The following is a 412,742-nucleotide window of genomic DNA, read 5'->3' as shown; positions in this document are numbered from 1 at the left end:
AACAAACTATACATTTAACTGACTGTGCCCGACATGGAGCTACAGGTATAATGGAGTACATGTACATGTATGCAATTTACAAGCACGCATGCACCGAGTGCATGTAATAAAAGCGTGAAGTGCATCAATTGATACTGTTTTCATATGGTTTTTTAAACTAAACTTGTTACAAAATTATAAAATTGTAACTGTCTTAACGAAGCAGAATTTACAATGCGTGCTTATTTAGTTTCACACTCATTTCAAAATGTAAAAAATCCAGAAAAATAATAAAACAATTATAGCATTTTGATTTCTGTCAATACATGGTTATATCGACCACAGAAAAAATATCGACCTCGGACTACGTCCTCGGTCAATATTTTTTCTTTGGTCAATATAACCATGTATCGACCTCATCAAAATGCTATATTTGTATAATATAAAAAAAAAATCTTGTGAAGAATAGACGAAGGTATGTGAATTTTACATTTGGTGAAATCTTCGGTATGATCTTAAATTGCGTTCTTTTTCCTCCGTCAATAAATCTTATATGTATTCCATAATGATTATAATATATTCAACATGTAAAATGTAGTGCAGGACGTTATTGCGTATTTTACTACAATTTGAAGATGTGGAAAAATAAAATCGAAGAAAAATATGTTTTATGACGATATGCAATTATTATTAAAACATGAACCTTCAATTACTGAGTCTTTTAAAGTTATAAATATGTATATTAAAGGGACAATTCACTCAGGCTAATTCTTTTACATAACCAAGAAGCAAAATATGGCATAAATATATTGATCTACATTTCTTATGAAACATTTAACACAATATATTGACAAATTCCATGTTATTGTTAAGTATTTCAGATGATACCGTTGTAATTACAAATCGTTGGGTAGGGCGTTAGAATTATACCTGCTGCCCCTATTGCATGATCGTAAAAGGCGACTAAATTTAGGATCTTATCTTTTTTCTTCTTCCTAACTGACTTTATCTTTCCTAATGCCTCCCTTGGCACCGCCTCACTTTTGGCCTTGAGTTGAGCGTTCACCCCTGTGAGGAAGGCTCTGGGTTCTGTCCCCTGGCCGAGACACACCAAAGTCTATAAAAGTGGTAGTTTCTGCTCCTGCTTATCGCTCGGCATACAGGGAGTGGGACGACTGGTTCGCCCGTTGTCAGTATAATGTGACCGGGTGGGGTGTGTTGCTTGGTGTCTTCGGCGGCATGCTTCAGTGACATAGCACTATAAAAAGGGCAACAGTTCCACTATACAAGAAGACACAACATGAATATACCGCAGTCTCCCAAAACTCTCACCTCGCACAACATACACGCAACACACAGCATACATGGGAGGCCGTCCTTACATGACCCTGGCTGTTAATGGGACGTTAATTAATCAAACAAAACAAAAAATCAATACGATTAAGCAGGTACAATATGTACTCTGTACCCATACCCGAGCCAAAGTCACGTACGTTTTAAACATAATGACTGCTTAACCCAGCTGAGGTGTCGCCCCCCCTAAAACCGAGTTTATAGCAGGCAATTTACCTTATAAGGTTAAACCTTTACTGTCAGAGCGATTTGAGTGGTTCTAGACAAATGTTGCATTACTCTACGAGCAAGGGACATGGTTCGGCATTCAAGATGTTCGACCACAATGTGTAATGGCGGACAGCGAGCGAGTTTGAAAGTTTCAAACGCATTTCACCACCATGGGCTTTTCTAGCATATCACAGAAAAACCGACTGATCTAATTTCCATTAGAGCTGGGTTTTTTCCGATATATGTACAAATTTTAATGTTCTCTTAGATTGAATTGTCCCTTTAAAATATCTGGATCTAAAGTCAACTTCGAAAAAAAACCCGTCATCTATGCACCTTGGTAGATGGAAATACACGCCCCCGTCATCTATGTACCTTGGTAGATGGAAATACACGCCCCCGTCATCTATGTACCTTGGTAGATGGAAATACACGCCAGATCTATAAACTGGCCAAAGACAAAAGTAAACACTCTAGGGCTCTTCCATAGAAATATTGTAGATGGTTATGCACTATGGAAGGAAACATTAAATAAGATTCACAGCTGTTTAAAAACCTTGAAAACAAGAAATCTCTTTTCTGTTTAGGTGATTTGATATTGGGTATTAAAGACCTCAACATAACAAGTAAAATTCATTTATAATATTAAAAAGCTGAAACCACTTCATGGAACACATAGGCAATCACTGGCTGAGATAAATTTTTATGCAAAAAACTACGAAAAACTTCGAGAAACAGTACTTCTAAATTGTCAAGTATTAAATACGCCTTAACAGAAAAATATATATATAAAAGATTTAAGATTGACCTTTCAGTGACCTGGTCACCCTATTGTTGACTGATTTTTTTAAAATAGCAGATAGGAATAATACTGTAGTCGAATGTAAAAAAAAAACCCACTAAAACCGAGCATAATTATGGTGAGGTTAACAAAGAATACAAACAAAATAGGAAAAATTATACCAAAAACCGTTCCCATGGATTGCATGTGGCAGAATCGGTGAACATATTGTCTTGTCTTAATGGAATTGCTTACATCTGATTCCCTATATAGTAATACGGAATTTTTGTATGAGGAATGACAGTTTTGTAAACGAGTAAATGAAAATAGCTCCTAACTGTTTTTAAAATGTGAATACATATGTAAACAAAACTTATTCTAAACTACAATGTATGTAGAAGGATTAATGAAATATATAAAAGCTGAGTAATCTACAGAAATACTAAATATTAAAAACAAACCTCCTGACATGGATGGATGCATGGAAGGAAAACAAAAATCAGCACATCTTACCTATCACGTGTCTTAATACCCCGCTCTAATCATACCCACCGACCACTGATGAGGAATATTGTCTGAACAGCCGGCTTCAATACCGAGTTGGTTACCTTCTGACTCTGATCAACAGTGCTATATATATATATATAGTACTGTATTAACGTCTCAAACTTTAATAGTCATATATCATAAACCATGCATACATATCCTATTATTTCAATTACCAGAGCCATTCAATTAATGAATTATTTAGAGATGATATATACAGACTATCAATAAGCTACTCAAAATACATTTGTAAAGGAAATTAATATCATAACAAATATATACGATTTGTATAACTTTTAGTGAAAAGCCGTAATTGCTTTATTGGAAAATGCATTATTGATTGCAATAAACAAACATTAAAACAATTTCTAGGTAAGCCACAATACGACAACGTCGCTGAATGTAAACACGGATGAAATATTGTGGTTGTATATATAACACTTTTTATTTAAACAATCAATGATAAATGTGACACCGTATAGCGGTATTCGGTGTATGAGGTGGTTTCGGTAAATGAAAGATGTCCAGAACGAACTTGAATATGATAAATTATTGTATGTCTACAGGACTTGAAAGTCAATAAATATTTAAGGAGCCTCCCTGAAATCTTAATTAATTTATTAAATTTAGAGTATCGTTTCCCTTTTTAAGGAATGTTCGTGAAACTGGGCCCAGGAAAACAAACGGACCAATCACATGTCCAATAGAAGCTTCCTTTGAAGATTTACAAACGCCGCCCAACTTCAAATCAAAGCCATACCGTTTACAGTTATTTTACATTTTGATATGCACCAAACTACCTGTCTCATTTGTTGCCGCACACAGATCCTTCAGTATTGCTATGACATGATCCAGGAGTGGATCAAGGATGAATATATATATATATATCAATGGTGTGACAATTTACCGGGGTCTACAGACAGTGCTGGCGGCATTCTGTTTATGTTAACCTTTTTTGTTCTATATGACATAAAATAATTGAATAGTTTCTTTTAAGCATGCGTCAATAGCCCACAACCCTAGTATTTAGTGTTCTATGATAGAGAATATTTGATGAACATAATAAAGTATATTGTTTGGTTGTTTTCGGATCGTTGTTATAGTTAACTTTGCAGGACACAAAAAAAGGATTCCAAATGGCTTTTTGCTTTTTTTAATTGTATCGCATTTGGTTCTACATAAGAAATTGTGGTCATGACATAACAATAAAATCAAAGTTCATTTGTATTGGTGATTCAATATAGACACTGAATTCATTGTCTGTAGATGTTCACACTCACAGTTCCCTATTTGGTAACCAATATAGACCTTGGCTGCTATCCAAGTAATAATCAAAGTACTGAAAGTACTGAAACACAAAGGCTCCTGATCAAGTTGGTACTAATAGCAATACCATTACCGTTGTAATGAAAGGAGTAAATTGGCCGATTACAATTTTTTTCATAAATGTATGTACTTTTCCGTGACTGGCAAGAAATTATTAGATTCTAGAAAGAGACAAATTTTATACATATGCCAATAGTTATTGAGAAAGAGAGAAAAATAATTTAAGTAGGTATAACAAATAAAAAATAAGAAATAAATGGATAGATTCCATTAAAAAACAAAGTCCAATAACAATAATTATGATTGCAAAGGGCAATAACTCCGTCAGTTACAGTCGAATCAAGCTGATTTTCGAACTCGTCCGAGATCTTTCTAATGTTAGTCTACATTTAAAGTTTCATTAAGATCTGTGCATATTTATTGTGGTCGAACTTGTCGAAGATCTCTCCGAAGTTGGTCATTACGCAAGTTATCATGTTAACAAGATCCAGTAATAATTGTTAGTGCAAAGGGCGATAACTCCGTAACTAACAGTCGAATCAAGCTGATTTTCACACTCCTATGAGATCTTTCTAATGTTAGTCTACACATAACGTTTCATTACACTTTGTGCATATATATTCAAGTTATAGTGTTCACAATGTTCATTAATTGTTATTGCAAAGGGCAATAACTCTGTAAATAACGATCGATATCTATCCAATGTTAGCTACACACAAAGTTTCATTAAGCTCAGTGCATACTTCCTCAAGTTATGGTATAAACAAAGTCCAGTTATAATTATTAGTGCAAAGGGCAATAACTCCGTAAATTACAGTCAAATCAAACTGATTTTCAAACTCATTTACTCATTAAGTTGGTACATATTTACTCAAGTTATCGTGTTCACAAAAAAAACGGACAAAAGACTATCACAATAGGTCATTATGACCTATGGTCAAGGTACCTAAGAATGTAAAATGTATGCTGCAAGCGTAATAACAGTAGTTTAAGTGGATTTGAAGTGGGTCACTTAAGGGGATTTTAAGTGTTTAAAATATTTAAATGAGGTTACCAGTGGATTTGAAGTGGTTCTGCTAAGGAGATTTGAAGTGGGTCACTTAAGGGGATTTGCAGTGGTCCAGCTTCGGGGTTTTCCAGTGATTTCGATAAGGGGATTTGAAGTAGCCCAACTAATATAAGGGGGTTTGCAGTGGTCCAGCTAAGAGGTATTAAAGTGGTCGCGCAAAGGGGATCTTAAACGTCTAAAATATGTAAATGAGGACACCAGTGGATTTGAAGTGGTATCCTTAGGGGGATTTGAAGGGGTCTCACTTAAGGGATTTGAAGCATCTAAAAATCAAGTGGTGCTTAACAAGAGCTATTTTATTAAAATCATCTTTGGTAACTTCTGGCTTAAAAGGAATAAAAAAAAAACTGCTTTAACAATTGTTGTTTTAATCTCTAAGCAAACCTGGCGTCCAGGGGTTTGTGAAAGATGTTTTACTGGAATAGCTCTTATTTCTGAAAAATAACAGAAGTGACAACTAAATAATAGTGTATTTTATTTCAGATAAATTATTATTATTGAATTTTTTTTAAAATACATTCATAGATAAAACATATAATAATACCATAATAACAGGAAAACATGCATGTCAATCTACATATAATCCTCTAAATGCTCATTAACTAAAATATATTTTTGTAATATAACAGCACAGTCATTACTTTATAGTACAGATATTGACTAATGATCCCGTATTTGCAAATTACAGAGTTATCTGCCCTAGCAGGTAGGTATTGGTTGTGATATCGTTTGTTTGCAGGCATAACATCATACTTTTAAGAGAAAATCTCGCACACAAAATAATGACATCACAATGGATACCTACCCGCAAGGGAGACAACTCTTTTTTATAGTTATATATGAGGAGACACAATAATATTTTATAACTGATGAATTTTAATTTTCCTCATTTGACTCATTTGATTTCATTCTTCTTTGTTAAAATTAACTTTGAAATAATTCACATTTTGGTTTTTTTGTGTCTGTTTGTGAACAGCATATGTCTTTCTGTAATCACGGTCTACTTCAGTGTCTGAAATACATGTAATATAACAGAAAACATTAATAGTTTTTGCATGTGTGAAGAATGATATATTTTTATATATCGGTACAAGATATATTCATCACTATTTGTTTTTATCAATTGATATTTCTTATTAACAATCCTAATAATATTTTCATATTCAAAGGACTGTAAATTCATACAACTTTGATCTTAAAATGAATATCCCAAATATGGTCCTTGCCTTTCCTCTGACAAAATAGGTGTAGGAAGGCAGTATAGGAAAGGTATTCATTTTTATTCATTTACGGACCTTCCAGGTTAAGGGGGTGAAAGAGAGGCGAAGGAAAGTCGAGAGTATCAGAAAAAACATCGACCTACTATTAGTACATGCAGGCAACTTCCCAATGCAGGTTTTGAACTTGTAACACAGGTGGTGGTAATTTGACACCTCATTTTATATAGCCATAAGGCCACTGCTTCCTAAGGAGGGGTTTTAATCAATTACAAAATGAAAGGCCTTAGCTATAATATACTGACCATTTTTTATTGATTAAAAACATGTCCATAACAGCTAAGTATATACGCAGTGTAAATTAAGGATTTGGATCAGATTACACATTTGTACCTGCAGTGAGGTTTGCATTGATGACAGTCTCCATTCTAGGCCAGCGACACAGATTTCATTTCTTGTGCATTTCTTCAAAAACAATAAAACATTTAGGAAGCTCTTCATTTCTTCGAGAATAAAACCTTTAAGAATACTATGATCAATGACTAGTAGATTGTAAAAAAAAATTGAATTCTAAATGCAAGACAAATTAAATTTTAAAATGCATATCTCTGAACTTAAAACGGCTCAGAAAAATTTCCAGATAAAAAATATCAAATGTCACTTGATGACTTAATAATAAAGGACATGTGTGATATTCATGATCAGCCAAATCTGTATTCTGCATGATGACATATGTACATGTAGTTTGATAATTAGGATATATACTACATAATATATCTCACTCAGATTGCATGGTAAATTAATCTTATTGATAAACAAATATTTCAAAGGCCTAATTGTTTTTATCTCTTCATTTTCCGAGTATTAATTTAAAAAAAAATGCTATAATGTCTTTTAAATACGTGTATTAAATACCAGCCATTAAACAAATAAATCGATAATCAGCTATACAACAAATCAGTTGATAATGTCTTACACAGTCATACAACAAATCAGTCGATAGTGTCTTACACTGTTATACAACAAATCAGTCGATAATGTCTTACACAGTCATACAACAAATCAGTCGATTATGTCTTACACAGTCATACAACAAATCAGTCGATAGTGTCTTACACTGTTATACAACAAATGAGTCGATAATGTCTTACAAAGTCATACAATAAATCAGTCGATAGTGTCTTACACAGTCATACAACAAATCAGTCGATAGTGTCTTACACTGTCATACAACAAATTAGTCGACTATGTCTTACACAGTCATACAAAAAATCAGTCGATAATGTCTTACACAGTCATACAACAAATCAGTCGATAATGTCTTAAAAAGTCATACAACAAATCAGTCGATATTGTCTTACACTGTCATACAACAAATCAGTCGATAATGTCTTACAAAGTCATACAACAAATCAGTCGATAATGTCTTACACTGTCATACAACAAATCTTACAAAGTCATACAACAAATCAGTCGATAATGTCTTACAAAGTCATACAACAAATCAGTCGATAATGTCTTACACAGTCATACAACAAATCAGTCGATAATGTCTTACACAGTAATACAACAAATCAGTCGATAATGTCTTACACTGTCATACAACAAATCAGTCGATAATGTCTTACAAAGTCATACAACAAATTAGTCGATAATGTCTTACACTGTCATACAACAAATCAGTCGATAATGTCTTACACAGTAATACCAACAAATCAGTCGATAATGTCTTACACAGTCATACAACAAATCAGTCGATAATGTCTTACACAGTCATACAACAAATCATAGTCGATAATGTCTTACACAGTCATACAACAAATCAGTCGATAATGTCTTACACAGTAATACAACAAATCAGTCGATAATGTCTTACAAAGTCATACAACAAATCAGTCGATAATGTCTTACAAAGTCATACAACAAATCAGTCGATAATGTCTTACAAAGTCATACAACAAATCAGTCGATAATGTCTTACACAGTCATACAACAAATCAGTCGATAATGTCTTACAAAGTCATACAACAAATCAGTCGATAATGTCTTACAAAGTCATACAACAAATCAGTCGATTATGTCTTACAAAGTCATACAACAAATCAGTCGATAATGTCTTACAGGGTCATCAGGTTTGGTGTTAAAATGCTAAAATCTAATCACATTTTATGATAAGAAGCTAACAAAATAAGTTCTTTTACTCTATTACTTTCATTTAATAGCCCGCATTAGATTTGTATCAATTATTGGTTCGGTTTCCTCACTCTTATTGTCTTCAGTTACACAACAGAATCTCTTTTTAACTGATCTTTTGAAATGTTTCCAAACACTGTCATCCAAAAAACAAAACATGACGAAGTTAATTGTTCCTTGCAGCGAGTCACCGACAGACTGCGCGTGTATGAAGAAGTGTTCATCCAGTGGTGTAAACCCGGGAACTCTCGACCCAACAACCAGACCGATGATGGTAACAAAGTTGCGTGTAGTACCCCAGATCCTTGTTAGGTAGAAATAGAACAGCATCCAAATCATCACATTGAACTTCGGCTTTTTTCGTTTATTATCGGCATTGTTAGTTGTAAGTTGGCTGCTCTCACTATAGGATAGGTTGTTTGTACTATACTGTAATGGAATAACATTGATTATGAAATATGACATTACAATTGTTTACTTGAAGTGATAACAGAAACAATCATGATTTGGAATCGCAGATTAGTGTCAACAGACTAACGAATCCGTGGTCTAAGCTTAAAATTATATTAAAACTAATACCGAAAGAGATATATATATATATATAAAAACGAGATTTGACGTATCAGTGTATGTTAATGAGGGTATGTAGCAAAATTTTCATTATAAAAAAAGATAGCATTATAACATTATAACATTATAAATATGTTTGATAAGATATATCTATGATGAGGCCTAGCATATTTAATCTTGTCAAAAATGACCCATTTCAAGTTTTTACCCACTCTAATTATAAATATTTTACCGAATGACGGAATTTTCTTTGGATTCTTTTCTTTCGTTCCTTCCTTTTCTTTAACCAAAAGGAGATGACAATGAGAGTGCCAGAGAGAATGTAGATAAGAATTTCCCAGATCTGTTTGGTAAACAACATCCATAGAAGGCGCTGTTTATCGGTCAGTGTATCTTCATCGATCCAACACCAGGACCCAAATCGTGACAAGGCATCGCCAAGGGCCCCAGTAGCTACTGCAGATACTGTAATAACCCCTGCAATGTGAATCACTTACTAAACAATACCCGAAACTGAATTTATTCAAATATGCAAGAAGCCAAAACCTCGTCAAATTTGATATAGAATAAATATTCAATAACATTCGTTTCACGATTCTGACTACCGCTTGTAGATTATCATAATATTATTTCAAACTAATTTATTACAGTACTCTGAACATCAGTAACACCACCCAACTGCACCATCCAAAACTATCAAGTATATTTTCATTGTCTCATGACTGCAATTACTACTTTGAAACACAATGACAAACACTATTCAAACCATCATTTACAGATTTCGGTACTATCATCAAATATCACCATCCACCATTATCAACAACCACTATCAACCATATTTAACAATCCGAACCATCACAAAAACCATTCATCAATTGTCATCATCCGCCACCATGACCAAACCACCATCCACCAAATGTCATCATCCGGCATTATACCATACCACATCCACAATTGTCATCATTCATCAAAATTACTCAACCACCATTCACAAAATGTCATTATCCACCACCCTTACCAAACAACCATTAACCAAATATCATTATTCACCACACTTACCAAACTACAATCCACCAATTGTCATCATCCGCAACCCTTACTAAACCGCCATCCACAAAATGTCATCATTCGCCACCGTAACTAAACCACCATCCAACAATAGTCATCATCCCCAACCCTTACCAAACCACTATCCAACAATTATCATCATCCGCCACCCTTACCAAACCACCATCCAACAATAGTCATCATCCGCCACCCTTACCAAACCACCATCCAACAATAGTCATCATCTGCCACCCTTACCAAACCACTATCCAACAATTGTCACCATTCCCCACCCTTACCAAACCACTATCCAACAATTGTCATCATCCCCCACCCTTACCAAACCACCATCCAACAATAGTCATCATCTGCCACCCTTACCAAACCACCATCCAACAATAGTCATCATCTCCCACCCTTACCAAACCACATCCAACAATTGTCATCATCCGCCACCCTTACCAAACCACCATCCAACAATGTCATCATCCCACCCTTACCAAACCACCATCCAAAATAGTCAATCTGCACCCTTACAACACATCACAATGTCATCATCTGCCACCCTTACCAAACACATCCAACAATATCATCGCACCCTTACCAACCACCATCCAACAATAGTCATCATCTGCCACCCTTACCAAACCACCATCCAACAATAGTCATCATCTGCCACCCTTACCAAACCACCATCCAACAATTGTCATCATCCGCCACCCTTACCAAACCACCATCCAACAATTGTCATCATCCGCCACCCTTACCAAACCACCATCCAATAATTGTAATCATCCGCCACCCTTACCAAACCACCATCCACTTATTGTAATCATCCGCCACCCTTACCAAACCACCATCCACTTATTGTAATCATCCGCCACCCTTACCAAACCACCATCCACTTATTGTCATCATCCGCCATCCTTAAAATACACTTTTTAGTAACTTAAGTTATGTTCAACTGCAAGTGATATACATGTATAGGCATATAAAAATCACTATTTTAAACGAGGTCTTAAATCGTAACTACATAAAAAAGGTGCAGATACTTTTTAGTACAGTCAATACAACAAAAGTCAATAAAACAGACAAATTCGCTTACCTGGTAAAAGCCAAGCTATTATATGATATATCCATTTTGTTTTTACCCATCATCCACTGTGAGTTCAACGTTTCTTCACTGAAACCATGTATGATGATATATAAAACGTAGCAAAATGACACTAGATCCGCGAAGGTAGTAAAGAAACTCTGGGTAACGCACAACGCGTCAACAGTAAGGTATTTTGAGTAATATAACATTCCCATATCCTCTCCGATACAAAACAACACGTCCGCCACCGCAAGACATTGAACTAAAGTGATAACTAAATCTCCAGGTCTTCGTACTATGTATCTGAAAATAACCACCAATAATATTGAAAACAGTATGGACAAATTTGTAAAGAATAGTGTCAGCGCTTCAACCCAGTTAGAGAGGTCTAAAGGGGTATGTCGTGACGGTGTCATGGTGATGTTACCGATTATGGTCGTGCTCTCGACAGACTCCTCCATCCTTCTCCGTGAAATGCTCAGCGTTACGAGTAGGGATATGACCGATCGTTAAGTCCTTAATCACACTTATTTAGACACTGACACTTCTAGAAGGCCATTTCAATATAAATTATATCATGCGTTCCCAGCGACAATAGAAATACTTAGACTTTGTCTGATTTGTATGTAAATATACCACTGTCAGAAATACTTAGTCTTTGTCTGATTTGTATGTAAATATACCACTGTTTTATCACATCCTGCAATCGTTAGTATCTGACCTGAAAATATATCGGTGGTCCTATCTCTCCTATTGTAAAGCTGCACCCTGCCTATTTAATCTGATATCATCAACTACATGATAAAGAGTAATCTCTCATATACTCTTTATCGCGAGTTAATATCGTAGGTCCGCTGAGTTTCATTATCACCGTGTTTTACTGTGTGTGACATGATGGCGTCGTCATGAGAAGAGCAGTAGTTACAAAGCAGCCAGACATATGGAAACAACAAAATGGTTTGACGTTTTGTTTAAAGTGAACAGTCGGGCAAGGATGGCTTAAGTCGGTAAAAATGGTGTGAATGTATCCAGTATAATTTATTATGAAATGGAAAAATAAAATCTCTCCTCAAAATCTGTCTGCGTACGAAGAAATTAATTTAAAGTATGGAAATTCTAAAACGTCCTCCCGGCTCACTATGTCCGTGGTTACATTTCCACGCAGCCTCGCTTTCAATGCTTTCATTTTCTTTACTTTAATGGTCAGAACTGGGAAACTAAGCAGAACCTGACCGTCGTATTAATATGTGAGAACTTTTGGAAGGCCAATGAACGCATTTATACTGGTTTTCTTTGCCCGACTATTCACTTTAACTTTAGGTTCAGACTTAGACAGCATATCGGATGTCTTTTCACAGACAAAATCAAATGCAGATAGTTTAGTTGGACTCCATGACTATATACGACCTATCCAGTTTGTCACCTGATCAACAACCTACCATTGTCATGTTTACGTAGACTAATAGGGCAGACATAAACAAGCTAATAGTAAGTGTTGCAAGCAACACAGGTCCCCTGCCGTCAATTACATTTTCTAAATATATGGCAAATTATTATCATTTACTTATGTTACCGTTGTATGAAGTTTGAGCAAGTTCTGTTCATGTTCAAATATCGTCCGGAAACTAAAATTAGTGAAACAATCTGATTTAAGTAACAGTGACCTTTAGACTCCAAATTCAGTCCCATCGTGTGTAGTTTAATTATAATTCATCAATTTTTCTCAAGTTATCACATGAAAACATAATCCGGACAGACAGACAGACAGACAGACGGGTACAAAGACCACGCAGGGAACAGATAATGAAATATCAGAACAACGTTTTTGTTAACAGAAATATCGTAAGACAAACAAATACCAGAGTTCAGGTAAATATTCCAGTATGCTCTATAGAAACCTTCAGGCACAAAATAATTCTTATCTGCAATTCTTACATTTAGGATATTGATGACTTAAATTTCAGGTAGAAAAAACGTACCTCTTTTTTTGAACTCATGACTCCTTATCATACAACAATTACATACATAGTCTTATTTCCTCAAAATACCGATATTTTTTCCGATATAAACATATGTCGTTGGCAATGTCCATGCATAGTGCCTAATAAACACTAGCTTTAAATGTATCATTCAGTTCCGAAAACGTCAAATAGTTCGTTGTTACATCATGATTATGACATTGTCAGACAGATGTTCCTTTTTTCAAATAACGTTTTGCATTGGATAAGAAAGTGCACGATAATATTACTTCCTTCTTGCCACAAAATACAAATCCTTATCCACATACTTGTCCTCAGTCTGGAAAACGTATTGTTTCGAACCATGGCTTGTTACATGTGCACAAAATAACCGTTGTACCTCTTAAAACTGGGAAAGTTTGTACTAAGTTTGAATATTTGTTGGGATATGATATTTCAAATTTTCTGCAGATATCGTAAAAAAATGTGCAGACGTCCACTGGCTATGCACATCATCACCATCACGGCTCATTCAATTCACTGTTTGAAACCCCAGAACACTTAACACCAACCGAGAATGAATTATCATCTTCAAGATTTGTGGTAAACACAAGGTCGTCATGAAACCAGACATAAAGCCGAAACATCAACGACATCATCCGCCTCTGAACAAACGTAATGTAGTTAATCAACTTGGCGATTTATTGGGTCAAGTTATCATAGTACCTTTGGGACCGCGATGGCCGAATGGTTAACATGACTATTCGAAGAAATTGAACAAAGCCTATGGGTATCCTGGACCAAATGAGACAGAATGCATACATTGTTGGAGAAAGCCAACTCCAAAATTAATCACCTGAGCGTTGGACCAGATGCTTATGTGGACAGGGCCAGAAAAAACAATACTCTGGTCCATTTCTCGTAGAAAACAACACTACATTAAACACAGTATTCCTACGCAACAAATATTCAGGGACATATTACGTCGTCCAGTTCACTTGACTTAAGATGCATACATTCGTATGTCACAGCCTTCACATTATTTCATACCAGCTGTCATAACTAATGCTTCATTTTCCACACTTATTAATGATGTTTAATCGTTATGGCACAAAAATCTTGAATGATTGAATATAAAACTCTAAGTTTGACCTTATTACTCAAAAATTGTCAATATGCTATATGTATGGCCATGCTAAGCAGTTATATGGATAATATAGAATAAAAAGCTGTTTCCTACTTTGATGAACGTGCCATTTAACCTTAGTAAATGTGTATGGAAAAACAGAAGTGTGATACAAGTCATTGTTGATATATCCTTATGACATTTAACAGAGGCACATGTCAAAACATGTAGTAAAGCATATATACGTTAAGTCATGCATTCGATTCCATTTGAGTGGAGTTGATGTCTATGCATTGTAAAACTCTATCCATACAGAACATACTTGTTAACTATGTTTGATGATAATTCTGGAGAATATTGCAATAGTCATTTTGATTCATTTTTCACGTGTCGTTGATTTTCTTGTCACTTTTATATAATACTTATGTCTGATTATATCATAATTGTGCAATGACATTGGTTGATGTAAATGTTTCACGACCAGTTTTGAAATATCACTGCGTTCATTTCTTTTCCAGGAAGCATGTTATGTAGATGGTATACTAATCGTGAGATATCTACTTATCACAAGTACGGTCTAGGGGAAGTAACTAATGTTTGATATTGCTACTTTGTATTCAATACTTACATCGCTTCTGCGGAAGTTGCGACCAAGCAAGGGACGTAACTACTTTGCAAGCCATGGCGCGCGAACTCGAAGATTGTCCTTTAATTTACTGGGTGAAAGGTTGTAAATACATATTTTGAATCCTGCCAAGTTTTGTCATGTTCATTTTCAAATAAATAAAACAATTATTCAAATGAAAAACGAAGTATTTTATTTACATAAAGGTAGCAAATCTGTTGGAAATGCTTGCTAATACACAAGTATGGGGGCGAACTCCCGAGAAAAGACATTGATTATTTGTAAATTTTAGATAGTTTCCTGACAAGCGTAATACAACTGATTTTGACAATCGTTATCAAAGAGTCCGATCAGGTATAGATAAAGATTGACACACCTTTCTCTCTGAGTGTCCGGCTGATTAGGAAACCACAGATCATTGGGCGGTGCAGGGATACCGTTTCCATTACTCCATTTGTAGTCGTCGCTGGGCCCACTATCATAGTCATAACCACCAACCCACCAGCCATTGGACACTGCAACATCAATCTGTCCCATTATTTTTAGACTACACACTCTAACGACACATTGAAGCAAAAGTATGTTTTATAAGCGTGATCCCTGCATCATTCAAATTGCAGTGGAGTCCTTCAAGTTCCATGTCAATATCCTAAGCATGCGTGCGTGTTTTGATATAATTGTATTCTGATAAAAGACTTCCAAAATATCCATGGTATCAATTATGAGAAAAATTCTTATCTCACTTTTGCGTCCTTATTCATTCATTTTACTAAGCGTGTTTTTAGATAGAGTTTGACATGCAATTATTCTATCTTGAATGTACTTTGATTTTGAAGCTGTGTGCTTAAACATCAATAAGATCTGGGAGGAAGATATAACGGAAGCGAACCTTATCTATACGAATGGTGTTGTCTTTATTAAACAACTACCAAATGCTATTAAATGTGCACGAGCCTGCCAAAGACATTATGTGCCGTGTTTAGACTATTCCTACACGACAACGACAGAAGAGTGCCGAGGGTACGATGGACTGTCACATGACTTTATCAGCCAATCAGACACTCAGATGTGGAAAAGTAAGTATTTACAAAACATCGCAAACAATATTAGGGGAAAATCTAGCTATTAAAAACAAACAAATCTCATAAACTATTGGACTAGCTACATATTATTTGCTTACTGCTGCTTTAATGGGGCTTATTCATCTTTATTTTCACTTTGCGTTTTTTCGTTGTTACAGAGACTTGTCGTTTGTCTGGGTATACGTACGACCCCGCTTTCCGTGTGTGTATCCGTCTGTACCCCATTGCTCAGACCTGGTTCCAGGCTTTAGAAGCGTGTTATGCAGACGCGGCTCATCTCCTCATAGTGGACACGGTTGATAAAGTTCGGGCAACGGTCACAGGGCTTCACAAGAATATATTCGCCGGTTAGTAACAGAGACATGTCTCATTGCCCGTGCAACCGGAGAGAAACAAAAAAACAATATGTCAGAACATAAACCCCGTGTAACAGCTTTTGCTTTATTTTACGGTGAATATACTGCGGAAACAATGCTTTATCACCTATCATTAACTCCCAACTTTTCAATGGCACAAAAGTTAAAGTGACCAGTCGGGCAAGGATGGCTAAAGTCGGTAAAAATGGTGTGAATGTATCCAGTATAATTTCTTATGAAATAGAAAAATAAAATCTCTCGTCAAAATCTGTCTGCGTACAAAGAAATTTATTTAAACTATAGCAATCCTAAAACGTCCTCCCGGCTTTCATGTCCGTGGTTACATTTCCATGCAGCCTCGCTTTCAATGCTTTCAACTTTCTTTACTTTAATGGTCAGAACTGAGAAACGTAAGCAGAACTTGACCGTCGTATTAGTATGTGAGAACTTTTGGAAGGCCAATGAACGCATTGAGACTGATTTTCTTTGCCCGACTCTTCACTTTAAGATGTTTGGTCCTGCGAAAGTTTTTCGACCATATTGGATTGATTTTTTTATCATTTATTTTTTCTTAGATCTAGTAGGATAATTACCTATGACAAAAACATTTTGGGCTAACTGAATTCAAAATGGCTGCTTAGCTTTCATCTTAGATTTTAGACAAAATAGTTTATACAATACAGATTGCGGAAGTGTCCGACAGTACCCTGAGCTTAACTCGATTTGCCCTCTTCTACTTCCAGAATATAACTTCCGTTCACTCGGTTGTAGCTCTTCTAATTCTGGAAGCTCTTCCGTCTAAAGGCGGGAAGATCTTCCGAGAAGACTTCTCTTCTTAAGAAGAGCGTAAATCGATGAAATGAGTTCAGGTTGGTCCTTCAGGGAGTCATTTAGCGTTGCCAATCCTGACTCGTTCGTTTTATTTGTAGAAATACTCGTTACAAACATGCACCTACCGTAATCGAGTCTGCTTACTATTACAATGTGAAGGTCTAATATATTATGGCGTTATTTGTTTTTGATCCAGAAACTCATAAATGGTGGTTAGGAGGCTATGACAATGAAAACGGAACCAAATGGCTCAACAATGAGAACATTGACATACCTAGTGCTATCTGGTACCATCCTGCACAGCCGGACTGCGACTCAGAACAATGTATAAACTTGTACCTCCATCCTCTTGGGATAAATGACCAACAATGCTTAGATCTCATGTTCTACGCATGTCAGGAACGGAAATAAAATGTCATGTTTGCCATCCAGAATCACAGGGACTTGTAACGTAGGTTGTGAGAAAGTCTGCTGTGTATACATGTGTACTATATACTATATAAAAGGACATAGTATATAGTACACATGTATACACAGCAGACTTTCTCACAACCTACGTTACAAGTCCCTGTGTCCAGAATGGGACAGGGTCTGTCAACAATACGTAGACATACGCTGATATTTGTATTCAATAACCTTATTTATGCCAGGAGGTGAATAAAAACTCGTTGAATCATCTGCCATTATAGGACATATCAGCATTTTACTTTTTGTCCTCAAATCCATTTTTTCAAACCTGTTATTAAGTGATTAAACTGATGGGCATAATATACCAAGTACATCTGTGATATATCATTGGAGCTGTAGTTGCTATGGGAACCATCCTTAATATGTAAAAACTAGGAAATTGTAAAAAAGTCTATTTTGGCCCCTTTTCCTAAGCTTTTCATCTAGAAACCAGAACGCATTCTTGAACATTTTTTTTTATTTACACATTCTGAAATAATGTTAATTTTGTTCACGATTGCACTCTATTGTTTCTTAGACAAAAATCATCAAAAAATATGCAAAAAATGACACAATTTGAATTGCTTTTTTCATTTAAGCATTGAACGTCTTTCAGACCGCATTCATAGCCAATATGAATGCCAACTGGGCTGAGGCAAATTCCATGAAGCGCGTAGTGCGTTAGCTCTTCATCTTGAACATTCGTTGCTTATATTTACAATTTTATGATGAAATCCCAAGATATTATAATAAGTAAATAATTCATTATCGTCCAAGACAAAACAGCTATTTGAACAGCCACCTTCCGTGATCGCTGGCACAAGTATAACGTCACAATGATAATGACGTCATAATAAGCTGATACGGCAATTGTGACATCACAATTATAATGACGCCATAATTTATATTAAGTGGTTGGAAGTTTATAATCTTGTGAATGCCAACTGCCTTTTGTAAGGTTATGTATCTAGATGGGCCGCAGTGAAAATGTAAATATAAATCGATGAAATTCAAAAATAGTGACATCGATACTTGTAATTTTTTTTTCAAACTAATAAGTAAAATCAAAAATGTGTTAGTATTTGATTCCGCTGACTAATCAAGGTATTATTTTTCCAATGGGCCTTAACGATCAAACTTTATTGATGTGCTTATGACTACTAGTTTTTTTCAAAACAAATTCCTCAGCTTCTCCTATTGAGGCCCTGCCCCTCCTGCCTAGAGGGGGGGGGGGGTCAAAGCTATCATTTATACAAAATTTCTTCACATTCCCCTATTGGGCCCCGCCAATCCTCCTCTCCGAGTCAGAAAATCTGTTCCCTTCCCCTAAGAATGTTTCTGGTCAAAATCCTTAAAAAAAAGAATGACTAGTAGCGTTTTGAAGGAATTTTCCTCTATTTCCCCTATTGGGCCCCGCCCCTCAGGCCCCAGTTGGGCTAGAGTCACCAATTTTACAAAATCTGTTCCCCTTCACCCAAAGTGGTTTCTGGTCACATTTGATTTAAATCCAATAAGACCTTTATGACAAGTAGCGTTTTGAAAGAATTTAAGCTTCTTAGCAATTTCAAATGTCGGAAATGAAACCACGATCCGCGGGGGACCATAATGGTACAAAACACGCGTTTTTTTAGTAAAACGTAGTAACAAGTCACGTGCTTATACCTCATTCATGCCATTGGCCGAGAGTATGGGTAACTACATGTAGTAATCACAAGATTGTGTGTTTACTTTGACTTTGATTTCTCTGACATTGTATTATAGTATATATAATTTGGCCTTTTGACCAAGATTTTATTTTACTTGTGTTATATTTATCTGTTCTGAAACCTAAAGCAGGTAAATATGAATTTAGAATTTTATGAATTAAACCGAGAGTAGCCGATCTTCGCTGATCCTAGATTAGACGGTTAGACCGATTGAATTTGTCAATCCGCATTATATCATTTATAAATAGAACGTGGCAATGGTTATCTATGACAAAATAGTACATATGTGCAAGTTAAAATGATATGCATACAATATTAATAACATTTTGGGGTCTAAATATTTTTCAATAAATCAATTTCTCCGAAAAATGGCAAGCAAACTATCACTATATTTGGAAGTAAACACACAATCACGTCAGTGGCGTAGGAAGATGAAACGTCATGGGGGGGGCAAAGGTCCTCAATATTTTGTAACACCCCCCCCCCCCCCACCACACCTACAGGAGGAGATTAATTCAACTCCCAAACCATATAATATATGCTTTATGTACATTTTTCATATATCACTAAATTTAATCCTTGTACACATTTATAGACAGTGGGGTCGATAAAAGGAAATTAACGAATACGCAAATTGGCCAAATTAGCGTGTGAGCGTCGAAGGCGCAAGATTTTGGTGTTTTATTAGGGGTCTGAGGGTGACCCCCGGGATGAGTTTTATGTATTTTGATGATTTTGCGATCGCCCGAAAGCACGAGAAATTTGGTGTTTGGGGGGTCCGGGGGTCTCCCCCGGGAAAAAATTACAATTTAGAATGGCTTAGATGAGTTTTACGATGCATTTTGATGATTATAAAGCGTTCTTAACATGGTAATTTTTCGATTTAAAGCTACCTGCATTTAGAAATGATAATTGTGTCGTCATAACATTATGGAACCCTACTCGATCTGAATATACCGGCTTCACACCATCGGTACATTGTTGTGTAACAGAAAAAAATGAATTAATTGTCTCGCTAAGACATATAAACAAATTGATCTTTTAAGAGACATTTTTTAAATAGTACATAGAATCCCTTGATGGACATTTTTAGTCTAGTTTGTGTGTATTGAATTTTTACAATTTAAGGTTTGACATTATGTGCTTGAACCTTTTAGGAAATGCGCCGCGCAGCGGAAAATTTTCTAGAATGAAGTACGAAAAATGTGCAGGAGGACCCTTTTTTCTTTCAAATAAGCTTTTTTAGAAAATTTCAGTCGGCGAAAATGGGGGGGGGGCCAAAAAGACATGTTTGCCCCCCCGTCCTGGGGAACGCCCCCCCCCCCCCCCCCCCCCCCGCTTCCTACGCCCCTGCACGTGGTCACTAGTTACCCATAAAACAATTCGGCTGTATCTCCATTTGCCCACTTTTTATAATCTGATAATTAGCAGAATGTTATGACAAGGATTATAGTCTATTTCAGAGAAGTGAACCTGGATTTACCTGTGTTTTACCTGTGAATTTCACCTGTGCTACTGTACTTATTTCATAAGGGTATCATTTATGCATAACATGTACATGCATGGAAATCTTATTACATGGAAACATCTATTAAAAACATAAAATTAATATTTGGTACTAACTTCAAAAGTTCTTTCTATCTTTTTGACAAACATATTATACATACATACATACATACAGCTACATTAAACTTCATCTACATATATACATGAATGCTAACTAGAAAAATAGTTTATGGTTATATGTATCATACATTTTATAATATATATATAGGCTCTTTTCATTAGAAATAACCTTTTTGACAATTTTCTGTAATAAAATGCAATTTATCGTCATTTTTAGGGCCCCATTCTGCCGATTTGATGACAAAAGTCTCACTTTTACTTTCATATTTGGACAGGTGCAAACTATCCGAAGTAGTATATATTATAAAAAGTCATCACTAGCTACAAAATTACCGTTTTTCTCGGAAAATTGCGTGTTCGGACTCGGAGGTTTACTGCTTATAAGTTAACGAAATTTCAAAATCAGAAAAACTTTGAACAATTTCTCTCTGTTCTTCAGTTAAAGTATGACATTCTCATTCTCTCAAACAATTTGCAGTTTGCAGAAGTCTATCTTCTGTATAAATGCTTAGATTTTTATAGTGTGATAAAAGTGATGTGCATATATATATATATATATATATATGATAAAAGTCAACGACTTTCCTCTTGTACATTCACCATTTCATGATGGCTCTTCAGGAGTAGAAATGTATATAAATAATAAATGTATTATCAAATTATGCAAATTTACAAAGTTTTGCAGGTTACTGTAAACAAAAGATATCTTAATTAATCCAAATATTGCATTCTGACTAAAAAGTATATTTAATTTATTGATATCTCATACTTAGTAATTATTTCATGGAGCATATTTTATCGACCATTGAATGTTTCCAAAAAATTGCGAAAATATCATCCTGATGACAAATAGCTGGATTTTCTCAATGTCTAACATACAAATATATACAACATAAACATATTGGTGTGTATTTCTCTGGCGATGGTCACTGGTTGGATCATGTATGGCCTACAACTTATGAAACGGCACCTTATCTAAAAAAGATGTTGTCCTTATCTTTAACGATTTAAAGTCTTGTTTATTGTATTATACTTTATATATCTAATGAAATACACGTACCTATGATGGCGTACAGGGGACACTATACATGTCTATAATTGTATCTATCTTGTACGTACAGCATATATATATATATATTATCTTGTACATATGAACAACTTAGTATATAAACTTGTACGTACAAGATACTGTAATAATTTGTAAGATATGAAGTTGTACGTACAAGATAATAATTTGTAGGTACAAGATACTAGGTTGTACGTACATGATACAACGATGTACGTACAGACGTACAAGATAAGTGTTTGTGCATACGTACGTACAAATGTACACGATACTGTAACAATAGATACTAAAAAGATACTAAGTTAAACGTACAAGATAATAATCTGTATGGACATGATAAATAAAACTATATATTGGTCCTAACAAGCTGCCGTATATAAAAGCATTATATGTGCTTGTATATCACTGTGTATATGACTTTAATACATTATGCTTCAATATTTCCATTTGAATGTGTGCAATTGTGTTACAACGAAAGTTGTTTTGTATCAATACTTAGTCAACTATTTTAAAAAGTAAAACAATGAATTTACATGACTTTCTCTACAATTTTAATGCAAATCATTGAAGGCAAATACTGAAATAGAATACAAATCCAAATAATACATGCAATAAACTTTAAATTAATGGTTTCGAAGCAAAATATACTTTATATAAAATATACCTTATTAAGAAGGTTTACAAAAAAACACTTTAAATGACCAATTACAAAGAATATTGATATGAAATTGCAGACTGCCACATTTGAAATAGCCAAAGGTAAACCGTTGATATTTCGTTCCCACGCAATAATTATTTCGTTCCCACGAAATAATTATTTCGTTCGAACGCAATAATATTTCGTTCGAACGCAATAATATTTCGTTCGCACGCAATAATATTTCGTTCGAACGCAATAATATTTCGTTCGAACGCAATAATATTTCGTTCGAACGCAATAGTATTTCGTTCCCACGCAATAATATTTCGTTCCCACGCAATAATATTTCGTTCCCACGCAATAATTTTATTTATTTCATGTCCGCTCACAGCCACCGTACATGAATGAGGTTTAAGCACTTGACTTGATTTTACTACGTTTTTACTACAAAAAATAGATGCAATACATGTTAAACTGGTGTCCCCAATGTGTAGTGTGTACCTATAGTGTGGCCTTTGTATATTGTATTTGTAATAAATAGTTAATTGTTAAAAGGTCTTTTTTGTTTTTCCTCTCAGCAGACAGACAAGCGAAATCTACACCTATATATGTATATGTGTGTAATATGTACTGTGTCGATATACGGACACCTATGTATATGTGTGTACTATGTACTGTGTCGATATACGGACACCTATGTATATGTGTGTATTATGTACTGTGTCGATATACGGACACCTATGTATATGTGTGTAATATGTACTGTGTCGATATACGGACACCTATGTATATGTGTGTATATGTACTGTGTCGATATACGGACACCTATGTATATGTGTGTAATATGTACTGTGTCGATATACGGACACCTATGTATATGTGTGTAATATGTACTGTGTCGATATACGGACACCTATGTATATGTGTGTAATATGTACTGTGTCGATATACGGACACCTATGTATATGTGTAGATAAACGGACACCTATGTATATAATAATGTGTGTAATGAACATTTTTTTTATTTTAATCAAATTATTCAAAAGGTGATGATACGTATAGTAATAACGGTAAGTTAATACTTTTGCAACTCTACAAAATTATGGATCACGTTTTACATTCCCATTTTAAAAATTGAAAGACGTTTCAGAAAGGTCATGTCCCGTTCATTCTCCACTAATTTGCATGTTTTCAGAAATGAAAACATAAAATATGAAAATTGAAAACAAAGTTCTTATTTATTGTCATTTGTTTGGCAAATATCTCTACTTTTTAAATTCAAAAGGGCTGGCTCCTATCTTTACTCAAAGAAAAGTTATTATTTTTACAGTCAACCATCATAATTTGGTAAAGAACAGATACGTGACTTTGTTAAAATGAACTAAATTGAGGTTTGTCATTAGAAATGCCACAAAATATACATTTTAACTGAATTTTTGCTTTGGTTTTGGACTTTTCTTTCCATTCAAAGCCATTTGTCCGTCTCAAAAGCAACTTGTCTTTTTCAATTGCAGTTATGAAAAGTTCATTTGTGAATATTGTTTTGAATGATTCATAAGTGTGTTCGAGTAGTTTCATATAAAAATAGTACCAAAGTATTTTGTTTTTATATTTTTCCTTATTATCAAACTGTAACTTTATCTGCATCAGTACATGTCAGTAATTTTGTATTTGTATAAATCACAAAATACTCTATAGGACATTAAAATCCTACTTTAAAAAGTAACGTATATGTTACAACATACTTATTCTCGCACCTCGGACAGGGAAATCTCACATGATACCCAGTGCTAGATTTTTCTATCTCGTCCGATCTGTCTGGTACCTTTACGCGATTTTTGACGGAATTTTACACTATTCATGTAACAGTCCGCGCATGTGACGTCATACTCTCGAATCGATGACGTCACACGCTTCAGACAATCAATATTACTAGAAATATGTACATTCAGCATTTGCCATGCATTGTTTGGTTGTTGTTTTTAATGATTAAAATAGTATGTACCGATTGATCAGCTTTTTTCTTTGATATAACCGAACTATAGTTTTACGCGGAATGACTAAATTCGAAGCGCAGATGAAATGGTCAATCGGCTTTGGACCAGGAGGCCCAAGACGGGATAATTTTACTCTGAATGCGTTTATAGATGGTTTTATTATATCTTAGAGGCACGAGAAAAAAAAATCTATTACCTTTAAGTGATAAAGATCGGGTTATCTCAGTCTCGGGCTAAGATTTTGTAACATCCCAACCTCGGCTAACGCCTCGGTTGGGATTATGTTACAAAATCTTAGCCCTCGACTGAGATTACCCGATCTCGATCACTTACAGGTAACAGATTTTATTAATATATGACTGTAGAAAACTGACAGGATTATTATGTTTTTCTATTTCATAAATTCGTCAAAATGCATCAAAGAAAACGTACTTATCAGCAGTTTCACTTCTCTGCAATACTTTAGATGATTTTTGCCTAAATTAGCAGCGATAACGTATCTGTTCTCTTGGTATAGGTCTTTATGAAGTATTAGAAAATAAACGAATTCAATAACACGAATCTGCTTCAAAACTTGTAGTCAAAACTACAACATCGAAATTATCAAACGATAGATCAAAACTATTGAAAGTGGCGTCGATGAAGGGATGATTATGTTTGTACCATATTGGTAACGTATCTGTCTACACCGATTCCCATTGACTGCGAATGGTTTCGGCGTTCTTGTCATTTTATTGGGAAAAAAAACGACCCGCACGGCTGACAGGTAGATGTGATAACTCAGGATAAACAGTTCGTCTAATATCATTGGCCAACGAAACCTCACTTGTCCTTTGTTGATGTTTTGTGACATGAGGAAAAAGAATAATTCATTGTCATTGTCCTCGCCTTCCTTCACCTGAGAAACGTATCAGTCTCCGTCATACTTGATTGCCACAAACAACCTTAAACTTACATTTTCTGACCATATCTAGTCTGAAACAAAAAGCTACAAATGAAACCAAGTTCACTCAAATTAAGGTATACGTACAAAAGTACAGATCCGTTACCAAATATGACAGGTACGTTACCAAATAAACAGATACGTTATCTCATGTTTATATATATCACATTACCGTATCATTAGTATAACAAACATTCTAACAATATCTGGCTATAAATGTATTTGAATTAGTCGATGTAACAGTATTTTTATTGGTTTTACACTAAATATTAGAGTTAACGGTACATCTTTCATCAAACAGATACGTGATCTTTTATACCAGATACGTTACTATTTTGATATGTGATTTATACATTTAACAATTAATTATATACCTAATAGCTTAATCAATACAGCTAACTAGTGTTAGGAATCACGTGATTATTATCAGAAATGTATATATGGTGTCGTTGCGTAACATGTATATTTTCAAGATTAGATCGCACCTGTCCATTTAATTGTTAATGGGTGTGTCCTTGTCATAAAGGTAAAAGTTAGTATACATATTAAAGTACATTATCACGAAAAAAACGTGGACATTTAATAATACATTAATTGTGTACATAATTTTATTTGTTTGTAACGTATCTGCCAGCATAGTTTGTGACAATGATAAAATGAGTTATATAAAAAATATCTAAGCATTTTGTGTGCCATTACTTGTCTGTTCTCATTGCGTATGATAATATCTATGATATGATAGAAAAAAATGTAACATTTACCCATTTCCTTAGTCACAGTTGATTTACGAAATACATTATAGCTGAAGAGGACAGTCGAAATTCGTCACGAGAGCCATATTTAATGTGATGATGAGAAAAATCTTAATTGGTCAGAGGAACAACACTTGATTATTTTCGAAGATCAATCAATATGTTTTACGTGTGAAACAAACATGATATACAAACATGATTTTTAAGTCCCGATATTGATAGAGGACACTTAATAATGCAATTTGTACATTTAGTGGAGAATGAACGCACAGGAGTTTGACGTTCTGTCAATAATATATAGTATACATATATAAAAAATACCCCTATATACTATACAAAAACACCAGTGTTTTTATATAGTATATAGCGGTATTTTTATATATCTGTATACTATATATTATTGACCATACATGTATGTATAAAATATATGGCCTTCCGTCTGCAGAATTCACTAAGGCCGTTTTCGTTTATTCGGAACAAACGGTTCGACCGTTTGTTAAAGTAATTATTTCAAGTATAAATCCTGACGGACCTGCAGTTTATGACAGGTGCCTGTGAGGGCTTTGTCAAAGATCGTCTGGAATCAATATAAAATCACCAGGTCCGTCTTTAATTCATAAACGAACAACTAGGTTGAAGTTGTGGGTTCAGGTAGAATCCGTCCCAGTAACTTATTCCTGACTTTAGTATATACGTTAAGCGTCCGTTAACCTCGATGAAAACAATACTCCGTCAGACCGGCTCTTTACTTCCGGCTGTAAACATTATGACACGTTGGGTTAAAAGCAGGATTAGTATTTAGTAGGTGAGTATATGTGACGACTTTTAAGACAAGTATAAATTCTTATAGTACATAGATATCCTGTAATTTTATAACGTTGTGAATACCTCAAATCCACTAACTTTGGCGGGTAACTTTCCTTTCTGAATCCCTGAATCCGGAGTCCATCTGGTTAATAAGGAGGCCGTACTATAGCTAACATCTGTTGATCTTGTGTTGTTTTTATAAAGCATAGATATATAGACTACACAATAAGGTTCCAGATAAGAAAATAAACTTTCACACAGGAATGCAGATCTAATTAAATAAAGTGGATTCAAGTAATCAAGTTTAGGTCCTTGTGGTCATTTCATTCTGTCTGTGAACATGAGTTTGACCTGTTGACGTTTTGTCAATAGGAATATACATGTCTACATCTACATCTACCAAATAATCGACCTACTTCATCATATTGAAGATCATGTAAGTTTAGTAACAATCTAGGTAGAGTGCCCCTATTTATAGACCTTTGCATTGTATGGCTATGCAGACCTTATACATAACAAAACCGTATAGAGTGGATACTTTATGTTTATGCTATAAAACGACACATGTAACATGTTTAAGTTGATTACTTGCAATTCCTTGTGTATATAAAATATATGTACATATGTGTCTAAAGTCAATAGGATTATAAATCTAACACAGAAGTGTGACTGTAATAAAAGTAAAGGCTTAAGGATCTAAAATGGGCCTGCCATATCGATAAGGAATTTTCTTATACATTTACCTGAGGATGGCCTATGTTACATTATGTATATCTGAAGGAAAGATTTTAAATCTAGTCAATGTGATATCATATTCTGCCAAGTGCAGACCAGCCAGAATCTTTCATGTTGTTTGAGAGTTATAATATGACGTTGGCAAACCCACCTTTGTTTATATTTTCTCCCTTATGGAAAAAAATGATTCAAATATTTTTTTTTTTATTTTTAGTTTTTTTAACACTAAAACGCCATCTATCTGTGCTTAGTCTGCATCAAAATTGAAAGTGCTATCAACAATTCATGTCTTGGTTGTGTAGAATGAATTAATGATGTCACATAAGGTGTTTAAAGAACATGTGAGCTTTCTTTTCCCTACTTATCTTGAGAAATTTTCACTGAAAGTAGTAAACTTACACTTATACATGTATTCAAGTATTTTTTTTTTTTATATTTGCACTTTCCTGTTTTTATTTTATTTTAGGAAACCAATTTCTAAATGATTAATGATGTCCGAAGTGTAGAGAACAGATTGATTTTCATAGAGGAATTAATCAGATTCCAGTATTAATTACATCAAATATTTCATCATCACAAATCTAGTCAAGTTAAGACAAATGGCTCCGAAAAACAAAGAAAGTGACGGAGGACGTAAGCGTCATGTTGGACAGCACCGATTGGTGGATGTGACGGACCCAGAGTCTGAACTCTCGACCCCTCACATACCTCTTCACACGACAATTAGACAACCAGACCTGGACGAGATGGAGGATGACAAAAATACAAACCACAGCCTAAAGGGAGACTACTCCAATATCGCTCTACTAATGCTGCTGTACATTCTTCAAGGTATCCCATTAGGCCTAGGTGGGAGTATACCCATGTTGCTTCAAAGTCAGAATGTCAGCTATAAAGAACAAGCCATTTTTAGTTTTGTATTTTGGCCGTTCAGTATAAAACTCCTGTGGGCACCTTTGGTGGACTCACTGTACTTTTCTTGGTTTGGACGTCGGAAGACTTGGCTGGTACCCATACAATACCTCATTGGACTATTTATGTTTGTACTGTCGATCCACATCGATGATTTGATGGGAAAGACAGGACATGTTGTTAATATTTATACTCTGACTGCCGTTTTCTTCATGCTGAATTTTCTTGCTGCTACACAAGATATTGCTGTAGATGGTTGGGCATTAACAATGTTATCAAGGTATGTATTTTTAGTTAAGGTAATAATGCATTCACCATACCAAAAATTAACACTGATATTTTGTAATAAGTCAAGTATCTAAAAGTTTTGCAAACGTTTGTCTCATCCCGAACAGATTAATTCTCATAAAAAATGAAATGGGGAAGAGTTTGCTGAAATGGGGAAGAGTTTGCATTGCCTGCGGCCGTCTTGTCCTGGCTCACAACACCTCATTACATCTTATTGTGTTCTACCCGTGTAGGGGAAGCCTAACCATTGTGTCGCACAGGCATTTCTTGTTTTAAATCATCATTATGTAATTATCATTTCAGACGTAACGTTGGATGGGCCAGCACCTGTAACACCGTAGGACAGACTGCTGGGTATTTCCTCGGGAATGTCTTGTTCATGGCTCTTGAATCATCTCACTTCTGTAATACCTACCTCCGGTCAGTCCCATCTGATCAAGGCATTGTTACTCTGTCATGTAAGTTATACATTATACAAATAATGACTCCAGATGAGGTTAACATTTAATAACTCTAATTTTGAAACTTGAGGTTATCAAGCCCAATCATCTCTGATTTCTGCTTTATCCCATACAGTTTTGACTTTAAAAGTATTTATTTTATTGTTAATTTGATGCCAAATAAAGTTCCGTCTCAATGCGTTACCCATGCAATAACAATTTTTTAGGAATGCTGTTTAATTAAACTAAACCATGGTTACAGATTTCCTTAGAATGTGGGGGGTTGTGTTCGTGGTCACGACTACGTTGGTCTGGGCCCTGAAGAGAGAAGCGGAGGATCCCGAGGCTGATTTAGACCAAGGTGTTGTAGGAACGTACAAACAATTGTTTAACGTCATCAGACTACCATCTGTCATCTCCTACGCCATCATCATACTCACAGCCAAGGTAACATGAGGGACAAATACCCATGATTACACTCAGGATAACATAAAGTACACTTACATCAATTCATACTCACAGCTGAGGTAACATTAATGACAAATACCAATGATTTCTCTCAGGATAACATTTTATAAGGGACATAAATTCATACTCACTGCTGAGGTAACATGAAGGACAAATACCCATAATCATACGCCGCATAAACAAACTTTTAAAAAAGGACTTGAAACATATTTTTCATAGATAAATATCTTCAAAATGCCAAACCAATGCTTACAATTTACAAGATACATATGATTAAATGTTAAAACAGGTGGGTTTTTCTGTTGCTGACTCTGCCACAAGTCTAAAACTGATAGAATCTGGTATGAAGAAGGAGACGTTGGCATTGTTTGCTGTTCCAATGATTCCAATACAGATCATGCTGCCACTGATCATAAGCAAGTTTACTGCTGGTCCAAGTCCGATGGCGGTGTTTCTCAAGGCTATGCCAGTTCGGTACGTAGATACTGTAAATGTTCCTATTTTAGTGGGAATAATATTTTAGCACATTTCACTACTGATCGAGTTTGTTCTTGACCTTCATACATGTAAGCCATAAGGCTACAAGTTTAATAAACAATCAACAAGGTCATAGGTAGTGTTAGAAATCGGTTGAAATTTCATGGTCGGTCATCAGTTTTGTTTAAAGAATCAATAATCAATTAAAATTGATTATTTTTTTCCTTGATGAATAAACAAGTCTCATATAAAATTTCCCTCTAAGACTTACGATTGCGGGGCTTCGTTATGCTGTCATGTTTTCATGTCGCTTATTTTCTTCACAAATCATGCTCATCTGAATGTTTACATTACTACTTATTGCTGATGCGCTCTTCAATTCGTCTAGGCGCTTGAAATTTGAAATTATATGAGTGACAACCACACACAAGGGAATGTTTTTAACAAGTTGGCTATGGGTTTTTTTGCATGTTTTACTGATCAGCTAATTTTATACTTTGGTTTATCATGGTGTCGGAAAATTCTGACGAAACTCGATAACAGATTTCTTACTCAATTAATTGATCAAACACCTCAAACCAATAATATTCAAAGAACTTGATTAATCGGAACACCACTAGTCATAGGTGTCATTGGGGTGTAGCATACTGGTATGAAGGATTACTAAGTTTATTCAAATGAATGACCTGGTCCTCCGTTGAAGGTCACAGGGGTAAAATAGACTGAAATATATTAACAACTTATCGTCAATAACTAAGAGACTTAGATACCTGACATTAGGCCTGCATCTTGCTTAGATGAAGGGCTACCAAATCTGTTCAAATTAGTTACCTTGACCTTAATTCAAGGTCACAGAGGTCAAATTGGCTTAAATCTGAAGACAACTACTTGTCAATAGCGTGCTGGGAGAAAGGGTTAGGCATTTATGAACTTAAATATTGTATCTAATGCTAGGTTTACACTATGTTCCCGGCGGCCACGGCAGCCCCGTTTCAGACCACCGTGGACAAAACGTGGTGACCGCGAGACAGCGCAGAAGGACGTGATAGACAAACGTAGGCGATCGTGAATACCGTGGATGCCGTGCCAGATTTTTAAACTGTCAAAAAATTTGCCACGGCAGTCACGGTACAGATGGTGAACGCAACAGGACGTAATAAAACGGGATTGATGTAACAAAACGTAACAGTGCGTACGAGGCCGTAACAAAACTTCCAGACGGTCCGTGGTGGAACGGGCAGCAAGCACGTTCCCCGGAATCTCACGGTGATTTCAAGTTTTGTGACGTTCTGTTGATTTTTTTCCACGTTTTCCCACGATTGATGCAGATTGGCTGCACGTTTTGTCCAGGTTTGTCAAGGTTTTGACGGCAAACCAAGGTGAATGATAGCCGTTTCGATGCGTACTGTCAAGGCACATCATGGCTAGTAGCGGTTGAAAGTCCGACGTGATACGGCGTGTTGCGTCTTATTACGGTCTTACGTTACAAGCAATATATGATGGAGTATTATTGCTTGGCCTGGTACATATTTGCTACTTCATGGAGTTATTTGTATTAATAAATAAAAAAAGTCATTATCAAACACATTTAAACCATCAAATTACACCAAAGATATTATTGCATAAGGCAGATTAAGTGAGAACCATTACAGAAAAAAAATATTTGCGAAGAAACACTTGGCTATAATAATTATAATTTTGTAATTAAAACGTGTTTGAAATGACATTTTCGGCAATAAATATTGTTTCATTTGCTCAAAAAAAGCCCGGCATCAGACTTTCATCCCTAGTAAGCCTTGGCGGACCGTGAAAAACGTATCGGAGCTTGATCAAAACGTGTAAAACGTAGCAGACCTCATCAGATCGTAACAGGCCTAGAGAGAACGTAGTGGTATCCTTGATAGACCGTGCTTAAGCCGTAGTGTACCTTTAACCTCCGGGAACAGCACTTTTCCCTATATCCACGGTCCACCACGTAATCCGTAAAAGACCGTGGCAAAACTTCACAAGACCTAGCTTAACTTGAATACAGAGACAAAAATAGCCAAAATTCCACGGCGCACCACGTTTCGGGCAAACGGGGCTACCGTGGTCGCCGGGAACATAGTGTAAACCTAGCATAAATCCAAATTATATTTTTCTTTTTCAAATCCAACGCATCAACTTGAAAACACACCATAAATTCCATTTTCCAAGATTAAATGTACAAATACAATGTATAACAATTGTACATTTCAGACTGTTGTTTGGCTTATGGTATGCCTTCATCGTGTGGTTGTCATATCGTGTCCAGGTTACCCCAGGGGAATTCCCAGTCTATTTTTATCTTTTATTATTAGGAAGTTATGCTCTGCATCAGGTAATTATCTAAATTAACATGATAGTTGAAGTTCAGTTCTTTAATTTTTACACCTTTTTTTCCTTAAGTTGAAAGTGGTTAATTAAGCATAATTTCATTCAGTTGCAGAATTGTAAAGAAATGAACATATTTACACATCATAAGATTGTAAATTAAATTATAAATAATATGCTCTTCTAAAGAAAGGTGGAAATAACCATGTAAACATCCTTTGTATGGGATAGACGGTTACCAGTACCATATGATTTTTTTTCTTTTCCAGGTTTCATTATACAGTATGTTTGTAGCACAAATGGCCTTCCATGCTAAAATTAGTGACCCTGCCATCGGGGGCACATATATGACTCTGCTCAACACCTTAGCTAATTTAGGTAAGTGTTAAATCTTATTGTAATTGGATTAATACCGTTATACTATAGAGATTGATGCTATATATCTGTATCTCATTCCCAATCTTTTAATGTAACATGTTTTCAAGAAAGCAAAACAAATTTTCCTGATGATCATCAATTACTAATTTTAGGAATTTGTCAGCACTTGAATTATCCTTGAAGTACATTGAAACAATAATATACCTATTGTTAACGGTATACATACATTGAATATATCTTTATTTAATGTTTGACAGGTGGGAACTGGCCCGGGACAGTGGCCCTATGGATGATTGACAGTCTGACCTGGAAGGAATGCCAGGGCGGTCCTGGCTACTGCGAGGACTCCACAGAATCAGAGGTAAATAACATGGGGAAGCTGTTTTGTAATTTTTCGGTTCATTTCATATTATAATTCTTCTCTTCAACTGTTTTCATCTAGGGCCTCACTTGTCTGAGCTCCAATTTGGGGTAGGGGTAGGGAGTAGGGGTTTTGAGATTGTCATCTTCATCAGATTTAATGAATTTATTGAAACTTAATTAATTTTTTGCAACGGTTGTTTTTTCAGGCATGCACTTCAGGAGGAGGGAAATGTGTTATTACTACGGACGGCTACTTTATAGAATCTATTGTCTGTGTTGTTATAGGCTTTTTATGGCTTTTATGGAGAAGGAGGAAATTACATCAATTGGACTCCCTCCCTCAGTCAGCATGGAAGTGTTCATGATCTATCTCATCAAATATTCTGTGTTCCACTTGCTGTCTTGTGATAATAAAACATCTGTTATGTCTCATACACAAATAACACAACAACAACAAAAAGAGAAAAAAATATCCTGTTTCAGCCTCACACGCTACACACATCAAAGAAGAAGTGTTAAAGCACAAACTGAATTATCTTATTTTTCACGTATTTATGGTAAAATTAGACTCTTTGAGAAATTGAATGTACTAAAAAAAAAATGATAAATATTCAGTCTTTCTGCCAGATAATAAACAGCAGTTGTTTGTTTTAGGTATGTAATTAATGGATTAGGGTAGCTAATAACAAGTCTCTAGGATAGAAATCTTCTACTAGTAATATATTTTCTGAAAATTCAAAGATGTCTATAAAACAATGGTAAAACCGCCACAAATCTTTCTACAAACTTAGGAAACACCAATCAGGTTAAAATACAAATCCTTATTCTCTCTCTATACATCATGTACTATAAGACTCTTTCATATGTGGATATGAAGGATAGGGATATTCTACCCGGGTGTATTCGGGACCAAAACAGTCGTGACCAAAACAAGTGGTTGTTGGTCATTTACCGTTATACATGTGGTCGCTATGGCAGGTTTAACTGTGTATGTTATCAAGGTCATATTGATGTCATTGGCAGCAATTCTCCAGGTCTTTGTTTTTTATATTCTTTGTATGCAAGGAGTTACTGAATGACAATTAGGATATGTAATTTCAACTAAACAATATCATTAGATGATCATTTTGAAAGCATGCAATTGAATTGCTCGATACAACAAAATTCAAAACAATTTATGTACATTATAAAGAAATATGACATATTCATGTGATGTAACGATATCAGATCGGTTATGTTAGTCTTTGAGATTTTAAGATGCATAAGCATGTTGTTAGATATGTGTTCATTATATATAAAGACAGTGGAGCCATGATAATGTGTACACCAATAATCCAGAAACTCCCAACATGGGAAGAAATATCCGGGAACAGATTTGATTATTGATCAAGTAAATGGAATCCTACAGTTCAGGAAATTCCCAGTCCGGGCGGTTTGGGCTGGGGAGGTAAATGTATGGAATACCGAGGGTCCACTATACATGATATTGGTGTTGCATTGCTATAAACTGGAAAAATTGCAGATTGTTTAAATATGATTTTATTATGTCTATTTTCATGTCTTGTTTTGTTGATTTATTTTTGTATCTAGTTATCATTCACTATATATTATAGAATATGTATTGTTCTAACTTCAATAGTTTTAAAGATATTTAAAAGACGCATTTATCATTAAATAACATCAATTTTCATCAAAAGAGTATTTTGAGTAATTTCTGATCAAGAGTTTATATGAAACATCATGTATTTATAGGGCTAAAATTATGTAAACAAAATTAATCTACCATTTTATTCCCCAATAAACTCCAAATATTGTAGTACTCATATGTTACTAGATATGATTCCATGTCAAACTAGCATTACATACTGCAGGCAAACTAATCACCTTTCCTATTTATTTCAAAATTTATCAATTTAGCAATAATAGCTATCAAGAAGTGAAGTATTGCCACAGTATTATTAGAAACAGGTATATGAGTCCTAGCCAGCTGTATGCATTCCCATTTTAACTTTTTTAACACTCCTGTCATTTATATAGTTACAGGAAATATGTGAATCTGAAACTTCCTACAGGGGAGATAACTTTCTACATGGGAGGTTACTCCCCACAGGGGAGAATACTCTCCTCAGCTTAAGCGACAATCCATCCAATTTCAGGCCTGGCAAATTAATCTAATATTTCATTATCTAGTAAGTGAACTTCTTCATATAATGTTTAAATTCTTTGCAATATGGACTAATAATGTATTTAGTTAAAATAATTATTTGAATTAAAAAATTAACTACTGTAGAATTGAACTGTTTTATGAAGGTTTTATAAGTTACCTAATTAAGGTTTTGATTATTGATTTTCTTTGTATCTGTGTTATTATTGTTTAGATTTGTATGCTATATTTAACTAGTTCTGTTTTTAAAAACCTTTCTAGGCGGTAAAGAAGTATAATTATCATTTTAGTCAATAATTTGTTATATTGATTAAGTTTGCTTTTACAAAGGAATGGTTGAGTTTCTGAGCAAAATGTCACAAAATATTGTGTATACATTAAAAACAAACCAGATAGCTCACTCTATCTGATTATTAGAAATTATTACATTGCATACCAAAAATATATTATCTTGCATTAAATGTTAAACACATTGTTATGAATTTTAATACTTTTGAATCACATTGTAAAGGCCCAGGAATACACAAGCTGTTTGGATGAGAATACTAGAAAGTATCTGTAATGCCATCATACATATAGATGTTGTTTAATGTTGTAAGATTATGGTCCAGATCAAAACTCATGAAATAAAATCCTATTAATGAATTTTTGATTTTTAAAAGTGTTTTTGCAGACAGTTGTGTTTGCTGTCTTATTCAGAATCCGTGAAGACATACTGTGTATTTTTCTTGTCAATCCAAAAAAAGTTTGTGCATAATATTATAAAATGAATAACCAAATAATTACAGAAAATGCGAGTAGAAATAAAATACAAATACATAACATAACGCACTGCTTTTTATGACCTCACTCATTTGATGTAAGGGAGGACAATAGCCGTAGAATTTACTATAATATGTAGTATGCAGAATAAAACACTGACAAAAATTATTTTACAATTGATTTGACATTGTGTTCATAAGGGTGGTGTCTTATTACCATTTGGCAATAAATTATTTTTTAACAATTTATTTCAGATTGTTTTTGGAGTTCATCAGGGTGATGGCCTATGACCATCCTTTTTCTTGTTTAACATGCACCTCATATAATCCTGTTGACATTTTTCAAAGACTTAATCTTATGTCTAATATAACAACTTTGATACTGTCAATATGGTGTTATAGTGCCCTGGTGGAGTCTTTAATAATGACTTTAGGTTATGTACAACATCTTCGGTCGTAACTTAATTTGATTTAACAACCATTTTTAAGTCTGTGATTATTTTCTCATTGTTACAAAAATGTGCCCTAATCACGTACATATACTGAAGTATATCCAGAGTGTCAGTTTCATTTACAAAGTAACATTGGCTTTTTCATTTGGAATAATAAAAATAAAGTATATTTTTAAAACAAATGTAAGTAATTTTTTATCTTAGCATACACGGCAATCTCCAGAGTGCAGAGAGAATTCATAATTTATTTTGAGAGGTGTGTTTGGTAATGGTGGGGTGCCTTTGAGAGAATAATGCCTGTATTAGACAGAGAATAACTCACAAAGTGAAACCCTGACTGCCACCTGTGAATATTACTAATATTACTGTAAAAGCTGAATTTCTTGGTTTGGTGATGTGCACTCAATTCGCTGCACTGTACAATTGTAGATGTAAATAATATCATGATTTTTTGTAGTACTGTCAAATTTCACTTCGAGCTCTTTTTAACGTAGTAGAATTTAAACCTATGCACTTTAAGAAATTGTAATTCTCAAAATATTGTTAACTTTTGGTGGTGAAAAACATTAAAATCTCTTCTTGATTTGTGAGTTTGAAAATTACGGCACATACATATGTACATGTATGGCACATACATATGTATATGTATGGCACATACAAATGTATATAGGTATGATTTTAAAAAGTTGACCTTTACATAGATAACCTGTTACAATAATAGCTACGTATATACGTATCGGTCTGCTTCATCTATGACACCATTTTACCATTACAACTGAAATATTTGTCAGTTTCTTTTAACACGTCATTTTGATTTTCCGAGTCAACAGTTACAAGAAATGACTCGATTCCCGGCTGCGGATCTAATTTTATGTCTCGCTTGATTTGGACAATTCTGTAAACGATCGTAAATCTAATTTTGGCAGCTGTCAAAAAGCGCTAGATTCTCTTACATAATAGTCTGTATACCAGACGTAATTTGTCCCGATTCTCTATATCTTTACCACCTGTGAGCCGACCGGATTTAACACCATCTCGGAATGATTTGGTCAGAGACAAAACCAATTCGAATGGCAGGGTTTAGACAGAGATCTGCCTGTATAGTTATTGCATGTTAAACGTTTTAGTACCAGCGTAAAATTCAGCAACTATGACACCATGTCGATTTTATTATAAGAACTTATTCATGCGTAATCAATTATCGATTCCTGGATCTACACAACAAGATATGCTCTCAAGAAAATCCTCATATAATGATACCTTGATTGTTTTGCGATGAGTTTCCTGTTTTTTTAGATAAAATACTTGTTTTAATATCGAGTTTCTTTGGGAAATGATAGCTACATGTATATGTAGACTTGTACGCGTACGTCTCTTCTTGCACATGAAAACCCAGTAGTAAGAGTTATTTCCCTTCAAACTGTCTCTCATTTGGCTCACTCCAGCTTTTCGTGTTGTGAACGCTTTATGAACTTTAATGGACAGCTAGCTAAAAAGGGCAAGAGTTCCACTATACTGTACAAGAAGACACAACACGTATTTGCCAAAAATTAATATGTCTGTTTAGGGTTACATCTGCAAAAAAAAAAAAAAAAAAAAAAATAGGGTCGGTAGGTCGGGAGGATTTTTTTAGTGTCTTTCACTCTAAAATAATGGCCGAAACCAGAATCTGAGATAGAAATCCCTACATTTATTTTTTGTTTTCGTAGAAAAATGGGGGAAAATTAGGGTCAGGGGTAAAAAATTAAGGTCGGTCGGGTAATCCTAAACAGACATATTATTTTTTTGGCCTAATGATGAAATTCCAAACACGTATTTGAAAATTAATGAGAAACGGATTGATTCAGTCCGAACTATGCTCTTAATTTTCCTATTTTCTTTCTACTTTAAATTTTACTAATAAGGTTTTGTGTTGGTTTTTTCACAGACCTTATTGAAACACGACATTGAACCCGTTAGCTATTGTATTTCTTGTCAAATTAGGAAATTGCGATTATCCAATCTACAGTGCTGTACGCCTGAATTCTGTTTGTGGCTCGACCTATCCGTCTTTCTTACTTCTTATAAACTCAGTCCTTACTGTCGTCAGCTATGTCGCGTTGTCAGCACCCCCTCCCGTCCCCAAATTCCCTGTGCGGTCAGGCGAAAGTACCGGAGGTCTATAACGAGAGTCTTACATGTCATGTGATCGTCAGTAACGACAATTATTGAAACCCATTGACAGGTGCGAAAGTGAACTTGGTTATGGAAGCCCGATTCGAACAATACTTTTTATTGCTTTATCAAATTTACATTTTAATCATTTGGCATATTTTCATGGATCTCAACGTCTGTAAAACGATTCTGATTTCATTTCGTTCAGTGGGGTTCTTTTTCCTAAAGAATAGCTTCCCGCATTGGAAGCTATGGGACTCGCAAATACTTTAGTACACGGTGACACATCTTATCCCGAAGTCCTAGCTATGGTCATTCTAGGGAGTTTTACCATAGATGGATTACGAGGGAAGGAAGCAAGGGACTTCTTCTAAATCTAAAAAGAAATGTGATGTATTCAACCCACCACCATTGTCTAGCTCCATTGGTGTCGTCAAAATTAAAGTTAAACATCAAGAAAACAAGTTGTTAATCTGCGAGGTACAAGACAGTATATTTTAAAAGGACAAGAGCAACGTTTTACGGATTTCAGTGGCGTGAATAGAATGCTTCTGGTGGCGTGATATTGGTCATTATGTGTGGCACCATTAGGGTTCCGTAGAAATAATAAAAAGGTCTATTGTCAGAGACCGTGCTAATTTGTAGGGACAAGGGTTAACGTAACAAGTATTTTATTATCCCCCTTAGAGAACAGTTTAGTTTTATCAGTGAAACGATCACCCAGTTTAACTGGCCAATTTCCTGCTGGCTGTCCACAAAGCATGTCGGACCAGCGACAATAGGAAGTAATAGAGTGTTAAATCGTAAATCTCTCCCCACCCGACCATACATCACAATTATATAAACATGTCAGTGAAAAATGTCTACATGTACATACTTCACATGTATATCCCATATGAGTTTAGTTTGGACCTTCGTGTCGTTTTAATCGATAGAATACAAGCTACATTTAAACGTGTACGTGGTCGGGTGGTGTATTCGCCTTCACCTTTAGCTGGCTGGGGTTCGATCCTCGGCATGGACGTCAAAAGGTCTGATCACTTGTCCCCATCACGTTAGTTTTCTCTGGGCACTCTGGTTTCCTTCCACTCCAACTGTCCTGCAGGCATGGCGTTAGCATTGTAAAATGACTGAAGGCAAGGCCTTAAAGGGCGCAGCCAGATGTTTCGGTAAACCATTAATTATACAATGTTAAAAAGTTCAATTTATGGAAATAACGGAGCCGACCGAATTTTCTGTTTATTTTTTATTCATATATTCACACTCTGTCCTTATCCCCAAACCCCCATTTGAGAAGGAAATCCACATTTTATTTCCGTAACAGATATTCCGTTTTTGGTTAGCTGATTATATTGAAAGTGGTCTATCACTTGAACGCTTGCAAATAAAGAGCAAATAGCACTGATCATAAACTTCTGCCGGATGAAGATTGGTATGTTCGTCGGATCATTAAAGCGTTTGAACCGCTTGATTATATAATGAGATGACTTCAAAGCATCGCATCACGCTGATATGATTTTTTACAGTGGGTAAAACAATGGCGGCCGCAAACTAACGCTGTCAGTGTGTTGGATTGAATTTGAAAAAATTGTTTTTTTATTGTTTTTTTGTGTGTACGTGTTACCTTAGAAGTGCTTCGCACTTCGTGCCCTTTGGGCACGAAGGGCTGCGCCCTTATTACATGATCAAAAAAAACTTAATTTAGGATATCAGCCGCCTTCCTAACGTCTCTCTTAACACCGCCTTACTTGTAGCATTCAGTGCAACGCTCATCCTCGTGAGAAAGGCTCTGTGTTCTGTCCCCAGGCCGAGACACACCATTGTCTATTAAGGTCTAGTTTCTTTTGTTCCTGCTTGTGTTCTAGATTGGTTATAACCGAGACTAGTGTCCTAGACTTGGTTATAACCGAGACGAGAACGTTAACCCCTATCACTGGTTTGCTCGTTGCTAGCACACACGCGGCTTGCTTTCAGCGGGAATCTTCAGAGAGATAGCACTATAAAACGGACAAAAGTTCAACTATCACAAGGAGACACAAGGAAACACACACACTCGCCTCATACACGCAACACATCGCATACATGGGAGGCTGTCCTTAAATGACGACATTAACCTGGAACCAAACCAAGTACACTTCAGACCCCCTCGTGTGCCTACATCCAGACCGTATGAGTCGACTACTCTATCGGAAGTCTATTGACACACCGGAAGTGTGTATATATATATGGATGAATGTCACGTTGTCCTTTTTGTCTTAATAGCTCTCCACTTAAGACAAGAGTGATACTTGTAAGACACAGACCGAGATGTAAAGCTGTTTGAGGTGTTCTAATAGTATGTTAGAATCAATAGATATCTTTGGAGTTGTGTTAGGTCTAATTGAAGAACAAAGCTGCATTATTGTAGCAAACTCGCATAGCAAGTAAAGAGAGGTTTAATAGAGACATTATTTCGATTGGACATCGGGAAAATATTGAAAATCTAAACACAAAATTAATACTATAAAATTACATGTGTTATTGTGACCATGAATTAAGGAAATAATTTTCATCTGTACGAGAAACAGTGTGACGTAATCTCGTATAGTCATTAGCGGAACTTTGTGTTGGCATAGCTACCAATTAAAACAAATAGATGTGGCGCAGTGGTAGAAGGCGCAGGTATGTTTGGCTAGGCGATTGGGTGCCGTAGATCGGAGTCAATAAATTGGCATGCTTTGTTAAATTGTGTTTCTTTGATATTATATATATATAAATATTCTACTATTTTAAAAGTGTTTGGAAAAATACATAAATGTCCATTTCGTGTTGTCTCCTTACCCTAAACCCGTTTCAAAACGCAACGCATGAACCAGGAAAGCCAATGTACATCTTTAGGCCCGTCAGTTCTCAGATACATGTATATATAAACTTCTGCATCAACTTTCCTCTGGTATAACTGACATTTCTTGAATGCTGACCTCTATCTACTAGGAGGTACTACATTGCACTGGTATGCTGGTCTTTAATTGGTCGACCGAATTAGTTGCGTCTTATAATTAGTCAGTTTTACTTTTAATTTATTGATATGCTTACTTAAACAGATACCGTATGACTACCAGAAGACGCTTCTAAAATGCTGGTCTTTAATTTGTATAACCGGTGCCGACTTTCTACCAGAAAACGCTACGGGTATTTGTTTGCTAACCGTTGATTGGTATAACCGGTGCCGACTTTCTACCAGAAGACGCTACGGGTATTTGTTTGCTAACCGTTGATTGGTATAACCGGTGCCGACTTTCTACCAGAAGACGCTACGGGTATTTGTTTGCTAACCGTTGATTGGTATAACCGGTGCCGACTTTCTACCAGAAGACGCTACGGGTATTGGTTTGCTAACCGGTTAGTTTGTATGACCGGTGCCGACTTTCTACCAGAAGACGCTACGGGTATTTGTTTGCTAACCGTTGATTGGTATGTCCGATGCCGTCTTTCTACCAGAAGGTTTACTTCCGAATCTCATTTCCTAATAACGTTTTCCTCACGTTATCCTAGAATGAACAGATTCGTTTTATTGAAATCCTTTAACTTGCCAAAAGAGCACGCAAAGGCTAAATACCGACAATTTGATAATTTTGGCGTCACAAACTCTAACATTATTCAATAAACACCTGTTTATGTACGCAATGTAACATGGTAATTGGGAAATAATATATGTCTATTTTCCCAGCAGGGATATATCTTCTTTAGAAATAGACATGCTATTCCCTCGTCAATACCATACAGCATACTCGAATATTACACAATATTCATCTGTCAGTGCATAACCACAAAATTTGTTATTTTTACCGGAACATAATACCTGCAATTCTACGTATTCACGTCCCTCGGCGTTACTTTGGCGAGATTTCAGGCAACCGGAACCACTCGATGTCTAATCGCCATGGCGACGTGACGTTGGAATTTGGGATTACCAACTTGTATCACTGATACCAGTTTTACGTCTTTCTTTTCTTTAAGAAGTTAGGTTTTTAACAGAATATTAATAATTTGATATCTTTTGCAGAAATCATTTTGATGTGCTGAACGCGAAACCAATCACGCGTCCATACGTTAAGATTACACAGACATTTTGAACAGGGAACTATTCTCGCATCCTTTGTAATGAATGACTATTTGTTAGCATCTAGAGCCAATATATATCAATTTTGGAAAATGTCTTTCCCATGTTCGAGGTTCTACGGTAGCCTTTTATAAAACCTGTTGTCTCCTGAAATATACTATTGTAGATAATTTTAACAGGTGAAAAAACAAATTGAGCAAGGCGGCAAGGAAAAGAAGGAACTCTAATGACTGAAACATGACAGTAACATAAAAAGGTACCATGAAGGCACATCCGTGACGACAATAACACGGAAACAACATCATGGATAAAGGCACCAATAACAACAAACCATAAAGCAAGGTATGATAATAACTTGACAACATCACCATGGTAACAATGGAAATGTACCAACGCCACCGGAACAGCATCATGGCAATAACGCAACGACGACATCACCATGGTAACAATTTCTTATTTTTAAGAAGTCGGTTTTTCACAGAATATTAATAATTTGATATCTTTGCCAGAAGTCATTTATGGTGTGTTGAACGCGAAGCCAATTGCGAGTCCACAGGTTAAGGTTATGCAAACATTTGCATATAATGTCTCCGTAGTAATAGCGCCAACGGAACAGAAAAATGGCAATAACGCCTCGGAAAAAACCACAATGTCAGTAACACCATCTTTGAAATTACGTCACGAAAAAAAGGGCATGGGAACAGCACCATGGTAATAGAACCATAACAAGAACGGCATGGGAACAGCACCATAGCAATAACACCATGACAACAACGGCATGGGAACAGCACCATAGCGATAACACCATGACAACAACTGCATGGGAACAGCACCATAGCAATAACGCCATGACAACAACGGCATGGAAACAGCACCATAGCAATAACACCATGACAACAACGGCATGGAAACAGCACCATAGCAATAACACCATGACAACAACGGCATGGAAACAGCACCATAGCAATAACACCATGACAACAACGGCATGGCAATAAATTAACACCATGACAACAACGGCATGGAAAGAGCACCATGGCTATAAAACCATCGCAATAACACCATAGGAACAGCACCATGGTAACAACGGCATGGGAACAACACCATGGCAATAACACCAGTCACGCTGTTAAACTGTTCACTCGAGTTATATACTGCTTTCACACCGTCCCCGGCTACCATCTGGTGAAATTCTTCTATCCGAAGTCGAGGTATGTATACAGGTGAAACATCATTTAGGTCTAAAACAGGTCTATCTCACGAATGTCTCAGATTCAATGCAGGTTCAGAGGAAAGTCGGATATGTCAATTAGAATAAACGTGGAACAGGAAAGCGATACAAGTTAAACAAACCATATGTTAATTATCTTTCCTGAATTCTTGCCATACCCAGGAAGTCGCCACGCTAAACTGAATCAAAAGGTGTCGCCATAACGAAGCCATTATCATAGATGGCATTGTTGTAATTACAGAGAGCCGAAATGTTCGGGAACGTCTGAGTCATCAAAGATGGCCGTCCGCCAGTCAGTGACGAAGGAAACGCTTCCTCGTGTTCCTATACTGTTACTTTTGGCACGTACTGTGAAATTCTTAGCCGATTTTAGCAAATGAGTAACTTTTTGCATTGCTTAGATGTATGACGGTTTTTCATAAAAAGTGTTCCTTTCTGGAGAAATATCGATAAAAAAGATATAAAAATACTGGCTAATCGAACGCTCATATCAAGTTTATTCTATACACAACGCTTCTGAAGGCTTGTGCGATAACCGTTTTTTATCAGACCAGGATAAAACGTGCGATCTCGATCTAAAACCAAACCAATTCCAAGTCATAACTTGGAATTTCCTGGTAAACTAATTCTAAAGCACCGTCTGCCTGATGAACTGAACGCTCGCGCCTACGTGGAAGGCTCGGGGTTTCGTTCCTGGTCGAGACACCATATAATAGTACAAAAAACCAGTAATGAGTGTGATGTGACGTCTGCTTAACCCTTTGTCAGTATACTGTGACCGGGTTTGTTGATCTGTGTTTTTGGCAGCAAGCTTCAGTGAGATAGCACTATACTATTACTAGGAGACACGCCGTGAATATCCCGCAGTCTCACAAAACATACAGACAGCATCTATAATACAGATATGCATGAGGCAAAGAATAATAAGGCTTAAATTTCCTTATCAGTTCATCATATTCTGTTCCGGTACGCCCATGATCACCAACATAATGTCACCGAATGTGGCATTACCTCGGCGGAATTGTATATTATAAGACTCTTTCATACGCGGATATGAAGATAAGGATATTCTAACCGAGGGTCACAAAAATGTAGTAAAACCCGAGACTTGCCGAGGGTTTTACGACACTTTGTGATTCCGAGGGTAGAATATCCCTATCATTCATACCCACGAATGAAAGAGTATTTTTCTCTCATACCTCGACGTTTTATTGCAATTTTAATACTGTGATTTCCCGCAATTTTGAATCAATTCGGAAGAAAACGGGACTGCAAGTCAATTCTCCATATATGGATTGAGTGATGTTTTCAACTCAATTCCCGTTGTTTGTATCTTTTCATATAAATACTGTATTAGCGAGGATTTGAATTAGCGCAATTCTGGGGATCAATACCGGAAATACTTTTTTTCAAAATTTAGCACTGTACACGAAAGAGACTTCAAAGTCAGCGCGAAAAGCGCCAAAATGAAACTACAGTTAAAATAAGTATGTGTGTAGTATGTCTCATGTTATGCCATGCACGTCTACTACCGACGAATGCCGACAATTACATCGCAGTACAAGTGTCTTGTACATATGTACTGCAGGAGTATCCAAGATTTCTTCCGATAGGAAAATTATTAGGCTACTATGATTGGCCGGATAACTGGACAGACTTCGCCATTAGGCGAGGCCATTCAGTACCAGTCAGAATAATGATGTCGATGTAGTGTAACCAGAATGTCTCATTCTTACTTGCTGTCGGTATCACTATGCACTAGTGTCAGACTCATTAACATTCCCGCCGCTAGAGGCGCTATTGTCGTGCACCAACATGGCCGCCTATCTAGTAGGTTGCTGCTGCTGACGACGATGATGGACAGTTAGAAATATTATGCCAAATATCAAATCAATCACGGCATGAAAATTGGTATGATTAATTACGAAGAGAGGTCATATTAATATTCAAATGACTGTTCACGACTGTACATTACATCACGTCACGTGATTGCACCAAGGCCATGCGCGTGTGACTGAGACTAAAAATATGTTCACAAGATCTGAGATCAGGGAATATTTCACGTAGTCATCAACTTCAACAACTTAAGACAACCATCATCTCGATATATTGGCTTCGGCTCCAAAGAATTCTCACGTTCGTGTGTGGGTCAATGGCAAAACTGTAAATAAAAAATTCATGATCCATTCGTCTCCGACCAAGTCACTTTGTAACAGCTAGGGCACTTTGACCCACAAAAGTTGATCTGGTTCCCCAATTTTTCTAATCTGATTTCCATATGTTGCAGATAGCTGCGTTACCAACAACTTGCCTACAAAGTCGGTACTGCTTTCGTGTTAGTACACTTCGGTGCTGGTAATGTAGGTGTAACTAATGGGTTAAAATAAGTATGTGTGTAGTATGTCTCATGTTATGCCATGCACGTCTACTAACCGACAAATGCCGACAATTACATCGCAGTACAAGTGTCTTGTACATATGTACTGCAGGAGTATCCAAGATTTCTTCCGATAGGAAAATTATTAGGCTACTATGATTGGCCGGATAACTGGACAGACTTCGCCATTAGGCGAGGCCATTCAGTACCAGTCAGAATAATGATGTCGATGTAGTGTAACCAGAATGTCTCATTCTTACTTGCTGTCGGTATCACTATGTATATACACTAGTGTCAGACTCATTAACATTCCCGCCGCTAGAGGCGCTATTGTCGTGCACCAACATGGCCGCCTATCTAGTAGGTTGCTGCTGCTGACGACGATGATGGGCAGTTCGAAATATTATGCCAAATATCAAATCAATCACGGCATGAAAATTGGTATGATTAATAAATCATACGAAGAGAGGTCATATTAATATTCAAATGACTGATCACGACTGTACATTACATCACGTCACGTGATTGCACCAAGGCCATGCGCGTGTGACTGAGACTAAAAATATGTTCACAAGATCTGAGATCAGGGAATATTTCACTAGTCATCAACATCAACAACTTGAAGACAACCATCATCTCGATATATTGGCTTCGGCTCCAAAGAATTCTCACGTTCGTGTGTGGTCAAATGGCAAAACTGTAAATAAAAAATTCATGATCCATTCGTCTCCGACCAAGTCACTTTGTAACAGCTAGGGCACTTTGACCCACAAAATGTTGATCTGGTTCCCCAATTTTTTCTAATCTGATTTCCATATGTTGCAGATAGCTGTAAAATGTTTCGTTACCAACAACTTGCCTACAAAGTCGGTACTGCTTTCGTGTTAGTACACTTCGGTGCTGGTAATGTAGGTGTAGAATTTAGTCACGCGACCACGTCATCACGCTCGTGTACTGACCTCACGCGCAGACGTTCCCTGTTGTCATCACGTCAATGATTGAGTACTCTAGAGTGTAATATATTTGTTTTCCACTCATGCACGAAATTCGAAATTTGAGCTACATCCTCGCCTTCAAACTAAGATATTTTGATGTGACTGTATTCACTAACGCATGAACTTCAAAAGGTGGATTAGATTTCAAGACGGCTTCGGATCCTGATTGACTTTGTTATCATTTGCACATCTATCATGCCCACCTCACACAATATGAGGACTTTGGAAGCTGTGGAGAAGATTGGGATTGGTCGTGATGTGTTATCATTTATCATTATTTACTGTGTATATCACATTTGACGCTACATAGACACTTTCACTTCCGTGTAGACGTGAACAGAACGGTATAGTCAACCAGAGCACAGATCGGTACTTCGTAAAGGGGATCGAAACTTGAACTATGCCTGTCCCTCAAGTGTTTTTTATTCGTTTATACAATTTCTACATATGATAATATGATATGTACATGACTAAGAAGAAATAGACATAATACAACGCGGAAAAATCCTAACATGGTGTTAGTTAACTGGACAAAACAAAGCCCGCAAGGAAATCGCTCAGTTCCTACAAGATGAGCGAATCAAAAGCGACCTTGCAACCATATAGACGTTCGAGATGAAAACACAAAATCAATGGTGATGCATGATGCAAGCATATATTACAATGGCATTGTTATAAGACTTTTACATCAATTATCGTTTGTTTAATACTTTTGTTCGACAATGACAATCTTTTTGGACAATATCAATGTTACAACCAGGTAGGGCAAAGATCCGAAACCCACCAAATATCAAAAGCTGTTTACAAAGCAATGGCGCTTTGACACACCTTTCACTATATATATTCAAAATATATACAAACGCGACAAAATCCATCGTTTTCATAATGATCTTACCATTGAAGTTAACTTTCATGTTCAATACAATAATGTCTATATCTTCGTTGTGCTAGTATGATCTGAAGACTGCTATATCAGGTCGCAGAACAACTAATTATAGTGTGGTTATACTGGAATGACATCCGGTTGACACGAATGCATGACAAGACCCAATCCCGTTGTGTCACAACATGTCAGGAATTTGTTCCTGAAACAGCTGCACCACGTATCTGTTGACGTTGACGGTTAATTTAAATACCATTGTTGCTTTAATTATCTCATCAGAAACAGCATATTAAAACACAAAAGACCTTAGATAATGTATTTCGCATTTCTTCATCAATGGCACAATTTTTACACCATAAGGTTTCAACTTTGCATACGCCCAACCTTAGATGATTTGCGTCTATAACCGGAATGTGTATACCCACTACCATCGGATTGCGAGGTGTGCATCTTTTAATGATGGGTACGATTTTCACAGCTGGACTCTGTCCTATAACTTTTTCTGACTACGCCGTGGATATAAGTCCGCTAAACCTGCCTATATTATTAGGCTTTTTTAATCCCCCCCCCCCTTAATATATAGTCTATATCTTAGGGGTGGGAAGCTTAATGATATAGGCAGGTTTAGCGGACTACGTGGATATATGCCTTTTAGTTCTAAAGTTAGGAGAGGTCATTTGAAATTTCAGAGGTAAATGATTTAAACATAAAAATTCTTCATAACTCGAGATTCAGGGGATCAAGCATTGACGTATTACAATTTTATAAACGCCATTCTTTGCTTATTTCTCTCTACCGACAGAAACCTGGCCTTTATCTGTACATCTGTGGTTTAACACCGAGTAGTCCGGCTAGTTTTTATTTAGTTTTAAACATATTTTATTAAGATCGGTGATAAGTTATTAAACTTATATGAAGTTTTCTCTTTGTATTTGCCTCTAGTACCTGATACTTGTTGATTGTCCATGGCTGCTGATAAGACATTAAATACAAGAATAACCTACACTTAAATGTGATAGACTATGGTTTTTGAATGGGAATATTTGTGTGACCTCTTTTTATTTTCTATGTGCCATGATTAACAGGATTAAATGGTAGTGAGTTCACATTTTAGCGTATTTAAAACATATCTCACCAAATCTAGAAATGTGCATCTGTGTGGGTAACTGTATAAGTATAATGAAGTTTGTGTGTAGGAATTCCATTTTAAGTGTTTCCCTCCTCCGCCATTCCATAAACATGTAAATAACAGAACGTTTTGTTGTACGTCCGGCAATAAGTAGCCTGTGAATCGGTCATTTCCCCACGCGTCTCTTTACTGGCAAATACATCCCATATGACGTCATACATACAACAATATATTCATATTTCGGATACGGAAGGACAGTTGTACGTTTTAATTGCTTAGTTTCCGACATCACCCCCTCCTACTTATGTCATTTCTTAATACATTTGTACTGATGCATTGGCCTTCGTCACTGCTCTTGAAATCGTATTACATGCATATTTCAACTATTATACGTGCAGTGACAAAATGTTGACGTCGCCAAATCTTACTTGTCGTGAAGTATACATTGTCGAAAGAACTCAAATTAATATAATACCCATGCATACAAAAGACACCATTCTGTAAATAATGTAAAAATTGTTATCTTGTATGGTGGCATATTTCTGCCATCGAGTTGCCGACTTACGACTAATGATGTCGACATAATTAAGGCATTAAGTCGACATCATATCGGAAGATGTCGACATAAACAGACGAATATGTCGATTTACCACATGTACATGCCCACATTCCAAGATAATTATGTAGAAAGTCGGTAAATCGGCGATTAATCGTGTTTATGCTCGGGTGTGACACCGAGTTGTCAGTTATTGATATGTCGACATCTAAACTAAAAGATGTCGACATCTGGTCTTGAAAATGGAAATCAAAGGTCACTCTTTCACGACGCACTGTGTATATGCAGCAAGGCACCATACAGCAGAGATCGATGTTGATTTTGTTAATTCAGGTTTTTATTTCTTTGATTTCAAAATTAAAAATGTGATCCTGCACATCCCAGCCATGCAGCTGTAGCTTGCGTGTACGTAGTTGTTAGTCCGAGCTGAGGAAGTCAGAGTGCATTTCAATCCTCTTGGCCATAATCATTTATTAATATATATAACCACGAGTTGAAAATTCGTTTAAAAGCTGTGTGTGTGTTTTGTGGATTGGCATTCGTATTAAGTCCATGTAGTACATACCGTACTATACTATATTGAAAGAATGAATGAAAAATGAAAAATGCAAAACAATTATTTTTTTCATGTTTTATTTTCTTGCGAATCACCAAAAATACCAGTTACGTAAGTTAAAAGCCATAAATTTCACTGTTCAGGTACACAACAATACACATTGGGAAACCAGCTTTACTTGTTAGCTTGCCCTGTCCACACATATACATGTACATATATATTTACATCCCTCGATACATTTATATAAAGGCACAACGAATTTTTGTTATAATCTTAATGGCCAAATTCAAAATTTGAACTAAAAATCCTCCCGGGACGCGGTTTTAAACTCCAAACTCGGTATACATCTGCATATATATATTTTTTGTAGTAAAAACACGCGTTCTTTGAAGTCAAACATAGTAAAATAAGTCACGTGTTTATACCTCATTCATGCCATTGGCCGGAATATACAATTGTATTATGGGTAACTAGTGATCACGTGATTGTGTGTTTACTTCCAAATATGGTGATAGTTTGCTTGCCATTTCTTCGGAAAAAATTATTTATTTGAAAATATTTAGACTCCAAAATGTTATTAACATTGCATGCATATCATTTTGACTTGCACATATGTACTGTTTTACTATAAATAATGAACTGAAATGAGTTATAAAACTGGCGTTTTCACGTTTTGTAAATAAATGATATAATGCGAATAGACCAATTCAATAGGTCTAACCGTCTAATCTAGGATTAGCGAAGATCGGCTACTCCCGGCTAAATTCGTAGAATTATAAATTTATATTTATATCTATTATTATACCATGTACCTGCGTTAGGTTTCATAACAGATAAGTATAACACAGAGAAAAAATAAGATCTTCGTCAAAAGGCCAAATTATATATGCTTAATACCAGGTCAGAGAAATCACTATATTTGGAAGTAAACACATACTCATGTGATCACTAGTTCCATATTCATTTCGGCCAATGACTTGAATGAGGTATAATCACGTGACTTGTTTTACTACGTTTGACTACAAAGAACGCGTGTTTTGTACCATTATGGGGAAAATCCCCCGCGGATCGTGGTTTCATTTTCACCATTTGAAATTGCTTTAGAGTAATGCTATCATATCATTGTTTAATTTCCAAATTCTTTCCAAACAAATGGTTATATAATTAGTTTTTCGGGAATCTAATACATGTACTTGTACACAAACTAAGGAAAACGATGTGCATGCACGGGCTTATGTGCTAAATTGGGACCTACATATATATATATGTGTAGGCCCTAACTCATTATACTTCGGTAGATTCCGTACAAAAATGCCTAGATACTACTGGTTATTAGTATATCATTTTGTTTGTCAGAAAGATCGAAAGGTCTCAAGGCCCTCTACCAATATTGTGAATTTAATGGACCTAGGGTCTCGGAATTTCCCCCAGGGGAGAGGGTCAAATTTACCATAGTTTATATAGGGAAACACATTTATGAACATTATTTGCTCAATCTTCATAGGAAATGTAACAGATGTGATAGAATCAAATACTCTTCATAGATTAAACTAGGTTAAATTGATACCTCATCACTGACTGATTTCATGGGCCTGACAGGCCAATATATGGTGCTTATACATACAGTGTATGTCTTTGTTTCATTCTGTATCAGAACTCAGGTGACAATCAGAGATAAAAACATGGCTGACAGGTGGCTATGTTTTTTTATTACTGCTATAGACTTCATTTTTAGTTGTCCCATGTTATAAAACATTTCCAAGAGGAAAGAAGAAGGTAAAGAATTATAGAAATAGGGAAAAGTTCCATCTTTTATTGGCATGTTTTTCATCAGTCAGTAGTGGGTACGAAGTTCATTAAACTTTAATGTGAGACTGCAGGGGTGTAGGAAGAAAAAGGGTCTCCTGCACTTTTTTCGTACAGTAATTCATTTAAGAAAATTTTGCCGCCTTGCGGCGCATTTCCTAAAACGTCCAATCACGTAATGTTCAAACATTTAATAAATTCAATACACATGAACTACACTAAAAATGTCCATCAAGGGATTCTACTATTTCAAAAAAGTTTTTTTTAATATTAATTTGTTTATATGTCTTAGCGAGTCATGTGATTTTTTTTTTAAAAAATACGAGATTTGAAAAATTATTAAAAAATCGGAATATTTACTATAGAACAGAAACCGATTTTTTAATAATTTTTCAAATCTCACGTTTTTTGAAAAAAAAATCACATGACTGTCATATTTACTCATCAGTCCATCTACCAAATACAAAAAAATGTATGACAACATCCATTATCATTGAGTTGGCCTGCTGTGGGCAAGCTAACAATTAATGCTGGTTTTCCAATGTGCATTTCGTACCTGAATTGTGACCTTTATGGCTTTGAAATTACGTAACTGGTATTTTTCGTGATTCGCAAGAAAATAAAACATGAAAAAATCATTGTTTTGCATTTTTCATTCATTCTTTTAATATACAATAATACGGTATATACCACATGGACTTGGTACGAATGCTAATCCACAAAACACACACAGAGTTTTTAAACAAATTTTCAACCCACTGTTATAAATATTAATAAATAATAATGGCCAAGAGGATGGAGATTCGTTGTACAAAACAGAGACCTTTTGCACTCTCAACTTCCTCATTCGGACTAACAGCTACGTACACGCAGGCTGCAGCTGTATGGCCGGGATGTGCAGGATCACAATTTTTAATTTTGAAATCAAATAAATAAGAACCTGAATTAACAAAATCAACATCGATCTCTACTGTATGGTCCCTTGCTGCATATACACAGTGCGTCATGAGAGTGTGGCCTTTGATTTCAACTTTCAAGACCAGATGTCGACATCTTTTAGTTTAGATGTCGACATCAATAACTGACAAGTCGGTGTCACACCCGAGCATAAACACGATTAATCGCCGAGTTACCGACTTTGTACATAATTATCTTGGAATCATTATATGGGCATGTACATGTGGTAAGTCGACATATTCTTCTGTTTATGTCGACATCTTCCTATACAATGTCGACATAATGCCTTAATTATGTCGACATCATTAAGTCGTAAGTCGGCAACTCGATTTAATTTCCCTACCTCCTCCCCCCCTCCCCTCTAATCTGTTAATTATGACAGTCATGTGATTTTTTTTTCAAAAAATACGAGATTTGAAAAATTATTTAAAAAATCGGGATATTTACTATAAAACAGACACCGATTTTTCAATAAGTTTTCAAATTTCGTATTTTTATTTAAATTTATCATAAGTACATGCATTGTGGATTCGTGCTGTGTCTCATTGTGATAGGATACTCCTTGCTTACTTTGTAGTACTATCATAATGCACCATACTGCAAAAGCTACAGAACAGCACACCGCACCCACTCACATTATAGTGCTACCACATCGAAGCATACTGTCAAAGACTCTGAGCAAGATATCTTCGAACGCGGTGAATGGTCGTACCAGGCGACTCAATCACTGATATATACAGAATGAAAGGTATCTAAGGGAGGACTGTTTAGAAGACTGGATAGAGGACTCATCGTTTCGATGTGAGGCAATGACAGAGTGCTATAACTAACCTCGAATAATGATAGAAAGGTAGACGCCCCGACCTTTCCCTTGGTCATAGGATCTCTCGCCATCTAATCCTGGCTGAGAACATAATTGACCGCCGACAGTGTTATCATCGCCTGTCCATCAGCAGCACTGACCACTGGTCATTAGGCTACTTCTCGTGTGTTTTGGCTGAACATGTGGCTGTCTTTGGACCTCTTTAACACATAAGTATTTACGATGTGCCAAAGTATTTTTGTCGAGTAGACAGCTCAACACAAAGTGTAACTGCTGGCTCTGGTTTCTCTCTGGACGATACAAGGATCACGTCTGAGAACGGGTTTATAAGTATCGGATTCAGTTCCATTTGATTTCATATATTCTAATGAAATAAAGTTTTAACGACCTTTCATATTTGGTTCATTGCAAGGCTAAATTGGCCAAAAGTAATACGCTGCACATTATCTTTGTATGATTCCGGTATACTGTAATTAAAGTTAAATTAGAATATCTTTATTAGCGAGAAAAGGTTAAACATCTAAAACTGTAAATTGTTTTTTATTTAAGATTAGATCTTGAGATCGGGTACCTTGGTCACAACACCTCCGCATACGAGTATATGACAATGGGTGACGTAAGTTTTCTACAAGTCTGATAATATAAATGTCTATAAGATATCGTCAATGGTTCGACAAATGAGCCAGGGTCAGAGTACACTCTACAATCTAAAAGTATTAAAAATATAAACTTTATTTATTTTACATCGATTGAGAAACAAGCTATACAACTAATGTAAATCACTTTCGATGGCCCGGATGTAAGCGGACGAGGGGTCTTAGTGTGGGAGGAAACCAGAGTGTCCGGGGAAAACCCAGGTGATCGGGCAGGTGACCCCTAACCTTTTGACGTCCGTGCCGGGGATCGAACCCCGGTCGGCTAGGTGAAAGGCGAGCGACTTTACCACTACACAAGAGAACACCACCCTATCACGACTAGTATTGGTCAGGGTCAGAGTAGACTCGACTAGTATTGGTCAGGGTCAGAGTAGACTCGACTAGTACTGGTCAGGGTCAGTGTAGACTCGACTAGTACTAGCCAGGGTCAGTGTGGACTCGGACTAGTACTGGCCAGGGTCAGTGTAGCCTCGGGCTAGTACTGGTCAGGGTCAGTGTAGACTCGGGCTAGTATTGGTCAGGGTCAGTGTAGACCCGACTAGTACTGGTCAGGGTCAGAGTAGACTCGGGCTAGTACTGGTCAGGGTCAGTGTAGACTCGACTAGTACTGGTCAGGGTCAGAGTAGACTCGACTAGTACTGGTCAGAGTCAGTGTAGACTCGACTAGTACTAGTCAGGGTCAGAGTAGACTCGACTAGTACTGGTCAGGGTCAGAGTAGACTCGGGCTAGTACTGGTCAGGGTCAGTGTAGACTCGACTAGTACTGGTCAGGGTCAGAGTAGACTCGACTAGTACTGGTCAGAGTCAGTGTAGACTCCACTAGTACTAGTCAGGGTCAGAGTAGACTCGACTAGTACTGGTCAGGGTAAGAGAAGACTCGACTAGTACTGGTCAGGGTAAGAGTAGACTCGACTAGTACTGGTCAGGGTAAGAGTAGACTCGACTAGTACTGGTCAGGGTAAGAGTAGACTCGACTAGTACTGGTCAGGGTAAGAGTAGACTCGACTAGTACTAGTCAGGGTAAGAGTAGACTCGACTAGTACTGGTCAGGATAAGAGTTGACTCGACTAGTACTGGTCAGGGTAAGGGTAGACTCGACTAGTACTGGTCAGGGTAAGAGTAGACTCGACTAGTACTGGTCAGGGTAAGAGTAGACCCGACTACCTGGTCAGGGTAAGAGTAGACTCGACCAGTACTGGTCAGGGTAAGAGTAGACTCGACTAGTACTGGTCAGGGTAAGAGTAGACTCGACTATAGCTAGTACTGGTCAGGGTAAGAGTAGACTCGACTAGTACTAGTCAGGGTCAGTGTAGACTCGACTAGTACTGGTCAGGGTCAGAGTAGACTATGGCTAGTACTGGTCAGGGTCAGAGTAGACTCGACTAGTACTGGTCAGGGTCAGAGTAGACTATGGCTAGTACTGGTCAGGGTCAGTGTAGACTCGGGCTTGTATTGGTCTGGGTCAGAGAAGACTCGACTAATACTGGTCAGGGTCAGAGTAGACTCGGGCTTGTATTGGTCAGGGTCATAGTAAACTCTGGCTAGTACTGGTCAGGGTCAGAGTAGACTCGGGTTAGTATCGGTCGGGGTCAATGTAGACTCGGGCTAGTATTGGCCAGGGTCAGAGTAGACTCGGGCTTGTATCGGTCGGGTCAGAGTAGGCTCGACAAGTGCTGGTCAGGGTCAGAGTAGACTCGGGCTAGTATTGGCCAGGGTCAATGTAGACTCGGGCTAGTATTGGCCAGGGTCATTTTAGACTCGGGCTAGTATTGGCCAGGGTCAGAGTAGACTCGATAATATTGGTCAGGGTCAGAGTAGACTACGGCTAGTACTGGTCAGGGTCAGAGTAGACTCGGGCTTGTATTGGTCAGGGTCATAGTAAACTCTGGCTAGTATTGGTCAGGGTCAGAGTAGACTCGGGCTAGTATTGGCCAGGGTCAATGTAGACTCGGGCTAGTATTGGCCAGGGTCATTTTAGACTCGGGCTAGTATTGGCCAGGGTCAGAGTAGACTCGATTAGTATTGGTCAGGGTCAGAGTAGACTCGGGTTTGTATTGGTCAGGGTCATAGTAAACTCTGGCTAGTACTGGTCAGGGTCAGAGTAGACTCGGGTTAGTATCGGTCGGGGTCAAAGTAGACTCGGGCTAGTATTGGCCAGGGTCAGAGTAGACTCGGGCTTGTATCGGTCGTGTCAGAGTAGGCTCGACAAGTGCTGGTCAGGGTCATACTACACTATGGCTAGTACTGGTCAGGGTCAATGTAGACTCGATTGATATTGGTCAGGGTCAGAGTAGACTCGACTAGTATTGGTCAGGCTCAGAGTAGACCATAGATACAGCTAGCCGTCGTGGGAATACTGTGATGTATGTGAAACTAGAGTTCACGAAATAAAACCGCTCAGAATATCGTGTTCCATAAGAGAATTTAAAGTGCCCTTACTATAATATGCACTTAAATGACCTCAATGGCTACGTAGAATCTATTGTACTTTCTACAATACCATTCACTTTTGCGTATGTACATGTGTATTTCAGATATTCTGATTTTTTTTAACCTTTTTAACCACTGTTGTTCCCGTTGTAATAACTGCTTGTTATTTCTGGTAGTTCCTGTGAACACCAGAGCACTGGCAGTTTATCGACTTTTGAGAACTGACAAAACTTTTGACGACTTTGTCTTTTCATATTCTGATTATCAGGTCAAAGCCCTGTATGTAAAACTGTAAGGTTATTCCCTTCTCTGATAATATCGACATTAATTTCATCAGTCATTGTAACGCTGACACGTACCATTCACTAATGTCGGATGGCCCTATATAAAAACTAGATAGATGTATAAATACATTATATGTGCTCCATTTTGTATGGACTATGGCCTATATATATGCATCTTCATACTTCTTTATGCACTGTCGTAAAAAAAACACCAGCAAGAATTGATATTACACAAATATTCACAATACAACTTTATACCAATACAGTAGAGAATCAATCTGTTGATGTACATTTTCTTATTGAGGATGTTCAAAAACAAAATAGAAAATGTATTAAAAAATGCAACTCTTCATTGGATCGCCTTTAAATTATCAACGTTCCTTTTAAGCGGATTGTTGGGTCCAGGAAAGTGTTGAATATTCTAAATATATGTACATAAAAATTAATAAAACGGCTCTTGTAAATGTTATCGTAAGGATTAATCATATAACCGTATTTTGTTAGATAAACAACAAAAGGTTGGTAGAAATTGGTGTCTTTTTGTTTTATAGTTTTTTGACAAATTATAACGTTCATGATCCGTCATCGGTTGCAAAACTGGTCATCTGATCTAACCTAGGCAAGGTAATAGCGATGATGTTGGTTGGTCAGTAAAGGTTGACCACGACTGTGATTATATACGCTGTATTAAAGCACATGGTTATAGCGGACAAAGCCCTTTAATAAAACCACAAAGATCAGCTGATCCGCCGAGGTACCTAATCCGTTTACCTGTAGTTTTTTTTACCTGAGCGGACAAAATACAAAGTGATTGACAGATAAAGAATAATAGCTTATATATTATTAAGATATGTGACATTGATAGTTTCCACAAAATATAATCTACATTTTCCAACACTTGTATTCGTCACCCCTCCGAAATGTGGGAAATTCCCTGGCTGTTTTAACAAATACACACACTCCCATTGTAAGTGTACTCACAACTATCAGTTATGTGAAAATATCGGTTTTTAAAAATACTTTCCGACTTAGAATATTTTATCATAGTAAGTAGCTAAGGTTTAGAGGTAAAACTATTAAACGACACAGTTATTTTTAGCAACACTGATTGACATAGAGCAGGCAAACAGGGGCGGGCTGTATGCAAACGAAACACCGTGTATATTACAGGGTATCGGAGTCACTCGCCTCGAACGAAAGTCACTTCGCTTGCAGACTACACAAGTTGGAGGGGAGAAACTCGCTGTAGTTCCCTGGGATAGACAGCAACTAGTTTCTCTCTGGAGGGGAAAATTGTTTATTGCTTTAGTTTAGTATAGTTTGGAGTTTATTTAAACAACAATCTCATGGTTGTGGAAAAAGTGTAATTTCAGAAGAAGCGCCTGTCTTCAAAAGGTACCGAAAGCGGTACCCCTGGATTTCTGTGTCAACTCGTCCCATCATCCAGAAATAATGCTACGATTACAGAACCCATCCCCTCAAAAGTGTATATGGACGATTTTAATTATTCTGATTCTCTGGAATGGGATAGTTTTAACAGAAGCGGTAAGTTTTATTTGTTTATCGACAATGATAATATTTCCAGCATGTTTATTTTATGTAAGTAAATAATAATATTTTGAGGAGCGGGTCTTCTGAAGTTGCTGCGTCCGCGGAAAAGTTGGCGTTTACTGACAACGGTGTTTTAGTTGGATCTCGTAACTGGCAGGATAAGAAGTAAATATATATCTACATATATATCTGTAAACTCCGGGACTGACTTCAGCTGTTAAGTGTGCTCGATTATTGTTGTCCTCTAGCACATACACATTTTTCGTCTGCTGAAACACGGCGATATATATTGCCTTTATAGTCCGTTTCAAATAAATAGAAATATCTTTTTTTTTCGACGAAAGTTATTTTATGAAATGAAATACTTTGTTTTAATTTTTAATATTTTGTTATTTATTTAATCAAAGTTTTTCTATTATGCATGTACCAGTTCAGGTTAACTACAAGCAAACAAAAGTTACTTTTTTTGACACAATGTTCAGAGATTGTTAATTAGAGTTAGTTTTAAGTAATTACATCATATAAGTAGTTTTGAAAGTTTTATAATGCCACAATGACTTTATTGTAGCGCCTGTAAAATTGACCTTAGGGCCTTAAAAATGACCATCCTTTGTGAGATTGACAGAGTTTTATATGACCCTGTCGTAAATCTTAGGTTTATTATATATACAGAGAAAGGCCTCTCACATTGGCCCACTCTGGTATACATTACAGTATTATCTTCTGTATATTAATAAGTTAATTTGATATTTATCCACCCAACAAGGGTCAGCTGAAACATTGACAGATGTTGCTAGAGGTTTTGTCTTAGATATTCCTAAACCATAATGTGATATGTTATTAAAGGTCAGTAAAGGTATGATTTTGGGAAGAAAAAAAAAAAAACTTATATAAGACTTCTTGTTTTGAAAGTGTGATTTTTAAAAAAGAATTATAAAACCCATGTAAAATTGCTCTATTGAAGCTTTCAAAAAACATCTTTTGGTATATTATTGGAAAAACTGGTCATATCAAAGACGATGATATATTGTTTAAACTGTATATGCATGTCATATTATGCACAGTTTAAGCCATGGGTAAATGCATAGACCTCTGCCTTTGCCCTCTGTATTCAGCAAAGACAATGAAGGAGTTTCCAATCTCTGTATATGTTTCTGATAATGGAGCTACTCCAGATAATATTCATGTCAGAATTTGTGGCATTTTCATATGATTACCCCTCAAGCTCCCGGCCCCAGATTGTCTGTTACAACCATTTGTTATTTTCTATTCCCCTAATTGTACACCATTTAAATTAAGTCTAAATTTCAAATACTTATAAAAGCATCATTTTGAAGATGTGGCTCTTAAGTTACCTGATTAAGTAAATAAGCGCCCCCTCCTTCTGTTTTAGATAATAATGATTACCTATAAATCAGTCTGTAGGTCGAAAACCTAATTACCCCCCACCTTTAGCACCCTTAAAAAAGACCTTTTTGACCAACGCGCTCTATAGCCATCACCTTCCCACTTCCCCACCTAGAGTGCATTTTATGTAACCATATAATTTGATGACCTTGACCCCCATTTTAACCACCTGAATTACCCCCCTGCAGTCCTATTTGATGACCACCCGAGTACCCCTATATACCTGTATCGGGCGACTGGAGACCCTAACCCCTAATCTGCTAATTGACCCACGGGATTAACATGTTATCTGTGTCAATAAGTTGATCACTAGGTAAACCTAATGATAGACCAGTCTTGATTCCTGTGACATAATACAGGTGTGGTCATTTTGGTCAGGCAATTGGCTCGAGGGCACTGACCATTGTTGTTCTGTACCAGTCCAGTATACACCTGTTTATAAACATCACCTGAGATTTCAAGGTGTGATACATGAATTGCTACATTGTACACAAGTTGTTAATTCATCACAGTTGTCTGTCACCTACAATACACCTATCAATTAATTACCTGGTCAAAAGATACTCCCGGCCCTCTTTTACCTGTGGATATAGGTATTGTTTTTTAGGTATAAATTGTCAAGGAATACAGGTAGATCTATATGGTAGACATATAAATGTACCATATAAGTTCTAAAACGGATCTGTGCTTACATGGGTGACATATTTACGATGTTACAGTGAAGTGTTTAACTTGTGTAAGCCATTTGCAGGAGTTTACAAATGATTTTGATTCTATAACATAAAGAAGGTTAATGTATTGTAAGGATGTAAAATTTTCACTTACAACCAAGGACATGTCCGTTAATACTTCTTTGGTATCCAATAGGACATTTATCAGGAAGATGGAAAACTTCTGGAGAAGTCTCCCCTGCCCCATCCATCCTGCTAAAAACATTCCCCCAAAAAAATTTAAGACAATTTCTCTTAAAATCCCCATTTCTTGCCTCAGACACTTTTATCTATATAGATACAACTGGCAATATAAGCTAATTTGCTATCTTTAGGTTTGTAATAACATGCAAAGAACTAATAAGTTGCAGGAAGAGAAGCTATATTCTATTGTATTGCCCCCTTCTCATGTATAAATATTTGTGTAGGCTGTGTAGGTAGACTTGTAAGTAGAGTTACTGTCTATATCTGTAAAAGTGGCTTGTAGATTGTGTATGTTTTGAATATAAACAGTCGGCTGGGGAACTAAGAAGGAGAGCAGTACAGAAATAACAATGTTAGAAAGTGTGTTTGGGGGGAGAGGGTGCAGAGAGAGGGTCAGTCAGGTAGGGGAACATAAGTTATAGCTACCTGTACAAATAGGTATAACAGAGGGACACCTAAATCTGTTGTGTGTGTATACATATATTGCTAAAAAAGGTATAATGTACTTGCATGCGTACAAATCCAAATCTCCTTATCTATATATGTATACCAGCATGTTTTCTCCTTAAAGATATGCACATGGTATTATCTGTTCTTACTTCTCCTCAATTAAGCATATGTACAATACAAAGTCTATGTATAGTTTGCATCCCTAGGCCTTCTTTCATCTTTTGAGGTGAATAAAAAATCATTTGGAAATTAAAGATGTCCCTTGGTAATAATGCTGGTAATGTCTGTAGTTTGTTGATATAGCTTTTTCCTGTTTTATGTGATATCTGTATAGTTACTTATATAATTATTATCTGATCATTCTTTAGGTTGTTTACTTATACTTTAGTATAAGGTGAGTCTATAATATCATGTTTTCTTTATAGATCTATTTAAATCAACAAAATATGATTGATATTCACATCACCAACAAAAACCTTTTATTAAAGATTTGAGTATAATCACGAACTTAATAAATATATATGTTACTTTTTGTATCATGTAACATCTTCAAAGACATGTTGAACTTTAATTTATCACATAATCCGCCTGATATCCAGTGATTTCCCCTGTGTAATTTTTTTGCATATGTCACTAGTGTAATATGACAAGAAGCAGGGCTGCAATGATACACCGATACTCCAATACGTACCACAATTTAATACATGCGGATGCCTCTTGATACAATATCATATTTTGCATAGGAGAAATATTTAAAGCATTCAACATATTTTTCTCTATCTCTCTGAGTTTTAAACTTTCAATATTGTTTTCAGACTTTTGTAAAGTTCGTATTTCGCAAAGATATCAAACAATGGAATTGAAATATTGATTTTTAAAGTGTAAACGTTTAAAATAGCTCGGAAATATCTGAACTGTTCTGATTTGTATTGGTATTGCCTATATTGACCATGTGATATGGCTCGGGAGGTTCCAATCTATACGGGTATCGCTGATGTCGGTCACATGATGCCACTCGGTTTTCCGATATTACCTGAAAGATTGAAACATGGTGTTGATTGACTGTGGCGGTTCTTTCAAAACGTGTGATATTTCATGCAACATTTACCGCTATGTCAATAGTATATTGGTGCTTTCATGGATCTGAACCATCATATATAAGCATCCTTCACACATTGTGTGAAATTACAAGAAATACAACTTAAAGGAACGAGTGTTGTCCATATATAACAATAATAATAATAGAAGAACCATAATTAAGAAAAAGGTAGGCTGCAAGGTGCTATTTTCTGTGCTTTTTGTTGCATGCATGATATGGCACAGATTTTTTTTCATGAAATAGTTTTAGTTTGTAGGTGACTGTGAGATTAATTAAAAAAAAAACAATTTAAAAAACTTTAAAAGTAGTAGCTTATCAGAAAGTTAAAAGAAACACATAAAAAAACTGGTAATATAAAAAAAATCCTTTTATTAAAGATTTGAGTATAATCACGAACTTAATAAATATATATGTTACTTATTGTATCACGTAACATCTTCAAAGACATGTTGAACTTAAATTTATCACATAATCTGCCTGATATCCAGTGATTTCCCCTGTGTAATTTTTTTGCATATGTCACTAGTATAATATGACAAGAAGCAGGGCTGCAATGATACACCGATACTCCGATACGTACCACAATTTAATACATGCGGATGCCTCTTGATACAATATCACATTTTGCATAGAAGAAGTATTTAAAGCATTCAACATATTTTTCTCTATCTCTCTGAGTTTTAAACTTTCATTATTGTTTTCAGACTTTTGTAAAGTTCGTATTTCGCAAAGATATCAAACAATGGAATTGAAATATTGATTTTTAAAGTGTAAACGTTTAAAATAGCTCGGAAATATCCGAACTGTTCTGATTTGTATTGGTATTGCCTATATTGACCATGTGATATGGCTCGGGAGGTCCCAATCTATACGAGTATCGCCGATGTCGGTCACATGATGCCACTCGGTTTTCCGATATTACCTGAAAGATTGAAACATGGTGTTGATTGACTGTGGCGGTTCTTTCAAAACGTGTGATATTTCATGCAACATTTACTGCAATGTCAATAGTATATTGGTGCTTTCATGGATCTGAACCATCATATATAAGCATCCTTCACACATTGTGTGAAATTACAAGAAATACAACTTAAAGGAACGAGTGTTGTCCATATATAACAATAATAATAATAGAAGAACCATAATTAAGAAAAAGGTAGGCTGCAAGGTGCTATTTTCTGTGCTTTTTGTTGCATGCATGATATGGCACAGATTTTTTTTCATGAAATAGTTTTAGTTTGTAGGTGACTGTGAGATTAATTAAAAAAAAAACAATTTAAAAAACTTTAAAAGTAGTAGCTTATCAGAAAGTTAAAAGAAACACATAAAAAAACTGGTAATATAACTTATTAATTTTGTAGAAAATTTTCTTAATATTCATACTGGCATACTATTGTTATATATTGTGAATTACAGATGTTAGTTAGCTAGGTTAAAAGTTTCGATTGCATGGTTTCATTTGGGATTGGCATTAGAAACCTTGCTGACATGTATGGATATATTTTTTTGTGGAAGACATGGGTCGTAGATGAAGTGTATACAATGCTATCTCTCAGTCTGGCCGTATTCTCATGTAAATGTAAAAATGATCAGCTAGCTGTTTTTTGGGTCAATGAACTTGTAACCATCAATAGTAAATCTGACCTGCTGTGTTTTCTGGTCAAACCAAGGATGAATAATCCTCACTACCTCTACTACACTAATTCAACTTTTCAACGAAATCGTTCCCAGCAGTAGCCCGACTTCTCATTCACTCCAACATATTTAAAGCTCCATGAACTCCAAAACAGGTTGTTCATTGTGTAAACCATACAAATAAGGAAAAAATGGAGATTTGATTTGATCATAAATAAAAGTTACAATTATGATTATATTAAAGTGAAATGCTTTTATCATTCAGCAGTGATTTTGTTGTATAAAGCAATATGAAATCCTTCAGAGATTGTTTTTTTATACTCTTACAGCAATGTAGATGATATTTGCTGAGACGTTCAGTATATCAATTCATAAATGTCATGTTTACTGGAAACAATTTAGGAGATCGAGGGATGAAATATTTAGTAGCTATAAAAGCCAATTGTTAACGTCTATAAATAAATTTCATCTACAGTTTTATGAACTGTAGTGTAGGCTAAAGTATATATATGTAATAATTGTCAGTAATTATTTTCATCATACCTAGTATTAGTGCCACACTAAAAGTTAATGATTTCACTCATTATATCTGGAGTAGAATTGAATTTTCAAAAAAAAAAAAAAAAACAAACAAAAAAACATTGCACATGATGCAGATAACTCAACAGGTTTTATTTAAATTAATAAGATATGACAACTAATGTGTTTTAACAACACCAAAAAACAAAACAAAAATATTACAATACATTTTTATGTCACCTGAGACGAAGTCTCATGGTTTTATATGTCTTTGTTTCATTCTGTATCCGAACTCAAGTGACTTTTAAGGCCCATGGGCCTCTTGTTAAAATGAAGAGTCGTCTAGACATGGTACATTTTAGTACTAAAGGATGTGTCGAGTTTTCTTTGTTATTTTATATGCCATATAAATGAATTGACAAACATAGAAGATTTTCAAAACCTTTCCATGTTTGTTTACTTAACACTGAGTTAGGGCAATGTGAAAAGGATCATTTTCATATATATATATTTATATGCAAGGTGATTGCACAAATTTTGGGATGAATTCATTTACATTTAATCTTACAAAGGTGAAAGAGCACTAGCTTTTACCTAAAGTGTCATAAAATCCAATTTAAGGAAGTCTTGTTCTTGAAAGTTTAAGGATGGGACAAATTTTAAAGTCGTTATTTGTTATTGCATGCCAGGAAGTCATACATCTATGGGAGGTCGTATCTATGAATGTAAGATTACGTTTCGTATATTTTTTTTTCTATTTGAACTTGGTCACCCCAATTACGAAGTACTGTAGGCAACTCACTCCAAACTACATATAAATTAGCCTACAGAGACGTATCGGTTCTCGTCACATTGTACTTGTATTTCAGCTCAAGTTGTGTGGTTCATTATGATATGAATGACGGTAGTAAGTGTGTATACGCCGTAATGATTGCAAAGCCTTTCTTGCACTTTTCTTTACGTCTCGTTTACTGTTCGTTCAACGGAAGAACATATTTTTTTATGAAAGTAAGTGTTGTGTTAACTATCAGCTTCCTTACTCTGGGTCTTTATGCGAGAGGAACTATAAAAACCGCTGCTTTTCAATAGCTTCTCCATATACTTCTGTTTGATGTATTCTGGAAACTTTCGGTAATTAGATGTGCAGGGTCAACTAATCCCCATTAATCAAATTTTTGTAAACTGAACAGGTTATTTTTTATTTCCTGGCTTAGTTTCAGTTCAGTGAATGAGTTTTATTGATCAGGGTTTGCAGGAGAGTTCTAGTTTTGTAGATTGTCTAGGTAATGTAGCTATAGATGCACCATGCAAGTGCAAAAGAAACATACCGGTATTGTGTTTTTAAAGTGTTGGTATTTATAATCTAGAGCAGTCGTAATTGTGGTGAATAAGGTCAAACAAGTACATTTCACTCTGTGTACTGTATAACATCAGGAAATAACATGTAATTAAAAATAATTATGCATCAAATAAAAAAAAAACTATAATCAGATTTAAAGGAAATTGAAAACAAGTACTCGCTTACTGATGAATATAAATTACATGTAATGGTAAAAGTTGCCTGCATGCACTATAGCTGGTACAATAACAAATTCTCAGTTTATAATATTCATAAAAAACATAAATGTTTTGTTTTAATGCATTATATTCTGTCATTATACTCCAACTTAGGAAAGTGACATTTATTTCTAATTACATCCTGCTTTTTTAAATCCAATTTCCAGGTAAGCTTGAAATTTCGTTATATTCTCCAATGCAAATAAATATATATATATAGTTAGGCTTTGGCAGCCCTTTTTCTTTTCACACAAAAACATCATATGACTACATGCAGTAAGCTGGTGCTTTTGTAGTGGTAATTTTTTTTGTCTTGTTCAGTTGCCAAATCTACAGGGATTGTTCTGTGTAGGTGTCAGTGCTTGTATTTTCATCATAATGATGTTAACATGGCCAGAATTTCTTGTTTGAGTTGTTTTTGGGATTTTTTTCTAAGAAAATGCTTCTTTTCACATAAAATCAATCTTATCAAAGTAAAGTTTAACAATTCTAAATAAAGCTAAGAGTGTATATATATACATCTAAGATTAGACCATGTAAACCTTAATTATGATATTATGGTTTTGATTTCCTTGTAGGAGATGATTACAGGATCTTGATAAATAATTGAGTTTGGACATTACAGTTCTTTAAAGTTTTGATTGTTTTTGACTTGTCACTAATAGTTATATTCAGTCTGTAACAGGAAAGAGAGGTAAAATAACACCTCTGATACATGAACTTGCATACATATTGAACACCATGCAATGATTGTCCCAGTCCAATCCTGCTGCACATATCTCTGTCTTTCCTTTTTGCTGACTAGAAGACACAAAACCCTATCATAACAGTGGATATTGAGGTTTTCAATTCAGCGCCATTTCAGTTATAGGAGAGAGAAAAAAATGGTTGCAAGCTAGCATCAGGTTCAAACCCAAACCTTTTAACAATAGCTGGATGCTCTTGCCATGTATATATATGAGCTGCACGATCACGATGATAGACAAAGTCAATTCTTACTACCATCCTGCAAAATTTTAATTTGTGGCAACAACAAAAAGAATAAGAATACAAATGGCATTTACAAGAGGAGATAACTGAAAATCTAATTCCCCGTGTATGCAATTTGAATCATGAATGTTTCAGTTGCAATAGTGCACAGTATGAGCTTGAGACGTGTTCAAACTGCCTATTGCATGTGGCGCTAGAATTCAGGAAGGTTCTAGCCTTCAGAGAATGAGATCTCCACTGATAATGCTATTACGTGTAGACATTCCACAGATGGAGTACGCTATGTACACTACATGTTGAGTAAGGCTTGTTATATGTTTTATGCAGGCTGTGATGTTTTTTGACGGTATAGATGTATGATGGAGATACAGCAGTCTTGCTCTAGTCTCGTACATGCTGAAATATACCACATTGAACACAAAAAATACTGTCTACGATGTGAAGCTCTACAAAACTGGAAAGTTAATTTCACCTGTATATGTTTGACAGTTTTGAGTAATTGCAACAAATAGTTTATTTTTTTTGGTGTTAATTATACCAAGACAAATTAAATACTTGAATGTTTATGACCCGGTAGTAATTCATGAAACTTAAGAATACTACGTTTATAAGGAAAAGAGTACATGCTGCAAGGTTGACCTTATAAAGATTAAGATGAGATTAAGTTACCAGATCAAAAATGTAATTTTTCCAATATTTCTTGTCTCCTTAAGTGATAATTCAGATTATAAACAGTAAAAGTAATGCTTGCATGAATCATGCATACTAGTAGATGTGTTGTGGATTCAAAGTTTATAATACTGTATTTGCCATAATCAGCGCCCCTCGATCTCCCTTCCAAGCACCCTTCCCCTTTTCTGTAGAAGAGTTTAAGTTTTATAAATGCCCTCATTTCATAGATTTAACAATGTTTTACTACAAGTGATGCTTCTAACATCAGCATTGTATCCCATATTTCATGAACTTGCAAGTCTTTTACATGTGAATTGATGAAAAGGCATACACATGTTTACTGTAAAAGATCTATGTACCATTGTACAGAAAGATTTAAAATATGGCTGACTGTTTTGGTCCACATCCCATGGCACTAGGTTCTATATGGAATGAAGTAGTGACTGCTCATGCACCAGAAGCAAAATGATTATTTTGTACTATTTTTGTGTTAATTAGACTTATATATATATATATATATATATATTACAATTAAACATTAATTATTGTTCAAATGACGAGTATCGTTTATGTTCTGTCGGCGGTTGAGCTTTAAATTAGATTTTTTTTCCCTCACAAGTTTGAATATAGTAATTAAATAGCTAACCATCGGTTGTCTTATCAAGATAATTCTTCAGTTTGTTAAAACAACTAATTACTGTATTATAAGGATTACTTCACATTTTCTGCATGGTTTCTCACTTTTCCTACGTTCATTATTCCATTGAACCCTCACCTTGGCAGCACACTTCAGATATATTCGTCTTTCTTCCGATTTGTCTGAATAAGTGACATAACACTAATTAACTTGTCTAGTGTAATTAAAATAAGATTTATGAGGCAGTCGGGTGGTATTAAGTTTGAAGGTAAACGACAGAACCTATATAGAATTTCTATGTCAATGATAAAAGAAATAGTTTTGAACATACAATGAAAGTGGAAATTGCATGGATGCTCTTGAAATGTTAGCTTGTAATTTTGTTCTTATTTTGTTGAAAGATTAATCTTTCTGTGTACCATTTCTTCTCAGTACTTTATGCTGCATTACACTCTTTAACTTAAATATTTAAATGACCTTTTAACTCACTGGGCAGAAGTTAATTTTTTTTTCAATTTACTTTCTAAAAGGAGTGTAAATTGATCTGTACTTAATTTGACAATTAAAACCTTTTACCCCCTAAAATGAGCAATATACCCTACCTTTAATGGGAATGGTTCAAACCATTAGGGTAGTTTAGGTAAGGTTAAGGTTAAATCTCAGAACACACAAGTGGACTTGCTCAGGTGTAAACAATTAGCTAGGAACCTGGCGAAATGAACGCAAATGTTGTTATTGAAATAGAACATTTTGAAACACCTGGCAAATCATATTTCAAGAATATATATCATACAATGGTACATTAGGTGCTTTTCCTTATATGCTTATATGACTTTAAAAAAGGGAAAAAGAGTTTAAAAAACTGTACTTCATTAATATGTGTTGTGTCTAACCTTTTTAATTTTTTTAGTTGGTGACAGAAAATTGATTGAGAAAATCAAATGTTCCTGCAGTCTTGTTATAGTTTAGTATTAGTAGTGAGAAACCTTGCCATGGGGTAAAAATTCTTGAGAAGTCAGAAAAAATCCAATATGAGGAAAAATACATCTTTAAGTAACAAAAGATAGACCTTTGCCTTGGTATCTGGTTGTTTGTAATAATTGATGGTATTTTATGTAAGGAAATGTGATAAGAAAATTTACTACAAAGGTTGTGGTGAGTCATGGAAGAATGTTTATAAAACTTTTCCTATACTAGAGAAAGTATGAATACCCTTTGATGCATCAGTGGGAGTCTTGTTATCATGGAATGTCATAGTAAGAATGAGCATTTGTTGTGTTTTTGAAATAGTTGGTGAAAACGAAATATATTTCCTATTACACATGAAAACATTAATGAAAGGTATTAATTTTCTTTTCATTCGGTCCTTTACATTAATACTATTTCATTACAACATTCTGTGCTTTCACTTAACGACAAAGAGAGAGACATAGTATACAACATGACACAAACAGGACAGGTACTTTACTGCACATGCCACTGAGGAGGAGGTTACGGTCGAGACATGCAGTCTTAATACCCCTTCCTAACCGTCCTCCTCAATTCCCACTAAAAAGAAATATCTTTATATATATTCAATAGTTCACTCTAGTAGGGTGAAAAATAAGGTCTGTTATGGCCTGACCAGCTGATCTTGGTTTTAAATTAAGCTTAAGGATGGACAAAAACAATTAAAAGTCTTAATGTGTAGATTCTCGTTTTCTGGTATCATATATAAGTATCAAATCTGTATGAACTTGGTGAGTATAAGCTGAAGTGTTCACTAGAAATAAAAGCTAACAATGCTTTATACATCATATGTTATCATTATATTTAGAAACCTATGTGGTCAGTTGGTGGCCAGATTCACTTGACCAGTGAAGAGTATCTTCCTCAACTCCTGGGCATCTAATCAAAAATGCTTTTGTACAGGTAAAATGGTCTCAACAGGTGGGAATTTCATCTGTGAACCCATGGGCAGTTATGTCCTAAAGTCAGCTAACTTATCTGATACAGACTATAGAAAGTCAGATCGGTACACCTGCTACGGCTCATGTACCTATAGGCCAAAATACAGGTGTCATTATAGAAAAAAATGCTATATTCCAGAGAAATTAGCATCATTTTTGATAAATTATATTCTTCATTACCCAGGTAGTATATATGCTTTGTTTACTTTTCAAAATTAAACCTCTCAGAAAGTTTACATTCTTTATATTTGTATCCTTCAAAACTAGATCTGATGTATTCTGAGCACGGACATCAGAATTTATGTACGGACATCAGTATTTATGTACAGCACAATATGTAATAGAAGCATTCAAAGTCTATCCTATATAGGCAGCAGGAGAGGAGACGTACATGCAGTGGCCAGACCCAATTTGAAATGCTCTACTGACTGAGCTACCTGCATGCATATGGTCACCGATGATCAAACCAGTCCTATCCTGCTACATATATTTGATTTGATGAATTAAACGCCATTAACTTTAATTTGTGTATAATTAACTGGACAGATGGATACCACATGTGGTTACTTCAGACATTGTAGGTACCACATGTGGTTACTGTAGACAATGTGAGTACCACATGTGGTTACTGTAGACATGGTGGTACCACATGTGGTTACTGTAGACATGATGGTACCACATATGGTTACTGTAGACATTGTGGTACCACATGTGGCAACTGTAGACTTTGTGGTACCACATGTGGTTACTGTATACATGATGGTACCACATATGGTTACTGTAGACATTGTGGTACCAAATGTGGCAACTGTAGACATTTTGGTACCACATATGGTTACTGTAGACATTGTGGTACCACATGTGGTAACTGTAGACATTGTGGTACCACATGTGGTTACTGTCGACATGGTAGTTCCACATGTGGTTACTGTAGACATGGTGGTACCGCATGTGGTCACAAAAGATATGGTGGTACCATATGTGGACACAGTAAACTTCATGGTTACCACCTTGTGGCACCACAGGAGGATACATTCGACAATGTGGGACCACATGTAGTTATGTGAGACATGTACCATTATGTACATGTGGATAGAATAGATATAGTGTTTCCAATAGAATGGTTAAGGAACCATGTGCACCTCAAGGTACAGCACCTGCCAAGCTATGGTTGGTACCACGTGAGGCTACAGTAGATATAGTGGTCTTATGAAGTGGTAACAAAATAAGTAAGTTTGGGTACATAGTTATATATATGTAAACATGGATAATATCACATGTGGCTGATGTTGAAGGTACATGGTGGACTAAACGGGTACCAGTCACTACCACATGTGGTACAGGGGCCATGGTACCACATGTAGTACAGGAGCCATGGTACCACATGTGGTACAGGAGCCATGGTACCACATGTGGTACAGGGGCCATGGTATCACATGTGGGACAGGAGCCATGGTACCACATGTGGTACAGGGACCATGGTACCACATGTGGTACAGGGACCATGGTACCACATGTGGTACAGGAGCCATGATACCACATGTGGTACAGGAGCCATGGTACCACATGTGGTACAGGGACCATGGTACCACATGTGGTACAGAGGTCATGATACCATATACATGGCTGTAGATATTGCTTATGTCATAATTATAACTGATGAACTTAAGATTTATGTGCACTGATCAATGTAGTTTAAGGAGAATTTGTATCATATAACATCAATTCCTTGGGTCCTGATTTCCATATGCTATATGTCAGTGGAACATTTTTAATTAAAGATAACATATGTATAATTAAAGCATATTACATGTGAAAACTGGAGAACATTTTAAAGGAAGAAGAATCCTGAAGTAGAGCTAGCAAGTTGCTACAGTCCTAAAGTATCACCTGTGTAACAGAGAGGGGGGAAGGAGCCTTGTTGGTTTAAGACCAGAGATAACTGGTGTTTGGTTTGACCTCCAGTCAGTGTTTCCGTAGATTATACACTATAGGTTGTAATATGTTTGTTCAAACCAAATATTAAACATTGGAGCGGAAGATAATGCCAGTATGATGTGTGTTGGGACGTCCTAGTTCTATATGTTAGGTGGTAATTCTGTGTATGGATGTCCCTGGCTGATTCTACCACACCCCCTTAGCATTCTCTCTCTGTCAATCTAATAATACTGTCCCAGAAATATTATTTTACCTGTATTATCCTATGTACACAAATACAAAAGTGTTACCTTTGGTAGAATTTACCTGTAATATGATTTTAAGCTGTGTCAGCATTTTTTTAGAGATACATTTATATAGCACGATTGGACTGGGTTGATCATCTATGACCAAGTAGCTGTAGGATAGAGCATTTGGCTAGTGTTTGGAGGTCCCAGGTTTGAATCCCTGTCTGGTTGCTACATTTTCTCTCCTCCTGTTGCACATAAATCATTTAAAATGGTTCCTGTGTATGGTTAATGTTGGCAGTGCCATACTGTTTCAATAATATCTATGATCAATAATGTAATAGTTGCAAAAATTGTATTATAAATAAGGTTTCAGTTCTATTCATTATAGTAAGAATGGGTCTAAATCAATATCATGTGTGAAATTATTGCATTTTATCTCTGTAGACAACTCATATCCAATCAAAATTTCGTCTGTCTTATTCTTTCACGAATTTTGTAATTTAGAGATATTTTACATGTAGATGCGGAATTGTGAGATATAGGTTACTGTCACAAGAAGAGAAGGTGACAATACAACTTTAAAACATTGACAGTAAATTGTGTTTGGTTGACTTAGCATTTTGTAATGACGGCTGACCCCCCGTGACCCCTGGACCTTATCACCATGCCCATCAGTTGGAAGGATTTCACCTGTATCCATTGGTTGTGTATACTGCACTATTGTGAAACACTGGCATGTAGGTCAGCTTTTAAAAAAGCATAAATCATGTCAGGTACCAGGTGACAAGTCGATTATTTCCCTGTCGTTTCTCCCTGTCTGCAGGGGTAGCTCAAGGTGTAGTAATCTTTATATTTCAATTCAGAACATGTGATTTGCTGTCTGATAAAAAGAGATTTAAACACTTGCTTTAAAAAATGTAGGTTACACATTTTTATCTTTTATTTTATATTGTGTAGTTACAGGTGTCTTTAAAGTTTTAAGTGTTGTTTTTTTTCCTTATTGTTTGTTTAAGGCATAGAAACATAGATTTTGTGTGCTGATTCAACAGAAAAGTGTGCCGATAGCAAACATCATACATTATTATACAGTTTTTTTCCCTTTCGAGCAGCAATAAAACAAGAAACAGAGAGTTTTTTTAACAGATGCCTTGAAACTTCAGTATCATATTTTTAAATGAAGGTTATAATTATAAAAAAAAAATCCACATTTTTTACATGAACAACGCTAGAAGTGAGTGTATTATAGCAGGTATAGGACAAAGCCAAGTATAAGGTTGCAGATTTGATTGTGTCTGCTTTCTTCCCGTATAGTGTATCATTGAAGGTGAGGGCATATCATACTTGTCAGGAAGAGACTATAGTGGCCAAGTAGTTAAGATGTCTGGCATACTTTAGGCCTCTACACCGCTTGCCTACGATGGCACATTGGTTAATGTGTCTGACATTTTCAAACTAGCCCTTTTTTACATCTAGACTGTGATGGCGCATTGGTTTAGGTGTCCGATATTCTGCAACTGCATGGCCCCAGTCCACATCTAGACTGGGATGGTAAAACTCTATATAGCTCTTTAAAGAAGATATCAAAAATGAATAATCTTCCCTTCAATTTTAATAATAATTGATATTAAATAAGTAGCTGGTAACTTAGAAAAGGGTGCTTTTATGTTTTAGGTCCTGAAGTTCTTAGTTGAATTCTGATCATAATTTACCTGCAACTTTATATATATATGGTAATAAGTTTGAAGAGTTATCTTTACTGTTTACATTTGTGTATACTATAAGGAACCATTCATAAGCTCACCAGGTCCAAAGGACTAAGGTGAAAAAAAACCTTATGCAATACCGCGGTGTCTGGCATCATTGACAGCTTCATAACTGCGTGTTGGAATTCAATAAAAGACTGTGGTGGTAGCATCCTTACAAGACAATACTCAAAATTGTACAAATGATCGGGCTGACCCTCTCCAGGGCGCCTGAAGGGTGGGGCCAAAAGAGATCAATTTGGCTATTTCCAATATTAAATTTTGTGATTATCACTAAATAAACAAGGTGAGCGAAACTGGCCCTTTGAGCTTCTTGCATTGTTGCATTTTACCTTTTGATGATCTACAAGATCAAATGCCTGCTGCTTTAATGCAAGGGAGAAAGGTTTTTATGTGGTAGAGCTATATCTGAACAGATTCAAGTATTTATCTTGAGGTAAAGTGACACTTGAATCTGACATGGAGATGGATAAGGGCTTGGTGTATTGGGTGTTCTAGCCTTGCCTTAACACTGGCTCGATTACAAATTAGAAAAAAGTGCTGAAAGTAATTTGGCAACATTTTTTGGATTTGTAACCTTTCTAGATAAAGAAAAGATTTACATTGCATTATGCTAAGTATAGGTAGTTGTCTGCAGGTTCTTCCATATCTAAAGTACAGGGTAGCGGTACCAAAAGTTTATACACTTAATCTTCAAGGTCAATGAGCATCATTCTTGATAACTCTTGATTGTGAAGCCATCAGGCTCTACCTCAGAGCTAACTTTACCAGTCAGGTGCTCTGTCCATCTGCTGTAAAATCACAATATTTACCCCATGTAAGAACAAGGCTGACTCCATACAAATATGGTACATATTTCTTATTTTGATCCCATATCCCACAAATATTGATATTCATGTTTCTATACCCCCTCCTTTGCAATGATTTTTTGTTCTTGGGTGCTGAGAAACCATGAATATAAAAATACTTCTAAACCTCTCTACCATGCTTTAGTAATTAGTTTGTGTTATATACATATATATGATATAGAACTAGGTGTGGCTATAGCAGTTTGAATTAAAACCTCACTAGAGTACAGTTTCATTGACCTACATTTTCCAGGCTATATATAGATTTGTTCTACATTTTATATAATGATATTGGTTGCTCCTCAAACAAACACTGTCCCCTTATCATGAGCCATCATTGCTCCTTGAGACCCCATGTAAACATTGGGTCCTTTCTCAGCCACTCAAACGGCTGTTAGCTGGCCAACTTAAAAAACCCAAGATTACCTGGATTTCACTTCTGATAGCTGTATGGTTTTAGGTATCTGTGTGTCATCACTTTAATTTATATTACGTATATCTACTTCAGCATAGCTTTAAAAGATAAAAAGTATATGTAAAGCTTTTAACAAAGTGTATAAATTGAAGTTTCAAATTTTTTGTTGTTCAACTTTATCTAACAAATGTTAGACTTTTCATTCTGACATATCTAGTTCTACTTGTAATATGATGTACGACTGTTGATAATGTAGGGTGTACATAAGTATAACTATGGTACAGTATACTGATGATGATGTAGGGTGTACATAAGTATAACTATGGTACAGTATACTGATGATGTAGGGTGTACATAAGTATAACTATGGTACATTATACTGATGATGATGTAGGGTGTACATTAGTATAACTATGGTACAGTATACTGATGATGATGTAGGGTGTACATTAGTATAACTATGGTACAGTATACTGATGATGATGTAGGGTGTACATTAGTATAACTATGGTACAGTATACTGATGATGATGTAGGGTGTACATTAGTATAACTATGGTACAGTATACTGATGATGATGTAGGGTGTACATTAGTATAACTATGGTACAGTATACTGATGATGATGTAGGGTGTACATTAGTATAACTATGGTACAGTATACTGATGATGTAGGGTGTACATAGTATAACTATGGTACAGTATACTGATGATGATGATGTAGGGTGTACATTAGTATAACTATGGTACAGTATACTGATGATGATGTAGGGTGTACATTAGTATAACTATGGTACAGTATACTGATGATGATGTAGGGTGTACATTAGTATAAACTATGGTACAGTATACTGATGATGATGTAGGGTGTACATTAGTATAACTATGGTACAGTATACTGATGATGATGTAGGGTGTACATTAGTATGGTAACTATGATGTAGGGTACAGTATACTGATGATGATGTAGGGTGTACATTAGTATAACTATGGTACAGTATACTGATGATGTAGGGTGTACAGTATACTATGGTACAGTATACTGATGATGATGTAGGGTGTACATTAGTATAACTATGGTACAGTATACTGATGATGATGTAGGGTGTACATTAGTATAACTATGGTACAGTATACTGATGATGTAGGGTGTACATTAGTATAACTATGGTACAGTATACTGATGATGATGTAGGGTGTACATTAGTATAACTATGGTACAGTATACTGATGATGATGTAGGGTGTACATTAGTATAACTATGGTACAGTATACTGATGATGATGTAGGGTGTACATTAGTATAACTATGGTACAGTATACTGATGATGATGTAGGGTGTACATTAGTATAACTATGGTACAGTATACTGATGATGTAGGTAGTGTGTTACATTAGTATAACTATGGTACAGTATACTGATGATGATGTAGGGTGTACATTAGTATAACTATGGTACAGTATACTGATGATGATGTAGGGTGTACATTAGTATAACTATGGTACAGTATACTGATGATGATGTAGGGTGTACATTAGTATAACTATGGTACAGTATACTGATGATGTAGGGTGTACATTAGTATAACTATGGTACAGTATACTGATGATGATGTAGGGTGTACATTAGTATAACTATGGTACAGTATACTGATGATGATGTAGGGTGTACATTAGTATAACTATGGTACAGTATACTGATGATGATGTAGGGTGTACATTAGTATAACTATGGTACAGTATACTGATGATGATGTAGGGTGTACATTAGTATAACTATGGTACAGTATACTGATGATGATGTAGGGTGTACATTAGTATAACTATGGTACAGTATACTGATGATGATGTAGGGTGTACATTAGTATAACTATGGTACAGTATACTGATGATGATGTAGGGTGTACATTAGTATAACTATGGTACAGTATACTGATGATGATGTAGGGTGTACATTAGTATAACTATGGGTACAGTATACTGATGATGATGTAGGGTGTACATTAGTATAACTATGGTACAGTATACTGATGATGATGTAGGGTGTACATTAGTATAACTATGGTACAGTATACTGATGATGATGTAGGGTGTACATTAGTATAACTATGGTACAGTATACTGATGATGATGTAGGGTGTACATTAGTTATAACTATGGTACAGTATACTGATGATGATGTAGGGTGTACATTAGTATAACTATGGTACAGTATACTGATGATGATGTAGGGTGTACATTAGTATAACTATGGTACAGTATACTGATGATGATGTAGGGTGTACATTAGTATAACTATGGTACAGTATACTGATGATGATGTAGGGTGTACATTAGTATAAAACTATGGGTACAGTATACTGATGATGATGTAGGGTGTACATTAGTATAACTATGGTACAGTATACTGATGATGATGTAGGGTGTACATTAGTATAACTATGGTACAGTATACTGATGATGATGTAGGGTGTACATTAGTATAACTATGGTACAGTATACTGATGATGATGTAGGGTGTACATTAGTATAACTATGGTACAGTATACTGATGATGATGTAGGGTGTACATTAGTATAACTATGGTACAGTATACTGATGATGATGTAGGGTGTACATTAGTATAACTATGGTACAGTATACTGATGATGATGTAGGGTGTACATTAGTATAACTATGGTACAGTATACTGATGATGATGTAGGGTGTACATTAGTATAACTATGGTACAGTATACTGATGATGATGTAGGGTGTACATTAGTATAACTATGGTACAGTATACTGATGATGATGTAGGGTGTACATTAGTATAACTATGGTACAGTATACTGATGATGATGTAGGGTGTACATTAGTATAACTATGGTACAGTATACTGATGATGATGTAGGGTGTACATTAGTATAACTATGGTACAGTATACTGATGATGATGTAGGGTGTACATTAGTATAACTATGGTACAGTATACTGATGATGATGTAGGGTGTACATTAGTATAACTATGGTACAGTATACTGATGATGTGGGTGTATTAGTATAACTATGACAGTATACTGATGATGAGGGTGTACATTAGTATAACTATGGTACAGTATACTGATGATGATGTAGGGTGTACATTATATAACTATGTACAGTATACTGATGATGTAGGGTGTACATTAGTATAACTATGGTACAGTATACTGATGATGTAGGGTGTACATTAGTATAACTATGGTACAGTATACTGATGATGATGTAGGGTGTACATTAGTATAACTATGGTACAGTATACTGATGATGATGTAGGGTGTACATTAGTATAATGGTACAGTATACTGATGATGTAGGGTGTACATTAGTATACTGATGGTACCAGTTTAAGATGATGTAGGGTGTACATTAGTATAACTATGGTACAGTATACTGATGATGATGTAGGGTGTACATTAGTATAACTATGGTACAGTATACTGATGATGATGTAGGGTGTACATTAGTATAACTATGGTACAGTATACTGATGATGTAGGGTGTACATTAGTATAACTATGGTACAGTATACTGATGATGATGTAGGGTGTACATTAGTATAACTATGGTACAGTATACTGATGATGCATGATGTAGGGTGTACATTAGTATAACTATGGTACAGTATACTGATGATGATGTAGGGTGTACATTAGTATAACTATGGTACAGTATACTGATGATGATGTAGGGTGTACATTAGTATAACTATGGTACAGTATACTGATGATGATGTAGGGTGTACATTAGTATAACTATGGTACAGTATACTGATGATGTATGTAGGGTGTACATTAGTATAACTATGGTACAGTATACTGATGATGATGTAGGGTGTACATTAGTATAACTATGGTACAGTATACTGATGATGATGTAGGGTGTACATTAGTATAACTATGGTACAGTATACTGATGATGATGTAGGGTGTACATTAGTATAACTATGGTACAGTATACTGATGAGATGTAGGGTGTACATTAGTATAACTATGGTACAGTATACTGATGATGATGTAGGGTGTACATTAGTATAACTATGGTACAGTATACTGATGATGTAGGGTGTACATTAGTAAACTATGTACAGTATACTGATGATGATGTAGGGTGTACATTAGTATAACTAATGGTACAGTATACTGATGATGATGTAGGGTGTACATTAGTATAACTATGGTACAGTATACTGATGATGATGTAGGGTGTACATTAGTATAACTATGGTACAGTATACTGATGATGATGTAGGGTGTACATTAGTATAACTATGGTACAGTATACTGATGATGTAGGGTGTACATTAGTATAACTATGGACAGTATACTGATGTATACTGGGTGTACATTAGTATAACTATGGTACAGTATACTGATGATGATGTAGGGTGTACATTAGTATAACTATGGTACAGTATACTGATGATGATGTAGGGTGTACATTAGTATAACTATGGTACAGTATACTGATGATGATGTAGGGTGTACATTAGTATAACTATGGTACAGTATACTGAACTGATGTAGGGTGTACATTAGTATAACTATGGTACAGTGATGATGATGTGAGGGTGTACATTAGTATAACTATGGTACAGTATACTGATGATGATGTAGGGTGTACATTAGTATAACTATGGTACAGTATACTGATGATGTAGGTGTACATTAGTATAACTATGGTACAGTATACTGATGATGTGTAGGGTGTACATTAGTATAACTATGGTACAGTATACTGATGATGTAGGGTGTACATTAGTATAACTATGGTACAGTATACTGATGATGTAGGGTGTACATTAGTATAACTATGGTACAGTATACTGATGATGATGTAGGGTGTACATTAGTATAACTATGGTACAGTATACTGATGATGATGTAGGGTGTACATAAGTATAACTATGGTACAGTATACTGATGATGATGTAGGGTGTACATTAGTATAACTATGGTACAGTATACTGATGATGATGTAGGGTGTACATTAGTATAACTATGGTACAGTATACTGATGATGATGTGTGGGTGTACATTAGTATAACTATATATGGTACAGTATACTGATGATGATGTAGGGTGTACATTAGTATAACTATGGTACAGTATACTGATGATGATGTAGGGTGTACATTAGTATAACTATGGTACAGTATACTGATGATGATGTAGGGTGTACATTAGTATAACTATGGTACAGTATACTGATGATGATGTAGGGTGTACATTAGTATAACTATGGTACAGTATACTGATGATGATGTAGGGTGTACATTAGTATAACTATGGTACAGTATACTGATGATGATGTAGGGTGTACATTAGTATAACTATGGTACAGTATACTGATGATGATGTAGGGTGTACATTAGTATAACTATGGTACAGTATACTGATGATGATGTAGGGTGTACATTAGTATAACTATGGTACAGTATACTGATGATGATGTAGGGTGTACATTAGTATAACTATGGTACAGTATACTGATGATGATGTAGGGTGTACATTAGTATAACTATGGTACAGTATACTGATGATGATGTAGGGTGTACATTAGTATAACTATGGTACAGTATACTGATGATGATGTAGGGTGTACATTAGTATAACTATGGTACAGTATACTGATGATGATGTAGGGTGTACATTAGTATAACTATGGTACAGTATATACTGATGATGATGTAGGGTGTACATTAGTATAACTATGGTACAGTATACTGATGATGTAGGTGTATTAGTATAACTATGGACAGTATACTGTACTGATGATGTGTAGGGTGTACATTAGTATAACTATGGTACAGTATACTGATGATGATGTAGGGTGTACATTAGTATAACTATGGTACAGTATACTGATGATGATGTAGGGTGTACATTAGTATAACTATGGTACAGTATACTGATGATGATGTAGGGTGTACATTAGTATAACTATGGTACAGTATACTGATGATGATGTAGGGTGTACATTAGTATAACTATGGTACAGTATACTGATGATGATGTAGGGTGTACATTAGTATAACTATGGTACAGTATACTGATGATGATGTAGGGTGTACATTAGTATAACTATGGTACAGTATACTGATGATGATGTAGGGTGTACATTAGTATAACTATGGTACAGTATACTGATGATGATGTAGGGTGTACATTAGTATAACTATGGTACAGTATACTGATGATGATGTAGGGTGTACATTAGTATAACTATGGTACAGTATACTGATGATGATGTAGGGTGTACATTAGTATAACTATGGTACAGTATACTGATGATGATGTAGGGTGTACATTAGTATAACTATGGTACAGTATACTGATGATGATGTAGGGTGTACATTAGTATAACTATGGTACAGTATACTGATGATGTAGGGTGTACATTAGTATAACTATGGTACAGTATACTGATGATGGTGTAGGGTGTACATTAGTATAACTATGGTACAGTATACTGATGATGTAGGGTGTACATTAGTATAACTATGGTACAGTATACTGATGATGATGTAGGGTGTACATTAGTATAACTATGGTACAGTATACTGATGATGTAGGGTGTACATTAGTATAACTATGGTACAGTATACTGATGATGATGTAGGGTGTACATAAGTATAACTATGGTACAGTATACTGATGATGATGTAGGGTGTACATTAGTATAACTATGGTACAGTATACTGATGATGATTGTAGGGTGTACATTAGTATAACTATGGTACAGTATACTGATGATGATGTAGGGTGTACATTAGTATAACTATGGTACAGTATACTGATGATGATGTAGGGTGTACATTAGTATAACTATGGTACAGTATACTGATGATGATGTAGGGTGTACATTAGTATAACTATGGTACAGTATACTGATGATGTAGGGTGTACATTAGTATAACTATGGTACAGTATACTGATGATGATGTAGGGTGTACATTAGTATAACTATGGTACAGTATACTGATGATGATGTAGGGTGTACATTAGTATAACTATGGTACAGTATACTGATGATGATGTAGGGTGTACATTAGTATAACTATGGTACAGTATACTGATGATGATGTAGGGTGTACATTAGTATAACTATGGTACAGTATACTGATGATGTAGGGTGTACATTAGTATAACTATGGTACAGTATACTGATGATGTAGGGTGTACATTAGTATAACTATGGTACAGTATACTGATGATGATGTAGGGTGTACATTAGTATAACTATGGTACAGTATACTGATGATGATGTAGGGTGTACATTAGTATAACTATGGTACAGTATACTGATGATGATGTAGGGTGTACATTAGTATAACTATGGTACAGTATACTGATGATGATGTAGGGTGTACATTAGTATAACTATGGTACAGTATACTGATGATGTAGGGTGTACATTAGTATAACTATGGTACAGTATACTGATGATGATGTAGGGTGTACATTAGTATAACTATGGTACAGTATACTGATGATGATGTAGGGTGTACATTAGTATAACTATGGTACAGTATACTGATGATGTAGGGTGTACATTAGTATAACTATGGTACAGTATACTGATGATGATGTAGGGTGTACATTAGTATAACTATGGTACAGTATACTGATGATGTAGGGTGTACATTAGTATAACTATGGTACAGTATACTGATGATGTGTAGGGTGTACATTAGTATAACTATGGTACAGTATACTGATGATGATGTAGGGTGTACATTAGTATAACTATGGTACAGTATACTGATGATGATGTAGGGTGTACATTAGTATAAACTATGGTACAGTATACTGATGATGATGTAGGGTGTACATAAGTATAACTATGGTACAGTATACTGATGATGTAGGGTGTACATTAGTATAACTATGGTACAGTATACTGATGATGATGTAGGGTGTACATAGTATAACTATGGTACAGTATACTGATGATGATGTAGGGTGTACATTAGTATAACTATGGTACAGTATACTGATGATGATGTAGGGTGTACATTAGTATAACTATGGTACAGTATACTGATGATGATGTAGGGTGTACATAAGTATAACTATGGTACAGTATACTGATGATGATGTAGGGTGTACATAAGTATAACTATGGTACAGTATACTGATGATGTGATGTAGGGTGTACATTAGTATAACTATGGTACAGTATACTGATGATGATGTAGGGTGTACATAAGTATAACTATGGTACAGTATACTGATGATGATGTAGGGTGTACATTAGTATAACTATGGTACAGTATACTGATGATGATGTAGGGTGTACATTAGTATAAACTATGGTACAGTATACTGATGATGTAGGGTGTACATTAGTATAACTATGGTACAGTATACTGATGATGATGTAGGGTGTACATTAGTATAACTATGGTACAGTATACTGGATGATGTAGGGTGTACATTAGTATAACTATGGTACAGTATACTGATGATGATGTAGGGTGTACATTAGTATAACTAAGGTACAGTATTACTATGGTACATAAGTATACTATGACAATATGTAGGGTGTATAAGTATAACTATGGTACAGTATACTGATGATGATGTAGGGTGTACATTAGTATAACTATGGTACAGTATACTGATGATGTAGGGTGTACATTAGTATAACTATGGTACAGATACTGTTGAAGTGATGTAGGGTGTACATTAGTATAAACTATGGTACAGTATACTGATGATGGTGTATATAGGGTATAACATATGGTACAGTATAATGATGATGATGAGGTTAGTACATAGTAGTATAACTATGGTACAGTTATACTGATGAGATGTAGGGTGTACATTAGTATATAAACTAATTGTCACACTTAGTATAAACTATGGTACTCTTGATGATGACAGGGTGTCATAGTATAACTACATACTGAAGAAAGATGTTGGGTGTACATTCTGTATAAACTATGTACAGTTGCATATCGTCTTTGCTGTAGCACATTGTCACACTGTTGCTTCTTTGCTTAGCACATTGTCACACTGTTGCTCTTTGCTTAGCGCATTGTCACACTGTTGCTCTTTGCTTAGCGCATTGTCACACTGTTGCTCTTTGCTTAGCACATTGTCACACTGTATGCAGCTTTGCTTAGCACATTGTCACAGCCACTGTTGCTCTTTGCTTAGCGCATTGTCACACTTGCATTGTCTTTGCTTAAGCGCATTGTCACACTGTAGCCACGGTTGCTCTTTGCTTGGTGCATTGTCACACACTGTTGCTCTTTGCTTGGTGCATTGTCACAATACGGTTGCTCTTTGCTTGGTGCATTGTCTTAAGGACTGTTGCCTCTTTGGCTTAAGGACATTGTCACACGGTTGCTCTTTGCTTGGTGCAATTGTCACACTGGTTGCTCTTTGCTTGGTGCATTGTCACACACGGTTGCTCACTTGGCTTGGTGCTTTGTCACACTGGTTGCTCTTTGCTTAGGACATTGTCACACTGTTGCCTCTTTGCTTAGCGCATTGTCACACGGTTGCTCTTTGCTTGGTGCATTGTCTAACTGTTTGCTCTTTGCCTTGGTGCATTGTCTAACTGTTGCCCTGGCAGGTTTGGCACATGGCGAACCTGGCCAAAATCAGCCATCATACCAACCACACTCTGGTACACTTAGATAGTCACACATTCACATGTGCTTGTAAATACTTCTGTACTGTACTGAAAAAGCTGCTAAGATCGGTACATTGCAACTACTGTTGAACATGCATTGAGATGAAGGTAATATATGTCACCTAAATGACTATGCCACTGTGACCATTTGCCCTCCTCAGAGACAGACAAGGTGCTTGGTTCTGTGATATTGGACTCCCAATTCTTTTTCATTTATTATCCTTGCATTTAGCATTTTGTGCTTTTGATTGAAATCAACGGTGACTTCACAATAGTTCCAATAATATACTGTACTAAATCTGGAGGTGCTGCAGGTACCTTTCAATTTCTGTATTGAAATATGGGACGTGTAGGACCTCTCAGAACTAAGTCAGACAGACTGTGTAAAGCCAAGATCTAATAACACAGAAAATATGCCCCATCAAAAGAGCAGTTTATGTAGAAGATATTTTACTGGTTCTTTTAATGCTATTTTGATATTAAATGATTAATGGGATGCATTCAAAGGTCAACTTATTTTACCAAGTGTTGACTGGTGGGGGAATTTGATTGGTACACTTAAATGCTCCACTATATAGTTATGATAACATATAATAAAGGGACATATTGTATAACATGTATTCACCAGGACAGTAAGATTAGGGGACAGATGTTTATACTAAAACAGAGAACATAAAATCACTCGGCTTCAGCTTACAATCTGGGGTGTCGTGCCCCGGACGTTTTGCATTAATACAGAATGCTCATGGAAGGAACTTCATGTACATCATTTGATTATTGATTTTCATTCTGTGATTGCATGTGTGATTGATCAGATTATATGATAATTTATTAAACCAGCACCATTTTATATACGCTCATCTTTGGTAGGGTTTATTTGTTACAACATTGTTTGATACTCACAAGGTTATAATGTAATTAGGAGGAGCAAATACCTGAGGACCACAGAGGATAAAACCAACCTTGGTTAATATCTTGCAACTATAATGTTCGATATACCCGCAATGTGGGTTCTCAAGTCCCATTTGCAATACAGAGGTGGATGGCAAGAGGCTAGAGTGTTTGGAACACCTTAACCACCTAGCCACTGTGGCCTCCTATGCCCTCATTCTTTATCACTGTATATATAAGTAGCACTGTTTTCACTGATTTAATATGTTTATGCCAAGCTGTCATTTTTAAACTTGGTCAGCAAACTAACTGTAAGATAAGGATAATTAAGAGCCTCGGTCTGTATACAGAAAATATGATTTTGTCCTTTTGGGTGTTTTGAGTTTTTTGGTTTATATTAGATTAGGTTAGGTTAGTGCATAGTGGCAGGTCTAGAGGTTAGAGTGTCCCCATGACCACTAGAGGTCCACCGCTCATGGACAACGAAATTATTGTGTGGCAGTCTAGAGGTTAGAGTGTCCCATGACCACTAGCCTTCCACTCTACGGCATCGTGTTTGGCAAACCCGATGTAGGGTACATAGCTGCCGATGTTAACTGACCATTAGGTCCATGGATTTTTCCTCCTCAAACTATAGTTTTTAAAATAAGCCTAAGATGTTAAACAATAGTAAACACAAGATAAGTTTTCCCCCAACATGCCATATGTGAGACTGTGTTTTTTTAAATATAATCAACTCTACCTTTCTGACCTATACACAAGCCTTGGTGTTTCATATATACAAGAAACATTCGATACACACCATTCCACACATCATTGGTAATCAAATAAGGAAATACAGCTAGCTGACAGAGTGAAAGTGTTCTTGTATGAAAATAAATTATTTGATAATTTCGAGGTGGAAATTAACAGCATTACATTTAGTTCATGAAACCTTTTGAAATGTGGTTACTGATAACGTTTTAATGTATAACCCTTACTCAAAATTAAGCTTAATGGAAATTTAAAATTATGTTGAAATTAACAATTACTGAGTATTTGCTGCGACATATTTCTTAAAGGTTTTAATGATCCTTTTGGAGATATCTCTGACCAGAGGCAAATATCTTAAACTACCAATATTGACTCCACTTTAATTTAACAAAGTGATGGGGAAGGATCTTGCTCTTTGATACCCCACACATAATCTTAAACCTTTGTGTACATAGTAATAAACTCATAGCTTCACAAATAGCTCATTTATAAGAAACTGCAAATTTATCCATTTCATTTCCCTATTATTACTCACTGTACGTTAACTAAAGGTTGTTTGTATTATTAGTAATAATTTGACGGCCTTTGAATACACACGTTATATAGCACTATATATATGAACTAAAATGAAGACTTTGTGTATTTTGATGTATATAAATTGTGACTGAATATCTGTACACAGAATCAAGAAATAGTTTTTATGTACTAATAGTTATTCATATACCATTGTTATTAATTTATTGCCATCCACACTTCAGTTTTGGAAGCTAGTGCTGTTTCAACTTTTGAAATAGTAAAACTTCAGAACTTATTTATATAAATTCTTTCGAAAAATAAATATTAAGTAGTGATCTGAGTTGTAAAATATTGAAGACCAAAGTTCTACTAAAGTACAGAAGATTGATAATATTTGTTTTAAAGTCTGTTAGAGTACAGTTTTATTTGGACTTGAATGGACACAATCTATAGAAACAATTATAAAAATATGATTAAAGATTATTTTTTTACTTGAGGTTAACACAAGTTGTTCTTTTAACCCAGATGCAATTATGCAATGACATATGGAATGTATGCTTAAGTATATGGAGGTATGTGAAGCAGAATACTCAAAAGGAAATATTCTCTTTCTCAAAAATGGGAGACAAGAACCTGTTTCTTAAAGGGAGATAATCCGTATCAAGTAAGGCAAAATAAACTGAAGGGAAGTATCAACTGATTTCTAGAGAATACACCTAATTACTATATGTGATATTTTAAACTTAGCGTCTCTTTCTTCCTCAGATCTTAGATAGATGATATATTATATACTGTAACTATATGAAGTGACAGGTAGTTTTCTTTAAGCCCTTAGATCAGGTTAATTATAATTAGTAACATGTTATCTTTTATGAAGTAATAGTCAGTAAACAAAAGGGCCATTATTGAAAAAAAAAAACTTTTGAAAATTTCAGATGTGAATATATATAATGCTGTTTGAGAAAAAACACCAATCACATAAATATATCAATCTCCTTTCTGATCTATACACAAGCTTGGTGTTTCATATATACAAGACACATTCATACACACCATTCCACACATCCATGTAATAAAATAAGGGAAATACAGATAGCTGACAGAGCTGAAAGAGTTCTTGTATGAAAAAAAATTATTTGATAATTTCGAGTGGAATTTAACAGCAATACATTAAGTTATGAAACCTTTTGAAATGTGGTTACTGATAACGTTTTACATGTATAACCCTTACTCAAATTAAGTTAATGGAAATTTAAAATTATGTTGAAATTAACATTGAGTATTTGCTGCGACATATCTTAAAGGTTTTAATGACCTTTTGAGATATCTCTGACAGAGCAAATATCTTAAACTACCAATATTGACTCCACTTAATTTAACAAAGTGATGGGGAAGGATCTTGCTCTTTGATAACCCACACATAATCTAAACCTTTGTGTACATAGTAAACTCATAGCTTCAAAATAGCTCATTTATAAGAAATGCAAATTTACCATATCATTTCCCTATTATTACTCACTGTACGTTAACTAAAGGTTGTTTGTATTATTAGTAATAATTTGACGGCCTTTGAATACACACGTTATATAGCACTATATATATGAATAAAATGAAGACTTTGTGTATTTTGATGAATATAAATTGTGACTGAATATCTGTACACAGAATCAAGAAATAGTTTTTATGTACTTTTAGTAATTCATATACCATTGTTATTAATTTATTGCCATCCACTTCAGTTTTGGAAGCTAGTGCTGTTAACTTTTGAAATAGTAAAACTTCAGACTTATTTATATAATCTTTCGAAATAAATATTAAGTAGTGATCTGAGTTGTAAATATTGAAGACCAAAGTTCTACTAAAGTACAGAAGATTGATAATATTTGTTTTAAGTCTGTTAGAGTACAGTTTTATTTGGATTGAATGGACACAATCTATAGAAATTATAAAAATATGATTAAAGATTATTTTTGAGGTTAACACAAGTTGTTCTTTAACCCAGATGCAATTATGCAGTGACATATGGAATGTATGCTTAAGTATATGTATGTGAAGCAGAATACTCAAAAGGAAATATTCTCTTTCTCAAAAGGGAGACAACCTGTTTCTTAAAGGGAGATAATCGTATCAGTAAGGGAAAATAATCTGAAAGGAAGTATCAACTGATTTCTAGAGAAAAATTACTATGTGATTGAAACTTAACGTTTCTTCCTCAGATCTTAGATAGATGATATTATATACTGTAACTATATGAAGTGACAGTGTAGTTTTCTTTAAGCCCTCAGATCAGGTTAATTATAATTAGTAACATGTTTCTTTTATGAAGTAATAGCAGGTAAACAAAAGGGTCATTATTGAAAAAAAAAAATTTGAAAATTTCAGATGTGAATATATATTAACGCTGTTTGAGAAAAACGCCAATCACATTATGTATATGTAAAAGTAAGTCCAGAACACAGTGTGTTGTTGTTACTGTGTAGAAACCTCTTTATTCTTGTTAATTCCTCTGATGCTTAGATAATTATGCCTTTGTGTTTATAAACACTCAAACTTTAGGTATATACAAAGAGGTCTTGTTTCATTAAGTCATCGTGTATAAATCAAGCATAGAATTTTCCCATAATTTATCTAAAAACATTCCGGAGCAAAGCTGGGTGAATCAATGATTTTTATGATGTGGTTTTCATACAAAATATATTTAGATTTAGGTGTATGACTCAATCACACGGCGTTAAGTGCTTAAAAGCAGAATATCCATTTCACAGTACCAATTTTAGTGAATTAACATTTATTTTATTCCATTTGAAATGTCATACTTCTTATTATCCGTCTTATCAGAAAACAGAATCAAGGCCATTAACAGTTTCTGAATCTGTGGTATGTTTATCCATGAATAATATGTGTTATGATTATTAAGCATTATTTGTCACTAGATCTACATAAGTTTACCTTTCTAATCAAGAAAAGATGGCACATGCTTGTTGTCTAAATCATCTGATGACCTCTGACTTTGTCCTTGGTTATTATTTTTCTTTAAAAGGTTAGTTTAACACCAAATTGACCTCAAACAAATGAATTAAATGAGGTTTTAATTTGGTGTTATATTAAACTGGGAATGTCTTCCCAATTTAGTCTTATTCCAGCACCTGAAAAAGAGGTTAACCAAGAGTCACTACTGTGTAAATTGTCCTGCATAAGGACCAGTGCATAAGGAAATATCTTATCAATTGTTAAGAAAAATAAATCTCCTTAAAATATGTCACTTAATCCTGTGTTCTAAAAGGTATTACAGTCATACCCTAGATAGCCCTAGAAATTATGTAAAATAAATTGCAACATTGCCTCTCTGGAAAAAATGAAAGAATGCCTTAAAATTGTAAAGCTATCTATAGGTTACAGTTACAAATGGTAGTGTAAGGATAGATCAGGCAGATGTGTAGGGTGGGTTTGTACCAGTATTCAATCTGTCCTTCTCTGCTGGACACATTGATAGAGAAGTCTGTTAGTTTGTAAAGATGGCTTTCTATCTCTATATGATGTCAGAGACCTGAACCTCAGAAAGGGCCTATGGTTAAGCTTGAATTTCAGGTTAGACTTTCTTTGTTGTAATTCAAGAAATTTTAGAATTCAAGTTTCTATGATTGCTTTATTTCGAAAATTTATTGGAATACCAATTTTGTTTTGAGTCAAGTAGGGAATATAGAAATTGGCTAACAAATCATGAAATTGTTGATTTTCATGTATGTAATTAATGGATTATTATGTATGTATTAAATGGTTTATCTTGATATTCAGAGCAGCTTAGCAAACAATTTGTTTATAAAAATATTAATGTGGGAACAAACTCAAAAGCTCCCCAAAGATAATAAATGTAAGTACATGTAATAATAATAATGAAATATTGATACAACCTCTCAAGTTTTTACGTCTCTCTTTGTGGAAAAAATAGGGGAAAAAGCTAGATGAAGTTAACCATGCTGAGATAATTTGATCCCTGAATTTTAAATTCTCCTCTATTGTTGTCTGTAGATGAGATAGCTCCGTATGTTTAGGAGGAAATATGATACTGAATCGATACAGAAATAAAAATGGAGGTACTTATATGATGAATGACGTTTTCACTAAAAGGTTATCAACCTTGGTTTGAAGATGAAAAAGTTAAAAAGAAATGGTATTAGATTTTATGTATGACCCATATATGGGAGATTGATGGGGGTTATACTGTATAGGGGTCTTTTTACTGCTCCTGGATAACTTCACCGGAGAAAAAGTAGCTTTTGATTACAATGTAGACAGAAAATGTAGCTATGTTCAGTCAGGTTTTAATTTACAAAATCTTCTTTATATTTCTATAGAAGGCTTGCAGTAGAATGTTGTATTAAAACTAGATTCTGTAGTTCACCTGACCTGCTGACACAGTTATATATATACATGGACATATGAATATCTTTTTAAAGTTTCTGTTAGGTTTGCAGATTTAGATTAAGAGACATAAAACTTCCATAAATCTATATAGTTATAACTCCCTATATAACTAGATAATTTATTATAATGAGAGACCTTCTATAGTAACCAAAAATGCATGGTAAAATCTTTTTTTTATTTGTTTTGATTTTGATACTAGTTCAGTCATCTATAATGAAAATGATTTATAATGGAAGAGAAATGATGGTTTGTTGCAATTGGATCTCATTATATGTTATTACATAATTACAGTAATTTGTAATTAGGCTGTAAATAAAGTCATAATTTGATTTTCTAACTGGCAGTGGTAGCTCCGCCATGTAGATTATTTCAAAATAAAATATTTTGTTATTATTAGAAAAATTGAAAAAGAAAGAAATGCTTTCACTGATAAAGGTATGACTGTTTTTCAAGGTCACTAAATAATAATACGTAGGTGGATTGTAATGTCTGGATTGAATTGTTGTTATGATGTGGTGTGTCGTAGAGTAGCCACTAGCTACTACTCTTGGCTATTTTTGTCGAGGTAAATCTAGAAATTCATGCAACAATTAATCACGATTTTTCCTCATCTGCAGCTTTCATACAATGAACTTTAACTGAGAACAGTAAATTTTGTTATTCAAAATGAAAAAAAAAAAGAGAAAAAAAATGCCCTGAGTTTCAGATCTTGTGTGGTCCCCTGATGTAGTACAGTTTACATATCAGTGACTGTGCCACCTACAACATCAAATACACACGTTAGGGTAATCCTACCCTGGTTTTCATGCCTTTCCGTGTGAGTTTTATGTGTCTGTTTCAACATTTGTCTAACTACCTCTGATTTTACGCTGGATGGCAGTGATTTTCTCCTTCACTGACTTCTTCCAAAGGCCAATCATGAATATCAAATCTTCATGCTTGCAGACAGATTCAGAAAACCCTGTCTGGTATGATGTTCATGGATTTATGATTTTAAATTGATGATTTATTTGCATACCTGTGTTTGCTTGGCTGTCTCTTTCATTTCCTACCTGGTGTTTGCTTTACATACCTGTCATTTTCTTGTGGAGATTTGTCCAATCAATACTTAGGTTGTGCCCAATTATGCTTTATCAAAAAGCATTTATTGGTTTGACGTATGAATGAGTTATCATTATTGTATTAAGTAAATAGGTAGCTGTTTTAGTCATGGAGTGAAAAAAATAGAAAATATACAGATGATTTTTTGAAGCATTATGACTTATTTTTTGATTGCTTCAGTTGGTAAAATTGAACCGGAAATGACTCTTTTGGACATTGATTTGTCAGTGCATGAATGTTTTTTTTGGATATTACTTTACTGCTCCAGCAATTTATCAGACATTAATGAAAACGTCAAATCTTAAAAAATATAATTATCAATTTTCAGTAATCTAGGAAATTGTCAAAGATTTAATTTTACTTTTTACACTAAGTATTCCAAACATTTTTGCCCGAGTCTAAGGTAAAAATTATATATCTTGGGAATATTTATTTCATAATTCTAGAAATATTTTATAGGTTAAAATAGGTTAAAATAGTGAGATCAATTGATGCTAATACTTTACTTCAACGTCATAAGGATCAAATAATGAATGTACAGAATACATGCAGTCTGTATATATACACATTAATTTCAGAGTTGAAGTTATTCAATTACAATGAATATATGTATAAGGCTATCAACCTTATTATGGTTTCTCTAAATATCTGTATCTTTAAGAGAATTAATTTGAAGAACCCCAATCTTATTTCACAAATTTTAAATCTGCTTGAAAAATGCTTGAAAATTCTGTATTTATTATGTTTGTTTAAAGATTTTTTTTTCTTCTTTTGTAGGAGAAAGACTTTGAGTTTGCAGATAGTGAAATTAGTGTAAAGAAAAGATCGACTGCATTAACGGATGATGAGGATTTATTAAACGATGAGGCGGGTTCCACACCTGAAGTAGAAGGAAGCACACCTGATGGAGGTGTTGATGTATCAGTAGATCTTCCAGGTCAGTTCAAAGGTCATCGGTTAGGTCACCTTTTATCGCTGCACCAGGTGCACATTCAAAGTGTTAATTTTAATCTTAAGGCAAAGGAAAATGATAATGTTACCCCTTTTTATATTTGTTGGTGAAGAATTCTGCCTGAAGGGTTATAAGGCTGACAAACTACCTTTCATTACGAGATATACACTGTGGCAACTGATTCCATTACATTTCTCCTTTCTACCTGCATATACATTTTAAACATTTTCATACATACATATACTCAATGGTTTAAAGACAAAATTTTATTTGAGTGAAATTATCACTAATATGTATCTTGTCAAGATATAGACTTCAGACTTGTAAGTCTGCTTCTTAAAAAAGGAAACCGTAATAGATTCATGTATGTCCAATATTGATTCATTAATGAATTAAGTGACAATGGATGTGTCTTAAAATGGAAAAAAGTAAAAAATTTAATTCATAAAGAAGTAAGAAAAAACAATGTTAAATGCTGTCCTTGACAAGAGAAGTGCAGTGTTTCAGAGATAAAAAGCCAATAGACATGGCCTTGACCGTATTCGTGCGACTGGTAGACACATTTGTTACTTGTTCTTTTTGTAGGTCTGACAGTAACAGGTAACTGGTGCTTAGTAGAAATAAATTACAGGTGTTGGAGTGACGTGGTTACCTCCCCTTTGGTTGTGGTGTTGCCATCATGTTACCTGGGAGATTTATATTATCCTTCCACCTAAATGGCTATTTTACAACTCCAACATTTCTCCCTTGTTGACCAATAAACCTATATCCACCCTTCCCCCAACATTTCGAATTTATTAATGCTCAATATTACAGTTTGGCCATAGGAAATTGTTTTTTGATGAGTATTTCCTACCAATTTCTGAACTTTTAAAAGTGAGATACATTCTTTGTATCTGCCGTTCTTGAATTTATAATAATCTACTGTTGTTGTAAAATTTATGACTTTTTTGATCTGTACATAGAATGAAAAATGCTTCCAACAGGTCTGCTTCAAAATGTTAATTTATGCTTGCAAGCATGGTCTTTTTAAGATGTCAGTAGATAACGCTCATTTTGACCTAATTACCATTATCTAAATCCTTTGGAGAACCTTTCGTCATGAAAATTGAACTGAGCAGGAGATCTAGCCTTGTGTTATATTAAAGGATTCAAACACTTTATAGACTAAGAGTCATAATAACCATTGCATAGATAGTACCAGGTAAGAGAGATTCCTGAAAAGTTACTCCCCGCATTAATTTTAGAAAGTTTATGGTGTTTTTTCATTCAATGTTATATCCAAATAAATTCTATATTCCTAGAAAAGGAGAGTGGATAATTCAATTACACTAATAATTTTGTATTTATCAAAGAATCTTGTTTATAATTTCCATGCCCTCTCCATGACAAGGGGAGGGGGAGGGTGTGGGGTCATGGCTGTCCTTTCACACTTTGATATATGGTGGCAGGGATGGGAGAGGACAATTCTGTGTAACTACAGACATTTAAAGACTGATAATTATGTATGCAGTGGAATTAGAATTAGATACTGTGCAGTGTGAGAGGGATAAAGGGAAAGCAAGGAGGAATCCAGAAGGTCAGAGACCCCCACACTGTCTACTGGAGGAGAGCGGGCTCAGATTTATGATAGCTATATTTTGTATAGTGTACTGAGAGGGATAATATACATAGATTTATAGTACCTTTGGTATAGGTACATGGTTGTAGATTGTGTTAGAGACTAGAAAGGTGGACCAGTCTTCTCTGGCAAAAGAACCCTCATAGATAGAAAACAAATCAAGTTTGTTGATATATGATTGTGGAGATGTTGTTAAACCTTTTTATGTGTTTGAGAGTTTGATTACAAGAACTGCAGTATAGATGTTGTTAAAATGATCAACATTAGAAGAGTTTGACTGAAACTTTAGGTTTGCCATTGTAACCTTGAACTTGTCAGCCTGAATCGAAGATCCTCTTCAGAGCTTGCTGGACCCCACAGTCTATGGTCAGAGAAGATTAATGACTAGAAAAATGTAACTTTTGACCTTGAACTTACTTTGTCTCATAAATTCAGGGTGGAACTTTAATAGAAATCACTTTAATTTAACTTTGACCTTGTTGGTGAAATATGACATTGAGCTAAACCCATATGTTAGGGTTCGACAAGAGTGACATGATGTCCAGTGCAGCCTTGACCTTTTTCATCTGATATGACCTTGACTTTGCTGCCACCTACTACATGATTGGAGTAGAAAAAAGTGATGTGTAATCATGACCTTGTTGATCTGAATGACCTATGTATGGTTAAAAACAAGTCATGGTATTAACTCTATATATAAACACTGGGTCTGTTGTTGATGACTCGATCCTGTCACATTACACTGAGTCTGATGTTGATGACTCGATCCTGTCACATTACACTGAGTCTGATGTTGATGACTCGATCCTGTCACATTACACTGAGTCTGATGTTGATGACTCGATCCTGTCACATTACACTGAGTCTGATGTTGATGACTCGATCCTGTCACATTACACTGAGTCTGATGTTGATGACTCGATCCTGTCACATTACACTGAGTCTGATGTTGATGACTCGATCCTGTCACATTACACTGAGTCTGATGTTGATGACTCGATCCTGTCACATTACACTGAGTCTGATGTTGATGACTCGATCCTGTCACATTACACTGAGTCTGATGTTGATGACTCGATCCTGTCACATTACACTGAGTCTGATGTTGATGACTCGATCCTGTCACATTACACTGAGTCTGATGTTGATGACTCGATCCTGTCACATTACACTGAGTCTGATGTTGATGACTTGATCCTGTCACATTACACTGAGTCTGATGTTGATGACTCGATCCTGTCACATTACACTGAGTCTGATGTTGATGACTCGATCCTGTCACATTACACTGAGTCTGATGTTGATGACTCGATCCTGTCACATTACACTGAGTCTGATGTTGATGATCGATCCTGTCACATTACACTGGGTCTGATGTTGATGACTCGATCCTGTCACATTACACTGGTCTGATGTTGATGACTCTGATCCTGTCACATTACACTGAGTCTGATGTTGATGACTCGATCCTGTCACATTACACTGAGTCTGATGTTGATGACTCGATCCTGTCACATTACACTGGTCTGATGTTGATGACTCGATCCTGTCCATACACTGAGTCTGATGTTGATGACTGATCCGTCACTTGATCCTGTCACATTACACTGAGTCTGATGTTGATGATTGATCCTGTCACTTGATCTGTCCACATTACACTGAGTCTGATGTTGATGACTTGATCCTGTCACATTACACTGATGACTTGATCCTGTCACATTACACTGGTCTGATGTTGATGACTTCGATCTGTCTGTCACATTACACTGAGTCTGATGTTGATGACTCGATCCTGTCACATTACACTGATCTGATGTTGATGACTCGATCCTGTCACATTACACTGGAGTCTGATGTTGATGACTTGATCCTGTCACATTACACTGAGTCTGATGTTGATGACTCGATCCTGTCACATTACACTGAGTCTGATGTTGATGACTTGATCCTGTCACATTACACTGAGTCTGATGTTGATGACTCGATCCTGTCACATTACACTGAGTCTGATGTTGATGACTCGATCCTGTCACATTACACTGAGTCTGATGTTGATGACTCGATCCTGTCACATTACACTGAGTCTGATGTTGATGACTCGATCCTGTCACATTACACTGAGTCTGATGTTGATGACTTGATCCTGTCACATTACACTGAGTCTGATGTTGATGACTTGATCCTGTCACATTACACTGAGTCTGATGTTGATGACTTGATCCTGTCACATTACACTGAGTCTGATGTTGATGACTTGATCCTGTCACATTACACTGAGTCTGATGTTGATGACTTGATCCTGTCACATTACACTGAGTCTGATGTTGATGACTCGATCCTGTCACATTACACTGAGTCTGATGTTGATGACTTGATCCTGTCACATTACACTGAGTCTGATGTTGATGACTTGATCCTGTCACATTACACTGAGTCTGATGTTGATGACTCGATCCTGTCACATTACACTGAGTCTGATGTTGATGACTTGATCCTGTCACATTACACTGGGTCTGATGTTGATGACTTGATCCTGTCACATTACACTGAGTCTGATGTTGATGACTCGATCCTGTCACATTACACTGAGTCTGATGTTGATGACTTGATCCTGTCACATTACACTGAGTCTGATGTTGATGACTTGATCCTGTCACATTACACTGAGTCTGATGTTGATGACTCGATCCTGTCACATTACACTGGGTCTGATGTTGATGACTCGATCCTGTCACATTACACTGAGTCTGATGTTGATGACTTGATCCTGTCACATTACACTGAGTCTGATGTTGATGACTTGATCCTGTCACATTACACTGAGTCTGATGTTGATGACTTGATCCTGTCACATTACACTGAGTCTGATGTTGATGACTTGATCCTGTCACATTACACCCCATGTGTTTTGTGATATTATATATGTTTATTAGTGTTGTTTTTACACTGTTAATTAGACAAATTACCAATTAATTAACCCACAGAGACCAAATTACCAGTCCATCGATCATAAGTTAATAAGTCACTGATTGTAAATATGATGAGTTTTTCAGCATTTTTTTGGTGTTTTTGTGCTAAAAAAACAGGATGATTAGATATTTTGTTAATGTAATTTTTAGCTCCATTTTATCGATTTAAGACTGAAAGGCAGTGGTCTTCAAGGTCAGCAAATCGCACATTTTGAAAAATTAGCATTCCCTTTCTGTTGCACAAACAATATGAGATGTTGCAATGCATTTGGTAGAGAATATGTGATGTAAAATAATGTGTTATATGAAATTCTGGCAGGACATGAAATGAGCACAACACAAAGGAGGGCTCGATAAAGGCTGTATCATGATCATGATAATGTTTGTATCTTGTGCAGACCCATTTTAGTATACGATATGATATACTGGTGAAGTACAGTTTACATTTTTGCTAGTATTTCTGGTAAATTGTAATTATGACAATGACTACAGTTAATGTGAATAACTTGTTACTGTAAGTATAGCTTCAGTTCTCGCACTCCAGTAAACCTCGCATTGCCTAACTGCAAATAAGCATTGATATGTGCACCATTGAAATGTATACAGTTGTTGTGGAACATATTTCACAGCTGCTGAAGCACAGAAAACAATGCCTTTGTGGTGTTTCATTTTTCTGCCGATTTCATATGTAGCTAATTACTTCAATCTACCTTATGATTTTGCTGGTGTTTGGATATTTTTGGAATGTACAAACAGAGATTGCGTAAAACGTTATTCTGTATCTATAACCATATGTTTAAGAGTGTGTATATGTACAGATGTTATATATGTCTGGTATTTAGGCCTATTTTCTGCTACAATATGGTTCCCTTTAAGACTGTACTGTATACTCTGTATTTTCATTGAGTCATTGAGATAAAGAAATTCTTAGCTCATGGTGCATTCAACACTATCTTAAGGTTTCTGGTATTCCTGGCATATGACACCCCAGAAAAAAGTTGACATCGAATATAGATATGATTTTGCAGCCCAGTATTTCTCTAAGAACACATTATTTTTCTTTTGAATTAAATTTATGATTATGATAGCCCTATAACAGCATTATTTTTCTCCCTATTTACCTCATTTAATGACAGACATTATATTATTTGGCATAAAATGTTTTTAAGTGACTTTATATGATGATATGATTAAAATTTGACTCATAGTCAATTATAAGAAGACAAATTCGCTGCAACATTTTGTGTTATTTTTACGTTTAAATGATTTGTCTATTAGTAGAGTCATTTGGGGATGAATTTGATTTTTTTTTACTTAATATCCAGTTGTAAAGTGGAAGTGTTTTTAAATTAAGGCTGTTAAAAGCATTTCTGCTCGACATGAGAAGTACTCTATTAGTGTATATAAAGTTAACTCAGGACAAAGTTAATTTCTGACAGATTGGCACTTAGTGCGATATATTATAACATGGGTTACTCCTAACGGAAACAAGTGCCATGTTTTTATTTGTCATTAAGTCTGTTTCAGCTATTACAGTCTGCAATTTATGATCACATAAATATATTGTTGTTATGTATTAGAAGTGCTGAGGACTGTGGGTTGAAGTTTCTGGTGTTAGTAATATCAATGTTGAGAAATTCAAATTTCAATGTATATTGTATTTTCTTGTTTTGTCTGATAGCCTTACCTAAAAGGACATCCTTATCAAAGCTGTTACCAAAACTTACGCTAAATAATAGTGGGGTATCTTCATTCAGACTGCTGATATGAGGGGGAAGGGAAGCTTATTGTAATCAAGTGAGGCATACTATGTTATCCACTGACTTTTCCGACACCAGAGACATATTGACATATTCATATTTCTTGGGGGGGGGGGGGGGGGGGAACCCAGCCAGCTGATTCAGCAGAGACATATCTCCTCTCTCGTTTTCATTTTTTTAGAATTTTGCATGCCAAATTAAGGTTAATGAAAAATGGAAATTTACATGACTCCTTTAAAGAAAACTTTATGAAAACACTCATATCAGGACCTATGTACAGCTACAACTTGTCTATAAAGACCATTCAAGGGACATAGGGAAAAAATGGTCTTTTGAATCAAGTGATCTGATGCATAGGTCAAATTATGTTGGAATTGGGACTCCCAAGAAAATGGGTCTTATTAGTTAGGTGGTCGTTATATAGAGGTGGTCACTAAGACAGGGTTCACTGTAGACAGGGGTAGTTATTAGTTACAAGGTGGTATATCTGTGTAGGAGGGTCTGTTTATCAGGATCAGGTTGTAATCAAACACACAGAGGTATCTGAATGTTCATTGCTCCTGCAGAGGCTTTGAAACCCAACAAAATTGAATGTTAGGGAAGAGGATTAAATCGCATGCTGTTTAATGTTCTAGGGAACCGTTCTGAACTGGTGTAGTCTGTGGACTGTCTACAGTATCCCACTAACCTTCTAATGAATCATAAACAAGTGGAGGAAAGTTTTTTTTTTATTTCGAGCATACTCTCGCAGTATTATTTGTCGTTGTCGATTTGGAGTCTGTGTGCTTCCACGATGTGCAAATTCCATTTGTGCACCGGAAGTCACTGTCTTATCATGTTGAATAGCTTTGCCATGATTTAGTGAGACCAACCTTTTAAAAACAAATAATAAGGATACCTGTGAGTGAAATTCTACTGTGAATTAACACCATTAACATTAGACAGTGCTAAACACACTTGCTTTATCTATAAACTTCAAGTGTCATATCATACAAATGCTTGTATCAGAGCATCTCATCAACTTTAGAAACTTTCGGAACATTACAATTTATGCAAATCAGGTTTATATAGTCAATAAAAGAAAGGGACGGAGCGGATTTCCTTAGCACCAACCAAGGACATTTGCAATGTTATTTAGCTGCTATCTGGATTATATATAAAGTCTTATCCACTGGGTATTATGTGCTGTTTATTGTACAAATAAAGCTGTCACAAAAGACTAACATATAATTCACTTGCACTGCATGCATCACAAATAGATGGCTAGAGAATTCTACTTTCTTTTTTAATTGATTTTCACCAGCAGTCAAAGTTCTTAGGTGTAACTTTCTAATTATTTGTTACGTGCAAAATCTCTCATAGCATGGGGCTTATAGATGTACATGTACAGGAAATTAGGAGTTTAGGAAGTAGTTCGCTAGACCTCAATGTATAATTGACAGATTTCTAATTTCTCCTTAAAGATTACAGAAAAAACAACCTAATTTACAGCAGGCTATCTCTATTAGAATATATTGTCTAATATCCAAGAAACAATTTGTTTTAATTTGTTTTAATTAAACACATTAAATGCTCGAAGACTTTTCTGAGACAGCAGACAGCTGATTGAACTAGGAAAGCAGTAGCTCAAGGTATATAATGAGAAAGTGGAGAATCCAGTAGGAAAAAGGAAGCGATATAATACTGTGAATGGTTCAGTAGAGTATCATATCCCACCTGTATGTGTGTATGGTATGTGGGGATTTATGGCTTTCAGGCATTTCTAGTTTTCAGAACAGATCTCTCTCTTGCCAAGAGAGAGAAAAGAGTTTTTGGACTGTTAGTAGCTTGCAATGCTACAATAATGGCTTCTTCAGTAATAGGCTGGGGATGGCTCTTGTTATTCTATTTATACTCTGACTTTGATTGTACAATCTATCAAACAACAGTACAAAACAGATCATTAACAACCATACTTTGAAACCCTTTCAATTTTCATCTATTAGTTATGTTGTTTTCTTGAACTGAAGGGTTCCCACATTCTGAAGGAACAAATCACCATATGATCACATGCTAACTAGTATTTTGGGCTGGATCAAAGTTTCCAAGATTACATACACCCCTAGAACTGTGTTGGGTAGTTGTCAGATGTGTGGTTTGTGGTTTGTGGTTTTTCTCCTGATACTCTGGACTTTCCTCCATCTCAGAAACCTTACAAAATAATAATACAGCTAATTCTGTCTGTTTATTTAGGACAGAAAACGAACATTGCAAATAAAAAGTGGATACCGGTATTTAAAGTACCGGGGTAGGGTTCTCCAGTTTTATGATTGTGTTTGATGCAGATAATTTGTTTTTTCCCTTTTTTGAAAATTAGGGATCCAAATTTGAAGGATAAATAAATTTAATTGATCAGAAGGAAATTTAGTCCATAGAACAAACCTGAAACATGTATGCACGAGTCTGTTTTTTGTCGTGGCCACTTACATGTGCATTTCACGTGCAAGGCGTGTCTGCGAGAACATTACGTCACCCTGCAGGCTACCAGACGGTGTGGTCGACATGTGTGACTTTCCTTGGTAATCAGCTGGTGTTGTTTATGTCTGGTAGGGAACACACCAGGCATCAATATTTACCCTTAAAATCTGGCCAATATCGTAAAAACGTCACATGGATACTCTGTAATAGTGGTGTCAGGTAGTGCTTGGAATAACCTCATTATTTAATATGGAAATTTATGATGCCTCACTGTATGTTGGAATAAAGCAAAGTTAACTTAGTTTTTATTTATGTTTAATATCTATACAGTACTGGAACTGTTTTTCCCTATCCTAATTACAATTTACTATAGTTTCTATTTTGTTTGTTTTAGTAGCGACAAAGCTTCTGATAATAATTTTTCGAAATGATGGTTTTCATATTTCTTATACAAATAATCATATGTTTATAGCTATCTGTTTTTCCATGTACATGAGAAGTATTAAAAAGTGAAACATTTTGTAAGATTGATAGTTTGGATTTTTTACTGTACCTAAATGAATATTATTGTAACTGTGCTATGTACTGTACATCATTTCTTCTATTGGTATGTAAATTGTTATGTTTTACTTCTGAACACATCTTTATCTCCCACAACACCTCTGACCTTTTCAGTTTGACATGATTTCTACCATATATTGCCTGTTTCTAAAAAGTGTGTCTTTTATCTTGCAGAATATTACCGGGTATCTATAAATTTTACTGATTTGGTCTATGACACTGCGCTGGAAGTTAGCGGCAGTGCAGCCTTCACCAAACTAGCCAATCCAATCTCACAGGCCATTGAGAACCTATTCAGGAATGTGGATGGGGACCAGTTTGCTGTGGTCATCAAATTCAGGTACAATTCACATCTCAAACCATTTTTTCTACCATCTACCTTACTGTGATTGGAACCTATAGGCTAAAAGTCCTAAACATTCTGCTGGCCTGTCTGCTTCCCCGACTTTTTGTTTGATTGCATTTTAACCATCTGTCTAATATCAAATGAAAAGGACATTTCGTCATAACATGTAGCTACATGTAGGGTATTTGACCCAATTAGTGCCAAGGGCATTTAAGAAATTAAGTAAATCAGGGGCACTTAACAGAAACAATTCATAAAATTTCATAAAATCAATCTACAAAATAAGCCATAAATCAATTTGCAAAAGAAATCAGTAAAAAACCCAACACAGTTTTCATATTTTCAGTCAGCATTTAATTCACAGTAAATAAAGTTGAAGCCTAAAAAAGGGGGAAGGGCCCTTATAGGGATGGGGGCGCTAATTGGGTCAAATACGATAGGTATTGTTTTGAATTAAGTACAAATGACTAGACACATGAAAATGATTCAGCTAGTCCCGATGGGATAGACTGGGAATCCCGCCCAATTATCCCAGTGGGATTCCCTGTAAAATTTTCCATGGGGGTTTTCTGTAAGCAGTTTTGACCATCTAGATTCTGGATTTTATAATCTCATAGGTTGGTTGATTTGGCTTATAATGTCCTATTAAAAGCTAAGGGTCATTGAAGCACGCCTTAATTCCCCTGTAGGCAATGTGTGAGTGTGTGAATATCTCTGTTTTGGAATTCTGCAGTATATTCCTGTTGTTTCTCCTTGATTCTCGGCCATTTTGAAGTGCGATGTCACTGAAGTATGTCACCAAAGACAGTGAACAGCACAGTCCTCGCCTGGTTACATTATACAGACAACGGGCGAACCAGGCGTCCCACTCCCAGTGTGTTGAGCACTAAGCAGGAGCAGAAATAGCCACTTTTATAGAATATATGGTGTACTTGTCAGGAATACTAAAACTGATATGGAAAATAAAATAAAATAGAAACAGACTATACATTTTTGAAAAGTGTAAAATCACAGAAGATTGACTCTGTAATGATAAGAAAGTTTAACACAGCAAGCATTTTGAAAGTTGAAATATTTGGTATAATGTAATCACACAATTGTAAACTTATATCGAATAAGGAGATGTGGAAAGGAGAACTGTGTGAACTTCAAACAGTTTTATAGGCAGTTAGACATACCACAGTGACATAGGATTCCAAAAACAGTAAGACAGGGCTAATGTTTTCCTAGCTTATCTTGGAAAAAAACCCCAAAAAACATATAATTTTCTTATAGAAATTTAAATTGAGATCAATATTATTACCCAATAAAAAGATTGAAATTCTGTCTTCATCATGGAAGTGTTCACAGGGGCTGCGGTGGCCAAGTGGTTAAGATATCCCAACAAAGTACCATAAACCCACCTTTTCTGGGTTATGAGTTTGAACCCCATGTTGGACAGTTGCATGCAGGTACTGATCGTTGGATGGTGTTTTTTCTTTTGAAATTCCGGTGTTTCTCCACCCCAGCAAACATGGCACGTCCGTAAATGATCCTGACTAGTACTGTTAATAGGAAGTTAAACTAACAAAGCCTAAATCAATCATTAACTACAAAAAAATCCCATTTATAAACTGATGGATATAACATACATTTCACACCCTGACAAACTTGTATGTACATGTTCCATATTAGACCCAGCAAGTGTGGTGAAAGAATTTTGGATTTTTAATTGTGTTTCCAAAAAACACATTAAGAAAGTAATTAAGCCATGCATTAATTTGAAGAAAAAGGAAAAAAAAGGGAAAAAAAAAAAAAAAAAAAAAAATAAAGAAAGTGTTAGGATGTTCATATTGTCTTATTCATACTTGTTTTGTTGTATCCAAAAAATAAAGGCAAAACATTGCTGGCAAAGAATACATTTACATCAATATGCGTTACTATAATCTTTAAGTAGGTATATCATAATCACCATAATTATCAATAACATTACCACTGCACCGTAGCATTAAATTTTCTTCATCAGAGCCTTAAAAACAACCTGTTTTCTGAAGTCTTCTTTCCCATAAATGAAGAAGTTTAACTAAAGTCAATGTAAGGTCATATCGTAGAATGTGACCATTGCCTCACTTTGACCTCTGTCAGACAGATTGGTGGTTTGTTTATGAGGTGGACAACAACAAAATGAATATCGGGCCACACATTTTAGTTACCTGAAAAGGGGATGAGTTACATGCAAACAATGATCAAACAAAGGTCTTTAAATACATTTGAAATGAGCGAGATTTAATTTCCTACTATCATCTTTGACTGTGGCATAAAACTGAACACCTAACCCTGTTGAGAAAAGATATAGGATTTTCCCATTTGTAAACAAAACCGAGCTTCACAATATAAACTTAAAGAGCTTTCGTAGGATCAAACGCTGTTTTTTACTCATTAAGGCTACATTCTTTGAAGAAAAAATGGTTTCACTTTGCGATAACGGTTTTCATTTCCATTCAGTATTGTTTAGGCTGGGATCAAATGATCTGTCTAACATCTCCAGTGAGATCTTCCTGATATTATACCAGGATAGTCGGAGGGACAAATGGCCAGCTTGCATGTTAGAAGTGTCCTTTGGCTAATTGACTGACATTTCAAACGCTCCGATTTAAGTGCTATCTGCCCATCAAATAAAATATAACTTGATGTAATTTAAATTCTAAAAAAACTAGCCAGGGTTTTAAAGGACAGATATGAACCATTATTAAGCTTTTGGAGATAAGTGACTGGTGTTTATAGTAATTTCTCAATGATGTTATATATGTTAGTGTTATGTGTGTCCTTCTAGAGGAGCAGACGGGCTTAGCACCTCAAGCAGGTTGGAGAAACGACGGACATTACTCATAATTCTTTCTATCCCTGAACAGTAGCTAAGGGGGATGAATTCGAGATCACACATTTAATACACGCTACATAAAAAACTTGTCGTATAGTCACTGCCTAGCACTGTTCAGCACTGGGATGCACACACAGTGACATTTTTGGGGACTCAACATGTGGGAAGAAATTCTCCGTCTAAGATTTTTTATTTTCGTACTTTTCAGTCCCGGATCTTTGGTTGTAACCTTTGACCTTGTTACGGAAGGGAATTATGACCGTATGCAGTTATATAACACGTTATTAAGTGCGGTAAACAGTGGAAGTATAGCTCCATATCGTGTTAGCCCCGTGGGATTCAACTTCAGACCCTTGCAAGGTAAGTCTCGTTTTCATACTTCATTTATATCTAAATTTTCAGGAACTTTACCACATCCAGTTTTGCTTAAAGAAATGCTGATTTTCTTTTACAGAATTTAAACCATATTTGTTGACAGTTGTTTCTGATGTCTGCTTCTGGTTGTAAATGTTCAGCTTTGATGATGTTTGATTTTTGAAAAAAAATTACTTTCAAGGAAAATCAATTTCTTTTATAAATAATGCTTTCTCATTTATTTTCATGCATCCGAGGGGCAAAAATTGATGTCCATACATATTATGTCTCAATATTATGTCCACTATATCAAAGATTACATAAACATCAAAATGCTTCTATTGCAAGGATGTGTCCTATAGTGATATGTCTGTCTATTAGTTTAGACATTCTTATATTGTCGGTCTAGCCAAAATGGTTTTTAGAGACAGATAGTTCGGACCAGGATTATAGTGCCAAACGTTTGATAGATAAGTACTGTCATGGTAGCACACTGAACTCGAAGGTATTTTCTTTCTAAACATCGTTATATTTACCTTTGTTTCTCAATTACACGTTGATACATTTGGAGTTATTTTGAAAGAAAATTGCTTCTGTGTAAAAGTAACAATAAAAAGGATGAAGTATATATTTTTGGAGATCCTTTAGCTATTTTCTTTACTTGATAGTGGATTTTTACTCTAGCCTACCAGAAAGACTTCAGGAAAAAACTGATACCCAAAGCCATGGAATGTTCAAGGAACATTTACTTGGTTTACCTAGATGCTTCAACAAATCCAGAAAATTAACTGTAATGCACAGTTTTATCTGTCAGTATTAGCTCGCAATAATTTTGCAGAATCAGCAGGTTTTTTCAAAGTTCATATTGCTGAAAGTGGTTAAATGTGAATCTTTGCGTCATGTATATTCATTTAAACATACACTGCATAACATTCTCTAAAGGAAAGGACTTGTGATAGGAAAACACTCAGTATTTGGTAGGGTCAACTATATACAGCTGCAATATAGAATAACTAAGCTATCAACCTTATTGAGTTTAATAAGAAGAACTAAAGGGAAATTGCACAATGAATAAAAGAGTAAAGTGTTTTAGATAATTGAGTCAGAGCTGTAGAAGTGGGCTGAAATAGCGTCACATGTTGATCATGTGGTGGTTTTAGGGATCTAGATTTGTGTATTTGATTAATGAAGACTTGGGTGTATTACTCTCATTAACGAGCTTTCAGGTGAGTCGACAGGTAACAAGATCAGAGATAGTCCAAACATTGACATGACTTTTGACCTTTACCTGCTGGCTACATGTTAGGTACAGCGACAGATGAATGTCTGAACAAACCTGTGAGGTTTCTACGGTGGCAGGAGATGAAGTGTTGCTTGAAATACCAGTGTGAGATCAAACATATGTCTTTGTGCTTTTGAATCATATCTGTGCTGTAGTATATTCCAGTGAATGCGCACTATAAACTTAAATCCCACCCACCCATTGCAAGTTAGATTAGTGAATACGTGTGTAAGGTTGTACTTTCTTTGCCTTCTGTACCCTCACCAATTTGCAGCATGTTCTGCAATGCAGCATAAGCTGAAAACATACTGCGGTCGATGCTGGCATCCTGCTAGAGGCTTTTAATTTAGGGAAGAGTGAAATTGTTTTATCTACGGTACCTTGAATCGTCACGAAAACAAAAAATAACGAAGCCAAATGGATAAAGCATCAACACCAAAGATTCTGTATATGTTGATATTTAATTGTTTAAATAATTCAAATCATGTGATGTGTATATATATACAACGTTGACACTGTAGCAAATGAAGTGGATTTCAAATACATAGAACAATTCTAAACATACAAGAGTAATTAAATACATATAAATAATGTCGGAAAAAGGTTTTTCTTCACTCAATTTTCTTTATTTCTGTGGAAAAAATAAACTTATAATGGGTACAGCTTCTGAAACTCATCATTTGTGCAATGACTCAAATGCACTGCCTACTTCAGGACGGCCTAATCAGCACAAATTGAATGTAAAAAAAAATTTCTTGTTCTTTATGAATCACTCAACATAATTTGATTTGTGAATGTTTTAAGCATCAATGGAAATAAAGTGTGTACAAACAAACATACCATATTTGATCTAATGAGTTCCATACCCATAAAAGCCATCAGTCAGACCGATTCGAAATATAATCTAAATAGGATATACCATGCCACATCCCCCTGAGTCACATACATAGACAATATTCCCTTTAAAGTAAATTATGTATGCAGTAAAGAAATTTATTAAATAATTTCAAAATGCCTGATAAAAATATTTATTGTAGTCAAACTTTATGTACATCATATCAAATAATTGAAAAAAAATCATCAAAGATTATTTATGTGTAAATTTAGAGGATGTATGCTGACATTCTGAGTAAAATACCCAGGGATGAACATTTCCCGCTAATTATTAAATAATAGCAGCTGTTCCAATGTATTGCTTTATTAAATCTTTAAATTGTAGTTATTTATGGCATGTGAATTAAGTGATAATTGAATTCTATTAGAATTTCCTCCTTGATAATTTGTTTGCACAGTGTACAGGGAATGTTCAATAACAGATACAGAGTTACCAAAGAGATTGGGGTTGGAGGGGAAAGGATGTATTTAGTCTTCTGTTGTCTGAGAGGTAGGGGAATATAGAATCTGTGGTGGGGAGGGGGGATATAGAATCTGTGGTGGGAAGGGGGGATAGAGGATCAGAGGCAAGGATCGGGGAACCGATGGTGGGGAGTGGGAGGGATGAGGAGAATAGTGAGAGAGATACCAGACAAGCAGGAAACGGAAGTAAAAATATAATTTGCTGTTATGCAATGTTTGATGATGTATAGGGATGATATTGTACTATATAGATAGGGTAAATGTATCCTGTTGTGATCCGACACCACACTAAAACTTGGGAAAACCGATTTTTTGGAAATATTCGTTGGTACAATAAAATCCGCGGTAACACAAGCATTAAGCAACAATAAAGAAAAAATAATAAAAAGATCTCATTGAGTGTATGATGAAAAATCATGATGTATAGGATCTTAAATGAATGTTCCTTTCACATGAGATTCAATGAAATGGGAGCCTTGCTTTGATGAGCTAAAATTAAAACTTTTGAGACAAGTTTCATAAAATCTCTTTTAAGAAATGAATAGAAATTAAGATAAAAATTTGTTCATTTAGCTACAACAATTTATAACTCTAAGAATTTCAAGCTGAGCCCGCCATTTTGTGACAATCTCCTTGAATGCTGAGGTCATATTATTGATTACTGACGTTACAATGAAATTCTAGCCAATAAAAAATGTTCTCTATGTTATATTACGTCGTTGGCAAAGTCACTGGATATTGGGCAGACTACGTGAAAAATGAAATTCAGTCTTCCAACAAAGTCAATAAGCTCTTTATACATAAGATGATATGGACAGGCCCACAGGACCTTTTACTACCATGCAAGGTATAGCTCTAAACATTGTTAATTAAGTTATACAGCATGCAGCCCAAGACTTGATGACCGATTTACACATTGTTATTTATACAGATTCTCCCAGACCTAACATTGCGCTGTTAAAACCTGTACTTAACATGCTCTTACTGTACATATTGTTTTATCTTGTATGGGGATCGGCAACAGTAGGCTCCCTGACAGGTGGAGATGTAATGTGTGGCGAGTAGACTAGGAATTGAGCAGGAAATACCCATATATATTTACATTACCGTCATTATCTACATGTATCAGGCTGGCATAATTGACCAACAACTGCTGAAAGAAAAATTCTGATTAGAGATTTTATGTAAGAGGTGTATGTAATGGTTAGTGTATGAGATACCGATCAGTCTGGTTATCTCACATCCTATCTATAAATAATCTTGGATATTTAAAACTCAAAACAATTCTATGTATAGATGTTAAAAAGGTTCTGGTCAGGGTCAACATGTGAAATTAGGCGGCTGATGATGCAACATGAATATTGGTCATCATCCTACCAAAAGTTCTTCTACATAAATCATAGCTCTTAGTAATTTTTTGAACTTGGTGTTTAACTTATCAACAAATTTGCTGGCAATCATGGAAGATGAATGTTGAAATAACACACATGGCGATGAGGATGTACTTATTGATGATCGAAGCATATTTACGCTTCATGCTAAATTTCCTTTTCTCAAGTGTTGATGTTGAGTAGCCCGTGACTACCTACTGGATGTCTAGCACTTGAACATTGAGTGATTAAGTAATTATTTTTGACATATTTGATAATGTTCTATTAATCCTCTAACAGTCCATTGGCTATGACACACCATATAGTCTGTACAAGTGGGAGTTTCTACTGCTGCTTAACACTCAACATAAAGGGAGCGGGACGATTGGTTGGCCTGTAGACATATAATGTGACCATGCAGGCGTGGTGTGCTGTTCAGTGTCTTTGTTGGCATGAGTCAGCTGTGATATAGGACACTAAAAATGGCAAAAAGAAGACAAAACACAAATATACTGCAGCCTCCCAAAACATACAGACAGACATTCACATGCAACACACACATGGGAGGTTGTTGTCCATTAAAGCTGTTGGTAGGATGTTAAGCCCAATCAAATTAATCAAACCTCTGGCATCATTCTTAGGGGTGGCATTATCCAGAATTATAACATGTCAGCATAGTCTCTTAAATTTCCATACTCAGATAAAGAGACTGTAAAAATCACCTTCGATTGTATATTTTGCAAATTTTCATTTAAGTCTACAAAGGTCAAGGTCACCGACATTACAGAAAATAATTACCATTCCTTTTGAAAAAATTGATTATTCTTGATTAGTAATTTTGACCAAATGATGGTTTCGTTTCATTACATGATTTATATTGTTTGGGCTGACTTTGAGTGAGGAGTTCTCGGAACACTAACTGGTACATTGCCAGATGCACTTAGCTAAGATAATCTAAATCATCATTTGGTGTCAAATTAAAAACCAAAGTCGGAGCAATTTGCGTTGTGAAAAAGACATGATAATTGATTTGAAAGGGCACCTGTTGTAATTTTACAGAAAAAGTCAGAGCACAATCATCAAACTATACTGACAGATATAATTTGGTGGTAGAAGGGAAATTTGGAATATAAATGTTTTGGCAGTGCTTAAAATGCACCCATATTGCTTTGTATTATTTAAGTCTTTTGTTGCATAACATTGAATTGCTATGAAATGAACGAATGATTCTAAGATCATGACAAAAAATGATTCGATATGAAGAAAAAGAAGTTAATTACTGTATTCGAAGGTTAGCTGTAGTTTTATTTTTCACTAACGATCTTGCACCAAGCTCTCACTGCTTATAGCTTTTTGTTCCCTTATATCAAGCAGGAAACCAGGGATTAAATTGTCATGAATATCCATCTTCAAAATCAATTAAAAAAAGTTGTTACAGTATCAACATGTCTTGAGTCATGAAATATTCTCCATGTTGACAAAAAATCCTATGATTACAGAAAGTGAAAGTAAACTTCTGGGCTAAAATGGAAAAAAATATAGAATCGTGCAGAAAAATGCTCCGATACAGACAAATTCTGCAAATATTTACACGTTTTGATGGATGTCAAGGTGATGATAGCTGCATTTATACTTTAATGCCATAAACAATTAAGATTTGGTAGTTGGTCTTGTGCGTCAGGAATGCTGGACCTCAGTCCCATCATCAACAAAACACGATTCTGTGTAATGTACATCCCAACTGCACCCCTTAAACGTTGGCTCCAATCTGTCAGACTCACTGCTTCTCAACAGTCTGGACTTCCCATCTGATACTATGAATCATTTGTCAGAGAGGCTATTGTTCCATGATTTACAAGATCTCTGCCTTCTTGATACCTAAGTGGGCGTTTGTGATGGCAAGGCTTCAGTTTCAAGGACTGTTTATAATGTTTCTCCGTCTTTGTTATGAAAATATAATGTTGAAGCTAAACGATTATCTGGAGGACATCTCATTATAGTGAAGAGGCTGGGTGATACTGCTAAAGATTTGGTTAAAAGATCAGAAGTAGCTTTAGTAAGGACTTGTTTTGTGTTTACTATAGACAAAAGCCATGTCACCAATTTGATATGGTTTTCTTCTCATTGTTGTTTCTTTTGTCAAGCAAACATTTGCAAATTAATGCTGTTTAAACATTTTTTGGTGCCATAATTGATCTTATCCAGAATTTGTGGCTAGTCAGTGATCAGTTTGTCTATTTTGCTGCAGTTGTTGGTTGGTACATATGATCTGTTGGTCTGTGGTTTGCGTCTGAGTAGTCAGGATTTTTTCAAACGTTAACATCTTGTCATTGATATAAAGTTATTATGGAGGCCTTTTCAATACCTGTATTAATTATTTAAATTGAAAATTATCCTGATGAATTTTGAACTAAGTTACGTTTATATGGAATGAGGAAGTTTTTTCAACCGAAAGAAAAAGCAATTGTTAATCACTACAATTAGCGCTTACTTTCATAAAATGTTATGTTTGACAGGCTGGTTAAATTGATTTAGACTCTTGTTTTGGTTTTATACATAATGTTTGTAACAGTAGTGAACATCAGTCATGGCAGTATACGTTTTAACACTATGATTCACTCGCATGTATTTAATATGGGTCGGATGTTGTCTGGGCTTACTCAAAAAACTGCAAAACAAGTTTCATTGGTTCAGACAACATGGGAGGTAGGCAAAATCATCAGGCGTAAAGTTACAATGAATAAATTGGAGGAAAGAAAAAGAAAAAAAAGAAAACGCTATGACTGGGTTACCGAATATTTCAGAAACATTTGATAGGTAACTGATCCCAGGTTATGGTGGTATGACGCTATAACAAAAGCGTTGATATGATTATGTCTGTATGTCAGACACCCAAGCTTAATCCCTCGATAAGGCCAAGATTTAGGGCCACCCTGCCCCGTGTCAAGACTGGCTGGGTCAAACATCGCCCACCTGGTAAGGCTAGCTCGTTACAGGTACATTACAGGTAGGCAGCACAAGAGACCTGGGTACGTGTCACACAACAAAACATTTCTGTAAACAATGGTAATAAAAACTACTGGAAAGGATAAAGATAGATTTTACAGATATCAAACACTGGAACAACATCAGAACTAGATGCTTAATCCATGACAATCTGTCGATATCGGCCATTTCAGAGGATCAAGATCTTAATAGATAAATTCAATATGAGTTTCATGATGGAAAGTATTTTATAATTGGTGCCCTCCAAACTCATTTGTCACTATCTCACTTCAGGCACATAAAACCGGTAGTGAGTGGCATTTAGAATGAAATCATGTCAGAAAGTGTGTAGTTTATTTAATAGAAAAAAGTTTAAAGGAAATAGTTCAGGGTAAAAAAAATCATGATAACTTGGTAATTATTGTGATTGCTGCTGGGAGCTATTATATGTTATCTGCGAAATATCCAACTTGAACACATTTACCTAAAGTAGTGGACAAATCAGAAATACGACACCAGTAATCACTGCAAGTCCTAGGTAGTTATTACATATATTGTACATGTATGAATGACATTCTGAAACATACTCAAATATTTATCAACGAGATGGGATTCCTGAAGATTAAACTGGCAAATCTTTTGAACATCTTATCTAATTTTTTGTGCTTTACCGCTATTTTGTATGTACACGTACAAGTGATATAGAATTTATGTTTTTATTACTGAGGAAATGAAAGGGAGCAGAGGGCTTAGTTTTATTGCTGTGTGAGCGTGGCTGCCAGACAGAGTTGGATTTAGCGACTAGGTGTAGAATTTGTACAGAAAACACTGAACTAAATGGCATGTCTGATCCTTACAAGAGGGACATTCCTGACATACATGGCAATGGTTTCCTGGATTCCACTTACAGTATCAACAAGAGTCGATATATACACTTGTCAGAAAAATGGTGCAGAGAAAAAACACAGAACAGGGCTGATTCAGGATGTTGAATTCTCTACCAAGCAGTCTAGATCTGCACTATTGAACTCTTACTGAATCATTCACTGAGAATTAGAATGGTCGAAATCAGTATGAGTAGCACTGGAAAGGGAGATCACTCTATATACTAGAAAGGTCGAAATCAGTATGAGTAGCACTGGGAAGGGAGATCACTCTGTATACTAGAATGGTCGAAATCAGTATGAGTAGCACTGGAAAGGGAGATCACTCTATATACTAGAAAGGTCGAAATCAGTATGAGTAGCACTGGGAAGGGAGATCACTCTGTATACTAGAATGGTCGAAATCAGTATGAGTAGCAGTCAGCATATGTTCTATTGAAATCTTAAATTACTGAAACATTTCTATTTCCAATTACATCTGAGTATTTTGTTTAATCTTTAATTGTTATCAAACCTTTCAAGTTTTATTCATTCGGCAGCTTTATATTATAGAATAGAAAACTGACTGATCCTTTAACTCTTCAGCCTTGAAATGTTTTCTGTGTCTGTCCCTTCACAGTTTACACTTATCTTTGATGGAATTTACAGTATCAGTATGTTCCATATGAAGAAAAAACGAAGCTCTGATTCATCAGAAGGATTATGTACTGTACATAAAGGAGTTGGAGAGGTTTTTGTGACCAGTGGCAGTTGACCTTACTTAATGTGTGTAAGGTCTGTTTAAATGAGCTGTTCTATGTATTTGTGATCCGCCCTTTTCTTACCACAGACACTAGTCAGCTTACCATAAAAAAGACACTTGTCCATATACACTAGCCGTGCACCTTCCTATCTTCAGTAAAATTTTCCTATTATTCATCCTTTTAATATAATATTTTACAAAAATAATCCAAAAAAGAACATTTGTAAATGTTGAATTAACAAAAACTGTTTTGTGATAGATAGATTGTTTAAAAATGTTTAGATTGATAACGGTTTCTCTTAGCAGTTTGTTTGTTGTTTGATAGATGAAGATGTACCTCCTCCTGGTTCTAGATTTAAAAGGTATCAGTGACCTACATTTTGACTTAGAAATGAGTTGTGTACTTAGATTTAAGGTCACAATGACCTACATTTTGACTTGCTGCCATATATTACCGGAAAAATCCTGCTCAGGTTTTATTTCACCATAATGGTACCTGAAATTTATATTGTTTTAAGATATTTGAGAAAATAAATTCTGTCACTTATCAATATGTTTTATATATAATATGATAGTAAAGTTACTTTTAGACCTTGTTTACTTATCATATGTCTAGCGTAAGTTGACAATACGTTACTTTACTAGTACCTGGGGAATAGCTTATTGGCACCATATTATTTCTGTACAAATTCCATCGTCATGACAACACTGGAAACTAAACTCGCTTTCTATCAAATAATACTTGTAAAAGAACTCTTTTATTGCTACTTGTGTGAATGTTCTCAGTTAATGCATTTTCCGATAATGAGATAAAGTTCTGGAATGTCATAATGGAAAAGTATGGCAATCTGTAGGAAAAATGAACAGAATGACGTCAGACCCTCCACTTTAACTGTGTTTATAATTACAACATAGGCATGTATTTGTTGCTAATTTAAAATTGATTATTTGGTGTCAAAATTACACCATATATACTAAGAGGTTTTAAATGCCAAATGAGGAATGACAAGAAAATAAGAAATAAATTCAAACAAGACTGTTCCAAAACCTGACTCAAGTGTTCCTTAAACAAACTTTTAAGTACAAAATTGACTAAAGTCAAAGCTTTTCCTCTTTGTTACATAAGGAGAGAAAAAGTTTTGACTTAAGTCTGCACTCTAGTTTGGAGAAATTGGAGCATGCATGGTCATAGAAACCTTCCTAGCATTTTAGAAGTGTTACAGAAGGCTGTTTTCAGCTGTTGTATCCAGCACTCTGAGGATATGTTGCTGTAATGGCTCTAGAGGTGATGAATTTCAGATCTTGGGGATTCCAGTTGTTTTTTCTCACATTTCCTACACAAACATCTGGCAGTGAGGTCATCAATTACAACCCTAATGGGTTTTAATGTTCGGGAGGTGTTGGGTTACATATATATATACATACGAAAGAGTTACATATTCTTCAACCCCTGAGGAGAGGGGGGGTATATATACTTTCAGGTATAAATATACATGTTCTGAAATTCTTCTCACTCTGGAGAGGACCTGGAGAGGGGGGTCATTATACTCTCAGGTGTAAATATACATGTTACTGAATCCTCACTCTCGGGCATTCTCAACTCACTCACCTGGGGAGGGGGTCATTATACTCTCAGGTGTAAATATACATGTTACTGAATCCTCACTCTCGGGTATTCTCAACTCACTCACCTGGGGAGGGGGTCATTATACTCTCAGGTGTAAATATACATGTTACTGAATCCTCACTCTCGGGTATACTCAACTCACTCACCTGGGGAGGGGGTCATTATACTCTCAGGTATAAATATACATGTTACTGAATCCTCACTCTCGGGTATACTCAACTCACTCACCTAGGGAGGGGTCATTATACTCTCAGGTATAAATATACATTTTACTGAATCCTCACTCTCGGGTATAATGTATACTCAACTCACTCACCTGGGGAGGGGGTCATTATACTCTCAGGTATAAATATACATTTTACTGAATCCTCACTCTCAGGTATACTCAACTCACTCACCTAGGGAGGGGGTCATTATACTCTCAGGTATAAATATACATGTTACTGAATCCTCACTCTCGGGTATACTCAACTCACTCACCTAGGGAGGGGTCATTATACTCTCAGGTATAAATATACATTTTACTGAATCCTCACTCTCGGGTATACTCAACTCACTCACCTAGGGAGGGGTCATTATACTCTCAGGTATAAATATACATGTTACTGAATCCTCACTCTCGGGTATACTCAACTCACTCACCTAGGGAGGGGGTCATTATACTCTCAGGTATAAATATACATGTTACTGAATCCTCACTCTCAGGTATACTCAACTCACTCACCTAGGGAGGGGTCATTATACTCTCAGGTATAAATATACATGTTACTGAATCCTCACTCTCGGGTATACTCAACTCACTCACCTAGGGAGGGGGTCATTATACTCTCAGGTATAAATATACATGTTACTGAATCCTCACTCTCGGGTATACTCAACTCACTCACCTAGGGAGGGGGTCATTATACTCTCAGGTATAAATATACATGTTACTGAATCCTCACTCTCGGGAATACTCAACTCACTCACCTAGGGAGGGGTCATTATACTCTCAGGTATAAATATACATGTTACTGAATCCTCACTCTCAGGTATACTCAACTCACTCACCTAGGGAGGGGTCATTATACTCTCAGGTATAAATATACATGTTACTGAATCCTCACTCTCAGGTATACTCAACTCACTCACCTGGGGAGGGGGTCATTATACTCTCAGGTATAAATATACATGTTACTGAATCCTCACTCTCAGGTATACTCAACTCACTCACCTAGGGAGGGGGTCATTATACTCTCAGGTATAAATATACATGTTACTCGAATCCTCACTCTCGGGTATACTCAACTCACTCACCTGGGGAGGGGGTCATTATACTCTCAGGTGTAAATATACATGTTACTGAATCCTCACTCTCACCTCAACTCACTGGGGGGGGTCATTATACTCTCAGGTATAATATAAATATATTATTACTCGATACAACTTATACTAATTATACTCTCAGGTATAAATATACATGTTACTGAATCCTCACTCTCAGGTATACTCAACTCACTCACCTAGGGAGGGGTCATTATACTCTCAGGTATAAATATACATGTTACTGAATCCTCACTCTCAGGTATATACTCAACTCACTCACCTAGGGAGGGGGTCATTATACTCTCAGGTATAAATATACATGTTACTGAATCCTCACTCTCGGGTATACTCAACTCACTCACCTAGGGAGGGGGTCATTATACTCTCAGGTATAAATATACATGTTACTGAATCCTCACTCTCAGGTATACTCAACTCACTCACCTAGGGAGGGGGTCATTATACTCTCAGGTATAAATATACATTTACTGAATCCTCACTCTCACATACTCAACTCACTCACCTAGGGAGGGGTCATTATACTCTCAGGTATAAATATACATTTACTGAATCCTCACTCTCGGGTATACTCAACTCACTCACCTAGGGAGGGGTCATTATACTCTCAGGTATAAATATACATTTTACCGAATCCTCACTCTCAGGTATACTCAACTCACTCATCTGGGGAGGGGGGTCATTATACTCTCAGGTATAAATATACATGTTGTTGAATCCTCACTCTCAGGCATACTCAACTCACTCACCTGGGGAGGGGGTCATTATACTCTCAGGTATAAATATACATTTTACTGAATCCTCACTCTCGGGTATACTCAACTCACTCACCTAGGGAGGGGTCATTATACTCTCAGGTATAAATATACATTTTACTGAATCCTCACTCTCAGGTATACTCAACTCACTCACCTAGGGAGGGGTCATTATACTCTCAGGTATAAATATACATGTTACTGAATCCTCACTCTCAGGTATACTCAACTCACTCACCTGGGGAGGGGGTCATTATACTCTCAGGTATAAATATACATGTTACTGAATCCTCACTCTCGGGTGTACTCAACTCACTCACCTAGGGAGGGGGTCATTATACTCTCAGGTATAAATATACATGTTACTGAATCCTCACTCTCGGGTATACTCAACTCACACTCACCTGGGGAGGGGTCATTATACTCTCAGGTATAAATATACATGTTACTGAATCCTCACTCTCGGGTATACTCAACTCACTCACCTGGGGAGGGGGTCATTATACTCTCAGGTATAAATATACATTTTACTGAATCCTCACTCTCGGGTATACTCAACTCACTCACCTGGGGAGGGGGTCATTATACTCTCAGGTATAAATATACATTTTACTGAATCCTCACTCTCGGGTGTACTCAACTCACTCACCTAGGGAGGGGTCATTATACTCTCAGGTATAAATATACATTTTACTGAATCCTCACTCTCGGGTATACTCAACTCACTCACCTGGGGAGGGGGTCATTATACTCTCAGGTGTAAATATTCATGTTATTGAATCCTCACTCTCAGGTATACTCAACTCACTCACCTGGGCAAGGGGTCATTATACTCTCAGGTATAAATATACATGTTACTTAATCCTCACTCTCAGGTATACTCAACTCACTTACCTGGGGAGGGGGTCATTATACTCTCATATTAAAGTGTTATTTCTAAACCCTTATAAAGGTTGACAGGTTCATTGAGAATTTGATATCTACAATTTATTGCTATTGTTTTTCCATCATACTTTATAAGTACATGTACCATTATTTTAAAAGTAAAGTGTAAAGCAAAAGTCTGAACTAGCTATAGACACTGGGAAAAATCTGGCCAATACATTAAACAGCCATGAGAAACAGACATTTACACAAGATAGTCTACACCAAGTCACATAGAGATATGTTTATAACATGTTGATTAGAAAAGAGTGTTCTATGCTGGTGGTATCATGCGATTAACTTGGTTAGAGAGTGGGTAGTCTCCCTTTGATTACTAGGGAATCTTTGCTTTGTCTGCCTTTATACATCACAGCATAACATCATTTATTTTGTCTGAAAACAATTCTCATAGATTTGATCACTTTACAAGATTTGTGTTCCTGGTTCTGATTTCCTTTGCCATCAGCTCTCAAAATAAAGGCTTTGATATAACAGATACATGTACAACAAGAAACAGTATAATTCTGAATATATTAGGATATTGTCTTAGTATGACTATCTTGTAGCTCAATGTTATAACATGGTGCATTTTGGTTTAGTGTCTATGTCATTTAAGCATTAATGTCACTTTTTTACTTCAGGACAATGGCAGGGGGTGGGTTGTTTGTAGTCTTGGATTGGAATTCAATCTGACTGATTTTGAACCGGTACTCTTGGAAACAATTTAGATTTGAAGTTCATCAATTCACAACGGAAAAAAGTCAAATGCAGTCCTGTAAATAATGCATCGTTAGAGTCTCATGCATTTAATTGCTCTATATTTATACAGTGCTAATATTAAAATGATTCATACAGGTAATTTTTCATAAGGTAGTGTGAAATTACTGTTGATATTAAAATCTCTTTTTTAGTAATTGTGTACAATGGTTCTCTGTATTTCACACAAGGAATCTTTAAAAAGTGTAAATGTGCATTTGTTCCTGTTCTGTGAATCATAAACCGATTTCTGAAAAGTCAGCAATATCCGTCCGACAGAATTTACCGAGTCGTGAAAATCACCAGTCTTGATCTTAACACTTTATGATGAAACCAATGAAGTGTAAATAAGGTTGGATTATTTTGTTTACAGATTTGATGATACCTTTAGCTGACCAGGTATATAATTATAGTCACACGATGTTAAAGGATTTAGCTGACCAGGTATATAATTGTAGTCACACGATGGTAAAGGATTTAATTTTGTGATTTATTTCTGTGATGAATGGCATGGCTATGAAAAAGTTGAGGCGGCAGTTCTAAAAAAATGTCCTCTTGAAAATGCTGGTTTATTTATGTAGTGTGTGCTATGGGTGCATTTCAAGAAAAGAGTTTTTGAATTAATATTTCTTTGTTTAATATATCAATCTATTATATGGTTGGAAATTAAAAAACAAAAATTTGATTTTATTACACTGGGGTGCATTATTAAGATTGTCTGCAAAAAAAGACAGTTTAATGCTAAGGATTCAGTCCTTTCATGTTGATGCATTTAAAAAAGAAAGAAAAGGGAAGGATGGTAAAATATATTTTCATCACATTAATATCCTACTTGGCAGATCATTATTGTACAGACAGAATCTGTGTTTTATTCCTATTTCTTGAATGCTTCTTTCTAATTTATTGGAAGTGTTTGGTTGACAGATTTGTGTACTGTGCGGCAAAGCAAGTTCTCTGGTATAGTATATGATGGTATATAAAATTCGGGTAGACAAGGATTGCATAAAGGACATGTGAAGATGCCAAGAAATAGAAGAGATGTTCTCATATGTTGATAACTCCTTTCTTGTTTTTCGTTTTTTCTCTGAGACAGGGGAGCTTTTGGAATGACACCCTGAGTTCAGTGTCACATGGGATAGGGGGGGTGGGGTAGCTTATGGAATAACACCCTGACGTCAGGTTCACATGATGGATATTGGAATGGGGGGGGGGGGGGGGGGGAGGGTTTGGAATGACACCCTGACGTCAGTGTCACATGAGGGGGGGGGGGGAGGGGCTTATGGAATGACACCCTGATGTCAGTGTCACATGGCCTGGTTAAGGTTATGGTGCAAGTGTTGGAATACTAAGTTACCTGTAACAACTGACATTGATTTCTACATTGATTTTGGATTATAATTGCTGTGATGGTAATGAACAATAATTTAAAGGAAGAAAACGAAAACAATGAGTTTGAGAATTCTAAGATGCTCAATGAGCTGAAATGATAACGTTTAGATGCAAGTCTAGAGGCTAACTTTATTGTTGTCAAACAAGCTTATGGAATCATGTGATGTCAGTGTCACATGAAGGGGGGGGGGTGTCTTATGGAATGACACCCTGACGTCAGTGTCACATCTTGTTGTCAAACAACTGTTGTTTCATGACCCGCTTTGTTTCTTAGGAACAGTACAAGTACTCTTTTGCAAATTTTCCCTTTCCTTTTTTTCTATATAAATCCAGCATGTCATTGATACAAATCAAGCGTTTTATTTGGCAAGAAACACTGATCTGTAAACAATTCTGCTTTCAGTGAAATGAGGTTTTAATTTGTGGCTATGAGACTTTATGTTCTGGAATTGCTTCTTCTCCTAAACTACCAAAATATTATTGCGAACTTTAGAATTTTAGATGTTCTTGGTATTTACCAAATGATCCTTTACTTATATCGACTGTTTCTGTAGACACCTGCAAGAACAGATATAGGTGATAAAAAGTGTTGGGTTTCTAATATAAAACAGCTTGGTAGGCTCAAGGAAGCTTATGTTAATTGCTTGGTGGAGAGCTGATGAATTTTAACATTAGAAAATATTACTTGAGGTAAAGAAGAAAAAGTTAAAAAAGAGAATGAACAAGATTTTTCTGGCAATGCCTCTGCCTGCATACAGACAACAAAAGAAAAGGACATATCTTTAGTACACAAGAAACATCATTTTATCAGAAATTTTTCGGTGTTTCATAATCTAACATAAATATATCTGTAAGATATTTGAGTTACATACTTTAAAAATTCTGAGACGCTGTCATACTGTCACCCAAGGTAAGGTAACTAATATTGTTTAAAAAAAACAAAAGCAACTAAATGGTATAGATACAATAATTTTCTGGGATTTAAATTGGAACAACTACCGTATTCAACCCAATAAGCGCCCAGGTCGTTAAAAAATGAAAACGTGCTAATAAGACGAGATTATTGCAAATATATATACAGTTTTGTGTCGTTTTGGTCTTTACTTATGCCTGGGCAATTGAAAATAAGGCCTCAAAAAGGGGAAGGGGCACTTATAGGGACATGAGTGCTAAATGGGTCGAATACGGTATAATTTATTTCTAACATGTTAGTTAATTGTCTGCCATTGTTTCTACAGATGGCCGTGCCTGTCCAGATTATACCGGCCGTGACGCCAATCCACTACCTCGTTCTGGTGACAATCGTGCCAACCTCCTCCTCAACAACGAGTTTTTCTGCCGTGGGTACGTAGTCGCATGGAACTACTACAGAATTGTGCCACGCTATGTCGGTTACGCTGCAGTATGGAGACAAATTTCCCCAGAGGAATTTATCCTGGTCGGTCAGACAGAACTTCCTGTAGCTGCCGTCGGCAACCACACAGTAGCTGCTAATCCACCAATTGCTGTAGAAAAGGGTGACTTCATTGGTATCTTTTACCCACGGGCTGCTGAGGAGGGCGTAGTGGCTAGTGCTAGGGCTGGTGATGTGACAGCAGAGGAACTCTATCAGAACTACTACGCTACATTTTATCAGGAAGATGTAGAAACTGGATCTATTTTTAGCTTGGAGAGGGTACCTTATGAAGACGTTGGAGCGACTTTTGCCATCAGAGCTCTCATGGACTACACTGGTGTTTCTCAGGGTAAAAGTCTTTCAATTTCTGTATGCTCTATCTAGAGAATCTGTATCTGACCATTTACAAAATTAAATGTCATGTTCAAAAATTTCTGATGTAGTTGTCTATTCAAGTTACAAGAGGTTTAAGAAACGTTTCTTCAAAATAGATTGCCACTATTAACATGTGTTTGGATTTATGCCGTTGTGTAATTCATGGTAGTAAATGTTACCTGCTGTCAATGATAACATCTTGTTACAGGTGTGGATTCAGTGGTCACCTGTAAGGCCGATCAGTTCACGTGTGAGGACGGAGAATGTGTGGATGGGCGTTATCGATGTGACGGCCAGTACGACTGCTATGACCAGTCCGATGAAAAGGAATGCGGTAGGTCAATCTACTCAATGTCCTTGTCAAAAATTCTTTTGTAATGGTAACATACATTGGAAGGAGATTGATTGTAACATAAATTTAAGTGGATATGGTACGACATGTTTTATTTTCCTGTCATAACATGAGTTGGTGCAGATAATGTTAAAGAAATAAAGAGGAGATCTAGTAATCCGCAGTGTAATCCATAGGCTTTCCTCTGTAGCAATTTATAAGTAACGATGAATCTGTTTTAGCTCCTGTGACATGTATTGAGGGCGAGGTAAAGTGCCGATCTACTCCACAGTGTATCCCTCAGGCTTTCCTCTGTAACAGTCAAGAAGACTGTTCTGATGGCAGCGATGAGGAGGATTGTCGTAAGGATATTTGTTATCATCTCTCAACTTCCAAACAACCATGGTTTCTTAGTGATATGTGGACAAAATCCAAATATACCAAATACATTATAAAAAATCATGATCATTTGTGAAAGAAAAGTTTACTTGTCAAAATTAGTTCCTGGTAATGATTTTCCAAGTTTTTAATAGACTGAATCTTGAATGAACTGTTTCACGAAAGAAGTTAATAATAATTTGATATGCAACTGCTGAAGTTGGAGTCGCCCTACTTTGAAGAAGTTCATAGCGATCTTGTTTGGGATAAAACCTTTATTCAAAAGTCTAATTGGTATATTTTTTGTCTCCATTGCATCTTTTTTTATATAAACAATAATAACATTGTTCAAGTTAATATTATTAGCTTGTGCTATTCGGCATGTTGCTTTTCCTTTTTCATTCTTCAATTTTTCTTTGATATCAAAATATTTCATTCCTTTTCCATGCTTTTAAAAGACTTCTGCGTAAGAACTTTTAATTCAGCATTAATTTCAGTATTACATGTAAGTATATTAAATGCAGTTTTAAAGTTTGAAGTATTTTCATGTTCCAGCATGCCGCTTTGATTTGAAACCTTTTGCATTTGATATTTTTCATAACATAATAAATTGCATCAAAATATATGTTAACAAAGCTAGAAAGGTTTGCAAATTCATGATAAAACCCACAAATTTTATAAAATGCTTGCTTCAAGATGTGCAGGATGTTTACATTTGTAGATTTTCAGTTTGCTGTTAAGGATTTAGTTCTATATATTATTGTTGGCTAGTTATAAGTTATGTTGTCACCCTTCCCACACAGCGGTAGTGCCCTGTACAGATCAACAATTCCAGTGTAGCAGCGGACAGTGTATCGATAAGAACTTAAGGTGCGACTCCGTGTCGGATTGTTCCGACGGAACAGACGAACTAGCCTGTCGTAAGTGTCCAATGATAAATTTTCATTTTAAGCCAGATTATGTAACTGAAATTCTGGTTCAGTATTTGACTGTTGTTTTGACATTGACAAAAACTTTGAAAATTTTAGTTTCCATGGGTAAGAAACAAAATATAATTTTAGTTTCCATAAGTAATAAGTAAAAAATATACACTCAATTATTGTTAAGCTGTAGAATTGGTCATCAGATCTGTAGTCAATGTTAATTGTCTCAGCCATTGTTTCTCATCTGGTATAAATTCACTCTTTTTTTCTACAGCAACCATTTCAGGTTTGTGACTTTTGGTGACCTTTTGTGACCTTGCCATGTTACTGTATCATAATGACCTTCCTATCGTTATAAAAGCTAGTGATTGTCATAGGTACTGTGTCATGTTTACAGCGTCATTATAGTGAATGTTATAGGTACTGTGTCGTGTGTACAATGTCAATATATTGAATGTTATAGGTACTGTGTCGTGTGTACAATGTCAATATATTGAATGTCATAGGTACTGTGTCGTGTGTACAATGTCAATATATTGAATGTCATAGGTACTGTGTCGTGTGTACAATGTCAATATATTGAATGTCATAGGTACTGTGTCGTGTGTACAATGTCAATATATTGAATGTCATAGGTACTGTGTCGTCGTGTGTACAATGTCATAATTGAATGTCACAAATGTCATATTGAATAGTCATAGGTACTGTGTCGTGTGTGTACAATGTCAATATATTGAATGAATGTCATAGGTACTGTGTCGTGTGTACAATGTCAATATATTGAATGTCATAGGTACTGTGTCGTGTGTACAATGTCAATATATTGAATGTCATAGGTACTGTGTCGTGTGTACAATGTCAATATATTGAATGTCATAGGTACTGTGTCGTGTGTACAATGTCAATATATTGAATGTCATAGGTACTGTGTCGTGTGTACAATGTCAATATATTGAATGTCATAGGTACTGTGTCGTGTGTACAATGTCAATATATTGAATGTCATAGGTACTGTGTCGTGTGTACAATGTCAATATATTTGAATGTCATAGGTACTGTGTCGTAGTGTACTGTGTCGTGTGTACATGTCATTATATTGAATGTCATAGGTACTGTGTCGTGTGTACAATGTCATTATATAGGCTATAATGAATGACAACCTGTGATAGACCTGGTATAAACAATACCATTGACACTGTGTCATTTATACAGTATTATCACTGTGTCTTAGAAGTCTTTCTCTGTATTGTAGATGTTCTTTCATGTTAGAATGTGTGCTTCTTGTAGAAATCCTCTTGAAATATTATGAATCTTGTAGAATTTGGCTTGACAAATCTTTTACATATGTATGTACATATAGAATATCATTATACTCTCATGATTATTCTGCATCCGAAATCTTAAGAATTATAACGAGGAAAAGAACCGTGCTATTACATATCTGCATTTCACTATTGACATTCCCGATCATTTCAATACGTAAACTACCCTCGTAATTATTTGTATTAAAACAAATGTGTGCATGCATTGCAATTCTTTTCCTGCATTATTCCGCTTACAATCTTATAAATTTACAATATTGCTATATTCCTGCATTTTCTTGACCACTGCTTTTACAGTTACACTTTTTACTATGTATACTTTAAGTTTTAATTTACCCATATTGGCCATTTAAAGTATGGTATGTGAATTCCATTGGACGGACAAATTTTTCTTAGGGTTTTCTTTGTTTTTCTTAATGGATTATCAATAACATTTATGTATATGTTGAAGTTTGTAATTTGATAATCATTATATATTAATTTCAGTTTTTTTTCAGCAAAAATGTTTACAGTACAGTCGAAAATCGTTATCTCGAAATTCAACGGACCAATGAAAATAATTTGACTTATCCGGAATTCGACTCAAATGTACCACAAGTGAATTTCAATCGTTTGTATACATGTTATATTTACGTAATTAATTATTTTTTTATTTGAAATTTTGACTGAAATTTAATTCGAGATAGCGACTATTATTTCGTTGAATATCCGCTCTAGGGACCAGGAATTGACTTTGACTCAACCTGAGTTTCGAGTCATTGAAATTCAAGTAATCCGATCTTAAAATACATATACAAAGAAGGAAAAAAAACCGGGACTTCAAAATTAATTTGAGTTAAACGGAATTTCGAGTCAAGCGATTTTGAGATAACAAGTTTCGAATGTATTTGATCAATGTTTTTGTTGATAGTGTTCTGATGGTAGCTGACTTGGCTGACTATAAATATGTACATATACACAATCATTGATGTTGATGGTCTAGTTATCAACATACCGTACACGACCCAATATGTGCCTAGGCACTCTAGAATTTGAAAAAAATAAGGGGGGCGGCTAATACAACCAAATGTTGACAAGCCTTTTATGGAAAAAAACCCCATAAATAAGTGTGCAAAGAGTATCAAATAAAGAAATCTACAGGGTTTCATTTTTTTCAGTTTCAAAATTAGGGCCTCAAAAGGGGGCGGGGGGTTGGGGTGTTAGCATAGAGTGACGGTTATTGGGTCGAATACGGCAATAAAAGGTTTGATTGGTAAATCATGAGATAAGCCCAAACACTTCAAACTTTTCTTTGAACGAAGGATTTATTTCTGTCCAATACATTATATCTGATAGTGTGTACTTAAATAAGTTTGGTATTGAAGTGATATAGCTTAGTCAGTCTTTAAATCTGAGCTTAAATTATGTCATTTAGAGGAATATTGATTTAGATCAATGTCATGCCTTTAAAGATAAACAAAATATTTCCTGTTCAATAAATGTTTTCAAAGATAAGTTAATACACTTGATCTTTCATCGTGTTGATGTGATTATTTTCACGGATAAATCAACAAAGCCAGTGAGTTTTTGTTGATTATCATTTAAGATATGACTATTCATTCATCAATAAAAAAAAATATGTTTGATTGTATCACGAATCACAATAAAGATATTGTTTGTGTGTGATGATGAAAATATTATAATTTGTTATCAAGTATTAATGGAAGCAAAATCTGTACATATACATGTACTAAATCTATCTTTGCTTTAAACTTGATCATTTTATTGAAAGTGGATATTCTATTCCTATTTAAAATTTACCAATTGACTATGAATTGACATTAAAGGACACTTGGTTGAAGTTGATCAGATAACTTATATTTCTATTCCATATTTACATATTACAGAGTTTTCTCCCTTGCTAGGTAGCATCAATTGTGACATCATTATTTTGCGAAAAATATTATTAACTGATATGATGTCACAATCAATACCTACTCACAAGAGCAGATTACTCTTTAATGTGCTAAGTGGGAATCATACAAGATGAAGAAATCAATCTGGACTGATAATACGTTTTAAAGTAATTTGTATGTTTAGCATGTGATACTGTGCATGACAAAGATCAAGAAGGTACAGGCATGATACCGATACAACTGACAGCTTTTGTGTTTGCTATTATTTTCATAAAAATGATGAAGCTAATTGACTTCATGAAAGCTTGTTTGAAAGGGAACAAGTCATTTGATTAAGAGTTATTTTGTTCATTCATAACACATTGATTGTACATAGAGTCTGTACCGTGCAAGCCGACGGAATTTCGATGTGAGATGGGTCAATGTATTGATAAGAGTCTACGATGCGATGGCGCCAATGATTGCCCTGATACTAGCGACGAACTGGACTGTCGTAAGTCACAAGAAAGTCACATGATACCACAGCTTGAAGACGGTTGCCTACACTTGCTGTCTAGAGATTGCTATGCTTTACTGGATTGATATATTTCAGTCACCCATGCGTCGGACACTATATATTCTGCTCATGACTTCACGGAAATATTCACATTTTTAATACTAGCTTATAATGAATGAATTACACAAGTTGTGATTGGACAATTTTCATCAATGCTTACACAAACTGTATTGCCATTTCTGATTGGATGATGTGAAATATGCTACATGTGTATTGCCTTGACTGATATGAACAAATTTCCGTGCTTGCTGAATAAGAAACATTGCTTATTCCAATCTGAACATTTCAGAGCTTGCTACCTACCATGAAATAGAAACTTGGTTTACCTCAGAAAAATAAGTTGCATTTTACTAACTGATCACTTTTACTTTCAGATTTCATATCAGAGAAAATCAGTTGTATTTCTAAAAACCAATTTTCATGTTTGCATGGAAATAACGCTGTGCTTGTCTGTCTAAGATTTCGGAACAATAGAGAATTAATTGTATATCATACTGTATGATGGCTGTGAGGTACTTTGTTATGATTATTAAGTGGTGTAACTTACAAAAAATATATAGACATTCCAGGAGATATTTTAAAGACTATGAAAGGTATGAATGACACATAGGAGAATGAAGATGAAGAGTAGGAACAGTTTCCTGCTAATCATCCTGAATCCTATCTGTTTTAGTATGCTAGTATGTAGGGATTAGGAATGCCACACCAACAAATAACTGTAGGCTAAATGATCATGACCTTCCAGTGATTGATTTTCTATCCAGCGTTCATCCATGTTAAAGCATCATGAAAGTAGTGATTGCTGATAGAAGACAAATAATGGAGATAGTAATCTTATCGTTTCACTTGTTAGCATGTTCTCTTGTTGAAAATCATTCTATCTCTTTTCTTAAATAAATGTTTAATGTTGATATTAAATACTAATGCATAGTATATCTTGCAATGCAGCTCAAACTTTAATGAGAGTTATTGCCCTTTTTTGCTATTTTTGGATATCTGATATAGATAGATATAGAATAAGGTATTTCAGAATCTAGTTCTGTTTTGTAATTATTTATTACATTGTCAGCATTTACCTATATTAATTTGCATCATTAGCTTCAACATTTTAATGATTTACATAACATTACAACTAAGACTAATATTTAATCTTTTTGTAAATTTGAATTATCTAATGGTATTTTGTATGCTATAAACTTTTTTCTACCACAATAGGCGCTGTTATTCAACTCTCAGGGTATCAAATAAACGATGCAGCTGTTGATTAACAATTTGTATATACCACACATGGTATAAACTGTGTACGCATTCTGATTGGCTGGCACGATGAACTATGACTGAACTATGTCTTTCTCAGTGTCGTATCATCTTTTGTCAATGTCATCAAAAATTGAGTGACGTCATGCTATGCTGTGATCGCTGCTTGACACCAAAACTGCTGTTGGATTGCGTACAATGTACTTATCCTCTTCGTATTTCTAACGGCTAAAATCAGATAAAATTATGGTAGAAACAGGTCACACGACTCATGGTTGTTGGATATGGAATTTATTCCACACTCGTAAGTTATTTTTTAAAAGTTACAAAAGACACTCGCTAAAGGTCGTGTCTTTTATAACTTAAAAAATAACTCACTTGTGTGGAATAAATTCCATATCCAACAACCACTCGTTATGTAACCTCTATTTATCCTACATACTTTTAAATGGAAAATATATGATCTATGTTTGTACTTCTCTTTTATTAATGTTATCTTATTAGAAAACAATTTTTTATACGACTCTATCTGTTTTATTTTCGCCTTTAATGCAAAAATGATGATATCGTCTTATATTTTTCCACTGTCAGTATATGCTTCATCAAAGATGACTGATTTTTACTATGTTATAATTTGTATTTGTGACTCCTTAGAGGATGCTTTTGTAGTTTTATTTTGTAATTAATTTTCAATTTTGAATAATGATAGATATTAGTAAACTTAATAATCAGCCAGTTATATCTTGTCATTAAGGAAAGGCTATTTACTTTTTGTGCATGGTTTGTAACTCGGGTAAAAAAACATACATGTGGCAGTATATTGTACTAAAGTTACATTTACTTGGATATGTACCTGTGATTATATAACTTATAACATTATTAACTTTTAATTTCATACCAAAATATTTTTTGTGTGATTAATAACTGTATTATGTGAATTCTCAAATATCTATCATTTTTAGTATTATTATTTGTCTGTTTCAGCAGTACCTAATATTTTTTAATCTTTCAACCTAATATTTCTGAATTTATTAACATTATATATCCCTGTTTTGGTTTACCTGTATGTTACCTATATGTTACCTGTATATTACCTTTGTTTTACCTGTCTTTTCAGCTTCCTGCCTGCCTAATCAGTTTCAGTGTAAAGACGGCATCCAATGTGTTGCCAAGGAATACAAGTGTGATGGTTACCAGGATTGTAACGATAACTCGGATGAGACAGATTGCGCTCGTAAGTTTTCTCTCCTGGCCTTCCACTCTCAGATATACTTATCTCCCCTTTATTCTTCTGGCCTTCAACTGTCAGATATATATATATCAATTATGGACCTTTGTAGAGGTCAATATGGTGTTATATTGCCCGAATATAATAAATAATGACCGAGGGCGTGGCCAGAGGTCATTATTTGAAATTCTACAAGGGTAATATAACACCATATGGACAGAAACAAAGGTCCTTAATTTTTAGATTTGATATGAGAATTATTTTATATTTTTGCTTCATGCTAAGTAATATATAAATTCATGGAGAATGGCTCAACTACATCTTCCCAAAGAACTAGACGTGGGGGGTATTGTGATGTCATAATCAAAATATCAACTTGAGGATGACATCACTATAGGAATATCGACTCGGATGTGATATTACAATAGGTAATATTGACCTGGAGTTTCTAAAAATGGAAACATGAGTCAAAATGCTTTTCTAAAAATGGAAACATTGAGTCGACTTTCATCTGAGACTGTAAAATTCAATATAGGCCCCGAGATATGAAACAATATGCCCCATTGTACATGAGCCATCAAGAGTGAGTAAATTTGACACAATTTGTTTGTAGGGCAATAAAACAGGGTTGGGCGGGTGGGCGGTCGGGGATGAGAATCAAGTAATTAATATATTGTAACCTTACTTCCCCTTTTATGTTGTTTTTTATTTTTCTCCTCTTCCATATTATCTTAGGGGTAAGTTTCACCTCTTTAAAATTAGTGTATGGAAAAGGGATCATTCTCTTTAAATATGATTGTACTGTAAAGGTAATTCCCCCTAGTTGAAATTCTATTTATATCTATCTTTTCTTGCACTGAACAGTTATCTCCCTTACATATTATTGTATTAATAGGTTATTAAAATTTTACGTACATTTGATTTATATGACCTTTAATGTGACTTGTATTTATTCCAGGCTGTCCGGAGGGTCAACATAAGTGTGACAATGATGAGTGTGTAAAACAAGATGCTTTGTGTGATGGTATCATCGACTGTGCTGATAGGTCGGATGAATCTCCCGACAATTGCGGAAGTTTGTATATTTTGATCAGCAACCTATATCCTCCCTAATGTCGCAAATTTTATCCATCAAATCAGATTTCCATATGTAACAGTATACGATAGTTGTATATGAAATACTGTCACTGCTTTGTCAAATGATTTGACCTTAATTTAAAAAAATCTTTTTTGAACCGGCCGACCATTTCTATATCAGGCTCTCCAAACTTTTTATTAATGGTTCATTCAAATTGTCTTGTTTAAAACAAATAACAGATCCAAGGTTGATGCTAAGTTTTCTGGTTAATGAACAATTTTGATATCATCCATTTGTGATGAAATTGGATTGGTAATTGACAGTTCTCTGGCTAGCTGTCGGTTATATCACTAATGTACAGCTTTTCTATTGTCTATAGACGGGTACACATGCCGGTCCGATCACATGGCATGGCAAAATACACGGTGATTGGACAATATAAAGGTGGTAGTTAAATCCTTAATTTGAAAAATCAAAACCACCCCAATATCATCACTTTTTGATTGATGGAGATTTCAGTTCATTACAAACATTAAATGCTAACCCCAATTTTGCCTAACAAGAAGCTATCATCAGTTTGCTACCATTGTGTTTCCAGCACCACGTTGTCCCAGTGCAGATGAATTTGAATGTTCGAGCGGTGAATGTGTGCCATCATCCTCGCTCTGTAACAGAGTTCGTGACTGTAGCGATGGCTCTGATGAGAGTGTCACCATCTGTGGTAAGTGCATGTTTAGTTTCTCTTGTGAAATGGTAAAAGTCACATGGAATCTAGAATTATGTCAAGTAGGTGTGTTGACTTTTAAACATTTATATTGGAAGGGGTTTAGTTTATCAAAAGCATATTGATTTCTCACGAGAACATATCCTTAACAGACCTCTTGCACCACAGGGCAATAACATGTTTTTCTTTCATACCTACGGGTGTAATACTGCCTGGTCTAGGGCAATACACTTATGTCGCCTGAGGCTGTATTACATGGCTACCCATGCAATAAAGCCTCGTGACATCACGGTGTCAATAAAATTTCTATTTGCTCGGTAATATTTAAACATTTTTTTCACAAATTTGACTGGTTTTACTAAAAAAGATGCAAACAACGGAAATTTGACTTTCAGTCGTGGCTTTCTTCAAATTTTTTTCAAAATGGTGGGATATTAGAGTTGTAAAATTGCAATAAAACGTCGAGGTATGAAAGAAAAATACTCTTTCATAAGTGGATATGAAGGATAGGGATATTCTACCCTCGGGATCACAAAATTTTGCAAAGCCTTCTGCAAGCCTTGGGTTTTACTACATTTTGTGACCCTCGGGTAGAATATCCCTATCCTTCATATCCACATATGAATAAGTGATATTAGTCTTTTGGAACACGCAGATTGGTCTTATTAAGGGAGTGGTTGTTATACAGTTTGTTTTACTGTAGGTACAATCATATTGTGAAACAATGGTTCCTTCAATCTACCAACATATGACCGTATATTCAGTGTGATATGAATTTGTTTCAGGGCCCCTGGTGACTATTACTGCCCTAACTCCCACCATCACTGTTGAGGAGGGCAGTTTGGTGGAACTGGAGTGTGTCGCCCAGGGTAACGTCGGTGTGGAACTTGTATGGTCAAGACCTTCAGGGGTAAGGCTTATATAGAATCTTTCACTCCTCACAGTGAGGGTGTGACAGGGAAATATCAGCCCAAAGGGTAAGACAATTATAGTACAAGTGTATTAGCTGGACTGGGTGGATTATTGCTGCAGACCAGGTATCTGTAGTGTTAATGCCGTATGGTTATCAGACAAGGGCTTGATGTGATGTGATAGGATAAACAGTGAGTTGGTCAGAGGTACTCGGTGACCAGCGGACAGGTGAGATAGAGCAGCACCTGGGAGAAGACACCAAGTAGAGTGAGGTCTGTCGGGTGGCGCTTAGTAGTTATATAGGCTGGCGTGCACAGGGTGTCGCCAGGATGGACGGAGGACCATTACAGTATTATGAATAATTTTAGTATAGCTAAAACTACTGTAAATCTCAAATGACAATTTTCTTTTTTCAAAAGAAAGAAAGCTTTATTATACTCTCACACAAATAAACTTTTCACTATTCCAGGAGATGTCGAGTCAAGCTCAGAACCAGAATGGCCGGTTAATTATCCCTTTTGTCTCTGTGTTAGACTCGGGAAGTTATCTTTGTAGTGCTAGCAATGCTACTGGAATTACCCCTGCGACCACTATACTGAACGTCAATCGTGACCAATTCCCCGACTTCACCGTCATCCTGACTGTTCGCCAGAGACAACTGGAACTTGATGAAGGAGAGACTGCTGTTTTTGACTGTACATCATCTGACACAAGTTTCCCCATTATATGGACTAAGGAAGGTCAGGTATGTTCCAATGTGAAGGAGAATAAGGGTAGTCAGGAATGTTCCAATGTGAAAGAGAGTAGGGGTAGTCAGGTATGTTCCAATGTGAAGGAGAATGGGGTAGTCAGGTATGTTCCAATGTGAAGGAGAATGGGGTAGTCAGGTATGTTTCAATGTGAAGGAGAATGAGATAGTCAGGTAATTGTTCCAATGTGAAGGAGAATGGGGTAGTCGCATATGTTCCAATGTGAAGAAGAATGGGGTAGTCAGGTATGTTCCAATGTGAAGGAGAATGGGGTAGTCAGGTATATTCCAATGTGAAGGAGAATAGGGTAGTTGCGTATATTCCAGCGTAAATGAGAATAGGGTCAGTCGGATAATGTTCCAATATGATGAAAAGGGAAGACTGCATTGACTGTCTGGTTTCATGTAAATATGAGATACTGAATCTAAAGTAGCCCTCCTTCCCACAGCTATTACATGTATTTCTTTTGTGTAGACCTTGTTAAAGCCAAAATTTTGACTGTTTTGGAATAAACATGACAAGTAGGCCTACACATCTTTAAATGAAAGCACAAAATGCATTTTTCGTCATATTTCAGGGCAGATAGGAAAACTACCAGAATTTTGACATTGAAAATTTATTTTCTTTATTCTGAAGAAAATCGTTTTTTTTTTTTTATAATTTCATATGTGTTTCCTTTAGTTCATAATGTGTATACTGTCCTGAGTATATCAGTATGTATTATTTATTGATTGATTTAACCATTAAGTAATATTCTTCTCTCGCTTAGACCCTGCCTATCAAGGCGATCGTCCAGGGAGGCAGACTGACCATCCCCTCACTTACACTAGAGGATGCTGGCACTTACACCTGTGGGATCGGAGAGGTCATGGATATTGGTATTAGAGAGGACTCGGCCGAGCTACGCGTTAACCGTGGTTTTCCGTTCCCTGATTTTGTTGTCACTCTGACCATCCGTCAAAGTCAGCTGATTCTAAATGAAGGAGAGACTGCAGTGTTTGAGTGTTCATCCTCCAGCCCAAGGTTCCCTATTATCTGGACGAGGGGTAGTCAGGTACTGTAGCTACTAAAGGCATGACATTTATTAAAATGCTAGTTTGTTGCATTAATTAAAATACTTTTATGGTCTAAGTATTGTCATTATGTTATTGTCATGGTATCATGTAATTTTGCTGTTCTTGTCATGGACAAAACAGAGGAATCCTTTCACCATTCTCTGGCTGTGAGAGATTTCCCTTGTCATCCTCTGTGACAGAATGTACATGCCATTTTATAAGGTGTTACATGATTTTAACATACTTTATTTAGGAGCTGCCAAGGAAGGCCGAAGTTCAAGGAGGTCGACTAACCATTCCGGCAGTTACTGTAGAAGACGCCGACTCGTACATTTGTGGGATCGGAGAAGTTACTGATATTGGTATCAACGAAGCAACTGCCGAACTACTGGTTACCCCAGGTAACTGTTTTATATCCACATCAAGATATTGAGGGTATTTACCCATATGTTTGTGCCATCCACATGCCAGCGCATGTCCTACCCTGTACTGCGGGGGCATTTATGATATTTTTAGGTATTTAACATGCTGTTAAATCAAAGACCTTCTAATATATATAGAAAGATAAGGCACTCCTCCATGATGCAAAATTGGGCAATTTATTTCAAAGTGCTGTACCAAGAATAAGCAGACAAAATATCTCAACAGTGCTGGTTTTGATAGAAAGTTAAGATCTTTAATATGATACCAAGAAGTCATACTGAACAAGTCTACTTTTTTCATGCACAGCCTTGTAAAAATGACAAATTTCCTTTAGTCAGACACGATAAAAAGAGACTCCACTACAAGAATCAGGTGAAAGCAAATGAATTAACATATTCGAGGCTTCACTTAGTATCCCTCTCATGTTCCTTATATTGTTATTTAGCTGTGATAGCTATTCGGGTCAAGTCCATGGTCTCTATTTCTAGAAATTAAGTAGTTCATTGTATTGAATGACAGACAAACGTTGTTATAGTATGAGTGCTGTGTTTGCCAAACTTTGCTGATGATATTATTGTGCTGTTCCAGCTTGTCCCCCAGACAACTTCCGCTGCAGTATAGGAACCTGTATCTCCAGTATCTACAGATGTGACGGCTTCAGTGACTGCACCGACGGCTCTGATGAAATCAACTGTGAGTGTTCAACCTCTGCCTGTCCATCATGTACATTTCCATTTTAGCAACATCTTTTTCATAATCAATTAAGGATAAAAGATATCAAATTATGATGTGATTTTTGTGTCCAAAAAAATATTTAAAAGAGTCCTAATAGTTTCAGAGTTATAATCAGACAGATTGGACTGGTCTGGTATCCTATATAAATTTTGTACTGTTCAGGTGGGGAGCCCGTGTGCCCAGCCGGACAATACCTTTGTGATGACAATAGCTGTGTGGAAGCTCGGGAGTGTGATGGTGTCCGAGAATGTCCAGACAGTTCCGACGAGTTCCCAATTAAATGTGGTGGTATGTTCCTCAGCAACATAGTGGATTTTCATTGAAATCACACAAATCTATGTTTTTATTATCAAATGATAACTCTCTCATTTTTGAGACCTGCTGTTATTTATAGGCTGTTGTAAATAAGGCCTCTTTTTATTTATAGACTGTGGCTAGCGAGACCTGTTATTATTTATAGGCTGTGGCTAGTGAGACCTGTTACTATCTATAGGATGTGGCTAGTGACACCTGTTACTATTTATAGGCTGTGGCTAGTGAGACCTGTAACTATTTATAGGCTGTGGTTAGTGAGACCTGTAACTATTTATAGGCTGTGGCTAGCGAGTGACCTGTTAATATTTATAGGCTGTGGCTAGTGAGACCTGTTACTATATAGCTGTGGTATAAACTCTATATAGGATGTGGCTAGCGACACCTGTTACTATTTAAAGGTGTGGTTAGTGAGACCTGTTACTATTTATAGGCTGTGGCTAGTGAGACCTGTAACTATTTATAGGCTGTGGTTAGTGAGACCTGTAACTATTTATAGGCTGTGGCTAGTGAGACCTGTTACTATTTATAGGCTGTGGCTAGTGAGACCTGTTACTATTTATAGGCTGTGGCTAGTGAGACCTGTAACTATTTATAGGCTGTGGTAGTGAGACCTGTTACTATTTATAGGCTGTGGTTAGTGAGACCTTTTACTATATAGGCTGTGGTTAGTGAGACCTGTTACTATGGCTAGGCTGTGGTTAGTGAGACTGCTACTATTTATAGGCTGTGGTAGTGAGACCTGTTACTATCTTAGGCTGTGGTTAGTGAGACTGTTATATTTATAGGCTGTGGCTATTGAAACCTGTTAATTATAGGAAATCTAATTAAAATTAGACATGCAATTCTGCTCCATTATGATGCTCTGTGATACCACTCCAGTATAAGATGTAACAACTCCTCATTCAGTGTCACCTCAGCATGACCCCTGGCTAGAATCAGAACATCTCATGATGTACAAGTAGCTGTTGATACTTCTAATAGAATCAACCACACCAAAGATGATATAAGTGATATGATTATTTTCTAACCATAGAGGTCATGCTGAGGTGACAATGAACATATTTTGGTAGAATTGAATAAAGACAAATATCAAAGAAATGCATACAGAACAGCTTCAGTACATTGTCACAATGTCAGACATGATTCACATAGGAATATTGACTCAGACATGATGTCACAATAGGAATATTGACTCAGACATGATGTCACAATAGGAATATTGACTCAGGCACATGATGTCACAATAGGAATATTGACTCGGACATGATGTCACAATAGGAATATTGACTCGGACATGATGTCACAATAGGAATATTGACTCGGACATGATGTCACAATAGGAATATTGACTCAGACATCATGATGTCACAATAGGAATATTGACTCGGACATGATGTCACAATAGGAATATTGACTCAGACATGATGTCACAATAGGAATATTGACTCAGACATGATGTCACAATAGGAATATTGACTCAGACATGATGTCACAATAGGAATATTGACTCAGACATGATGTCACAATAGGAATATTGACTCGGACATGATGTCACAATAGGAATATTGACTCAGACATGATGTCACAATAGGAATATTGACTCAGACATGATGTCACAATAGGAATATTGACTCAGACATGATGTCACAATAGGAATATAGACTCGCACATGATGTCACAATAGGAATATTGACTCAGACATGATGTCACAATAGGAATATTGACTCGGACATGATGTCACAATAGGAATATTGACTCGGACATGATGTCACAATAGGAATATTGACTCAGACATGATGTCACAATAGGAATATTGACTCAGACATGATGTCACAATAGGAATATTGACTCAGGCATCATGATGTCACAATAGGAATATAGACTCGCACATGATGTCACAATAGGAATATTGACTCGGACATGATGTCACAATAGGAATATTGACTCGGACATGATGTCACAATAGGAATATTGACTCGGACATGATGTCACAATAGGAATATTGACTCGGACATGATGTCACAATAGGAATATTGACTCGGACATGATGTCACAATAGGAATATTGACTCAGACATGATGTCACAATAGGAATATTGACTCAGACATGATGTCACAATAGGAATATTGACTCGGACATGATGTCACAATAGGAATATTGACTCGGACATGATGTCACAATAGGAATATTGACTCGGACATGATGTCACAATAGGAATATTGACTCGGACATGATGTCACAATAGGAATATTGACTCAGACATCATGATGTCACAATAGGAATATTGACTCGGACATGATGTCACAATAGGAATATTTGCTCTGCTTCTAAAAATGGAAACGAACTGAGTCGACAATCTGAATATCGTCCTCAATGCGACAGTTTACTAGCCCACGAGAATCGTGAAAAATCAGAGCATATCTAATATTACTATTTATAGACTGTAGTAATTGAGACCTGTTACTATTTATAGGTTGTGGTGCTAATGAGTTTATGTGCAAGGACGGACAAAGGTGTATCCAATCTGTACAAGTGTGTGACCGTCGGCCCGACTGTTATGACCAGTCTGATGAACATTCCAACTGCAGTAAGTAAAAGCTTTACCTCTGTATTCACAGTCAAAACAAACAAATAATATAATTTATTTCACAAAATATTGCATATTATCAGTTTAATGACAGCGTAATTAAAATGAACTAAGGTAACAATGAATCATGATGTGGTCTCCCTGGTAACATGATATGGCTTCCTTGGCAACAGGCTGTAAAGCAGGAGAGTTCCGTTGTGCTGATGGATCCTGTATCCCCGATGACCTGAAATGTGACAATGAACGTGACTGCCCTGACGGCTCTGATGAAATTAACTGTCGTAAGTACATACAGTGGAATTTGCCAAAACCTGACTTTCTCAAAACTTCTTATTTCCAAATTTGCATGAATTCTGATCATAGAGAAAATTATATGTCTTTAAACTCCAAAGGGGTAAGATAAACTACTTTTTAACACCAAACTACATCAAAGAGAACATTATATGGAGACTGACTTACTGATCATGAATCAACACCTCTGTCCATTGTTTGTCTACTTAGTCATGCGTGTGACTTTTGTTTGAATTGACCCTTCAACTATTGAATAAACATTAGATATTTTAATAAAGTATGCAAATTAAATAGTCTTAAAATTGTGTCAACCAGAAGAATTTACCTATGCTAATGAAATCACTTTTGTTTGTTAACAGCCCTGTGTCCACCAGAAGAATTTACCTATGCTAACGAGATCACTTTTGTTTGTTAACAGCCCTGTGTCCACCAGAAGAATTTACCTGTGCTAACGAGATCACTTTTGTTTGTTAACAGCCCTGTGTCCACCAGAAGAATTTACCTGTGCTAACGAGATCCAGTGTCTGGATAGAAGACTGGTCTGTGATGGCTATGCTGACTGTGATGACCGATCTGATGAGAAGAGTTGTCGTATGTTTTCTTTGTATATTTAAAATTTGTCATTAGTTTATATACTGTCTTTTTCCTATTAAGGGTGCCAGGTGCCGGGCGCAGGTAACGAGGGGGGACACCATTATTAGAGACCATTTTTAGATGTTTTCTTCTGAAACAGACTATAACCATCTTGCTTTTACTTTTGTATTTTTCTGAAACTTACTATAACCAACTTATGGAAATACTGACAAAAGCACACAATAAAATGCTAAGAAATTATAACATTACTGTTATTTAGAATCCTTTATCGTAGATACAGAGTAAGTATTTATAAAACCTGTAAAGACTAAAACCATACGTTTTTAGGACATGTGACACGTTTTATTTTGAACATGGCGATCTCACTGTTTCTATGCGTAAACACTTGGCAAAAATGTCCTAAGTTGTCCAATGCAATACATTAAGTTTTTGTACAAGATGATGTAGATATGTTAAGCATCAAACTGATGTGAAACAGTATTTTATTAGCACCTGCTAAGACAAATCGTAACAATCTGCCAGAAAAATTGTATGAGATTAGCTGATTTTTTTCCAGCAAAAAACGTGGGGCGCCCTCATTAGAGGAAGCACTCTCAATAGTGAAAATACGGTATCTAGAGAAAAAGGCAAAACAAACTCCATAATGCACAGCTCAGATTTCCCATGAAATGGCTTCCAAACAATATTAACTACATCTTTGTGTGTTAATGATGAGATAAAAAAATGAACTCAGGATTCAAGTTCACCATTGTTTAGTTTCCATGTCCTTGAACAATGCCTGTGACCTTGACGTTTGTGTTACAGCGTGTCGTCAGGACCAGTTCCAGTGTAATGATGGGTATTGTGTAGAGGGGTCGTTCCAATGTGATGGTGTCCCTCAGTGTGAAGACCAATCAGACGAGGCTGGCTGTGGTATGTACACAAGTATACTCATGTATAAAGGTATCGGAGGTTGAAGATCGTATCCAAGGTTATTGGGCGGGGGTCAGAGACTTTTTCAGAAACACATCTATCCAAGACATGAGTAGTCCAAAGAATGTTGTGCACTAGTTGTTCCTTTATCTTGTACAGACTATATGTTTCTTAAATAGGAAATTTTAATGTGAAGACTCCTTCAGTGATTCACTGACAATCTCTGTGCTTCATTGTGACATTTTGATCATTATTATTCAGTGATGTTTTCTTTGGTTTTAAACAGCTTGTAGAGCAGATGAATTTACCTGTACAAACGGTGACTGTATACCAAGTAGCCGTGAATGCGACGGCCGACCGGACTGTGAGGATGGTAGCGACGAGACAAATTGTCGTAAGTGTCACCATGGTAATGGTGGTGTAAGCGTCACCATAGTAACAATGTTTAAGTGTCAACATAGTAACAGTGATGTGTCACTAGTGATGATGTGTCACTATGGGAACAGTGTTATAAGTGTCACCATAGTAATGGTGATGTAAGTTTCACCATAGTAACAATGTTTAAGTGTCACCATAGTAACAGTGATGTGTCACTGTGGGAACAGTGTTATAAGTGTCACCATAGTAATGGTGATGTAAGCGTCACCATAGTAACAATGTTTAAGTGTTACCATAGTAACAATGTTTAAGTGTCACCATAGTAACAGTGATGTAAGGGTCATATGGTAACAGTGTTATAAGTGTCACCATAGTAACATTGATGTAAGTGTCACCATAGTAACAGTGATGTAAGTGTCACTATGGTAACAGTGATGTAAGTGTCACCATGGGAACAGTGTCTAAAGTGTAACCATGGCAACAGTATTGGTTTTAGGCCTGCCATGTAAGAAGGATATGTTCAGTGACATCTTTGCTCTTCACAATACTGGCTTGTTTTGATGCCTTGCATATTTCAGTTTTATGTCTTCAAAAGTTATTTCTAGTTTAAAGAATTTTGTTTTTCTTCCCTATACAGCATGCAGAGATGACCAGTTTACTTGTCTGAATGGCGACTGTATCCCTCTCAACAGGAAGTGTGACCGACGTCAAGATTGTGAAGATGGCAGCGACGAGTTGGATTGCAGTAAGTAATCTGTTGATTCAATTAGTGGTGTCATCTCTATATGTACAGACTGTGTATTGGGTATATACAGTTATCTCTATATGTAGACTGTATACAGTTCTCTCTATATGTACAGACTGTGTTATTGGGTGTATACAGTTATCTCTATATGTACAGACTGTGTATTGTGTATATAGGGTTATCTCTATATGTACAGACTGTGTATTGGGTGTATACAGTTATCTCTATATGTACAGACTGTGTATTGTGTATATACGGTTATCTCTATATGTACAGACTGTGTATTGGGTATATACAGTTATCTCTATATGTACAGACTGTGTATTGGGTATATACAGTTATCTCTATATGTACAGACTGTGTATTGGGTATATACAGTTATCTCTATATGTACAGACTGTGTATTGGGTATATACAGTTATCTCTATATGTACAGACTGTGTATTGGGTATATACAGTTATCTCTATATGTACAGACTGTGTATTGGGTATATACAGTTATCTCTATATGTACAGACTGTGTATTGGGTATATACAGTTATCTCTATATGTACAGACTGTGTATTGGGTATATACAGTTATCTCTATATGTACAGACTGTGTATTGTGTATATACAGTTATCTCTATATGTACAGGACTGTGTATTGGGTATATACAGTTATCTCTATATGTACAGTACTGTGTATTGTATGGTACAGACTGTGTATATGTGTATATACAGCTATCTCTATATGTACAGACTGTGTATTGGGTGTATACAGTTATCTCTATATGTACAGACTGTGTATTGTGTATATACAGTTATCTCTTTATGTACAGACTGTGTATTGGGTATATACAGTTATCTCTATATGTACAGACTGTGTATTGGGTATATACAGTTATCTCTATATGTACAGACTGTGTATTGGGTATATACAGTTATCTCTATATGTACAGACTGTGTATTGTGTATATACAGTTATCTCTATATGTACAGACTGTGTATTGGGTATATACAGTTATCTCTATATGTACAGACTGTGTATTGTGTATATACAGTTATCTCTATATGTACAGACTGTGTATTGGGTATATACAGTTATCTCTATATGTACAGACTGTGTATTGGGTATATACAGTTATCTCTATATGTACAGACTGTGTATTGGGTATATACAGTTATCTCTATATGTACAGACTGTGTATTGTGTATATACAGTTATCTCTATATGTACAGACTGTGTATTGGGTATATACAGTTATCTCTATATGTACAGACTGTGTATTGGGTATTATACAGTTATCTCTATATGTACAGACTGTGTATTGTGTATATACAGTTATCTCTATATGTACAGACTGTGTATTGGGTATATACAGTTATCTCTATATGTACAGACTGTGTATTGTGGTTTATACAGTTGTATCTCTATATGTACAGACTGTGTATTGGGTATATACAGTTATCTCTATATGTACAGACTGTGTATTGTGTATATACAGTTATCTCTCTATATGTACAGACTGTGTATTGGGTATATACAGTTATCTCTATATGTACAGACTGTGTATTGGGTATATACAGTTATCTCTATATGTACAGACTGTGTATTGTGTATATACAGTTATCTCTATATGTACAGACTGTGTATTGTGTATATACAGTTATCTCTATATGTACAGACTGTGTATTGGGTATATACAGTTATCTCTATATGTACAGACTGTGTATTGTGTATATACAGTTATCTCTATATGTACAGACTGTGTATTGGGTATATACAGTTATCTCTATATGTACAGACTGTGTATTGTGTTTATACAGTTATCTCTATATGTACAGACTGTGTATTGTGTATATACAGTTATCTCTTTATGAACAGACAGTGCATTGTGTATATATGGTTATCTCTATATGTACATACTGTATTTTGTGTTTATACGGTTATCTCTATATGTACATACTGTATTTTGTGTTTATACAGTTATCTCTATATGTAAGACTGTATATTGTGTTTATATACAGTTATCTCTATATGTAAAGACTGTGTATTGGGTATATACAGTTATCTCTATATGTACAGACTGTGTATTGTGTATATACAGTTATCTCTATATGTACAGACTGTGTATTGGGTATATACAGGTTATCTCTATATGTACAGACTGTGTATTGGGTATATACAGTTATCTCTATATGTAAACAGACTGTGTATTGTATGTATAGTATATACTGTAGGTTATCTCTATATGTACAGACTGTGTATTGTGTATATACAGTTATCTCTATATGTATAGACTGTGTTGGGTATATACGTTATCTCTATATGTACAGACTGTGTATTGTGTATATACAGTTATCTCTATATGTACAGACTGTGTATTGGGTATATACAGTTATCTCTATATGTACAGACTGTGTATTGGGTATATACAGTATCTTATTAAGACTTATCTCTATATGTACAGATTTTGATATACGTTATCTCTATATGTACAGACTGTGTATTGGGTATATACAGTTATCTCTATATGTACAGACTGTGTTTGTGTATATACAGTTATCTCTATATGTACAGACTGTGTATTGGGTAATCGTTATCTTATATGTGTGTATTGGTATATACAGTTATCTCTATATGTACAGACTGTGTATTGTGTATATACGTTATCTCTATATGTATCTGTATATGTAATACAGTTATCTCTATATGTAAGACTGTGTATTGGGTATATACAGTTATCTCTATATGTACAGACTGTGTATTGGGTATATACAGTTATCTCTATATGTACAGACTGTGTATTGTGTATATACAGTTATCTCTATATGTACAGACTGTGTATTGGGTATATACAGTTATCTCTATATGTACAGACTGTGTATTGGGTATATACAGTTATCTCTATATGTACAGACTGTGTATTGTGTATATACAGTTATCTCTATATGTACAGACTGTGTATTGGGTATATACAGTTATCTCTATATGTACAGACTGTGTATTGGGTATATACAGTTATCTCTATATGTACAGACTGTGTATTGGGTGTATACAGTTATCTCTATATGTACAGACTGTGTATTGTGTATATACAGTTATCTCTATATGTACAGACTGTGTATTGGGTATATACAGTTATCTCTATATGTACAGACTGTGTATGTGTGTTTATAACAGTTATCTCTATATGTACAGACTGTGTATTGTGTATATACAGTTATCTCTATATGTACAGACTGTGTATTGGGTATATACAGTTATCTCTATATATACAGACTGTGTTGTGTATATACAGGTATCTCTATATGTACAGACTGTGTGTTGTGTATATATACAGTTATCTCTATATGTACAGACTGTGTTGTGTATATATACAGGTATCTCTATATGTACAGACTGTGTTGTGTATATACAGGTATCTCTATATGTACAGACTGTGTTGTGTATATACAGGTATCTCTATATGTACAGACTTTGTATTGGGTGTATACAGTTATCTCTATATGTACAGACTTTGTATTGGGTGTATACAGTTATCTCTATATGTACAGAATGTGTATTGGTTGTATACAGGTATCTCTATATGTACAGACTGTGTATTGGGTATACACAGTAACCTCTTTAAGTTTGTGTGCTATGATTATCTCTTTCCCTAGGTAACTATTTTCAGCTCCAGTCCCGGGGGTGTAAGTACAGTGGTGTAGTTTAATTACAAAAGCTTTTTTTCTACCTAGCTCAAGTCTTTTAAAAACTAAATTATGCATTTTTTAGATTTCAAAATTTTTAATGCATGATGCGGTGGAAAGGGCAAAAGTTTTTTAAATGCTGCAAGTTGAAAGCAATTAATGGGTTGCAGAATTGTTGGCAATTGTTGATTAATTTTTTTGCATCCTCTTGCTAAAGTTTTCATCTTAAGATGTAAATTCATTTTAAGAGAAACTTACGCATGTGAAGAACTACAAAATCAGTTTCAGAAATTTGTCTGGGATAGGCATTAGTTCTGTGATTGAATTTGCACCGATATGTAATATTTCGACGGTTTGATTTTTAAATCTCGTTAAAGAAACACAAGCAAAAAGCAATTATGAAATTAAATTAAAGAAATAATATTTCCTCATTGCAACTTCCCTGAACATATAAAGAATATCATACTTTCAGTATGAGCAATATAATTCATAACAATATCAAAGATGTTTTCTGCAATAAAATAAAATATTGCCTTCTTTTTAGTAACTTCGGAAAAATTGCCTCAAAATGGTCATGTTTTTTTTCTTTTCGAAAAAATTGTTTGAAAGAAATTAGAATTTTTGAAATCGATATAAAAGTTGACATATATTTGCAATTAAGAAAACCACTGAAAAGATACCTCACCACATTATTTTTCAAAATATGACTAATATGCTTTTTGATATCCCTTCAATTTTGCTCTGAAAATACTTAAATTTAAAAAATCTGCAACACCCTTCAACTTTTTATGTTATTCATTTAACCTTTCTTAAGGTTTTTCGTTATTAAGTGCATAAAAAATAATCATGTTAATATGTTTCTGTTATTTGTGTTTATTTTCTTCTTATTATTTAATAAAAAATATTTGGATGGGATTTCAAATGCAATGGAAAATTCTGATCATAACAATATCAACTCATGCATTCTGCTATGAAGATAGCCATTATCTAAATAATTACTGATTTGTCAGCCAACAGTCTCGATGGCAAGTGGTGTGTAGCGTTGCCTTATAACCAGTTTTGACATATCAATCTTGAGACATAATTAATCGGGGGTGGTGACAAGTAATGTACGTTTAGAGGGTCTGAATAGCGACTTTTATAACTTTTGACATCTCAGAAGGGACAGTATATGTTAAAGTGAACAGTCGGGCAAGGATGGCTAAATTCGGTAAAAATGGTGTGAATGAATCCAGTATAATTTCTTATGAAATGGAAAAATAAAATCTCTCGTCAAAATCTGTCTGCGTACGCAGAAATTAATTTAAAGTATGGAAATTCTAAAACGTCCTCCCGGCTCACTATGTCCGTGGTTACATTTCCACGCAGCCTCGCTTTCAATGCTTTCAACTTTTCTTTACTTTAATGGTCAGAACTGGGAAACTAAGCAGAACTTGGCCGTCGTATTAATATGCGAGAACTTTTGGAAGGCCAATGAACGCATTTAGACTGGTTTTCTTTGCCCGACTATTCACTTTAAGCTGTGAATGTAAATCTATTAAAGAAATAATATATTGTTTGAAATTGTTACTGGTATTGACATTTCCATTTTTGTTGTATTTGCCTTTTTAAATAAAAAAAAAAAAAAAAAAAAAAAATCTGTATTTAAGTTTATATACGTTTGTTTTAACAGACTGCCAAGATGGAGAATTCCGGTGTCAGAATGGTGACTGCATCCCTGGTCGCTTCAGATGTGATAACACACCTCAATGTGAAGACAACAGCGATGAGTACAATTGTCGTATGTATTCATCACCGACATGTTGATATCATAATTCAATCACTGAATTTATTTATTTGCCAGAATGTATCAGGAAGTTTTTGGAAAATTCCTGAAATCTTATAAATCAAAGTATAAATACAAGAGTCCTGGACGTAATTTAGTGACTATACTACGTATTCCTGGAAATTTCTTGTAATTATATAATTTAAAGTATAAATGTCAGTCACCCCTTTGATTCAGTATGATTTTGGAGTTATTTTTGTCATTGATGTATCATTTGTATGATAATTCTAACAGCTTCTGAAGCACAGTCAAACCTTTCAAAGTATTCAAACAATTGTGTTACGAAAATATGTTAAATAGATGAAATTTATTATCATATCCAGAATTTTGTAAATAAAATAAATTGCCTTCATGAAGATATTTAGACTAATGGAATTAGGTGAAGTCATGAGTGTCTATAATGACAATCCAAGGGGGTAAGTAAAGATGGCGGTTAAAACCATGTGGTAATTATACACGTTTTCCAAGTTTACAATTTGGGGCCTAAATAATGTGATCTAATTAAGCAGGTGGTCACTACATATATATAGAGATGGACAATAAAGCAGGCCGGTGTTTTATTAAATCTCGGAAAACAATGTTGAATTTGATGTTTCCTACAGCCGTTGGATGTAGAGCTGATGAATTCACGTGTGGAGATGGCAGCTGTATCCCATTGGAGAGACAGTGTGACCGGAGACGCGATTGTCGGGACTCATCTGACGAAGCTAACTGTCGTAAGTACACACCATCATTGAAAAATTTCAAATTTGTTTCGGCAACAATATTAGAAGGTCAGTATTTTCATTCAAATGTACAGACTGCATATTGAAATTCTTTCTGAGTTATACAGCTATACTACAGAAAAAAGCAACTTCATGTGACATCTTTTGCTACTAACTCTATCTGTAAAAAAACTTCAAATGGGGAAAAAGAGTATTGATGTTAAAATAGTTGAAAATTGAGCTTTCAGATTGTAAATTAATTACAGTACCTTCATGTTCATTTAAGGCTGCTGAGGTCTGATATCTGTGAGTCTTCTAGCAATTTTCAAGAGTCCTAGAAACCATAAATGGACTGCTGGTATGCTTGGGAGTCTGATAAGATGAATCTGTATTCAATTAAGGTGGTTTTGAAGACCTTTGTGTTGATATTGTTGATATTTTAGGTATTGGCTGTACAGCAGACGAGCTTACCTGTGTTGATATTGCTGATGTTTTAGGTACTGGCTGTACAGCAGACGAGTTTACCTGTGTTGATATTGTTGATGTTTTAGGTACTGGCTGTACAGCGGACGAGTTTACCTGTGTTGATATTGTTGATGTTTTAGGTACTGGCTGTACAGCGGATGAGTTTACCTGTGTTGATATTGTTGATGTTTTAGGTATTGGCTGTACAGCGGACGAGTTTACCTGTGTTGATATTGTTGATGTTTTAGGTACTGGCTGTACAGCGGATGAGTTTACCTGTGTTGATATTGTTGATGATTTAGGTATTGGCTGTACGGACGAGGATTACTGTGTTGATATTGTTGATGTTGTTACGTTATGTGTTGATATTGTTGATGTTTTAGGTATTGGCTGTACAGCGAGGTTTACCTGTGTTGAATGTTGATGTTTAGGTATTTAGGTATTGGCTGTACAGCACGAGTTTACTGTGTTGATATTGTTGATGTTTTAGTATTGGCTGTACGCAGACAGTTTACCTGTGTTGATATTGTTGATGTTTTAGGTTGTGAGACTGGCTGTACAGAGGATGAGTTTACCTGTGTTGATATTGTTGATGTTTTAGGTATTGGCTGTACAGCGGACGAGTTTACCTGTGTTGATATTGTTGATGTTTTAGGTATTGCTTAGCGAGAGTTACTGTGTTGATATTGTTGATGTTTTAGTATGCTGTACAGCGACGAGTTTACTGTGTTGATATTGTTGATGTTTTAGGTATTGGCTGTACAGCAGACGAGTTTACCTGTGTTGATATTGTTGATGTTTTAGGTACTGGCTGTACAGCGGATGAGTTTACCTGTGTTGATATTGTTGATGTTTTAGGTACTGGCTGTACAGCGGATGAGTTTACCTGTGTTGATATTGTTGATGTTTTAGGTACTGGCTGTACAGCGGACGAGTTTACCTGTGTTGATATTGTTGATGTTTTAGGTACTGGCTGTACAGCGGATGAGTTTACCTGTGCTGATATTGTTGATGTTTTAGGTATTGGCTGTACAGCGGATGAGTTTACCTGTGCTGATGGTTCCTGTATCCCTGCCAACCGTTATTGTGATAGTCGTCAGGACTGTGAAGATGGCAGTGACGAAGTAAACTGTCGTAAGTGTACATGTACCAAGGTTTATAATCCCACCACTGACACCAAATATTGCCAAACCCATACTATACGCATGGTTACAGAAAAAAGTATAATCTAATTAATTAACAGTGTGAAAAGAAAAATAATTACTGTGCATTTGAAATATATACCTCAAAGTAGTGCAAATAGTAGAAAAATTCTCATTAGTATGAAGTAATTAAACTCTAATAACATTAAGCTCTAAGACTTTTGAAAAATTAAAAAAAAAATAACCCAAGAGCACAATATTGTCTGGAAAATAGTCTTGTTTGAAATCTCCTTATGCCGTTTTAGCATCTATAGTTCATTTCAGAGCTTTAACATCAGATACAAAAGATTTTAATATATCATTTTCTAAAACCTTTGTATGCTGGTTTAAGTGAAGCAGACATTAATGCATGGTTAAACCAGGAACCTCTGAACAGTACCAATTTAGCTACCACAGGCACTGTTCCTTGGTCATTAACCAGATCCAGAACTATTGCACTAATGAAATTGAGACAATAAGCACCCTGGCTGATAAAGATTTAAAATAAAATGTGACAAGAAGAGATCAAATGTAACTAATTTTGACTCATAAAATAAAGAAAATAAGAATTAAAGAATGGTGCTCATACAAACATGGGTGCTTGTTATGCTACATATGAAAACACAGGTGTTAATTACAGATAGAATTCTAGACATATAGTTTGTTTTGTGGTATATGATGCTGTTGATGAGTAGATATAGAACTTGTATGTTGTGTACAAATATCCTCTCAGAATGTCGGCCGGGAGAATTTCGGTGTCGAAATGGTCAGTGTATTGATCAGCGACGCCGATGTAACCGGCAGTACGACTGCCAGGACGGCTCTGACGAATTTGACTGTCGTAAGTTGCTGCTGTCTAGGCCTAGTTATCTCCCCTTATTTGCATGCTTTTGTGGCAGTTGAACCAGAGATTTACACAGCGTATTCATGGTTAATTAGGATTTTATCTCTGATCATTGCCTTTGAACAGAAAATAAATATAGAATTTTGCAAAATTTTATGCAAAATGTTGATAATATCATTATGTATATTATTTGTTTAAGCCATATTACTTGATGTTGTTAAAAGGAAAAAGGAAATTATGTTTAAATAAAAGAAATAACCTATTAGCTTGATATCAAGAAATTTGGCACAGATAAAGACAAAGACAGGAGTGATTAAAGATACAAAACCTAATTTTCTATTTATACATTATGTTGCCTTGCTTTATATGGAAAACAGTTGTCAGATTTCTTTATGTTCTTTTTTACTGCAATTTTCTTTACTCAAAGTTTTAGCCAGTTTATTCTGCATAGAATGCCTGCTAGATAATGGTGTGAAGGGTTTACAGCCATTTTCAGAAAGCCAAGCACATATCATACTCATTACTGACAGATAAGACATTTTGACAGCTGAAGAAATCAAATCATTCAATGTGAGGTTAGCCTTTTGAATAGGAAAAGTTGTGCATGTAATATTCAATATTTAATCCAAGGAACTGGAGTTACAGACCTGTTAAATTATATCTATTGACATACCAGAAAATGTATGACAGACCGACCTTGTAGTCACATGACAGACCAAATAAGTCACATGACAGCTCATGTTAGTCACATGGCATAATTCATCAGTGTACATGTATATATTTTTCTCTCATTTTCATATTCAGCCTGTTTTATACATTTAGGGATACAAAGCTTGTTAAATATATTTCCCATGTGGATGATATAGCTTGGTAATATCTTGGTACTTTTCTATTATATACATTGGTAAATTATACATATATTTTTGTATTTATTTGTAAATTATTTTGACAAAATATAATGTTTATCTGTAAGTAGATAAATAGAAGACTCTTTCTGTTTAGTATAGCTAGCCCTAAGTAGAAACAGTAGCCTTTATACTGCTTGCCCTCCAGACAAACTTTTCTCTATGCATTCCATTAAAACATTTGCAGAACTAAGCATTAATTGAGATATTATTTGTGTAAAACTTTCATCGCACATGCTTAAGGATCACAACTTTTTCTACCATGAACAATATTTGAAGTTGGTTGAAGAAAGTTGATCGATTAAAAAAAAGCAAAGTTATTGCGAAAAAAAACCCAACTTTACTTTAATTCATGTCAGATTCGATCCTAAGCCATCTTTTATTGCAGATTTATTGGTTGCTCACGGATAACCTACAGTCAGTGGCCATAATACAGTATGCAAACAATTTTTTTACTGTAAATATTCTTATTAATTTTACATTTGTAAAATGTCCTCTTCAGAAATCAATTTTAAACCTAAAAACTTCAATGTTGACAACATAAAAGCTAGTTACCTAGCGCTTATTTTGAAATAACGAAAATGTTCTTCTGGTGCAATATGTCGTAGTTGTGAACAATCATGTCTAAACAACATTTGATAGCGCCGCAATTTCCTTCTTTGTCTATAGTAAAATGGCATCTTAAAAATTACATGTCTATGATTAAGATCGATAAATGCAGCACGGAAAATATTTTAGATTATTTATAAAGGATGCAAAAATAGTCCTTAGTCAGTACATAGTCTTGTTACGATTGAAATCAAAATTACTTAAGGAATAACAATTAAAAATATATAAAATTACTAATAATATATAGCCAAATTCTCACTTGAGTACTGTAGTATCTGGCCACTGACTGTAATTATCCTCGTAATTGTTTGCTGTTATTAGCATTTGTCCTTGACTGACCCACAAATTAAACATTGACACCTGTTTCAAATTACATTTTCAATGACACAATGTTTATTTGTCATTTTTAACATTTTGAATGTTAGTTTCTGTTGAATACTGAACACTGATAAATTCATCCTAGATATATTTCATACATCTAACATTGACTGGGAGTCTGTCTACCAATAATGATTTATTGCCATACACATTGACTGATGATCTTGAGAAAATAACTTATAAAAAAATAAAGAATAAATAACCACGTCACAATTCGATTTTTCACCACATTTTCCAATTGTCCATAAACATCATACTCATTGAACTTTGACCTTTTTAACTTGAGCATCTTATATTGTGGATGTCATGTCGCAGCTGACCTTCATCTTGTTTTCCATAAATGTAATTGCCATGGCTGTGGATACAGCACTCTTACACTATGTATTGTTGCTAGTGTTGTGTTGGGAATGTACAAGAATCCAGTAAGACCCATTGAAGAAGTGCCTGCTATATAGATACAGATATAAAAATATAGTCATTGATTTTCTAGTGTTGGTAAATTGAAATAAAGTAAAAGGTGGTGGTATGATACCTTGAACAAGAAAATGCTCTACATTGTTTTAAGTATCTGGATCGATATAGATTTGTGAGAAGAAAACGTAGCATGTTTTAAACATAAGGTGAATGTGGTTACATCAGGCACTTTAGCATTATTTTAATGTTGGAAGTATATTTGAATTTTTATGTAATTAAAATCCTGTATTTGAAATAGTACAATTTTCTTCTATAGTGTAATTTTGAAAACACGAGTTTTAAAAACATATGTACTTAAGGAAACTTTACAAGAAAGAAAGTTCTCTTCAAGTATATATCGAAGGGAGGAAATCATAAAAAAGGAAATGCATTCCTTTTAATTTGCATCTACTGAAGGTATACATAAATAAGTATTTCCTTTTATGATATAATTATCAATTTTATTATTTCTTTTTGTTTTTATCTCAAAGAGGTACAATGCAGAAATAACAACTTGTTTCACCAGATACATATTTAAGGGAGGTAATCAAAAAGGAGAAATCCCATTTATGCGGTGTTGTCCTTTCCATATTATATCTGGACTATAAGTCAACAAAGTAACATTTTGTTTGTGTGTGTAATTTTCAGCTGTGCCAATAACGATAACTGTGACACCACCTGTTCTCATGGTGCGTGAAGGAGCACAGGCTGAATTCTTCTGTCAAGCCAACGGTCGACCACAACCAAGCGTTCGTTGGAGTCGTAGTGGAAATAGGGTATGCAGATGATGTTTTAATTAATGCAAATTGACTAAATCTATTGCAATTAAACTTTCCCAGCATTCTCTGACGAGTACTTTCCCTGACAGAATGTATACCTAACTTTGTAATTTGAATTTCCTCAGGCTCTGCCCCCGACGGCATCAGAAGAACAAGGCCGACTGATCATTCCTGAGCTCCAGCTGGATTATGCTGGTGACTATGTCTGTTCAGCTGTTGGTGTCCAGGGAGATTACGAAGCGACCGCCAGGCTGGATGTCAGACGAAGTATGATGTCATCAAATCTATCAATATCTATTATGTCTTTCCTTACTATATATATCATGTTTGATAGACTTCAATAAATTTTGTATGAGAATCAGGTGTTTGTACAGGAGGGAATGCTAACTACAGTTCTGATAGTTCATGGCACAAGTTCCACGATGTTCACTCATTCATCCCAGAAGACCCAGTTAAACTCTTCTAATTCAAATGTTTCATGAATTGATTATGAATTTCCAGGGGTCAATGAGTTCATTATGAATTTCCAGGTGTCAATGAGTTCATTATGAATTTCCAGGGGTCAATGAGTTCATTATGAATTTCCAGGGGTCAATGAGTTCATTATGAATTTCCAGGTGTCAATGCGTTCATTATGAATTTCCAGGGGTCAATGAGTTCATTATGAATTTCCAGGTGTCAATGAGTTCATTATGAATTTCCAGGGGTCAATGAGTTCATTATGAATTTCCAGGGGTCAATGAGTTCATTATGAATTTCCAGGGGTCAATGAGTTCATTATGAATTTCCAGGGGTCAATGAGTCTTTTTAGAACAGTTCTATAGTCCATGATCAAGGTGTATGGAATAATAAAAAGGTGGACTTTGCCATATCCCAAATGTAAACATTGCTACATCTTAGATATAAACATCGAGTTCACAATATCCATGAATCCCATTCCAGATGCCAGATTTGTTTGAGAGAAATCTCAAATCCCATATCTATGATGTCAATTACATGGCATCCGGTAAAGGATATATGGTCTACATATATTGACAACAATGGATGATGATTGTATATAACATGACGATCCATTTAACAATTTGTACATGTTTTTGATACACGTACTAATTACAGTTGGACCTGAACCAACCTCCCCACCAGTCGGCCCTTGTGGTGCTGGAGAATCTGTGTGTCAGAGTGGACAGTGTATCCCCTCAGATTACCGCTGTGATGGTGAAAAGGACTGTGAGGACGGCTCTGACGAGGCCTACTGTAGTAAGTTACACTTAAATGTCTGACGAGGCCTACTGTAGTAAGTTACACTTAAATGTCTGACGAGGCCTACTGTAGTAAGTTACACTTAAATGTCTGACGAGGCCTACTGTAGTAAGTTACACTTAAATGTCTGACGAGGCCTACTGTAGTAAGTTACACTTAAATGTCTGACGAGGCCTACTGTAGTAAGTTACACTTAAATGTCTGACGAGGCCTACTGTAGTAAGTTACACTTAAATGTCTGACGAGGCCTACTGTAGTAAGTTACACTTAAATGTCTGACGAGGCCTACTGTAGTAAGTTACACTTAAATGTCTGACGAGGCCTACTGTAGTAAGTTACACTTAAATGTCTGACGAGGCCTACTGTAGTAAGTTACACTTAAATGTCTGACGAGGCCTACTGTAGTAAGTTACACTTAAATGTCTGACGAGGCCTACTGTAGTAAGTTACACTTAAATGTCTGACGAGGCCTACTGTAGTAAGTTACACTTAAATGTCTGACGAGGCCTACTGTAGTAAGTTACACTTAAATGTCTGACAAGGCCTACTGTAGTAAGTTACACTTAAATGTCTGACAAGGCCTACTGTAGTAAGTTACACTTAAATGTCTGACAAGGCCTACTGTAGTAAGTTACACTTAAATGTCTGACAAGGCCTACTGTAGTAAGTTACACTTAAATGTCTGACAAGGCCTACTGTAGTAAGTTACACTTATATGTCTGACAAGGCCTACTGTAGTAAGTTACACTTAAATGTCTGACAAGGCCTACTGTAGTAAGTTACACTTAAATGTCTGACAAGGCCTACTGTAGTAAGTTACACTTAAATATCCGACAAAGCCTACTGTAGTAAGTTACACTTAAATGTCTGACAAGGCCTACTGTAGTAAGTTACACTTAAATATCTGACAAAGCCTACTGTAGTAAGTTACACTTAAATATCCGACAAAGCCTACTGTAGTAAGTTACACTTTAATGTCTGACAAGGCCTACTGTAGTAAGTTACACTTAAATATCCGATAAAGCCTACTGTAGTAAGTTACACTTAAATGTCTGACAAAGCCTACTGTAGTAAGTTACACTTTAATGTCTGACAAGGCCTACTGTAGTAAGTTACACTTAAATATCTGACAAAGCCTACTGTAGTAAGTTACACTTAAATATCCGACAAAGCCTACTGTAGTAAGTTACACTTAAATGTCTGACAAGGCCTACTGTAGTAAGTTACACTTAAATATCCGACAAAGCCTACTGTAGTAAGTTACACTTTAATGTCTGACAAAGCCTACTGTAGTAAGTTACATTTTAATGTCTGACAAAGCCTACTGTAGTAAGTTACACTTAAATATCCGTACAAAGCCTACTGTAGTAAGTTACACTTAAATATCCGACAAAGCCTACTGTAGTAAGTTACACTTAAATATCCGATAAAGCCTACTGTAGTAAGTTACACTTAAATATCCGATAAAGCCTACTGTAGTAAGTTACACTTAAATATCCGATAAAGCCTACTGTAGTAAGTTACACTTAAATATCCGATAAAGCCTACTGTAGTAAGTTACAAGTTACACTTAAATATCTGACAAAGCCTACTGTAGTAAGTTACACTTAAATGTCTGACAAGGCCTACTGTAGTAAGTTACACTTAAATATCCGATAAAGCCTACTGTAGTAAGTTACACTTAAATATCCGATAAAGCCTACTGTAGTAAGTTACACTATGCCTCTTCTTGTTCAGTCTTAAGTGTCTTCACAATTTTTCTTTGCAGGGGAGGTTGTCTTATCATATTGATTGATTATACATACATTTGTGTCATAATAAATTTCAAATATGATCTTCTCAGCTAGATGACAGGTTGATGTACATATCTTGCTAAAAGAGTTTTTCTCTTTACAGGTACTGATAATCCTTGTGAGCCAAACGAGTTCAGATGTTCCAGTGGAATCTGTGTGATGAAAATCTGGAGATGTGATGGTGACAATGATTGTGGCGATGGATTTGATGAACTGAATTGTCGTACGTATAGAAAAATAATTTAAAAACTATTACATGGCTTAACGTCATGTAACCCAGATTGGCACACGTTTTTCTTATTTTTAAGCATCTATTTGTCAGATTGCAATATAATTCCAATTTTTGTACTAATCTCATAAATAGAGCCTATCATCTGTCTGTTGGTCTATGTATGGAATTCTACCTGCACATGTTTCCATAAATAGCATCCTTGGATACAGGTCTGGAGCGCACCTGTTATCAACCAGGTGTGGGTACCCAGATTGGCACACCCAGGTAAAAACAGTGAGCATAGAAAAATATCGGGATATTTCAAATATAATTCGACTTTTATTGAAACTACAATACAAATATCAACAATTATTGCCATTGAACACTTTTCTCCATATGCATTTTTAGAATGATTTACGTCAAAATCAATGTTGTCAATAGGCAGGTAAAATTTCATCTTTATGGTTATCACTTGCCTTTCTTACATGATTTTCACGACAATATTCATGCATATTTTGCCTTTTGAAACTTTGTGTGTGTGGTACTGTTAAATAAACATATAAATGGTATAAGGGAGGTAACTCTTGGATTTATAAGTGCTATTCGAGCGCACCTTGGTTTCATTTCGCATGCGCACATTATCGCAGATGAAAATTTCCATACTAGAAAATCGACATCTATGGAGGATAAAACAGCTCTGAACTATAAAGCTACCAAATAACTGACAACTAAATTGATTAAATTTGTATTCTAGACATAGTTTATACCATTTCCCCACTTTTTAGAGCAGACTTTTGAGCGAAAAGATGAAAACTAGAGTCATCGCACGGGGCAATATTTACAGTAACACTTGATTTCAGGTATTTTCTCAAGTTTATCTCTGTACAAAATTCCTCCTAGCTAGATGACAGATTAATGTACAAATCTTGCTAAAAGAGTGTTTCTCTTTACAGGTACTGATAATCCTTGTGAGCCAAATGAGTTCAGATGTTCCAGTGGAATCTGTGTGATGAAAATCTGGAGATGTGATGGTGACAATGATTGTGGCGATGGATTTGATGAACTGAATTGTCGTACGTATAGAAAAATAATTTAAAAACTATAACATGGCTTACACATTAAGTTTACTTTCTATTTATTATCATTAGGGACCTCAGCAACATAGACAGTTAGAAAATAGATATTATTTACTTAAGAATTATCTAAGACATATTCCATTTTTCTCACTTAATCTTCTGTCATGAAAATCATCATATACACACAAGGAAAGCAAATTTAGTGTACCAAAATGTCTTATATAATTATGTGTTTAGGAGTTGGTTACTATCATCGGAATCTATTTTTGTTACAGCCACTGGACCCCCCGGCGCACAGTGTCGTATGGACGAATACAAATGTTCTACCGGTAACCAGTGTGTACCAGCCAGCTACCAGTGTGACGGAGAAATCGACTGTCAGGATCGATCCGACGAGATCGCTTGCTGTAAGTCCAGGAATTAACAAAATTCTCATAACAACAAAAGCTAGTTTATATCACAGCAGTAAAATGTCCCACGACACACCAGTCACATGATTGAAAAACAGAAGTCATATTTGTGTTACAAAAGTATGTTAAAGTCGCCTATTGTAAACTTGCAATCATACCTAGATGTTACATTTTGTCCAGATTCTGCCTTCTACAAGCAAATCATTTGATGCTACAGCGAGTGGTTATTTAATGTCCTCCTGTAGTGGTTTGTTATAACTGGAACAAGACTGATCAGTCCATCATTTAGTTTTATTTGTTATCAATCCCCCTGTCCTTTACCATCCCCTCCCATACTTCTATATAATATATTAAGGTGTGTATGTCTTATTTAGAACATTTCTAGTCTCTCTGTGAGTATATGTAGTAAAGAAATATATGTTTGTAAGATAGATACTGCTGTTCCTAAATTGTCGGGCTCACAGAGTGACTGTGTGATACAGCACAGATTATACAAGCTCGTAATCAAACCTAAGGTTGTGACAATATGTGTGATGCCCTGTGATTTCTAGATTCAGAGTTAAAGTCGGCCTTTCCTGTAAAGGAGAGGTGTAAATGTGAATCTGAGGAAGGTAAGGTGATCTGCAGTGACCCTCCTGTACAGAGACAATCAACAGTCTTATTTGTGCTATTGATGATAATTGTAGTTATAAAAACTCTACTTGTCATAGTGACTGTATAAATTATACATCAATTGTAGAAATTTGAAAATTTGCTGAATTATTGCATATTTTGTTTTTACAGTTTTTCTATAGTAAACAAAAGAGCTCTGTCAATTTGCTTGATTTATATTTATTTTAGTTACAATGACAAATAGAGTTGAATTTAGTAATTGATCATGCCATATGTATCAGAGGTGTAGTCAACTTTTGAAACACAACACAATGTATTACACCATTGAAAAAACTGGCACCAAAAAGAAAAAAAAAGAATATATATACCCCATTGGTGTTATTTTCAGTACAAAGTCATGACTTAATATTTCATACCAATTTGTATAAAATTGCCCCAAACCTGTCCTAAACCTGTTAGACATGAATTGCCTCAATAATACCACAAGGTTATCTCCCTTAGTTAAATAAGGGATAGATACGAAGTCGGGTCAGAAAGAGATCTGTGTCATTCCTATGTGTGTGTTGTCTGATGTTTGATGTGTGTTAAAATAAAAGAAACAAAGTGAACATAAGCAATGGCGTGGTGTCTGTTGTCTGAGATAAGAATCCTGCACTTCAGTGGGATGTGTCCCTTTGAATTAGAATTATATTCTCCAATGGGTTGTGTCCCTTTGATTGGAATTATACTCTTCAGTGGATTAGAATCATACTCTACAGTAGATTGAATTCCCTGCCTTAGTACCAATTCTCTTCGCTAGGCTGCACTCATAAATACAAATCATTGGGTTCATTTAGACCCAGGATTTCCTTCTATTTACCATGGCAATGAGGTGGAAATGAAATTTCAATATTGTTTAGGAAGCATTCAGCATTGAAAAGGTGTTTGAAATAGTTTAAGAATGTTACAATTTAAATTCAACAACTAGATATCTACTCACATATGAAATCTGAAGTTCCATACTATACACTGACATCTTGGTGAATGTACCAGAAAACCCCGAGTGTCTGTTTCAAAAGAATTTAGCATTTAAACATCCAATACACAAATAACTGTGTTGTTTCCCAACAATAAATAATCAATACTGTCTACAATTTACCAGTGTATAGAAGACTAGAGGTCAGCAATCCCAAAAAATAGTTGTTGATATTTTTTCCAAGGAAAATATGCAGACACCAGTTTGAAAGGAATATCCCCTGAACGTTATGAATATTAGCCAATCAAATTCCCAAGATCGATAGCCCAAACCTGTAATTGTATTTTCCAGAGCAAAGCCTAGTGGAGAGTAGAAAAACTACAGCAGGCAATTCAGTCTAACTCTACAGTGGGTTGGCTCCCCCTGATTAGAATCATTCTCTTCTGTGGGTTGCCTCCCCTAAATAGAATCATACTCTTCTGTGGTTTGCCTCCCCCTGATTAGAGTAGTACTTTTCAGTGGGTTTGCTCCCCTTAATTATAATCTTACTCTCCAGTGGTTTGCCTCCCCTTAATTATAATCATATTCTCCAGTGGGTTGTCTCGACCTAATAAGTATCATTCTTTTCATTGGGTTATCTCCCCCTATATATGTCATCACATATCTTCTTTTACTGTCATAGTCATGTGATAAGGCCTAGAGTCCAGGTGAGTGATACCGGCCCTTATGACCCATTGTCCTGTCTGTTATGTGTTTTTTGTGTGTATGGGAATCTCTCCTTTGTAGTGTTCTTCAATGCCATCTTGTTTTTGCCATTTTTTTACCAGTCTGAAAAAAGGTTCCTTTTATAAACAGAAGAAAATTTGATATTATTTGTCATATTATTTGTACTGAGTGATACTTAGTTTAAGTCTTTTTAACATATAATGAAAAAATAGTTCAGATTGCCATGTATATCTTAAACTGTGTAGGTTAAGTGTAAAAATTAATGGTCCAACAGCTCATCACTTGTCGTCTTAAACGCATACCACTCTTAAAGCAATTGCCTTATCTCAAAGTAATTTGATTGATATTGGTTACATTTTCAGCTTCTCCAATAATTATTCTACCTAAATTGGTGTTTTGTTTCAGTTTTTCAATTTGCAGCTTTTTCAACAATTAATGTTATTATTGTAATAACAGATATTTCTACAACTTTTGTTACCCCCTCTCTGAGATTTGTGAGTTTTATTTTTTACATTTACAGCTGTTCCATCTATCATCTTACCTCCAAAGCCTCGTTTTGATGTGTCCATTGGCGGTCAGTTTACCATCATTTGTGAAGCTATGGGTACCCCTACACCCCTTATTGTCTGGAGGCTCAACTGGGGAAACATTCCAGAAGGTGATCGTGTCTTTGTTCACAGCGCTGATGGTCGCGGAAATCTGACCATCACCGATGCTCGTATCACCGACTCAGGGGCTTATACATGCGAGGCCATAAATACCAAGGGCACTATATTTGCCATCCCTGATGCCATCATCATAGTTCGAAGTAAGTTTAACATCGTTTGTCATTCTGTAATACTACAATTTCATTTATTTAAAGATGCTCTACAGCTGACAAATGGTGTTTAGTATTTTACTTCAGTTACAAATATTACTTACTTTACACCATTTAACCACCATTGAAAAACTTGAGCTTCTGATTTTGCTTCAAGATAAAGATATTAAAAGTAATTAATTGCATCCAGAAAAAATTCCGTGGCACTATGTCCTATAAGGAATATATACTGATTGCACATGCACCAAAAGCAAAATAATTTAAACTGTATATTACTTTTCGTGTTAATTAGACATATTAATACACAATTAAACCTAAATTATTGTTCAAATAATGAACATCGTTTATGCTTTCTTTTAAAAAAAAAATATATCAGTATGTATTCTTGTGAAAGGATCTAATTTTATATCAGTGAAATGTCACAGCTTCCTGAACATTTCCAAGTTAACAAACACGATGCACTTTCAAAACAACCTACATGTTTGTTTCTACAGGGAGTCCACAGCCTGGTGTGTGTCGACCACCAGAGTTTAATGTTGAGGCCTCCAACAGTGGACAGTGCCTACGCTGTTTCTGCTTCGGTCAGACCACAGACTGTTACAGTAGTGACCTTCATGTGTCACAGGTAAGTAACATCAGTGACCTTCATGTGTCACAGGTAAGTACATCAGTAAGTAAGGTAAGACATAGTGACCTTCATGTGTCACAGGTAAGTAAACAGTGACCTTATGTGTCATAAGTACAGCAGTGACATGTGTCAACAGGTAAGTAATAGTACCTTATGTGTCAAGGTAAGTATCAGCAGTGACTTTTATGTGTCAAAGGTAAGTATCTGCAAGTTGACTTTTATGTGTCACAGGTAAGTAAACAGCTGACTTTTATGTGTCAAAGGTAAGTATCAGCAGTGACTTTTATGTGTCAAAGGTAAGTATCAGCAGTGACCTTTATGTGTCAAAGGTAAGTATCAGCAGTGACTTTTATGTGTCACCAGTAGGTAACAGCAGTGACCTTTATGTGTTACTGGTAAGTAACATCAGTGACCTTCATGCGCCCTAGATAACAACTGTTACAGTAACCTTCATGTGTCGCAGATGAGTTGCATGAATGGCCAAACAGTGGACAGTCATTGGTCAGGTCAAGGATTGACTGTCCAGTGTAAACTTATGGTTCCTTGTCTCGTTTGTTGAATCATTTATACAAAATTACTTTAACTGATGTTTTATCCTCTGAACCCACCTTACATTGGTTGTAATTACAGATTCAGTTGTATGGCACTATGTCCCTGGTAGACGAGACCAACAGAGGCGAGTCTATTCCTGCCAATGTCAACATCAACGAAGTGTCAAGAGGTACCTTCCTCATCAGAGATTTCATCGAAGTTCTCCCGGCTGGAAACTACTACTGGAGACTTCCTAACGAGTTCCTTGGTGACAGGGTAAGGTCAAGGTTGCGACACAGCCCTGTTTGACTGATGTAATCCTACAGGGGTATATTTTATGAACACTTTATGAAAGAATTTGGCTAGTAAACTGCATACTTGATTAGTACTGACGAACAAACATCTTGTAAGCAGTGGTATCGCATCATAAGTAACCTTTATGTTTTTCTCGTCTGCAATTCATAAAGTTTGCATGAACATTTAAACAGTATACCTGTCATGGTGAATTTGTTTTTGTTTGATAGCTAACGACCTATGGTGGTGACCTGAAGTATACAGTTAAATATGAGATCGTGGGCAATCCTGGCAGTACAAACCAGCCAGATGTGATTCTCAAGGGTAACAAGGTTACGCTGTACCACAAAACCTCCACCATTCTGTCACCAGGGGGAGAACTTGTCATCACGGTGCCATTGTTACCAGTAAGTGATGCAAATTTTGATATCCAGATTTAACGATTGATTGAATGATTGTCACATCAAGTGTAAGGCCACTGTAATAGGCTATGGGGATTTCCAGGAGACATATAACTGTGTAGCAGTTAAATTTCCCAGGGGTTTATTTTCACTATATTTAACGTTTTCACTGAAATCTCCGAATTCTAAACACCAGCGAAATGTTCTGAAATTTCTTGACATACCATATGGTACCTTATGATCGGTAGCTTAAACAAATTGAATTAGTAAACCACAAAACTTAACCTCCACAAACATATGCTCTGTACAGAAAACCGTGAAATTTTGACAAACCCCCACTTCCCCATTTTAAAGTGCTGTACAGTATATGATATTCAGCCAAAACATTTCTAAGTAATGAAGTTAGTGATAAATATTGAACAGTAGAAACATCTGTGGCTATCCTCAGAATTTTGTTAATTATTGAAAAGCACGTTATTAGTGTATGTGGTTGTAGGATGCTTGGTCCAAGAGTGATGGAGGAGCAGGTCGCAGGGGAGATATTCCCGCTGTCGAACCAGTGACCAGGGAAGATTTGATGATGGTTTTGGAGAATGTAGAGGCTATTCTGGTCCGTGCTAACTACGACATTCAGCAGACTTCGTCCAGGTAAGTATGACTGCCTGAACAGGAATGGTCATTAGTGGTTGATGACTTTGTGACTGTTGAGTGTACTCATTGACCTTTTATCTTAAACAAGATCGGGGTCATGACCTTGTGATTGTTAAGTCTACTCATTAACCTTTTATCTTATACAGGATTTGGGGCATGATCTTATGACTGTTGGATATACTCAATGGCCTTTTATCTTGTACAGGATTGGGGTTATGACCTTTGTAACTGTTGGATGTACTTATTGACCTTTTATCTTACACAGGATTGGGGTCATGACCTTGTAACTGCTGGATGTACTTATTGACCTTTTATCTTACACAGGATTGGGGTCATGACCTTGTAACTGTTGGATGTACTTATTGACCTTTTATCTTACACAGGATTGGGGTCATGACCTTGTAACTGTTGGATGTACTTATTGACCTTTTATCTTACACAGGATTGGGGTCATGACCTTGTAACTGCTGGATGTAATTATTGACCTTTTATCTTGTACAGGATTGGGGGCATCTCAATCAGCACTGGTGTTATTGAGGATACAGGACTAGGGAGAGCTGTGTATGTGGAGGAGTGTGAATGTCCGGCTGGCTACTCTGGTCTCTCCTGTCAGGTAACTAGGTGATCCCGTAGTTAAATGTCCGGCTGGCTACTCTGGCCTCTCCTGTCAGGTAACTAGGTGATCCTGTAGTTAAATGTCCGGCTGGCTACTCTGGTCTCTCCTGTCAGGTAACTAGATGATCCTGTAGTTAAATGTCCGGCGGGCTACTCTGGCCTCTCCTGTCAGGTAACTAGATGATCCTGTAGTTAAATGTCCGGCTGGCTACTCTGGCCTCTCCTGTCAGGTAACTAGATGATCCCGTAGTTAAATGTCCGGCTGGCTACTCTGGTCTCTCCGTCAGGTCTAGTCAGGTAACTAGGGATGATCCTGTAGTTAAATGTCCGGCGCTGGCTACTCTGGTCTCTCCTGTCAGGTAACTAGATGATCCTGTAGTTAAATGTCCGGCTGGCTACTCTGGCCTCTCCTGTCAGGTAACTAGATGATCCTGTAGTTAAATGTCCGGCTGGCTACTCTGGTCTCTCCTGTCAGGTAACTAGATGATCCTGTAGTTAAATGTCTGGCGGGCTACTCTGGCCTCTCCTGTCAGGTAACTAGATGATCCTGGAGTTAAATGGAAATTTCTAAATTCAATCTCAATATTGGAAGGTGATTTGACTGCAACAAATTCCCTTTTGTGTCTTAGGTACCTACTTCATCAAATACTGTCTTTGTTAACACAAGAATGAATTTAATATGAAATAGAAAAATAGTGACATTGATGTATAAATAAAATTTTGTTCTACAGGACTGTGCCGCAGGTTACCGAAGGGTGAGACAGGGTCCATACCTGGGAATCTGTCGTCGTTGTAACTGTAATGGTCACTCCAATGACTGTGATCCTGAAACTGGAGCCTGTAGGGTAAGTACCATTGTTAGGTTTTTTGTTCGATCACCAAGTACCACAATGAGTTTAAGCAATACTGTGGAGTTCAGCATCTGCTTTCCGTCGCCCATCAACGATCTTTATAATCGATTATCAGAATTTCATAAAATTTGACCAGAAGCATCCTTATGGGGTGGTTACACAAAATTGTACATGTGGTTTGGCTTGCTCCTTTGGGGCCTGAAGGGCAGCGCCAAAAGGGATCCAAGCATTTGAGAGCACTCATATTGCATCAATAACATCTTTATTGGACGAACATTCAAAATAGTTAAAATGGTGGGGCTAAGGGCTGAGGCCAAATGGGTCAGTTTAGCTAGTTCCATATATTAAAACATGTATATCTATGAATTAGATTAATTTGTTTTAAGGAATTGCAGAAGATTTGACATGTTTATATTCTTTGACAGGTGTGTTCACATTTCACGGAGGGACAACAATGTGAACGCTGTATCCAGGGATACTATGGTGATGCTACTCAGGGTCAAGAAGACTCTTGTAAACCTTGTCCATGTCCACTGACTCAAGTGTCCAATCAGTAAGTCTCTTACTTCATCCAATCAGCAAGTCTGTTACATCATCCAATTAGTAATTCTGTTACATCATCCAATCAGTAAGTCTGTTACATCATCCAATCAGTAAGTCAGCAAGTGTTACATCAACCAATCAGTAAGCCTGTTGTATATATCAGCCACCCAGTATTCTCCATGTGTCGGCCATGAAGCACTTTGTCCAAAAGATGCACAAGAAATTTGCATGTTTATCAATAAGTTTCTATTTGATCAGGTTCAGTCCAACATGTCGATTGGACACCGATGGTCTGCCTACCTGTACTGCATGCCCAGAGGGATACGAGGGCAGGAACTGTGAGAGGTGTGCACGTGGTTACATTGGAAACCCACGGCAACCAGGAGACCGCTGCCGCCGTGTGTCAAGTAAGTTTGGAAGAACCACTTAAATGTAATAGGTACTTTTGGAAATATTATTGTGCTGTGTGACTTACTGAATTCTTGAGTATTACAGATTAAATTGTAAATTACAAAGAGTATGACCGTGACTTTATAAAGTTTTAAGATTAAGGGTTTAACGTACCTTCATGAATGATATAACTTCATTTTCAGATACAAGTTAGAAAGGTTCTTTGATGATCAGATTTATAGCAAAGGTATGAACAAATATCAAAAGTGGAATGTCTTGCAAAGAAAATTAAAATAAAGTTTGTAATATTTTTATCATATGCTTCAAATTATGTCTATCTCAGAAAATTGTGATATTGAGGTTATGTTTTACAGTTGAAGAGAGATGTGACTCTCGTGGAAGTCTGCAGACACGACCAGACCCCAGGACAGGCAGATGCCAGTGTAAGGTAGGCAATCATTTAAGGTTTGGTTCTAAAAAAATTTGTATACCTAACTTGATTTGATGTCCTCAAGTATTTTGATCATTTTGACTTATTATGAGAGTAAGTTTGTCTGGATTAGATTTCTTGGCCCACAATCTTAATAATTGTACTTGTCTATTGTTCAGCAATATGTGGAGGGCCCTAACTGTGACCAGTGTAAATCCAACACCTTCCATCTTAGTCTGGACAACCCATACGGCTGTATCTCTTGTTTCTGTATGGGAGTGACAGAAACCTGTACTTCTACATCCTGGAACAGAGCTCAGGTAACCATCTGTGTGGCATAGCTACATGGAGCCGGTGGAGTGATATTAGAGGAAATATGATATGTAATGACGTGTGTAAATGATTTAAAATATTCCTTTTCAAGGGTTAGACATTTAAAAGTACCTGAAACTCTTATAAGTACTATTTATGAATAAATTCTTTTAAAATTTAAATTGGCTCATTAATTATGAAATAGTGTTTGTGCAAATTGTGAAAAAAAATGCTCCGTACTTGTTAAGTCAAATATACCTGAACATAAATGTATAGTGAAAGTTTTACAGTCAGGACTAACAAAGTCTTATAGTTATAGTATTTGAGTCATATGATTTTGGTTTGAATCTTCTATAGGTTGGAGCTTCCTTCACAAGAGACAGCCTTGGATTTACTCTGACCGACATCTCTCGTAAGCCAGACCTGACTGTGTCTAGTGGGTTCACAATCGATAGAAATGTGCGCGAGCTTACCTACCGCTCATTCAGCAGACTGCCAGAAACTGTGTACTACTGGTCACTCCCTCAGCGTTTCCTTGGTGATAAGGTAAGGTCAATACTCGGTACAAAACGTTACTGTGATTGTAAATAATCAAACAAATTCTTGTTTAAAAAAAAAAAAAACATTAGATAGTGCTGAAACATGATTATTACTAATAGAGCGTGGATTTTATTGCAATATAGTTAAGTGATGCTGTATATATTATTTCACAGACTTGAGCTCACCCTGGGGTAGTATTTATCATGCAACCCTGCTCTGTAGTATCAAAAATTTAAGATGAGCAAATGCCAGTTTCAGAGATTGTGTATTCACCATTGGTCCCTTTGACTACATGTTTACAGGGACAAAATATGTTAGTGTTTGCTAACACAAAAATACAAACACAAAATATTAATCTGTGTGTTTGTTTTGTTGTATAGCTGGTGTCGTACGGAGGCTCTCTGAGGTTTGTAGTGATGTACCGTCCTGGACAAGATTCTACAGCAACGGCAGGACCCCTGGTCGAAATCACCGTAATTATCATCATTATTTACCCTAACTCATTTACTTAATTATTAAGTTGTTGGATTTGCATCAAAGGTGTAATAACAGATTTGTACAACTTTGAAAGGCATGTTATATATACTAGTTTTATTTTGTTTCCAGGGAAACGACATTGTCCTTGTTCATAGACCTCAGCAGATGCCAGGTCCAAATAAACCAGAGTCCTACAGTATAAAGTTCTATGAGGTAAAATATTAGTAAAATGTTTCTGTATCTATAGATTACTTGCAGCATTATGATGTAGCATGTAAGTCATGATTTTATCCATAAAGAGTTTTTACAATTTTTCATTTAGAATAAGTTCAGTTATCTGACAGTGAATGAATTTTTTTTCCAAATTTGTTGTACATGCTAAAGTATCATTCACTTCATTATTTTCCAAACTTGAAGATTGTTATAGACGTAGTAAGCTTACCTTATAATTGAAATGATCTTCATTAACATTAAGTGACCTTGAACTTGCGTTTTGTCATACTTGCACGACCTACATAGAATCTATGATTACTTGTCTCCAGGGAAGTTGGACACGGTTGGATGGCCAGCCTGCCACTCGTGAATTCTTGATGATGGCTTTGGCTGACCTGGACTCAATCTTGATCCGAGCCACTTTCACCAGTACAACAGATCAGGCCAGTATCCGTGACATTGTCATGGACATTGCCGAGGACAGAAATACTGGACAGGACCGTGCCAACGCTGTGGAGCAATGTGTCTGTCCCCAGGGATATAGAGGACTCTCCTGTGAGGTAGGTTTGGCCCAGGGAGGTTAGATGGTTCAAAATGAGCAGTCATAAATAAGTGAATCAGAATTTGTTTTAAAGAAATCATTCTTAATCAAGCATAAAAAAGAATCAGTGGAAGAGAACAAAAATGATTGATGAAAATGGAGGGAAACTTCAGAACTGAAAAGTAGCAATATTTCATTCTTTGTTGAACTTTTTTCAGGATTGTGATGTTGGCTTTACACGAAGCCGTGATGGATTCTATCTTGGACGCTGTGTACCATGTGACTGTAATGGCCACTCCAGCGAGTGTAACCCGGAGACAGGCGTGTGCAGGGTATGTTATTGTAATTTACTCCAAGAAGACTTCTTAGGTCATATGACTAGCTGAAAACTAGCTCAAAGTGGAAACACCCTATAATCAAAAACTAGTCAAAGTTAGTTCAAGTGCCCCTTGATTGAAATCAAGGGTTGAATTCAAATGTAATTCAAAATTTTTACATGTTGAACATATAATGTCATTTGCATTTTGAAATCAATGACAAAATTGATATATTATATTCTATAAAGGATTTCTTACTTACAACGCTATTTGCGATATTTATTAATTATTTTTGGTTACTAATTCCAGAACTGCCAACATAGTACAGAGGGAGATAACTGTGAGCGTTGTGCGGTTGGTTTCTATGGTGACGCTACCCGAGGCAGCCCCACCGACTGTCAGCCTTGCTCTTGTCCTCTTACTAGGACCCCCAACCAGTACGTAGACAGTATGATACTGTAACTACTGTCTCAGCAAAAAAATCAAAAAGTTTCCAGATCGCTTTATCAACTGAATATTCAATCTTTCACCTTCAAATTGCAAGGAATGTTTTATATTTGAAAGAGAAGATTTGCAGATTTTTGAAATATTGTAGATATTGTCTTGAAAAATTGGAAGTTACAAAATGTATTATAGACATCCTACCTAACAGCCTGGCTTTCCAGACGGAGTAGATGTGTTCTTATATCTCTCTGTAAATGTTTTATAATATCTGACAAAATGTCCAGTTCTGTATCTTAGAAAGTCTGATGAGATCTTCACAACATTTCTGTACAATATTAATACATTTTCCTGGTATTTTACTTTTGGATAATTTTGTTACAGATTTAGTCCAACTTGTATTTTGGACACTGACGGTCAAGTCACCTGTACAGCCTGTCCAGCTGGTCACATCGGCCGCAGATGTGAGAGGTGAGAATCTGAGCTCATATGTAACAGGAGTACCAGGGTATATATATATATAGTGATAAGAGCAGATATAGTAAATGGAATCGGGGGCAATATTTTTGCGTCTTACAGATATTCAAGTTTTTACAAATACAATAAGAAATTTTAATGGATAAGCTAATATTTTCTTTTGTTTTAATATATGTGTGTTTTCTTTATTTCCCTCAGATGTAGCCAAGGCTATACTGGTAATCCATTGGTACCCGGGGACTATTGTAAGATTGGACCAGTTGGTGAGACTTCATTCTTAAATAGCAACAATTCATTGAATATTCATAAAGCTCTATAAATTGGTCATTATTAGTTCTCCACAACATGCCACATTCTTCCATAGTATACAAGCAATTCTAAGGGCCATGTTTAATCTATGTAGATGCATTATGAAAGGGTCTTCTGTTGTTGAATGAATATTCAGTTATCAAGAATGAACACTTTGAGGTCTTTCATCGAAAATGTAAAGAGGATATAGGGAAACAAAAGCATGACATAGTATGTAATGTGCTAAATAATGGTATGTTTAAAAGAATTTTGGTTATTTCATGAATACGGTGATATTTAAGGGATTGTGATAGATTACTATGATTATAAGTAAGGGAGATAACTTTACTATGATTATAAGTAAGGGAGATAGCTTTACTATGATTATAAGTAAGGGAGATAACTTTAATTTGACAGAGCCCCAATGTAACTGTGACAGTCGCGGGACTGTTCCCAACACCCAGTGTGATCTAAGTACAAGACAGTGTCAATGCAAGGTAAGTAGAAATAAAAAAATGGGAGTTTCTTTTGAGTTACCATGCTTGCAATCTTATTATAGAATAGCCTTTTGTAGCTAACTAATGTTTACTACGAAATGTCATTGTCAGTTGTCATACCTCCAACATTTGGTTATCCGACATGTGTAAGAATGATAATAAATCAATAATGTTTATCATTATTGATTTATCTCCTTTTTAGTCTTATATCTAGGAACTACTATGTAAATTGTGATTTTTGTGTTGTCTCCCCTTGTAGCTGTTCATCCAGATCTTGAGATATAAGTTCTGTACTGATTATTTAAACCTACATTTAATGTGAGTGGTCTCCCTTTGTAGTCCTACGTCCAGGGTCTGCGGTGTAACTCGTGTAAGGACAACTATTTCCACCTGTCAGATGATAACAGCCAGGGCTGTCTGTCTTGTTGGTGTAGTGGAATAACATCCCAGTGTTCCAGTTCCAACTATTACAGGAATGAGGTAAAGTACCTCTATTGTTTTAAATCCAAATAATCTTCTTTTATTGTTGTATTTGACACTAAAGAATTATAAAATACTTATGCAATTAAAAAAAAACCACCCTAGAAAGTAATTATTGTATTAAAACTACATGTAGTTTTACCCTGATCACATTAACATCAAATGTATATATAAAATATTGAATAAAATATATTTACATAAATGTTGTTTTGCCTTTGTAAGTGTTTGTTTTCTTGTAGATTCGACCACAACTTAGCTCTGACGGATCTCACAACTTTGTGCTGACTAATCGCCGACTGAACAACATCATTGATGACGGTTTCGATGTTGATGTTACAAGGAGGGAAATAGCCTTTGGTCAGTTCCAAGGAATCCAGCGAGAGCAAGAAAGTTTATTCTTCAGTCTGCCTCCCAAATATCGTGGAAATCAGGTGAGTTTAAAAAAAATCTCCATTTCTGTAGAAAGAGAAAAAATAACATAATGTAGGTATTTCCCAACCAGAGAGACAGGACTAACTCAATTAGAGGCTCACTAAGCTCAGTTGATAGTCTTTGATCATCATATCAGAGACATAGATTTAATTCCTGGTCATGGCACTTAAAGAGGAAGGTATGTTACCATTGTTTTTCTATATTTGTCTGTATTTTTCTCCATCGTTTGGAGCTGATGTACAAGAACGGCCAAGAGACGGGAGACTATTAAATACTAAGTATAAGTCTTAGTGTTCTGTTATTTTTGCAATCAGCTGCCAGGTAGCTCAATTGAACAGCATCAGACGAGAGTTTGAAGGTCATGGATTTGAATCTGGGGGATGGTGACACTTGTACCACACTAATGCCACTCACATCCAGGGATTGATTGTGTAAATTTGTGACTTCTTGCAGTTCCTTCCTGTAAGCTTACTATGAGTGAATTCTTTTGCAGAGGTTTTATTATCTTTCAGGAGAGGCGTTAAAATTACAATTTCAGGGGTACTTTTCTATACTATCTATATGCTATCTAATGTAATTTAGCCCAAATCAGGTGGTACCACAGCTAGGTTTAATCGACAAAAAATACCAGGAATCACCTGATAATGTAGTTGAATTCTTAATATTGATTTGCTAGTTGGTTTGTTGCGTACTTTAATTCACAGATGAAGTTGTTTGGTATGCTTTGGTTTGTAAGTTAGTTACCTGCTTTATACTTGATACAGATCAAATCATTCGGAGGCTTCCTGAAGTTCACACTCGACACTCAAGTTTCTCAAACCGACTCCGGCAGAATATTCCGTGATGTGGATGTAGAATTCATTGTAAGTACAAAATTGAATTGTTGTTGGTCATAATTACATAAATGTTGTCGATGTTCTTAATATTTATTTCAAGTATGATACATAGATATAGAGGTTAGTTACTACATGTTTGGAATTATTCTAGATATATTGTTGAATCATTTGTTTTATACAATAGAAGCAAAGATCCAGGAAAGATTTGCTTCATTCACTGCTTGCTGTAGGTATGATTTTCAATAAAAAATGAATATATTGAGTATTTTTGTGTAAATTGTTATATTCAGACATCGGGCCAAAGACAGAGAATGTATCATTTGTTTAACCCTCCAATTGAGCCCAACAAACCTCAGAGCATCAACATCTTACTGAGAGAGGTAAGTTATACAACACCAAACATATGGGGCTTCAATAGACTTAATGTCAACAAATTTTTATGTGCTGCAATAGGGCAAGACTATACAATTATCACATCCAGATTTCAAGTCAGATAATTCAGATATCAACTTAAATGTATTTCTCAACATCATATGTAGATGGCTATCATGGCATGAAAATGTCATCAAACAAATGACAACTCTAAATGTCTAGAATATCTCTCTGATATTTAAAAAAAATCTTTTAGGCTGTTAGATGAAGCAAGTTTTGTAAGTATTTCACAAGGAATCTCAACTGAATGAAAGGCATATTTCCATAATGATAAAAATGTGTCCCTCTATGTTACAGTCTTCCTTCCGTATGTTGGATGGATCAGAGCCAAGTCGGGCAGCTTTCATGTCTATGTTGGCTGATATTGAAGCCATCCTCATCCGTGCCACCTACCACACAAGGACCACTCGTACTGCCATCCGTGAGGTTTCTATGGACACAGCCTCGGCTACACCAACAGGTCTAGGCCCCGCCCCTATGGTAGAGAGCTGTCTCTGTCCCCAAGGATATACTGGACTCTCCTGTGAAGAATGTGCTCCTGGATATCTTGAGGTTCGGGAGGGAGGACAGTTCCGCTGTTCACAATGTAACTGTAATGGTCATGCTACATCATGTGACCCAACAACTGGCCAATGTCTGGTGAGTATATTATCAATTATAACAGTAACAGGATGGTATAGTGTTAACTATAGTGTATAATGATCTTTGTATAGTCCAATTTTAAAATGTCATGTTTGTACAATCATGTATTGTTCTGTCTGTGCAGGACTGCCAACACAATACTGAGGGAGACCGATGTGAGAGATGTGCTGTCGGTTACTATGGCGATGCTACTGTGGGAACCACCAGTGACTGTAGGCCATGTCCGTGTCCACTTACAATCCCATCCAATCAGTGAGTTACAAAACATAGAAAATTTGTATCAAAAGATCTGAATAAAATCCTTTAATTTTTGTTTGAAAGACTTGATAATGTAATGATAAGATATACGATGATGAAGCATTCAATGTTTGGAGAGAAGGTCTGTTACAGGTAGAAATGCTACAAAGGTCATTCAATAGTATTAAATAAAGTTATCATATTTTCAGTGATATTTTAATGTAGTACTGTATTATATGCAGATGTTACAGAGCATTTCTGTAAATGTTTGCAGGTTTTCAAGGTCTTGTTATCAGTCCCCTGGAGGTCAAGTTACCTGTGACCGCTGTCCGAATGGCTACATTGGCCGTGACTGTGGAGAGTAAGTGCAACAATTTAAATCTGATTTAGATAGCAGTGGCAATGTTACTCTGGTTTGACATCGTCAAACTTTGTTATACATAAAACCAGTTAAACAGTATCATGGAGTTAGTTTAAGTGATAAATTAGGATGTTCTTGCATTAAAAGTCAAATGAAATAGGATGGAGAGAAATTATACTATACATAATGCTTCTTGACGGAATATTTGTTTTGTCAAAGTGTGTTTTAAGTTGCACATTGTTAGGCCAACATGAACTTGACAAAATTAATTATCTCTTATTCAAATATAATGGATATTTAAACAACAACAAAAACAACAACATGAGATTAAAAGAAAAAAATTGGCTGTGGATATTTGAGTAATCGTCCAAAATTGTTGGTTTGTATAGATGCGACACAAGTCGTGGATATTCTGGAAACCCTCGTGAAGTTGGAGGATCATGTACTACAATTGACAGTAAGGATTGCATTGTTATTGTTTTATTTCTCATTATGTATTACTTATTGAATAATACAAAATATTGAAGAAATTACAAAATATTGAAGAAATTACCTATCTCTTTTGCAAATAGATATTCGGAAAATTGAACAGGCTTAAAAAAAAAAGAAGATTTGGAACCTTTCATGAGTGTTCTTTTTAATGCTGTATTAGAGAAATTTAATTTCTCACGGGAAAGGTTTAATATTTTCACTTCAGTAGTTATGACTTTCGTTTAAGAATATTCCTGTGACATTGATACATATGTGTAATATCAGGGGTTCTGGTAAGGGATATAATAAACTTCTAGTGTTACCAGTATCAGCACTGTCCTGTTACATCCTGTTTTCCTGTACAGCTATGAGACAAACATTTCTTGATTCATTTATATCCATGCTTTGTGTGTTTCAGCTGACAAACGTCCAGTAATCACTGTGAACCCTGTGACCTTGGAAGAGAACGTTGGAGCTACAGTTGTGTTCCAGTGTAATGTCCAGGGTGAAGGGCCATTTAACGTCATATGGAGCCGCTCCAATGGTCAGCTTCTGTCAACACGAACACAAATCGGACCACGATTTACCTTGACCATTCGAGATTTGATTGAGTCAGACAGTGGACGATATGTTTGTACTGCTACAAACATTCATGGAAGTCGACGTGGATATGTCAGCTTAACTGTCATTGGTCAGTATTTATTTCACCTTTCATTGGTCAGTATATATTTTACTTTTCATTGGTCAGTATTTATGTTATCTTTGTATAGTCAGTGTTTGTGGACCATTGGTCAATATCAAAATCCAATATCATTGGTAGGTATTGACTGGTAAGTTCAAACCTTACTAGTCAGTATATGTATATCAACTCTGATCGTACATGTTACTGATAGAGTTTCTGTTTTTTGGTCAGGATTTCAGTGTTTTTCACTTAGGATATTATAGCTATTTATGATAGATATCACTTGAATGCGAAAGTATAATCAAGAACGTTCGGCTTTTGTCAAAATTATTAATTTTTAAAAAAAAAACCAGGTCTCAAGCAGCCCATCCGAGTGAGAATTGAGACCCCACAGGTGACGGCTAACGAGGGAGAATCTGTCCGATTTGTATGTCTGCCCCTTGGAAACAGAGAAGTAAGTATTATAATACCTATTGTTATATTTTGTGTGTTTGCCATGCTATCCTAAATTGATGTTGATGGATTGTTAGACTAAATCTAACCTTTTCCAACATTATGATGTTGCTATTAGTAAGTTTGACAGATATAGCCTGTTGAAATTACATAATATAGATGTTAAAGTATGTTATCTGGAATGCAATCTTTATGAGGACATTATCCTTCAGTTTTTGTAGCGATATTCTTCCTGTTACCATTTTGCTTCAAGATCCTCACCTCTGCATGGGGACCTTGGACCTATATTGGGAAGTCGGTAGATGTCATATATAAATGGTTTAAAAATTTTTTTTAATTTTTTTTTACAGAACACATACATTCTATCCTGGTCCAGACAGGGAGGCAGTCTGCCCTCTCAGGCTATTGACCAGATGGGTGTACTGTTGATCCCCAACACAAGACGGGAGGATGCTGGCGACTACGTCTGTACGGGATCCGACATGACCAGTATGGACACTGCAGTGGCTACACTTATTGTCAGTGGTAAGTGGTGTGTGTAAAGGTTACAGCGCTAGCAAAACACTTCTAGATACAGCCATATCTGTATGGTTACAGTAAGGTTCTTATAGCTACAATAGGGTCAATTTATAGTAACAGCAAGTTCACAATTGTTACAAATGGTAGTGTCACTTAATTTAGTTACAGAGGTGTTACTTTATAGTTATGACAGTGTCAATTAAGTTACAGCAAGATCACTACAGCTACAGCAAGGTCTCTTTAGATTAGTTACAGCAAGGCTGTATGATTTTTGTTGCTATGACATTAAATGTGCATGATGACACTATGACCACACAAGTTTACATGACTTTTGTGGCTATGATAAATGTGCATGATGACACTATGACCACACAACTTTACATGACTTTTGTGGCTATGATAAATGTGCATGATGACACTATGACCACACAACTTTACATGACTTTTGTTGCTATGACATTAAATGTGCATGATGACACTATGACCACACAAGTTTACATGACTTTTGTGGCTATGATAAATGTGCATGATGACACTATGACCACACAAGTTTACATGACTTTTGTGGCTATGATAAATGTGCATGATGACACTATGACCACACAACTTTACATGACTTTTGTGGCTATGATAAATGTGCATGATGACACTATGACCACACAACTTTACATGACTTTTGTGGCTATGATAAATGTGCATGATGACACTATGACCACACAACTTTACATGACTTTTGTGGCTATGATAAATGTGCATGATGACACTATGACCACACAACTTAACATGACTTTTGTGGCTATGATAAATGTGCATGATGACCACACAACTTAACATGACTTTTGTGGCTATGATAAATGTACATGATGACCACACAACTTAACATGACTTTTGTGGCTATGATAAATGTGCATGATGACCACACAACTTTACATGACTTTTGCAGCATCCCAGATATCTCCACAAGTGTCAATAGAACCAAGGTACTTGAACTTGAACCAAGGAGATTTGGCGGAGTTCCGATGTGTTGCCACAGGAACACCCGTCCCAACTATAGAATGGAGAAGAGGAAATGGCCGCCTCAGTTCCTCAGCAACTATCAACAATGGCGTGCTGCGTATCCCTAATGTACAACCTTCAGACGAAGCTGAATATTTCTGTAAAGCGACTAACGTTGCTGGAACCAACGAGATCAAAACCATTCTCTATGTTACCAGAATACGTAAGTTTCATCTTGTAAGCTCTTGGTTAAGAAGTGTAAGGCTACATTTCAAGGTAATCTCATTAATACTTGAAACAATGTATATCTAATGAACTGACCATTAACCAAAGATATTGTCAAATATTTGATCAACAAATATTTGAGTTTTATTGATTAGGTTTAATAAGATTCTGTGACCAGAAATCTCTGCATCTGTTAAAACATGTGATTATGTACTGTACAGAGCGTCCAGAAATCACGGTGATCGTACGACAGACATCCGTAATTGCAGTAGTAGGAACAACTGCCCAGCTTTACTGTTCTGTTGAGGACAACACAGGAAGGACAACTCTGGTATGGTCTAGGAATGGTGGACTTCCACAAGGTGAGCACTTTATAACCAGCTTGTTATTGTGTTTGTAGCTTTCTTCAGTGGACTGCAATTTATGAAAAATATGTTGTTTTTGATATGTCCAAAGTTGTTTGTGGCCTCGCCATGACATTGGTTGGGTGTGGAGTGGGAGGCATTTAGTGTTGCCTACTCTCACATCTCTCCTGTCCAATTTAGGGCTTAATTTTCGTAAACATCCTTGTTGCTTTCTTGTTTTAGTACAAATTGTGAATTAAAATGTCAAAGCTACCCAAAACAAAAAGAAACTACAAAAATTTCAATTAATAGTAAATTTATTATGTATTCACTGAGTTTGATATCGTTTTACTGTTCAAGCTTTAATCAAGTATAAAATAACTTGTGTTCTCTACCATTAAAATTAATGCCTGTATTCATGTTTAATGATATAGAATTAAGATTGACTGATTTTACAGTGCATTGCTTTCAATACCTTATATACTGAAGTAATAGCTGTGTTTAAAATCATAGAAGGAATGTGATGTGATTTATTTGATGTTTCTAGGAAGTACACAGCAACGAGGTACTTTGACTCTGACAAATGTACAGCCATCGTACTCTGGTACATATGTGTGTACTGCGTCATCTCCGACTGGCTCTGGAACAGCAACTGCAGAGGTCACTGTTACAGAGGGAAGTAAGTAGAGTAGTCCCCCTTTATACTGACATCTTTTGTCCAGTACCGATTTTAGCAGTACAACGAGGATGGCGGTACAACAGGGTTTACAATATGTAGATCCCAATCACAATCGATCATGACTGCCATATAGGACATGCCACTTACGTTCATTTTGTAACTTTACAACCTAGATACAAAAAAACTGAAACATTAATTTTATTGTCTGTAACAAAAATATCAACAAATATTGTCTATAAAATAAGTATAGATAGAAGTTTTTCTTGTCGAGTATGACACATGATCAGGAAATTTCCAAGTGGAATAGCTTTAATGTCTTAAAACAGAACACAAGGGACATTTGTATAATGGGAAGTTCTCTGTACTGACTACTCACAATTCAATTTTAAGTAGTTTGACTTTATTATTAATGGATCAGAGACAGATTAATGACTCACATCAAACTCCTTTTTAATCTGTCTTTTATTACAACAGATGAATCTCCAACTGCAATAATGGAGCCTTCAAGGCTTACAGTTGCCATGGGAACAACTGGAACTCTTCGCTGTTCAGTAACTGGTAAACCACAGCCAACTATCACGTGGACCAAGAGTCGCGAAGAGCTGACCAGTCGCCATCAGGTAGGAACACACCAGAGTAAAGGATTGTACTGATAGTGATTATATAGGGTTCTTTCTGATCGTGTTAAGATACCAAAGGTTTAAATCTTTTGTTACATTGGGGCCATTTGTAGCAGTATATGTATATGAAATTATATGCTTGTATTATATAATTATAGTCCTGACTGACTTTAAGTGCCCGATGGGTGCAATGGACTAATATGTAATATTTCATGCTTTATCAGACCTCAGGTCACTGTTAAGGCTGATGGGGCTAAACCACAAACTCACTAGTTCTATTCTTCAAAGATTTTTTGTAATGTACTATTATTATGTAACTTAGTTAATCATCTGTATACTGATGAATTTGCATTAAAATAAATCATTCATCTCTTATTAATGTCATTTGTGTAGGTTAATGGTGGTGTGCTACGAATTGTGGATGCCAAGATGGAAGATCGTGGCATTTATGTGTGCCGGGCTGAGAACTCCGCTGGTGTTGACCAGGGTTGGGCAATTGTTGAAGTGGAACGTAAGTGCCTGAACTGCTCCATTATTTCATATGGTCATATTAAAAGGAAATAAGTAGTAATTAATTGACTTTGGTGCTCTCTTAATGATGGAATGCTGTAGATCAGTTTCATAAACAAAGTTGTCGTTAGCATAATTAACATAGGTGAACTTTTATTTTATTCCATAAATATTATTCTCTAGGGAACAAAACCTAGCGGATTTAGGGTCTGTGAACACATTGATCAAATACATATCCAAGAATAGATATTAACACTATCTTTGCAAAGTAAAAAACAGCAGATTACAAGCAGTGTACATTGCCTGTTTTTCATTGACTAACTTAAATAAGTGTGTTTTTTTTATTATAATTATAATTAATGATGACAAATTTTACCTGAAATTTAGGTCGTATGATGCCGAAGATTGACTTCTACCCAAGTGGAAGCCAGACCATATCCATTGGAGGTAGTGCCCTATTCCAGTGTCGAGTGATGGACGGAGACCCCCCACCAACCATTACCTGGTCCAGGTAAATTTCACCTGTATTCTCCTCGCCACCATTCATTGTCATTTCATTTTCTATTTGAAAGCAAGGCATTTTTTATGAATTGAAAGTGACAAAGTGGTTAAGATGTCCAGACATATTACCACAAGCTTTCCACCTCTGGGTTTCAGTAAGAATCCAATGTGGGACAGTTGCCAGATACTTACTGCTGGTCGGTGGTTTTTCTCCGTGTACTCTGGTTTTCATAAACTGTCAAACCTGGCAGTCCTTACATGACCCTGACTGTAAATAGGATGTAAGCCTAAACATTCCAAACCAAACCATTTGTAAGAATTACATGATAGAGTTTTGAATGTCGATGATGGTAGGACCAGTGAGTTTGATGTAGCTGCTACTCAGTTAATGAGAAATAATAACAATGATAGCAGAAGGTGAGACTTGTGATCGTAATAAAATTTTTACTTTTGTACAGGGCTGGAGGTGAAGCTCTCATCACAGAGACGACTGAACTGATGGAAAACGGAGTGATCATGTTTAAACAGGTGACAGGGTCTGAAGCTGGAGAGTATATCTGTACTGCTACCAATGATATGGGATCAGTGTCAGGGACAGCTGTACTTATCATTCAGGGTAGGTAACTCATGGGGTCAGAGTCAGGGACAGCTGTACTCATCATTCAGGGTAGGTAACTCATGGGGTCAGAGTCAGGGACAGCTGTACTCGTCATTCAGGGTAGGTAACTCATGTGGTCAGAGTCAGGGACAGCTGTACTCGTCATTCAGGGTAGGTAACTCATGGGGTCAGAGTCAGGGACAGCTGTACTCGTCATTCAGGGTAGGTAACTCATGGGATCAGTGTCAGGGACAGCTATACTCATCATTCAGGGTAGGTAACTTATGTGGTCAGGGACAGCTGTACTTGTCCTTATATATCGTATATTGTGCTGTAATATATTATTCAGACTTTAGATAAGTAATTTAAAGAAAAATATATTCAAAAACTGAAAATCTGAAGCTTAAAAAGTTTGTGTTTGACTGGTGTTCAGGACCTCCAAGGATTGTGATCCAGCCAGATCGTACCATTTACGCTGTGGTAGGCCAGAGAGTAACAGTAGAATGTATAGGACAGGGTGACCCATCTCCCTCTGTCTACTGGAGGTACAACACAGCACCACAACGTGGAGACATCCCTCAGGAACCAGACTATGAAGCCTTGGCTACCATTGGATCTGCAACCTTGACCTTGGAAAATGTGGCCACCACCAATACTGGAAACTACGTCTGTGTGGCAAGAAACTCAGCAGGAACCAGCCAGGAAACTGTACAGATTATTGGTAAGTCTTCATGACAAGAGAATGGAGGCCGTGTTAGAAAACAGGACAAAAAGTCTATAAAAGTGCTTTATAACCTTCAAGTATTTCAGACCAAAAGTCTGTAAAAGTGCTTTAGAACCGCCAAGTATTTCAGACACTTGGACTCTGTAAAAAAATATTGTAAATCGATTTACGTCCACATCGATGTTTCCTGAAATGTTTGGCCTGAAACAAATGACTTTCACATTCATGTGTAAGTGGTGTTCAGATCGACTAAGGTAGCAGATTACGGTACTGTAGTAAGCTGACCTTAACTAGCACTGAACCTTTACTAATGGGACATTGATTTGGTTTGTTTTAGTGAGAGAAGAGGAAAGGCCAACTGGCACAGATGTACTTGATATTGAAGGTCCAGATCGCCTGTCTGTGGAGGAAGGTCAGAGAGTTGAACTCAGGTGTAATACAAGAGGTAAGTTGATTGTACCCCTGTGTATATTTTGTACCGTCTGTTGAAATTGATCAACACTGCTATTTGATGTTTTATCCCCTAATCATAAATGAGGGAGGGTTGTGTCTGTTTTCTGATTGGTTGAAAACCTATCCTGTTATATTGGTGCTCTGTGATATTGTTGATGTTTTAAAGAGAGTATTTGTTTTAGGCTTAGTGAATCCAGTGGTGAGATGGAGAAGGCGAGAGGGACCACTTCCTCCAAACCACAGCCAGAGAGGTGGTACCCTAGTCATTCCCAGATTCTCCTCCCAGTATAGTGGCGAATACATCTGTACCGCCACTGCTCAGGAAAAGACCTACGAAACCTCTGTCTACATCATTGTAACGGGTAAGTGATATATACAAAGCAATTCTGTGAACAAATTATTCACGCTAACTAATTAAAGAGCACATCATCAAAGCCGTCTTGTTTTCTGTTGTAGTTCGTCCACGTTTGACAATATCTCCTGCTCGGGTAGAAGCAGTAGCAGGACAGAGGATTCAGTTGACTTGCATCCCACAGGGATCCGGACCCTTCCAGATCGAATGGTCTAAATTAAATGGCCTTCTGAACCCACGGGCTGTCCAGACCAGTGAAGGCACACTTGTTATCAATCAAGTGACCGCTGCTGATGCTGGTCGGTATCGATGTGTAGCTACCAGCTCCGCCGGATCCTCAGATGGTTACGCAGAAGTATCTATTCAAGGTAAATGTCATAAACAAACTCCGCTGAGTAGTTGAATAATCCACTTGATCTTGTTTCACAAGGCCAATAGATAAACTTGTATAAACAAAGTTTGAGGACTGAGATATCTGAAGCATTGACGTCCCACACACAGCACATGAAATATAGGGGATGCTGTCCTTCAAAATCGCACTCGCCGCACACAACACATAGTATACGGGGGATGCCAGTCTTCAAAAACTGACCATACCTGTTGATAGAATAATAAACTTAAAGCAACAGATCAACATACGAGACTTCCTCAGTTGGACAGGTTTCCTCTCAAAGTTCGACCATTTGTAGTTTATTTGACATGTACTTATTTAATCTTAATTTGAATTATTGGAATTAAGTTTTATCTAAAAGTTTATAAGCACTTACTAGTATAATACACTAATGTTCTGAGGGTTTTACAAGTCATGTGTGTAACTGTATGAATGCTGTTGTAGTGCCCCCAACGGTGATAGCAGAAGTCCGACAGACAACTCCTGTGATTGGTCAGTCCTTGTCGTTTGGTTGTGATGCCCAGGGTGTTCCTCGCCCCACAGTACGTTGGGAGAAGGAAGGAGGATCATTACCGCTCGCACATCAAATTGTCGATGGCGTTCTCACGTAAGTCTTCAGATATCACAGCACAGGACTACAGCAACTGCCTGTTATTTAGAATAAAACAAATTCTAGTTAAACTTTCTAAATCCAGAATTTATATTTCATGGATCCTGTTAAAATCAAAAAATGTTTTGTTTATCCTAAATTTTTTTTGATATACTTTAAATTATATTCAGAGACTCTTCACACAAAGTTAAATCTCATTTTGGGATAAAGAGGTTTGAAGATATATTTTCTAAAGCTACCAATAGTTCACTATTTGTGCTAAAGGGGATTTCAGTTCAATCACTAATTAAGAAATACCAGCATCTAACAAAAGTTGGCCACCTTTTTTAAATAAATATTTTCCATAAGCTCCACCTAATGTGGGTACAATTTACTATTTAATGATTTTGATGCAGATTTGCTAAGCTGTACTACATTGAATATTATTTTTCAGTAACAGGCTGCCTTAAATGACTAATTCAGATGTATGTTTTTACCCTGTCACCTCTTCATTTGTTTATTTAGATTTATCATATCTATTTTGTTCCATTTATAGAATTTATGACATCACAGCAGAGGACGAGGGAAGATACATTTGTACTGCAACAAATATTGCTGGAACCGCAAGAGATTATGTAGCAGTAAATGTTCAGGGTAGAAAGAGTAAGTAAGGGGAGATAACCCCGAGATATGTTAGCAAAAACTGAAGTGTATCGGTTACAATTTATTTATCATAACATTAAATGCAAAATTAATATCATTTAAATTACATATAGTAAGTTACTAAGTTTCAGTACAAGGATCAAAAGTACAAAGTCAGCAATGTTATTTAAAAAGGTCCTGTGTACAAAATAATCAGCTTTTGTCAAATGGTTATATTTCTTCTCATTCATTGATTTTCAAAATTTCATTATACAGCCGATCCTAATGTGACTGTTAAGATTGATACTCAAACTCTCAATATCGGGGAACGAGTGGAAATGGAGTGTGTCGTGACAGGTAAGTTGATTAAAAAGAGAAAATAATGATATAGTATGATTATAGATATAGCAGGAATGGTTACATTTATATCTCAGAAGCGAGTCTTTTAACAAAAGTTTTGAACTTAATGACAAAACGTATTGGTTATGCATTGCTTAGTAAACCATATAAAGATTTATTTGCAATTTCAAATTAATACCTTTTCAAGGAACACCTCGTGCTACGGTTCGCTGGACAAAAACTGACGGACCACTGTCTGCCTCGGCCTTCATCAATGACAACATCTTAGTTATTCCTGAGGTGTCTCTGTCTGACGCAGGAACGTATCTGTGTGAGGCACAGAACATATACGGCAAGGTGGAACAGAGAGTGACCCTCTACATTAGGGGTGAGTGAGTGACCGCCAGTGGTCACTTAACAACATCATATTCTTGTCTCATTGTTGTTTTTTAATGCTTTAATGATCGCTAAATGTGTTTTCAAGAAAAATCTAATGCCAGTTTTGACAATTATACAAAAGATAGAAAAAAGCTCAATGATATAACAGTATGAAAATTTAGACTTGGTTTTATGTATAACATGTCCTTTGTAGCATTTTCAGTAGATGTTGTCATTTTTCAGCCCGTCCATTGATATCTGGTCAGGGAGATAGTCTAACAGCAGCTTTAGGTACAAGTGCCACACTGGCCTGCGAGGCGACTGGCTACCCCGCACCTGAAATCCGCTGGTATAGGAAAAATGGGGAAATGCCCAGGTAACAACTAGTTAACTTCAAAACATGATGGTCTGTAAGGGGCCACATTTATTTTCTTTTTCTTTTTTTTTTTTTTCATTGAATTCATATATCCATCTGCTATTTATCTTCTATCATTGAATTTATAAATTCATCTACTGTATTTATCATTTTCATTTGAATCATGAAATCTTCTGTTCTATTTCTCTTGGATAGATCAGTTGGCCTAAATCGGTAATATTGACTTCTAATATCAGGGTAAAACAATAATTTTGAATGAGAAATGTTTAATTTTCTATTATAGAGAATATGATGTTGAGGACGGCTCTTTGAAAATTGACCAGGTCAAACCAGAGGATGCTGGAATGTACGTGTGTAATGCCCAAAACGAGCTGGGCTCAAATGAGCATTCCATGGAACTCCGTGTAGGAGGTAGGATAAAAGATTTAATTTAAATTTTACACCTAATGGTAACCTGACGGATACAAATAATAACTGTATCTGAAAGTTCCTGAAGATTATGAAATGAACCACGTGTGAATACATGAAGGTATAATATTATGGCACCTCGTCAAATACTGGTACATCTTTGATCAGGATTTATCGTGTCCCTCACAATAACACCTTCTGTATAATTCCATGCATGGTAACGACTTTTCTATTAATATTATCAAATGCAAATTAAGTATATTAGCCAAATTTTGAGAAATTATTGACCAATTCATATATTTAGCAAGCAGAAGTTTGAAACAAGAAGTTTAAATATGTTTATCAATAACAGATCTGGTGCCGAGATTTACCCAGGATCCTGTGTCCTACATCTCTTATGCTCCACTGAATGATGTGTACCTCGACTTTGACATCCTTTTGTCCCTCCGTCCTGAGACCACTGATGGACTGGTCATCTATAATGGTCAGTATGATACTGGAACCACCGGAGATTTCGTCTCCTTCGGACTGTCTGAAGGATATCCCGAGTTCCGATTTGACATGGGATCAGGACCAGCCATCATTAAGGGTAACCGCAAACTTGCTTTGGATGAGGCTCACACCATCAAACTGACCAGGAATAGAAGACAAGGTAAGTTTCATTGAAAGTCTACTATAGGTGTCACAGCCTTCAAACATCACTGTACTTAAAAGTCATGAAATTTGATAAATCATCCTTGTGGGCAAAGCTCATATGTATAATGAAAACATTAATATTCCCGAATATGAGAAGAACTTATACTACTATGTTTTACTGCTGTGTTTAATTCAGATGTCATAGCTCTTGTTGACACCTTAGGATATTTTTTATTACAGGTACGATGATAGTAGACACAGAGCCAGCCTATGTTGGAACATCTCAAGGGAACTTCCAGGGACTGGATCTCCGCGGAAATCTCTACTTAGGAGGTGTTCCCAACTTCAATGCTATTCCAAAGGGTGTTGGTTTCCGTGAAGGATTTGTTGGTAAGTATGATCTGGAGTTAAAAAGATTTTTGTTGTTTTACAGTGAAAGTTGGTTTTTAATAAAAATATGCTGTTAAAAGTGTGTTCTTTTAAAAAATGAAGACATATTGTACTGATACTGTTTATTCTAAAATATTCTTATTCAGACCGTAATGTTTGATTGAAAAAAAAGAAAATTGTATCTTGAACTTGCTATAAAGTTGTATCATCTGTAGCCAATCTACGGTATAAAGTTAATCTTATCACATGTATCAGGGAGTAGCTTTTGTTTTCTACAGGAAGTGTGAGCCAAGTTCAGCTGAAGGGTGTTGATCTGAACCTGGGTGCTGACTCCATTGAAATGGTAGGAGTTGAGGCGTATTCTATGTGTATGTCACAACCCTGCAGAAACGGTGGTCTCTGTCGCCCGGCCAATAACGATCAAGGCTTCCACTGTATATGTCCCGAAGGATTCACTGGCCGCACGTGTGAAGTCACTGGTGAAAAATGCTATCCAAGTATGTATGTTACAATCCTGCTGGCAGATTATAAATTTTCAATAAAGTAAAGGCCCTAATGAACAAAAGTGTAGACGTAAGTCAAAACTTCAGTAAAAAACTGACTTAAAAAAGACAGATATACGACATTCGCTCTGATTAGTTATTACAAGTGTAATTTAATTTCAGATGTGAAACAGTCTCTTTGATTGATTAGAAAAAGTCCTATCAATGTTACAATCAATCTGATTGGTTATGAATATTGTTATCCATACCAAGTAGATGTGATTGGTAATAAGAGTAATGCTGTCCATGTATATGTTATAGTTACGATGATTGGTAAATGTATTACAGATGCCTGTGGTCCCGAGGGCCAGTGTATGAACCTTGAGGATCGTCCTGGATTTAAATGTATTTGTCCATTTGGCAAGACAGGCCCAGGATGTCAGAGAGGTGAGTAAATTCCAATCAGTCTGAATTCCAAGATGGCCACCACAACTGCCATCATGAAATATACATTTTGAAGATCTTCAGCGCTTAAAATTATTTAAGGATTAACCTCTTACTTTGTTTTGGTTTTTGAGATAATAAACCCAATGTAGCACGAGGTAAATTGCATAAACGTGAATATTTTCTTTTAAACAATAAATCAACCAAAACATCAGATACAAACATTTACTGCGTAATATTGGGCGTAAAAATTATACTGTTGTTATGTTTATCTGTGCACAACAACCATTCAAAAAGCGCGCCGTTGACAGACAGTTTAATCCCGCCCTTTGCCCTTTTTTTTTATGACTTCATATTTCAGTTATTTTATTCATGTCAAATAGCAATAATATATTACAAAAATAAATATTTTATTGTATGTCTCTGATTGTCTCGTGCATATGTTATTTGTAAACATTGACACATGATTGTGTTGAATGTCCGCCAATGTTTACATTTATTCATACGCACCAAATTGGGTCACGTTCTGCACTCAAGTTATTGGGAAATAGACAGATCTGCCCTAACATAGTTTATCAATACAGAATCAGTAGCAATTGTAATATTTGATTGAATATAATAGAAGGGCTGCCTATTAAAAAACACATTACACGTCTTTCCAAAATCAAAAATGGATGTCAAAGTCATCATCTTGGAACATATTGTAATCTTTTCTTATTCAAATGGTGCCAAGTTTGCATTGTCAGATGACCATTAAGGCCATGGGCCTCTGTTTTTTTCCATTTTAGATGTGACAGTTGTGACACCGGAGTTCAATAAAACTTCTTTCATCACCTATGCACCCATCAAGGGAGCTCGGTACCAGATGAAAATTGATCTTGAATTCAAACCTGGAACTTTGAACGATGGAATTATTCTGTACAGCGGCCATGATGAGCAGGGTTCTGGAGACTACATCAGTGTGGCGCTACATAATGGATACCTGGAGTATAAATATAACACAGGATCTGGTAAATATATTATACAGGGAACTTACAATTTGAATTATTATCTATTACATTATAAAATGTTCTGATAGTGCGTTAAAACTGTAGGAAACAGTACATATATAATTCATCAAGCTGGAAAAGAGGAAATATCATGTAAAATATATTTTGAGGTAGACAAATAATTTCAAAGAAGCAGGTTGGAACAAATAGATTAATTGAATGCTTTTACATGTACATTTACATAAAAAAAACTGTGCTTGTTTGTTTATAGTTTTTACTGTAAAAGTTAAGATCACAATTAACATTCACTTTTACATAATCTATGTATTTCATTTGTAACTGTGAATTTAAGATGTTTATTTTAACATACTTATTAAATTGTGGAATTTTCGGTTGCTTAGGACCTGCTACTCTGAATAGCCGGAACCTTCTCACTGTCGGCCAATGGACCAGAGTCTCCTTATCCAAAAATAACCAGGAAGGAACTCTAGTTGTTAATGATGAAGAGCCAGTAAAAGGTATGCATTACCAGTTATCTCCCCTCAATTCTCTATTTTGTTTAGTATTGGGATATCTAGGAAATACTTTGAGCAAACCTGTATATGTCTGCTGTAGACAACACATAGGTGGTATATGATGTTCTACTGGGGGTACAGTCTGATCTAAGTATAAAATATCTGATGTACATACAATATGGAATTCATTTTAATTTTTTGTTTGTTTATGAAGAACTTTGCATTTATTTTACTTTAAAACACTCTGAGCTTTGTAAACTGGTACAAATCATGCCAATTTACATGTTTTCTCCACCTTCATTGCTTTGTTGTTGTATACCACCTAGTGTTCCAATACATAGTTCTACATGTATTGTATAGAAATTCACACGATACATGTGCAAGTGAACAAGTGAAGCAGTTATATAATTAGATGTGATTCACTTATCTCCCTCACTGGTTAATTACCTCCCCTTAGCATTCATATTTATTAGACTTTTAGGGCACACTTGATTCTTGGAATTTGTATTTTTCATGAATTTATGTCACCTTTTTGTATTAATCTTAATTGGGATATCCAATATAATTCGACTGTGATATCTACCATGTGAAGTATTATCTAATCTGACCCAGTGTTTCTTATCATGTGAAATATGAAAAAAACATTCAAAGATGTTATCTTTATTGAATATTTTTATCTAAAAAAATGTTTTTATTAGTGAAATATCATTATAATTTTATTATGTAAAGTTAGTTCAGCTGTAGAACATCCCCCATGCCTACATGTTAAGTGTTGATATGATTGTTGTATGTTGATTTTATTGATTTAAAAATAAATCTATAAACTGAAATATTAGCATTTATAAGTAAGATACAGTATGCTGCGTTCAGCCTTTGATATCTAAGCTTTAACGGCAAGTTTAAACACAAGAATTAATTGTGCCTTGTCTCATAATGAAAATGTATATAGATATGTACACAGCACTGAATATGATAAACCCATATTAATTTTACCCATTGCCAAATAATGGCTATTTTTATGTACTGATGAATGAATGAAATAAGTTTGAATAACCTATCCTGGAAAATGGAGTTATTGCCCTTATATTATGTATTACTGATATATAAATAGTTTTTGCATGGTTTGAATTTGCACTCTGATAGAAGATGTAGGTACACACATGTATATATCATACCCCAAAATGTTTAATGCACTGACAACAAAGTAGGAAAAAAACCCCAATAAACCTTCAAACCATGGAAATGAATTACATTTTCTGAAATAATATTTTTTGATATTGTAAGTTGAGTTACAGACAGACATTTTTTCTCAGAACATTACTAGCTGTAGTGGTCAAGTGGTCCAACATGTGACCTCTAGTCCTCCATCACTGGGTTGTAAATTTGAAACCCATGTAGGTTTCTCCAGATATTCCCGGCTTTCCTCCACCACCTAAAGCTAGCGAGTTCTTATACTAAGTTTTTAACTAAAATTTAAAGTTACATATTATGTAAAGAATTCTTAACATTTATTTTATGTGTCTTTTTTAGAGCTCTCACATTTTGTGTATATTGCAAGTTGTTACCGGCATTTGATATTTGCTTCGACTACACTTTCAGATTTTCTTACATACCTCATAAAGTGTTTGCTTTAAAGATTATGCCTTTTGAAAATATATGGGATTCTTTGAAAAAGCTTTAGCGATACTAACACCTGCTGTTTTTGAAGCTCAGAACGACCAGAGTTGTGCTGTAACTTGGTTGTCAGTGATCGACAGCTAAGATTAGTCACATCTTTAGGCACAGATTAGATACAAAATAGCGCTTTGAAATAAAATAATTTTCACAAAATGATCATGAATATAGGTATTGAGATAGATCATCAATATCTTGAATAATTTGTTTTTCAGATGACATTTCCATGTTACTGTTGATATTTTAACAATATATTTTGTTCCACATTTGTCATTAAATCGTGCCATTTTTACGTTACTTAGTCTGGCCATGGAGTTATTATAGAGATCAGTACCGCAACTACTACAACTACCATCTCCATAAGCAATATCGCTACCGAAGGGCAGGTAACTCCGCTGCTACCTACTGGTGTCCGTCATTTCAAACCATTTGTGTACTTGGTGTTCATTTTGCTTTCGGCGCTTCTGACTTTCTCTTTGCTGCAACTATTTTTTTTATCAGCTTGATTTTTTTTTTCCAACAAGAGTAGTCTTATATGGGTAGTATTCCTTGCCTGAATGGTGATTGTATTTTCATTGAATTTTATTTAGAATGCCATGGAATTCTTTATGCACAGTTTAATCTGCACAACCTGGTAAGCAAGGTGAATCTCAGTCATCTTTGATATGGAGATTTAAAGTGATTGCCAGGGAAGCTTATTAAACATTTCATGCTTTCTTCTATTTTCTTTTCTATGATTTATTTAGTCTGCAAGTGGTGGGAGTCATCAATATCAGAACAATTAGGCTTGTATTTTGAAAATGCCTGCACTTTGATAACTTTGACATGTTAAAAAAGCAAAAAATCACACCATAGGCTCACAATTTGGTTATGGGTTGAAATTGACTGCAAAGATAATGTTTTATGTTAGTTCAACATTGGCATGCTAAAAATCATCATTCACCTGAAATAAGTTACACCATCAAAATATTCATCAAAATGAAATATATCTTAATTAAGGCATAGACACCATTCTTTTATTTATTTAGAATCAATATTAATTCTTTTGAGTTGCTGTTTTTTTGTTTTTGTTTTTTTTTAACTTGATATTGAGAGTCAGAAGAGGCGGTTTCTGTTGCTTCAAAGTGTTTTACGTGTTCTCCCTTATTTTTGAGAAATTGTCTCAACAAATTTTATTTGTTTCTTGGTTAGTCCAGATTTGTCTCCCCTGTTTTTTTTGTTTCTTGGTTAGTCCAGATTTGTCTCCCCTGTTTTTTCAGTGGTTGTTGTTATGGATAGTTGTTTATGTTTTCATGTTACTATATGATGGTTATTGAGTGCTTACCTAAAACAATGTGATCCATTTCCTTTTTTGTTTTCATTTCTCTCCCCTGCTATTGTGTTCCTGTAACGACATGACAATCAGTTCTTAATTCCTCAATGATGTGTTATGTTACAAGTTATGTTTTAAGTGTATTCAGTTTGGTTTATTGTTGTGTTTTTACAGACTATTTTGTCCAATTTTGTTGTTGTTTATGTCATTTTTTTATTTGTTGATTTATATATATTGTGATCAGGACAACTGTCCTAGACTGAAAGCATGGCTGTTGTAACTTTAGGCCTATCATTTAATGTACATAATATATGTGAGACAATTTTAAGTTGCTTTGATCAAAATACAAGGATTCTTTGATTATTTATAAGAATGTTTTTGTGGATGTATTCTTGAAAAAACCATTTAACCTTTGATGGGTTTATGTCGCCTATAACTTCGTAAGTTGGAAGAAGTGATTTAATGGTACTTATATATTTCTATTAAAGATATTGTAAAATCTCTGTCTTTGTATAATTTGTTGAAGCATTAGATAAAAACCCTCAGCATTTAGATTATTTTGCAGTACTTCATCTCTTATATGATTTATGCATGTTGATCATCTTTTCATTGTTTCATCCATAGCCTTGCATTGATCTGAATTGAAAATTGCATGCTGTCACACCTGCATGAGAATTATCTCCCTTTATAGAATACTTCACTGCGAATCACTGGTCACTAGATTGAGGCTAGGTCAGAATGTGACAAGCTTGTAGTATATAGCTTCCTATTCACATACATGTTGATGTATGTATACAAAACATACCATGCTTAGATACTGGAGTAGAATTATGAAAATTTTATATTCCGTTAAAAAATCAATACGTTGTATCACCATAATTAGTTCTAAAATGATGTAAGTCGGTGATTAAAAAGGCATTCCAGGTTTGACTTCAAGTTAAGGCTTATAAGATTCAAATTAATCAAAGTTTGTTACAAGTTTGCTCTTAATTAATCTTTAGATTTAAAGTTCTCACAATTAATCACAAACATAAGAAAATATATTAAATGTACATTGGATGGCTTGTTAGAAGTTATATTATTCAGTATGGCCTAGCAAGCAGTGGTTTTGTTTACTTTCAGTATTTTACAATTGACACATATCTGATATAGTTATTACCTCAGTCTGAATGGGAAATATGATTTATCACCTACTCTCAGTAGTATACAATGTATATATGATTCAAAAGCATATAATTTGCGTTCATGTATAATGTATGTCACTATTGCTTTTTTGACAGGCAGTAAGTATGAAGATAAGTAAAAACATTGTAATAAGCCTTAAGCCATATATAGATATTAACTCAGAAAATGCTTATTAAGCTTATTGGCGCCTTACTCCATAAATAATGCTGTCTGGCCGTGTTTGTATCTGTGATTTGATGTTGAAATATTACACAAAATTTTCTGCATCGGATATCGATCATTTTAGAATTAAACAGGAAATCTTGATTTATTCTGACAAGAGTTGTGTGCCCTTTGTTATAGCCACATCGCCTGGCAACACTGTGGGCCTTGACCTTCGTACCAACCTTTACCTTGGAGGAGTTGAGCCTTCGGTGATCATCCCACGAGGAGTTGGAGTCACATCAGGTTTCCAGGGCTGTATAGCAGAGGTACGTACTCATACCTCAAGTTCATATAGAATGCTGTATACACATACTTAAGAAAAAATCTCATTCCATTGCTTTTTGTGGTTGTATAATTTCAGATTTGAGATAGATGGCTTAAAACGCTCCACACTATTGAGAAGATGAGGTATTCATTATAACCACTTTTGTTGTTGTGTGTTTTTTAGCTGACTGTGAACATGGTGCCGATTAATCTGATCCGCGACGCTGTCAACAGTATGGATATCCGTGACTGTACTGACCGTAATATCTGTAACCGACGCCCATGTCACAACGGAGGAGTGTGTGAAAGTCTTGCCATCAACGACTATCGTTGTATCTGCCCTGAAAGTTTCACAGGTGAGTGATTTAATGGTAGTTGGTGACAGTCCTGTATCTGTTTTACAGGTGAGTTAACTAAAACAACCATCAATTACATTATTGCTATTATTGTAGTTAATGACTGTCTCCATCAGCTATCTAAAATGGTGAAATAATTATTGTTATCACTTAATATCTAAAATGGTGTAAAAATGGCTGTCTTCATCAACTATCTAAAATGCTGTAAATAAGGTTACCTGGGCTTTGTTTTCAGGTACTCATTGTGAAATGAGGATCAACATCTGTAACACCAGAGCACCTTGTATGAACGGTGGAATCTGTAGCTTCACTAATGATGGTTACAGATGTGACTGCCCTCTAGGATACATGGGAGATAACTGTGAATCAGGTTAGTACAGTCCATATCAAAAATGTAAGACACTTTTCATGGCGTAATGCTGTAGTTTACTATTAATGGTTGTGTATGTTATCTTTCAGAAGTTGTTATAATGATTGATTACTTTTTCTTACAGAGGTAGTATATACTGGACCTATCCGAGTGGAAGGAGATGGATTTATTGAACTGAGCCGAAGCATGTTCCCCAGTCACAACCAGGTCGAGAAAGTGGTTGAGTTGACCATCCTTACCAACCAAAGCAATGGCTTGATATTCTGGCAAGGGGAGGCAACTCCTGGCCAGTCTGTCTCAACAGGAGACTTTTTGATGATCGGACTCCGTGATGGCTATGTTTACTATAGGCAAGTTGTGCGAGAGAATGAGAGAGATATTTAGTCCATTATCATCAGATGCTGGACTAATCAAATTACCTTTCATTCATAGACGTGATCGGTCTTTCCCTCCATCCTTTATCAATTATTGTTACTGCTATTTCTTAGAAACTACAAAAGGGATCTTTCTCAAATTTTATACTTTAAACTTATGATGCCAATTATGATATTGTCCCCATAACTTTGCATATACACTCAGCAAGATCATGCTTCAAGGTTACTGTCATTTCTATTGCTGTGAATGCAGTCGAGGGATTTCTTTTAAAGTTTATTAAATGGCGTTGGTAACATTATGAAACCAAAAAACTGATATCCTTAAATTCACAAATAAATGCAATTTATGGTGTTTTTTTTCGCAAACGTATGATGTTACGATTGTAAACACAAGACATCATAATATTTTTTTATAAATAAAAAAACAAACAAAAAACCAACATTCTTTATTCCTCAAACATGTTTATAAATGTTGAAGGTTGCCAAGTTTTTGTTGGGGCCATGGGTCAGCTTTCATATGTAAATAATGTCCCCTAACAGGGGAGCTCTCACACGTCACACATACGGGATCTTTCATCAAAATCTAAACATCTATGAACAAGGCTTTTTTACTCCATTATAACATCATAAGCAATACCTAATTTGTAAATACAGAATATGCATTCAATAATTGAAAGGAAGGGGGATCTTTACATCAATAGCAATATCATAAAACATGTTTCTTTTACAGAAATTAAAATTGACATTTTGTATTTTGTAGTTATGAATTAGGAAGTGGAGCAGCCAACATGAGGTCTGCTCTCCCAGTTAATGATGGACAAGTTCATAGGATCAAGGTTACTAGGTGAGTTGTCTCCCCTACCAAGTTCATAGGATCAAGGTTACTAGGTGAGTTGTCTCCCCTACCAAGTTCATAGGATCAAGGTTACTAGGTGAGTTGTCTCCCCCTACCAAGTTCATAGGATCAAGGTTACTAGGTGAGTTGTCTCCCCCTACCAAGTTCATAGGATCAAGGTTACTAGGTAAGTTTGTCTCCCCCTGTCTAGTTCATAGGATCAAGGTTACTAGGTGAGTTGTCTCCCCCTACCAAGTTCATAGGATCAAGGTTACTAGGTGAGTTGTCTCCCCTACCAAGTTCATAGGATCAAGGTTACTAGGTGAGTTGTCTCCCCCTACCAAGTTCATAGGATCAAGGTTACTAGGTGAGTTGTCTCCCCCTACCAAGTTCATAGGATCAAGGTTACTAGGTAAGTTGTCTCCCCCTACCAAGTTCATAGGATCAAGGTTACTAGGTAAGTTGTCTCCCCCTACCAAGTTCATAGTATCAAGGTTACTAGGTAAGTTGTCTCCCCCTACCAAGTTCATAGTATCAAGGATATTAGGTAAGTTGTCTCCCCCTACCAAGTTCATAGTATCAAGGTTACTAGTAAAGTTGTCTCCCCCTACCAAGTTCATAGGATCAAGTTTACTAGGTAAGTTGTCTCCCCCTACCAAGTTCATAGGATCAAGGTTACTAGGTAAGTTGTCTCTCCCTACCAAGTTCATAGGATCAAGGTTACTAGGTAAGTTGTCTCCCCCTACCAAGTTCATAGTATCAAGGTTACTAGTAAAGTTGTCTCCCCCTACCAAGTTCATAGTATCAAGGTTACTAGGTAAGTTGTCTCACCCTACCAAGTTCATAGGATCAAGTTTACTAGGTAAGTTGTCTCCCCCTACCAATTTCATAGGATTAAGGTTACTAGGTAAGTTATCTCCCCCTTTCAAGTATCTTTCTACACATGAGCTCTATTTTTAGGGCGAGCAGAGTACGCTCGCCCTATTGTTTTCCTTGTCGTGTGTAGAGTCTGTGTACATCCGTTATGCCTAGTGCGCATGAAATACCGGAAGTGAGATCTACGTATTGAATAACTATATTCTGTTGGTCTTTGGCTTATGGTTACATACACAGCTTATGATTTCATAAACATAAATTAAATATTAACTCTTTTGCAACGATTTACATATGCAATTGTCAGTAATCAAGAACGTACCTGGATTAAACACTTATCACAAAAATACGTTTGGAACTGGAAGCGTATAATCATAAAAACGCTTGCAACTCTCTATATATTCAAGCACCTCGCCGATTTTGTACACCAATGTGCATTAAGGTTTAAATAGTCGATAAAGGATTATGGAACTGGAAGCGTATAAACATACAAACGCTTGTATCGCTCAAGAAATCCAAGCACCTCACCGATGATGTATTAAAAAGGTTCAAATAGTCGATAAATATAGACGCATTGTGAAGCGCATTATCATACGAGTGAAACAAAAAAAGACAATATAAAATATCAGTCTGGGTGTCTGAGCTCTAGATCTAATGTACCCCAGAAAGGCGTTCAAGCTGGCTCCCTACCAAGTTCATAGTATCAAGGTTACTAGGTAGTTTCTCCCCCTACAAGTTCATAGATCAAGTTATAGGTAGTTGTCTCCCCTACCAAGTTCATAGTATCAAGGTTATAGTTAAGTTGTTCCCCTACCAAGTTCATAGTCAAGGTTACTAGGTAGTTGTCTCCCTACCAAGTTCATAGGATCAAGGTTACTAGGTAAGTTGTCTCCCCTACCAAGTTCATAGTATCAAGGTTACTAGTAAGTTGTCTCCCCTACCAAGTTCATAGTATCAAGGTTACTGGGTAAGTTGTCTCCCCCTACCAAGTTCATAGGATCAAGTTTACTAGGTAAGTTGTCTCCCCCTACCAATTTCATAGGATTAAGGTTACTAGGTAAGTTATCTCCCCCTTTCAAGTATCTTTCTACACATGAGCTCTATTTTTTAAACATTGGTCTTCACTATACTGAATGTTATACTTACCAGGTCATCTAGGTTAAATATAATCTGACCTTCATTTTAACTTCCGACATAAATAATGTACATGTAATATTTGTTTTGTTTTCAGACTTGGAAAGTCTGGTACCTTAGCAATTGATGGTGGACCAAAAGAAACTGGTACATCTTTGGGATATTTGCAAATGTTGAATACTAATGGAAATATTTATGTTGGTAAGTAACTTATTTATATCACATACTATGTAATGTAAATGATAGTTATAGGTCACTGACATCTTTTATTTTTCTTTCAATTTTGTATTTTAAAAAAATTGAAAAAAATGAAAGTGTGTTTTGATTTCCACGAGGACTTCAGTACAATATTAGTCAAACCTAATACAGGGCTAAGAGATCCCAAAAGGTAATGAGTAAAATACAATTTACCGTTGTAATAGTTCCACCTTCAAATGACGTCAAGAAACCAGATGGTGAGACTTATCGACGGTAAATTGTATTTTAAATATGTCGTTTTGGGGTCTCTAAGCCCTGTATCGGATTTGACTGTATATTATTTTAAGATAGAGAAGTATTTGTAGAATGTAAGGGAAATTAAATTTGAGCTTTATTGGTTTTTTTCACCACAGGTGGTGTTCCCGACCCGTCATCCATGACAGCCGGCCGATACACAGATAACTATACTGGATGTATATTAGAAATTAAATTACAAGAAGGGAGAGCACTCTCCGTACCGGAGGACACCGTAGGCGGACATAATGTTATGTCTTGTAATTGAAAAGTTCCTTATTAGAAGTAAACAAAAACTTTTGTTGAGACATAAATCGATCACATATGATTAAGCATTGGACTGCAATGAAGCAAGCTGTTTCATTGCCAAGGAAATCTTGACAAGCTGTTTCATTGCCAAGGAAATCTTGACAAGCTGTTTCATTGCCAAGGAAATCTTGACAAGCTGTTTCATTGCCAAGGAAATCTTGACAAGCTGTTTCATTGCCAAGGAAATCTTGACAAGCTGTTTCATTGCCAAGGAAATCTTGACAAGCTGTTTCATTGCCAAGGAAATCTTGACAAGCTGTTTCATTGCCAAGGAAATCTTGACAAGCTGTTTCATTGCCAAGGAAATCTTGACAAGCTGTTTCATTGCCAAGGAAATCTTGACAAGCTGTTTCATTGCCAAGGAAATCTTGACATGCTGTTTCATTGCCAAGGAAATCTTGACATGCTGTTTCCAAGAAAAGGCAATTTCTTACATATATGCCATGCTTGGTTGATTGAATTTTACTGGGTAGATATTTTTACATTATGTTTGACCGGTTACATAGATAAACATGATTTAGTTGATAGTATTTTATAAATGAAGCATGTATAATGTATATGTATGTATATACAGATTAGAGTGAACTTCCACCTCCTCTCCATGTACCCATCTGATCATGGGTCATCAAAGCAACCTAAATGATTATATACATTGTATATATAACGGTAACATCATGATGATGATCATGGAGACAAATGTTATGTATATCCACTCAACACTACATTAAAGTTTGGAGAGATCCATCGTTTACTTTTGTATGATTAAGTACCACTGTTATAGCTTTACACATAGATTAACTGTAAATCCATCAATTATACAATATATATGTCGGGCTTCATGCTGCTATGTTAGTTGTTATAAACCCCTAATGTACATTTTTTAAATTAAACTTCATTATTTTCCGTAAAATATTTTACATGTTTTAATAAACCGGTAGTTTGATTATCCACATACTGATGCTTTTTACATTCTTTTATATTAATCATGTATGTTTATATGTATATCAAACTTTTTTTATTATTATTTTGTACTATCCAGGCTGAAGTTTAAGAACACACTGTTTTGAGAAAAAGTAGACAATAAAAAAGTATGCTTAAAAAATCTAAATATATGAGAGAAAATCATGATGTATCTGATATAGTGTTGACCGCCGGTCAAAGTTCATGTCAGTAGCCTTGAATCTCCAGGTCAAAGGCCTTTGAGTCAAAGTTCATGTTTGTGTTTCTCAGTAGCATGGCTACTGGTCAAAAGTCATGTCAGTATATCTGCATAGAATGTCCTTTGGGTCAAAGTTCATGTTAGTCTCTCTGGGTCAAAGGTCATGTCAGAGTAACTTGTTGATATGAGTCTTAGGTCAAAGATGCAAGTGTTTCTCAACTGTGTGAATCCCTCTTGTAATGTGTGGGTGCTTGTATAGAACTATCAAATATGTGAGAGTTGAAGAAGACAAGTATTGAAGATATTCATCTTTAATCTAAGATATGAATTAAGACACAAAATACTTTTAGATGGATAAATTATTAAATTTAAAATGATTTGGCTTCATCTTCCTGTCCGAAATTGATATAGTGCAATGTACTATATTTTAATTTTGTTAGTGAATGCAGGTAAAGCAAGCCATATACCAAATAGTAGGTAAATCACTATTTGCTGATGCTGGAAATGTATTTTATAGCATCAGCTACCATTCCTAGTACTTATCAAAGAAATCTGTTTTGTTCTTTATTGCATTGTAAGCTTTTGTAGATCTTTTTTTTTTGTTTCCTATATTTTTATATACTTTAATATCTGCTGAGTATATCTCTTTATCAGCTAATCAGACATGCATAGACATCAAATCGTTGATTAAGCTTCTTTTTGTAGCCCAGAGATGTGATAGAAACTGATATTTTTAATACCATCATAGATTTATGTCCTTCTCAAGAAAGGTAAAAAAATGATTCTACAAAACCCTTTGTATGATAGCTTATAGACTTGTGTATATTATTGTTTTTGATAAAGTAGCCTTTGAAGTAATTGTGATATTTTTTATGAAAGGCCTTCACATTGTCTTCCAGCTGACAAAATATTTCAAAGATTATTTTTCTGACTGCCCATATATCTGTCACAAAAGTGCCATTATTTTGTCATATATATTTGACAAAAAAGCAAATATTGTTGAAGTTAATATTTTGGTTGTAATAGTCTAGTTCACTTTAATAGTTATAAGTGTTATTACTAATCTTTATCAAAGCGATGTTTTACCTTGATAATCTTGGTCTATCTAATGTTTGGCAATGTAGGAAGTTGTTCTATAATCCATATAAAATCAAAGTTTATGTAGACAAATTTCTCCATGTACTGAATTCTCCTAAACATACAAATTATTAGTGATGAAATGTTTATCAAACAAAAATATCCTCCTACAAACCACAATGCAATTCTGTTCCCGGTCCGTTAAATATGTTGAGTATAAGGCCAGTGTTTCAGTGCTATCTCAATACCTCAGCATTGCTCATGTTCTTAGTGACTACACCATCACCATGAAGTGGTACATTCAAGTTTAGCTGCGGAAATCAGTTTTGAAAGAAAGACATTTTTAATTTCATCAGCTGGATCTGACAGAAATCTGTAATTTGGGTTTGTTTATTTTAACCAAATTTTATTGTTTAAAGTCAAATAGATAAATCACTTAACAAAATTTTATGAAGTTTAAGCATCTGTACTGAACAACTGTTATTTTGCGATTTTTTTTTTTTTAAATCAATTTCATCATTACTGATTTCCCTATATGTAAGTACACCACAGGTGTATGTTGCTTCATGGGCCAAAAGGGAGTTATCTCCCATCTAGAATGGAGTTACTTACCTTCATTCTAGTGATGGTGACTGTCGTTGCCACCAGATGAGAGTTATCCCCCTTCCCCAAAAGCGACTAGATCCTTCATGTACGCACTCTAATACCCACCACCTATTGAGTCACTCAGACGATCAGCTACTCTGGTAATACTCATTTGTTTCTGTGTGGTGCTAGATAGACTATGCAAAATGTTTCTGTCATTGTCTGGCATTGTTGATAAATGGAGAACATGTAAATCCTAAGAATGTAAACAATAAAATTTGAGTTTTGTATACTTTTGTTTGTGTTTTTTTATCTTCATCATACGTGCGCTTATTGGTTCCAATATACACTGTCCTTCGAAAGTTCTGTTACATATGTTAAAATTTTCTGACAATTTAACGCTAAGAAAACTCTCAAAAAGCAATTAATGAGAAGATAAATAAGTTGATAAATAATATATACTGATGTCGGAATTAACAAGGTTTACATACTTCTGTACTTAATGTATATTTGTAATTAACTTTTGGAGGGCAGTGTATTTGTACTCCTCTTTTTCCCCTGGTTTCTAGAAGTTCTGAACTTTATGTAAGTAAATACAGTATTTTTTGAATGACTAGCCTCAATTCATATAAGTTTATCAATTTGTTTTACTTGATAAGTTACACAAAGCTCAAAACTTAACAATCTAGGAAATAACTTTACTTTAGTATTTATTGTCCAATTTCATCCAAATTTGGTATATTGCTTTATATTAATGAGATCTCCAAATGGTTTAATACTGGTCAAAATCCATCAATATTTGCAATAGTTGTGGGACTTGATAACTTCACCTAATTATTAACAATATTTTCAACTGTAAATAACATTTTTTTGTGATGCTATGCAGGCGACACATCCAATTCCGTGGAATTCTTGTTGAGTTATAGCCTGGAAAAGAATCTCGGATGGACGGAGCCCAATTTAATATTCCTCGCAAACGTGTTTATCGGTGGATGATAAATGGTGTCATCAAATGAAACACAAGAAAAATCAAAAGTTATTGCAAAGTTTTAATAATTCACATTAAAATGACAATAGCATATGGTAACGGAATGGAAGTTGTTTACAAAGGGATTTTTACTGCAGAAAGAATTGTATCTTTATTGAAATGGGACTTCTGTAATCCATGTACCACGTGATACCCGATAACGTTTGTGTAGGATTAGAATCTCTAGCTGTGATGAAATGTTACTCTGTAATTTTCCAGCTGAAATAATGCTATCGTGGAATATCATTTTTAAACATCAAATCGTCGCCAATAGAAACAATAGTCCAGCACGCACAAACACTATCAGGTATCACATGGTTCGTGAATTAGTCCAATTGGTAAAACAATGTTTACATAACATTAATACATCTCTTATAAATTCCATTTTAAGAAAATTGTTAGAGTCTTTAATATATAAAACAGGATCTGGGTAATGTTTAGAACCAAAGGCATGAGAGTATACAAATCTAAATCTCTGATAGACCCAATAAAAACACAAATATAACAGACTCCACAGCTAACTACTACCGATAAAATACAACATATCTGTCAACAAAAGAAAAATATATTTGAGGATTTAAAACTTCTATGAAATTATAGGAGAATGAGAATTGAAGGAAATCAGTCCTGGAGATTTTTTTTTATCTAAAGCTCGAGTTAAATGTGATCATTGTAACATTAAAACAACATACCGTAGGAGTCCAACCTTGTTATTAACTTAATCTGAGTATTTAAACTACTGTATTTCACCACAAATAAGACCGCCACCAAGAGAAGAAAAAAAGGTCAAAGGTCAAAAGTGTGTGGGAGGGAGGGTGTGTCTGTGTTATTTTCAGACATCCCCCTAATTCTGGAAAGGTGTCAAAATAGGTAGGAGTGTGTGCGTCTTATTTACGTCTTATTTACGGGAGATCTTATTTGTGGTGAACTACAGTAGGTGTATTGAGACAGTCAGAACTCTTTGAATTAAACAGGGCCTTCAGATTATTCTACACATTAGAGCTATCGGTACCACATAGTTTAGGGACTTTTGCTATGCCCCTGTATCATTTTCTCCTTCATAGAGGGAAAATGTATGTATTAAACATTGTAAAGACACAGCATTTTTTGTCAAACATGGTAGTTAAAATGTAAAACAAAACTAATAATATGGAATAACAGAGTATTTACTTACATTGATATCACCATGGTGACTATCAAAATGGTGGTGGTCATGTAGGAAAAAAGTAGGTATAAATTACAGCTATCACATCTCTCTTAAAATACACAATGATTGTGGGTATTTATCAGGTTTGTAGTATTACCTTCACAGTAGTTAAATATATATATGAATGATTTAATTATACTAATTCATCAAAATTGTGCAAGTTTTTGTGCAAAAGTATGATACCGTATTCGATCCAATTAGCGCCCATGTCCCTATAAACGCCCCTCCTGCTCTTTGAGGCCTCAATTTCAATTGCCCACGCATAAATAAAGACCAAAACTACACAAAACTGTCTAGATTTGCAATAATTATGTCTTATTAGCACCTTTTCAATTTTTTAAATGCCCTGGGCGCTTATTGGGTCGAATACGGTATTCCAATTAATAGATTAAGCTGTGAATGTGTTTACTAATTTAACTTTCACCCCTAATTAATCAAGCATATTGAAAAATAAATTCTAGAAGCAAAATGGCTAGCTAGGGAGAAACAGATATTTATCTGAAAGTCATGGAAACTGTCTTGGTCAGTTGACTTGGTGGGAATTTAAAAATAACACAGAAACAATATTATATTGAAGACAATATTTGTTTGTAAAGCTTGCTTGTGTCAATTCAATGCAATTATAGTGCAAATGATTTTCAAGCAAGAGATCCCAGAGGGATGTTGGCACCCAGCAGTGAATGTTTTTTTTTTCTTGAATGCACATTGTGAAACTTTACAAGTTAGTTCACAATAAAATCCTTAGCAGAAAAGGTCATTTTAGTTGTCAAATGGTCAATATCTGCCATGTTGTGTTTGTATTTGTTTCAAAATAGAAATGCAAAGCTCAGGACAAAGAAGACCCTACAAGTTTAATTTCAAGCAGCTAGACCTCTTCAGTACTATGAGAAAATGACAAAATCCGAGATGGCTGCTTGTTAGTTATGTTAACGTTGCTTCCTTTTCTTGCAATTGAAAATTTAAAGATACAAAGAAAATTACAATATGAAATATCAGATTGTTTCAAAATTGCAATCGATATGCACCATCACAGTCCAAGGGAAACAAATAAATCGGATTTAAGACAGATCCCTTGAGTACTTTCTGAGAAATAGTCTTGTTAATAAACTTTAACTCTCAAAATCCAAGATGGTGGCCAGTCAACCATCTTGTTAATTGATCTGTCCCTACGATGGACCATGGATGAAATGCAATTTGAATAGCCCATCATCTGATGTCACAGATGGTGGTGGGCTAAAAAAACATATTAACAATAGCAGACATGTAACATATAATATCATCAAATTGGAATGAATTGTTACCATGATTATTAGTTTTGTATTATTCATTATTCAACCATGCATTGTTTAGCGTAAAATGTATAAAACAAGTTATTCCATTATTCAGCTTTGTTTATACATAGAGTACAATGCCTTCTAAAGACAAAGCCAATAGAAGGGCAATTATCATTCTAAATATAGATGTGATGTCATTTATTGTTGTTTCTTTACTAACTCTCCGATTCTAAGATTAACCCTGTAGCAGTTCTGTATGTTACATTTTACGGTGTAATATGTGACTCATTAAATAAAAAAGACCTTAAATACATATATTATATCAATTACATGTACTGGTATATGGATCCAGGTCTTGGGTCATAATCATACAAGCAAATAAAAGTTATCTTCAAGTTGTGTTTTGAACACTACATATAGTTAATCATAAATAACAAATAAGGACAGCCATGTATAAAACTTAAACAGGAAAACAAAAAACAAGCCATTACAAGAGTTTAGGATAACATGTTCATCAATGAAGTTATTTTAGTCAAAATAATATACAATCTTAGATTTATTTTAGATGATAAGTAAAACTTGTCCATGAAGTGGACGTCCATGCTACATCATATAGGGATGGAATGGATATTCTGTCAAATTCATTGTGGCTATGATTACAGCAGTATCTAGCTGCTATCTACAGAACTGCTCATGTGTGGTAAGGTGCCTCAGAAGATACTTTATCTAGTAAGCAATAGGTCTCTTATCATTAGGATATTCTTAGCAGTTGAAAATGTTTACAAGTACAAGCCTATGTTTATAATTTTAATACTTATTATAATTGGACTCATGATCAGTAGATCTAGATCCAACTAGGCACAGCATTGCAGTAGAAATATCTATAAATGAAAAAAAATTGATAAAACTGTGATTGTTCATTCCTTGATGTCATGTTTACTGTTCATGAAAAAATCAACTTTTTATCTAAACACTACGGTCTAAGTAACAGATGTTTAAGTAAAATCATACAAGTATTCTCGAATTGGCATAAAAAAAATCAAGATTTCGTTTAATAGCAGATATTTTAAAATAATGTTTGGAACTTCTCCATGACCATATATAAACTAAATGTTTAAAACACATGATAATGTTATCATCAAATTACTAACCCATAACAACAAACTAATCACAATTATCATAAAATCACAGGAGGCTTTGGCACATAAAACAACAAATTAAACACACGACGTGGTTTTGTCAAAGAGGAAGCAGCTTACACCTGGTAATTAAAATGCAACTGTAAAAACAAGGTAAACATCACGCACTGTAAAAAAAAAATGAATGCTGTGAAATATAAATTCTCATTCTCATAAAATAATTTCACATCACACCATTAAATCTATAAGCATAACATTTTCTTTGTTCATGTACCTATATGTCAAAACTATTGTATTTAGTATTTTTTGGCCTTACCATATCTTTCCAGGGTGTTTGGGTGTCCAGAAGAAGTTCTCGGAACTTTGTTCTTCAAAGCTAATGTAAGGAAGGACAGCATGCAGACTTTGTTTAATTAATTCATTAATTAAAACCTATCAATTATATAATATGTCATTAACCTATGGTCAGCCATTCATGTCAATACATATATAACTCATATGTATCATATACAAACATTTTTAATAATAGAACAATGGTTTCAAAGATAATTTTATATCACTTAATATTGCACAAGTTAACTTGTTATTTAATCATGATCATTTTAAGTCAATCTCAGTCTTAGACAGGGCTGTTCTGTCCACCAACGTAAACCAAATCTCGAGTTTATTGACAGATGAACTGTTTATATCATTAGTTAAGCATACAATATCAACACATATCCAAAGTTACTTATTAGAGGACAATAAATGTTTGGAACATTTTCATAAACTTTGTTTAGAACACAACAAGTAGTACATTGTATAGGCAGACATCTTCAGAACCGGTATATCACTCTCAGATGATATTTCTAATCTCATTTTGAAATATTTCTAATGTTAAGTCATGGCTTGGCCTCCAGGTATGAATGTAATTCCAAAACTAGGTCAAGGTCTTTGCTGAACAACCAGAGATTACCATAATCTTGATTCCAGGTCAAGGTCATGTTTGACTTCCAGAGATGGCTGTAGCTCTGAACTAGGTCATCGGTCATTGTTTGACCTCCAGAGATGACCGTAAAACTGACACCATATCCCGACAACTTTTCTGAAGTGCTACATCAGAAATGGTCATATCAGGGACATCCACCTGTTCAAAGAAAGCAAAAACAGCATCAGATTGGAACAGGAAAAATTGTAAACAAAACAGTATCAGATTGGAACAGGAGAAAGTGTAAACAAAACAGTATCAGATTGGAACAGGAGAAAGTGTAAACAAAACAGCATCAGATTGGAACAGGAGAAAGTGTAAACAAAACAGTATCAGATTGGAACAGGAGAAAGTGTAAACAAAACAGTATCAGATTGGAACAGGAGAAAGTGTAAACAAAACAGTATCAGATTGGAACAGGAGAAAGTGTAAACAAAACAGCATCAGATTGGAACAGGAGAAAGTGTAAACAAAACAGTATCAGATTGGAACAGGAAAAAGTGTAAACAAAACAGTATCAGATTGGAACAGGAGAAAGTGTAAACAAAACAGTATCAGATTGGAACAGGAGAAAGTGTAAACAAAACAGTATCAGATTGGAACAGGAGAAAGTGTAAACAAAACAGCATCAGATTGGAAAGGAGAAAGTGTAAACAAAACAGTATCAGATTGGAACAGGAAAAGTGTAAACAAAACAGTATCAGTTTGGACAGGAGAAAGTGTAAACAAAACAGTATCAGATTGGAACAGGAGAAAGTGTAAACAAAACAGTATCAGATTGGAACAGGAGAAAGTGTAAACAAAACAGATCATTGGAACAGAAAATGTAACAAAACATATCAGTTTGGAACAGGAAAAATGTAAACAAAACAGTATCAGATTGGAACAGGGAGAAAGTGTAAACAAAACAGATCAGATTGGAACAGGAGAAAGTGTAAACAAAACAGTATCAGATTGGAACAGGAGAAATTGTAAACAAAACAGTATCAGTTTGGAAACAGGAGAAAGTGTAAACAAAACAGTATCAGTTTGGAACAGGAGAAAAGTGTAAACAAAACAGATCAGATTGGAACAGGAGAAAGTGTAAACAAAACAGTATCAGATTGGAACGGGAAAATTGTAAACAAAACAGCATCAGATTGGAACAGGAGAAAGTGTAAACAAAACAGTATCAGATTTGGAACAGGAGAAAATGTAAACAAAACAGATATCAGATTGGAACAGGAGAAAGTGTAAACAAAACAGTATCAGATTGGAACAGGGAGAAAGTGTAAACAAAACAGTATCAGATTGGAACGGAAAAGTGTAAACAAAACAGTATCAGATTGGAACAGGAGAAAGTGTAAACAAAACACATCAGATTGGAACAGGAGAAAGTGTAAACAAAAACAGTATCAGATTGGAACAGGAGAAAGTGTAAACAAAACAGTATCAGATTGGAACATGAGGAGAAAGTGTAAACAAAACAGTATCAGATTGGAATAGGAGAAATTGTAAACAAAACAGCATCAGATTGGAACAGGAGAAAGTGTAAACAAAACAGTATCAGTTTGGAACAGGACAAAGTGTAAACAAAACAATCAGTTGGAACAGGACAAAGTGTAAACAAAACAGTATCAGATTGGAACAGGAGAAAGTGTAAACAAAACAGTATCAGATTTGGAACAGGAGAAATTGTAAACAAAACAGCATCAGATTGATTGGAACAGGAAAAGTGTAAACAAAACAGTATCAGATTGGAACAGGAGAAAGTGTAAACAAAACAGTAAACAAAAAGTGTAGTATCAGATTGGAACAGGAGAAAGTGTAAACAAAACAGTAAAGATCATATTGGAACAGGAGAAAGTGTAAACAAAACAGTATCAGTTTGGAACAGGAGAAAGTGTAAACAAAACAGTATCAGATTGGAACAGGAGAAAGTGTAAACAAAACAGTATCAGATTGGAACAGGAGAAAGTGTAAACAAAACAGCATCAGATTGGAACAGGAAAAATGTAAACAAAACAGCATCAGATTGGAACAGGAGAAAGTGTAAACAAAACAGTATCAGATTGGAACAGAGAAAGTGTAACAAAACAGATCAGATTGGAACAGGAGAAAGTGTAAACAAAACAGTATCAGATTGGAACATGAGGAGAAAGTGAAACAAAACAGTATCAGATTGGAATGGGAGAAAGTGTAAACAAAACAGTATCAGATTGGAACAGGAAAAAGTGTAAACAAAACAGTATCAGTTTGGAACAGGACAAAGTGTAAACAAAACAGCATCAGATTGGAACAGGAGAAAGTGTAAACAAAACAGCATCAGATTGGAACAGGAAAAAGTGTAAACAAAACAGCATCAGATTGGAACGGGAGAAAGTGTAAACAAAACAGTATCAGATTGGAACAGGAGAAAGTGTAAACAAAACAGCATCAGATTGGAACAGGAGAAAGTGTAAACAAAACAGTATCAGATTGGAACATGAGGAGAAAGTGTAAACAAAACAGTATCAGATTGGAATAGGAGAAATTGTAAACAAAACAGCATCAGATTGGAACAGGAGAAAGTGTAAACAAAACAGTATCAGTTTGGAACAGGACAAAGTGTAAACAAAACAGTATCAGTTTGGAACAGGACAAAGTGTAAACAAAACAGCATCAGATTGGAACAGGACAAAGTGTAAACAAAACAGCATCAGATTGGAACGGGAAAAAGTGTAAACAAAACAGCATCAGATTGGAACGGGAAAAAGTGTAAACAAAGCATCAGATTGGAACAGGAGAAAGTGTAAACAAAACAGCATCAGATTGGAACAGGAGAAAGTGTAAACAAAACAGCATCAGATTGAAACAGGAGAAAGTGTAAACAAAAACAAAACAGTATCAGATTGGAACATGAGGAGAAATACATGTACCAGGCTATTTTATCACAAAATATCATATTCTTTTTACAGTAAGATAAATATAAAGCATGTCAAAGACGGAAATGTGGCATCGCAGACATGAACAACAAAGATAACCAAGAGACACCATGCTTAATATTTACCTGATAATGAGTTGACCATGCTGAAGAGAGAGCCTGCATGAATCGTTCAGTTTCTGGACCGTCATTAAAGTACAGTACCCATTGGTCAGCACTGACCCCTTGGTCATGTGACTCAAACTCCTACAAATGAAAATAGGTCAGATTGAGGAGATGGGCTAATTATTTACAGTCTCATAGGTATGAGGGAAAACACAGTCTATAAGCATACAGTAGGGCACAAAATTTTGGGATCAATTAAAAAAGAATTAAATATGCTGATAATCGTCAAGTTTTCTTTGATGAACATTTAAACATTGTATACCAGAAACACTTTTTAATTAATACCAAAATGTTTCTAGTATACAATGTTTTAATTGTAAACTTATTACAGGCCCAATATCAGGGTCTCTACGTTTCTTCATTATTGATAAATTGTTTAAAGATTGAAGCCTATTTGACCCTCGTGACCTTCAATGAAGGTCAAGGTCATTCATTTGAACAAATTTAGTAGCCCTTTATCCCAGCATGCTACAAGCACGAAAGATTGAAAGTACTTACAAGGATACAGTAGTTATTTACCGACGGGTCGGTCAGTACGTTGGTAATGTCCAGTAGGTTGGCACTGCCCAGAGTCCTAAGGAAACTTGTCTGGACATCCTCATGGCACATTAACAATTTCTGAGGGGTCAGTACAAGGCAGCAAGGGAGACAACTCACCATCTTTGATGTGTCCTGTAAGGGGTGTAGTGAAAGATATTAGATCTTGCAATATTAAACCAGGAAAGAAAAACAACAACTTTAATGTCAAACAACGACCAACAAATTCTTAAAGTCAGAACAAAACCCTTGTTATCCTAGACAGTTTTATTTTGATATGAAGAATGTAATGTTACCTCAAGCCCCTGTGCTACAGCCCTACACAGGCTCTGTAACCATTCGTTGGCCTCTACATCAGTAGCCAGGGCGATCTGCCAGGTGGTACCATTACCCATGATGATCTGGATACAGTGGTCGCGGTCCGTGTTGGAGGCACGGCGACAGCCAATACAATCATCACCTCCCAGCTGGACAAAGTGGAGTGGCTTCCCGCTGGTCTTATTGGCATACACACACAGCATACCATCTCTGAGGAAGTCAGAGAAATCAGCAAATCTTAGTCAATACTTTACAAAAGGCTATCTTAAACACGCTTACGTTTGAACGATCAATATTTGACCAAAATAGTAACCAGTTTGAAATTTGGGATTCTAATCAATACATATAACACAGCACTGTTGAAAAGTAATTTCAAATAGAACTCATTTAATTCACTGGCTTCCCAAGCATAAATACTGCTGAAATACTATCTGCTAAAATTTGTACATATACAGAACTTTCCCCATACAACCCCTGTAAACATACTTGAGGACAACGTAGGCTGGTTTCCACGACGTCCCATAAATCAAAGCTGTTGGATCTTGGACAGTGCTAAGAAGGGTGCTACCGAGCGATGCCCCGGCCTCATTAATCTTATACAGGAGGTGTCCTTCTCTGTACGTACTGTCAGAGTTATTCCCCTTAGTTGTAGGGTCGTCCCAATGGACGAGTGAGTAACAGCAGATTTCAACAGCTGATACCTGTAACAAATACCAAGGTAAAACTCCTAACATACATAAAAGGTCTGTAAACCAAGTTATTTACACATACATTCGTATACCTTATTTCGTGCCGTTAATTTCAACATACATTAAGTCATAAACAAGGGTTCATAAACATTTGATAATTAAGTTTAAACAATTACATGTATAGTCATGAAACATTTGATTTGTGTAAACCCATCACTACCTCAAATTAACATTCTTTGGTTGCATTAGCACTGTTAGCACTGTTATGAGAGATTTGCCTACCTCACATCGACATTCATTGGCCGCATTAGTACTATTCTGAGAGATTTGCCTACCTCACATCGACATTCATTGGCCGCATTATTACTCTTCTGAGAGATTTGCCTACCACACATCGACATTCATTGGCTTCATTAGTACTGTTCTGAGAGATTTGCCTACCTCACATCGACATTCATTGGCCGCATTAGTACTATTCTGAGAGATTTGCCTACCACACATCGACATTCATTGGCTGCATTAGTACTATTCTGAGAGATTTGCCTACCAAACATCGACATTCATTGGCTGCATTAGTACTATTCTGAAAGATTTGCCTACCTCACATCGACATTCATTGGCCGCATTATTACTATTCTGAGAGATTTGCCTACCACACATCGACATTCATTGGCCGCATTAGTACTATTCTGAGAGATTTGCCTACCTCACATCGACATTCATTGGCTGCATTAGTACTATTCTGAAGATTTGCTGAATCGACATTCATTGGCTGCATTTACTATTCTGAGAGATTTGCCTACCTCACATCGACATTTGGCGCATTAGTACTATTCTGAGAGATTTGCCTACCTCACATCGACATTCATTGGCGCATTTAGTACTATTCTGAAAGATTTGCCTACCTCACATCGACATTCATTGGCCGCATTAGTACTATTCTGAGAGATTTGCCTACCTCACATCGACATTCATTGGCCGCATTAGTACTATTCTGAAAGATTTGCCTACATCACATCGACATTCATTGGCTGCATTAGTACTATTCTGAAAGATTTGCCTACCTCACATCGATATTCTTTTGCTGCATTAGTACCATTCTGAAAGATTTGCCTAACTCACATCGATATTCTTTGACTGCATTAGTACTATTCTGAGAGATTTGCCTAACTCACATCGATATACTTTGTCTGAATAGGTACTATTCTCAGAGATTTGCCTACCTCACATTGACATTCTTTGGCTGCATTATTACTGTTCTGAGAGATTTGCCTACCTCACATTGACATTCTTTGGCTGCATACTTCTTCAGGGCGATCTTCTGTGTGGTTGCATCAGTTAAAACTGAAATCTTAGGAACATCAAAGTCACCCTTGTCTATAGCTTGACTCAGGCATCCAACAATCGACCTGTTATACAAATATATGTTATTATATTATATTATACATGTATATATGACAATTGATAGCCATCATTCCAAAAATACAATAGACTTGACAATAAATCATTCGTACAATTTATAGGCATCATTCCAAAAACAACCTGACTAAAATTCCTGATTAGCAAAGTTGAAACATCCCAGGAATAAAACAATAAAGCTTTTGTTTGTATTCTACTGTAAAGACAGTTAAATTGTGTTTGCAGGGAACCCAATATTGATATTAGTTTTTGTTATTAATATACTGGTAGATTAATGGGGATCTATAAATTTAGAAAACAAACACCTAAATTATACCTGATGGTTACGATTCTATCCCCTGTTAAATCTAGTGATACCTTACATGTCTATAAATCACTTCTTATGTGTGGTTGATCAAGATTTTGTATGCATCATGTCGACTAACCAAGTCTTATTGCTAACATGTTGAGTTGCTAATAAATTTTGACGAAATATGCGAAAAAATATAGATTTTAGGCAAAAAAACACCAGGAGATTTAGGTAGCAGAAAACAGTAGATTTGGACAATCTATGAAAATAAGACGCATGCCTTAGAAATATAGATATAGTCACAGGGGTTTCATTATCTTTTGGGAGAGGCGGTACAATGGCAATTTCAGGGGGTACTTTTCTATACTATCTATATGCTATCTACCTGGTAATGTTATTTAGCCTAAATCAGGCGTAGATAGCATACAGATGGTATAGAAAAGTACCCCCTGAAATTGCCATTGTACCGCCTCTCCCAAAAGATAATGAAACCCCTGATAAGTCATTTAACTGTTAAAAAATCTGTACAAAAGTATCTATATATAATTAATCAGCACAACTTTTGCAATTACAATTTGATATTTTGATACAGATTTGGCCATATTCTGTGCTTATTCATGCATGTGAATACCATGGTAACAACGACAAAATACCTGAAAAATTGCAAAATATCATGATTTTTAGCCCAAAATTGCAGAAAATTGTACACAATTTTTTTCTTAAGACCTGCCTTAAATTGAGCACTTCTATCACAATGGCAAAATAAGCTTATTCATTTCATAGGTCGATTTTGTGGATTTTTCAATATTTTTGCCTAAACCGCGCCATGGATTTCCCTTCAAGTAAAGCTAGCATTTCCGGTCAAGATGCACTTCAGGAGGAGCCCAGAATTGTAATCTCTAACCCATTTTTGTTATGTTTATTTTTGAAAAAATTGAAACTTCAAAAAAATTCAAACCCTCCATATTGGATGTACCAATATCAGAATATATTTGATTTTTAATTTTATATGCATGGCTCAAAACAGGGGCTCCCCACTTAATAAAAATATAGACCGGGGCCAGGCTGTTCTTCTCTGGTCTGCTACCTTAGATGATCTTTCAGCAAAAAGTCATGACATTAATTCACTAGCTAAAGAGTGTCTAGTAGCGTTTGTTAGACCTAATTTGACTTTACTGGAGCAAACAAATTGAGTCCTTTTTAACCCTGACATGGTAATGAGGCTGTAGTACAACTGTTTAATAGGGAATATCAGCTAAACAAGTCGATAAGAATCCAGTTGACGCTATAATGACATTTACCTTGTTACAAGCTGGCTTCCCGTTGTAATCCAATATTGTTTTCGTCGGTTCAGACAAACAATCTGAATCACTTGATCCGACAAGCTCAGCTGTAATACAAACAAACAAATTATACATTGTACATGTACATTTACTAGCCTTTACTAGAAATTTTCGTTAAAAATAATTACAGTCCTACACTTAAGCAAACTTGTGGCTCATTTGGATTGGGTCAGTTTTGTTTATCATTCTATTAAACAACAAGGGGATTTAAAGAACATGCTAGCTCAACATTGGAGGAGAAGGAAAGCTAAAGCACTGGGAAAAACCACAGGCCTACAGTCGGTACATGGTAACTGCCACACATGGGTTTTGAACTTGAAACCCACAGAGGGAGGGCCAGTGATAACATATAATGGGACCCTGAAGTACATGTTACAGTTGATATTTTGATACATTACTGAGATGTAGTCGAGTTGTTGGTATGGGATGGAGGAATCCTTGACAAAGTGGTGATCACTCTGAGTCTGAGACAGGAGGTGAAGAGCACGATTAGTGACCAACAAAAACACAGTGTTAGCCTCTCCTTCCGTGTGTCCAGTCCGCGTGGCAAAGGCCTGTAAAACATATATATATACACTCAAATTTTCTCCAAGACTGTGAGGTATTCCCCAAAGATCAAATTGCTCCCCCCCCCCCCAAATAAATGATACATTGATCAGAGTGTTTGATATGTTACCTCATCCTTATAAAAAACTGTCTGTATTGTTATTATCACGTTACAATTAGGAACCACCTTGGAAACATTCATTTTAACAGAGATCTGTTTTCCAAACAGATGAAGGCATTATTAATACCATTTAGTTTCTTTTTATGTTGATATTATTTAATCAAAGTACTGTAAGTACTGAAGGAGGCATACAAATTCATAAAATGGCCACAGTTTTAAAATTGTATGACTTAAATAGTTTCTTTACGTGACTAATACAGTCATTACCAAACTTTATCAAAATCTAGAAATAATCCTTACCTTGATGAACTCCTCGTCTGAATCATCAAATACATCTAACATCAGGTAGAGCTTTGTATTGTTGTTCAATCTGAAGAATAATAATATATACTGATTATTATCTAATGTAGATTTGAAATGGTGAATGAAACATCAAAACAGTTCTTCTTATGAGCCTGGACCCAGGTGGATTGTGTGAAAACAATACAGCACACAACATGGTTTATCTGAACTAGATATATACATGTATTATACCATGTTTTTTACCCCATGATACATGATTTTCTTTCCCGACCCATTTGTTGTACCGGTAATCACCAGTAGAACTAGTTTAATACATGTGTGAATCCGATTATGGTTCAAGACATTAAGATCCTTTCACACTAAAATTTAAGTTCCAGTTTATTGAGCAATGACAATGAATGAGAATAAACACTGTACAATAATTACTCGGACATATTTACCTGACTTCTCCAGCTATTGTTTCTTCCTCATCCTCCAAAACATTTCCATTCTCAATATCAATGTCCTCTGGCTCCTCTTCAAACATACGGGGGTGGAGGTCAGGATTTGACTGGCTCAGCATGTCATCCACACGATCTTGCATTTCAGATGTTGCCGATTTCTGAGTAGGTGATGATGAATATATTGCACTTTTCCCATCCACCTCGGATTGTATATGAGAAGATGAAGTTTCAGCACCAAAAGTTTGTATTTCTGAGTTTTTCTCATCACTGTCCTGTTGCAAATCAACAACAGTATCATCTGTTTTCCTTACACCCATGTCATTAATTAATTCCTTATCTTCATGAACAGGTGAAATTCTTTTCAGTTCTGTTGACAACTTTTCCATGTCTTTCTCTAATGTTTCTATACTCTCTGTTTTCTCCATAATCACATGAACTTTCGCTAGTGAATCATTTTCAGGGGACATAACTCCAGTTTTATTTTCACTAGATTTTGAACTTGCAGCAGCTAAATCTAAGGCTTGTTGTTCTATGGAACCCCCCTGTGCGGATACTATTTGAGAATTTTGAGAATCTTTATACACATTAAAATAGTCTGACTGTGAGTTCTGTATGGGTGTATGTTTGTATATATTATAGTCCGAGTCCTCCTTACTCATGTCTACAAATGCAATGTTATAATTCTCCATGACCTTTGTCCTGTCATTTCCATGCTGTACAAGGTTCACATCTAATGAATCCTGACTACTCTCCATCCCATCACCTGGTGAACGGTCAGGAAGTTTACTGTAATCTCTATCATCAAAATCTAATATCTCAGATAAACTTGGTTCGTGGGACAACCATGAATTCTGAGACTGGGAATGGTCTGGGGCTGTTTGTTTAGGCACATCTTCCTTAACTTCCTCTCTGTGCACTTTATGACTTTTCTTCCCTGACTTTTTCTTTTTCCTACCAGCAGACACACGGATAACTTTCAACTCCTCCTCGTGTTCTTCCAATGAGAGCTCACGATCGTGACCTCTATGGAAACTTGACCTTTTGCTGTCCATATGGCTGTCTCGATCATTCACCAGTATTCCTGAGTCGACTGATCCTGCTTTAGAATGACTAGCCTCCTCACCGTTCTGGCTGTGTGTGTCACTCTCGTTACGACCTTTACCTGTGTAATCTACAGCACTGGTGAACGACTAGAGAGAAACAGAATTTACATTTGTCAGAAAACATTAAATATGTGTTTAAATTAAATGTTAGGCATGTTACATATCACATTTATAATTGAGGTAAAGTTATTTCTTTGACTTGAATTAACGAAATAAAACCAAAGACCAGATTTTGTCTTATAATATGTAATAAATCTCAACTGACAGAGCTAAAAAGAAGATTTTTTCTGGGTGTTGAAGTCAGTGTTTTACACATATATCTAACATATCACCTTCGTTAATATAAAACCAGTTAAAACATTTTGTTATGATCAACAACATAACTTATAATTCATATATGCCATCATATTTTCATGTGACTGTATGCACAGTAAAAATGAAAGAATAAGAGGGATTTTACTCCTGTACATTTAATCCATGTTTAAAATTTCAGAATTAACAGACTTTCTGTATTCCCCATTGACACAAGCTTAAGCTGTTAGCTTGAGATGCGCCAATTAATAGCCATATATTACCAGCACCCTAACTTACTAAATTACGAGCCCTTGCAGCAGAGTAAATTACTGAATTACGTGCCCTTGGACCGGAATAACTTACTGAAATACTGCCATTGGAGAGCGGAGTAAATTACTGAATTGTGTGCCCTTGGAGCGGAGTAACTAACTGAATTATGTGCCCTTGGAGCGGAGTAAATTACTGAATTGTGTGCCCTTGGAGCGAAGTAACTAACTGAATTACATGCCCTTGGAACAGAGTAAATTACTGAATTGTGTGCCCTTTGAGCGGAGTAACTTACTGAATTACGTGCCCTTGGAGATGTGAAACTGTCCATACTACACAAAGACAGATGGTCATCCTCCTGTGTAGCCGAATTGGCTGAACTTGTCCTTGACCGACTGCCTGGTGGATATGTCCCAAGGTCAAGGTAGGGCACATCCTAAAACAGCAATAATTGACTTTTGTTAACTCACACTTGAAAATAAACAAGATTTAACAGCATAATTAACATGTAAACATGATCCTATACAATGTTGCACCAAATGTCAGGTACGATTAATCAATGTTAACTGTGAAATATCAGTGTAAAAATTCTGATCAATGTTAATAAGAATATTTTTCAAAAAGTCAATGATGAATAATACATACGAAGTCAAGCTGAAAGATGGCATACTCAAGACCTGAGGTCAAGGTCAGTAGAACATTCATCCTCTGTAATGAAATTGAGGTATAATTTGTTACCATATTAAGTAAAACCAACTTGTCAAATCCATACGTAGTAAGATATGACCCAACTGTACAGGGGAGATAATTCACTTAAAGGTCTTCTAATCAAAGGAGCAAAATAAATATTAAAATGAAAATTATTTTGTTCTTTTGTTTTTGTACTTGTGGTATGGAAGAATATAAAGTGTTCATTAAATGACTACAGTATTGATTTCAAGTTATGTCTTATTTTGTAAAATGGGTCTTCAAAATCAGGAAAGAGGAATGTCGATAACTGTAAAGGAAAACCAACATGAGGAATTTTGAAGTTCAGAGATAATCCCTTAAGACAAGTGTGATACATCTTTTGGAATTCCAAGTACATTTAATTGCATTATTGACTCGGATATAAGGACATGCCTAGTATTATGCCTGGTATACATCACTGTTAAATAACTAAGGGAGTATGCCATATTAGTGCCCCAATCTATTTCTGTACCTGCTCGTCAAGGACAAATGCTTCCCGTACATAATGTTTTTTGACTAGTTTTTTGTTGTCTAGATAACATCTGATGTAACTTTCAAGGACGCATTCATTTAAAGTCATCATCAGCCAGGCTCTCCCTATAAAAAAACAGAACACAGAATTCATATCAATTTTTGTTTTTATTTATGAAAGATTAGTATATTGCAAATACTCTTATCTGCTGTGTATAATGACAAAATCACATTTTCTCACTGGAAGGCATAATGTCCACATAGATTATATAATTACAACATCAAATTACAAACTGTATTGGGTGTTTTTTCCATATCTAAAAAATGAATTTTGTGCATTTTTATTTCTATTGCTTAAAATATGAATTTGTTGACATGAGACACAGTCTACCTTTTATAATTTCCAGATGGTAATTAAAACTTGACCAAGATATGTAGTGATATTACAGAAATGACTGATCTCCTTTATAAATAGTTACCTCGACCAAGATCTGTGGTAATATTGCGAAGTCGACTTATCTCCTTAACAGCATCCTTCCTGGTAAAGTCCTTCACCACTTTCCAGTAACCGTAATTAATGTGTCGTAGACTGTAATACAAATTAATTCTGTGAGTCCTCTAACCTCATTCTCATCTGTTTCGTCTACATATAAATGTAATCACAATTACCAACAATTTTTCTATCATTTGTTAGTCTTCATTTCAGCTATAACTAAATCTGTAAACTTCTTATTTAGGACAATATTGGCCTGACAAAGATTAGGAACAACAATTTGGAAAATATTTTCCTGCATGGTGCAGTTTGACATGACAATTATTGTAGTTTATGTAGTAATGTATTTAAATGTACTTTTTAGATTTTAATTTGAAGGAAAGTGTTGAAAAGCACGAATTCATTATGAAAAGTACTTAAAATTTTAAGTAGATAATCACATTGCAGTGATATTTTAGGTACATTTAGGGCTGAATAAAGGCCCCTTCCCCTTGAGAAATTTTGCTTTTTTCCCCCCATTTTTATGTAAATATTTTCTAAAATAAAAGGAAAATTCTCTAAAATATACATGTATCTCAAGAAAAATACATTGTAAATTTTTCCCAGTTTTAAAATGGTACATGTCCCTGACATTTATGATTAAGGAAATCACTTCACCATTTACTCTCAAGAATATATTATGTACTTTACTGTATCATGATCATATATAAGTATCTTACCCATGGAGAAAGACATGATCAAAGTTCTCAGTAAGTCGCTGACATGGCCGGTCATTATTTGTCAGATACACTGGATCCTCTCCACAACCACATGCTATTTGGTATTCTTGAATCTGATATCATCACAATAAAAAATAAAGACACATTCAATTTATAATGTAGGTCAATCTTCCATCCATCCTAGGCCTGGTAATCACTACCTTTTTAACACATAATTGAATGGGTTTTTTTTATACATGTTGCACTTTGAATTAATTTGACCGTATACATGTATATAATCACTGCATTTAATTACTAACTTATAGCCACTCAAAAATTGTCACTACCATCATAATCAAGCCTTTTTATACATCACTTTGAATAAATATTGTGTTCATTAGCAAATATTTTCAGTTTATATATACATATGTATTTGACACACCCATTGAACATTGGTGTTAATCATTTTTAAAACAGTGTTATTCTGAAGAACATTTTTTTAGCAATATAATATATATTAAGCTTTTTACAGAACAATTAATTATAAACTTGTATAAATCTTGGAGCCTGATAAAGATATATGATATCTATAGTGATGGAAATCAAATTGATATTGTTATATTATCTATTAAATAAACGGAATAATCAACTGAATGATTTTTGATAAAAATCGGATACCGATACAGAATGTATAAAAATTAAACTCTTATTTTACTTTCAACAGCATTTCCCTGAATCTCTGAATAAACTGAAAAGAGCTTTGGTCATGTCAAAATTTGCCTGTAAACCTCCTTCAAGGTTGAATTTATAAGTCTGAAGAAAGGCTTAACTATAAATTTCCATGCCCATGTCATTTTGGGATCTCAATAAAGCTCCTGTATTGATTAGTTTTGTTTCATTAATTTCTCTAATTCTCTTATTGGAACAGCATTGTTAATGTTTTTAGATTATATTAAAATGAATTATATATGAAATTGCAATTCGGTCAAATATTAAATTGGTTTTCACACTCTTTAACAATCGTTATTAAAATTATATTTAAAACTAGAGTTGGTAGCAGATCTAGACATATACACGGTAGGCATATCATTCAGTTAGATCATAAGATCACCCATACTAATTTGTCTGCCTTTTGATGTCCCTATGTAAATGAACTAGGGTGTACAGTAGCAACATTATATATACTCAGTTACGTACAATTTCTGGTTTTTCAAAAAAAAATTATTAACTAAATTAGCTAAGTTCTCAAAATTAAACAAGAGCTGTTGGAAAACAGCAAAGCTCGCCTATTCAAAAGAAGTTGATGTTCAAGTATTTACTATTTAAACATGGAAATATGACAAATTAACAGACTCAAAAAAATTACCTAAAGGGCCCCAAATTGGTTGTATTATCACGTTCAGCATCCATTCACATTAGGAAAATAAAATCATAAAACATTTATGATGACTTATGCTTAAACAATTGACAAAATAGAAACTTGCTCAAAAACTTTAACATGGAAATATGACAAATAAACACACTCAAAAAACCCCTAAAGGGCCCCAAATTGGTTGTATTATCACGTTCAGCATCCATACACATTAGGAAAATAAAATCATAAACATTTATGATGACTTAAGCTTAAACAATAGACAAAATAGAAACTTGCTCAAAATACTTTAACGTGGAAATATGACAAATTAACAGACTCAAAAAAAACCTAAAGGGGTCCCAAATTGGTTGTATTATCACGTTCAGCATCCATACACCTTAGGAAAATAAAATCATAAACATTTATGATGACTTAAGCTTAAACAATTGACGAAACAGAAACTTGCTCAAAAACTTTAACGTGAAATGGGACGCCAACGCTGACGCCGATGCCATTAGACGCCCATTACTCGGGGTGACAACATTAGCTCCCCTATTCTTCGAATAGGCGAGCTAATTACATTACTCATAATATGTTATTGTAATAATAAGAAAGGAAATGATAAATATATAATGTTATTGTTTTCTCATGAAACTAGATCTATGAAAAATATTTTGGTATGAAAAAAATGTATGTGTACCAATAAAAATATCAAAAATATAGTTTGGGTAGAGGCTGGAGTGAAAGGGTAGATAAACATGAAATTTCAAATCTAATATGGTTTACCAAAAGTATTCCTGTATTCTCCTAAAATGTTTCTAGATATTTTATCTAAGCTGCACAGTAGCTGCACAAAAATTAACAAAAAAATCCTTCACTTTCAGTCACTGTCCATAACTTTTCATATGCCATTATACTGTGCCAATCTCTATAGATATACAGACATAAATCGCCAAAATTGACGGTCCATAAGTACCTGGCTCATTTTATGAAACAAGCCAGGTACACCTATACATTGCAAAGAAGAAGAATATAGGGCGTTTGTGATTATACAGTTTGACTGGTTGGACCTAGTTTTTCGTTTATGAATTAAACAGGTTGAGCACAACCCTGCATATGGGTAAACAGCTACCCATTTGAGTAACAGTTACCTGTTTGAGTAATCAATAAGTTAACCAAATGAGGAATTTTGTGTAAGAAGAATGCATGAAGTTGTTTTAAACTTTTTTTATAAAAAAAGGGCGTAATAATTTTTGACATGGCACCATGCATTACAAACATAACTTAGTACATTATTAATCATAATTTAATCAAAATGGGATAAACTTCATTGTCTCAATTTTGATAAAACTCACAAACTAAACCAACTCCATTGCTTACTATGGTGCTATAATAGAACACAGGTAAAAAACTCATTCAACCATGACACTTGGACTGAATTTCCATAATGGCTATACACTGTAGTCAATGGATCTTAGATCTTTTTAATTAGATCAGTTTTAAAGATGCTCCACCGCCGACAGAGCATACATTATATTCATCATTTGAACAATAATTGGTTTTTAATTGTGTATATGTATGTCTAATTAACACATAAAATAATATATAATATGATTTATTTTGCCTTTGGTGTATGCGCAATCAGTATTTCATTCCATAAAGGATAGAGTGCCACAGAATTTTTTCGGGATGCAATTAATTATTAATCCTATTTTTAACTTGAAGTAAAATTAGAAGCTCAAACTTTTCAATGGTGGTAACGGTGTAAAGTAAGTAACTTTTGTAACTAAAGAAAAATACTAAATTGTCTGCTGCTGTATTTAATAGTGAAAAAATACCATTTGTCATCAGTGGAGCATCTTTAAGGCATATTCTAAAACATTATAATGGTGACCCTTTCTTAATAATAATTTTTAAAACAACATTATGCGTTTTATTTTTTACATAATTCCTTAATTAGGTAACTTATTGATTACTACTAACTGTTACTCAAATGGGTAACTGTTACCCATATGCAGGGTTGTGTCCAACCTGTTTAAGACAGACCTGGTGGTTTTATATTGTTTACAGATCTAGACGTACGTGCCTTGACAAAGCCCTCACAGGCATGTATAAAACAACTACAGGTCCGTCAGGATTTATACTTGAAATAATGACTTTAACAAACAGTCGAACCGGTTGTTCCGAATAAACGAAAACGGCGTCCACAGCACTTTAATTTGTAGATTTGTGATCATAATCATGTGATGCCGGTGACTGTCAAAATTTACTTAGGGGTCGTTTAGACATCTTTGGGGGAATCTTACCGACTTCACCGACTTGGCAACATTAGCTACAATTCTGTCCTTTAACCGGAGACGTTCCGGTGCTGAAGCCATCACGGTCAAAAGTATTTTTTCACATTTTAAAAACAAAACAAGACTTTCCTGTCAGGTGAGAGCAGACACTTCCGCCTACATATATTACTTAGCACAAGAAATCGAATTGGTCGTATTTTCGAATTTTATTTTCTGCTCTTATCAGACAAAACAAGTTTTAAATATATTAGCGTATAAATATCATCAAATTAACTGTCTTAATTATTCTTATTTAAGATGCTTTCATTCATCAGAAATATATATAAATGATATAAGTTCTCTACATATCCCTTATTGTTGTTTTGATATAGCTTGTGTAAAGTAACATATTTCTTCCAACATGGCAGGGTTGAACAAGGATTTGCAGAGCTACTTATCAAGAGGTTCTTCAAATGGGTCTACAGAAGCAGACGACAGGGAATCTTCTGGTGGATTTAGTTTAGGAAAGTTAAATGTATTTAGAAAATCGGAAGAAGTGCCGCTAAACAATGATGATGTTGCTAACAGCTGGTTTTCTCAGGCACAGAGGGATCCTCTCTTGCCCAGTCTGGTAACGTAAACACAAATAATACACATGCCTGTATGCATGTAAATCAGCTGTAGACCTACATATACAGTCATTTGACATGTAGAAGAACAGGGAGAAATTTTTTTCTTTGATTACCTATATCTCAACCCGAGTGTATCTAACCACCTTCCATGGGTTATTTAAAATGCATTAATATTTGACCACAGGGCCTCGTTAAATGTTCCTAATGATTGATGATACATGTATATGCATAAGATAGGTCACGTCTATAGTGTATGTAACATAACTACATATTTCATCATTAGGAACGGGCCCAGTTGTTAGGCGTCAATGTGTGTATGCGTAGAAGAACAGGAAAAAATACAGAAATGATTCTTCTCCATAGTACATGTCTTGACCAGGAATCGAACCCCGGTCTCTGTTGTGAAAAACTACGGCTCTACCAACTGATCAAAAGAAGCATGCTCTGTCAGCTCAGTGACAGAGACCGTATTAAACACTATATATGTACAAACCACACTGACCCGCTCCTTTCACAGATAGATGAATTAAAAGCCTTTATTCCACAGAAAAATATATTATTCAGTTTTAAGTATCTTGTCATTGATACCAAGACAGTATATTTTGATAATTTTCATATTATTAAAATATTGATTTAAATATGAAAATTATTCTTACTACTTGATAATTATATAACTGAAATATGTTTGAAAATGTTTGGTTCCATTAATATTCCAAATTGAAATACGCAACATTGATGTCTCTATTAATTGTGACTTCATCATCCAAAATTTTTAAATAGATTCATGTAACTTTAATTTTGGGAAATTAAAGCTAAAATTAAATTGGGAAAAAAATTAGAGGCTTTGCCAATGGGAAGGGAGCCAATTTCTTTCGAATTATAATTCATGCTGAAGAAAAGCCCTGTCCTTGGAATTCAATTGATAAAATAAAAATGTTTCTATCGGTATACTGTCACTGCTAGTGTTTACATGTACATATAATAATAATCTAATTATATCTTGAATTTATTGTTTATGGACCATGTGAAAAAAGGAATGCCAATATCTCAAATATTAACACTTCTAGTGAACATGCAACTTGTGGTTGTAGCACATGATCACATATATGATTTGTATAACTACATATATATAATTTATAAGCGGCCAAGATATAGTGTACATGTACATGTTTCATGTAAATTAGATAGCTATTTGCTGCAGTGAGTCAAACCTTGGACCACAGATTAAATTTGTTTTGAAATATTCAAATATTTTGCAAATTTATTATTTTTTTTCCAGACCAAGAAACAAAGGATACTCGGATTTGTGATCTGCTTACTGATGGGAACTTTTTGTTTTTCTTTGGTAACTATTCCTATTTGTAAATATCCCAAGTAGTTTAAATGAGTTCATTAATATAAGTTAGAGGCATTTATCAATATAACAATCCAATCTGTAATAAAAACTAGCACTTTTTCTTATGAAATTTGAGATTTTCAAAAAGCAATTGATATTATAATATTTTTAAAAATGTAATATTGGTATGTCCGCATATAAATGCTTCAAATGCAGAGTGTAATGTGTTACATGTGTAATTGATTGAAAAAGAGTTTTTTTATTGTATGTATACATTTCATTATTTTAATCATATCAATGTTATTCACTTTCAGGCAAGTCTATACATACCGTTACTGGTGCTTAAAGCGAGGAAGTTTGCCGTACTTTATACTCTTGGAAGTGTTTTTGTAATTGCAAGGTAAATTTTTTTTTAATCTTTTGAGACATCAAGCAACTCTTCCTTTACATTGTGCATATATAATGTTTTAATAATAGCTGCTGATTAGTGTTCTCAAGATAATTATTGGGAGTGAGGGAGAAGAAAAAGACAAGAAAGTATGTCGCCTGAAGAATGTGTGCAGTAACATGATATTGTTATTTCATTTTGCCAACTATCAGACTCCTTTAACATTTTAGATTCTTGCTTGCTTAAAACCAAAACTTCATTGCTAAAAAATTGGTTTAATGTACATCATTTGATCAATAATTGACGTTTAATCGTGTACATATAAATATGTCTATGTAACACAAAAAACAATATAAAATAATTAACTTTGTTTTTACTTCATTAGCAATCAGTACTTGATTGCATAATATATAGGATATACATGTAGTGCCATGAAATTTTTCCGGGATGCAATTAATTATTTTTAGTACTTTTATCTTGAAGTAAAATAGAAGCTTAAACTTTTCAATGGTGGTAATGGTGTAAAGTAAGAAACTTTTGTAACTGAAGAAAAATACTAAATCTTTTGCTGCTGTTTTTGATAGAGAAAAAATACCTTTTGTTAGCAGTGGAGCATCTTTGAATTTTGTTCAATTATGATAGGAAATGATAAATAATCAATTTTAGATAGGAAATATGATACGTATACATACAAACGTAGTTGGACAGATTGGTATGGTATATTAGACGTTAATTTATTGTTATATACCAGGTATTGTGAAAATTGTGTGCCTAAATGACTCATAATCTGCTACAAATAATTGATAACCCTATATGAATGTATTAGTGTCTTCAGATCTTGATTTTATCAAAATTGGGGTAATCCTAGTTTTATGGTGTTATACCTCTTTGGTAATATTCACACAAGGTTATGAATTAGGGTTTGTTAGTTGAGACCAGAAATGTGAAAATATATCTCAGAATCTAAGATGACTGTGTTAAAAGCCTTTTTAATCAGTATGTGTACAGGTGTCCTGAAAGTTTGGATGTTTTCTTTTAACTATATAGTTTATATATAAAGTTAGACAAAGATGAGATGTTACAAAAGCAAATGTTTTTATTTATGTTTATGAATTTTAGAAGGAAGAGATGTACCGGTATAGAGCCAACACCTTTAGTTTTCCTAGATTCGTACTCATGGGTGGGTTCCTCTACTGGATACCCTTATATATTTATGAATTTGAAGTACCAGTATCTCTCAATCCATTACAATGAATGTAACTGTTTTAATATGTTTACCTTTTATTTTCAGTTTTTCTCTGTTATGGGGCCCAATGAACCACATCAAACATCTGTTTTTCAGTAGAGCGTATGCCTTTTACAGTCGCCTATTTTGGAACAATGTTTGCCACTTTATATTTTTCTCTGTGGGTGAGTATTTTATTCTGTATTGCCAATTTACGGGTTTTCATTGTGATTGAGTTAGCTGATCGAGATGCAACTTTTAATATTGGTCTTTGTAGGAGCGACGTCACGATTTGTCCAAAATATGGCATATGTATAGTCCTTCTTGTAGTAAATTTGTAATGTAATCAATTTCAGAAATTTGCCTTAACTTTAGTTAATATAAACTTTAAAAAGTAAAAATGTCTCTTTCACAAATGTTTGGCCTCATGGCCATCTTCAGGTACATAGAAATACAAGAAAAGTTAGGTGAATTAATTCATCTTGAACCTTTTGATATGATTCAACCTAATTAATATAATTTGTTGGATATATTGTATATATTTATTAAATGTTGCAAATTATGCAAATCATTACTTAAGAAAATAAGGAAATTGTCCCGGATAATGAAAAATAATATTACAAGGTAATTCTATATTCTTTTCTATCAAACATAATTTTCAATTATGGTTTTGGTCTTTAATTATCAATGCATAATTGTTAGTTTCTAATATTTATCATTATTGCAAATTTCTCTATATCACTATAGCTCATTTAGTTATTTTATTCAAATTTGATGAATTGTCTTGATACGTACATTTACATCTTATAGACCACTAACTTCTCTGTGTGCACATGATTCTGTTATCTGATGCTTCATCTAATATTCTTCCTTTTCGTGTTAAAACAGGCAAGAAGTACAATATTTACAGTTATATGTGCAGTTGGACAAATCCTTGCTTTAGTATGGTATGTAGACTCATTTAAATCTGTAACTACATGCACATACTGTAAAATACATTCATTTTCCATAAAGTAAATCATACAGCATGAAACACAAGTTCATAATACTACATTTAAATGTGTGGAAAAAAATGTAGCAATGAGAACATTAAGGTCTAATTGAAGTTTAACATATAATCATATTCAAAACTGTCGACTTACATGTTCATGTAAGTCTTGACAATATTTAACATCTTAATTGTATATCTAGTCAGCATTTATTCCAGTAAGTTAAGCCGGTAATTGTTTTCCTTTAAAACTTGTTTCAGTTGTTATTATTTTTGCATTATAATTTTATTAATTTTTTTTTCAACAGGTACATTGTAAGTTATATTCCTGGAGGCCAGACTGGCATGAAGTTTTTTTCTAAAATATTTTATGCAGCTGCATCAAAAACAGTTCAAAAGACATTGCCTATATAAAATAGAGAATCTAATTGGTAAAAACTTACAATGGCTGTGATTGGTGATTGTGGGAATGTATATGATATTAAAGAGAACATTTCATTGGTTCAGTGGCTGGATTGGTAAAAAATGCATTAATGTGAGGACCTGCAATGGAAGTGATTTGAGATACATTGATTTGAAAGTAATTATATTGGTGCTTGTTTTGTCCGAGAGATATTTTACATAACAAAGGGAATTTACGGAGTATGTGTAATAGATGAGAGAAATATAGTAGGGAATACAAAATACATAAAGATGAAAGATATGACAAATCTTATTTTGTATACACAAAGTTGAATATTTTCGTTATTGATTTTGTTGTTGTAATAATTCAATTTACATTTCAACATGTGTTGTTTATATGTCCAAATTAAAAAAAAAAAAATACAACAGCAAGTTATACATACTGTATTTGATCCAATAAGCGCCCATGTCCCTATATGTGCCCCTTCCCAATTACATATACTGTATTCAACCCAATAATCGTCCATGTCCCTATAGCTATAAGCGCCCCTTCCCATTTTGAGGACTCAATTGCAATTTCCCGGGCATAAGGACAGACCAAAACCATATAAGCATATCCTTTTCATTTTTGGCGTTTATTGGGTCAAATATGGTATATGTAAAATATATTTATAATTTCCCAAAAATGTTGAATTTCAATGGTATTCTTTTTGATCTGTTGAATCATTTCTGCCATTTGACTATTTATTGTTACTGTATTCTTTTCAGTGAATTTTATGGAATGTATTTTGGTAAATTGTAGCATAGATATAATGCAACAATTTTGGATGGTTTTCATTAAAAGTTTATATGACACAGGTTTGTATTAGTATGTATGTATCTGGGCTTTATTATGCTTAATTAAAAAGTGTGTTTTATCATCTCATTTGGTGAAAGTATTTGTACTAAAATCAACTTTGCAAAAGAATCACAATAGATATGTTTTTGGTAAATGAAGGTATTGATGTGTACCAGAGTTATTTTATTTTTCTTCTAAGTTATATCCTTTGATGGGTGTGTTTCATTCATCTGAAATATATAGATAAATTGTTTTAAATGGCATGATAATGTGGATTGGTTTTCTTAAATAACTTCTTTGATTAATAGTTTTATTTCACAATTACATTCTTTGTTTCGCATGCCTTCTTTTCTTGACCTTTTTACAAATACATGCAAACCTGGTTTCCTGGAGGTTGATGCAAATGTGGATCTTTTCTGATAGTGTTTGATTGTCAGAGTACTGAATATGTTATCTTACATTTTATTGGGACCAACCTAACTCCTCTAAGTCCTGTGAACAAGGCTCAACTGTTTTTATTTTACAAATGCCTTTCAGGGTGTTAGAGTCTTTGTAGAAATGATAGGCAAGGATTTGTATTTCAATATTAACCCTTTTTGCCAATTAACTCAAAAAACAGATATCACATTTTATATGGTAACCAGATTACATTTATACACTTCATTAACTTGAAATTATATTAATTGATATGAAGATGAAAGGGAGAGAGCTTAAATAGGTAATACATGTATTGCGCCTCCCAATTTCTGTTAAATTTGATTTAATGAAATATTTTGAAATTGAATGAAATATATATTATGAAGATCAAATTATTGTTTGTTATGGTAATAAAGTTTTGTGAAACTTTTTATTTGTCCATTGTTTCTAAAATTAAACGTTCTTTTTAATTATTGTCTGTTGAACTGAATGTTACAGGCATAGGTTGTAATCCACATTAGTCCATTGTTTCTAAAATGTCCCGACATAAAACGTTCTTTTTTCCCATTATTGTCTGTTGAACTGAATCCGCTTACAACAAACCTGGCTAGTAATCCCTGGCTGTTAGGACATCCAAACCTTCTTTAAAATGTGCAACATGAAGGAAATATATACATATATAGATAATTACATAAATCTGTATGACTTATTGATGAGGGTATTAGAAGGTGCTGAAGTTTCTTTTACCAGTATGATGTTATCAAAATGAATAACTTTTGCCAATAGATTAAAACTGATATAACTTTGGTAATTTTTTTAATTAAGTACATTTTTTTATTCACATAGAACCATTATGCAAAAAGCTGGAGTCCTCTGTAAAATTAGATATATGAAAATCCAAGATGGCTGTCTAAATACCAATTGTACAATGTATAATTGATAAAAAAAAACATCAAGAAAAAATAGGTTGCTTCAAGAATTTCTGCAGGCGAATTATACCTCAAAATATTTCTCATTTGAATGAGGTATATAGTTAAAAAAAATCCTGCTTTTCTATACACTTCCATTCAGTCATTATGTCATCAAGAGGGTTGCCATATTGAATATTGAACAAAAACATAGAAAATATTACAACTTTTTCATTAGTTGATGATATATGACCAAATCAGTTCTAGAATGAAGGATAAGACTTCTGTTATGTGATAAAATAAAAAAAAAAAATATTAATAAAAGAAAATCCAAGATGGCCTCCAAAATAAATGTAGGTACATTATATAGTTATTATAGTTTCAATAACCAGAACGGACTATCATGCTTGCCACTTACAGCAATATAGGATCAAAGATGTTGGCCATATCAGAAACATATATAAATATAGAGATTGGAAACTCTTTCTTTATCTATGTGGACAGTCAGAAGGACCTCCAGTTTATAGGCATTTCCCCTTGGCTAACTACTTTTAAGTGTTTTCTTTTAAACATGACATTTTTGCATCAACACAAAGTTTAAACAATATATCATGGTTGATATGATCAGTTTTCCCAAATGATGTTATTTAATATGATTTTTGAGAGTATGAAAATAAGCAATTTTACCTGGTTTTTCGAAAATCAGTCATTCAAAACCGGAAGTGCATTTTGTTTTATTAATATATATATATATAGTCTTTCCCAAAATAGTACTCAAACCATCTGAAAATTACTTAACTTTTATAACATATGAAAGTTAAATATTCTGTTGTATTTGAGTATTTTAGAGTTTATCTAAAAGCCCCTAGGGACATACAGAGGTACCGCTGCCGATCGTAAAAAAGGCGAAGTTGCCAATCTCTATGTATATGTGTTTCTGGCCATATACAAAAAAAAAATGTTTTTAATAATAATAAATTATGGTGCACTTTGTGCATGTAATTGGTCTACTCTACAAATATTTATAACATTTTGGCATATACTTAATGTACATTCACTGAAGAAATATGGATTACTGTAAATGCACGCGTTTTGAAAGACATTTATGAAAGTTTGTTTTTTCTGTCATAGTACAAATATTTCTTAAAATATATTATTTTTTCTTGAAATATATTATTTTTTCTTGCTTCATTTAATGTTATGATATTTTAAAAATACAAGCGACGTTAAGTTATCTGTTTTGAACCCTTCAAAATGAAAATGTTGGCATTGAACAGTAAACCAGCGTGTTACGACTGGGTACGAACCGCTTATAGAGCGGATCAACAGGTAGTACCCCTTAGTGTATCAACCGGAAATGAGTGTTACGCAGAACCGGGGAAAACTTACACACGTGTGTTTGACATCAAGGTTGAAAGCCGAATTGGGTTGCAAACGAAATGTCGTGGTTGTTTGGAACAGGGAAACCAACAACACCGGGTGGTGTGCCACCAGGTAGCTTTGGTGGCATGCCTCCAGATAAACCAGGGGCTGATGGCGCAAACCAAATTGGACAGCCACCATCAGGAGGAAAGATGGAAAAATATTCATTCGATTCCACTGCCCTAGAACGAGCTGCAAAGGCTGCCAAAGAGCTGGAAAAATCGGGTAAGGGTTTATTTGAAAGATTAACTGTTTACCATGATTAAATCATAATTTTGACTCTAAAATGAAATAAAAACGTAAAGAAGTCTTCATTTAATCATGCAGATACTAAGATTCATACTTGGAAATAAACTTTCTGATGCAATATTTTCTCATTATTTATGTAATATTGCATGTTTTGAGCTAATTATCAGGTCGTGGATAACCACTTATTTGCGTATCATACGCCGATTAGGCTCTCCTTGAGTGCCCTAACTTGTGAACTGAAGTCGGTCATTTCGCAAGGAGTTACACCCCTGCAACTAAAAATCATGATCAGGGGCCTATTTAGATTTATAGGAGGCGAGCCCTTGGCCTTTAGTCTTGTATTAGTGTAGCAGTATTGGACTGGGTCGATCATCGGTGGTAGCTCATTGGTAGAGCATTTGCATTGGCTAGTGTTAGGAGGTCCCAGGTTCCAATCCCAAACTGGTCGCTACATTTTCTCCTGTTAAAAAAAAATGGTTCCCAATGCAACTAGGCCTAAAATACCCACATGATAAGAGTCTTGAATGTCTGTGAGGGCAAAGACTTTGAAAAAGGAGGGAAGAATGCGACCGGAAGAATGTAGCAGGATTGGACTGGGTGTCCAGAGGTAGCTTAGCGGTAGAGCATTTAGCTATTGTTCGGAGGTCCTAGGTTTGAATCCTGGACTGACCACTGCATTTCTCCTTTCCTGTTACATTAGAATCAGATGCTAAATAAATTGACATGAGGTTTCAGAGCAGTATCTGTCACATCAATAAATTAATGATTTTGGCTGTAAGTTTGTGTTTGAAATACACAGTGTATAACTGTCATGTTAAGTCGACATACACTACCTGTCATTTAAATATACATCTTTTTGAAATGTGTTTAGTTGAAAAATACATACTCACTTCTTCAGTCAACTGGAGCATGGGATAGCTTTCGTAAATGCATACCTATGAGGTGTATACGCAATACTCAAGTTAGTGATTTTCCTGATTATTGAACTAGGTACAACTCGCTAGGTTATAAGTGTGTGGAATTGTAAATGTGCGCCATACATTTGTATATTTAGATATAATAGGCTGGAGATCTGATGGGTAACTCTGTAAAGTGGGAATGCTTACCAACTCTACCAGGCACCATGCAAGTTAACACGTGAGGCATGTTAGAAATCTATAAATACCGAGTGTTACACCTAGGGAAGGCCATCTGCACTTGCATTGTGACGTTTGTCCATGATAAAAATACTGAAAAAACTTGATATGAATATGATATCAACATGGAAAGTTATTTCTTTGTAAATACTTTTGTGACACAATATTTGAATGAAAGTTAATGTAGAGCAAGAGTGTTTGATGTATGTATGGTAAAGTTGATACATATAGATATACTGCACATGGTCATGTATGTCCTAGTATGTTCCTAGAACAGTTCTTATCAATAATTCAAAAATTTCAGTCACATTTTTGCAAGATGCAATTGAGCAGTTGCAAATGTATTTCATTTCTCTGAATTTATGTTTTCTGTCAAAATATAAAATGTGTCAATGGAAGAATGTTGCTGATGATGATGTGGAAATGAAGCTTCTGTACACTTAACCATGTGGTGTTAGCTTGTGTATGTACCACCAGAGGTGCTCTGGTGTAACAACCTTAGGTTAGTTTGGTGTAGTTTTAAATTGTGGATAAGTACAATAAATATCAGGAGCATGTGTGTTCTCCATTCTAGTCAATAACTCGTACATTATTGGATCGGAGTATACCATCATGTTTATACTTATTCACGCGGTGCTAATTGCAATTTCAGGGGGTACTTTTCTATACCGTCTGTATGCTATCTAATGTAATTCAGTCCAAATCAGGCGGTACCCCAGCCAGGTTCAACCAGCATAAAGTACCGGGTACTGCCTGATATTGAAACCCCTGCTTAAATATTAACCCAGGTCATTTATCTGAAAGTTTCAATTATTGTTTTTATTTTACCAGCACATGCTAAAGATGCCTTGCAGTTATCCAAGATGCAAGAAGAGACCAAACAAATTGAACAACAGAGAAAAATGAAGGTAATCTTTATTGATATATAGTCATACTCATAATCATCTACAGATAATAGCAACTATACTATATCATTATAGATTTGTTTCAAATTAAAGAAGAAGTTTCATCAATTTATTCATTTATAAATGTAAAAAACCTAAAAAATTCTGCATCACATAATTGTTTATCAATCTGTACCCCTTACCCTATAAAAGACATTTATTTTCCAATTTTTCCATACCAGAAAGTTATTTTTTATACTTCTTCAAAAACAGAGATTTACTATGGGGGGATATTATCTGTCAAGTGGACACGGATATCTCAATCTGAATATCAGCTAAAAAGCTTGCCGAGTGTTGACTGACATTAAAGGATGAGATAGGCTTGTCCACCTGACAGACTTTTAGAAGATTCGATTATTTTCCTTTCTTATTTAATCTAACAAGAGACCAAAGGGCCTTAACAGTCATCTGTCAATCTCGACAAAAGTCAAATAGGAATTTGATTAGGTATGGTGTCTTGGTGGTCATCTTGGATTTGGAAACGACCTCAAAAATAAAAACTCTTGGTTGGGACCATGTTGGGGTCATTTCAGACAAGTTTCAACTAAATTGCACTGATAGAACTTTAGAAGTACTTGGAAGTTCAAAATGTGTTTTTAGTGCATGTGAGCTATTTAAAGCCAGTAATCTTTTCACCAACAGCCGTGTAAATAAACCTGTCAGGTATGAGAGAAAAATCAGTCTTGTGACATCTTTATCTGGTTTATATCTTTTTACAGGAATCAGAAGCCTACAAAGAACAGCTAAGGATTGAGTTTGCTCGCACATCAGAAGAGGAGAAAAGGAAGACGATGGCAGAACAAAGCAAATATCATAAATCTAAAGCAGAATATGAAGACAGATTGGCACGACAGCGCTACTCCGATCAACTGGCACAGCAGGTGTGATCAACTTTTCACTACAGATGTCACTATTAAAGCAAATAGTTAGCTACAAATTGTAAAGTTTGTATTGTATCCATCTCAATCTTTTTTAGCAGCAATAATGAGAAAGGTTGGGTCTTGCCATACATAATTGCTATATTTAGAATAAGATATTGAAATAGTATTTGCAATAATTTCACTGCTTGTCAAGTCTAATAATTAATAAGAATTCAGAAAAACAGCAGTTCATTGTTTCACATCTTAGTTTGAACCAATTATAAGATAGTACATTTTAACAAACATTAGTATGATTAAAAATGTTGGCTTAATTTCTTGGTTTAAGGCCTAAGGTAGGTGTTGCCCAATGACATATAATGACAACTGAATTAAAACTTAAAATTTTAAACCTGAAATTGACTTTGGTTAAAGAGTATTGCCAGCAGCCCCATATATGGTATTCATTATTTTAACACACGTTTTGTCAGTACTGTGGCTGCCTATGATAAATGGTTCTAAGTAAAAAATATATCTTCGTAAAATCATGTCTGGCCTACAAAGTTATTATTGTATGATTATAATATTGTAATCATCTTTATGTATTTTTGACAGGCACGACAAGAAGAAGAGATGCGTGCAAAGAATGAGGCATCGATAGCTAAACAAGAACAAATGAAAAAATGTAAGGAGAAATTGTCCCTCAACAAGCTGTATTGTATTTATATGTTAATATTAAATTACGTTATCTGGATAGAGTTAGAGATACCTACAAATTTGATCCATGAAATGTCTATTTGTACCTACATAAGCCCTTGTTACTACCCTTCTTTCAGGTGATTTTTGGGAGTTCATAACAAGACATGCTATACCACTTAAAAAAATGATATATTGTGGTCCATATATGTTATAAGAAGAAAATTCACAAATCCTGACTATGTTCCAATGAAGAATACCTACTTTCATAACATTAAGTTTTATCAGTTTGAATATTGGTTACGTATACACCCAAATGATTTCAATGAGAAGTCTTAAGTTCTGAAAATGCAACTAAATTATTTACCGGTATATGCTTTGCGCTGAACATTATTTATTATATAGATTATTTGTTGTTTTACAGCAACAATGGATTACGAATATGATTTACGACGTAAAAATGATATGGCACGTGTGGAAGCAGAAATAAAAGGAAAGGCAAAAGCCGATAGACAGAATCATGATCTCATCAAGGAGCAGTTACGAATCAAGGGCCAGGAGCATCGACAGACTGTACTAGAATCAATTAAGTAAGTACTCACAGCTCAGCTGTGGACGGTATATTTTTATAATATTGAATAGAATATTTGGTGTCAAATATCAATAGTACCAGATCCTGATTTCTAGAAACTTAACTTCAGACTTAAGTCAAAAATTAAGTTTTTCTCCTTATGTAACTTATATGAAAATTTTTGATTTAAGTCAGTTTTTGACTTAAGTTTGATAAGAGAAATCGGGGCCAGGTATGTAGCTTCAGCAAATACTGAGGTTTCATCATTACTTTACCCCATTTCAGTAATTTATTATATTGTACCAATACATTAGTATATGACTCGACTGAATCACAAGGTGAAACTGATCTGATTGGTATAATAAAAAGGACTATTACGGCAAAGTTGTATATCTTCTGTATTACCAACATATTTGTACATGTATAACAGGTATATATGAATCAGAGTGTTGTAACAGCAGAATTTGTAAACATGTGGAGTCCACTCAAAATGGCACCCCTGCATTCTGATTCAGAATATATTGGGTACCTGGTATTTGGTACGTGTACTGATCTTTTATCCTTGTGTTTTAGGACAGCTGGGTCAGTGTTGGGTGCTGGTTTCCAAGCATTCATTTCAGACTGGGATAAAGTCACAGCAATGGTAATTACGGAGCAATCTAATTATTTACATAGACATCTTCCTTCCTCCCAAGATATTTTTTTTTTCTAACTGATATGGAAATAAAAAAGTAATTTGTATTTTAAAACTTACTCTACACAAAATACATATAAAATCGAGCAAATGCTGTTTATGAAATGGAATGATTTTGACTCAGTTTCTTGTATCTATCATAAGACTCATAAAAATCAGAAAATTTGATTGGTAGTAAATATGCATTTTATCCCACTCTCATCAGATGTCACTCATTCTTTGGTGGGCGCCATTATCCATCTGGAACTTTTGTATTGGATGATGATTATTGAAAAAGTCATTCAATTGAACTATCTGGTTATCTGCATTAATAGTAGGAACACTTGTATATGTACTTTATGTAGCTTTACCAACTTGTTCTTACTTTCACTAAGGCTGCCGGTCTGACAATGGTAGCTGCTGGTGTCTACTCTGCTAAGTATGGTATTGGTGTGTCGGCTAGGTTTATTGAAGCCAGGCTTGGTAAACCATCCCTGGTCAGGGAAACTTCTCGATTAACAGTAACAGAAGCATTACGACACCCAATTAAGGTATTTATCCAATAGTTATCTCTCTTAGATCATGAAACCAGAAGTTAAGCCAAATATTGTCCTTCTCCATTCTGAAAATTCAAACAAATTAATAAATACCAATAATATTGTAATAGATAAGTGATCACTGTCGCTGATATCACAACAAATGTTACCAATGAAACTGACGGTACAACTGCGTCTATTGAAAAAAAGAATATCATAACAGTCATTGTATAAACAAACAAGAAAACATCCATTTTGATGACAGTTATATTCTAAATTTACTGAAATATTTCTCATAGATAGGTTTAGTTTTTGATAAGAATTTGAATTAAATGTATTTGTTTCATGTTCTTTTCTCAACATTACAGACAGCAAAGCGTGTGTATGCCAAACCAGATGATGCCCTTAAAGGAATTATATTAAAGGTATGATTTATAATTCATTTGACATAATAATGAATTTTCTTACTAACATTTTTGAAAAAAAATATATATACTATTCTGATGTACTGTAAAGTATAACCTGAGGGATTTATCTTGGAATTCAGCCAAAACATTAAACGATCTTCTGTGAAGCCCTTGTATTAAACTTTTGGTTATAGTGACTTTTCTGTCTGTCTCCATCTATCAACATTTGATAAAGTAAAAGTGACAATAAGTATCAAAAAATTTTGTTTTTAGCCAGAACTTGAGGAGAGACTTCGAGATATTGCCATAGCAACAAAGCACACAAAGCAAAACAAAGGATTTTATAGAAATCTTCTAATGCATGGGCCTCCTGGTACTGGGAAAACCATGTTCGCAAAGGTAGGTCTGTGGGTCACTGGTTAGTAGTCTCATTGTTTGTAGAGAGGTGCAATTGTTTATCTTTGTATGCTATATAGGCCTGGGGAAGAGGTATATATGTACTCAAATTCCTCAGACAAAGGTTCTTCATAATAAGGTTGTATGAAAATTATGAACATAATAAGGTTGTATGAAAATTATTTCATATATTAACCGATTCAAATTATCATCTAAACCAAATAGTAGGCGTATTGATGAATAGATGCTTTTGGATGAATATGCATGTACATGTATCATTAAACTTGGACTGTAATAGGTGAGAGCTTTAACTAACCTCCTCTGAGCACTCAGTGATGCAGATAAAAAAAAATATTCCCAAGCAAGATACTATATCGATAGTTTTTAACAGTAAATACCGGTACATACGATATCTGAAGTTTGTTTCTTGACTTAATATAAATGTTTAATGTTGTAGAGTCTTGCTAAACACTCGGGGATGGATTATGCCATTATGACAGGGGGTGATGTCGCGCCAATGGGGAAAGACGGAGTGACAGCCATGCACAAAACATTTGATTGGGCTAGCACCAGTAAAAGAGGGTAAGGACAAAATCAAGTACCTAGTGTATAATTAGATAATGTCTTTTAATACCAAATGATGAAAATGAATTGGGGTATTTACTTTAAAGATGCTCCACCGCCGACGAATGGTATTTTTTCTGTATCAGAAACATGGAGCAGACGAATTAGTATTTGTCTTCAGTTACAAAAGTTACTTACTTGACACCATTACCTCCATTGAAAAATGTTGAGCTTTAATTTTACTTCAAGATAAAAATATCAAAAATTAATTAATTGCATCCCGAAGAAATTCTATGGTACTATGTTCTATATGGAATGAAGTACTGACTTGCATCATGCACCAAAAGCAAAATGAATTATTTTATATTATTTTTTTGTGTTAATCAGACATATGTAACCATGATTAAACACCAATTATGTTCTGCCGGGGGTGGTGGAGCATCTTTAATACAAAAATTATCGTCCTTGTAAAATTATTAATTACCAATTGATTATTGATAAGGTCTTGTCTATTATGAACTAACAGCAAGACTTACTAACAGCAAGACTTTAAAAGAAGTAACTTTTGAAAAAATGTAAATTTTGATAATGGGGAAAAGGAATACAGCCATGTTACAAAAAACTTTTTTTTGCACCATATCTGAATAGGGTAAGGACAAAATTTGAACCTAGTGTAGTTTTACCACCATGTGATGAAAATGAATTGGGTATTTACTTTAAAGATGCTCCACCTCCGACAATGGTATTTTTTCTCTATCAATCAAACTTTGACATTTAATACATATTTGTATTTATTACAAAAAAATAGTTTTCAATCTCATTACCACCATTGAAATTGGTTGTTCATCATTTTACTTCAAGGTTACTAAATATTTGTAGATGAAGCAATGCATTTTTGCATCCCAAAAAAATTCTGTGGTATTTTTTCAAAGCCATAGTATCGAAAAGTTCTCTCAGATTGATCAGTTTTCCAAAAGCACATGGTGCAAAATGGTATTGCTTATATTCAAAGAATATTTATTAAGACACATAATTTGAAAATAACCTATGATTAAACACAATTTTCTCTTGAACAGTTTGATTAACAAAATCATTCATTCATGTGTTATATGTATATAATTTACATTTCACCTTGCCGGGGATGTTTCTTTAATACAAAAATTGCAATACTGTGTCTATATCTTATAAAATCCAATTGATTATGATGATAAGGTCTTTATTATGATTACTGGTAGCAAGACTTTTTAAAAGAAGTAACTTTTGTCATTTAGATATCATTCTGACGGGCCCATTCTACATACTGTGACATATCTTAAATATTATGGATGAGTGTTTATGTTCCTCCATCGTGATTTCTGATGAAAAATGTGAAAGTATATTCTCCTGTTATAAAAAATTTACTTTTGATCTGTAATAGACTGACATTTGAATGTAGTTTTACTAGTTTACAATGTTATGTTGCTGACTGGTAACCCAGTACACATATTCAAAACCAGATCAAACTTTGAAACTTTACTAAACCTTTTATATTTATTTATCAACAATAGTTATCAATCTCTGCATATATGTTTACATCATTTTACAGGTTACTACTGTTTGTAGATGAAGCAGATGCATTTTTAAGAAAGAGAAAGAAAGGTGGTGAAAATTTTTTCAAAGCCAACGACTTGAATATAAATGTTCTCTCAGAAAGTTTTCTTAAACACATGGTATTTTATGTAGTTTTTAAAAAGTTATTTTTACATTAGTCGACACATTTAATTTGATATTAAAGCGATTTCAATCTATTGAACACATATTGAATTTGATACTGCAAAACCAAATAGTTTTCCCTGCCGGGGGTGGTCGCATTTTATACAAAAATGATTAAGATGTCCTGACATGTTACAATTAATAAGCCCTTGATATCTGGGTAGTAAGTTATGATTCAACTCTAGCAATGGGACAATTGCCAGTACTGACTTTTGGTCATTGTGGTTTTTCTGCGGGTACTCTGGCTTATAAACCTGGCATGTACTTAAATTATTCTGGCTCATAATAGGACATTAAACTAATCGTACCAAACCAATGTAATTTGATGGACTTCACAAGTGGTATGAAAGAAGGTGAGAAAATTTATCACTGTGAATTAAATAGTTTCAATAATATGTAGTAGACTTTTTATGACAGTAAATGATGAAATTAAAAGACCATGTTTTACATGGTATTGATTGTGCTATGTATAAATGCAGCTACTCTTTACTGTTATTTTCTGTTGATTATCTCCAGGAACATATAAGTTCGAAGACTCCGGGCCAACTCAACTTTTCTATATAGGACAGGAGAACAGTCTACAATAAGCAGTTATGATCTCAATCATATGCTTCCTTTGTTCAATGAATTTGAATACTGCAAACCAAATAGTTTTCCCTAGGGATGGCCTATTTATGAGTGGATTAAGATGTCCTGCCATGTTACCACAAGCCCTCCACCTCTGGGTAGAGAGTTTCAACTCTCATGTGGGACAATTGCCAGATACTGCCTGCTGGTCAGTGGTTTTTCTGTGGGTACTCTGGCTTATAAACCTGGCATGTACTTAAATTATTCTGGCTCATAATAGGACATTAAACTAATCGTACCAAACCAATGTAATTTGATGGACTTCACAAGTGGTATGAAAGAAGGTGAGAAAATTTATCACTGTGAATTAAATAGTTTCAATAATATGTAGTAGACTTTTTATGACAGTAAATGATGAAATTAAAAGACCATGTTTTACATGGTATTGATTGTGCTATGTATAAATGCAGCTACTCTTTACTGTTATTTTCTGTTGATTATCTCCAGGAACATATAAGTGAAGATCTCCGGGCCACACTCAACGCTTTTCTATATAGGACAGGAGAACAGTCTACAAAGTAAGCATCCTTCTGTATGATCTCAATCTCATAATGCTCTCCTTTGTCAATTTATACACTTTATGGTTGTCATTTTAACCAAGAAGAGACAGGACAGGAGGTGGGTTCATCAATTACCTAATGAATACTAGATAAACACTGTCTTTTTTCAATCCCTGAAATTCTTCCAATCTGATCAAAAACTATCTGATCATGGCTTTATCATTATATTTAGAGCATCTAAACATTTGAAGTGACTCTATATTCTGTTGTTATAAAATAAAAAAAGTTATACAGCTAACTGGATTAAAGAAGAAAGAATCTTGCAGGTTTGCTTATTATCTAGGAATAAAAGTGTCTTACACGGGTCTGTCAAGTGGACAGGGACATGTGAACTTTAGTGAAAGATTTTGGCTGGTCAACTCAAACTTGCTGAGGGTTGGCCGGCCCAAAATCTTTCACGAGGGTTGAGATATCCCTGTCCACTTGACAGAACCATGTAAAATTATTTTTCTCCCATTATAAAAAAAATCAATTAGGAAGTATTTTTATAATGTTGACAATCAATGGCGTATTGGACAATAATCTCCACATGTTCAATGACATCATTGTCAACCTTGTATGAGCTGTCTTTTCCCTACTCCAGAAAAGACAGAGTTATCTTTTCCTTAGCAACACGAGGGATAACCCTGTCAGGTATGGGAGAATTTTCTATCCAAACATGTTACTTTATTATCATGTAAATTTTTTTTTATTTCAGGTTTATGTTAGTATTAGCCAGTAACCAGCCTGAGCAGTTTGATTGGGCTATAAATGATCGACTTGACGAGATGGTCGAGTTCATGTCGCCTACGCTAGACGAGAGAGAGCGACTTGTGCGACGTTATTTTGACCTGTACTGTTTGGTACCAGCGACAGAGAAAAGAGGGGTAGGTATAAAAAAAAGTTATAAAAATATATTTTTTTCACAGTTTTTTTACTTTTGCAAGGATAAGATAAAGTTGAACTTAGTTGATACAAACTTGTGTAACTTGACAACCTGACTTAAGACAAAGTACTTTGCCGGTCCCAGCTAAATTTTCTCTTATTCTTTGTTAAAATAAAAACTGAAAATTGTAATTTGGAAAACATAGAAAGTGATATCGCTATTTTAAATGCCTCTAAATTGATTTTGTTTGATTTTGTAGGAGGTTAAGACTAGATGAGTTTGACTATGGCAAGAAGTGTCTAGAAATAGCTAAAATGACTGAGGGATTATCAGGGAGAGAAATATCCAAACTAGCTGTAGCATGGCAGGTAAGTCAGCATGACTGAGGGATTATCAAGGAGAGAAATGTCCAAACTAGCTGTAGCATGGCAGGTAAGTCAGCATGACTGAGGGATTGTCAGGGAGGGAAATGTCCAAACTAGCTGTAGCATGGCAGGTAAGTCAGCATGACTGAGGGATTATCAGGGAGAGAAATACTAGCCAAACTAGCATGTATTCAGGATGGCCAAATAGGTAGTTGCAGGTAAGTCAGCATGACTGAGGGATTATCAGGGAGGAAATGTCCAAACTAGCTGTAGCATGGCAGGTAAGTCAGCATGACTGAGGGATTGTCAGGGATAGAAATGTCCAAACTAGCTGTAGCATGGCAGGTAAGTCAGCATGACTGAGGGATTATCAAGGAGAGAAATATCCAAACTAGCTGTAGCATGGCAGGTAAGTCAGCATGACCTGAGGGATTATCAAGGAGAGAAATATCCAAACTAGCTGTAGCATGGCAGGTAAGTCAGCATGACTGAGGGATTGTCAGGGATAGAAATGTCCAAACTAGCTGTAGCATGGCAGGTAAGTCAGCATGACTGAGGGATTATCAAGGAGAGAAATATCCAAACTAGCTGTAGCATGGCAGGTAAGTCAGCATGACTGAGGGATTATCAGGGAGGGAAATATCCAAACTAGCTGTAGCATGGCAGGTAAGTCAGCATGACTGAGGGATTGTCAGGGAGGGAAATGTCCAAACTAGCTGTAGCATGGCAGGTAAGTCAGCATGACTGAGGGATTATCAGGGAGGGAAATATCCAAACTAGCTGTAGCATGGCAGGTAAGTCAGCATGACTGAGGGATTATCAGGGAGAGAAATGTCCCAACTAGCTGTAGCATGGCAGTCAACATTAGAGTGTTCACTATAGAGTTTGGAAGTTTAGTGATTACCATGATTATTGAGGTTAAATAATCAACATTATACATCAGCTGGGGGATACTTGTGAAAAGATTTGTTATATTCATTTATTTTATTGTAGGCGTCTGCCTATGCGTCAGAAACTGGTGTACTGACAGAAGCCATGATGGAGGAATGTGTTATGAACAGTGTCAGACAGCATGCTAAAAAGGTAGTCTGGCACGAGGAAAGTGCCGCAACAGAAATGAGAGAGATTGGGGCAACATACTCATCAGAGAAAGATGCTTCTACTGGAGTCTCCAGTGTAAAGAAAGACCCACCTAGTTAACACTGTATGGCTTTAGGATGTTTTAATTAGCTGAACAAAACTGCCAGGGACTCAAGAGTTTGAGAGACTTTGACCAGAACATTTACGTGAGATGGAACACAAAGACGCATTTGTGTGGTGTTGTTGTGTGTAGTTATATATTAAAGTGATTCTAGGTACAATACACATTCATATTCAGAAATGGAGTTTTTCTGAAATCAAGTTCCAAATGACATTTTAGTTTATTGATTTTGTGAAATGACTAATATTGAATGGCCTGTAGTTGTGTAAATGTATAATGCAAGTATTGGAAATTTGATTAACAGTGAAGTATATTTATGTAAATGTATCTTAATTATTAAGTACATGGTTTAAATACATGCACATTGAAGTACAGAATAAATTATCGTAAATGCTTTCATGTAAGTTTTAGTCAGATGATTGTGAGAGTTTACATAACTCATTAAGAAAACGTGTATTGGTACAGTAATCAAATATTCACTGCCATAGTGATGAATTGTGAGTGTGTATCTGCCCTATATATATAATTATGATGCTGATTCCATGCTGTAAAATATTGGATAATGAAAATTTTTCTGAGAAAGAAAGAGGATCTTATGTTATAGTCTTACATTATAATTTGTGATATAGATTAAATCACAGGGACTTTGTAGACCTTTCCACAGTAAATCCACATATCTATAGATAATATTTATTTTATAGTGATTTGTATAGACTGTGGTTTGAATTTTGTCAATACCCTGTGGAGTGAATGAAATGTGGAGTGAATGAAATGAGTGTAAGATGTTGTTTTAGTTGTGAGAAATGTTTGATGTATGTTGGTGAATAGTGAGTGTTTTGAAGTCAAGATATAAATGAATAAAAAATAATTTGAATTGAAAAGAATTCTTGTTATTTTTCGTGATTCACAAGAAAATAAAACATGAAAAAATCATTGTTTTGCATTTTTCATTTTTCATTCATTCTTTTAATATAGTATAGCACGGTATGTACCACATGGACTTAATACGAATGCCAATCCACAAAACACACACACAGTTTTTAAACGAATTGTCAACCAACGGTTATATATTAATTAATGATTATGGCCAAGAGCATGTCAATTCGTTGTACAAAGCAGTGTCCTTCTGCACTGCTTACTTCCTCAGCTCGGACTAACAGCTACGTACACGCAGACTACAGCTACGTGGCCGGGATGTGTAGGATCACAATTTTTAATTTTGAAATCAAACAAATAAAAACCTGAATTAATGAAATCAACGTCGATCTCTGCTGTATGGTGCCTTGCTGCATATACACCGTGCTTTATGAAAGGATGGCCTTTGATTTCGACTTTCAAGACCAGATGTCGACATCTTTTAGTTTAGATATGACATCAATACCTGACAAGTCGGTGTCACAACCGAGCATAAACACGATTAATAGCCGAGTTACCGACTTTCTACATAATTATCTTGGAATCATTGTGTGGGCAGGTACATGTGGTAAGTCGATATATTCTTGCTGTTCGACAGAATGCCTTAATTATGTCGTCATCATTAAGTCGTAAGTCGGCAACTCGGTGGCAGAAATATGCCACCATATATATGTATGTGTTTGGTTTACTGAACAGATTATAAAGATTTTAAGTGATTATGTTCTTGTCAGTACAGTTGTTTACTTACTGTCATAGAGATCCTGGTAAATCTCCAATATAACAGGGGTAAAAAGCTCACATTATGTGTACTTATATGTATAGTATTTAATATCATAGGGACAAAAATATTTTCAATAGGGCCTCAGAATAAGCACAACGAACAATATAATGATTAACTGTATTATCAATAATTTGTTCAGAAAAGTGAATCTGAAGGAACAATCAGAGGACAAATGTAGTCTGTGAAATTGAAATTTTGTTAACAGGGCTCATTCAGATGCATATAAATTAAGATATGCACATTTTTTCATGTGTTCTTTGTTTAAACATTCTTTATGAAGTCGAATTTTCATTGAAGCAGCCATACAAGGGATACCCAACCATTTTGTTCTAGGCATTTAAACCTAAACTTGCGCTCAAGATTTTTTTTGATGAATTAATCATTTGTACAACAAATTGTATGAAAAAATCAATTATCTGATATGTTAATCTTGAAATTGAAAGCCGAAACATGAGATATAAAACGAAATAAAAACGACTCTTCAAGCCATAATCCAAACTTATATTATGCAAGCCATCTATGAATCAGGAGTAATGTATATCTTGTTAAAGAATCTGAGTAAATTCAGACATGTTAACATGTTATTTTCAAAAGAAGGGGAATTCATATTTCCAAACCGATCGGATGGTCACAATAAATTATTTGTATTTCTGTATTTTGGGCATGTATAGTACTCTCCAGTCTGTTTACGTTATTCTTTCCCGTTTGTTAGAGTTATGTCCCTTCAATTCATCGCACATGGAATGGAAGTTATCACATAAACCAGGCCAAAATATGGAATAATTTATTTTAACTCGAATAAAATAGACCAAGTGCTGAATTTGAAGTAAAAGAGAAACGTTTTGCACGCTTTGTGTTCTTTTCACTCTAGTTATATAATGAATGCCTGTCGGGTTTGATGGCAATAATTATATGTAGTATGATGGTGAAAAAAATCTTAGAAACAACTTTATCTCCAGTATTTTTAATTTCTGTATCAATAATATACACAAGTTTGTACATTAATATGTCCGTTTTGATTGTGTAAACAAGTGATGGCGTTTATGATCAACATCATTATATATTACATATGTATACATAAAACCATAAAAATATGATCTTTTAAAACAGGCACCTTGTAATATGAAATGTTTGTGCTATATTAACTTTTAAGATGATCCTCCCTGATGAATCTATCTAAAACAAGAACAGACAAATCAGTTTTATCTTTGATAAACAAACTATATAGACTTCACAATGCTACCACCAGTAAATTTCCAGCTTCTATCAATAATCTTTAAATAAAAAATTCAAAGTTCATAAAAGAATGCATGGATGCAAGATTTAAAGTGAACTGTATGTAGTATTTAATTAGACTTGATTTCTAAATTATTGTGATGTAAGTAATCTGATTTGTGAAAACATGTGGTTCATGCACACTTGAAAATGTAATAAATGTGAATAAAAATATCAGTATGTATTCTTTTTTGTTTACTTTTTTTTTCTGAGTACAAATCCAAGAGATATATTATATGTAACTAAGTACAGAAAAGTATTTTCTCAGCTCTCACATTCTTTTAACGCATTTTAACTGTAAAACAGAAAGAAAAAAACTTATTTGATAGTCATACAATGTAATTATGTAATGTATGTGCATTACATGGGCCTAGATACAATAGGTCAGCGACAACATAAATATTGAATAATTATTGATTTTTTTATACTATAAATCCTACTTATTGTACCATTGTGTTGTAATAGCAGTTTCTATGACATGAACACACAGTTACAGAATATAAATTGCACATCTTTGACTTACTTCCCCTTAGCTCTAATCTGATCATGAATGTCTATTCAATATTAGAATGCCGACCTTGTATTTCCCAAAGGGAAACACTCAAGATCCACGGAATTACACATAATTAAAACCAACCTGAATTTGAACTATTTACCACCATCTATACCTTTCCATTAGGGAAATAAATGACGTATACATTCGCTTAGCATACATAGAAGCCGTTAAATATCCAAAGGCCAGAAAAATTGGATTTTGAGTAGGCGGAACCTCCTCTAAATAAATCTATAACAATATCCATTCATGTTTCTTTCTGGCACAAATGAAATATTGCAATTGCCTCCAGTAGGCCTATATGAGAACAAAGTACATGTTTAAAAAATAAATTATTGCACAAAACCCGTGTCTTTCATATTTACACGCAAGCAATATCGATATTTTCACGCTTTTTAAAGCTATTACTTCAACATAACTGCACCGGTTTAACCTTCCTGGGTTGTACATACACTGTGATATATTTCTCATAAAGGGATAAATATATATTTATTATAAGACTATTTCATATGTGAATATGATTGGTAGGGATATTCTACCCGAGGGTCAGACTGTTGTAAAATCCAAGAGATGACGGTAAGAAATCCTTGTAAACCCGAGAATTGCCGAGGGTTTTACTTCGGTTCTGTGAATGAAGAATATCCCTATCCCTCATATCAAGACATGAAATAGTATTTTCTTTCATACCTCGACGTTTTATTGCAATTTTACAATTCTACTCACCCGCAATTTTGAGAAATAAGTTTAAGAAAACAGCAACTGCAAATCAATTATCCATACATATAAAATGCGTGATATTGTTAGCGCAAATTTCGTTCTACACATTCTTTATAGTAAAACCGCAAAAAAACAACAAAATTCGCCGAGAAAACAGTGTTTTCCCTGTAACGTCACACAGCAGTATGGATAGCCATGTATACAGCCTCAGGCGACATGTGTGTATTGTGGATATGAAGGATATTCTACCAGAGGGTCACAAAATGTAGTGAAACCCGAGGCTTGCCCAGGGTTTTGCAACATTTTGTGATCCCGAGGGTAGAATATCCCTATCCTTCATATCTACTTATGAAAGAGTATTTTTCTTTCATGCCTCGATGTTTTAAAGCCACACTATACGTAACTATCAACAAAAATTCAAGTTAAATTCGACTCCGATATTGTTAGTATTTGTAGATGTAGTTAAAATTAAGATATATTAAAGAATATTCATAATGTTTTTTTGATAACTTTGGTACAGCAGTTGTTGAAAGTCGATACATGTAAACATGCCTTCATTTTAAACTGGTCGCCATAGAAGTTACGAGTATTGCCGAACGGAAGTCGGAAAGTTCATGACCCGTTTTCGGAAGAGTTCGGACAGACCTTACGTAGTTACAGTAGTCACATGACGTTCTCGGCAAAGACGTTACATTGTCGGCTAACTTCGGCTTGTTTGACTAAGTGGGACCCACCTAGCTATAGTTAATATTTATTTGATTTTTAAAGAAATATTACGAATCATTATCGCTCATCTTGACTTCGATTTAGTCCTGTCTCTGCATGATTTACAACAGGATTTTTTTTCAACATTCTTCTAAATCAAGAAAAAAATAAGAAAGATACGGATATTGGGCCTTTAATTGCAATTTTACAACTATAATATCCCGCCATTTTGAAATAAATTCGAAGATATCCACGGCTAGAGGTCAATTTTCATACATGAAAAATAACGTGATATTTTCAACAAAAATTCCATTGTTGGCATCTTTTATAGAAAAACAAATGTTAAAATTTTACCAAGGAAATAGAAATTTTGTTGACGCTGTGACGTCACGAGGCTTTATTGCATGGGTACCCATGCAATGCAGCCTTAGGCGTTTATGAGTTTATTGCCATAGACCTGCCAGTATCACACCCGTAGTAGAAAGAATACAAAGTATTACATAGTCCGTTAAACATGCCTATATTATTAGACATTTTTGGAGAGGAAAAAAATGCCTAATATAGGCAAAAAAAAAAAAAAATCAAAAAAAATTAGAAAAGCCTAATAATATAGGCAGGTTTAACGGACAAAGTATTTATAAACAGGTACATTTGTATCTCTCATACCTACAGGCGTAATACTGACCGTGTCGCCCGAGGCTGTATCATACAGCCCACAGGGATCTGAGAAATTACAGTATATGTAATTATGGACCCACCAGAGTACCCTAAGACCGTTTTAAACGTTTAGATGTCTAGATCAAAAATCGGTAAAAATCATACTCTACATAGTACTACTAAGTGTATGATTTTTACCGATTTTTGAATCTGTAAACTGCAACTAGTTCTCAGTTACAGCCTGGTGACGTCACGGCGTCAACAAAATTACTATTTTCTCAGAGTTTTTTTTTTCTTCTCAGAAACTAGACTGTTTTTTTACTATTTGCGTTGAAAATATGACGAACTTTTGTTGATCCCGTTGATAATTGACTTGCAGTTACTTTTTTCGAACTACAATCATAGTAGTAAAATATCAATAAAACGTCGGTGTATTAGAGAAAATACTCTTTCATATGTGGATATAGGAATATTCTACACTCGGGATCACAAATGATGTAGAACCCTAATGTTGTGGCCCTCGTGAAGAATGTCCCTGTCCGTCATATCCGCGAAATAGTCTATGACTTGCTTTAGTTATTACACGACATGTACAGTACCGCTAAATATAATAACAGATATGCTTTTGGATGTTGCTGACGTCGACGATTTATATTAGTATCACTTATAAATCTTTGTTGCGATGTTTCCGGCTTTAGAAAGACCAAAATGATAATAATTATTCTAGGAAATATTTATGGCAAGCAAACATGACATTTTTCAAAGAGCATTGTCGATCCTTAATTTCAATACAAATATAAAAGATATATTGTTTGCGATATAAGATATGTTATGTGTCATATAAGATATCTTACATATTATATGATATATTTCAACTACTATATTAGATACATGTATCTTATATCGTAATTAAGACATCATTTATATTTGCATTGAAATTAAGGATCAACCAAATTCCATGTTTGCTTGTCATAAATCTCTCCTAGAATTAATGCGGTTCCTCGGGAGAGATTGCTTTATATGGTTTTACACCGCTGGAATAATAACCGAGGAAGTGACACGAGGTCATTAATGAAAATGCATTTGTATGTTTTACCGGGACTGTATAACACCATATATTAACCAACCAAAATGCCCTTATTTTTATATCAAATTTTAAAATATATGATTATCGTTTGAACAATTTTTTATATCATAATGTGATATGCAAGTAAATTTCAAGAAGATCCATGGCCTTATGACACCACCCTGAATAGCTCCACGTTTGGTTAATATGATATACGATTTCACTACCGCAATATCGACACGCTGGAGACGTTACATTATAGTAATATCGATTCGCCGCTTCAGAAAATAGAAAGATCGAGTTCACATGCTTTATATTGACCTCCACATGGCAATGTATTAGCCAATGAGAGACGTGGAAATTTAGAGAATATCTAATATTGTTAATTTTGTAACATGCTGCATACATAAATGTATACTCCGTTCATGTGGAGTTGATCAGGTGGATGTTTAAATGCCAAATGATCAAATTGGTAATTTTAGCACAAATCTTAGATAACAAAATAAGAACATGTACATGTACCTGTGATTCGGTTACTATGGTGCGATACCAACCTGTTAGAATCTAAAATAACGACTTACAACTATAAAGGGTTTTTTATTATTTGATTTTGTATGGTTAGAAAAATAAGTATTAAGTTCAACAAAGGTTATATATTTGATGTCATTATTTATGTTTTAGCTGCTCTGATTATATACCATTTACCTGTCAAAATAAACAAACGAAAAGGAACATTTTTCGTATATATATGTTCTTACTTTTTACACAAACATAATAATCTCCGGAAACCGTCCCCAAACTTTTTGTTCATGACGCCGTAAATCACGGGGTTACAGGCGCTGTTCAAATATCCAATGAGGAGCGTGGTCATGTGTAGACCCCTAGGTACTCCTGTAGGTACAAATATGGACATTATCATACTAATACAGTAGGGGAACCAACAACAGAAGAACGTCACCACAACAACGGCTAGAGCGGTCGCCAGTCGGATCTCCTCGGCACGGGCCTTACCTTGCTTGCTTTTTCTGTTTATTCGGAATATTTTATGCTTTTTCACCGATTTTCCACTTGATTTTGTTACACTTACATTGTACTTAGTTTTATTAGCAGACATGTTATCATACGTGAGTTTCGATTCATCGTCTGGCAGATAGACAGTGATCATTTCTGATGTAGATAGTTTGTCTTTTGAAATGCCCGTGCGTGAGATAGCAGATCTTCCCGTAATTGGCGTTTTACTCTTTGTTAAGACAGCCTTTTCATGGGACGCGGTGGACGTCGAAGCGTCTTCTTCTACTGGGGGCAACACTAGACTGTTTTGGACATTTGAAAATATTTCTTTAGACTGCTTGTCGGAGTCTGTATTATCCTCTGATGACCTTTCTGGAATGGTCTGGCAGTTAATGGGTTCGTTTGCCGGCTTTGGAGTCTGTGGTGCCAGTTTTCTCTTGCTTGCTCTGACGGTACGAAATATCAGGATGTTACAAACTGTCATAACACCAAATGGAACACCAAAACAACAACTTATCATGAAAAATGCATACGATGGCTCAACGGTCCAGTCACAGAAACAAAACGATTGAACTTTGATGAAGTCATACTTTGACCATCCAAACAGCGGAGGCAAGGATATCGTCACAGAAAGGGTCACACAAGCTGCAACATATCAAAATAGCAATTAGTTATTACATTTCGGAAACAGAGATGTAAAAAAATATAGATACTAAGTATAAGCCCTAGTAACAACAATAACGGTCCATCAAAGCCAGTAAAATGGCGGTTCTACTGGTTATTGTCTGATAATTGGTGACTTCCTAGATTAACACTGCTGCTTGACTCTAAGCAGTAGATTTTGAAGGATAAATATACAGTTGTATTGGTCAGGTACGATAAATCTAGCTTTCTAGTTACCCGGCGGGGGACCTTTCAGCAATACATATCCAGCGGTCTATCCGCTTAAATCGGGCTATGTCAAGGAAGAAACATGTTTTCTGCAATGACGTAGATGAGAAATCCTTGAATTTCTGTAATTAACATACAGTAAGGTAAAGAACCCTTGTTGTGATTCAAGCCTTATCTGAATCACTGACTAGATGAGAAGTTATTGTGTGCATCTGATCTCTATTATCCGTGAAAAATCAGTAGTATTAAGTTACAAATAAAACGGACAACACTGTCAGAAATCAAGGCATTGTACCATTACTTCGATAGGCGATCTAATGCCGTCATTGTAACGCATACTTTCAGGAAGGAAGCTTGTTAGCTGTTCGGGAGGCTGGGGAGATTAATATGTCGTGACTAGCTACTGTTTGTACTAAAAGGCCATTAACTCTGGCTGGCGTCACGAAAACCACGGATCTATTTGTTTGGTGGTACTTAAATAGGAACGGTTCGTAATTAATCCAATAATTATTAGGTTAAGTTGCTTAAATAATTTGATACATGTTCAAAAACAAATTTACAAACAAATTTATGATAAAAACAAGAGAACACAGTAATGCCAGTCATGACAGAGTCTGCAAAACAAACAAAATACTATCATTTCCATGTCGTTAATCAACATTACACATGAATTCATTGCAACATGACTGTTCCCTCACAATAGAGTGATTTATTGAAGCTACAGCATCAGAGATGAGTTTATTTTTATATTCGATACTTATAACACGTTTGATGTTATACCTTTTCTGCTGATTTACATTTGAAAATATTATATTTTATTTTACATAACGTACGAAGTTAGCTTAGTTTTCCTGCCATCACTGGCGAGACATTGGACAAAGCAGCTGTATGATGTTCATAACATTACTGACAAAACCGACTGTATGATGTTCCTAACATCATAGACAGTCGAGGAAAGAACAACTGTATGATGTTCCTAACATCATAGACAGTCGAGGAAAGAACAACTGTATGATGTTTGTAACATCACGAACAATCGAGAAGGAACAACTGTATGATGTTATTAACATCACGGACAATCGAGAAGGAACAAGTGTATGATGTTATTAACATCACGGACAATCGAGAAGGAACAAATGTGTGATGTTATTAACATCACGGACAATCGAGAAGGAACAACTGTATGATGTTCCTAACACCACAGACAATCGAGAAGGAACAACTGCATGATGTTCCTAACACCACAGACAATCGAGAAGGAACAACTGTATGATGTTCCTAACATCACGGACAATCGAGAAGGAACAACTGTATGATGTTCCTAACACCACAGACAATCGAGAAAGAACAACTGCATGATGTTCCTAACACCACCGACAATCGAGAAGGAACAACTGTATAATGTTCGTAACATCATAGACAGTCGAGGAAAGAACAACTGTATGATGTTCCTTACATCATGGACAATCGAGAAGGAACAACTGTATGATGTTTTTAACATCACGGACAATCGAGAAGGAACAAATGTATAATGTTTTTAACATCACGAACAATCGAGAAGGAACAACTGTATGATGTTCCTAACACCACAGACAATCGAGAAGGAACAACTGTATGATGTTCCTAACACCACAGACAATCGAGAAGGAACAACTGCATGATGTTCCTAACACCACAGACAATCGAGAAGGAACAACTGTATGATGTTCCTAACACCACAGACAATCGAGAAGGAACAACTGCATGATGTTCCTAACACCACAGACAATCGAGAAGGAACAACTGTATGATGTTCGTAACACCACAGACAATCGAGAAGGAACAACTGTATGATGTTCCTAACACCACAGACAATCGAGAAGGAACAACTGTATGATGTTCGTAACACCACAGTCAATCGAGAAGGAACAACTGTATGATGTTTCTAACATCACGGACAATCGAGAAGGAACAACTGTATGATGTTCGTAACACCACAGACAATCGAGAAGGAACAACTGTATGATGTTCGTAACACCACAGACAATCGAGAAGGAACAACTGTATGATGTTCGTAACACCACAGACAATCGAGAAGGAACAACTGTATGATGTTCGTAACACCACAGACAATCGAGAAGGAACAACTGTATGATGTTCGTAACACCACAGACAATCGAGAAGGAACAACTGTATGATGTTCGTAACACCACAGACAATCGAGAAGGAACAACTGTATGATGTTCGTAACACCACAGACAATCGAGAAGGAACAACTGTATGATGTTCGTAACATCACGGACAATCGAGAAGGAACAACTGTATGATGTTTCTAACATCACGGACAATCGAGAAGGAACAACTGTATGATGTTCGTAACACCACAGACAATCGAGAAGGAACAACTGTATGATGTTAACACCACAGACAATCGAGAAGGAACAACTGTATGATGTTCGTAACACCACAGACAATCGAGAAGGAACAACTGTATGATGTTCGTAACATCACGGACAATCGAGAAGGAACAACTGTATGATGTTCGTAACACCACAGACAATCGAGAAGGAACAACTGTATGATGTTCGTAACACCACAGACAATCGAGAAGGAACAACTGTATGATGTTCGTAACACCACAGACAATCGAGAAGGAACAACTGTATGATGTTCGTAACACCACAGACAATCGAGAAGGAACAACTGCATGATGTTCCTAACACCACAGACAATCGAGAAGGAACAACTGTATGATGTTCGTAACATCATGGACAATCGAGAAGGAACAACTGTATGATGTTCGTAACACCACAGACAATCGAGAAGGAACAACTGTATGATGTTCGTAACACCACAGTCAATCGAGAAGGAACAACTGTATGATGTTTCTAACATCACGGACAATCGAGAAGGAACAACTGCATGATGTTCCTAACACCACAGACAATCGAGAAGGAACAACTGTATGATGTTCGTAACACCACAGACAATCGAGAAGGAACAACTGTATGATGTTCGTAACACCACAGTCAATCGAGAAGGAACAACTGTATGATGTTTCTAACACCACAGACAATCGAGAAGGAACAAATGTATAATGTTCCTAACATCACGGACAATCGAGAAGGAACAACTGTATGATGTTCCTAACATCACGGACAATCGAGAAGGAACAACTGTATGATGTTCCTAACACCACAGACAATCGAGAAGGAACAACTGTATGATGTTCCTAACATCACGGACAATCGAGAAGGAACAACTGTATGATGTTCGTAACATCATAGACAGTCGAGGAAAGAACAACTGTATGATGTTCCTTACATCATGGACAATCGAGAAGGAACAACTGTATGATGTTTGTAACATCATGGACAATCGAAAAGGAACAACTGTATAATGTTCTTAACATCACAGAAAAACGAGAAGGAACAACTGTATGATGTTCCTAACATTACGGAAAAGTCCTGGAAAAACAACTTATGATGTTCCTAACATCACAGACAAGTCCTAGAATGTGTCTGTAACATCACTGACAAGAAAACCTGGCAATCGTTTGTGGGTTTTGAACTCCCTATCCAAAAAAATTTAGAGGCTGTAATAAGATGTATAATACCCCAGCCACGCGGCTACCGCAACCGATTATCTAATGTTCTTATCGTAGTAGCATTGTTTTCCATGGAACACATTGTAATAATTTTACGGCAAACATGCACTTCATTTTGTGGAGCCAGAGATCATATCGCTGAATAAATCTTTTCGTTTTTCCTTTAGGCATATATGCACTAGCATGTGCTAATTAGATAATGTGTGGTAGTCACGTGATCATTGCGAAAACGCAGTCTGCCATGAAAGGTGAAAAATCAAGGTTCCCATAACACGTATCAATTTATGGATTAACCTCAATCAATATAGCCCTATCGGAAGTATTAAACAGATACATTTCACGCTCAATGAAAACTCCAACGATAGATTGATTTAAACACTGGTCGATACGGTACAAGTACAAAGTAGTGCTTGATAAAAACACATTTAATGATTTATTGATTATGAATTAAGCGGTTGAAAATAATCAATTTGTCTATTGAAAGTTAGTAACCATTTTCTTCAGCAAAACAAGACTCGCGCTTTTTACATTCAAGTATCAAAGCAACCCACATCTCAATAAATAGCCTCTCCTTGGGTTGTATCGGTAGGCTATTTGTCTGAGATATGGATGGACTTCTGGAATTTTCCTTGTACATTTTTGTCAAAAGTAGTGTTCTTGTGCAAGAAGCGATTTATTGAATTCACAGTATGAAAAAAATATATTACATTTAAAAATTGACAAGACACGTAAATTGTTTTTTTTTCTTTTAACGTATTGATGAGCATGCGATTTCATTTTAACTAATCAATAGTAATGAATCCAAACGTTTTTAAAATATTTGGCTGAAAAAAAAGAGTTTTCTCATTTCATATTTTCGTACTCATCATTTTGAATCGAATTATACTGGTCGTCGTGATATCAATATATTTTATTGTAACTTACCACAGCTCATCGAATTTAAAACATTTGTACTCTCATGTTAACGGTTAATGTTTTTTATCAATAATTGGTCTCGGTCTCGCTTTGGAGCCCTAGTAGAAAACACACGTCAGGATTTGATTGACGAGGTAAGCAAAATAACTTAATCCGAAAAAAACACCAAACAAAATACCAAAAAAGTCAACCTGTGGCAACATTGGACAAGAACAACTGCTTCCCGGGAACCTCCGACTAGAACTAGAAGTGAAGTTGACTTGAAGTCTTTGATGTATTTTGAGGACCAGAGATGCTCCACCGCTGACAAATGCTAATTTTTCACTATCAAAAACAGGAGAAGACGAAGCTACTTACTTTACACCATTTCCACCATTGAAAAGTTTGAGCTTTTAATTTTACTACAAGTTAAACATATGAAAAATAATTATTTGCATCCCGAAAAATGTCCGTGGCACTGTATCTTATACGGAATGAAGTAATGATTGCGCATGCACCAAAAGGAAAATAAATCATTTTATGTTATTTTTTGTGTTACATAGGCATATATATACACGATTAAACACCAATTATTGTTCAAATGATGAATATCATTTATGCTCTGTCGGCGATGGAGCATCTTTAACATGCTAACAGGACTATTGTGATGATTCCTGTCCCACGAGTTCCCCCAGACATAGCTGTCATTTGTTACCTACTTTGAGCGTTACTAAGTAGGCGCGGGTGTTGTGCTGTAAATGCGCGTGTGTTGCTAGGGAAGCACGGCATGTGACATGGTGCCTATCCCGGTGAATTAGATTCGGTTTCAGGCTCTAAGACACCAATATTCAATTACATTTTATTCCAAAGGAATTAATTGTATATATTGATTAGAGTTTCTGGTTTTATTTTTTCATCTTCGTAGCTAGACTATACAGACACAATGAAGAGTAATGATTGTTTTGGGCTTTAGGAGTATTTCGACATGCATTATCAATAACAACCGTATTAATTGTTGGAGCCACTTTTGTTAATATGAACATTGATTAAATCTTGTCAGTGACAAAATTAACAAATAAGAATGATAGTTACTGTATTTGTGAAATGTCGTTTTGTTTAGAAAAACCAACAGGACGTTCCAGTACCGGCACTATATAATATTGATTATTTTCTTGTCAAAGTACTTGAAAAATAATGATCCAAAACTGTTAACTGCGATATTTAGGCATGAGTCAGCTATTTTCTAGATATTGATTAGAAAATGGAATTGAGCATGCTGTGGTTATGTCAGAATTGCCGCTTAGGGCTTTAGAAATGGTAATATCAAAAAAATAGGTAAACATTTCAAAATTGTACAAGGGACATATCAAATTGGCTGTTCATTTCAAAATTGTACAAAGGAAAAATATATCAATAAAAAATTTTAATTTAAAAGAATGGTGTTTGCCAGCTATTGGTTTTTAAAAAGCTATTATATAAAGCCCAGTCTCTCGCAACCTGTTCTGTAAATTTCGCGGGGGTGATCGTTTCGCGATTTCGCGGGGCATTGTTATGATCACGAAATATTGAGAAATTGTTTTAAAAAATGTACCATGAAATCCATATCGCGAAATTTAAAAAAAAACCGTGAAAATGTAATATTCTGGCTAGACGGTAGTCCTTGGTTTTGTTATGGATACACAGGATATGACAGGTGATCCTTAAAGTTGTATGGTCTATCACTTTCGCTCTTTTTGTCATAGTGAAAACTGTTTAAGTGTTATACATATTTTTCTCCGTCTGCCTGAGTTTTAAACTTTCTAATTTTACCACTTTTTATAAAATTGCAGCACTGGAAGTATCTTTAATTATAAAAGTAAAAAATCTTTTTAACGTGTACACGTGAAAAATAGGCTCGAAAAATGCTGAATCATTCCGAACTCTTCCGAACATCGTCTCGACAATCTCGAAGTAAAACGAGGGTTGTGAAACCAAGAGAAAACATTAACAATTTTTCATAAACAAAACATGTGGTCGACCTCATCAGACTCTATCTACAAAGAAAATAATGCTCGCACATTACTATATTTGATCCACACAATATTTTACGGTAATGTGTAAATTGGATGTTTCAAATACTCTATCTGTGGACATATACCAGCATGATTTGCTCATATAAGCCAGAAAGAAAACGTAAACAAACACATGTGCGCTTACGCTAGTTATCTGGCTCACCACGTGCAGGTCGTGTAGACGTCAGTCACGTGATACGATTCGGAATCCGAAGTCACTGAACATGGCGGTGATTGAAGGCGCTTTATTCAAAACCATGAATATATGATTCCTAGATTTCGGCTCTCTTATAGGCCGACATATGTTTTTGGGGAGCTAAATCATCAAATTACATTTCAATGTTTGAATATCAAATGTTTAAGTTACATATCGTTACAGTGAAATTAGCAGCAATACAACTTTAAAGATATTCCACCGCCGACAAATGTTTTTTTTTTCACTATACAAAACAGTAGCAGGCGATTTAGTAGTTTTCTTCAGTTACAAAAATTACTTACTTTACACCATTACCATCATTGAAAAGTTTGAGCTTCTAATTTTACTTCAAGTTAAAAATATGAAAAATAATTAATTGCATCCCGAAAAAATCCGTAGCACTATATCCTATATGGAATGAAGTAATGATTGCGCATGCACCAAAGGCGAAATACATTATTCTATTTTATTTTTTGTGTTAATTAGGCACATATATACACGTTTAAACACCAATTATTGTTCAAATAATGAATATCCTTCATGCTCTGTCGGCGGTGGCGCATCTTTAAGATTTGTGAATGTATGTTACCAAGGCCGTTTTCCATTATATGGTTTGCCTGGTTGGGCCTACTCAGTTGTTCACTAATAAATTAAAGGCGGACCTGGTGATTTATATTGTTTTCAGATGAACCTTAACAAAGCCCTCACAGACCTGTATCAAAAACTGCATATCCGTCTAGATTTATACTTGAAAAAATACATACGATAGAACCGGTTGTTCTGAAAAAAACGAAAAAGGCCCTATTTTGTAAAACATTTCTCTTTATCTTTCTACGAAAGTGTTAAGGAGAAAAAATGACACAGCATATTTTGGAAAGTGGGTGAAGAAGCGATAACTTTACGCACGTTGGAATGTATAAATAATATGGGGATGATATATGTGTGATTTTGATCTGTGAATTCATAATTTTTTTTATTAAAATGTATTTTCGCTATGGTAACAGAATGGCTACCTACCCAATGCGTTATGCATGAGTTAGTTGAGAACTGTGTGTTTTGTGCGACTTAAGATTGCCGTGAACTTTTCAGACATTTCTAAAACTGTTTCCAATATAAAGGAGCTATCTTTATGAAACTTAATACCCTTGAAAGTTTATGAGAAACCAGATTATAATAAAAAAATAGAAAACATGTAATTTTGATAGAAAAAAAATAATTGCATACAATAAGAATTTATTCATAAACCTTACTTTGAAAGACACTGGGAAATCGAAAGATCGAAATTCGACAATGAACATCACTCATAACAGCAAAACTCTGCGAGAAACGACAGTATTTGAATATGTTACGATTGTAATATCGGTAGACATTATTACCAGTAGTAGTATAACACATACAACTAACAACATATATAGTACATATGTATGGAAATGTGACACCATCTAGTGTCTTTACGAGTAATGAACGACATTCTCCAGCCACAGACAGAACGAGACTGAACTCGTCCGGTAGTATTTCCTGACCTCGTCCGGAAACGACGTCCATGGATTGACAATACAAAAGTATGCTTGTAACTAATTACATTGACATCCATGCTATTTCGTGTGTCATCAGTGTTAACAGACAATTAGCAGACGAACTTATAGTGACACGTACAAATGAAGGCAATTAAAGGATTGCTATTTCTCTTACATACGGTATTAATAAGAAATCAATTGTGTTATTCTCATTTGAAAGACCATAGTTCCGTCACAAACTGCATGTATGATGTGACAGTCAAAATGCTTGTTTAACGTAAGCTTTTGATTTGGTTTTATCAAGCTTGTTCAAAGTCAACAAAAGTTCTCGGATGTACTGCTATTCTGTTAATTTCACTGAAATTGACAAAATACTGGAATCAAAATGAAATAAATTAGTTCACAGTAATGAACATTTTATTGTAAGATGATGGCTGTCGGACCTAGGATCCTAATAAATTTTAGAAAAACTTTTGTTTTCCTGATAAGATGTAATCTTATTATCGAAATACCAGCTATATGGGTTGTTTTAACAGTTCACAGAAGACCTAAACTACAAAGAAGCTTTAATCCGTCATGTGGCACAGGTTTAGGACGCAAAATTGAAACCAGCCTAGCAATACATATTGTTGTCAATGAGAAATTTTTATTTTCCAGACAATGTTTTAACAAAGACTACATTTGCCACATATACAAGCACATTACTCCAATTTCCTTCCATTCTGGCGTTTTCCTCTCATACACTAGAAATTGCATTGTTTTTTTTATTTATGGAAAGGGGGCAGGGGGTCAGAAAAGAAAAAGAAAGACGGATGAGAAAGGGGGGAAGGAGGTAAAGGAGGATAAGGGTATGAAGAGGGATGGCAGTCAATGAGAAATATCATGTTAATATAAATCCGGTTCTACATAGAAATATTCAGCGTTGAAAAACCGAAAATTCATCAACCATTTCCCAGCATTCGCTACTCAAAACAAGGTGTTGCTTATTCCAGAAAAAAGCAAGAACCGATACGATTTGTTTACGCTTCATTAGTTCCCGGCACCATTTGTTAATGATCCGATTAATGACAGGCATAATAGCATGCGTAATAAACATTTTGTATGCAGAATTTCAACATTTTTCTCAGAAGCACACTTTTTGTGGAAAATAAATTCGAAACCAGTTGTTAACTACAATCATTCTTGATTTGTTTTTGTCATTTTGTACAGTATATTTACACTCATGGAACTTTATATACACTAGTCTCAAATTCTGCCAAAGGGATTCGTGCAGCTCGATCAGGCTCAAATATTCATGAAATGGTCCTGGTTAAGTATATTTATATTCTTATGATTTAATTGCTACCTTTAAAATACATCTAAGGTTTTGTTTAAATTCAAGTGGGGAGAGTGTTGCTACATATGTATTTTCTGTCCTAAAAATAAATTTTCTTAGACACACCTATTACAAAATTAATCTGAAACCCACGTGTATTATTCAGCTAACATTCATTAAAAAGATTTGTCAGTTATGGTTGCGCAGTTTTTACTGACCTAGGTCTAAAATTCATTAAACCGAAAATGACAAATAAGTAAGACGAAATAAGTGTTGTAAGCTGTAAATTCTTCAAGTGAAATTTCTAAAACGGATGAAATCACAGTTTGTTCGTTAAAAGTAACATATGTTAAGATCGTCCTAAGTTCTATCAATAAGATTCAATTTACTCTCCACTGTATCAATCCTGTGATAGTTCTGACAAAACGCTGTTATATATCAGAATCGTTCCAAAATTTAAAATTGTTGGTTTACTTAATATGTAAACAACCTTAATTAATAGTGCTAGAACGAGCTGATTAGATGAATTCTATTAATAATAAAGTTACGGATAAAATAGATAATGGAAAAAGAATATTAGATTCAGATAATTTATTGTATTCATTAATACCCGTAAACGTAATTCGCTTTTATACAAACTCAATTTATACAGTGTCCATTGGATGGAAATTGATTTGAACCCTCGTTTATTGAAAAACTATCTGTTGGTTCATTTTTAACACACAGTTTATGTGCAAACTAAATCGAGGTGATCAGGTAAGTGAACTCTTTTTAATTAACAATAAAATAATTTTGTGTTTGATTGATTGTGAACTCGACTTTGACATGACATTTGTAATAACAACCAAATGATACGGTTATATGATACCGAATCAATTGCAATCAATTTCGCGACCACGCATGTCTATTTCACGAAGAAAGTGATTACATTACGGAAGCTGACAGTTGTGATTGCCGATTAGCTGGCATGCCATCTATACGTTACAGCAGGAATTAATTGATTAAATTGGCAGTCTATCAGAGGAAGCTGTTATCTTTGTGTAGTTACAAACTATGCCGTTTATATATAGTACGCTCTGATTGACAAAATAACCACCAACACATCTATTTCATTATTTTCAACCTACATTGACAAAAGTTCAATTAATTAACGAGCATCTTTGTATCCACAATCGTTTTATTGCTAAACTTGAGAGGCAGTATAAATCGGTTTCTAACGTGACCCATATAGCTGGATAACGAGAGTAAGCAGTCAAACAAAAGTGCACGCAACTACCATTATATTCACAGAACACTGCATACGCACATTTATTTCAGTAACATAAGTATCATATTTTTGTGCGCGTTAATCTAATATGTTCAACATTTGTTTTGGTGACATGCCATCGAAATTATTTCTCCATTTAAATCGATAGTATTACGTTGTAGAATATATTTATACAAACATCTTTTGGATTTTACTTTATAATAAGTAACTAAAATCTAACCCAGTAATTAAATAAAGCGGAGTTCTTCAGCTCCAACATTTTCTAGTGCTGCAACAGAAATATGCAATACATTTCATAAGGTAACACATACTGACATTAGTACGCATAGACTAGAACGAAGGGTACCAGATGGATACATCATGTATAGATATACCACACAATGAGCGTGTATTAATTTATATCACGTATTATCTGAAAAAGGAGTGGCTGTTTTATTAAGGGAGGTTAAATAATGACGATGACATTTACTGGTCACCATCTACATAGTCTTATAACGCCCACTAGTTAATTGTTAGCTCTACGCCTTCAAAAATGGTACAAATCAGGATACACTGGCTGACCATAACGCCCGCTAGTTAATTGTTAGTTCTACGTCTTCGAAAGGGGTACAAATCAGGATCCTTTGTCATGCAAAAACAGCGGAACTCATATCTCCACTATTTGCATTTGTTATGTGATAAAAAAAAGTGCTGAACAGCGATTTTTGTTTGAGTTCTGATATGATTGGAGACGTTCGTCTCTTATAAGGAATGAGACGGTATTTAAAATAACAAAATAAAAGTGTGCTATCAGCGGTCTCGGTTTTTTTTTATTTTTTTTTTTTTTTTTTTTTTTCATCTTCTGATATTGATTATTGCTAACACACCACTGTTGCTTAGAATGATGCTTAGTTGTTTGTAACAGTAAATTTTCAATCATTTGATTTATTCTCTATCATAAATCATAGATATGATACAACAGACAGCTTTCAAGTGTTTAGACATCGGTTTAGAACCTTCCCTTCTAGGGATAAATGGATGGCTGCGTTGTATTCACAATATTACTATAGATAAAATGCCATCTTTTTAAACCTGAATCGAAATTACTCCAGTGAAGATAATTTGATTGTATAAACACCGTAATTATATATTTTGATCTGTCGCCCCTGTGGCAGGTATCTTCTGTGTTCTATTTAAATTTATCACGGAACATCACTTACATTCTCAACCAATATACCAACCGATATATCAACTAAATGATAACACAGTTTTATACGGAAATTATCGAGAAAAAACGACGCCACGAAACATTTTATTAGTGAAGTTTGGACAAATTGAAGTGATAAATATTTTCTATTGATTGATGAAATACTTATTATTGCCCTTTAATTTATACTTGAGGAGAAAAAAAGAGAATGTAACCGTCTTGATCAGTGTAACGGGTAATGGAATATACAACTTGCTGTTGGCGTTTATATTGTTCATGTTCGGATGTTTCTAAGATTTTGAATCGCAAAACATCCAGAGCAATGCATATGTATATTTTAAGATAGGTAGCATAACTCATTGACTCACGTGCATTGAAACAAATACGTATGTCTTATGTCCTTTTTCACTATTATCCAACCATATTTGGCTTTATAAAAGCACAAACGTTAATTTAGATATTTTCATATTTTTGAATTTTCTTATAAGACAACCTCAATTCTGCGTCAAATTAAAAACACACAAACAGATTATTTATTATATTACACATTGATATATTTAGCTAAGATAAATGCCATTATCTTGATAAAGTTGGGAATCCTGACCTATACAAGAGTAATCCTTTCTAAACATGATATCACTTTATTTTTGGCGATGACTATTTCTACAAAGCAATGTTCAACTAGCGCATATATATTGTCACATGGCTAATATTACGTCGATATCATCACTTTTGAATTATGCATTTGTATAATGAAACCTGATAATTCGAAAGGCATCAAAACAAGAAAATTGCCTATTTTGTTCCAAATGAAAATGATTATCGTCTCTTTGTCAAACTGTCCCGTCGTTATAATTAGAGGATAATCATTAAATTTCACCTTCACGTACTTAAATGCCCTGATGTTTGATAGAATACTTCAAAAACATGTACAGAGCAGTGAAAGAAACGGATGATAAAAACAAGTTAATTAGACATTAACACGACATGTTTAGTTAACTTGTGAGATGTCACTTGTAAAGGCTGTTGATCAGTGAAAACCAAACACAACCATCTGATTATTGACTGATGTATACAATAGAATTACCTGCCATTGATTTTTACGTCATTATTAAGAGGAGGATATTTGAGTTCAGCTTAAGGGTCCTCTTTGGTGAGCAGTCCAAATTTTCCTATGACTAACATTTTTTCTAACATAGATATTTCGAACGGAGAGTTTATCCCATAGATGAAAATGGACAAAAATAATTTAGATCGCTCGCAATTATAGGAGTATGAATGCCAATTGGACACCAGCAAATCACAAAAAAACTATCTTTGATTAAGGTTGAAAGATATTTCGATGAAGCTGAAACCTTATCAGAAAATATCATAACTGTATCATTGCGTTGTATTAGAATATCGTATACTCAATTCTCATTGTGCCTATTAGAAATGCAATTTTGTATCTGACAAATGGCGAAAATTGATCCCATCAAATACCGACAATTGACCATATTAGATGTCTTTGGATGCGAACGAATTTCATCAATTTTAACAGTTGCATAACATATTTTACAGAACACAGCAGCCATCATTGTACGGCTGTCACAAACATATGCCTGCCTGGGAGTAACACCTTCACCGCTTGCTGTTAGTTCACCTGACCTAACAGGACGACTACAAAACGACATAGTTTATCATTGACCGAAGATGACATTTAAAAAAATATATAATTTACATAATTGAATTTGCTGGGGATTTCTTATTCAAAATATTGTAGGACCACGTTTGTACCGATATGTAATTTTGTCTTTTAATCATCAGCATACAATTATTCTGTATCTACTTTGTGAAGGAAATTTCTCACTTTTATATTTGATATCAATTAACAGGATTAATCTTATTGTATTAGAAATTGTCTAGACGCGAATAAGTATTCTGTAATAGTTATCATTAGGTTTTAATTGTAAATTATGAAAAAAAAAATCGAAAGTTTATTTTTACAATACTGTACCATCAATGGGCTCTCAATGCGAACGTTTGCATAACTTTTTATTCATACATATAGCCAAATAACGTTTACCCAGATAAAAGTACACATTTCTAATTACTATTTTTTAATTAGGGACAAATTGGTATGGACCAAGGACGCACCAGCTAAAACTTGTAGCATAAAGTGTGAAATTCTGTATTTCATGACCATAATTCAAAGTCTTTTGTAAACCAATATCAAATTTACAAGGTCAATATTATATGAGCAATACTTATGGAGATTTCTCTTGTCGATGTCAATGGTTTTGGTAATTGCGAAATCTAATAATTCAAAATTGTATATATAAATCGTATGCAATATTGATGCATTGATTTGTACTTCATTATATTATGCGTATATATATATTTATAATGACAATCTCGTTGCTCAATAATAGCAATACAAATACCCCTAATAATTGAAAAAATCTTGTATTTCAAAATAATCCTGAAAAAAGTCAAATGCCAATACACTGTGAGACATTTGACTGACGATTTTTCTCTTCATAGCTCTCACGTGCAGATGTTGGATGCTATTTGGTCCATTCAACAGGTAATTATCGACGATACAAAGTGACCTTCAGGATTAGATTCCCCTTTACATTCAGTAGCCGGAAGTGACGCCCTAGACACCTAGCGACCCGTGGTAATTGATTTCTGTTGTAGTAAGAGTGCAACTAATTACTATAGGCCTTGATGGGTATCGACTAGTTAGGACAATTCATAGAGCGCTAATGTTAAATCTGATGTCATTGAGATACAAGAATCTTAAAAAGCAATAGATCGATATATCGAGCTTCGTAGTCATTGTTAATTGGCCTAGAGTGCTCTTTATCGCATTAGTAAATATCTATAATGAAATATAGATGATGCCGGTAATAATTAAATGAAGATAAAATATTATAGGAAATTAACAATATAGATTATAACTGTGGGTGAATAAAATGAGAATCATCAAGGTCTCCTTCCCTCTCATTCTCACTCAATCTACATATATAACTGATAAATGGATTCATCACAGGATTATGGTTGGTACCTCAAAATATACCGATTCCTATAATTCTGATAGTGCTTTAAGTACACTTATGTCTGTAATGCTGGTGCCGTTTAAAAGTACACTTGTTACTGTACTACTGGTACTGTTAAGTACACTTACTTCTGTACTACTGGTACTGTTGAGTACACTTATTTCTGTACTACTGGTACTGTTAAGTACACCTATTTCTGTACTACTGGTACTGTTAAGTACACCTATTTCTGTACTACTGGTACTGTTAAGTACACCTATTTCTGTACTACTGGTACTGTTAAGTACACCTATTTCTGTACTACTGGTACTGTTAAGTACACCTATTTCTGTACTACTGGTACTGTTAAGTACACCTATTTCTGTACTACTGGTACTGTTAAGTACACCTATTTCTGTACTACTGGTACTGTTAAGTACACTTATTTCTGTACTACTGGTACTGTTAAGTACACCTATTTCTGTACTACTGGTACTGTACGTAAGTACACCTATTTCTGTACTACTGGTACTGTTAAGTACACTTATTTCTGTACTACTGGTACTGTTAAGTATACTATTTCTGTACTACTGGTACTGTTAAGTACACCTATTTCTGTACTACTGGTACTGTTATGTACACTTATTTCTGTACTACTGGTACTGTTAAGTATACCTATTTCTGTACTACTGGTACTGTTAAGTACACTTATGTCTGTAATGCTGGTACGTTTAAAAGTACACTTATTTCTGTACGACTGGTACTGTTAAGTACACTTATTTCTGTACTACTGGTACTGTTGAGTACACCTATTTCTGTACTACTGGTACTGTTAAGTACACTTATTTCTGTACTACTGGTACTGTTAAGTACACTATTTCTGTACTACTGGTACTGTTAAGTACACCTATTTCTGTACTACTGGTACTGTTATGTACACTATTTCTGTACTACTGGTATGTTAAGTACACTATTTCTGTACTACTGGTACTGTTAAGTACACCTATTTCTGTACTACTGGTACTGTTAAGTACACTTATTTCTGTACACTGGTACTGTTAAGTACACTTATTTCTGTACTACTGGTACTGTTAAGTACACTTATTTCTGTACTACTGGTACTGTTAAGTACACTTATTTCTGTACTACTGGTACTGTTAAGTACACTTATTTCTGTACTACTGGTACTGTTAAGTACACTTATTTCTGTACTACTGGTACTGTTAAGTACACTTATTTCTGTACTACTGGTACTGTTAAGTACACTTATTTCTGTACTACTGGTACTGTTAAGTACACCTATTTCTGTACTACTGGTACTGTTAAGTACACTTATTTCTGTACTACTGGTACTGTTAAGTACACCTATTTCTGTACTACTGGTACTGTTAAGTACACCTATTTCTGTACTACTGGTACTGTTGAGTACACCTATTTCTGTACTACTGGTACTGTTAAGTACACCTATTTCTGTACTACTGGTACTGTTAAGTACACTGTACTACTGGTACTGTTAAGTACACCTATTTCTGTACTACTGGTACTGTTAAGTACACCTATTTCTGTACTACTGGTACTGTTAAGTACACCTATTTCTGTACTACTGGTACTGTTAAGTACACCTATTTCTGTACTACTGGTACTGTTAAGTACACTTATTTCTGTACTACTGGTACTGTTAAGTACACTTATTTCTGTACTACTGGTACTGTTAAGTACACTTATTTCTGTACTACTGGTACTGTTAAGTACACTTATTTCTGTACTACTGGTACTGTTAAGTACACTTATTTCTGTACTACTGGTACTGTTAAGTACACTTATTTCTGTACTACTGGTACTGTTAAGTACACTTATTTCTGTACTACTGGTTACTGTTAAGTACACTTATTTCTGTACTACTGGTACTGTTATGTACACTTATTTCTGTACTACTGGTACTGTTAAGTACACTTATTTCTGTACTACTGTACTTTATACATGTTACTGTTAAGTACACCTATTTCTGTACTACTGGTACTGTTAAGTACACTTATTTCTGTACTACTGGTACTGTTATGTACACTTATTTCTGTACTACTACTGTTAAGTACACTTATTTCTGTACTACTGTACTGTAAGTACACTTATTTCTGTACTACTGGTACTGTTAAGTACACTTATTTCTGTACTACTGGTACTGTTAAGTACACTTATTTCTGTACTACTGGTACTGTTATGTACACTTATTTCTGTACTACTGGTACTGTTATGTACACTTATTTCTGTACTACTGGTACTGTTAAGTACACTTATTTCTGTACTACTGGTACTGTTAAGTACACTTATTTCTGTACTACTGGTACTGTTAAGTACACTTATTTCTGTACTACTGGTACTGTTAAGTACACTTATTTCTGTACTACTGGTACTGTTAAGTACACTTATTTCTGTACTACTGGTACTGTTAAGTACACTTATTTCTGTAATACTGGTACTGTTAAGTACACTTATTTCTGTAATACTGGTACTGTTAAGTACACTTATTTCTGTAATACTGGTACTGTTAAGTACACTTATTTCTGTACTACTGGTACTGTTAAGTACACCTATTTCTGTACTACTGGTACTGTTAAGTACACTTATTTCTGTACTACTGGTACTGTTAAGTACACTTATTTCTGTACTACTGGTACTGTTAAGTACACTTATTTCTGTACTACTGGTACTGTTAAGTACACCTATTTCTGTACTACTGGTACTGTTAAGTACACTTATTTCTGTACTGTACTGTTACTGTTAAGTACACTTATTTCTGTACTACTGGTACTGTTAAGTACACTTATTTCTGTACTACTGGTACTGTTAAGTACACTTATTTCTGTACTACTGGTACTGTTAAGTACACTTATTTCTGTACTACTGGTACTGTTAAGTACACTTATTTCTGTACTACTGGTACTGTTAAGTACACCTATTTCTGTACTACTGGTACTGTTAAGTACACTTATTTCTGTACTACTTAGGTACTGTTAAGTACACTTATTTCTGTACTACTGGTACTGTTAAGTACACTTATTTCTGTACTACTGTACTGTTAAGTTTATTTCTGTACACTGTACTTTAGTACACTTATTTCTGTACTACTGGTACTGTTAAGTACACTTATTTCTGTACTGTTAAGTACTTATTTCTGTACTACTGGTACTGTTAAGTACACTTATTTCTGTACTACTGGTATTTACTGTTAAGTACACTTATTTCTTGTACTACTGGTACTGTTAAGTACACTTATTTCTGTACTACTGGTACTGTTAAGTACACTTATTTCTGTACTACTGGTACTGTTAAGTACACTTATTTCTGTACTACTGGTACTGTTAAGTACACTTATTTCTGTACTACTGGTACTGTTATGTACACTTATTTCTGTACTACTGGTACTGTTAAGTACACTTATTTCTGTACTACTGGTACTGTTAAGTACACTTATTTCTGTACTACTGGTACTGTTAAGTACACTTATTTCTGTACTACTGGACTGTTAAGTACACTTACTGTACTATGGTACTGTTACACTTATTTTTGTACTACTGGTACTGTTAAGTACACTTATTTCTGTACTACTGGTACTGTTTGTTATTTCTGTACTACTGGTACTGTTAAGTACACTTATTTCTGTACTACTGGTACTGTTAAGTACACTTATTTCTGTACTACTGGTACTGTTAAGTACACTTATTTCTGTACTACTGGTACTGTTAAGTACACTTATTTCTGTACTACTGGTACTGTTAAGTACACTTATTTCTGTACTACTGGTACTGTTAAGTACACTTATTTCTGTACTACTGGTACTGTTAAGTACACTTATTTCTGTACTACTGGTACTGTTAAGTACACTTATTTCTGTACTACTGGTACTGTTATGTACACCTATTTCTGTACTACTGGTACTGTTAAGTACACTTATTTCTGTACTACTGGTACTGTTAAGTACACTTATTTCTGTACTACTGGTACTGTTATGTACACCTATTTTCTGTACTATGGTACTGTTAGTACACCTTTTCTGTACTATGGTACTGTTAAGTACACCTTATTTCTGTACTAATGGTACTGTTAAGTACACCTATTTCTGTACTACTGGTACTGTTAAGTACACCTATTTCTGTACTACTGGTACTGTTAAGTACACTTATTTCTGTACTACTGGTACTGTTATGTACACTATTTCTGTACTACTGGTACTGTTAAGTACACCTATTTCTGTACTACTGGTACTGTTAGTACACCTATTTCTGTACTACTGGTACTGTTGAGTACACCTATTTCTGTACTACTGGTACTGTTATGTACACCTATTTCTGTACTACTGGTACTGTTAAGTACACTTATTTCTGTACTACTGGTACTGTTAAGTACACTTATTTCTGTACTACTGGTACTGTTAAGTACACTTATTTCTGTACTACTGGTACTGTTAAGTACACTTATTTCTGTACTACTGGTACTGTTATGTACACTTATTTCTGTACTACTGGTACTGTTATGTACACACTTATTTCTGTACTACTGGTACTGTTAAGTACACTTATTTCTGTACTACTGGTACTGTTAAGTACACTTATTTCTGTACTACTGGTACTGTTATGTACACCTTATTTCTGTACTACTGGTACTGTTAAGTACACTTATTTCTGTACTACTGGTACTGTTATGTACACCTATTTCTGTACTACTGGTACTGTTAAGTACACTTATTTCTGTACTACTGGTACTGTTAAGTACACCTATTTCTGTACTACTGGTACTGTTAAGTACACTTATTTCTGTACTACTGGTACTGTTAAGTACACCTATTTCTGTACTACTGGTACTGTTAAGTACACTATTTCTGTACTACTGTACTGTTAGTACACCTATTTCTGTACTACTGGTACTGTTATGTACACTTATTTCTGTACTACTGGTACTGTTAAGTACACTATTTCTGTACTACTGGTACTGTTAAGTACACCTATTTCTGTACTACTGGTACTGTTAAGTACACTTATTTCTGTACTACTGGTACTGTTAAGTACACTTATTTCTGTACTACTGGTACTGTTAAGTACACTTATTTCTGTACTACTGGTACTGTTAAGTACACCTATTTCTGTACTACTGGTACTGTTAGTACACCTATTTCTGTACTACTGGTACTGTTAAGTACACTTATTTCTGTACTACTGGTACTGTTTAAGTACACTTATTTCTGTACTTACTGGTACTGTTAAGTACACTTATTTCTGTACTACTGGTACTGTTAAGTACACTTATTTCTGTACTACTGGTACTGTTAAGTACACCTATTTCTGTACTACTGGTACTGTTAAGTACACTTATTTCTGTACTACTGGTACTGTTATGTACACTTATTTCTGTACTACTGGTACTGTTAAGTACACTTATTTCTGTACTACTGGTACTGTTATGTACACTTATTTCTGTACTACTGGTACTGTTAAGTACACTTATTTCTGTACTACTGGTACTGTTAAGTACACTTATTTCTGTACTACTGGTACTGTTATGTACACTTATTTCTGTACTACTGGTACTGTTAAGTACACTTATTTCTGTACTACTGGTACTGTTATGTACACTTATTTCTGTACTACTGGTACTGTTAAGTACACCTATTTCTGTACTACTGGTACTGTTATGTACACTTATTTCTGTACTACTGGTACTGTTAAGTACACCTATTTCTGTACTACTGGTACTGTTATGTACACCTATTTCTGTACTACTGGTACTGTTAAGTACACTTATTTCTGTACTACTGGTACTGTTAAGTACACTTATTTCTGTACTACTGGTACTGTTAAGTACACCTATTTCTGTACTACTGGTACTGTTAAGTACACCTATTTCTGTATACTGGTACTGTTATGTACACTTATTTCTGTACTACTGGTACTGTTATGTACACTTATTTCTGTACTACTGGTACTGTTAAGTACACTTATTTCTGTACTACTGGTACTGTTAAGTACACTTATTTCTGTACTACTGGTACTGTATACTGTTAATTAGTACACTTATTTCTGTACTACTGGTACTGTTAAGTACACTATTTCTGTACTACTGGTATGTTAGTACACTATTTCTGTACTACTGGTACTGTTAAGTACACCTTATTTCTGTACTACTGGTACTGTTATGTACACTTATTTCTGTACTACTGGTACTGTTAAGTACACTTATTTCTGTACTACTGGTACTGTTAAGTACACTTATTTCTTACTACTACTTTCTGTACTACTGGTACTGTTATGTACACTTATTTCTGTACTACTGGTACTGTTAAGTACACTTATTTCTGTACTGGTACTGTTAAGTACACTTATTTCTGTACTACTGGTACTGTTATGTACACTGTACTACTGGTACTGTTAAGTACACTTATTTCTGTACTACTGGTACTGTTAAGTACACTTATTTCTGTACTACTGGTACTGTTAAGTACACCTATTTCTGTACTACTGGTACTGTTAAGTACACTTATTTCTGTACTACTGGTACTGTTAAGTACACTTATTTCTGTACTACTGGTACTGTTAAGTACACCTATTTCTGTACTACTGGTACTGTTATGTACACTTATTTCTGTACTACTGGTACTGTTAAGTACACTTATTTCTGTACTACTGGTACTGTTAAGTACACTTATTTCTGTACTACTGGTACTGTTAAGTACACCTATTTCTGTACTACTGGTACTGTTAAGTACACTTATTTCTGTACTACTGGTACTGTTATGTACACTTATTTCTGTACTACTGGTACTGTTAAGTACACTTATTTCTGTACTACTGGTACTGTTATGTACACTTATTTCTGTACTACTGGTACTGTTAAGTACACTTATTTCTGTACACTACTGGTACTGTTAAGTACACCTATTTCTGTACTACTGGTACTGTTAAGTACACCTATTTCTGTAACTACTGGTACTGTTAAGTACACCTATTTCTGTACTACTGGTACTGTTAAGTACACCTATTTTCTGTACTACTGGTACTGTTAAGTACACCTATTTCTGTACTACTGGTACTGTTAAGTACACCTATTTCTGTACTACTGGTACTGTTATGTACACCTATTTCTGTACTACTGGTACTGTTATTTCTGTATAACGTACACCTATTTCTGTACTACTGGTACTGTTAAGTACACTTATTTCTGTACTACTGGTACTGTTGAGTACACTTATTTCTGTACTACTGGTACTGTTTAAGTACACCTATTTCTGTACTACTGGTACTGTTAAGTACACCTATTTCTGTACTACTGGTACTGTTAAGTACACTTATTTCTGTACTACTGGTACTGTTAAGTACACCTATTTCTGTACTACTGGTACTGTTATGTACACTTATTTCTGTACTACTGGTACTGTTAAGTACACCTATTTCTGTACTACTGGTACTGTTAAGTACACTTATTTCTGTACTACTGGTACTGTTAAGTACACTTATTTCTGTACTACTGGTACTGTTATGTACACCTTATTTCTGTACTACTGGTACTGTTAAGTACACCTATTTCTGTACTACTGGTACTGTTAAGTACACTTATTTCTGTACTACTGGTACTGTTAAGTAATACACTATTTCTGTACTACTGGTACTGTTAAGTACACTTATTTCTGTACTACTGGTACTGTTAAGTACACTTATTTCTGTACTACTGGTACTGTTATGTAATATTTCTGTACTGGTACTGTTAAGTTACACTTATTTCTGTACTACTGGTACTGTTAAGTTACACCTTATTTCTGTACTACTGGTACTGTTATGTACACTTATTTCTGTACTACTGGTACTGTTAAGTACACCTATTTCTGTACTACTGGTTACTGTTATGTACACCTATTTCTGTACTACTGGTACTGTTAAGTACACCTATTTCTGTACTACTGGTACTGTTAAAGTACACTTATTTCTGTACTACTGGTACTGTTAATGTACACCTATTTCTGTACTACTGGTACTGTTAAGTACACCTATTTCTGTACTATACTGGTACTGTTATGTACACCTATTTCTGTACTACTGGTACTGTTAAGTACACTATTTCTGTACTACTGGTACTGTTATGTACACCTATTTCTGTATACTGGTACTGTATAACGTACACCTATTTCTGTACTACTGGTACTGTTAAGTACACTATATTTCTGTACTACTGGTACTGTTATGTACACTTATTTTGGTACTGTATGTACTACTGTATACTGGTACTGTTAAGTACACTTATTTCTGTACTACTGGTACTGTTAGTACCACTTATTTCTGTACCCTACTGGTACTGTTATGTACACCTATTTCTGTACTACTGGTACTGTTAAGTACACTTTATTTCTGTACTACTGGTACTGTTAAGTACACCTATTTCTGTACTAACTGGTACTGTTAAGTACACTTATTTCTGTACTACTGGTACTGTTATGTACACACTATTTCTGTACTACTGGTACTGTTAAGTACACTTATTTCTGTACTACTGGTACTGTTAAGTACACCTATTTCTGTACTACTGGTACTGTTAAGTACACTTATTTCTGTACTACTGTTACTGTTAAGTACACTGTAAATACTGGAAGTACTGGTTAAGTACTGTATTTCATGTTACTCCCCGGATCATCGTTAACAGTACAACTTTAGTCTGCTCTACTCACTGGTACTGGTCATGCCTCCTTAATTTCTGAACAACGTTACTGTCAAGTACACCTTATTTCTGTACGTCTATTTCTGCTAGCTGCCGAGTTCATTACACCTAAATCGTTACTTGTAGCTACTGGTACTCGTTAAGTATACCTATCTGTACATACTGTCGACTGATTATTATAAAATCAACTATTTGCTGTACTACTAGATACTTTAAGTAGCACCTTATTTCTGTACTACTGCGGTACGGGTTACGGTACAACTATTTCTGTACTACTGTACTGTTTATTACACTTAGTGCAGGGTGTTGCATTGTATTTTAGGGCTACTGGTAGCAGTTAGTACACTTATTTCTGTACTACTGGTACTCGTTTAAAGTTAGAGACTATTCTGTGATCTAGCTGGTACTGTTATGTACACTTATTTCGGTACTAGTGCTGGATACTCCCAGGACTCCCCAAACTCGCACACTAATTTGCGTGTATTAATTTCAGTATGTATATTGGTGTACAAAGATGTAATGATAATCGGCACACAAAATATTGTTATTCTTCTTAGTGTCACTTAGTGCTTGGATTCTTGCAACGCTAGTACCGTGATGGGCACATTTGGCTTGACTTCCTTTAATTATCAACATGGACACTCCTATCGTCGAGGTAAAAGTAGTCGTCAACACAACACGAGACTTACTATTGATCTATACTGGTGTTTTGAATTCTCTACTACATTTTTTATTATCGCTTTTGTTTCAAACGACTAAAACTACATCATTTAAGTCATATCCCTTTAGTTTATTATAGTGTTTAAATACTTTACCGGTCATAACCAATTTTAACTTGAAGAATGATTTCATTACAAAAATACGTTTGATTTTCACTCAGTTGAAATGGTCAAAAAATAAAAATAAAAATAATAAAAAATAACTTATAGCGAGCAATGCTGTTGACATAAAAGGCTGCAGGAAGAACAATTTTAACGTTGAATTACAGCAATGTTCTTTAATCTAAAAGGCTTTTCAAAGGACTGACGAAGAAAAAAAGTTTTATTCAGTATCACAGATACTGCAAAGGATAAGCCGTATTCTAACAACATACAAGACTTGCAATGCGTGAAGGTATCATAGGTTATAATAACATTTGGTTAGAGAGTAAAAAAAACGTTTGTAACGAACACGCTTACAACTAATTCATGATTATAACATTTTATTTGTCTTTTCCGATCAAGTTTACTGTAATACGTATATAACGAAATATGTTTATGGCGAAGTGATTGTTGGTTCGATATAATCGTGTTTTACTGTGTTTGTTAAGCAGTAAACGTTATCGTAAAAATTGTCTGCTTACGTTAAAGTTTTAGTTTTTGTATTACCAGATATTTTATGTGGCTTTTGGGGTTAACATTCATCTATCTATATGTATTTAGTATTCAAGTCTATGTGTTACATTTGATGATAATCAAATTTGTAGTATACAGTAGTACAGAGTTGCATAAAAATATTATTGAAAAAAGTGTCGTCAACGTATCTTTACGGTTTATGGAGAGGTAAACATGACCTTTGTTCTAATTAATAGTTATGCCTTATGCTGAAATGCACATGCAAGGCTTAAACGATACTTAAAATTTTACAATAAAAACATAACATGCGTTCAACTTTCAAGATAAGGAACGAACAAAAATATCGTAATGTGCCAAGCATCAACAAATCCAGAAAGGGCAGTGGAGAGAAACAAGTAAATTTTTCTAATGAATAGGATAGATATGGCAGTCAATCTATTCGAATGTAAGATGTGTATGATTTAAAGTTTGTCATTTTAACACTTTAAAACTTTGTAAAAAGTTAAGATGATAAACGAACCGTACAAACTGATTTCCTTTCAAACAATTTATAAATTGAATTACAACGCAATATATTCAGGGTATGTTTTTAACTCTTTTTACTGCAAAATATTTTATGACAAGGGAAATGGACATTTTCATTTTATTTAACTTGTCATTTGTGAAACATATCCACTTACCCGTAATCATCAATGCTGTGTTACGTCGTGTGTAGATTTTCCTGAAGTAGATTGGCTTACACACCATGATATAGCGATTAATACTGATGTTACACAAGGACAAAACACTTGTTACTAAAGTCAACATGTTCAAAAAACCAAACATGACGCAAGCATCCATCGAAAGAGGCCAGTCTCCCCCAAGGTAGAGAGTAAAAACAGTCACAGGCATGTTGAATACGGAAACTAGCCAGTCCGCCGTGGTAAGTCCGAGGATAAAGAAATTGGTCATCGTATGTAGCTCTTTTGACCGACATATTATTATCCATATACAGGTGTTTCCTCCTATGGCGAAGAGACATATGATATTTAGTATTACCCCTTCGATGTACAACTCAACTAAAGAGAATGTATCTGTAGAATTGTCGGTTGTTGAAGCGTTGTTCGGGTCCATTGTATACATAAACTATCTAAAGGTAGCTGATATTGATGCTACCCGGATCTTTCCGATAAAATGACGTCGACGATTTAAACAACTATTAGAGTAGAAAATAGCTTAACTCCGTATAGCAGCCTTTTTAAGTCGGCATGCTTGATTTGAATGTCGCCTTTTCTGAAGAATAGTGTCCGGAAATTTAACACCACCTCTGGTATGCATACGGTTACAGTCACTGCGTTTGTGTCTATGTCATCTTTAATATTTTTGTTGTATCACTATCACTTGATTACAGAGTCTGTGGCCATAAAAGCAAGAGACTCGCACTATACACTGTAGACTTCTTGACCTATTATGTAAATATCCCCGTGGTATGGCGTACCAGTCATGACATAGTGAAATGTTTCACGGTTTACAGCCCATTGATGTATTTATATATATATATATGTACACGTTGTATCTGTAAAAGTGTACTTTAAGTTTCTATTCTAAGTTGTTTATGTAATCATCCTGGTCAATTAATTATCTGCTTTAAGTTTTCTTTTTACCCAATCAGCACAAATCCTTGTTGTCTTAAATCAACACGAAGAGTAATTATTTTCTTCCATCGGTCATAAAATTGACAAACGACCTTAAATTCACACAGAATATAGCGACCCCCTAAAGTGAAGGAAGCAAATGAGTTCTTTAAGTAAATAAAAGCCGTGTCGGAGATGTCGTTAAAACCGGTTTTTAGTGATAACCTGTCACTGCTTAGCCTATTTGCGTCGTCAACCGTCACAAAACTGTCCCAGTATCAAACTCCATCAATTCTCCGTCAGAAAATTTATCAATATAATAAGTGCGTGACGCGTAGTGAAGCAGGCGCTCACATTTCAGTTCCCAGCGTGGTCTGTATTGACCTTATATATAGCTGATTACGTACATCACTATATGGTATCGGTCAAGCCTGCAGGACTTACAGTTACGCATTTGCACAGTATGCATTGTAGGTATACGTAAATGGTCATCGACTTTCTCGTCATTCTACATAGTCAATAACCTTATAACCGATAATAATTGTCTCCCTCGGTCGGTATATTTTATGAAATATTTATGTTATAATCAAAACATGTAGAAAGCACTCTTTAACAGTGTTTATAAATATTTTGACTATTTTGCAATTATCTGAAAATGCCTACAATACACCCTTTTACAATATGTATGAATATCATTTGACTGCATACAGTGATCTTAATATGTCGAAAACACTGTTAACAATATGTACTACTAAAAACGATTTTCAGATTATTTCAATATTTGAACCTTTCGGAAAAAAACTCATTTTAAATCACTGTTGCAAATAATATCGTCCACTTAACCTGGCGATAACCCTCTTTTACAAGATAGCATTTGAAAATTACATCATGAACTTAATCTGTCAGTCACGCGATATTGATATGACATTTATAAGTTATGGACCTACATTAAGGTTAATATGGTTTTATACAGTCCTAGTAGAATAAAATAATGACCGAGGGCGGTTTTACGAAACACTAACCGAATCAAATATTTAGATTTAATATACATAGTAATGTATGTAATAGAACTATACAAATATTCATTCTCTTTCCATTTTCTGTTATTTTTTGTTACATGCTTATGATTTAACATCAGGTTATCATCAATACAGGCACGATCGACGTTGACATTTCAATTTCCTTTTATATAATTCATTTGTGTTGTACGTGTCGTTTATGTTACGGAAACTTGTGTTCAAATCATTTTTTATTTCACAGATACGCATATTGCCCTACATCAACGTAATCCGTTTGAGTCCGCACAAATGTGTAATTGTGCATAATACATTTTGTTGTCACAAACTATTGTCCATGAGTTTGCCATGCAATTTATCTTTTTATTTGACGTCTGTATGTCTTCACGCTTTAGTAGAAATTTGTAAATCATTGTATGTTAACAAATGTCTGTGGTAACAAAACAGCTTCAATTACTTAACAGAATGTTAGATATGACCTTACAGCGCGTTAAATAGTTCTTCTGAAAAAAACAGGAGATATTAATTACTTGTCGTCATTGTTGTGTATTACTGTTCAACTTGTTGATACTACCCAGAACTAAAACACAGAAATTATATATTTTACTGAGACGTTTGTGTGATATTGCCTGACATATATATGAGATATGATAATATAATTTTACAATGGATTAATCCTTTAGATAACTATAGATGTCATCATATGTATTATAATAACTTGTATGGAATACAACTAAAACAATACAAACAGGAAACTATATACTGATCGAGAAAATATTCTCACGGATATGCCTTCAGAGTCGAGGTATTATAGAACCTTAAATATTTCTCTTAAATAAATGGAGATAGGTGTACATGTACCCAGATGGAAGGTGATCATTTGTCAGTAAGAGCAATGTATCGTTCAAATTCCTTAACTAGCTATATAAGTTTGCCCCTAGCTAAACTGTTTCACTGACATGGAGATATCCCCGTGTAATTGGCAGGCCTATGTTTAACTATTTTGCTTTTCAAAAGCATTTTCTATTTGCTAATAATACATTGCCGTCATTTGCCTCCTCCAAAGCCATGAGTCTATCGACATTTTACGGCATATGATTACGCAGCATGTGTATACATATAGTGTATTATTCGGGTATCCTTCCACACTTGGTGTAAACTGCTTTGTTAAAAAGCAACCTTGGGATATCTATGAGAAAATACAACCTTATGGGTAGTATTGTTGGTGTATATCTGTAAATTGGAATTGAAGTTCTATCAACAACATACTACAGGTGTTTGATAAAAATAAATAAAGAGAAAATTATCTATTGGAAAATAAATCAATGTTAGAAAAAATGTAAATACTATCTTTGAAGAAAATTTTTCCTGAAAATCATATTGTACATACATGTATTTTTCTCATCTTGATTAACATGATAACACGGTAATTATTTTACTGGCAGAAATGATGCTATTATCTTATTGTGTTCCAATTATTAAATATGGTAGCATATTACATTTCAAAAGGTTGCATTACATTTACTTTAATTTCTAATTCGTGCTTTATTTAGTGTTGCTATGGCCGTAATGAGAGAAGTATACTGTTTTGTTGGATTTGTTTTAATGAATATTTAATATGACGACCCTGTTTGAAATCATTGCAAGGGCCGAGCATTAAAACAATAAAATAAAAGTGTTTTCTTTTTTCAGTAACATGTATCGAGCAGTAATTGTGAAGATTTCTTTTAAAATAAAAAAAAGAAGTTCGATTGCTAATTTTATGACTTGTCTGTAAGAATGGTTGAAAAAGAAAAATACACGAATATGTCCCTGGTATTAAATAATTCGTGCTACGACGAGGCCTAGTGTTGTAGGAGTAATACCCCTTGTCACGGAGTCTCGCTGTTCAAAAACCTGCTTTTAACGACATTGCTATTCCTAGTATACATAATTATTTTTACCATCGAGTTTAATATTGAATTAATGACATGAAATTAAATAAAAATAATATGATTTGATTACCTCAATATCTACCTTATTTCAATTCACCTTAATTGGGTTTTTTTTCAGGAGAGTAAAGTTTGATGATATTTCCAAAGAAGAAAACAAAATACGCCAACCTTTTTACAAAATGTGTAAATAACTTGCAATTGACGGCTGGAGGGTCAACATTTTGTTGTAAGATGACAGACTACGTCCTTGAAGAATGTGTATATCCCTCATCTCTATCATTTTGCGTATGGTTAGTGAAGTCTTTCCCTGTTAAACCGTATTGTTGAGGTTTATTGCAGTTTGTAAAATTAAATATAATTTGAACATTGAGAATAAAATATTTTGTTTTCATTTTTGTCTTTTAAATGCATCTGCCTGCTCTCGGGCAACAAATTAAGAGTGACGATAAGATTATCAGATATCAATGTTCAGTGATTCAAAGAAGACTATAAGGTAAGATAGTGAAGTTAAGTTTATTTAAACGCTATTATGATTATCAATCAAGGTATGTCAATAAACAGTTTTGTCAACAAACAAAGAAAGTGAAATATTTCAAAATAGCTTATATTTATGTTTTCTACGAAACAGAACCCTAAGTATGAATCCATTTCACATATAGTAATCTCACCATGTTTCCTTTTACCTGATCTATCTCGTATTTAGTATGTATGTTTGAATTGGTCCAACATATCTTTTTCTTGAATTACTGGATGTATAATCCTCGGATAAATTCTAAAGGTTAATCGAATGTCTTGTATGATATACACGTAATTCATTCATCCAGATTTATAAGCCTCAAATAATTATGTAACATGAATTATCACGACCCAAAAATCTCCAGAACCGACAATCGACGGTTCTGGTATCAGTATGGCGAGGTCATGTGATCAGATTGCCTACAATTTGACGTGCACGGTACCTTTTGATTACGTGTCTCTCCAGCAGGTTTTATCATTATCATAGTAAATCTTTAGAAAAATTGTAGCTCTCGTTACTGAATGAATCGCTATTACAGAATATGTCATACGCTGTCAAAACTACAAACATAAAAATGCAAGGCTGCAGAATATTTCGATTTAGAACATCATTTCCTTTTTTTAACCCACGCACATTTTTTTTCAAAGAAATGCAAACTCAATCACTACAGAATAGCAAAGTACAACTATCAAAATGGACTACAGTACATTTTTACTTTCAAAATGAACTACAGTACATTTTTACTTTAACCAATAACAATTCCTTTACTATCGGATGGTAAAAGATAGGCCTATTCAACCTTTTTATTGTAATTATGAACATATGTTTGTGTATAACCTGTAAATTTTAGGTGTGCCATTTCGATACTAATTAATGAAGGGCGTGTTCATAACCTTATCTGTTGACATAAGGTATGCTACTAACCATTATGTGTTTCATTTGAAAAGCTTTCTCATATGACACATTCACAGCCAAACAAAGTTTTGAATAAATCATAATTTATCGATATACTAAAGTAAATATTATATTGAATATCAGGCCAGTGAGTTTCCTTGCTAACCCATAGTTAATTCATACACTATGTATATAGTAAAACTGTGTCACATGAATTAGTCATGAAAGAAATCCATACTCCACAACAAAACGTGTTTGCGCTTTAAATAGCTATTGTGGATTTAGTACTTTCCATTGTGTAGTAACTAGTCTTATTAGGGTACTCAGAACATCGATCTATTGTAAATAGGTTATCATGATCTCCGCATTTCCTACTCAGAGAAATACTAGGCTCTTTGTGCAGGTGCCTGAATATGTTTGGATGAAGAGAAAGCAGACCAGGAAAGTTCTGTCACAGCTAATTAGAATTGAATGATGCCAAGGGAAGTCATGGGAATATATATCAATATACGGTATGTCTCAATGAACCGGGGCGGAAACATTAGTGCCATCTTGCTTCCCTGTGTGTCTATTTAGATTCCATACTCAGGGCTCGTAATATATTACTACATTAAGCTCTGTCAATGGATGGCAATTTTGTCGTTGTCACTTTTCCATTTCTGTCCCACTAAATACTGTATGTATTACACTGCCAAGGGGCTACCAGTTTCCGATTGGAGACCTCTAAATTTCTCAAAACAGACGGGAGCATCTTGATGTCGTTGGAAGCCTCTTCCGTAGGACTGGTTGAAATATTCACGGATGTTGACTTCTCGGATTTGTTTTTCCTAAGAACATTCCTTTACAACGGAATCAATTTTAGACGTTTTTTAATGGATTGCTAAAATGTAATTTGACGAACATGGCAAGAAACGGTTTCAACATAAACAGGAATTCATATTTTCGTGTGCCATCTACATCTACATACGGGTACCTGAAAACAGACCAAATATTTGGCGATTTCGACCTACCCTTGTAAGTATCACCTGGATAACTATATATAGATATAGCCTTTTTTGCTTTAGGAGACTATATATAGAGGTTTAAGCTGTGCTCATTAATTAATGGGCAAAACACACAAAGACTAACTAGTTCTTAGGTTCTGTTATCTGCAGGCAAAAGTCACGATGTATAATTTTGAATTTATAATTTACCTATAAAGACAGTAAATATCGATTGTAAATAAAGCTCCTGGATAACCTATATGGGAACCACACACCTGAATATGTTATAACCCAGCTTTTGTTTAGGCTACATTAACCAGACATCGTGAATAATGTAATACATGTTCAGAACTACTTATATATTTTACGTGTTAGGTGTTTGCAGATATTAACTTATGACAGTTTGCGTATAGAACACATGCTACAGGATAGGCACTTAACATAGGTAAGGCAGGTGTCACAATTTTAAATCAATATATGACATCAGTAAACATATTAGGAAGACATGGGCGGCTTTCCCTGTAAATCGATAGATGCAGAAGATATCTGTCAGCACTTGACACAAACAAGTAGTGGTAGTAGACCATGATCCTGTTTGAAGCACAAGACTTACACACGTGTATGCAAAGTAACATTAACAAACTTAAGGATGCTCCACCGCCGACAGAGCAAAAATAGTATTCATCATTTGAACAATAACTGATGTTTAATCGTATATATTTGCCTTATTATCACAAAAAAATAACAAACAAAAAAAAAAATAAAAAAAATTGCCTTTGGTGTATGCGGAATCATTACTTCATTCTATAAAAGATATAATGCAACGGAATTTTTTCGGGATGCAATTAATCATTTTTCATAATTTTAACTTGAAGTAAAATTAGAAGCTCAAACCTTTCAATGGTGGTAATGGTATTAAGTAAGTAACTTTTTTAACTGAAGAAAAATACAAAATCGTCTGCTCCTGTTTTTGATAGTGAAAAAATACCATTTGTCAGCGATGGAGCATCTTAAACGTTTTATGAAAATATAACAAAAAAATCACAATTTGAAAATATTTATCTACATGAAAACACGGAGTTTTTTTTCTAAATAAAAACAAATGTCGCTATGGTGGTGAATCGAACTCTGAACCTTCGGTTTACAGTGCGGAGACTACCATATTGGCTATACGTATACGGGACTAACTCATAGGGTTGTTCTGATTTCATAAGTTGTTCTAAATAAATCAAATATTTCATCAGCTACAGCTTTTCTACACTGCATAAGATAAGCCATAGTAGAAATTGGTCCTCTGATGCGATCTGTGTAAAAAAGTGAAATTTAGTTAGGGAAAATCCCTACTAAAATCGCACATTGCATGATGATGCAACTTTGCGGCTGTTTGATTAATTTTATACTTCAATTAACAGACTACGTTTTCGCAAATAAGATCATTTATGTTTTATACAAAGTATATGTATTCAGGAATATCATATTTTGATATTTATTTTTGTAAAATTTAGATCGAAAGTGGGCCGATATGCTTCATACATGTACCGCTTTAAAACAATCCATCACAGCAATGGAAAGTCCTAGGCTTATACAAATTTTCTAAAACGAAGAAATGTTGCATAAATATGCTGAAAATTTAAACCTTGAAAATTCATACAAAAAAAAGGGAAAAAAAATGGATGGATGATTTATAATTAGAAATAATTGATAAATTTTGTAAGTGCATGTATAGATATAGTCTGTCCCCTTGACAAGCAAGTTACACGAGACCAAACGGAATTTCTAAAACAAAATCGATTTCTACCGAAAAACAAACTATTATCTGTTGATATGATCGATATTTGAAAAATGAAATCCTAAAAATATATATCACTATCTGATATAATTGATAAAAGAATAATTAATCCACCCAACCGTAAACAACTAGTGTATACTTTCAAACTTGTTTGTCATATGCTGTAATTGCCCCACTATATTTAGGTATATCATTTCAGTCGTCATGAATAATTGGCATTCTTATAACACCGGGGACTACTTTTCATCTTTTTTTATAACCTTTACTGGGACATTTTGTAAGACGAAAATGCCGAGTTTTTTCTCTAAAGAAAAAGTATATGGATTGAAAACAGATAGAGGATAGCTGTCCTTTTCTGTATGCAGATAATGCAATGTTAAATTTCATGTGCTATACCGCAAGTTTGCGAAACCATTACCTAACTCATATTTTCAAATTACGATTAACATAATTTACTGTAAAACAATGATAAAACAAGTTTGTATTGCGAGTGTCATTGATTGATCGGTCGGATACTCTTCCGGGACGTCTGGTTCTCGAGAGCTTATAGTAGCCTGTTCAATGGATGTGCTGTCTTCAATCGATTATAATACGCGATTTGTGTTGTATCATATTGACGATGTACTTACGTTTTGTTAATTATTCGACTAACTTTCAGATTTAAATCTATAATTCCTAAAAATATGTTTTATTTGATTCGCAGGCACGACTTCGGACTCAACAGTAAGTAGCCATTACCTGACAGAGCCTATTTAGGAGTTCTATTAAATCATGGCAGCTTACGCTTCGAAAGGAAGAAATGCGAGTATGGTAGCCGCGATGGATAAATATGACATCAAACGTTTAACTAACAGTGGAATCACAGTCGCGGCGCCAAAGGAAGAGAAACATCTCCCTGTTGTTGCCATAGTAACGGTTACCTCCCTTGCCTTCATCATGATAATATTCTTGATCGTCTCATTTTTGTGTTATCATAGAAAACACAGGAAGAAGAATAAGTCTCAAAAACAGTATTCGAAAGCGTCACATGCTCTCGAACGAAGGCGGATAGGGGCACCTACAAGTTTATCACTGACGTTTACGTCACTACCCTATGAGGAGGAACACAATTCACATGACGTCATCAGTTATTGTGTTGTAGAGGAGCATGAAGAGAGCGTTAAATATATTGATGATGATAATTGCATACATTTTATTGACATGGATCCGGTAATATTTCATTACCACAAAGATTTGACGACCCCACTCATTCCAGAGGATAAACCAATGGTGCCCACCAACGATTAACAATTGATCAGATGATATAATGTTTTACCACCGCATACGTTTTATAGAAAACAAGCTTGGTCGTTACGAGGTCTACCTACATATCATAAAATACGTATAGTGTGCTTCTATGAAAGTGATTCTGCAGTTCTTGTATGCGTCGATGGAAACTAACTAGTTATACTGGGAAAATATAATGACCTTAAATGTTTACCTGAATAGGGAATTTTCTCCATTGCCTTTTATTCTTAATTACAAAGTAACTACGACAATAAGAGAAAGTTGTCACGCAAGAAGAAGATAAAACAGATGGGTTTATGATGTGCAGTTTTCTCATGGATATTCCTTATAAGGAAAACTATGAGGTTAGTACAACATTGCTTATAACAAGACTGAAGACCATTATTGTGACATAGACGAGATGTCACCCCTTTGTGTTAGAAGAATGAATTACGTCACCATCAAGTTTGACTCTTTATCAATCTACTTATTATTAATCATATAAATGTTGTTGACATCATCTTGGTTGAATGTTCAGACTACTGGATTAGTACTAGGGCTACTGACCACTTCGATATACCGACCTTTCAGTCATTACAACTACACGTATTTGATTTGATAGAGGTCAACGTTTCTTCCTTTAGGAGCTACATGACACTATTTCCCAAGTCACTACCCTAGGATCAGTGATGTTCAGCCACGTAGTCAATGTATAAGACTAACCAGTATGTGCCGACAAAGGAACGTCACTGTTTTGAGGAAAAGTTGCTGACCGGATGGGCAGAAGTCGGATATCCTTTGCCCTGTGGTTATATTTGAAGTGATATGAATTATCCGATGCAGATTTTATTACACACTGCGGTACTTAAGTGCTATGGTATTATAGAGATGTCGTTGTCATAGGTAGTTTATACTCATCATTCTCTTTTCACTGCATCCGGTCTCTAGTGTCATATAGGCCATATACTGGCCTGGGGAATGTTTTATTGTAGTACCAGAAACTGAGGATGAAAACGTGACGACAGTCTGTTTTATTTCGTTTTTAAAATATTATTAAAATATATTACATTGTAACAAAGATATAATAAGAGCAAAAGACACACGCAATCGTGAAAAAAATAAATGTAAAAAATGTGATATATAGGAGAGAGTGTTTTTTTTTTTTATCTTAATGTCTTTGATGCTCGTATAATCTATTCTATCTTTCTACTTCAAGGTGGCTTTCATAATGTCACATATGTGATAAAATATTTAAATATTTTGTTGTTAGTAATAAGTTTTGAAAACATATAGACCATTTTGGAAGATACAATGAAAGAACTTTGTTTTTACCATTAGGGTTAATGATCTCAAGTTGTGGTGTATTATGTAGCACTTTTCGCATTTGAATTCCACTTTGAAATGTAAACTAGAATGACGATATGGTGCTAGTTTATTTGATGATCTCTATCTTTGGAAAAATATTGATCATTTTATTTGTGAGCTTTAGAAACATATTATTTTACTTTTATAAACAAAAGAAGCAAGTATTGAAGTATATCATGATATTGCTTTGTTTGACTTTACGTGTTTGAGATAACATTCTGGTTTAACTATCATCGCACATAGCATTATCAGCGATGATCTCTAAATACTAATTTTCAGCTTGTTATATCGATGTTCCCTGTAGGGGGTAAGTGATGTGCTTTTCACCTGGACAGCGATTGACTGGATTGCTCTAGTAATTTCCAAGATATACTTTAATAGGTTTGATGCGTGACTCTCTTCCTTTCTACATTTTCTGATTTGTAAAGAACTTGGACAGCTGAAATACTTTATATTTGTAATGTTCACACATTTCATTCATGATAATACATTTTTTATTTGTCCTTGTTACATTGATTTTGCGAGTGTTTGAGGATTACATTCCATGTCCAAGATCTTATATTTCCAATCAAATCTGTATATACAATGATGTAAAATATCACGATCACACTCTTTTGAACTAATGTACATGTTGACACATGTTGGGTATGGTATTTATAGGTTTTGAAACGATGGCCTTGATAAACTAAGATTCCTTTTGTTATCGGGTAAGTACTCACATGGATGGGAACTGGTGGAAAATGGTTAATAAGCAATCATTTTAGAATGTATTTTATCCATGTTTTTAAAAAAATATACAATGACTTACATGTATATGTTTTCTCATGAATTTTAAATTCAACACTCTTATTAATTGACACGGTGGAACTGTAATTTGTTAGTTCGTAAATCGTTTATTAAAGGGCGGCTGTATCTGTGTAAGAAATGCACCAAAACGAGTTAGTTCTCTTGGTATACGTTATTTATCGAGCACCTGCTGCATTTTGTTTTGTTTATTATTATCAGTAATACTTAATAAATGTTGAGATGTATTATATACACACACATGTTCTAGATAAAAAGGGAGATAACACCAGATTTGTAATTAGCAAGGCAGCTTTATAGTATATCGTCTCTACAGAGATTTAACAGAACATCTTACCCCGAACCACCTTTGATGTTGGGACCAACGGAGATACGTATTTGTTATGTAATGAGGAAAACGAAATAAAATATGTATGTTGTTTTTGTGATGGCCTGGAGTTGTAACTGGTATCATTTTGTAGTCTCATAGCGTATGATAACGTCGGAAATCATATTTGCATTGATGGGAAGATGTGAAAGTAAATAATACAGGTTATTATTTTGAGAAAACAAATATCCTTTAAACAGGTATGTCTTGGCGCCCACCAAAGTAAGATCTTGTCCAACAATGGAAAGAGGGAACTTTTCTCTGCTTTTCACTCTCTTTTAAATATTCAATTTTAATGTGGCCACCATTATTTCATTTCTTTTCAGGAATAAAATTCTAGCTGCTCTACTTATGATCTATGGATGTAGATCATTTTCTGATAATTTCTGAAATAATATTTTAACAATACCTCTTGTATGAGCCAATGACCATTTACTAAAAGAGTCTCAATTCTTTGTTTTATAACAACTTATCCTGAATTTTATTTTCAAGAACAGAATATAATGAAAAAGACAAATGTTCTTTTTGGCTTTTACATCCAATCGTTCGGTAAAAATTTACCAAGCAAACAATTTCTTTTAGGATTGTGCAAGAATAACAAAAGAGTGATTCGGCCTTAAAAATCTCCATTTCTCAAAATTGACCGATCTGATAACGTTGTATACATTCCCAATTTTCGATTTTTAAGATTGGGAACGTGGATGATAAAACGTTCCCGATAAACCTATAGATACGTTGGAAAGGTTTTATATGTGTATTCAGAACTACTTTTCTACACGTGCTCCTGTACCAGTACCGAACATAATCGTTATGTTCTTCCATGTAGCAGCATGTTGGCATGTTACAATTCATATACATTCACGTGAGAGGGGTCCACGAAGGGGGATGAAGTATAACTGAAAATCTTAAATTTTAAAATGGCTTCATTTATTAAGCATTAGCTCAACTAGTATTTATGTTATGGAGATGTGACACCAATATCATTAAGTGTACACTTGGAAACTGCGAAGTGTACCTAAATTAGCTGACAGGGTGTCAATCTGGGCCCTCTGATGGTCATCATCGATAATTTTTATTTCTGTATAGAGACCTTGATGTTACTTGTTCATATTATAATATAAAATTAAGGTTAGGACGGAAACCATCTCGATCTCTGAGGGGGTAAATTTGATATTAAGTTCTGGTTGTCCTTGATAATATTTAGATCCCTTTCTTCATTATTTCGATACTATATACATATGGGAAAAACACTACAGATAAAATGAACTTACGGTGAAATGTAGATCACAGTGACCTAATTTCAAACTTCCCATTGCGTTCTTTTGTTATTTAAAATAGTTGTTTGAAGAACGCAATCATAACCCTGTATTTTAACACAACATTACAATATGCAATATCTTATTCATATTATGAAATAGATAGGTTATGTGATAGAATATGTGCAAACATATTTAATTGTTCGAATCGCCGCTCCCTGACGCCTACCGTCGATAATATGCATGTATGTGTAAATGTAGCAGAGACCATGTAATTTTTGGTATGCACCTGATGTTATCACAGAATTTATAATCTATTTTTATTAAGAAACGGCAGCTACATATTGGAATATAAATACATACACTTTTTTTTAAAAATGCATTTAAAACAGGTGGCTGTGACCTACCTAACTAAGTTGTTGATATCAATCTGTTTGAACATTTACAGATGTTATACTTAGATTACGACTCAGAGAAGTGGAGGTTTAAAAGGTCAAATAAATCATTGTGGTGCATAATAATGCATTTCTGATGTTAATAAATAGTTAGAAATCGAATAAGTAACAGGAAATCGAATAAATAATCAGGAAATCGAATAAGTAATAGAATAAGGAACTAGGAACTTGGAATCAACTTCACTAAAAATACCCCTATGGACTTTTCCGACATTCTATACAAATGTAGCTGGTCCAAGGTGATGTTGTTGCACATCGCTATTAATAAAATTTTTGATTATCTATAATGACATTTTCATTATCACTAATCTCTATTTCCTCCACAAGAAAATATTTAGTAATGTACAAAAAGGAAAACAAAAAAGCATATAACAGTGTACCTAGCCCGAGATACTCTGGCCCTGACTCCAGACTTAGACATTATGACAGAGTGAGATAGATGTTTAAACCAGACATCTAACTGTCATGATGTCTAAGTCTGGTGTCAGGGCCAGAGTCTCTCGGGCTACAATGTACGATTATACATTTGTATGTGTAGTTTCTCTTAAAATGCAAAAAATGAATAAAAAACAAGCAGCTCAACCCAACTTTCATATATATATATATATATATATATATAATAATCGGATTACCAAATATTAGACCGCTACAACCAAGTTTTAAGGCAGGAGTAACTATGGACGTTTGACGACCACTCCGCAGATAGTTTTATAAAACAAGAGGTCCATGGGCCTTAGCGGTCACCTGATTTCAGACACAGAATGAAAGAGACATGCATATAAACACTATATATTTGCCCATCAGGCCCTTACAGTCAGTCAATGATTTTATAAATTTGACTTTTTAATCTATGAAGATTATTTGGTTCCATGAAATCTGTGAATTCAGAAGAAAGATTTTTGAAATGTTATCCATTTTGACCCCTTTTGGCCCCACCCATTTGACCCCTGGGGGTCGGCCAGGACCAATATGGATATGGTGTTATATGCTATCTCAGGTTAATAATTCTAACCCAGATTGTTTTATTTCCTATGAAATCTAAGCAAATAATGGTCTTAAATGTGTTTTTCCTATATAAACTAAAGTAAACTTAACCCCCTCCCCAAAGGGAATCATGAGACCCCAGGGTCATATTATTCACAATTTTTGTAAAGGACTTTAAGACCTTTCCATCTATGCAGAGTATTTGATTCTACCAGTTCCAGAATTTCAGAAGAAGATTTTTGAAGTTTTAGCCTATTTGACCCGTTTTGGCCCCACCCCTAAGGCCTCTGGGGATCAGTCATAGAAAATTTGGTAATGAGATTCAATGGCCATCACATAGGGATAATTGTGACTACAATTGACTAATTTCCTATTATAATGACTAAATAATGCTCAAAAATGTGTTTTTCTATATAGACTATAGTAAACTTAACCCCCTCCCCAGGGGGAAACCTGAGACCCAAGGGTCTCAGGTGACCAAGGGTCTCAGGTGACCAAGGGTCTCAGGTGACATAAAAAAAACACCCGTTTTATGATTTTTTTAAAAACTAAGCGTTAAGTTGTGCTGTTTATTTTTCAAATTCAGTTTGCTGTTTACAAAATAATTTGAACTAGACCATTCTATTTTTTTTTAAACCAGATGAGAATATATAAGGTTATGAACGCCTTTTCACATGCTTGACCAGATTGGCGTTCATAGCCTAATAGACTCTCAACTGATTTATAAGAGGGAACACAAGTTTTAGGTGGAAGCCAGAGTTACCTTTCTTATGGTAACTGAAAAATAAAATAAGATTTTTTTTTTCAACGCAACATTAACGTTGAATGTTCAAAGCTTTCTCAAAAATTTCTTTGAAAATAGTTAGACAAAATACTGTTGTATGACTGTTAAAATATATGTACATCTTTTGTACAGCGGAGGCGTTTGTCATATTTTTTATAATATTTATTATTCAATTACGCGTGAATACATCAAACGCAGGAATGAAGTACACCGCGATTGGTATGCTCGTACGTTTACCCTATTTAATGCGCTCTAAACTTACACATCACTTACATCTATTTTTTTAGCTGTCTGGATACTTCTACAGTACCACCGGTGTCTGAGACTACTAAAGTAGATCACTTCTGTTCACCTCACGTACTGTCAAACAGCTGATTTCTTTGGATCGCACTATCTAAGAGTGATAGTGAGTGTGGGTTTTTGGCGAGTTAAGATGAAGAGTGAGTTAGTGTGTTGTTGAGTTTAAGATGAAGAGTGAGTGTGGGTGTTGGTGAGTTTAAGATGAAGAGTGAGTGTGGGTGTTGGTGAGTTTAAGATGAAGAGTGAGTGTGGTGTTGTTGAGTTTAAGATGAAGAGTGAGTGTGGTGTTGTTGAGTTTAAGATGAAGAGTGAGTGTGGTGTTGTTGAGTTTAAGAGAAGAGTGAGTGTGGGTGTTAGTGAGTTTAAGATGAAGAGTGAGTGTGGGTGTTAGAGTTTAAGATGAAGAGTGAGTGTGGGTTGTGAGTTTAAGATGAAGAGTGAGTGTGGTGTTGGTGAGTTTAAGATGAAGAGTGAGTGTGGTGTTGGTGAGTTTAAGATGAAGAGTGAGTGTGGTGTTGGTGAGTTTAAGATGAAGAGTGAGTGTGGGTGTTGTTGAGTTTAAGATGAAGAGTGAGTGTGGGTGTTAGTGAGTTTAAGATGAAGAGTGAGTGTGGTGTTGGTGAGTTTAAGATGAAGAGTGAGTGTGGGTGTGTTAGTGAGTTTAAGATGAAGAGTGAGTGTGGGTGTTGGTGAGTTTAAGATGAAGAGTGAGTGTGGGTGTTAGTGAGTTTAAGATGAAGAGTGAGTGTGGTGTTGGTGAGTTTAAGATGAAGAGTGAGTGTGGGTGTTGTTGAGTTTAAGATGAAGAGTGAGTGTGGGTGTTGTTGAGTTTAAGATGAAGAGTGAGTGTGGGTGTTGGTGAGTTTAAGATGAAGAGTGAGTGTGGGTGTTGTTGAGTTTAAGATGAAGAGTGAGTGTGGGTGTTAGTGAGTTTAAGATGAAGAGTGAGTGTGGGTGTTGTTGAGTTTAAGATGAAGAGTGAGTGAGTGTGAGTGTGGGTGTTGGTGAGTTTAAGATGAAGAGTGAGTGTGGGTGTTAGTGAGTTTAAGATGAAGAGTGAGTGTGGTGTTGGTGAGTTTAAGATGAAGAGTGAGTGTGGGTGTTGGTGAGTTTAAGATGAAGAGTGAGTGTGGGTGTTAGTGAGTTTAAGATGAAGAGTGAGTGTGGTGTTGTTGAGTTTAAGATGAAGAGTGAGTGTGGGTGTTAGTGAGTTTAAGATGAAGAGTGAGTGTGGTGTTGTTGAGTTTAAGATGAAGAGTGAGTGTGGTGTTGAGTTTAAGATGAAGAGTGAGTGTGGTGTTGGTGAGTTTAAGATGAAGAGTGAGTGTGGGTGTTAGTGAGTTTAAGATGAAGAGTGAGTGTGGTGTTGTTGAGTTTAAGATGAAGAGTGAGTGTGGGTGTTAGTGAGTTTAAGATGAAGAGTGAGTGTGGGTGTTAGTGAGTTTAAGATGAAGAGTGAGTGTGGTGTTAGTGAGTTTAAGATGAAGAGTGAGTGTGGTGTTGTGAGTTTAAGATGAAGAGTGAGTGGTGGGTGTTGTTGAGTTTAAGATGAAGAGTGAGTGTGGGTGTTAGTGAGTTTAAGATGAAGAGTGAGTGTGGGTGTTGTGAGTTTAAGATGAAGAGTGAGTGTGGGTGTTAGTGAGTTTAAGATGAAGAGTGAGTGTGGGTGTTAGTGAGTTTAAGATGAAGAGTGAGTGTGGTGTTGGTGAGTTTAAGATGAAGAGTGAGTGTGGGTGTTAGTGAGTTTAAGATGAAGAGTGAGTGTGGGTGTTGTTGAGTTTAAGATGAAGAGTGAGTGTGGTGTTGGTGAGTTTAAGATGAAGAGTGAGTGTGGGTGTTAGTGAGTTTAAGATGAAGAGTGAGTGTGGGTGTTAGTGAGTTTAAGATGAAGAGTGAGTGTGGGTGTTAGTGAGTTTAAGATGAAGAGTGAGTGTGGGTGTTGTGAGTTTAAGATGAAGAGTGAGTGTGGGTTGTGAGTTTAAGATGAAGAGTGAGTGTGGGTGTTGTGAGTTTAAGATGAAGAGTGAGTGTGGGTGTTGTGAGTTTAAGATGAGAGTGAGTGTGGGTGTTGTGAGTTTAAGATGAAGAGTGAGTGTGGGTGTTAGTGAGTTTAAGATGAAGAGTGAGTGTGGGTGTTGTGAGTTTAAGATGAAGAGTGAGTGTGGGTGTTGTGAGTTTAAGATGAAGAGTGAGTGGTGTGGGTGTTGTGAGTTTAAGATGAAGAGTGAGTGTGGGTGTTGAGTGAGTTTAAGATGAAGAGTGAGTGTGGGTGTTAGTGAGTTTAAGATGAAGAGTGAGTGTGGGTGTTAGTGAGTTTAAGATGAAGAGTGAGTGTGGGTGTTAGTGAGTTTAAGATGAAGAGTGAGTGTGGGTGTTAGTGAGTTTAAGATGAAGAGTGAGTGTGGGTGTTGGTGAGTTTAAGATGAAGAGTGAGTGTGGGTGTTAGTGAGTTTAAGATGAAGAGTGAGTGTGGGTGTTGTTGAGTTTAAGATGAAGAGTGAGTGTGGGTGTTGGTGAGTTTAAGATGAAGAGTGAGTGTGGGTGTTAGTGAGTTTAAGATGAAGAGTGAGTGTGGTGTTGTTGAGTTTAAGATGAAGAGTGAGTGTGGGTGTTAGTGAGTTTAAGATGAAGAGTGAGTGTGGGTGTTAGTGAGTTTAAGATGAAGAGTGAGTGTGGGTGTTAGTGAGTTTAAGATGAAGAGTGAGTGTGGTGTTGTTGGTGAGTTTAAGATGAAGAGTGAGTGTGGGTGTTAGTGAGTTTAAGATGAAGAGTGAGTGTGGTGTTGGTGAGTTTAAGATGAAGAGTGAGTGTGGGTGTTGTTGAGTTTAAGATGAAGAGTGAGTGTGGGTGTTAGTGAGTTTTAAGATGAAGAGTGAGTGTGGGTGTTGTTGAGTTTAAGATGAAGAGTGAGTGTGGGTGTTGGTGAGTTTAAGATGAAGAGTGAGTGTGGGTGTTAGTGAGTTTAAGATGAAGAGTGAGTGTGGTGTTGTAGAAGATTTGGGTGTTTAGTTTAGATGAAGAGTGAGTTGGGTGTTGTGATTTAAGATGAAGTAGTGGTGTGGGTGTTGGTGAGTTTAAGATGAAGAGTGAGTGTGTTGTTTAAGATGAAGAGTGAGTGTGGGTGTTGGTGAGTTTAAGATGAAGAGTGAGTGTGGGTGTTAGTGAGTTTAAGATGAAGAGTGAGTGTGGGTGTTGTGAGTTTAAGATGAAGAGTGAGTGTGGGTGTTGGTGAGTTTAAGATGAAGAGTGAGTGTGGGTGTTGTGAGTTTAAGATGAAGAGTGAGTGTGGGTGTTGGTGAGTTTAAGATGAAGAGTGAGTGTGGTGTTGTGTGTTTTAAGATGATAGTGAGTGTGGTGTTGTTGAGTTTAAGATGAAGAGTGAGTGTGGGTGTTGTGAGTTTAAGATGAAGAGTGAGTGTGGGTGTTGTTGAGTTTAAGATGAAGAGTGAGTGTGGGGTGTTGTGAGTTTAAGATGAAGAGTGAGTGTGGGTGTTGGTGAGTTTAAAGATGAAGAGTGAGTGTGGTGTTGTGATTTAAGATGAAGAGTGAGTGTGGGTGTTAGTGAGTTTAAGATGAAGATGAGTGAGTTTAAGATGGGTGAGTGTGGGTGTTGGTGAGTTTAAGATGAAGAGTGAGTGTGGGTGTTAGTGAGTTTAAGATGAAGAGTGAGTGTGGTGTTGGTGAGTTTAAGATGAAGAGTGAGTGTGGGTGTTGTGAGTTTAAGATGAAGAGTGAGTGTGGGTGTTAGTGAGTTTAAGATGAAGAGTGAGTGTGGGTGTTGTGAGTTTAAGATGAAGAGTGAGTGTGGTGTTGGTGAGTTTAAGATGAAGAGTGAGTGTGGGTGTTGTGAGTTTAAGATGAAGAGTGAGTGTGGGTGTTAGTGAGTTTAAGATGAAGAGTGAGTGTGGGTGTTAGTGAGTTTAAGATGAAGAGTGAGTGTGGGTGTTGGTGAGTTTAAGATGAAGAGTGAGTGTGGGTGTTGGTGAGTTTAAGATGAAGAGTGAGTGTGGGTGTTGTTGAGTTTAAGATGAAGAGTGAGTGTGGGTGTTGTTGAGTTTAAGATGAAGAGTGAGTGTGGGTGTTGGTGAGTTTAAGATGAAGATGTGAGTGTGGGTGTTGTGAGTTTAAGATGTGAGTGTGTGTGGGTGTTAGTGAGTTTAAGATGAAGAGTGAGTGTGGGTGTTGGTGAGTTTAAGATGAAGAGTGAGTGTGGGTGTTGGTGATTTTAAGATGATAAGTGAGTGTGGGTGTTGGAGTTTAAGATGAAGAGTGAGTGTGGGTGTTGGTGAGTTTAAGATGAAGAGTGAGTGTGGGTGTTGGTGATTTTAAGATGAAGAGTGAGTGTGGGTGTTGTGAGTTTAAGATGAAGAGTGAGTGTGGGTGTTGGTGAGTTTAAGATGAAGAGTGAGTGTGGGTGTTAGTGAGTTTAAGATGAAGAGTGAGTGTGGGTGTTGTTGAGTTTAAGATGAAGAGTGAGTGTGGGTGTTAGTGAGTTTAAGATGAAGAGTGAGTGTGGGTGTTGTTGAGTTTAAGATGAAGAGTGAGTGTGGGTGTTGGTGAGTTTAAGATGATAGTGAGTGTGGTGTTGTTGAGTTTAAGATGAAGAGTGAGTGTGGGTGTTGTGAGTTTAAGATGAAGAGTGAGTGTGGGTGTTAGTGAGTTTAAGATGAAGAGTGAGTGTGGTGTTGTTGAGTTTAAGATGAAGAGTGAGTGTGGGTGTTAGTGAGTTTAAGATGAAGAGTGAGTGTGGGTGTTAGTGAGTTTAAGATGAAGAGTGAGTGTGGGTGTTAGTGAGTTTAAGATGAAGAGTGAGTGTGGGTGTTAGTGAGTTTAAGATGAAGAGTGAGTGTGGGTGTTAGTGAGTTTAAGATGAAGAGTGAGTGTGGGTGTTAGTGAGTTTAAGATGAAGAGTGAGTGTGGGTGTTGTTGAGTTTAAGATGAAGAGTGAGTGTGGTGTTAGTGAGTTTAAGATGAAGAGTGAGTGTGGGTGTTGTGAGTTTAAGATGAAGAGTGTGAGTGTGGTGTTGTGAGTTTAAGATGAAGAGTGAGTGTGGGTGTTAGTGAGTTTAAGATGAAGAGTGAGTGTGGGTGTTAGTGAGTTTAATATGATGAGTGTGGTGTTGTTGAGTTTAAGATGAAGAGTGAGTGTGGGTGTTGGTGAGTTTAAGATGAAGAGTGAGTGTGGGTGTTGTTGAGTTTAAGATGAAGAGTGAGTGTGGGTGTTGTTGAGTTTAAGATGAAGAGTGAGTGTGGTGTTGGTGAGTTTAAGATGAAGAGTGAGTGTGGGTGTTAGTGAGTTTAAGATGAAGAGTGAGTGTGGGTGTTAGTGAGTTTAAGATGAAGAGTGAGTGTGGTGTTGGTGAGTTTAAGATGAAGAGTGAGTGTGGGTGTTAGTGAGTTTAAGATGAAGAGTGAGTGTGGGTGTTGTGAGTTTAAGATGAAGAGTGAATGTGGTGTTGGTGAGTTTAAGATGAAGAGTGATTGTGGGTGTTGTTGAGTTTAAGATGAAGAGTGATTGTGGGTGTTGTTGAGTTTAAGATGAAGAGTGAGTGTGGGTGTTGGTGAGTTTAAGATGAAGAGTGAATGTGGTGTTGGTGAACTTAAGATGAAGAGTGAGTATGGGTGTTGTTGAACTTAAGATGAAGAGTGAGTGTGGGTGTTGTTGAGTTTAAGATGAAGAGTGAGTGTGGGTGTTGTGAGTTTAAGATGAAGAGTGAGTGTGGGTGTTGTTGAGTTTAAGATGAAGAGTGAGTGTGGGTGTTTAGTGAGTTTAAGATGAAGAGTGAGTGTGGGTGTTGGTGAGTTTAAGATGAAGAGTGAGTGTGGGTGTTGGTGAGTTTAAGATGAGAGAGTGAGTGTGGGTGTTGTGAGTTTAAGATGAAGAGTGAGTGTGGTGTGTTGTTGAGTTTAAGATGAAGAGTGAGTGTGGGTGTTGTTGAGTTTAAGATGAAGAGTGAGTGTGGGTGTTGGTGATTTAAGATGAGAGTGAGTGTGGTGTTGTTGAGTTTAAGATGAAGAGTGAGTGTGGGTGTTAGTGAGTTTAAGATGAAGAGTGAGTTTGGGTGTTAGTGAGTTTAAGATGAAGAGTGAGTGTGGGTGTTGTTGAGTTTAAGATGAAGAGTGAGTTTGGGTGTTAGTGAGTTTAAGATGAAGAGTGAGTTTGGGTGTTAGTGAGTTTAAGATGAAGAGTGAGTTTGGGTGTTAGTGAGTTTAAGATGATGAGTGAGTGTAGATATTAATGAGTGTAAGAAGATTTTTTTAACCTTTTGTAAGGCATACTCTTTGTAAGATCGTCATCAACATCTGACCGTTTTGGAAGTGAAATTAAAATTTATCAATGATTGCATTCATAATCAATACTACATGCAAAAGTAAAAACATACAAGTAGTAAAATATTGAACAATACGAAACAGAAAATGATAATTGATGAAGAAATAAAACTGAATCATAAATTGAATGTCATACATTATCCTTGATTATACAATGATATGTTCACCGTCTCGCTCACTCACTCACTCCTGATTCATCAACTTTAGTCTAGCTAAATGTTTTCGGGTTTTTTCGCGGACCAAAGAAATACGATATGTAGTAAGGCGTAACACAATAAATTGTGGGGTAAAATTTGCAGCATAATACAATAAGAAAACAAACTATGCTGGGAACCATCGCCGAAAGCTATCTCAGTTATATCCCTCCTTGTACATTGAGTGCCCATACTGTGCCTCATTACACAGCTGATCCCCCGTCGTGAGCCCCGATACATGATCCCCCTCACATCCACATTGATGTAAACTACGAGCTGCCGGTTGTGTCGGTGGAGGCTCTGTTCCGGATTAAAACCTTTATCCCTTTCTACTTTTAGATTCTACTGACTTTCAGAGTGTATTCTTTACGATAAAACACGTGTTGTAATTACTAGAGAATGTCGGAATTGGATGTTTCCGAGTTCGCGGATGGGGAGAGAGGAGTCGAGGAGCCGACAAAAGAGGTTGACGGCGGGATGGCTCCTACCGTTTCAATTGAAGAAGTCGGTATCGTGAGACCAATTAAGGTAAGAAATAGTAACATAGAATACCTGTATTAAAAGTTTTATTAGAAACTTTATGTAAGTATATGACAGTTTTGTCATTTGAAAAAATACATACATCAATTAACCAAGGTATTAGGAGAGCAACATCGGAATGGTACATGTTTCTAGACAATACAAACGAAGTGTTAGTATAAATTCAAAGTTACACATTTATACTATCTAAAGTTTGATTGCATATTTATTATTGATTAATAAAATACTTAATACTAAACCATAGAATAGTCTTGGAATAAATAAACCAAACAGGGACATATGCTACATTTGATTCGATAGTCCGTAAATAGTATATACATATGTGTCTATATGAAGTATTCCCCCAGTCTACTCATTTATTACATTATCATAAATACTATCCATACAGTTATTTCTCGATTCTGCAACCATTCCTTTCTGTGGCAGTGCGGATATTCTCTGGCTTTGAAGTGAGACGTGTTACACTTAGACGTTCGAAGTTAATTAAACAGCCTGCCCTTTCAAGAATCTCCAGTCAGAACTCAGAACCAGATAAACCTCGGACTATTTCTGTGGTAGAAATGCGTTTAAATTTGGACATGACATCTAACGTTGTAGCGGACCTAAGTTGACATTGTTTGATGTACATCGCAATGAGTTACTGAAGGGACTAGCAATGCATAATCGGCCGGCACGTGTAATATAAAGCGCGTGTGTGAGAATCATCTTGACCTTGATACAAAACGTCTTGATGGCATAGATTAGATATTCCTTACGGCATACAGCCATCTCTGATTTCACTGCACATAATGTACTTGTTAACTACATCACGTTACAGCATAATATCAGTTCTGTACAGGTTTGTGACATATATATCAGACATGGTATGCAATGCTATATTACTGTCATATTCCGAGTATTTTTTAGTTTAATTTCTTGAAAAGTGAAAAGTTACATAAATTATCTCATAAATAAAATATGATAAAGAAACTTTATGAATTCACCCTCTACAACCTCGTAGAGTGAAGCACTTAAAAGAAAAACATACTGGTATATAGATATGATATCTCCGACATCAACCGGATTTAATCGTCTAAATAAAAATATGACTTAAATACGAAATTTTACTACCAAATTGATGCCATTGTATCTATGAAATACACGAGAAAGCCATGCAATGTCAATAGTTGAAATTAAAACATAAAAAACTTAAAAAAAATATTTGTCGAAATAAAAGTTAATGAAGGAAATGTGAAATATATATATGCATACATAATGAGAACATTTTTTAATTGATATATCGTCGGTAAAACGAGATCGGTAAAACGAGATGAGCAAAGTTATTTTTATAAAAAACATGGCTATTCCAAATTAATTACTAACTTTTTCTACAAAAAATGAATGTTTAAAACAGCATTAAGGACACGAAAACTTTCGTTTATGACCATCATGAATGACAATTTAAAAGATTACTTGTAGTCATAATATAATAAGATACTGTATTGTAATTTAGAACCGTACAGGTTGAAAAAGAAAACAATCTGAAGTTTTTAGTTCATGGCTAATCTCACAAACACGTGTTTTGCTGTTTGCCTTGCATCGACTTACACACATGTAGATATTTAGACACACGAGGAACATCTACATCTACCAACGAGGTGCACGCGCCGTAACGGTGTGTTCGGATGCACGTGAAGGTACAGACCGACATATGATATCTTCTGTCATCGTATGCCCTGTATCATCTAGTTAGCTTCACGAGCGCACGCGAGGCAATCTTGTCTAAGTGCGGGGGTGGGTAAGATTGAGTTTGTCAGCAGGTCAGCTGTTTTGTAAATAATAGGCCAATATAATTAGTGGATTGTTGATATCTGTTAGCGTATTTCCAAACATATCACTCAACAAGGGTAAGTCTAAACGTGTACTTCCACGTGATTCCAACCATTCGTTTAAATTACATGTGCTCAAGATGTAATACACAACATTTCGATTCTACAATTCTTAACAAAATACACATACATATGGAATGTGTGTCTTTTTTATGGTTCCTTGTGACCGCATATATTGTGTATTTAGTGATTTTAGCAGATTTCTACAGTAAATAGTATAAGAGTTTACCATCTGTACTGGATAATGTATGAAAGCATTTCAAACGAGTTCACTTGAATTTTTCTACGTCCGCCAACCGCCTGGTATAGAAATCGTGCAGATGTTTCAGTAAATTCATGGCACACTATACTTTCTGAATGGCTGTCTTGCTTTGACCTTCTTTTGGTAACCGTCATACCAACAGCTAAGAGTTTGATGTTGTGTATCATACTCTCATTGTGATAGCGGAAACTCTTTCCTGTTCGAAATTGCAATCTCACTCAATCATCTCTCGAACTCACAGAGTAGTAGAAAATAACTGCGGTATATTTATAATGAGTGATGAGGTTACATAATGTCCTACTAATAGTTAGGGTCAGTTAAGGACGACCCCCGTTAATGCAATATGTGGCATGTGTTAACGTGTCTGATTTGGATGTCTGCAGTGTATCTTTGTCAAAGTGGATTTGCCAAATTTATAGTGCTATCTCAATGGAGCACACTGACCAAGGCATCAAACAGCAAACCACACCCGGTCACAATATCCTGACAGCAGGAAAATCAGTCATCATACTCCCTTTTCTGCTAACCTAGCAGTAGATACTGCCACTTATATAGACTTTATATTAGCTCCTCCTGTGGACAGAACCCAGAGTTTTCCTTAACTCGAAGTCAAAATTGATATTATATCAAGGGAGGCGTCAGGGAGAAAAACGCCAGGTAGCAAAAATATTGTATCCCAAATTTAGACGCCTTTTAAGATTACTTTGCAATACAGACAGCAGGTACAATTCTTACGCCCAACACATGTGACACTTTTAGGTGCTATGCTGTTTGTCGGTCATGGACGATACCCCACATGGGTGAAACTCGAGGCCAAATGTGAGGCAGTGCCAAGAAAGACATTTTGGATTGGGCATACAGGAAGAGAAAATATTGGATCACAGATTTAGTCGCCTTTTACAACCCCTAACAGCAGGACTAGAAGTGTGTCTCAGCGAAGTGGATCCATACATTGCTTTCTCCACTGGGGCGCACACTTATCTCAAGGCCAAAAGTGATGCAGTATGGAGTGAACCATACATGTAATGAAAAGAAAATGTTATCATTAAATAACACAAGTGATTCTAGCATCTTGCAATAGGGTCAGCAGGTACAATTTTTATGTCATGGTTGGGTCCTAGACGTTTAACAAAAAGTATTTTTCAGTTCATTGTAAACATGGTATTTAAAAACTATTGGCAATGTAGAGAAGACGTTTGAATTGTATCTGCTGCCTCAATTACATTGGGATATCAAAAGGCGACTAAATTTGGGATATCCTCTTGTTCCTCATTGATTTTAATTCTCTTGATTTGACATCGCCTCACGTTTGGCCTTGAGCTGAGCATTCGGCCCGGTGAGGACGGGATCATATAAAAGTGGTAGTTCCTGTTCCTTCTTTCCAGTCAGCAAAAGGAGGGGTACTTGTTGTCTGTATAATGAGGATTTGTTGTTCAATGTCTCTAGCGGCATGCTTCAATGCAAGAATTTCACTTTTATTGGGATGTACAACATGGATAAACCGCAGCCTCCCAAAATATATATATTCACACATGCAAAGTATTTTATGCAGGGCAAGTCGTGCTTAAACGACCCTAACTGTAAATGGGACAGTAAGCCAAAACAACCAACCAATCAAAATAACGGCACAAGTTAAGGGTGTCATTTGCAAAGCGCAGTATGAAAAACTATACCGTTAACATTAAACGCAATAAAATGTAACAAATAATGATGATAACTCTGTTAAGTGATTCTCATGAAGCCATTATGATCAAACCTCCAGCATTATATACTTGGGTATTTTATCGGGTCGTTAGGTCGGTGGTGCCAATTTAAAACAGATGGCATTACTTTGTTGACATTTGGTGGTAATTGGTGCTACACTGTGTCAGAACTTAAAAAATACAATGTACTGGTGAACAGTGGTCCGATGTGATAAAACATGTTCTCCATGTTGGTAATTGGCATAGTTAGGTTTAGAAGACTGTTCCATCAATGTGTTATAATACTATGGCTATCCTTTTCCGATATCTAGCTTCCCTATCAAGTAATGGGTTAAAATAAATGTAATGGGTTAAAATAAATGTAAAATAGTACCGGCTGTAGCACTACGATGTATTACTTTCCACTGTGACCACGAGTTCGGTACACAACTTGCAGCCCATCTCCTCTCCTGGTGATAAATGTCCGCACCGGGGCAGTAAAAATACCCCGGAGAATTCATTGTTTATTTACATACGGTCTTAGCTTACCACCACACGCGCACGTGTACAAATATATAGAAAAGGGAAACCGATTTAATTGTCGTCATGCTGTGGTGAATGCAGCTAGATTACTAACAGATTCGGGGAAGTAAATATATGCTGTCGAGATTTCGGTAAATGTATGTGAGCTATATTAAACGGACATACACATACACTTTCGTTTGGACATCTAAAAATATCGCTAGAATATTGATAACATCATCGAATTCTTTTGGGAATAGTTCTAACAGATGTGCAAATGATCGATTCTTGAAGTTATGTTTTGCAATAATTAGTAAAACGTGTTGGGTTGAAATAATAAATTTCGAAGACTTAATGTTAATGTAAAGGTTTTTAATCTTCATTATTAGGAAAAATACATTTTCGTTTAGACGCTACAAAATCATTTCAAACGAATTAATGCCGCTTAAACGATAGACGTTTTAACTGTTATATCGCAATACAATTTGATTTACAAGTATCTGCGGAAAGTCAATACATGTATAATATTTAACCATCGAGCTTATCCTACTGGTTCACATTTTAATTTTTTCCCTATGATGTATGACTTGTTAACGACTTCAGCAACTACTGTTGGTGTAATCCAATTCTCATTTAGTTTTGTGAACTTACGATTGTGATAGATGAGACATGGATCGTTTACTCATTCGTTTTTTCATGCATCTCCGAACCCCATTACTAAAATGCAAAAAAAAAATGTTTTAGATGACAAAAATATGAAATACATAGGTATACGTTATCTTTCTACTCTTTTATTTTCATTAAAACAATCAAGTTGTACAAGGTCAGATCGTTGTTTAAGATGGAGGCCTCAAGCCCATTTGGAAACTGTTTTTAATAACTGAATATAAATGAGTATTATATATCATGATAAACTTCATATATAGCATTTGAAGAAAACTATATTTGAAGAAAATTAGGTCCGATGACATGTTAAGTTTGAGTAAACATATTGACTCGTTACATTCTTCACATGCTATTAACATTAAATGTTGTTTTTGTTTGATTTCTGTCCAAAGCATACAGGCATCTTGAAGAGAGAAAAAGCATAGTTTATCGGTGTACGCTTTAAATTGAGAATAACTTGTTGACCCTTTATACAACTGAGGAAATCTTGTAAACGTCGATATGTTTGCGTATAGGTTTTTTTCGCATAGCCGGCTGATGGTGCAACAATTTTTCTGTTCTTTATCTTTTGAAAATACTCATGTAACCAAATTTCCACTTTTTGTTTCAAATAATCGTCGGTGGATAAATTTGTGCAGGAATAATGACGGTTACCATATCAAGAAACAAGTCGTCTTTTGTAGTATACAAATTATACATTAAAGCACTACCACACTTTGAGGAGGTTCCGATGTTAGGAAACAGGGATATAAATTGTGAGATACTGGTTTACGTTCACTGTCGGTGTGTTGCACTAATTTCTACAATCGCACTACATAGCTGGTGGCAAATTGAAAGCAATCAGAACAATTATGTTCTCACATATGAATATAAATCCATCTTTACTAGTATTTTAGAAAGGATTAGCTGTTTTGTAATGCATATTTCACCAGGTGTATAAGAAAGGTTGAGACAAGCAACAGGCCAATAACATGTGCAAGTCACCTTTATAAAGTATCTATAACCATGTCCAAATCCGATGGTTGGCAAAAACGCAAGATGTTTATGATGTAGAGTGAGGAACATGGTAAAAGTGGCATACGTTTATAAAATAATGATGAAAGGTTTGTAAAATTGAAATTTGAAATATAAATGTTATTGGTAAGCAGATTAATTGCAGCATAAAAATTGTGAAACACTCAAAGATAAGATAATTTACAAACATTTATATTCCAATATCAAAATATCGTTTCCATGACAGAATTTGTTTTATGTAGCATATGATGATAGCGGTCAAAGTATTCATCTTCGAAATTTTTTACTGCCAAAAATCAATTGGATTAGACAGCAGACATTGTCTATATAGGTCTTCTCCCTAAACGTCAATGCAATATCTATATTGTCAGTCTGGCACCATTCTTTGATCTGCAGTTTAGGTTTTTTTGGGTGGTGATATTATGCATAATAAACATATCCTATATTGTCTTAAATTTTGAACTAAGTAACGTATTATTCATAAAATAATCAGATATATTTATAATATTATTAGACACAATATATATTAATAAGTGTCTTATTTTTTTGAAGACAAGATCAACCACCAATCTCACTTTTATGTTATAGAGTGACAATAGTGTACATGTATTTTGTCAAGCGCTTAATATATCTAGAATTTCTGGCCTATCGCCATATTTCATGCAGCGTCTTGCAGCGTCTATTCTCGTCAACAACACCAACGGGACATACAACGATGAAATAGGTTTTGAAATGACTATATCACCGCGACCGAATCAGTTTTGTGCATCAAAACGAAGACAGATGGGGGCAATCATGACAGTAGTGTTATAATATTGCAGCATATATTTCCGTTGCCAGGCGACGAGAATATTCTAGATGTCCGCTGCGGTGATGTTGAGGCCAGATTTGGGGAAAGTGTAACATTGTATTTGTATTTTGTACGTTTCTATTCAGAATATCATCCACTAGAATTCAAAGTATGAACCATCTTACCCCGTCCTCAAAGTTGATGATTTAAGAGAAGATTTTAGCGTATTTTTTCATTTACATGACCCTTGAATAAAAAAGTTGATTGAATTTCTTTGTAGTTTTGAATTACGATGAATTATCTATAAACTTCCTCTAATAATTCAATCCTGTTTGGATCGAGATTTTATCATCCTATGCATTAAAAGTACGTCGCGATATGTAACACCACAACAAAGGAGAAATTAATTCACCAAGAGATGTAGAAATATACGGCATCATAATGTAAGGATTATTTTGTTTTTTGATTTTGTATGTAACTATAACACACAAAAAAATCAAAGTTTAATCTTATTAACCATTTGACATCTATTTAAAGTAAACACAGCTTTATACTATATATTTCCATAACATATAAAGTCTATACAAAAGCCTTTCTAAAGCTCAGAAAATAATATGATTTATCTGTATCACAGGGATGCCCTAAAGTAATTGTAATGTTGCAGTGTAGCAGTTAACCATTCTAGAAGAACCAGAAAATCTTACCTTTTTGGACTTTTAAGAAAGGACAAACGTTGATATAACCAAATATGAAAGCATTTATTTAAATCCCTGAGGCAAAACATGGCATATATTGCTTTGAATTGTAAGAACTTTCGTTTTGATAATTACTGTTCCTAGATTTAGACGCCGATATGATTTGATTTTGAGAATACTGTGTTGAAAATGATTACTTCTATTTTACAACCATTTCACTAGGGGTAACAGAGAAAACTATTAAAAAGCAGAAAAAAAGTTTTTTATTAGGAATGCAGTTGTCAGTAGGGATTTTCTATCAGACACTTTTTGTCTTGATCCTTACCTACATATAAACACATTTCAGGGTTACTCCTCGTGCATCTGTCATATGCACGATGCGCCGCTAAGTTTTATCCAATTCTTTTGACGATGCGCAACCATTTTTTTTTTGTGTTAACGACTACAATAACAAACAGCTTACCACGCTGTCTAGACAAACATAATAAAGGAAAAGTCACTTTGTTGTTCTATTTATATAAAGGATAGGAAGAGGTAGAGTTATTTGGTGAATTTCCAAATATGATCGCAGCAAGGTCACTTGACGTTAGAAAGCGAATGACAATAATAGCACGATAAAAAGTGTCATCATTGAACGCAAGCACTCTATCGTCTATCTCGTAAATAACGCATTATCTCCGGAGAAGCCTCTTAGCTCAATAGATCTGTTTGTCAATGTCTGATTAGCTTGTAGGTGGCTGATAATGTATGTGAAATGGCACAATATGACTTAAAACAAATACTATGGAATAAATGCATTGTTAATTAATTAGATACAAAAGCAAAGTATTGAAAGAAATACACGCTAACAGGAACTCAAGACAGTTTTAATAAGGCAAGGAATTCCATCTCATGCGGATCTTTTGAAAGATCAAACAAAATACTGATTTTGGGAATCTGCTAAAACCAATATTTTACATTTTTGTCAATAATTTGATAGCAATTGCAAATTTTCTTATATACTTATATGGCGGACATGGATTGTGAACTCTGTCCATGTAATAGAAGACGGGGATTGGGCAGATGAACATTTGATAAAAGGATGCATAAGATCTAGACTTTACATCAATATACAGAAATATTTATAAAGGATTATATAAGTTAATTGCATGTAATTAATGTCAATGCATTTTATGTTCTAGGTAGTAGCTCTGTTAAGTATGATCATCGGAGTCATCCTGCTGTCCCTAGCGATAGCGGCCAGCGGCTGGATCAGGGGAGATAACAAGGCGGAAGGGCTGTGGGCTGTCTGTTACGATGATGTTAATGAGACCGGAGTCATTAATTGTATGGATAATGAATCCCGGATAGGGTCTCTAGGTAAGCAACTAAAATGTTGTACTTTTTTTACATATCAGTGACCTGATATACCCAGTGACTTCGCACATGTGCTAGTTTGACATAATCATTGCCACATTGGCTGTACCGGGCAAGACCATCATGACCCGAAGTCAGGATTTGAGGATGTCGTGACAAAATAGCTGTCTTGCTTTTTTGATGCTGAAATTCGGGGCTGAACAAATGTCACCTATGACAGGAGGTCTATTTAAACAGGTTTAATATACAGGGGCTGTTTCCATGGATACAGTTTTCATGGACAATGATTGCTGGTGTATGTTTAATATGAGTGGTTCTTTGAAGCTGACCATACAAGTTAAAAGTTTCACTTCTTGTTGAGATAAAAAAAATAATAACTTTCAAATAGTTTGCTGATGCCCCCAGTTATATCGTGCTTTGTATTTAAGGAAACTGCCTCAGAAACAAAGATCAATACACAGGAGGCATTTGAAAACAATTTAAAAAAAAAGACAATACAATGTATCTGATTTTTATCTCTATTCGAAAGATGTGACTTCGCCAAAATTTACATTGGAAAGCAAACCACATTGAAACAAATTTTTGATAGAGGGATTGGTTTAAAAAAAAAACAAATTTAATTCATTAAATGATATACGTAAACCGAATTATCTCTGTTTGTCCTTTTAACAGATTGGATGGATGCCTGCCGAGCGATGTCTATCGTTGCTCTGATGGGTGGATTCGCTGGGTTTATCGTGGGGACCATCGGAGTCACTTCATCTGAACTGAAAATGAAGCCCTGCTTTTACACAACCGCCATAGTGTTAATGTTTTTATCATGTAAGTACTTCAGTTTTTATGTTGTGTGTTGATACATGGAATTTTGACTAATCATTGTATTCGATTGTCTTCCAAATGTAAAAAAAAAAGAAAAATATGAACTTTTGAAAGAGAGATGAGGAAAATGTCTATGAAATTTACAAATAAAATTGAAATTTATTCAAATTATTCAGTAAAAAACTTACTACGCCCAATGGTCTAGTGAATCAAAACTATTATGAATTGCATTTCGTAATACACAATCGCCAGCAAACTGCAATCAGCTAAAACGTACCTTTCACTTAGTAAAATAGATAACCTGAAACATCAGTTGTGAAGGCAAAAGGCAATTATTCACCTAATATGTATTTTATTATTGATACCAGAGAAGACTCCAATGACGCATTTATGCTCTATATAACACTTCCCTGTAAGAAAACAAAAATGAAATATTACAGTTTATTTACACATTCATGTAGTATATATGCACATATGTGTGAAAATGTAAGATAGTTTTGTATTCGTATTAAATGAACCCGAATATTTTGAAATAATCGAAGAATCGGAACACACCTTATTATGCATTTGCATATAGGAGTTATCTGCCCTTGTGGGTTGGTATTGATTATGACGTCATGAGTTTGTTAGATTAACGTCATACTTTTCGGAGAAAACAACGATACCTACCTTCACGGCTAACTCTGTAATATGCAAAGACGGAATAATGATTTGGTGATATATTTTGCAATATGATAAGTTTTATACTTAGTTTGACATTTTGCGTAATTGAAATATTATGATTTCATGCACGTTTTTGTTTCACATAAAATGTGCATATGATTAAAAGAACCGTTATCCTAATTGGTTACTGATGAATTTATCCATGTTATGTAATAAAAATTCTCGTTTCAGCTTTGCCTATATTGATAACTTTGATCACATTCGCCAAGAGGTTCGTGGAAGAAAACCAGCCGGAGACCTGGTCAGTCGGATGGCCCTATGTCCTTTCTATTATCACCTTAACTCTCTACCTTGCAAGTGCTGTCATTTTCATCGTTGACAAAAATGCTGATGAGATCGTCTTGTGTGAGGTGTCTTCAGCTAATGAAGAGAACGGCATTGAAGAAGCCACCGATGTTTAAACAACTACCAAACGAAGTTCAAAACTTCATTATTTATGCAAAGGAAATACGATCAGAGCATGTTCGCGATCATGAAGAGAAACAATGAGTTCTTTACACAAAACGAACTGAAGAAATTACTAGAGCAGAAAGTGTTAGATGTTATTCAAAAGAAAGAATTTCAATCAAGAATGGAATTCCTTTTACTCGGAAGTAAGTGCAGCTGTTTAAACTTCCTGTAAAGTGTCAAGGTCATGTTTGAGTTTGAGTGTCGACAAATTATTCAACGGTACCTCAAAAGATACTTTGACAAGTGTGACGTCACGAGTGAACCCTGGAGTGAAGCGGGACTCAAAGCAATCGCAAAGCATCTTACAGGTGTGCAGTATCTAAGAGGGTGTTTGCACTGCAATCGACGTTAATCCGTTCTGAACCCCATACCAACCCATTGTGACGCCCAAATGTGACTTACGAAGTGTTGCTGTGATATTTTTTATTTCTGCTATTTTGATATATATTGATATGATATACGTTGTGTGAATGCTCCCTAAATATATCAGGTGTATCTTCATCATAACATCATGTCATTGGAATACGTGTCATAAACAAATGATACCCAGTGCGTGTACACATGAATTATTATTTATTTCAATGTGTGATCGACATCATCATGAACTTGCACGGACACAACAACCGTCACAATAAATGTCACATGTTCTGAGATGGCGGCAAAATATAAAATATGTAATGAAGAAGAAAAATAAACATATTATTAATGGTTTTAGAAATAGCACAGTCTATTGGATATCGCCTTTGTTGTTCATGGAACAAATGTGGCATGTTAAAACAGACATCTATGAACTGTTAACATTATAGATGTAGATGGTGTAAATACGAAAACTGTCGGGAACCAACCCTTATCCCACAATGCATTTCTCGCTTCGAATTTATGTGATTGGACGAGTTCAAATAATGCTCGTGCTTATCCAATCATATTTCTTGGATCTATGAATATAGTTTAAGAAAAATATATGAGAAATTCGTGGTTATGTGGTATCGGGGCCAGAAAGGACCAATCATAAATGTCCATTGTATCACATGACCGACCTATAGAAAGAGTACACATCTGGACATGTAAAATACGTCACATGTAACCTCAGGGAAAGCTGTTGCGTATTTTGAATATATTGCCGTCAAATTTTTATTTCACATCCCTTCGGTGACAAGAAAAAATATACAATTGATTTTTTTATTAATTATAGTTTTTGAATTTTCACAGTTTTACAGCACTAATCTTCGCCTCATTTCACAAATGTTTCAATCTGGCGAAATTTAATAGAAATTTTAGTGTTTAAAAAATAAAGATGGCTCTTATTTGAGTAGCCAAAGATTGTGACTCCTATCATGATTTGAAGGGTTAGTGACACAAGAAATTTGTCTTCATTTAAAACTGCACATTCTTAATCAATGCATTTACTTAGATGAGTTTAAGAAATCACTATCATTATCTATCGTACTGTATGGTGCAAAAGATATGCAGTGTATCGACATTGTATTATGTATAAAATACAGTTTATTTGTTACATTTTCCTGGAGCAAAACGATTTATTCAATTTTGACTGCATGAAACCTATTCCTTTATTGATAGCAGATGTGAATATACAATGAATGAGGTGTATAAGGTTGATCAAAAATGTTTATTTCACGAACCGTGTATGAATGTTGGCATGCATATCAACTGGCATGACAGAATGATTATATGTAACATTACACATAAACCGCTATTACAGCATTTTATAATCCCTCTATTTTACTCAATGTGGCATGGATGACAAAATGTGTCAGTACAACATTGGCATTGGCCTTGTATTGTGTCTTACGAACATTAAAGGGGCCCCAGACAGGGTGACTCTTGAAATCAAAGGAAAATGATAAAATAACGTAATGATGTGTTAATCATCAAGCTGTCTTAGAACGTTAGTCTAGTACACTTTGGAGCCCACTGTTGGTATTTCTGTGTTGCGTCGTGGTTTCTCCAATGGCAGATGTCGGAATGCGGTATGGTTATGCTAATGTTACCTCTTCCAACTCTAATCACGTATACTAGCGGCACGTTCGCGCGTGCGTTGTGTAAATGTTGTTACGGTTATGACAGAACAATCATGCATATGTGCATACCTGTTACGTCATCATAAATTGTTTACCGAGTGATGGGCGCCCGGTTCTAATTATAGGCCTACAATCGAAACATTGACGGGCCCTTTCTGCAGTCTGCATCATCCTGTGCCTGTATGTTAACGGACTTGTAGCATTCATATGTAGCTCAAGATTACACTAGCGATACGACCAATCTTAAAGTTTTATCATACTTGTGTCAACGAACCGATTTATTCTTAATTTATCTGCATGAAACTTTTCAATCGAAATGATGTTTAACAGTAGCTTACCATTTCATATGCTCGCAGCGATACACCGCCCATACAGGTATATATCCGAACCAGCATGCCATCCACACGGTGCATATTGTACAAATAAAAAACAAAGTTATTTATCATCATACCAGCCGAATATTATCCTTTCCATATCATTGAAGATACATTAGCATGGCACTTTTGCTATATGAATTTAGACTATCTAGCTAAAAATATAACGATTTGGCAATACATAAGGAAAGAGCATCGGCATGCCAAGTGGTCGTCGCCCCACGCTAAACACAATAATACTAACAGACAGGAACATCAACAAATGGCTCAGAGGAACATATAGGCTACATAGTCGCTGGCACAGAGGAATGTTAGTAACTGAGGTGTTTTATTATATAAACTACAACGCAAGTCTTTACCGAACATCGCATGTGCCATTATCATTGGCAATAGATATTCCCTGGTCGTTTACTCAACTTTCTGTGCATTTCAAATCAATGTGTCTGCGAAAGGTTGACGTGACGACGTCCTCACATGACCCCGACTCCTTTCGTCTTCTAGACACTCGTCACTGCGTGGGTTTCCTCGTGACAAATGTCCCCGAACGGCCATGTTTGCTGGTGTCTCCTTGACATCCTTTTTTGATGCGTGTCTTACTGACACATATTGTTGATAGATTTCATTTTTGTATACAATACAAGTGTCACCTTGGTAATGATTGGTATAAATTGTTCATCTGTGGAAGTGTTGGTTGAAAGTGAAATCAATTTAAGATGTACGTTGCTGGATTATTGAGGGAAATTATATAAATTACATGTTAAACCAATTTATTGTCGCTGTGATTAATTATGCTTTTCTAGGCCATACAGATTTTAAGGCGATTTGATTTCGTTAATTTAAAATACATTAAAAGATTCCATTATGCTTGTAACTTTTGGTGAAGATTTATTATCGTGAATTCTTATCACTTGTGAAATATGCTAAATCTAATCACATGTGAAAAGAATGAAATGACATCAGTAATCAAACTGCACTTTCAAACACCAGAGCATCATCATGTCATCAAGCATCCCAGATAAATTCTGTGCCAATTTGAAGCTGTCTTGTCAGATATGTCTGTTGCATGGATCATTTAACTCTGCCAGTGTCAGCAAGCTGACGTATGATTTTAAATGAAGTCTAGTATTCGCCATGATTATTTGTTTAAGAGTATACATGTTAATTCAAGAATTTGATAATGGCTTCCTACATACTCTTTCTCCAAAAAAGAAGAAAACATTATAATTAAAGCAAGCTTCATCGTTAATAGATTCAAGACTAATAGTGCAATACCAATGGCTTCCAGGGTAGTGTTATTGTAGTGTTAATCAATTAATGCTTTATTGAGATTTATCATGGAAATCAGATACGACGAAATCTAACATCGTTCATACTGGAAATAGCAAAAAGAATCACTGTTGATCAAACTATCATCTCCATTGATGGAAGTCATCAACACCAACCAGCTATCGTCATATTCACAAGCTTAACCCCCCACACACACACCATATTTGTTTTAGTAGGAATACAATTGTGATCATTAAATACCATACCGGGTATACAATTATAAGTAAGAGAGTGTGTGTGAAAACATTACTGTACGTACATAGTATATACGAAGTTTCTTTTTATAAGAATTACGTGTTTGGAAAAGCCATTTTACCCTTGATATTGATTTATGGTTTTTCCCATGGAGATTTCCATAATTTTGTTATGTTGATTTTTGAAACCCAGTGTCTTATTCTATTGTTTTTGGCCAATGTTGGTTAAATGTTTTCATTCAGTTTTAAATAAATTTTATCCCAATTTGTTCTCTGTGACTTTTTGTATTTCATATTCAATGTTTATCTTGAAGTGAATATAATGTTTTATCGGATAGAACTGTTTTATTTTTTAGTTATCTGCCATTTGCAATGGCTGCGTGATCCTAAATGATGGGAATTGGACAGAAAATATCGACAAAACATGTTTTAGTGCTGTGTCAATTGTTATCAAGGGATCACGTGACTAAGAAGTTAGGGTGTCCCGATAATCTACTAGTAGCATTATTTCATGTCTCAGTCGCGAGTTGAAATTCTGCCTGAGACAGTTGCTATGTATTGATAGTTGGTCGACGTTTTTTTCCGAATTCCATAAAAACCGAATGATCTTAAATGATCTTGGTTGTCAAAGGACATTGACCAGTGTTACTTAAGAGAATTATATTTGGTCTCGAAATTTGAACTACTGACGAAATATGAAATATGCAAGAAATTCATACACAAATGTATTAATCTACAAATATTATATAAGCAATTCATATACATGTACAAATCAAATTATAGATGAGCAAGGAATGAAACTGAAAATAGATAAATTGACATATTATGTTGTTTAACCCAAAAACACTTATGCGCGGCATCCAATTCGATTGCAATCTCGTACCGTGATATAAGACTAATAAGAACAAAATGATAAATAATTCAGAATACTACTTATGTATAATAAGTGTATTGTGCTATCTGGAAAGTGTTATTTATCTTAACGAAGCTGAAGGAGTATGCTAATGAATAACACCGTATATGTACTTCAGTGGAAATAGTGTGAATTACTAAAGCAATACAGGTCAATTATGGAAAAGAGAAAAGCTATAGACAATTCAACAATTAAAGTGATCAACATGGTTTGATATAACATCAGAAAGGGGACAATATTCAACTCGGCAATCGTGGAAATTTCCATCGGGTCAAAACTTGTTTATCCATCTAAAAAAACTTCAGTAATGAACATTGTTTTATTTCCTATCATTTAAGATTCCGTACACAGATATCACCCTATCGTCGATACCTCAGGGGCTACTATCACTGACGTTGATACTATGTCAGTGATAATAACCACTGAAGCATTGAGGATGATGCCACCCCAAAAAACACACTCACAATTTATGGCCTTATATTTAAATGGTGGGTACTTGTACATTAATAGACAAATGCACTGTGTCTATATAAATCTTTATCCAAAGTTTTCTTATGTTGAATCGGCCATTTGCAAAATCTGCAGATAAGCGAACCATTCGGCCCATACTTAGTTTTTTTTTAAAAGTCCGGTTTACATAAGAAATCTCTGGATATTTAGCATCGTGAAGCAATGACGAACGCGGGCTGGTCTTGGATGGTGACCACTCCGGCCTCGGCTCATAACATAACTCAGCCATTCAAAAAAACGATGAAAAAATAAAGTCGTTCAAAATATCAATGGTTTAGATTTTTTCTAAGTAAAACATGTAAAGAAAAATCTCTGAAATTTTCACTCTATCAGAATTCGAATAACGACATGTGAAACTTTGGTATCTCTTATTTTCGTTACGGATGTTAGGAAATATATTCACTAAGCATAAGAAAAATTCCTTTACGTAAAATAGCAACTGATAGCAACTGCCCTGGCATATTATTCTAGTTATAGAAAGATCGATGGGAACAATGAATTGTACGACTCGTGATCCTATTTACAAAGAACAGTAAGATTCTGTGATTAAAACGTTGGAAATGTGAAACCAATGGTCAATAGACGAACATATACACTCCAAACCCTTGCCAGAAAATGTTTATAGAAAGAATTTCTGATGAAAACTCATTCAAGCTATTTTTACCCCAATTTCAATGTTTCTAACATCCGTAACACTATTCATAAATAACCTACACTGTACATAATGACTAAAATAATCAAACTACGTTATATTGTATAGAGATTGATGGTGTAACTATAACATACTCGTGTTATTATTCAATAAAAATAAAATTTAGTGATCGCTAGTCTAAATTTTAATCGTTGTGAAGAATTATTTCAAAATATTTACACCAAATTCTTTCTCTCTAGCATCCGTAACGCAAGCTGATAGTAAGAGGTAACATAAATCACGGTAAAATTATTTTTTATTTTTGATGCTATCATTACAGTTACTTTTTTAATTTTGAAAAGACATTATGCGTACAAGAAGTGTTTGCAATTATTTTGGAGCAAAAATAAGTCTTTATAGAATACACTAACATCCGTAACATTTGGTCCGACTATTTTTAACATGTATCATTCCTCTGAGCTCTGTACTTTTGAAGTCAATGATGTTTCATTCGTTTTTATGGACTGTCTACGTATATTTGTTCACAACTATTGATATGCAGCAAAGCATTTGTGTAAATTCACATAGTCAAATCTAGAATTATATGTCAATACCTGAAACACCTAGTTTTCATTCCTATCCATCATATTTTATTAAATCGCTACTTCACTTCATTCTAACAAAAATCATCTACTAAATTTATTGGTGATGTTCAAAACCAATGATTGGACAGGAAAAACCATTCTTTAGGTTGTTCATCTTTGCCAATAATACTTCGTTACGGATGTAAGGCGTTATTGAGGTTAGCAAACACATGCTCATTTGAGAATCATTCGAGAAAATTCTGATCAAGAGTCATGTTTTTGTTATGATTTTGTTCCTTTACCATAACATGATTCGAAAATGTGAGGAACTGATACATACCCGTTTTAATTTTATCAAAAAACGTGTTACGGAGGTTAGCGTCTTAAATACGACACTCAACCTTGAAGACGATTTGTACAAATATTTTTTGAAATAGTCATTCTGACTCTAAACTTAGGATTTGGTTATATTATCTATCTACTAGTTAAAGAGAAAAGTACATATAACCATAATAATTTTGCGGTTATATTTTATATTTTGTTATCCTTAATTTTAATTACGGATGTTAGGTGGAGTTCGGCGACATTTTGAAATATGCAATACAAAAAAAAAAGTGTATCTAACGATCCTTTCTAAACAAAAAGTATCAAATTCTATACACTTGTCAAGTCTCGCCACCACCAAAACTCAACATTTTACAAAAGAGAATATTGAAATGTACTAGCTCTTAACTGCCCTATAAGCAAAGCGACACCGAAAAAGACGATTTCCATCATAATTGTGAAATCCGCAAGCGATAGCTGCTAAATTTTATGAAAAAAAGTGGGACCATTTTTCTGTAATGGCTGAACTAGATTTACCACATTTATTTATTGTATAGAAAACATGTTGACAAGCTTTGAACAGAAAGAAAACAGAACTTTGACAAAATATATCTTTAATCTGCTTATTTCAACGTAATTATATCTGTCCAAAATAACTTTTGATAACCTAAACGTGGAAATGATTTTTTTTTCAATTTCGACAAATTTTCTTAAAAAAATTAGAAAAATAATCGAACAATAGGTAGAGCCTATATCAGTTATCTCCCTAATGTAAACTCTATTACTCTGTACAATCACAATGTACGGTGTAAAAGTTGGTATGTAATCACTGTAAGAAGGGGAATAACTCTTCCGTCACTGACTATACAGACGAGGAACGTTATTATTCTACTTCTAAACTGAATCATCCAAATATGATTTAATTTCATATGTTACACTCATTGCTATTGGTAACAAGTTTGTGGTTATTTTCCATAGACCGAATGAATTGTATGTCAATTATTATGATGTCATATATACATAACGTTTTCGTGGGGAATTTAGTCATTAAACAAAATATAACCTTAAAAAACTATTCGTTATGACATTAATGCGCCAAAATTCAATATTTGGAAAAGTAAATAAAAGTAAAAAAAATAAATGTCTAATTAGTATCTCATTGAGATATAATTTACATTATATTTAAAACACTTATTCTCAATATCTTTTGGGTTTATGAAGTCATAGATAAAACAAAGGACGGATATAATTTACAGAATAGTGCTTAAATAATATAATTTCATTTGTTACACTCATTTCTATTTGTCAGAAGCTAGAGTTTATTTTTGCATAACCTCAAATATGCGAAGAACGTTTTACCACGAAATTCTAAATGCGGCACAGTCAATGGCCAAATGTAAACTATTGAATAAGGTATCATTGTGCCAGAACTACACTTATGTAAATTAATTTTGTTCTGTTTCTGTAAATAGTATAAGCACGATGATAAATGTGTGATTAGTTACCTTACTGAGTTATTACAACCGAATTATAAGCACTATTCAAATTTCCTTTTGATTTATGAAGTCATAGACAATATAGGCCTACGGAAGGACGTTTTTCATATAGACGCGAAATATGATTCATAAACCCAAAAGAAAATGAAAATAATTCATTTTTATATGATACACTCATTTCTATTGGTTCGAAGTTATGTTTGCACAACCCGAAAGAATTTTACGTCGGGATTATGACGTCATACACGAAGAACTTTTCGCGGGAAATTTTAAAAGCGGTTAAGTCATTGACCAAACTAATTTGTTAATAGACTCCCTAAACAAATTTAAATAAAGTAATTTCGACTGCTTTTTACATGAAATTCCTTAAAACCCGTTTCAACTATACAAATCATAAGAAACTATTGACCGGTTAATAGTCGGACCGTTATCCTGCGAGGAACTTTTACATACGTCATAATTAATTGATGGCGTCACTTCAATAATGTTCTTTCATCGATAGTCTTTATTACAAAAATCAGGTAACAAAAAAGTTTTTTCATATCAGTTAACAGCCAAAACCCTTTCTCTCTGGTGTTGGGACCAATCGGCTACAAACCGAGGCTAGAGGTCAGAAACAGTTGATTTCTACACCTCGAGAAAAGAGTTTTGATACTGAATTTGTTTTATTGTATAAAAAATAGCAAAAACCTGACAATTAAGGCATGATTAGTACTTCACTGAATTACTACAATTAAATTATAAGCGTTAATTTTAATATCTTTTGGTTTTATGAAGTCATAGAAATTTTAATCGGACGGACATTATTTTCCATACGCGGAAAAAAATACTAAAAATACTCAGTATTTTCCAAATACTCAGTATTTTTTTTTTTTTTTTTTTTTTGCGCGTCGTAAACCTGTGGTTTAATTCATCAAATCTTACTGTAGATTGGGTTTCTACCGAAGAAAAAATATCAAAAATTTCGTCAACAAATTATGGTACATATACTTATATCAATACAATTCCCATATCTTAGGTTATGTTCTTACTATTATTTGGATCTTAACTACGACCAGAATTAACATATTTCTTTGACAACATCGACAGCACCTGACAAGAACAGTGTCGATATTAGATCATACAAGGAATCGGATATGTTATATCAATGAATAGTAAAGGTTTTAAAGGGTTCACACCTCTGAAATGTCAAAATTTTCTTGTATTAAACTTTTTTTCTCATATAGATTTTCGGAAAGCTTTTGTCACTTAATTATAGATACCTTATTGACAAAATACTGGATTGTAGGGAATTTTGCCGTTTTGACCAAATACACAAGAGATTAAAGCCATAATTTCCTAATGAGGTGTTTGGTCTAAGTATGAATGTTTGTAGAATTTACTTCCCAGTGGTCTTCTTTACAAATATAGCTAGTAAAGAATCACAGCAAAAATAACTCGATACAGCTAACGTTACATATGTAAAAATTACTGGCGCAGTGATGATTTCAGAAAAATCAATTTAGGAAAAAAAAAAAAAAAAAAAAATGGCGCGCCGGATCGACCCAAATGCCGATATTCTTTCGGCGAAAGTCTTTCTCACCATGAAGCTCAGAGATAAGTTTAAGACTGCGGTTCAGGTAACAAAACAGTCGTTTCATGCCTTTTCAGTCAAAACTCCTTCCCTCGGTGTTGGGACCAACCACAGGGCCTCGTTACTAATAATGATATATATATAAGATAGGTCACTTCTATTTACATACATTGTTACTAATAATGATATATACCATCATTACTGGGCCCTACAGGTAGGGCGTTAGAATTGTACCTGCTGCCCCTATTGCATGATCGTAAAAGGCGACTAAATTTAGGATCTTATCTTTTCTCTCCTTCCTAACTGACTTTATCCTTCCTAATGCCTCCCTTGGCACCGCCTCACTTTTGGCCTTGAGTTGAGCGTTCGCCCCTGTGAGGAAGGCTCTGAGTTCTGTCCCCTGGCCGAGACACACCAAAGTCTATAAAAGTGGTAGTTTCTGCTCCTGTTTAACGCGCTCAGCATATAGGGAGTGGGACGACTGGTTCGCCCGTTGTCAGTATAATGTGACCGGGTGGGGTGTGTTGCTTGGTGTCTTCGGCGGCATGCTTCAGTGATATAGCACTTTAAAAAGGACAACAGTTCCACTATACAAAAAGACACAACATGAATATACCGCAGTCTCCCGAAACACGCATCTCGCACAACATACACGCAACGCACCTCATACATGGGAGGCCGTCCTTACATGACCATAGCTGTTAATAGGACGTTAATTAATAAAAAAAAAAAATCATTAGTAACGAGGCCCTGTGGACCAACCCTATATATTTCGACATTGTATACAAGTTGTTACACAATAGTACATAATTTTGTGTAATGGACCCATGTATATAAATCATCGATGCAACTGATCGCGATCTTAGTGTATTTTCGATTTGTCTTAAATGAGCTGAGCTTTTTACGTCTTAGCGGAATACCCTAGCGACTAACCAGACAACACACATTATCCATTCATTTAGACGCTTGTAAGGGACATATATTGTCAAGCTTTAGTATAACAATGACTAAATTCTCCGGTTGAGTGAGTACAGCTACACTCGACTTCAAGTCCTGCCGATCAGTTTCAGGTAAGTTTTGCTGTAGAATACAAAGTTTAAAGCTTATTTTATCAGACCTGTTTCTAAAATTTCATTTTGTAAGCCACATAGTTAATTTCATCTAGTTAATGCTTATTTAAAATAAGTGTTTTAGTTCACAGTTTTGTAAAGGGTGTTATCCGGTTGTCGTGTTTTGTTTATACTTGAACTGATCATGATCATGGGCCTATTTCGAAATAGGCCAAGGGTTTTTCATATATCACATCATTGCATGAGAAACTGTCATGTATTTTCAAGTTATACGTGTTGTTAGCTGATTTGTAAACATATTTTAGCTTTGATATTTTCTTTTCTTCAACTCCTCTGCTTATAAAAGTAAGTATTTGAAACAACTTCGTCATTTCCAGTTGTAAACAAGAGCCCGGAAGAGAAGAATCAAAATTGAAGTACATTGAGTACGGTTTAGGAAGTAATAGATTTAAATTAATATGTGATATATGTACAGATATGAACGTTAGATTTAGAGGTAAGGTGCAGATATCCATCATAATTACATGTTATGTGAATTTTTGTGATGTCATTTCAAGTGAGATTTACTGTACATGTGTACTTGTAAAAGTAAAAGTTTTGCAAGTTCACTCTGGCCAGTCTAGGGGAAGGGCATTTGAAATCTTTCTCAGTTATTCATTTACACATTTTACATGAATGACTGTAAATGTGACATGTTTTATCATTAAGATGCAACGGTTTCATTATCTTTCAGTGGAGGTGTTACAATTTGAATATGGCATCTATAATGTAATTTAGCCCAAATCGGGCGTTATCACAATCAGGTTTAACTGGCAAAAATTTCCTCAAGACTACTGCATGGTCTACTGCGTCTAGACATCCGAATGTTTGGAGCTGCTGATGGTGTGAAAATAATTTTTGTGCATAGAATGTGTTTCATGTGATGCAAAACAATGATTTTTTTCCAAATCACGAGTTCTATTCTGAGCTTTAGGAGAGTACTTGTATAGCTATATACATAGGATCCCCCACAGTATAGCTTTCAGGTTGATGAGGTTAGAATGTTCTTTTAAGAATTTCGAAATAACTTGTTAATCGAATATTTTTAATGTACATCTTATATTATATAATATGTAACATTTATAGTTATACTTCACTCATTCATGTACATGTAAGCCAAATGTTTGAATCATTTTTATTTTTTAATATTTATAAGAACTCTAAACCACCAAACAAAACAAAAAAAGCGGTTTGTTTTACTATCATCAACATGAAAACATTCTCTTTTTCCACATGTCTTGTCATTGTATCAACAAAAATAATTTTAAAAAGAATAATCATTTTCTCAATTTTGCAGCAACAAATAGAAATATGGCTGATCAAAAACCTATGGATCCAGTGACACAGCAGCCTGGTCAACAGCCACCACCTCCTCAGCCAGCCCAGCCTGGTCAGCCTCCGGCTGGACCTCCTGGCCAGCCTTATTACTATGGCCAAGCTCCCCCTGGAGCCCAGCCCCCACCTCCAGGTATTGTAGTTATCCTGCCTACAGCCCTCCACATATACCACAGGTCAATTTGTCCGAAAGCTTAAGAGACTAAATAGTGACAGCTGCATGATCTCACTGATTATAATACGATTATTATTTGAGGAATTTGATTTTGGTAAAATGGAAATAATTTATACTTCATAAATCATCTCTTCACAATATAACTATACAGATGATAGATCTGTATTGTTTATAATGGGAGATGAATATATATTTGATAGATGTGTTGATAAATTTATCAAACAAAAAGCATGCATAAACTAACAACACTAAAGTTTGCTTTAAATGACTGAATACTGCTTTTTGTACATTCATATTGAAATTTAAAATGCATGCTATATTTTTTTTCTTTATTGATCACACTTCATTAATAATTGAATTACACAACATTATATTTCACATAAGATATATATATATTTCAATATTATGAATATGTAGCATGGGATTTGTAAATTACAAAGTTTAGAATTACTAAAAGGCTTACAGATCACCTTTTTAATTGATGTATATATTCACAAAATCTTGAAAATATGCACAAGGTACTATATATAGATATAACAAATGGTATAATCATGAGGTGTAAAAGTAAATTACGTATAATGAAAATAATGAATTGTGGCATTTGAGTCCTAAAAAGGAAAAATTTTGTTATAAAAAAAGAATATGAGATTTTAGTGAACAGGATACATTAAACAAGCTTGTCTGAGAAAGACGAAATCCTTGATGTGGAGTTTGTGAAGGGTTCCTTGGGATAAGTACAGTGCCTGTCCAGCTAGACTAAACATCACCCTTTTTCCCGACTGTTACTGCACTATATTACTAGCTTTACAACTTTCTGCTGAATGGCATTGATTAACCTGCATTAATTACAGTAATTTTTGGATTGATATTAACACAACTTATAAATTAGCTTTAGTGAATTTCTTCTGCCAGGAGTTCTTGCACAACTGTAATCTTAATTCAATTTTATTTTAGGAGACTATCTGTAAGATTATAATATATACCAGACTGATGAATGTGCAGTGCTGTAATTTTGAGTGCAGATCATTGTATATATGCCGTAATAATATCAATTATTTCAATTCAAATGACTCAATTGTAAAAAAGTTTTAAGAAACATGTTGGAAAATCAAAGTTATTTGTAAATCTAAGGTCGATGGGTTTATGATCACATACATATTCCATGGGTTATCAAAGACAGATGGGCAGGGCATCCATTAACCCGAGACCTCGCGTCATTGACGCAGCAAAATTTATTTTGACGCACGATCTTTGCATGCCGTGCGTCAATCTGACGCTTCACATTTTTACTACCACTGCCCATCAGAGTTGTGTATGTGTGTATTATGTGATGCCCAGCCCCCAATAAAGTGTATATTAGCAAGGGTCAGTGACACTAATTGGTAGAATACCCCAAGCCAATTAAAAGATTCACTCAACTGTGACATAGGCCGATCTTAATTTGCTAATTGGAGCACAGGTAAAGAAGTCACACCTGTACTGAGTACCTACCCACCTCCAATCCGCTAAAACTGCACATTCTTATCAGCAATCACATTTTAATCATAGCTATATTAGATTCCAATTGCAATACATTAATGTTATATAACTTGTAAGCAGGTATACAACAGAGATGAGATCGTAGATATGACTAGTTTGATGCATGCTGCAGTAGCCATTTTGTTGTTAACCTGAATAACCCTACATGTACATTACCCACAAAGCATCAGTGTTGGGGTGTGAGAAGCGTAAATCGTTCCTGTTACAGTTTCTAATTTGTTTTTGGCGGCAAATATGAAAAGTGGTTTGACGTGGAAACGCAACACAAAATAAATAAAAACAATTTCTCTATTGTTAAAAGATCGTTTTAGAAATACAGTTGAATTAATAACATTTGATTTCAAACAAAAAATAGCAGTCGTAACTATGATTTATAAAACAGACTTTTTTTTTTTTTTGTAAAAAATCTCTTTTTTTTTTTAATAAAATGATGTTGTTGATTAAATAATATATTTATGATCAGAAGCTAAAAAATGTCCTTTAAATATTCCAGAATTTAGATAATCAAATATAATTAAAAAATTAAAATATTTACATGCAAACTGAAGTTAATCAATATTTTATATAATAATTGATATTATTATCATTTTTTTACTTATTCTATAGAAACATTATAAGTCATATTACCTTTTTAACCATTATCAATGTTATTGGTTATAAAATTTAATATTTAAATATAACTGAATTTTAACGCGATTAATAATTGACCCTTAAGTTTAATATTTTGACCCTCAGGAATTTGATTTGACCCTCAGGATTTTACAGCCAAGGGTCACTGACTCTTCAGATTTTGATCCTACTGGATGCCCTGGTCTGTTTATAACTTACATATTCCATGGGTTATCAAAGACTTGAGTTAATATAAGATGTCTTTTAAATCTGCTGTAAACCAGCTGTGATGCTACAAAAATAATACTTAATACTCCTGAACTTTCAAATTTGATCATTACATAAATGATAACCCAGCTGCTGTAAGCCTTTCATTGACTCTCATTTGAAACCACTACTGTGTTTAATCCTATAACTAGCCATCATAGATAAGTTGTATAGGGGTTTTCACTCAATCTGGCAAAATAGGGATAACAAAAGAATTTGCTAAAGTTTGGTCTCATACCACACAGAATAAAATGTAAAAGATACTTGTTTGTATTGAGTATAACGTAAGATTATTTTATGGTAGAAGTCCATGACGTAATGTTAAACCTTTCTGTTGTTTCAGCTTTATCACTTCTATAGTTCAGAGTTTGATTGCTAGTCATCTCTTTCTGCACCATACTCTCAAAAGATTTGAATTTTGAGTAAATGTCAACATATATATACATAAGGATTAATTAATTATCCTCTGCAGCACTTGTAATGATCCCTCAGTAACTGTGCTGTTGGTTGGCAGTATTTATTGATTTTTTCCCTGGTCATGTTATGGTCTTACTACTATTGTAGTTCCTATATATTTGCCTAGTGCTTCCACAAAGAACCAACACACACAAAGTCTATTCATCAACATTGATTAGCCAACGTTCCTTGTGTTTGTATTTTACACTGACTGTCATGTACATATCTATATATACCAGGTTTTATATAAGGGTCAAAGAAGTAATATCAACAGGATTTTCCAGACGACACGGTTTTACCAGGTTTTATATATATACTGTAAATTTTACTGAAAAGCTTTAAACATCATTTTGAATGCTATTTGAGACAGAGGTCATCGTAAAAGTAATAGTATATATACTTTATTCTAACTAGCAACAGAGCAATGTAGTTTTTCTTTTACTTTCGACTTTATCAGTCTTTTTCTACAAAATTAGAGGTTTTGAATACATATGTATTGATAGACAGTAAAAGTATACATATGGGCTAAATATAAAAATTGGGGCATTATCAATCTATCATATCTATGATGTAATATGAAACAGGTGTCGAGGATACATGGAGGTTAATTGGATTTTATTAATTTATTGTAAGGAGATGCCAAGTTTATTTGTTGAGGAAATTAAAGCCAGAGTATTCGGAGAAAAACCAACAACCAACGGTACCTGGCAACTGTTCAACATGGAATTCAAACTACTTTGTAGCAACCCAGAGGTGGAGGGTTGGTGGTAATATAGGTCCCACTTGGTCACCATATAGGGGTGGATTATATATAAAAAAAAGGTTAAAGGACTAGACCGCAAGTCAAGAGGTATACAAAAATGATATGAGTGCAATAAGTGTCTTTAATGGCCAACATAAATTATCAACTATTTTCAATTATCCTGAACCTATCTAACTATTTTATTGATTATCTAGCTATAGGGGAAGGTTACATCAGTGGTAACAGGGTTTTTGCCAGGCCTTTGTAGGGTCCAGTAAAAGTACTCATTCCAAATTGCAAAATAGCACTGTATTTTCCCAAATTCAGTCAACAATTTCCCAATTGTGGTAAAGTTAAGGTAAAACCCCCAAATGATGTTAAAAGCTGCAACAATAATATAAATATCTTGTAAAAGTTGAAGGCATTTTGCAAAAAATCATAATTTTTTTCTAAAACTTTTCAAAGTTGAATTTTATACTTTTTATTTTTTCCCAATTTTGAAAAAACATTGATGATAATTTACCAAATTTTGCTTTGCGTCCTTTTCCAAAAAGAGCTGGCAAAAACCCTGGGTAAGAGACAATAGAATTATAAAAAACATAATCACATGAAGATGTGTTTTAAGGTGAGTCACCATTAGCTAGGAGGTTCAGAGTTATAAGATATGGTATCTAGGGTGGCATGCATGGAAAGATGCATACAATACTTAAATTGGGTCAAGGATTAAATGGTTAGGGTCATGTGAGAATTGCTGTTTTTTGGGGGGTGGATCATCGTTTAGGATTCTGAAATTACACATTTACTTAATTATATGAGGAATTATGGAGAACTTAGAGGGACACACAACTTGAGACAGTATATAATTGATTGTATTCACTCATTGAATACATATAAAATTACTTCAGTTACTATATATAACTCCATTGACAAGAGTTTCTTTACATTTATAGTTTTACACTAGTGCAGGGTAGAATAAATTTATGTGTGAATAATGTGATCATATTTTATTTATAGCTTATTTTTAAAAAGCTGACATATATACAGAACGGTATTTATTGCTACATTGTCGGAGGTTGGGAATCGCCAAACTTTTCCGATGCGACGGTGAAATTAACAGATTCGGCGATAGAATTAAGAGTTTCTGCGTTTATATTCAGTGTTTCTGCGTTTATATTCAATGTTTCTGCGCTAATATTAACACATTTCGTCGCTTACATCGAGCGGGATTTTTCGAGCCGTGACGGCCGAGCACACACACGGCTTACACAGGTAAACTTTACCTTGTGAAACGAGACTTACAGTAACGTACAGCCGCCAGCCGATTGTACCTGTAAAATAATTATGTTTACAATTCTCTTTTCCCCTTTAAAAATACATATATCCTCATTATCCTATTCTCCTATCTTTTGTTGTTTTCTTTCCCGCGTCTCGTCATTTGAGCTATTGCATTTTGCACCTTTTTTCGGAAGAGTTCCGATACGAGCGGTAACAAAAAATGAATAACTGTCTAGGTTATGTGTAAAATATGTGTATATACACGGGGATTAACTATGACAAACAAATTATGTGTTTGATTATGTGCAATTACATGTATGTATATTTTTCTCACAAATTTGAATTGTTGACGATATTAAAATAAGATCGTTTTTTTTAAAATAAATTAAATCATTTTTTTCATTTACGACGTTTTTAATATTTTTTTGATGTCCGCCGTGGGTCGTGACGTGACGGCCGAATATTAATGGGTATCATACAAAATTAATAGTTTTTGAAAAAGTTTTTATGAAACACGGATCAGTTTTATTGCTATTGTCGGATATGGTTGGGAATCAAACTTTTCCGTTGCGAAAATTCCTCATGAGGGCAAATTATCTTTCGGCGATAGAATTAAGAGTTTCTGCGTTTATTTTCAATGTATCTTATAAAATTATTCAATGTTTCTGCGCTAATATTAACAAATTTCGTCGCTTACATCAAATTTAAAAATTCCAATTGAGACTGGAAGATGGTGTAATGTTCGAGTAAACGTGAAAGAATATGCCATTTATGCACATGAAATACACGGGGAAAATAAAATATAATTTGTTATTTACAGACGTTTTGAAAGATATTTTTTGTAAATGTGATGTTGACCTTTAATTGTAAATATGCTGATTAAGAGTTGTACGAGTACTATACTAATGATCTGCTTTTCAGGTTTGCTGAATTGATTTGATATACATAAAACGACTGATATCATATTCTGGTAATATTTGATGTACTTTGTTGCATGTAATTCCAGTATTTACTTATTTCTGCGTTTATATTCAATGTTTCTCGTGCGTTTATATTCAATGTTTCTGCGTTTATATTAACACCATTTCGTCGCTTACATCGAGACGTGTGCGGGCGCGCGAGCCGTGACGCAAGGTAAGCCTAGTACTATACATGTATACAGCATATATACGTATACGTTAGATCTACAATTTGAGTTTTTTCGAGTAAATGGTTATTCTAGCTTTATGATGTAGATATTTTCAGTTTCAAAACATTCCATTTACACCACTTCAAAAATTCAAACAAGCATATATTTAACTTTAGATTAGATAATCAGTCCAATTTGATAGCGATATCAAAATGATGTTCGGATCAGTCTGGACTGAGATTTAGATAGCATATGATGTAAATTTCAGTGTAATAAAAAAAAAGTATAATGTAACACTAATCTTTTTACGAGTAAAATCCCAAAATTTAGCATGAATATATCTAGAATCCGTGTTTTTTATTTCATTCAAACTTCTGCTATAACGATATGATGCAAACACGGCACCGTTTTTGAGTAAAAATAAAATGTGGACGGTTATCAGTTATGTGATATTGGAGTTACAGTACCGAACTTATACCGAAAATAATATGTATATCTATATTGTTGCCTTTGAAACTTTATCCATAACGTTTACTAAAAAGCAGAAATACATCAATGGTATTTCTGATATATGTTCCTATATTACAGTTTAAGTGTAGATTTAAATTCATTATTTCAAAATTATACTAAATCCTTAATAGTATATTCATTGTCGACCGTTTTGTATATCATACCGAGATTTAATAGTATGATATATGAACATTTATCGTATAATCCAAAAAGTAACCACATACAGTGTTCAAATGAAAATTGAAATTATTCGTATACAGGCATTAAAAATAGATATAATATCTTGTACCTTTTTAAAAATATACTAAGTGATATTTAAATAAGTATATTTAGTGTGATAATGTTGTAACCCTTCTTGTATGACTATACATGTACATTAAGATTCGAAACGGTGAAAATACATGCTTAGAATTTTTACTAATACCTTAGAAATTACTGGAGATTGCTATATGCCACGATTCCGTAATTACAGTCTAGACTGGAATAATTTTTAAGGTTAAACCTTTAGTTGAACTAGTTCTTAGAACCATTTTTGTTTCTGAATAAGTCACCTTCCATTTTTGTTTTACCTGCGTACGACATATATATATATGTGTATGTAATATGTATTCCTAGGTATGATCAGGTATATTTTATTTCCATTTGCTTTTACATCTTCATTCTAAAAATGGAGGTGACAATAAAAAAAAAAACCTAGAGCATAGATGTACGGGGTTTCCATAATTCAAATCACAATCCAATTAACGGATGTCCTAACCTGATTGACAGTAAGACAATAGCAAATACCCGATATAGTCCACCGAATAGCAAATTGCCCGCGGCCAGGTAATTACAGGTGAGTTCGATGAATGGCGTTGTGTACAGGTAAATAACATCCTGGTCAAGGTATTACATAACCATCAAACCAAAGGCATGGCTAATTATATATCTATAATGTCGGTGTATCTACTAGTATATCGATTAAAAATTGAAAGCGACCGCACGGTCTGAAAAAATAGTTTGTTTTGCTTAATATCTCAATATTTAGATCTTTTATAATATCGAAAGTAAATTCTTTCTACCACATGTTGAAACGTTTTACGGTATTGTAATAAATGTATCTCGATTTATTCGGTTAGCAACACACAACACAATGTTTGTAATGATAAATCATCGGTGTGTACGTATGTCAAGCATCATATCCTTGATGCTTTAATCAAGAATTTCTTCAATTGTTACGTAAAATTTCATTCTACAGTCACAAACTTTGCAATTCACAATGTATCAAAGATACAGACTACAGGAAAATATTATTTAATTAAAGCGTATTCGTTGCTGAACTCCTCGACAAAAAATCGGAAACTTTTATTTCTGTGTGGATTTTCTTTCATAATTACACGAAGATACCTGCTATTAGAGCATAAATTAGAGTATTTGAAACATCGAATTTCACTCTTTTAGTTATTTATATTCGAGACAAAGTTATTGTACGATTAACTTCACTCAAAAGTAATCATAAAAAAAATCTTTTATCGGCTTTTCCTGTGACCGTCGATGTAAGTGATAGCACATCAGTTAAAGTACAGCAATACATAAGCCACGGACTATTGTGACGTCACACGGTTTAAGGCTAGAATAGAAAATATGCATAATCGGGCCGGGCGGTCAGAAAATTATGACCTCGATAATCGGCGGTTTACAGGTTATTCCGGTCGCGCGCGGCACGGAGTGGGATTTCTACACGGTCAACCTAATAAAAAGCCATTTCCAGCATAAAACTGAAAATTCATCATTTTTGACTGCACATATCATCTTAAAATATATCATGGAATGTATAAATTGCTTATAAATTCCTATGTATATACTGTAATCGTTGTTCCGTATATTTTATTTAACAAACTTTTTGAACATTTACGATTTAGGCCTGATAGTTTTCGGACATAACGCACCATATGTTATCAATTTATAAAAATGTTAATTGTGATACTGTTTATACCGAGTACCACGGGATGCTTTAATGTTACGTGAATCTCCTAAAATTGCTGACTTGCAATATGGCGTGTGTGTGTCAATTGATTAATATATAAGCAAACGTATATATATATAAGTCAAGTGAATGTATTATATATGCCAATTCATAAATACTTGGTACTGAAAACACCCCCATTTTGTTATCCCAACATCGTCAAAAGTATCATCAAGGATTTATAAGTGAGAACTGTCTCTTTACCCTACTAAACCCACGCGTAACGCTTACGCTAGACATGTAGGAACCGGGAAATCGAGTCCAACGAAACACCAATGTAAATGTTAATAAAATTTCACAACGTTTAGTTTCATTGCATTTTCAATTAGTGACGGAAGATTTAGAAGATATGTCTTAAATTTTTGTTAAAAAATTCAAACGTACAACTCTGTGAAATGACGCTTCAGGAAGTAAGACGGTAACCCTCGCACCCATTAAAATACATCAAAGGCTGCGCCGGCGGATATCAACGGAAAAATCAGTCGTCGACCAAACGTCACCCACTCAGTACACAAACGCAAAGCTCCTACGTCGTATAAATTGCCCAAAACCAGCGTTTGACTTTTTCACCTCACTAACGTCTATGGTTTCGTATTCATGGTGTATTTTATGAGTATCATATTATCTTCTCCATAATAAAGCGAATCTTTAAAAAAAATCTTCAGTAAGAAATTACATAATCATTTACAAAAATATATTACTAATTCATAAATTGTAAAATTAGCTGATTTTGTGTAGTTCTTGTAAAAAAATCATATATATGGCATTATTGAGTGCATTAAAATTGACATACCACTACGAATGTATAAACATATATCAAATTCATTAAATTATTAGATAGCTGTAAAGTTTTTTGGTGTTAAAAATCATACACATATGATCGCATTGAAAAATAGTGTATAAAATATCGTAAGTCTTTTTAAAACAGTCACTTCAATTAAAATGATTTTTTTACAGTTATTCGTAATGAACAGGTACTATTTACTGCTAGCTTTCATCAACCCGTGGTGTAAGATGGGTAAAACAGCAATAAATATATTTGATGCTGTATCAAGAATTTCTTTTCAATTTTCGGCGTAAAATTTCTTTGGAAGTCAATCAAACTTTGCAAACTTTTGGGTAGTATCATATACAGATTAGGTTTATTATTTACAACAGCGAATAAGTAAATGACTGTAAATATAATTCGACATAAAGAGAGAGAAATTTTAAATATAAGTGGAATTTTTTTCATGTGACACGCATTGATGTCACCCCTATGTCAATATTTTGACTCAAGAATTTTTTTAAATTCGAGACATTGGTTATTGTGATTAGCATTCTGAGCGTATTTTATTTAGCAGAAGGTATTTAACCACACTGTTCGATTGTACTTGTTTCTGTACAGGTTTGTAAAAAATCCAGATCGAGTTAAAATTGCCAATATAAAAAACTAACAAAACATAGGGCTTAGTAGACTTCTGATCAGGGCTAGTGAAAAATTGATGTACTAGCCCTTGGGGCTAGTGCAAAATTTTCAGAATTGTTACAACCCTGTACACGGTTCTAATAAAGCACATTTCAGCATAAACTAAAAAAAATTATCTTTTTTGACTACACAAAATCCTTTAAATATATCCACGGTATTATAAATGTTTCATAAATCCTATGTAATATATGTTAATCGTGTTCCGTACTTTTGTTTAAACCACCTTTTTGAACTTGATGTTAGGCCTAATAGTTATCGGAACTTACGCACCATTTTATCATAAATAAAAATGTTAAATGTGTACTGTATCTACCGAGTACCCGGATGTACTGTTACATGAATCTCCTAAAAGTGCTGACTTGCAATATGGGCGTGTTTGTGTCAATGATGTATATATATATAATGTCAAAGATGAATGTATTATATATGCCAATTCCTAAATACTTGGTACTGAAACCACCCCCATTTTGTTTCCCAGCATCGTCAGAAAAAGTATCATCAAGGCTTTATAAGGAGAAAAGAAACGTTTACTCTATTACCCTACTGAAACACCACGCGTAACGCTAGACCAAGGACCGTATAGGAGTCTCACTTCTAAAATCCTTGGCTTGACGAATTCGGGAATCGAGTCCAACGGAAACACCAATGTTAAAGTTAATATAAATTTCACAACGTTTAGTACTGGCTTTAATGGGACGGTATATTTAGGAAGATATTTCTAAAATTTTTGTTTATAAAAGAAAAACAACTCATGAATTGGACCGCATTCTCAGAAAAGTAAGGACGGTGTAACTGCCTTCGCAACTAACATGGCGTACATCAAAGGCTGCGCCGTGCGGATATTAACGGAAAATCAGTCGTTCGGCTACCCAACGTCATCGGTTGTCGTACACTAACGGCATAGCAAAAGCTCCAACGTCTTGTTACTTGCCCAGATAACCTAAGCGTCGACCTTATTACACTACATTGTTCACGCGTCCTGTCGTGTTCGCATCAAGGATGCATTTTCGAGACCAAAAATCCTTAGGATCTATATAATCATCTTAATATAAAGCGAACGCCACGTGGTTTTTAGTGGATAGAAGAGTGCGCACAGAGAGAAATTAGAGAACATACTTAAATAGCAATTGATGACACTATATTATTTAACCTAGTGGTTCTCTATGTTAAGATATTGAGGTAGTGTGTATTGACGCTCGTGTTTGTTCTGGTGTTATAAGAAATAATACACATATTGATTAGCATTGAAAAAGTTTGTTTGGTTTATATCATACTATCGTTCTTCGGCATTTTTCTCAATTAGAGCTAACTCAAAATGCCACTATCGCATCCCCTTCAAGTAAACACCCGCAGGAGTTACGCTAGCTAGCTCCTATCGCCGTTTTGGGCTGTGTGTCAGGATTGTGCCCGCCACAGCATTATAGCCTCTAAATTTGTCCATCTGGCGTACGTTATTCTGTGGAGATTTGTTAATTAAGTCGGATGGACTCGTGGGCTGGTACACAGTGTCACCTGAGAGGTTGTATCTATTAGCGACAAACATATCAGTGTTAAATGTACAGGTAAATATAATTCACCTGGACAGAGATGAGAAGATCATATATCTGTGTCATATTAATTTTTTTTTGTTTTTTGAAAGGGTCCATCTTGGTAAAACCCCCATTCAAAGTTCGTACTGAGGGTGTTAAAGATGGGTCCTTCACGTACTTATAATGACAAGTCTAGTCTCTGTCTTTCGTTGATTAGACATTTTTGAGAATTTAATTTTTTACAAATGTATAGTCACAGTGAGTCGTTCATATGATATTTTATGTGTTTGATCATTAGTTGAGCGGTGTTGCTGTATTCGATTACGTTCACGCAATTTGTAAAATAGCCTTGAATAAATTGTCTTGCAGGTTTGGGTCTGGTTTGGGTTGACACAGATTATTGCCATGTGTAAATGTGTGTTTGTTATTGGTTGTAAATATATAAACTATGCCAGCTTAGTGATAACTCGCGCCGTAACTGGGTTTCGTAAGGTGTGTCCTTTCCTGTGTGCGTCTTGTGAACTTGTGAAATTTTATGAAAAATGTTCTGTTATTATGTGACATTCTTATTAGTGCTTCTTATTCGATTTGCCATGAGAGGTCCTTGTTTTGTCATCAGGTTATCTTAGTTTCAAGTACCTAATATGATTTTCACTTTTGTGTCCATTTTTGTTATAACATAGAGATATCATGATGATTAATTCAGACATCCTTGGTTTATATCCCCAGCTAACCAGTTGCCTTTTAAAGACGTTTTTTAATATTTGTCTCATTTATGTGATAGTAATATTAGGAAAAACCCTTTTAAAGAGATAGTTTTTTATGGTTTGTAGACGGACGTCTTACGAGTATTATAAAAATGGCACATACTTGAATCCTTAGAAACAGTTATATGTAAAAAATTAATGGTATGTCGTTATGTTTCAGACTCTCCAATAAGTTACTCGGACGCAAAGTGAAATATATTTGATTTTAAAAAATTCGTTTGACCTCACTCTACTATAATGTTGTAGTAAAATTGGAATATTGGAAGAGAATATGTACACGTTTTATCATTTAACCAATCGATGAATACAGCTCCTTATACAACTACTCCTTTTCGGTCGTATACCAGAGTACCTCTCTTGGAGGACACAAAAGAACATCAATACCATGACCAAGCTATGTCTCGCTGTCGTTGTAAATAAACTTAGCTATGAGCATGGGCTTCGTTAATTAGTGGTAGTAGTAAAAAATCCTTTACCCATAACACATGACTACTAATTAGCAAAGCCTGTTAATATCCCCATTGTTTATTTAAGTCAAACATGTAAATTATGTAATATCAAACTAAAAAAAAAACAATATTGTGAGAAAGAGTGCTCCTTTTAAGTGCACAAAAATAAAACTTATATAATTGCCGGAATCTTGTTGTTTTGATCTTTATAGTCATCTTGTCATTTTCCGACAAAAAATATCAGTGGCCAAGGCTATTAAAAAGTACCTCACACAATCTTTTAGTATCATACAACATTGAATACCTTTCAAGAAGCAAGATCGCTACCTGATACCTGTCCAGCGACACTAAGTAATGACTCTCGCATCATCGGTTGCACGTAAGCTTTATCTCATGACGCCTCATCGTCTTGCGAATGGAGAAAAGAAGAAATACATATCGTACACCAATTGGTCATTTGTACTATTAGCGCTTCGGACGACGGTAGGTGGTTTGTGGCGCTTCTGGACGCTGAGTAGCTGAGAGAATCGTACTTTAGCCGAAGATTTTTCCATTTCTATCACTCCCTCCGTCTATTGTACAAGGATAGGCGATAAATGTACAGGTCGTCTCGTGAACATGTGTCAACGGCCCCGGACTAATTGGGAGACTTCTTCAAAGAAATCCTATCAAGTGTTATTTATCGCCCCAGGGTTGTATGACAGTTTGGTCAGTTGATGTTGGCGAAGCTTTGTTCCGAGACACAGATCGCAAAATTGCAAACAAGCCGCATCATCTTATTAAACGAGAATGAATGCAGAATCATAACACCTTTTGATGATCATCAGTTTTCCTCTGCGTTCATTTGTTGTTAAAGTTATTTTTATTTTTTGACCCCACTTTTTGGATTTTGCACCAACACGACAGGAGACTTGTTGAAGACATCCTCCATCCGAGCTAAAGTTGGTACACACCTGAAACCGTTCGGCGGAAAGTTTGCCATTTCTCAAACAGCATTGATCCGGGGCCATCAGACACAGGAGGGCTTGATCTTATAATCAGGCCAATCCTTTATTAAAAAAAAAAGCCTTTTTTCATGGTTACCCAAATATTCACAAAAAAGGACCCGATGAAACACTCGAAATTACGCATTTATATAATTACGAGATTTCTATCTTTAGCATGAATAACATAACAACTGAAACCTTGAAACGTTGTATACTATTTATAATTTGTATGACAAATAAATTGTCGATTACTTCTTTAAAACTAATCATGTATTTTATCAGAAACATTTATGTATAATTGTTTCTGACAGATATGGAATTAAATTTTATCGTATTAGTTCACCAGTTTAATGTTTGGCCTCTATACTGTGCTCTGTATTACGTGTCAAACATTGTACATCCATAATAATATTCGCCAGAATATGTTATCGGTCGTTTAATGTGATATTCAAATCAATTCAGCAAACCTGAAAAAGCAGATCGTTATGTAGTATATTACTCTTAATCAGCATTTTACAATTAAAAGGCAACAGCAAATAACGTCTGGTAATAACAAATATTTTATTAATTTTCTGGAAAACGATTCTTATTTTGTAATATCGTCATGCAATTCATATTTGTGTGAGAAGAATATGTCTTCATACATTGTTATATTTCACATAATCAAACACATAATATTTGTTTGTCATTGTTAATATCTCCCGGCCAGTGTACTCAAATTTGTTACCGCTCATGATCGTGAACCTTTACGTGTAACAAGAAGATGCAGAAAATTGCATAGCTGTCAAATGACAGCAGACTTGCGGGAACGAAAGACAACAACAATATATACATGTAGTGAGAAGTATGATAATTATTGGTAATATGTATTTTGAGTGAAGGGGAAAGGATGGCGAATTGTACACATAATTTGTTTTTTCAGGGTATCAATCTGGCGTTGGCGGCTTTGTACGTACTGTAAGTTCTTCTGTTTTTCACGTGTAGTTAAGTTTACCCGTGTTATTAGCCGAGTTGTACTTCGGTGCCGTTCCAAGACGTCTCCCCCCCACCCCCTTTCCTCCTCACCACCCCGGCTGCGGCTTTTTTTTTTCTTTTTTTCCAATTTTTTGTTTTTTTTTAGTTTATACGCCAGCTCGATTGTAAGCTTACGAAATGTGTTAATATTTAGTCGCATGAAAGACAGTTTGAATATAAACGCAGAAGAAGAAGTAAAGAATGATTTTGAATACTAAAGCAGAAACATTGGATGTTATAAACGCAGAAAAGAAATAAATAAATACTGGGAATTAGTTTGCACATAAGTACATCAAAATATTACCAGAATATGGATATCGGTCGTTTAAATGTATAATCAAATCAATTCAGCAAAACCTGAAAAGGCAGATCATTATGTATAACATTAATCAGCATTTTACAATTAAAGGCAACAGCAAAATATCTTTCAAAACGTCTTGTAAATAACAAATATTTATTTATTTTATGGAAAACGATCTTATTTAAATATCGTCAACAATTCAAAATTTGTGAGAGAAGATATACATACATGTAATTGCACATAAATCAAACACCATGATCTTTGTTTGTCATAGTGAATCCCCGTGTATATACACTCTATTTACACATAAACCTAGACAGTAATTCATTTGTTACCGCTCGTATCGGAACTCCCCCCCCCACCTCCGAAAAAAGATGCAAAATGCATAGTCTCAAATGACGAGACGCGGGAAAGAAAACAACAAAATATACATGTGGAGGATAATATGATAATTATGGGTATATGTATTTTGAAACGGGGAAAAGAGAATTGTAAACATAATTTGTTTTTCAGGTAAAATCGGCTGGCGGCTGTACGTACTCGTAAGTCTCGTTTCACAAGGTAAAGTTTGTTGTGACCCGTGTAAGCCCGTGTGCTCGGCCGTCACGACTCGGCGCGTTTCTATTGTTCTAACCGCTCGATGTAAGCTACGTCAAAGAATGTGTTAATATTTAGCGCAGAAAGACATTGAATATATAACGCAGAAGAACATTGAATATAAACGCAGAGAAATTTTTAGGCAAGGAATTATAAAACGCAGAAAACATTGATTATAAACGCTTGAGAAACTAAATAAATATATGGAATTACGTGCCACAAAGTACATCAAATATTAACCAGGAATATGATTATCGGTTCGTTTAAAATGTATATCAAATCAATTCAGCAAACTGAAAAGCAGATCATTTGTTATAAACACTTAATCAGCATTTTACAATTAAAGGCAACAGCAAAATATCATCTTCAAAACGTCTGTAAATAACAAATATTTATTTTATTTTGTGTATGGAAAACGATCTTATTTAAATATCGTCAACAATTCAAATTTTGTGAGAAGAATATACATACATGTAATTGCACATAATCAAACACATAATTTATGTTTGATCATAGGTGAATCGTATAGATACACATATTTTTTCCATAACCGAGTAGATTCATTTGTTACCGCTCGTTATCGGAACTCTTTCCCTGAAAACAGATGCAAAAATGCATCATAGCTCAATTGACGAGACGCGGGAAAAGATAACCAACCAAATATACAGGTAGCGAATATAGTGATCATTAGGGTATAGTTATATTGAACGGGGAAAAGAGAGTTGTAAACATAATTTATTTTTTCTGGTACAACGCGGCAGGCGGCTGTACGTACTGTAAGTCTCGTTTCACCAAGGTAAATTTTACCCCGTGTAAGCCGTGTTTTGTGACTTCGGCCGTCACGACTCGGCGCGCGTGCCGCTCGATTGTAAGCTACGAAATGTGATAAATTTTAGCGCAGAAAACATTGAATATAAACGCAGATAACATGTGAATATACAGCAGAAAGAACATTGAATTATAAACGCGGCAGCAGAAGAAATAATTAAATACTGGAATAACAGGCGCAACAAAGTACAATCAAATATTACCAGAAATATGATTAACGGTCGTTTTTAAATATGATATATCAAGAATCAATTCCGCAAACCTGAAAAAGCAGATCATTATGTATAAGCACGTTAATAATCAACATCATTTTAAACAATAACAAGGCAACAGCAAAATAATATCTTTTCAAAACGCTCTGTAAATAACAAATAATTATATTCATTATATGGAAAACGATCTTATTTAATATCGTACTACAATTCCAAATTTGTGTGATGAAGAATATACATTACATGGCAATTGCACATAATCAATAAACACATAATTTGTTTGGTCATAGTTAATCCCCGTGTATATACACATATTTTACACATAACCTAGACAGTAATTCATTTGTGTTACCGCTGCTCGTATCGGAACTCTTCCGAAAAAAGTGTGCAAAATGCATAGCTCAAATGACGAGACGCGGGAAAGAAAACAACAAAAAGATAGGAGATTGGATAATGAGGGTACATGTTTTTTTAAAAGGCGGAAAAGAGAATTGTAAACATAATTATTTTACAGGTACAATCGGCTGGCGGCTGTACGTACTGTAAGTCTCGTTTCACAAGGTAAAGTTTACCTGTGTAAGCCGTGTGCTCGGCCGTCACGGCTCGGCGCGCCCGCTCGATGTAAGCGACGAAATGTGTTAATATTAGCGCAGAAACATTGAATATAAACGCAGAAACACTGAATATAAACGCAGAAACTCTTAATTCTATCGCCGAATCTGTTAATTTCACCGTCGCATCGGAAAAGTTTGTCGATTCCCAACCTCCGACAATGTAGCAATAAATAGCCGTGCACGTAACGAAGTTGGGTAATTGTGACTGATACCCTCTGTTATTCGGCCGTCAGCCGTCACGACCCACGGCGGACAGAAAAATACTTAATTTTACGGCAGAAATAACTTAATTTTATTAATCGAATTGGAATTCTGAGGAAAAGTCTTAATATAAAGGGTTAATAACTGAAAAAAAAAGCACATTATGTTAATCCTGCCGAAACTTGTAAAAAATTTCGGCCAAGTATTCTGCCAGTGTTATTTCTAACAATCAATTTCGGCAAGATTAACACATTTTAAAATTGGTACCACTAAAAAGTTATACAACAACATTGAATTATCATTGTCTATCAAACTAGCAATATTACTGTCGAAGATTCAAGTGATACTGCATTAATACGAGAAAATGGCTTTTACACGATCTATTTCCACTATGGAATTTAAACGATGCGGAAAAAAAACTATGATGTTTACACATAGAATGTGCATTTATTAACCCAAATGGTAATGGGTTTGCTAAATTATTATTTTGTTAAAAGACCAAAGTAAGTTCATTCTCGACATCAGGTAATTTTGTAAGTTTTAAGAATCATTTTCCCTACCTGGCCCGTTACCATCAAACAAAATAACGGATTTATTCCAGGTTTTTGAGTCTAAACTCTGGCCCTAAAAGAATATGTTTGTTCATAAACAAGTTATGGTTCAGGCGTCTATCAGAGTATCAGAATTGTTTTGTAAACATAAATGCTCATTCATAGAACTCTACTGGTTATTTCGATAAAGGCCCTAAAAGTCCATAATAATCCATGTGTACATTTCCAAATGTAAATCATAATTATCAACATACATTTTCGGTCTAGTAAAATTGTTTTTATTGGAAGTTATGTTACACGTGCTTCAGAAAATATGCTGTACATTCCAAAAGAAAATTTGAAGTGTATAGAAAATAAGGTAGGGGATGGGGGTAACTTATGACAGGCTCTGAAAAAAAAAAAAGAAAAAGTTTTTGTATTCCTTTTTACTGAATCCGGATCGTTACTGAACAATAAGACAATTGAAAAAAAGTTGTAGCACTAATTTTTCCTACAAATTCAGTTCACTATTTTCATTTTTTTCATTAAGATAAGTAAGGGAAACTTTACCATTTTTTAAAGTTTTGGAACGTTAGCAGATTTTAAAGGCAACTTTTTCATTTCAATTTTCGGTTTAGTTTTGGCCATCAAACCTTTATCGGTGTCACCGGCTGATGGTAATTTTCACATGATAAAAAGTCAGGTTCAATATGGACTGAATCAACCTAACGTTAAAAATAGGATTATAAATGGCAATCACCATTATTAAGACTTCATGGACTTGTATCTTGGCAATCGAGCTAAAAAGTTGTCTGGTAGGATTTTTGGCACGTGGACCGGACTACTAATTTCAGTGTGGTATCTTGTGATTTTAGAGTTCAGCCAGAGATTTCGTCAATACTATTCAATTTGTTTAAAAGCAGGTTCAAAGTTAAATTGAAAGTAAAACATTAGAATAAGTTCGTAGAAAGATTTGCACATTGTAGTAGTAATTCGATGTTATAAATTAGACAGGACTTTAAAATTTTCAAATCGTCATACTTTTTATTTAAGTAACTATGACTTTTTAAAAATGTATTTGTGTATTATAATATTATTTCTGGAAAGCGGACTTTGATCAGTTTTACATTACCGACGGTAATATTGCTTAAAGTGTGTTATTTTGGCGCTCCATCGGGACAGGTTGTTTCAAAAAGGAAACTTAGCATAATTTGAAGTATTTAATTTGTAGCCATTTAATTGTGACTGTTCACATTTATGTTCTTACCCCATTAGGATTTAAAAATTCCCATATAATACTAAAATATTTTTTCTTGAACATATGGCAATCATTTCGTCCATAAGTAACCTTTCATGAAGGAATCTTGAAGTAAAAATGTAGAATGATTACAAAGTCACTTTTAATAATGGTAATTGGTGATACAGAATGCAAGTCATTCATAACAAAAAATATAATTCGTCACGGGATCTTTATTTTAAAATAGAGAAAAGGAAATTCAAAGTACTTTTTCAAATTAAGTGGAGTATAAATTCTTAAATATGCAAGGATTATAAAGGTGCTATAATGATTCATAAATTAGGGGGATCTTCATAAAATTTATGTCTTGGATTTTTTAAAGTACTGAACCACTGACTCAATTAAAACGTCTGTGCTTACTAGTTAATGCTAAATTTTGGTCATACTTAAAAAAAATGATGATACATAATTTCCTAATTTTTTAAAAACAACTACAATTAATGGATCGGTAACTTTTATTTTTGGATCATTTGCTCTTTTATTCAAGCTATTTATTGGCAAAAACCCTGGAAATGTCCAGTTGTCAAAATGTCGAAGATTGATAAAATGTTAACAAAAAAGTCAATGAGTTACAGTACATCCCAAAGCATTAATTCTGGAGGATTTGTTTTAAAAAGTAGCAATCAAAATTTTGCGGATGGATTTTCTTTAATTCCTAACTATATATTAAATACTTCTGTTTATTAAAAAAATGCATTAAAAAATGCCAATTAGTGTTACCAATCCTTGGAATAAAAGGCTGACAATTTAATCCCAAGGCCTAATTGGTATTGCAATCAGAAAAAAGTGTTATTATTTCTCTGATTTCCTACAGATCAGTAATTGGGAGCAAATATTGACACACGTTCAGTTGGTTTAACGGGATGCCCGGATTAGAATATTTTAGCAGATAAACTGATACATAGGTATTTTTGATAATGCATTGGACTTTAAAGTTATATTTTTGTCATTTCCATACAAATGCTTTAAAAAAACAGGCAATGGGTAACATTATGGATGCTTTATCAGGATGCTTAGCAGTTATAGTGCACCATCAGGTACCATTTTTAGACTTTTTATTGGAAGATATCATGGTTTTAAAAGGCGGCCACACTTTCAATAGTCTGTTCAATAACCGTCAGGTACTATATTGGAAACCTGACGTTTTATCATGTATAGGACATCATGGGAGATTCTTACAATTTACTGATGTAAGGCGTCAGATCAGAACCTCCAAACATCGAACCCATTATATTACTTCAATATCGGCAAGATTTCCATACACATTGAAATATAATGGAGCGGTTCTTTTAGACTCTAAAATTTTATTTATTTAACATGTATGTATTCGTATATCGGACATGAATTGCGAATATCTTTATGAGGTACGAAGGCTTTACAAAAGTTGTTAAAAGGTTTTATGAAAACTCATATTTTTATAGACAAATAAATTCATTATTTTAAAAATTTTACTGGTACAATTTTTATACATTACATTGTAACCATTTAAACTGACAATTGGTATTTAATGGATCATGAATTAACAATAAATTCAAATGTTAAACCGGTTTTAATTCGATGAAACGTTCAAAGTTCTAATATAGTAATATTGGATAGGTTATTCGCATAAAATCATCATGGTATACACAAATTTAACTACTAAACGCATACAGACTGGCAGGAAATTTAAAATATAATGTAATAACTAAGTATTTTCCTAATTTTGATTGGCGTTCAAATCCCGTATGATATGATAAAAATTTTGATGTACACAAAACTCATATCTGGCAGGAGTCCTTTAGATGAATCCGTAAAATATGTATACAATGTATATTGGTACACACATGCACAGTTATACTTGATTGTTGATATGTGAGATGGTTCAATAATTTCGGCACTAGAGGAGGTACCTATTAGCCAATAAATTGATGGATACGTTAAGGCTAATACAACATCTATTTTAGACTAAGGACAAAGCAGAACATGATTCAGCTAGGGGGATAAGGGTCAAATTTTCAAGATTTTAAAAAGGGGATCTGCTTTTTGGCTAATGGAACATCCAATTTGGGTCAAATAACTGAAATCGAATAATCACTATGATCTTAGTAAAAGCAGATTTCAACAGACGAAACTTTTATATGTATTGGGTATTCAATAAATGTATTATACAAAGTGAATAAAGTTTGCAAACATAGATTTAGTGTAAGCAAATACCTTCCAGACCTTTCAAACGTGAATTGAATCCGGACTTTTTTAACTATATTAGTCTTTAAAAAAAAAACAAATATAGTCTCAATTTATGTTAAAAATAGACCTATTCAAAACTGTAAAGTTGTATATTGGTGATCATAAAAATAGTATTTCATACGGTATCGTTTGAAAAATGTGCAGGATAATTGATATTCAGCTTGTAGCAGTTATCAGGTGAATATTATACTGACCTCTTGGGCCTAAATATAGGAAAAGGATACTAATCAGGCATGAATCGGGTTACGATATTTGATTATCAGAATCAATACTTTGTAAAATTAGATCCAACTTTACATAAAACCCTGTTGATAATTATAATAGTTACATTTTTGATCTGAGGTAAAACATTTACTAAAATATGTAATAATTTACACTTACCAGTTAAATAAGGTGACGCACAAACAAATTACATTTAAATTTTTCAAATACATTATTTGGATATAGTCTTTGGCACAATTATTATCCCATTAACATTAAAACTGTCATACTGCAATACCATATTGTGTCAATGCTCATGATTAAATTTTAAACTGAAAAGTTAGTCAGTTTTGTTTCCAATTAGCGACAATGAATATACCTTCACAGTTATACTGCATAATATACCATTAAAGCACATTGGCACTATTCTAACTTTGTTATGCAAGCGGTATTTAATCATTTATAAGTGATTTGCAAATATCGATAATTTATTCCGTAATCTTTCTAAATATTCGATTAATTTTATAAGGTTTTATAAATGTCCTTTAAAACATATATTCCTTATTTATTGAAAATAACAAATTTCTGATTAGTTTGAAATATGTTTGCACCAGGTTCATAAATCACCGTAAGGAAATTGATATATATCCGTATGCTAAGTCTTATATGAATTCACTTGTCGGACGATAACATAGGCTTACGAAATTTTAAAGCACACATTTGTTAAATTAAAGGTATGTCATATTGATTTAACCAAAGGATGTAAATTGTTGATGAAAAATTCGTATTATATTGAAAATATATTCGAAAAGTATGGGCATACAAATCCTTATAACATGATTACATTCGTTATTGTAGAAAATGGTCCCATATAAAATACAATTGATACAAGCATGATTTACCTGAATTTCAATTGCCGTGCTTGAAAGGTTGTATCCACAAGCGTAGCTTTCTGTTTTTGATGAAATTATGTACTGTAAAAGGTATATTCAAATTTTTGATATAGATGTTTAATTAAAAATTTGTCAATTATTATCCTAATCATGAGTGCAGGTCAATGGATATAATATTATAATAAAGTATGCAATACATTCTAAAGTTTGTGCAAAGATTATATGTTTTGGATCTTTTACATCAGTTATGGATTACCTAATGTTGTAATAACAGTGCATGAACTTGTGAATGTTTTATTTAAATATTGGTTATGGTTTTTAAGCACCCATGAAGTATGATATTACTGGCAATCAATTTCATTTAATGGATTGGGTTACATATACAAGATATTGTTTAACTTTATGACCCAGAGCATCATTGTGTCCAATTATTTTAAAGTAATGGATAATTATGAAATATACTGATAAATGTTCTTATTTAAATTTAGAGGTTAATACATCTGTATGACTCAGTTTGGCATAGGTTTTAAAATACTGATTAGAGCCGATGGCAAAACAATTTAATTTATGGACAGGTTTGTCAATAGCTCAGCTTAGATAAAAACTATCTCAATTTTTACAGAGTATGCTTTGGTATATCTTGACGTTGGATAAATAAGTATTATCATGAAACATTAGTTTTTACACTAAATTATAAACTTACAAAATAAGTTTGAATTCAAGATTACTGATTTCATGTTGTTGAAAAATACATGCATGTCATTCATTTAATATATGATGTTTGGTATATCTAAAGGTAAAACCTTGGATTTTCAATTGTGAGGTAATACATGTAAAAAACACGTGCATATAACATCCATGACTGTTAGACATTATCGTTAATACACAAATATACAATTTTATAATAATCAAAGGCACATTATACAAATAATTCGACGGTTGTTAATATGTTTTTATTTAAGGGTCATGTATCAAAAATAATAAATTCCAATCCAGTAGCTGTTCAACATAAAAGGTATAATTTAATTTAAATCAACGTTTAAAAAATTTTAATATAAAGGTTGTTGTCTACCCATTGATATTCATAGTAAAACTTTTTAATTCATGATCTATATAGCAATGTCCTTTACAATGATAATATTTGGGATATTATTGCTATATCTAAAGTTTTAACTATTTGTACCAATGATTGTGATTGACAGTGAAGCATGTATTAAGTGTTTTGGTTAAGATAAAACAAGTGTAGATACATTTGGAAATGTCATGGTTTACAAAATTATTATATGTTCAGATAGTCTATTCAAATGTCAGGATGATCTAGAATTATACCACGTTTATATCAAAGTGTCTGACGTATGCATCATGTATGTATATACTACGTGTCTATTAGAAATTATAAAAGAATTCTGATATACAACTTAATTTATTTCAAATGTATAGCTATCCAAATCATATTATATTCTTACATGGTTTCTAATTCATGTAACCAATGTTGAAAACAACAACTATTTTGGTTAATCAAATGTTATGTAACTACCATACTAACGACTTATGGTTTAAGGCTCCTATATTCATCTAGCGTGGACCATTTGAGCAATACACCTTATAAATCAAATGTGTAACATAAAATTGTAATGTGAATACTATCAAATCCAATAGGCTTAACAATATTGTGCACATGGGAAATTCATGAACTATATTTTTTATTAGTTTTAAAATAATGCGGTGAAATTATTTGTTTCTACATTTACTACAAATGAAACATCAAAAGAAATATTATATCAAAATGCCTCAACAAATTCCTATGACTAACGTCTAATTCTATGAACTAGTAACACATGACTCATACATGTTCATATCCTAATGTAATAGTGTGGTTATTCTACAGGTAAATCCTCACAATTACGTATAGTTCACATTTAACATCTTTGTTGTATATAAAATGGCAATCCTATCCCTCAAGTATGGTCATATGGTATTTTGTATACACAGTATTCTAAATTGATTTCTAAGGGCTCATGTTTAAAAATCGAGTTATTTTTGGTCTAGTAACACTATATCAAATTGCAATTTTGGGTATTCCAATTCTTAGGAATATCCATTGTGTGGAAATCAAATTTATTTTAAACAATATTTTACATTTCATGGCGTACATATCATATTTCTGGGTAGCATACGAATAAGGGGCATTTCTTAATTAAATAGAATGTCCCTAGTATACAACAATGGATTTACAATAGTGTCAATAATTACAATAAAATAAACATTGAACTATTTCTTACATGGTATATCCATTTGATGGCCTTCACAAAGATGAGGCATTATTGGAATCAGCATGCATTCAGTGATATAACATTGCTCATTTTTAAGTTAGTATCACGAACATCTGATACACATTATAATTTAACTAACTAGTACATTTTATCAGGTGAATGTAACAATTATTCAAATGATCTAGCGTAAACTTACATATCATTTACAACTGTGTTTAATCAGAACCCAAGAGAAAACATGATAAACATAGGGTTTAATAAATGGATTCTAAATACAAATTTTTCATGGTTCTTTGACAATGTACTATGACATTACAGATCCTAACTGACATTCTGGGAAATTACATTCAAAGTTACAATTACTATCCTAATTAAATAGTTTTCAAATGCTATGTAACAAATATTACATGGATACAATGCAAACATTTGTTTTGAAAGAATTTTAGTGACAATAAATTTTATATCATAGATGTTTCGAAACACCATACTAGTTAAATATGTCATTATAAATGTCCTATCTCAAAGATAAATTAAATTTTAATGATCAACCTTTAAATACTTATTACATGTTTTATAAAAAAATAAATCTATTACACATTCATTTAATCCATTTTTAATGCATGTAAAATATTTAATTTCTCATATACATAAACAGTATTTTAACCATCCATGAGTTAATATACAATTCATTTACTATAATGTCTTGCTAGATTAATCACCCATTGTCTTTAAATTATTATGCAATATAATTATATGATTACTACATCTTATTAATAACAATGAAAGTGCGTATCAAATATCTAAATAGATAATATCATACATACTTTATAAAAGCATTGATATGTTCGAGTAAATGACTAATACAATATTCTATATCATAATATAGGTCAACACGCTCCTATTTAGTGCTATAACCATGTCTATCTTTATTGAAAATTATAATATATCAATCCATCAGTATCATATCTCTACAATAAACCCCGTGTCATTACTAATTGACAGCACATGGTAACCCAAAATGTGTTAATCACGATGCCGAAACTTGTTTAGAAAACGGCAGAATACTTAATTTTTAACAAGTTTCGGCATGATTAACATATGTGCTTTTTTATTCAAATTAACCCTTTATATTAAGACTTTTCCTCAGAATTCCAATTCGATTAATAAAAATACTAAGTATTTCTAGCCGTAAAATTAAGTATTTTTTCTGTCCGCCAGTGGGTCGTGACGGCTGACGGCCGAATAACAGAGGGTATCAGTCACAATTACCCAACTTCGTTACGTGCACGGCTATTTATTGCTACATTGTCGGAGGTTGGGAATCGTCAAACTTTTCCGATGCGACGGTGAAATTAACAGATTCGGCGTAGAATTAAAGAGTTTCTGCGTTTATATTCAGTGTTTCTGCGTTTATATTCAATGTTTCTCTGCGCTAATATTAACACATTTCGTCGCTTACATCGAGCGGGCGCGCATCGCCGAGCCGTGACGTAATAGCCGAGCACACGGCTTACACAGGTAAACTTTACCTTGTGAAACGAGACTTACAGTACGTACAGCCGCCAGCCGATTGTACCTGTAAAAAAATTATGTTTACAATTCTCCTTTTTCCCCTTTAAAAAAACATATATGGAATCATTATCCTATTCTCCTATCTTTTGTTGTTTTCTTTCCCGCGTCTCGTCATTTGAGCTATGCATTTTGCACCTTTTTTCGGAAGAGTTCCGATACCGAGCGGTAACTAACTAGACCATAATAACTGTCTAGGTTATGTGTAAAATATGTGTATATACACGGGGATTAACTTGGATGACAAACAAATTATGTGTTTGATGGAATTTGCAATTACATGTTATGTACATATTCTTCTCACAAAAATTTTCTGAAATTGTTGACGAATATTTAAAATAAGATCGTTTTCCAAGTATTGTAAAATAAATAAATATTTGTTATTTACAGACGTTTTGAAAGATATTTTGCTGTTTTAAATGGAATGTAAAATGCTGATTAAAATTTCATTATATCATAATGACTGCTTTTCAGGTTTTCTGAATTGATTTGATATACATTAAAGCGTTTTACCGATATCATATTCTGGTAATATTTGATGTACTTTGTGCCACGTAATTTCCAGTATTTATTTATTTCTAAATATTTCGTTTATATTCAATGTTTCTCTTGACGTTTATATTCAATGTTTATTTCAATTCGCTTTAATATTAACATAATAGGTGACATTTTCGTCAACAAAGCTTACATCGACGTGGGCGCGCTTGCCGAATCGTGCGGCGTGACGGCCGACATGTCTGGCAATACACGGGTAAACTTTACCAAATTGTGAAACGAGACTTACAGTACGTACAGCCGCCAGCCGATTGTACCTGAAAAAAGTTGTCAAATGTTTACAATTCTCTTTTGTCTCAATTTAAAATATACATATACCCTAATTATCTATTCTCCTACATGTTTAGTTGTTGAATTCCTTTTTCACCGCGTGATGCGTCATTTGAGCTATGCATTTTTGCATCTTTTTTTCTCGGAAGAGTTCCGATACAACAGCGGTAACAAATGAATACTGGTCTAGGTTATGTAAAAATGGTGTACCTATATCAACGGGAAAACAAAATGGTGTTATGTGTTTGATCTATGTGCAATTACATGTATGTATATTTTCATCACAAATTTGAATTGTTGACGATATATTAAAATAAATCGTTTTCGATTATTCAAATAAAAAATATTTGTTATTTACAGACGTTTTGAAAGATATTTTACATGTTGCACTAATAATAATGTAAAAATGCTGCCGTATTAAGTGTTTTATATGAGTCATAATGATCTGCTTTTCAGGTTTGCTGAATTGATTTGATATACATTAAACCCGAACTCATATTCTGGTGAATAATTTTGATGTTGTAACTTTGTTGCACATGATACATTCAGAATCTTTTAGTACAAATTCTTGTTTCATATTAACGTTAACTCAATAAATTCAATTTTTATTTCTGTGGTGTTTTAATTTAATTACATTTGTCAGTTTAACAATTATATTTTGAGTTTCTAATTTTTTATGATTCAAATGAACAATTTTAAACATTAAATAACATGTCTGTAAGTAATCGAGCAGATGGATATCATGGTTTTATTACGGCCGAATTTATGAACAGGCTTACACAGGGTTGTAATTATTGTGGGTAACGATTTAATTTCAATGTTTAACAGCCGCCATTTAATTGGTTTGTTGTAAAATTTAACATGTTACAGCGTCCTTTTTTTTTGTCAAAATAATACATATATAGCCTATTTATCAGTATTAATCCTACATGTATGTTTTAAAGTTTGTTTTCATTCATTATGTTTTTGGTTGAAATTTTTGAGGTAATTTCATATGTAACAAATTTGTGGGCTTTCAATATTTACTTGAAATTCAAAATAAATGTCAAATGTGTTAATCTTGCCGAAACTTGTTAGAATAACGGCAGAATACTTAATTTTTAACAAGTTTCGGCAGGATTAGCATATGTGCTTTTTTATTCAGTATTAACCCTTTATATTAAGACTTTTCCTCAGAATTTCCAATTCGATTAATAAAATTAAGTATTTCTGCCGTAAAATTAAGTATTTTTCTGTCCGCCGTGGTCGTGACGGCTGACGGCCGAATAACAGAGGGTATCAGTCACAATTACCCAACTTCGTTACGTGCACGGCTATTTATTGCTACATTGTCGGAGGTTGGCAATCGCCAAACTTTTTCCGATGCGACGGTGAAATTAACAGATCGGCGATAGAATTAAGAGTTTCTGCGTTTATATTCAGTGTTTCTGCGTTTATATTCAATGTTTCTGCGCTAATATTAACACATTTCGTCGCTTACATCGAGCGGGCGCGCCGAGCCGTGACGGCCGAGCACAGGTAAAACTTTACCTTGTGAAACGAGACTTACAGTACGTACAGCCGTCAGCCGATTGTACCTGTAAAATAATTATGTTTACAATTCTCTTTTCCCCTTTAAAAATACATATATCCTCATTATCCTATTCTCCTATCTTTTGTTGTTTTCTTTCCCGCGTCTCGTCATTTGAGCTATGCATTTTGCACCTTTTTTCGGAGGAGTTTCCGATACGAGCGGTAACAAATGAATAACTGTCTAGGTTATGTGTAAAATATGTGTATATACACGGGGATTAACTATGACAAACAAATTATGATGTGTTTGATTATGTGTTTGATTATGTGCAATTACATGTATGTATATTCTTCTCACAAATTTGAATTGTTGACGATATTAAAATAAGATCGTTTTCCATAAAATAAATAAATATTTGTTATTTACAGACGTTTTGAAAGATATTTTGCTGTTGCCTTTAATTGTAAAATGCTGATTAAGTGTTATACATAATGATCTGCTTTTCAGGTTTGCTGAATTGATTTGATATACATTAAACGACCGATATCATATTCTGGTAATATTTTATGTACTTATGAAGAGGCAGGTGTTACTTTAAAAAATATGAAAAATAATAAAAAAGTCCCGGATCAGATGGCTTCACCGTAGAATTTTTAAAATGTTTTTGGAAACAGCTTGGTCATTTTGTAGTCAGGTCGATTCAACATGGGTTTAATACTAACAAACTTTCAGTAACACAAAGGCAGGGAATTATAACTTGTTTACCTAAGGGAGATAAGCCAAGACAGTATATTAAAAATTGGAGACCAATTTCACTCTTGAATACCATATATAAAATTGCATCAGGCACTATTGCTAATAGAATTAGAAAAAGTTTTTAGACACTATTATAAACTCAGATCAGTCTGGATTTATATCAGGAAGATATATTGGGGAGAACACAAGAATTATATATGATATTATGCATTATGCGGATGAAAATGATATTCCTGGTATGTTGTTAAATGTGGATTTTGAAAAAAGCATTTGATTCGGTCAGTTGGAATTTTATTGATAGAGTACTTAATTTTTTTAACTTTGGAAATGACATACGAAAAATGGGTAAATGTTTTTCAAAATGGTTCTAATTCAACTGTTAACCAGGGGGGGAATTTGTCTCCTTTTTTTCTTATCAATCGAGGATGTCGCCAAGGTGATCCTATCTCCCCATATTTGTTTATTCTCTGTGCTGAAGTTTTAGGAATTAGAATAAGAAATAATGTAAACATTAAGGGTATTAACATTGATGACACTCCTATATTACTATCCCAATATGCTGATGATACATCAGTTATATTAGATGGGTCAAGACAAGCATTAAGGAAAACATTGAAAGAATTGAAAAAATATGCAGAAATATCTGGCTTAAAAATCAACAAGGGTAAGACTGAAGTAATTTGGATAGGGAATAAGAAATATAGTGATGAACAATTTTGTCCAGAATGGAACTTGCATTGGGGAAAAAGGAGTTTTACAGTTTTGGGTATTCATTTTAACGTAGAATTACATAGAATGGTAAAAATGAATTATGACAAGAAACTTGTTAAACTTAAATCAATTCTGAATACTTGGAATAAAAGAATTCTTACACCTATCGGCAAAGTGCAAGTTATTAAATCGCTACTAATTTCACAGCTTAATCACCTGTTCATAGCACTGCCAAATCCTGATATATATTTCATAAAAGCACTTAACTCAGAAATATATAAATTCCTTTGGAACAGTAAAGTAGATAAGGTTAAGAGAGATATTATTATAAAGGAATACAGTGAAGGTGGTCTTAGAATGATAGACATATACTCTTTTATCAGGGCTCTCAAGTTAACATGGATCAGAAGATTATACACAAGGTCATGTAAATGGCAAGTGATTCTAGAAACCAATATTAACACAAACATTATGGCTAATTGTGGAGTGGGATATATTGAAGAATGTGAATCTAAATGTAACAATCAATTTTGGAAAGATGTTTTTAATTCTTGGAATTGTCTTATTAAGAAACAAGCACAGTTAAATGGTCGTGATATATATCGGGTATTTTGAAAACACCCATTTGGTACAATAAAGATATAATAATAAATAGGAAAATGGTATTTTATAAAAACTGGTACAAGAACAATGTTATTTTTCTTAATGACCTTTTGAAATGTCCACACTCGTTAAGTTTTTACAATTCTCATGAATTTACAGAAAAATTTAATGTAAATACTAACTTTGTAACTTACCAGGGAATTATAAATTCGTGTAGAGAGTACTTATCTCACAAACAGTTTGATAATTTCAATCTGTCTTATCCATTTATACCAAATAATTTAGAAATTTTTATTAAACATAAAAAGGGATCAAAAGAATTCTACCACATACTATGTCAAAATAACACTAGGTCTTCTGGTAAAGGAAAATGGAACAATTTATTTGAAATTAATGAGGAAACTTGGAAGCAAATATACTTGACCCCTTTCCGAGCTACTTCAAGCTCAAAACTTCAATGGCTACAATACAGAATAAATCAACATATCCTCACAACAAACTCATACATATTTAGAATTGGCTTATCTGAAGATCCACATTGCTTTTTTTCTGTAAGACAGAAATAGAAACAATAACACACATATTTTGGGAATGCAGAGAAGTGCAATTATTTTTTGAAAATTTTGAATTTTTGCTAGATTTATTATTTATTCCTTTTTCTTTCAATAAAAAGACTATCATTTTTGGTTATACCCAACGATAGAAACATATATTACAAAACTGACAACCTAATTTTACTCATTTTGAAACAATACATTTATAGATCTAGATGTCTACAACAAAACCTATCAATAGCATCATTAAAATCTATTATAAAGGAAAACTATGATATTCAGAAATACATTAGTATTGGCAAAGGAAATAAATGTGAAGAAGAATTCAATCAAGATTGGAAAAAATGGATTAAGCTTATAGAAATCACACAAGGCTTATACGGGTAAACTTTACCTTGTGAAACGACTTACAGTTCCGTACAATGTACAGCCGCCAGCCGACGATTGTACCTGAACAAATAATTATGTTTCTACAATTCTCTTTTCCCCGTTAAAAATTACATATACCCTAATTATCCTCTTCTCCTACATGTATCTTTTTTGGTTGTTTTCTTTCCCTGCGTCTCGTCATTTGAGCTATGCATTTTGCATTGCAATTTTTTCGGAAGAAGTTCCATATGTACGAGCGGTAACAAATGTACACGGGGGAATTAACTATGACAAACAAACTTATGTGTTTGATTATGTGCAATTACATGTTATGTATATTCCTTCTCACAAATTTGAAATTGTTGACGATATTAAAATAAGATCTTTTTTCCATAAAATGAATAAATCTTTGTGCAGTATTTACAGACGTGTATCGGTAGTTGCTTTAATTGAAAGGTATTCATGTTGTATGATACTATAAGGATTGTTTTCAGGTTTGGAATTGTATTTATAGCCTTGGCCACTGATATTTTTTTGTCGGAATGACAAATGACTTTAAAAACGTCAAAAACAAGTATTCCGGCAATTAAGAAGTTTATAAAATTGGTCATTTAAAAAGTTCAAAACAATCTTTTTACAATTTTGTATTTTTTTTTTTTATTTGATATTTTATAAGTAATTCGTCATTACATGTTTGACTTAAATAAACAATGGTGATATACTGTCTTTGCTAATTAGTCAGTGTTATGGTAAAGGTTTTTTACTACTACCCTAATTACGAGGCCATGCCCAGGCCTATGTTATTACAACGAAGCGAACTTAGCTTGGTCATGTATGATTTCTTTTTGTGTCGTCAAAGAGAGGTACTCTGGATACGACCATAAGGAGAGTAGTATAGGGAGCTGTATTCATCGATTGGTTAAATGATAAAACGTGTATATTTCTTCATATTCCAGTTTACACATAATGGTAGTGAGGTTTCAACGAATTTTTTAAAAATTATTATTTCTTTGTCGATTAACTTATTGAATCTGAAACTTAACGACATACATTAATTTTTTTATACGTTTCTGATTCAGTATGCATTTTTTATACTCGTGACGTCGTTACACCTAAAAATATCTTTAAAAGGTTTTTTTTCCTAATATTACTATCACTGGACAATATTAAAAACGTCTTTAAAAGCAACTGGTTAGCTGGGGATATTTGTTAGATCTATGTACAACTCGTTATAGGAAATGACATCGGGATATACCGGTGTCTGTATTAATCATCATATCTTATTTCTAAAAAAGAGACACAAAAGTGAAATATAATATTGGTTTGAATAAATATCCTGATGAACCGTCATGGCACGAATCGAATAAAGCACTAATAAGAAGGTCACATAATAACAGAATTTTCATACAATTTTCAGTTTAAGAGCACACCTTTCGAAACCCAGTTACTGGGAGTTATCATAGCTGGCATGTTATTTATTACACCATAAAATACACATTAACATGGAATATTGTGTCAACACAAACCGACCAACGGCTAGCAATTTTTTCAAGGCTATATTTAGTGCGTGACGTAATCGATACACAACGTCACTATGATAAACATAAAATATCATATGAACGATCACTGTGCTATACATTTGTTAAAAATTATATACTCAAAATGCTAATCAACGAAAGACAGAGACTAGATTGTCAGTGAAGTTCGGGAAGACCCTTTTTAACCCAGTACACTTTAATGGGGGTTTACAAAGAATGAACTTTACAAAAAAAAAAAAGAACTTATTGCCTGTATTTGTTCTTCTCTCTCTGTCAGGTGAAATTATATTACATGTTCCATTTACTTATATGTTGTCGCCTTAGATACACCTCTCAGGTGTACTGTTGTTGTACCGCACACTGTGTCATACGCCGACTAATTAAAACTCCACAGATAACGGACGCCCGATGGACAAATTTGGCTATATTGCTTGGCCTATTGGGGCCATCCTGACACCCCAAGGGTCTGGAGCTAGCCTAGGACGGTACCCTGCGCGTTACGAAGGGGATGCGTATGCATTTTGGGGAGCTTTAATCGAAGTGAGAAAAATGGCCGACGATAGTTGTATACACTTTTTCAATGCGATCATATGTGTATGATTTTTAACACCAGAAACACAGTCATACAGCTACCTAATAATTTAATGAGACCATAGTATATATAGTTTCATATGTAGTGTATGTCTAATTTCTGTGAGCACTTTTTCACACCGCGGTCGCTTATAATAAGATGATAATATGATACTAAGGAGATACAAAGGACGTATGTGAGGTGAATAAGTCACGCTGGGTTTTGGGCAAGTACGACGTAGGAGCTTTTGCGTTTGTGTACTGACCGTGACGTTGGACTGATTTTCCGTTGATATCCGCCGGCGCAGCCTTTGATGTAGGCTTGTGGGTGCGAGGGTTACCGTCTTACTTTCTGAAGCGTCATTTCGTGAGTTGTCGTTTTTTTTAAACAAAAATTTAAGACACATCTTCTAAATCTTCCGTCGTTAAAGTAAGTACTAAACGTTGTGAAATTTTATTAACTTTACATTGGTGTTTCGTTGGACTCGATTTCCCGGTTCGTCTAGCGTTACGCGTGGTGTTTAGCAGGGTAAAAAGAGACAGTTCTCACTTATAAATCCTTGACGATACTTTTGACGATGTTGGGATACAAAATGGGGGTGGTTTCAGTACCAAGTATTTATGAATTGGCATATATAATACATTCACTTGACTTTATATATATAATCATTGACACACACGCCATATTGCAAGTCAGCAATTTTAGGAGATTCACGTAACAGTACATCCGGGTACTCGGTAATCTGTACACATTTACATTTTTATTATGATAAAATGGTGCGTTAGTCCGATAACTATCAGGCCTAAATCAAGTTCAAAAAGTGTTAATAAAATACGGAACACGATTACATATATACAAGGATTTATAAGCATTTATAATTCCATGATATATTTAAAGGATATGTGCAGTCAAAAATGATAATTTCAGTTTATGCTGGAAATGGCTTTATTAGACCGTGTAGAAAACCTCTCCGTGCCGCGCGCGACCGGAATAACCTGTAAACCGCCGATATCGAGGTCAAATTTTCTGACCGCCCGATTATGCATATTTTCTAGCCCTTAACCGTGTGACGTCACAATAGTCCGTGGCTTATTGCTGTACTTTAACTGATGTGCTATCACTTATATCGACGGCCACAGGAAAAGCCGATCAAAGATTTTTTTATGATTACTTTTGAGTGAAGTTAATCGTACAATAACTTTGTCTCGAATATAAATAACTAAAAGAGTGAAATTCGATGTTTCAAATACTCTAATTTGTGCTCTAATAGCAGGTATCTTCGTGTAATTATGAAAGAAAATCCACACAGAAAATAAAAGTTTCCGATTTTTTGTCGAGGAGTTTCAGCAACGAATACGCTTTAATTAAATAATATTTTCCTGTAGTCTGTATCTTGTGACTGTAGAATGAAATTTTCCGTAACAATTGAAGAAATTCTTGATTAAAGCATCAAGGATATGATGCTTGACATACGTACACACCGATGATTTATCATTACTAACATTGTGTTGTGTGTTGCTAACCGAATAAATCGAGATACATTTATTAAAATACCGTAAAACGTTTCAACATGTGGTAGAAAGAATTTACTTTCGATATTATAAAAGATCTAAATATTGAGATATTAAGCAAAACAAACTATTTTTTCAGACCGTGCGGTCGCTTTCAATTTTTAATCGATATACTAGTAGATACACCGACATTATAGATATATAATTAGCCATGCCTTTGGTTTTGATGGTTATGTAATACCTTGACCAGGATGTTATTTACCTGTACACAACGCCATTCATCGAACTCACCTGTAATTACCTGGCCGCGGGCAATTTGCTATTCGGTGGACTATATCGGGTATTTGCTATTGTCTTACTGTCAATCAGGTTAGGACATCCGTTAATTGGATTGTGATTTGAATTATGGAAACCCCGTACATCTATGCTCTAGGTTTTTTTATTGTCACCTCCATTTTTAGAATGAAGATGTAAAAGCAAATGGAAATAAAATATACCTGATCATACCTAGGAATACATATTACATACACACATATATATATGTCGTACGCAGGTAAAACAAAAATGGAAGGTGACTTATTCAGAAACAAAATGGTTCTAAGAACTAGTTCAACTAAAGGTTTAACCTTAAAAATTATTCCAGTCTAGACTGTAATTACGGAATCGTGGCATATAGCAATCTCCAGTAATTTCTAAGGTATTAGTAAAATTCTAAGCATGTATTATCACACTAAATATATACTTATTTAAATATCACTTAGTATATTTTTAAAAAGGTACAAGATATTATATATATTTTTAATGCCTGTATACGAATAATTTCAATTTTCATTTGAACACTGTATGTGGTTACTTTTCGGATTATACGATAAAATGTTCATATATCATACTATTAAATCTCGGTATGATATACAAAACGGTCGACAATGAATATACTATTAAGGATTTAGTATAATTTTGAAATAATGAATTTATATCTACACTTAAACTGTAATATAGGAACATATATCAGAAATACCATTGATGTATTTCTGCTTTTTAGTAAACGTAATGGATAAAGTTTCAAAGGCAACAATATAGATATAACATATTATTTTCGGTATAAGTTCGGTTCTGTAACTCCAATATCACATAACTGATAACCGTCCACATTTTATTTTTACTCAAAAACGGTGCCGTGTTTGCATCATATCGTTCTAGCAGAAGTTTGAATGAAATAAAAACACGGATTCTAGATATATTCATGCTAAATTTTGAGATTTTACTCGTAAAAAAGATAGTGTTACATTATACTTTTTTTTATTACACTGAAATTTACATCATATGCTATCTAAATCTCAGTCCAGACTGATCCGAACATCATTTTGATATCGCTATCAAATTGGACTGATTATCTAATCTAAAGTTAAATATATGCTTGTTTGAATTTTTGAAGTGGTGTAAATGGAATGTTTTGAAACTGAAAATATCTACATCATAAAGCTAGAATAACCATTTACTCGAAAAAACTCAAATTGTAGATCTAACGTATACGTATATATGCTGTATACATGTAGAGTACTAGGCTTACCTTGCGTCACGGCTCGGCGCGCCCGCCCGCTCGATGTAAGCGACGAAATGTGTTAATATAAACGCAGAAACATTGAATATAAACGCAGAAATAAGTAAATACTGGAATTACATGCAACAAAGTACATCAAAATATTACAAGAATATGATATATCAGTCGTTTTATGTATATCAAATCAATTCAGCAAACCTGAAAAGCAGATCATTATGTATAACACTTAATCAGCATTTTACAATTAAAGGCAACAGCAAAATATCTTTCAAAACGTCTGTAAATAACAAATATTTATTTATTTTATGGAAAACGATCTTATTTTAATATCGTCAACAATTCAAATTTGTGAGAAGAATATACATACATGTAATTGCACATAATCAAACACATAATTTGTTTGTCATAGTTAATCCCTGTGTATATACACATATTTTACACATAACCTAGACAGTTATCCATTTGTTACCGCTCGTATCGGAACTCCTCCGAAAAAAAGGTGCAAAATGCATAGCTCAAATGACAAGACGCGGGAAAGGAAACAACACAAGATAGGAGAATAGGATAATGAGGATATATGTATTTTTAAAGGGGAAAAGAGAATTGTAAACATAATTATTTTACAGGTACAATCGGCTGACGGCTGAACGTACTGTAAGTCTCGTTTCACAAGGTAAAGTTTACCTGTGTAAGCCGTGTTCTCGGCCGTCACGGCTCGGCGCGCCCGCTCGATGTAAGCGACGAAATGTGTTAATATTAGCGCAGAAACATTGAATATAAACGCAGAAACACTGAATATAAACGCAGAAAACTCTTAATTCTATCGCCGAATCTGTTAATTTCACCGTCGCATCGGAAAAGTTTGGCGATTCCCAACCTCCGACAATGTAGCAATAAATAGCCGTGCACGTAACGAAGTTGGGTAATTGTGACTGATACCCTCTGTTATTCGGCCGTCAGCCGTCACGACCCACGGCGGACAGAAAAATACTTAATTTTACGGCAGAAATACTTAATTTTATTAATCGAATTGGAATTCTGAGGAAAAGTCTTAATATGAAGGGTTAATACTGAATAAAAAAGCACATATGCTAATCCTGCCGAAACTTGTTAAAAATTAAGTATTCTGCCGTTATTCTAACAAGTTTCGGCAAGATTAACACATTTTGGGTTACCAGTGACACAATAAGCTCTGCTATTTAGTTCCAGCTGATCAATGCAAAGCCCATCAAAGCCTCCATTCACATTTTCTATCCCATTTATAACCTTATCGGAGTAAAGTAATCGCGTTGAGGTCAAAAAACATAATTATCAAATCGAGATCAGTCAATAAAGATGACATTTCAATCTTTCAAATGCATTACCACACCTCAAGATACAATACACAGTTCTAAATAGGTTTCACATACATTAATACATCTCAAGAAAAATCAATAGTAACCTATTTTAAACGAGCACATACAATAAAGTATGTGACTGGCAACATTAAAGTATTGATTTGTCAAGTAATATAACTTATGTCAATCAAAAACATGAACAAGCAGTATAACAATCTGCTAAAGAACAAATTAAAATTCCTACTAAATATGGTACTTACCATCATTGAATCAACATAGTATTATGTTTTGAGACCATTACCGTGACTGATTTAAATTCGAAAAGCAAGTGTTTGCAGCAGTATGTCAACCAATACACCAATAGATATACAATACTCTATAATTAGTACACATGTACATATTGATTGAATAACTGATTTCCTGTTGATAATTATAATTAGTACTTATCAATATTTGATATAAACTAAAACTCTACGTGCAAGACATACAGTAAATATTTTTTCTGTATATATGTCAGCTTTTTTAAAATCATGGATCTATAAATAAAATATGATCACATTATTCACACATAAATTTATTCTACCCTGCACTAGTGTAAAACTATAAATGTAAAGAAACTCTTGTCAATGGAGTTATATATAGTAAACTGAAGTAAATTTTATATGTATTCAATGAGTGAATACAATCAATTATATACTGTCTCAAGTTTGTGTCCCTCTAGTTCTCATGAATTCCTCATATAATTAAATAAATGTAATTTCAGAATACCTTTAAACGATGATCCACCCCCCACCCGCCAAAAAACAGCAATTCATCACATGACCCAAACCATTTATCCTTGACCCCAATTTATGTCTTGTAATGCATCTTCCTTCCATGCATGCCACCTCTAGATACCATAATCTTATAACTCTGAAACCATCCTAGCTAATGGTAGACTCACCTTTAAAACACATCTTCATGTGAATTATGTTTTTTATAATTATCTATGATGTCTCTTATTACCCAGGGTTTTTGCCAGCTCTTTTATGGAAAAGGACGCAAAGCAATATTTGTGGTAAATTATCATCAATGGTTTTTTCAAAATTGGGAAAAAATAATAAAAGTATAAAATTCAACTTTGAAAAGTTTTAGTAAAAAAATTAATGATTTTTGCAAAAATGCCTTCATCAAACTTTTACAAGATATTTATATTATTGTTGCAACAAAAGCACAGAAGCTTTTAACGAACAATTGGGGGTTTAAACCTAACTATACACCCCACTTGTGTAAATTGTATTGACTGAATTTAGGGAAAAAAAAATACAGTGCTATTTTTGGAAGTTTGTCAGTGATTACTTTTAACTGGAAACCCTACAAAGGCCTGCTTTTCTCCGGTGGCAAAAAAACCCGTGTTACGCTAGAACTGATCTTAAACCTTCCCCCCTAATGAGCAAGAATAAACAAATAAAATATATTAGATTAGGTTCATGTGATAAAATAGAAAATAGTTGATAGATAATTAACTGTTGGCCCATTAAAGGTTACACACTATGGTCACGTCAAATCATTTTTGTATAAACCGCACCTGACTTGGGTTTGGCGGTGCTCAGGTCCCTTTAAAAACCCTATTTTTTATAAAAAAACACCCCCTATATGGTGACCAAGGTTGTGACCTATATGATACCACCAACCGCTACCAAACCTCTGGGTTGCTGCACAAAGTCGTTTTTGAATATTCATGTTTGAAACAGATTATTGCCAGGGTACCTTAGTGTGTTGTGTGGATATTTTATCTCGTGAAAACTCTGAGGCTTTTATTTCCTCAACAAATAAACTTGTTGGCAATCACCGTTTTTTTTTTTTTTTTATTTTTTACAAAAAATTAATAAAATCCAATTAACCTTCCATGTATCTTCGACCACCTGTTTCCATATAACATTATAAGGATATGAAAGATATGATAATGCCCGGCCAATTTTATTATATTTAAGACCCAATTGTAATACTTATATACTGTCTAATCAATACATCATGTATGTACAAAACCACTAAATTTAGTAGAAAAATACTGAAAAATGTCTGAAGTAAAAAGAAAAACTACCTTGCTTCTGTATGTGCTAGTTAGAATAAAGTCTAATATAGTATCAATTACTTTTATAACTAATCTTTTTATTACGATGACCTCTGTCTCAAATAGCATTCAAAATGATGTTTAAAGCTTTTCAGTAAAATTTACAGTATATATATAAAACCTGGTAAAACCGTGTCGTCTGGAAAATCCTGTTGATAATACTTCTTTGACCTTAATATAAAACCTGTATATATAGATAATATACATGACAGACGTCTGTGTAAAAATACAAACACAAGGAACGTTGGCTAATCAATGTTGATGAATAACTTTGGTGTGTGTTGGTTCTTTTGTGGAAGCACTAGGCAAATATATAGGAACTACAATAGTAGTAAGACCATAACAAATGACCAGGGAAAAAAATCAATAAATACTGCCAACCAACAGTACAGTTACCTCGAGGGATCATAACAAAGTGATTGTACTGAGGAATAATTAATTAGATCCTGATATGTATATATATGATTAGACATTTTTACTCCAAAAATTCAAATCTTATTTGAGATTAATGGTAGCAGAACGAGATGATATAGCAAAAACTCTTGAAACTATAGAAGTTGATAAAGCTGAAGACAACAGAAAGGTTTAACAATACGGTCATCGGGAGCTTCTACCATAAAATATAATCATAACATATACCTCAATACAAACAAGCCTCTTTTACATTTTATTCTGTGTGATATGAGACCAAACCTTTAAGCAAATTCTTTGTTATCCCTATTTTTGGCCCGATTGAGGGAAAACCCTATACAACATAAATATCCATGAAGGCTGTTATAAGGATTAAACACACGGTAGTTGGTTTTCAAATGACAGTCAATGAAAGGCTTACAGCAGCTGGGTATCATTTATGTAATGATCAAATTTGAAAGTTCAGGAGTATTAAGTATTATTTTTGTAGCATCACAGCTGGTTTACAGCAAATTTAAAAGACATCTTATATTAACTCAAGTCTTTGATAACCCATGGAATATGTATGTGATCATAAACCCATCGACCTTAGATTTACAAATCTGAAGAGTCAGTGACCCTTGGCTGTAAAATCCTGAGGGTCAAATCAAATTCCTGAGGGTCAAAATATTAAACTTAAGGGTCAATTATTAATCGCGTTAAAATTCAGTTATATTTAAATATTAAATTTTATAACCAATAACATTGATAATGGTTAAAAAAGTTAATATGACTTATTATGTTTCTATAGAATAAGTAAAAAAAAAAAAAATGATAATAATTATTATATAAAATATTGATTAACTTCAGTATTCATGTAAATATTTTAAATTTTTAATTATATTTGATTATCTAAATTCTGGAATATTTAAAGGACATTTTTGAGCTTCTGATCATAAATATATTATTTAATCAACAACATCATTTTATAAAAAAAAAAAAGATTTTTTACAAAAAAAAAAGTCTGTTTTATAAATCATAGTTACAACTGCTATTTTTTGTTTGAAATCAAATGTTATTAATTCAACTGTATTTCTAAAACGATCTTTTAACAATAAAGAAATTGTTTTTATTTATTTTGTGTTGCGTTTCCACGTCAAACCACTTTTCATATTTGCCGCCAAAAACAAATTAGAAACTGTAACAGGAACGATTTACGCTTCTCACACTCCAACACTGATGCTTTGTGGGTAATGTACATGTAGGGTTATTGAGGTTAACAACAAAATGGCTACTGCAGCATGCATCAAACTAGGCCTATCTACGATCTCATCTCTGTTGTATACCTGCTTACAAGTTATATAACATTAATGTATTGCAATTGGAATCTAATATAGCTTTGATTAAAATGTGATTGCTGATAAGAATGTGCAGTTTTAGCGGATTGGAGGCGGGTAGGTACTCAGTACAGGTGTGACTTCTTTACCTGTGCTCCAATTAGCAAATTACGATCGGACTATGTCACAGTTGAGTGAATCTTTTAATTGGCTTGGGGTATTCTACCAATTAGTGTCACTGACCCTTGCTAATATACACTTTATTGGGGGCTGGGCATCACATAATACACACATACACAACTCTGATGGGCAGTGGTAGTAAAAATGTGAAGCGTCAGATTGACGCACGGCATGCAAAGATCGTGCGTCAAAATAAATTTTGCTGCGTCAATGACGCGAGGTCTCGGGTTAATGGATGCCCTGAAACCCATCTGTCTTTGATAACCCATGGAATATGTATGTGATCATAAACCCATCGACCTTAGATTTACAAATAACTTTGATTTTCCAACATGTTTCTTAAAACTTTTTTACAATTGAGTCATTTGAATTGAAATAATTGATATTATTACGGCATATATACAATGATCTGCACTCAAAATTACAGCACTGCACATTCATCAGTCTGGTATATATTATAATCTTACAGATAGTCTCCTAAAATAAAATTGAATTAAGATTACAGTTGTGCAAGAACTCCTGGCAGAAGAAATTCACTAAAGCTAATTTATAAGTTGTGTTAATATCAATCCAAAAATTACTGTAATTAATGCAGGTTAATCAATGCCATTCAGCAGAAAGTTGTAAAGCTAGTAATATAGTGCAGTAACAGTCGGGAAAAAGGGTGATGTTTAGTCTAGCTGGACAGGCACTGTACTTATCCCAAGGAACCCTTCACAAACTCCACATCAAGGATTTCGTCTTTCTCAGACAAGCTTGTTTAATGTATCCTGTTCACTAAAATCTCATATTCTTTTCTTATAACAAAATTTTTCCTTTTTAGGACTCAAATGCCACAATTCATTATTTTCATTATACGTAATTTACTTTTACACCTCATGATTATACCATTTGTTATAGCTATATATAGTACCTTGTGCATATTTTCAAGATTTTGTGAATATATACATCAATTAAAAAGGTGATCTGTAAGCCTTTTAGTAATTCTAAACTTTGTAATTTACAAATCCCATGCTACATATTCATAATATTGAAATATATATATCTTATGTGAAATATAATGTTGTGTAATTCAATTATTAATGAAGTGTGATCAATAAAGAAAAAAAATATAGCATGCATTTTAAATTTCAATATGAATGTACAAAAAGCAGTATTCAGTCATTTAAAGCAAACTTTTGTGTTGTTAGTTTATGCATGCTTTTTGTTTGATAAATTTATCAACACATCTATCAAATATATATTCATCTCCCATTATAAACAATACAGATCTATCATCTGTATAGTTATATTGTGAAGAGTTGATTTATGAAGTATAAATTATTTCCATTTTACCAAAATCAAATTCCTCAAATAATAATTGTATTATAATCAGTGAGATCATGCAGCTGTCACTATTTAGTCTCTTAAGCTTTCGAACAAATTGATCTGTGGTATATGTGGAGGGCTGTAGGCAGGATAACTACAATACCTGGAGGTGGGGGCTGGGCTCCAGGGGGAGCTTGGCCATAGTAATAAGGCTGGCCAGGAGGTCCAGCCGGAGGCTGACCAGGCTGGGCTGGCTGAGGAGGTGGTGGCTGTTGACCAGGCTGCTGTGTCACTGGATCCATAGGTTTTTGATCAGCCATATTTCTATTTGTTGCTGCAAAATTGAGAAAATGATTATTCTTTTTAAAATTATTTTTGTTGATACAATGACAAGACATGTGGAAAAAGAGAATGTTTTCATGTTGATGATAGTAAAACAAACCGCTTTTTTTGTTTTGTTTGGTGGTTTAGAGTTCTTATAAATATTAAAAAATAAAAATGATTCAAACATTTGGCTTACATGTACATGAATGAGTGAAGTATAACTATAAATGTTACATATTATATAATATAAGATGTACATTAAAAATATTTGATTAACAAGTTATTTCGAAATTCTTAAAAGAACATTCTAACCTCATCAACCTGAAAGCTTTACTGTGGGGGATCCTATGTATATAGCTATACAAGTAGTCCTGAAGCTCAGAATAGAAGTCATGATTTGGAAAAAAAATCATTGTTTTGCATCACATGAAACACATTCTATGCACAAAAATTATTTTCACATAAACAAAACCACACCATCAGCAGCTCCAGACATTCAGAAATCTAGACACAGTAGACCATGCAGTAGTCTTGAGGAAATTTTTGCCTGTTAAACATGATTGTGATAACGCCCGATTTGGGCTAAATTACATTATAGATGCCATATTCAAATTGTAACACCTCCACTGAAAGATAATGAAACCGTTGCATCTTAATGATAAAACATGTCACATTTACAGTCATTCATGTAAAATGTGTAAATGAATAACTGAGAAAGATTTCAAATGCCCTTCCCCTAGACTGGCCAGAGTGAACTTGCAAAACTTTTCTTACATCTCACTTGAAATGACATCACAAAAATTCACATAACATGTAATTATGATGGATATCTGCACCTTACCTCTATATCTAACGTTCATATCTGTAAATATATCACATATTAATTTAAATCTATTACTTTCTAAACCGTACTCAATGTACTTCAATTTTGATTCTTCTCTTCCGGGCTCTTGTTTACAACTGGAAATGACGAAGTTGTTTCAAATACTTACTTTTATAAGCAGAGGAGTTGAAGAAGAGAAAATATCAAAGCTAAAATATGTTTACAAATCAGCTAACAACACGTATAACTTGAAAATATATGACAGTTTCTCATGCAATGATGTGATATATGAAAAACCCTTGGCCTATTTCGAAATAGGCCCATGATCATGATCAGTTCAAGTATAAACAAAACACGACAACCGGATAACACCCTTTACAAAACTGTGAACTAAAACACTTATTTTAAATAAGCATTAACTAGATGAAATTAACTATGTGGCTTACAAAATGAAATTTTAGAAACAGGTCTGATAAAATAAGCTTTAAACTTTGTCTTCTACAGCAAAACTTACCTGAAACTGATCGGTAGGACTTGAAGTCGAGTGTAGCTGTACTCACTCAACCGGAGAATTTAGTCATTGTTATACTAAAGCTTGACAATATATGTCCCTTACAAGCGTCTAAATGAATGGATAATATGTTGTCTGGTTAGTCGCTAGGGTATTCCGCTAAGACGTAAAAAGCTCAGCTCATTTAAGACAAATCGAAAATACACTAAGATCGCGATCAGTTGCATCGATGATTTATATACATGGGTCCATTACACAAAATTATGTACTATTGTGTAACAACTTGTATACAATGTCGAAATATATAGGGTTGGTCCACAGGGCCTCGTTACTAATGATGATTTTTTTTTTATTAATTAACGTCCTATTAACAGCTATGGTCATGTAAGGACGGCCTCCCATGTATGAGGTGCGTTGCGTGTATGTTGTGCGAGATGCGTGTTTCGGGAGACTGCGGTATATTCATGTTGTGTCTTCTTGTATAGTGGAACTGTTGTCCTTTTTAAAGTGCTATATCACTGAAGCATGCCGCCGAAGACACCAAGCAACACACCCCACCCGGTCACATTATACTGACAACGGGCGAACCAGTCGTCCCACTCCCTATATGCTGAGCGTTAAACAGGAGCAGAAACTACCACTTTTATAGACTTTGGTGTGTCTCGGCCAGGGGACAGAACTCAGAGCCTTCCTCACAGGGGCGAACGCTCAACTCAAGGCCAAAAGTGAGGCGGTGCCAAGGGAGGCATTAGGAAGGATAAAGTCAGTTAGGAAGGAGAGAAAAGATAAGATCCTAAATTTAGTCGCCTTTTACGATCATGCAATAGGGGCAGCAGGTACAATTCTAACGCCCTACCTGTAGGGCCCAGTAATGATGGTATATATCATTATTAGTAACAATGTATGTAAATAGAAGTGACCTATCTTATATATATCATTATGAGTAACGAGGCCCTGTGGTTGGTCCCAACACCGAGGGAAGGAGTTTTGACTGAAAAGGCATGAAACGACTGTTTTGTTACCTGAACCGCAGTCTTAAACTTATCTCTGAGCTTATTGGTGAGAAAGACTTTCGCCGAAAGAATATCGGCATTTGGGTCGATCCGGCGCGCTATTTTTTTGTCCTAAATTGATTTTTCTGAAATCATCACTGCGCCAGTATTTTTACATATGTAACGTTAGCTGTATCGGGTTATTTTTGCTGTGATTCTTTACTAGCTATATTTGTAAAGAAGACCACTGGGAAGTAAATTCTACAAACATTCATACTTACCAAACACCTCATTAGGAAAGTATGGCTTTAATCTCTTGTGTATTTGGTCAAAACGACAAAATTCCCATACAATCCAGTATTTTGTCAATTAGGTATCTTTAATTAAGTGACAAAAGCTTTCCGAAAATCTATATGAGAAAAAAAGTTTAATACAAGAAAATTTTGACATTTCAGAGGTGTACACCCTTTAAAACCTTTACTTTTCATTGCTATAACATATCCGATTCCTTGTATTATCTAATATCGACACTGTTCTTGTCAGGTGCTGTCGATGTTGTCAAAGAAATATGTTAATTCTGGTCGTAGTTAAGATCCAAATAATAGTAAGAACATAACCTGAGATATGGGAATTGTATTGATATAAGTATATGTACCATAATTTGTTGACGAAATTTTTGATATTTTTTCTTCGGTAGAAACCCAATCTACAGTACGATTTGATGAATTAAACCACAGGTTTACGACGCAAAAAAAAAAAAAAAAAAAAATACTGAGTATTTGGAAAATACTGAGTATTTTTAGTATTTTTTTCCGCGTATGGAAAATAATGTCCGTCCGATTAAAATTGTCTATGACTTCATAAAACCAAAAGATATTAAAATTAACGCTTATAATTTAATTGTAGTAATTCAGTGAAGTACTAATCATGCATTAATTGTCATGTTTTTCTGGGTTTTTTTATACAATAAAACAAATTCAGTATCAAAACTCTTTTCTCGAGGTGTAGAGATCAACTGTTTCTGACCGCTAGCCTCGGTTTGTAGCCGATTGGTCCCAACACCAGAGAGAAAGGGTTTTGGCTGTTAACTGATATGGTATGGAAAAAAAATTGTTACCTGATTTTTGTAATAAAGACTTTCGATGAAAGAACATTATTGAAGTGACGTTATCAATTAATTATGACGTATGTAAAAGTTCCTCGCAGGATAACGGTCCGACTATTAACCGGTCAATAGTTTCTTAGGATTTGTATAATTGAAACGGGTTTTAAGGAATTTCATGTAAAAAGCAGTCGAAATTACTTTATTTAAATTTGTTTAGGGAGTCTATTAACAAATTAGTTTGGTCAATGACTTAACCGCTTTTAAAATTTCCCGCGAAAAGTTCTTCGTGTATGACGTCATAATCCCGACGTAAAATTCTTTCGGGTTGTGCAAACATAACTTCGAACCAATAGAAATGAGTGTATCATATAAAAATGAATTATTTTCATTTTCTTTTGGGTTTATGAATCATATTTCGCGTCTATATGAAAAACGTCCTTCCGTAGGCCTATATTGTCTATGACTTCATAAATCAAAAGGAAATTTGAATAGTGCTTATAATTCGGTTGTAATAACTCAGTAAGGTAACTAATCACACATTTATCATCGTGCTTATACTATTTACAGAAACAGAACAAAATTAATTTACATAAGTGTAGTTCTGGCACAATGATACCTTATTCAATAGTTTACATTTGGCCATTGACTGTGCCGCATTTAGAATTTCGTGGTAAAACGTTCTTCGCATATTTGAGGTTATGCAAAAATAAACTCTAGCTTCTGACCAATAGAAATGAGTGTAACAAATGAAATTATATTATTTAAGCACTATTCTGTAAATTATATCCGTCCTTTGTTTTATCTATGACTTCATAAACCCAAAAGATATTGAGAATAAGTGTTTTAAATATAATGTAAATTATATCTCAATGAGATACTAATTAGACATTTATTTTTTTTACTTTTATTTACTTTTCCAAATATTGAATTTTGGCGCATTAATGTCATAACGAATAGTTTTTTAAGGTTATATTTTGTTTAATGACTAAATTCCCCACGAAAAACGTTATGTATATATGACATCATAATAATTGACATACAATTCATTCGGTCTATGGAAAATAACCACAAACTTGTTACCAATAGCAATGAGTGTAACATATGAAATTAAATCATATTTGGATGATTCAGTTTAGAAGTAGAATAATAACGTTCCTCGTCTGTATAGTCAGTGACGGAAGAGTTATTCCCCTTCTTACAGTGATTACATACCAACTTTTACACCGTACATTGTGATCGTACAGAGTAATAGAGTTTACATTAGGGAGATAACTGATATAGGCTCTACCTATTGTTCGATTATTTTTCTAATTTTTTAAGAAAATTTGTCGAAATTGAAAAAAAAATCATTTCCACGTTTAGGTTATCAAAAGTTATTTTGGACAGATATAATTACGTTGAAATAAGCAGATTAAAGATATATTTTTGTCAAAGTTCTGTTTTCTTTCTGTTCAAAGCTTGTCAACATGTTTTCTATACAATAAATAAATGTGGTAAATCTAGTTCAGCCATTACAGAAAAATGGTCCCACTTTTTTTCATAAAATTTAGCAGCTATCGCTTGCGGATTTCACAATTATGATGGAAATCGTCTTTTTCGGTGTCGCTTTGCTTATAGGGCAGTTAAGAGCTAGTACATTTCAATATTCTCTTTTGTAAAATGTTGAGTTTTGGTGGTGGCGAGACTTGACAAGTGTATAGAATTTGATACTTTTTGTTTAGAAAGGATCGTTAGATACACTTTTTTTTTTGTATTGCATATTTCAAAATGTCGCCGAACTCCACCTAACATCCGTAATTAAAATTAAGGATAACAAAATATAAAATATAACCGCAAAATTATTATGGTTATATGTACTTTTCTCTTTAACTAGTAGTTAAATAATATAACCAAATCCTAAGTTTAGAGTCAGAATGACTATTTCAAAAAATATTTGTACAAAGCGTCTTCATGGTTGAGTGTCGTATTTAAGACGCTAACCTCCGTAACACGTTTTTTTGATAAAATTAAAACGGGTATGTATCAGTTCCTCACATTTTCGAATCATGTTATGGTAAAGGAACAAAATCATAACAAAAACATGACTCTTGATCAGAATTTTCTCGAATGATTCTCAAATGAGCATGTGTTTGCTAACCTCAATAACGCCTTACATCCGTGACGAAGTATTACTGGCAAAGATGAACAACCTAAAGAATCGTTTTTCCTGTCCAATCATTGGTTTTGAACATCACCAATAAATTTAGTAGATGATTTTTGTTAGAATGAAGTGAAGTAGCGATTTAATAAAATATGATGGATAGGAATGAAAACTAGGTGTTTTAGGTATTGACATATAATTCTAGATTTTATAATGTGAATTTACACAAATGCTTTGCTGCATATCAATAGTTGTGAACAAATAAACGTAGACAGTCCATAAAACGAATGAAACATCATTGACTTCAAAAGTACAGAGCTCAGAGGAATGATACATGTTAAAAATAGTCGGACCAAATGTTACGGATGTTAGTGTATTCTATAAAGACTTATTTTTGCTCAAAAATAATTGCAAACACTTCTTGTACGCATAATGTCTTTTCAAAATTAAAAAAGTAACTGTAATGATAGCATCAAAAAAATAAAAAAATAATTTTTACCGTGATTTATGTTACCTCTTACTATCAGCTTGCGTTACGGATGCTAGAGAGAAAGAATTTGGTGTAAATATTTTGAAATAATTCTTCACAACGATTAAAATTTAGACTAGCGATCACTAAATTTTATTTTTATTGAATAATAAAACGAGTATGTTATAGTTACACCATCAATCTCTATACAATATAACGTAGTTTTGATTATTTTAGTCATTATGTACAGTGTAGGTTATTTATGAATAGAGTACATTTATAGTTTTACACTAGTGCAGGGTAGAATAAATTTATGTGTCGAATAATGTGATCATATTTTATTTATAGCTCCATGATTTTAAAAAAGCTGACATATATACAGAAAGAATATTACTGTATGTCTTGCACGTAGAGTTTTAGTTTATATCAAATATTGATAAGTACTAATTATAATTATCAACAGGAAATCAGTTAACCAGTCTAAATGCGTTCATTGGCCTTCCAAAAGTTCTCGCATATTAATACGACGGTCAAGTTCTGCTTAGTTTCCCAGTTCTGACCATTAAAGTAAAGAAAAGCTGAAAGCATTGAAAGCGAGGCTGCGTGGAAATGTAACCACAGACATTGTGAGCCGGGAGGACGTTTTAGAATTTCCATACTTTAAATTAATTTCTTCGTACGCAGACAGATTTTGACGAGACATTTTATTTTTCCATTTCATAAGAAATTATACTGGATACATTCACACCATTTTTACCGACTTTAGCCATCCTTGCCCGACTGTTCACTTTAAGAGTATGTATATATAGGTGTATTGGTTGACAACTGTGCAACACTAGCATTTGAATTAACTCAGTCAGTTACTGACTCAAAACATATCAATGTTGAATCAATGATGGTAAGACCTATTTAGTAGGATATTAATTTGATCTTTAGCAGAATGTTAACTGCTTGATCAAGATTTAGAAGAAATTTAAATACGTGACAATCATACATGTATGTTGCCAGTCACACTTTAATGTAAGTGCTGTAAAAAGGTACTATTGATTTTTCTTGAGACGAATTAAGGTATGTGAACTATTTAGACCTATGTATTGTATCTTGTGTTGTGTAAATGCATTGAAAGATTGAAATGTCTTTTTATAGACTGACTCGATTAGATAATAAAGATTTTTGACCTCAATGAGATTACTTTACTCCGATAAGGTTATAAATGGGATAGAAAATGTGAATGGAGGCTTTGTTGGGCTTTGCATTGATCAGCTGGAACTAAATAGCAGAGCTTATTATGTGTTTTACTGAAATGTCCTTTTTAATAAATCTTCTTAATGTTATGAAAGACTATCACCTCACATGGCTTTCTGTCACCAGTGCTGTTGTTAACGCACAATACAGATGTGAAAGTGAATCATTAGTTTAGACTAAACTGCTTATATTGATGTAACTCTGCTCTGTGACCCATCTAAAATATTACTTTATACTTGTACATGTAATCATGTCCCAAGAATACTTTGGGCTATCTGGTCGATTTAGATATAATTACCTGTTCCTAGCTAGCTGTCGGTCAATATTGGCCAAGAGTATTAATTTTGTCCTTGGCTCTAAGCTTGTTGACACAAATTAAACTATGCTCATCCATATGTAGAGAAAGTAAATATAACGTAACGCAATGAGATCACATTTCATATGATAGAAGGTTTATTAGTTTTAATGAAGGATCATTTGCTTTTAGGAAGATGACGAGTTGTTACATCATTATAATTACATATGATTGATTATCTCTATTGTCCAATTAACTCCCGGAGTAAGCTGTAGCTAGCAGTTAGTCAAACAACTACATACATATATAGTCCATATATTTACTATACCTGTTAGTTACTACATACAAATATATATATGTAGGTAGCCATTGAGCGATATTTGTATTGTCCTTCCCATGTACAACTTATCATGATAAGATATGCTCGGATTAAATAATAAGCAAAATAAACCTGAACTCAATGTTGTTATAAGGGTAGCTTGATGACACTGCAGCTGTCCTAGACTAAAATAAAGATACAACCATATACATGTATTGCCAGATGTCAATGATACCTACGCCTATACATCACTTAATTTGTCTGTCCTATAAAAGCCAGTTTAATAATTCATCATGTATTTCATGTCTCGGAAGGCCCTGGCGAGCTCTAGACTGCTGCCTTGAAATATGCCACTTTAAATATTTTTTTAATATACATATGTGTATTGTAAGGATTATCAAGTTATGTATTACAAACAAGTACATTTTGTAGGAGAGACTATAGGGATTTGATAAATATGCAGAGAAAATACTTCACTTACATGAGACTTATATAGATTATCAGTACAGTTGTATATTTGCAAAAGGGTACTGGCATATACAATGGGGATTTGCCCCAAGTTCTTTATTTCAGTGGTCGTGCACGTTTAATACAACAAACTTGGACTATATCACTGATTTGTGTACTTAATGTATTAGGACCATCTCACTTGTACATGAGCTGATTGCATGACTGGATAATGCATGTAAGATATTTAACAGAAGGATTAAGTTATTACTAAACAAAACAGATTGGTCGCTCATTGTGCGTAGTCATACAGCCACCACATAAAATATCCAGACATAATTGATAACCCTCTAATAACCACATACCAGGATGTGATGTCACATATATACATCACAGCCGAACCTAGGGCTTACGGCTGAAAGTTGTAAGAGACAAATATAACCTTACGCTTGTGTAATTACGGTCTATATAGCTAGCTCTCATACCTATTTACAATCACTCGTGAATATCGTGACTTGACTGAAGCTGTTTTACATGGCTACCCATGCAATATAGCCTTGTGATGTCACAGCGTCAATAAAATTACTATTTTCTCAATACATTATACCATTATTTTCAGAAACAATGACAGTTTTACTTTATTAAAGCTAAGTATGCCAAAAAATACAAAGCAATTTTCATGTATGGATTTGAAGTTTCGGTTTTCTTTTAACTTATTTCTCAAAATAGCCAGCTATCATAATTGCAAAATTGTAATGAAATGTCGAGGTATGAATGAAAAACAATCCTTTATGTAAGGATATATATAGAGCAAGTCTCTGGTTTTACTAGATTTTTGACCCTCGGATAGAATATCCCTATCCATCATATTCACATATGAACAAGTCTTATTATTAAATGATTTGAAAGGCCATATTTCAGTTGTACATTTTATTTATGGTTGCACAGCTAAGTTCCTGAATATCTCACTAATGAAAAAAATATGCATACATGTACTTTACATAATCACATTATAATGAGCAAAAGTATATTGCAGCAGCAAGTTGAATAAGTATTTGTGCTTTATCTACTTTTGGTTTATAGCTTTCAGTTATTATCTAAAACCTGAGCTTTTGTTTGGCTGTACTAGGCCCAACTTATTCTCCTGATTTCATTCAGTGGAACATAATATTCAGGCGCGGATCCAAGGGGGGGCGGACCCGGCGTACGCCCCCCCTAAAATAGGAGAGAGAAAAAAAAGAAAAGGGAAAAAGAAGGGGAAAAGAAAGAGGGGAGGGAAGGAAAAGAAGGAAGAAAGAAAAAAATTGAGGTAGAAAGGAAAAGGGAAAAAAAATAAGGAATTAGATAAAGAGTGAGAATTAGACAGAAAGCTCCATTCCCTACCTTTACCGTTTAATGTTATCATTTTAAAATTTAAATGTATTCGACTTTGTGGTACATACATGCATGAACATAAGGTTTTATCTCCATCGCCAAAAGGTACAATGTAAATCCCTTCAAGTAGTATTGTCATTAATATTCAATATTGACAGGTTATATCTCGATATCCTTAGCAATAAAAGAAAAGAAAAGGGGGAGGGGGGTGGGTGGTGGAAGGAATTGTAGCTGGCCATGAGTCTTCGCTGGTTGACTATATGTCATGCCCTTCGTTTTCCAGGTTGTAAATGATATATTACACATTTTTGAATCAGCATTAAAGTCCTGTATTAAATCCGACTATCAATTCACAAATGCGTGCGTACTTTCAAAACGCCAGTTACAAGATCACTACTGACGTCGAATGCTTCTAGAAGCTTTTTATTTGTTCTAAGAAAATGTGTGTAAAGAAAAAGGTGGAAAATCAAACCAAATGGAGAACCAAATGCAACAGAAAATGAGAGCTTCTAGGGGTTTGGGTGCACCCCATGGCCAGATGCCTTCCTTTTTTGTTTCAACAAAAACATATCTTAACGATAATGTTATAAGATGGGACAAACGATGTTAAAAAATTAATGCACATGACAAAAGGCTCCCCATTAGAAAACAGGATGATATTAATAATTCCAGGCAGCGTCTGGCCATAGACAGACCACTAGCCTACTTTTCATTCATTGTCCAATACACGAATTATGAAGATTGTGTATGTTAGGGCAAAATAAATTATCTAATCTGACAGATAATATATAAAAGTAAAAGCTTATATCGTTAAAAAAGTTCACATACATTTTTATTAGTCCTATAAAAACCTTCAATAGGCGACCCCTAGCTGCAATATTGTAGCTCAAAAGTATTTTAGACTGAAAATGGTATCGTCTTTAGAGCTACAATTGTTCCCTATTACTGCTAATGGAGCAAAGTAATGATGATGCAAACCATTATAAAACGTTTCTTTGCTTTTCATCGTACTTAATTGATGAAGCTTACCTACTAGGCAATAAAACTGAACCACATAAAATATCAAATTCTCATCGAGGCATTATTTTTTACACTATACATATAAAGGTCTTTCAGAAGGGAATTTATACGGCAAGTTCACAAAATGTTATTTTGACGTCTTGTGAGCGGTACGGTAGATAGTCAGCATGGTATTCATGTTTATTTTTTTACAAAAATAATATGTAAATGCATTTATATGCATAAAATAATCTTTATTATTTTTAAATCTTCAAAAACGTATGAAAAACTGTGCCCGAGTGATTTTCGGAGGCAGTGCTCCACTACGATACATAGGGACCAATTCGTACCCGGCCTAAAGGCATAATAGGCCGGGTACGTACATTGTATATTCGTTCTAGGCGGCCCCAGACCCCTATTCTTTTCTTTGCTTCGTGCCTTTATAAATATTCAGATTTTAGGTAGTGCAATTCTGTAACTTTATATTCAAAATATGACATTAGACGTCAAAAATAATAAACGAACATGTTTACATGGCTTCAATTATTTTTTGGAAAAAGTGTACATGAAGTCCTCAGAAAGCAGGATTTATTAGCATTTATTCGAGGGCTTCTGGGGGGCCGGCGGCCCCCAGACCCCCACCCTTCTTCGCTTTATGTCCATATAAATATTAAGATTTTGATATTGCAATTCTGTAAGTAAAAAAAATGAAATCAAAACTTCAAATAAAAAAATATGACACTTGACACGAAAACCATATATAAACATCCTTAAAATGGCTTCAATTATTTTCTGGAAAATGTGTTCATGAAATCCTCAGAATGCAGGATTTTGCACCATTTATTCTAGAGCTTCTGGGGGCCTAGGCGGCCCCCAGACCCCTCGCCTGATTTGCTTGGTCACACGCCCCCTCTAACCTCAAAACCTGAATCCGCCCCTGATATTTGGTCGTACAACGTTAAACAAAAACTCCATTCTTTTCTCACTCCAATTTTCGGATAAGAGTGTTTATTAGTTTGCCTATGTGATGTAAAACATAAATGGTTTAAATCCTCAGATTGGTTGCATTGAGGGCGTTCTGATAACATTTTGTAAACGGCCGTGCATGTGCAGCCTCGATCCGCATTTTAGTTTTTAGTTAAAAACCTTTCAGGGCAAATGGTGGATACTGACTATAGGTTGGTGATTTCACTCTGAGTACTCTTTGTTTTAATCCAGATCACAAAGTCTTAAGTTGACCATGACTATTAATAAAATAATCAAACCTCCATGAACTGGACAAACTTCTGCTAGCTGATCTGATGTTTGTGTACTATAGTGCTCCTCTAGTGTGAAAAACAGATGCACTTTCTTCTTTTGTTTTTGTTTTCACTTTTTCTAACAACAAACTTACCAAATTAAGTATGAGACAAATACCACAAGTACCTGGCACGTATCTTCCAACCAATGCTACATTGTATATTATAGTATCAATATTTTGAATTTTACAGTAGAGAAAAACCACTAAAACACACACATTTTTAAAAAAAATAAACGAGCTCTATATAACAGGGAAAGAATTATGTGCTTAGGTTAATGAATGAAATTGACCTACCTGAATATGTACCTGGCCTAGTTTTTGTATCTTTCCGAATTCATCAAGGCATATAACTTGGTCAATATATTTCGTTGGCCAATTTCATTCATGAAGCAGGTGATGGAAAGATAAAATAGTTCTTCTCTAAATAGGGTGAGATGTGTGTCACTGATATATAGCCTATTTATTAAAAAAAAAACCCCAAACATGCCTGATGGATAAAAAATATGTCCATTTTTCCCTACTGCAGAATTCATTCTCTTGATACAATATATGCACACATATATTGTTGGTTGGAAATTTTGCTAGGCCCTTGTGAAAAATACTGTCATCAATGTTACTGTAACTCAATAAAAAATGTATGTATTTATATTTAGTAATTGACTGTTATGTTTATATTTTATATCAATTTTTAATACTGATCAAAAACAAGAATTTCTAATAATGGGTACTTTATTATATATCATTTCGAAAATAAGTATTAAGAATTGTAATATTGAAATGATGCATAATGCAATCTAGCAATTAACATTGTATAACTATCTACATTTTATGCTTTTAACAGACATGGTTTCAAGCAACAACGCAAATAAAACATTTTTGAGTGTACAATGTATTAATATAAGTTGATTTTATGTTGTATAAAGTCTTATTTAACGTTAACTTTCATTGTTGTGAATAGGTTGACTACAAACAAATAAAATATTTTGAACTTGTACGTGTAAATCAATTTCATTTCACTTTGTAAACTTAACTTTAATTGAATTTAATATATTTACTTCAAGCATTAATTTACAACATGTTATATTGTATAAAATTTCATATTTAATGTTAAAAGTTAAATGAATGTATTTTCCTGACTTAACAGGCTACGGACAACCTCAGCAGTATGGACAGCCTATGGCCGCTCCTTACGGACAGCGTGAGTAATTCTTCTTGTTTTATACTTGTATATCCATTTGAGGGAAATAAATTCTGTTTCTGCTTGGCTACAGTGTAATTGAGTTTAAAAGATGTCTAATCACGGGGCACACTCTTTTGTTCCATCAGCATTCTTAAATTTGAGAAGATTCCTTAACTTAAAATTCTCCATATGAAAGCACTACATTGTATATAACTTAAGGAATTTTGACCATTTGCCTTTTGGTAGACCTTAAAGGAATTTTGACCATTTTCCTTTTGGTAGACCTTAAATTCATTATCATTTAATTACTGTATAATATAATTAGGTTCAGAATTTCCATGACATTAACACCTGTTACAATCGGCACTTCTCACAAGTTTTATATTAATAACAAAATATCATATTTTGATAAATTGATAAGACCAATATTTATAGTTATCTTCTAAATTTTAAATAGATATGACTGTTAAGATATCAAATACATATCAAAGAAACACAATTTAACAAAGGATGACAATTTATTGACTCATGCCTTATATATCCTGGCCTTGAATTCAAGATCTACGGCACCCAATCAATCGCCTAGCCAAACATACCTGCGCCTTCTACCACCGCGCCATGTCCCCCAAAAAAAGACGTTTCTATATAAATATGAAGAAGTGATAGTCGGTTCGATATGCTGACATGATCGCTGTGTAAATTGTCAAGTTATACTTTTGGATCAACAACACATATATGATATATTGTGTTTTAATAATTGTGATATCAAATACATATTAATTTTAACACAATTGTAAGTAAAAGTGCGAAAAAAAAATCAAATCACAGGGTAGATAATCAGTATTAAATGTATAATTTATAAAGTCTAGTGCAAATAAAGATCTAGACCTTCCCTAAGATTTATATTGTGAGGTATGTGGTGATTATAAAATTCTTTGTAATGAATGTACACTTAAATTGCTAACCATGCTTTAAGTATTGATTTAAAAAGAGATTCTTAGTGCCTAAAACCTAACAACTTAAAAATGCTTACCCTTGTTACATAGCTGGAGTTAAGGTAACGATCAATGGCAGTGGTACGTAACAATGAACAGAAAATGAAAAAAAACCTGAAATGTATCATGATATTAATTGTATCACTACCTTTATATGTATGGATAAAACTAGAATTCCAATTTACCCTATATTGAAATGATTTCCTAAATAAGTATTTTGATTTTAACACATTTTCAAACAAAGTGGAATCAGTTAAAGGTCTCAATCTTAGTGATATCTATGTACTTGCTGCATATATCCATTTTCTATATACACTATACAGCGTACTGTATTGATTTTAAGCATGGCTTGGTATCAAATTCAATTGTATTGATCACATTTATACTAACATGTATTATCATGTTAATTACTTGAGTGGTATGTACAATATAACTACATACATAGATAGGCTGACAGAAATATTACATATGTGTACTAGATCGAAGGGAGTCATCAGACTGTATGATCATACAGTCAGAGTCTGTAACATACCGTATACTACCCACTAAGCGCCAATGTCCCTATGGGCGCCCTATCCCTATGGGTGCCCCTTCCCATTTTCAAGGCCGATTTCAATTGCCCAGGCATAAATAAAGATCATAACTACACAAAACTGTATAGATTTGCAGCAATTTCGTCTTATAGGCACCTTTTCATTTTTTCAACTTTTTTTAAAACGCCCAGGGCGCTTATTGGGTTGAATACGGTACATAGATCTGGTGTATGAAATATACATGTAGATTCATTGCTATAAATACAGTTACTTTCTGCATGATGAATTTCATGTAGGAGGACTATTGTTTGATATACACATTGATCATAATAATTAGTAAGTTAACAGTTAACACACACATCTGATGTTATTTCCTTTATACAAATCGATCTTGTAACCAGCATTTTCATTGATAGAATACACCTACCACATATATTTTTGCTGTATTCAGCACTGACGGAAAACAATTTTTTTTTATGTGCGCTGATTCCATGGACCTATTGGTTGATCCATTGGTCTGAAAGTCAGACATGTTTGTTGAACATTGTAATACGAATAAGTTAACTGAGTACGATTTCAACAGGAAATTCAAATTAAACCTTTGGATCAACAACACATAGTGCACGATACATTATTATACTGCATGTTTATAACAGTGTCTGTGATTAATTGAAACACACCGCATAACGGGGAAATAAAATGTCCCATTTAATTTCTCTTGGGGTAAAGGGGCACATGTTCTTATTGTGATCGCCTGTCTTTCACTCAGAGTTATCTCCCCTTCCGATTGTACAACAATGAGTTACGAAGTGTAAAACATAATTTTTTTACTCATCGCAAACTTAAGTAATGTTAAGTGAATCACGATTTTCCTGTATAGTAAATAAACAATTTATGTCCCGATGGCAGTGTGATATGAAGGTTTATTTACCCTCATATGTTATATTTCCCTCGGGCAAGGTTTCGGGGGGGGGGGGGGGGGGAAATATTACATTTTCAGGTAAATAAACCTCCATATCACACTGCTACCGGGACCCTAAATGCACATTGTGTTTAGTAATTATAACAAATTTTAGAAACACTATAGTATTTGCCGTACATAGGTTAGTAGAAAGCTAGAATTATTGGAGTTAGGATCATTCTTTGGCCCTAATGTATCGTAGCGTCGTCAGTAACAAGATGGTGGCTAAGAAATGCTTATATATATACTATCAAACACTATCAAAAGCAAGGGCAATCAGCCAGAATTATTTCTAGATTGCATTTTAACAGAAATGGACCATAGCAACATATAATACAGGTTTTTAGTCATTCAGTAAGGAAAATATGGCATAAGATCAAAGTCATTTGCCTGATTGCGTTGATCTTTTTTAAGTTATCTTTCATAAATTATAATATATTTTCAAATAGCCTAGCTTTGACCAGATAAATTTGTTACACAGTTTGTTGGTAAACTAATACGCCTCCCCAAATACAAGATACAAATGTACTTTTAAACCCAATTCCGATGTTTTTTCGTACTATGTCACTAACAAACTGTGTATCTAATACTATATTTACATGATAAATTATATTTGTTTTGATATTTCATTTTTCAATTTTATCTTTCATTATCAACAGCGGGTATGGTGCCCATGAACATCCCTGGTCAGCCTCCGATGGTCCAATGGATGGCCCGCCCCCAAGCCATTCCTGGCTGTCCTCCGGGCCTGGAGTACCTCACGCAGATTGATCAACTCCTCATCAAACAACAGATAGAAATACTGGAGTGTACGTAGTCACTGTCAACTGGTGTAACAATACCACCACCGTTAACATGTTCTTGTGTACCAATATACTAAGAACAACTTTGAAAATTAAGTTCTGCTCATGGATGATAAATTGTGAAAGTTAATTATCGCAGCAAACATTTCACCAGCAAATACAGTAGAACAATATTTTTCTAAATCATCAAGTTGAAATAATTGCCATCTCAAAGTTGTAAGTATGCTTGAAAAACAAAAATATGTTAATGCAAAATGGATTTTTTCTTTGTCCTTTATTGGTCTTGTACATAGGATAAAACAATTTTATCAGGTTTGTTATGTCTGGACATTTTAATTATTAGTGAGTTGTTGCCATTTTAATGCCCATTTAACACAAGAAATAGAGGCTAAATGGCAGTATAAGCTATCATTCTGATTGGCCCATCATCATGACAGGATTTAGGTTACATTTCAAAATAAATAGGACATGTGCACGTGTTGTATTTCACGTTAAGTATCAGTATATAGTACTAGACTATTGTTGACATTTTACAGTATTCACTGGCTGGGAGATGGCCAATAAGTACAAGGTCCTCAACAACCAAGGCCAACAAGTCTTCTTTGCTGCTGAAGGTAGGTCTACATCACATATATTAAAAACTTTCAAATGGACAGGTAAAAAACTTAAAATTTCTGCTGTTATATACTATTTACTCTATTTGAGATGATTAGCCATTACGCATAACCGGTAACCTGTTTGACATAATAAGCGCCCCAGTCCCTATCCCCTTTTTAATGCCTCACTTACATTGACTTAAATACAGATTAATTATGAAAACTGTGAAGATTTCTCCGTTGATTTCTTTTGTAAATTGGTTAATGCCTTACAGATCTAGACTTTGCAATAATTTAGTGAAATGTTAATTATCCCAAATCTGACACTATTCAGCACTCCTTCATTTTTCGTCTTAGGCACTTATTGGGTCGAATATGGTATTATCTACTGCAGTGACTCTTTATAATGCAAACAGCTTTTTATCAGAAAACCCAAAAACTAATATACTGTAATAAGCTATTGGAATGTTAAAGATTGAGAAAATTGCTTATTAGACCTATTTTGACTAACCTTTCATAAATAGAATGAAGAAAGCTAGTGATTTTCAGTCTGTATTTGGAAGTAAATTCAAGGTATGAGAATTTGAAGGGGATTGCTTTTAGTAATGGCGGTGACACTTATTATGGTTAGGACATAGTTCAAACATAGAAAGACACTGAATGTTGTAGAGTCGGAAACATGTGAGCGTCAGTGCTGTGGACCAAACCGAGGATTCAATCTTCATATCACGGACAACACTGGACAGGTAAGTCACAAGTAAAAATCCAGGTGTTTACTTTAAAAAATATATATACATATGTGTAAAAATATGTTTTACTGGACTTCAGTTGGTTTATAACCACAACACTGCTCAATTATGTTTCTATTTAATGGACATTTTGAAGAATATTCCCATCTTTGTATGTTGGAAGTTTCATGGTCTGCATGTTTTTCCTTCTGTTTTCAGGAAATCATCAAATGTGTGCGAGAGTTCAAATGCTGTGTAGGATGCTGTTGGTGTGCCAATTCTGATGGTTGTGCTCATGAAATCGCCGTGGAATCTCCTCCAGGCACCGTGGTTGGATATGTAAGACAGGAGTAAGTCTTCATTCACTTTATTCACACAAATTAATATAGCTTTCTATTTACTCCATTATCTTGTTCATTGACCAAACTTACAACTTTCTTCAAATATCAAAGACATACAAAGTTGCTGGACGCCTCAACAGATATTTTATATAATATAATTGCCCTTGCCTTTCCCCCAGACACAGTTACTGGACTCCACACCAGATATTTTATATAAACTTATTGTCCTTGCCTTTCCCCCAGACAAAGTTGCTGGACTCCACACACCAGATATTTTATATAAAATTATTGTTTTTGCATTTCCCCCAGACAAAGTTGCTGGGCTCCACACCAGATATTTTATATAAACTTATTGTCCTTGCCTTTCCCCCAGACAAAGTTGCTGGGCTGCACACCAGATATTTTATATAAACTTATTGTCCTTGCCTTCCCCCCAGACAAAGTTACTGGACTCCACACTAGATATTATATATAAACTAATTGTCCTTGCCTTTCCCCCAGACAAATGCTGGACTCCACACCAGATATTTTATATAAACTTATTGTCCTTGCCTTTTCCCCAGACAAAGTTGCTGGACTCCACACACCAGATATTTTATATAAACTTATTGTTTTTGCATTTCCCCCAGACAAAGTTGCTGGGCTCCACACCAGATATTTTATATAAACTTATTGTCCTTGCCTTTCCCCCAGACAAAGTTGCTGGACTCCACACACCAGATATTTTATATAAAATTATTGTTTTTGCATTTCCCCCAGACAAAGTTGCTGGGCTCCACACCAGATATTTTATATAAACTTATTGTCCTTGCCTTCCCCCCAGACAAAGTTGCTGGACTCCACACTAGATATTATATATAAACTAATTGTCCTTGCCTTTCCCCCAGACAAATGCTGGACTCCACACCAGATATTTTATATAAACTATTTTTTCTTGCCTCTCCCTCAGACAAAGTTGCTGGACTCCACACTAGATATTTATATAAACTTATTTTTCTTGCCTTTCCCTCAGACAAAGTTGCTGGACTCCACACTAGATATTTTATATAAACTAATTTTCCTTGTCTTTCCCTCAGACAAAGTTGCTGGACTCCACACTAGATATTTTATATAAACTTATTGTCCTTGCCTTTCCCTCAGACAAAGTTGCTGGACTCCACACTACAGCATCAGAGATGCTAATCATGAACCCGTGCTCAACATTAAGGGGCCTTGCTGTGTGATGAACGGATGCTGCTGGGACCAGGAATTTATTGTAAGTAAGGTTAAACGTCACATGTCAACAGGCTTCATTATGAGAGATCAGGTGACCTTGCTGCAAACAAGGTCATATGTTGGTTGTATTGTATTCACTAACATTAAAAGGACGTGTTAGGGTTTATTGTAGTTAAAGGGTCATAGGTCAGCTGGTTTCAGGTAAAGAAGCATGTAAGGTGTCAAAGTTTGTTTTTAAAGGGTAAGAGATGAGCTGACTACATTATAAGTCAGAGGTCAAATTAAGGCCTAATGGATGTGGAAGACATTCTGACCGATAATGTTTGGTTGTAAGGCAAGGAGGCAGTGCATGTACTATGTAAGATGATTCTGTGATATGACAGTATTCAACACAATAAGCCCCCAGAGCGCATAAAAATCCAAGCAAATAAGGGGGCACTTAAAGAAAAAAAATTTGACTAGCCTTTCATTAAATTATTCTTCAAAATAAGCCATGAATTGATATGCAAAAGATATTGGTAAGGAAACCATCACAGTTTAAATATTTTCAGTCTGAATTTAGTTAGAAGTAAGTGAAATTGAAATCTAAAAAAGGGGAAGGGTGCATATAGGGATGGGGGCGCTTATTTGGTCGATGTGGTATTTTGTGTTGCTTACAATTAAGTTTTGAAAATTCTCTGTCTTGGTGTTTTACATCATCTGCAAAGCTCTTACATGTATTGATGTATAAGAACATAATGATACTTTAAATGACTTCATTACATAAGGTTAAACTAATCTCCCGAAAAATATTCATGCAAAAAAGAAAAGTTGAAAAAAATAGAATACGTACATGGTACTATGTTAAAAAAAGAGTAATCTTGTCTGTAATCAGACTTGATGGTTTTTGTGAAAATATTTGCTGAGTTTGGTATCATACTCAGTAGACCAAAGAAGATATGTTAGTGCAAACAAATATAATATCTAGGTACCTAATTTACAGTTATGAAATAATAAATCGGATTGATAATTGGGAGATTGTCTTGGTTGCTTTCACACCTTCTGTGTTCTATTTTTAGGTGTGGTCCAAGGACTGGACAGCTGAGGTTGGTAAGCTCAGCAAGCAATGGAGTGGATTTGCCAAGGAATACTTCACTGATGCCGATAACTTCGGAATCACCTGTAAGTTGTTGAAATGAGTAGTCTCCCTTGTGTTGTTGCATTTAAATAAGACGTCAGCGACACTGCTTTTGTTTATAACTTTCTTTTAATGTCAGTCAATCCATCCAAATTATTCTTATACAGCAGCATTTATATATTTCATTCAAACCTTGTGAATAATATGATTTCTGTCATCAGTTCCCATGGATTTGGATGTCAAGATGAAGGCAGTCATGCTGGGGGCTGTGTTTCTAATTGTAAGTAGACTGTAAACTCTTTTTTTCTGAATGACTTTTGAGTCTTTAGCAGACAACTGTAACTAAACAATTAAAATCCAAGAAATACTATGTTTGGAGAAAATGAAGTGATAACATCTCAAACTTACATTGCTCATAAAAAAATCGAAAAATTAAATTGCAGAAAAATTAGGTTGGTTTTAAGAATTGTAACTCTAGCTATTTCCAGTCTATTACTGTGACCTAAAAATAGTTGATTTTAATCTTAATATCTATGTGATTATTTGTTATGTTATTAGCTCCTTGTTAATAATATTTGCTACAAAACAATGCCATAGTACATTGGTTACATGTAAAAAAATTATGTTTGAAATTTGAAGTCAACTTAGCTAACAATACCCCACAGTAATGTGTCTGTATCCATTGTGCTTTATTAACTATGAAATTTTTTTTCTTCAGGACTTCATGTTCTTTGAGCAGAAGCAGAACAATCGCTAATTTATAGCTGATGGAGGAATATGTACAATAATCCCAACAACTTACACAGCAGAGACGTTTATACAAGATATAACGCTTTTAAAAATAAGATAGTTATGTTAAAAAAAATTGTACATAGAAAGTTTGAAGACTTTTACTATAACAATATTTCAGTTCCAAAATGGCCTTAAACTTGTGCTGAAAAATTTGTTTTTTAAAATATTGTTTAAATAGTAAGTGTTGAATCTGTTGGTTTTGGATCAGATATTCGAAGAAAATTTTTTTTTTAGGTTTTGTCCGGTCATGTTTTGTTTGTTTAGAGGGACAATTATTTTAGTTATTAATTCATTTTAATTCTTCTGAATAACTTTCAATATCTGGAATCTTTATTAGTTTATAATTAGTGGTCCTGGTTGGATAAGCAGAACAACAATCGCTTATTCATAGATGATGGTCCAATAAGCAAAAATAATCTTAATGACCAAAGATTAATGACCTAATATGCCTGCACCCTCTGTGTCTATATGTAGATGGTATTTTGGCATGAACTTATATACATGTAATTCATTGTATCAATTATACTGGAAATTAACTATTTGCTATAATTTTTTCTTTTCAAGAACACTGTTTTATTTCTTAATTGTTTAAAAAAAAAACCATTAAATTTATAAACAAGTTTTGTCCGTAACTATTGGATTATATATGGATACCATGCTCTACCACTTCATTTATCTCTGTCATTCGGACCAGATATCATTTAGTTAGTTAATCACGGCTTGAAACTAAAGATGTGTACATAGTAATATTAAAACGACATTGCATTGTACAAGTTCATTTTGAAACAACAGGGGCAGGGATATGAACTATTTCGTCTGTCAAGATCTTTTTATTTTTATTCTTTCTTCTACAACATTTTATATTTTGATATTGATCTACAACTTATTCGGGTATTATGTCAATATATCCATATGATGCTTGTGATAATTGTTTTTACATCAACTAAATCCATGTATGCCTTTATTACCTACAAATTATCAGTCTAATAATACTTCTGAAATGATGTTTGACCTAACTTGCACAAAAAAGAACTTTTATTAAGGCTTTCAAAAAAATCTTTGAATTAAAGGATACATGTATATTACCTATTAATCATTTAACATTTAAGTCACAGAAGGATTTGATAGTGGAAAAGCTGAAGTTTCAATTAATCTGTATCCTTAGTAGTATGCTGCTATAAATGATTTATGCAAAATATGTTGTAACTATTGTTATCGTAAATACTTACTGTTTTTTTTTATATTTTGATTTAAAATTAATTTGAGAACTTAAATATATTTTTCAAAATGTGTAATATTACAGACTGGCTGCTAGCAATAACAAAACCACCCAATCAAATCTAAAACATTTACTTAAAAAATAATGTAGATTTTAACAATTTATTATCCAGAAAAAGTGAAAATGATTTTAAAGTTTTCGACCAAAACTTCTCAGAAATAAGAAACCACATGTTTTTTTGTTTGTTTTTTTTTTAAATTTTAAACAGTTGTTCTTAAATATTGTTGACATTCACTTTCTGTTTTTACCTACTTGTTTACCTTTGTTTCTGGTTGTTGTTTATTTAGAATGCATTATCATTTATCTAGCACTCCATGATGTTGTGGCATACATTTATTTCCTGACATATTGTTATATTCTCTCTATTTTTGGAACATATATATATATGTATATACTGAATCATACTAATTCGAATATTATTTTATTGTTTTAGATTTAAATAACAAATTGGTCAGGTTTTCGTCCAAATTTGGCATTTGTACCTTTGTAGCACTGTAAAAGAAAAGGAAGATAGCAATATATATGTAATAATTCAAGGACCAACTTCCACTGGATAACACTTGATCTGGTTACAGTACCTTATTTTAATAATAAACTACCGTATAAACTAACGCTTTATTACACCTTACTGATGAATTGACATTGGCGTGCATAAGCTAAATGTTAAAGCCATAAATATATTCCGTCTTTGCTAATTTCAGAGTTATCCGCCCTTTCGTGAAGGTATCAATCCTAACAAAAGTGTGAGAAATGAATACATTTTCTCCCAAAAATGTGACGTTATGCTCACAATAATATGATGTTAAAAGCATTATCTACCCACAAGGGCAGAAAACTCAGATATATTTGATATGCAAATACAGAATATTTAACTAAGGAAGGCGTTAACTACTGTATAACATAGACATACGTCACAAAAATGAACTTTCAGTTGTTAGATACATGAAGTAGTATTATGTAGGTCTATCTACATTTGTATGTACATTTGTATGTGTGTCTTTTGATCATAAGGACAATCATTTCGTTCTACTTTTCCATGAGACCACTTCGTAAAATTCTTAAATCCTTTGTATTTTATGTTTGGGTTTTCCTCCTTTTAATGTCGATATGAACGAGAGAGCATTACTGAACACATTTATACATATCGTTTTGTACATTTAGGTACGTGCTGATTAAACACTGTGATGCTGTTTTTACCTTCGAATTAATGTAACGTAATTGTAAGAAAATCCGAAAAAAGGTTTAAATGTCATAGCTTTACATTCTTTGATTTTTTATTATCGAAACAAATTTTACCAATTGTAAGTGGAAATACCAAATCAAAATTTAATATCCCGGTTAAATGTCTATAGCCTGTTGCTTTGCATCTTAAATAGTTCTGCTAGACAATTGATATGTTTTATAAACAATCATTGATGACAATATACCACTATTTAACTGTGTTGCTATTTGTATAGTGTTATCCATTTATTTATAGTTTCATTTTTTATCATCTATAATTCAAAATCAAATTTAATGGAATTTCAATGGATATTAATTTACCCAGTCAATTCGAAAGTTAATCTTAGTACGACCATGAAATTTTAAAAATAGTTATTTTATTAGTATTTTGACTTCATAGAAAGGTGTTTAATCTAGAATCGGTCTTTATGAATAAAGTCACATTAATCGGGCGGAATGAAATCGTTAAAATGCTAATACATTGTTTTCTCTGTTGATTCTTATACAGCGGTTTACTGCTTGTTTTAACATTTTTAATGTACATATCTTTTAGCACAAAGTGAAATGAAATCATTAAAGTCTGTTATCATATAAAATGTATTTGTTGTAGTTATACAAATATAGGGGTCAAAAATGCCTGAATTTGCTCTACCAAACCTATTTTCACCACCTGGTCACGTCAACGACATAGTTTAATACAATTTTGCGGTCCCCGATTCACGAACTTTCTTTAACTTCAGGAAATTTTTTAACTTCAATTTTTCTTAAAGAAAGCATTTCAGAGGTTAAAGTTGTATGGTCTATAACTTTCGCTCCTTTTGTCATAGTGAAAACTGTTTAAATATTTTTCTCCGTCTGTCTGAGTTTTAAAACTTTCTAATCTTACCATTTTTTATAAAGTTGCAGCACTGGAATTATTTTTAATAATAAAAGTAAAAAAATCTTTTTAATGTGTACACGTGAAAAATAGGCTCGAAAGATGCCGAATGATTCCGAACTATTCCGAACACCTTCGCGACAATCTCGAAGTAAAACGAGAGTTGTGAAACCAAGAGAAAATGTCAACAATTTTTCATAAATAAAACATGTGGTATACCTCACCAGACTCTATCTACAAAGAAAGTAATGCTCGCACATTACAATATTTGATACACACAACATTTTACGGCAATGTGTATATTGGATGTTTCAAATACTCAATCTGTGGACATATAGCAGCATAATTTGCTCATATTAGCCAGAAGGAAAACGCAGGTCGTGTCGAACGTCAGCAACGTGATACGATTCGGAATCCGACAAAACCCGAAATCACTTATTCAAAACCAGGAATATGTGGCACCTAGATTTCGGCTCTCTTACAGGCCGACTTATGCTTTTGGGGAGCTAAATCATCAAGTTACATGTCAATGTTTGAATATCAAATGTTTAAGTTACATATCGTTACAGTGAAATTAGCAGCAATATAAGTTTATGGTAGGGAATCTTAACCTATTTTTTTTGTAATTTTCTTTGGTAAGTTTAGATAAAAAAGTCTGAAGTTAAGAAATGTTTGTGAAACTGGGCTCTTGTCATTACAAATTGGGCAGCTGAATACAATAGTCGTTGTTCAATCCAAAACAAAGACATAATGAATTTAGTTTCGATCCGACTTCATTGCGGGGTTCATTTCCTTTTTCACAGTGGTATACTTTTGTAGTTTAGACTCGCATGGAATTCGATGTAATGACTGTGCTAGATGTACAAAGCCCCAAATGATTACTTAATGTGTTTTGTTGACAACTGTTTATACATCCAATTTGAGGGGAAATGTTTCTGAATATGTACCAGAAAACAATAACAAGTTGCACATTCAAATTATTTCGGCTTTGGTTTGGAGGCTATGTGTCCATCTTTGTCACACGTGCACGTCACGCCCATGATGATGCACGCCGACATGATTAAAGTTGAGATAGGGATCATACTCATGGTGACTGCCATTGTAAACCAGCCTGTAATGTACAAGACAATATCGTTATCACATTTTAAGTTGATAGTGGATTTAACATAGAATTTCTTTGTAATATTGGGAACTTACTTAAAGTTTTTACGGTTTTGAGCAAGACAGTAGAAATACAGTTTATGAGACTTGTAGGATCCCTTTCAATAATATTACGTGGTTATGAACCAGTCAGTGAAAAATATACAACTATAGGACTGAACAAGCAAGGGATAACACTTCCCGTGCTCCTCTAAAGACTTACTTTACATTTAAGACCAAGGTAACACAATAAGTAATTTAGACCAATTTGGATAACAATTCCAAATCTATACCCAAAATTTCTTTTTTCCTAATTATGTATATATATATATATTTTAATTTTAGAATTTTGCAAGTAAATAATATTTTCTGTGTTGAAAAATATACATAACCATAGAACTTTTCACCTTTTGTAACCCCTGTAATGTTAATGTATATGACATTATGTCGCTTAATTGACAATTTCTAAAAAAAAAAAAAAAAATCGAAAACTTATCGCGATAACAAACTGCATTTCTCGACAGACACGCAGACATCAGACAACTAGACAGACAGGATAATTATAGTATAATCCCAACTACTGTGGGGTTTCGTTATAATAACTTTCAACTCTATTGTGATTGTGAACATTATCCTGCGAAATAAGCATTTAAACAAAATGAGAGGATCTGATGTGATCATTAACAAATTAAATATCCTACCTGGGGGCGTATACAGTCTTTTCTTCGATGCTGATTTGACAGAAATCTCCAGATAATTTTGTGTAGCGATGATTCCATCCGAACAGCACAAGGTTAACTTGTAATGATTGCTTATCAATTTATTGTCGAATCGGGAACCGTAAGCGGTAACAACACGGGGGTCTGTAAAAGTCAGAAAAATAATATACTGATATACCATATAAAATATAGTGTATGTACGACTATACCAGTTAAACGTCATTACTGGCCATATGTACACAAAATCATCTTTTCATAACGTGGCTGTATTGTATCATCAGGCACATATGCATTCTCGAAATTTTCCTAGGAAACTATTTATTTTCACGTATCATTTGGTGTTTAAAATAATCTTTTTCCACTAAAAAATAAATATTTTTACATATATAGTATTGGTAAATAGGAATATTTTGTTTGTCTTATTAATAGAAACGCAAAGGGAACATTGATATGAAATAATCAGTCAACTCTTAATATAAATAAGTAAGCGGATAAAATATATCTACAGTAAACTCATCAAAAATATTCGTTTAGTTACACCAAATCAATAGACTAGAAATGAAATCATAAGTGATTATCTAGTTACGAATGAAATGGATCTAATGAAATCTTGTCGATTTCAGGGTAAATCCTGTCGACGAACATTTACATTATTCTGTATTTGCTTATTACAGAGATATCTGCCCTTGCAGTTAGGTATTGATTGTGACGTCATGTGTTTGCGAGCAAAATGCATACTTTTCGGAGAAAACAACGGGAATTGCGCTCACAAAATAATGACGTAACAATCTATACCTACCCGCAAGGGAGCTAACTGTGTAATACGCAAAGACGGATTACTTACTGTTGTCTGATATGTTGAGGAAGAAATTTGAGGACGGCGGGTTAACACCAGAGATGTGACAACACACAGAGTCATTGCTTTTATCCTCTAGATCAAGATGGAAGATGGTCACCCCAGCTGTTATGTTATCTGTGATGAATATTATAGCTGGTAGGTTCTGGAGGACTGGGGGCTTCATAGGACAAAAACACAAGGACATTTAAAATAATTTTACGCACAGGGTGTGGTCTCATTTAATGATTTGCATTCACACAGCTATTTGTTTGATGCTATGGATATCATGCTTTTTCGTTTGTGTATCGTCCAATTCAACTTTTTTGTCATGATTTTGTTCTTCATCAGCTTGATTTAACTACTTATAAACTTTGGGCAATATTATTCGTACGCATAGTTATTTCGCTATTTTTCACGTAATTTATGATATGTGAAGTAGTATTAATGTTTTATGTGATTTACATGTGCTACATCTCAAGTCATTATTGATTCTAATTATTTTCAGATTAGAGTTCGTATCTGCACGTGAATCTAAATATCGTCAATGTAAATAAATCGTGAGAGAGAAATTAATAACGCAGTTGACTGCCTGAAAAATAATGATTGTAGTGTAGATTTAAAAAAAAACCCAACTCAATACTATTGAAGTCGTTTGTTATGACATCGAGTTAGACGATGAGCAACGTTACAGCAGACGATGTCATCAAATGTTGTTGTTAGATGAACTTACCGAATTGAAGGTCGTAATGGTGACCGTTGTGGATAAGGTGTTCTGGCAAGAGTCCGTGGATAAAATCGTCACTGAATACTTTGCATAGGAACGAGGAAGTGAGGATTTCACTTTGATTTCACCTGGTAAAGTTTGATAAAACACATATAATTATGATATATCTATTTACATCTTGGTTTAATTATCTATTTGAGATCGTTAGAAGTATGTTACTCCCCCTTGGATCACCTAAATTTACATTTTTGTACCAAGAAAAGTATTTGAATCTGGAAATATGGATGTTTTAAAACATTTAGAAGTTTATTGAAATACTAATTTGCTATATGCCTGAATTCCTTCTTTTCCTAGCAGATTCATCTTATATCATAGTGGACTAATTGTTCAATGTTTAAAAATCATGTTATCCTGCCATTAAGTTAAAGACATTGAGAACACCGCATCTGATGGGCTGATACAACGGCGTAGCGATTTCTTAAAGTGCATATAACTTGTAATTTCATAGGATTACAATGAATTTATTTTTAACGTTATGAATCTGTAACCAAAAAAATTATAGTTGACTCTTTAAAGAAAACATACCTGTTAAGTCATCATAATAAAAGTAGGTGTGATTAAGATCATGTGAGAATATTTCTCCTTTATCGGGGTCAACAGGTGCAAACGCCATCACAGCGTCACCGACTTTCAGGTGATCAGGGATCAATGCTGTCGTCTGTTTTGGTGGTGATGGGGCGGTATCTGTAAAATGACCTGCATATAGATACGGTGGGCACGTCCTGGTGGACTTAAAGTTAAGCACAATCCAAGACAATGCATTTCTGTCAGGCTATGTATACATAGGCACCAATGTAATGTTACTGGAAAAGCAAATTATATTTACAAACAAAATATAAAAAATTATAAATTCAAATGATATCGTTATACATCTTTGTCTATACATATAAGATGCATCCCTGGTACTACTAATGCATAACAATACAGCCTTGGTTGTACGAAAGAACATTTTCATTGGTTTGAAGATTTAGATTATCGTCTCATAACGTAAAATGAAGCCGTCTTTTTAACATCGAGTCTGATTGGCAACCAAATGACGTAGTATAAAAGAGTCCATTATGTAGATTACAAAATTGTATTCACTTATAAAACAAATGTATTTTTATGTTGCAAAGTTTACTTTAAAGGATAAAGTTATCAAATAATTTGTGACCTATCCTTTAGTAAGGTTAAATAGTCTCTATTGATATATCTATTAAAATTGACAGAGAAGATAAAAAAAGGGGATGTCCTCACAATACGGATACAATATACTAAGAATACATACTATTGTATGTGTGTATTCTGAAATCATACACGCGGCCAGATATCTTCGTCGCAGTTCCCCAGTCTGACGTCATACCTGGCTCCAGTGACGTCAGGTTATCCATCTGATATACAGCAGGACAGGTAGTGACGTCCGCACATACTGCATAGGCTGGTATCACTGTCCCTGAATTATACCTAGTTAACCATAGGGGTAAATATACATTAAAATAGGTGATAGTATTCAATCATTGATTCAACATTAATCAAATAGTTTTAGCCAGCTGGCCTATTTCAAATGAAAATGAGGTTAAATTATTAATGTTTAATTGAAATGCACTATCTGGTGGAAGATGATAGGTTGTGAAATATTCTGTTCAATCAATTGAGTAAATGTTTTTAGTCAAATTAAAATATACTGTTCATGGGTCTTAAGTAGCATTTGATAAAGATCACCAAAATAACAAACAAACAAACAAAAATACAAGAGTACATTATTATGTTTCTCAACTAGTAAAAGGGCGTAATATCTAGGACATTACTTGAAGAAATAGAGCCCATGTGTATATGCATTGTAAAACAACATCATTTTCCCATTCGATGAATTTTCATGTATTTCGAGGGCAAGTAAAACAGGATTAATTAAAGGTCATTTGGCGGGAAGATGAGTCTCAATTAAATGTTTATAAACACACGAAATAAATCGTCATGAAAATAAGATAAATCAGGGACACGCACAATCAAGTCGCCGAAATATTAAGTTGGTGTATAATAAACCAACTTTAACGTAAAATGACCATTCATTAATAGCCAGAGAAAAATATGCCTACCATCCAAACGCGTCACCATCCATAAAAGCGATACGACTTTCAATTGGTAAGGTAACATTGACAACGACTCCAACTTGTGAATCTGCATAATTAAAACAAAAAGATGAAGAACTTGATAAGTTGTGTGAAAAGTTTGTTAGATAATCTAATGCCGAATACATTAAACCGTTACATCAAACAAAGAATTGTGCTAAAGAATACGCCTCGGATGGAAAGCCATAAAAAGGTGAGTATTCATAAAGGAAAGTAAAAAGAAATGTACGGAGTTGCAGTCTCATTGCTACTAGATCTGAGCGCATATTATTGAGAGGAATAAAGGATTAAGTCAATTTATCGCTTGATATTTAGTTCGGTGATTACATTTACGTTCTTATTGAACTCTATTATGGATATATTCAAAGAGTGTATGGTAATAAATCATTTGAATCCTTAAATGTTCATAGGTCAGCCAGCGACATACCGTAGATCACTACAATGGTTTTCCAGACAATACTGTATACTTGTCCACCACTTGACGTACGCCTCCAGACCAAGACCTCAAGTGTACCAGAAACACTTGGTACGAACTCTATGGCGCGAACAACCCCACAACACCCAGGTGTATACATCTCATCTGCTAGTAAGAAGGCCTGACCTGTTGTAAAAATGATAAAATTCACCACTCATCATTCGAGTTAAGATGGTAATAAGTTTGAATCCTAAGTGGAACAATTGTTGGAATTATTCTCTCGGACTCTTGACGTTTTATATTAATCTTGTGTTCAATGGCACAAGACCAATATAGATTGGTTATATATAGTGGAACCTTTGCTAATAGAGTACATGTGATTTGCGTTGTTTCTTGGAACTTTTGTCACCAACATCATAACTCTACGTGTAACTATTAATGTAATAAATTAATACTAGTTTAGGACACTGGACTTAACAACCTTCGTGGTTTTTGACGAATGCCTTCATCAGACTCTAGATCTAATATAGGTTTATCCAAACTATATGAAAAATAGCAATATGACAATTGACAAAGACTTTTGCCACGACGAAGCCGTATAAAACAATATCTTCGTTATTCATATGACGAAGGCGATTCTTGGGTATGGATGAAAAGTAACAAAAATATCCTTTGATGAGTAAAATTTCCGCGTTGAACACTTTTATGAAAAACACTGACAGTTTATAAATGTAGATGATATAACTATTCACCTGTATTAGAGTCAGCGTTCGTAACAGGGTTACTTGGGATGGCGTTTCCAATCGTCTGTTCACCACAAACTATTGGATAAAACAGAATATGAATATAGCATGATAACAGTATAATAGCGGCCATAGGAAGGTAAGACATCGGGCCTACTCATTGCTAAGATATCGTTATCCTTCTTATCCACTCATGGAAGAGTATTTAACATTAACCTTTACACTTGTAATATTCTCTGTCTGAAAGCAGATATCATTCGTTTAAAAATATCCTAACTTATAACGCTGTTGTATCTTCAGATAATCATAACTGGAAACGAGTTCCAATAACGGAAAATAGCAACCTCATCGTAAAATAATTTCAAAAGAAGGATAGGTATTGAATTAGATAGACTAGAATTATAATAAGCGTGGTTATGAAAAAGCATATCTGAGAAATTGGATGATTGAAGAACTTATTTTGATTATAATCATGATAAATTAAATTCTATCAGAAAAAATTCCTACTTTTTCTACCCTACACAATATTCCATACAGCTGATATGATTACTTCTTAAATTCAATTGTAATAATTCGTAGTGTCTTTCTCTAAATATACGTCTGATGATAATGTGTATTTATTGATTATACATGAATGTCAAAAAAGTCACCGAATTCTGTTACTATTACTTGTTATTGTTAAGCAATGAATGGACAAAGTGGGTTATCTTTTATATTTTGCACGCTTACAATAGTCACATGGAAATGCACTAGCCAGCTGGTTCACAATGCCACCAAGAGAATCATAATTAGGAGCGGTAAATACTTTACTGACGTCACCAGTTGCAGCAATAAGGTCATTGAGGTCATATCCGTCCACACCAACAGCAAACAAAGTGATTCCCGCGTTTCTTGCAGCAATCCCAGACGTGACGGTATCTGCTGAGAAACCGTCAGTTATTACAATTATATAATCGTCAACCCCTGAGCGGTCACCCTTGGCCGCTGTAAAAAGGTGTTGACGGGCGTAATCTATTCCTGCACCTATTGATGTGCCTCCCGGGACGTAGGCTACAGACCCTATGGCCGTCAGCAGGGATGACTTTGTCAGATATGTGTCAAATGAAAAGGCAAGTCTGGCGTTTGTATTGAAGGCTACAGCTCCAAACCGAGTAGCCTGCGTTCCTATAGAAAACGTAGACGCGACGTTTTGTAGAAATGTCAGTTGTTTTGCATAGTTGTGGCTCATAACGCTTGCCGACTCGTCTATAACAAGAGCAATATCTCTTCTTCCTGTTACACATGCTGTAAGGGAAGAAAGAAAGTAATATCTTGCAAACATGATCCGAGGGATATCATTTTAAAACCAGTGAATATCCTTATTACACGTTCATCATAACAGTAAAGAGTAAAAAAAAATAAAAAAAAAATAAAAAAAATAAAAAAAATACAGCGTTAAACGTATGATCGGTTCTCTCTGTTCTAATACTGCAGGTCGCAAAAAAGTTTTCTTTTATCCTAAGTGTATGATTGTAAATCTTAATTAAAATTATATTTATTATATAAAATTACCTATTTCCTTTTTCTTTACATGATGAACTCTGAAAATTTTCCAACTAATGCTCTTTTAACTACACTGATGTACAATGTAACAGGTGAAATAAGTGGGTAGATTGGTAAACAATTTTAAAAACTCCAATCGCAAAACCTGAACTAATTTCAATTGTTATAAGACATTTTGAAATGATTGGTTGACACAAAAAATGTAAAATCATACTTCAGGGAATTACATGTAATTGAAAACAAAGGAAAATACGAAATACGTTGAGTGAAAATATTTTCTTTGTTGCTGAAACTATAAACCAATATTTCCAATGTATACACTCAAACGTTGATAAATATACCATTTATATAACTACAAACTTATCTTTAATGTAAAGAAACCTTATTAAAATATATTATATTGATATTATAAGACTTACCCATATCTATTGTTTTTACAAATAACAACAATACAAGAAATCGGCCTTGTATCAAGGTAAATTCCATTTCTTATCCTAATGCACACAAATCATGAGGTTCCTTCATATAATAATGTCTACTCAAAGAACAGAAAAAACACCAGCAGGGTACTTTTGTTTATTTGTGTACCTAGTGCAGTCTTCAGCTTCAATAAACAATTACATGTAAACAAGGGTAGCATTCATATGTGTGAAAATACAGCGGCGTTCGTTTCCGATCAAGTGCTTTAAACCATACAGACTTTTGAGATATTCCGCTACCTGAGAACCTCACCACACACCTTATCAACACATAGATGTAAAAACGATAAGTCACCCTCTATTTAAACCTGCTTTGTGTTATTCTATAGTTCAATAAGCGAAAAGTCTGATACGTCATTTCATTATGCAGACTGCATATACTAGTACATTTTATTCTGTAACACATCAAGACTGATCATAAATGCTTTTTTATACAAGACGATCAAAACTATGTTTATAATTTAAAATCTTTCAGGGTAAGTATTAAACAGAGGGTTCATTCAAGTCAAATTTCAATGTTTATTTTTTTAAGACAGGCGGATGAGCGGTGGTATAGCACTCACCTTTCCCTGACCGTGACAGCTCTTCTGTACAACCACGTGCGTGGCTTAATTTTCCACGGTACTACATCAACACCCCATGCGCGCTTCTACATCTGGGTCTATGGCCTACCAGATCCTTGCATATAAGATATATTATAAATTAAGATTATTGTAAAACATATAATAATTATTAATAACCTTTTTTTCGTACGGGGGTTATTGTAGGTCTATAGATAATGGACAAATGATTACTCGATTGAGGTATGTTGAGCGTCTTTGTTTGAATATATTCAAGTATAGAGTTACATGCTATTTACAACATACGTAAAATGTATGTACCAAAGAGGAGGCAGTCATCCATGAAAAGTGTAATTTTAAACATCCGGAATGAGTGAACCCTGAGAAGGTCAGTCTTATCTGTGAGACAACTGCATAAATTAACAAATTGTTAATGACTTAATTTACACATGCATTAATCATACACAAACGATTTTTATCGAACTCTCATAATAATAAATATAACTAGTACCGTTAAGACAATTGTAGATAAAAGAAAAGAAATACGCTGTTCCTCTATAGGCGTGTTCGTTTGCGGTTATTCTAAAGTGGCTTTATAATATAAGCCAAGAAACTTAATGGCATACAATGAACATCAACCTCAACCGTCATATTTGACATTATCTACCACCGTTTGCATAAATCATAATAAATGTCTGTTTTCGTAGCATTTAATTATACATAGGTATACATACGTTATAACATCACGCAAACATGACTTTAATTCACAATTCAAATCTACGACCGACTTCTGGCCTCTGAAATATATAACTATATACATTCAAATATCAAAACTTAAGCATTTACATGCTGATATGATTACCAAATATCTATGTAACCTTTTTGTTTATTTTTTTACCTGTCTTTGCTATAGAGTTACACTGAAAGGGCTTATATTAGAAGTATGCAATTCTTAATTAAGTGTATTGTGTTGCTTGACATTTTAATTACCTAAAAAAAGTTTTTACACTAGCCAAGTACACACGTATTATTATGATAAATTATTCTTCAACATCATAACGATCACTGTATACTAATAGGAAAGGCATTTCATCTTTACCAGACAAGACTTGGACCAGTCATAGTTAATGTATTTGTAGTTTCACAGGTAAGTGGTGTTAAATTAATTATTTACTATATTAACTAACGGCGAAAACGATCATTTGAAAATTTAATGCTTATCTATATCATACAAAATGTGAATTTTTTTTTAAATGTTGGAATTATACCAGATATTTCCTAGAAACCATTAATTATTATAGCATGCAACGTTGAAATGATGAACTTAAACTGACAAATATACAATTGTTAAAATATGCCAATCTAACTTCCATTTGGACATATGGTTATTACTATTCTAATAAGCTCAGTTTAGGCTTTGTTAATGATTCAACTCTATAGAAACATTTTTTTTAAATCATGATGCATGCTTTAAAGTTAAAATGTTGATCATTCATTGGTGGTTTAATATAATGAATACTATTGTTGTATGGCAGTTCGTTTGTTGTTCGGAGATAGTTTGAATTGAAAATATGTTCACGGTTATCTGTATGAAGGCCAATTTCCAAGTTATTGCTTTTTTATTTATTTTATTTTTATTTGTTTATTTATTCATTTTTTCTTGAAAACGGATAATGAGATATTTTTTCGTTTTTGTTTGTATCATGCTGACAATAGATCCTTTGTTCTTAATGTGAAACTTAACGAGATGCATGCAGTTGTTATATCCAAGATTTGCTATTATGATTTATCAATCAACATCGAAGGTTTACTATATGAATCATTGCGAAAATAGCATCAATTATGTCAACATAAATATACTCTAGAACTCATTTCACAATGACTGTATTTTTGTGATTTTTCTGTTATTGTAAAAAAAATAATTTGCAAAATAATAAGCTATGTTTAGTTTTGTACTCAGATAACAAATATTTGATTACTTCAAATTCATTCTTCAGTTTTAAGACTGGTGCGTGAAGAATTTGTTGAAGCATTAACATAAACAGCAGTAGGATATATACGTAAAAATTAAATATGATATCGCTCATGCTTGCAAAAATGATATTGTTCTTTTCAGCTGATAGTTTTCTATTCTAGAGATTGATAATGAACTGTAGTTTTTGAACCATTTCAATTATTCGCGCAATGATTTGTCCGTTCATGTTTTCTTTAAAAATAATTCGGATCTTCTCTGGTAAGAAGTAAAACAAATCCTAGGACTATTTGGTATATTGATTGTCGCTTGACATTTAATAATTGTGATTCAAAAATAGCTATGTATTTGACACTATGAGTGATGTTACCGGAATTTCGTACTTTTGATCATAAAGTGAATTCTACCAAATTAGTTATCTATTCAGTATGATTGCTTAAATACTTGACAAAGCCTTGTTTAATTTGAAAAAAAATTAGTAGTACTGTAATATTCACACACACAATCCATTCTATTTGCTCAGAATATTAACATATTTTACACCTAATTTGAAGATCAAAATACCTCATTTTTACCATTTTTGAAGCATTTTACTCTTTATTACAAAACAAAGTTCTAATGACAAGGTTTTTCTGATACTTTGCAGCTTAAAAGAAACAAGGTTGAAACAAAATTCTAAAACTAGTTTAAAATTGGGGGCCAGTGAGTTTAACGTTTTGTTCCGTTATAATAGTTATTTGCCAGCATTGCTTGTTAAAAAATTCAAAATACTTAAACTACTCTAACATGTAAAAATACAAAAATAAAGAGAAATAGCTCACAATTTAACACTTAAATGCTCAATGTCTTTTATGGATTGATATAGCTAATATATCGTTGCTATGGCAATTTAAGCGAAAACGCTGAAGTGGAAAAAGTGTATGAAGCACACTGTTTCAAAATGGCCGGTAAATAGGACATTTCTTAAAATCATTCGAAAAAAAATCTCCATATGATATTATTTTAATTTTGCCATAGTTTTCATATGACAATGTGCTACACATACAGACAATTATTATTTGAAAAGCACCGATAAAAATGAAAACTATTGGATCAAGAATCATACGAGACATAAAATAGACTCAAATGTAATTTGTATCACAAATGGAAATACAAATGTTAAAACAGTGTTATTGAAATATGGGAGGTGTAGTTTGTATCTTTTATTGGCGAATATTTCACAGCCTGCCATATAAATGACATTTTCGTCATCTAATTAGTGTACTTTTGACGCTACGGCACGAGACAGCTTATGCTATAAATAGTATATTTCACTATGCTTGTTACGAGTGTGTAATAACAAATGAATTATTGATAAATTATAAGCATGACAAGACCCGCTTCTTGTGTTTAAGACAGGTAAGCATGCAACATATCGTACATCAATGTTATTTTGTTTATCATCATTTAAATGTTTAGTAGCCTGACGTTAATGGCTTTAAATACTTGCATATCTGATTTCATATACGTTGAACTCTGATAACTATCAATTGAAATTCTTTAAGAAAAACAAAGGTCATATATAAATATGTAAATTGTGATATGTGTAACATGTCTTTGTCTATAAATAATTCATTTCCGTAAATGTTACATGACATGTGTTTAATACATGAAATATAAAACATTATGTTTAATTAGTAAAGTAATAACTATCAAATATGCACACGCTTGATTGATATATGCAATGACACAATATCATTCATTTTAAAGATACGTAAAAACTTATTTTGTCTTCTAGGAATAGTCGGTGTTCAAAAGATATGTTAGTGATGGGCTGCTCCTGATAATGTCAGGGGTCACATATTGTGTGTTTGCTTTCGTCCCAGTAAAGGTACCAGTTACTAGTAATTACTATCACACACCAGGGTGACACAATGTCTGAGTTTGTTAGCCATTGTGGTTAAATGTAACGTTGTCAAATTACCTTGTCTATGTCACAGACGAATTTAGATATATATTCATATATTATGCAACATGCATTTCTAAAACGTCACATTTGTAAGTGGGGCGATCAGCATGCAACGTCATGTACTGTAAAAGGTGAGATAGCTAAATCTTTTTAAAAGTAAGTATCTGCTTATTTACTACGCAATTAACTCTAATGTAGTGTTATTGTTATATTGTTTTTACTTATTGAAGCAAGCTTCACATTTTATTCTCATACAGTAAAAATCATACGTACTCCACTCTGTTGGTTGGCATTATCCATTACATCTAGTGCAGTTACATGATAGTCTCCTCAACTAATGTAAGCAATAAAAATCGCTTAATTGCATAATAAATATACTAACCAGTTTTGCTTGATGGTGTAGTCTTATAATAATTATTACAAATGTACTTTTGTTAGCTCTGTCATGATATTTTCTAGTTTTCACGGAGTGGTATTTTTTAAAACTAACATCTTTTAGCAATGCATACACTTCTTTTTAAATCAAAATAGTTTTAGACAACTTTCACTAATATCTATTTTTTTTTATTCCATTCTCTTGGTACACTTGTCATAATTTTATACATTTCGAGTTTTGGTTATCTTGAGTCGTCTTCCATTATCAATACTGGATGACTGACGAGTTCGATGAGGCACAATACTTGTAATCACGATAATCGCATAAATCAAATAAATTGCAAAAAAGAGAAAGTAGACATTAAACAAATATTGGGCACGAAGCGGTATCCTTAAGCATTTTGGTTGAAATCAAGACGGATTCGTGATGGCTATAAGTTAACACTTCAAAGGGCAACGTGTTTCATTGTTTTAAAATGATCTGAAAATAATTTATTCTATCATATACAGTATATCAAATTGGTATTTTTTTGCTTTTACAGATGACAACATAGCACAGTTCAGTTGAGACTACTAAAAGGTAAATTTATTTCTGTGGCATTACTGCATAATATTGCAGGCATTTGATGAAATCATAAAAAACAAATATTAATATTAAAACGATGATACATTCAAGTTTGGAGACTGTTTAATTGTTCTGTTATGTTCGGTTTTTATCTTGCAGAACCGCTAATAGAGTTATGATGTATATGGATATATATACATAATCATAGTCTGCCGACAGATGTCATGGGACAAGAGCGTGTTAAAACTGTCTATCGTCGTACAGTATATGCTAACATAGGACAGAATCATAAAAGTTTTAAATACATTGCTTTGTGCATTTACTCGACTCATTATAATTAATAAAATATTGTTTCTGTTAGGTGCATATGCATTTAACATGGCCTTGCCTTAGTCCAAATATGAAAATAGAAAACTCAAAAATATTAACTCTTTACTTGACATTGGGCGAAACAATTCTTTTGAAACACGACAAAAACTGTCTATATGTATTTACAACTGTTCAGAATAATCTAACGATATTGTTTTCGTTCTTAAGAGATACATAAATAGATATCTAAATATAACAAGGTGTTTCGAGAGAAGAAGTTTTAACTTGATATGAAACCTTTGTAAATACCAGAGATATTAGGAGTATTATAAATCATTACATTATATAACTTACAATAAAAATAATTACTGATAGTAAATATGGTTGTTTATTATTTAAGATTGAATGAATTTCCAGACAGTCTTAGTACAGCAATTAAATGATAGAAGAAGCTGTTTTTTTTGTGATATGAAGAATACATGTATAATTTACATTTAAACAATTACGAATACAAATATTCATAAAGCAGAATAATCCACATGCTTTATCGTGTATTCTGTATGAATGAAGGCATTGTTTAGAGCATATTACAGAAAGAGATTTAAAAGCTTTGCTAGTCCCCCATGTATATACATTATAAGCAAAACATACAAGCTTACAAGCAATTGCATTATTATTCAATGTCACACTCGCTTGTTCAACGTGTTTTTTATAATCTTGTAATTCACTTTACAGAGAACAATGAGAGCGGCTATTGTTTTTATACTGGCTGTGGTAGTCTATATGGCAAAATCACAGACAGTCCAGCCAGATGAAACAAAGCCAATATCGACTACACCCCCGGGACTTGACTCCCCGAGGGGTAGGGATCCTGGAGTCCGACCATGGGGATTTTACAGGAGAGGAAGACATCCGGTGATACAATACGACGGTAGATTCTTTTTCTTTTGTAGTATTCTGGGCCGAGGAGCTTCCACGTTTGTTCAGTTGAATGACCTTGACCTTAATTCAAAGTTACAAGGGTTAAATGGGTTTAAATCTCACACCTGATATTTAAGTCTGTAGAATGCTGGAGTAAGGGAATCGCTGATGTGAGAGAATTTTGGGAGTGTTAGAGGATGGATGCGGAGTAGGGGAACGGGGCGGGGGAGTAATAGGAATTGGTAATTGGTAAAATGATGAATATAATTTGGCAAACGTATTGTTGATATTGACAAATCTAAACCAATGTGTTTCCACAGATTACTATTACGACTACTTTGGGATGGGGAGGGGCTGTTCCTGCTCACCATACAGATGTCGTACTCGATTTGCCTTCAGAGGAAGATGCAGAGGGAGATATCAGCGACCAGGATTCCGATGTTGTTATTTTGGATTCCGTGGAGAATTTGGAGATTATGACTTTGATTTTTTTGATTGATTAAACTATAACTACTGAACAGTCATTTCAATTGTTTAATAGAAAACATCACTCTTAAATGTGGTGATGGAATTAATACATATATCGCAAATGTCAGCCATTTTCAGGAGCATTTCATGAAGTGGAAATTGGTTTCAGTAAATTAAAATGTAGTAAGTATTCGTAATTATGCTATTTAAGAGAACAATAGCTTTTTTTTCTTATTGTTAATATAATTGTGTTAATGTTAGTGGAAAAGTGCAATAAAATATAACATACTTAATATGTTCATATTCAGTTATTTATGTCTTTAATTAGGGATAGATTTAAAAAAAACAACAATCTACCTTATATCCACGTAGATGAGATACATGTAAATTGCCCATAATGAAATAGCGCAGCACCAGAATTGTCGATGAAGATATGGGATTGAAGTGGATTCCTCCCACTATTTATTGATATAGTTTTTCAAGCCCTGGCATGCCTAATTATACTTGTTTACCTTTTGAACTGAAACATGCGGCGTAGCCGTGACATACATTG

At 34.6% G+C, this 412,742-nt stretch overlaps 10 protein-coding genes, 3 long non-coding RNA genes and 1 pseudogene across 26 annotated transcripts; 9 read left to right on the top strand and 5 right to left on the bottom strand.

Annotated features, from left to right (window-relative positions):
* Positions 1 to 8,279: 8,279 nt before the first annotated feature.
* LOC138317372 (G-protein coupled receptor 157-like) lies at positions 8,280 to 12,954 on the bottom strand (annotated as a pseudogene).
* A 2,959-nt stretch (positions 12,955 to 15,913) lies between these two features.
* On the top strand, positions 15,914 to 17,865 carry LOC138323379 (uncharacterized). Its single transcript, XM_069268369.1, has 3 exons — positions 15,914 to 16,172; positions 16,337 to 16,525; positions 17,562 to 17,865. The coding sequence occupies exons 1-3, from the start codon at positions 15,914 to 15,916 to the stop codon at positions 17,774 to 17,776; spliced, it is 663 nt and encodes a 220-aa protein (XP_069124470.1). The 3' UTR covers positions 17,777 to 17,865.
* A 9,396-nt stretch (positions 17,866 to 27,261) lies between these two features.
* LOC138317363 (acetyl-coenzyme A transporter 1-like) lies at positions 27,262 to 37,722 on the top strand. Its single transcript, XM_069258978.1, has 9 exons — positions 27,262 to 27,347; positions 28,551 to 29,276; positions 29,588 to 29,742; positions 29,987 to 30,171; positions 30,482 to 30,666; positions 32,908 to 33,028; positions 33,291 to 33,399; positions 33,657 to 33,760; positions 33,969 to 37,722. The coding sequence occupies exons 2-9, from the start codon at positions 28,684 to 28,686 to the stop codon at positions 34,125 to 34,127; spliced, it is 1,611 nt and encodes a 536-aa protein (XP_069115079.1). The 5' UTR covers positions 27,262 to 27,347; positions 28,551 to 28,683; the 3' UTR covers positions 34,128 to 37,722.
* Positions 37,723 to 59,253: 21,531 nt separating this feature from the next.
* LOC138317338 (basement membrane-specific heparan sulfate proteoglycan core protein-like) lies at positions 59,254 to 204,164 on the top strand. 5 transcript variants are annotated; one of them, XM_069258934.1, is made up of 95 exons: positions 59,254 to 59,623; positions 94,777 to 94,936; positions 104,494 to 104,659; positions 107,734 to 107,885; positions 124,511 to 125,017; positions 125,252 to 125,377; positions 125,617 to 125,736; positions 126,556 to 126,672; positions 130,269 to 130,385; positions 132,823 to 132,939; positions 133,892 to 134,008; positions 134,610 to 134,732; positions 135,521 to 135,645; positions 136,117 to 136,392; positions 137,166 to 137,450; positions 137,705 to 137,852; positions 138,463 to 138,567; positions 138,772 to 138,897; positions 141,398 to 141,511; positions 141,685 to 141,792; positions 142,280 to 142,393; positions 143,201 to 143,308; positions 143,595 to 143,702; positions 144,324 to 144,431; positions 149,778 to 149,885; positions 150,533 to 150,646; positions 152,120 to 152,233; positions 153,014 to 153,121; positions 156,118 to 156,245; positions 156,374 to 156,515; positions 157,365 to 157,505; positions 160,466 to 160,585; positions 160,864 to 160,995; positions 163,812 to 164,099; positions 164,603 to 164,733; positions 165,367 to 165,543; positions 165,792 to 165,968; positions 166,459 to 166,610; positions 167,115 to 167,226; positions 167,960 to 168,073; positions 168,505 to 168,632; positions 168,881 to 169,029; positions 169,387 to 169,460; positions 169,622 to 169,762; positions 170,112 to 170,300; positions 170,675 to 170,767; positions 170,901 to 170,984; positions 171,314 to 171,544; positions 171,744 to 171,857; positions 172,152 to 172,279; positions 172,668 to 172,754; positions 172,959 to 173,023; positions 173,466 to 173,545; positions 173,885 to 174,025; positions 174,265 to 174,456; positions 175,222 to 175,320; positions 175,584 to 175,673; positions 176,023 to 176,364; positions 176,492 to 176,619; positions 176,879 to 176,965; positions 177,355 to 177,422; positions 177,855 to 178,127; positions 178,472 to 178,572; positions 178,922 to 179,096; positions 180,034 to 180,309; positions 180,533 to 180,673; positions 181,203 to 181,334; positions 181,809 to 181,954; positions 182,348 to 182,465; positions 182,852 to 182,975; positions 183,424 to 183,581; positions 183,997 to 184,284; positions 184,625 to 184,732; positions 184,923 to 185,102; positions 185,197 to 185,460; positions 185,928 to 186,090; positions 186,629 to 186,735; positions 186,991 to 187,071; positions 187,262 to 187,441; positions 187,675 to 187,807; positions 188,091 to 188,218; positions 188,568 to 188,867; positions 189,092 to 189,241; positions 189,520 to 189,738; positions 190,072 to 190,170; positions 190,956 to 191,177; positions 191,558 to 191,674; positions 193,648 to 193,731; positions 196,185 to 196,312; positions 196,495 to 196,666; positions 196,902 to 197,036; positions 197,161 to 197,386; positions 198,171 to 198,254; positions 200,350 to 200,453; positions 200,864 to 204,164. In XM_069258934.1, exons 1-95 carry the CDS (start codon positions 59,531 to 59,533, stop codon positions 201,010 to 201,012), a joined length of 14,073 nt encoding a protein of 4,690 aa, XP_069115035.1. In that variant the 5' UTR covers positions 59,254 to 59,530; the 3' UTR covers positions 201,013 to 204,164. The 5 variants fall into 5 exon arrangements, with proteins under 5 accessions (XP_069115035.1, XP_069115058.1, XP_069115049.1 ...); XM_069258957.1 differs by lacking the exon at positions 126,556 to 126,672; XM_069258948.1 differs by lacking the exon at positions 153,014 to 153,121.
* Positions 204,165 to 204,909: 745 nt separating this feature from the next.
* Positions 204,910 to 226,420, bottom strand: LOC138317331 (pleckstrin homology domain-containing family M member 2-like). Its single transcript, XM_069258922.1, has 16 exons — positions 226,279 to 226,420; positions 222,640 to 222,752; positions 221,907 to 222,016; positions 221,429 to 221,553; positions 220,873 to 220,935; positions 220,523 to 220,663; positions 218,561 to 219,753; positions 218,118 to 218,187; positions 217,549 to 217,704; positions 217,109 to 217,197; positions 215,376 to 215,508; positions 213,897 to 214,111; positions 213,389 to 213,620; positions 213,054 to 213,227; positions 212,517 to 212,636; positions 204,910 to 209,647 (listed from the first exon to the last, which is right to left on the bottom strand). Exons 1-16 carry the CDS (start codon positions 226,348 to 226,350, stop codon positions 209,549 to 209,551), a joined length of 3,105 nt encoding a protein of 1,034 aa, XP_069115023.1. The 5' UTR covers positions 226,351 to 226,420; the 3' UTR covers positions 204,910 to 209,548.
* A 243-nt stretch (positions 226,421 to 226,663) lies between these two features.
* On the top strand, positions 226,664 to 232,904 carry LOC138317325 (uncharacterized). The gene is given in 7 exon segments (XM_069258910.1): positions 226,664 to 226,879; positions 228,160 to 228,225; positions 228,531 to 228,616; positions 229,896 to 229,938; positions 229,940 to 230,014; positions 230,718 to 230,776; positions 231,126 to 232,904. Coding segments are annotated over 7 exon segments (645 nt in total). The 5' UTR covers positions 226,664 to 226,669; the 3' UTR covers positions 231,232 to 232,904.
* Positions 232,905 to 234,744: 1,840 nt separating this feature from the next.
* Positions 234,745 to 247,577, top strand: LOC138317316 (ATPase family AAA domain-containing protein 3-like). Its single transcript, XM_069258896.1, has 15 exons — positions 234,745 to 235,029; positions 237,021 to 237,097; positions 237,853 to 238,014; positions 238,606 to 238,675; positions 239,111 to 239,276; positions 239,831 to 239,900; positions 240,326 to 240,481; positions 240,835 to 240,891; positions 241,147 to 241,272; positions 241,727 to 241,851; positions 243,419 to 243,468; positions 244,658 to 244,730; positions 245,470 to 245,638; positions 245,898 to 246,005; positions 246,996 to 247,577. The coding sequence occupies exons 1-15, from the start codon at positions 234,822 to 234,824 to the stop codon at positions 247,200 to 247,202; spliced, it is 1,824 nt and encodes a 607-aa protein (XP_069114997.1). The 5' UTR covers positions 234,745 to 234,821; the 3' UTR covers positions 247,203 to 247,577.
* A 2,237-nt stretch (positions 247,578 to 249,814) lies between these two features.
* LOC138317311 (tyramine receptor Ser-2-like) lies at positions 249,815 to 282,674 on the bottom strand. Its single transcript, XM_069258883.1, has 2 exons — positions 281,518 to 282,674; positions 249,815 to 255,528 (listed from the first exon to the last, which is right to left on the bottom strand). Exons 1-2 carry the CDS (start codon positions 281,957 to 281,959, stop codon positions 254,627 to 254,629), a joined length of 1,344 nt encoding a protein of 447 aa, XP_069114984.1. The 5' UTR covers positions 281,960 to 282,674; the 3' UTR covers positions 249,815 to 254,626.
* Positions 282,675 to 287,172: 4,498 nt separating this feature from the next.
* On the top strand, positions 287,173 to 293,465 carry LOC138317304 (uncharacterized). Its single transcript, XR_011207757.1, has 2 exons — positions 287,173 to 287,825; positions 290,287 to 293,465. It is a non-coding gene; the product is annotated as an uncharacterized lncRNA (long non-coding RNA).
* A 10,476-nt stretch (positions 293,466 to 303,941) lies between these two features.
* On the top strand, positions 303,942 to 319,275 carry LOC138317294 (peripheral myelin protein 22-like). The gene is made up of 4 exons (XM_069258865.1): positions 303,942 to 304,216; positions 312,909 to 313,086; positions 313,756 to 313,905; positions 314,797 to 319,275. The coding sequence occupies exons 1-4, from the start codon at positions 304,088 to 304,090 to the stop codon at positions 315,024 to 315,026; spliced, it is 687 nt and encodes a 228-aa protein (XP_069114966.1). The 5' UTR covers positions 303,942 to 304,087; the 3' UTR covers positions 315,027 to 319,275.
* Positions 319,276 to 326,024: 6,749 nt separating this feature from the next.
* Positions 326,025 to 396,022, top strand: LOC138317250 (phospholipid scramblase 2-like). 5 transcript variants are annotated; one of them, XR_011207748.1, is made up of 12 exons: positions 326,026 to 326,109; positions 327,446 to 327,616; positions 384,810 to 384,863; positions 387,994 to 388,143; positions 388,674 to 388,751; positions 389,403 to 389,479; positions 389,681 to 389,811; positions 390,943 to 391,057; positions 392,076 to 392,178; positions 392,356 to 392,414; positions 392,853 to 392,957; positions 393,000 to 396,022. XR_011207748.1 is itself a non-coding variant. In XM_069258823.1 (11 exons), the coding sequence occupies exons 2-11, from the start codon at positions 327,460 to 327,462 to the stop codon at positions 392,889 to 392,891; spliced, it is 885 nt and encodes a 294-aa protein (XP_069114924.1). In that variant the 5' UTR covers positions 326,025 to 326,109; positions 327,446 to 327,459; the 3' UTR covers positions 392,892 to 396,022. The 5 variants fall into 5 exon arrangements, 4 of the variants coding, with proteins under 4 accessions (XP_069114924.1, XP_069114904.1, XP_069114912.1 ...); XM_069258823.1 differs by having other exon boundaries at positions 326,025 to 326,109; positions 327,446 to 327,538; positions 392,853 to 396,022; XM_069258803.1 differs by having other exon boundaries at positions 392,853 to 396,022.
* Positions 370,173 to 373,173, bottom strand: LOC138317226 (uncharacterized). Its single transcript, XR_011207737.1, has 2 exons — positions 372,984 to 373,173; positions 370,173 to 371,656 (listed from the first exon to the last, which is right to left on the bottom strand). It is a non-coding gene; the product is annotated as an uncharacterized lncRNA (long non-coding RNA).
* On the bottom strand, positions 392,076 to 405,147 carry LOC138317232 (uncharacterized). Of its 2 annotated transcripts, none has more exons than XM_069258788.1 (11): positions 405,012 to 405,147; positions 403,780 to 404,334; positions 403,060 to 403,128; positions 402,320 to 402,493; positions 401,860 to 401,941; positions 401,052 to 401,227; positions 400,310 to 400,480; positions 399,731 to 399,852; positions 399,007 to 399,178; positions 398,145 to 398,306; positions 392,076 to 397,414 (listed from the first exon to the last, which is right to left on the bottom strand). In XM_069258788.1, exons 1-11 carry the CDS (start codon positions 405,076 to 405,078, stop codon positions 397,281 to 397,283), a joined length of 1,884 nt encoding a protein of 627 aa, XP_069114889.1. In that variant the 5' UTR covers positions 405,079 to 405,147; the 3' UTR covers positions 392,076 to 397,280. The 2 variants fall into 2 exon arrangements, with proteins under 2 accessions (XP_069114889.1, XP_069114896.1); XM_069258795.1 differs by having other exon boundaries at positions 400,310 to 400,468.
* Positions 399,028 to 412,482, top strand: LOC138317277 (uncharacterized). 5 transcript variants are annotated; one of them, XR_011207753.1, is made up of 4 exons: positions 399,028 to 399,156; positions 410,469 to 410,506; positions 411,536 to 411,731; positions 412,042 to 412,482. It is a non-coding gene; the product is annotated as an uncharacterized lncRNA (long non-coding RNA). The 5 variants fall into 5 exon arrangements; XR_011207751.1 differs by lacking the exon at positions 399,028 to 399,156 and adding an exon at positions 406,486 to 406,778; XR_011207754.1 differs by lacking the exon at positions 399,028 to 399,156 and adding an exon at positions 409,363 to 409,473.
* The last annotated feature ends 260 nt before the right edge of the window (positions 412,483 to 412,742 follow it).

The sequence above is a fragment of the Argopecten irradians genome, chromosome 1 (genome assembly GCF_041381155.1).
Source record: "Argopecten irradians isolate NY chromosome 1, Ai_NY, whole genome shotgun sequence".
NCBI classification, from domain to species: domain Eukaryota; kingdom Metazoa; phylum Mollusca; class Bivalvia; order Pectinida; family Pectinidae; genus Argopecten; species Argopecten irradians.
Note: the sequence above shows the minus strand (reverse complement) of the source record. Positions and strands in the feature narration are given on the sequence as shown.

Bases quoted from the DNA above. Each gene is read 5' to 3' on its own strand.
- LOC138317311 (XM_069258883.1), bottom strand. From the start codon at position 281,959: ATGTATACAATGGACCCGAACAACGCTTCAACAACCGACAATTCTACA. The intron at 255,529-281,517 runs GTAAGTGGATAT...GATATGTTGCAG, and splicing joins CACAGCATTGATGATTACGG to CTTGTGTGACCCTTTCTGTG.
- LOC138317232 (XM_069258788.1), bottom strand. From the start codon at position 405,078: ATGGAATTTACCTTGATACAAGGCCGATTTCTTGTATTGTTGTTATTT. The intron at 404,335-405,011 runs GTAAGTCTTATA...CTTCCCTTACAG, and splicing joins TGTAAAAACAATAGATATGG to CATGTGTAACAGGAAGAAGA. The intron at 402,494-403,059 runs GTGAATAGTTAT...TTTTTACAACAG, and splicing joins GAACGCTGACTCTAATACAG to GTCAGGCCTTCTTACTAGCA.
- LOC138317331 (XM_069258922.1), bottom strand. From the start codon at position 226,350: ATGGCTTCAGCACCGGAACGTCTCCGGTTAAAGGACAGAATTGTAGCT. The intron at 214,112-215,375 runs GTAGGCAAATCT...TATTTGTTACAG, and splicing joins CCAAAGAATGTCAATGTGAG to GTATCAGCTGTTGAAATCTG. The intron at 209,648-212,516 runs GTAAATATTAAG...TTCTTTGAACAG, and splicing joins CATGGTCAACTCATTATCAG to GTGGATGTCCCTGATATGAC.
- LOC138317363 (XM_069258978.1), top strand. From the start codon at position 28,684: ATGGCTCCGAAAAACAAAGAAAGTGACGGAGGACGTAAGCGTCATGTT. The intron at 30,667-32,907 runs GTACGTAGATAC...TGTACATTTCAG, and splicing joins CTCAAGGCTATGCCAGTTCG to ACTGTTGTTTGGCTTATGGT. The intron at 33,761-33,968 runs GTAAATAACATG...TTGTTTTTTCAG, and splicing joins AGGACTCCACAGAATCAGAG to GCATGCACTTCAGGAGGAGG.
- LOC138317294 (XM_069258865.1), top strand. From the start codon at position 304,088: ATGTCGGAATTGGATGTTTCCGAGTTCGCGGATGGGGAGAGAGGAGTC. The intron at 313,087-313,755 runs GTAAGCAACTAA...TCCTTTTAACAG, and splicing joins ATCCCGGATAGGGTCTCTAG to ATTGGATGGATGCCTGCCGA. The intron at 313,906-314,796 runs GTAAGTACTTCA...TTCTCGTTTCAG, and splicing joins AGTGTTAATGTTTTTATCAT to CTTTGCCTATATTGATAACT.
- LOC138317316 (XM_069258896.1), top strand. From the start codon at position 234,822: ATGTCGTGGTTGTTTGGAACAGGGAAACCAACAACACCGGGTGGTGTG. The intron at 241,852-243,418 runs GTAAGGACAAAA...ATCATTTTACAG, and splicing joins GCTAGCACCAGTAAAAGAGG to GTTACTACTGTTTGTAGATG. The intron at 245,639-245,897 runs GTAGGTATAAAA...TGATTTTGTAGG, and splicing joins CAGCGACAGAGAAAAGAGGG to AGGTTAAGACTAGATGAGTT.
- LOC138323379 (XM_069268369.1), top strand. From the start codon at position 15,914: ATGTACTTTGATTTTGAAGCTGTGTGCTTAAACATCAATAAGATCTGG. The intron at 16,173-16,336 runs GTAAGTATTTAC...TCGTTGTTACAG, and splicing joins AGACACTCAGATGTGGAAAA to AGACTTGTCGTTTGTCTGGG. The intron at 16,526-17,561 runs GTTAGTAACAGA...TTTTTGATCCAG, and splicing joins TCACAAGAATATATTCGCCG to AAACTCATAAATGGTGGTTA.
- LOC138317338 (XM_069258934.1), top strand. From the start codon at position 59,531: ATGCTACGATTACAGAACCCATCCCCTCAAAAGTGTATATGGACGATT. The intron at 136,393-137,165 runs GTATGTTCCAAT...TCTCTCGCTTAG, and splicing joins TATGGACTAAGGAAGGTCAG to ACCCTGCCTATCAAGGCGAT. The intron at 144,432-149,777 runs GTAAGTAATCTG...TTGTTTTAACAG, and splicing joins CAGCGACGAGTTGGATTGCA to ACTGCCAAGATGGAGAATTC.
- LOC138317250 (XM_069258803.1), top strand. From the start codon at position 327,460: ATGGCTGATCAAAAACCTATGGATCCAGTGACACAGCAGCCTGGTCAA. The intron at 327,617-384,809 runs GTATTGTAGTTA...CTGACTTAACAG, and splicing joins AGCCCAGCCCCCACCTCCAG to GCTACGGACAACCTCAGCAG. The intron at 389,480-389,680 runs GTAAGTCACAAG...TTCTGTTTTCAG, and splicing joins TCACGGACAACACTGGACAG to GAAATCATCAAATGTGTGCG.